The sequence below is a fragment of the Mastigoproctus giganteus genome, chromosome 13, assembly GCF_048544385.1.
Source record: "Mastigoproctus giganteus isolate SK-2022 chromosome 13, ASM4854438v1, whole genome shotgun sequence".
NCBI classification, from domain to species: domain Eukaryota; kingdom Metazoa; phylum Arthropoda; class Arachnida; order Uropygi; family Thelyphonidae; genus Mastigoproctus; species Mastigoproctus giganteus.
Window position 1 is genome coordinate 7,885,987 of NC_143587.1, and position 570,416 is coordinate 8,456,402.

The 570,416-nt window shown below is 37.7% G+C and overlaps 3 protein-coding genes across 3 annotated transcripts; 2 read left to right on the forward strand and 1 right to left on the reverse strand.

Moving 5' to 3' along the window:
* Positions 1-8,702: 8,702 nt before the first annotated feature.
* On the forward strand, positions 8,703-443,401 carry Set2 (SET domain containing 2). Its single transcript, XM_090387799.1, has 20 exons — positions 8,703-8,819; positions 86,238-89,477; positions 123,906-124,034; positions 150,707-150,758; positions 164,988-165,064; positions 178,455-178,656; positions 204,980-205,077; positions 208,287-208,440; positions 239,851-239,982; positions 248,496-248,606; positions 276,500-277,138; positions 297,784-298,030; positions 322,537-322,669; positions 340,156-340,388; positions 356,035-356,318; positions 356,503-356,862; positions 377,784-377,950; positions 384,162-384,243; positions 422,159-422,344; positions 442,857-443,401. The coding sequence occupies exons 1-20, from the start codon at positions 8,788-8,790 to the stop codon at positions 443,025-443,027; spliced, it is 6,729 nt and encodes a 2,242-aa protein (XP_090243925.1). The 5' UTR covers positions 8,703-8,787; the 3' UTR covers positions 443,028-443,401.
* Positions 443,402-461,137: 17,736 nt separating this feature from the next.
* On the reverse strand, positions 461,138-531,518 carry Cdc6 (Cell division cycle 6). The gene is made up of 13 exons (XM_090387868.1): positions 531,468-531,518; positions 529,535-529,592; positions 520,913-521,200; positions 514,727-514,876; positions 510,622-510,821; positions 505,630-505,793; positions 503,498-503,604; positions 499,978-500,114; positions 497,085-497,185; positions 489,995-490,062; positions 484,751-484,971; positions 472,850-472,990; positions 461,138-461,236 (listed from the first exon to the last, which is right to left on the reverse strand). The coding sequence occupies exons 1-13, from the start codon at positions 531,516-531,518 to the stop codon at positions 461,138-461,140; spliced, it is 1,785 nt and encodes a 594-aa protein (XP_090243994.1).
* Positions 531,519-531,961: 443 nt separating this feature from the next.
* On the forward strand, positions 531,962-542,531 carry LOC150075751 (uncharacterized). The gene is made up of 2 exons (XM_090387869.1): positions 531,962-532,119; positions 541,345-542,531. The coding sequence occupies exons 1-2, from the start codon at positions 532,065-532,067 to the stop codon at positions 542,529-542,531; spliced, it is 1,242 nt and encodes a 413-aa protein (XP_090243995.1). The 5' UTR covers positions 531,962-532,064.
* Positions 542,532-570,416: the final 27,885 nt, after the last annotated feature.

Here is a 570,416-nt window from a genome sequence, read left to right on the forward strand (position 1 = left end):
CAGAAAAAATCACCTGAGAGGGCATAAATTCAAATTGAGGAAAGACAGATGTAGGATAGACGTGAGGAAATTTGCCTTTAGCCAGCGGGTGGTTGGTTGGTGGAACAGACTTCCATCCCTTGTGGTGGAGGTTGATAGTCTAAATAAGTTTAAGGCTCAGCTGGACAGGTATTTGGGACGAACAGAGAGGTGAAGTGGAAGTGGGTTTTTTTTTTTTTTTTTTTGGCTGATGCTGCATAAGCTTGCTTTCTTGCATCAAATGCCTCTACTAATGCTAATGCTAATGCTAACCTACTGGTTAGCATTAGCATGGTATCATCGTGCACTCATTGTTCGTAACCAAAGGAAGCTCACCTCCATCCAGCGTAATATCCTTCTCACTATCACCCGTGCCTGCTGCACAGTAAGCCACCCATCGCTCCAAGTGTTGGCAGGAGTTTTCCCTCTAGACCTGCAGATAATTCACAAAGGTGTACACTACCGGCTCGCAAAGGGACTCCCTACCACCATCCTGGATTTCACTACAAACCCAGCAAACACCATCAAAGAATCAAAAAACGCCTTGCAGTATACCTTCTCAACGCCTGGCAAAACAGTTGGAATACCACCCCCAAAGGTTCCATCACTAAAAAATTCTTACCTGAAATAGCCCAGATCTACCCTAAAGCTCCAGCATGGTACAGCCCAGGGTTATATACCACTTTCGTGATTACAGGCCATGGATCCATAAATCACAAACCTGCCGCTATGAACATCGTGGATGACCGTCGCTGTCTTTGTGGTGAAAACGAAGACTGGGATCACCTGTTCTATGTTTGCCCGCTCTACGAGGACCTGTGAACGTTGCTCATTTCAAAAATACATGCCTTGCCTCGGGGAAATGAATATTTTCTGATCAGTGAGGAAGACCAGTACCACGCTTTCTCTGCCTTCGCTCATGATCTCTTCACCAGAAGAAGATCACTGGTACAACGTCCTGGAACTGATGCACATTGATCAACACCCTTTTCTCATATACTGAACATCTTCACCTAGATTGTGACCACTTCTCGCTAATGGACTTGACACTCAGGTCGCTTGAATTGTTTCATCCGTGTCTCTCTTGATTCGTGATTGTCTTTCCACCCTCTCGACGGGCCACTTCTTCCACTTCCGCTTAGGTGAGAGAATTCCCACCCAACCTGTGAAGGATGTCTTCCCTTACATCCTCCGTCGCTCTGTCTATACCTCCTTTCCTTTATCCTCTCCAGTACATCTTGTACTCCCCGAACCCTATTATTTTATTTTATTTATTTATTTTTTTTTTTACTTGGTCTCTTTCCAGGAAGCTCAGGTGACCTGGCGGAGACTAGCCAGAGAATTATTGGCAGCCTGGCTACCTCCTAATGGTGTGTGCGGGCAACGTGGGGTCCCATCAGGGGCCCTGCTGCCAAAAACCAGGTCAAAAACACGCCAGCGAGGAGAAACAACCGGATCTGCCTCTGGATCCCACCCTGCCAGAGGGCACCGTACATGAAAAATCAATGTTCCTCAAGGCTGCTCTGGAAACACTGTTCAAGGAGCAAACCAATAGGGTGACCACAGGGCTTAGAGCCCAAATCATCAACTTGTGGAATAAGCTGGATACACTCCTGATAGAAACTTTCCTAGAGAGTGAAAGAGCAACAGCAAAGCTCCAGGCTTATATTGATTGTGGGGCGAACAAAATGCCACAGCGCGTCCCCACATACGCCCAAGCGCTGAGGACCACAACAATAGAGCAACAGCCGATTCCTGCTGCCCCCAGCAGGAAGAAGGGGCCCCTACTACAACGCCCACATCTGATCATCTTAAGGCCAGCCACACCAGAGACTCACCATACAAGCGAAGAGGTGAAAAACTCGGTAATTACTAACCTTGGTGAAGATTTTAAAACCACCAGAATAAAATCGATGAGGAAGACTCGCAACGTCGGCGTTATTATTGAAACTGAGACACAGGAAGAGGCGAATAAAATCATTGAAAACCAGAAAGTGCCCTCCCTGGGTCTCCATGCAGAGATCCCCAAGAGAAAAGGACCGAGTATTGTAATTTACGACACTGGAAGTGACCTCTCTCCAACCCAACTACAGGACGAAATCTACAGAAGAAACCTGCAGCACGACATTCCAGATATTGACCCATCGGTGCTAATCACACCTAAATACCAGACAAAGCCCAGAAACGGTAACGCCACAAACTGGGTGATTGAGTTAGCCCCAAGAGCCTGGAAGATAATCAGCCAACAGACACGTATTTATATCAATTGGGGCAGCCACCGCTTTAGAGAGCACGTGGCTGTGCCCAAATGCTTCCGGTGTTGCCGATTCGGCCATACCACACATACGTGTGTTCAACCACAAACCTCCCCAACTTGTGGGCACTGTGCAGACATAGGCCACAACTACAACTCCTGCCCTAATAAAACCGCCCGACCAGTGTGCGCAAACTGCAAAGCCTTAAAACTACCAGCAGATCACTCCATTAGAGACAGAAACTGCCCCGTATACATAAAAGCCAAAAGTGCTCAACAATCAAGAACCGATTATGGGAACTCTTCATAAAAGCAATAATGTAAACACAATGAAATTTGCTCAACATAATGCACAACGGGCTAAAGCTGTTGCCGCGCAACTAAAGAAGAAGGCCGATGAAGACAATCTTGATGTCCTCTTTCTCCAGGAGCCTTACACGCACAAGAAAGAGGTGAAAGGCTATCCCCTCACGTATAAAATAGTTCAGCATGACGGAGATACCCCCTGGGCAGCCTTGATAGTTCGCAATCCTGACTTCACGGTAACAAAGATAACTCATCTCTGCAATAAATGGGCTGCCTGTGCTCAAATCATCTCCCCATTAGGAGAATTCTATGCAATATCATTATACTGTCGACCTGGCGAAGACATCCTCCCTGCAATACATTACCTGCAAAACGTTCTCCATGAGCTCCCCAACGCCAAAGTAATAGTCTGTGCAGATGTTAACTGCAGGTCGCCGGCGTGGCCCAGTGCAACCCCTGACCGACGTGGTACTACTAACGGCCAGCGCCTCGAAGAATTCCTCACCAACAATAGCCTGGCAATACTAAACCAGCCGAACAATCCGCCCACGTTCTCAAGCACATTATGGGAAGCAACAATAGATGTAAGCTTTGCTACCCGCTCCATTGCTGGACATATATCTTCATGGAAGGTCAGAGAGGATTGGACAACCTCTGACCACAGAGTTATTACATTCCAGATGCACCGTGCCCTTAACAGACAACCCACACCTAGAATAACCATCAACAGATTCGCCGTGTACAAGGCCAACTGGGAACAATTTCAAGAAGCACTGACTGGCTCTGTCCAAACTTTTGACTATGCAACTCTTACCCCGGACCAACACCAACGCGCCATTGTAAACATAATTATAGAGGCTGCAAACGCAACCATCAGAAGGAAGAAACCATCCCCAGGCGCGGTCCCCTGGTGGTGCCCGGAGCTTCAGAGACTCCGACATGAGGTAAATACACGCAGAAAAAATTTTCAACGATCAAGAAGATCCTGGCCGGCAGCAGAGGTGCAGGTCCTCAGGCAGCAATACCGTGAGGTCAGGAATGAATACACCGCCTTGATCAGAACACGGAAGAAACGATCCTGGGAAATGCTAGTTTCAACTACCGGGAACGAGTACCCTTGGGGGATTGTATATAAAGTCGCAATGAACAAGCTGCCCAAAGGAGAGGTAGTTCCCTCAACTAAAACACCTGCTGGCTTCTATACAAAATCATGGCACCAATCAATAGACAATATCCTCAATACCACCTTTCGGCAACTCCCGACAGCTCACTCCCTGGAGCAGCTCCGTCTCTGCGAAGAAAATGCAAACTACAACCCAGTAGAACGTGAAGACCCATTCACACTAGCAGACCTCTACTTGGCGACCGCCAAAATACGAAACAAGAAAATGCCTGGTGAAGACTATCTGGAACCAGAGATCGTAAAAAAGGCCGTAGAATACATACCAACAACTATCCTAAATCTGTTCAATCACTGTCTCTCTGCAGGCTACTTTCCTCACGACTGGAGATCTGCACGGATCCGACTGATCTTGAAGAACCCGACAAAATCACGGGAACTTCCGGAGTTGTACAGACCTATAGCACTATTACCGGTACTGAGCAAACTATTTGAACACTTACTCCACAACAGAATAGAAACCCACTACCTAGAAGCAGGGCTACGATCCCCCAAACAATTTGGCTTTCGTAGAGGCTGCTCCACTGTAGACGCCTTGGAACGCATAATAACTGCAGCTAACAACTGTAACCGCAAATACTTCCTAATGATCTCTGTCGATTTTGCCGGGGCATTTGACTCACTCTGGTGGCCAAGTGTCCTCGGCAGACTCCGGGAAGCAAATATCTCCAACAACCTGTACCACTGTATCAAAACCTACCTATCTGATAGAAGGATCTCAGTATGTGCTCCCTACTCTCAACTTACTCGGCCTATCTTCCGGGGGTGCCCACAAGGTTCAATCCTGGGGCCACTCCTTTGGAATCTGGTGATGGACGGCTTCATCAATCAGAATCTCAATGGGGCAGATGCACAAGCATTTGCAGACGACCTCGTCCTGATGCTGGAGGGGGACAGCCGGGCACAACTGGAAGCCACTGCAAACCGGGCAATTGACTCCCTGCAAACGTGGGCGAAGCAGAACCACCTAACAATATCACCAACCAAGACATCCTCAATACTCCTCAAGGGTTCTCTCGACACGAGAAGGCCACCACAAATCAAAATAGAAGGAACCACGATTAAACTAACTACAGAACTAAAATACCTCGGAATCGTATTGGATAAAAACTTATCCTTTACCCCACATCTCATCTATCTCCAGAGAAAGATCAGGAACTACTCAGCCCTCATAGCAAGAGTCACACGAAAAGATTGGGGACTACGGAAACGGACCCTGTCTCTCTTTTACAAGGCTTTTTTCATCCCTGCCGTCTCATACGCTGCAGGGATTTGGTACAACAAAGCAACCACGGCTGTGAACAAAAGGAAATTAGAATCAATACAGCGTAGCATCTTGCTCACCATCACAAGAGCATGCTGCACTGTCAGCTCTCATGCGCTGCAGGCCCTGGCAGGATCACTCCCCCTGGACCTGGAAATTGTCCGCTGCGGCATGCTCTTTCAACTGTCCAGAGGTAAAAGTGTATCCTGCATCGGCTTCACTACCGATCCAGCCAACAACAGCAACATAGAGAAAAAACGTCTTATCAACCATCTCCGGCAAACCTGGCAGTCCCGATGGGCAGAATCAACTAAAGGCGCCATAACCCGGAAATTTATCCCGGACGTTACCCAAGTCTACCCCCACCAGCCGGCCTGGTTCTCACCGGGGCTCTACACCACCTTCCTTCTAACGGGACATGGTTCCTTTAATGCCAAACTTTCGACCTTCGGAATAAAAGAATCACCACTATGCCACTGCGGTGAAAATCAGACATGGACACATCTGATGCATGAATGCCTCCTCTTTGATGATATAAGATGTCACTTTATAACCAAAATATGTTTCAACCCGAAGGATCGGGAACACCTTGTACTGTCGTAGGAGGAGTACTATAGAGCCCTCTCGAAATTTGCGCACGAACTGTTCAGCAGACTACGAGCATTACCACAACTTCCCTAAACTCGACACTGGAACTCTGACAACTGAAACGGACAACAATGACTAGGACTTAACTGGAGGAGACCTATATCCCCTTAGTGACACCATCCCACACTGACACCCTGATTATTGGAACAGCAGTGGATGGGATCCTATTCCAACACTGACCAACTAATGGACTGTACACTGTCATGGACCTGACGAAGCCACAGCTTTGCTACATACACGGCATGTTAGTGATCTGAGCCGGCTCCCTTGTTCGGCCCTTTCTTCTCCCTTACCCGGGCGGGGGGAGGTGACGGCTTTCCTGTCTCCTCCCCTCCTTGCCGACCCCACTCTTCCCTCTGGTGGGGTATGGGCATTCCCCACTGATTCTACCTGGGGTCGTCTCCCCTATTGACCCCATTCTTCTGTCTTTATCCCTCCAGTCTTCATTCTCCCTACCCAACTCTATCTGTATGCAAGCGAATGTCCCACACGCCAAAAAAAACCGTGTCTAAATTACGCTGTTCGCCCACCATTTTGGCTTTTCTAATTCTAGCGCAATATTCCCATGCAAATTTTTTTTTTTTTTTTTTTTTTAAGGTCCTAGCCACTGAAATCCCAGGAAACTAGGTGGCAGGACCTGCCAGAGTGCAAATTTAAACTAGTGGTTACCTGGTCTGCCTCCACGGGGCGAAGTGCGGGCAACGTTGGGCCTCAGCTGGGGTCCAGCGGCTAAATGGCCAGAAGAACAACGGTACATAACACAACACACTCACATGATCCATACACTTTTAAATCTCTGGCCTTCCCAGTGAACTGGTACACTCACAATGAAAGCAACGCGGAGATGTGGGGAACCCTGGTGCCGTTAGACACTTAACACACTTTGCACTTTGCACTTTGCACTTTGCCAAAAGCCAGGACACCCAACAGAATCCAACATAATACTTCATTTACAACACAAAAAAAATTTCTGGCTTTCACAGTGATACTGTTTTATATATGGTGCAGATGTGGGAAACCACCGGAGGCGCCTTTCCCCCAACACTATGCACACTATGTTCAGGTTGGACAGCAATCCCTCCTCCTCAGTAAACTATTAGCCATAATTATGAGAGCTTCCTTGGACTCAGGGGAGGTACCCACAGACTGGAGATGTGCAAATGTCACCCCAATTCACAAAGGAGGATCAAAGGCTGACACAAGTAATTATAGACCTGTGAGTTCAACTTCTGTTCCAGGAAAATTAATGGAGGCACTATTTAAAGAAGCACTGCAGGATCATTTAAACAAGACTTCAGTTATAGCTCGGACACAGCATGGTTTTGTTAAGAGGAAGTCTTGCCTGACCAATTTGATTGGATACTATGATGCAGTCACAAAGGAACTGGATGCAGGGAAAAACTTTGATATTATATACTTGGATCCTAGAAAGGCTTTTGATACCGTTGCACATGGAAGACTGCTGCACAAATTGGAGCAGTGTGGCATTGGAGGCAAATTGCTGCTGTGGATAAAGGGGTGGCTGAGGGGGAGAAGACAGAGAGTGGTAATCAATGGACACTGCTCGACGTGGACTAATGTTATTAGTGGAGTCCCTCAGGGCTCAGTGTTGGGTCCATTATTGTTTTCTGTATATATAAATGATATTGATGAGGGTATATCAAGCTTAATGTCGAAGTTTGCAGACGATACAAAGGTAGGCAGGGTTGTGAAGGACACTACTGACACTATGCTGCTGTAACAGGATCTGGAAAGGTTGAGCAGATGGGCTGAGAGGTGGTAAATGAAGTTGCCTCCTCTCAGCCCAAAAGTTGCCTCACCTTTACATTGAGAAATATAAAGTACTACACATGGGAAACAGCAACCCCAGAGCAACGTATCAACTCTGTCGTACTACACTGACAGTGGTAGAGAATGAAAGGGACCTGGGGGTGGTTGTGCAGGCAAATATGAAGTTGTCTGAGCAGTGCAGACGGGCTGCAAGAGTAGCTCATGGTGTATTGTCAGTGATATATAGGAATTTTTCTAGCAGGGATAAGGAGGTGATTATTCCCTTGTATAAGGCAATGGTCAGGCCACACCTAGAGTACTGTATACAGGTCTGCAGACCTCATTTCAAGAAGGATGTAGAGCTGCTGGAACGAGGTGATCTGATAGAGGTGTATAAAGCCTTGAATGGTTTGAGCATGCTTAATGCTGATGGGATTCTTCCTCTCGCTCAGAATAATCACCTGAGAGGGCATAAATTCAAATTGAGGAAAGACAGATGTAGGACAGACGTGCGGAAATTTGCCTTTAGCCAGCGGGTGGTTGGTTGGTGGAACAGACTTCCATCCCTTGTCGTGGAAGTTGATAGCCTAAATAAGTTTAAGGCTCAGCTGGACAGATATTTTGAACGAACAGAGGGGTGAAGTGGAAGTGGTTTTTTTTTTTTTTGGCTGATGCTGCATAAGCTTGCTTTCTTGAATCAAATGCCTCTACTAATGCTAATGATAATGCTAAAAACTCCTGTTTTTCGTCCACCAACATAGACATATTATCAGAGAACCCAGAAATTTAAGGGCATATTATATAAGCAGATGAGTTCGTTCTCGAATGGTTTTAGTATACAACTTTTAATAATGCCGCAGATGTTGTTCTAGTAGGACAGTGGCACGCAAATTGTGCTCATGTAGTGTGTCCTCGAGAGGAGAAACAAGCTGACCATCGCACTAATTGAGAAGGAAATTTTTGAGACTTTTATTGCGGAATTCCGTCTTTAAAGCTAAGATTGTTATCAAAACATTTTTGTAGTACTGCTGTACGGGCTAGTGTATGTTATGTATATGGATAAAAGTAATAGGTAATGATTTGGAGCATGTGTAAAACAAAATCTGTTCGACTTGTTCCTATAAAAAAAACTCATATTTGTGCTCAATAGATGGCACGATATGCATATGTTTGGTTAGTAACACGCTAGGTGCGTGAAACACCGATCGCTTAGCAAGTTGCAAATCGTGCTTCTAGTTGTTGTACTGCGATGTGTGTAAAACCAAAAATGATCCATATCCGATGGATTTAAATCTATTTTGTTTTCTTTTTTTTTTTACCTAAGCTAATGTCTCTCTCAGTTTCGTAATGGATATATATGACCCTGCTTTTCCAACAGGGTAAGTAATCCTGTTGTTCAACTACTTTGTATACATCAAACAGTACTACAAATATGGCACTTTGCACACTCGTCTTGCCTTTTCCCTCCCGAACATGGCGGCGGACGTCAGCCGAAGACGACAAAGCGAGAGATTTGATTATTTCATCTGTACTTCTTTCACATTAACACTGTTTATATGTTAGATTTGTATAATTTTATTTCATAATACAATTTCTAATTTTATTTGTCTGACTTACACATATGAGAACCGTATGAGTTGCTTCAATTTTTAAAACATTTCAGGTACATTATATTGAAATGTTTCTTTTATGAAATAACTCACAAATACAAATAATGCGTGAAATGGGTAAAATTGCATCTGTGTTTGGATGTTGTGCTGTTGTGTGCCCTTCGTATCACTTGTACCTTTTCGTATCACTTAATAAGCTTGAAGAGGAGAAAGAGCGTTAGTTTGGCAAGTAAAGAACAACTTTAAAAGTTACGTGGTATTAGATAAGATTTTCGTTACTGTGATCTGTTGCTTGGAACAATATCAGCTATAGTTATTTTTTGTTCTTAAGTTTGCTTTTTACAAGTGATTATAATGACAAATTTAGTGTCATTGGTGTGAACGACTAAAAGTATAGGTTTCTGCTGGTATCCATTGTGTGAACGATTGCCCTAACAATTCTTTTTCTGTTACTTCTGAAACACCATAATTTATGATAGTTACTTTAGTTATGCAGCAACATTAATTAATTTATACCCTGAACTTTTTTTTTTTAAAGGTGGCCAAAAGTGTATTCTTATGTGATTGTTTATATAATAATAATAAAAAACCCTCCAAAGCAAAACTTTATAAGAAATGAATATATGTTAAATTTTATTATGCTTAAGGGATTGACAGGGGCTTAGTGTAAATTTTAGATACTTCATCTACCTCCACACATACCATTTAAGCACTAAAACTTAACTGAATAAGAATAACTATTAATAAACTTTAATAACATTCATTGGTAAGAGAATTTCATATTACACCTGCAGTTTAAGAAAATACAAGTAAACTGTGCATCTAATTATGAAATATAAGCAAAAATATATTTTTTAAAAATTTTAATATTAAACCTGCAGTTTAAGAAAAATATATTTAACCCTTCCCTGTTATGTTATGGAAATGGTTATATGATGCCATCTAACCATTACAGTAATGTGCACACTAATGAAGTATGGTAGGACTTTAGCAAAGCATTTGACTCACTCCTACACCATCATTCTTCTCTTGCTTGGTGATTTCCTTCTACTTTTGACTCTCTCTTTCTCTCAGTGTAACTCGGCAATTTTTTCCCCCCCTGGTGCAGCATAAGCCTCAGGCTTCCTTGCACCATATGGCTAATAATAATAATACACAAAAGATTGCGGCGCCTCCGTAGCCAGGTGGGAAGGAGCAGCAGTGCGTAGCAGATGCTTCTTGATTAGACCGGGGTTCGAGCCTGTCACCACCAAATACGGAGGATGCGGAAAGGTCAGGGAATGACCACCGCATATTCCCAGAGCAATATGGCCTTAGTTGCTAATGCTCCTAAAAAAAAAAAAAAGATTGCCGAAACATTGGGATCACATATAAGGTCCATACGGGGTTTACAGGATAGCTTCCCAGCAGGAGGAAAAGGGTTGTACACAGTGATTACCAGCTTGTGGTTTTTTAGAAGTGGGACCCTCTCACCCTTTAGGGATTGGTACCTGGTCTATCACCTTTGTTTATGATTTTTTTTCAAATGATATTGACAAGGGGGATACAAGGTATAAACCCAATTTTCAGATGATGGATCAGGGGAGTGGGTGATGAAGTGGTTAATTTATACACTTGTAAGGGCTGAAATGAAAGCAGTAGAGGATGAAAGGATTTGGGGTTATGATATAGGCAGACATTAACTTCCTTCTGCATATATATATATAGCAAGGATGGTATCCTGTCAATGATTTATCTTACTAATAGAGATAGGGTGGTGATAATTCCACTTATGGATACACTTGGAATAGTGTTCAGAGGTGTGAAGACTATGCTTTTAAAAGATATTTAGCTTCTCCAAAAGGTTCTCAAGATGACTTATGCACAGATTGACTGAAGGACAACTGTATGGTTAGAGGCTGAATATGTGGGCATAGGTAATTTGAGGGTGAATAGAGGTGAAGATTTTAATTTTTTTTATGAAGTGATGCTAACCTGTTTCTTTGAACCAATGGTACAAATTCAAACTAAGCAGAATGATTATAGACTCGATTGTAGTGAGTTTTCTTTGATCAGCAACTTGTTAATCATAGTAATATGTTACTCCATGAGTGATTGAGGTCAGTGGTTGGAGAATACAGGCAACCCCCCCCCCCCCCCCCACCTGTATAACAGTACTTCTACAACATGGTTTCACTCTAACGCGATTGATAAATTGTAGCAATCCTTGCACAACACGGTACTTAAATAACACTGTTAGAGAATTTCAGTAAACCTCACATAACGGTATTTTTGAGCTTTTGTGGAAAACCCTGTTATTATGTTGGATGTAATTTTTCAAAATATCCACTCTTTTTTAATCCCCACTGTTGACTTGCTAGTCAAAAAAAAATTGAAAAATCCCTGTATTTTATTTTGTTGGGAAATCCCCATGTTACATTCTGTGCAGTTGAACTTGTGCTTGTTGAACTTGTGGAAAAATCTAGATATCAAAGTTTAATTACTATTAGATAGCAAACTGGCCATCCAAAAGATTTGTCATCCAAACGTTGAAGTTATGTTCGTATGACCACAGTTGTACTAGGTTAATACAACTTCGTTCATTCAGTCATTGGATCAAGGCATTATATCCACCTCATTACATCAGAAAATCATTACAGTGGATTTTGGAAAAAATTTATTCCGAATCTATTGAAATTATTATTATTATTAAAATCAGTTTATTTCCCAAGAAACCTTGGGTCACCCCGGGATGGCTCTGTGCCAGAAGGGTGAAAGGGTGAAATAATGGAGGCATGGAAACATTTCTCGAATGTATCAGAATCATATCTTTATCGTTGAAAAAAGTAAAACCGTCAATGTTAAATGTATGTGGAAAAATGTATGGCCAGAGTCAGTTCATTCAGGAAATATAGTTGAACTGCCAGAAAAGGGAATTGGTGCGATAGTAGATAGAAGATTATTTAATGAAAAAACTTTCGAGCCTACAGGCAGTAAGGCCCCTGGAGTTGATCGAATATACCCTATAATCTTAAGGGAGGTGCCAAGTGAGTGCATTGAACCATTGAGGCTAATTATGCAAGCCTCACTAGACTGGGGAAATTCCGTTGGATTGGAAAAGTGCCACTGTATCTCCCATACATAAGGGTGGTTCTAAGAGTGACGTGGAAAATTATCGACCTGTCAGTCTGACTTCAGTGGTAGGGAAAATCATGGAGGCAATGATCAAAGGTGGAATTCAGGATCATTTGGATAGAATTGAAATTCTCAAGGATACTCAGCATGGTCTTGTAAAGGGAAAATCATTTTTAACAAATCTGGTTCGCTATTTTGAAAGGGTCACTCATGAGCTGGATTTAGGAAATAATTTTGACATTGTTTATTTAGATTTCAGCAAAGCTTTTGACTCAGCCCCACATGAGCTGTTGCTTTATAAGCTGGAACAGGTTGGAATCACAGGGAAAATCCTTAGATGGATAGCAGGATTGCTTCAGGGCAGGAGGCAGAGGGTTGTGATAAATGGCTATTCCTCAAATTGGGTTGATGTAAAAAGTGGGGTTCCCCAAGGATCAGTATTAGGACCACTGTTGTTTTTAATTTTCATAAACAACATTGATGAAGGGATAGAGGGCGTGATGTCTAAATTTGCAGATGATGTTAAAATTGGTAGAGTAGTTAATGATCACTGTCAAGCTGAACTTCTTCAGAGAGACCTAGATAGACTTCAGGAATGGTCAGAAAAATAGCAGCTATGCTTTAATCCAACAAAGTGTAAGGTATTATACCTGGGAAACAGTAATCCCAAAAATTACTTATTCACTTGGTGGAGTTCAACTAAACCCTGTACTGGAGGAAAGGGACTTGGGTGTTACGATATGGTCAGACCTGAAATTCTCTGAGCATCATATACAGGTTGCAAGGAAGGCCCATGGTGTCCTATCGATGATCTATCAAACTTTTGCAAGTAGAGATAGGGACATGATAATCCCATTATATAAGGCTTTTCTTAGACCACACTTGGAATACGGAGACCACACTTAAAGAAAGATATCGAGCTTCTTGAAAGGGTGCAAAGATGGGTAACTCGCCTAGTAAGATCGGCAAAAGGGCGTCCTTATTAAGAAAGACTTCGAATATGTGGGTTGCAGAATTTGGAAACTAGACACCTTAGAGGAGATTTGATTGAGGTGTTTAAGGCTCTGAGAAGCATCAGTAAAATGAATGAGGACGAAATTTTCAAGATTATAAAAGATGTTAGAACTAGGGGACATAAATTCAAGTTACGGGGGAAAATGTTTAGATTGGACTGCAGGAAGTTTTATTTTATCCAGCGAGTTATAACTTACTGGAATAAGTTGCCTACATGGGTGGTAGAGGCTGACAGTTTGGGGAAATTCAAAGGTCATCTGGATAGTACCTTTGGGTGAGGGAAACGCATAGGATGATAGGTTTAATTTCCTTTTCTTTTATTAATTATTAGTTTTTTGTTTTTTTATCATTGTTTTATTTGTGTTTTTTTTTTTTTTTTTTTTTTTCCGCTGGTGCAGGCTTTCTTGCACCATGTGGCCTGGCGATTACTAATAGATCTTGCTACGTCGGTAGGAGGGGAAGGTTTTGATGATATGACAACTGAAGCCCTCTTGGTGTAATACACTTGTTTTTGTGGTAGGAATTTTTATGGCTCTTTTTCACAACATGGCAGTGTTAGTCGGGCTGAGACAAGGGTAGCATGGTTTATTCTCCTGGAAACTCTGGTTTTTCATCCTGCAAAACAGAAAATTGATCTCGGAACACACACATTTATAGACAATATACAGAGTAACACGGCCTTAGTTGCCTATGCTCCTAAAAAAATAAAAGATATGATTACTGAAGATCTTCAAGAATTATGGTAGAAAAAAAGGCTGCTGAAGCAGATTTGGTGGAAATGGCAATTGGAGGATAAAACCAAATCAGTTCAGAGCATGATAGTGCAGATGAAAATTCTAAACTTCCAAATTTTACACTAAAAAGCATACGGGAAGGCATAAAGTTAGTCGGGCAATTAGAATCTTATTTTGAATGCAGATGCTTGAATGAAAGGAGCCCAAAGTTCAAAAGGGAGATTCAAAAATGCTTAGTTTCATACGATGAAATTCCCAAAGATTTATCAAGCAAAAGCAAACAAACTTAGATTTCTGATTTTTTTTTAAAGAGAGTAGAAGATACATGAAATCTAGAATGATGTGTTTTTGCTAGTTTTGCTAACATTTTATTAACGAAATAGTGTATTTTTGTTAGCTTTTGGAACATAACCCCCTTTTTGTACATTTTTTTTGTCCCGTATAACACGGTTTCGCACAACACGACATTTTATAGGAACCTAACTACTGTGTTATACGAGGGTTCATCATCAGCCATTATCAATCCACTGCAGGCCTCAACAGCAAATTTCCAGTTCCTTCTGTTTTGTGCAATGGCCATCCATTTACTATTCACAAACTCGTGAATTTCATCTTTCCATCACCATTGCTGTTTTCCAGGTTTTCTTCTAGCTCCTCTTGGGTACCATTCTGTTATTTTCTTAGTCCATCTGTCATCATGTCTTCGAGCTATGTGTCCTGCCCAAGACCATTTAGTTCTTTAGTTTTGATAAGAATGTCCTTTACTTGAGTTTGCTGCCTAATCCATGTCTGATTCAGTCTGATTCCCAATGTAATTCGTTCCATTTTTCTCTATATAGTTCTCAGCTTCTCTTCCATTCTTTTGGTGAGTGCCCAAGTTTCACTTCCATAAGTCATGGTGGGGAGTATACATTGTTTCATTATTTTACGTTTCTGACAAATTGGGATATTGCTCCTCAATATGTGACTATATTTCCTGAATGCTATCCATTCAAAATTTATTCTTCTCTTGACTTCCAGCCATTTATCATTATTAAGGCTAATGACTTGTCCCAGATAAGTCATTAGCCTTAATAGATAACCCACCTTTTCAATTACTGCTCCTTTAATCATTATATCCCTTTCTGTGGCTTACTTGTTCATCATTACTTTTGTTTTAGCCATATTCATCTTTAGTCCAAAATCCTTACTAACTGTTCATAACTGATTAAGATTTTCCTCTAATTCTTTGGGATTGTGGCTTATGACCATAATATCATCTGCAAATCGTAAATGGTTTAGGTACTCTCTGTTCACATTGATTCCTTTCTGCGACCAGTCTAATCTTCTGAAAGCGTCCTCAAGGGCAGCAGTAAAAAACTTCGGAGATAGTGTCTCCTTGTCGAACTCCTTTCTCAATTTTAAATTTACTACTGTCTTTGTCCAGCCTAATAAAGGAAGTAGCATTCTCATATATTTTCTTCAAAATCTTAATATATGGGGTTATCTATGCCTTGTCTTTCCAGTGTCCGAAACATTGCCGTATGCTGTATGGAGTCAAATGCCTTTTCATAATCCACAAATGCCAGGCATAATGGTGTTTTATATTCATTTGCTTTCTCCATTAGTTGTGACATTACGTGAAGGTGATCCATAGTTGAGAATCCTGTCCTAAAGCCAGCTTGCTCTTTTGGTTGATTCTCATCAAGTATTCTTTCTAATCTGTTAGCAATGACCCTTGTGAACAACTCGTAGATGTGGGATAACAAGCTAATTGGTCTATAATTTCCAATTTCTGATTTATCTCCTTTCTTATGCAGCAAAACTATGATTGCATTATTCCACTGCTTAGATGTCACACCTTTTCTAATGCATTTTGTGAAGAGTCTTGTCAGTTTTTGTGTCATGTCTTCCTCCCAATTTTAACAACTCTATAGTAACTTCATCTTCCCCTGGGGCTTTCTGATTCTTCATTTTCTTCAGTGCATGTTCTACCTCATCAGGAAGGATATCAGATACGTTGTATGTGTTACTAATTTGTGATCCATCTTCCCCACTGCTGGCATCATTCCCTCGCTCCTTGTATAACTCTTTATGGTAGTCTTCTGCTATTTGAATTATGCCTTCTCTGCTATTTATAGGTAAACCATCACTGTTCTTCAGTTTGGGTATCATTTGTCTTCCTGTATTACCTCTCATGGCTGCTGATTTAAATTCTTTGTTTTCCCTTAATGCTTTTTCTACTTTTTTCGTGTTAAATTTTCTTATATCCTCTCTGAGTCTCTTTCTAATAGCTTTGCATAACTCAGTATACTCAATTTTCTCCTTGTCATTGTTTTTTTCTTGTTCTTCATTTGTCATCTTCGGTTCATTATGACAAGTGTTTCTTGACTAATTTTTTATTCTTTGGATTTCTTTTTACCTATAGGTTTCTTGGGCTTTATGACTCAGAAAGTTGTAATATTCCTTGTCGGTATCTTGGTCCTAAGCAGTCTGCAGAAGCTCAAACGTGTTCTTAAGTTCCACTGCTTTTTCTCCTCTTCTGTTATCTCAAAGACTTTCGTATTATTTACTCATCAGTTTTTCCTTTCCTACATCTATATCAAGTGTGCATCTTATCATTCTGTGATCACCTCCAACATTTACCTTGTTCAGGACAGTAACAGAAGATATATCATTCACGATATATCTTCTGTTAGTGAGGTTGAAGTCGATTTCATTAGTTGTTAATCCATTTGGACTTCATTCACCCTTCCTTGAAAAAAGTGTTCATTACTGACATTCCTCGAGATTCTGCAAATTCCACAAGTCTTTCACCTCTTTCATTTCTTTCACCAATTCCAAAATTTCCTATAGTTCCCCTTTCTGCGCTGTTTTGTCTCTTTCCAACCTTAGCATTGAATATGAGGGTTACGTGTATTCAAAGATCTGCTGAATTCGGAGAATTGCAGACAGGCTGCTAGGACAGCTTGTGGGGTTCTCAATAATATTCAAGAATTTTGCCAACAGAGACAAGTAGTTGATTATCATGTTGTAAAAGGCAAATAGTTAGACAGCATCTGGAGTCCTGCATACAGGTTTGGAAGCCACATTTTAGGAAGAATATAGATCTGTTGTAATGAGTTGCAGAGAAGAGAAACAAGATTAGTAAGAGAACAAAGGATACACGTGCCAATAAAGGCAATATCTGCAAATTGCATCATCTGGAAACTAGGTGCCTCTAAGTAGATCTGATGGAAGCATTTAAGGCTTTGATTGGATTGAGTAACTAACTGTTACACTTGCTAAGGAGGCATTCTTGCTCAGACATGGAACATAAACTTAAAAATTGAAAAAGGATGACTGCAGGACCTGTATAATTTTGCCGCTTCTAATTCTGTTAGAAGATGGAAATGCACAGGTGGTGGTTTTATTATTAATTTATTCATTTTTTGACTGGTGCAGCAAAAGTGCCAGCATCCTTGCAAATTTTTTAAATGTAGACAATTTCCTGCAATTTTTTTTAAATGTAGACAACTGCAATTTTTCTTAAATGTAGGGAAAGTGAATATTGTTTTCATCAGATTCAATTAACGAAGGGTGTCGCTATGATTTGTGGAAGTTGGAATTTGTAATTATTATTATTTGTCTATTAATTATTATTATTAGGTGGTTACATTTTGTAATGGTCTTTCCTTTGAATCTCTTAGTAAACTCTCCTGATTCCAGAAATTATTTCAGTGTTCAGTTTTAAGCGAGTAGATTTCAATTCCTGTGTATTGTTCCATTTACTTTGATTTCTGCCTATTTGCTCACACTAGTCATTATTTCAGTGATCCTTCAGTTTTACTATTGTATGGTTAATTTTAACCTTTTTTTTTTTTTTTTTTGGTGTACTCTTGTTAAGATAAACAAAGGTTGCTCTTTACATCAAACCAAAACTTCAGCTCATCAGTAAGTATGGGAAGGTGCTAAAGCAGGCCAATAGGCATGCAGCATACTGTGGGAAGGGACAGGTGGGCACAATGATGAAAAATACTAAAATATGAACTAATTTACTCCAAAAATTTACTTTATTTAATTGAATAAAAGATAAACAGACTATATACATGTCCAGTATTGCTAAAATTAAAAGTGCATATCTCACCTCAAGCCATAAAATGCCTTTGCACATACTTCAGCAGGAAATAATGGGTTCCTGAAAATGTATTGGTAGGCAACCAAGCTGCCCACAAAGAGCACTTTTAGAACCCTGTGCTAAAGTGTAACATTAACCAGACAAATTTGAGTATGCTGTATTAGGCTACCCCTGTCAAATGTTTAGAAAATGCAATAATAATTCAGTAATTATTGCTCGTTTGCTCAGCCCTTTATTATTGACCCTCATTATTGCTCAGCCCTTTGCTCATTTGTTTTTGGTTTTGTTCATTGACAACACTGTAATTGGCAATCAGAAATGATACATTTTTTCAAGTCTAGTAATTGAAATAATTTACATTCCCTATGGTATATTATATGAACCCTGTGATTATTTAGTAACACATCTCTAAATGTGTAGTGGTATACACTTTAAATAAAAGGCAATATACTTCATTTGAACAGTGCCTTTTATTTAGAGTAGTGCAATAACAAGTTATGAAGTGCCTCCATAATATGCGATTGCACTCGGTAGCAAACAGTTTGCTCATAGCTATGTATTGGTCCTTAAGGCTGAGTACAAGGATACTTTCATAAGTATGGCTATTGGTTTGTTCACTTTCCTTGCCACCTCCTTAGTATAACTGGATAGTTCCCATCCACCCTGGATGCATTTCTTATGTTTAACTTCAACAAATTCTCCTTCGCTTTGCTCTCAGTTATTACAAAATCATTTAGCTCCCATTTAAGAGTTTAATAAACTTCTGTCCTCCTCCGTACAGAATTCCTCATTGTGTGAATGTAGATGCAAAATACTCAGTTTGTCAGCTTTCTGAGTAGGATCATCAGCAGTCTAACAACTGGCTGTTGATGTCAACCTTATTCATACCCTTGCTTCTAGAGTTTATATAAGTAAAGAAGTCTTTGCTGTTTTTCTTTGTATCCTTTGCCAAAGATTTTTCTTTATCTGCCTTCCCTTTCCTAACCTCCTTTGTGACTTTATTACAGACCAGCTTATAGACATTAGATCAGCTACCTGAGTATCATCATCAATATAGTCAAATCATCTATGTTAAGTGAGCCAATCTGATTCATCCCTTTCCTTCTAGAGTTAACTTAAGTAAAGAACTCATTGATGTTTTTCTTTGCATCCTTTGCCAAAGATTATTCGTAATCTGCCTTCGCCTACCTAACCTCCTTTGTGACTTGATTGCAGACTAGCTTATATCTGCCATAGGCTTCTGTGTCGCCTGATAATTTATATGCATCCCATGCATTTCTCTTCTCTGCCACGAGCTTCACTAATTCATCTGACATCCATTTATGCCTAAACCTTGAACAGTATTTCTTAATTGGTATGAAAACCTACTAGCTTCCAAGATTAATTCCTTGAATGCTTCCCATTTAGAATTTGCATTTGGTAACATTATTAGTTGGTCCCGCTGTATAGAATTTAAAAACTGTCTGAGACCACTGCAGTCACCTTTACGAAAGCAAAAACGGTTTCTTTTACCCGTGATGGTAGTTTCATCTTTAAGTAAATCCCACATCAGTACACTGTGATCACTGTCACTTTGTGGTTCTTTTATATGCAAATTCACAATGCATGAATAATCACTGTTGATAATCAGATCAAGAATATTACTCCCTTTAGTTCCCTCTCGAACATGCTGCTGTAGAAAACAATCATCCAGTAAACCCGCAAATGTCTTGCTAGTTTGCGAGTGACCAACCCACAACTTCCCGTTAATATCTGGGAAGTTAAAATCCCCCATTATAAGCATTCTGTTTTACTGGCCCACTATTTCTCTGTACAGTTGTTGTACTCATCAGTCATTAGTCCTATAATACACTTCTCTCATTTTTGCTTTTCTAGTGCTTATGTCATGCCAAACTGACTCAACATTGCACTGCCCATCTCTGTGAACTGTATGCAGTTCCTTAAATTTTGTGTTTTTTAACTAACAGCATAACCCCTCCTCCCATCCTATCCTGTCTATCTTTTCTGTACACATTGGACTCCAAATTATAACTCTGCCCTGCTTTAGTGTCCTGTGCTGGACATTATCATTCTTCTCTTTCTTGGTGATTCCCTTCTACTTTTGACTCTCTCTCTCTCTCTCTCTCTCTCTCTCTCTCTCTCTCTCTCTCTCTCTCTCTCTCTCTCAGGGTAACTTGAATTTTTTTTTTTTTGGCTGGTGCAGCATAAGCCTCAGGCTTCCTTGCACCATAAGGCTAATAATAATAATAATATCTGTGACTCCACTCCTTGGATATCTGAACAGTATCTGCCTTTGATGTCTTGACCAGCACTTCAAATTCATCAAATTTATTTACTATACTCCTAGCATTGGTGTACATGCAATTATACATGCACCTGCTCTTACTCTCAGTTACTCAAACCAGCCCATTTATTTACTTGTTCCATGATGACTCACACCAATCTTTGAAATCCTCAGCACTTTGCTTTCCATGCTGCTGCTCATTCTAGTGCCGTGCAAGAATCACTTTCATCTCTGCCTGTGGCTACTGGTAATTTGTTAGTCCCACCTAACACTGCCTTGATAGCATCAGCACATATTCTTGCACTCTTTCTATTTAGTATTAGTAACAGCCGCATGGTGCAAGAAAGCCTATGGCTTATGCTGCACCAGCCAAAAAAAAAAAAAAATCCGAACAAAACAATGATAAAAACAAAAAATAAATAAAGAAATAGATAAATAAAATAAATAACTAATTAATAATAATTAATAAATAAAAAGGAAATTAAACCTATCATCCTATGCGCTTCCCTTACCCAAAAGTACTATCCAGATGACCTTTGAATTTCCCCAAACTGTCGGCCTCTACCACCCACGAAGGCAACTTATTCCAGTAATTTATAACTTGCTAGCTAAAATAAAACTTCCTGCAGTCCAATCTAAACATTTCCCCCCGTAACTTGAATTTATGTCCCCTAGTTCTAGCATCATTTATAATCTTGAAAATTTTGTCCTCATTCATTTTACTGATGCCTCTCAGAGCCTTAAACACCTCAATCAAATCTCCTCTAAGGTGTCTAGTTTCCAAACTCTGCAACCCACATATTCGAAGTCTTTCATCATAAGGATGCCCTTTTGCTGATCTCACCAGGCAAGTTACCCTTCTTTGCACCCTTTCAAGAAGCTCGATGTTTTTCTTTAGGTGCGGTCTCCATACTTGAACACAGTATTCCAAGTGTGGTCTAACATAAGCCTTATATAATGGGATTATCATGTCCCTATCTCTACTTGCAAAACTCAGGTCACACTGAAAAAATTCTACCCAATGAGCTGTGCACAATCTTTCCAGGGCCGAATTGATTGGCAAGACTCTCCTCATATACTCCCTCCATTCATGTCTGGGCAGAATTGCAGACACTCAAATTTAACCTTAACTAGCGACTTTTTTCGACGTTGAATTGTATTTGTTAAGTAAGTGCAGTTCTATGCTTAATGTTATTAGTGTCAATGTGTACAACAATATCACCTTTTTCTGCCCTTAAAAGGTGATATTTGCTCTTCAGTGTCATCAGCTTTTGCCCCTGGCAGACATAACCTGGTCCTATTCCACTTATCCTTTTTGCACAATATCTTACCCATCTCCTTGATAACAGTCACCGACAATAACTAGCTCCTGTGGGACTTGTGCATTCTGCCTTGAAAATTGCCAGTGTTACCTGATGCACTAGATTGAGCTCAAGCATTGAGTTGGGCAGTTGAGAGCTTATCCTCACCCCTCTTTAAATCCTTTGGGGGCATCTAACCGACTCTTCAAACTCTCATAGATGCATATCAGAACACTGAGTTGCCATTTTATTTCTCGACACTCACTACACCTAGTACACACAAAGACATCCTCCTTGGCTAGATCATGCCCTGTTGCAGAAAGATTTGCAAAAATTTCACGTTGCACATTTTTGTGGCTGTTATGCGTTGGAAAATCGCCCCATCAGTTCTCACTCGTGCCCCTAGCACTCCTGCTACTTTGTTGCTCTAGTGTGTGGCATGATTTCCATTTGAATACAATTGATTAACAATGAAAATTAATAAATTTAATTAATTAATTGTTAGTACAACACCAACCTAATAAATTTCTAAATGCAGTGATACGTATTATGCTATGTTCTACTATAGTGTGCATTCTACCGCATCTATTGGACACTATAATGTGAGAATACAGAATAGTGTGCAGACTATCGGTACAATACAGCATGTGGTCTACTGGATGCTAAAAATATGATATATGAATAAATATGAAAAATATGAATTGGTTAAAAACACAAAATTATGTGCTAAATGATTTTTAATAAAGACTAAATATTAACTTAAATGATATCCTTTATGAATTATACACAAACAGGTTAAATAGTACATTTAAATTAATGACTTACACTTTTTATACTTTTTAAAGATATACACTTCGAATATCATTTAAAAAGTCACAAATAAATCATCTACATCTTTTCTTAACACTTTCCAGCAAAAGTGATCAGGGTGAGATTGAAAAAGCTTACTGTTAATGCCTCCCATTTGCTCTAGAATACATGTTTTGGAATCCAGCTATGACCATTCAATCGCTTGCGTGTTTGCTCCTCTCACTGGATCCACGTCGAGTACAGAGAAGGGCAACAAGAGTAGTGAATGGAACAAAAAAGGGGTGCTCTTACGAAGAAAGGCTTAAGTTTTGCAAATTACAGTGTCTGGAGACTAGGCACCAGCGAGGTGATCTGATAGAGGTGTATAAAGCATTGAATGGTTTGAGCATGCTCAATGCTGATGGGATTCTCCCTCTTGCTCAGAATAATCACCTGAGAGGGCATAAATTCAAATTGAGGAAAGACAGATGTAGGATAGACGTGCGGAAATTTGCCTTTAGCTAGCGGGTGGTTGGTTGGTGGAACAGACTTCCATCCCTTGTCGTGGAAGTTGATAGCCTAAATAAGTTTAAGGCTCAGCTGGACAGGTATTTCGAATCAACAGAGGGGTGAAGTGGAAGTGGTTATTTTATTTATTTATTTTATTTTATTTTATTTTTTTTTTGGCTGATGCTGCATAAGCTTGCTTTCTTGCATCAAATGCCTCTACTAATGCTAATAGGCGCCTCCGTAGCCAGGTGGGAAGGAGCAGCAGTGCGTAGCACACGCTTCTTGATTAGACCGGGGTTCGAGCCCGTCACCACCAAATATGGATGATGCGGAAAGGTCAGGGAATGACCACCGCATATCCGGAGCAATATGGCCTTAGTTGCTAATGCTCCTAAAAACCAAATAACTAACTAACTAACTAACTAATGCTAATATAATTTTCTTGAAGGTTCACCATAAAATTGCGGTAACCCATGACATTTAGACTGCTATACGCAGGCCATTCATTGGAATGAATCACTGAACCAGATTCACATTCCTGTTCAATGATGGGGAACAAGGTGCCTCTGTTTTGTTTTGTTTGTTTGTTTTAGTTAGTTGTTGGCGCATCGGCTTCTGTGGCCATAATGCACCTCCCAAGGTTTTTGCAGTACTCTGATCCAAGCCCGAGGCGGGATTCGAACCCGTGACCTTTGGGTTGCCAGGCAGGCACTTTACCCACCCGGCTAGCCCGGTCGGCAAGGTGCCTCTGTCATGCCCATTGTACATAAAGATACCAATAATCAGGGCTCTGCTTGAGATCAAAAACCCAAGCCCCATCAATTCCTAGTCCATAATGCCTATTGTTTTGTACAACTGCATTACTGTCTTCGGAGAGAGAAGTTTGGTCGCTATTTAGCATTCTCCCACAATTTATATTTCCATCAACCAGCAAATCTCGCTTTGTTAATTTGAATGGTGTTAAGCTCCATACCAACCATCTTATCTTGTGCATTGTGAGAAACAGTGGTTCCACACACTTCTCTGCACTCATTATACCAGTCAATTATAGTATTGTAAGTCTTGTTAGAGTAACGACCATGTCCATTGGTATTTCCAGTACCAAAAATAACACCCATTCTAAAATTTTGCACAAACTTAGGTTGCAGTGTAATTTATTGTTCATGTCTGTATAATGGAAGAATGCATTGCCTTTCTGGACAGAACATGAAATTTGGCACACTTTTATGCGGACAACGAAGTATAGACCTATATTCTGCACTCCTGTCACGTTTTATTTTTTCTTGCATGATGCTATCTGTAGAAATCTTTCAACAGCATTGCATAGGATAAAATTTTTAGACTTCAGGTTTCTTATTTTTAGGTGAAACTAGACTGCACACTATAGTGTAAATGTTCCATCAAAAATCATTCAGCACATAAGTGTGTTTTTATCATAATACTGCAAAACATAAAATTAGAGTAGTTAATATTTAGTCTTTATTAAAAATCATTTAGCACATAATTTTGTGTTTTTATCACATTCACATTTTTCATATTTATTCATATATTTTTAGCATCTATTATAGTGCCGGTAGACTGCACGCTATAGTGCCGGTAGTGTATTCTTACACTCTAGTGTCCGTAGACGTATCAGACTGCACACTATTCTAGCACCTTATGCTATCTAGTTTTGTGTTATACCTTGCGCTGGGTTTGGAATATACGTTTATGCTATACCATAATGATCACAACGTTGAAATAGTTATATCCCTAGATAAACACAAGATATTTGCCCAACAAGTGATTTGGAGTTATAAGTTAATTATAATATATAACAACATTATCCAACTATCGCCAACCTAAATTTGTTTGAACTTTATAGCTACCTGTTTACCATAATTAAAAATTTGAATTTCCCTACCACTCACTCTACTATAACAGTGGTGGCAAGATTCAAATGAAACAGTGGTTCTACATATATTAAGTAGTAACCTACAAAATCTCTAGCTAAATTAAAAATAAAATAACGAGCATGACTAGGACTATAAAGCTACTTATAGAGTAGCTTATATATATATATACTTATATTTGTACTGCCATTACTGTCATTAACAACCCTGCCAACCTTTGTATCATCTGCAAACTTCGACATTAAGCCTGATATACCTTCATCAATATCATTTATAAATAGACAAAACAACAGTGGACCCAACACCGAACCCTGTGGGACTCCACTAATAACATTAGTCCAAGAAGAGCAGCACCCATTGATTACCACCCTCTGTCTTCTCGCACTTAACCATCCTTTTATCCATTGTAGCAACTTACCCTTAATACCATTCTGCTCTAATTTGTACAATAGTCTTCCATGCGCAACAGTGTCAAAAGCTTTCCTGAAATCCAAATATATGATATCAAAATTATTTTTTGCATCCAGTTCCTTTGTAACCACATCATAATATCCTATCAAATTTGTCAGACAAGACTTTCCCTTAACAAACCCATGCTGTGTCTGAATTATTGCTGCAGTCTTGTCTAGATGATCCTGCAATGCATCTTTAACCAGCAACTCCATTATTTTACCCGGAACAGAAGTTAAACTAACTGGTCTGTAATTACTCGTGTCACCCTTCGATCCCCCTTTGTGAATTGGGGATACATTTGCACATCTCTAGTCCGTGGGAACCTCCCCTGAGTCCAAGGATGCTCTCATAATTATGGCTAAGGGTTTGCTTAGTTGCTTTGCCGCCTCCTTTAATATAACTGGATAGATCCCATCCACCCCAGGTGCTTTTCTTACGTTTAACTTCAACAGTTTCTCTTCCACTTTGCTCTCAGTTATTACAAAATCATTAAGTATCCTGCTACAATTTGATAACCTTCTGCCATTTTCAAACCTTAATAATTCCTCACGTGTGAATGTAGATGCAAAATACTCATTCAGTTTGTTTGCTATCTGAGCAGGATCATCAACAGTCGAACCATCGATGTCAAGTGGACCAATCAGATTCATCCCCTTCCTTTTAGAGTTTATATAAGTAAAGAAATCCTTGCTGTTTTTCTTAGCATCTTTTGCCAAGGATTTCTCGTAATCTGCCTTCGCCTGCCGAACCTCCTTTGTGACCTGATTACAGATTAACTTATATCTGCCATAGGCTTCTGAGTCGCTTGATAATTTATATGCATCCCATGCATTTTTCTTCTCTGTTACGAGTCTCATTAGTTCATTTGACAACCATTTAGGCCTAAACCTTGAACAATATTTCTTAATAGGTATGAAACTTTTAGTAGCATCCACGATTAATTCCTTGAATGCTTCCCACTTAGAATTTACTGTTGGTAACATCGTCAGTTGATCCCACTGTACAGAATTTAAAAACTGTCGGAGACCACTGTACTCGCCTTTACGGAAGCAAAAACCCTTTCCTTTACCCCTGATGGTAATTAAATCTTTAAGTAAATCCCATGTCAGTACACTGTGATCACTGCCACCTAGTGGTTCTTTTATCTGCAAATTCCTAATGCACAAATGATCACTGCTGATAACCAGATCAAGAGTATTACCAGTATTGATTATCCCTTTATCCATAGCATTAACTTTTCCCCTAATGTCATACTGCACCAATTGGCCAATTTGTATGCCATTTTTTTTATATGGACTACTAGTATCAAAAGCTTTTCTGAAATCTAAATATATGATATCAAAATTATATTTTCAACTCATTCTTGTGTTATTTCATCATAGTTGCCAATGTGATTTGTTGAATAAGATTGCCCCTTAACATATCCTTACTGTGTTTGCTGAAAAACTGCATTCCTGTCTGGATGGCCCTGTATTACATCTTTTAACCAGTGACTCCATTTTCTCTCGAACAGAAGTCAGGCTTAGAGGTCTCTAAATGCTCACTTTACCTGTTGACTCTCCTCCCGCTTTCTGAATTGGGGAAATATTCATAGGCACTTACTATGAATCCAAGGATGTTTTTATAATTATGGCTAAGGATTTACTTACCTCTCTTGCTGTTTCTTTTAATATAATTGGAGAGATCCTATCAGCCCCAGCTGCTTTATTTACTTTTGCTTTAACAATTTCTCTTCTATTTTCTTCTCAGTTATCGCAGAATTGTTTGACTCCCAGTTATAATTTGGTGTTAAACTTTCGGTACCACTTCTCACTCCATCCACCTCATTTTTCTGGATCTTATTGCAGTAGCATACCCAGATTAGTACTTTCTAGATCTTACTGCAGTAGCATACTCAGATTAGTGCTTTCTAGATCTTACTGCAGTAGCATACTCAGATTAGCTTCTAGATCTTATTGCAGTATGGATCCAGAAGATTGGTAGGGTGCATCAACACCCTACCGACCTTCTTGGAGATAGGTGTTTAGGGATGGAAATATAGAAGAATTTGCATCTCTAAACAATTCCTTATGCATGAATGTAGTTTTTCAGCAACCAAAACAGGCTCACCAAGAGTTACGTTGTTCATGTGTAATGGACCAATGGGGTTCAACTTTCCTTTCCTTCTAGTGTTAGCATAAACAGATCTTTGCTACCTTTCTTTGTATTTCTAGCCAGACACTTCATGATTTGCCTATCCTATAAAAGTTTGCTTTCTTGTATCATTTGCCACTGCTAATACTATACTGTTGAAGGCTTAGACCTAAATGGATATCAGATGACCTATTTGAGAAAAGTGGCAGAGAAGAAAATTGCATGGGATACATTAAAAGTTGATTCTGAAGCCTATGGTAGATATAAGTTAGTCGGAAGTCAAGCTAAGGCAGATTATGAGAAGTCTCTGGCAAAAAATGTAAAGAAAAGCAGCAAAAGACTTCAATGCTTATATTAAAAGTAGGAGGGAGTGAATCACATTGAGTCACTTGATGGGTTAACTTTTGTGACCCTGCTCAGGTTGCTGACAAATTGAATAGGTATTTTTGATCTACTCCCTCACGAGGAATTCTTTAGGAGAGGGTATGCCAGAAGTTTATCAAACTACAGTGGGCAGCTAAGTGATTTTTTGATAACTGAAAGGAAAGTGGTAGAGGTATTGTTGAAGCTAAACATAAAAAAAAAAAAAGGGCACCTGGGTTGAGTGGGATCTATCCAATCATATTAAGAGAAGCAGCAAATTAGATAAGAAAGCTTTTAGCCATAATTATGTGAGCATCCTTGGATTCAGGGGAGGTATGAATTGGGGATATAATGTATCCCCAATTCACAAAGGAGGATCAAAAGGTGACATTAGCATTAGTAGAGGCATTTGATGCAAGAAAGCAAGCTTATGCAGCATCAGCCAAAAAAAAAAAAAAAATAAAAAATAACCACTTCCACTTCACCCCTCTGTTCGTTCGAAATACCTGTCCAGCTCAGCTTTAAACTTATTTAGGCTATCAACTTCCACGACAAGGGATGGAAGTTTATTCCACCAACCAACCACCCGTTGGCTAAAGGCAAATTTCCTCACGTCTATCCTACATCTGTCTTTTCTCAATTTGAATTTATGCCCTCTCAGGTGATTATTCTGAGCAAGAGGAAGAATTCCATCGGCATTGAGCATGCTCAAACCATTCAAGGCTTTATACACCTCTATCAGATCACCTCGCTGGTGCCTAGTCTCCAGACACTGTAATTTGCAAAACGTAAGCCTTTCTTCGTAAGAGCACCCCTTTGTTCCATTCACTAATCTTGTTGCCCTTCTCTGTACTCGTTCCAGCATCTCTACATCCTTCTTGAAATGAGGCCTCCAGACCTGTATACAGTATTCTAGGTGCGGTCTGACCATTGCCTTATACAAGGGAATAATCACTTCTTTATCCTTGCTAGAAAAATTCCTATATATCATTGACAATACACCATGAGCTACTCTTGCAGCCCGTCTGCACTGCTCAGAAAACTTCATATCTGCCTGCACAACCACCCCCAGGTCCCTTTCATTCTCTACCACTGTCAGTGTAGTACCACAGAGTTGATACGTTGCTCTGGGGTTGCTGTTTCCCATATGTAGTACTTTACATTTGTCAATGTTAAACTTCATTTGCCACCTCTCAGCCCATCTGCTCAACCTTTCCAGATCCTGTTGCAGTAACATAGTGTCAGTAGTGTCCTTGACAACCCTGCCAACCTTCGTATCGTCGGCAAACTTGGACATTAAGCTTGATATACCATCATCAATATCATTTAAAAATACAGAAAACAATAATGGACCCAATACTGAACCCTGAGGGACTCCACTAATAACATTAGTCCACGATGCACAGTGTCCATTGATTACCACTCTGTCTTCTCCCTCTCAACCACCCCTTTATCCATAGCAGCAATTTGCCTCCAATGCCACACTGCTCCAATTTGTGCAGCAGTCTTCAATGTGCAACAGTATCAAAAGCCTTTCTAAGATCCGAGTATATAATATGAAAGTTATTCCCTGCATCCAGTTCTTTTGTGACTGCATCATAGTATCTAATCAAATTGGTTAGGTAAGACTTCCCCTTAACAAAACCATGCTGTGTCTGAGCTATGACTGAAGACTTGTCTAGATGATCCTGCAGTGCTTTTTTAACCAGTACCTCCATTCATTTTCCAGGAACAGAAGTTAAACTAACAGGTCTATAATTATTTGTGTCGCCCTTTGATCCTCCTTTGTGAATTGGGGTTACATTTGCACATCTCCAGTCCATGGGTACTTCCCCTGAGTCCAAGGAAGCTCTCATAATTATGGCTAAGGGTTTGCTTACTTCCTTTGCTGCTTCCTTTAATACAACTGGATAGATCCCATCCACCCCAGGTGCCTTTCTTGTATTTATCTTTAACAATTTCTTCTCCACTTTACTCTCAGTTATTACAAGATTCTCTAGCTTACTGCCAGAGTTGAATACACCTCTGGCATTCCCCTTGCCGAATAACTCCTCATGTGTGAATGTCGATGCAAAATATTCATTCAGTTTGTTAGCTACCTGAGCAGGATCATCAACAGTTGATCCATCAATATCAAGTGGACCAATCTGATTCATCCCCTTCCTTCTAGAGTTTACATAAGTAAAGAACTCTTTGCTGTTTTTCTTTGCATCCCTTGCCAAAGATTTCTCGTAATCTGTCTTCGCCTGCCTTTGTAACTTGGTTACAGATCAACTTGTATCTATCATAAGCTTCTGTGTCACGTGTTAATTTGTATGTATCCCATGCATTTTTCTTCTCTGCCATATGTCTCATTAGTTCATCTGACATCCACTTAGGCCTAAACCTTGAACAATATTTCTTAGTTGGTATGTGAAGCCTAGTTGCTTCCAAGATTAATTCTTTGAATGCTTCCCATTTTGAATTTGCTGTTGGTAACATCATCAGTTGGTCCCACTGTATAGAATTTAAATACTGTCTCAGTCCATCGTAGTCGCCTTTACGAAAGCAATAACCCTTCCCTTTACCCCTAAGTAGTTACCTCTTTGAGTAAATCCCACTTCAGCACACTATGATCACTGCCACCTAGTGGGCCGACCGGGCTAGCCGAGTGGGTAAAGTACCTGCCCGGCAACCCAAAGGTCGCGGGTTCGATTCCCGCCTCGGGCTTGGATCAAAGTACTGCAAAAACCTTGGGAGGTGCAATATGGCCACAGAAGCCGATGCGCCAACAACTACCAAATCAAATCAAGCCACCTAGTGGTTCATTTACCTGCAGATTCTTAATGTATGAAGAATCACTACTGATAATCAAATCAAGAGTATTACTCCTTCTAGTTGCCTCCTGAACATGCTGATGTAGAAAACAATCATCCAATAAATCCACAAAAGCCTTGCTAGTGTGTGAGTGACCAGCCCCCAAATTCCAGTCAATATCTGGGAAATTAAAATCCCCCATTATAAGACTGATTTACTGGCCCACTCTATTTCCCTGTACAGTTTCTCATTATACTCATCAGAGTCATTAGGCCAATAGCACACTCCTACTCTCAATTTTGATCTCCCAACGCTTATGTCACACCAAACTGACTCGACACTGCACTGTCCAGCAACGACTGGCTTCACTTCCTTGGATTTTATGTATTTCTTAACTAATAGCATAACCCCTCCTCCCTTCCTACCCTGTCTTTCCTTTCTGTAGACATTATACTCCCCAAATTCTAGTTCTGCATTCCTTATATCTGTGTGACACCACGTCTCTGAAATCACCACAATATCTGCCTTTGATGTTTTGAGCAATACCTCAAATTCATCAAATTTATTTACTAAACTCCTAGCATTGGTGTACACGCAAGTATACATGCACCTGTTCTTTTTCTTAGCTACCCTAACAACTAACATGACTAATTACAGACCTGTTAGCATAATATCTGTTCCTGGGAAAATTGAGTCACTGGTTAAAGAAGTAATTGCAGGACCATCTGGACAGGAATGCGATTATACTGCAATCACAGCATCAGCATAGATTTGTCAAGGGGGGGGTGGTGTTGTCTAACCAGTCTGATAGGTTACTATAATGCAGTGACCAAGGAACCAAATGCAAAAAATAATTTTGATAACATATGTTTAGATTTCAGGAAGGCTTTTGATACTGTTGCACATAAAAGACTGCTGTACAAATGGGAGCAATGTGGCATTAAGGGCAAGTTACTGCTATGGGTAAAGGGATGGTTAAATGGAAGAAGACAGATAGTGTTTATTAGTGGGCACTGCTCTTTGTGGACTAATATTATCAGTGGAGTCCCTCAGCATTCAGTGCTGGCCCATTGTTGTTTTCAATATTTATTAATGATATTGATGAAGGCTTAATGTCAAAGTTTGCAGATGATACAAAGGTTGGCATTGTGGTTAATTACAGTAATCAGGGTGAGCTACTGCAAAAAGGTCTTGGAAAATTGGTTCGATGGACTGAGAAATGGCAATTGAAGTTTAACATTAACTTCAACTGCCATTGACAAATGTTAAACTTCAACACTATCCTGTGTGGTACTACACCCAGGGTAGCATAAAATGAAAAAGACCTGGAGGTAATTGTGTAGTCAAATATGATATTCTCTGAGCAGTGCAGAAATACTGCCAGAACAGCTCATAGGGTTTTGTTAGTGATATACAGAAACTTTGCTAGCAGAGATAAGGTAATTATCCCTTTGTACAAGGGCAATGTACTATATACAGTACTCAAGATGTTAGGTCACATCTTGAGTATTGTATATAGGAACCCTCACTTTTGGAAGGATGTAGATCTGCTGGAATGGGTGATGAGAAGGGCAACCAGATTGGTGAAGGGAACAAAATGGTGCCATTACCTAGAAAGGCTTCAGTTCTGCAAATTGCAGCTTCTGGAGACTAGGCACCTGTGGGGTGATTTGATTGAGGTTTTTAAGGCCTTGAATGGATTGAGTAAGCTGAACGTGAATAGCAGTCTTCCTCTAGCTGAGACTGACCACACGTGAGGGGGCAAATATTTAAGTTGAGGAAGGATGGTTGCAGGATAGATGTGCAGTAGTTTGCCTTCAGCCAGTGGGTGGTTGATTGCTGTAGCAAGATTCTGTCTCTTGTTGAAGTGATGGTTGAATAAATTCAAGGAAAAACTGACAAATTCTTGGGGGGAAAAAAAAAAAAGCATGGATTGTACTTTTTTCTTTTTTTTTCTTTTCTTTGCTGATAAGGTTGCTTTCATAATCATATGCCACTATTTCTATTACTGCTATACCCCTTTGTCACTTGATTGCAGACCAGTTTGTACTTAATGTATATTTCTGTCTTTAATTATTTATATTCGTTATCTGATGACAACGATTTAGGTCTAAGCCCCGAACAGTATCTATCTCGTAGTAGGCATGAAAAGGCTGGTAACTTCTACAGTTACTTCTCTGAATGCATTCCATTTAGAATTTGTAGTTAGAACATTTTTAGTTGGTCCTACAAAAAATAATTTAAAAACTGTCTGAGACCACTGTAGTCACCTTTACGAAAGCAAAATCCCCTTTTGCTCTCGACAGCAGTCTCGTCTTTAAGTACAACTCACATCAGTACTTTATAATCACCACTTAGTAATTTTTTTTTTAGCTGTATGTTCTTATTGCTTGAAGGAATGCTGCTGGTAAGCAGATCAAGGGTATTGCTGCTTCTCTAACATCCTGGTGTAGAAAACAGTCATCCATTAAATCCAGAAAAGAGTTGCTGTCATGTGAGTGACCAACTCAAGTTATATTGTCTTAATGTATTTACACCCAACAGTTTAGTCTTAGTGTTAGTAGTGACAAATGATGCAAGGAAGCAAGCTTTATACAGTATCAAACATAAAAACTAAATAAATAAACTTTCCCTATCACCTGTCTGTGCAGTCTAAGAATTTGTCCACTTCATTAAATTTAAAATTCATTAAATTAAATTGTGGCAGTGGGCCACAACACCAGATGGAAGTTTGTTCCACTAATTAATAACCTCCCCCCCAACTGAAAGCAAATTTCTGTACATTTATCCTGCAACCATCTTTCCTCAATTTCTATTTATGTCTCCCTTATGTGTGTTGTCTGAACAAGAGTGAGGATGCTATCAACATTTCTTATGTCAGTGATGTTATATCCATCTGCAGTTTTCTAAGTCATACTTTTTTCCTCAACAACTACTCATCTCATTTGTCCTAATTATTCACTCTGATTCCTCATGCTATAAAGATGGTACTTGTGCTTATATGTACTCTGATATTTCTTATCAGAGACTTCCTAATTTGAAATCTCTTTTTGATCCTCATTGGCTCAAAACATCTTTACCTCATTCTATCAACTCTTCCAACGTGACAAATTATTCGGTGACTTTTCTTATTTGAAACATGGTTATCTCCATTATAATTTTACCGTTAGGCTTCCTAATAGTGAAGTATTTTTCCTTGGTAATTTTAATGATCCAGCTGGCTTCAGCTTTCTAATTGTACATCTAAACTGGACCAGTGCCTTAGACAAATTATTCATTTACTTACCAGGATAGCAGGCAGTTCAGTTCTTTCTCTCACTCTTCCTCTTGTCTATTAATGGCCATCTTTCATTGTCTTTAAATCCTGTTCAATGTTGTTATTCTGATGATAGCATGCTACACTCCACTTTCTATTTGAGAATCTTTGCCTTGCACAAGCAGCCTCAACCTTTTGAACATCCACCACCAATTACTTATATGCTGATCTCCAGAGAATTATCTGGAGATTAGAATTTATAAGAAATTGATCAGTGGTGTGCATCCCCCATGGTTTGTATTCTAGGCATTCAAAGTGAGTTCAGCTTGTGCATTTCATGCACTATTGCACAATGCAAAACCCATTTTTTGTGATTAAAATATGCCTTAGAGTACATATTGTGAAAGTGAAATACTTGTTAATTTTCCACCGTATAACTTGTATCCATTTTTTATAGCACAGACAAATCAAATGAAAAGAAATCTTTTCAAAGACAATCTCTTAAGTTGTAAGGATACTATGCTGTGAATAACAACAGTAATATGTATGCAACTGATAGTTGGCTGCTTTAGGATTTCAGAGATTGGTGTTTTTGAAAATACTCAATTTAATTAGGCTGTGATATAAAAAAAATAAATAAGTCCTTTTATACAGTTATTATCTAAAGACAGGTTTAGAGCAATTAATTGTTCAGATTTGGAAACTGTAAATGCTATAAATATGTGAAGAGGATAAAATAGTTCACCTGACCGACATTAGAAGTATAACAATATTGTAATATTAAAGATTGCATTAATTCTTTTTATCAGCAACTAAATTTTTTTTAAGTCGTGTGCTACAAAATAAGTTTGATCTTGGTATGAGTAATGGGTTGCACGACAAAACAGTTTAAGAATTACTGCTTTAGGTTGATTTTGCCAAAAGAAATACCTAAGCTGAAATTCTTAGATTGTTTATCCTAAGCCCAGTTATTTTGCTACTTAAAATGTAAGCTTTAAAAACATATTGAACAGAAATAAATGGAAGCAGTATAGATTTACAGTTTTCAGCAAGCATATTTCATAAGCTATATATGTATATATTATAATTGCTTAAGTTTCTGTAGTTTTCATGCTTTTATTCTTCTTCAACTCACAGTTATTGATTTGTGAGACAGTATTGATCTTATAGTGCTACCTCTGATGCCTGCTGGTAATTTAAACCAGTGAGGTGTTCCTCTGACTACCTTAATTACAACAGAATAAAATTATACTAAAAATTAAGTTTATTGACCCTGGTGGAGGGAAGAGTTAGATTTCAGGACAAAATGCTTTTGATAATTGCTGCTTTCAGTTTATTTTGCTAGGTTATTGAATAATTAGATTTCTTAGTCTACACCTAAAAACTTGGGAATTAGTCTAAATGTAAAATCAGAAAAGAATGAAATTGCTTGTAGCCTTATGCATTTGTAGCTGAGGTATAGTAAATCATAATAGTTAAGGTTTATCATATAATATTACTAAATGTGGTTTTGTTTTCAGTAGCATGAATGTGGCTAAACATAACATAAATAACAGTGCATATAATTACTCCTGTTACAGCTGTCAAGCTGGTATTGCCAATGCTTTTTGTGAATTTTTTGTGCAGCCACCTTAGCTGAATGGTCAAATGTGAAGTTAGTTGTATTCACATTTTGAGTTAACCGTGGTTCAAGCCTGCTTGACTTATATTCTTTCTCTATCTTGTAAACTTTGCTGTTGCTATCTTGGGGTATAAACAGAAAATTTATTTTTTATCTATATATATCTATATATATATATATTTAAATAATGGCTTAAAGTTTAACATAAAATAAGAAAATAAATAAATATTAAGCTGTCATTAGAGTAGCAAAATGCACATCCTCCACATGAAGCCAAGATATATCCGATAATTCAAAATAAAACAAAATAAAAACATAAGCCAGTAGTATGGCAAAAAATGTAGAGCGAAAAAATAACAAACAGGAAAGGGAAAGTAAAGGTAATAAGACATAAATAGTAGCCGATTGTCCCCTATATAATTTAGCACTATTAAATCCAATTAATAAAACCGATGTCAAATTTAAAATAATGCCAATTATAATATTGTTTAGTGGTACCCCCCTCAAAGGTACCAGTTCCGAAAAACGTGAAATATCACCAAAAAAGTGGTCAAAAGAACTACTAAACAAAATATCAAAATAATAGACTGACCATTATGCTCCATATCGACCGAGGACCACAAGGCCAATAATGGTCATGGGAATCGCTGCATTTCAATCACCATACAAATCGTCGCAAAGGCGAAAAGATCGAAGAACCAAACCACCCATTCCTCCTCCAATCGATCCACCAATGCAGAGGATTTGCATGGCGGTGGTCCTTATGCAGCGAGAAATAATTTATAGAACAGACTGCACTCTAGATCAGAGCTGACATAATGTAAGCTTAACCAGCTTATATAAAGGAAAGAAATTTAATAGTGCTAAATTATATAGGGGACAATCGGCTACTGTTTGTCTTATTACCTTTACTTTCCCTTTCCTGTTTGGTTTATTTTACGTTATTTTTATGTTATTTTTTCGCTCTACATTTTTTGCCATACTATTCGCTTATGTTTTTATTTTGTTTTATTTTGAATTATCGGATATATATATATATATATATTGCCTATTGTTCTGTAAATATTTGCAATAAAGATTCTCTCTCTGAATTTGAAGTTATTGATGGAGCATCTGATAAGACACTTATTTTGCTCTATGGTTGATAATTTGATATTCATTATGGCTTCTTTCTATTAGAGGGCAACTCATTTAGAGAATTTTTAGTTTTTACTGAATTCTCATTTCTTCTTCTCTTCTTTGGTCCTTAGCTGGCGGCTGGAGGAGGCAGTTGGCCACGCAACCAGTACACTGCTGTAGGTGCCGCAGGGTTTCGGACTTGCTCTGTGATGTTCTTCCATGCGTTACGATCCATGGCATCAGTCCTGGCCTGATTAAGGTCGAGACGTCGGCTCTTCAGGTCATTTTCCACTTGCTTGGCCCACGTTTTCCTAGGCGCGGTCCGTTGAATGCTCCATTGGGTGGGTCGTCTCCAAAGGAGTGTGGATGGTATTCTATTCGCGCCCATTCTACATACGTGGCCAAACCATCTAAGCCTTTGCTTCTGGATTTGGTCGGCAATGGTTGGTTGCTGTTGGCATCTGGTGTGGATGGTATCATTAGTGATGTGGTCGCGAAGTGAGATGCCCAAAATCTGCCGCAGGCATCGCATTTGGAATACCTCAAGTTTGTTTAAATCTAGCTTGAGACAAATCCATGTTTCCGATCCGTAAAGGAGAATGGGCAGGATCAAAGTCCGGAAGAGTCGGATTTTAGTCTTTGAGGAAATGTTGGTCCTCTTCCACAGACACCATTTGAGCAAGGCGAACGCAGTGGCCGCCTGTCCAATTCTGCTGTGGATCTCCACGGTGGATGCAATTTTCTTCTCCTGGACCAGCGACCCAAGGTATTTAAAGTCCTGCACTTGCTCGATCTGGACACCTTTGAGATAGATGATGGCTTGTGACCCATCTGTTGTCAGGGCCTTTGTCTTATCAGCATTGATCTTGAGCCCGTATGGCCGGGTAATGCGGGCAATGTCGTAGAGGATGTCGGTGGCTTCAGCTTCGTTTCCAGCAAAGATAGCGCTATCGTCGGCAAACATCAAGTCAGTCACATAGTGATCCTTGCCATATTGTATACCCCGTCTGTTCCTGAATGCTTGCCTCATAATAGCGTCGACCACGATGTTAAAAAGCAACGGGGAGGCCACGTCTCCTTGGCGGACTCCAGTTTGGATGATGCGCACCTGGCTGGTTAAACCATTGTATGCAGTTTGGAGGAGTGTGATGACTTTTCGAGGTACATGTTCGACCTCTAGCAATTTCCATAAGGCGGGCCGGTGGACACAGTCAAAAGCAGACTTAAAGTCAGTAAAAACAATGACGGTTCGCTGTCCACACTGGATCCTCTCCTCCATCAGTTGACGGATGGCGAAAATTTGATCACAGCATCCTCGCCCAGGTCTAAATCCTGCCTGTTCTTCTCGACTGGTTTGCTCGCAATGTTTTTGCAGCCTTGACTGAATGAATCTTCATAAGGACCTTTCCGATGATGGAAAGGAGACTAATGCCACGGTAGTTCGTACAATCTCGATTATCACCTTTCTTGTGGATTGGCACGATAATGGCTTTCCTCCATGTTAGCGGAATTTGTTCAGTGCACCAGATGGTTTTGAGGAGTGAGTGTAGTCGGCGAAGCAGTACATCTCCCCCGGCTTTGATCGCTTCTGTGGTGACTTGGTCCACTCCTGGTGCCGTGCCATTCTTTAGGGATTGTATGGCTGCTTTCACTTCTTCTACTGTAGGCTCGACATCGACCATGGAGACCTCAGGGGGATCGATCGGTGGTGTGGTTGCTGGTGGTCCCTGAGGTGGGTCGTGATTATACAATGCTTTAAAGAATTCTGCTTGTTTCGAATTCCATGCAGTTTCTTGCCTAGTTTCCTCGGTTTCCCGGTTCTGGTCATTTCGGCAGGAAGACCACCCTCCTCCTTTCGCAGCCGGGCTTGGGACCGTCCCTGGCGGAATTCTCATTTAAAAATTTCCAGAAAACTTATTAGAAGCACTTGTGTGTGTATGTATGTGCATACGCATATGCACATACTCCACATCAAGTTGACATTTTTTGACTGAAATGATAAAAATACAGCATACATTGTTTTGAAATATTGTGACATTACTAAAATTGCAATGAAAAACTAATTGTTATTTTTTAAAAAACTTTTTTGCCATTAAATTATGTTGATTTCTCTGGGCATGAATCTAATAGAATTAAATGGAATTTAACATTTCAAATATAATATAATCAAAGAATATAATCAAATATAATCAAAGAAATCATTTTATATGTAATCAAATATAATATCAAAGAATAAATTTGATGTTTTAGACATATAGAGGGTGTCACAAAAGTCTGTACTCATTGGGTATATTACGTTATTATTGATATCATTAATAAATATTATTATGATTATTATATTTTAATTTTGTTTTATAGATATCAAAAAAATGAGTGACTATACACTACAAGAGGAGGTAGAACTGGTGCTCTTACGTGTAAGAGCACCAGAAAGAGCTAGAGGGGAGCATTCAAGATATTTCACCAAAGGCATCCTGATAAAAACAACCCCTGTCAGCAGTTTGTTGGGAAACTATTACTTGACTGTTTTAAGATGACTGGTAGTGTTTTTTGACAAGCCACGTGGTGGCCTTCCAGCTCCTGGGATTTCTTCCATCTCTGCAGGTGTACATTGTATTGGGCCAGAGATTTGAAAGTGTGTGGGGTCATGTGCAGTATATCCTGCCCTTGTGTTGTGCCCTTTGTTCTTCCGATCTATTAGCTGCCAAGCCCCTAGTGGGACCCGACGTTACCACACCATGCCACGGAGAGGCTGACCAGGTGTACCACTGATGCTAGAGTACTCTGGTGGCAGGACCTACTTTCCTGGGATTTCGGTGGCTAGGACCAGATTTGAGAATGAGATGATCGCTGTTTCTTGAGCAACGGTTTTAATTTTAACAGAGCTTACGGTTGTTCGCTGATAACTTGTTCTAGGGCCTAATAGGTCGGGCAATAATTTTGATGTATTTAGATTTAGACCTGTGGGGCATGGGGAAAAAAAAAAGTTGTGTAAGAGAAAAGTGAGGGGGGCAGAAGACTGGAGGGTAGGAAACAGAAGGAAGGGACTGACAGGGAAGATGGCCTCTGCAGACAGTGTGGCATGCCCAATGCCTCACCAGAGGGAAGAGTGGGGTGGCAGGAGGGACAAAAAACAACCACCCCCACGCAAAAAAAAAAAAGAAAAGAAAAAGAAAAGAGGGATACCCCGCAAGTGCAGGATAGGTATGTCCAGCGTGACCAGTCAGTAGGAGCTGACAGCTTGGTGGAAATCAGAGTGGAGGCTCCAGCGGCATGAGTGCTGCTATGGTGGATGGGTCATGTTTGGGTAGGTCTAGTCCAGGTGTCATCATTGGGACTCCATTCGGTAAGTCTGTGTTGCATCCAGACTGAAGGCTGGCCCAGTAGTCCATGATAACGAAAAGTGGGGAGGTCAAAACCGGGAGTCCAAGATAGGATGGTCAAATCCAGGAACTGATGTTAGGTCTCTTCTTGATGAGATGTGTCACATCCAGTGGGGAGAAGTTGGTCCAGGAGTCAATGATGAGGAATTTGTCAAGGTATGTGAGGACCCTGTCTTTGATTGCACCGCTTGCATTGTCCCATCCAAGTGGAGAGACCAGTCAACTGCTCAAAATGTAAGTCGTCAAGTTGGTTGGTTTGTTGATGGTTTGTTGGTCAAGTCTTGTGTAAGTTTGGTCCAAGGCGTTAGCATCCAAGGCACAGCAACAACTGGCAGCCATGGTTGTTTTGACCCATTGATTCAGATACTATGGTGGTGGTAGCACTTTCTGCCTGGTGAATAGGTCCATTGCAAATTAAGTGAGGGGCTCGGTAAGTTTCTTTGTTCTGTAGGGTGAGGTGTTCATGGTGTTGGTAGTTGGAATTGCAGTTTTGTTATTAGGATCCTCCTTAACTCCTCGTAGATTTCGCAGCTGTGGGCAAAGTGCTCCCGCGTCTGATTCTCTCCACAGTGGCAGCAGGGTGAGTCTGTAATTCTGAAGTCATGTAGTTTTTTCTGGAAGGAGCCATGTCCAGTGAGGGGGTAGGTAGTATAGAGTCCTGGTGAAAACCAGCCAGGTATGGGGGGTAAGAGGCCCTGACATCCGGGAGGAATCTTTTGGTGACAGCGCCTTTAGTTGAAGTCTGCCATCTTTCTTGCTAGGTGTCTGTTAGGTGTTCATTAAGTCTCTTCTTTTCAGTGTTTCTATTATTTGCTGTGTCAGTGGCAAAAGTGGTGCAGGTAACTGCTCTTGCTTTGGCCAGTTGGTAGAGCAACCCATGGCGAACAATCTCCAGGTCCAGGGATCCAGTCAGGGACCTGAAAGGCACGCGAGGACAGGAGGAGAAGAGTGCTGGATAGTTCCTAGGTGCATTCTGTTTACAACTGTATTGACCTCCTTGTACCAGACTCCTGAGGCATAGGTGATAACCGGGATGAAAACTGACTTATAGGAGAGGGAAAGCATTCTCTTCTTCAGGCCCCAGTCCTTCCAGGCAATTCTTGAGACTTTCGCAGTATACTTCCTGATCTTAATCCTGAGTTGGTCTAGATGAGGGGTGAAGGAAAGGTTTTTATCTAAGATCAAATCTAGATATTTAAGCTCTGTTTTTAGTTTGACTGTAACACTGTTGACTTCATTTTGTGGTGGTCTTCTCAGATCAGGTGATGAAACCTCTGCTATTACTCTTGAAACCTTTAACAGGATTCCCCAAAAATCTTTAAAGAAACTTGACCAAGAAGTGGTATTAGCTAAATGTCTGTTGCAAGAATTTTGAAACGAAATAAATTCAATCCTTACAAAGTTCACTTGCTCCAGGAGATGACACCAAAAAACAAGTGTAATTCTGTGAGTGGGTATTACACCTCATGTGTGTGCCCCACTTTGCTATCAGATCTTATGTTCAGTGATGAGGCCTGCTTTTACTTGAATGATTCCATTAATCGGCATAATTCTTGATATTGGAATGATACCAACCCCTATTGAATGGTTGAAGTCCACTCACAAACTAATCCTAAGTTTGTAGTTTGCTGCATTATTCATGATTGCAAATTGGTGGGACCTGACTTTTTTTTTTGAGGGAAACGTTACAGGTGAAAATTATGTGCATATGCTCAAGGTTTAGAACCCTATGTTGTGCCCTGAATTGCACTGTGCAATACGTTGCACAACATAATACGCTGAACGGTTGCCAATCTTTGTGTGAATGTACAAGGAGCTCATTTTGAGCATCTCAATAATTAACAAGATTAAAATGTATTTAATTTTTACCTATGAGTACAGATGTTTGTCTCACCCTATAATGTGGAACTTTTTTTTTTTTTAACAGAAAATGTTTTGTAGTGAAGATGTAGAGACTTTTTCTCTATAAGCAGCCACCTTGCAAAACATAAAATGGGTACTTCTGATTAAACAATTTGCTTATCTGTTTTACAGTTCAATAATAACACATGTTAGTAGTAAGCAAACCCTTAGCCATATTATGAGAGAGCATCCTTGACTAAGGGGAGGTCCCCATGGACTGGAGATGTGCAAATGTATCACCAATTCACAGAGGGGGATCAAAGCGTGACACGAGTAATTACAGAGACCTGTTAGTTTAACTACTTTTGTGGGAAAATAATGGTCACTGGTTAAAGAAGCATTGCAAGATCATCTAGACATTACTGCAGTAATAATTCAGACAGCATGGGTTTGTTAAGGGGAAGTCTTGTCTGACCAATTTGATTGGATACTATGATGTGTTCACAAAGGAACTAGATGCAAAAAAATAATTTTGATATTATATACAGTAGATTTACGATTTTCCGGGATAGATGGTAAAAATAAAATCCCAGATAATCGATTTCCTGGTTAATCCAAAAATTCAAAAATGTTCAGCAACTTACCTAATAAATATGGCAATAGATAAAAAACGGAAAAATATTACCACACACTACTTCTGAGTTCCAATACAATGCATGCATAGGTATAAAAACATACCTATAGGTAATAATGTATGCTTGTGTCAGCTGCCAAAGGCTGTTGACGGGGGTGCACAATAATTTTCACAATACAGTAAAAACCGTATTATTGCGGTATCTGTATTCGCGGTTTCGCGATCGCCGATTTAATATAAAATGAAACCTAAAAAAAATGTGAATTTTAAAGCGCCGTGAATATTTTCCACCATAAAAAAACATGGGCGTGGCTAGAATTATCTTTCCTGGTCAAAACAGCGCCCAGTGGGTGGGGGACAGAGGTGTGACAAAATCGCGAGCGTGGATGTTTCTTGCTAATCTTTGTTCAGTATGTGTTATGCGCTTGCCATGGAAGGTTTCGTTGTTTGCTTTTAATTTAAATGATAAGTCTACCGTTTTGCAGTGTAAAACAGACTTTTTCGAGCGTGTTAACGGAAGAAAGTGACTTCATTGTGGACAAGTTCTTTCTAACCTGTACAAAAATATGGCTACGAATAACAAGGGAAATGTGAAAAGATCAAAGAAGGTGATGGAATATTAGCGAATAAAATTGAGTTATTAGACAAAATTTCTAATGGTGAAAGTGGCTCCTCAGTGGCAAAACATTATAAAATCAGTGAGTCAACGGTACGATCAATCAAAAAATCTGAAGAAAAAATCCGCCGTAGTGTCCGTGAAAACGTGCTAATTGCTTCAAAAATTTGCTCTGTAACTCGTGATGTTAAATTAGAAAAAATGGAAAGGCTTTAAATCTGTGGAGAGAAGACCGAACTCAAAATAAAATTCCGTTAAGTTCACTCATCATTCGTGAAAAGGCAAAACTCCTTTATCAACACTTTAGCGAAACTGGTGATAGCACTGGTGGGATAAGTTTTTTTGCTAGTTTGAAAGATTTGTTTGAAATTTCTAATAAATATTACATTTAATATTAAATTGTTTCTTATTTTCATTTCGATGCCATATGCTTGCATTTCACTATGTAGATAGTCATAATATGAAGGTACATATAATACATACATAGACAAAATTTTAGGCTAGTTTTTCTTATATATTTCATACTTTGGAACGGAACCCTTTTATTACTATGGGAGCCATAACTCAGTATTCGCATTTTCGTTATTCGCGACATTTCTCAGGAACATAACCCCCGCGAATAGCGGGGGTTTACTGTATTAGCATTAGTAGAGGCATATGATGCAAGAAAGCAAGCTTATGCAGCATCAGCCAAAAAAAAAAAAAAAAAAACAAATAAATAAATAAAAAATAACCACTTCCACTTCACCCCTCTGTTGGTTCAAAATACCTGTCCAGCTGAGCCTTAAACTTATTTAGGCTATCAACTTCCACGACAAGGGATGGAAGTCTATTCCAGCAACCAACCACCCGCTGGCTAAAGGCAAATTTCCGCACGTCTATCCTACATCTGTCTTTCCTCAATTTGAATTTATGCCCTCTCAGGTGATTTTTCTGAGCTAGAGGAAGAATCCCATCAGCATTGAGCATGCTTAAACCATTCAAGGCTTTATACACCTCTATCAGATCACCTCGCCGGTGCCTAGTCTGCAGACACTGTAATTTGCAAAACTTAAGCCTTTCTTCGTAAGAGGACCCCTTTGTTCCATTCACTAATCTTGTTGCCCTTCTCTGTACTCGTTCCAGCATCTCTACATCCTTCTTGAAATGAGGCCTCCAGACCTGTATACAGTACTGTAGGTGCGGTCTGACCATTGCCTTATACAAGGGAATAATCACCTTCTTATCCCTGCTAGAAAAATTCCTATATATCATCGACAGTACACCATGAGCTACTCTTGCAGCCCGTCTGCACTCCTCAGAGAACTTCATATCTGCCTGCACAACCACCCCTAGGTCGCTTTCATTCTCTACCACTTTCAGTGTAGTACCACAGAGTTGATACGTTGCTCTGGGGTTGCTGTTTCCCATATGTAGTACTTTATATTTGTCAATGTTAAACTTCATTTGCCACCTCTCAGCCCATCTGCTCAACCTTTCCAGATCCTGTTGCAGTAGCATAGTGTCAGTAGTGTCCTTGACAACCCTGCCAACCTTCGTATCGTCTGCAAACTTGAACATTAAGCTTGATATACCATCATCAGTATCATTTATAAATACAGAAAACAATAATGGACCCAATACTGAACCCTGAGGGACTCCACTAATAATATTAGTCCACGACGAGCAGTGTCCATTGATTACCACTCTCTGTCTTCTCCCCCTCAACCACCCCTTTATCCATAGTAGCAATTTGCCTCGAATGCCACATTGCTCCAATTTGGGCAGCAGTCTTCCATGTGCAACAGTATCAAAAGCCTTTCTAAGATCCAAGTATATAATATCAAAGTTATTCCCTGCATCCAGTTATTTTGTGACTGCATCATAGTATCCAATCAAATTGTTCAGGCAAGACTTCCCCTTAACAAAACCATGCTGTCTCTGAGCTATAACTGAAGTCTTGTCTAAATGATCCTGCAGTGCTTCTTTAACCAGTGCCTCCATTAATTTTCCAGGAACAGAGGTTAAACTAACAGGTCTATAATTACTTGTGTCGCCCTTTGATCCTCCTTTGTGAATTGGGGTCACATTTGCACATCTCCAGTCCATGGGTACTTCCCCTGAGTCCAAGGAAGCTCTCATAATTATGGCTAAGGGTTTGCATTCTTACTTTGCTGTTTCCTTTAATATAACTGGATAGATCCCATCCACCCCAGGGGCCTTTCTGTGTTTATCTTCAACAATTTCTCCTCCACTTTACTCTCAGTTATTACAAGATTGTCTAGCTTACTGCTAGAGTTGAATACACCTCTGGCTTTCCCCTCGCTAAATAACTCCTCATGTGTGAATGTCGATGCAAAATATTCATTTAGTTTGTTAGCTACCTGAGCAGGATCATCAACAGTTGACCCATCGATATCAAGTGGACCAATCTGATTCATCCACTTCCTTCTAGAGTTTACATAAGTAAAGAACTCTTTGCTGTTTTTCTTTGCATCCCTTGCCAAGGATTTCTCGTAATCTGCCTTTGTCTGCCTAACCTCCTTTGTAACTTGTTTACAGATCAACTTGTATCTATCATAGGCTTCTGTGTCATGTGTTAATTTGTATGTATCCCATGCATGTTTCTTCTCTGCCATATGCCTCATCAGTTCATCTGACATCCATTTAGGCCGAAACCTTGAACAATATTTCTTAGTTGGTATGTAAAGCCTAGTAGCTTCCAAGATAAGTTCTTTGAATGCTTCCCATTTTTCATTTGCTGTTGGTAACATCATCAGTTGGAATAGAATTTAAATACTGTCTCAGTCCATCATAGTCGCCTTTACGAAAGCAATAAAACTTCCCTTTACCCCTAATGGTAGTTTTACCTCTTTGAGTAAATCCCACTTGAGCACACTGTGATCACTGCCACCTAGTGGTTCATTTATCTGCAGATTCTTAATGCATGAAGAATCACTGCTGATAATCAAATCAAGAGTATTCCTCCCTCTAATTGCCTCCCGAACATGCTGATGTAGAAAACAATCATCCAATAAATCCACAAAAGCCTTGCTAGTGTGTGAGTGACCAGCCCCCAAATTCCAGTCAATATCTGGAAAATTAAAATCCCCCATTATAAGACTCTCTGAATTACTGGCCCACTCTATTTCCCTGTACAGTTTTTTATTATACTCATCAGAGTCATTAGGCCTATAGCACACTCCTACTCTCAGTTTTGATCTCCCAATGCTTATGTCACACCAAACTGACTCGACATTGCACTGTCCAGCGATGTCCATGGCTTCACTTCCTTGGATTTTATGTATTTCTTAACTAATAGCATAACGCCTCCTCCCTTCCTATCCAGTCTATCCTTTCTGTAGACGTTCCCCAAATTCCAGTTCTGCATTCCTTATATCTGTGTGACACCACGTCTCTGATATCCCAACAATATCTGCCTTTAATGTTTTGAGCAATACCTCAAATTCATCAAATTTATTTACTAAACTCCTAGCATTGGTGTACACGCAAGTATACATGCACCTATTTCTATTCTTAGCTACCCTAACACAACCCATGTGTTTACTTGTACCGCAATGACTCCCGGCAGTCTTTGAAATATTCTGCATCTTGTTTTTCAGGCTTCTGCTCATTCCAACAGAAGCAGAAGCCTGAAAAACAAGCTTCTGCTCATTCCAATAGAAGCAGTACAAGAATCTTTTTCACCTCTGCCAGTGGCTACTGTTAATCTATTCGTCTTTGTCTCCCCCCAAGCTAGCAGTTTTCCGACCCACCTAACACTGCCTCGATAGCTTCAGCAAATATTCTTGCACCCTTTCTATTTAAGTGTATCCCATCCCTGTAGAAGCAATCTCTCCTGTTAACAAGTACAGTCCAGGCTGAAAAACATTCTACCCCTTGAGCCTTGCACAATCTTTCCAGGGCCGAATTGATTGACAAGGCTCTCATCATATACTCCCTCCTATCGTGTCTGGGCAGAATTGCAGACACTTTCAAATTCAACCCTATTTCACGGCTTTTTTTCAACAGTGACCTGTACTTGTTAAGCAATTCTGCCGGTCTCCTACTCTAGATATCATATATAATAAACATGTAAGAATAAAGGAATAAAAAATGCACAAAGAAAATTTTTGACTAGCCCATATTATATATTTAGAAAAATAATAAAAATTCAAGACAGTGTTTAGTTTTGCTGCTGAAACTACTAATAAAAATGTAGCTTCAGGATCAAACTGTAATCAGTGTATTCAGCTAAATATGAAAAGTAATATGATTAACTACTATAATCAACTCTACTGAATATTTATTATTTATATATGTATAAATAATGCAGATGCAATAATGGTGTATTTCTTGATTAATCAGCAAACAGCTGGAAGGATGGGGATAAACACCCTAAGACTGAGGCAATCTGGAGGTACCCATAAGTAAATTTCAGCCCACTCATGAACTCCAATAATCTGCTTTTGATGATGAGATAATAATAACCAACGTTGTTATCTATCTCTACTCGCACTAACGATAAACACACCATTTGTTTTCCGAGAATGCAAGAAGGGGAAAAAAACTGCGGTAGTGGGATATGAGTTTGCCATGGTTCTTTCGTTGGCTTTCTTTACCTTAGCCATCTTTTCTTGTAATCCTTAGCTTGTAAAATCTATAAATTTACCAGGCCATTATTAGTTCATTCATATCTTATTGAGTTTGTGCAAGTTTTGATTTCAGTAGGCCAACTAGAAATCATATACAGTTTGTGCAAGTTTTGATTTCAGTAGGCCAACTAGAAATCATATACAGTATACAAATGACACAGGTGGTAGATGACTTTCATCAACCGGTGAAATACCACCACTTTGCTTATTGGAGGCTTGAAGTGGGGAAACCTATGTTTAGTCTCTAGAGCAAAGTTTCCGGCATCTTTCCCCCCCCCCCCCTCCTACTTCACCTTCAACCCATGCATGGTACTAAGTACAATAGGTTTTGATACCTTTCGTGTTTGGGGTTTTCATAAAAAAAAAAAAAAAAAATACTTGCAGTATTAGTTTGTAGACTAATTGGACGACAAGCATGTGAATTAATTGCATTACAGATGTTTCATTTTCTTTTAAAAAAATTAAGCTAAAGAATTTTTTAAATATTTATACAGCATTAGTTATTTTTATAAATTCTAAACCTCTTTATTATGCCAGTTACATAAGGAAATATAAGAAGTGTTAGATTATTAGTTATAAAAATTGTTTATCTGCATGTGTAGTTAATTACTGTATAAACCTTTTCTTGTAATCCTTAGCTTGTAAAATCTATAAATTTACTAGGCCAATTTCATTCATATCTTATACATTTGATTTTTGTTAGTTTTACTTATAAGCAGAATTGGTGACTACAGATTGATTACTTAATGTATGTAATATAATAAAACAGAGATAAAAGCATGTGCAAAATCAGCCATGGCCAAACTCATATTAATCTGAAAGGTGTGAGTTGAGTGGTGTTTTTATGGGTATGATCTGTTTGTGGGTATGTCGTAGTACAGAGTGTGTGCTACGCACTGCTGCTCCTGCCCACCTGGCTACGGAGGGGCCTTAAAAATTACTTAAATATATATTAAAATAAATAAGAAAAATAATAGAAAAAGCTAACATCAGTGGCAGCAGAAAAGCACAATCCACTACATGTTGTGTATAATAAGCTAAATTAAAATGGGATATTGCCAGTAGCATGGCAAACCAGTAGAGTGAAAATGAACTGAACCAAATAAAATAACAATAACAGAAAAATAGGGGGGGGAGAAAGAAGAAAAGGGTAGTGTTAAAGCAACGTTCCTAAAATAATTTAGAAATTAAGCTAATTAAAAGAAATTTAGCGGTGCCCCTTCGATGGCACCTGTTTCCAAATTATGTGAAATCTCACTAAGGTGGAAACGTAAACTAACAACATTACATGACCAAATAAACTAAAAATTAATAAAATAAAATAAAATAAAATAGACTGACCATTATGCCCCATCTCGACAGAGGACCACGAGACCAATAATAGTCGGGGAATCGCTGCATTTCAAATGCTAAACAAATCCATGCAACGACGGAATGATACTAAGATCAAACCGCCGATGCAACAGATTTGCATAGCGGTGGTCCTTATACGGTTAGTGTATTTTATTTTATTTTATTTTATTAATTTTCAGTTTATTTGGTCATGTAATGTTGTTAGTTTACATTTCCACCTTAGTGGAAATTTAACCTTAGTGAGATTTCACATAATTCGGAAACGGGTGCCATTGAGGAGGCACCGCTAAATTTCTTTTAATTGGCTTAATTTCTTAATTATTTTACGAACATTGCTTCAACACTACCCTTTTCTTCTTTACCCCCCCCCCCACACACACACACATTTTTCTGTTAATGTTATTTTATTTGGTTCAGTTCATTTTCACTCTATTGGTTTGCATGCTACGGGTAATATCCTATTTTAATTTAGTGTGTGTGTGTGTGAGAGATAGAATTGATAAGGCTGTTAAAAAGTGCTAAGATGGATGTGTAAATTACACAAAATGGCATAACTAACAGGAGAAGGATAGCAGATATTATAGGCTTGAGAGAGAGAATGACAAAATTATAGACTTCAATTGCAAAGCCAATTAGATAGCAGGGAACTGTAAAGCAAAAATGATTAAATTAATATAAGGAGAAGTAGCCAGCATCAGATATGGGTAGATAATTTTGTTAATGGGTCCAAAAAAGGGGTAGAGAAATTATGAAATGAAAATCTGATGTTAGCTAAAAGTAAATACGTAATCAGGTATTTAACAGGAGACTACACCTGAACATATATCAAAGACTGTGTTCCTATACTTTTCTATAACTGTGGAAGAAAAGCAAATTTAAGAATAAAACTTAGTGAAATCAAATAGGAAGTAAAATGGTCTTTCACAAAAATATGAACAAGGTAATTTCATAATTTCTCTTCCCCCTCTTTTGGAGATATTACCAAAATTACCCACCCATATCTGATGCATTAGCATTAGCATTAGTAGAGGCATTTGATGCAAGAAAGCAAGCTTATGCAGCATCAGCCAAAAAAAAAAAAAAAAAAAAACCCACTTCCACTTCACCCCTCTGTTCGTTCAAAATACCTGTCCAGCTGAGCCTTAAACTTATTTAGGCTATCAACCTCCACCACAAGGGATGGAAGTCTGTTCCACCAACCAACCACCCGCTGGCTAAAGGCAAATTTCCGCACGTCTATCCTACATCTGTCTTTCCTCAATTTGAATTTATGCCCTCTCAGGTGATTTTTCTGAGCTAGAGGAAGAATCCCATCAGCATTGAGCATGCTTAAACCATTCAAGGCTTTATACACCTCTATCAGGTCACCTCGCTGGTGCCTAGTCTCCAGACACTGTAATTTGCAAAACTTAAGCCTTTCTTCGTAAGAGCACCCCTTTGTCCCATTCACTAATCTTGTTGCCCTTCTCTGTACTCGTTCCAGCAGCTCTACATCCTTCTTGAAATGAGGCCTCCAGACCTGTATACAGTACTCTAGGTGTGGCCTGACCATCGCCTTATACAATGGAATAATCACCTCCTTATCCCTGCTGGAAAAATTCCTGTATATCATTGACAATACTCCATGAGCTACTCTTGCAGCCCGTCTGCACTGCTCAGAGAACTTCATATCTGCCTGCACAACCACCCCCAAGTCCCTTTCATTCTCTACCACTGTCAGTGTAGTACCACAGAGTTGATACGTTGCTCTGGGGTTGCTGTTTCCCATGTGTAGTACTTTACATTTGTCAATGTTAAACTTCATTTGCCACCTCTCAGCCCATCTTCTCAACCTTTCCAGATCCTGTTGCAGCAGCATAGTGTCAGTAGTGTCCTTGACAACCCTGCCAACCTTTGTATCGTCTGCAAACTTGGATATTAAGCCCGATATACCATCATCAATATCATTTATAAATACAGAAAACAATAATGGACCCAACACTGAGCCCTGAGGGACTCCACTAATAACATCAGTCCACGATGAGCAGTGTCCATTGATTACTCTCTGTCTTCTCCCCCTCAACCACCCCTTTATCCATAGCAGCAATTTGCCTCCAATGTCACACTGCTCCAATTTGTGTGGCAGTCTTCTATGTGCAACAGTATCAAAAGCCTTTCTAAGATCCAAGTATATAATATCAAAGTTATTCCCTGCATCCAGTTCTTTTGTGACTGCATCATAGTATCCAATCAAGTTGGTCAGGCAAGACCTCCCCTTAACAAAACCATGCTGTGTCTGAGCTATAACTGAAGTCTTGTCTAAATGATCCTGCAGTGCTTCTTTAACCAGTGCCTCCATTAATTTTCCTGGAACAGAAGTTAAGCTCACAGGTCTATAATTACTTGTGTCAGCCTTTGATCCTCCTTTGTGAATTGGGGTCACATTTGTACATTTCCAGTCTATGGGTACCTCCCCTGAGTCCAAGGAAGCTCTCATAATTATGGCTAAGGGTTTGCTTACTTCCTTTGCTGCCTCCTTTAATATAACTGGATAGATCCCATCCACCCCGGGTGCCTTTCTTGTGTTTATCTTCAACAGTTTCTCCTCCACTTTACTCCCAGTTATTTCAAGATTCTGTAGCTTACTGCTAGAGTTGAATACACCTCTGGCATTCCCCTCGCTGAATAACTCCTCATGTGTGAATGTCGATGCAAAATATTCATTTAGTTTGTTAGCTACCTGAGCAGGATCATCAACATTTGACCCATCAATATCAAGTGGACCAATCTGATTCATCCCCTTCCTTCTAGAGTTTACATAAGTAAAGAACTCTTTGCTGTTTTTCTTTGCATCCCTTGCCAAGGATTTCTCGTAATCTGCCTTCGCCTGCCTAACCTCCTTTGTAACTTGGTTGCATATCAACTTGTATCTATCATAGGTTTCTGTGTCATGTGTTAATTTGTAAGTATCCCATGCATTTTTCTTCTCTGCCATATGTCTCATTAGTTCATCTGACATCCATTTAGGCCTAAACCTTGAACAATATTTCTTAGTTGGTATGTAAAGCCTAGTAGCTTCCAAGATAAGTTCTTTGAATGCTTCCCATTTTGAATTTGCTGTTGGTAACATCATCAGTTGGTCCCACTGTATAGAATTTAAATACTGTCTCAGTCCATCGTAGTCGCCTTTACGGAAGCAATAACCCTTCCCTTTACCCCTAATGGTAGTTACCTCTTTGAGTAAATCCCACTTCAGCACACTGTGATCACTGCCACCTAGTGGTTCATTTATCTGCAGATTCTTAATGCATGAAGAATCACTGCTGATAATCAAATCAAGAGTATTACTCCCTCTAGTTGCCTCCCGAACATGCTGATGTAGAAAACAGTCATCCAATAAATCCACAAAAGCCCTGCTAGTGTGTGAGTAACCAGCCCCCAAATTCCAGTCAATATCTGGGAAATTAAAATCTCCCATTATAAGACACTCTGATTTACTGGCCCACTCTATTTCCCTGTACAGTTCCTTATTATACTCATCAGAGTCATTAGGCCTATAGCACACTCCTACTCTCAATTTTGATCTCCCAATGTTTATGTCACACCAAACTGACTCAACACTGCACTGTCCAGCGATGTCGACTGGCTTCACTTCCTTGGTTTTTATGTGTTTCTTAACTAATAGCATAACCCCTCCTCCCTTCCTATCCTGTCTATCCTTTCTGTAGACGTTGTACTCCCCAAATTGCAGTTCTGCATCCCTTATATCTGTGTGACACCAAGTCTCTGATATCCCAATAATATCTGCCTTCGATGTTTTGAGCAATACCTCAAATTCATCAAATTTATTTACTAAACTCCTAGCATTGGTGTACACGCAAGTATACATGCACCTGTTTCTATTCTTAGCTACCCTAACACAACCCATGTGTTTACTTGTACCGCAATGGCTCCCAGCAGTCTCTGAAATACCATGCATCTTGTTTTTCAGGCTTCTGCTCATTCTAATAGAAGCAGTGCAAGAATCTCTTTCACCTCTGCCAGTGGCTACTGTCAATCTATTGGTCTTTGTCTCCCCCCAAGCTAGCAGTTTTCCGACCCACCTAACACTGCCTCGATAGCATCAGCAAAAATTCTTGCACCCTTTCTATTTAAGTGTATCCCATCCCTGTAGAAGCAATCTCTCCTGTTAACAAGTACAGTCCAGGCTGAAAAAAATTCTACCCCTTGAGCCTTGCACAATCTTTCCAGGGCCGAATTGATCGACAAGGCTCTCATCATATACTCCCTCCTATCGTGTCTGGGCAGAATTGCAGACACTTTCAAATTCAACCCTAATTCTCGGCTTTTGTTCAACAGTGACCTGTACTTGTTAAGTAATTCTGCCGGTCTCCTACTCTTAATATTATTAGTGCCAACGTGTACAACTATATCACCTTTTGTGCCCTTAAAAGATGATATTCGCTCTACAACGTCATCAACCTTTGCTTCTGGCAGACATACCCTGGTCCTGTTCCACCTATCTTTTTTACAAAGCATGTTCCCCGTTTCCCTGACAATAGAGTCACCAACAACTACTAGTTCCTTCGGGACCAGCGCATTCTGCCTTAGGGGTTGTCTCTGTGTCACGCGATGCCCAAATGCAAGCTCTGGCGTTGATGTGGGCAGCTGAGAGCTTGATGGGCCCCTCAATTTAGTTTCTTCGAGGGCATCCACCCTGTCCTTCAAGCTCTCATATAGGCCCACAAGAACGCCGAGTTGTTGCTTGATATCGATACACTCCTTGCATCGCGCACACACAAAGACATCCCCCTTGGCAGTATCATGTCCCGTACCCGATTGCTCTGCAAACATCAAGCAAACAGTGCATTTTATAAGGCTGTGAGTCAGAGGACAACTGCCCCCCTCAGTTCTGCTCTGAGCCACAGCACTTCCATTAGCTTGAGCCTTTTGCTTTGCTGCTCTGGTCTGAGTCATGATTCTATTAATTTATTAATTATATGTTATGTTATTAATTGTATTACGTTTGTAATCTAAGTCGTATATGTATTTATTTAAACGTACAATTTAACTGCTAACGAAGTTCAACTAACGCTATCTAGTACGGTATATAACCTACGGTATCACAATGGCGGGAAAGTTACTAACGGTAACGGTAGGTACGAACACGTGGAAACCCTTACCGATACTTTTACAAGGCCGAGTAAAGAATAAATACACCAAATTAATCAAAAAATCACAAAATAATGTTATACTACTAAATTTAAATCAAAAGTTTTAGAAAAACAATAATTTCAAATCAATAAATAAGAAAAATCCACTTAGCGGCTTGGAACACGACCGTCACCTACTTCTCCGTTTATTAATGCTGGCTACTTCTCCGTTTATTAATTTAATCATTTTTGCTTTACACTTCTATGCTATTTAATTGGCTTTGCAATTCAAGCCTATAATTTTGTTTAATTCATTAAATCACATAGGATATTCACATTCTTTCTCACGCCTATAATATCTCCTATTTCCCCCCCCCCATCTATTAATTATGGCATTTTGTGTAATTTATGCATCATCTTAGCACTTTTTAACAGACTTATAAATTCTATCTCACTCATATATCCTTTGTTCCTACATTGTGCACACAGGTGCATTTGTCATTAGCATTAGTAAAGGCATATGATGCAAGAAAGCCATAGCATCAGCCAGAAAAAAAAAAACCCTTCCCATTTCACCCATCCATTCACTCTAAATGTTTGTCTAGTTCTGCCTTGAACTTATTTAAGTTGCTGACCTCCACTACAACTGATGGAAGTTTGTTCCAACCATCAACTATCTGCTGGCTAAAGACGAATTTCGGCACATCTATTCTACAATTGTCTTTCTTCAGTTTGAATTTATGCCCCTCACATGAGTAATCTGAGCAAGAGGAAGAATCCCATTAGCATTGAGCTTGCTCAATTCATTCAAGGCCTTATACACCTCAATTATATCACCTTGTAGGTGCCTAGTCTCCAGAAGCTGCAATTTGCAGAACTTAAGCCTTTCTTGGTAACACCAACCCTTTGTTCCACTCACCAATCTTGTTGCCCTTCTCTGTACTCGTTCTAGTAGCTCAACGTCTTTCCTAAAATGAGGCCTCCAGACCTGTATCAAGGTGTGGCCTAACCATTGCCTTATACAAGGGGATAATCACCTCCTTGTCCCTGTTAGCAAAATTCCTATATATCATTGATAAGACCTCATGAGCTGTCTGCATTGCTCAGAAAAACTTCATATCTGACCACACAATTACCCCATGTCTTTTTCATTCTCCGCTACCACCCATATGCGGTACTTTACATTTGTCAATGTTAAACTTCAGTTGCCTCCTCTCAGCCCATCTGCTCAACTTTTCCAGATTCTGTTGCAGTAGTATAATATCATACTACTGCAACTAATAATATCATATAATGTCATTAACAAACCTTGCAAACCTCATATCATTTGCACATCTACAGAAATAGGGACCCTTAGCCATAATTATGGCTAAGGGTTTGCTTACTTTCTTTGCTTAATCCTTTAATATACAGTTGGTTGTCGACTTACGACCGACTTCTGTTCTACTGACAGGTCGTAAGTCGATCTGGTCGTATGTCGGCTATATATTTATTAACAGTATTTTTTAACCTTTCTAATCTTTTCATCATCTTTATAATTTATTTTTATAATATTTTAAATTTTTATCATCTTTTATTTTTCATTTTAAAGACAGTAATGTTTTCATCTTTTACTTAGCGATACTGTACATACCTTCGTTTCTACGCCTAGGCTATCTCTCTCTCTGAGATTAAATTCAAACGTTCTCTACATTTTAATTGGTTTATTATTCATACTGTTTATAAAAAAACAAAACTACAATCTATAATTATATTGTACATAATGTGAAAAATAATACTGTACATAATGTACTGTAAACACAAAAATACAATCTAAAATTAATGTAAAAATTAATACAAATGAAATTTACAAAATCAATTTTTAATCTTTGCTTGTGCTGGGTTGTGCATCGTCAGGGTCATGTTCTTGGGTTGAGGTAGGAGTTGTTTATTTTTAAGATACATTATGCAAAGCAAATCTTTTTTTAAAATGCTTAAACCACCCAGCACTAGCCCGAAAATCTTCTGCGTAATCGTCTCTGGTGCATGATTTTAAACTCTGAAACAAACTTCTAGCCTTTGCTTGCACTGTGTGAAGACTCGTGGGTGTATTTTTTTGTATTAAATCTTCCATCCACACAAACAACAAATTCTCCATTTCATGGATGGGTTCCTGTCGTTGTTTGGCTAACATTGTAGACTTAATAGGTGCAGAACCTTTCACAGCTTCCCGAATTCTTTCTTTTTCCTTAAGTATCGTCGCTACCGTGGAATGTGATAACCCCAGCCCGTTCTATCGTATTCACTTTCTTTTCGCCTTCATACTGCTGGATAATTTTCATTTTACACTCTAAATCAATAGTTTTCCTTGACTTCTTAGTGGCGTATATGTAGATGAAGACATTTTCCTTTTACTAAACATTTTATGCATATTTCAGTAGAATTTTAATTAATACACCACACGCAACAGATGCTTGAAAACGACTGGGTGTATGTGAGAGAGCGACTGAGTGTATGTGCCTGGTGCTGTCTTCAGGCCTCCCGTCATCGATGTGCTTCCTCACCTGGGTTATGGGTGTTCTCAGTAGTGACTTCCTGATTTATTATTACTATTTTTTTTTGTGGTCGTAAGTGCGGACGGTCGTAAGTCGCATAGGTCGTAAGTCGATGACCAAGTGTAACTGGATAGAACCTATCTACCTCAGGTGCCTTCCTTATGTTTAACTTCAACAATTTCTCCTCCACTTTGCTCTCAGTTATTACAAAATCACTTAGCTCCTTGTTAGAGTTTGATAAATTTGCCCTTTTTTTTTTTTTTTTTTTTTTTTATGTGAAAACATCTTTGGTGGCACCTACTACATTTTCGGACTGAAGCAAAACCAATTGGTAACGAAATTTTCTTACAGAAATGACGTTGCTTTCTAAATGGCGCCAACTCAGTCACTAACATTGATTTGGTAGAGTAAGTAGCAAGTAGTAACATTATGTAAGAATAAAAGCTTTCCCTACTTAACCCAGCCCGAAGTCTAGACTGCATTTAGTAGTTATACTCCTAAAACTAGTAATGTATATAATTTTTACTACTAACATTAAGTTTATAGTTATCTAGGAGTATAATGTTAACAGTAATAATTAACTGGTTTATTGCTAACTAATACTAGTTAATTTTAGTAATAATAACTACTAACATTAACTAACAACGAATAGGAGGAGTATTCTCGGGATCATTAACAGTAGTTACCAGTATTAACTATTAATAATTTATGTTAACTATTATTAATAGTTAATATTTTAACTATTGTCGCTGAAAGAATTAGGAGTCATTAATTGTTATTACTATTAACAACTCTTTTAGCATTGGAATTCTTACTTCAAAGTTGGAATAAGAAGTCGAAGGACTTCGTTTCTGCTGTGCATTGTTAGCCATCAATAGGCCATCACCTTCAGAATAAAGCGTAGAGTTATTGACATTTGACCTTCCACCAATAAGTAGTGGGCTCACGCCTGCTAGTTAGTGACTGCATTAGTGTCATTTAGTGACGTAATTTGCATAATTTCCGTTTCACATTTTCACCAAAGATTTTTTCACATAAAACATCTTTCATGCATACAAGGTATAACCACTTTTTTTTTAAATAGAGCCCTCCCTGACAAGCTCAGGTGATGCTAGGGGTTTTCCCAGCCTGGCAACTCTACTTCCTGGCCCACCTCCTCATAGCTGTGGATGCCAACTAGGGGACTGTGGTGTTCCATGGACCCCTAGGCTAAGTGGCTAAATGAACAAAGGAGCAACATAACCTAACACCATGACACAAACCACAGAACGATGTATACAATGTGGAATTCAGGGAGATCTGCTGCTTGACTTGCAACACTCTAAACTACAGTTACTTTACAGAAAAATGTAATTGTTATAAGTTATAACCTTTTTTTCAGCAAACAGATTATATGGAATAAACATGTCTATATGTGGGTTAATAAGCAGAGTTTGAATGGTGACCATGGTGATGCTTTCTGAAATTCCTTTGAATACAGAGCTGTGTAATTACAATGTAGCTTCAGAAGGAGGAAGTACTTTCCCATGCCATTATAGAAAAAAAAAAAAATAAATAAAAGACACTTTTTTTTTCTTTTTTTTTTTTCTTCTGGTAGAGTTGGTTTTTGCATAGGTAGAACAAACCTCTTAGAAATCAATTTTCAGGTTATATTCTGTTTCTAACTGTGGAACTTCTGGTTTTTCTCCCTCAAGGATGTAATTGGGCCCATATGCTAAGTGGCTATAAACACAAGTATATTTTATAGTACTGCAGTATAATTATGAAGGGTATCCAATCAGTAGTAGTAGTAGCAAACTACAAAAATATGCAAATATATTTGCCACCTCCGTAGTCAGGTGGGCAGGAGCAGTAATGCATAACACACGCTTCTTGATTAGACCGGGGTTCGAGCCCGTGACCACCAAATACCGGAGGTCACGGGCTCGTGAAAGGTCAAGGAATGACCACCACATATCCCCGGAGCAATATGGCTTTAGTTGCTAATGCTCCTAAAAAACCAAATAACAAACAAGCAAATATATTTGTAAATTTGTGCACAGTTTACACTTTCATTTAGCTATTTTTGCCATTCTAAATGTGATTTCATCCTTGAAAAGAATGTTACATGCTCTTTGTAAAAATTTATAACTGAATATATTGCAACTGACAAATATGATAGCTGGTTTTGTGGCAGTTTTGTGAGTGTTATGCAACTACTGTGTCATTAATATTTTTTTTATTGTATCTTTAATTGAGGCAAGATAAGGGAGAAACTGCTCCTAATATAGTGTTAGTATTAGCTATACAGTGCACGAGAACCACAGGCATTTAATGCATTTGCCAAAAAATAAATAAAATTAATAATAAAGATAAAAAAATAAAATAAACACCCTGTTTTCCTTCTTGTGCAGGTAACTATTCAGTTAACCTTTGAATATCCTCAAGCTCTCAACTTCGGGTACAATCTTCTCAGAAGGCACTCGATATGATTAGTGTTACTCTGGCAACGAACCAGTTCACTACATTAGTAGTTAAGTTTTGAAGATGTGTTGGTTTCCCATGGACATCTAGTTAAACTTTTTTTTTTTTTTTTTTTGCTTTTGTAAGTTTTTTTAACTGGTCCATTGTAACTATTAAGCACATCAAGTAACTTCTCCTGAGAAGAGAACTATACCCACAGAGGTAACTGATTCCAGTAATAACTGTTCCCTGGCCAAGAGAAAACTTCCCAAAATCCAGTCAATCTTTTTCCCCAGTGATTACCATCAGAAAACAGTAGTTATATGATGGTAATTATTCGGGGAAAAATTTAATTGTGTAATTGAGGGAATTTGCCATAGAAGAGAAAAGAAACGGCTTAGTGATCCATATTTTGGGAACCATTGCAGTAGCTGGTTCTTCTCTTTAAGATAGCATTTAGTTTTTTTTCATATCCCTCTTGAGGGACATGATCACACTCTTGTTATGTCTGAAATCATGGTATAAATAAGTGTGATTTATTGAGTTGCACTGTATTTAAATACTCCGTATATATGTTGCAGTTTAACTTGTCACACCTGCAATGGTAGTCAAGAAAAAAGTTTAGAGGCATTAGTTTTCAAGCTACCCCTCATAGTTTCAGAAAATAACACTAGTCTACATTATTTTCTCAAACTGCTATAAGTATTATATCATGCATCCAACAAAATCTTATTTTCAGTGAGAAGTTTTCTTCCACACCCTGCTTACTGCTAGTTTAGATTCAGTACATTTATTTGTTCCTTGATACAAGGTTACTAGTTTAGGTTATCTGTTATCTGATAGAGCCAAATAACTGTAGAATTTAACTTTTGAGTAAACATAGACTGGGTTGACTTGGCTAGGAAAACGCAGTCTTTTAGGCTTACATTCTAAAGAATGTAAGTCCAAACTGTGCTACTGTCACTGAATGGATAATAATGTCCCCATGGATAGAAAATCATAATGCAGAGCAGCATTATTTTCTCAAACTAAAGAATGGATTTTTTTACATTTCTGGAGAACAATAAAAAAGTTATAATAGATCTGTTTTATCAGTTTTATTTAATCCTTTTGCAGGCACTTTGGTATGAACCTTGGGGAGGGGGGTGGAATCTAACCTAACCTGTAGCCCATTACTTCACATGATGTGATCATGCAGAACAGCACTATGTTATTCATCTCCTGAGTTTAAAACTAGCATGTTACAAATTGTAGTTTTGCATTTACTCTTGAAAATATCTGTTTTTAGTAATATGAGGTTTTTATATATTGCTTTATTATGGTGTTTTAAGTCAGTGTTTCCTAACCTGTTGTCTGTGTAACTGATAAAAATGGCCCACAGGACTTATTATTATAATTAGCGTACAGTGCAAGGAAGCCTGAGGCTTTTGCTGCACCAGCCAAAAAAAAAAAAAAAAAAAAAATTCTGAGTTACCCTTCAGAGAGAGAGAGAGAGAGACATAGACAGACAGAAATAGAAGGGACCCACTAAGAAAGAGAAGAATGATGATATCCAGCTCAGGACCGTGGGTGTGCCAAGCCCATACTCACCAGATGTGAGACCCTGGGACTTGACAATGACAGAGAGCTTTTTTTTTGGTAGGCAACAACCCCATTAATGGTGATGGGAGTTACAATTATGCCAATAACAACCTAACATATACTACTTCTGTTGAGTATGACTGTCATTGCATATTAAAAAAATAGTTATTAATATATTTGAATGTACAGTTTAATATTTTTGTTGTCTCAGGCCTCTGAAATAAGGTTTGGAAACGCTGTTTTGAGTGCCTCCGCAGTATTATTTTATCCATACAAAAAGAATGTTATTGGTTTTGATAAAACTCCAGATCTTGGGTACTAGTCTATATATCGAAAAATGGACAGGAGCAAAATAGTGATTGGCTGGTGCTACTTAATGCTTTCTCTCCTCACTGGCCGTCTAGGCTGATATGCCTAGGGTGTTTATCCTCCCACTCACCGCTGTTTATAAATCGGAAACTCATTTTCTGATTTTAAAACAGCGGAATGGAGGGGTTAAACACCCTACCTAAGCTAAGGACTGTCCTCCTCGATGACACAAAGCAATCAGAAAGAAAATGCCTTCATAATAATCACTCAATCACAGAACTCAACCATAAAACCACTCTGTTCTATGACCACGCCCACTGCATGGAAACAAGTGGTACCCAAATAAAGGGGGGGCGCCTCCATAGCCAGGTGGGAAGGAGCAGCAGTGCATAGCACACGCTTCTTGATTAGACTGGGGTTCGAGCCCATCACCACCAAATACGGAGGATGCAGAAAGGTCAGGGAATGACCACTGCATATTCCTGGAGCAATATGGCCTTAGTTGCTAATGCTCCTAAAAACCAATTAACCAACCAACCCAAATAATGGAGTTTAGCCTTGGTTTCATATGCTAATTGTTGGATTTTTGTGTTTAATTATTAAATATAAAAAATTAATGTAAAAATAAACAATGATAACAGAATTCTTTTATTTCTCCAGTATGGTATTCAATCATTATTTATTTTTAATCAGAAAAGTATAGCCATAAAAATTCTTTGGGACTTCATGTTCATGAAAAAAAGTGCATAATGCACCTGTGGTAATTTCCTGTAGAGCTTTGATTTCAGGTTTGCTGGCTTCATTTTGTCATATTATAAGTCGGGAAGCTTCTATTTAATAAAAAAAAAAAAAAAAAAAAATGCAGCCATTGTAAATCTACTGCAGGATGGGGGACTCCTCAGCAAGTCATGTTGAAGGAATGAACCATAATCTGCCACACTGGTCTGGCACAGGTTAGCAAATTGACCATAATTAGCAGTCAGGGGCTTTGAGTGGACCCTGGTCTACTAAAAGATCATGTGCTATTGCACTCGCAGTCCTGACCACTTCTCAGGGAATTAGGTGGCATGACCTGCCAGAGTACTTATTTAAAATACTCGTGTGTACCTGGTTTGCCTCTGTTACCCAGACGTGGTGTGGGTAACGGTGGGCTCCAATAGAGGTCCATTGACCCCTATTGGAACCCACTGCAATGACCAGATGAACAATGATACATGACACTACACTTAACAATATCCACACACTTTTAAATCTCTGGCCTCAACAGTGTTCTGTTTCACACGACAATGTACAGGGTGATTCTAAATTATTGTTGAGGTTTCCGTGGCCTATAATTTTCAAACCGGAAACAACAAAATAAAACTGCTTACGGAATGTGAAAGTGCAACTCAAAAAGTTTTATTTGGCAATGCTGTACTCGCCGCATTGCTGTCTGGGAGATATTGATGGCATTACTTCAAAATGGCGACTGTTCAAGAGAAGGCAATGTGTGTACTTTGGTTTTTCGAAACAAAGTCCGTTATCACAATGCAATATTGTTACAGAACTCAGTATGGAAAATATCCACCTTCAGATAATGCTATCCGACATTGGTTAAAGCAATTTCAAGAGACTGGTAGTGTTCTGCGCCAAAAAGGAGCAGGAAGGCTGAGCACTTTGCAGGAAGATGCTGATCAAATCTGAAGCTGTATCTGTTACCCAGTTGGAAAATCATCATCCAAATGTGGTGTTACAGCAAGATGGTGCACCACCACGTTGGGCTCTTATTGTCAAGAATTTCTTGACACGCATTTTCCTGGGCGCTGGGTTGGGCGTGGTACACCAATTCCGTGGCCTACACGCTCAACCGATCTTAAGCCACTTGATTTCTTCCTGTGGTGATACATGAAGGACATTGTGTACAAGACCCCTATGACCTCCCTCGATGAACTGAAGTTCAGAATTGTTGCTGCGATCGAAACAGTTACACTGCAAATGCTGGAGAACACTTGGAGGGAAATTGAATATTGCTTAGACATCTTACGTACCACGAAAGGATTGAAGTGAAGTGATATTAATATGAAGTGAAGTGAAAATTATAGGCCACGGAAACCCAGACAATAATTTAGAATCACCCTGTATATTACGCGAAGATGGGAGAAACCGCTGGTGCCATTTGACACAAAAACACTACACTTTCCTGACCACTTGGCTATGGAGAAGTTTCTATTTTATATATTAGCATTAGCATTGATAGAGGCACATGACGTAAGAAAGCAAGCTTATATAGCATCAGCCAAAAAAAAAAAAAAAAATCCCTTCCCACTTCACCAATCCATTCGTTCCAAATGTTTGTCTAGTTCTGCCTTGAATTTACTTAAGCTATCAACTTCCACAATAACAACAAATGGAAGTTTGTTCCCTCAATCAACTACCCGCTGGCTAAAGGCAAATTTCTGTACATCTATTCTACAACTGTCTTTCCTCAGTTTGAATCTATGCCCCCTCCGGTTTGTAATCTGAGCAAGAGGAAGAATCCCATCAGCATTGAGCCTGCTCAATCCATTCAAGACATTATACATAGGCTGACCATATGTCCTGTTTTTTTGCTATGTGCCGGCTGTCTCACTGTTTTAGTAAAAATATCATTTTTGTCCCGTTTTTTAAAAGTTTTTTTTGAATGCTTAAATATTCGCATAACCTATAATCGTAATTTTATCGTAGGATGGCTGCCATTGTGGGTATTAATCATTCGTGTAATCACATGTAGATGCGCAGCGATCAAATGCTAGAATTCATTATACTGGTGGTTACCACTACGACTGAAAAACACTGACAATTCAGTTTATCAGTTGCCTGAGCAGGATCATCAATAATCGAAACATCTATGTTAAGTGGACCAATCTGATTCATCCCCTTCCTTCTAGAGTTTACATAAGTAAAGAGCTCTTTGCATCCTTCACCAAAGATTTCTCATAATCTGCCTTTGCCTGCCTAACCTCCTTTGTAACTTGATTACAGACTAGCTTATATCTACCATAGGTTTCTGTGTCATCTAATAATTTATATGCATCCCATGCATTTTTCTTATCTGCCACAAGTCTCATTAGTTCATCTGACCTCCATTTGGGCCTAAACCTAGAACAGTATTTCCCAGTTGGAACAAAAAGCCTAATAGCTTCCAAGATTACTTCCTTGAATGCTTCCCATTTAGAATTTGCTGTTGGTAACATCATCAGTTGGTCCCACTGTATAGAACTTAAAAATTTTCTGAGACCACTATAGTCACATTTACAAAAGCAAAAACCCTTCCCTTCCTTTTATCCTTGATGGTAGTTACATCTTTAAGTAAATCCCACATCAGTTCACTGTGATCACTGCCACCTTGTGGTTCCTTTATCTGTAAAAATCACCCTCAGGGGCTCACATCTGGTAAGTATGGGCTGGGCACACCCAGGGTCCTGAGCGGGATATCATCATTCTTCTGTTTCTTGGTGATTCCCTTCTACTTTTGACTCTCTCAAAGTAACTCGGGAAATTTTATTTTATTTTATTTTTTTTGGCTGGTGCAGCATAAGCCTCAGGCTTCCTTGCACCATGTAGCTAATAATAATAATAATTCTTAATGCATGAATAATCACTGCTGATAATCAGATCAGGAGTCTTACTCCCTCTTGTTACCTCTCTAACATGCTGTAGAAAGCAATCATCCAATAAATCCATAAAAGCCTCGCTAGCGTGCGAGTGACCAACTCACAAGTTCCAGTCTTTATCTGGGAAGTTTAAATCCCCCATTATAAGAAATTCTGATTTACTGGGTCACTCTATTTCTCTGTACAGTTGTTTATTGTACTCATTAGAGTCATTAGGCCTATAACATACTTCTACTCTCAATTTTGATTTCCCAGTGCTTATGTCACACCAAACTGACCCAACATTGCACTGTCCTTCCATGTCAATTGGATGCAGCCTTAGATTTTGTTTCTTAACTAACAGCATATCCCCTCCTCCCTTCCTGTCCTGTTTTTTTTTTTTTTTTTTTTATGAAAACCCCAACCACAATAGGTATTAGAACCTATAGTACTTAGTACCGTGCATGGGTTGGAGGTTGAGAAGATATTGTTGACATTAGAGTTGACCTTCTATAGACTAATTTTCCAGAAAATGGCAGTTGAATGAATAAACGAGCAAGGTAAAAAGTTGGTTCTGTGAGTTTGAAGTTCGACAGTAAATGGATATTGGCTGGTGGCAGCATGCATTTGGACTGTTTTGAAAGAGAGAGTGGAAATTATAGAAGCCAATTCAGAAGAACAGTGCCCATGGAAGTATCTGTAGAAAAGGCATGCAGCAGAAACTGTCTATGAGACAGCAAGTAGAGAGACTCTGTTAGAGATGAGTCATTAATTAACCTAACTACCCTCTTCTGAATGGAATCTAGAGGCCTGAGAGAGAGAGGTTTTGGGGGCACTGTCCCAGATGTGGAAACAATATTCCATGGTAAGGCAAATTTGCAATTTGTACAAATTGAACAGCTGTTTGGAACAAAACTAATGCCGAGAGTGAAAGAGAAAACCAAGTTCTTTCGATGCAGAGGAAGCAATATTTGTGCTTGTACCAAGAGAGATTAGCAGATAGGTGCAGAATAATCCTTTTTGCAAGATATAAGACAGGACTGAGTTTTAGAAGGGTTGAAATCAACAAAGTTGTCTTTGCTCCACTGGAGAATTACCTGGAGATCGGCATTTATGGAATTGGTAGCAGATATACGAGAAGTTCAAGTTGATTGAGCAGGGCGAGGTTTCTCAAACTGGAAATTGGAATGCAATGTGCTATCATCAGCAAAACTTTGGATAGGATTTCTGGTCAATGGAAGAAGGTCATTAATATACAAGAGGAAAAGAGTGGGGAAAGAACTGAACCTTGGGGAACACCAGCATTAGTGGAGAAGTTAAAAGACAGAGAGCCATCTACCATCACCCTCAGTGAGCAATCAGAGAGAAAACTGGATAACCAGTTACAAAACACAGTTGGCAAACCATAAGATGCAAGCTTGTTTCGAAGACCTTTATGCCAAACACGATCGAAAGCCTTTGAGATGTCAAGAGCAACTGCTTGAGTTTCACCAAACTTTTCCATTGAATTTGTTCATAAATGGGTAACATAAGCCAAAATATCACCAGTGGATCGACACTGATGGAATCCATACTGGCAATCATTGATCAGATGGAAGGTTTTTAGATAGTTTAAGAGTTGGTGGTTAATAATTACTTTAGAAAGTGTAGAGGTAATTGCAATGGGGACGATGATTGGATGGTATTGATTTATCATCCTTTTTGGGAACTGGCTGGATATGAGCAAATTTCTAAGCAGAAGTCAAAACATGTTTGGAATAAGAAAGTGAAAAAAGGCGTCAGTGGATAGGAGTAAGTTCAGGAGCACAGGTTTGAGAACAAGTGGAGAAATACCATCAGGACCTGGAGCTTTCTTAGCATCAAAATCCTTCTGACATCCTTTTGATGGAAGACCACAGGAGGCATTGATTGGAGCATGTTGGGAATTGTGGGAGGTGTTTTACCAAGATCATTAATACATGAGTTGGAAATAAAATGGGAGCTAGCAGGTCAGCTCTATCCTTGGCTGAGGTAACAATAGCACCATCTGGTTTTGACAGTGGTGGGAGCAGAGATGGACAAACGTTGTGGCCAATAGCTTTGGCAAGAGACCAGAATGCTCGCCTACCATTAGGGGAAGGTGCAAGTTTTATACTCTTAGCCTGTTCAAAATCTAGTTTGGACTGATTAATAACTGGTTTACAATTGTTGTGAGCTTTGGTGTAGCAGAAAATGAAACGGAGAATTGGAAACAAGCCAATTAAGATTTATACTTTCTATACACATTGTACTCCCCAAATTCCAATTCTGCACGGCTTATATCTGTGTGACACCACATCTGATATCCTCACAATATCTGCCTTTGATGTCTTGACCACTTCAACCTCATCAAATTTATTAACTTTACTTCTAGCGTTAGTGTACATGCAAATATACATGCACCTGTTCCTGCTCTTAGTTACCCTAACAGCAGCCTATGTATTTACTTGTTCCACAATGACTCCCAGCAGTCCTGGAAATCTCCAGCACCTTGCTTTCCAGGCTGCTGCTCATACTAATAGAAGCAGTGCAAGAATTACTTTCGCCTCTGCCTGTAGCCACTGTTAATCTTTTAGTCCGTGAATACCACCAAGCCAGCAGTTTTCTGTTCCCAACAATGCCTTGATAGCATCAGCAAATATTCTTGCACCCTTTCTATTTAAGTTCTATTATGAACGAACAGAGGGGTGAAGTGGAAGTGGTTTCTTTTTTTTTTTTTTTTTTTTTGTTTGATGCTGCATAAGCTTGCTTTCTTGCATCAAATGCCTCTGCTAATTCTAAGTTTACTCCCCCATTCCTGTAGAAGCAGTCTCTCCTGTTAACAAGCAAGACCATGCTAAAAAAAATTCTACATCTACACCATTAGCTTCACAATCTTTCCAGAGCCAAATTGATTCACAAGGCTCTCACCATATACTTCCTCCTATCATGTCTTGACAGAATTGCAAACACTTTGTAATTCAACTCTAACTCGTGACGTTTTTCCAACATTGACCTGTACATGTTAAGTAAATCTGCAGATCTCTCACTTAATGTCATTAGTGCCAACGTGTACACCAATATCACCTTTTGTGCTCTTAAAAGATGATATCTATGTCTACCAGGGGTCAACCTTTGCCCCCTGGTAAACATACCTCAGTCCTGTTCAACCTATTTTTTTTGCCTAATATATTCCCTGTCTCCCTGACAAATAGTCACCAACAGTAATTAGTTCCTGTGGGACCAGCACATTCTGCTTTCGAGATTGCTGCTGTGTTGCCTGATGCACAGGAGTGAGATCTTGCGTTGATTTGGTCAACTGAGAGCTTGACGAGCCCCTTGTATTAACTTTTTCGAGGGTATCTGCTCTACATCTCATAGATGCCAATCAGAACGCTGAGTTGACCCCTAATTTCTTGACGCTCCAGGCACTGCTCATACTGTAGAAAGGCTTAGTACACACAGAGACATCCTCTTTGGCTAGATCATGTCCTGTTCCAGAAATGTTCGCAAACATTTTGCTCATTTTTTGAGACTGTGATGCATTGGAAAATCGCCACCTTCATTTCTCCCACGAGCCACAGCACTCCCACTGATCTGTGCCCGTTGCTTCGTAGCTCTAGTCTGGGTTATGATTTCCGTTTAAATACAATTTAATTAACAATAAAATTTAGTTAGATTAATAAATTTTTTTTGATTAATTGAGTTAAGTTCTGAGGCTTCTATCGATGGATAAATGTATTGATAGAGCCTCTACTACAGTGATATGTTTTTTATTTATTTTCATCAGCACAACCTATATCATTAAATTTTCAATTTATTTTTATTCTGAGTTTGTTTTATCTTTTAGAGAATCTTTTGCTTCACTACTCCAGATTATCGCTTAATCCTCATGACCCCCCCCCCCCCAATTAATCCGAATTGTCTACTGTGTAAATAAAGTAATTTCTTTATACTCCTTTATTCCTTTTCTATTTCTCTCTTCACTCCATTACTTTTGTAAACTATAGTTTATTTCTAAACTATACTCACGTGCAGACACACACCCACACACACACACAGTCTCATTTTGTTGTTGTTTTGTGTTTTTAGGAGCATTAGCAACTATGGCCATATTGCTCCAGGATATGCAGTGGTCATTCCATGACCTTTCCGCATCCTTCGTATTTGGTGGTGACGGGCTCGAACCCCGGTCTAATCAAGAAGCGTGTGCTACGCACTGCTGCTCCTTCCCTCCTGGCTACGGAGGCGCCTATCTCATTTTGTGTACATGTTTTTTGTTATGGTAATGGGCAATGGTATAGTAGTTTAGCTAACAGGAGATGAAATTAGTTAAGGAATTAGGATAGATATAGACTCCTTCTCTTGTGTAAACTGATAGTCCAGAGTGTGGAAAGAATTAGCTGGAGGAAATTGAACAGTACAGGAAGAATATAAAGTTGTATGCAGGTTATCTGGGAGTACGTCTGCCCATGCTAGTAACAGTCCTGTACATTGTAGATATGTGGATCAGTAAATAGTTACATGTATACAAATATATAATAATCTTATTCTTCAATTTATAATCTTCAGTATAATAATCTTGCACTTATATGTAACTGCCTGTTACATATAAGTGCAAGATTACTAACTCACTTATATGTGAGGTGGTATCTCATCAGGATGCCACTCCATTTCACTATTTCGATATAATATACAGTCGGACCTCTATATAACGACCCCTTCTAGGGGAATGAGAAAACGGTCATTACATTAGAAGGGCATTATATTGATTGCTCATAAAATAGCATTAGGTTAATGAAAAATTGGCCGGTACCAACCACATGGGACGTTAAAAAGGGGGTCGCTATAAAGAGCTTCGACTGTGTACTGAAATAGTGAAATGGGATGGTAGTCCATATATTCAGCCTATAATGTTTCAATAGTTTCCTATACATATATCCTTGTTGTTTAGCTAATAAAATCTAAATACCAATTTGAAATTAATAATGTAGATGCCACTGGCAACTGTGGCATCTGTGTTATATTACCTTTTACATTATCTTTGAATTTATATAATAAATGTTTATTCCTGTGACATTGGTGAAGCCTTGGTAAAGAAAAATGACTCCCAAACTCTCATCTCTTTGAACACCTTTGTTACTCTTTTCAGAAACTTTTAGAATGGTGTACATGGGCACTGGCAGCAAGGTGGTGCAAGTGCACCACCTTTGGATTTCAAAGTAATATACGATTTTTAATATATTTTCATTAATTTATTGAAATATAAGATATTGCATATATTTGAAAATTTGGTGAACAAAAAATTTATTCACACATGCACCACCTTGTAAAATATTCTGCAGGTGTCCATGATGGTGTAATAAGTAAACTCAGGTGATGATTATTACTTTGGATAAAAATAAACCATTTTTCAGCTTCACTTTGATTTATTGCACCAATGTGGGAACTTTATTGTCATACGTTGTATACAGGGTGTCTTTAAATTATTCACCTGATTATGAAGCTTGATTAAAATTTTATTGTAATTGATATTGTAAAAAGTTTGCACTTAATAAAGCAACTGAAAGAATATTACAACCGCACTTCAGTAAACTTTCACATCGGCACCTTTGGTAATATCTAGAATGTTAACACAGTAGCCGATTTAATTACCAAGTGTTTTGAAGCATCTCTTGAGGAATGGAAGTAACTGCCTGTTCAATCCTGTTTTCTAACTCTGTGACATTAACTTTTTTTTGCAATCACCTTGTTCTTTACATAGCCCCTTACAAAGAAATTCATAGGTGTGATGTCTGGGAAACACGGTGGCCATGGAATAGGACCATTACGGCTGATCCATTGGATAGAAAATTTTTTATTGAGGAAATTGCATACATGCAAGCTCCAGTGTGGTGGTGTCCCATCTTGCTGATAGATATGTATAAGTGTAGTGCAAAAGCATCAATAATACATAGCCAAATCTGAATGAACAGAATATTAGCAAAGCGGCATCATTTTAAGTTATTTCATATTGTGAATACCTTCAAAACAAGTTGCCATGATATTGCACTACTTCGAATAAGCAATGCTTCACCTGAGGAGAAGACTAATGTTACTTGTTCTCAGATGGATACCACCACCCAGACGGCACCGTTTCAGGGCTATTTGGCTCTGAGAATAAGTAACAGTAGTCTTCTCCTCGGGTGAAGCATTACTTATTCGCAGTAGTGCAATATCATGGCAACTCATTGTGAAGGTATTATACATAGTCTAGACTTTTCCATAGCTTGAGGCATATGCCCTAAATGCTTTATAGTCTAAATACATCATACACCATCAGGCATCTCTCATATTGTGGAATTATACTTCATAACTGTTTTGCCATCATTGCATCACTCGGGTACCTATGGTCCGGCAATAGTCAGGCCACACATGAGTACTGTATGCAGGTCTGGAGGCCTCATTTTAAGAAGGATGTAGAGCTGTTGGAACAAGTACAGAGAAGGGCAACAAGATTAGTGAATGGAACAAAGGGTTGCTCTTACGAAGAAAGGCTTAAGTTTTGCAAATTACAGTGTCTGGAGACTAGCCACCTGTGAGGTGATATGATTGAGATGTATAAAGCCTTGAATGGTTTGAGCATGCTCAATGCTGATGGGATTCTTCGTCTTGCTCCAGAATAATCACCTGAGAGGGCATAAATTCAAATTGAGGAAAGACATGTAGGGTAGATGTGCGGAAGTTTGGCTTTAGCCAGCGGGTAGTTGGTTGATGGAACAGACTTCCATCCTTTGTTGTGGAAGTTGATAGCCTAAATAAATTTAAGGCTGAGCTGGACAAGTATTTGGAACGAACGGAGGGATGAAATGGGAGTTTTTTTTTTTTTTTTGACTGATGCTGCATAAGCTTGCTTTTTGCATCATATGCCTATACTAATGCTAATCTTATCTTTGTTGTGAGAAGTGGATGAATTGGTGGCATTCAGATGTAATGCCTACTTGTGACAATTCCCTAAAATCTTCATTGATTTCATGATAGTAGCAGAGCAGACCATTAACTGTAAAGATTGTCTCCAAAACCAAGCATTTCTGCTTTATTTTCATGGCAAGAAATTTGGTTTTATCTTTGGAGAGAATTAGATCTGTAATGAGGTCATTCAAATCATCTTGGGTAAACGGGGCTCTCTCTCTCTCTCTCTCTCTCTCTCTCTCTCTCTCTCTCTCTCTCTCTCTCTCTCTCTCTCTCTCTCTCTCAAGTGTGTGTACTGAGGATCAGTTGAAATTTTCAGGTCTCTGCCAGTTGCGCCTTCTTGACATTCTATTTTGTATTCTATAGAATCTAGTCCATGCTACAGAGGTGCCAGAATGACAACACTCCTGACATTACAGCAGACATAGTTGATACTAAGTATTCTTTTTACCCTGACACAGCCTTTGAAGTTATTTAGATTTGTTTCTTTATCTTCCCACTCATTTAAAACATTGCCATGTTCCAAACATTTTACCAAAGTTGGCTGTCGAGGCAACAAATAAGAATTCTTGAGGTATGTGCAAGCATTGTGTTGGCCCATATGATCAGATAAACTTGTATGTATATATTACCCTTCTCTCCTAATTAGCAGTTTCCCTGAATTGATATCCTCAATAATACTGGGGAAAAAATCATCATACATCAATGTATACTATTTCTACAAAATAGATTTTCTCTACCTACGGGTTCTTCACCTGTTTTTGCCCCAAAAACCTGGTTTCTTCTGTTTTTAAATGATGTGGTGCTCATGACTTATTGTGGTTTCCTGGAGCAGTTGTTTCTGATCTTTTGCCACTCAAGTTAAAAGGCATGTATTCATACCACATCTAATTGATGATTGCTGTTGAATTGAGTAAGTTTTTCCTAATCTTACAGCACACTTGAAAAGGGTCGCAGTACACTGGTTGGGAACCACTAACCTGGAGGACAGTTAAAGTAAAACTTGTAAATTTTGCCACTCAAGTCACGTTTGAAGTTAAGGGGCATGTATTCATAGCACACACACCTAATACTAAATAAATTGGTGAGACGTTACTTATTTGAGGTAGTGCAATTGGTAACTCATTGTGAAGGAAGTCACAGTACGAGAGACAGTTAAATTGATGCCTTTTACACTACAATTGTAGTTCGCTATTATGGACAAAATGGTGTATTTTTCACCAAAGTTCTATAGCACACCTAAATAGTGATTGTTATTGAACTCTTAGTTTTTTTATAATCTTACAGCACACTTGAAAATGGTCACAATACACTGGTTGGGAGCCTGTAAGACATCCAAAGTATAACTTGTAAATTTTCATTATATCCATCATGATTGTACATTGTTTAATACTGTGGATGTATAAAGAAAAGTCGGCAGTTTTTTATTCCTTACTTAAGTTATCTGTGACAGTTATTTTTCCTGATTACCTTGTGTGAAGCGTTGGTATCCTTATCACTTATTATCGGTAAACAAGCAGAGCAGCACTGGCAACTCGATTTCAGTTCGATTTCAGACAATTATTGTAATTTAGAGTTCAAATTTGTTTTTCTCCAAAAGGGAAGGCAATTTCAGTTAAATGTGATGATCATGCCCGTATCTTTTGACTCACAGCAGTAATGAATAATGCCCCCTGAGTCAAATGTTAAGAAAGTTCTATGATGATTGCTTATACACGTGTGTGTGTGTGTGTGTGTGTGTGTGTGTGTATATATATATATATATATATATATATATATATATATATAAATAATCATTTATTGCCATCTTAAAGTAAGGGTGATACCCTGTTACATCAAAGAGGGGGTTTATATAATTTCTAATAATAAAATAGAAAACATGAAAATGTCTTTAACAAAGAACTGAAATAAAATTAAAGATAAAATTAAATAAAGTAACAAGCTCAATGAAACTGGAGGTAAGTCTGCAAAAGTTAAAAGTTTGATATGAATGATTCTAAAATATTTTTTCTGTATGCCTTGCCGTGAATTCAGATGTCATGTTCAGAGGAGGTGGCTAGCTCTTCAGAGTTGTTGATTCATGAAGAATCAAATTTGTTTATTTTGGAGATTTTATAATGAAGAGATGTAGTGGATTTGCCACTGAAGAAAGTCCCATATGTTAAGGAAGGCACTTTGGTCATTGGTCAGAGTTACAAAATACTATATTTTCTTCAAATAGCGTAAGGTGTAAGGTACATCGATGTCATGCGACACCAGGAGTTTCCCCCATCTCCGCGTTGCTTTCATTGTGGGTGTACCAGTTTGTTGAGAATGCCAGAGATTTAAAAGTGTGTGGGTATTGTACATGTGTAATGTCGTGTACCGTTGTTCATCTGGTCATTTAGCCGCTGGAGCTCAACATTGCCCCACCTTCGCCGCGTGGAGGCAGACCAGGAACCCAGTGGACTTAGTTACTCTGGCAGGTCCTGCCGCTTAGTTTCCTGAGATTTCAGTGGCAGGACCTAAAAAAAAAAAAAAAAATTCATAATATACATCTGTATATACACATGTATATGCTCATTTTGCTTGTTTTCAAATAGACAAATAGCATAATGCTGTTTTGGAGAAAATGGCTGGAAAAGTTGGCTTTAGTGAATTGATGTATTGCTTCATGATGATGCCCCCCTATAGTCACTCACCGCTTTCCATCCAAGAATTTCTTGCGAATCACTGTGTCATTGTGGTTCCTTCATCCACCATACTCCATCATTGTCATCCTCTCTTGTTTAAAGAGATCTTACGTAAATGCAATTGTCCAACAAAAACAGTTCTCGGCAACCCTTGTAAATACTGTTGATAATTTGAAACCCTTGGGACATATTATATATCTTCTTCTTCTTTATCTTCGCCTTCTTCCCACGTTTATATGGGGTTGGCATTTCTGTCCTTAATTCTTTTCCTCCCTATCCTCTCTCTCTCTTTTAAATCCTCTGCCACCTTGTCCTTCCATCTCAACTTAGGTCTCTTCCTCTTCCCTATCACCTCCAACTTTTCACACCTCTTTCCCACATACTCCTCACTTCTTCATTCCACATGTCCAAGCCACCTCAACCTAGATTCCTGCATTTTTTTTACTTGGAGGCCCCACCTTAACCATACCTCTGATGTACTCATTTCTTATCCTGTCTTTCGTCACACCACACATCCATCTTAGCATCCTCATCTCCGCCACTTCCATCTTCTGCTCCTGGGCCCTGTAATCGTCCATGTCTCAGCACCGTACATCAATGTGGGTCTAACCGCAGTTTTATACACTCTTCCTTTCATTCTACAATTTATTTTCTTATCACACATCACCCCACTCATCTTTCTCCAGTTCAGCCATCCACATTGCACTCTATGCTGTATTTCTGCGCTCAATCCTCCATCCCTCTCAACTTTCGATCCCAGATACTTAAATTCGAAACTGATGGTAGCTTTCCCTCCTGCAGTTTTATAGAACTCTCATCTTCTCCATTCAATACCATATATTCTGTCTTTGTTCTACTTATCCTCAACACTTCCTCCAACGCTTTCCTCCAATTTCTTCTCTACCTTTCCTTGGGATGGTTCGCACAGTACGATATCATCTGCGAACAGCATACTCCATGGTTCTCTACTCTTCACTTCTCTCACCAACACATCCATTACCAGATCAAACAGATATAGGCTAAGAGCTGATCCCTGGTGCAGTCCAACTTCTACAGAGAATCCCTCAGTCATACCTACACTACTCAACCTGAGTCACCGCTCCTTCGTAAATTTTCTTCACAAGCCTTACGTACTTTTCTGATGTACCCTTCTCCCTCATGCATCTCCATACCTCTTGTCTGGGCACTCTATTTTCCATGTGCAACTCTTTTTCCATGTGCAACTCTACTTGCATCTCCCTGTATCTTTCCATCACATGCCTTAAAGCAAAGACCGCATCTGTTGTTCCTCTTCCCGGCATGAAACCAAACTGTTCCTCTCCTATTTCCATCTCCTTCCTTCCACAATTCTTTCCCAGATCTTCATTGAATGAGACATTAACTTTATTCCCCTGTAGTTCCCACATTTCTGCACATCACCCTTTCCTTTATAAATTGGCACAAGTATACTTTCCCTCCACTCATTGGGTATCCTCTTCTGCTGCCACAGTTTTTCCATAAAGTCCCATAGGATGTCGATCCCTTCTTCTCCCAGACTTCTCTATACCTCTACTGGTATCTGATCAACACTTACTGCTTTCCCCCTCTTCATTTTTCTGAGTGCACTTTCTACTTCTTTCCTGCTTATGCCTTCCACTACTCTTTCATTTGTCTCTCCATCCTCGCATAGTGCTCTTGGGTTTTCCTCATTTAATAACTTCTTAAAATAGTCTTTCCACCTTTCCTTAACCTTCTTCTGGTCCTGTATAACCACTCCCCTCTCATCTTTTATCTGTTTTATTTATGAGAAGTCCTTTGATGCCGTGTCTCTCGCTTTGGCTATTCTCATCAATTGCCTATCTCCATCTTTCCTTTCCAGTTCCCCATAGGCCTCGTCCACTGCCCTCGCCTTTGCTATTTGCTATTGTCACAGCCCTTTTTGCCTCCTTATTTGCTAATTTATATGCTTCTTTATCTTCCTGGCTACCTGTTAAATCCCATCTTTTCTTCATCTCCTTCTTTTGTTTTATTACTGATCGCACTTCCTCATTCCACCACGAAGCCTCCTTTCCTGATGTTTTCTCCAACAACTCTTCTCCAACTTTCTTTATGATACAACTATTTAACTTCCACCACTCTTGCATTCTTCCGGTAACTTTATTCCTTTTAGCCCTTTTTCCCTAAACTCCTTCCTCAAACCCTCCTCTTTCAATCTTCACCATTTTATCTTTTTCTCCCTCTGTCTTGAATGTTTCTTAATTTTTGTCCACTGCAACCTCCCAATCGACCACAAGCAATCTATGTTGTGCAGACACACTTTCTCCGTTTTTTAACACCTTGCTGTTCCTCATTTCCTACGGCACATGATATAGTCAATCTGGCTTGTTCTTTCCCCACTAGCCGACCGGGCTAGCCGAGTGGGTAAAGTACCTGCCCGGCAACCCAAAGGTCGCGAGTTCGATTCCTGCCTCGGGCTTGGATCAAAGTACTGCAAAAACTTTGGGAGGTGCAATATGGCCACAGAAGCCGATGCGCCAACAACTACCAAATCAAAAAAAAAAAAAAAATCTTTCCCCACTCTTGTATGTTATCAGCTGGCTTTCTTTCTTTTCGAAGTAGTTGTTAACTATCGCCAGGTCAAATGCCTCTGCGTGTTCTACTATCCTCTCCCCTTCTCTATTTCTTTCCCCAATACTCCACCTTCCATACATTCTTCCTTCCTCTCTCTCTCTCTCTCTCTCTCTTGCTTCTTCCTACATGTCCATTTAAATTGCCCCAACAATCAACCTCTCTTTCTCGGGTATTGCCATGACCACTCGATCCATTTCCATCCAAAAACTGTCCTTTTCTTCTTCCCTGCATCCTACTTTCTGGGCATACGCACATACAATTGTGGAGTGTCCATCCACTTCCAGTTTGATGCTCATAATTCTATCACTCGTTGTGTTAACCTCACACACTCCATCTTTTCCTTATCAACTGCAATACCTACTCCATTTCTTGCTCTCTCATCCGCTCCCTTAAAGAACAACTTGTATCCTTCACCGAGCTCTTTTTCTTTATTTCCCTTCCACCTTGTCTCTTGTAGGCATAGGATCTTCACTCTTCTTCTTTGCATCAAATCCACAATCTCTCTACTGTTTCCATTCATCGTCCCAATGTTCCTATTCTAACACTTTTCATCCTCTTCTTCTCTAGCTGGACTAACTTCTTTAACCGAACCCGTCCTTTGTTCAGTAGCCCTGACCCTTTTCTCACAGTTTCTGGGCGATGTGACTGTGCGTTGCTTCTGGGGTACACCCTAGCCATTCCACATCTATTTTCTGTCATTCTATCATTTTCTTTTGTTTTGGCATAGTTTTTTTTACGGCTGGATGCCCTTCCTGGTGTCAACCCTCACCATTTATCCGGGCTTGGGACCGGCACCTACTGAGGCTGGCTTTTGGGACATATTATATGTGATCAGCCAAAATAAAATTCATTTGCCAGACATACAACATGGTTATTTTCAACAATGTCGAATACTGTCATTTTAGATGGAATTTACTGAATGATGAAGTATGAGCGATGGGAAACTACAACGATGGAGAGATTCACAAGAAAAATATTTATATAGTGCATAAATATTTAAAATAAATTTTTAATTGTGTAATCATGAGCTATGGTTATTCATTGTTGTTTCTATTCCTTTTTCATAACTACAGTGTATATATATCTGTGTGCATGTGTGTGATAAATGTAGTGAGTAATAGCAAAAGTAACATATAGCTACAATGATGGTTAAGTGTTAGCCAGTAAAATAATTTAATTAAAAATAGATACTGTAGCTTTCGAGACAAATCGTGCCTCTTTTTCAACAGAAAAATTGAAACTTAATTATTCTAATGGACACAGTTATGCGTGCAGTGAGGCATGCGAGGGCACGAGGTAAAAAATAGAATATTTGTAATCAAAGATATTTAGTATCTATTTGTAATTAAATTATTTTACTGGCTAACACTTAATCATCATTTACCATGGATCCTAGTACAACAGGCCCATTTGTCCTCATATAGCTACAATAATGGATATAGCAATTAATGGTAAATAATGAGCAATATTCGTCAGTTCTTAGATCTTGTTATAACCGAGTTTGGCTGTATATTCATGTAGTTGACTGAGCTCTGGACATATTCTTTCTCCTTGAAAATGAATAACTGATGTTGATTCATATTGCAGTGGTTAGGACTACACATCATTTTTTTACTTGTCAATATGTTTTTGCCTTGAAAAAACAAATGTGTACCATTGGGTTGGATTGTTGAATTATCAAAAAATTTTTGGTGGCATGTCAAATTGTTTTTGAGGCATATATAGTGTCTAAGCATGGAAAAAGTTTGGAAAGCACTGCCCCATACATAAGAGGGTAGTGAAATTAATTAATGACTCTTATCTCACAAACTCTGTGTACTATCTATTTCATAAGTATTCAGTTTCCGCTGCATGCCCTTTTTACAAATACTTTCATAGGTACCGTTCTTTTGAATTGGCATCTGTTATTCCATGGCTGTCTTCCTAAACGTCTGAGCACACGCCTCAAACTAATCAACATCCGTTCACTATCCAACTGTAGACTCGCAGAACTAACTTTTTCTCTTTTTTGTTTATTTGTAAGGGACAACCTTCCTTCACATGTATTTCCCATCTACAGAAATACACATCTAATGTCAATAAGTATTTCCTCTCAGTTTTCAATCCATACACAGTACTAAAATGCTATAGGTATCTATGCCATTCATGTTTGAAGTTAACATAAAAGAAGAAACAGGAAACTTTACCACTGTTTTCTGAATTAGTATAGTCATTTAATGCTGTAAAACAATGACATAATTGGATGAATTACTGATAACACCGGTGCTTTTTTATTTTTTTTATTTCTGCTTGCTTGCTTTTCAATGTGTCTATAAATAGAAGCTTATTGCAAACAATTTTTAGATGCTGATTCCAAATACGTAAAATTGTTTTTGCTTTATTATGTCAACTTCCTGCACAAAATGAAAAATAAGGAATTAACTGCCTATACCAAAATATGGGGGAGGGGGGGGTCATATGATAGTTTACTGAAAAATAATTTATAGAATTTAAATCTTGAAGTCTATTTTATTCCCACATTACTTCATTAATATTATATATAAATGAATTGGTTTTGGTAATTCACTTTTCAGTAATTGTATCCCTTCTCAGTAGACGATATATGGTCTATCCTTTGTATACATATGAGGTTCTATAAAATTGTGCAAAAAAAAAAAAAAATTCTACAACATATTTTTGGGAGCTGTGGCTGTTTGAATTAAAAAAAAAAAAAAAAAGGCAATGAAGTTTTGAATGAATGGTAAAAAATAATAAGAAAATAAAAACAAGTAGTGATACAAATAATTCTATTAGATATCGTGTTCGCTTGCACTTTTTGTTTAGTAATTTTTATTATTTTTTATCATTCAGTACTCTCCATTACCTTGTTTCTCAATTCAAGCAATTAGCTCAATAATTGTTCCAAATCCAGGGGATTACCCTGACTTCTAATCTCTCTTGGCACAAGCACATTACAAATATTGCTTCCTCTGCATCTAAAAAACTTGGTTTTCTCTTTCGCTCTTGGCGTTACTTTTCTTCCAAACAGCTACTCACTCTGTATAAATCGCAAATCCGCCCTGCCATGGAATATTGTTCCCACATCTGGGTGGTGCCCCCAAAACCTCTCTCAGGCTTCTAGATTCCATTCAGAAGAGGGCAGTTAGGTTAATTAATGATTCATCTCTGAAAGAGACTCTCCACTCGCTGTCTCATAGACGTACTGTTTCTGCTGCATGCCTCTTCTACAGATACTTCCATGGGCACTGTTCTTCTGAATTGGCTTCTATAATTCCCGCTCTTTCTTTAAAAACAGTCCAAACACGTGCAGCCAACATCCATTTACTGTTCAACTTCAAACCCATAGAACCAACTTTTCATCTTCCTCATTTATTCATTGAAATGCCGTTTTCTGGAACAACCTTCCTTCATACGTATTTCCTGAATATTACAATCTACTGAAGTTCAAGTCCAATGTCAACAAATATCTTCTTTCGTCTTCTCATCCTCAAACCCAAGCACGGTACTAAGTACTATAGGTTCTAATACCTCTCGTGTTTGGGGTTCACATAAAAAAAAAAAAAAAAATCAGAAATGTTTGTGACTTTTCCTTATTTTGGACACTGTTGTCTCTACCGTTCTCCCAACTCCACTAATCACTTCGAGCTCTTTGACTTCCTCACTTTGCAACTTGACTTTCTCCAGCCCATCTTTCCTAACAGTGAGGTAATTTTCCTTGGTGATTTTAATGTTCACAACTCCAGCTGGCTTCCATTTTCTAGTCACACCGACCCAGCAGGTCGAGATGCTGAGGCTTTTGCAATTACTAATGACCTAGCACATATTGTTCATTTACCTACAAGAATACCGGACAATCCTAATCATACAGCCAATACGCTTGATCTTTTTCTCACAAACAACCCTTCTAAGTACACGGTTGAAGTGAGAGGTCCTTTAGGCACTTCAGATCACAACTTGGTGATTGTCTCTTCTCCAATGGAACCTTTATCTCATAGCTATTCCGAACTTCGTGTTATTTGGCATTACAAGAATGCAAAATGGGATGACCTGCGAGACTTCTTTTCCGTGGTCGGATTACTGTTTCAAAAGTTCTGATGTCAACGTTTGCTCAGATCGCGTCAGTGAAATTATTCTTGCAGGAATGGAATCCTTTATCCCACCCTCCACTTTAAAATATCATCCTTTAACTAAACCTTGGTTTTCCAATAAATGTGCTAAGGCTGTCCAAGTGCAGAATGTTGCATATCGTAATTGGCTTGTTTCTAATTCTTCAGTTTCATTTTCTGCCTACACCAAAGCTCGCAACAATTGTAAAGCAGTTATTAATCAGTCCAAACTAGAGTTTGAACAGGATAAGGATAGAAAACTTGCTTCTTGCCCTAATGGTAGCCAAGCATTCTGGTCTCTTGCCAAAGCTATTGGCCGCAACTTTTGCCCATCTCTGCTCCCACCTCTGTCCAAACCAGATGGTTCTGTTGTCACTTCAGCCAAGGATAAAGCTGACCTGCTAGCATCCCATTTTTCTTCCAGCTCATGTATTAATAATCTTGGTAAAACACCTTCCACCATTCCCAACACGCTCCATTCAATGCCTCCTGTGGTCTTCCGTCAAATGGATATCAGAAGGATTTTGATGAATCTTGATGCTAAGAAAGCTCCAGGTCCCGATGGTATTTCTCCACTTGTTCTCAAAACCTGTGTTCCTGAACTTACTCTTATTCTTTGCCGCCTTTTTTTTTTTCACTTCCTTATTCCAAAAGTGTTTTTCCTTCTGCTTGGAAATTTGCTCATATCCAGCCAGTTCCTAAAAAGGGTGACAAATCCGTCCCATCCAATTATCGTACCATCCAATTATCGTCCCATTGCAATTACTTCTACTCTTTCTCAAGTAATGGAGAAATCAATTAACCGCCAACTCTTAAACTACCTAGAAACCTTCCGTCTGATCAACGATCACCAGTATGGATTCCGTCAGTGTCGATCCACTGGAGATATTCTGGCTTATGTTACCCATTTATGGACCAATTCAATGGAAAGGTTCGGTGAAACACAAGTAGTTGCTCTTGACATCTCAAAGGCTTTTGATCGTGTTTGGCATAAAGGTCTTCTAAACAAGCTTCCATCTTATGGTTTGCCAACTGTTTTTAGTAATTGGTTATCCAGTTTTCTCTCTGATCACTCTGAGGGTGATGGTAGATGGCTCTCTGTCTTCTAACTTCTCCACTAATGCCGGTGTCCCCCAAGGTTCAGTTCTTTCCCCCACTCTTTTCCTCTTATATATCAATGACCTTCTTACATTGACTGGAAATCCTATCCATAGTTTTGCCAATGATAGCACATTGCATTCAACTTTCCATTTTGAGAAACCTTGTCCTGCTCAATCAGCTTCAACTTCTCAAAAGTCTGCTACCAATTCCTTAAATGCCGATCTTCAGGTAATTCTCCAGTGGGGCAAAGACAACTTAGTTGATTTCAACCCTTCTAAAACTCAGTCTTGTCTTTTATCTTGCAAAAAGGATTCTTCTGCTCCTATGCTTATCTTTAGTGACACTCCGATTTCTAGGCAAAATGGTATATATCTTTTGTGGATTACCCTGACTTCTAATCTCTCTTGGCACAAGCACATTACAAATACTGCTTCCTCTGCATCTAAAAAACTTGGTTTTCTCTTCCGCTCTCGGCATTACTTTTCTTCCAAACAGCTGCTCACTCTGTATAAATTGCAAATCCGCCCTGCCATGGAATATTGTTCCCACATCTGGGGTGGTGCCCCCAAAACCTCTCTCAGGCTTCTTGATTCCATTCAGAAGAGGGCAGTTAGGTTAATTAATGATTCATCTCTGACAGAGACTCTCCACTCGCTGTCTCATAGACGTACTGTTTCTGCTGCATGCCTTTTCTACAGATACTTCCACGGGCACTGTTCTTCTGAATTGGCTTCTATAATTCCCACTCTCTCTCTCTTTCAAAACAGTTTGAACACATGCCGCCACCAGCCAACATCCATTTACTGTCCAACTTCAAACCCACAGAACCAACTTTTCATCTTCCTCATTTATTCATTTAACTGCCATTTTCTGGAACAACCTTCCTTCATACGCATTTCCTGAAAATTACAGTCTACAGAAGTTCAAGTCCAATGTCAACAAATATCTTCTTTCGTCTTCTCAACCTCCAACCGAAGCACGGTACTAAGTACTATAGGGTCTGATACCTCTAATACCTCTCGTGTTTGGGATTCACATTAAAAAAAAAAAAAAAAAAAAAAAAAATGTATCCCAGAATTTTTGGAATATTTCTGAAACATCCTTTTGAACGTTCAGCAGACAGTTTTCAGTACAGAATATTAAAAACAAATGGTAAGTGTATGCAGGTAGTAATTGATTTCACTGAAGCAGTACTTTGGTTAGTGGTTCTAAATATAGTTTTTATTTTGCACGTGGATGAATTTGCATTTTTTCGAAATTTGTGCTTTTCACACAAGCACAAAAATTTCAAAAAAACCCTCAGTACTGTGCCATCACTGCATAATTCCATTTATCCTGGTATTCCAGTCTGATATTGTGAAACCTTTCAAGGTGTCTGTGCAGAAAATTAACCTTCACTCTTATTTAACCTAGTTTTTGAAATTACTAAGCATGTTACAGTTCTCAATTCATGTGGTGTGTATGGGCTTGGCAAACCCAACGTCTTGAGCTGGATATCATCATTCTTCTCTTTCTTGGTTTTTCCCTTCTACTTCTGATTCTCCCTCTCTCTCTGATGGTAATTCAGAAATTTTTGCTGGTGCAGCATAAGCCTCAGGCTTCCTTGCACCATATGGCTAATAATAATAATATGTAATATCAATGATTGTATATCATCATATATAAATTGCCAAAAGATATATCAATAATATATCATTTGGCACTCACACGTGATGCAATATTTATTATTATTAGCCATATGGTGCAAGGAAGCCTGGTGCCTCCGTAGCCAGGTAGGCAGGAGCAGCAGTGTGTAGCACACGCTTCTTGATTAGACTGGAGTTCGAGCCCGTGACCACCAAATACGGAGGATGCAGAGAGGTCAGGGAATGACCACCGCATATCCCCGGAGCAATATGGCCTTAGTTGCTAATGCTCCTATAAAAAAAAAAAAAAAAAAAAAGCAAGGAAGCCTGAGGCTTATACTGCACCAGCCCAAAAAAAAAAAAAAAAAAATTCTCAATTACCCAGAGAGAGAAGTAGAAGGGAATCACCAAGAAAAAGAAGAGTGATAATATCCAAATGTGAGCCCCTGTGGCAATAGTTGGCATATCTGGTGTTGGAGGAATTAGAATGAAATTTTGTCTTCAGAAAAGGAGCTGATTTAAATAAGTTTTTATATAAAACCTGCCATTAATCCTGCAAAGGTTTTCTGAAAATATCCCAAGGTATAGAAGAACCATATATGGTCCGTAGCCTTAATTTAGCTGTTTAAAAAAAAAAAAAAAAAAATCTGGGTATTTAAGAAATGTGGATAGTGCATTGATGATAGCCATTGTTCTTGATGTGACACAACTTTCTTCTGTCCTTGAGGCTGTCACAGACATTCTCTCAGGTATGTCAAGCTGTGCTTGCTACTTGGGAGTCTAAATCACCGATGGAACTGAATTCGGGTGACACACAAGTCAGGTGGACTTAATTTTGGCAAAGTCCAGTCAGTCGGTTTGCAACATCCAAATCCTCTGCTTGTACCTTCATGATGGTGGAACTGTTAGTAACCCCGGGGATAACTCCCATGTGTAAGTCCTGAAATACATTATTATTATTGGAATGTAATTTGTGAAGTTTTATTTTCCATCTAGCTTCAACAACCTCAGTCATTTTTTATTGTAAATATTTTTAAGATTTTTATTTATTAATTTTCTTACTTTTTTTTTTGTTCTTCTCACTTGTAATAACTTTGCCTTTTCTTTGATAACTTTTTAATGAGTAAATAAAAATTGTCTTGTGTTTGATTCTTAATTTTTGTTTCAAGACTTGCTACAACTAAAAATTGTTTATCATTTACGTTTTGTGCAAACTCCTTACCTCGTTGTTTGATTTGGTCTCATTAAACAATGGCAATTAGTTCCTTGATTGATTATCTTAGGTTGATTTTTTTTTTTTTTTTTGTGTTGACAATTATCTTAGGTTGATTTTTGTATGTGTTAAATTATTGTATGTGTCATTCTCTCTTTTAACTTCCACCTTCATTATAATTTTTATGTTGCTTATTAATCCTAAGGATGTGAGAACGATTTTTTTATACTTTTAATAATGCCCTTTTTTATGTTAATTACTCTATTTTCTTGAAGACTCCCACTCACTTTTTTTTTTCTAAAAAAAAAAAGAAAAGTCTAAAATTTGGATGTATTCAGTATTTAATCCAAAACTTGATTTCACCAATGCTACAGCTAGATGAGCAAATACATTTTTATAACTTCAGTGCTTTTACTAATAGTTTTTTTTAGTTAACTTCACCACTGTTATTTGTCATTCTGGCTATAGCCGAAAAGAAGTAATTGTTCATTGCTGATATTTATCAAAATGTGATTTGGATACAGAAAACAAATTAACATTAAAAAATTATTATTATTATTATTTTTTTTTCATGTCTTTAAAAATTGATCATGTGGCTTATTCAAGGGCATGGGTATTTTGGGAAGATATGGTATTCTTCTTTAAGTTAAATTTCAATTTGAATTGCTTGACTTTAACAATTTCAGTATTATTATTACTAGTAGTAGTGGCAGCAGCATTATTATTGAGAATGTAGTTTGCCTGATATCATTTGTTCTCTCCTTAGCCACCAGTTGGTTTTCTCTAGTAACTGCTGTTGATTAATCCTCTATGTGAAATGCTGTATGTTTCTTAGCATCATTATTCACTTTGAATTTCACATCACAGGTCCATCCAAAGTTTTGTTTTGCAAAGCTTTGGATGTACTTTTTGCCCCATATTCTAAAAAGAGTGATTTTTGTATATCTCTGTCGATATTGTGTGTTTCTCATTTGGAGCCTGATATCACTCTGATGACTTTAACAATATAAAGAGAGGCATGAAATATATTTTTAATATCCTCCATTCATTCTGAGGATGGAAAAACATAATTATTTCTGAAATTGCCAGTGATAATTATATTTTTTATAACAGTGTAGTGTAATTTGTTTTTCTAACTATTAACATTTAAGTTATTGCCTACATACATAATATAATGTCTTGAAGCAGTTATGTCAAATCTGCTATACTGGTAATTTAACAGTCATTAATTTTTTTGAAATTAACATAAATGAGACTTCATTATTATTTATTATTGTGCATATCAGCACTTGTTAATTGCTAATGTCTGTCTGTATTATGTTTAATATTTATGTAACATGTTTGCTAATTGATTTTTTTCTTTTAGGGATGATGAAGAAGAATATCAAGAAGATGGTGATGGTGAATTTAGATCCAGCACAGATTTGGATTCCAATAAATCACATCCTATAAAAATAATTGAAAACTGTGAAACGACATTACTAGGAGTGGATGAATGTAAACAACCGGTATCTCTTTTGGAAGTTTCCGAAGACTGTGACCAACAAAATGTATCTTATGTTGATGTGACAGAAAGTAAACATAATTCAACAGAAGGTTATCAAGAATCGTGCACACATGACACTCAAGAATTTTCACATAAACTTGACTCTGTAAAATGTACTCTACTAGCAGAGTGTAAAGAAATTTTAGCTGTACCAAAATGTGAAAAAATTTCAAATATTGTAAACGTTTGTGAAGAAATTTCTACAAATACCTGTAAAGATATTTTATCACCTGTGGAAGACTATGAAGAAATTTCTACAAAAATCCACAAAGATATTTCATCATCTGTAGGAGATTGTGAAGAAATTTCTACAAATACCAAAAAAGATATTTCATCACCTGCAGGCGATTGTGAAGAGTTTCCTACAAATACCCACAAAGATATTTCATCGCCTGTAGAAGACTGTGAAGATATTTCATCACCTGTGAAAGACTGTGAAGAAATTTCTACAAATATCCACAAAGATATTTCATCACCTGTAGAAGACTGTGAAGAAATTTCTACAAATATCCACAAAGATATTTCATCACCTGTAGAAGACTGTGAAGAAATTTCTACAAATATCCACAAAGATATTTCATCACCTGTAGAAGACTGTGAAGAAATTTCTACAAATACCTGCAAAGATATTTCATCACCTGTAGAAGACTGTGAAGAAATTTCTACAAATAGCCACAAGGATATTTCATCAACTGTAGAAGACTGTGAAGAAATTCCTACAAATACCTGCAACGATATTTCATCACTTTTAGAAGTCTGTGAAGAAATTTCTACAAATACCCGCAAAGATATTTCATCACCTGTAGAAGACTGTGAAGAAATTTCTACAAATACCCGCAAAGATATTTCATCACCTGTAGAAGTCTGTGAAGAAATTTCTACAAATACCCGCAAAGATATTTCATCACCTGTAGAAGTCTGTGAAGAAATTTCTACAAATACCCACAAAGATATTTCATCACCTGTAGAAGTCTGTGAAGAAATTTCTACAAATACCCGCAAAGATATTTCATCACCTGTAGAAGTCTGTGAAGAAATTTCTACGAATACCTGCAAAGATATTTCATCACCTGAAGAAGACTGTGAAGAAATTTCTACAAATACCCACAAAGATACATCACCTGTAGAAGACTATGAAGAAATTTCTATGCATAACTGCAAATATATATCAACTACCACAAACTCCGAAAAAATAACTACACGTGATTGTATAGATATTTTAACAGTTGTTGAAGGCTGTGCAGAAGTTTCTATTCCTGTAGGAAACTTGGAAACTATGTCAAATGTAGGAAACTATGAAGCAATTTCAAAATATGTGAAAGAAGAAAGTGAAAAAGTTTCCACACCTATAAAAGACAGAAAAACTGCAAAGTGTTTATATGAAATAAATACTAATTCAGCTGTTGAAGACACTTGTACATTTACATCAGATGCTACTCTTGATAATGTGAAAGGGGAAGCTATTCTTAATTCATCAGTACTATACACTGCAAAGTGTGAAAGTGAAGTGAGAAAACAAGGAGAAATCATAGCATTTCAAGAAATAGCAAGACCATCAGATGTTGAGATAGGAACAGAAAATGTTATTGTAACAGTTGAAGAAATTGTTAGAACTGATATATTTAATGAAGATAGTAATGAAAACAGTGGTGCCTCTCTTAATATAATGCCATCTAATGCAGTTAAAATCAATATTTCAGATAACTTAATAGATCAACCTTTGGATGGAGAATGTAATTCCAGTAAACAGGAAATAAAGGAAAAGGAAATACCAACAACTGTATCATTTGTCGAGCCTGCTCCTAAAGTTGAATGTAAAGATGTGATAAAACAAACAAAAGACACCAATATTAAATTAAATACTGTAAAATCAGACACAGAAAAAAACAGCATTTCAAAAAAACCTAAAGGTACAGCAGTTAAATCTGAGAATACAACAGAAAAATCTTCCGGTTATAATGCACAAAAATCAAGGCTTGAATTTTACCTTTTGTTACGGAATTTTGGTTCTGAAAATGAACAGGCTAATACAGCAAAGACCAGTGTAGAAAAACTAGATCCTTGTAAGGAAGTAACATCTCAGCCAAAGAAAGAGGCCAAAAATTATCATAGAAAAGAACAGGACATTCTCAAAGAGCCATCAGATGTTGACAATAAATATAAACGGGAATCACTTAGTACCTCTCCCGAAAATGGAAGAAAAAATTCTGTAGAAGGCACACCAATTCGACGCAGCAGCCGCATTAGATCTATTGTAGAGAAAAGGGAAAAAGAAAAGGAGGAAAAGGCAAGAGCAGGGAGAGATAAACTTGAAGATAAAGATACAAAGGATAATTTGGGAGGTGAGAAAAACAGCCATGAAAAATTAAAGAAAGATGACAAAGATGTATCAGATAAAGACCAAGGTATAAAATGTGATAAAAATGAAAAAGTTAAGGATGCAGATAATACTGAAAGGCAGAAAAATGATAAATGTAAAAGTGAGAAACCTAGACGTGAAAAAGATGAGAAAGGAAAATCTACCAAAGATAAAAGTGCTCCTCCAGAAGTAGGTTCTGAGACTGTTAAGAATGAGCGTGATGTACGCAGTAAAAAAACTAGGCCAGTTAGAAAAGCTAGTGTAAGCAATGCCAAAATGAATTTAGAATCTATTGATGAGGAAAATTCTAAACCAAAAGATCATATAAGCGTAGAAAAGACTGTGCCAACAGATATAACTCCTGCGCCTCTACAGCCACCATTATCTGTCTCCCCCACGTGTGGAGGAAAGAAAGATAACGAAGAGCCATGTAATCCCAAACCAGAAAAGGTTAAATCCAGATGGAGAAGGAATAGTGAACTTGAAAGAGGTGAGCTTAGTGGTAGTTCTACACCAACTCATACCCCAGAGCCAGGAGAAAGGAAGTCTCCAGTACCACTTTTACGAGAACCATTGTGTCCAGTATCAGAAAATCAGGTGTTGCAGCCAACCAGTACTGAGATAGCTACTAGTGTTGCTAATTCTACAGAAAAACCACCCCACTACGATGAAATATTTGAAAATATATATCTCTTTGAAAGGTAAGTATTTGAGTACCATGGTATTTTTTTTTTTTTTTTTGCGTTGAATTAGTTTTTGTTAACCAATTAATTCATACTGAGTATTGGATGGCTATTATGTAGTTAGTAGGCTTTTTCTAAAATTGTGTTTGGTAACACACTACACTTGAATCCAGGTAAATTTCAAATGACTTATCTATGTGTTCATTATTTTGGTTGAGAAAAAATAGCAATGGTACTAATATAAAGTATCTCAAAAGTTGTGTTGCATTGCCAAGTTTAGTACCCTCTGGAAAAAGTGCAGGGTAAAATTGCTTTTGCTATTATTGCAAATCAAAGAATTAAAGCCACTGTAATTATTTGCCCCCACTCAAAGCAGCCATTAAGTTGTACATAATTTTTTGCTGCTTCCATATATCCAAGCAACACCTTTATAGTGTATCTTCAGCCATGAAAATCCCCCAAGGTATACCTCTTTTGATAAACACAGCAAAATGATTCATTAGTATACATTAGATCATAATTAGCATATTCCTGAGGTAATGCTATCAGGCATAAGATGGGGAAGAACAGTGCTTCAGTAAAAGGATGTGTGTTCTCAGACATACAAAAGCATTCAGACTTTAATTTCCCCTTCTTGTTTGCAGACCGCTTAGTGACCATAAAGACCAGAGTTATTTCTCTCTCCAAAGTTATCTATTAGGAGATATGAGTGTGTTGTCAAAGGTCTCGTTTGGAAAAGTACCCATTTTTCACTGCCAGATGTTTTCTAAATCTTTTGGCAATGGTATTTTCATATATATTTTATAGAAATACAAAATTTTGAATAAGTGCTACATTATTAAATGTAGCACTTGATTTTGAAGAAGTGCTACATTATTAAATGTAGCACTTCTTCAAAATTTTGTATTTCTGTAAAATATATATGAAAAAACAACCCAGGGGCTTATATCTGGTGAGTATGGTGATTCCACCCCCCGTCTCTCTCTCAGAATTTTTTTTTTCTTTTTCTGCTGGTGCAGCAAAAGCCTCAGGCTTCCTTGTACCATATAGCTAATGATAATATTAATAATAATAATACCGCATTGGCAAAGATTTAGAAGACATCTGGCAGTGAAAAAGGGATACTTTTTCACTTCCAGATGCCAGATAACTTAGGAGAGAGAAATGACTTGAAAAATTAAAATTAATAACACTAGTTTACAAATTTAAGTTTGTTCACTGGGGTTTCAATTTCAGTAGGTCCTACTGCCGAAATATGTTGCTGTGATTTCAAATATGACTTAGATTTTTTTCTATTACATCCAGATATATCAAAATTTAAGAAATAAAAAAGTATTGTTTTTTACGAAAGTATATTGTATTTAGTAATGACAAATTGATAGGATTGCATTTTCATATATCAAAACTTCCGTAAATACTAACAAGTATTAATCAAAATTCTGAAACTTTCATTAATCAGACCTTCGTCTCTTTGTTTGAAAAGAACATTTAATCGTTTTCCTTTTATGTACAATGCCAGATTTCTCTCTTTTTAAACACCAGCAGTAGTCGGCCATCATGCTTGTATTCCACCTTTCCTGGTATCTCTGCTCCATTTCCTTTATGTCCTGATGGTATCTGTGCAAGATTTTCGGGTAAAAAATCAAGATGGGCAAAAAGTGAATTTTGATGCTCATCATCATCATCAGCCATTTTCAATCCACTGCAGGATGAAGGCCTCTCCAGCAACTTTCCAGTTCCTTCTGTTTTGAGCACTGGCCATCCATTTACCACTCAAAAACTCATGAATTTCATCTATCCATCTCCGCCTTTGTCTTCCAGGTTTTCTTCTAGCTCCTCTTGGGTACCATTCTGTTATTTTCTTAGTCCATCTGTCATCATGTCTTCGAGCTATGTGTCCTGCCCAAGACCATTTTAGTTCTTTCGTTTTGATAAGAATGTCCTTTACTTGAGTTTGCTGCCTAATCCATGTGTTTCTCTTCTTATCTAACAGTCTGATTCCCAATATAATTCGTTCCATTCTTCGCTGTGTAGTTCTTAGCTTCTCTTCCATTCTTTTGGTGAGTGCCCAAGTTTCACTTCCATAAGTCATGGTGGGGAGTATACATTGATTCATTATTTTACGTTTCAGACAAACTGGGATATTGCTCTTCAGTATGTGACTATATTTCTTGAATGCTATCCATCCAAAATTTATTCTTCTCTTGACTTCCAGCCATTTATCATTATTACACCTAATAACTTGTCCCAGATAAGTATATGACTCCACCTTTTCAATTACTGCTCCTTCAATCATTGTTTCCCTTTCCGTGGCATACTTGTTCATCATTACTTTTGTTTTAGCCATATTCATCTTTAGTCCAAAATCCTTACTAACTGTGCATAACTGATTAAGATTTTCCTCTAATTCTTTGGGATCGTGGCTTATGACCACAATGTCATCTGCAAATCGTAAATGGTTTAGGTACTCTCCGTTCACATTGACTCCTTTCTGCGACCAGTCTAAACTTCTGAAAGCTTCCTCAAGGGCAGCAGTAAACAGCTTCGGAGATATTGTGTCTCCTTGTCGAACTCCTTTCTCGATTTTAAATTTCCTACTGTCTTTGTCTAGTCTAATAAAGGATGTAGCACTCTCATATATTTTCTTCAAAATCATAATATATGGAGTATCTATGCCTTGTCTTTCCAGTGCCCAAAACATTGCCTTATGCTGTATGGAGTCAAATGCCTTTTCATAATCCACAAATGCCAGGCATAATGGTGTTTTATATTCATTTGCTTTCTCCATTAGCTGTGATATTACGTGAAGGTGATCCATAGTTGAGAATCCTGTCCTAAAGCCAGCTTGCTCTTTCGGTTGATTCTCATCAAGTATTCTTTCTAATCTGTTAGTAATAACCCTTGTGAACAACTTGTAGATATGGGATAACAAGCTAATTGGTCTATAATTTCCAATTTCTGATTTATCTCCTTTCTTATGCAGCAAAACTATGATTGCATTATTCCACTGCTTAGGCATCACACCTTTTCTAATGCACTTTGTGAAGAGCCTTGCCAGTTTTTGTGTTATGTCTCTTTCTCCCAATTTTAACAACTCTACAGTAACTTCATCTTCCCCCGGGGCTTTCCGATTCTTCATTTTCTTCAATGCATGTTCTACCTCATCGGGAAGAATATCGGGTATGTCGTATGTGTTGCTACTTTGCAATCCATCTTCCCCACTGCTGGTATCATTCCCTCGCTCCTTGTATAATTCTCTATAGTAGTCTTCTGCTATTTGAATTATGCCTTCTCTGCTGTTTATAAGTACACCATCGCTATTCTTCAGTTTCGGTATCATTTGTCTTCCTGTATTACTACTCATGGCTGCTGATTTAAATCCTTTGTTTTCCCTTAATGCTTGTTCTACTTTTCTTGTGTTAAATCTTCTTATGTCCTCTCTGAGTCTCTTTCTAATGGCTTTGCATAACTCAGTATACTCAATTTTCTCCCTGTCAGTGTTTTTCTTGCTCTTCATTTGTCGTCTTTGGTTCATCATGACAAGTGTTTCTTGACTAATTTTTTCTTCTTTGGATTTCTGTTTCCCTATAGGTTTCTTGGGCTTTATCACTTTCAGAAAGTTGTAATATTCCTCGTCGATATCTTGATCCTGAGCAGTCTGCAAAAGCTCAAACTTGTTCTTAAGTTCCAGTACATACTGCTTTTTCTCCTCCTCTGTTATTTCAAAGACCTTTGTATTATTTACTCGAGTCAGTTTTTTCCTTTCCTTTCCGACATCTATATCAAGTGTACATCTTACCATTCTGTGATCACTTCCAACATTTACCTTATTCAGGACGGTAACATCATTCACAATATATCTTCTGTTAGTGAGGATGAAGTCGATTTCATTAGTTGTTAATCCATTTGGACTCTTCCATGTCCACTTTCTGTTCACCCTTTTCTTGAAAAAAAGTGTTCATTACTGACATTCCTTGAGATTCTGCAAATTCCACAAGTCTTTCACCTCTTTTATTTCTTTCACCAATTCCAAAATTTCCTATAGTTCCTCTTTCTGCGCTGTTTTGCCTTTTTCCAACCTTAGCATTGAAGTCCCCCATAATAATAGTGTAGTGGGTTTTCTGCTCATCTAGAAGACTCTCAATTCAGTGTACATTTCTTCAACCTCTTCATCATCATGGCTCGATGTTGGTGCATAAATCATTATAATCTTTAGCTGATGCTCATATTGCAACCTAAATTGCGAAGCTTTTTGAGCATATTTTAAACAATTTTCTCATAATCCTGATTTATGATTTCCTAGAAAGTTTTCCATTACACTTTTAAAAGCAATCCAGGCTTCCCTTTCAACGTCAGTCATAGTAGTTTCAAAATGACCGTCTAAAACCAATTTTCTAATTTGGGGACCAATGAAGATATCCTCCTTAAGTTTTGCATCAGATAAACCAGGAAATTTACTGCAAAGGTTTAAAGCAGTTGCCATCCTTATTCAATGCTTTAACAAATTGCTTCATTATGCCTAACTTGATATGCAGTGGAGGTAAAAGTATTTTATCTGGCCTTACCAAACTTTTGTGCACAATATTTTTTGACCCCTGTGCAAGATTGTGCCTCCGAGAACATTGCTTCTTTGTCCAATGCAGCACTTTAGCTCTGCTATCCCATTCACAAATAAAGCATGGCATTTTAGTGTACCCACCCTGTTGCTCCAACAACATAAATAACACTTTTAAGTCTCCACATAGTTGCTATTCGTGATCTTGATATTTAATTTTCTCCAGAAGCAACTTTAGTTTGTCATAAGTTTCTTTTAAGTAAACTGAATGAGCAACTGGCACAGATGTGTACTTATCTCCATTATTAGCATTAGCTTAGTAGAGGCATTTGATGCAAGAAAGCAAGCTTATGCAGCATCAGCCAAAAAAAAAAAAAAAAAAGCCCACTTCCACTTCACCCCTCTGTTCGTTCAAAATACCTGTCCAGCTGAGCCTTAAACTTATTTAGGCTATCAACCTCCACCACAAGGGATGGAAGTCAGTTCAACCAACCAACCACCCGCTGGCTAAAGGCAAATTTCCGCACGTCTATCCTACATCTGTCTTTCCTCAATTTGAATTTATGCCCTCTCAGGTGATTTTTCTGAGCTAGAGGAAGAATCCCATCAGCATTGAGCATGCTTAAACCATTCAAGGCTTTATACACCTCTATCAGATCACCTCGCTGGTGCCTAGTCTCCAGACACTGTAATTTGCAAAACTTAAGCCTTTCTTCGTAAGAGCACCCCTTTGTTCCATTCACTAATCTTGTTGCCCTTCTCTGTACTCGTTCCAGCAGCTCTACATCCTTCTTGAAATGAGGCCTCCAGACCTGTATACAGTACTCTAGGTGTGGCCTGACCATCGCCTTATACAATGGAATAATCACCTCCTTATCCCTGCTGGAAAAATTCCTGTATATCATTGACAATACTCCATGAGCTACTCTTGCAGCCCATCTGCACTGCTCAGAGAACTTCATATCTGCCTGCACAACCACCCCTAAGTCCCTTTCATTCTCTACCACTGTCAGAGTTGATACGTTGCTCTGGGGTTGCTGTTTCCCATGTGTAGTACTTTACATTTGTCAATGTTAAACTTCATTTGCCACCTCTCAGCCCATCTGCTCAACCTTTCCAGATCCTGTTGCAGCAGCATAGTGTCAGTAGTGTCCTTGACAACCCTGCCTACCTTTGTATCGTCTGCAAACTTCGACATTAAGCTTGATATACCATCATCAATATCATTTATGAATACAGAAAACAATAATGGACCCAACACTGAGCCCTGAGGGACTCCACTAATAACATTAGTCCACGACGAGCAGTGTCCATTGATTACCACTCTCTGTCTTCTCCCCCTCAGCCACCCCTTTACCCACAGCAGCAATTTGCCTCCAATGTTACACTGCTCCAATTTGTGCAGCAGTCTTCCATGTGCAACAGTATCAAAAGCCTTTCTAAGATCCAAGTATGTAATATCAAAGGTATTCCCTGCATCCAGTTCCTTTGTGACTGCATCATAGTATCCAATCAAATTGGTCAGGCAAGACTTCCCCTTAACAAAACCATGCTCTGTCCGAGCTATAACTCAAGTCTTGTCTAAATGATCCTGCAGTGCTTCTTTAACTAGTGCCTCCATTAATTTTCCTGGAACAGAAGTTAAGCTCACAGGTCTATAATTGCTTGTGTCAGCTTTTGATCCTCCTTTGTGAATTGGGGTCACATTTGCACATCTCAAGTCTATGGGTACCTCCCCTGAGTCCAAGGAAGCTCTCATAATTATGGCTAAGGGTTTGCTTACTTCCTTTGCTGCCTCCTTTAATATAACTGGATAGATCCCATCCACCCCAGGTGCATTTCTTGTGTTTATCTTCAACAATTTCTCCTCCACTTTACTCTCAGTTATTACAAGATTCTCTAGCTTACTGCTAGAGTTGAATGCACCTCTGGCTTTCCCCTAGCTAAATAACTCCTCATGTGTGAATGTCGATGCAAAATATTCATTTAGTTTGTTAGCTACCTGAGCAGGATCATCAACAGTTGACCCATCGATATCAAGTGGACCAATCTGATTCATCCCCTTCCTTCTAGAGTTTACATAAGTAAAGAATTCTTTGCTGTTTTTCTTTGCATCCCTTGCCAAAGATTTCTCGTAATCTGCCTTCGCCTGCCTAACCTCCTTTGTAACTTGGTTACAGATCAACTTGTATCTATCATAGGCTTCTGTGTCATGTGTTAATTTGTATGTATCCCATGCATGTTTCTTCTCTGCCATATGCCTCATCAGTTCATCTGACATCCATTTAGGCCTAAACCTTGAACAATATTTCTTAGTTGGTATGTAAAGTCTAGTAGCTTCCAAGATAAGTTCTTTGAATGCTTCCCATTTTGCATTTACCGTTGGTAACATCATCAGTTGGTCCCACTGTATAGAATTTAAATACTGTCTCAGTCTATCGTAGTCGCCTTTAAGAAAGCAATAACCCTTCCCTTTACCCCTAATGGTAGTTACCTCTTTGAGTAAATCCCACTTCTGCACACTGTGATCACTGCCACCTAGTGGTTCATTTATCTGCAGATTCTTAATGCATGGAGAATCACTGCTGATAATCAAATCAAGAGTATTCCTCCCTCTAGTTGCCTCCCGAACATGCTGATGTAGAAAACAATCATCCAATAAATCCACAAAAGCCTTGCTAGTGTGTGTGACCAGCCCACAAATTCCAGTCAATATCTGGGAAATTAAAATCTCCCATTATAAGACTCTCTGATTTACTGGCCCACTCTATTTCCCTGTACAGTTTCTTATTATACTCATCAGAGTTATTAGGCCTATAGCACACTCGTACTCTCAATTTTGATTTACCTATGCTTATGTCACACCAAACTGACTCGACACTGCACTGTCCCGCGATGTCCACTGGCTTCACTTCCTTGGATTTTATGTATTTCTTAACTAATAGCATAACCCCTCCTCCCTTCCTATCCAGTCTATCTTTTCTGTAGACGTTGTACTCCCCAAATTCCAGTTCTGCATTCCTTATATCTGTGTGACACCAAGTCTCTGATATCCCAACAATGTCTGCCTTTGATGTTTTGAGCAATACCTCAAATTCATCAAATTTATTTACTAAACTCCTAGCATTGGTGTACATGCAAGTATACATGCACCTATTTCTGTTCTTAGCTACCCTAACACAACCCATGTGTTTACTTGTACCGCAATGACTCCCAGCAATCTCTGAAATATCCTGAATCTTGTTTTTCAGACTTCTGCTCATTCCAATAGAAGCAGTGCAAGAATCTCTTTCACCTCTGCCAGTGGCTACTGTTAATCTATTTGTCTTTGTATCCCCCCAAGCTAACAGTTTTCCGACCTACCTAACACTGCCTCGATAGCATCAGCAAATATTCTTGCACCCTTTCTATTTAAGTGTATCCCATCCCTGTAGAAGCAATCCCTCCTGTTAACAAGTACAGTCCAGGCTGAAAAACATTCTACCCCTTGAGCCTTGCACAATCTTTCCAGGGCCGAATTGATCGACAAGGCTCTCATTATATACTCCCTCCTATCGTGTCTGGGCAGAATTGCAGACACTTTCAAATTCAACCCTATTTCATGGCTTTTTTTCAACAGTGACCTGTACTTGTTAAGCAATTCTGCCGGTCTCCTACTCTTGATATCGTTAGTGCCCACGTGTACAACTATATCACCTTTTGTGCCCTTAAAAGATGATATCTGCTCTACAACGTCATCAACCTTTGCCCCTGGCAGACATACCCTGGTCCTGTTCCACCTATCCTTTTTACAAAGCATGTTCCCCGTTTCCCTGACAATAGAGTCACCAACAACTACTAGTTCCTTTGGGACCAGCGCATTCTGCCTTGGGGGTTGCCGCTGTGTTTCAAGATGACCAAGTGCAAGCTCTGGCGTTGATGTGGGCAGCTGAGAGCTTGATGGGCCCCTCAATTTAGTTCCTTCGAGGGCATCCACCCTGTCCTTCAAGCTCTCATATAGGCCCATAAGAACGCTGAGTTGTTGCCTGATTTCGATACACTCCTTGCATCGTGCACACACAAAGACATCCCCCATGGCAATATCATGTCCCGTACCTGAATGTCCACAAACATCATGCAAGCTGTGCATTTTAGAAGGCTGTGACTCAGAAGGCAACTGCCCCCCTCAGTTCTCCTCTGAGCCACAGCACTTCCATTAGCTTGAGCCTTTTGTTTTGCTGCTCTGGTCTGAGTCATGATTACTTTTAATTTAAATAAAATTTCAATTTCAGTTTATAACCCTAACTTATCTCCCAACACAGCTATAACGGGATATATATTTTTAGCGTCAAGTATTAATCAATCAGTCAAGTATTAATTATCTCCGAGTTCCCTTTATATAACTTCCGTATCAGTTATGTATTAATTAATTATGTTACATTTGTAATCTAAGTTGGTATATGTATTTAGTTAAAAGTGCAATTTAAATGCCAACGAAGTTGAACAAGTTTAATAGATTTTACCGATCGCTGAAAATATTATAACGTATACTATACTAACGCTATCTAGGTTCGATATATAACGATCGTATGACAAAGACAAAGGCGGAAGTTACGAACGGTAATCTATGGACACTTAAGTATTAATTAACTTTCAAATCTCGCTGTCCCAATTCAGAATAAACCAACGATCCTTATAAGCTACTTACAAAAAATAATTTGATGTAAAAGATATTCAATAAGCGGCTAAATTTGGCTAAAAAAACTTCTCGTTCAGCGGAGTTGTAACTTGTAACATGTGGATTTGATACCCTTACCGATACTTTTATGCAATTACAAGGCCGAGTAAAGAATAAATACACCAGATTAATCAGAAATAATGCTATACTACTAAATTTAAATCAAAAGTTTTAGAAAAACAATAATTTCAAATCAATAAATAAGAAAAATCCATTTAGCCGCTTTGACACGTCTGGCCCCTACTAGCCTCGTCAGCAGACCAGGCTGACGAGGCTAGTAGGGGCCAGAGTAATTGCAAAAGCCTCAGCATCTCATCCAGCTGGGTCGATGTGACTAGAAAACGGAAGCCAGCTGGAGTTGTGAACATTAAAATTACCTCACTGTTAGGAAAGTTGGATTGGAGAAAGTCAAGTTGCAAGGAGAGGAAGTCAAAGAGCTTCAAGTGATTAATGGGGTTGGGAGAACGGTAGCGCTAACAGATGAATTTGATACAATGAAATAGAGAGATTTTAAGCCAGAGAAGATCAAAATGAGGAGATTCCAAATTACCATGTCTCTGACAGGGAATATCGGAACGAATATATGCACAAGTACCACCTTTGAGGCGAAAGGAATCATACAGCGAATAATTTGGGCAACTGAGATGAGCAGTGGTTGAATCAGCCGATAACTGAGCTTCTGTCAGAAAAAGTACATGGGGTTTGGCAGACTGCAAGTGTAAATGGACATTGTTGAGATTAGAATTGAGACCACGTATATTTGTGAAATGAACTAGGAAGTGTTTGGAAGGTTTAAATCTTTTCGCAGATAAACTTACTCTATTAGTTTGACAATTCATGGTGCATTTAAGAAAAAGTGGGGAGGACAAGCTGTATGAAGTAATGAAATTTTTGGATATGGTGTACACATGGTAAGAATATACCTAGATCCTTGACCTAACGTGCCCTCTGCATATACACTATGCAGACTCCCTCCAGTCACTATCTGGCAGAGTAGAGGTAGCAAGATTATACACTAGCTGATCTGGAAGCCTTCCAAAGAGTTACCAATAGGTTTGGTCCAGTGTACTGACTAGCGGCCGGCGTCCGAATACCGTTTTAGAGCTGTACCCTTTGAGGTTAGGATGAACATCGTGGATCTCACCACGATGTTCATCCTAACCTAAGAAGTCATTAGTCATACTGCATGAATGAAGAGATGGGGAAGGGTTGACCGGAACTTAGTTCTGGAGACTAAACATGGGTTCCACCACTTCAAGTCTCTAAATAAGCAAATTGGTGGTATTGCACTGGTTGATGAGAGTCATCTACCACCTAGTACTGCCTAGTAATATAGAGGGGCGGCATTCCTGCATGTGGTGTGGGCACCACACCTCGACCCCTGCTTACGTTGGTCCACACTTGTATGGTCACCCACAGTGTGAATGGGCATAGAGGTTCTACCCAGGGTTACTAACAGTTCCACCATCGTGAATGTGCAAGCAGAGGATTTGGCTGTCACAGACCATCCCGACCTCGCTGAAGTTGGGTCCACTTGACTTGAATATCACCCGAATATCAGTTCCATTAGCGTTTTAGACTCACAGGTAGCAAGTACAGCTTGTCTGGCATATCTGAGAGAATGTCTGTGACAACCTCATGGACCTCAATCACCTTAAGGTGACTTTTATTATTCTTGTGAATCTCTTTCTGAGATTCACAAGAATCTCAGAAAGTTTATTGAAAAATGGAGCTTTGTTTATGAACAAATCATGACACTTAAAATTAAAATATATGGAAAAGAAATTACTATTATTGGGGTATATACTCCTAATAATGTCTCCTACAGATATTAAAGAAAATTTCTGGGAAAATCTGACAGAAGTAAGAGAAGCAATTTCACATTGCAGAGAGATAGTCATAATGGGGGATTTGAACTCCAGAGTGGAACAAGTTGCGGACAGTGAAGTGGTGGCAAGACATGGAGAAAATGTAAAGAATGATAATGGAGAGAGACTGATAGAACTTTGCTCTCAATATAAGCTGAGGATTAGTAACATCTTCTTCCAATATAGAGATATTCATAAGTTTACATGGTTCCAAGAAACAAAGGGACTAAAATCAATAATTGATTATGTGATCACTAAACAACAAAGCACAATTTTTGTCTGTGTGTGTGCTAGGGCCCAGAGAGGAGCAAATTGTGGTTGTGATCATTTTTTGGTGAAGATTACATTGTGTTCCCAGGGTGTGCCAAAAAAAGGAAGGAGGAAAAGAAGAAAGAAAGACTTTGAGAGGAATGAAGAACTTGACACTGAAAGAATCAGTGTGGACTTACTAAAAGATGAGATCACTAGGGGTTTGTATCAGTGAAGATTAGACCAAGAATTAGATGAACCCTACAGGGAGAGTGCAAAAGACATATAAAAACAGTGAAGAAAATTGCTGGAGAAAATTTTTTCCAGCAATCGGGGTCACATTTGCACATCTCAAGTCCATGGGTACCTCCCCTGAGTCCAAGGAAGCTCTCATGATTATGAATTTGGTATGCTTACTTCCTTTGCTGCCTCCTTTAATATACCTGGATAGATCCCATCCAGGTGCCTTTCTTATGTTTATCTTCAACAATTTCTCCTCCACTTTCCTCTCAGTTATTACAAAATCATCTAGCTCACTGCCAGAGTTTAGTTCACCTCTGGCATTCCTTTCCTTGAATAACTCCTCATGTGTGAATGTAGTTGCAAAATACTCATTTAGTTTGTTAGCCACCTGAGCAGGATCATCAACAGTTGAACCATCGATATCCAGTGGACCAATCTGATTCATCCCCTTCCTTCTAGAGTTTGCATATGTAAAGAACTCTTTGCTGTTTTTCTTTGCATCCGTTGCCAAAGATTTATCATAATCTGCCTTTGCCTGCCTAACCTACTTTGTGATTTCGTTACAGACCAGCTTATATCTATCATAGGCTTCTATGTCGCCCATTAATTTATATGTATCCCATGCATTTTTCTTCTCTGCCACATGTCTCATTAGTTCATCTGACATCCATTTAGGCCTGAACCTTGAACAACATTTCTTAGTTGGTATGTAAAGCCTAGTAGCTTCCAAGATTAATTCTTTGAATGCCTCCCATTTTGAATTTCCTGTTGGTAACATCATCAGTTGGTCCCACCGTATAGAATTTAAATATTGTCTCAGACCATAGTAGTTGCCTTTATGAAAGCAAAAACCCTTCCCTTTACCTTTGATGGTAGTTACCTCTTTGAGTAAATCCCATTTCAGCACATTGTGATCACTGCCACCTAGTGGTTCCTTTATCTGCAGATTCTTAATGCATGAAGAATCACTACTGATAATCAGATCAAGAGTATTACTCCCTCTGGTTACCTCCTGAACATGTTGATGTAGAAAACAATCATCCAATAAATCCACAAAAGCCTTGCTAGTGTTTGAGTGACCAACCCACAAATTCCAGTCAATATCTGGGAAATTAAAATCCCCCATTATAAGACTGATTTACTGGCCCACGCTATTTCCCTGTACAGTTTTTACTATTATACTCATCAGAGTCATTAGGCCTATAACACACTCCTACTCTCAATTTTGATCTCCCAATACTTATGTCACACCAAACTGACTCAACACTGCACTGTCCAGTGAAGTTGACTGGCTGCACTTCCTTGGATTTTGTGTGTTTCTCAACTAATAGTATAACCCCTCCTTCCTTTCCCCCCGTCTGTCCTTCCTGTACACATTGTACTCCCCAAATTCCAGTTCTACATTCCTTATATCTGTGTAACGCCACGTCTCTGATATCCCAACAATATGTGCCGTTGATGTTTTGACCAACACCTCAAATTCATCAAATTTATTCACCAAACTTCTAGCATTGGTGTACACGTAAGTATACATGCACCTGTTCCTATTCTTACCTACCCTAACACAACCCATGTGTTTCCTTGTACCGCAACGACTCCCAGCAATCTCTGAAATCTCCTGCATCTTGTTTTCCAGACTGCTGCTGCTCATTCCAATAGAAGCAGCGCAAGAATCTCTTTCACCTCTGCCAGCAGCTACTGTTAATTGATTAGTCCATGTATCTCCGCCAAGCTAGCAATTTTCTGACCCACCTAACACTGCCTCAATAGCATCTGCAAATATTGTTGCACACTCTCCAGAAGCAGTCTCTCCTGTTAACAAGCACAGACCAGGCTGAGAAAAATTCTACCTCTTGAGCCTTGTACAATCTCTACAGGTCGACAAAGCTCTCATTGAATTTCAAACCCTAATTTGTGGCTTTTTTTCAACAGTGACCTGTACTTAAGTAATTCTGTCGGTCTCCTACTCTTAATATCATTAGTGCCAATGTGTATAACAGTATCACCTTTTTTGCCCTTAAAAGATATCTGCTCTTCAACATCATCAACCTTTGACCCTGGCAGACATACCATGGTCCTGTTCCACCTATCCTTTTTACACAATATGTTCCCCGTTTCCCTGAAATTAGAGTCACTGACAACTACTAGTTCCTGCGGGACCAGCGCGTTCTGTCTTGGGGGTTGCTGCTATGTTGCATGATGTTCAAGTGCAAGCTGTAGTGTTGATGTGGGCAGCTGAGAGCTTGATGGGCCTCTAAATTTAGATCCTTCGAGGGCATCCACCCTGTCCTTCAAGCTCTCATATAAGCCCATAACAACGCTGAGTTGTCGCCTGATTTCCTCACAAGTGTGATGATGGGTAACACAAGCCAGACTATCACTAGTGGATCGACACTGATGGAATCCATTCTATTGTTGATCAGATCGAAGGTTTCTAGATAGTTTGAGTTGGCCGTTAATTTATTTCTTCTTCATTTCTTTAGAAAGATCAGAAGTAAATACAATGGGATGATAATTGGATGGGGAGGGGTCATCCTTTTTAGGAACTGGCTGGATATGAGCAAATTTCTAAGCAAAAGGGAAAACACCTTTGGAATAAGAAAGTGAAAAAAGGCAATGCAGAACAGGAGTAAGCTCAGGAGCACAACAGTTTTGAGAACCAGTGAAAAAATAGATCAGGACCTGGTGCTTTTTTAGCATCAAGATTGTTCGAAATCCTTCTATCATCATTTTTACGGAAGACCGCAGTATTATTGAATGGAATACACTGGAAATGGTAGGAGATTATTTACCAAGATCTTCAATACATGTGGTAGAAGAAAAGTAGGATGTTAGCAGGTCAGCTTTATCTTTGGCTGAAGCAGCAGTAGAATTATCTGGTATTGACTGAGGTGACAACAGAGATGGGCAAAAAAGTTGCTTCCAATAGCTTTGGATTTCAAAAATACTAAATGGTAGTTGAGCGTTCAGGACATCTGAATGTTCAACTACCATTTGGACAAGAAGCAAGTTTTCTACTCTTAGCCTGTTTTAAATCTAGTTTGGACTGATTAATAACCTTTACAATTGTTGCAAGCTTTGGTGTAGGCAGAAAATGAAGACTGAAACAAGCCAATTGAGATATGCAACATTCTTATCTTGAACAGCCATAACACATTTATTGCAAAATGAAGGTTTAGATAAAGGATGAGATTTTAAGGTGGAGTGTGAAATAGAGGATTCCTCCCTACAAGAATAATTTTGCTGACACAACCTGAGCAAATGTTGACATCAAAATATCTGAAACAGTAATCTGACCAAGGAAACGAAGAAAAATCTTGCAGATCATCCCATTTTGCATTCTTGTAATGCCAAACATCATGAGGTTGAGATTGGCCATGAGAGAAGGGCTCCGTTGGAGAAGAAACCATCACCAAGTTGTGATCTGAGGTGCCTAGAGGACCACTGACGTTGACCATGTACTTAGAAGAGTTTTGTGAGAAAATGATCAAGCATGTTGGCGGCATGGTTAGGATTGTCTGATATTCTGGTAGGTAAATGAACAATCTGTGCGAGGTCATTAGTAATTGCAAAAGCATCAGCATCTTGCGACTAGAAAACAAAATCCATCTGGAGTTGTGAATATGAAAATCACCAAGAAAAATTACCTCACTGTGAGGATAGTTGGATTGGAGAAAGCTAAGTTTCAAGTCAGAGTTCCAAGTGATTAGTGGAGTTGGGAGAATGATAGTGGCAACAGGTGAATTTGATGGAATATGGTAAAGAAATTTTAAGCCAGAGGTGTTCGAAAAGAGAAGATTCCAAATTACAAAGTCTCTGACAGGAAATATCAGAACAAACATATGCACAAGTACCACCTTTAAAGCAAAAGGAGTCAGAGTAAATAATTCAGTTAACTGAGATGAGCAGTGGTTGAATCAACTAACAGTTGGGATTCTGTCAGAAAATATACATGGGGTTTGGCAGACTATAAGTGGAAATGGACATCATTGAGATTGGAACTGAGACCATATATATTTGTGTAATGAATGAGGAAGTGTTTGGGAGGTTTAGATGTTTTTCCAGATAAGTTTGTTCTATTAGTTTGAGAATTCTTGATAAATTCAGTAGTAAGAAAAGATGGGGAAGACATGCTGTATGAAATTCTTGGATATAGCATACACATGGCAAGAATATACCCAGCCTTCTGACATAATGTGACCTCGACTATGCCCGCACACGCACGCGCACACACAGTTTAGGGGGGAGCTCTCACCTGTGCAAGTTCAGATATGTAAAATTCACACATGTATGCTTGCTCAACATTCTTTTCTCATAATCGCACACATTTACTCACACGAAACGTGTGCACACACATTCAGACAGCTACAAGCACGAACACAAACATTAGAGGGCAAACAGAGAAAACAGTATTTTTAGATGTTGCAAGATCAGTTTATTTATACTCTTTTATGTATAGCACTCTGTCACAACCTCATGCATGCACACACACTTTTAGTCATGTACACATATAAGAACATATGGCCCCGAGTGCCAAGCGATAGTGTCCAAGCGATTTTCCTAAGTGATATATAGTGCTCTTACTAAGTGATTTCGTTATATTTTCTTTCCAGTGCTTTTCTCATCCTTATTTCTTTATAAGTGGTTCTGTACTTAACAGGTCCTAAGTAAGAACCCAGAAAGGAAAATTACCTTTCTTTTCCTAGTATATTTATTAATTTTCGCACTAACAAACTAACCTCTCCAACCGCTTGGCCACTAGGTGGCACTGCTCCTGCCTCCACGTGGCGGGGCTGGAAGTCTGGGAGAAGAAATCCACTCTCCCAGGACAAAAAGGAGCAACGATGGACAAAAATAAACAGTCCTCGTGTGGATCTTATGATTCAGAACTGGACAAACATAATCCAGATCATGACGACACAAATGTATCCCATGCTAAGAGACAAAAAAAAGAAGGAATGGATAAGATCACACCACTCTTTCTAATACTACACTCCTCCACAGACCAACCACTGAGTAAGCTGTCCCCATTTTTGATACAGAAATGTCTCGAAAATGTGGCTGGCCCTCCAAAAATGGTTCGGCGATTAAGATCCGGAGATTTATTGATCGAAATGACAGAACATCGACATGCTGAGAGGCTATTGAAAATATCTACTTTCGGTGGAATTCCCACGAAGGTTACCCCACATGCCACCTTAAACTCCTCTAAAGGGGTAATATCAGAGTGGGATTTATTAAACGTATCAGAGGATGAACTTGTGCATGAACTAAGAGATCAAAACGTAGTACAAGCCAAAAGAATTGTGATTAAAAGAGATGGAGAACCTGTTCCCACACGCACGGTGATCCTAACATTCAAAACACCAAATCTGCCTTCTTCTATTAAAGCTGGTTATCTTCGATGCCAAGTAAGACCATACATTCCAAATCCAGTCCGGTGCTTTAAGTGCCAAAAATTTGGTCATTCCCAAGCTGTCTGCAGAAGTGTAGCCACTTGTGCTATGGCGCCTCCGTAGCCAGGTGGGAAGGAGCAGCAGTGCGTAGCACACGCTTCTTGATTAGACCGGGGTTCGAGCCCGTCACCACCAAATACGGAGGATGCGGAAAGGTCATTCAGGGAATGACCACCGCATATCCCGGAGCAATATGGCCTTAGTTGCTAATGCTCCTAAAAACCAAATAACAACAACAACCACTTGTGCTAACTGCGGCTCAAAAGAGCATACACACACAAACTGTAACACCGAAGTGCAAATTTGTCCTAACTGCCATGGTAACCACTCTGCCTTCTCTAAGGAATGCCCTCAATGGAAAAGAGAAAAGAATATTCAAAAATATAAGATTGAGCAGAAAGTATCCTATCAAGAAGCTAAAAAACATTTTGCAGTACCTGCTAAGTCACCTACATATGCTTCAGTTACCCAACGGCTACGCTCAGTAGAAACTCAGACAGACTGCTCAGTCCCTCCAAATATCTCAATATCTGGTTGGGCTAAATCGCTCCTCTCCTCATCAAAGGAAAAACCTACTCCTAAATATGCTACTCGAGAAGCAAATACTCCTGTAACAATACCTCCAGATAAGAAGCCTAATGAACAACCAAATGAACGAGCCAAGACTCCTGAAAGAAGCAACACTACTAAATTTATATCCGATACCATGGATATTGATGAAAAGATAGAAGAAGATGACTCAATTCTTGAGATTCATCCAGAGGATGACATTGACACCGGTAGGCCAATCTTCCCAAAAAAAGAAAAAGCAAAAGTAGACAAGCGCAAACAAAAAAATCCGCCGTAAGAAACCAAACCCTCCTTTTAAAACCAAACAATGCAGACAGTGATTCAATGGAATTGTCGCGGATTTCGTGCTAATTTAGATGACCTCTACGATCTGCTAAGTGAATATAAGCCCATCGCAGCATGCATACAAGAAACAAACCTGACGAATGCAGTATCTATAACAGTTAAACGCTTCACCATGTATAGAAAAGATAGAAACTGCTCTAATGCAGCACATGGAGGAGTAGCGCTGTTAGTAAACTCTTCAATTCCCTCCAGACCTGTTCCCTTGCAAACACCGTTGGAGGCAGTTGCAGCCCGTATCACCATTGGCATAACGATAACATTAGTCTCATTGTATCTGTCACCAAACCACGCTTTCACCCTTGCTGATTTAGATGACCTAGTAGGACAAATACCCGCTCCTTTCTGTATTCTGGGCGACTGGAATGGCCATAACCCTCTATGGGGTTCTCAACAACTTGACTGCAGAGGGAAAATAATTGAGAAATTCTTGGATAAACACAATCTAACTATTTTAAACACAGGTGATCACACATATGTTCATGTACCATCTGGCTCAAGCTCTGCCATTGACCTAACAGTATGTTCTCCAACAATATTTCCTCTCATAGACTGGACAGTTACTGACAACCCTCTTGGTAGTGACCACTTTCCGATCATCTGTAATTTCTGTACAAGTTCTCCTCCGATCAACAGAATTAGAACAATTTGGAAATTTGACAAGGCCAACTGGGCTAAATATCAAGAAATAGCTCATTTAGATTCCACTATCATTGCTACTGAGAAGATCGATTCTGCAGTAAGCTATATCACAGAATGAATAATGACAGCAGCTGAATCCGCTATCCCGAAATCATCATTTAAAATCTGACTCCATCCAAAAATGTGGTGGAACGAAGCATGTAGCATTGCTAAAACTGAAAGAAATAAATCCTGGAATCAGTTTAGAAAACATCCAACCACAGCCAACCTCCTACAGTTTAAAAGAGCAAGGGCTAAGGCTCGTTTTATAAGACGGATAAGTAAAAAAGAAGCATGGGCACGCTATGCTGCCACAATAAACAGATTCACAGATACTGCTACAGTCTGGAAAAAAATCAAACGTATCAATGGCAAATACCCACTTGTTACTTCCCCAATTCTATTTCTGAAAGGAAAGGAAATTTCTGAACCCGAAGAACTTGCTAATGCATTTGGCTCGTCTTTTGAATCACTCTCAGCTGTTTCCGCCTATGAACCAGCCTTTCAGATGCTAAAACGCGATACAGAAAAGTATAAACTGAATTTTAATACCGCTCTCCAACATTCATACAATCTGCCGTTGACCATGACTGAATTGCTTAATGCGCTCACAAAAGTGAAAAACAGTGCTCCAGGTCCTGATGGAATTTATTACTCAATGATTTCCCATTTAAGTGAAAGATCATTAAGTGCTCTCTTACTACTCTATAATAGAATTTTCTTAGAGGAATACTACCCCACCAGCTGGTGCCATTCTTATGTGCTAGCCTTCCCGAAACCAGGAAAAGACCACACAGATCCAACAAACTATCGACCTATCTCCTTAACAAGTTGCTTGGGAAAAACAATGGAAAAAATACTTAACACCCGACTAACGTGGTATTTGGAGACTCAAAACATTCTGAGTCCAAGCCAGTATGGTTTTCGGAGAAGTAGATCGACGCTCGATCTCATTATTAAAGCAGAAGCAAATATACGGAATGCCTTTCTAAGAAATGAGCACTTTGTTATGATATGCATTGACATCGAGAAAGCATTTGATACAACTTGGCGTTATGGGATTCTTCGGGACTTACATAAATCTGGTCTTCGGGGTCATCTCCCGAAATTCATCCAGAACTTCCTATCTAACAGATCCTTCCAAGTCCTCTACCACTCGTCACTTTCTGGCACATATGTTCAAGAAGAGGGAGTTCCCCAGGGCTCAGTGCTGAGTGCAACACTTTTTGCCATCAGGATCGATTCTATAACTAATAGTATACCTAACACAGTTGATGCATACCTGTATGCTGATGACCTTGCCATCTCATGTCATTCTCAGAATATGCGACTTATTGAGAGACAACTACAAGTCACCATTAATAGAATAGTCTCTTGGGCCAAAAACAATGGCTACAGAATTTCTAAACCGAAAACAACTGCAGTACACTTCTGTCGTAAACGTACATTGCATCCTGATCCAAACCTCCAGTTAGACTCCCATTCTATTACATTTCAACCAAGCACTCTTTTTCTTGGTATAACACTTGATAAAAAATTAAACTTCCTTGAACATATAAAATATATTCGTACCAGCTGTCTTAAGAAACTAAATATTCTCAGAGTAATTTCCTCTATGTCATGGGGTGCAGATCGGTACATGTTGCTACATTTATACCGCTCATTAATTAGATCCCGCTTAGACTATGCATCTCCTGCATACGCCTCAGCCAGGCCAAGTGTACTGAAATGGCTTGATCCCATTCATCATAGTGCACTTCGAATAGCACTGGGTGCCTTTCGTACATCTCCCATATTAAGTCTATATACGGAAGCCAATGAACCGCCACTAGACCTTCGGCGACAAATTCTTCTCCTAAATTATGCTGCGAAAATCAGCAGCTTTCCACAACACCCGATATGGCAATATCTCTTCAGACCAAAATGGGAAAACCTCTATCGTACTAAATCACGTATCAACAAACCATCTGGCATTAGGCTTCAAGCTCTAAACACTAGCTGGGGACTCAGCATGAATGACATAATGCAGGATACTAGCATGCAAATCCAGCCATGGCAAATACCCACGATAGATATTGAAAAATACTATCAGAAATGGGGAAAGAATAATCTTCCAGATATTAACATCAGACAATTACATCTGGCCCACTCAATTCAGTTTAGCAGTTACGTGCAGCTATATACAGATGGATTCAAGACTGCCAGTAAAGTTGGTACAGCTGTAGTCCTGCCGGATGCTATCATCGCTAAACAGCTCCCTTCAGAATGTAGTAATTTTACTGCTGAGTTGTATGGTATTTTACTAGCCCTGGAGAAAATAAAAGAAGCCTCATATACTCAATCCATAATCTATACCGATTCATTAAGTGCTGTGAACTGTATACAAGGTAAACACCCCAACAGTCATCCTCTGGTACAATAAATCTGGACTCAGTTAATGGCAATTCATGCACGTGGTCACCGCATAATTTTTTGTTGGATTCCTGGACACTCTGGAATCCCAGGAAATGAACAGGCAGATTTAGCTGCCAAAAATGCTTCCAATCCTATTTCTTCCAATTTCAGGACACCTTATGTTGACTTTAAATCCATTATACAGCAGACCTCTAAAGAACAGTGGAAACATATATGGGAAAAAGAAACAAATAATAAACTTTTTGAAATAAAGAAAGAACGCAAACAGTGGCGATCCAGTCTAAGGGAAAATAGAAAAGAAGAAACTGTACTGGCGCGACTGCGCATTGGTCACACATACCTCACTCACAGTTATTTATTAAGAAAGGAAGATGCCCCACAATGCAGTAACTGTTCATGTCCACTCACTGTAAAGCATATCGTTATTGAATGCCCACTATATTTAAGACAACGAAAAACTGCTTTCTCCTTACTTTTCAAAAATTGCAATCAATTAACACTACGTAATGTTCTAGAAGATCGTCAAGATATGGATGACATTTTTGTTTTCCTAAAATTGATTAATAAATACCACCTTATTTAAATATTTAAATTTTTATCAGAATCAGCATCAACAACAAAGACATACTAGTCAGAAATCAGTGCATTATAGCCATAGTTGCTGATGTACCAACAAACCTAACAACAACAACAACAACATAAGAACATATAATACTCACATAATACACATGTATCGGGGCAAGCACACCACATTCACACATGCACAAACCCCTCCTCCCAGAGGTCAAGCTGGGAGTTGACCTCTGGGGGGGGGGAATGAAGTTCAAGGAGGATCAACTTGATGGGGTTTGGGATAACTGTTAGTTAGTACAGGTGAAACCCATTGTAATGCAATGCTCAGGGTCCAAAGAATTACATCGGATATAAGCAGGATCGCATTAAAAAATTCTGAAGTTCAAGGAGGATCAACTTGATGGGGTTTGGGATAACTGTTAGTTAGTACAGGTGAAACCCATTGTAATGCAATGCTCAGGGTCCAAAGAATCACATCGGATATAAGCAGGATCGCATTAAAAAATTCTAGCCATTATTTGGCATTCAAACTTCTTATGTACTATCAGTTTTGCTCTTGTTTTTTTTTTTTGGGGTGATAATTGCAATACTATGTCTAAGAAAAATCACACACAGAATAATAATGGAAATAATATGCAATTGCGTTGTTTCAATCTTTTATTGATGCATTCTACAATATTTAAAAAAAAACAGTATTCATGTTAAATATACATAAGCATGATAAATATGCACCTTTTGAGGGTTACATTTGTGTTTTAAAATTAACAAATGGTCGAAAATTTGGGCTCTAATTCATAATGCGCTCTGTATTCTTTCAACTACTATGTAGACATTAGCAAACAAACTTTTGCACATATTAGTCGTTACTTTCAAGTCTCATTTTTTGGAAAAACTGTATCAAGGGTTGACTGTTTCATTGCGTCTCTTTGTTTCTTTTTAACAATTTCAATAAGGCACTTTAACTGTAAAATTGAAAGGGACTTTACCTTTTTTTGTTTCGAGACAAACAAGTCAAGTTACAAGTTATTTATTATTGTTATGAAAATCAAAGGATGTTGTGCATATTCACGTTAAACTTAGGATATCTCCACATTAATTCAAAATTACCTTCAGTGACTTAAAAACATGTCTATTGATGAAAAAGGAGCCATGCTTAAACAAAATCTCATTTAAGGGTTTCAGCTATATTATTTCTAAGGACAGCAGCGAAGATCGGTTCAATATTTTGTTTCATTCTGTCTGTGTGTGTGTCTGAAATATTTCTAGGCATATTTGGTAAAGACTACATACTAGCTTTGTTCTGTAATAAAAAGGTCTTCATGATGTCTAGGTAATGGGCAGATTCTTAAAATTAAGACTCCAGAGGTTGTCATAGTTTGGTCACTTATACAGCAAACACTGCCAATTTTCACAAACACCACAGGTACAAACTGGGTCATTAACCAGGCCAAACTGGTGGAGTTTGAGCTTAAAGGACCCATGTGCATTTATGATGAAAATCATGTGCAGTCCTGGAGAGAATCATTTAGGTTGGTTTGGAGAAACAAAAGCTACATTTGGTAGGATTCTCCTAGTCATCTCTGCCTTGGTGGACCAGTCCCAGTCTGCTTGCCATTGCTTAGTTAATTCAGTTAACTAATTCTTTTTCTTTTTATTTCCCTAGTCAAATTGGCTAGGTCTGGTGTTGATACACAGGCATTGGGTGGGTATGGCTTTTCTGAGCCTGTAGTACAGTCCTCTGTGTGCTATTTCCAAATCCAGGAGATGGGAGTTTTTTTTTTTTTTTTTGTAGACTATAATTTACAGGAAAGACCATATGAAGGAAGGTTGTTCCAGAAAACGGCAGTTGAATGAATGAACAAGGAAGATGAAAAGTTGGTTCTGTGATTTTGAAGTTGGACGGTAAATGAATGTTGGCTGGTGGTGGCACGTGTTCGGACTGTTTTGAAAGAGAGAGCGGGAATTATAGAAACCAATTCAGAAGAACAGTGCCCGTGGAAGTATCTGTAGAAAAGGCATGCAGCAGAAACAGTACGTCTATGAGACAGCGAGTGGAGAGACTCTGTTAGAGAGGAGTCATTAATTAACCTAACTACCCTCTTCCGAATAGAATCTAGAAGCCTGAGAGAGGTTTTGGGAACACCACCCCAGATGTGGGAACAATATTCAATGGTAGGGTGGATTTGTGATTTGTACAGAGTGAACAGCTGTTTGGAAGAAAAGTAATGCCGAGAGCAAAAGAGAAAACCAACTTTTCTAGATGCAGAGGAAGCAATATTTGTAGTATGCTTGTGCCAAGAAAGATTACAATTCAGGGTAATTCCCAAAAGAGATATATCATTTTGCCTAGAAATCGGAGTGTCACCAAAGATAAGCATAGGAGCAGAAGAATCCTTTTTGCAAGATATAAGGCAAGACTGAGTTTTAGAAGGATTGAAATCAACTAAGTTGTCTTTGTCCCACTGAGAATTACCTGGAGATCGGCATTTAAGGAATTGGTAGCAGACTTTCGAGAAGTTGAAGCTGATTGTGCAGGGCAAGGTTTCTCAAAATGGAAAGTGGAATGCAATGTGCTATCATCGGCAAAACTGTGGATAGGATTTCCAGTCAATGGAAGGTCATTAATGTGCAAGAGAAAAAGTGGGGGGAAAGAACTGAATCTTGGGGGACACCATCATTAGTGGAGAAGTTAAAAGACAGAGAGCCATTTACCATCACCCTCAGTAAGCGATCAGAGAGAAAACTTGATAACCAATTACAAAAAAAACAGTTGGAAAACCATAAGATGGAAGATTGTTTTGAAGACCTTTATGCCAAACACGATCGAAAGCCTTTGAGATGTCAAGAGCAACTGCTTGTGTTTCACCAAACTTTTCCATTGAATTTGTCCATAAATGGATAACATAAGCCAGAATATCACCAGTGGATCGACACTGACGGAATCCATACTGGCGATCGTTGAGCAGGCGGAAGGTTTCTAGGTAGTTTAAGAGTTGTCAGTTAATTGATTTCTCTATTAGTTTAGAAAGAGCAGAAGTAATTACAACGGGATGATAATTGGAGAGGAGGATTTGTTGACCTTTTTAGGAACTGGTTGGATATGAGCAAATTTCCAAGCAGAAGGAAAAACACCTTTGGAATAAGAAAGTGAAAAAAGGCGGCAAAGAACAGGAGTAAGTTCAGGAGCACAGGTTTTGAGAACAAGAGGAGAAATGCCATCAAGACTTGGAGCTTTCTTAGCATCAAAATTCATCAAAATTCTTCTTACATCCTTTTGACGGAAGACCACAGGGAGTGAATGGAGTGTGTTGGGAATGGTGGGAGGTGTTTTACCAAGATCATTAATACATGAGTTGGAAGAAAAATGGGATGCTAGCATGTCAGCTTTATCCTTGGCTGAAGTGACAATAGAACCATCTAGTTTTGACAGAGGTGGGAGCAGATATGGGAAAAGTTGCGGCCAATAACTTTGGCAAGAGACCAGAATGCTCGGCTACCATTAGGGCAAGAAGCAAGTTTTATACTCTTAGCCTGTTCAGACTCTAGTTTGGACATATTAATAACTGCTTTACGATTGTTGCGAACTTTGTTGTAGGCAGAAAATGAAACTGAAGATTTGGAAACCAGCCAGTTATGATATGCAACATTCTTCTCTTGAACCGCCTTAGCACATTTATTGGAAAACGAAGGTTTAGATAGAGTTTTTAAAATGGAGTATGGGATAAAGGATTCCATACCTACAGAATAATTTCACTGACACGATCTGAGCAAATGTTGACATCAGAAGTTTTGAAACAGTAATCAGACCAAGGAAAAGAAGAAAAGAAGTCTTGCAGGTCATCCCATTTTGCATTCTTGTAATGCCAAAGAATACAAGGTTGGGAATAGCCACAAGATAAAGGCTCTATTGGAGAAGAGACAATCACCAAGTTGTGATCTGAGGTGCCTAAAGGACCACTCACTTTGGCCGTGTACTTAGAAGGATTGTTTGTGAGAAAAAGATCAAACGTGTTGGCTGTATGGTTAGGATTGTCTGGTATTCTTGTAGGTAAATGAGAAGAAGTGGAGAAATGCCATCAAGACTTGGAGCTTTCTTAGCATCAAAATTTGTCAGGGTAATCCCCAAAAGAGATATATCATTTTGCCTAGAAATCGGAGTGTCACCAAAGATAAGCATAGGAGCAGAAGAATCCTTTTTGCAAGATATAAGGCAAGGCTGAGTTTTAGAAGGATTGAAATCAACTATCTGTGCAAGGGTACCTACAAATACAAGGTAGGGGGTACTCACAGTGCAGCGAACTCTGTCAATAGAATGGTTCAAATGTTATAGTCAATAAAATGGTTCATTGAATTTATTTTCCGTTTCTTTCCTCCTGTTCTTTCTATTAATGTCTTATGGAACCGTAAATTTTTATCTATTACCTGATCTTGGCGCATTATAGCCTTAGTTGCTAATGGGCCAATAAAAATCGAAACCCAAACAACCTTATGGAACCAGATATTAGCTGCATAGGAAATGAGAGGGATGAAGACTGCTTTATGTGATGTTTAGTATTTTCTTATTATGACACCAGTTAGCATGGGTGATCATGGAGATTAATCCAACATAACTTTATAACTAAAATTTTTAGCTATATGTTCAACGGGGGGGGGGGGGGGAGGAATAAGAGCTTGTTATCAAAAATGATACCAAGATATTTTAGGTCTTCCATTCTGACAGAAGTGCCATTATTTTTTGTAAGTTGTGCTCTTCTAATGGTGTCTTTTAGGAGGATAGTTTTGTTTTATGTGGTGAAGTTTTTAATTTATGGACTTATGTCCAGTCCTGCAATTTTAGTAAGGCAGTATTAGCCAGATTTTCCAATTCTCTTAAGTTTATTAGCCCTCACTATGATGATCAGATTATCAGCAAAGGCAATAGATTTAAGTCCATATTCAGGAACTCATCAATTACTATGTACAAAAGAATGGACTCAGTCAGAGCCCTGGGGACAGCCTTTTATAATGGTTATCCTTTTTTTCCTGAAATTTGGTCACGACTATTTGCTTTTTTGTTCTCGAGGTAGCTACAGAAAAGAGGTTCATGGACACCTTGGCACGGCTTAACCTTCTGAGAATGTGGGCCACCACAAAGTGTTGAAGGCACCAGCAAAATCTACAGAGATGACCAGCAGATATTTCTCCTCTGTGCTGTTGGCTTCATTAAGTAGTCGTTGCATTGCATCCTCAGTTCAGCAGCCTAACTTAAAGCCACACTGTTCTTCTGCTTATATTATTAGATCACTACCAGAGCTGATCTCGGACAGTAGTCTAGTAGCTGGCATAAAATAATTCTCTCTAAGATTTTACCAAGCACTGGTAGCAAAGCTATATGCCTGTAAGATCTGGGCTCTGTGGTTGGCTTACAGAGATAACCCTAAGTGGGGTTGTTTCCCTAAGGTGGGGAACAGCTGCCTAAGCCAATCGGTTATTGAATAGCTGAAGAAGTTGATAAGAGAAGGCAGCAGAAAATTTATTGACAGCCTCCATTTCCAATGGATCATTCATGAACACTTAGCTATAATTATGAGAGCATCCTTGGAGGTGATCCCTGTGCATTGGAGAAGTGCAAATATATCACTAATTCATAAAGGGGAATGAAAAAGCAACATGTAATTACAGACCTGTTAGCTTAACTTCTGTTTCAGGAAAATAATGGAATCACTGATTAAAGAAGTAACTCAAGACTGTTTGGATAGGCATGCAATTATACTGCAATCACAGCATGGATTTGTGAAGGGGTGGTTTTGTCTAACCAATCTGATAGGTTACTATGATGCAATGACCAAGGAACTGGATGCAAGAAATAATTTTGGCATTGTATACTTGGATTACAGGAAGGCTTTTGATACTGTTCCACATTACTTCAGTTTGTTGTACAAACTGAAGCAATGTGGCATTGCAGGCAAGTCACTGCAATGGATAAAGGGATGGTTAAGTCGAAGAAGAGAGAGAGATTATCAGTGGGCACTGCTGTTTGTGGACTAATGTTATTATTTGAGTTCTCCAAGGTTTAGTGCTGGATCCATTGTTGTTTTCAATATTTATAAATGATACTGAGGAATGGATATCAGTCTTAATGTTTGCAGATGATCCAAAGGTTTGCAGAGTGGCCAATGATGGTCATCGGTGCATCAAGAATTAGGGAAACTGGGTCGATGGGCTGAGAAATGGCAGTCGAACTTTAATATTGACAAATACAAGGTACTGGTTGTGGGTAGCAGTAACTGCACATGGGTAGAGTAACTTATCAACTGTGTGGTACTACACTCAGGGTAGTGGAGAATAAAGAAGACCTGAGGGTAATTGTGCAGGCATGCTGCCAGGACAGCTAATGGGGTTTTGTCAATGATATACAGAAACTTTGCTAGTAGGGATAAGGAGGTGATTATCCCTTTGTATAAAGCCATGGTTAGGTGGCATCTTGAGTACTGTATACAGGACTGGAGGCCTTATTATTATTGTTGTTGTTCTTATATTATTTCTCCCTGATTGGGGGATTCCACTCTGTGACGGGTACTGCTACTAAGTACATAGGGTGGTTGTAATGTCTGGTGTTACTGTCGGTCGAGGAAATCTCTGACTATCCTACAGGTGTTCAGGATTGCGACTTTCTGGAGTTCCTTGTAGGTGTTCTCTGGGAGACCCATTGCTGCTAGGCTGCTATGTAGAGTCTTTGGTACCATACCGGTTGTTGACACGATGATTGGGATGATTGATACTTCTTGCATATGCCACATCTCCTTGATCTCATGTCTCAGGTTCGTGTATTTCCTCATTTTTTCCTCATGGGTTTTCTGGACATTACTAGTGTTCAGCACTGCTATGTCAATCAGGTAGGTAGCCTTTTCCATCTTGTCCACAAGGGTTATATCAGGTCTGTTGTGTGGGTTGGTCTTATCTGTTATTATGGCGCGGTCCCAGTACAGCTTGTGAGTTTGGGTCTCTAGTACTGCCTGGGGTTTGTACTTGTAGTATGGTACACTTTCTTTGGTCAACTGGAATTTCCCCGCTAGCTTCTGATGTATTATCCTGGCTACCTGGTTGTGTCTATGAGTGTACTCAGTCTGGGTGATCACCTTGCACCCCGCAGTGATGTGTTGGATCGTTTCTGAGGTCAGGTGGCATCGTCGACATGTGTCATCTGACAATCCGGGCTCCTCTGCGATGTATTTTCTATAGTTTCTGGTGTTGATTACCTGGTCTTGGATGGCCAGCATGAATCCTTCAGTCTCGTGGAAGAGCGTCCCACTTGTGAGCCATTCATTAGAAGTAATGTTATCAATGTGATCTTGATGGAGGTCATTGTAGTGTCTTCTTTGCTCATATTTCTATCTTCGTTTCTTGTACCGTTTGGGCAGGAGGGGTGTCCTCGCTTAGGTTGAGTGGGTATACCACTTATCTATCTTCCTTATGGCCTGGTGGAGTGGTGCTGTGTTGTTCTCGAAGTAATCCTTCAGGTTAACTATCGCTGTTTTCTGTTGTTCTGTCAGGTCTATCGGGCCCCTTCCTCCCCCTTCCGAGGTATTGTTATTCTGTCCACTTCTGACTTCGGGTGGTGTTGGTGACTCTTGGTCATCATTGTCCTTGTCTTTCGCATAATATCTTCTAGCTCGGTGTTAGTGCAATCTATGGCCCTGAATGTGTATGTTATTACTGGAGTTGCATAGGTGTTTATGGCTTTAACTGTGTTCCCTCCATTCAATTTTGCTTTCAGCAGGCTTCTGAGTCTCTGAGCAAAGCAAAAGGCTCAAGCTAATGGGAGTGCTGTGGCTCAGGGGAGAACTGAGGGGTGGCAGTTGCCCTCTGAATTTGACCTTTTAAAATGCACTGATTGCATGAAGTTTGTGGAGCAATCGGGTAAGGGGCATGATATTGCCATGGGGGATGCCTTTGTTTGTGCGCGCAAGGAGTGTAACAAAATTAGATGACAACTCAGCGTTGTTATGGGCCTGTATGAGAGCTTGAAGGACAGGGTGGATTCCCTCTAAGGATCTAAATTCAGGGGCCCATCAAGCTCGGGCTGCCAACATCAACGCCAGAGCTTGCACTTGGTCATCACGCAACACAGCGGCAACTGCCAAGGCAGAATATGCTGGTCCCACAGGAACTAGTAGTTGTTGGTAACTCTATTGGCAGGGAAACGGGGAACATGCTTTGTAAAAATGGTTATGGAACAGGACCAGGGTATGTCTGCCAGGGGCAAAGGTTGATGATGTTGTAGAACGGATATCATCTTTTAAGGGCACAAAAGGTGATATAGTTGTATCATGTTGGCACTAATGATATTAAGAGTACGAGACCGGCGGAATTACTTAGCAAGTACAGGTCACTGTTGAAAAAAAGCCGTGAATTAGGGTTGAATTTGAAAGTGTCTGCAATTCTGCCCAGACACGATAGGAGGGAGTATATGATGAGAGCCTTGTCGATCAATTCGGCCCTGGAAAGATTGTGCAAGGCTCAAGGGATAGAATTTTTTTTCAGCCTGGTCTGTACTTGTTAACAGGAGAGACTGCTTCTACAGGGATGGGATACACTTAAATAGAAAAGGTGCAAGAATATTTGCTGATGCTATCGAGGCAGTGTTAGGTGGGTCGGAAAACTGCTAGCTTGGAGGGGATACATGGACTGATAGATTAACAGTAGCCACTGGCAGAGGTGAAAGTGATTCTTGCACTGCTTCTATTGGAATGAGCAGAAGCCTGGAAAATAAGATGCAGGATATTTCAGAGACTGCTGGGAGTCATTGCAGTACAAGTAAACACATGGGTTGTGTTAGGGTAGCTAAGAATAGGAACAGGTGCATGTATACTTGTGTGTACACCAATGCTAGGAGTTTGGTAAATAAATTTGATGAATTTGAGGTATTTCTCAAAACATCAAAGGCAGATATTGTTGGAAAATCAGAGACGTAGTGTCACACAGATATAAGGAATGCAGAACTGGAATGGGGAGTGCAATGTGTACAGAAAGGATAGACAGGATAGGAAGGGAGGAGGGGTTATGCTATTAGTTAAGAAACACATAAAATCCAAGGAAGTGAAGCCAGTCGACATCGCTGGACAGTGCAGTGTCGAGTCAGTTTGTTGTGACCTAAGCATTGGGAGATCAAAATTCAGAGTAGGAGTGTGCTATAGGCCTAATGACTCTGATGAGTATAATAAGAAACCGTACAGGGAAATAGAGTGGGCCAATAAATCAGAGAGTCTTATAATGGAGGATTTTAATTTCCCAGATATTACTGGAATTTTTGGGTTGGTCACTCAAACACTAGCAAGGCTTTTGTGGATTTATTGGATGATTGTTTTTTACATCAGCATGTTCGGGAGGCAACTAGAGGGAGTAATACTCTTGATCTGATTATCAGTAGTGATTCTTCATGCATTAAGAATCTGCAGATAAAGGAACCACTAGGTGGCAGTGATCAGTGTGCTGAAGTGGGATTTACTCAAAGAGGTAACTACCATCAGGGGTAAAGGGAAGGGTTTTTGCTTTCATAAAGGCGACTACGATGGTCTGATACAGTATTTAAATTCTGTACAGTGGGACCAACTGATGATGTTACCAACAGCAAATTCAAAATGGGAAGCATTCAAAGAAATTATCTTGCTTTACATACCAACTAAGAAATATTGTTCAAGGTTTAGGCTTAAATGGATGTCAGATGAACTAATGAGACATGTGGCAGAGAAGAAAAATGCATGGGATACATATAAATTAACATGTGACACAGAAGCCTATGATAGATATAAGCTGATCTGTAACCAAGTTACAAAGGAGGTTAGGCAGGCGAAGGCAGGTTACGTGAAATCTTTGGCAAAGGATGCAAAGAAAAACAGCAAAGAGTTCTTTACTTATGTAAACTAGAAGGAAGTGGATGAATCAGATTGGTCCACTTGATATCGATGGTACAAAGGTTGGCAAGGTTGTTAAGGACACTACTGACGCTATGCTGCTGCAGCAGGATCTGGAAAGGTTGAGCAGATGTGCTGAGAGGTGGCAAATGAAGTTTAACATTGACAAATGTAAAGTACTACAAATGGCAACCCCAGAGCAATTTATCAAATCTGTGGTACTACACTGACAGGGGTAGAGAATGAAAAGGACCTGGGGGTAATTGTGCAGGCAGATATGAAGTTCTCTGAGCAGTGCAGGTGAGCTGCAAGAGTAGCTCATAGTGTCTTGTCAATGATATACAGGAATTTTTTAGCAGAGATAAGGTAGTGATTATTCCCTTGTATAAGGCAATGGTCAGTCCACACCTTGAGTACTGTATACAGGTCTGGAGGCCTCATTTCAAGAAGGATGTCAAGCTGCTGGAACGAGTACAGAGAAGGGCAACAAGATTAGTGAATGGAACAAAGTTTTGCTCTTACGAAGAAAGGCTTAAGTTTTGCAAATTACAGTGTTTGCAGACTAGGCACCGGCGAGGTGATCTGATAGAGGTATATTTAACCCCAGGGGCTCACATCTGGTGAGTATGGGCTTGGCACACCCAGGGTCCTGAGCTGGATATCATCATTCTTCTCTTCTTGGTGATTCCTTTTCTATTTCTCTCTCTCTCTCTCTCTCTCTCTCTCTCTCTCAGGGTAATAGAGAAATTTTTTTTTGGCCGGTGCAGCATAAGCCTCAGACTTCCTTGCACCATATGGCTATTAATAATAATAATAATAATAATAATAAAGCCTTGAATATAGAGGTATATAAAGCCTAGGCATTTGTAGGTCTCTCCTTGTGTCATAGCTTCGATCTATTTACCAGTCAGCAGCTGGTAGTTTTGGCCAACTAATTTTCCATGGTGCAGTGTGTGGGTCTTGCATTTTTCTAGACCAAATTCCATCCTGATGTCCTTGCTGAATTCTTCGGTGATCCGGAGTAGTTGCTTCTCGTTGCCGCATAGAGCTTGATGTCATCCATGTACATCAGGTGGGTGAGGGTGTACAGGTTCTTTCTTCCTTCTTTGAGGTTATATCTGTACTTGCTGCTGTTGAGCATGATGGATAGTAGGTTGAGTGGTAGACAGAACCATAGTGGGCTCAAAGCATCTTCCTGAAAGATTCCTCTTCTAATGAGGATTGGCCTGGTTGTGATGTTCTCAACCTTAATGGTGGTACTCCATTTTGCCATTGTTGCTCCTAGGAAGTTTGTCACTATCGGATTGACCTTGTAGATCTTCAGGGTCTCTGTTAGCCAGTTATGAGGTATGGAGTTGAAGGCCTTGTGGTAATCTATGTAGGCCGTGTATAGGTTACTGTGCTTCTTGAAGGCTTGCTCCATAACTGCTGCATCTATGGTTAATTGCTCCTTGCATCCTTTCTGCTGTTTGGCCATTATGTTCTGACTCTCTAAGTGGTCTGATATCTTCTTAATTATGCAGCTAGTGAGGATCTTGTACATAGTTGGGAGGCATGTGATTGGCCTGCATTTCGCCTGGTTTCTTGTATCTTCATCTTTAAGCTTCAGATATGTGACTCCTTCAGTGAGAAACTTCGGGATTGTCTCCAGGTGCCTTATCATTCGAGTGAACGCGCTCTGCTAGGTGCTTGTGTGTGCGTGTGCGTGTGTGTGCAGGTGAGCTTCTTGTACCAGTAGTTGTGTATGTTATAAATTCCCAGGGTTCGCCATTTGTGGATGTTCCTGCTCGACTGTTTTACTTCTCAAATTTCCCACTCTCTCTCTTCTCTTGTATGTCCTTCATTTTCTTCCATTCTACTTCTATCCAGGGTGCTTTGCTGTTATGTCTTACTTCACTGCTCCAGATATTTCCCCAGAACTCTTTGAGCATCTTTTTACCGTTTCCTGCTTTCTCATCTTCGCCATTTTATTATTATTATTAGCTATATGGTACAAGGAAGCCTGAGGCTTATGCTGCAGCAGCAAAAAAAAATTTCAGAATTACCCTGAGAGAGAGAGAGAGAGAGAGAGAGAGAGAGAGAGAGAGAGAGAGAGAGAGAGAGAGAGAGAGTCGGGAAGTAGAAGGGAAACACCAAGAAGGATGTAGATCTGCTGGAATGGATGCAGAGAAAGGCAACCAGCATGCTGAAGGGAGAAAAACAACAGTGCTCTTACCTAAAAAAAGGCTTCAGTTCTGCAAATTTTTAGGGTCTTGAGGTGCTTCCCACAGGTGCTTGGGAAGCACCTGTGGGAAGATCAATTGAGGTGTTTAAAGCCTTCAATGGTTCGAGTAATCTGAATGATAATGGTATGCTTCCACTTGATGAGACTGCACACATGAGGGGCCATAAATTTAATTTGACGAAGGATGGTCGCTGGATAGGTGTGCAAAAGTTTGTCTTCAGCCAGCAGGTGGTTGATTGTTGGAACAGGCTCTTATCTGTTGTGAAAGGATATGGGTTGAGCAAATTCTTGGATGGGTACGACGGATGATCAATGTTTTTTTTTTCCCCCTTTTTACTAGTACTCTATAACGTTTCTTTCTTGCATCATTTGCCAATACTACTACTGCTACTACTATATATTCTTGAAGTTTCTAACTTTTTGTTTTCTGAAAGAATTTTTTTTTTTTTTAAATAAAACTGCTAACAGAACCAGATTTTCAGAGCCAACATTAAACTGGTGAATTAATAGGTACATACTTTTGTAATATCTATATTTAAATGTGTATATTTTCCTGATTTTTTGTAAAAGCTTAGCCTGGTTTTCTTTTTTCTTTTTCTCTCTCCCTCCCTCTCTTTTTTTTTTTTTCCTTTTTTTTTTTTTTTTCTGATTCTTCCCCAGAAGGAGGTCTAAGAGTAAAAAAGAAGTACGTCGAATGGTCTGTGACTGTTCCCTAACTAAAGAAGAACAAGAAAGAGGTATCCTTGGTTGTGAAGAGGATTGCTTAAATCGCCTCTTAATGATTGAATGGTAAGTATATAATCGATTAGTTCTCAATTGTAATAGAAACTTAGCCATTTTTCTCTACAACATATGGCAGAAATGCTTAATAATAATGTATGGAGTGCTTGCTACCTGGGAGTCAAAAGTACCGATGGATCTGATATTTGGGTGACACTGAAGTCAAGTGGACCTAATTTTGGCAAAGTCTCATCAGTCTGCGACACTAAAATCCTCTACTTGCACCTTCACAATGGTGGGACTGTTAGTAACCCTAGGTATAACTCTATGTGCAGGTCCTGAAATACAACCCTAGTACACTGTAGGTGATCCATGTGCGATCCAACGTAAGCAGCAGTCGAGGTGTTGCGCCTACACCACATGAAGGAATGCCTCCCCTCTGTGTTACCAGGCAATACTAGTTGATGACTCTCATCAACCGGTGTAATACCACCACTTTCCTTATTGGAAGCTTAAAGTGGTGGAACCCATGTTTTGTCTCCAGAGCAGAGCTCCACCAAATCCCAATCTCTTCTGTCATGTAGTATGATTGATGTCTTTGAATTTATGATGGACAACATGGTAAGATCCAATCTTCCTTATATTTTGAAGGTACAGCTCTAAAATGTTGTTCGCATGCTGGCTGCTAAATAATCCACCTGAACGATCCTATTAGTAACTCTCTAGGAGGCTTCCAGATCAGCTAGTGTATAATTTTTCATCCTCTTCTCTGCCAGATGTTGACTGGAGGTCGACCAAGTAGTGTGTATGGAAAGGGCATTGTACTACCGAAAAGATCTAAACTTCCCAAACACTTCCTCTTTCATATCACAAAGATACGTGGTCTTAGTTCTAATCTTAGTGATGTCCATTTCCACTTACCATCTGCCAAACCACATGTGCTTTTTATGACAGAATCCCAGTTATCGGTTGATTCAACCACTGCTCATCTGAGTTGTCTGAATTATTCTCTGTATGGTTCCTTTTGCTTCAAAGGCAGTACTTGTGCATATGTCCATTGTGATATTCTCCATCAAAGACTTTGTAATATCCAATCTTCTCTACTACATTCTGTCAAATTCACCTGTTGCCTCTATCATACTCCCAACTTCACTGATCACTTGAAACTTGGCTTTATCCACTCCACCTTTCCTAAAGTGAGGTAATTTTCATTGGTGATTTTAATGTTCACAAATACAGTTGGCTTCCATTTTCTAGTTGCATTTACCCAGCTGGTTGATATTAGCATTAGTAGCGGCACACGATACAAGAAAGCAAGCTTATGCAGCATCAGCCAAAAAAAAAAAAGCTCTGATTTTATCCCTCCTGTGCAGTTCAAATACCTGTCCAGCTCAGCCTTAAATTTATTTAGGCTATCAACTTCCACAACAAAAGATGGAAGTCTGTTCCATCTACCCACCAATCAACTACCCACTGGCTAAAGGCAAACTTCCGCACAGATACTGAGGCTTTTGCAATTACTAATGACCCTGCACAGATTGTTTATTACCTACCAGAATACCAGACAATCCTAACCATGCAGCCAATACGGTTGATCCTTTTCTCACAAACAACCCTTCTATGTACACGGTTCAGGTGATTGGTCCTCTTGGCACCTCAGATTACAAATTGGTGATGGTCTCTTCTCCATTGGAGCCTTTTTCTCGTGGCCATTTCCAACCTCATGTTGTTTGGCATTACAAGAATACAAATTGGCATGAACTGCAGGATTTCTTTTCTTTTCCTTTCCTTGGTCAGATTACTGTTTCAAATCTTTTGATGTCAACATTTGCTCAGGTCGTGTCAGTGAAATTATTTCTGTAGGGCTGGAATCCTCTATTACACACTCCACCTTAAAATGTCATCCTTTATCTAAACCTTGGTTTTCTAATAAATGTTCTATGGCTGCTCAAGAAAAAAAAAAGTTTCATATCATAATTGGCTTGCTTCCAAACTCCAGGTTAATTTTCTGCCTCCACCAAAGCTCGCATCAATTGTAGAGCAGTAATTAATCAGTATAAACTAGATTTCAAACAGGCTAAGAGTAGAATTGTTGCTTCTTGTCCATATGGTAGCCAAGCATTCTGGTCTCTTGCCAAAGCTATTGGCCGCAACTTTTTCTCATCTCTGTTTCCACTTCTGTCAAAACCAGATTGTTCTATTGTCACTTTAGCCAAAGATAAAGCTAATCTACTGGTATTTTGCTTCCAACTTGTGTATTGATGATCTTGGTAAACCATCTCACACCAGTCCAGTACACTCCATTCAATGCCTCCTGTGGTCTTTCATCAAAAGGTTGGCAGAAGGATTTTGAACAATTTTGACTTGAACACTTGCTCCTGTTCTCTGTCACCTTCTTCAATTTCTTATTCTATAGTTGGGTATTTGCTCATATCCAGCTAGCTCTTAAAAAGGGCAACAAATTGCTCCCATGCAATTATTGTCCCATTGCACTTCTACTCTTTCTAAAGTAATGGAGAAATCAATTAACTGCCAACTGTGAAACTATCTAAAAACCTTCCATCTGATCAGTGATCACCAGTATGGATTTCGTCAGTGTTCAGTCACTCACTAGTAATAATCTGGCTTATGGAACCCAGCTATGGACAAATTCAGTGGAAAATTTTGTGAAACTCAAGCAGTTGCTCTTGACACTTTGAAGGCTTTTGATTGTGTTTGGCATAAAAGTCTTCTAAATAAACTTTCATCTTATGGTTTGCCAACTGTTTTTGAAATTGGGTTTCCAGTTTTCTCTCTGCTCACTGCAGGTGATGGCAGATGGCTCTCTGTCTTCTAACTTCTTCGCTAATGCTAGTGTTCCCCAATCTTCGGTTCTTTCTTCCACTCATTTCCTCTTGTATATTAATGACCTTTTTCCATTGACTGGATGTGGGTATGGTGTCTGATTAGTTGTGGCGTCCCTTTGGGCTCCGTGGTGGGTTGGGAATCCGAGCACTGGACCAATATAAAAACACTTATGAATCCTGATAAAACTCTTTCTTCTAGGGCCCAGTCTGGTCCATAATGAAAACAGTACCTTAGAGACAGACAATGCCACAGCAGCAGAGACTACAAACTGAAGTTCTGTCCCATTTCCAGGTTTTTTATCATGCATTCCAACAATGTTGGAATGCATAATCAGAAACACTGAAAAATGTTGTCCTTTTTCATTCAGAAGGGTTAACAGGTTACCCTAAATCTGCAAAAGGCTTTGTTCTGGGGACCTCTTAATTGAAACCAAAAGTGACAGGCATTCCGGGCACAAATATGGAGGATGCGGAAAGGTCAGGGAATGACTACCACATATCCTCGGAGCAATATGGCCTTAGTTGCTAATGCTCCTAAAAACCAAATAAACAAAACAAACAAACAAACACTCCGGGCAACATCAATCAGAGAAATACCAATTACCACAACGCCATATAGAACTCTAAATTTATCAAGAGATGTCATGTCAGAATGGGACCTCCTTAAGATTAATGAGGAGGAAACCTATCCAAACTAAAGCCACAAGGAGTGATAGCTGTTAAAAGAATTTCTGTGCATAAGGATGAGAAGTCAGTACCAACTAGAAACTTCACCCTTGCATTTAATATTCCAACGTCTAAAAATTCAATAAAAGCAGCACACATAAATTGCAACATAAGGCTATATATTTCAAACCATTGCAATGTTTTAAATGTCAAAAATATGGGCATTCGCAAGTGGCCTTTCAAGGAGCACTTCCCTGTGCTCTGTGCAGTGCTAAAGATCATGAAAGCAATGCATGTAAAGCCACCAAATCCTCTTGTGTTAACTGTGAAGGTGAGCACCTTGCATACTCAAGGGCATGCCAACAGTGGAAACAAGAAAAGCAGATACAACGATTCAAGGTAGAGCTTAATATTCCTTATCAGGAAGGAAGGACACTGGTAATGGCAGTAAGTAGTAATAAACCCACATATGCGCAGAAAGCTGCAAGGAAGCAATCTTGGAATTCAAACATATAACAATCTCACCTAAAGAATCTTTTGCTCCCATTGCACGCTACTTACTGAACACTCAAAAGCTTGTTCAAAACATCCAGTTAGCTGCACCTACTGCTCCACCTCTACGTAAACAAAATATTACGGAGGAAACAAAAAAACCTGATTCACTGCCTGTGTCAAATGAAAAAAATGGAGATAGAGGTAAAGGAAACAAACAAAGACGTGGTCTTGGAACTTTTTGCAGATGAAGATATAGAAACTGGACAACGTCCAATCTTCCCCAAAAAGGATAAATTCAAGACTGAGAAACTAAAGCCCTCAGCCCTTTGAAACCCCACACACGGATCCACCAAATCTGAGTAATGTCCACTTTTAAATTTCTGCAGTGGAACTGCCGTGGTTTCTGTTGAAACAGAAGACATCAAGGCCCTACTACATAAGTACGAGCCAACATGCTTCTGCTTACAGAAGACATATTTAAAGGAAAACGAGAACCCTCGTATGCGTAGCTGTTCTGCCATTCGGAAAGGCAGAATTGGGAATGGACCTATCCATGGAGGAGTCACCATGCTTGTGGGTAACCATACCCCCTTTCAAACTATGCCATTGACTGCCATGGCCATATGTCTTTCAGTAAGGTTTCCTCTCACTCTGTTTCAGTAAGGTCTCACTCAATCTGTTTGCCACCTGGGAATGGCATACCTCAGGCAGACCTTGATGATCTCATTAAGCAATTTTTTACTGCTAAAGAATTTCAATGGGCATAGTACTCTGTGGGGTAGTGCTAACATTAACGGAAAGGGTAGGATTATAGTGATTGCTCGAAAACAACTACCTTGCCCTTCTAAATGTGGGGCCTAATACCTTTTTCCACATGGCTACCTGTATGTTTACTGCCATTGATCTTTCCATCTGCTCTACTTCCCTCCTGCCTATGTGTACATGGGAGATTGGAAAAAACCTTTACAGTCGTGATCACTTCCCCGTGATATCCACACTTTATACAGTGGGAGACCATGCCATCCGTCTACAATATCACGATGGTAGATCAATCAACCTGACTGGAATGCCTTCAAACATCTGGCAACATTTAATACAACCACAGTCAGCCAGGAGCCAATTACTGATGCAGTGAAGTACATCACAAAAAGTATTGTTCAGGCAGTATCAACTGCAATTCCGAAGACATCAACTCAGTTCCCATCATTTCCGAAACACTGATGGAACGAAGAATGCACAGCAGCAAGAAAGGTACAAAGGGCATGGGAGATATTTCGTTGATATCCCACCACAGATAATCTAATAGCCTTTAAACGTGTGTGAGCAAAATCACATTACTTTAGACGTCAGAGTCAAAAGGAATCTTGGGTCTGTTTCACATCTTCCATCAACCAGACAGCTTCACCTAAGCTCGTTTGGGACAAAGTCTGGAAAATGAAGGGCAGATACACATTACATGCTATGTCAATCCTAGATTATAATGGATGTACAATTGCAGATCTAACTGCAACTGCTAACACTCTAGGGGAACATTTGCCAAAGTGTCTTCCGAAGTCTAATTCCCACGAGTTTCTGGCCCTGAAACAAAAAGCTGAAAAGCAGCATTTGAAGCTAGCTTCTAATAACTAGGAGACATACAATCAGCCTTTTACAGAATGCGAATTGAAAGTGACACCATCTCTGTCTCATGTGATTGCCATTGGGCCATATGACATACATTGCGAGATGATCAAACATCTTTCATCTGAATCTATGGACTGGTTGCTCTGTCTGTTCAACAGAATCTACCTTGAAGACCAGTTTCCTGACACCTGGCATAAGGCAATCATGCTTGCCTTTCCCAAGCCAGGAAAGGATCCAAAATTTCCAAACAATTACTGTCCAATTGCTCTGACAAGCAGCTTGTACAAGGTAATGGAAAGAATGGCCAATGCACCCCTTATGTGGTATTTAGAAGCAAATGACCTCCTTTCCAAAGTAGTGTGGCTTCCTAGGGAACAGGTCAATGTGCTACCATTTAATAAGGTTAGAAACATCTATTCAAAATGTTTTCCTCAAACATTGAGTACCTGGTGTCAATTTTCTTTGATATGGAAAAAGTGTACAACATGGCTTGGAGATTTGAAATTTTAAGAGATATCTATAATCAAACATCTGGTGTTAGGGATCATCTAGCCCTTTAAAAAATTTTTATTGAGCTGCTCATTCCAAGTTCCTGAGGTGCCTCCGTAGCCAGGTCGGCAGGAGCAGCAGTGCTTAGCACATGCTTCTTGATTAGACTGGGGTTCGAGCCCATGAGCCACCAAATACGGAGGATGCGGAAAGGTCAGGGAATGACCACTGCATATCCCCGGAGCAATATGGCCTTAGTTGCTAATGCTCCTAAAAACTAAATGACAATAACAACCAAGTTCGTGTGGGGTCTGCTCTCTCTCAACCTTTTCGCCAAGAGAAAGGGTCAGTTCTGAGTGTTACGCTTTTTGCTATCAAAATGAATTCTATTACTGAACAACTTCCTCGAACTGTAAACAGTGCCCTCTTCTTTGGTGACTTTCTCATCTTTTGACAGTCATGCAACATGAGGGTTATCGAAAGACAATTCCAAAAACGGCATTAACCACGTCAACTCATGGGCAATGGCTAATGGTTTCAGGTTCTCATTGCAGAAAACTGTTTTCGTCCACTTTTGTCCAAGTTGACATTCCTTCCACATATCCGTCAGCTAAGGACCAAGTGCACAAGTGGACTGAACCTCCTTCGTGCCATCTCATCTAATAATTGGGGAGCACGTGGATGATCTTTACACCACCTCTCGTACACTGTTCCGATCTAAACTATGGGTCCCAAGTATACTCATCTGCTAGAGACAGCATACTACGATGGCTAGACTTAGTTCATCACCGAGCCACCCGTATTGCTACTGGAGCATTTCGAATATCACTTGTCCATAGTTTATACATTGAAGCAACTGAACCACCCCTCTTGCTTCGAGAAATGGAACTGTCACTAAAATATACCATTAAAATGAAATCCCTGCCAGACCAGACCACCCCACGTGGACATCCGCTTTTGAGTAACGATGAGAAAATCTATATAACATTTATCAGACTGCTAATCGTCCTTTGGTATTTGTGTCCCAGAGCTGCTCAGACAGCTGAATATTACAACAGACAATATTGCTGAGTCACTAAGGTAACCCTGTTCCACCCTGGCATGCTCACCTTTTGCCATGTGACTTCTCCATTCGTAATGCAGGAAAAGCCAGAACATCACCATCTGGCTGCTTTCCACCAGTCTGCTCACTCTGATTTCTTGCCTGTCTTCACCAATGGCTCAAAATCAGAATCATTCATGGGATCTGCTATAGTCTTCCCAGACAGTACAGGAATCCCTCGGTTAGCGCAATTAATTGGTTCCGCAAAAATGACGCGCTATACGAAATCGTGCTAATCGAAGTTAATGATCAATACAAAAATAGCCTAATTCGTTCCAAGACTTACAATATACCAATCAATATTTTGAAAAATACTTTTTTTATGGCAATTTAATGTACAGCAGTATAAAGCAAAGGATAATTATAAATATTTGCAGTACAGTAATCAAAAGTTTATTGAAATTAAAAAATTACAATATATAACTCACTTTATTTCTTTGTAAAATATTTCAAAAGGTTGTTTTGCACAGACTTCTCTTTCTTCCTTTCATCATAAATTCGCTTGTATGGATACACATCTTTTTCAATGTTCCTGCGAATTTGCATACTGCGCTCGATATTTGGGTCGAAAATTTGAAACAACTAATCATCCATGATTAGTTGTTTCAAATTTTCAGCTGCACAAAATGTTCCTTCAAGTTCTTTTAATGTCAACTTCTTTCCTTGAACATTTTCTTCCTTGCAAATTTGCACCTTGTCATATGCTCGTTCATCAATATCAAGGAGGTCAGAATCACTTAATTGTTCTGAATGTGATTCCAGTAATTCGCGAACATCACTGTTGTCGATTTCATCAAAGCCTAGATCTCTTCCAATATTTGTTATTCATCAATAACAGTCTTGACATGAGTGAAACTAGAGAAATTATTTGCACAATGTGGCAAAATATGTTTCCAAACTGCTCTCATTTTGCTGGATGTTACTTCAGACCATGAACCATGAATATTGTCTATTGCTTTCCTGATGTAATTTCTTCAAAATTCAACTAAAGAAACCGCACCATCTCCAGTTGTTGCTTCAGTTGCTTGCGCAAATAATAGGCCTTAAAAGTAGCGATTATGCCTTGATCCATAGGCTGTAAAAGATTTGTCGTATTTGGAGGTAAAAAAATAACTTTCACATTTTCACACCAATCAGAAAGTGCTGGTGGGTGGCCCAGGGCATTGTCTAAAATTAATAAAATTTTGAATGCAAAAGATTATTTTCTTCACAGTAGGCCTTACCTTTCGGACAAAAATAGCTAGTGAACCACTCTTCAAATAAAGCTTTCGTGACCCAAGCTTTTCTATTAGGGCTCCAAACAACAGGTAGGCTTTCGGCAAAAGTTTATTAAAACCTTTACCTAAAGATCTGGGAGTTTCATTTCTGTAGATAACCATGGGTTATCTACAGAAATGTAGATAACCCATAAAGATAGTCTAGTCACTCTAGTGCCATGTTTCTTAGGAAATTCTCTCGTGTATCCTATCTTGTAAATTAACTTAGGCGATTTTTATGCTTCTAACAGTTTTTTATAGTTTTACTAATTTTATTAATGACCCTCGCATCAGTCTTAGCATATCTTTGTCATTTGTTTATTGCCGAACTCAACCCAACGGTAATAATTTACGATATCAACAAAGACGTTAGCGAGGAGGAGTTTCTTCAAGATCTTTTCAAGAAAAACTTTAGCGACTCAGACATTCCTTGGGAAGTCTTCAAGAACAGCATCAAACTGAGATTCAAGATGAATGCACGCCTGTTGGGCTCCCAGCATTGGGTCGTGGAGGTCTCAGGTATTATTAGACGTCATCTCCTTAGAGGTGTATAAAGCCTTGAATGGTTTAAGCATGCTCAATGCTGATGGGATTCTTCCTCTAGCTCAGAAAAATCACCTGAGAGGGCATAAATTCAAATTGAGGAAAGACAGATGTAGGATAGACGTGCGGAAATTTGCCTTTAGCCAGCGGGTGGTTGGTTGGTGGAACAGACTGCCATCCCTTGTGGTGGAGGTTGATAGCCTAAATAAGTTTAAGGCTCAGCTGGACAGGTATTTTGAACGAACAGAGGGGTGAAGTGGAAGTGGGTTTTTTTTTTTTTTGGCTGATGCTGCATAAGCTTGCTTTCTTGCATCAAATGCCTCTACTAATGCCAATGCCAATGCCATGTAGATAGAATTTTAATCTAATTTCAAATCTGCATTGTTTAATTAATTTGCATTAATTAAATCTGCATTAATTTCTGCATTGCGTCCCAATAAAAGTGTTATTCTATCTTTGGAAATTTATAGCCTGATCGAGCCTTTTCTTTTTTTGCCAGAAAGGTTTTTTTTGGCATTCATTTTCAAAAAAAGGCTTGTTTCATCAACATTAAATATTTGTTGATCTGTGTAGCCGCCGTCATCAACAATTTTCTTTAAAATTTCGGGATATTTTGTGGCTGCATCTTTATTTGCACTTGCCGCTTCTCCAGTCAATGCAACATTATGCAGTCCTGTTCTTTTCTTAAAACGTTCAAACCAGCCTTTACTGGCAGTGAAATTTTCTTCCGTTTCCGCTTCAATCACCTTTTGTTTTGAATAACCTTCTTGAACATTTCTTCAGTTACCGCTCTACCCAAGTTTTCTATTGTTGACTTTTCCTTTAACATTGCAAAAATACTCAAGGCTTTTGTTTTTATGGTCATTGTGCAGATTGGAATTATTTTTTGATTGCAGTCTTCTATCCAAATGGCTAAAAGACATTCCATCTCAATCATCGTAACACTTCTATTTCTTGTGGTTTGTGTGTTGCTGACGATGAAGCAAGCTTACCTTTTTCCTTATATGCACTGGCTTTACTTAAAATCGTCCGAACCATTGATTCAGCCATTCCAAGATGTCGAGAAATTTGTATTTTACTATCACCATCTTCAATTTTATGACTTCAATTTTTTCATCTAACATTATCACTTTTCTTTTCTTTTCTTTTTACCAGAGGCACTATCAGATACACTTTTCCTTTTATCCATAGTAAATAATTACGTACTATATAAAAAATTTAATAGAAATAATTAATTAGTATGCACAGTAATTAATGGCGGGAGATACACAGGAGTCTGCACGTTAACACGCAACACAAGAACAACTGCAACTGATATGCATGTACATAATAAATGCGGTGAGGCCAGTCTTGTCCTTCAGAGTGCATAATGTTAGAAAATATTTCAACTGTTGTAATAATACATGTTTGAAATAATCTATTTCTTTTTATTTTCTTATGGTAGAAAAACAAACTAGCTTCCCACATCTTGCATTCGTTTTTGTTTATTTCTCGATGGCGAAGGTATGACACGACGCGAAATAAACAGTAACTCCCTTTTGTGAACAGAGTGGCTCACTCACTAAGAAAACAATATAACGTTCTCTAATGTTATGCATACTTTAGCAGTGTATTTCGTACCTTAGTACTAACTTTTGTAGCATCACCAACTTCAGTTTCTTTAGGCCAAGCCAAAATACCGCTCTAATCGAAAATTGGTAGCTAAATATAAACCGTGGTAATTCAAGGCACGCTAATTGAACTCACACTAATTGAGGGATTTCTGTACATTATCTGAAAAGATTCCCCATGAGTGTGGTATATACACTGCAGAGTTGTATGCTATAGAGGTAGCCTTGGACTGTATTAAAACTAATAATTATCAAAGGTGTATGGTATATACACATTCCTTAAGTACATTACAGGCTCTATCAATGATGAGATATAATCCTATTCCAGTCCTGTCCAGGATTCAGCAGAAGCTATACTCTCTTTATAAATTGAGTTTCGACACCCGGTTCGCTGGATCCCAAGCCACATTGAAATCAGAGGTAATGATCTGACAGATGCTGCAGCCAGATCATCACAATTTCAGAACAGCCATGACCTGTTAGTCTCCTATACAGACTACAGGCATATAATACACTCCAAATTATTTTTCCAGTGGCAACAATCTTGGCATGGGCAGACCACAAACAAATTCTCTCAGCTAAAGCCTGTAATTGAACCGTGGCAATCTAGTTTGTGCAGGAACTGCAGAGAGGAAGTTGTTGTTCGCCTCCACATAGGACATAGTCATCTTATGCATACTTTTCTGCTGGGGGCAGATGACTGCCCTATATTTGAGAATTGTGGCACTGTTTTAACCATTATTCATATTTTATTTTAATAATTTTTTATATTGTATTTTAAAATATCTCTAAATGGTTTGATAATAATAGAATAAACGAATGTAGCTAAAGATGCAAAGGCTCAATTTTTGTAAGAAACAATTGGGCGGATCGGATTACCTGGTTTATGTAACTTTACTTGGCCACAAAGGTTGGGAACATTGTAAGTACGGGCTTTAATCTGCTTGAGCTGTGACATTGTAATATGGTCATCCTTCCTATATAATGTCAAGATTTTATTGTATTTATTTACTAAATTATAAAAAACAGCAGAAACAACCTCTTGGTATGTTGTGTCCAATATGATGGTATGTAATTTTTTGCTATAATCATTTTTATCAAGTACAACCGCTGTATTTCCCTTATCAGCCTTTTGTATAATAATTTCCTGATTGTTCCTCAATTTGCATAGTGCTTCAGGTTCATTTTTATTCAGTCTCGGTATACTCACAATATTGGTATGATTTATAATCCAATTAGCCTGTTGGATGAAGATATCCAGCATAATTATAGTAAGTTACTTAATGCTGACGTTCTTGAAATGAAACTCTGTAGAAACTCCATTAACATCCACAGACCTTTTTTGATATCAGATGATGGGTCCTATAAACACATGCATCCTTTGAAATACATACACATCGGCACATTTTTTTAGTTTCATTCCATCCTGTGAACACAAGACATCAAAAAGTATTTGTCTAACTCAAGGAGGAAGAAATCTGTCTTCACGTATTTCATATTCGTTTTTTAATCTATTTGAAATTTTGACAATGTTTTCCTATGCTGATAGTTGTGTTGCAGTTGATATTTTTTGGAGTAGTGTTGGGGTCTCAATGGTGATTCCGGATTATTAAATTGCTGTCGTACTGTTGGTATAGAACACATTAAAATGAATTTTATAAATTTTATTTTTGTATTTTAACTGTTTTACGCGATGGACTAGGAGAGTTGGAAAAGAAGCCTTCCCATAAAGGGAGCAGGTAATCCCTGTATTATTTATTTAAGGTTGCAAAATATAGGAGATATTGAGCATATAATAGCTCTTATTACACTAAACATTTGGAATGTATGACAATCATTGTCACCACAAAATGCAATGTCTATTTTGTCATTTCTTTCTATGCACTTGCACAGCCTCCTTATGCTTGAAGAAAAGTCTAGTAAAGAGACTATTATCATGGAAATATCTTTGTTTTTTCCCTTGATGCTTGGAATTGAAAAATGGTGTTTACCTTTTACAGATTTTAACAATATGTCTGCACTGCTCAGAGAATTTCATGTCTGGCTGGCTGCACGATTACTCCCAGGTCTTTTTCATTGTACACTACCCATGTGCAGTACCTTGCATTTGTCAATGTTAAACTTCAGCTGCCATTTCTCAGTCCATCGATCCAATTTTCCTAGATCTTGTTGCAGTTGCTCACCCTGATGACTGTCATTAACGACCCTGCCAACCTTTGTATCATCTTCTAACTTAGACATTGTCTGATATATCTTCATCAATATCATTTGATAAATATTGAAAACAATAATGGACCTAGCACTGAATCCTAGGGAACTCCACTAATAACATTAGTCCACGAAGAGCAGTGCCCATTGATAACCACAAGAGGTCCCATCTCGGTGGAATGGTGGCCACCCATTCTCTAAAAATGCTTCTGCATTTTATCATTGACTGTTCACAGTTTAGCTGAGAGCAGAAAATTACTTTTCACTCCTTATCCTCAGCACAAGATCTCCCTCAACTTAAAACAACTTTTTGAAGACAAATCTAATGTACAGTATTAAAGATAAAACTGCAGGCAGGATGGAAACCTCCTCAACAATTCATTGAGGGAAAATGGACCATAATCTGCCATGCTGGTGCAGTGTGGGTTGGCAGATCGATTGTATTTAGCAGTCAGGAGTTTGAACTCTGGTCTACTCAAAGGGTGTGTGCTTCTGCACTTCCACTCCTGACCACTCTACTATGGAGGCCGTTATGTACAGTATTACACTTTACAGATATCTAAAGTTTGTAAATATTTATAAACAGCTATAATTCAGAACAAAAAAGGGGAATAAATAAAGATAGGCCGAGTCACCCTGTAAAAAAAAAAAAAAAAAAAAAAAAAATGTCTAGATCCTAATAACAGTGTCAAAGGGCTGTGAAAAAATAGTAAATAAATAAATAAAATAAAATATGTAAATTTTCTGTCATGACAAGTTAATAGGTGCAATATAGCCTCAAGAAGCTTTTGCACCTGCAAACCAAAAACAACCAACAAACTATCTTTTAAACTAGGTGTGATCTATGGCACATATGCCACTTATGGCATGCATGGCTCTTTTGCTGTTTTTTTAAAGAACTCCACAAATGTGAAAGTTATTTGAACCTATAGAATTATTTCTCTGCATGAGTTAAAGGCCGAGAAGACAAGATACTTGTGGGCATTAGACTTGAATTTCTGCAGATCGTAAGTTTTGGGAAATACATCTTTTGCACCTCGAAGAATTCATGGAAGGAAGATTATTCCAGAAGACAGAAGATAAATGAAGAAGAAGAAGAAGAAGAAAAGTCTGTTCTCTGATTCTACAGTCGGACAGTAAGTTCATGTTGACTTGTTGACGAAAGCGTCTTGTATCTTTTGAGTTAAAGAGAGAGAGAGAGAGAGAGAGAGATGTAATTACAGATGCAATTCAAAAGAACAGCACCCATGGAAGCCCCTGTAGAAAATGCATGCAACAGAAACTGATCATCTCTAAGAACAGTGTCTAGAGACTGGTCATTAATTAACCTGACTACCCTCTTGAACAGGTAGATTATAACATCCTTCTGTTTGTTGGACGACCATGGGGGGGCATTGACTGGCTAGTGTTTGGTTTTTTTGAGGGTGCTTTGTCAAGATGTATTGGATGAATGTTTTCTATACCAGCATTTTAGAGTGGCAACAAGAAAAAGCCGTACTCGTGATCTGATTATCTGTGGTGCTTATTACTGCATTAAAAATCACAGGTAAAAGAACCACTGGCAGCAGAGATCAGTGTATTGGTGTGAGGTTTACTTAAAGATGTAACTACTATGAATGGCAAAGGGAAGGGATTTTGCTTTCATTAAGGTGACGGTGGTCTCAGACATTTTTAAATTCTGTTTAGTGGATTAAGCGATAACGTTGCCAACGATAAATTCTAAATGGGAGGAATTCAGGGAAGGAATCATAGAAAATACTACTCTTTATACCAACTAAGAGATTGTTCAAAGCTTAGACCCAAATGGATATCAGATGAACTGTTGATACCTGTGGCAGAGAAAAAAAATTCATGGGATGCATATAAATTAACATTATCATTAGTAAAGGCATATCATGCAAGAAAGCAAGCTTCTACAGAATCAGCCAAAAAAACTCTTTTCATTTTGTCCATCCACTCACTCCAAATGTTTGTCTAGTTCTGCCTTGAATCTATTTAAGCTATCAACTTCTACAACAACAGATGGAAGTTTGTTCCAATAATCAACCAACCGTTGGTTAAAGGCAAACTTCTGCACATCTATCTCACAACTGTCTTTCCTCAATTTGAATTTATACCTTCTCAGGCAATTATTCTGAGCAAGAGGAAAAATCCCATCAGCATTGAGCATGCTCAAACCATTCAAGGCCTTATACACCTCAATCAGATCATCTCACAGGTGCTTAGTATCCAGACACTGTAATTTTCAAAACTTAAGCCTTTCTTCGTAAGAGCAATCCTTTGTTCCATTCACTAATCTTGTTGCTCTTCTCTGTACTCATTCCAGCAGCTCTACATTCTTAAAATGAGGCCTCCAGACCTGTATACAGTACTGAAGGTGTGGCCTGATCATTGCCTTATACAAGGGAATAATCATCTTGTCCTTGCCAGAAAAATTCCTGTATATCATTGACAAGAGCTATTCTTGCAGACCATCTGCACTGCTCAGAAAATTTTATATCCGACTGCACAATTACCCCAAGGTCCTTTTCATTCTCTACCACTGTCAGTGTAGTACCACATAGTTCATACGTTACTCAGGGGTTACTGCTTCCCATATGCAGTACTTTACATTTGTCAATGTTAAACTTCAGTTGCTACCTCTCAGCCCATCTACTCAACTTTTCTAGATCCTGTTGCAGCAGCAAACTGTCATTAGTATCATTAAAATCCCTGACAACCTTCATATCATCTGCAAAATTAGACATTAAGCCTTATATACCATCATTAATAAATACAGAAAACAACAATGGACCCAACACTGAACTCTGGGAGACTCGCCTAATAACATTAGCACGAGCAGTATCCATTGATTATCACTCTGTCTTCTCCCACTCAACCATCCCTTTATCCATAGCAGCAATTTGCCTCCAGTGCCACACTGCTCCAATTTGTGCAGCAGGCTTCCATGTGCAACAGTATCAAAAGCCTTCCTAAGATCCAAATAAATGGTATCAAAATTATTCTTTGCATCCAGTTCCTTTGTGAAAACATAATAGTATCGTATCAAATCGACCAGACAAGACTTCCCCTTAATAAACCCATGCTGTGTCCTAAATCCTGTCTAGATGATCCTGCAGTGCCTCCATTAATTTCCTGAAACAGAAGTTAAGTTCTGTAATTACTTGTCGCCCTTTGATCCTCCATTGTGAATTGGGGTCACATTTGCACATCTCCAGTCCATGGCTACCTCCCCTGAGTCCAAGGAAACTCTCATCATAATTAGGGCTAAGGGTTTACTTACTTCCTTTGCTGCATCCTTTAATAAAACTGGATAGATCCCATCCACCTCTGGTGCTTTTCTTATGTTTATCTTCAACAATGTCTCCTCCCACTTTGCTCTCAGTTATTATGAAATCATCTAGCATGACCTTTAGCATTCTCCTCTCCGAATAATTCCTCAGGTGTGAATGTAGATGCAAAATAGTTTGTTAGGTGTGAATGTAGATGCATTTAGTTTGTTAGCTACCTGAGTAGGATCATCAACAGTTGAACCATCGATATCAAGTAGACCAATCTGAGTCATCCTCTTAGTTCTAGAGTTTACATGAGTAAAGAACTATGCTGTTTTTTTTTTTTTGCATCCTTTGCCAAAGATTTCTCGTAGTCTGCCTTTGTGACTTAATTACAGACCAGCTTATATCTCTCATAGGCTTCTGTGTCACCTGTTAATTTATATGTATTCCATGCATTTTTCTTCTCTGTCACATCTCTCATTAGTTCATCTGATATCCATTTAGGCCTAAACCTTCAACAATATTTCTTAATTGGCATGAAAAGCCTAGTAGCTTCCAAGGTTAATTCTTTGAATGCTTCCCATTTTGAATTTGCTGTTGGTAACATCATCAGTTGGTCCCACCATATAGAATTTTAATACTGTCTCAGACCACCGTAGCAAAAACCCTTCCCTTTACTCCTAATGGTAGTTACCCCTTTGAGTAAATCCTGCTTCAGCACACTGTGATCACTGCCGCCTAGTGGTTCCTTTATCTGCAGATGCTTAATGCATGAAGAATCACTACTGATAATCAGATCAAGAGTATTACTCCATCTAGTTGCCTCCTGAACATGCTGGTGTAGAAAATAATCATCCAATAAATACACAAAAGCCTTGCTAATGTATGGTTGACTAACCCACAAATTCCACTCAGTATCTGGGAAATTAAAATCCCCCCATTATAAGACACATTTACTGGCCCAGCCTATTTCTCTACAGTTGTTTATTATACTTATTGAGTCATTAGGCCTATAACACACTTCTACTCTCAATTTTGCTATGTCACACAAAACTGACTCGACACTGCTCTGTCCATCCATGTCAACTGGCTGCACTTCCTTGGATTTTGTGTTTCTTAACTAATAGCATATCCCCCATCTATCCTTCCTGTACACCAGGGGTGGCAAACTTAATTTGTGATGCGATCTACTTTTTTTTCTTCAAAATGCGCCGCGATCTACCATCTCAAGAATTTCATTGCACGTGGTTAAAAAGGTTAATCAACACATATTGAAAAATGTTTATAAATTTTAAAATTAAATACAATTGAAAATTCTTATTTTAAATTCACACCCATATAAATTTTTCATTTATACGTAGTTTGTGTCTTCATATCATCTGCCAAGCTTTCAAAATCGGGAATATACCGTGATAATGCCAACCGTAAAAATCTTCTGTATGCAAGTCCGTAAGAGTAGAGCGATTCTTCGCCTTTGTTCGTTTCAAATATGAAAATGCCAATTGCCATAGGTATGTGGAACCGAAACAGGAATTTAAAAGTTCACTGCATTTTTTACCTTTGGGTACTTTTCTCGGCAAACATATTTTAGGAAGATATCGTTTCACAATGTAATATAATTTCATTTTCAAATAAAAATTTATCCATTTGAAAAATCTTAGCGACTTTTTTGCAATTTGTTTTGTATCTAAGTCGACATTAAATGGTAAGAAATATATTGAACAATGTCTTCAGTTGTTTTAAAATCACTGAATCTGGTTTCAAAGTCATCCACAACTTTCTCAATTTCAGAAACATATTTTTAACTATTAAATTCAAAAACAGGATATTTTTGCAAATGATCTGCATATTTGCAAAATGATCGGATTTTTTTCCCTGCGAGATCATTAGCCATTGCAAAAAAGTGATATTTATATGCAAAAATACTACTAATCAAGTGCATTGAAGTGCCTTTCTACATTTCCTTTTTGTGGGTTTAGCCACGGAAGCATTGCAAATCAAACAACAGCATTTTTCTTTTATCATTACAAAAAAAAGTATTCTAGTTCCCACTCTGGATGAAAATGATATGTTTCGCTCTATTTCATAGTATTCATTTTAAATGAAAGGTCATTAAATTAACCTATAAGTACTGTCCAGTTTTTAATATTAAGTAAGCTAAATAAGAATTCAAAACATAAATTATGCTCTTCACCACGTAACTGCGTGAATTTTCATTAGACAAGCCTAGCGGCTGCAATGGTATTAAAAGCTTTCCTGAAATCCAAGTATATGATATCAAAATTATTTTTTGCATCCAGTTCCTTTGTGACCAAATGATATCCAATCACATTGGTCAGACAAGACCTTCCCTTAACAGACCAATGCTGTGTCTGAACTATTACTGCATTTTTGTCTAGCTGATCCTGCAACACTTCTTTAATCAGTGACTCCATTATTTTCCCCAGAACAAAGTTAAACTAACAGGTCATTAATTGTGTCACCCTTTGAACCCTTTGTGAATTGGGGATATATTTGCACATCTCCAGTCCGTGGGGACTTCGCTCCAATCTAAGGATTGTCTCATAATTATGGTTAGGGGATTTTCTTACATCCCGCACTGCCTTCTACAATATAATGGATAGATTCCATCTACCCGGGTGCCTTTTATATGTTTAATATATGCATAATGCTATTGCTAATTTCAGTAATTTCTCTTCCAATTTGCTCTCGGTTATTTCAAAATCATTTAGCTTGCTGTTAGAGTTTAGTAAACTTCTGTCCTCCCTTTCCTTACAGAATTCCTGATGTGTGAATGTAGATGCAAAATATTCATTGTTTGTCAGCTATCTGAGCAGGATCATCAACAGTCGAACCATCATTATCAAGTGGACCAATCTGATTTCTCCCCTTCCTTCTAGAGTTTACATAAGTAAAGAAGTGTTTATTGGTTTTCTTTAAATCCTTTGCCAAAGATTTCTCGTTATCTGCCTTCGCTTGCCTAACCTCCTTTGTGACTTGATTACAGACTAGCTTCCTGATAACTTATATGCATCCCATGCATTTTTCTTCTCTGCCTTCATCCTCATTAGTTCATCTGACCTCTATTTAGGTCTAAATCTTGAACAGTATTTCTTATTTGGTATGATAAGCCCATACTATAATAATTAATGATAGACACCAGCCAGGAATTAAACTAAAAATTTACTATACAATGAAATAATATACAATGAAATATGATGCAAATAAAATAAAACACTGATTAAATTATAGTTAAAATATAGTTAAAAACAATAAAATTAATTAAAATAAACTAGGTTAAAAGCGATAAAACAATACAATCTGGAGCTTTCGGAGAACTGCCGTCTCCTTCTTCAACAGCATACTACCAGTGCTAAAACACATCCTTAAGTAGCCGGTCCATGGCACTCATGCACGTGATCATCAGACACATGATCTACATTCTCCATGCGCGTATCGGAAATGGAAGTGGCTCGGGAGCGTGTCAAACAGAAACGGTCATCCCTTCTGAGGACAACTGCCTCAAACAGGGGGTGTAAACGGATCCCCCTGTCCCTATTAATAGTATTGTGACTGGATGAACCGATTCGCAAGCTCTCGAGCCACTTGCGTTCCCAAAATCCATGGGCGCGGTCGGTAATGACCACGTCTTCAGGGGAGATCCGATGCTGCTTTTCCCAGAAATGCTCTGCCACAGCAGACCTCGCATAGTTAGCAGTCTTGATAGCGGTCGTTATCAAGACTGCTAACTATGCGAGGTCTGCTGTGGCAGAGCATTTCTGGGAAAAGCAGCATCGGATCTCCCCTGAAGACGTGGTCATTACCGACCGCGCCCATGGATTTTGGGAACGCAAGTGGCTCGAGAGCTTGCGAATCGGTTCATCCAGTCACAATACTATTAATAGGGACAGGGGGATCCGTTTACACCCCCTGTTTGAGGCAGTTGTCCTCAGAAGGGATGACCGTTTCTGTTTGACACGCTCCCGAGCCACTTCCATTTCCGATACGCGCATGGAGAATGTAGATCATGTGTCTGATGATCACGTGCATGAGTGCCATGGACCGGCTACTTAAGGATGTGTTTTAGCACTGGTAGTATGCTGTTGAAGAAGGAGACGGCAGTTCTCCGAAAGCTCCAGATTGTATTGTTTTATCGCTTTTAACCTAGTTTATTTTAATTAATTTTATTGTTTTTAACTATATTTTAACTATAATTTAATCAGTGTTTTATTTTATTTGCATCATATTTCATTGTATATTATTTCATTGTATAGTAAATTTTTAGTTTAATTCCTGGCTGGTGTCTATCATTAATTATTATAGTATGGAAATTCCCAGCCCCATAGGCCTGTTTCAAGATATGATAAGCCCAGTAGCTTCCAAAACTAATTCCTTGAAGGCTTCCCATTTAGAATTCACTGTTTTTAACATCATCAGTTAATGGCACTGTATAGAACTTAAAAACTGTCTGAGACCGCTGTAATCACTTTTACGAAAGTAAAAACCCTTCCCGTTACCCTTGATGTTAGTTACTTCTTTGTAGGTGGTAGATGACTTTCATCAACCGGTGAAATACCACCACTTTGCTTATTGGAGCTTGAAGTGGTGAAACACATGTTTAGACTCTAGAGCAAAGTTTCCGGCATCCCCCCCCCATACTTCTCCTTCAACCCATGCACGGTACTATAGGTTTTGATACCTTTCGTGTTTGGGGTTTTCATAAAAAAAAAAAAAGTAATTTCCACATCAGTACACTGTGATGACTCTCTCGCCTTGCCGTTACTTTTTCTGCAGATTCTTAATGCATGAATAATCACTGCTGATAATCAGATCAAGAGTATTACTCCATCTAGTTGTCTCCCGAACATGCTGCTGTTGAAAACAATCCTCCAATAAATCCACAAAAGTCTTGCTAGCATGTTATTGACCAACCTACAATTTCCAGTCAGTATCTGGAAAGTTAAAATCCCCCATTATAAGACATTCCGATTTACTGGCTCACTATTTCTCTGCATAATTGTTCGTTATACTCATCAGAGCCATTGGGCCTATAACACACTCCTACTCATTTTCCCTTGCCAAGTTCTTATGTCACACCAAACTGACTCAGCATTGCACTGTCCATCTATGTCAACTGGATGCACTTCCTTAGATTTTGTGTTTCTTAACAGCATAACCCCTTCTCCCTTCCTATCGTGCCGATCCTTTCTGTACACATTGTAACTCCCCAAATTTCAATTCTGCATTGCTTATATTTGTGTGACACCAGATGTCTGATATCCCAACAATATCAGCCTTTGATGTCTTACTCTTAGTTACCGTAACACAGCCCATGTATTTGTTCCATGACTCCCAGCAGTTCTTGATATCCCCAATAACTTGCTATCTGGGCTGCTGCTCATTCCAATAGAAGCAGTGCAAGAATCACTTTCTCTCTTCCTGCGGCTACTGTTAATTCTTTTAGTGCATTCAAACAAGGTTCTTCTTCCACCACTTGCACATCAAACTTGGATTGACGAAAACTTTTCTTGAAGGGACTAGATAAAGAAAGTAATGGATTTTGCATACTTGATAAGCGCATTTTCTAATTTAACATATGCCAAACTTAAGGAAGGCATTTTCGTAGGACCTTAAATTAGGAAAGGCTGTGTTTGAAAAACCCAGTTAAAGGAATTTGAATTGGCAGCTTGGCAGCTTCTATTGGGCAATAAAAGTATTTTGGGGAATAAAATTAATAAGGATAGCTGAGATTAGTAGTGGTTGAGGCAACTGAAAATTTGGATTCTGTTAGAAAAGGTGAGGCTTGGCAGATTATTGGTGAAAATGGAAATCATTGAGATTTAACTGAGGTCAAGTATATTTATGAATTAAGCGTGGAAGTTTTTGAGAGGTTTAGATCTCTTTGCTGAGTTTGTTCTTATTGTTTACCTATTCATGATGCTTTCAATATTTATAGTAAATGTAGGGAAGGTGAGAATATATATGAATTAATTTTTGGATGTGGTGTGCCGAATATACTCTGCTTCTTGACCATTCCTCATGCATACACAAAACCTGAACTCAGTGCAGTTACTAGCAGGAAGATTAGAGGCAGAGATTATACACAAGCTGATCCTTCACCTCCTATTGACTTACCAATAGGTTGAGCCTGTGATTGTTAATAGGTCAGGTCAGTAAATTGATTCTGTTAGAAAAAGTAATTGGGGCCTGGCAGATTGTTGGTGGAAATGGACATCGTAGAGATTTTAATGGAAATCATGTATATTTGTCAGTTGGATGAGGAAGTTTTTTTAGAGGTTGTGTCTGTTTTTTTTTTGTATCTTTTTGTATATGAATTTATTCTTTTAATTTGCCTATTCATGATTTATCTAGTAACTGGCCTGCAAAAATAATTTTAAAGATGTAATGGTTTTACCACTTCAAACCAATAAAGAAAGTGGTGGTATTGCAGCAGGTGATGAGTCATCTACCACCTATTACTGCTTGCTGATCTGGAGAATTCGCCATTCCCATGTTGATGGGTATCACACCTTGACCCCTGGTTATGTTGGTTCATCTGCCGATCTTCAGATGGAGATATACTTAGGATTATTGACAGTGTGACCATCATGATGAAAGTGCAGTGAGGGAGATTGTTGTAAAACAATCCAGCTTTGCCAAAATTTGGTACATTTGATTCATAGATGAAATCTGAATGTTACTTGTTTCAGTGTTTTAGACTCCCTAGCTGTCATGTTTGGGGCACGCCACTGGGACTTATTTCCCAGTGGGAAAAAAAAAAACTAAAACTTGATTTGAAAAAAATCAGAAATGAAGCTAAAGACTTGATTTAAATTACACTTGTATGGCAGAAATTCTGACCCAAGTTTTAATATGGTGGATGATTCATATTTGCTGCCTTCTAGTTTTCATTTAGTGCAAGTAAGTATTAGCATTAGTAGAGGCATATGATGCAAGTAAGCAAGCTTATATAGCATCAGCCAAAAACAGAAAAAAAAAAAACACCCTTCCCATTTCACCCATCCATTTCCTCCAAATGTTTGTCTAGTTCTGCTTTGAACTTATTTAAGCTGCTGACCTCCACTACGGTGCCTCTGTAGCCAGGTGGGCAGGAGCGGCAGTGCGTAGCACATGCTTCTTGATTAGACCGGGGTTTGAGCCCGTGACCACCACATATCCCCGGAGCAATATGGCCTTAGTTGCTAATGCTCCTAAAAACCAAATAACGACATAACGACCTCCACTACAGCAGATGGAAGTTTGTTCCAACTATCAACCACCCACTAGCTAAAGACGAATTTTTGCACATCTATTCTACAATTGTCTTTCCTCGATTTGAATTTATATCCTCTCAGGTGAGTAATCTGAGCAAGAGGAAGAATCTCATTAGTATTGAGCTTGCTCAATCCATTTAAGGCCTTATACACCTCAATTAGATCACCTCGCAGGTGCTTAGTCTCCAGGAGCTGCAATTTGCAGAGCTTAAGCCTTTCTTGATAACACTAACCCTTTGTTCCACTCACCAATCTCGTTGCCCTTCTCTGTAATCATTCCAGCACTCTACATCTTTCCTAAAATGAGCCCTCTAGATCTATATACAGTACTCAAGGTGTGGCCTGACCATTGCCTTATACAAAGGGACAATCACCACCTTATCTCTGCTAGCAAAATTCCTGTATATATATCATTGACAAGGCACCATTGGCTACTCTTGCAGCCTTTTTGCACTGCACAGAAAACTTCATATCTGACTGCACAATTACCCCCAGATCCTCTTCATTCTCCACTACACTGAGTGTATTATCACCCAGTTGATGCGTTATTCTGGGGTTACTGCTACCCATACGCAGTACTTTAGATCACCTTTATGAAAGCAAAAACCCTTCCCCTTACCTCGATGGCAGTTAAATCTTTAAGTAAATTTCACCTTAGTACATTGTGATCACTGCCACTTAGTGGTTCCTTTATCTGCAGATTTTTAATGCATGAAGAATCACTGCTGATAATAGCTGATGAATCACAAAGGAACTGAATGCAAAGAATAATTTTGATATCATATACTTGGATTTTAGGAAAGCTTTTGATACTGTGGTACATGGAAGACTACTGTGCAAAGTGGAGTAGTATGGCATTAAGGGCAAGTTGCTACAATGGATAAAAGAATGGTTGAGTGGGAGAAGACAGAGAGTGGTTATCAGTGGACACTGCTCTCCATGGAGTTGGAGCATTAGTAAGATGACATGTAATTTCTGTAAGATGTCCATTTACATTTCTGAAATGTACATTTCTGTAAGATGACATGTATTTGTTAACCTATATTAAATTTATTTTATAAACAGAAAATTGTTTTATTTATTTTTATATATATATTTTTTAATTACAAGTACTTAGAATAAAATTTCTTTAAGTAGTTAGCAAACACAGTTGGTGGTGCTGGGTTCATTGGGAGGATGGCTGTTGAATGCAGCAGTTTCCAGATCTGCCCTTAGGTGGTATGCAATACATTTTTAACTTAATATGTGATGTGGCATGATGTGCTCTAGGAACAGGTTGGCTGCACCTGTTTTAAATAACATCACCAAAAGGCTAATCTGCCAGTTATTTAAATTCTGGGGCACAATAATCACGTTATAAGATGTTACAAGACTGCTTATAATCTTTTGAAATAAAATTTCTAATTAAACTTGAAACAATGTTTATATATCTTGAACCCCTCAGAATATACAAATCATTTTTATTGATTTATTATTAATAAATATTAATTGTAAGAAAGATATTTGAACACGGCGATAAGAGAACTTTTCTTCCGCTGATAAATAAAATTTATTATTTTTTTAAAAAGGTAAAGTGCAGCCATTATCAACCCACTGCAGGATGGAAGCCTCCTCAACAATTCATGCTGAGGACCATAATCTGCCACGCTGGTCCAGTGAGGGTTGGCAGATCGACCGTATTCAGCAGTCAGGGGCTTGAACCCCAGTCTGCTCAAGGAGCGTGTGTGCTACTGCACTCCCGCTCCTGACCACTCAGCTATGGAGGCCGTTATTTATTTAATAGTAATGATAAATAAGTCAACCTATTAAATAACAGGACTGTTGCAATAAAATAAATATAATGAAGTATTTCGTACCTTTAAAATAATTTCCCTGAGCTTGCACACACACTGTTCCATATGTTACCTTCCAAATACAAAAACATTTCCGGAAGTCGTCTTCTGTAAGTCCTTTCAATACTTTGGTAATTTTTTTTTTATGAATCTTCATTATGAGTCTCAATTGTCTTCAGTGGACTTAAATTGGGTTCCCTTAAGTACTCTTTTCAGTTTGGGGAAGAGAAAAAAGTCACAAGGGACTAGGTCTGAAAAGTAGGGTGCAAGTTAACACAGGGATCTGTTTTTTGGCCAAAAACTGGCAAACAGAGAGTGCTTTGTGTGCTGGTGCATTGTCTGGATGAAGTGTCCAACCATCCTTCCAAAATTCAGGGCTTTTTCTTTGAAGTTTTTCATTCAGCCTTGTTAGAACTTCAGTGTATTATGTTTGATTGACAGTCTAATTTGCTGGGATATATTTAGCCATAATAATTCCCTTAATGTCAAAGTAAACAAGAAGCATGGTTTTCATTTTTGATATTCTTGGTGTATTTTTGGGCTGGGGGGATTGTTTTGTCTTCCATTGCATTGACCGTCTTTTGGTTTCTGGGTTGTATTAGAACAGTCAGGTTTCATTGCAATTACAATATTCAGAAAGTTTGACTCTTCAATTTTTTTTTTCAAAACATCTTCACAAATTTGGAGTCTTTTCATTCTTTGATCTTCATTCAAAATTATTGGTACCATCTTGGCATACACATTTCTCATGCCTAAATTTTTCAATTAAAATTTATCTGTTTTTCTTCATCCATATTGAGTTCTGATGCAACCATTCTAATGCTAAATAATGATCACTTCTAATCAATGTCCTCATTTGGTCCACATTTTCATCAGTTTTCATCTGTACTGGACAGCCTGGTCATTCATCGTCTTCCACATATTCCCTCTTCCATCTAAAATTCTTTTGTGCCATTCAAACATAGTGACATAGTGTCTTCCTTATAAACTTGACGTAAAAAAAAAAAAAATAAATAAATTAAAAAACCTTCACATAACTTTCAGCTGGTGTTTTCTTTAGTTTTGTTAAAAAATTGAGAATGATTCTTTGTTCGATTCTTTTGTCATTTTTCTGGAAAACTGCAAAAACAGTGGTAATGAAAACTTGTCTCACTGCAAAGTGAATTAGTGTGTTGGAACATGACTTGGCAGATAACTAGGGAAAGGTTCATGGTCATATGTTGTGCCTTTGTTTTACAGGTGCCACTTGATGGTGGCTGTGTGCACACAATCTCATTATTTAATAGCTATGCCTTGTATATACAGATTATTGCATTTTTTTTCTTTATTGCTGCATATCCTTATTGTAATCAGATCATGGGTAGTAAAATTATCAAAGACAGAAATTGAACGTAGACTCATTAAGATTCTCAGATTTAAGGTGTTGTTTGTGTTGGATCTTAAAATGATACATTACAACTTGCAAGTTGTTTTTTTATATTAATAAAAAAATTTTTATTAAAGAAATTTTTTCTCCTTCTAGTGGTTCACGATGTGCAAATGGAGACTCTTGTACTAACAGAAGGTTTCAAAAGGTAAAATAAAAATAAAATAACAGTTATATTTGTATTGTCAAAATTATTTGCCTGAAATATATATACTGGTTATTTGCAATGAAATAGCTAGTAAAATAACAGATCATCAGAGAAATTTTAAACAGCGGAAGTTTTTTGTATATCCAATTGGTATAAAACCATTTTATTCAGAGTTACTATGTCTTAAGTAATAGAAAGATGAAGTATCTATTTCAGTATAGATAGGGAGCCTCCGTAGCCAGGTGGGAAGGAGCAGCAGTACGTATCACACGCTTCTTGATTAGACCGGGGTTCGAGCCCATCACCACCTAATACGGAGAATGCGGAAAGGTCAGGGAATGACCATCACATATTCCCGGAGCAATATGGCCTTAGTTGCTAATGCTCCTAAAAACCAAATAATAAACAAATAACAAACAAACAAACAGTGTAGATAACTGACTCTTATAGAAAAGGATATTTTATTTAGCTTTAAAAGAATAAAAAGGTGTGGGGTTACTTTTCTGTTTATCTTTCAAGTGTTATAATTATCTGAACTGGTAGCATCTACCAGTATACATTCATATAAGTAACATATTATGTATAAAATTCTTTTAATAAAAGAATTTTATATCCTGGACTTGAGGTGTCCAGGATATAAAAGCTGCGTCTCAAGGAGCACACAAAGGCGATAAGGAATGTGGATTATGGAAAATCCACCATGGCCGAACACTTTTGGGAGAAGCAGCACCATATCTCCCCGGACGAAGCAGTTATCATTGATCGGGCACATAGGTTTTGGGACCGCAAGTGGCTCGAGAGCTTGCGGATTAGTTCCATTGAGAACAATATTTATAGAGACAGGGGTATGCATATTCATCCCCTCTTTGAGGCAGTGATCCTTAGAGGGAATGAACGATTCCACCTGACGCGCTCCCGAGCCACTTCCGGTTCCAACACGCACGAGAACAGTGCACGTGACATGTTCCGTAAACCTGCGGGTATTTAAAGTTACACTGTAAAGTAAAAAAACGTACTGTTGAGAATGAAGGCGGAGCCTTCGAAAGCTTCAGATATTTTATCGCTTTTAATCTGGTATATTTTATGATATTTTGTTTGTTTTATATCCACTGTAAATAGTAATTTATTGTAAGCTTAATTATAAAGTTATCAAAATTTTGGCTTTCGTTTTATTTTATCATTTCAACATACGGTTGTTGAAAAATACTTAAAATTATATCATTCTTTTATTAAATTGCAATTTTTTGAAGATTACATAACATACGTTTTGCAGGCATTCTTCGTTGCCCCCTTCTCTTACTTATACTTTCAATTACTTTGAGAAATACAAATGGGTAAGGCCAAAACTAACAATCTAAATTTATCTAAGATTCTTTATTCTTAGGGAAAAATAGGTTTGCTGTTTTTCCCTTCATCATCATCAGACATTTTAAATCCACTGCAGGATGAAGGCCTCTCCAGCAACTTTCCGGTTCCTTCTGTTTTGAGCACTGGTCATCCATTTACTACCCACAAACTCAAGAATTTCATCTATCCATCTCCGCCTTTGTCTTCCAGGATTTCTTCTAGCTCCTCTTGGGTACCATTCTGTTATTTTTTTAGTCCATCTGTCATCATGTCTTCGAGCTATATGTCCTGCCCAAGACCATTTTAGTTCTTTAGTTTTGATAAGAATGTCCTTTACTTGAGTTTGCTGCCTAATCCATGTGTTTCTCTTCTTATATAACAGTCTGATTCCCAATATAATTCGTTCCATTCTTCGCTGTGTAGTTCTCAGCTTCTCTTCCATTCTTTTGGCGAGTGCCCAAGTTTCACTTCCATAAGTCATGGTGGGGAGTATACATTGCGTCATTATTTTACGTTTCAGACAAACTGGGATATTGCTCTTCAGTATGTGACTATATTTCCTGAATGCTATCCATCCAAAATTTATTCTTCTCTTGACTTCCAGCCATTTATCATTATTACAGCTAATAACTTGTCCCAGATAATTATATGACTCCACCTTTTCAATTACTGCTCCTTCAATCATTATATCCCTTTCTGTGTCATACTTGTTCATCATTACTTTTGTTTTAGCCATATTCATCTTTAGTCCTAAATCCTTACTAACTGTGCATAACTGATTAAGATTTTCCTCTAATTCTTTGGGATCGTGGCTTATGACCACAATGTCATATGCAAATCGTAAATTGTTTAGGTACTCTCCGTTCACATTGACTCCTTTCTGCGACCAGTCTAATCTTCTGAAAGCTTCCTCAAGGGCAGCAGTAAACAGCTTCGGAGATATTGTGTCTCCTTGTCGAACTCCTTTCTCGATTTTAAATTTGCTACTGTCTTTGTCTAGTCTAATAAAGGAGGTAGCACTCTCATATATTTTCTTCAAAATCATAATATGTGGGGTGTCTATGCCTTGTCTTTCTAGTGCCCGAAACATTGCCTTATGCTGTATGGAGTCAAATGCCTTTTCATAATCCACAAATGCCAGGCATAATGGTGTTTTATATTCATTTGCTTTCTCCATTAGCTGTGATATTACGTGAAGGTGATCCATAGTTGAGAATCCTGTCCCAAAGCCAACTTGCTCTTTCGGTTGATTCTCATCAAGTATTCTTTCTAATCTGTTAGTAATGACCCTTGTGAACAACTTGTAGATGTGGGATAACAAGCTAATTGGTCTATAATTTCCAATTTCTGATTTATCTCCTTTCTTATGCAGCAAAACTATGATTGCATTATTCCACTGCTTAGGCGTCACATCTTTTCGAATGCACTTTGTGAAAAGCCTTGACAGTTTTTGTGTTATGTCTCTTCCTCCCAATTTTAACAACTCTACAGTAACTTCATCTTCCCCCGTCGCTTTCTGATTCTTCATTTTCTTCAATGCATGTTCTAGCTCATCAGAATATCGGGTATGTCATATGTTTTGCTACTTTGCAATCTATCTTCCTCACTGCTGACATCATTCCCTCACTCCTTGTATAATTCTCTATATTAGTCTTCTGCTATTTGAATTATGCCCTCTCTGCTGTTTATAAGTACACCATCGCTGTTCTTCAGTTTCAGTATCATTTGTCTTTCTGTATTACTGCTCATGGCTGCTGATTTAAATTCTTTGTTTTCCCTTAATGCTTTTTCTACTTTTCTTGTGTTAAATCTTCTTATGTCCTCTCTGAGTCTCTTTCTAATGGCTTTGCATAACTCAGTATACTCAATTTTCTCCCTGTCAGTGTTTTTCTTGCTCTTCATTTGTCATCTTCGGTTCATCATGACAAGTGTTTCTTGACTAATTTTTTGTTCTTTGGATTTATTTTTTCCTATAGGTTTCTTGGGCTTTATCACTTTCAGAAAGTTGTAATATTCCTCGTCGATATCTTGGTCCTGAGCAGTCTGCAGAAGCTCAAACTTGTTCTTAAGTTCCAGTACATACTGTTTTTTCTCCTCTTCTGTTATCTCAAAGACCTTTGTATTATTTACTCGAGTCAGTTTTTTCCTTTCCTTTCCTACATCTATATCAAGTGTACATCTTACCATTCTGTGATCACTTCCAACATTTACCTTATTCAGGACGGTAACATCATTCACAATATATCTTCTGTTAGTGAGGATGAAGTTGATTTCCTTAGTTGTTAATCCATTTGGACTCTTCCATGTCCACTTTCTGTTCACCCTTTTCTTACCCTTACTTATTTTTCACTTACCTTGCTTCAACTACAGATGCAATAAAAAATAAACATTTGTCATTATCCAGTGTTCATGACAAAAAAAAAAAAAAAAAAATTGACACGAGCATCATTTCCACAAAACTCTTACCTATTACATTAGTCCTACCTACCAACCAAACTTCTACCTGTTTATATTAGTAATATTTACAAACAGGAATTTTTGCACACAAATTTCCCGCAGTTCCATATTTCATCCCATTGCTTAATGTCTGTTAAACTATGTTAATCCTGTGTCTCATTGAGTTCTTTATATTGACATTTCTTCTGATAGCTGCTATCATTAAACTGCATAGCATTTGAATTTTTCAGAAAAATTATTCTTGTGATAATTAGTATTAAGATAAAGTTTATATTTTAATTTTTCCTTGGAAATAGATATTTTTAGTATGCAGTGAGTTTGCCAAAATCGGAAAAGAGCATTGAGTTCTTTAAGAAAAATGCCATCAAAGAAAATATTTTTTAATTGTGGTTAGTATTTAAAGACTTTTGCATCATAATGTGTATATTTCCTTTAGGCACTGGTTAAATTTTTCTACATGTTATATGCACATCTTATTGTGTAACTAGAGGGGCATTGCAGATTTTTTTTTTTTTTTGAAAAAATTTACATGGGCAAATGAATGCTGTTCAATTGGTAGCAAGAAATAGCAGCAGCTTAGTAATATCTACCACTGGAAACTCCTTACATTACCATGCAATTTCTCTGTTATTTATTTCATGTTATAGTTTATTCCAAATGCACCTATTCAGTGGTATGCTAGTCTAAATTCTGAGTGCAGTATATGCATTCATCAGTTGTGCTACATGTGTTTTGTTTTGCACTGGACGTCTGATGTTTTTCCGTGGTAGGTTTTAAACAGCCAATTATTTGACTGAAGGGAAAAAAAAAAGTGTTAATCAAACAGAAAGATTGAAGAAGCCAGTGTGGTTCATCATTCATCGCATTTGGCTCACGTTAAACATTCCATTAGTATACAAGTTTTCAGTAAAAAAAAATTTTTTTTTGTTGGCAGATACAACCAAGCTGACAAACATTTTCTTTAGCATAAAGCAGTGCTTCTCAAAGTGGGCGATATCGTCCCCTGGGGGGGTTAAATTATCCATGGGGGCATTAGGCATGAAAGAGGGGTGACAGGGGGCAGATGGAGCACCATCAATGATTGGCCTTTACAAGAGTTTTATGGCTTATTCAGAAAATGCTGTGCCAAATATTACTGTTCATTGTGTCATTCACCGTCAGCATTTAGTTGCAAAAAAACTTGGTGATCAACTGCACAATTCTCTACAAACTGTTATTACTGCTATAAACAAATTAAAGCACATTCTTTGAATGATCGTATATTTCGAAAGCTTTGTGATCAAAATGGTGAAGATTTTGAACGATTGCTACTTCACTCCGAGGTTCAGTGGCTGTCAAAAGGCAACTGTCTCGACAGATTTTATGAACTCTTTGATACTGTTGTCGAGTTTTTTGAAGATAGGAACAACGACCTTAGTAATGACCTCAAGAAAATGAAAACTGATATTGCTTATCGTGCAGATTTATTTACTAGATTCAACTCAATGAACTTACTTTTACAAGGACAAGATGTAATTCTTATTAAGGCAAAAACTCAAATTTCAGCATTTATTTCAAAATTAAAGCTTTTTATGCGCAACGTAGGACAATGTGAATTGTATCAATTTCCAAATCTGTTGGAAATAGAGAAAAAAGAAAAAATAGCTGATGAAACTCTACTAACTTTTTGTAATCATCTAGAAATATTGCACAGAGATATGCAGGAAAGATTCGAAGATCTCCTTAATTTGAAAATTCCAGATTGGGTTATAAATAATTTTTTTTAAATAATGACGATGGTGAACGTTTTGTAGAAGAAGAATTGATTGAGTTACAAAATGAAGTTGAACTGAAGCCAAAATTTCAAAATTCATATCAGAAATTTTGGTTACAAAAGAAAATCCCTGACCATTATCCTGCATTGTGGGGAATTGTAAAAAAATTACTTATTTCTTTTCCAACATCATATCTAGTCGAAACCGGTTTGGTTTCAGTGCTGTATTTCAATTGCTGACAAAACAAAACAAAGAAATTGTCTGGATGTTGTTAAATGTGGCGATTTACGACTTCTACTTACAGATATTAAACCTAATATTGATAAGCTAATAAATCTCCACCAAGCTCATCCATCGCATTAAATATCAAAATATAATTAAATTTCCATTAATACCATGACTCATTTATGTAATTAACTTTAATTTTTATGACTTAAGGCGCCTCCTTAGCCAGGTGGGAAGGAGCAGCAGTGCGTAGCACACACCTCTTAATTAGACCGGGGTTCGAGCCCATCACCACCAAATACGGAGGATGCGGAAAGGTCAGGGAATGACCACTGCATATCCCGGAGCAATATGGCCTTAGTTGCTAATGCTCCTAAAAACCAAAACAGCAAACAACGTTTATGACTTAATTTAAGTGTGACTATAACTGACTTTATTTATGTAGTTGTAATTTTTTACGAAGAAGGAATAAAGTGCATAAATAGTTTTCTTTATAATTCACACACATTCATGCAGGGCTGCATTTATGTTTTTAGAGGCAAACAGACAAATATTCATTTCAGTTATTTAGCTTCACTTTATATTGGTGGACTAAAAAAAAAGCCCCAGTGAGGGCTTTTTTTAGGGGGGTGGTTATCCAAAAAAGTTTGAGAAGCACTGGCCTAAAGAAAGAAAATGTTGCCTAAGTGAATGAATGGGTGGTGCACTTTTGTACAATTTGAGTATTTTTGAGTATTTAGTGTGTAAGGTTTTACACACTATGCACATATTTTACACATTTAGCAGTTACATAGTGTGCACCAACAAGCGAGCGAATCACAGTTATCTAATTTTTATATGTTCATACCTCTCTAATTGTGTCACCATCACTGATACAGAGTTGAAGTCAAAATTACAGGAACTCCCTGACTTATGGAAATTCGACTTTACATAAGTTTTTACCAGCTGGTGAAAACCTAAAAAATTCGTGGAAACGTATTTTGCATCCCGTAGGAATAAATGGAGGTATCGTGAAAATATCGCAATGTGAACCCAATAACACTTTTTTTTTTTTTTTTTTTTTTTTTTTTGTAATTCGTTCCAAAAGGTCATTTTTATAATGGAAATTGCACCAACCTTTCATCGTTATCATATGTTCCTGTTATAAGAATCAATTTTGAAAACCTTTGTGATATTTTTTTCTAAAGCACATTTCTGGAGGTCACAACCATAAAACAATAAAAACAATTTGTACTTTCCAGTTTATTGGGCTTTTCTGTTAGTGCATCTAATTATAAATGAATAGTAAACTCAATCTTATTGCATTTGTGATAATACCAATAACTGGAATTGTGTGGGTTTTATGTTACGGTGTTATGGTGAAATGAGTTCCCCTTCACAGAAATCTCAATCATATAAAAAACAAATTTTCACAGACTTCTCTTCATTCCTATTTACGTATTACAATAAGGAAGGGAAAGCAACCGACTGAAAGTGCAATTGCTGTCAGTGCTAAGAAAAGAAACAAAATTGATGTAGAAATGAAGATGAAAATGATTAAGAAGTACAAAGCAGGACAAAGTTTATCGTCTATTGCACTGAATTAGGTCTCTCTGCTTCACCACTGAATACTATTTTAAAGGACAGTGCACGTATAAAAGAACATGTCAAAGGATCAACACACTTAAGATGAATAGTGATCACAAAACAGCGTTCAGGTGCTATATGGAAGATGGAACAGCTGTTAATAATATGGATGGAAAATCAGATTCAGAAGCAAGTGCTCCTGAGTCCAATGACCATTCAAGCAAAAGCCACAAGTATTTATGAAGATATTATAAGGATAACTACGGCGAACTGCAAGCCAAGTTCATGACAAGCAATGGGCGGTTTAATAGGTTCAAGCATCGCACTGGTTTCAACAACATTAAAGTATGCTGTGGAGTCTCCAGTATCAATTCTGCAGCTGCAGAGAAATTTTGTGACGTGTTAGTAAGAATTATTGATGAAGGCGGCTATTCAACGCAGCAAAATATTAACGTTGACGAGACTGCTCTGTATTGGAAAAAAATGCCAGATCGAACATACATTGCCAAAGAGGAAAAGACAATGCCAGGTTTCAAGGCATTAAAAGCAGGACGAAGTTTATCATCTGTTGTATGGAATTAGGTCTCTCTGCTTCACCACTGAATACACTGGGCCATGTTCTTGCTTGGGGCTAATGCAGTTGGGAGATTACAGATTAAAACCACTGCTTGTGTACCATTCTGGAAATCCTCATGCATTTAATGGCATCAATAAAGCCACCCCACCGGGCATTTCCGACTGAACCAGAGAGCATGGATAACAATATCTCTCTTTGAGGATTGGTTTAAATGCTGCTTCATTCCTGAGGTTGAAAAATATTGTGAAGACAACGACATTCCTTTCATGATTTTGCTTCTATCAGATACTGTTCCTGGACATCCTTCGCATCTAGATGATTTCAATTCGAACGTGAGAGTCATATTCCTACCGCCAAACACGACTTCACTTGTTATCATTAACACCCTGATCCATCCTGTGGATCAGGGTGTTATTTTGAATTTAAAAGCATTTACACACAACATTTGCTCAGGCATTGTGTTCAGTAGACAATGAGAAAAAATTTATGTTAAGAGACTTATGGAAATCTTACAATTTCCATGCCATCTTAAACATTAATAAGGCCTGGGCGGAAATTACTAAAAGTTGTTTAAATGGCGCATGGAATAAAATATGCCCACGGCATGTAAGATGCTTTGAAGGGGATGAATTGTATGAAGCGGTTACAGATAAGGTTGTAAAGGTTGCAGAGCTACTTTAGTTGGAGATTGATGCCAAAGACGTGGAGGAGTTAATAAAGGAAGAAGAGAAGGAATTATCTAACGAAGTACTTATTAAAGGAATTATCTAACGAAGTACTTATTGAAGGAATTATCTAACGAAGTACTTCTTATTGACTTGCAGGCAGCGATAGTGAAAGAAGAAAATGCTGACGAAGTTCAAGATGAACCAAATGAGCAGCCAACACGCTTCATCACTAGAGAGATGGCATTGGCATTTCGTGAAATTGCATCAGCAATGGCGAGGTTTGAGAAGATGGATCCTGACAGCGAACGATTCTTAAAAGTTAACAGAGGAGTGAATGATATGCTTGCTACAAAGAAATCTACGATGAAAAGAAAAAAGCCACCGTCCAGTCATCCATTAATGTTTCTTTGTAAGGTTAAGCAGCCGACCCCCTCTAAATCTCCACCGCCCTCAACCTCTGAAGCAGTGTACTTATCAGCTGAAGACGTTGATTCTGACAACGATGCTCGAGAGGTAAAACTTACTGATGTCATGTCTGTCTCCTTTCTTTTTTTGTAATTTTATATATTTTTGAAATTTTTTAAACTGCACGCTTTTGTAACTTTTCTTGTGCATGAGATAAAAAACTGAATAAATACAATAAATAATTCTATTTACATGTTCATTGAACATTTCTTTTTTGATTCAATCAATTCAGCGAGCACAGTTGTGAGTGCTGCACAAGTGTGGGGGAAATTCTCCGACTTACGCAGCATTCTGCGGAACACAACCCCTACGTAAGTCGGGGAGTTCCTGTATGCTGAAAGAATATTGAAATTCTAACACTGCATTAAAATTCTATTTTTGTCTTCTTTTCAGGTTGAAGTTGTAGCAGTTTAATTATGCTTTTTCTAAATTTCAAAAAGAGAGAAAAAAAAAAAAAGTATTTTCAAATATAACCTATGTAAGGGTGGGGGGAGAAAAAAAAACAAGATACATTTATATGTTTGTAAAAGCTAATGTTTGTATATCACAATTTTAGTGGTATTAGAATTGGTACTGGCCAGTGGAGCAGGGAAGCCAAGCTTTTGTTGCGTGACCCAAAGGGAGAAAGGGAAGGAGAAACTACTTTGTGTTTTATTTTCCTGTAGGCATCACTCCAGAAGAACAGTACACTTGGAAATACTTATAGGAAAAGCATGCAGGAGAAAAGGAAGATCTGTAAAACAGAGGGTGGAGAGAGAGTTTATAAGAGATGGGTCATAAATTAACCTGACTTCCCTCTTTTGAGTAGTCTGGAAGCTTGAGAGAGATTTTGGTAGGCACCAGCTCTCAAATCTGCTCTACCACGAATTCCTACATGTGTGAATTCATGGTAGAGCAAATTTGAGATTTGTATTCATCAGTTTTTTCAGAAAAAAAAAAAGTAATGCTGAGAATGATAACCTATTTTTTGATGTAGAGTCAGCAGTATTTGTGATGTCCAATGGAAAGAGAGATTACAAATCTGAGTATCATGGAAGAGCATAGGTGGTCACCTTTTTTTATGAGATAAGGGTAGTACTTTTTTTATTTTATTTATTTTATTTTTTTTTTTTTGCAAGAAATAAGACAGGACTGGGTTTTAGAAGGATTAAAGTTAATTTACGGACAACTATTGTGTTACAAAGTTTTCTCACCCCTCCATTGGATAAGGAATTGGTGACAGATATTTGAGAACTTTATGTTGTTTGTGCAAGATCTGGAAGATGGAATGTGTTTCACTATTATCAGCAAAGCTATCTGGATAGAATTTCTAATCAGTGGAAGAAGATCATTAATACACAAGAGAAAAAATGTGGGAGAAAGAACTGAACCTATCATCTGCAGTGAGCATTCAGAGTGGAAACTGGATATCCAGTTCCAAAAAACACACGCAACAGGCTAGTAACTCATCCAGTAAATCTAGAAAAGTTCTACTGTGTGAGTGATCAATCCAAAAGTTTGTCAGGAAGGTTAAAATATCCCATTATAAGACATTCTGATTTTCTGGCCCATTCTGTTTGTATAGTTCTTCATTTTACTTATCACAGTCACTTGCCCTATAATATACTCATACTTTCATTTTTGTTTTCCCATTGCCTATGTTACAGCTAAATGACAGTATTACACTGGCTACTCATGTTAACTGGGGGGGCACCCCTTAGATTCCATGTGCTTCTTAACCAGGAGCATATTCCTCTCCCCATCCATCTGTCTTGTTCTTTCTGTACACATTTTACTCACCAATTCAAATTCTACATCCCTGTGTCTGATGGCACCATTTTTCCAGTATTCCTACAGTGGTTGTCTGCATTTGACATCTTAATTAGTACTTCAAATTTATTAGCTATACTCCTAGCAGTTGTGTGTGTGCGTGTGCGTGCGCGTGTGTGTGTGTGTGTGTGCACACGCACCCTCTCCTGTTTTTGCTCTTAGTAACCCCAGTAAACACCACATATATGCTTGTCCCATGAGGAGACCCTAGCACACATTGTAATTCCCCTCCACATACCCTTTTCCCCCCCTCCCTCCAGGCTTCTGCATGTCCCAATAGCAACAAAACTGGAATCAGTTTCACCTCTGCTTGCAGCTGCTCAGACCACTAAGAGAAATTCTACCCCATGAGTCTTGCACAGTCTCTCCATAACCATACCGATTAACAAGTCTCTCATCATGAACTCCCTCTGTTCATGTCTGAGCTGAATTACAGATTCCTTCAAATTTATTTATTTACGGTGCCTCTGAAGCCAGGTGGGCAGGAGCAGCAGTGCGTAACACATGCTTCTTGATTAGACCGGGGTTCGAGCCCGTGACCACCAAATACGGAGGATGCGGAAAGATCAGGGAATGACCACTGCATATCCCCGGAGCAATATGGCCTTAGTTGCTAATACCCCTAAAAACCAAATAACAACTACCTTCAAATTTAATTCTAATTTATAGCTTTATTATTTATTTATTATTTATTTATTTTTTTCAGTATTTCTGTTTACCCATATACTTTATCAGTATACTAACCATATACAGGGTGTCTGTAAATGATGTTTCTGATTTTGATATTTTTTTTATTCAGAATTACTTCGAGCTACACTCATGAAATACATACCAGCTGAAAGATCAATTCAGTAAGTTTTATTAATGTACATAAAGTCATTGGTAAAGTCCAGTGTGGGCACCACGAGTAACTCGAATGATATCAGCAATATTCAATCTCCTGCCACACGCTCTGCTTCATTTCGCAATCAATTTTACCAAAGGCCTGTGTTATCATCAGAGGCTCCTGCAGCGTCATTGGTAGTGGGAGGGGGATGTACACATTGTCCTTCACATAATCCCACAAAAAGAAATCCATTGGCATCATCAGGCGACCTTGGAGGCCATTCCATATAGCCTTCACACCCAATCCAATGCTGAGGAAGATGTTTGTTCAGGTACAACTTCACTTCATTATAAAAAAAAAGGAGGGGCACCATATTGTTGATAAATCGCATCTGTAATGTCCTCCTGCAGCTGTGGCATTAACCATTCACTGACCATGTCCAAGTAGATGAACCCTGTCACCATCGGTTCGATGAAGAAGAATGGCCCATACAGCTTTTCTCTAGACATTGCAGCAAAAACATTAACTTTGAGACTCTCTTTCATGTTCAAAAAACTCATGGGGATTTTCACTGCCCCAGATTTGTAAATTGTGTTGATTCATTTGTCCCAACAGGTGGAAGGTCCCCCCTCATCACTGAAGACCATCTTGTCAGAAACATGTCATCGTCAGTCAGTTTTTCGAGGAAGTTGCAACAGAAGTCAAACCGCATCACTTTGTCCATGGATTTCAATGTTTGCAACATCTGTAATCGATATTGGCATGTTTCCGAAGAATTTGCCAGAGTTTTCGCTACGTTAAGTTCTCTACTGCACAGTGCTCACTGATGGTCTGCCGGAAGTTTTGTGTTTTGTGTAACAAAACACTCGTACCAAGCATGAATTGATGGTTTATTCAGAGGAGCCTCCTTGTACTTTCATCGAAATTGTCGCTGCTCTGTAACATCAGATTTTATTGCATGAAATGCTAACACAGAACACTTTTTTTCTGGCTAATGCAGCGCTTCTTAGCAGGTAGAATGCAAAACTGGCAGATGAGTGCCAATTTATAAAAAAAACTTATTGAATTGATCTTTCATCTGGTATGTGTTTCATGAGTATAGCTTGAAGTAATTCTGAATAAAAAAAAAATATCAAAATCGGAAACATTTATGGACACTATATATATATATATATATATATATATATTGGTCAAAAACTTAGTTGATTGTTTGTGTTCAAAAAAAAAAAAAAAAAAAGTGTGTACATCTGGATGGGAAAGTCACATGTGGACCAAATCTTCTTTCAAAATGTTCACAGGCAAGTGGTTAAAATATTAGTCGTGTGGAATTCTTGACAAGAGATGCCAGCATTCAATATATCAAGAAATTTGACTTGTCAGCACTGAAGTTAGCAAAATTTCACTTTTTTTTTTTTCCTTTTTTTTTTTTTTTTTTTTTAGTGGAAAACTGTTTTTTATTACCCCTTTCAAGGGTACGTTCCCTGAACATGTCTGGGAAATCTCCTCCTACATCTGGCTCTGTAGAGCAAATTTCTTCATGAAATTTTGAAAATTCATAAAAATGGCACCTTCGTATTGAAATTCTCTGAAATATTAAATTGTTCTTATTTTGATGTGTTTTAAAAAAATGAAATTATTTCAAAAATCAAACCAGAATTTAAAAAAATCATTGTTACTTCTTTTTTGATATTATAATATCTTCTGCATCTATTTATGTATCGCTTGATTCAGCCTTTTGGATATAAATTACAGAAAATCAGATAGTAATAATGCCTGTTGGGTGCAATCTCCTCCAATTTTAAAATGTATTGTCATGCTGCTATCCGCTTCTTGATTAGACGAGGGTTCGAGCCCGTGACCACCAAATACCGAGGATGCAGAAAGGTCAGGGAATGACCACCGCATATTTCCGGAGCAATATGGTCGTAGTTGCTAATGCTCCTAAAAACCAAATGACAAACAAACATGCTGCTATCTATTATAACTGTATCTGCAATTACTTGTTATTACAGATTTCAAGATAAAAATTATCTTATTCTTACATAAACAGTTACATTATGCAAAACAACTCTGGAAAAAAAAAATGTGTGTGTACGTATTGTTGTTATTTGGTTTTTAGGAGCATTAGCAACTATGGCCATATTGCTCCGGGGATATGCGGTGGTCATTCCCTGACCTTTCTGCATCCTCGGTATTTGGTGGTCACGGGCTCGAACCCTGGTATAATCAAGAAACATGTGCTACGCACTGCTTCTCCTGCCCACCTATATATGTACTCCGAGAAGAGTTAAATTTTAGAATAAAGCTCTCCAATTGGAGGGTCACAACCAGCCATCCTGCTTATGATTTGATGAGAAACCTTGTTAAGAATTTTGCTAAAAATGTTTACAATAAGTGTGTGTGTGTGTGTGTGTGTGTGTGTGTGTGTGTGTGTGTGTGTGTGTGTGTGTGTGTGTGTGTGTGTGTGTGTGTGTGTGTGTGTGTGTGTGTTCTCATTCTTGTTACTAAGTTGTTATTCTCTTAATTCTGTTTCAGAAACAATATGCAGCTACAGAACCATTCAAGACAGAAAAGAAAGGTTGGGGTTTAAAAACTCTAGAAGCTCTGCAGCCGTAAGTCTTTTTTCTTCCTTCACTGTGAATGAAGAATAAATAAAAAACACATATATTTTAATATTGAATATTTATCATTCTTAATGCGTGGTTAATACTCGTAGTTCAACTCCATTTACGAACAAGTCACAACTCAGAAGGATTGAAGATAGCGTCATAGGACATTGCATGAGTAGTTACCGGCCACATGAACCTCCCACTCTGCTCTGTACTGTTTCATTCACTTATTTATTTGTCGTAGCATTGATTTATGATTTTTATCGTTGAAGACATCTTGAGATGTCAAAAGCTAGTATTTTATTTCTTATTTTATCTTTATCTCTGTATGCGGTTGGGCGGAGTATTAAAGACGATTTTGCTGATGATGATGATGATGATGATGAGTGCTTTTACTTCTCTTTCTTTGTCATCTTCTAGCTATAACAGCATCTGGAGTATATTCATTGCTTCACCTTGAAAGTTTTAATTGGAAATTGTGATTTTTTTTTTTTTTTTTTTTTTTTTTTTAAGTAAAACAGACATGTTTACGAGTAATGCATCACCTTAAAAAAAGATTTACTGCTGTTGAGTGGGTACTACTGACAAAGTTATCAGTGGAGTCCTCAGGGTTCAGAACTGGGCCCCTTTGTTTTCAGTATTTATTAATAATACTGATGAAGGCATATGAAGCTTACCATGTAAGTTTGCACATGGTTGGTAGGAATGTTAATTGCAGCAAGACATTGAAAAATTAGGCAGATGGACTTATAGGTGGCAGTTGAAATTTAGCATTGACAAATTGTAAGGTACTTCAAATGGGTAGCAGAAATCCTAGAATAACATGCCAATCAGGTGGTACCACACTCAAGGTATGAGGAGAATGAAAGAGACCCAGGGGTAATTGTACAGCTTCAAATAGTTATCTGCATACTGCACACAGGTTGCTAGAACAGCTTATGGGATTCTGCCAATGATATACAGGAACTTTGCTAGCAAGGATAAGGAGGTTATTATACCATTATACGAGGCAATGGTCAGGCCACATCTTGAGTACTACATACAGATATGTAACCTCATTTTAAGAAAGATCTCTTGGAACATTGCAGAGCAACCAGATTAGTCAAGGACACAAAAGGGTACTCTTATCACAAAAAAAAAACACCTTCTGTTACAAATTGCAGCACTTGGAAACTAGGTACCTAGTTTCCTGTGAGGAAACCTCATTGCAGTACAGTAAACCCCCGCTATTCGCGGTATCTGTATTTGCGGTTTCGCGTATTCGCGATCGCCGATTTAATATAAAATGAAACCTAAAAAAATGTGAATTTTAAAACGCCGTGAATATTTTCCGCCATAAAAAACATGGGCGTGGCTAAAATTATCTTTCCCGGTCAAAACAGCGCTCAGTGGGTGGGGAAGAGGGGTGAAAAAATCGGGAGCGTGGATGTTTCTCGCTAATCCTTGTTCAGTATGTGTTAGTCATGGAAGGTTTCGTCGTTTGATTTTAATTTATATGTTTATAAATTGATATGCTTACAAAAATGATAACTCTACCGTTTTGCAGTGTAAAACAGACTTTTTCGAGTGCGTTAACGGAAGAAAGTGACTTTATTGTGGTCAAGTTCTTTCTAACCCCTACAAAAATATGGCTACGAATAAAAAGAGAAATGTGAAAATATCAAAGAAGGTGATGACACTAGCGAATAAAATTGAGTTATTAGACGAAATTTCTAATTGTGAAAGTGTCTCCTCAGTGGCAAAACATTATAAAATCAATGAGTCAACGGTACGATCAATCAAAAAATCGGAAGAAAAAATCTGCCGTAGTGTCCGTGAAACCGCGCTAATTGCTTCAAAAATTTGCTCTGTAACTCGTAATGTTAAATTTAAAAAAATGGAAAAGCTTTAAATCTGTGGATAGAAGACCGAATTCAAAATAAAATTCCGTTAAGTTCACTCATCATTCGTGAAAAGGCAAAACTTCTTTATCAACACTTTAGCGAAACTGGTGATAGCACACTGGCGGGATGTTTTTTTTTGCAAGCAAAGGCGCTGGTTTGAAATTTCTAATAAATATTACATTTAATATTAAATTGTTTCTTATTTTCATTTCGATGCCATATGCTTGCATTTCACTATGTACTGTCGTGTACAGTCATATTATGAAGGTACATATAATACATACATAGACAAAATTTTAGACTAGTTTTTCTTATATATTTCATACTTTGGAACGGAACCCCTTTATTACTATGGGAGCCATAACTCAGTATTCGCGTTTTCGGTATTCGCGACATTTCTCAGGAACGTAACCCCCGCGAATAGCGAGGGTTTACTGTATTTAAAGCATTAAGTGGATTGAGTAAACTAAATGCTGCTGATGATGCTAGGTTGAAAAAGGATGGATTTGCAAAAATTTGCTTTCAGCCAGAGTAATTGATTATTGGAACAAAATCACATATAGTGTTGTGAAAGTGAGTAGTTTTATAAATTTAAAAGAAAATAGACAAATTGTTAGAGGGGATGGAGGAAGTTTTTTTTTTTTTTTTTTTTTTTTTTTTTGCTGATTCTGTATGAGCTTGCTTCCTTGCACCATTTGCCAACACTATTAATACTTACGTTAATATTTTTTCTTGAGGAAAAAAAATATATATATATATATATATATTTCTCGAAAGTTCAATTTATACAGATTTCAATCATCCAGGTGTTATTAAAACTAATCAGGTTTATTAAATGTAATAGATCCATAAATGAAATGAGTGAAAATTGCAAAGATATTATTGAATGTAATGATATTTAATAAATTCTTCCAAATATAAAAAAGGAATAGAACATGACACCAAACTTTCACAGTTAATTCATTAAAAATCACTTGTTAAATTTTGGCATCATATTAGATTGTTTTAGAATGTGGCTTACATTTTGCTAACTGCTGACTAATTTTCTTCCATAGACTTTCAGTGGTAAAACACAAAGCAAAGCATAAATTCACTTTATTGCACAAAAAATAAAGTTAGACTACAGACTGTCCTGGTACATCTGAACAGAAAAGTTTACAAATAAAATTGCACAACATACCCAGCTCTGATTGGGTTGTTTTATTTTTTAGCCAATGCTTATAAGTTCGCTTTCTTGCATCATTTGCCACTACTAATACCAATATACAGTAAACCCCTGCTATTTGTGGAGGGTTGCGTTCGCGAGAAATGCCGCAAATACTGAGTTATGGCTCCCATAGTAATAAAGGGGTTCCATTCCAAAGTATGAAATATATAAGAAAAACTAGTCTAAAATTTTGTCTATATATGTATTATATGTACCTTCATAATATGACTATGTATATAGACAGTACATAGTGAAATGCAAGCATATGGCATCGAAATTAAAATAAGAAACAATTTAATATTAAATGTAATATTTATTAGAAATTTCAAACAAATCTTTCAAACCAGCGCCTTTGCTAGCTAAAAAACTTATCCTGCCAGTGCTATCACCAGTTTCGCTAAAGTGTTGATAAAGGAGTTTTGCCTTTTTCATGAATGATGAGAGAACTTAACGGAATTTTATTTTGAGTTCGATCTTCTATCCACAGATTTAAAGCCTTTTCCATTTTTTCTAATTTAACATCACGAGTTACAGAGCAAATTTTTGAAGCAATTAGCACGTTTTCACGGACACTACGATGGATATTTCTTCCGATGTCTTGATTGATCGTACCGTTGACTCATTGATTTTATGTTTTGCCACTGAGGAGACACTTTCACCATTAGAAATTTTATCTAATAACTCGGTTTTATTCGCTAATGTCATCACCTTTGATCTTTTCACATTTCCCTTGTTATTCGTAGCCATATTTTTGTACGGGTTAGAAAGAACTTGTCCACAATAAAGTTACTTTCTTCCATTAACACACTCGAAAAAGTCTGTTTTACACTGCAAAACGGTAGATTTATCACTTTTGTAAGCATATCAATTTATAAATTGATAAATTTATTCAATTTATAAGCATATAAATTAAAAGCAAACGACGAAACCTTCCATGAAAAGCGCATAACACATACTGAACAAGGATTAGCGAGAAACATCCACGCTCTCGATTTTGTTACTCCTCTCCCCCCACCCACTGAGCGCTGTTTTGATCGGGAAAGATAATTTTAGCCATGCCCATGTTTTTTTCTGGCGGAAAACGTTCACGGCGCTTTAAAATTCACATTTTTTTTAGGCTTCATTTTATATTAAATCAGCGGCCGCGAATAGCGGGGGTTTACTGTGTTTGCAGTTCAGTTTGACTAATCCACTTTATAAAATGTGATCACTTATTGGTTTTTGTGAACTTAGTGTAATTTCTTAGTTCACAAAGATTTTTCCTGTAGACTTTCTGGAATAACAAAAGGCATAAATATATATTTGAAAAGTTGTGTTTATTTCAGTTTAATTTAAAGTGGCGAACTCAGTGACGTGCCAAATGCTGTTCTGTCTGTAGACAGACTACAAAGTTTCAAACTCTCAGTGTGAGATTTTGTAGTATTTTATATATAGTTGGAGTCTATACATAAACTCTGCTTTATGATGTCGAAATCAAGAGATTAAAATGTAAAATTTTATAAAATATATTGCTCTTTAATTAAACTGCAAGGTGGTCAAGGCGCCTCCGTAGCCAGGTGGGAAGGAGCAGCAGTGCGTAGCACATGCTTCTTGATTAGACCGGGGTTCGAGCCCGTCACCACCAAATACGGAGTATGCGGAAAGGTCAAGGAATGACCACCGCATATCCCGGAGCAATATGGCCTTAGTTGCTAATGCTCCTAAAAACCAAATAACAAACAAACAAGGTGGTCAAAAAGTTCTGAGAATGGGTATACAAAAATTTGAATATAAAATAGGAATATGCCAATTCTATGGCATGCCAAGTATCCAGGTAATAAGCGGGAATAAAAAGTAAACCAGTATGACGAGAGATTGAAAAGTTTCTGCCCTCTCATAGAAGGAATGCTGGAAAGTTATGAAAACCTGTTTATTTTTTAACGCAGTCCATTTCCCCGTCCCCAATAGAATAATACCTGGAATTGATTGTAGCACCTCATTCCAGGAAATCAACCATGATCATTCTTGCATCTCGGAAGATGGATGCCATGACTTTCCCATATTTCTGCATCCCAAATATTTTAGTGTGGGGGGGGGGGGAGATGCTTCCACTGTTTTGATTGTTCTTTTGTTAAAATAGTCTAAAATATTTTCCAGAAATTAAAAAAATAATTGGCACCTATCAGGTGCCAAGCCACCATCATTGCAATCTGACAGGTGCCTATATTTTCCTACAATTTTCAGCTTAAATTTTTGAAATTTAATTTCAAATTTGGCACACTTATATGCTCTGAATTAGAAACATACATTTCTCCCTTCCCATAGATGTCCATCTTGACTGAATATCGTGTACTATTTTCATGTCTATTTATGCAAAAGCAATAAGAAATATTTTAACAACAAAGCATGGGAAACTGTAGATGTTCATTTAACTCATGAGAGGGAGGGTGTGGAATGGAGCTACTAATCAGGAACTCATGCAGTAAAAGTTTGATTGCATTTAGGAAGCTAGAAAAATCAGATTTTTAATCATTAATTGAGGAGGTAACATTGGAATGTTATTTTGGAGAGGATCAGGTCCTGAGCCACTACTGCAGATTAGCATTAGTTGAGGCATATGATGCAAGAAAGCAAGCTTATATAGCATCGGCCAACAAAACCTTCCCGTTTGACCCGTCCAGTCACTCCAAATGTTGTCTAGTTCAGCCTTAAATTTATTTATGCTATCAACTTCCACGACAACAGATGGAAGTCTGTTCCAGCGATCAACTACCTGCTGGCTAAATTCAAACTTCCGCACATCCATTCTACAACTGTCTTTCCTCAATTTGAATCTATGTCCCTTCAGGTTCTTAATCTGAGCAAGCTGAAGTATCCCATCACAATTGAGCCTGCTCAAACCACCTCGCAGGTGCCTAGTCTCCAGATGCTGCAACTTGCAGAACTTAAGCCCCTTGGTAAATGCACCCCTTTGTTCCTTTCATCAATCTTGTTGCCCTTCTCTGTACTCATTCTAGCAACTCTACATTCTTCCTAAAATGAGGCCTCCAGACCTGTATGCTGTGCTCAAGGTGTGGCCTGACCATTGCCTTATACAAGGGGATAATCACCTCCTTGTCTCTGCTAGCAAAATTGCAATATGTCAATATATCATTGCTAGCAATATATCAGTGACAAAACTCCATGACCTGCTCTGGCAGCCTGTCTGCACTGCTCAGAGAACTTCATGTCTGACTGCACAATTACTCCCAGGTATTTTTCATTCTCCACCTTCTTTAAAAACACCTCCTGAATTTAATCAAATAATTCAAAAGAATTTAATCAAATAATTCTCTAGTTACATTAGACTAGAGAATTATTTGATATATATAGACTTATTGGCTTTCTTGATGGTTTTAGTAAAACCCTGGATATATAATGTTTTTTGTCTGGTGGTACCGGGGATCTCCCCCAACTCCACCTTTTTACTCTGTGTAGAATACAATTCTCTACATAAGGCCAGGGTATGTGTGTGTTTTGTGAAGTATTAGTGTGGGTTGTGTTGTTGCTCTGGCCACTTAACCTGGGAGCCTGTGGAGAGCCACTAACACCCCCCAGTTTCCATCACTGACTTGGGAAGGTTTGCCAGGACACATTAGGAGAGAAAGCTCCAACACGGTGAACCCTGGGGTAGCCTAGGCATTCAAGGAGCTTTTTTTTTTTTTTTTTTTTTGTATTATTGGCAAGGAGATAATGAGGAGATAGGAAGAGGGTGGGATAAAAGAGGCAGAGAACAGAGGGGGGCTTAGTTGAGATACCCGCCTGATTTGAAAGGAAAGACAGTAAGGGGTTTCCTGGTCTAGAGGGCAGGAGTTGAAGGTGGCTGGTGGGGTGAGTCACCAGGCAAAAGGGGGGAAGGGGCTTGGGGGATGGAGACTCAACCACCGCAGGTGGTAAGAATAAAAGAACATAGGGAAGGAGATCCCTATGGTGGAGCGTCCTTTTTTTGCAGCTCAGTCTCACACTGGCCTGGAGGTTACCCTAATGGCCAGTGTTAGCATCTCACACCATGCCAGCTAGGAAAAGCTACAGAGCATGATATCAGCTTGGATAACCATGAGGGCCTGCATAGCCATCAGTCTGTCCGGTGAAGAGGCTAAGATAGAACATGCAATTAATGATAACTTTCATTCACTCAACATTCACACAATTTTACTTTTTATAGATTTTTCTTACATTTTCTATTTTATACTTTTTTCTTACATTTAAAATTTTTTAAAATTTTTTTCTTACACTTTAGGTTTTGTAATTTTTTCTTACATTTTATAGACAACACATTTTATATAATTTTACCCTTTTAAAATTTACTCAGCCCCATCTACTCACTTCCTAGCATTTAGACTTGCTCATTCACACAGGGATACCACAGTGACTCTTATCCTACTGTTATTCTTCCACTGAGAGGTAATTTATCAATCAATAAATTTGTAAATTTAATTATTTGAGTTATTTAATTAAGAATTTTTACAATTCAGTTTAATCATTTATCAATTTAACAATCAATCAATCACTCACATTCACCACAATACTCAGTCTTCCGAATCATTTACTCACAGCCATGCATCTACTCACTTCTAGCATTTAGACTTGCTCATTCACACAAGGATACCACAGTGAATCTCGGCTTACTGAGAATAAGCTGAAAGCTCAGTAAAACACCCTAGAGTGTGAATTCCCCCAGCTGTGCCAAGAAATGAATGCAAATCTTTAGGTTGGACTAGGTGAGATTAAAAGAATAGCCAACAGCAATTTATATAACCTGAGAGCTAGATTAAGCCCAGAGGTCAGTTGCATAAAGTTTTTGCATTTCAGTCAGTTTTGCAGAGGTGGTCATTAAATTACTAATGAATTTCTGATAAATATGAAAATTAAAATCTTTAAATTTGATTAAGATAAGGAGCATAACTGACTTCGTTAATCATAATTAAATACTAGACAAAGTGTCATCTTGTCATATAATGTCTTATGACAAGATGACACTTTGTCATCTTGTCATAAGACATTATTTCTAAATCTTAAAATAATAAGAATAAGCCTCTAGAACAGTATGACTACTTATTTAAATAGATAAGTAGTAGTCGTCGAGAATTGTTTGAAATGTAGGGACTTATTCGGCTTACCTGATATTCTTAGTAAAAATATTCTAACGGCCAACTATCAGACCCAATTAACACCAATAAGGGAGTCGAACAAAGAAGTGGACTGTCACTAAGTTTATTTAATATCTACATTAATAAAATTATTAAAGAATTGAAACAAACAATTCACAATGGAATACAGTTGAACAACAGGAATAAAATCCAAACTATATTATATGCTGATGATCAAGTTATAATTGGTAAATCGGAAGATGAACTACAGATAGCAGCTAATGAACTGAATAAAATAGACAAAAAGTAAGAGATGAAAATCTCCACCTCAAAAACAGAATCAGTGCGAGTCAAATTTGTTATTGATGACAAAATAATAGAACAAATATCTGATTTCATTTGTTTGGGAAATTTAATATCAAATGAAGGAAAGACATTCACACTAAACTATTATAAAAATATAATAAAATGAGCAGAATGATTTAACACCACTTCGGAAAAAAAATGACAACTGAAACAAAATTACGACTGTACAACATCACTTCAGAATCAACCATCATCTACAGCTGTGTGACTTGGATCATAAATAAGAAAGGTGCACAAAAACTAGAAGCAGCACAAATGAGATTTTAAGACCATTATTAGGCTTTACAAGCGAAAAGCTGGAGGTGATAGGGAAGAGGAAGAGGGGAAAACCTAAACTGAGATGGAAGGACAAGGTGCAGAGGATTTGAAAGAGAGAGGATGGAGGAGAGAGGAAGCCCTGGTTAGAAAGGAATGGAGGAAGAGAATTAAGGAAGGGAATGCTGACCCCGTACGAACATGGGAAGAAGGCGAGGACAAAGAAGATTAGGCTTTACAAGACTAGATCATCAAAGAAATTCAGATATTTGCGAGAAATTAAAAGTAGGTAACATAGTAAATTACATAGTAAATGGTCCTTAAGGTTGTCACAGACATTCTCTCAGATATGCCAGACAAGCTGTACTTGCTACCTGGGAGTCTAAAACGCTGATGGAACTGATATTCGGGTGACATTCAAGTCAAGTGGACCCAATTTCAGGGAAGTCCGGACAGTCTGTACCAGCCAAATCCTCTGCTTGCACCTTCACGATGGTGGGACTGTTAGTAATCCTGGGTATAACCTCCATGCACAAGTACATGGTGGGTGACCACCCAGGTGTGAACCAACGTAAGCAGAGGTCGAGGTGTGGTGCCCACACCACATGGAGGAATGCTGCCCCTCTATGTTACCAGGCTGTACTAGGTGATAGATGACTCTCATCAACCGGTGCAATACCACCACTTTGCTTATTTGGAGGCTTGGTGGAACCCATGTTTAGTCTCGAGACTTTTGAGGTTATGATGAACATCGTGGCGAAATCCAATATTCCTTACATTTCGAGGGTACAGCTCTGAAACGGTGTTCACAGGCCGGCCTCTAGTTAGTACACTGGACGGAATCTATTGGTAACTCTCTAGGAGGCTTTAGGATCAGCTAGTGTATAATCTTGCTACCTCTACTCTGCCTGATAGTGCCTGGAGGGAGTCTGAGTAGTGTGTATTGGGGGGGGGGCATTGTCGAGGCCATGTTATGTCAAGGATCTGGGTATATTCTTACCATGTGAACTCCATATCCAAAAATTTAATTACTTCATACAGCATGTCCTACCCACTTTTTCTTACTATTAAATACACCATGAATTGTAAAACTAATAGAGCAAGCTTATCTGCAAAAAGATCTAAACCTCCCAAACACTTCCTAACTCATTTCACAAATATACGTGGTCTCAATTCTAATCTCAACGATGTCCATTTCCACTTGCAGTCTGCCAAACCCAATGTTATTTTTTCTGACAGAATCTCAGTTATCAGTTGATTCAACTACTGCTCATCTCAGATGCCCAAATTATTTGTTGTATGATTCCTTGTGCATATGTCCGTTCTGATATTCCCTGTCAGAGACTAGGAAATTTGGAATCTTCTCTGGCTTAAAATCTCTCTACCTCATTGTATGAAATTCATCTGTTCTCTACTGTTCTCCCAACTCCACTAATCACTTGGAGCTGTTTGACTTCTCTTTGCAACTTGACTTTTTCCAGTCCAACTTTCCTAACAGTGAGTTAATTTTCCTTGGTGATTTTAATGGTCACAACTCCAGCTGGCTTCTGTTTTCTAGTCACACCGACCCAGCTGGTTGAGATGCTGAGACTTTTGCAATTACTAATGACCTTGCTCAGGTCGTTCATTTACCTACAAGAATACCGGACAATCCTAATCATACAGCCAACACGCTTGATCTTTTTCTCACAAACAGCCCTTCTAAGTACACGATCAAAGTGAGAGGTCCTTTAGGCACTTCAGATCACAACTTGGTGATTGTCTCTTTTCAAATGGAGTCTTTATCTCATGGCTATTCACAACCACGTGTTGTTTGACATTACAAGAATGCAAAATGGGATGACCTGGGAGATTTCTTTTCCTTGGTCGGATTGCTGTTTCAAAACTTCTGATGTTAATAATTACTCAGATCGTGTCAGTGAAATTATTCTTGCAGAATGGAATCCTTTATCCCATACTCCATTTTAAAATCTCGTCCTTTATCTAAACCTTGGTTTTTCCATAAATGTGCTAAGGCTGTTCAAGAGAAGAATGTTGCATATTGTAATTGGCTTGTTTCTAATTCTTCAGTTTCATTTTCTGCCTACCCAAAGCTTTACAATTGTTGCAAGCTTTGGTGTTTTTCTACAGGCTAAGAGTAGAGTTTTTCTACTCTTAGCCTGTTTGACTAAACCTTGGTTTTTCCATAAATGTGCTAAGGCTGTTCAAGAGAAGAATGTTGCATATTGTAATTGGCTTGTTTCTAATTCTTCAGTTTCATTTTCTGCCTACCCAAAGCTTTACAATTGTTGCAAGCTTTGGTGTTTTTCTACAGGCTAAGAGTAGAGTAGAAAACTTGCTTCTTTCCCTAATGGTAGCTAAGCATTCTGGTCTCTTGCCAAAGCTATTGGCCGCAACTTTTGCCCATCTCTGCTCCCACCTCTGTTTAAACCTGAAGGTTCTGTTGTCACTTCAGCCAAGGATAAAGCTGACCTGCTAGCATCCCATTTTTCTTCTAACTCATGTATTAATGATCTTGGTAAAACACCTCCCACCATTCCCAACATGTTCCATTCAATGCCTCCTGTGGTCTTCAGTCAAAAGGATGTCAGAAGGATTTTGACAAATCTTGATGCTAAGAAAGCTCCAGGTCCCGATGGTATTTCTCCACTTGTTCTCAAAACCTGTGCTCCTAAACTTACTCCTATTCTTTGCCACCTTTTTTCACTTTCTTATTCCAAAGATGTTTTTCCTTCTGCTTGGAAATTTGCTCATATCCAGCCAGTTGTTAAAAAGGATGACAAATCCCTCCCATCCAATTATCATTCCATTGCAATTACTTCTACTCTTTCTAAAGTAATGGAGAAATCAATTAACCGCCAACTCTTAAACTACCTAGAAACCTTCTGTCTGATCAATGATCGCCAGTATGGATTCCGTCAGTGTCGATCCACTGATGATATTCTGGCTTATGTTACCCATTTATGGACTAATTCAATGGAAAGGTTCGGTGAAACACAAGTAGTTGCTCTTGACATCTCAAAGGCTTTTGATCGTGTTTGGCATAAAGATCTTCTAAACAAGCTTCCATCTTATGGTTTGCCAACTGTTTTTTGTAATTGGTTATCCAGTTTTCTCTCTGATCACTCACTGAAAGTGATGGTAGATGGCTCTCTTTCTTCTAACTTCTCCACTAATGCCGGTGTCCCCCAAGGTTCAGTTCTTTCCCCCACTCTTTTTCCTCTTGTATATTAATGACCTTCTTCCATTGACTGGAAATCCTATCCATAGTTTTGCCGATGATAGTACATTGCATTCCACTTTCCATTTTGAGAAACCTTGCCCTGCTCGATCAGCTTCAACTTCTTGAAAGTCTGCTGCCGATCTTCAGGTAATTCTCCAGTGGGGCAAAGACAACCTAGTTGATTTTCAATCCTTCTGAAACTCAGTCTTGTCTTATGTCTCGCAAAAAGGATTCTTCTGCTCCTATGCTTATCTTTGGTGACACTCCGATTTCTAAGCAAAATGATATATCTCTTTTGGGGATTACCCTGACTTCTAATCTCTCTTGGCACAAGCACATTACAAATATTGCCTCCTCTGCATCTAAAAAACTTGGTTTTCTCTTTCGCTCTCAGCATTACTTTTCTTCCAAACAGCTGCTCACTCTGTATAAATTGCAAATCCGCCCTACCTTGGAATATTGTTCCCACATCTGGGGGTGGTGCCCCCAAAACCTCTCTCAGGAATGGAACTGCCCTCTTATGAATGATTCCATTCAGAAGAGGACAGTTAGGTTAATTAATGATTCATCTCTAACAGAGTATCTCCACTTTCTGTCTCATAGACATACTGTTTCTGCTACATGCCTCTTCTACAGATACTTCCATGGGCACTGTTCTTCTGAATTGGTTTCTATAATTCTCGCTCTCTCTGTCAAAACAGTCCGAACATGTGCAGGCACCGGCCAACATCCACTTACTGCCCAACTTCAAACTCGCAGAACCAACTTTTCAACTTCCTCGTTTATTCATTCAACAGCCGTTTCCTGGAACAACCTTCCTTCATGCGTATTTCCTGAAAATTACAGTCTACAGAAGTTCAAGTCTAATGCCAACAAATTTCTTCTTTCGTCTTCTCAACCTCCAACCCAAGCACGGTACTAAGTACTATAGGTTCTAATACCTCTCGTGTTTTGGTTTTACATTAAAAAAATAATAATAAAACGGTATAAGAAAAAATGAATTAGCCACAGAAAGAATGAACCCAGACCGGGTCCCAAAATTAGCCTTTAGCTACAAACCTACAGGCAAGAGAGATCTGGGTCAACCAAGACAACAATGGCAAGATCACAACCACCTCCAAGAGCTACAACGGAGCAGGTCATAAAAGATCTAAGCCAGACCAAGTTCATGGTGATGATGACAAATATATTGGCCGGTCAGCATAACTGAAAAAATGAAACTAGCTACATTTGCTTATGTGAATTTAGACTTAATTATTATTTCAGATTCAGAAATTATATGACAAATAATTTCTGATTTTTTTTTTTTTTTTTTTTTGTTAATTTTTATTTGTATTTATTTTTATTATAGAGGAACTTTTGTAATGGAATATGTTGGTGAAGTTCTGAGTCCCCAAGAGTTCAAGCAGCGTGTAAAACATTATGCTAGAGAAAAGAATAATCATTATTATTTCATGGCTTTAAAAAGTGATGAAATCATTGATGCCACATGTAGAGGAAATTTATCCAGGTTTATCAATCACAGCTGTAGTCCAAATTGTGAAACTCAAAAGGTATGTTATTTAAAAAAATATATAATAATACTAATAATAATAATTTTTTTCCTCCCCTTTCTTCTATTCTGTTATTTAAACAATGATATCCTTTGAGTACAATAGTGACAATCACATGTTACTAACTACAGTTTATGTTTTTTATAGCAGAATAACAACTACTGTAAAATTTATCTGGTGTCAGATTATTTATTAAAATTTGAATTATTTTTATTTTATCTGCTTTTTTTGTGTAAATATGAAAATTAAAATCTGTTTGTTTTTTGAAGCATAAAATAACTTCAGGACAAGCCTAGAAACTAGTATTTCAAATTTTAGAAAGTCTTAGTCATAGAATTTTTGAGCTGCCCTAGATTTATAGCATATTTGTTCATCATGCAATCTTTTACTTGTTTAACAACCATATTTACTGAAAGCACATCAGATCAAGAAAGAATATGTAATAGTAATTACATTTTTTACAATTATGTTATTGCAGCTGCATAAATAAATTGGAATAAACTGCATTTATGTGAATTTAAGGCTCATTTTGTTTTGTTCCTTTTCTTTTCTTTCCTTTCCTCTCCTCCAGATTTCAGATTTTAAATGATCAATTTTTGATTGTTTAAAAATGATTATGAACAGCTGAAAAGTGCCTGTAATTTAGTATACCTACAAGTATTTATTAGGAATGCTGGAACCATTAAACTTTGTTTAGCTTAAATAAGTAAATTTCTTTTGTTTTGGCTTCAGTGGTGGCCAACAGTTCAACGATTTGTATGTGTCTAGTTAAGTAGTGATGAAAAACATTAGAAATAGTTGATTTTCCTATCTGTAAGCATAACGTATCTGTAAACATTTCCTATCTGTAAGCATTGCATAGCATAGCACTTAGCATTGGTCCTTGAGGCTGTTACAGACATACTCTGGGGGCATGGCAAGCCTAGCTTGGCAAGAGTCTAAAACGCTGATGGAACTGATATTCAAGAGACACTCAAGTCAAGTGGACCTAATTTCGGAAAAGTCTAGCGAGTCTGTGACAGCTAAATCCTCTGCTTACACCTTGACAATTCTGAGACTGTTGGTAACTCTGGGTATAACCCCATGTGTAAGTCCTGAAATACTGGAGGTGATCATCCAGGTGCAAACCAATGTAAGCAGGGGTCGAGATGTGGCATCCACGCCCCACAGAGGAATGCCATTCCCTCTGTGTTACCAGGCAATACTAGGTGGTAGGTGACTCATCAAGATGCAGTACCACCACTCTGCTCATTGGAGCTTAAAGTTGTAGGATCCATGTTTAGTCACCAGAATAAAAACTTCGGAAACCCCACAATCTCTTCCATCATGCAGTATGGTTGATGTCTTTTGAGGTTGTGATGGACATCAGAGCAAGATCCAATCTTCCCTAATTTTGAGAGTACACCTCTAAAACGGTGTTCATAGGTTGGCCGCTAGATAGTCCACCAGTCCGAACCTGTTAGTAAACCTCTAGGAGTTTCCAAAGTGTATAAACCTGCTGCCTCCACTCTACCAGATAGTGACTGGAGGGAGTCCCAAGTAGCGTGTGTGTGTGTGTGTGTGCGCGTGCGGGGAGCATTGTTGAGGCCAAATTATATCAAGGAGGTGGGTATATTCTTACCATGTGTATGCAATATCCAAAAATTTCATTACTTCATGAATTATCAAACTAATAGAACAGACTTATCAGCGAAAACATCTAAACTTCCCAAACACTTCCTCGTTCATTTTACAAATATACATGGTCTCAATGATGTCCATTTCCACTTATAGTCTACCAAACCCCGTATACTTTTTCTGACAGAATCACAGCTATCGGTTGATTCAGTCACTACTCATCTCAGTTGTCCGATTATTTGCTGCATGATTCCTTTTGCTTCAAAGGTGGTACTTGTGCATATGTCCATTCTGATATTCTCTGACAGAGACGTAGTAATTTGGAATCTCCAATTTTCGGTCATCTTTTGTTTAAAATATCTCTACCACATTCTGTCAAATTTATCTGTTGCCTCTATTCTTTTCCCAACTCCACTAATCACTTAGAACTCTTTGACTTCCTCTCTCTCTACAACTTGACCTTCTCCAGTCCAACTTTCCTAACAGTAGGGTAATTTTCCTTGGTGATTTTAATGTTCACAACTCCGGCTGGCTTTCATTTTCTATTCACATTTGTCCAGCTGGTTGTGATGCTGAGGCTTTTGCAAATTCTAATGACCTCACACAGATTGTTTATTTAGCTGCCATAATACCAGACACTGGTATTATTGTGATACCTGCCATAATACCAGACACTGTCAAGATGAGCGGTCATCTAGGCACCTCAGATCACAACTTGGCCAAGGTCTGTTCTCCATTGGAGCATTTCTGTAATGGAGCTTTTCCCCAAGGTTAGTTCTTTTTCCCACTCATTTCCTTTTATATATTAACACGTTCACTGTGCAGGGAATCACATGTGATGCACAATAGTTTTTTGTAATAAGTTCAGGTGTCATATGTGATTCCCAAGGACCTTGCCAACTTAAACATTTTAAAAAAATTGCACTTCTGACCTATGTTTTTAATCTTTTGTGGACTTATTAACAAGAAAATATTTTTTTAGAAAAGTTAATGAACCTGCGTAAAAGTTTCCTAGTTTTTACACATAGCTACATCAAATATTTCAAATTCCATGCAATGTTAGAAGCAAATAAAACAGATTTCAAAATGTGAAGAAAAGTGTATTTTATTTTATTTCAGAAGTACAAAAAACTGGAAAAAAAAAAAAAAAAAAACGAGACTAATTTTTATGTTTATTTTCAAAACATTTCATACAATATGGCTTCTCACATGATTTACATTCAGTATGAACTTGCTTAGCAGCCAACTTGGAATTTTTTCCAGCAATTTTTGCTTCTTTGTAACATCCGTGACACCTTTTCCTGTGAATTTTACCATGGGAAAGCCTCGGAATTTCCGACAGAAAATGCTGAGATGAGGATTGACAAGTGGGTGTACTAGAGGTTGGTTCCTTTTTGATTTCCATCAATTCTTTAGTGATTGCCTCTCTCACTTCTAAAAGAGACATTTTGTCTTTCTTCTCTTGCTGCAATTCATTTAAAATTATGAACGTGTTCACAATTGTGTGTCATTTTAGTAGCTCTAAACTTGCCATTGGGCTGGGTAGTATAGTGTGCAATAAGGCTATAGTTCTACATTCTGCAAACCAATCTCAAGAAGTACTTACCCATATAAAAATTCTTTCTTTTATTCAATCAGCTGAGAATACAGAGAAATAAATCTGCACATAGTATTTAGAAACTTTTAAAACTTAAAAATGTGCAATAAATGAACAAAAATAAAAACACCATATTTACAATTAAATCATATTTGCAATCAAAAAATAACTCCAGTGAAAATAGTAGTGGTAACTTTTGAAATCTTATCTTATCTTTATCAACCATAAATTATTTTGGTAACTAGCTGTACATAGGTAAGACTAATGAATGTTAAAAATTGCATTTTTACCATTCATTAGTCTCACTCACTCACTCACTCACTCTGTTCTTTCGTTCATTTGTCTTGCCAGTATAGCATGTATTTTATTCCAGATATTGTCACCTCTCTTTGTGATATCAGAAGTGGGATTCTTAACTGATTTCTATAATTTGAAAGTTGTATGCCTTGTATGTTATTATCTCAAGATTCCAGAAATTGCACCCAGATAACTCTTTAAATAATGTATATTACTTCTCGTAACTTAACTTCCTACACTTCCCTCCTAGAGAATCTTCGATCTTTGTTTGCTTCTTACAAGTTATCTTAGGTTTTAGTATTTGAAAAACATGCTCATTTTTTTAAACACACCTGAGAGAGACCCTCTATGCTAGAAAAAACAGGAGACTTTTCTCTCCTTAGTTTAGAGATACTGACATGTCTTCAGACCCTTCTCTTGGGTTATGTTTTCATCTGTGCCTGTTGAGCTAAAAACAGACCTGTTATCCTTATGTTTTATTGTTAAAAATACTCAAAGTCTCCTTCATCTCACCTATCTCATAACCATGGTAAACTGCTGTGAGTTCACCCATAGTTCACCAAAAACTTCAAATTCCCTTCACTCATAAGTTGGGTGTGGGTGTTCGACATAGTCCCGCAGAAGAGTTTACTGTTTCAACTGGAAAATGTTGAATGTGTGCTAATTGGTGTGTTATTCCAAGATTGCTGGCACCAATATGCAGAACCTTGCATGTACCAATGTAAAATCTCAGTTGCCACTTCTTCAGCCTGCCTGCCTGCCTAATTTATCTAGTCATTTATACTTATACACTTGCTGCAGTAGCATGCCTTGATTTCTGGCATTAACCACCCTACCAACCTTTGTATCAACTGGAAACTTAGGAAATCAGCTTGATATCAGTATTGTTAACAAATGTGCCCCTCGATCAACTCTATATCCATAGCAGCAGGATTCCATAGGATTCCATGTCTTCTGTGCTAATTCATAATTGTTCCCCACCTTTTTCTTCCCTGCCACTACTCTCACTAGTTCACCTGATATCCATTTAGATCTAAACCGTGAACTCAATCTCGTAGTTGGTATAAAAAGCATAGTAGCATATGTGATTACTTCACTGAATGCCTCTCAATTAGAATTTGTAGCTAGTAACACCATCAATTGGTTGCACTGAAAGAAATTTAAAAACTGTTTGAGACCATTGTAGTTGCTTTTATGAAAACAAAATCTTTCCCTTTACTCTTGACTTCTAGATATAAAGTATATCCCACATTATTACGTAAGGCGCACTATAGCCTCAGCAGCTTATGCGCCATTAAACCTCCATAACACACACACACACACACACACACATTATTACGTTATTAACATGGCCACCTAATGTTCCCTTTATCTACAGGTTCTCATTGCATGAAGAGTCTCTGTTGATAATCAGATCAAGAGCATTGCTTTCTCTTGTTGCCTGCATGCTGCTGTAAAAAAACAGCCATTTAATAAATCCAAAAAATTTCTGTTACTGTGTGAGTGACTTTTTCAAGTTCCAGTCAATTTTTGGAAAGTTAAAGTCCTCCATTATAAGTCATTCTGATTTACAGCCCCACTCTATCCACATGTGTAGTTGTTAATTATACACATCAAAATCATTTGTCCTACAGCAGACTCCTATTCTCATTTTAGTTTTCCTAGTGCTTATGTCAACCCAAACATTCCACTGGCCACCCACATCATATGGATGCACTGCCTTAGATTCTGTCTGTTTCTTAACAAAGAGTATTACTCCTTTCCTCTTGTCCTGCTTGCCCGTCCTGTACATGTTTCCAGTATCACTACTATGTCTTTATTTGTTGAATTAACCAATACTTCAAATTCATCAAAGTTTTGTTTTCTATATTCCTAGCATTAGGGGACAAGCAAGTATACCCACATCTGGTTTTGCTTTTAGCAACCCTAACAGAACTCGTGTATTTGCTGGTCAAATGATGATTTCCAGTGGGCCTTATAATTCCTGACGTCATTGGAAAAAACTGCCTCACCAAACCAGAGGTTTTTAAATCTCTAGAGGCTTATGTTTGTGAACAAAAGAAAGCCGACTCATGCTGTTTTTTATTCTGCCAAACTGAACCATGAAAAAGGAGCAAAAAAAAAGAAAAAGAAAAAAGACTTGTTTATTCTCTGAAAAATGTTAGTGTTCTGTTTGTGTTGTTAGCTTTATAGAAAGCCAAGATATCATAAAGATGCTTTGCTAGTAGGGTAATGATTCAAGTAATGCTGCTCAGCATTTGTGAAGCAATGAATGAAATTCTGACCTTATTACTGCAGGAACTGTATTTTTCAGTCAAGGGAAGTTGCTATATATTGGATAAACATTTAAAGAAACAAGCTGTTGATGAATTTATTGGCAAGAATTTCTTCAAAAGATAATTGGTCATTAAATTCCTTGCTGAAGATAACTTGCCATTTTGTGGAAGTGCAGAAAGCATTGAAGATAAAGACTATGGCTTGTTTTTGACTACAATGCATCTCCTTGGAAGTTTCTGTCCATTCATGGAGCAGCATATGAAAATGATGGAAAATCATAGGAAAGGTGAAGTTTCTTGTTTATCACAAAAGTATTTGTGAGGAATTGATAAATATATTGGCACCATCAACAATCCGTATAATATAGAAAAATAAATATTCCTTGATTATTGTTCACCAAATTGTTCAAATGAAGATCAACTCTACTTGGCAGTTCACTACTTAACTGAAGCCAAGGTGCCAGCATTATCATTTTTAGAATTTATTGCATTTATTACTTTAAAAAGAAAGACACACTGGAAAGTATTTGTCTGAACCTATTTCAAAGAAATGAAAAAGAGAGATATAGAATTATTTGACTGTGTGGAGGCAAACTTGTGTTATAGAAAACCTAGCTGGTTTGTACAATGGAGCCACTATACTGTTTCCCCTCAATTTCCCGGATTTCACATTTTCTGGATAATCGTAATTCCATTATACCACCATTTTCCGGATGCCAACCGTAATTCACGGGTTGTCAGCCAGTTAGCACGCACAGCGACAATATTGTATTTTTTGTGCCTGATGCGAGCATGAGGACAGCACACTTTGTATCAAAATTTTTCTATTGTTAGTATTTTTGTGACCAGCAATGGCTTCAAAACAAACAAATGTTAAAAGAAAGGATGTACATTTGAGTGTCAGTCAAAAGCTTGAGCTGATTAAAAAGCTTGAGAGTGATGCCCCGGTGGCCAGCGTTTATGAGCAGTATAGAGTTAAAAAGCAAACTGGTTCTGATATTCGCAAGGGCAAAGGAAAGCTCCAAAGCTTTGCATTAAAGTATAATATTGAAGGTGTGGGTTCCGTGAGTGACAGAAAGCACATGAAAGTAAGGAAAGATAAAGATCTAGAAGAAGAAGCTGTTTACAAATGGTATGTGCAGGAGTGATCATGTGGAGTGAACGTTACTGGTGTTACCTTGTGAACTGCAGCTGAGAAACTGGCTAAACATATGGGTGTTAATAATTTCAAAGCTAGTGATGGGTGGCTCTGGCGTTTTAGAAATTGCCATGACATGTGTAAGAGGAGAGCATGGGGAAGCTGGGTCTGCTGCAACACATTCAGTTGAGCCTTTCAGACTCCACCTCAATGAACTGATAAAGGAGCGCCTGCTCTTATCCCTGGTGTATAATGGAGACGAGGCTGGTTTATTCTGGCAGTTCCCTACCAAAAAAAATACTTAAGCCTTCAGAAACGAAAACAAAACTCCTGGAAAGAAAATGAGCATGGAACGTTTTTCATCTTTATACTGTTCAAGTGCTGATGGCCTCCATTGCCTGAAGCTGGCTATTGTGGGCAAATCAGCACACCCATGTGATTTGAAAGATTACATGACACATTTCCCTGTTATCTACTACCATTCAAAGAAGGCATGGTTCAACACCAGCATATTTTCTGACTGGTTTTTCAAGCATTTTGTCCTTGAATTGCATTGATATCAGCAAGAGGTCTTAAAGGTGGCTCACACTGAGCCACCTTTAAGACCTCTTGATTTAAAGTCTCTTCTTATTAGATAATGCTCCTGCTCATCCAGTTGCCGAGAAATTAGTCAGCAGTGATGGCAAGATCCATACCATGTTTTTCCCTCCTAATGCAACCTATCTGATACAACCCATGGATCAAGGAGTAAGTCGGGACGAAGAAAACAACTGAAGACAAGTGGCCAGCGTCTGCAAAACATAAAAAATTATAACATCAAGTTAGCAATTTACAACTTTGCTGACTCTTGAAATGACCTATAATCCACCACACTGGCTCATAGCTGGAAGAAGTTGCTTTTAGACAGTGACCCTGACATTGATTTTGAAGGGGTTGAGTCTGCCGACTTCCACCAAATGCTGCACTGCGTGGGAGAGAGAGAGAGAGAGAGAGAGAGAGAGAGAGAGATAGATATTACAGTGGAGGACGTAACTAACTGGCTAGAGGAAAATGACGTAGATTCAGGCTACCAGATCTTGACACCAGAGGAGGTTGCTGATGAAGTGAGAGCAGGTGACATTGAGGGGGGGCGGCATCCAGTTATGAAAAAGAGGAAGAAATTATTAACCGACCAAAAAGGACAGCAATACAAGAGGCACTTGATCTTGTCATTCAGTGTGTCAGCCTCTCAGACAACAGTGAAATCCAGCTCCACTGCCACCATTTACATACGTTAAGAGAGGCTGTTGTAAGGTAGCAATATAAGGGAGATAAACAGATGAAGCTGGACACATTCTTCAAACCTGTTGCTCATCATCACAGCAGGCCACTTCATTGGAGTTCCCTAGCTCCACTGACACAGAATAAATTATTCTGAGTCTCACTATACGATCACGGCACAACAAACTCAGTTCTATCTCCATCAAGGTAAGAGAAAATAGTTTTTGTTACATTATTTATTTATTCCAGTATATTATGTTTACATATTTTACTACTTACATTGCTATTAGCATTAGAAGAGGCATACGATGCAAGAAAGCAAGCTTATGTAGCATAAGCTTGCTTGCAAAAAAAAAAAAAAAAAAAAAAAAAACCCTTCCCAATCACCCCTCTATTCGTTTCAAATGCCTGTCCAGCTCAGACTTAAATTTATTTAGACTATCAACTTCCACAAAAGATGGAAATCTGTTCCACCAATCAACTATCCGGTGGCTAAAGGCAAATTTCCACACATCTGTTCTACAACTGTCTTTCCTCAATTTGAATCTGTCCCCCCCTCAGGTTCTTAATCTGAGCAAGAGGAAGAATCCCATCAGCATTCAGCTTGCTCAAGCCATTCAAGACCTTATAAGTAATGGATGTGCATTGTGTGCACTACTTATTATATTAATCATATTTACTGTGGGTACTCAACAGTTAAATGTTTCATTCGGAAAATTCGGACTCTTGGGTTTTTTGGACACCCCCCCCATTAGTCCGCAAAATCGAGGGTCATCAGTGCATTGGAAACGAGTATGCAATCCATGAGGAGCTTTGATTATGTAATCAGTGCCTCAATATAAAGCAAATTTACTATTATAAATTGACCATCTCGAAAGTTTACTTTTTTAAAATTGATAATCAATCTAAAAACATCCAATGAATTCCATGAAATGTTTTTGTCTGATGAAGATGAACAGATTCTTTGATTTTTAAAAGGTGAGCAAAGAGTGAATATTTTTGAGACATATATATATATATATATATATATATAAACTGTTAATATATTTAGTACTAATTCATGTCTTTCTAACCTTAAGCAAGTCCTTTTAATGCAAACTTAAAATGAAAGGTATGAAATTTCCCGAGGAGTGATCATGCATCTTTAACACTTGTCAAATTTGTACATATTGTCAGTATACAGATGCTAATATTTTTCACGAATGAAAAGTATTAAAATCTGTGTGTACTACTTAGTTTTCAGCTTGTTTTGAAGCAAGCTGTAGATGGACCACATTCTTATACATTAGTTATAAGAATGTGGTCCGTTGCTTGGAGGATAGCCTTATAGAAGACAAATCCCTCAATCAGGACACCAAAAGAGAAACTAAAAACTTTATGAAAGAACTAATTTTTTTAGACACATGCACAGTTTGTACTATTTTAAAAGGACTTGATGACAAGAATTAATGCAGTCAGCACTTCTATAAAAAAATAAAAACTGACCTCGGTTATGCTTCACTATTGAGTCTTAATGAATATGTAATGAGTAAATGTACTGAAGAGATTTTCTTGAAATATTCATTTCATGAAAATGAATTTGAATAAAAATTTTCATTTTTATTCAAATGAAAATAAAAATTTTGAATAAAAATCAAAATCTTGGTTCAAAATCTATTCCATTGGATCCCACTTCGAATAAAAATGAACTTTTTTATTCAAAGTGGGATCCACTGGAATAGATTTTGAACCAACATTCAGAATTGAAGGAAAAAGAAAACAGTGAAGCAAAGTTCTTTGGACCTAAATGTGTAGGAAAGTTTAATGGTAGATAATCTGAATGTGCTGCTTGAAGAACAATGGAAAATTATAAAACATTAATATGTTTGCATTCCTGTGGGATAAATAAGCTCAGTGGTTGAGTTTATTCAAATTTATGCCATAAATGTTGAAAATTTTTTGAAGAAATTAGCATATTTTAATTAATAACTACAGGCAGTCTATTCTCACAGCAAAATACACTTTGCCTTCATAACTAGTTGCAGTGCTATTGCACTATTTTCAGATAAATAACATTTTCCATTATTGAATAATTACGACAGTCTAAAAGCAAGTAATGCTTTGCATTATGAACAAACACTATTTCCAAACTTTATAGCATTTTTGAGCAGAAAATAATTGTCTTCATAGTGGGGGGGGGGGGTTGGAACCTTTCTCATCACTGGTCCAATGTGCCAATGCCAACACTACAGGATTTGATGGAAGTGTTTCAACAGCTTTGCAATAGAAAGCACATGGAAGTAGCAATCCCTATTAACCTAAGACAGGCAATTTGAGTGTTTTGTACAACCGCACTTAGTTTGCCTGCTGCCACCTATTTAGAGAACCCATTCCGTGGCCCCGGGTGCCAAGCGTTATAGTGATCAAGCGATTCCCTGAGTGATTTCTAGAGCGTTTTTGTCAAAGCTACAGTTATATTCATTTGTAAAAGTTTTCTTACGTTCCCATTAATTATTTGTTAACTTAGTATTACGAATTGTAACTAAGTTACAGGAAGGAAATTCACCTTTCTTTTTTTCTCTTTAAACTAACGCATTAACCCTTATACCGCTTGGTCACTCTAGCGGCACTGCTCCTGCCTCCCCGTGGCGGGGCCGGTAACCTGGGAGAAGAAATCCACTCTCCCGGGGCTGAAAGGAGCAAAGATGGAAAACAGTTCTTTTCCACCTTTAGAGCCATCGAGCTCAAGACTAGAAAATGATACCGAAAATGACTACACTCAACCAAAGAGGTTGAAAACAACCCCACAAGAGGAAATACCAGCATTCCTCATACTACACTCTCTATCAGAGTTGCCTCTGAGTAAACTGTCCCCATTCCTTGTCCAAAAATGCATCGAGTCTGCTGCAGGTTCACCAAAAACAGTAAAGCGGCTCCAGTCAGGGGATCTTCTTGTAGAGACAATGAAATCCCAGCATTCCAAAAAATTATTAAACATGACTACTTTTGGCGGACAACCAATAAAAGTTACTCCCCATGCCACCTTAAACTCCTCGAAGGGAGTAATCGCAGAATGGGACTTGTTAAGCTGTATCAGAGGAGGAGATAGTTCAAGAGCTAAGTAAACAAAAAGTCATACAAGCAAGGAGAATTACGACTCGGAAAGATGGTGTTCTTGTTCCCACTAGGAGCATAATTCTTACTTTCAGCTCTCCCATCCTACCATCATCTGTTAAAGCAGGCTATCTCCATTGCCGTGTCCGTCCTTACATCCCAAACCCACTCAGGTGTTACAAGTGCCAAAGATATGGACACTCCCAAACTGCATGTCGAGGTGAGTCAGTATGTCCAATTTGTGGATCGAAGGAGCACAATCAAACTGAATGCACTGCTACGACTTCTGTTTGCCCAAACTGTAAGGGTGATCACCCAGCTTTTTCCAAAAGTTGCAAACTTTGGAAGCAAGGAAAAAAAATCCAGAGATATAAAATTGAGAATAAAGTGACATATCCAGAGGCGAGAAGGCAAATACTAAAAACAGATACAAAACGTACATATGCAACGGCTGCTAAACAATTTCAGTCAACAGGTACACAAACAGATGTTGCCGTTCCCCCAAATATGTCTATCGCTAATTGGGCACGCTCCATGCTCTCTGCCCCCAAACAATGTCCTTCGCAACAAAAAATTGAACAAGCCAGTAATACCCCAATTACCATTCCAGCTAATGTAAACCCAACAGCAAAACAAAAAGTGACAGAAACCATGGTACTGAAACCACCAAATTCAACCAGAATGGATATTGACCAGCACAATGACCCAGAAGATGCCATATTAGAACTTCATGCGACTGATGAGATGGACGTAACACGTCCCTACTTTCCAAAGAAAGACAAAGGAAAATCGGATCGATGCAAACAAGTCACAACTAAAAAGCAGTCAGAAACAAAAACAACCAACAAAACCGCCTAATGGAAACAATTCTTCAGTGGAATTGTAGAGGGTTTCGCAGTACAAAAGATGATATATGCGATCTCATCCACCGTTATGATCCAGCAGGCATATCCCTACAGGAAACTTATTTAAATTCACAAGTGTGTCCTAGTATAAAAAATTACTCTATCTTTAGAAGAGATAGAAATATCGACTCTCCAGCCCGTGGAGGAGTGGCGGTTCTTATAAGAAACAACGTACCCTCCAAACATATTGCTCTTCAGACTCCTTTTGAAGTAGTGGCAGTGCGCATTGAAATTGGCATCACTCTTACAATAGCATCTATATATATTCCTCCTAATTTCTCATTTTCTTCAGATGACCTAGAAAAACTAATAGAACAGCTACCGTCTCCTTTCTGCTTACTTGGAGACTTTAATGCTCATAATTCGATGTGGGGATCTCCAACAATTGACAAGAGAGGCAAGTTAATAGAATCCCTTCTGGACTCTTATCAACTTACCCTTCTGAACACTGGTGAACCTACCTATATTCATTTTTCGACAGGATCCATGAGTGCAATAGACCTGTCAATCTGTTCTCCTTCCTTATATACTATTATGGAGTGGTCGGTTCTTGAAAATCCACTAAACAGTGATCACCTTCCGATTCTCTGCAAGCACGGGCAAACTCTCCTTCACTACGTCGCTCCACTTGGAAATTTCGTAGGGCAGGCTGGTATGAATATGCAACCCACGTGCAGTTAGACAATAAAATAATTCAATCTCAACCCATAGACAATGTCACAGAACATGTAACTAAACAAATATTACAAGCTGCTACCTCCGCAATACCAAAATCTTTCCCGGGGAAACGGAAACATAGTAATTACTGGTGGAATCAAGATTGCACACAAGCCAAACAGTACAAAAATAGAGCTTGGAACTTATTTCGTAAATTTCCCACAACTACCAATCTAATTAACTTCAAAAGACTCAAAGCTCAGTTCCGCCAAATAAGACGAAAAGCAAAGAAAGATGCCTGGATTAGCTTTTCCTCGAGCATAAACAAGGATACAGACAGTAGAATTATCTGGAGAAAAATACAAACACTAAATGGCAAATACATTCAGTCCCCAGCCACAATACTAAACTGGGAAGGGAAAGAGTTGTCATCCCCGGGAGAAATAGCAAATGCCTTAGCGGAATCATTCGCTAGCATATCAGCAATAGCCTCCTACAAACCAACCTTTCAGCAAATTAAAAAAACTGCAGAGCAGCATAAGATTAATTTTTCCACGAGAATTTCACATCCATATAACCAGCCATTCACATTAACAGAACTTTTTGGAGCGCTCAATAAAACATCAAATAGCGCTGCTGGTCCAGATGGGATCTACTATATAATGTTAAAACAACTGAACGACAGAGCAAAAAGATCATTGTTAAACTATTACAACCGAATATTCTTAGAAAATGCTTACCCAGTTTCCTGGTGTCACTCAATAGTTCTAGCCTTCCCAAAGCCCGGAAAGGATCGTTCCTTTCCACATAACTATAGGCCAATTTCACTGACCAATTGTTTAGGCAAAGTCCTGGAAAAAATGGTTCACAGGCGGTTAATCTGGTTCCTGGAAACTAACAACTTGCTAAATAGTAATCAGTACGGTTTTCGGAAAAACCGTTCCACCTTAGACATAATGATAAAAGCAGAGTCAAATATACGTAATGCCTTCATAAGGGGACAGCATCTGGTGATGATTAATCTAGATATTCAGAAAGCCTTTGATACCACCTGGCGGTATGGTGTTCTTAAAGATCTAACTCTTTTGGCTTGAGAGGTCATCTACCCCATAGAACTTTTCAGGTCAGATACATGAATAATTTATCCAAAACATTTGAACAAGAGGAAGGTGTACCACAGGGTTCCATTCTGAGTCCAACATTATTTGCAATAAGAATCACCAACATGACAAGGGATGTACCAAATACAGTACAATCGTACATGTTTGCTGATGACCTCATTATCTCTACTCAATCCCAGACTATGAACACCATCGAAAGGCAACTTCAAATTGCTATAGCTAGAATAGAATCATGGGCATTGCGGAATGGTTATTCTCTAGCAGAAAAGAAGTCCACTGCTATTCATTTCTGTAAAAAACGGAAACTACATCCGGATCCAGAAATATTTTTAAACAACAGCCTGATTCCAGTCACTAACAATTTCCGTCTGTTGGGGTTAAATCTAGATAATAAACTTAATTTTGCTTCCCATATGGTGTACCTCTGGAATACTTGTCTTAAAAAACTGAATATCCTAAGAGCTGTCTCCGCTATGTCCTGGGGTGCTGACAGAAGCTCTCTCCTACATCTTTATAGAGCTTTAATAAGATCGCGCTTGGATTATGGAGCACCTGTCTACGACTCTGCCAGGAAAAGTTCTCTATTACGTCTGAACACCATCCAGCATAGTGCCCTTAGAATAGCTGTTGGAGCCTTCAGAACATCTCCGGTTCACAGCCTGTATATTGAGGCAAACGAATCCCCTCTGCATCTCAGGAGAAAAATGTTATTGTTAAATTATGCATCAAAGATTGGAAGTACTCCAGCCCACCCCAGCTGGCAGTATCTGTTTAATCCTCAACACACCCTGCTATATCACAATAAACCTAATGAAAACCGCCCTGCAGGGATTCGACTGCAAGAACTCATGATCAGTTGGAAAATTAACTTTAAGAATATATTCCAAGACCTTGCTACTCCTGAACCTCCCTGGACTGAATTCATACCTCTCTGTGACAATTTCTTTTCAAGATGGGGAAAATCCTCCCTGGCAAATACCAACTTTCAACAGCTACATAAATTGCATTCCTTGGAAAACTCAGAGAAAGTTCATATCTATACCGACGGCTCCAAAACAGATACGGCTGTTGGTGCAGCAGCAGTTTCCACCACTTTCTTAACAGCTGCCTCTCTTCCCACTGAATGCAGTATCTATACTGCAGAATTATTTGCAATAAAACTGGCTCTAGATAACATAAACAAATATCATATTAAACAATCTCTGATATATACAGACTCTTTAAGTCCAATCAGTGCCTTTCAATCTACCTTTCCTCCCTCTCATCCCGTTCTTAAAGAGATCCGGTCTAAATTATTTTACCATCAAACAGCCAACTACAAGGTTATCTTCTGCTGGATTCCTGGCCACGTCGGCATCCAAGGTAATGATCGTGCGGATGAGGCTGCTAAACATCCCGACTCTGGATCTTACAGTCAACTGAAAGTTCCATACACAGACTACAAATCCATTATTAAAAAAACATGTTGGAAACAATGGTCTCACCTCTGGCAATCTCAAACCAATAATAAACTGTTCCAGATAAAAAAAAGAGCCTCAACTGTGGACATCTAGTTTTAGAAGAAACAGGCGACAAGAAGTAATCCTGGCAAGGCTTCGCATCGGTCATTCACATCCAACTCATCTGCATTTGCTTTTGGGAGAGACGACTCCTCAGTGCTTTTTTTGCCATTCGCACCTAACAATAAAACATATTCTCATTGAATGTCCCCACCTTTCATCTGTCCGAAATTCCAGCTTCAGCTCCCTCTCCAACTTGCAGGAACCCTTAACCTTATCACATATTCTTGTTAAGGAAGCAAATTTCGAGGATCTGTTTAAGTATTTAAAATGCATAAACTTATATAACAGCATCTAATCATAACGTGAAATCAGTGATACCCAAACCATGAACAGGCGCAATATGGCCGCCGACCGGGCTAGCTGGGTGGGTAAAGCGCCTGCCTGGCAACCCAAAGGTCGCGGGTTCGAATCCCGCCTCGGGCTTGGATCAAAGTACTGCAAAAAACCTTGGGAGGTGCACTATGGCCACAGAAGCCGATGCGCCAATAACTACAAAAAAAAAAAAAAAAAAAAAAAAGCAATATGGCCCAAGAGGCCCTTGTGCCAAAAAACCTCAAATACAACAACAACAACAACAACAACCCATTCCGTGTGCCATAATTTTCAGAATGTTAAAAAAAAATCAGCATTCCGACATTCCCAGCATTTCAAAATTTGTAAATAATGGTTGAAAATTTAAAGTTTTTCAGAAGCTAGCTTTTCTGCTGGTTCTCAGATCAGAACTTAAAATTTTATAAAAAGTTTATTCATGTACATTAACTAATGCCAACACATACAAAGAACAAATAAAACTGTGGGCCCTGTCTGTGAACAATAGCAATGCATTTCTGGCACCCATTGGTTGGCTGTTCATGTGTTGCAATGCATTACTGCTAGAGCCATTTTAAAAATTTTAAATGTTTGCTGCCATAAAGGCAGCAAATGTTGTAACTAGCACAGGTATTCGTAGGGCTGAATTCAGCTGCTAAATTCCGAAGCTAGCTTAATCATTGAAGGTTCATCAGTATCTCCACTTTTTGCTCTGACTCTTTTTCAGGCACTACCTTTTCCAGGTGGTGCCTGAAACCCATGACTGAAAAGATACTCAAGCTTTACAATGCCTAGTGTTGAGGCCAACATAGAGTAGATGTTGAATCAACACTTAGACCAACTTAGATAAGATGAAATAATGATCAGTTTGGAGCAGCCAATCATATAAAGTTACATATTAAAATGTTAGTTTAAGTTTATTTAAATGGCAGTTATATTCAATTGTTATACAAATTATCCATAGTCATTATTATCAAATTTTACAACTGTTTCTTTTAGCATTGACAGAGAGGTGTTATAAGCGTGGATTCATCATAGTGCCAATTGATTAAAAACTTTGAAGAACTGAATTTATAATTTATTAGTATTTAGTATTAATAATGGCAAATGATGCAAGAAAACAAGCTTAAACAGCATCCGCCAAAAAAAAATTCACCTATCCATTCCCTCCAATAGTTTGTCTAGTTCTGCCTTGAATTTATTCAACCTATCCACTTTCACAATAACTGATGGCAGTTTGTTTCAGCAATCAATCACCCCATTTGGCTGAAGGCAAACTTCCACACATCTGTTCTGCAATTATCCTTCCTCAATCTGAATTTATGCCCCCTTATGTGAATAGTCTGAGCAAGAAAAAGGATCCGACTAGCATTGAGTTTGCTCAAGCTAATCAAAGCCTTAAACACCCCAATCAGATCACCTCACAGGTGCCAGTCTCCAGATACTGCAGTTTGCATAACTGAAGCCTTTCTTGGCAAGAATACCCTTTTGTTCCCTTCACCAATCTGGTTGCCCTTCTCTACACCATACCAGAACACCATTCCTTCTGTACATCCTTCCTAAAATGAGGCCTCCAGACCTGTATGCAGTACTCAAAATGTGGCCTGACCATAAGGCAATGGTCAGGGATAATCACCTTATCCCTGCTAGCAAAAGTCCTATATTTAATTGATTTATATATTATTATCTAAATTATTCATAAAACTCTTTGTTTTCTAAAAATTCATCCTGTGGATAATAATTTCATTACTGTTTTAATTAATTCAAAAGCATATATAACTTAATTTTAATTATTTTATGAAAGCTGAAGCTTTTCTTGGCTTATATATGGCCATAGTTGTCAAAATTCCTGGTTATTACACTTCTGGTGACAATGTTTTGAGTAGTGTATTCAAGCCTATAGATTTAAAAATAAATTAAACTAGATTTTTTTTTTAATAAAAGAAGAAAATTCTTTCATTTGAATTCATTAATATATTGTTTTATGAGTTGTAATTTAGTGCTAAAAGTATTATGCAGTAATAAGTTAAATTCTTGATTTCCTAACATATCCTTTGAGTTACAACTTGGGCAAAAGGTATGGTCCCATGATCCTCTTAATCTGGCCCTGAGAATATTTTATATATTATTCTGACTATTTTCCTATTCAGAATATTATTTGTTGGGTTTAGGTTACCTCATCTTTCCATATTCTTCTTGGTCTTCCTTTACTTCGTATTTCTTATGGGTCTCCAGTTCTTTAATATTTTTGCCTACCTGTTATTTTCCATCCTGCCTATATGTTTTTCCCATTTCCCCCCCCTTATTATATATTCATTAGCCAAAACCTTATGACCACCTACCTGTTAGTGTATAGGGCTGCCTTTCACCGTGATAACTGCCTGCACCGCTGTAATCAACTCCACGAGATTGCAGGAGTCTTCAGGTATCTTGGACCAGTTGGACAGAAGGCTGTCCTGGAGTTTGGCACTGGCATGGACTGGTGAATATCACATTCCACCACAACCCCGCCATTGTTCATTTGGATTGATGTTGTGGAAATTTGGCAACCAGGGGAGTAGAGGAAATGCTTGGACATGATCCTCAAACCATTCCTGCATAATGTGGGCCTTATGACATGGTGCATTGTTTTCTTGAACGAGTCCAGTGCCATCTGGATACATGGTCACAATGTTGGCAAAAACTTGCGCCAAAACAATGTCGAGTTAGGACCTGGTAGTGAGGGTGTGTTCAGTGGGAATGGGGACTCAGTGATGTCCATGAAAACACCCCCAAACCACGATATGTATCACTGCTTCCAGCTTCTTTTTGTCCAGCTGTGCAGTCTGGTTGCTACTGTTGACTTGTTTGCTGTTGAATATGCACAGCTATCAGCATAATGGAGCTGGAAGCTTGATTCCTCAGACCAGTTGTTCAGTTTTAATGAATGGTGCTCCCATGCCCACTCCAAGTGGAGGTGATTTTTGGTCATTATGTGCACATGAGCAGGTTACGTGCTGTATAGGCCTATCCACAAGTGTTTGCTGGATGGAATGCTTGGAAACATTACTCTGTGTTTTGTTTTTTTGTTTGTTATTTGGTTTTTAGGAGCATTAGCAACTAAGGCCATATTGCGCCGGGATATGCGGTGGTCATTCCCTGACCTTTCTGCATCCTCCGTATTTGGTGGTGACGGGCTCGAACCCCGGTCTAATCAAGAAACGTGTGCTACGTACTGCTGCTCCTTCCCACCTGGCTACGGAGGTGCCATTACTCTGTGTGCCCTGGCTGTAGACTGCCATTAATTGAGGAATTGTGAGCCATCTGTTGTCATGTGCTGTCTGGGACAACAGATTGTCCCAGAGACGGCACATGCGAACCACCACCGACTGTCAGCCAGGATGGTCATCTCGTCCTGGCATGTTGGGTGGCTGTGTGTCCTTCATTCTGCCACATCTTCACTTGAACAGCTGACTGTGCTTGCAATTGCTGAGTGCTGGCCCCACCTCCTAGCATCACAAATCATCCCCCTTTTAAACTGTCAAGTTCTTGCCTTTTCCCTTTCAGTGTGTACTGATGAACTGACACACACTATCCATGCTGCACTAGTCAGTGATGTCACCTCTAGGTGCATAAAAAAAAACAAAAAAACCTGTATATTCACTCTAATAATTTGTATAATTCTTCCTTAAATTTATTCAATCTACTGACTTCACAACACCAGGTGGAAGTTTGTTTAATAAATCATTTACTCTGGCTGAAAGCTAAGCTAATTTTCACACATCTATCCCATAACCATCCTTTTTTTTTTTTTTTTTTTTTTTTCAATTTAAATTTATCTCCTTATTTGCAGGTGCCTTCCAGTGGCTGCAGTTTGCAGAATTGAGGTCTTACTTGGTAAGAATATCCTTTTGTGCCCCTGAATAATTTTGTTGCTCATCTCTGCACCTGTTCCAACAGATTTGCAGTCTCTGCCTTGTGGCTTCCAAACCTTTATGCAGTCTACCATTGCCTTATACAACAAGATAATCACCTTCCTGTTCTCTGTTAGAAAAATTCCTGTGTATCATTGATAAAACCCCACAAGTTGCCCAATCAGCCTTCCACTCAGAGAAGTTTATATTGGACTGTGCAATTACCCTATGCCTTTTTCCTTCCCTAAGTGTGGTAACCCCTAATTGGTATGTTCTGGGATTATTGCATTTATCATTCAGCATTATCATTCAGTGATAAACTTCAATTGCCACTCCTCAGCCCAACTGCCTTTCTGTCTTGTTGTTTTAGCATACCTTGATTCCTGTCACAAATCCAGCAGTGCTTGTGCTCCAAAAAGGCACACGTTACCCGACAATGTGGCCATATTAATTTTTTTTTCTTGAGGGGGAAAAAAAAAGTTTTTAGTTTTTTTAAATTCTGATTGTAGTATACATATATTAGCATTAGCAAGGGCCCATGATGCAAGAAAGCAAGCTTGTATAGCATCAGCCAAAAAAAAAAAAAAAAAAAAAACCACACATATCCCTTCTCATTTCACCCATCTGCTCCAAATGTTTGTCTAGTTCTGCCTTGAATCTGTTTAAGCTATCAACTTCTACAACAGATGGAAGTTTGTTCCAGCAATCAACCACCCACTGGCTAAAGGCAAATTTCCGCACATCTATCCTACAAGTGTCTTTCCTCAATTTGAATTTATGCCCTCTCGGCGATTATTCTGAGCAAGAGGAAGAATCCCATCAGCATTGAGCATGCTCAAACCATTCAAAGCTTTATACACCTCAATCAGATCATCTCGCAGGTGCCTAATCTGGAGACTTAGGCACCTGCGAGGTGATATTCTTCTGACAATAACAGTTTTGAGATTAAAGTAAACACCGAGTGACTGAGTAATGTAAGTGGTAAACAGATGATTCCTGAATCATCTGTTTACCACTTACAAACAACAGATGCAAGCACTACAAACAACAGATGCTGGCATTACTTTGAGTGATGATTCTTCACAGATGAAATCCATTTACTAAAAAGCAGTGCCTACTTGTTTCGGCACTTTTCAAAGATAAAAGGGAGCAAATGTATTAAATAGTTCATATTGTTAGATATGCTTGAAAATTGGAGATAGATTTCCAAGGCTGCTTATAAAATTCCAGTTACCCTTCCTGAAGTTGTATGTAGATTTACAAATAGATGATGAGTTGGAATGTTTGATAGAAGAGTGAACCCAAAAAAATAAGAGGGTTGTGATCAGACTGAAAGGGTGGAGTATCTTGTCTTACAACAATATCAGAAGTAAACAAGAGCTCCATGTAGGATTGTGATTTTGAGTAGAATATGACAGTGATACTCAAGATCAAAACTAGTCATGCCGTTAAAAGGCAATACAGTTGTGTTGAATCTTTGCAGATCTGAGTTCAACTTGTTATTTATTAGTTGTCTGCAACAATAGTAAGATCAGGGAATTGAATGTCTGGAAATACGGTATTGAGTAATCAATGAAGTTGATGTACATTGATTGAAGTAAGTGAAGGTAGTAAATATGCAACATGAGCATCTTCTATCTCCCAATTTGAAGAATGCAGTAAAATGCCTCAAGATTATTTAAGTATTAATTCAGATTGAATTCATATGATTCTCTTAGAATCAATTAGGGCAATGCTGCCAACCACCACTACAGGGACCTTTTTTAGCTAGACATTCCAAGCAAATAAACACAACAGGACAGGACCTATATAGGAAAATATGAGGGGGGCCGGGCAGTACTATACATAAAAAGCCATGAGACAATGCTAAGATTAATGTCAAACAAGAACATTGTTAAATATGATTTTGTGCTGCTGTGTTGCCATGTTTTTAATATGTCATGACATTACTGATGAACTGGGACAGCATTCTAGTACTCTCTGTTCCATTGCAAGAACTGACCACTTATGTTTTTCTCTATATCTCCTCATCACTTTGATGGTTACATCAACATAGATAAATGTGTTTTGTTTTGTTTTTTTAATTTTTTTATTTTATGTTGCTATGATCACTGTTAGCAGACTTGGTTTCTTACATTATAATGACTACTTTTAGCCAAATCTTATCTGAAGGAGTACAGGTGGCTGTACCGAATCATCTATACTCCTGACTCTCCACGCTCGTGTAGGAGTGTGGAGAGTCACAAATATAAATGGTTATGGTACTGCTCGTTGTTTGATTTCTTTTGCCACAAGCAATCAGCATCCATTTATCGAATTCCAAACTCACTGAACCAAACAATGAGCCCTTATTTATCCTTTCTGCTTCTGTTTTCTGGAACAGCTTTCCTTCATGTATTTCCCTAAAATTACAGTCTACAAAAATTCAAGTTTAATGTCAAGAAATATACTCTGTCTTTTCAGCCTTCAGTCCATACATGGTACCAAGTACATACTATAGGCTTTAATACTGTTTGTGTTTGGGGTTTTCATGGGTGGGAGGATCTGTTTCCGTTGTTTTCCTGAGAAAATTAAGTAAGTTCTCATTATGTGTTTAAAATAGAAGACTTGATATGCTCTTGTTCCACTATCACACAAATTACATTAGCCAACATGATCTTTACCTCCAAGAACTTAAATGCTGTTTTTAACCGATTTTTATGAGTAGATTTCAGAAATCACCATGATAGTTTCTCATCTCATCACAGTTATTAAATATAGAGGGAGGTACATTTCACCAAAGTGTCAATTTTGCATAATCTAGCCAGTAATGTTAAAAAAAAAAAAAAAAAAGTAAACTGCAGCCATTATCAACTCGCTGCAAGATGGAAGCCTTCTCAACAATTCATGTTGAGGGAAGAGGACCATAATCTGCCATGCTGGCCCAGTGTGGTTTGGCAGATCAACCATATTTAGCAGTCAGGGGCTTGAACCTTGGTCTACTCAAGGAGCATGTGCTACTGCACTCCCACTCCTGACCACTCGACTACGGAGGCACCAGTAATGTATGACATACTGATTTATTTTAACAGATATAAGCTAATTCTCTTAATTCCAGTAATCAATTCTGGCCTCTGTTTTCTTGTGATAAACATAATCAGACTTCTGACTATGGTTCTTAGGTTCAAATCCCAATGCAACAATTTAAAATTTGAAGAAAGCACACAGCTTTATTGGTGAGGATTTTTGTGGGCTGTGCCAAGGTTTTCCAAGTATTAACTGATAGTGACGTGTTCTCAGGGTTGTAAATCTATCCTCCAAACATAAACAGCCCCTCAAGAGTAGGAGGGCCACACCCTCCTACTCTAGAGGGCCCTCCTACCACTTCACAAGATGTCGACTATTAGCCAGTACGTTCATGTAGTGAGGTACATTTAATCAAAAAGATGAGTTGAATGATTTGGTTTGAGACTTAATTTGCTGAAAGAACAAGCTGAATTGTTAGGTTTTAGGTTACAGCAGTGGAATATGCAGCAGGAACAAAGTTTTCAGTGTTTTGAAAAAGACATGAAAAGTTTTCAAAATATTTTGCTACAGAGGACAGCACGTGTTTTTGCATTATTGGACTTCTGAAAGACTAGGTGTCGTGCATAAGTCAGATGAATGGTGTTTATTCATAGATGCCTCAAAATTAAGTTTAAAAGCAGTTTTGCTTCATAATGGCAACAAATTTCCATCAGTTCCTGTGTTTCATTCAGTTCGATTTAAAGAAAGCCATGAAAGCATGTCTAAGGTTCTACATGCTATAAAATACAAAGATTATGGTTGGAACATATGCAGTGACCTTAAGGTAATTGGTTAGCAGGGGGGGGGGGTTTCACAAAATATTGTCATCTTTTGTGTTTGTAGGACAGCCGTGCGACAGAAGAACATTATGTTGTGCAACACTGACAAGCAGGACGAGTTCATATCAGGACAATGTAATGTAATGTAAAATGTATTCCTTTAGTGCAGTCAAAGAAGGTTCTTGAAAAATTTTGTGAAGGGATTAGATAAAGGATGTAACAGATTCGCGTACTTGAGAAGGTTTCCTAATTTATCAATGCCAAACTTAAGGAAGAAATTTTCATAGGACCCCAAATTAGGAAATTCCTGAAAGACCTTTTGGCAGCTTGGCGATCATTTAAGATGGTAGTAGTAGTAGTACATGGTTTTTTGGGTAATAGGAAAGAAGGAAACTATGAAATGATGTCTAATTTACTCGAGCGCTAAAAAAAACATGGGCTGTCAAATGTCGTTGAAAATTCATTTTCTTCATTCCCATCTCAAATTTTTCCTCAAAAAATCTGGGAGATGTGAATGAAGAACAAGGGGAGCAGTTTCATCAAGATATTTCCATGATGGAAAAATGGTACCAAGGTTGCTGGGATCCTGTAATGATGATGGGTTACTGCTGGTTCCTTGTGAGAGAGAGAAAGTAAGCAGGAATACAAGAGAAAATCCATTAGTAACAAACATTTTTAAAGAAAATTACAGGTATGTTCATTATATATTACTGAAATATTTCGCAATGATTTATGTTATTTTTTCCTAAGTTAAATGAGTTATAGAGAACATATAATATTTTTTTACACTTGTATTACAAACTTGAATTATTTGCATATATGCCTTTATTTTAACATTAAACATTGGTACATCTTTTGATGTAGACATGATAAAGACTTTTTATGGTGATTTTTGGAATCAGGGCATTTATTTCCTCCAGAGTTGCATATTTTCATTGAGGAGGTATGACAAAAAATATTTTTTATTGGCTAGTGTTATTAGTCTCATAAAGTTTTGCATCAAAAATCCTGTTGCAACAAAATTGCATTACCGTGAAGGTTCATATACTCCTATAGATCTGTCACCTGCTGCCTACAACTATGCAGCCAGTATTGGGGCTACATTGTTGATTCTAAAGCTACAAGATACTTCAGTCTAGCTATTTAAATCCATCTGATGATAATCTTTTTTTTTATTTTAAATATTTATTTATTTTTTTATTTGGTAGTTGTTGGCGCATCGGTTTCTGTGGCCATAATGAACCTCCCAAGGTTTTTGCAGTACTTTGATCCAAGCCCGAGGCGGGATTCGAACCCGCGACCTTTGGGTTGCCAGGCAGGCACTTTACCCACCCGGCTAGCCCAGTCGACTGATGGTAATCTAAATCTCTTCAAAATCATAAAGTGGTTTTTAACACACCAGCGAAGCTAACTACAAGAAGGATCACAGATCTGGAATGTCTTATCTGGGGTGTCTTTGTTATTCTAATTTGCTGTTCACCATCAGACCTACATCTCATTCTAAGAGCTAGTGGACTCCTACACTTAGTGTATCCCTATTGGGGAAATGGGACCTTCATAAGAAGTGAAAACTGTGAGAAGACCTTGAGGACAGGATTGCATTTTCAGTTTTAAGAGCAACCTTCAATTATTGAAACCTGATGGTTCCAGTCTCCTTTATGATTCTAACATAGCTGACCTTATTAATCACTTTTTCATTGACATCACATAGATTCTCCTTTCATGGCCATGGAAGTCTATTTCCATTCCTTTGCTTCTCTTCATTCTGTTAATACTTTTTACATTTCAGAACATCATTCCTTAATGCCCTTTCAAGTTCTCTGACCATGTGTGAGGATGGAATCTCTGAATATCATGAATACTATTAATTCCTCCTTTGAAAGCTTAAGTGCATTCATTCATTCATTCATTCATTAATTCTTGAACTTCTTAATATTTACAACCAGATTCTTGAAGAGCATTACTTTTCTACCAAGTTAATGACAGTAGTCTCAGTTTTCAGACAACTCAAGAAAGCCATCTTTCCTCTGATGGTTTTCATATCCTTCAGAATCAGCTAATACACTAAGCCCAAATACACTATGCTATTCCCAGACAATGTTATAAAGCTGAAGACCCTTTAAACTCTCTTCTTTGACTATGGCATTTAACGTGTGCTTGGTTTTATTCCATTTGTTTCAAACTTTTCTTTCTTTGCATCACTTTCTAGAAAAGTGAACTGCATTGCATTCCATTTTTCCACAAGAAAACATGACTGTTGCTAGTTAATCCGGTGCTTGCTACATAAGATCACTGCATGTACTATTAGTCTTTCTCTCAACAATGCAGCAAGCACAGCCATGATTCACATAAGATTTAAAGAAGTACAAAAATCACCTCTGAATATTTTTTAAATGGTTGCTTTCTAAACACCAACTAGGTAAAATTTTGAATCTATTAAACCAAATAATGACAAATGTACTTTTGTATTAACATTTCAGTTAAGGGATGTCACCGCAATTGGCAACCATTACTTCATGCTTAGTCATTTTGATGGCATTGAAATTATACTTTTTATTTAAATGCAACTGTTCTTAAGGTATCTGATTAATTCATTTTGAGAAGAAATATGAGACTTGTTACAACTATTGTAATATAAAGTTAGTGTATTCTGTTAATTCTTAGAAGGAAATAATATCTTTTTGGTAAAAAATAGGAACTTTTTTTGGCTTGTATAGTTTATACAATGTTTATTATTATTATTTTTTTTTATTTTTTTCTGCCTCTCCCCACAGTGGACAGTAAATGGAGAGTTGAGAATTGGGTTCTTTACAAGGTGTTATGTAAAAGGTGGAGAAGAGTTAACGTTTGATTATCAATTTCAGCGTTATGGGTAAGATTTCTTACAAACTATAAAGTGAAATTTTATAGTTATTGCAGTAACTCTGAATATCTAGTATTTAATTTTATTTGATATTTTTTAAATTGCTTGCAGTCTTTTTCCTAATAGTTTAGGCTCTATCTAATTATTTATTTATTTACATCTGGACTTTTTTATTCTAAGATTTTCTGAAATTATGCATTTTGTTATTCGGATAAATACCTTACTGTGAAAAATTACTTTCTTCTACATCAGTTTTATGTTCTGAAAATAGCAGGTGACATTTTTATTCACTCATTCTAAGTTTTTTATATGTATTTTAAAACATTGTTTTTTCAATGGTTTGTGTACTCTAAGAGAAGAAACAATGAATATTTAGTAATAAAATTCAGTTTTAAATTTGTTAAAGCATTTTAAAATTGTATATTCTTATAGAAAGGAAACCTCAGACTTTTTTTGCACCAGCCAGATAACAATAAAAATAAATAAATAAAAATTCAGAACTACCTTCTTGTGTGGGTAACTGTTCAGCTATACACAGAGGTAACTTATTCCAGTAATTAACAGTGCAATGTCTTAGCAATTTCCTACAAATCATACAAAATTTTGCTTTCATTCATTTTTCTATTTCTTCTCAGGGCCTAACATCAGCCATGCCTCCTCTGAATCACCAGTTTACCAAGCTATGTGGCCTACATATTTACAGTCTCCTTAAAGTCTCCTTTAGTTTATATCATCAAATAGTTGAGTCTTTTTTTAGTTTCCCATATTTCGACCATTTCAAGAAGCTTGATGTCTTTTTAAACTTATAATTGCTTTATACGGTGAGATTTTGACCTCCTTATTTCTACAAGCAAACGTTCATTAAATCACTGAGAAGACATCATGATCCTTCTGGCCACCCATATTATCACCACTCCCAAATCCCTTTCTTCCTCTACTGTTTTTAATTGAACACCACAAAGTGTATAGCTTATTTTGGGATTGCTGTTTCCTGAGTATATCACCTTGCATTTTTCTGCATTAAATCATAGCTGCCACTTTTCTGACCATCCTTAAAGCCCATCCAAGTTGCCCAGAAGTAGCATTGGACACTGGGCACTGCAGATATTGACATCATGCCCCTCCATCTCTTCAATGATATCATTTAAGAAAATCGAAACAACAGTGGTTCCCAGAAATGATAATTCTAAGCCAATCTGATTGGCAACTATTAATCACAGCCCTCTGCCTCCTACCCTGCAGCCACCCTGAGACTCCTAAAAATCTTGCTTGTGACCCCTAACAAATTCCAGCATATACAATAACCTTATGCAGGACTGAGTTGAATGTTTTATTAAAATCAAAATTATGTCAAAATTACTTCCTACGTCCAGCTCATGAGCAACTGTGTGAAAATAGCTAACAAAATTAAACATTTTCCCTTAACAAAACAATGTTGTGTGTATCCTTCAGAATTCAGTTTCTGTTAAAATGTTTTTCTATTGCACTCTTGATCTTTGCTCCTTGATTTTCCCCTGCTTTGCTCACAGAACTGGTTTTATGTATTGTCAGTATATTGGCACTTCTCCATTCCAAAGGAATTGCTTCCAAGTCCAAAAATTTCCTCATAATCAACCTTAATAGTTAATTGCACTCTCCCATCACCTTTGATAATTACTGAATATATGCCAACAACTACAAGAGCCTTATTTTTTGCCTTTGATTTTAAAAATTTTTTCTAATAATTCTGGAATATCACTAATTTCAATGACAGGAGGACATTTATTCCAAGTTGAAATTACTCTTTGGCAATGCAAACTTCTGCACATCTGTTCTGCAGCCATCCTTTTTCCAATATAAATATATGTTCCTTCATTATCTCAGAAAGCATAAAAATGCTTATCAGCATTTAGTTTACCTAAACTTTTTAAGGCCTTATGCACTGGTCTTCTTGGATTAATGTTATTAGTAAAGTCCTCCCCCTGGACTCATTATTGTTTTCTGTATTTATTAACGGTATTGGTGAAGATGTATCAAATTTAAAGTTTACAGATTTTACAAAAGTTGGTGGTTAATAAGGGAAATCAGAGTATAAAACAAGACCTAAAATATAAAATTAGCCAGATAGTCTGAGAAGTGGCAATTAGGAGGTTTAACCTGAGATATTGGAAACAATCCTGTATGCAGTACCTTGCACATTTTTCAATGTTAAAACTCAATTACTACTTTTCAGCCCATCTGTATGGTATCACACAGGTGGTATGCTATTCTGGGGTTACTCTAGGTAGTGGAGAATGAAAAAGATCCAGGGAGTAATTGCAGACAGGCTGCTAGGATGCCTCATCTTGTTCTGTCAATACAGGATATACAGGAATTTTGCCAGCAAGGACAAGGAGATTGTCCTGTGGAGTGTGCCTTATCAATGGGACAAAAGGGGACTGTCCCATTGTAAAGGCAGTGGTTATGTTTTCATTGTCTGAAAACTAGGTACCTGTGAGGAGACTTAATTGAAAGTGTGTAAGGCCTTAATGGATATAATAACTTAAATGTGGTGGCATCTTAACTCTGGCTTTGGTGACACATAAGAGGACATAAATTTACTTTGAAAAGGGATGGCTACAGAATGAATATGTAAAATTGCAGAAATTTGTTTTGAGAGAGATTGTTGGGAAAAACTGACATGGATATGAGTGTTATCATTTATTATAACAATTTCTGAGTGTAACACATATCCATATATGTGTGGCTGTAGAAGTGGCCAATATGCATGTAGTATAGGCCGAAAAACCCAAAATAATTCATGTGGCAAAACTCTCTCTGCCTAAGATCAGCTAAAACTTGATTGAAGAGGACTTTACAGATTCATTCAGTTATCAACTGGACTTAAACTCAGTCTATTCTAAACAAATGAAATGTGTTGAAACCACTATGCTGTCATGGAGGACTGTGCAGGTGGATACTTTAAATAAATTTAAGAAACAATAATTAGACAAATTATTAGAGGAAATGAACAGATGAGGTTAAGTGTTTTTTTTTTTTTAGATGATGTTGTTTAAGCTTGCTTCCTTGCATCATTGTGCATTACTAATATCACTTCAATTAAGTGGTATTAGTAATGCAACAATCTTGTTTGCCTCTGCACCCATTTAGAGAGGATTGTGTGCAGAGACAGTATTGTCTTTAGCAGCCTTGCACAAATAAAAGATTATCAATCCACTTAAATATTTTTTTCCCTTTAGTAAAGAAGCACAGAAATGCCATTGTGAATCAGAAAATTGCCGAGGATATATTGGCGAGGATAAACAGATTTCTCTCAAGTCATATCGGAGCTTATCTTCTAAAAAACGCAAATTATCTGAGGAAAAGAAAAGAGAAATATTGGAAGATTTGACAGTGAGTATCAGTGACCTTTAAGGTTTATTAAGAATTTATATAATTAGTTTTATTATTATTTTAGTGATATTTGAAGGGTGTTTTTTTAAGTTATGCTTTTTTTGCATTTTACGTTTTCTTTTGTAGATTTTTATTGAGTTGTAACAATCTTTGGCATAGGCTACTAATTCCAAAAAAAAAAAAAAAAAAAAAGTCTCTTTATCTATGTCTGTAGAGAAGAAGTGACAAAATGTTATTCATGTTTAATTTAGAAGGTTGCAATTGAAGTGAACTTGGATCTTATTGAACTTCTCTGACATGAGAGGCACTTTATATAATTTTCTCAGTAGTAATATTTCACTAAATCAAGTTTTATACAAATTTTTGTGAATTATATGCAGTACCTTTCAATGGGTCTTGTAATTTAGTTATTTATTTATTATTTTTTTTATTTAAGAGGCAAGTTCCCAAAATTATGCTTGGTAATACATCTAGTTTTTAATCTAAATCCATTGCTCCTTTAATGCTGTCTTGCTGTGATAAACACTCAAGTTGTGCTTTGGTGACACATAAGAGGACATAAATTTACTTTGAAAAGGGATGGCTACAGAATGAATATGTAAAATTGCAGAAATTTGCTTTGAGAGAGATTGTTGGGATTGCTATCTCTGTTTTTATTTGTTTCCTCATTTTTATCTCCTTCAGATTGTGGGATGTGTCGGCAAAAAAAAAAACATTTTTATGTTATTTGAAAATAAAACTTTTTTCTTCTTCTTTTTTTTTTTTTTTTTTTTTTTTTTATATATAATCAAAAAATCACGCAGCAACAAATTGAAGGATTACTGTAATCAGTTTCTTCCATAACAAAAATCAAAGCTGTGGTCCTGTATGGCTGAATATAAGCTGAAAAATGGATTATATATCTAATGAATGATAAATAAGGATTTCTTCTGGAATAGGAGGTCATTAAGACATTTTAACATAGATGTGGTTTGACACATCTCTGTTAAATCTACTTTTGTTCTGTTCAAAGTAGTGGACTGTTCTTACTGCAGTAGACTGTCGAAATGATGGCACATTGAGATCAGATGTATACATACAGTGCAGATGTCTTGCAGTGCCGAAAAAAGAAAACGGCAAGTCACATGATTACTGCATTTGTTTACCCTCGCCATTTTCAAAATGAATTCTGTCCTGATATCATGGATTATACTGCTGTTACATTTATTTTAAATTAAAAACCTCTCACTATGGCTCCTAAAGTTAATAAACCTCATACAGAGAAGAAATGAAGAACAACATTGAAGCTTAGTGACAAACTTGATATAATCCAAACTATTACATTAGGGTCACCCAGAATGTTAATCATACACCCATGTGTATTATGTCTGTAAACTGCTGTGTTCTCTGCTCGATTTGCCTGTTTTGCTGGACGAAAAAACCCCAGTTTCTGGGGGGAAAGCCTTGCTATCTACACTCAAGACCCACTAACTCAGCCATGGAGTGAAAAAAGCCTATAAAAGTTCCTCGCGTCATCAACAGGATTTGAACCTGGGACTTTTCCACCTAATGTGGGGAGACCGGTGACGTTACTGTGCAGACTAAACTTGATATAATAAAGAAAATAGAACAAGCAGAAGTATATTAATGGCAGAATATAACATTGGATTGTCAACATGTATATGTTTTTTTTATGTGCAGTTAATAAAATTGCATTCTTAATATCTCTATTTCTTATTTGGCCTCATTATTTCTGCATTAAATACATTAAAAATAAAACTTTCTAGATAACAGAAAAATCGAAATAATTTCACCTTGAATCCCCGAAGGTGCCATTATTCTGACAGTCTACTGTATTGTTCAGAAAACAAGCTTCCTTTCTCGGGTGAAAAAGTTTTGTTGTTTGAGCCATTGAATTTTGTAGGAAAACACCCAAAAAATAAGCTTCTAACAATTTCTGTTCAGAAATCAGTCAAATGCATTTGTTGTTACTGGAGTTTTCAGAATAAACATATTCTAGATGAAGAATAAAAAAGTGAATAATAATAAAAGTGAAGTTTAGCAACACTAAACTTTTCAAATCTCAAACTAGGTATTTTTCCCTTCATCCCCTAACCACTCCTGATTGTAGAGATTGTTCAATTTTATCTCCAATAGTTGTCAACAATTTAAAGAGCTACTTCGAAAACTAAATCACATAACTCTTAACCTGAAGTATTATTCTAAGAGACCTATTTTATTTTGAATAAAAATCTTTTAAGAGTATAATTGGAATTATTCAGGTAGTAAGAGTACATTCACTACTCCATGTGATAACATCAGAATGTGTATTGTGGGAAAAATTTTTTTTTACAAGTTTTAAGTAAAATTAATATTATATAAGATAAGATAAAGTTTAGGTGGGGGGAATTAAGCTGATTTTGAAGACCACTTTGACTTCTTCTGGGCCATAGTTGTATAAAGGGGGGAGGGAAGAAATATAGATTGTTAAATCTAAGGGTAGCCAAAATAGGGGACGGGCTGAAAGGTGTCATCATTGCTTTCCTTCTCAGTCTATCTTTGTATGTGTGTGTGTGTTATTTATAACGAATTTAATTCCTTATTAAGGTCAGTATTTTGTTTTGGAACTCTGTTACTTTGAGTTATCAGTGATGGACTCCCAGAAATAAAGCTATACAGAATTATTAATATGTTTAATTAGTCACTCTTATACCATGCGGTGTTATTAATATATATTTTATTTAAGCATAGCCTAAACTAATATATACAATTGGGTAACGTTTCAGGTATCTTGCCGATACCCATCATCAGACTGTTCCCTCAGATCCAAAGAGAATGGGGACAATCAGCAGCACGGTCTGATGATCGGTATAGGCAAGATACCTGAAACGTTACCAAATTGTATATATTAGTTTAGGCTATGCTTAAATAAAATATATATTAATAACTCCACATGGTATAAGAGTGGTTAATTATACATATTAATAATTCTTAATGGATAACAACCATCTAACGTCCTTCCCTAACTATGTTAAAGCTATACAGCATCTCACTTTACATCTCATTCTGAAATAAAAATGATATAACCCATCTAGTAATGTAAGGTGAGGCAATATGTCTGCATTGAACAGTTCAGATTGCCAAGGTTCAAATCATTCAACTGCTCTAATCAAAATTTGGATAAGAAAGTTTGGATAAGAAATTTTTAATGTTTTAATTTAGTAAACCAAACTTTGGCTGAAATGGATTTCCCTAGAATCAACAATTAGAAACACAGATTCTTGGCTCTAATACTTTTTTTTGTCTGGTCTAACAGAAACAGTTAGCAAATAAGAACAAGATGTATTTGGCAAAAGGATTACATTAAATTTTCCACCTTACACACACACACACAACACAACACAACACACACACACACACACAACAAAACAAAACAAAACAAAACAAATTTTAGCCAATTTAAACAACCTAAAATAAAGGAATTCAATCAGTATGATTAAATGAGAATTGGTAATCATTTAATTAACCAATACATATTTCTTTTTACAGGTGGTTTAAACACCTTGCATAATAAAATACATTGTTATCTCGACACATTAAACAAACATCAAAATGTGAAATATTTCTTGAAACAGTTTGACATGGTTATGTAAGGTAGCCACATTCCAGAACTTTTTTTCACAAATTGGAATCTCCTTTAGTAGCTTGAATCCTAATGAAAAACTCAGAAAATAATGCAAAAAAAAAAAAAAAAAATCTTAGCTCCTTTTGAATAACTTTCCTGAAATTGTTCCATTAAGCAAAACAATATCCAATGCAGAATTTCTGTTTTTCTTTTTTTTTTATTTCTGGAATAAACCAGTAGCAAACAACAGTCATGACCAAATGATCAGTTCTTATTCCATATTAATAGTCACTTCCTTTTTTATATTCGTTTTCTATGTCAAAGAAACTCCTAGTAAACATAAGCACATAAGAAATAATAAACAGAGAAGCACATAAGGTTGTGCTGTTAAATACATATAAAAACATATACCTTATTGCCTGTAACAGGTTTACAAAACAGCACACCCAACCACCAGCGTACATGAAATGCAAAACTGAAGTGACTCCTGTAGTCCTCCAAAACAGTGCCCTTTATTTCTTTTCTTTTATTAATATTTTTATATATATATTATGGGCATTATGGTTCAGATGACACCTTGTGTCATCTGAATGTTGTTGTTGTGAGATGCAGTTGTGTGCTATTTTCCCTGGACTCCAAAAAGGTTGCATTCAGCAGTCCAATTGGTAACAAATCTCAGAATATGGAGGGGGGGGGACCTATTCTTCTTTCAAAGAAAGTAAAGTAAACTCTTTGATTCTGAGCAATCTTACTGATCTGGTTGCTGAACCCAGAATTGGTAAGGGGGCCTGTCCAAAGCTAAAAGAATTTGGAAATTTTTTTCTCATATTAAACATTCTGACATTATCATATGTAGTAGTAGTGTGTTCGTGTGCCTATTAGTTTATTAAATTTTTATTTATTTATTCATTTGTTTTTATTATTTTATTATTATTATTTATTTATTTTATTTTATTTATTTTTTTTTTTCAATATCGAACACAATGCTGCAAACAATTACTGATTTCATATCATGACAAATATATTTCAGGTTAAGGGTTCAAGGAAGTTGCCATGAACCTAAGAAGAATTTTTAAATTATTAGGTTTTAGGTGGATGGACTAATTATATTAGGTTCTGTTATCACAAGGTTTTAAGATAAAAGAGCAGCATACTTTAACAGTTGTCATACAATTGTTAAACTCTTAACTAATGACAGTACAGACAAAAGTCCATTGCAAATAGCAGAAAACAAAGGTTCACAGTTGTATGAGCCCCAAGACGGCTCATACCCATGGCTCATAAATGTGCCGCTTTGGATAAGAATGGGATTTATCAAATATGTACGGTGTAAGGTAAACCAAAAATCAGAGGATTATCAATGAGATTAACTGGATAGATTCTAAAACTTGTATAAAAATTGCTTATTATTTTCAAAGAATTTATTTTGCTGACATTAGTTTTGTCATTTGTTATTCACTTCAGCTTTAGCATTAATCAATCATTAACTGGCAAGAGAGAGAGAGAGAGAGAGAGAGAGAGAGAGAGAGAGAGAGAGAGAGAGAGAGAGAGTAAATCTTAGTCATTGGAATGTTAGTGGCATTACATCTTATCTTACAAATTTTGATATTAATCAAATATTAGCTATAGAAGAAACAGAATAATCTCAGCAAGTATGCTCTTTTGCTCAGTTCTTTCTAAAACATTATTTCAAAATTAACTCTGCACAGTGATTATTATAATTTAGGATAATCACCTCCAAGATTCAATGTTGAATGATTCCAAGAATTTGAGTAATTAACCTCTAATAGATATACAAATATTGCCTGACAAGTTTGTACTTGCAGAAAGAAACTGAAAGATATTATCCTGGAAAAAATAGGTGCATGTGTCTTCCATCCAGTTGTGACAAGATAAAATTTTATTTTTCAGTTAATTTCTTTTAATGTTTTCTGCTATCATTAAGTTAAACTTATCATATAGGATTCATACATCTATTAGAGCTGTTATTACCTAAATTCTTAGTTGTACAGTAGACTTTCAGAGTAACGGCACTTTCGGGGATTCAAGATATTTTGATTTTTCCATTTTCTAGAAAGTTTTATTTTTAATATATTTAATGCAAAAATAATGAGATAAATAAGAAATAGTGAGATTAAGAATGTAATTTTATTAACTGCACATAAAAAACATAAATATAACATTGAAGTTCCACTGTCATATTCAGCCATTAATACACTCCTCACTCTCGTTCTATTTTCTGTTATCATATCAAGTTTGTTGCTAAGCTGTAATGTTGTTCTTTTGTTCTCTGTATGAGGTTTATTAACAGGAGCCATATGAGAGGTTTTTAATTTAAAATAAATGTAAAACAGCATATAATCCATGATATCAGTACAGAATTTGCTTTCAAAACGGCAAACTTAAACAAATACAGTAATCACGTGGCTTGCCGTTTTCTTTTTTTGCCACCAGTCGCAATGTACCGTTAGCTCAAATGCTCCATTATTTGGATTGCTGTTATTTCGGCAGTCTACTGTATTATAATGTTAAAAAATATATATAATTAGCTTATTTCCAAATATGCCAGTTAATGGTGTTTTCTAAGAATTGATAATGCATCCGTTCATATGATTTTAAAAGGGAAATGTTTAATACATTTACTTCAAGAAAATAGGACAGCAAATGCTGACAGCATAGTTATTAGTTTAACCATTATATTAAAAATTTACTTAGATGATTTGTTAATAGTTCATGGATTTAGTGTGTTATGTTTGCCTCCTTACCATTCAGACGTAAATGCCGTTGAATTAATATTAGCATTAGCATATGGTGCAAGGAAGCCCATGACATTTGCTGCACCAGACAAAATAATAAAATAAAATAAAATACCTGTTTGACTCCCTCTTCACGTAGCGTCCTATCCAGCTGACCTTTCAATTTTCCCAGGCTGTCATCCTGGGAAAATTGAAAGGTCAGCTGGATAGATTCTTTTCTCTCTATTTCTTCTTTAGAGAAAAGAATTCTCTGGCTAAAAGAGTTAATAACAAAACGATATGTTTCTGATGAGGATAATAATAATAATAATGAAGGCTAAAGACCAAGATACAAGAAACCTGGTGAAATACAGGCCGATCACACCTGTCTCCCAACGATGTACAAGATCCTGACCAGCTACATAACTAAGAAGATATCAGACATGTAAAGAGCAATTAACCATTGATGCCACAGTTATAGAGCAAGCCTACAAGAAGCACTGCAATCTGTACATGACCTACATCGATTACGCAATACCTTTGACTCTGTGCCTCATAGCTGGCCAATAGAGACGAAGATATACAAAGTCAATCCGACAGTGACAAACTTCCTAGAAGCTGAATTGGGGTACCACTATCAAGGTCAAGAATATCATGACCAGACCCTGGAGAGATTGAGAATAGCGTGAATAGGAGGAAAGGTCCTAACAGACCTCATTGATCAACAGAAGACAACAATAGCCATCTTGAAGGATTATATCCAGAAAAACATAGCAGCACCCTACCAGGCCATAAAGAAGATAGACAAGCAGCTCGCTGTAAGCAAGGAGTCCCAGTTCCCTCCCACACAGATATAACAAATGAAGCTAGAAAGACAGGCAAAGAAGACACTCCATAGTAGACTCTACAACGACCTCCATCAAGACCACATAGATAAAATAGCTTCCAATGCATGGCTCACGAGCCTGACTCTCTTCCCCAAGACTTCAGGATTCATGGATTGCATTATTTATTGGCATAAATAATGCAATCCATAATGCTAATAATGGAATATTAGCTGAAAAGTGGATACTTTTCAACCATTGCAATTCATTCTGAGAATACTAAAAGAACAATGGACAAATAGATTTTAAAGAATTACCATAGAGCATCAGTTATCCGGAATAATTAATGTCAGACCTCTTCTGGATAGCAAAATTTTCCAGATAATTGAACGTAAATTAAATATCAATTTGGTAAAATTAAATAAATTCTGTTATAATGTATTAAAGTAAAAGAAATGACTCTAAATAGCGTGGAAAAAAAAACCGAATTTATTTAAATAAAAATAATAACTTATACATAAAAATTTGCACATTTACATATGTATGTATATTTGAATAGGTATTTTGCTGCAAATTTTGTGTAAAAAAAATTTAAAGTAATTTTTTTAAAATAATGTTCAATCATTTTTTGTTTCCTTTGTTGAGAATTTTTTTTTTTTTTTTTTCTCTCTTCTTGCTGTGAAATCTCTCAGTTAATAATTGCTTAATATCAATTTGATTATATCGCATTCTTCCTGGTTTTCTGCCCATTTCAGTGCTGTTTCTTTTTGTTGACATTTTACTGTAAAAAAACAGAAAAATAATAAATCGCACAGTTTTGGGCTGATATTATTCTTACTGAATCTGGAGCTAAAATAAACATAATATGAAATGAAGAGAACAAAATATGTAATGGAATATTGGGTTCACGGAAGTGAATGACTAAATTCTATCACTCATTGTTTCCGAGAAAACTGATTAGTCCTAATTCAACATTTCACCAGACATAAGACGTAAAAAACAGACAGAAATACTCTCCTAGCATATGTCTCAAATACTACCATTAATAAAAATAAAATTTTAAAAAAAGGAGAAGAAAAATCAGCATTTCAGATTGTTTCGGATAACCAACATTCTACTGTACTTTTAATTTTAGGAAATATTGTAGTTTTCAGTAAATTTAAACCTTGATATTTTCAAATGAAGCCTAAAATGAACTACATGCTAGCTTGCATAACGTACATGTGGGCAGTCCAACAGGACTTGTATATGCTAGCTGACATGTGCTTCATATTAAACTTCATTTGTTTTAATTTTATATACTAAGGAAGTAGATTAGAGAAGCTTTGAAATATAAGGCAGTTTCATTTTAAACCCCACAAATTCTTATAAATTATTAAATACTTCGAAACACAAGAAGTGTTTCTGTGTTAGAATCCGTGTTTTATTATTTTCATTACGTTATTCATTGGTATTAAAAGTATTGAATTCATCATGCAACTTGAATTGCTGCTTATTTAATACCATGGACATAATGAATGAATGAATGATTGTAGTTTTAACATTTTATCAGCTGTAGAATAACAAAATGGTCAGATTTACAAATAAAATTTGTAGATATTGAAAAAAGATAGGTTTAAATAATTGAATGTTTTGAATTCTACATAGAAAACTCCTCAGCAACATCTCATCTTTTGAATTTCTTTTGTTTCTTGCACTTTTTCTGATAAAGAAGAAAGTAGGTTCATTAAAAATGTCTGATGGGGTTAGATTAGATCAGTGAGGATTTTTTTGATTGTTTCTGTTAACACTTTCAGCTTTCAGTGGTTATTTCTCATGCCACCTGCCATTAGCTCTTTCTACAGTAGGTTCATTCCATTATTTCAATTTCAGTTATACTTGCATTATTGATATATCTGTGAATTTCACTTATTTGTGCCAGTTTTGTCATGTGACCAATTAGGTAATATTAGAGATTTTCTTTTCTTGTAAACTTAAAAAAATAAATCAAGGAATCATTGAAAATATACATTTACAATGGTTGGATTCAGCATTTGTTGTATTCTAACAAATCTCAAATGATCACAAGTTATAAAAGTGATGGGTGCGTAGCTTTACTGCAGACAATTATACAGTATAATTTTTTTCATGTTTATTTATTATGACCTTTCCCTTACTAAAATGTTTTATATTTCCTTTTTTATTTGTATTTTGTGATTAAGTTTAATGATTGCCAGTTTAATGTTTAATGTTTAATGATTAAGTTTAATGATTGCCAGTTTAATGTTTAATGTTTAATGATTAAGTTTAATGATTGCCAGTTATTTTAAAAAAAAACACCGTATACATGTTTTTATAGCAATTTCATGAAAAAAAAGTAGAATGCACATGATGAGGAGCTTTAAAGATGCTTCAAGAAGTGCAGTGATAAATCGTTTTTTTATTAATGTGGGTTTTTTTTTTTTTTTTATAATGTGTAGATTTTTGACCAGGAAAAAAATTTTTAAAGCAAAATAATCATAGATAGCTCTCTACAATTGCTCTGTTTTCCTCTATGTTTTTGTTGAATTTTTATATGAGAAAAAAAGTAACTGTTATTTACTTATTGCTAAGAATATCATTTCATCCATCCACATATTTTGTTTTTTGTATGATGCTGATATTGATATAAAATTAGGTCATATAATTTTGATAAATATGAAAGCAAATGTGCAAAACAACGATGTGTACATGTATTTCTGAGTATTTTTAAGTTGAATGTGGGAAGGAGCCATACAGAGAATGGGATAAAGGGAGGGGACTGATTCTAAAATTATGCAACTCTCTGGGAAGTAGTGGGAAGCAAACCTTCATTTATAACTAATAAATTCATAAAGATTTTGAAAAGTTTGGGAACGAAGGGATGAATTTTTGAAGTGCCATATAATGTAGAGGTGTATTTCACAAATGTCAATTCAGTGATCTTAATTTGGATGAAACATATCTTCATTCTTCAAGTTTATTAATAAAACTATTTGCTGGATATTCATTTATATATCAATATATACAAATCTCATGAAATCTTACACAGTTCTTTACTTTATACAGTGAAAGGCTGTTTCATGTGGAATTAGAGCTTCCCCTATTCTGGCGTTTTTTGGGGGGGAGGGGGGGGGTTGATAAAATTCAAATGGTTAAAGAAAGGTTTTTTGTTTTTTTTAACATGTACAATATAGTTTTTCCAAAAACAAAGAATGATGGATCACTTGTGTTCTACAGTTATACATATCTGTTTTTCTTCATTTTTTACTTACTCTCACAGCTCTGAATGGACTGAAGCACATTGGTACACTCTTCTGTTTTTTTTACACACATCAGCAATTCCTTGTACACTATCATATGCAGTTTTAATTACTGCATTGTTATATACAATGCAACATAATACAACGTTTAGTGCTGCAGTTTATTTTTTTAAATTACACTCCTTTAATGGCCATCATATTGTTTAGGGCTGAAAGTAACACTTCTCAAAATGCCACTGTTGCATCTGTCTAGTAAGGAACAGGAACAGTTTGTGCAAATTTCACACTCTTTGAAATAACTTAAAAATCTTTGCAGGTGAGCCACACATTTTCTGTTTTGATAAGCAGCTGCCTTTTTGACTGCCATCCTGCTGATTGAAATATTGGAATGTAAACTAATTGGAGTTTCCAGCCAATTGAGTGTCACTAAAAACCAACATTTTAAAGTAGGGTGGGGGAGTGGATTTCTTTACAAAATGTAAATGTATTTTACCTGTTTTGTTTAACCCAGAGAATTGTAATTCTCCATACAATTTATTTCTAAAATATAATTGTTATTATTTATTGCTTAAGTTTTATTTACATTATAAAAAACTGAAATCTGCATTGTGTAGTTGGTACAGTTCCCCCCCCCCCTCATTTTATCACCATTTCGTTTTAAAGAAAATACCACAGCATTCTCATTATACTTTGAATTATATTCTGAGTTCTGTTGTCATTATTAAATTAATCTGAGCACTGTCATTATAATATGAGATACAGATTTATTCAGATTAAAAGAATGCAATTATTTCATTTTATAGCCATATGGAACAGTACACAGATTCTAATTTCTGATCTCTTTTATTTTAGTTGTTTTTTTAAATTCCATTTTATATGCAATTAATCATCCTTATGATAATCCTTGTTTTTTTTTGGAGGAGGAGGAGGAGGGTTTTCTGATCTCTTTTATTTTAGTTGTTTTTTTAAATTCCATTTTATATGCAATTAATCATCCTTATGATAATCCTTGTTTTTTTTTGGAGGAGGAGGAGGAGGGTTTTAAATTTGAGTCATTAGAGTTACATCTTTAGTTTTCTTGCTTGGAAGATTGTTCTCCAATCTAATACTGAATCTTTCCAAAGTGTTGCCTATTTTTCTTTATTCTTAAACAGAATATTACAATTACATAAAACAGTTTCATATTAACCAGAAATTGAGGCACTATTCTCTAATTTTTTTTTAGAGATAATCCTTTTTTTTTCTTTGTTTCTTTCTTTCTTTTTTTTTTTTTTTTTCTGAGGGTTTGAAATTTGAGTCATTAAAGTTGTATCTTTAGTTTTCTTGCTCTGAAAATTGTTCTCCAATCTAATATTGAATCTTTCCAAAGTATTGCCCATTTTTATTTATTCTCAGACAGAATATTATAATTACATAAAACAGTTTCATATTAACCAGAAATTGAAACATTATTCATATTTGTTCATATTTTCATTTAGAGATTGAATTAGTCATAGTCTTACTTTTTAAAGACACTTTCAGGTTTATATGTAGCTTACATGAAAATTTTCTTCTTAGATCTGTGTATTTAAAATTGTACTATCGATGTAAAGCAAGTTCTCACATCATGATTAAAATATATACTTTAATTTTTCAATAAGCTTTTTTCCCTCCCAAGGAAATATTTCATGAACACACAGCGAGAAGTATAACTAGTTTACCTATTTCTACATTTATACCCATCTATACTCCATCACAATTTAAAATTTTTATGGATTCTTTCATATGTACTACCCTACATGTCAGCTAATTCATAATCATCTATAAAATTCATTAATAAATCAATACAAATCTTAATTGCTAACAGTATTAAACATAAGCACACCAAGCTTATAAAAAAAGAGAGAGACACCATGGTTTCCTTGGTATATATTGTGAGATAATATTTGACACATTCTTTTCTTTTCAAACTGTCCATTTTCACAAGGTACACCATTTCATTATTGCAGTGCTTATTTTTTACTTTATTTATTTATTTTTTTTTTTCGTGTGTCTTCGAGATGATTCATTCAGATTATCACTTGTAAAAATATATGTAAATATAACAACTTATTAAGAAGTATTTTATATCTTCCTTCCTACAAAGATAAGTGTTATGTTGAGGTTGAGTTACTGTCATTGGGTGTGTGTGTCAGAGAATACCTCCTAACACCACCCTTTTTTTCCAGCTGCCTTGCCTTTTGATGATTCGAACTTGAAGACATCTTTTCATGAACTTCGGAAAACATGTCAGCGGCAATAGTTAGTCATGTTTACATGTTATTTCCAGGTAAAGATAATCTACCTTTTCTTATCTGTACATTGCATGAAACACAAAAACATTTAGTGAATAGGCTTACACATGCTACAAAAATATATATTTATGTGCCAGTGATATATAGAACAATGTCTTCCAATACAAACAATATTATTCAAGATTCATACTTCACTGCACTGTTACAGGACACACCGCATACATATATACATATACACATAACTGATTATTATGTGCAAAGGTATACACGTATTGTAGAATTAGATATTTAAGGAATGTATTTAAAAAATTCATATAGAACAACCACATCTTGATCTGTGTACTATAATACAGCTCACATGCAGTGCAACATTTTATTTTATTTTTTTTTTTAATCTAATAATGACTATTGTTGTACTAACTACACTGTGAAATACCTGATGCAGTCCTTTCAGCTCTACCAATTTACACAGACACTCCCAGTATTTTGCTGTTTCTCACTCTCTCCACTTTCACATTTTTTTAAGAATCCTGAAATTGTAGTAATGCAGTTAAATCCCCAGTCTTCACATTTAACACAAAAATTTCATTGATTGATGAAACATGGTGCCCATATTGAGTAGCTTTTGAACACTGTACCTTTATAACCATATTTTCACCTGAAAGCAAAACAAAAATAATTTGACAGTAAAGAGAAATGCATTAGTTAGTGTTTATTGGTTTGCATTTGTGCTCATGTCCACTTAAGGCATTTGTAAAAAAAGAGAAGTCAACACTTCATAAGTATGTGTTTTTTTTTTTTTTTTTGAGGAAATCAGCGATACAAGTTCAGTGAAAGGTTTGTGTATGTTACAAGGAACCCTCCTAGCACACCATTTGTATACAAATGGCACAGAAATCTTATGCAAACTGGGTATTATGTGATGCCTTGTAAGAAAACTGGTAAGCATACTTTGAACAATGAAACAGTGATAAGTGAAGCAGATATATTCAGGTGCTACGCTAACTGTGAACTGTCTTCTGCACATAACTGTTTGGAAAATGTTATATTGGTGGCTTCAACTAAAATCCTATAAGTTACGGGTTTTACATGCACTCGTGGATGGTGGCAAAGAAAAGTTGCAGCAATGTGTCATGACTTTAAAATGACAAACATACTTGTGTTGTTTCCAGTGTTGTGTGCATTCCACTGACATGGAAGTACACACTTGCAGTGTTGGAGTGTGGAACACCTAATGAATGTTTGTGTAGAGTTCAACAAAAGTTTACAGGGCTCATTATATTAGTGAAAAATTATCAGTTACCAGTGTCATATTTGGATATATGCTCAAATACATTGTTAATACAAATCAAAAATGGCAACATGAAAGGAAGAATACTTTTTTTTTTTTTTTTTTTTTTTTAACAAGATGATGCACTGTCATTACCTGCCAGGTAATTCAAATTCTAATTCCCTGCTAATTTCCAGGGTTCTGGATCAAGCATATTAATATCCTAATTCATGAGTGAATTAGAAAAAATAGGATTTCTGTTGCATTTTCTAAATAATTCTTGAAAGGTTTCATAAAATGTGGAAGGAAACTGAATTTCATTGATGTATGCTTCATTGCCTTTTGTTGTGCCCACATTGAGCATCTATAAACTCATCTCTTTATTGTCACATCATTATTTTCCTTTGTAAAAAAAAAAAATTAGTCATTGTAAATGTTTGAATTTACAAAGGTATTTTGTAGTTACACTACATTCATTTGAATGTAATATAAATAAAGTAAATTTTGTGTTTGTTGATGACTTGGGTCAAAGGACTTTATGTAACAAACTACGAGAATATTACAAGAATGCACACGCTATCCAAAAAAATATGAACCTTTGTATTAAAACAGTCACAGACAGAAGAAATGCAAAGAAAACTGTAATGCAGGATAATGACACATTGCCTTGTGGAGTATAAAGACTGCACAGGCTGCTTGACTGCATTAATCTGAACCCAGAATGGGGAAAACTTGTTCTACCAGACTTTGAGAAAGGTGTTATCATGGGTGCATGTTAACACCTTTCTCAAAGACATAACTGGTTTCTCAAAAGTTTTTAATGACTGAAAAATAAGCAGTTCTTCCACATCTCAAAGGCATAAATGTGGCAGAAAAACAATACTTCAAGAACAAAGCCACTGTGCTCTAAGGAGGACTGTGCAGAAAAATAGAACATCCAGTGTGCAGCAAATAACATCTGAATTCAAGCCCAGAACAGTCTTATTTCAACCGAACTCAGAGAATTGAGTTGGGTTTAAATTCGTTATTGGCAGTTGCCTGCCTATTTGGAAGAACAATGGAAGAAAGTCATGTGGTCAGATGAATCACAATACACTTTGTTTTGTAATAATGGTAGGCAGAGAGTGTGACAAGAACCTTGCGAAGCAATAGACTCTGCTTTCCTTGTTTAAAAAAACCCAAGTATCTGTAGTTTGTATCATGGTATGGGGAATGTTTGGCACAGATGGGTCTGTTATTAGCATTAGTAGAGGCATATGATGCAAGAAAGGAAACTTATATAACAGCCAAAAAAAAAAAAACACCCCGTTTCACTCATCAATTCACTCCAAAAGTTTGTCTAGTTCAGCCATGAATTTATTTAAGCTATTAACTTCCACAATGACAGATGGAAGTTGTTCAGTAATCAACTACCCACTGGCTAAAGGCCAGCAGGTAGTTGATTCTGCAACTGCCTTTCCTCAATTTGAATATATGCCCCCTCAGATGCAAAATCTGAGCAATCCCATCAACATTGAGCTTGCTCAAACCGTTCAATCATTTATACTGGTGGAAGGTTGAATGTCATCCAGGGAGTACCTGAATTCTGTATCAGATCTACTGAACCCTGCAATGTTACACTTTTTATTTTGAAGGTGATGACCACTTTATGGGTGACACTGCAACAGTGCATTGTGCCAGAATCATGCAAGAATTGTTTGGAGAACATGACATTCACCTGATTTCAATCCTATTGTGGGATATGCTGGAGAGAGCATTTCGGTAACAAAGTCCTCTTCCTTCAACTTTGTTGCAACTACGTGATATTTTGCTGGAAGAATAGTTACAATTGTACCAGAACGCACTAAAACACTATTATTCAAAACAAAGGTGGCCTGATTCAGTACCGAATAAGTTCATATTTTTTTAGTCAGTGTGTGTGTGCTACAAGAATATTACTTGGTCTTAACTGTGTCTAGAGTAACAGCAGGAGCGTTGTCAGCCAGACTCCTGGTTGAGGCAGCCAATGCTAACATAATCAACCTAACAGAAACTTGGCATCATCAAAAAATAGAAAATCATGAGTTTTGCCATGGCATTCATAATGTGCGCTAAATTGACTCAGATCAGTACAGAACACGTGTGTGAGCATCCACTCAAGTTATTCGTGTTATGGCATATAGAACTGAGCTGACTTGTTTCAAGAGGTGTTATTTTTGAATGTCACATTGCTGGCGAGTTGATTCATGGAATTTACAACAGTGTACAGTATCCTAAGTTGATCACTGATGTTATCATGAAATGGAATTGTGATATTTCCATGATTAAGCAGTGCTTAGGAATATCATGGAAGCTCATTCTAAATGACAAGAGAATCCTTGGAAAGATAGCCTTAGTCATCCTTGAAAAACATCAACCCGAAGTTAAGCTGTTAACAAGGGCTGACAGCTTAACTCCAGCTGTAAGAGCACACTATGCAGTTTCAGTTTTCATGGGAGAGTGATGCACATTAGCCAAACAACACCAACTGTAGCCAGTGGTCTTGCAGTTGCATGGTGTTCCAAATGTTATAATTGGTCATAGAGCAGTGGAAATTATTTCTGTGGAGTGCCAAATCTTACTGTACCCCAATCAGATGAGCAGATGTGGAGGATGCCTAGAGAATGTCTGCTACTAGAGTGGAGTGCATTATGCCAAAAATGAAGTAGAGGATATTGGATGTGATGTGATGTGACACTCTCTAGTGGATGACCTAGGGCCTTGTTGTTCGGAAAATCATGAATGCCTGCCTTAAATCATGAATGCCTTGCTGTTCGGAAAATCATGAATGCCGACTTGTTTGTTTCAACAGGATAGTGCCCTATGGCATACTGTTGGTTCTATTCCAGAATGGAATAGAACCAACAGTATGCCAAGGGTTGGTTCTATTCCAGAATGGAATAGAACCAACCCTTTAGAACACCTGGAATAAGGTGGAACATTAGATGAGAGCCAGACCAACACATCCAACACTAGTAGTGCTCATCTGGTCACAGTTCAACAGGAGGAATGAAAAAACTTCTCAGAAACAAATGAAGAAATATTTTCATTTGTTTCTGGGAAGCTTATCCAGAGTTGGAATGTAGCATATCAGCCAAAGGAAGTCTGACTTGCTATTGTAATGATTGATAATGACCCACATGTCTGGATACTGTATGTATTCTAAGGAGGGAAAGGGATGGGGGTTATGCTTCCAGTCACTAGTTGCCTCAGCATGATGATATCTTTTTTCTGATTTAGAACTTAGGCATGTCAGCATGCATAAATTCTATGCCATGAGGTAGTTGCGCCGACCGGGCTAGCCGGGTGGGTAAAGTGCCAGCCTGGCAACCCAAAGGTCACGGGTTCGAATCCCATCTCGGGCTTGGATCAGAGTAGAAAATGCAAAAACCTTGGGAAGTGCAATATGGCCACAGAAACCGATGCGCTAACAAAAGAAAGAAAGAAAAGAAAAAAAGATGAGGTAGTTGCAAGCAAAAAGAAAATGAGAGTTGGGGGGGATGCTACAGATCAGATGTTTGTTAAAATTATGACAAGAGCTTCTACATTCAGATGTAATGGATGAGCAAGAATAAAGTTTTTATTTTCAGTTTGTTATTGAGCAGAATAAGTGAGGAGGAAACTTCTTATAGTGGGCGGGAGGGGGGGCTACATTTATAAATCAACTATCTAGCGTGAAATATATCAAATTAGGAAAAGTATTGACGACAAGAATATTCTAGGCCTACAACAATACAAAAATAATAATAAAACTACATTAAAATTGGATTTTTTAAATTTTTTGTGGATATCTGCATTGTTCTCTTTTTATGTGCACTCGTTTTATGGTACTGTGTATGCAAAGCTGATTAACATTGTCTTTTAGAAGATGCCAAAGACATGTGATGTTAAGTTTCAGCAAGCACATATTTTTTTTTTTTATCTGAACCCCAAACACGAGAGGTATTAGAACCTATAGTACTTAGTACCGTGCTTGGGTTTGAGGTTAAGAAGACAAAAGAAGATATTTGTTGACATTGGACTTGAACTTCTGTAGATTGTAATTTTCAGGAAATAGTATGAAGGAAGGTTGTTCCAGAAAACGGCAGTTGAATGAATAAATGAGGAAGATGAAAAGTTGGTTCTGTGGGTTTGAAGTTGGACAGTAAATGGATGTTGGCTAGTGGCGGCACGTTCGAACTGTTTTGAAAGAGAGAGAGCAGGAATTATAGAAGCCAATTCAGAAGAACAGTGCCCATGGAAGTATCTGTAGAAGAGACATGCAGCAGAAACAGTGCGTCAATGAGAAAGCGAGTGGAGAGACTCTGTCAGAGATGAATCATTAATAACCTAACTGCCCTCTTCTGAATGGAATCAAGAAGCCTGAGAGAGGTTTTGGGGGCACCACCCCAGATGTGGGAACAATATTCCATGGCAGGGCGGATTTGCGATTTATACAGAGTGAGCAGCTGTTTGGAAGAAAAATAACGCCGAGAGCGAAAGAGAAAACCAAATTTTTTAGATGCAGAGGAAGCAATATTTGTAATGTGCTTGTGCCAAGAGAGATTAGAAGTCAGGGTAATCCCCAAAAGAGATATATCATTTTGCCTAAAAATTGGAGTGTCACTAAAGATAAGCATAGGAGCAGAAGAATCCTTTTTGCAAGATATAAGACAAGACTGAGTTTTAGAAGGGTTGAAATCAACTAAGTTGTCTTTGCCCCACTGGAGAATTACCTGAAGATCGGCATTTAAGGAATTGGTAGCAGATTTTCGAGAAGTTGAAGCTGATTGAGCAGAGGTTTCTCAAAATGGAAAGTTGAATGCAATCTGCTATCATCGGCAAAACTATGGATAGGATTTCCAGTCAATGGAAGAAGGTCATTGATGTACAAGAGGAAAAGAGTGGGGGAAAGAACTGAACCTTGGGGGACACTGGCATTAGTGGAGAAGTTAGAAGACAGAGAGCCATCTACCATCACCCTCAGTGAGCGATCAGAAAGAAAACTGGATAACCAATTACTAAAAACAGTTGGCAAACCATAAGATGGAAGCTTGTTTAGAAGACCTTTATGCCAAACACGATCAAAAGCCTTTGAGATGTCAAGAGCAACTACTTGTGTTTCACCGAACCTTTCCATTGAATTGGTCCATAAATGGGTAACATAAGCCAGAATATCTCCAGTGAATCGACACTGACGGAATCCATACTGGTGATCGTTGATCAGACGGAAGGTTTCTAGGTAGTTTAAGAGTTGGCGGTTAATTGATTTCTCCATTACTTTAGAAAGAGTAGAAGTAATTACAATGGGACGATAATTGTATGGGAGGGATTTGTCACCCTTTTTAGGAACTGGCTGGATATGAGCAAATTTCCAAGCAGAAGGAAAAACACCTTTTGAATAAGAAAGTGAAAAAAAAAAAGGCGGCAAAGAATAAGAGTAAGTTCAGAAGCACAGGTTTTGAGAACAAGTGGAGAAATACCATCGGGACCTGGAGCTTTCTTAGCATCAAGATTCGTCAAAATCCTTCCGAAATCCTTTTGACAGAAGACCACAGGAGGCATTGGATGGAGTGTGTTGGGAATGGTGGGAGGTGTGTTACCAAGATCATTAATACATGAGTTGGAAGAAAAATGGGATGCTAGCAAGGTCATTTTTATCCTTGGCTGAAGTGGCAACAGAACCATCTGGTTTGGACAGAGGTAGGAGCAGAGATGGGCAAAAGTTGCGGCCAATAGCTTTGGCAAGAGACCAGAATGCTCGGCTACTATTAGAATAGGAAAGCAAGTTTTCTACTCTTAGCTTGTTCAAACTCTAGTTTAGACTGATTAATAACTGCTTTACAATTGTTGCGAGCTTTGGTGTAGGCAGAAAATGAAACTGAAGAATTAGAAACAAGCCAATTACGATATGCAACATTCTTCTCTTGGACAGCCTTAGCACATTTATTGGAAAACCAAGGTTTAGTTAAAGGACGAGATTTTAAAGTGGAGTGTGGGATAGGGGATTCCATTCCTGTAGAATAATTTCACTGACATGATCTGAGCAAACGCTGACATCAGAAGTTTTGAAACAGTAATCTGACCAAGGAAAAGAAGTCTCGTAGGTTATCCCATTTTGCATTCTTGTAATGCCAAACAACACGAGGTTGGGGATAGCCATGAGATAAAGGTTCCATTGGAGAAGAGACAATCACCAAGTTGTGATCTGAATTTCCTAAAGGACCTCTCACTTCGACCGTGTACTTAGAAGGGTTGTTTGTGAGAAAAAAATCAAGCGTATTGGCTGTATGATTAGTATTATCCGGTATTCTTGTAGGTAAATGGACAATCTGTGCTAGGTCATTAGTAATTGCAAAAGCCTCAGCTTCTCGACCAGCTGGGTCGGTGTGACTAGAAAACGGAAGCCAGCTGGAGTTGTGAACATTAAAATCACCAAGGAAAATTACCTCACTGTTAGGAAAGTTGGACTGGAGAAAGTCAAATTGCAAAGAGAAGAAGTCAAACAGCTCCAAGTGATTAGTGGAGTTGGGAGAATGGTAGAGACAACAGATGAATTTGACACAATGAGGTAGAGATTTTAAGCCAGAGAAGAACAAAGAGAGGAGATTTCATATTGCCAAGTCTCTGACAGGAAATATCAAAATGGACATATGCACAAGTACCACCTTTGAGGTGAAAGGAATCATACAGCGAATAATTTGGGCATCTGAGATGAGCAGTAGTTGAATCAACCGATAACTGAGATTCTGTCAGAAAAAGTACATGGGGTTTCGCAGACTGCAAGTGGAAATGGACAATTGAGATTAGAATTGAGACCACGTATATTTGTGAAATGAATTAGGAAGTGCTTAGGAGGTTTAGATCTTTTCGCAGATAAGCTTGCTCTATTAGTTTGACAATTCATGGTGTATTCAATAGTAGGAAAAAATGGGTGGGACATGCTATATGAAGTAATGAAATTTTTGGATATGGCATACATAGGGTAAGAACATACCCAGATCCTTGACATAATGTGGCCTCAACAATGCTCCCCGCATATACACTACTCGGACTCCCTCCAGTCACTATCTGGCAGAGTAGAGGTAACAAGATTATACACTAACTGATCCGGAAGCCTCCTAGAGAGTTACCGATAGGTTCGGTCCGGTGTACTAACTAGCGGCCAGCCTGGGAAACCATTTTAGAGCTGTACCCTCGAAATGTAAGGAATATTGGATCTCGCCACGATGTTTATCATAACCTCAAAAGTCATCAATCATACTGCATGATGGAAGAGATAGGGAATGGTTGACCGGAACTTAGCTCTAGAGACTAAACATGGGTTCCATATGGTTAAAAAAGTTAATCAACACATATTGAAAAATGTTGTTTATAAATTTTAAAATTAAATACAATTCAGAAAGCTTATTTTAAATTCATATGTACATAAATTTTTAATTTATGTGAAGTTCGTGTCTTCATGTCATCTGCCAAGCTTTCAAAATTGGGGATATACTGTGATAAGGCCGACCGTAAAGAATTTCTGTATGCAGGTCCATAAGAGTAAAGCGATCCTTCGTCTTTGTTTGTTTCAAATATGAAAAGGCCAATTCACATAGATATGTGAAACGGAAACAGGAATTTAAAAGTTCACTGCACTTTTTTATATTTGGGTACTTTTCTTGGCAAACCTATTTCCAAAAGTCTTTTTCTGTGATCTGGCTTTTAGGAAGATATCGTTTTGCAATGTAATAATTCCATTTTCAAGTAATTTTCTCCATGTGAAAAATCTCAGCGTTTTTTTTTTTTTTTTTTTTTTTTCCCTTCTGCAATTTTTTTTGTATCTAAGTCGACATTAAATGGATAAGAAATAGATTTAAAAATGTCTTGAATTGTTTTAAAATCACTGAATCTGGTTTCAAAATCATCCACAACTTTCTCAATTTCAGAAACCTATTTCTCACTATTAAATTCAAAAAGAAGATATTTTTGCAAATGATCTTGCATATTTTCAAAATGATCGAATTTTTTTTTCTTTCTGATCCTTAGCCATTGCCAAAAATTGATATTTATATGCAGAAATACTACTAATCATGTCACCCATATTTTTATTTTTTCCTTGTAATTCCAAATTCAGATCACTTAATTTACTGGTAAAATCTGCCAAAAAAGCCAGATCACACAACCACTCCATATCTTGTAGCTACTGATAATCATCTCTCCTTTGATCAGTAGATTTCTGTAGAAACATACTTCAACTCAGCCACCTCGCATGTGTGTGTGTGTGTGTGCAATATATCTTATTCATTTTCATCGAGCTACATTTTGAAAAGTCTCCTTTGAAGAGTTGTCCTCTGATGAAATTCACGATTTAGAAAGCTATGTCCATAACACTTTTAGTATTTTTTTTTTTTTTTTTTGGCTAACACTTGTTGGCGGATGGTACTGTGGTAACTCAGAAAATCTGGGAATTCATCATCCTTTTGGCACAATGCAATGAATCCATTAAAATCCCCATTAAATAGTGGTAATTTAATTTTTTCAATAAAATTTTTGAATGTGTTAAATATATCAAGACCTCTAGTTCTTTCTTTTAACGAAACCATACCCAGCAGTTCTCTAATGGCAAAATCATCAAAAACAATTTGAACAAAAATGAGCAATTGAGCTTTTTCACTGAAGTTTGTAGATTCATCCAGTTGTGAAGAAAGGGACACACAATTAGCAATATGAGCACGCAATTGTTTGCTCACATTTTTACTTTTTTTTTTTTTTTTTGATGCGTCGCATTGCAGTATTTTGAGATAATTGCAGATATCTTGAAGAGCACTTTTAATTTCATTTTTGTTCTTAAAATTTTCAAAAAGAGAATCTGTTATTTCTAAAAATGCGTCTTTGATGAATTGACCATCAGAAAATGATTTGCATCTTTTTGCAAGAAGGTGAATCCCTTTATGCTACAGTTACTGCTGTAGATTGTAAGTTAGGTGTCATAAGAAATTTTGTGCAGATAATCTGGATTTAAGTTCTTTTAATTTATTTTTTCTAAGGTCATCATTAGGGGAAAATCGGATTGGTATTTACCATGGAGTACGTTGAAGTGCCTTTCTAAATTTCATTTTCTGGGTATAGCCACGGAAGTGCAAATCAAACAACATGTTACAAAAAAGAATTCTAGTTCCCATTCTTGATGAAATTATACATTTTACTCCTTTTCATAGTATTTATTTTAAATCAAATGGTATTAAATGAGCAGTATAAGTACTGTCCAGTTATTAATATTCAGCAAGGCAAATAAGGATTCGACACATACGCTATGCTCTCTGCAACGTAAATGCGTGAATTTTCACTAGACAAGACATTAGTTTTGGAGAAGTCTTTATGTGAATTATATTTCAGTAAACGTAAGAATTAGAACAAAACATAAGTGAAATTCATTACCCAGATGTTGTGCTGTGTATAGTTTTTGCAGCCTTAGGAAATTAACTTTTTTTTTTTTTTTATGAAAACCCCAAACACGAAAGATATCAAAACCTATAGTACTTAGTACCGTGCATGGGTTGAAGGAGAAGTATGGGTGGAGGGGGGGGATGCCGGAAACTTTGCTCTAGAGACTAAACATGGGTTTCACCACTTCAAGCCTCCAATAAGCAAAGTGGTGGTATTTCACCGGTTGATGAAAGTCATCTACCACCTACAGCTATTTGTAGTATTAGCATGTGAACATTTGGTCTCTTACGAGGGGCATTCAAAACGGTTTGTCAAACACATACTCAAGATTTAAGTATAATGGTACAAATAGGCATAGTAATAGGAGATAGTCTTGGCAGTATCTGTATAAAATTTCAGCCATATCACTTATTGTGTTTCTTTTTTGGCAGATGTGATTCTGAAATCTGCTGGCGAAGCCAAAAATAGAAAAATTTGAGCAGCGAGCAGTTATAAAAATCCCAATAAAAGAGAATGTGGAATTACCTGAAATCATTGAATGTTTCGACATTGTATTTGGTGAATCTACTCCACCAGAATCTATAATTCAGAAGTGGTTTATTGAATTTAGAAATTTGCCTAGAGAGCATTAGGTGGTGGGGGGGACCGAGGGTTCCCTCCTACAAACCACGTATTATGCATTGTGACACTACAAACTCTGTAAATGCCAGAGATAGTGTTAGTTTACATGGTGTAGTGTTGGATTGTATTGGCCAGTTGTTCCTCCATTTTTGTGCCATTTTAGCAAAACAGCATTGCCTTAGATCAGGGGTGGCCAACTTAATTTGTGATGAGATATACTTTTTTCCTTCAAAATGTGCTGCGATCTACCATCTCAAAAATTTCATTGCACAAGGTTAAAAAAATTAATCAACACATATTGAAAAATGTTGTTTATAAATTTTAAAATTCAGTACAATTCACAATTCTTATTTTAAATTCATACATATTTAAAATTTTAATTTATGTGAAGTTCGTGTCTTCATGTCATCTGCCAAACTTTCAAAATTGGGGATATACTGTGATAAGGCCGACCGTAAAGAATTTCTGTATACAAGTCTGTAAGAGCACAGCGATTCGTCTTTGTTTGTTTCAAATACAAAAAGGGCGATTCACATAGATATGTGGAATCAAAACAGGAATTTAAAAGTTCACTACATTTTTTTACATTTGGGTACTTTTCTCGGCAAACATATTTCCAAAGGTCTTTTTCTGATGATCTGGCTTTTAGGAAGATATCGTTTTGCAATGTAATAATTTCATTTTCAAGTAATATTTTCTCCATGTGAAAAATCGCAGCAAGTTTTTCTGCAATTTGTTTTGTATCTAAGTCGACATTAAATGGATAAGAAATATATTGAAGTCTTCAGTTGTTTTAAAATCACTGAATCTGGTTTCGAAATGGTCCACAACATTCTCAATTTCAGAAACATATTTCTCACTATTAAATTCAAAAACAGGATATTTTTGCAAATGATCTTGCATATTTGCAAAATGGTCAAATTTTTTTCCTTTGAGATTCTTAGCCATTGCCAAAAATTGATATTTATATGCAGAAATACTACTAATCATGTCACCCACATTTTTATTTTTTCCTTGTAATTCCAAATTCAGATCACTTAATTTACTGGTAAAATCTGCCAAAAAAGCCAGATCACACAACCACTCCGTATCTTGTAGCTACTGTTAATCATCTCCCCTTTGATCAACAAATTTTTTAATTTCATTCAACAAATTTCGAAATCTCTGTAGAAACTTACTCTGATTCAGCCACCTCACATCTGTGTGTAATATCAGATCTGGTTCTTTTTCATATAGTTGCATTTTGAAAAGTCTCCTTTGAAGAGATTGCCTTCTTATCGAATTCACAATTTTGAAAGCGATATCCATAACACTTTTAGTATTTAAACTTTTGCTGGCTAGCACGTTTTGGTGAATGATACAGTGGTAACTCAAAAAATCTGGGAATTCATCCTTTTGGCCCACTGCGATGAATCCGTTAAGATGCCCCGTCATTGCTTTTGTTGTTACTGATACGAGCTTAAATAGTGGTAATTTAATTTTTTCAATAAAATGTTTGAATGAGTTAAAGATATCAAGACCTCTAGTTCTTTCTTTTAATGAAACCATACCCAGCAGTTCTTCTCTGGTTGCAGAATCATCGAAAACCATACGAATAAAAACGAGCAATTGACCTGTATCACTGACATTTGTAGATTCATCCATTTGTAAAGAAAGGACACAATTTGCAATATCAGCATGCAATTGTTCGCTCACATTTTTACTCATTTTTTCGATGCATCGCATCACAGTATTTCAAGATAATTGCAATCTTCAACGGCACTTTTAATTTCATTTTTGTTCTTAAAATTTTCAAAAAGAATCTGTTATTTGTAAAACCACATCTTTGATGAATTGGCCATCAGAAAATGGTTTGCATTTTTTTGCAAGAAGATGACTCACTTTAAATGATGCTACAGTTACTGCTTTAGATTGTAAATTAGGTGTCATGAAGAAATTTTGTTGCGTGAATAATCTGTATTTAAGTTTTTCTAATTTATTTTTTCTAAGGTCACTATTCGGCAGAAAATCTGATTGGTATTTACCATGGAGTGCGTTGAAGTGCCTATCTAAATTTCCTTTTTTGGGTATAGCCACAGAAGCATTGCAAATCAAAGAACAACATTTTTCTTTCACCATTACAAAAAAGTATTCTAGTTCCCACTCTTGATGAAAATGATACATTTTACTCTTTTTTGTAGTATTCATTTTAAATCAAAAGGTATTAAATTAACATATAAGTACTGTCCAGTTATTAAATCAGCAAAAGCAATGCTTACCGATTAAAACACTTTTAAGTTGCGTTAACCGGAAAAATATTCTGTCTGAACAGCTAACGTAGGATAGTTGATGAAGAGGATTCTTGAATGAGGAAGTTGTTTCCAAAATAACCGGACAAAGAGACCACTGTTTATTGCTCTGTTTGGTTATATCGTTATAAGAATCACCTTTGTGATATTTTTCTAAAGCTATTTCTGGAGGTCACTACCATAATAAAACAATAAAAACAATTTGCACTTTCCGGTTTATTGGGCCTTTCTGTTAGTGCAATCTAATTATAAACGTGTAGTAACTCAATCTTATTGCATTTGCAATAATACCGACAGCTGGAATTCTGTGGGATTTTATGTTATTATGGTGAAATGTGTTTCTTCTCCTTTAATGAAATCTTCAATCATGCAAAAAAATAAAATAAAATAAATAAATTAATAAATTTTCAAAATCTGCTCTTTATTTCTATTTTTGAAGCTTCGTAAAAAAAAAAAAAAAAAAAAAATTAACATGCAGGTAGCGAAACCCACTGCGCAATATAAAATTTTGGTAGTACACCTGACCGTGCAAATCGAGGGATGACTGTATATTTAAAATTCGTTGTGATCGACTCATTGGCCACCTTTGCCTTATATCAATGGTAGCTGACATAATCACTAAATAGTTATGTTATCACAGCTACATCAACAAGGAGTTCATGGAGGCCCTAGGAACTAATATTAGTACAAGGATGGTATAAGAAGATGCAAAGGCCAAAATATAAATTTTGCTCCCCCTTCGCCCACTGATTGGTTGCTGAATGGCCACTCATTATCTTTAACAACCACACCAAACTGCCTTTGGGCATCTATGAGCCCCTCCCCATGTCATTGTGGATTTGGCAGTGGTAGTTTTCCTACTGGGGAGATGCACCACAGAACATAGGAAAGCTGAAAGCTGTGCTATTGTCTCAAATCATGGTACATAGTTTTCCAGTCATAAATAAATTTCCTTTTATTCTTCGGACAGCCAAGGCCAGAACAGTTCACAAATTCATTACAATTGCATTCCTGTTGAATTTTTAAGGGCATAGTGTATAGTGTCGATTGTAATGCAGCTCTGGGGGGGGCTCTGGCCTCTTAGCTTTGGGGCCTGTTTGCACTCAAAAACCTTTAGTTTGCCATCCAACGCCACAAGGAGGCAAACTGGGCAGTAGGGAGTGTAAAGCATTGGTAGAGCAAATCTTGTGGTAGCCAAAGCTACAGGCAGGGAGAGCTTAGTAAAAAAAAAAAAAAATGAAAGGTTGAAGGTTGATGGTCAGAAGATAGGAAGTGGGAGGGGATTAAAGTGGCAGAGAGAAAGAGAGGAGGAAATAGTAAATGTGCCTGCCTGGTTGAAAGGGGGACAGAAGAGGGTCCCAGGAGTAGGATTTGACAGATGGAATTTTTAAGAGCAGTTGGATTTTAAGCATTACAGGTCACAGTGGTCCATGCAAACTCCTTACTTGTGTCTGGACCATTGGTTGTCATTCTTGGAACAAAGAATGCCACATAGAACATAGATGTTCTGCACAGTTCTGCTGTTCCTACATTAACAGCAATATTGAGAGGATTATTTCCTGTTTTAGCACATATGATATTATACAAGGTGTGATAAAAAAAAGTTCAGAGACAGAACTAATATTTGGGAGATGATGAAACATTGTCTATTAAGATTAATCTCCTGAGTAGTCTTGACAATATTTCCTGATAGTTCCTATGTTGCATTCTAAAAAGTTTCCTCAATTATTACAAATCTGTAACCCTTCAAGAGATATTAAGCTTAGGGAGGAAGCAATTTTGAAAATTAATTAATAAATTAACTTTTCAAAATATGTACACAAATCATTTAAGTAGTTAATTTTATTTTAGGGGAGAGATATACAGTACAGTACAGTTATGTTCCTGAGAAATGCCGCGAATACCAAAAACGCGAATACTGAGTTATAGCTCCCATAGTAATAAAGGGGTTCCGTTCCAAAGTATGAAATATATAAGAAAAACTAGTCTAAAATTTTGTCTATGTATGTATTATAGGTACCTTCATAATATGACTATGTACATAGACAGTACATGGTGAAATGCACGCATATGGCATCGAAATGAAAATAAGAAACAGTTTAATATTAAATATAATATTTATTAGAAATTTCAAACAAATCTTTCAAACTAGCGCCTTTGCTAGCTAAAAAACTTATCCCGCCAGTGCTATCACCAGTTTCGCTAAAGTGTTGATAAAGGAGTTTTGCCTTTTCACGAATAATGAGTGAACTTAACGGAATTTTATTTTGAGTTCGGTCTTCTATCCACTGATTTAAAGCTTTTCTGTTTTTTTCTAATTTAACATCACGAGTTACAGAGCAAATTTTTGAAGCAATTAGCGGGTTTTCACGGACACTATGGCGGATTTTTTCTTCTGATTTCTTGATTGATCGTACCGTTGACTCAATGATTTTATAATGTTTTGTCACTGAGAAGACACTTTCACCATTAGAAATTTTGTCTAATAACTCAATTTTATTCGCCAATGTCATCACCTTCTTTGATAATTTCGCATTCACATTTCCCTTGTTATTCGTAGCTATATTTTTGTACGGGTTACAAAGAACTTGTCCAAATAAAGTCACTTTCTTCCGTTAACACATTCGAAAAAGTCTGTTTTACACTGCAAAATGGTAGATTTATCAATTTTGTAAGCATATCAATTTATAAATTGATAAATTTATTCAAAGCATATAAATTAAAAACAAACGATGAAACCTTCCATAGCAAGCGCATGACACATACCGAACAAGGATTAGCGAGAAACATCCACGCTCGCGATTTTGTCACGCCCTCTCCCCCCACCCACTGAGCGCTGTTTTGATCGGGAAAGATAATTTTAGCCACGCCCATGTTTTTTTATGGCGGCGCTTTAAAATTCGCATTTTTTTTAGGTTTCATTTTATGTTAAACCAGCGACCACGAATACGCGAAACTGCGAATACAGATACCGCGAATAGCGGGGGTTTACTGTATGCAAATTCTTGTACATATAGTTAAAGGTTGCTTTGCTGATATATAAAAACTAAAATCAAAAAGAACTAAAACATTCACTGAAAGTATATGCATTTAATAAAAACTACCCAGCTCATCTGTCCATATCATCTAATAATTTATATAATCGTTCCTTACATTTATTCAAACTATTGATTTCCAGAAGTAGTTTCATTTAACAATCAGTTACTCCGGTTGGAAGCAAATTTTTGCACATCTCTCTTGCAGCCATCTGTTTTCAATTTATGTTCCCTTACATGTATTGTCTAAGGAAGAGTAAGGATTATATTAGCATTTAGTTTACTCAGTTTGTTTAAAGCCTTAATTTTACATCAGTTGGATAACCTTACAGGCCTAGTTTCCAAGCACTGCAATTTGCAGAACAAAGTCTTTCTTGATTAGAGTACCCCTCCAGGTCCTTGACTAACCCGCTTGCTGTTCTCTGCACCCATTCCAAGAGAATACTGCATTCTTAAAATGACACTTTCAAGCCTTTATGTAAGTACTCAAGGTGTAGCCTAACCATTATCCCATTGTCTTACACAATGGAATATTCAGCTTCTTTTTCCTGCCTACAAAATTCCCATATATTATTGACAAAACCTCCCATGAGCTGTCCTATTTGCAATGTTTGGGAAAGTTCATGTCACACTGTACGATTACCTTTAGATCGCCTTTGTTTTCTACAGCATTCAAAGTGGTGGGAGAACCAGACTCGTGGCTCTTGAGGTGAAATCTCTAACCTGCACAGTCATCTCTAACAGTTAGTCAATTCAAGAACTAAATTTCCCAAATCTGGGATAGTATCAGATAATGGATTGAAATACAGGAGGGGGGGACGGATATTCTACAGACCATTAGATTTTGAAGAGTATAAAGAGCCTTTATCTGTAGATGTGATGAAGGAGCAAGAGCAATTGACTTGTTTTGGGGATTTCAGTCTGCTTCACATTGATTAGTACAATTGGGAGGAAAGTTTTTTTTCCATGGGGACTGAAGTTTTATTAAATCAGTTAGATGATTATCTATATTAACATGTTAAATAAAGTATTCAGAGCAACAATATTCTGGACCTGTTTGTCACTTATTACCCAGATAGTATCATAAGGCTGACTGCAAAGGAACCTTGGTGTAAAATGATTATGCAGTGCTAAGATACACTGTAATGAATTAGATCATGGTAGGCGCCTCCGTAACCAGGTGGGCAGGAGCAACAGTGCGTAGCACATGCTTCTTGATTAGACCGGGGTTCGAGCCCGTGACCACCAAATACAGAGGATGTGGAAAGGTCAGGGAATGACCACCAGGAATGACCATCCCTGGAGCAATATGGCCTTAGTTGCTAATGCTCCTAAAAAAAAAAAAAAAAAACAAATAATAACAGATCACAGTAGTTAAAGTGGAAAAAATAAAGTGCAGCCATTATCAACCCACTGTAGATGGAAGCCTCCTCAACAATTCATGCTTGAGGAAAATGGACCATAATCTGCCATGCTGGGCCAGTGTTGGTTGGCAGATCGACCGTATTCAGCAGTCATGGGCTTGAACCCCAGTTTACTCAAAGAGCATGTACTACTGCACTCCCACTCCTGACCACTCGGCTACGGAGGCCTCAATTTTATAGTTAAGGTAAAATGACTGTGTAACTGTAAGCCCCAGCTGGGAGGGCAAATACAAGGAAATTATGGAATAACTAAATCTAGTTCAAACCAACTGTACACAAGTACGCATTTATGGTTTTCATTATGGAGAGCATATGTGTTGTTAAGAGAACATACAAGGGTGGTTTTGCAATTGAAGGTTTTTTTTTTTTTTTTTAAGATGGTATTTGCACTAAAATGATAAAATGTTGATAGCTAGGAGATTAGTGAACTGCATTTCCTAAAAATAATTGCCACCTTATTTTTATAAGAGCTGAAATATGCATATTGTGGTCATAGCTACTGATGTCCCAATAAACTCCCAGATAGCGACAGAACTCTTTGGTAGTGATAGAAATAAGTTATCAAAAGAGGATTATATTTAAAAATGTGCAGAATGATTTTCTTTTTAAAATATTAATTTAAATCCCTTTTGTGTACAATTTTATAGTTAGAAGAGGAAATCGAAAAGCTGGGAAGTAATAGTGGTCTTCGCAATAGAGAACACACACTGACACTTGCTCGATTAATGGTACGTGCTGAAGATATCCATATAAGGCGTCGCCTGTTGGACATAATTCAGGTAAGTTTTTTTCCTCCAGAATACTAATTATGATATATGGTAAAAACTGTAAGCAAATATGTTGCAGTAGTTCATAAATCAATTTGGGGGGAAGGGGACACCTTTTTTAGTTTGGTCTGACATATCCTCATGAATATGAGGAATTAACCAATGAATGCATATAGAGTAGAGTCCTGATTAACCAAGGTTCCATGTTATCCAAGGTGAATTGTCAAAAAGTTGTATATACTTTGTCATTGAAGACAAGAGTATGTAGTTCAGTACAGAGCAGGAACTCACACCAGTTGACTGTTGAGCCATGCGGATCTTTTACATTTGCTGATTTTTACTCTCTAATTTTAAAGATTTAATAAAAAAAGATTTAAATATTTTACTGTCTGATTTTCTAATTTATCTGCAAAAAATATCTAAATCTCCTAAACACTTCCACGTTCATTTCACAAATATACGTGGTCTCAGATCTAATCTAAATGATGTCCATTTCCACGTGCAGTTTGCCAAACACATTAGAATCCGAGTTATTGGTTGATTCAACCACTAGTCATATCAGTAGTCCGAATTATTCACTGTATCATTCCTATCACTTCAAATTGTGCATAATAATTGTGTGTAATTGTGCATATGTCCATTCTGATATTCCATGTCAGAGACTTAGTAATTAGATATCTCCTCTTTTCGATCTTTTCTGGCTTAAAATCTCTATACCACACACTGCCTAAATCATCTGTTACTGTACTAACTCCACTATCACTTGGAACAGTTTGATTTCCTCTCTTTGAAACGTAACTTTCTCCAGTCCAACTTTTCTAACAGTGGCGATTTTCGTGCTCACAACTCCACTTGGCCTCCATTTTCTAGTCACATATACCCAGCTGGTCGAATGCAAAGGCTTTTCCAATTGCTATTGACCTTGCAGAGATTGTTCATTTACCTACCAGAATACCAGACAATCCTAACTATGCAGCCAACACTCTTGATCTTTTTCTTGCAAATAACCTTTCACCTCAACTGTGTACTTCTGAGTACACAGTGAAGGTGAGTGGTCGTCTAGGCACCACAGATCAGAACTTGGTGATGGTCTCTTCTCCAGCAGAGCCTTTCTCTGATTGCCATTGTCAGCTCCATGTTGTTTAACATTACAAGAAAGGTAAATCGAGATGATCTGCGAAACTTCTTTTCTTTGGTCAGGTTACTGTTTCAAATCATTTCATGTCAGCGTTTGCCCAGATTGTTTCAGTGAAATTATTCTTGTAGGGATGAAATCCTTTATTCCACACTCTACCTACCTTAAAATCTCGTCTATTATCTAAACCTAGGCTTTCCAATATATGTGCTAAGGCTCTTCTAGAGAAAAATGTTGCATATCATAATTGGCTGGTATCCAAATCTACAGGTTCATTTCCTGCCTACACCAAAACCCGCAACAATTGTAAAACAGCTATTAATCAGTCCAGGTGGTAGGCAACATTCTGGTCTTGTCAAAGCTATTTGGCTCCAAATTTCGCCCATTTCTGTCAAAATCAGATGGTTCTATTGCCACTTCAGCCAGAGATAAAGTTGACTTCCTAGTATCCTGTTTTTCTTCCAACGCATGTACTTGATGATCTTGGTAAACCACCTCCAATCGTTCACAGAACACTCCATTCAATTTCTCCTGTGATCTTCTGTCAGAAGGAATTTGAACAATCTTGATTCCAAGAAAGCTCTGAGTCCTTATGGTATTTTTCCACTTTTCGAAACCTGTTTCTAAACTTACTCCTGTTCTGTGTTGCCTTTTTTCTCTTTCTTAAAGTAATGGAGAAATCACTTAACTGCTAACTCTTAAACTATCTAGAAACCTTCCATTTGAACAATGATTTCCAGTATGGATTCCGTAAGTGTGAATTCACTAGTGATATTCTAGCTTTTGTTACCCATCTATGCACAAATTCACTGGAAAAGTTTGGTGAAACTCAAACAGTTTCTCTCAATATTTCAAAGGCTTTTGATCATGTTTGGCATAGAGGTCATCTAAATAAGCTTCCATCTTATGGTTTACCAACTGTTTTTTGTAATTGAATATACTGCTTTCTCTCTCTTGCCCCTCACTGCAGGTAATGGTAGATGGCTCTCTGTCTTCTAACATCTCCACTAATGCTGGTGTCCTCCAAGGTTCGGTCCTTTTTCCCACTCTTTTCATCTTGTATATTAATGATTTTCTTCCATTGAATGAAAATCATATCCATAGTTTTTCTGATGACAGCACATTGAATTCCACTTTCAAGTTGAAGGTGCACAAATATCTTCAACTTCTCAAATATACACTTCCAGTTCCTTAAATGCTGATCACCAGGTAATTCTCCATTGCAGCAAAGATAACATAGTTCATTTCAATCCTTCTAAAACTCAGTCCTCCTGTCTTATATATCACAAAACAAATTCCACTGCTGCTGTGCTCATCTTTGATGACACTGATTTTTGGGCAAGATCATATATCTCTATTGGTGTTTACCCTAATTTTTAATGTATCTTGGCATAAGAACACTCCACATATTGCTTCCTGTGCATCTAGAAAACTCTCTTTTCTCTTTCACTCTCGGGTTTACTTTTCTTCCAAACAGCTGTTCACTCTGTACAAATCGCAAAACTGCCTACCATGGAATACTATTCCCAGATCTGTGGCATTGTCAAGGCCACATTATGTCAAGGATCTGGGTATATTCTTACCATGTGTATGCCACATCCAAAAATTTCATTACTTCATACAGCATGTCCCACCCACTCTTTCTTACTATTAAATAAACCATGAATAGTCAAAATAATAGAGCAAGCTTATCTTCGAAAAGATCTAAACCTCCCAAACACTTCCTAATTCATTTCACAAATATACGTGGTCGCAATTCTAATCTCAACGTTGTCCATTACCACTTGGAGTCTGCCAAACCCCATGTACATTTTCTAACAGAATCTCAGTTATCGGTTGATTCAACTACTGCTCATCTCAGTTGCCCAAATTGTTCGCTGTGTGATTCCTTTTGCATGAAAGGGCTTACTTGTGCATATGTCCGTTCCGATATTCCCTGTCAGAGATTTGGTAATTTGGAATCTCCTCTTTACGATCTTCTCTTTCTTAATATCTCTCTACCTCGTGTCAAATTCATCTATTGTCTCGACGTTCTCCGAACTCCACTAATCACTTGGAGCTCTTTGACTTCCGCTCTTTGCAACTTGACTTTCTCCAGTCCAACTTTCCCAACAGTGAGGTAATTTTCCTTGGTGATTTTAATTTTCACAACTCCATCTGGCTTCTGTTTTCTAGTCACACCAACCCAGCTGGTCGAGATGCTGAGGCTTTAGCAGTTACTAATGACCTTGCACAGCTTGTTCATTTACCTACATGAATACCGGACAATCCTAACCATTCAGCCAACATGCTTGATCTTTTTCTCACAAACAACCCTTCTAAGCACACAGTCGAAGTGAGAGGTCCTTTATTCACCTCAGATCACAACTTGGCGATTGTCTCTTCTCCAATGGAGCCTTTATCTCATGGCTATTCACAACCTCGTGTTGTTGTTTGGCATTACAAGACCTGCAAGATTTCTTTTCCTTGGTCGGATTACTGTTTCAAAGGTTCTGATGTCAACGTTTGTCAGATCGTGTCAGTGAAATTATTCTTGCAGGAATGGAATCCTTTATCCCACACTCCACTTTAAAATCTCGTCCTTTATCTAAACCTTGGTTTTTCAATAAATGTGCTAAGGCTGTTCAGGAGAAGAATGTTGCATATCGTAATTGGCTTGTTTCTAATTCTTCAGTTTCATTTTCTGCCTACACCAAAGTTCACAACAATTGTAAAGCAGTTATTAATCAGTCCAAACTAGATTTTGAACAGGCTAAGAGTAGAAAACTTGCTTCTTGCCCTAATAGTAGTTGAACATTCTGGTCTCTTTTTTGCAAAGCTACTGGCCGCAACTTTTGCCCATCTTTGCTTCCACCTCTGTCCAGACCAGACGGATCTGTTGTCACTTCAGCCAAGGATAAAGCTGATCTACTAGCATCCCATTTTTCTTCCAACTCATGTATTAATGATCTTGGTAAAACACCTCCCACCATTCCCAACACGCTCCATCCAATGCCTCCTGTGGTCTTCTGTCAAAAGGATGTCAGAAGGATTTTGACGAATCTTGTTGCTAAGAAAGCTCCAGGTCCCAATGGTATTTCTCCACTTGTTCTCAAAACCTGTGCTCCTGAACTTACTCTTATCCTTTGCCGCCTTTTTTTTTTTCACTTTCTTATTCCAAAGGTGTTTTTCCTTCTGCTTGGAAATTTGCTCATATCCAGCCAGTTCCTAAAAAGGGTGACAAATCCCTCCCATCCAATTATTGTTCCATTGTAATTACTTCTACTCTTTCTAAAGTAATGGAGAAATGCAATTAACCGCCAACTCACCTTCCGTCTGATCAACGATCGCCAGTATGGATTCCGTCAGCGTTGATCCACTGGTGATATTCTGGCTTATGTTATCCATTTGTGGACTAATTCAATGGATAAGTTCAGTGAAACACAAGCAGTTGCTCTTGACATCTCTAAGGCTGTCGATCGAATTGGGCTAAAGAACTTGTAACCAAACAAGCTTCCATCTTATGGTTTGCCAACTATTTTTTGTAATTGGTTATCCTGTTTTCTCTATGATCGCTCACTGAGGGTGATGGTAGATGGCTCTCTGTCTTCTAACTTCTCCAATAATGCTGGTTCCCACAAGGTTCAGTTCTTCTCCTGCCCCACACTCTTTTCCTCCTGTATATTAATGACCTTCCAGTGACTGGAAATCCTATTCATAGTTTTGCTGATGATAGCACATTGCATTCCACTTTCCATTTTGAGAAACCTTGCCCTGCTCAATGAGCTTCAATTTCTCGAAAATCTGCTACCAGTTCCTTAAATGCCGATCTCCAGTGGGGCAAAGACAACTTAGTTGATTTCAGTCCTTCTAAAACTCAATCTTGTCTTATATCTCACAAAAAAGGATTCTTCAACTCCTGTGCTTATCTTGGTGACACTTCGATTTCTAGGCAAAATGATATATCTCTTTTGGGAATTACCCTGACTTCTAATCTCTCTTGGCACAAGCACATTACAAATATTGCTTCCTCTGCATCTAAAAACTTGGTTTTCTCTTTCGCTCTCGCCATTACTTTTCTTCCAAACAGCTGTTCACTCTGTATAAATCGCAAATCTGCCCTACCATGGAATATTGTTTCCACATCTGGGGTGGTGCCCCAAAACCTCTCTCAGGCTTCTTGATTCCTTTCAGAAGGAGGGCAGTTAGGTTAATTAATGATGCATCTCTAACAGAGTCTCTTCACTCGCTGTCTCATAGACGTACTGTTTTTTCTGCTGCATGCCTCTACTACAGATATTTCCATGGGCACTGTTCTTCTGAATTGTCTTCTATAATTCCCACTCTCTCTTTCAAAACAGTCTGAACACGTTCCGCCACCAGCCAACATCCCTTTACTGTCCAACTTCAAACTCACAGAACCAACTTTTCATCTTCCTCATTTATTCATTTAACTGCCATTTTCTGGAACAACCTTCCTTCATACGCATTTCCTGAAAATTACAATCTACAGAAGTTCAAGTCCAATGTCAACAAATATCTTCTTTCGTCTTCTCATCCTCCAACCCAAGCACGGTACTAAGTACTATAGGTTCTAATATCTCTCGTGTTTGGGGTTTACATTAAAAAAAAAAAAAAAAAAAATCTAAATGGGATGCATTCAAAGAATTAACCTTGGAAGCTATTACACTTTTCATAGCAACTCAGAAATATTGTCCAACGTTTAGGCCTAAATGGATGTCAGATGAACTAATGAGACGTGTCAGAGAAGAAAAATGCATGGATACATAAATTAACAGGTGACACGGAAGCCTGTGGTAGATATAAGCTGGTCTGTAATCAAGTCAAAGGATGTCAGGCAAAGGCAGATTACGAGAAATCTTTAGCAAAGGATGCAAAAAAAACAGCAAAGAGTTCTTTACTTATGTAAACCCTAGAAGGAAGGTGATTAATCAGATTAGTCTACTTGAAATCAATGGTTTAAATGTTGATGATCCTGCTCAGGGAGCTAGCAAACTGAATGAGTATTTTGCATCTACATTTACACATGAGTTATTCAGGGAGGGGAATGCGCCAGAAGTTTATTAAACTCTGGCATTGATCTAAACAATTTTGTTTAGATCAATGCCAGAAATAGTTGAACATAAGCATAAGAAAGGCACATGGGGTGAATGGTATCTATCTAGTGATATTAAAAAAGGCAGCAAAAGAAGTAAGCAAATCCTTAGCCATAATTATGAGAGCTTTCTTGGACTCATTGGAGATACCCATGGACTGGAGATTATTATTAGCAGTGTGGTGCAAGGAAACCTGAGGCGTATGTTGCACCAACCAAAAAAAAAATTTCTGAATTAACTAGAGAGAGAGAGAGAGAGAGAGAGAGAGAGAGAGAGAGAGAGAGAGAGAGAGAGAGAGAGAGAGAGAGAGAAAGAAAGAAGTAGAAGCAGAATCACCAAGAAAGAGAAGAGTGATGGTATCCAGCTCAATACCAGGGTGTGCCAAGCCCATAAACAATTTTAATCCCACTGTTTCACCAGATGTGAGCCCCTGGGTTGAAAAAGGCAAAATGCAAAATTTGACCATTAGGAGTCACTCGGTTACATACAAATAAACCTACAATTTATTTAATTCTAATTGCAGTCATAGACTACCCTCTCTAGAACCCGATTTAGCACCACTAGACTTTTTTTTTTTTTTTTGAAGTGCAAATGTGACTCAATTTACAAAGGAGGACCAAAGGGTGATAAAAGTAATTGCAGACTTGTTTAACTTCTGTTCCGAGGAAATTAATCAAAGCACTGGTTAGAGAAGCACTACAGGATCATCTAGACAAGACTTCAGTTATAGTTCGGACATAGCATGGGTTTATTAAGGGGAAGTTGTGTGTGACTAATTTGTTTGGATACTATGATGTGGTCACAAAGTAACTGGATGAAAAAAAATAATTTTGATATCATATTCAGTACTTGGATCTTATGAATGTTTTTGATACTGTTGCACATGGAAGACTGCTGTACAAGTTGTTGTTGTTGTTTTGGTTTTTAGGAGCATTAGCAACTAAGGCCATATTGCTCTGGGAATATGCAGTGATCATTCCCTGACCTTTCCGCATCCTCCGAATTTGGTGGTGATGGGCTCGAACCCCCGTCTAATCAAGAAGCGTGTGCTACGCACTGTTGCTCCTTCCCACCTGGCTACGGAGGCGCCCTGCTGTACAAGTTCAGGCAGTGTGGCATCAAGGGCAAGTTACTGCTATGGATAAAAGGATGGTTGAGTGGGAGAAGACAGAGAGCGGTAATCAATGAACACTGCTCTTTGTAAACTGGGGTACTCCATTAATGTTAATAGTGGAGTACTCCAGGGTTCAGTGTTGTGTCCCTTGTTTTCTGTATTTATTAATGATATTCGTGAAGGTATATCAGGCTTAATGTCTCAGTTTGCAGCCGATACAAAGGTTGGCAGTGTTGTTAATGACACTAATGACAGTACGCTACTGCAACAGGATCTAGAAAAGTTGAACAGATGGGCTGAGTGGTGGCAACTGAAGTTTAACATTAACAAATGAAAAGTACTGCATATGGGTAGTGGTAGCCCCGGAGTAACATATCAACTGTGTGGTACTCAGAGTGGTAGAGAATGAAAAGGACCTGGGTCAGATATGAAGTTTTCTGAGCAGTGCAGATGATCTGCAAGATTAGCTCATGGTGTCTGTCTATGATATACAGGAATTTTTCTAGCAGGGATAAGGAGGAGATCATCCCCTTGTATAAGCCAATGGTCAGACCACATCTTGAGTACTGTATACAGGTCTGGAGACCTCATTTTAGAAAGGATGTGGAGTTGCTACGAGTACAGAGAATGGTAACAAGACTTGGGGTGAAAAACTGGTACACTTGCAACAAAAGGCTTGAGTTATGAAAATTACAGTGTCTAGAGACTAGGCACTTGTATAACGCCCAGAATGGTTTGAGCAAGCTCAATGCTAATGGGATTCTTCTCCTTGCCCAAATTAATCACCTGAAGGGGCAGAAATTCAAATTGAGGAAAGACAGTTGGAGAATAGATGTGTGGAAATTTGCCTTTAACCAGCAGGTGGTTGACTACTGGAACAAACTTCCATCTGTCATAGAAATTGATAGCTTAAATAAATTCAAGGCAGAACTAGACAAACATTTAGAGCAAATGAATAGGTGAAATGGAAAGTTCCCCCCCCCCCCCCCTTGGCTGATGCTGAATAAACTTGCTTACTTGCATTATATGCCACTACTAATGCTAATGCTAGAACAGGAATAATACTTTAAATGCTTCAGGCTGTTTCCTGTATTTAATGCAAGCATTTTGTTGTTTAGGTATTATTAAATCATTGATATTGTTCAACTTCAATAATATATATGTTTTTTATTTTGTACAGAATACAACTGAACAGGCATGTCTCAGGCTTTTCTTGGATTACCATGGGCTCTCCTTATTATGGAGTTGGATGGCAGATATTGGTGACAAGGCTGTACAGTTGAAAGCACAGGTACTGCCTGAAATCAGTTTGATTTGTTCTCTTTTTTTTTTATTGATTTTTTTCCCTTTTACTCATTAATAAAAGTGAAATTAAATAACTAGTTGCCTTGTTACCAGTTACTAATTGATTAACTAATCATATATATTAAAGTAATTGTTTTCACTTCACCATATCAGAAAATCACTGTAATATTCACTTAATATTTTTTAATACATTACTTATTTCCTCCTGGTTTCTAATAACAATTGAAAGATAACACTTATTTTGTGTTTCTATGATTAATATAATAGGCAAATAGTATAAATATATTATTAATAATAATATAAAAATAAAATATATTATTATTATTATTATATATTAAGTAAACTTATAACAAAAAGTGAAGCTCGTCGAGAAGCCACTTTTTATGCACAAACGAAGAGCATTTCCTTTCTGCTGTCTTATCATATTGTCCGTTCATTCCTCCAATCAGCACATGTAACAGACAATATCCAGTATATAGTGTAAAAATTAACACTTTTTCAATTCTTAATGTACAGGGAGTCATTAAGCATTCAATTCTGGGAGGTCCCCAGAATTGAATGCTTAATGGATCAGCAATTTATGATAAGGTATGCCAAAGTTATATTTAGGTTCCTAAATTTTTCATTTTTAAAGTCTAGTACAGTGCCAAAATCAAAAGCTTATAATGATTATAGCATTTATGAATACTATATCAAAATATATTCATAGCTGCATTAGATATTTTATAAAAGGAATATCATACTGCAATGTAGTGTGTTTTCACAAGCATTGTGTACTACCATTGTTTTGTAAGAAGAAGAAAAAGAACTCTTTATTGTATACACAAGGCACATCGCCGTACTCAACACCCTTCACAGCTACAAGCCAGGGTTTTCGCGAAAGGATAACACAACATAATGAATAAGGTTGAGAAAAAATTAGTATTATTACTCATTAGACAATTGTATAATTGAAGATTTGAACACAAACATTAATGAATTTATATAGGAAAATATGTTCACGTTTGGAAGTAGAATTATTGACCAGGGAGAAGAATTTTTATAGTGCAAGATAGTCATCTGGGTAGGTGTAGAAAGGTTGGAACACTGGATTGATGGATCCATGGTGGTGATGAAGTCCTTGTGATCAGGTTCTAATACCCTATGACGTGGGTCTGAGAAGGCGGTTGATGGAGTAAGGGTTTCCTATATTTTTTATTGACTGTGAACTTGCAGAGATCATCCAGGGAGTTTATATACCGCAGCATATGTGTGGGTAAGAAACAGTAATCTGATGTGCATATTTTTGAGAACAGAATACCAGACTGAATTCAAATGTTGACATCAATTTCAATTTTATATAGATATTTGAAAATGGCTTTGGTGGAAATTCTCTTTTTCACCTCTGGTATCAGTCATTTAATTTACAAATATATCTGGAGTGTATCTTTACCTTTTGAAATTAAGGAATTTGAAATTTCCTTCAGCCTTTTCTGTTAGCAAAATCATCAGTGTCATTGAAATTTGTATTGCACGTTAGTATTGGAATAAGCAGTGTGTAAATAACTTTGATACAGTGACTTCCTAATTTAATTTATGTGAGTGTTATGTTGCAGAACATCTTGTGCAATTTAAATTTACGCGTAATGTAAACAATTGCCAAAAAATGTGGTGCCTCTGTAGCCAGGTGGGAAGGAGCAGCAGTGCATAGCCTATGTTTCTGATTAGACCGGGGTCCAAGCCCATCACCACCAAATACGGAGGATGCGGAAAGGTCAGGGAATGACCACTGCATATTCCCAGAGCAATATGGCCTTTGTTCCTAATACTCCTAAAAACCAAATAACAACATCCAAAAAATGTGATAACAGGCCTATGAGAGTAACTTTTGCATCTAGCTAAGTTATCCCTACCAGTCATCATCATCAGCCATTTTAAATCCACTGCAGGATGAAGGCCTCTCCAGCAACTTTCCAGTTCCTTCTGTTTTGAGCACTGGCCATCCATTTACTACCACACACTCATGAATTTCATCTATCCATCTCCGCCTTTGTCTTCCAGTTTTTCTTCTAGCTCCTTGGGTACCATTCTGTTATATTCTTAGTCCATCTGTCATCATGTCTTCGAGCTATGTGTCCTGCCCAAGACCATTTTAGTTCTTTAGTTTTAATAACAATGTCCTTTACTTGAGTTTGCTGCCTAATCCATATGTTTCACTTCTTATCTAACAGTCTGATTCCCAATATAATTCGTTCCATTCTTCGCTGTGTAGTTTTCGGTTTCTCTTCCATTCTTTTGGTGAGTGCCCAAGTTTCACTTCCATAAGTCATGGTGGGGAGTATACATTAGTTCATTATTTTACGTTTCAGATAAACTGGGATATTGCTCTTCAGTATGACTATATTTCCTAAATGCTATCCATCCAAAATTTATTCTTCTCTTGACTTCCAGCCATTTATCATTATTACAGCTAATAACTTGTCCTAGATAAGTATATGACTCCACCTTTTCAATTACTGCTCCTTCAATCATTATTTCTCTTTCTGTGGCATACTTGTTCATTACTTTTGTTTTAGCCATATTCATCTTTAGTCCAAAATCCTTACTAACTGTGCATAACTGATTAAGATTTTCCTCTAATTCTTTGGGATCATGGCTTATGACCACAATGTCATCTGTAAATGGTTTAGGTACTCTCCATTCACATTGACTCCTTTCTCCGACCAGTCTAATCTTCTGAAAGCTTCCTCAAGGGCAGCAGTAAACAGCTTCGGAAATATTGTGTCTCCTTGTCGAACTCCTTTCTCAATTTTAAATTTCCTGCTGGCTTTGTCTAGCCTAATAAAGGAGGTAGCGTTCTCATATATTTTCTTCAAAATCATAATATATGGGGTATCTTTGCCTTGTCTTTCCAGCACCCGAAACATTGCCTTATGCTGTATGGAGTCAAATGCCTTTTCATAATCCACAAATGCCAGGCATAATGGTGTTTTATATTCATTTGCTTTTTCCATTAGCTGTGATATTACGTGAAGGTGATCCCTAGTTGAGAATCCTGTCCTAAAGCCAGCTTGCTCTTTCGGTTGATTCTCATCAAGTATTCTTTCTAATCTGTTAGTAATGACCCTTGTGAACAACTTGTAGATGTGGGATAACAAGCTAATTGGTCTATAATTTCCAATTTCTGATTTATCTCCTTTCTTATGCAGCAAAACTATGATTGCATTATTCCACTGCTTAGGCGTCACATCTTTTCGAATGCACTTTGTGAAAAGCCTTGCCAGTTTTTGTGTTATGTCTCTTCCTCCCAATTTTAACAACTCTATAGTAACTTCATCTCCCCCCGTCGCTTTCTGATTCTTCATTTTCTTCAATGCATGTTCTACCTCATCAGAATATCGGGTATGTCATATGTTTTGCTACTTTGCAATCTATCTTCCCCACTGCTGGCATCATTCCCTCGCTCCTTGTATAATTCTCTATAGTCTTCTGCTATTTGAATTATGCCTTCTCTGTTGTTTATAAGTACACCATCGCTATTCTTCAGTTTCAGTATCATTTGTCTTTCTGTATTACTGCTCATGGCTGCTGATTTAAATCCATTGTTTTCCTTAATGCTTGTTCTACTTTTCTTGTGTTAAGTCTTCTTATGTCCTCTCTGAGTCTCTTTCTAATGCTTTGCATAACTCAGTATACTCAATTTTCTCCCTGTCAGTGTTTTTCTTGCTGTTCATTTGTCGTCTTCGATTCATCATGACAAGTGTTTCCTGACTAATTTTTTCTTCTTTGGATTTCTTTTTGCCTATAGGTTTCTTGGGCTTTATCACTTCCAGAAAGTTGTAATATTGCTCGTCGATATCTTGGTCCTGAGCAGTCTGCAGAAGCTCAAACGTTTTCTTAAATTCAGTACATACTGCTTTTTCTCCTCTTCTGTTATCTCAAAGACCTTTGTATTATTTACTCAAGTCAGTTTTTTTCCTTTCCTACATCTACATCAAGTGTACACTGTGATCACTTCCAACATTTACCTTATTCAGGACGGTAACATCATTCACAGTATATCTTCTGTTAGTGAGGATGAAGTCTATTTCCTTAGTTGTTAATCCATTTGGACTCTTCCATGTCCAATTTCTGTTCACCCTTTTCTTGAAAAAAGTGTTCATTACTGACAGTCCTTGAGATTCTGCAAATTCCAAAAGTCTTTCACCTCTTTCATTTCTTTCACCAATTCCAAAATTTCCTATAGTTCCTCTTTCTGCACTGTTTTGTCTTTTTCCAACCTTAGCATTGAAGTCCCCCATAATATAGTGTAGTGGGTTTTCTGCTCATCTAGAAGACTCTCAATTTCGGTGTACATTTCTTCAACCTCTTCATCATCATGGCTCGATGTTGGTGCATAAATCAATATAAGCTTTTTAGGTTGTACCTCTTAGAAATTTTGAGTATTAGTCTTGACACCCTTGGTGATGTACTTTTGAATTCCAAAATGTTGTTTTTAAAGATTTAAAGAATCTGCAGATAAATGAACCACTAGGTGGCAGTGATCACAGTGTGTTGAAGTGGGATTTACTCAAGGAGGTAACTACCATCAGAGGTAAAGGGAAGGGTTTTCGTAAAGGCGACTATGATGGTCTGAGACAGTATTTAAATTCTATACAGTGGGACCAACTGATGATGTTACCAACAGCAAACTCAAAATGGGAAGCATTCAAGGAACTAATCTTGGAGGCTACCAGGCTTTACATACCAACTAAGAAATATTGTTCAAGGTTTAGGCTTAAATGGTTGTCAGATGAACTAATGAGACATGTGGCAGAGAAGAAAAATGCATGGGATACATACAAATTAATGGGTGACATGGAAGCCTATGATAGATATAAGTTGGTCTGTAACCAAGTCACAAAGGAGATTAGGCAGGCAAAGGATGCAAAGGAAAACAGAAAAGAGTTCTTTACCTATTTAAACTCAAGAAGGAAAGGGATGAATCAGATTGGTCCACTGGATATCGATGGTTCAACAGTTGAGGATCCTGCTCAGATGGCTAACAATCTAAACGAGTATTTTGCATCTACATTCACGCATGAGGAGTTATTCAGGAAGGAGAATGATGTAGGTAAAGTAAACATTGGCAGTGAGCTGGATGATTTTGTAATAACTGAGAGGAAAGTGGAGGAGAGATTGTTGAGGATAAACATAAAAAAGGCACCTGGGGTGGATGGGATCTATCCAGTTATATTAAAGGAGGCAGCAAAGGAGGTAAGCAAACCCCTAGCCATAATTATGAGAGCTTCTTTGGACTCAGGGGAGGCCATGGACTGGAGATGTGCAAATGTAACCCCAATTCACAAAGGAGGATCAAAGGCTGACACAAGTAATTATAGACCTGTTAGTTTAACTTCTGTTCCAGGTAAATTAATGGAGGCACTGGTTAAAGAAGCACTGCAGGATCATCTAGACAAGAATTCAGTTATAGCTCAGACGCAGCATGGTTTTGTTAAGGGCAGATCTTGCCTGACCAATTTGATTGGATACTATTATGTAGTCACAAAAGAACTGGATGCAGGGAATAACTTTGATATTATATATTTGGATCTTAGAAAGGCTTTTGATACTGTTGCACATGGAAGACTGCTGCACAAATTGGAGCAGTGTGGCATTGGAGGCAAATTGCTGCTATGGATAAGGGGATGGTTGAGTGGCAGACGACAGAGAGTGGTAATCAATGGACACTGCTCAACGTGGACTAATGTTAATAGTGGAGTTCCTCAGGGTTCAGTGTTGGGTCCGTTGTTGTTTACGGTGTTTATGAATGATATGGGTGATGGGATATCAAGTTTTAATGTCCAAGTTTGCAGATGATACAAAGGTTGGCAGGGTTGTTAAGGACACCACTGACGCTATGCTGCTGCAACAGGATCTGGAAAGGTTGAACAGATGGGCTGAGAGGTGGCAAATGAAGTTTAACATTGACAAATGTATAAGTACTACATATGGGAAACAGTAACCCCAGAGCAACGTATCAACTCTGCGGTACTACACTCACAGTGGTGGAGAATGAAAAGGACCTGGGGGTAATTGTGCAGGTAGATATGAAGTTCTCTGAGCAGTGCAGACGAGCTGCAAGAGTAGCTCATGGTGTCTTGTCAATGATATACAGGAATTTTTCTAGCAGGGATAAGGTGGTGATTACTCCCTTGTATAAGGCAATGGTTAGGCCACATCTTGAGTACTGTATACAGGTCTGGAGGCCTCATTTCAAGAAGGATGTAGAGCTGCTGGAACGGGTACAGAGAAGGGCAACAAGATTAGTGAATGGAACAAAGGGTTGCTCTTACGAAGAAAGGCTTAAGTTTTGCAAATTACAAAGTCTGGAGACTAGGCACCGGCGAGGTGATCTGATAGAGGTGTATAAGGCTTTGAATGGTTTGAGCATGCTCAATGCCAATGGGATTCTTCATCTTGCTCAGAATAATCAGCTCAGAGGGCATAAATTCAAATTGAGGAAGGATGGATGTCGGATAGATGTGCGAAAATTTGCCTTTGGCCAGCGGGTGGTTGGTTGGTGGAACCGACTTCCATCCCTTGTTGTTGAAGTTGATAGCCTAAACAAATTTAAGGCTCAACTGGACAGGTATTTCGAGCGAACGGAGGGGTGAAATGGGAGTGGTGTGTTTTTTTTTTTTTTTTTTTTGGCTGATACTGAATAAGCTTGCTTTCTTGCATCATATGCCTCTACTAATGCTAATATCTTTATGGACCAGAAACTCAACTCCACCTTCACTCCTTTCACTGTTTCCATTGGTGTACAACAGATTTCCACTCGATAAACTTATAAGTGATTCATTTCTTCTTGTTGTTTCAGCCAAACCGATGATATTCCAATTTACATTTTCTAACTCCTTTTCCAGCTCTAATATCCTGTCTTCACCGATGAGTGATCTTACATTATAACAGGCCAAGTTCAGTTTCCGTGCATGGCAGCCTGGTCATACCCAGAGATTCTTAGCACCCTCTGCTTCCACCCTGATCCTCTCGCTGCCGTAAGAGGGGGAGTGAAAGCTGCTGGGAACTGAGGGCAATTTTTTTTGTCGTGCTGTCATATGCTGGAGGGTTTGGTCTTTTCTTCCTCACGCTGACCAGGCGTCTTGAAGAGAACCACTCTACCCGTTCTTTGCCACCTAAGTGACGTAACCGGGGGTTACCACCGAGAAGGTGTGCATGAGTGGATTTTAGGGAGGCAGGCCAACCGGACTTCTCCTAAATGTTCTGTATTAGAGAGAGATATTGGATCCATCAGTGTTTTAGGCTGAGTGTCTGATACCAGTACGTGTCATTATTTTTTTTTTTTTTTTTTTTTTGGTTGGAAGATTGGGCACTCTAAAGAAAATGATGAGCAACTAAAGAGATTCTTTCATATTTATGGATTTACTTTTTCTTTCTTTTTTTTTTTTTTTTTTTTTTTTTTCACATTAAGTAAAAGTATGTTCCCTCTGACCAACATAATACAGTACAACACAAACAGCAGTCTAGAAAAAAAAAGTATGTTCACTCTAACCAATGTATACAATACAACACAAACAACAATTGACAGAGAAGGAGGGAGAGATTGTGTTGTTGGGGTTGAGGGTGGCCTTAGGCAGATTAATGAGAGGGATTGTCATGATCAGATTCTGTTCCCTCATATTTGGACCCAATGGGTTGGGGGGGGGGAGTGTTACACTAACCTGGGAGGTAGAGGGTTCACTTGACTGCTCCCTTGAGTGCTTGAAAAAGGAATCCAGAGTTAGTTGCTTTGCACGTTGTCTTTTCTCATCCAAAAACTGATAGTAGCAACCAATTTCTAGCGTATCTTTGTTACACTTTAGATCTTCGTTGAAGATTTAGGTCTTCATCAGCTAACAGATTTAGGTCTTCATCTATAGGATTTAATGCTTTCGATATTCCTTTCACTGTGTGGCTCCATTCTTCTTTAACCTCTGGGCTTTCGCTCACTGCTGCCTCTTCCTCTTGAATGCTATGCTGCTCTAACAGATCTTCATTTGACAATTTTCGATGATGCAAGTCAATTAAATTATCAATATCAGTTGCCCCCACTTCAGTGAACGCTGTCTTTTGGCGAGTTTCATGCATTTGTCTTTAGTTTGTGCATAATCAGCATCGGTATCAGAGCCTTTGAAGGAGTTACCAAGATCTGGACATAACTCATGCCATGAACTTTGAATACAGATATGTGGAACTTCATACCCTACAGCATCAGTGAATTTTTTAAAGCATATTTTAGAGCATCTTTTGAAGCTTTTTAAAGCATCTTTTAGTTGCCAAGATCTAGACATAATTAATGCCATGAACTTTGAATACAAATATGGGGAACTTCACACCCTGCAGCATCAATGTATTTTAAAGCATATTTTAATTAAAGGCTTGCCAATATTGCTACTCACTCATCTGTGTGTGGCCAGTCTTGTCAATTAGATCAGCTGGAATAAATAAGTAAATTAGATCAGCTTGCCATTACTTTCACTAGAATCGCAAGGATGCTTACTAGACATAAGGGTAATAATAAAAACAAAGTAAGTAAAAATAAGCCCAAAAGAAAAAAAAACAATTATGGACTTCCAATAGACGACCAATTGACAATCTTCGGCAAAACAAAATGAGAAAATGGTGGGTTTTCCCACTGGCCTCTCGTGGCGCTTTCCATAAATATGGTTGCCATACATTATTTTAAATTCGCATAACTTAAGAAGTCACTGTATATGAATGTGGGAAACCATCAGTGGCGCCTGACCCTAAATGCTTTCAAATTTCTTTAAAAGCAGAAAAAAATTGATTTAACAGGCATTTTAATATGTTTGATAAAATGTAGTCCCGCTAGGGCCCACGAAAGCCAAAAGATGGCCCTGCTTAGTAAAGAGCACTTCACTGGCAAAGTTCCTATATATCATCAGTAGGACTCCCTTGAGCTCTCCTAGCAGTCTGTCCACACTCTTCAGAAAACTATATCAGACTGTATAGTTACTCGCAAGTCCTTTTAATATTTTCAGGATAGGAATTAGCACCAAACTCAACTATCTTGAGTTTGATGCTATCCCCCATACTTGTTTGAAAGAGGAGAAGAATCTTAGAAAGCATAGCAGAAGTGGGAGATAATTGAACAAGTTTTTTGTAGTGATATTGATAGTTGGAAGACCATTCAAACTGTTGAGAAACAGTGACAAGCAATCATATTGCTATAATATAAAATGTGATGTAATGATCTCAGAGAAGAGGCTATTAGAAAAATTACTGAAGCTGAGAGAAGGTAAGGCACCAGAGATGAATTCTAGTTATACCAAAAAAGGCTTGTGTGAATGCATTGATCCACTAGGAATGTTATTGAGATCATTAGGTTCCTGGGCAATCTCTTTGCAGAGCAGAACTGTTGATGTCTCCCTATTCTGTAAAGGAGGTGATGAACAACTAGACTGATAGGTTTAACTTTTGGTGGTGGATGAGCTCATGGAGTCTGTGATTAAGGATTCAGTACAGGACTGTCTTGGTAGGAATGGTGTCCTTAATGGATCATAACATGGGTTCATGAAGCAAATGTCTTGCCACTAATCAGTCTAGTTAATTACTATAACGAAGCCATAAACTGTTTGATTCAAGAAACAACTTTTACATTATTTACTTTGACTTCATTAAAGCTCTTGTACAGTTCAGCATAAAAATTATTATTATATATAAGGTAAAGAAAAATGGTTTTACTGGTAAGTTCCTTCATTAGATTAGGACTGGACTCCAATATAGGAGACAGATGGGTCATCAATGGATATTCATCAGGGTGGACTACTCTACCAAGTAGTCCCTCAGTATAAGTTCTAGAACTCCTGTTAAAAAAAAAAAAATACTTTCTAATATATAAATATAGAAATTGTCACTTCTGGCTAAGTCAGTCCATTGATTTTTTTGTCAATGGACTGACAAATAATGAGGAACATTATTATCCTCTGTAAAAAGGTATACAGGTAACCCTCGTATAACATGGTAGTTAGGTTACTATAAAATGTGTTGTGCGAAACCGTGTTATACAGGACTAAGAAAAAGTACAAAAAAAGGGGGGGTTATGTTCCATAAGCTAACAAAAATACACCATTCTAGATTTTGCGTATCTTCTATTCTTTAAAAAATCAATAATCTGGGTTTGTTTGCTTTTGCTTGATAAATCTTTGTGAATTTCATCGTATGGAACTAAGCATTTTTTTTTTTTTTTGAAGATTTTGAACTTTGGGCTAACTTTATTCCTTTGCGTATGCTCTTTAGTGTAAAATTTGGAAAACCTTGGGAGGTGCACTATGGCCACAGAAGCCGATGCGCCAACAACTACCAAAGGAAAGGAAAAGTAAAATTTGGAAGTTTAGAATTTTCATCTGCGCTATTATCCTCTGAATTGATTTGATTTTACCTCTGATGCCATTTCCGCCAAATCTGCTTCGCCAGCCTCTTTTTCTACAAGTAATTCTTGAACATTAGTATTAGTATTAGTAACGGCCGCATGGTGCAAGAAAGCCTATGGCTTATGCTGCACCAGCCAAAAAAAAACATCCGAACAAAACAATGATAAAAACGAAAAATAAATAAAATAAATAACTAAATAATAATAATTTAAAAAAAATAATAAAATAAAATATAAATAAAAAGGAAATTAAACCTATCATCCTATGCGCTTCCCTTACCCGAAAGTACTATCCAGATGACCTTTGAATTTCCCCAAACTGTCGGCCTCTACCACCCATGAAGGCAACTTATTCCAGTAATTTATAACTCGCTGGCTAAAATAAAACTTCCTGCAGTCCAATCTAAACATTTCCCCCCGTAACTTGAATTTATGTCCCCTAGTTCTAGCATCATTTATAATCTTGAAAATTTTGTCCTCATTCATTTTACTGATGCCTCTCAGAGCCTTAAACACCTCAATCAAATCTCCTCTAAGGTGTCTAGTTTCCAAACTCTGCAACCCACATATTCGAAGTCTTTCTTCATAAGGACGCCCTTTTGCCAATCTCACAGGCGAGTTACCCTTCTTTGCACCCTTTCAAGAAGCTCGATGTCTTTCTTTAGGTGCAGTCTCCATACTTGAACACAGTATTCCAAGTGTGGTCTAACATAAGCCTTATATAATGGGATTATCACGTCCCTATCTCTACTTGCAAAAGTTCGATAGATCATCAATAGGACACCATGGGCCTTCCTTGCAACCTGTTTACAATGTTCAGAGAATTTCATGTCTGACCGTATCATATACTTGGATCTTCCTAAGATCCAAGTATATGATATCAAAGTTATTCTTTGCATCCAGTTCCTTTCTGACCACATCATAGTATCCAATTAAATTAGTCAGACAAGACGTCCACTTAACAAACTCATGCATGCTGTGTCTGAACTATAACTGAAGTCTTGTCTAGGTGATCCTGCAGTGCTTCTTTAACCAGTGCCTATTAATTTTCCCAGAAAAGAACTTAAACTAACAGGTCTGTAATTACTTAGCATTAGCATTAGTAGAGGCATTTGATGCAAGAAAGGAAGCTTATGCAGCATCAGCCAAAAAAAAAAATAAATAAATAAAAAATACCACTTCCACTTCACCCCTCTGTTCGTTCCTCTTTCCTCCAGTACTGGGTTTAGTTGAACTCCACCAAGTGAATAAGTTTTTTTGGGATTACTGTTTCCAAGGTGTAATACCTTACACTTTGTTGGATTAAAGCACAGCTGCCATTTTTCTGACCATTCTTGAAGTCTAACTAGGTCTCTCTGAAGAAGCTCAGCTTGACAGTGATCATTAACTACTCTACCAATTTTAACATCATCTGCAAATTTAGACATCTTCAGTAATCATATCTTTTTTTTTAAATTTTTTTAGGAGCATAGGCAACAGGCCATGTTAACAACAGCTCTGCGTATATTGTCTATAAATTGCGTGTGTCCTGAGGTCGATTTTCTGTTTAGCTGGATGAAAAACTCGAGTTTCCGGAAGAGAAAAACTGTGCTACCCTTGTCTGAGCCCGACTAACTCCGCTACATTGTCAAAAAGAACAATAAAAATTCCACCCATCATCGATGGGAGGAGGGCGATTCTATCGACTGTGCAACTAACAGGGCATCAGTAATCATATCATAAAAGCCTTCCCCTCGTACCAACGTAGCAGTTCTCCTTTTGCACCGATTCCATTTTCTGCCAGTTCGACCATATTTCCTGAATGAACTGACTCTGGCCATACATTTTTCCACATGCATTTAACTTGAAGGTTTTACTTATTTGAGCAATAAAGCTATGATTCTGATAGTGATAGTCCACAATTGAGAAATGTTTCCATGCCTCCATTACTTCAATAGATTCTGAATCAATTTTTTTCTGATGGAATGAGTTTTAAAGGTGGATATAATGCCTTAATCTAATGGCTGAATGAAAAAAGTTGTATTAACCTAGTACAACTGTGGTGGTACGAACAAAACTTCAACATTTGGATTACTTAAATCTTTTGGATAGCCTGGTGTGCTATCCAATAGTAATAAAACGTTTAAATCTAGATTTCTCCACAAATTCAATAGCACAGAATGTAATACAGGGATTTCCTTAAAAAAAAAATAAAATACAGGAATTTTTTTTTTTTTTTTTTTTTTAATACTTGCAAGTCAACAGCAGGGGTTCAAAAAGAGCGGAAATGTTGAAAAATTCCATCCAACAAAATAACATTTTCCCTGTACAAAAGCTCAAAAATACCGTTATGCTAGATTTACCGAAATTCTCTAACCATGTTAGAGTGAAACCGTGTTTTATATAAGTGCCTTGTTGTGCGAGGATTGGCGAAATTTATCAAAAAGTATTTTAATTTTCATAAAAAACATTTTGCTTTATATGTAAATTTAAAGTATGCAAAAGGGCTTAATGTTCTTTGGGAAGGGCATTTACTGTCATTAACAACCCTGCCAACCTTTGTATCATCTGCAAACTAGGACATTAAGCCTGATATGCCTTCATCAATTAATAGATACAGAAAACAACAGTGGACCCAACACTGAACCCTGGGGGACTCCACTAATAATATTAGTCCACAAAGAGCATTATGAGGGTATATCAAGTGGTAATCAATGGACACATTGATTACCACACTGTCTTCTCCCATTCAACCATCCCTTTATCCATAGCAGCAATTTGTCCCCAATGCCACACTGCTCCGGTTTGTACAGCAGTCTTCCATGTGCAACAGTATCAAAAGCCTTCCTAAGATCAAGTATATGATATCAAAGTTATTCTTTGCATCCAGTTCCTTTCTGATCACATCATAGTATCCAATTAAATTAGTCAGACAAGACGTCCACTTAACAAACTCATGCATGCTGTGTCTGAACTATAACTGAAGTCTTGTCTAGGTGATCCTGCAGTGCTTCTTTAACCAGTGCCTATTAATTTTCCCAGAAAAGAACTTAAACTAACAGGTCTGTAATTACTTAGCATTAGCATTAGTAGAGGCATTTGATGCAAGAAAGGAAGCTTATGCAGCATCAGCCAAAAAAAAAAATAAATAAATAAAAAATACCACTTCCACTTCACCCCTCTGTTCGTTCGAAATACCTGTCCAGCTGAGCCTTAAACTTATTTAGGCTATCAACTTCCACGACAAGGGATGGAAGTCTATTCCACCAACCAACCACCCGCTGGCTAAAGGCAAATTTCTTCACGTCTATCCTACATCTGTCTTTTCTCAATTTGAATTTATGCCCTCTCAGGTGATTACTCTGAGCAAGAGGAAGAATCCCATCAGCATTGAGCATGCTCAAACCATTCAATTCTTTATACACCTCTATCAGATCACCTCGCCGGTGCCTCGTCTCCAGACACTGTAATTTGCAAAACTTAAGCCTTTCTTTGTAAGAGCACCCCTTTGTTCCATTCACTAATCTTGTTGCCCTTCTCTGTACTCGTTCCAGCATCTCTACATCCTTCTTGAAAAGAGGCCTCCAGACCTTCAGTACTCTAGGTGTGGTCTGACCATTGCCTTATACAAGGGAATAATCACCTCCTTATCCCTGCTAGAAAAATTCCTATATATCATCGACAATACACCATGAGCTACTCTTGCAGCCCGTCTGCACTGCTCAGAAAACTTCATATCTGCCTGCACAACCACCCCCAGGTCCCTTTCATTCTCTGTCACTGTCAGTGTAGTACCACAGAGTTGATATGTTGCTCTGGGGTTGCTTTTTCCCATATGTAGTACTTTAAATTTGTCAATGTTAAACTTCATTTGCCACCTCTCAGCCCATCTGCTCAACCTTTCCAGATCCTGTTGCAGTAGCATAGTGTCAGTAGTGTCCTTGACAACCATGCCAACCTTCGTATCGTCTGCAAACGTGGACATTAAGCTTGATATACCATCATGAATATCATTTATAAATACAGAAAACAATAATGGACCCAACACTGAGCCCTGAGGGACTTCACTAATAACATTAGTCCACGACGAGCAGTGTCCATTGATTACCACTCTCTGTCTTCTCCCCCTCAACCACCCCTTTATCCATAGCAGCAATTTGCCTTCAATGCCACACTGCTCCAATTTGTGCAGCAGTCTTCCATGTGCAACAGTATCAAAAGCCTTTCTAAGATCCAAGTATATAATATCAAAGTTATTCCCTGCATACAGTTCTTTTGTGACTGCATCATAGTATCCAATCAAATTGGTCAGGCAAGACTTCCCCTTAACAAAACCATGCTGTGTCTGAGCTATGACTGAAGTCTTGTCTAGATGATCCTGCAGTGCTTCTTTAACCAGTGCCTCCATTAATTTTCCTGGAACAGAAGTTAAACTAACAGGTCTATAATTATTTGTGTCACCCTTTGATCCTCCTTTGTGAATTGGGGTCACATTTGCACATCTCCAGTCCATTGGTACCTCCCCTGAGTTCAAGGAAGCTTTTGACATTGCCTTCAATATCTAAAGTTGTTGTTTTACTTAAGCAGACATATTGTCTTCTCCATTTTTCTCGTCCAATAGGATCTTTTGGAGGGAAATTTTGGCGGACTCTACATTTTGGGCACTGCCATTTTGGATATCATGTCATTGCACATGGGTTGCCATTGCAACCATATACATATGTATGATGGCTGCCATCTTTTGGTTGCCTAGGTGATCATTAGACTTCTTCAAGAGTACATCATTGTGGATAATATTAAGTATACTACCTAGCATAATAATGGGTGCCCTTACAATATGGATGCCCCTACTGAAGCTGCCATTTTGAAGTCTTAGTTAAACACTTCAGATATTTGATTTATATAACTGTTTTATGTATCTTTGGTAAAAAATATTAGTTTACTATGATAAGTATTTTATGATGTACATTTTCTGGACCTTGTGGCTACTTTTCACAAGAAACTTTTAAGTGCAGTAACTCTGTTTCTAGGGGCCCGATCAGATTGATCTTGGGTTCCCTTCCTTAGGAGTCCCTCTGTCTTCCTACCTGGGTAACAGCTCCCCCTGGCGGTTGAAACATGAGATCGTTATTTTCTCGGCCCTTGTTTACCGAAACGTTTTGTAAATCAGTGTACTTACTCCTTACAGTGATACCTACCCCTATTCAAAACTACAGCAAGTTTGGACAATAACTTTTCGAGTTACAGTGAAACTTCCCTTTAACGGACAGCCATGGGGAACGAAAATGTGTCTGTTAGAGAGAAGTGTCCGCTAAAAAGAAGTCTGAGGGAGAAAAAAAAAAAAGAAAGAAAGAAAAATCGTTAAACGTTTAATGTAAAATTAAATTAAAATATATACAGATTTTGAACAATATTTTTGTAAATAATATACAATTACATAGACAAGAGATAAAGAAAAATCGTTAAACGTTTAATGTAAAATTAAATTACATTATATACAGATTTTGCACAATATTTTTGTAAATAATATACATACAATTGTGCTAAGCATATTATGATTTTATCTTAAAAAAAATACATACAGTAATCACTTATTTTCTTCTGCACCTTCTTCCGGCTGATAATTTTGTTTTCAACATTTGTTTGGAGGGAAGAAACCATCGAAAGTCCTTCAGTGTCTTCTTCAGTGGCAAAAAACATTTTTAAACGATTGATTTGTATGAGCACTTCTATTTTCATCGGTGGTTCGTCGTTAATATGTTCTTCGACAGAATGACCTTCCATTTCTTCATCCTCATGAGGAACTTCTTGAAAAATATCGATGATGTTGTTGATATCTATAGGACCATCTTTTGTAGTGAGATTCGAGTCTATATCTTTGTAGCCAGGGTCACTTGTAGCGGAAGTATCGTACATTATCCATAGACGTTGAAGTTCTTGTTCTTCTTGGTGCTCCACATTGCTGTTCACAACTTCAATTTTTGCGTTTGAGAAGCCAGACTTTACAAAACAGTTCACGAAAGTTTGTTTTCTAATTGCGTTTACTGAAGAGGAAATCCATTGAATCGCAATTAGGATGCTGATTTTCTTTGCAAGGTCACTCGCACATGTTACATCGTTCATGTTTGCAATGAGATGTCTTAAAACACGTTTTCTGTAGTGAAGTTTAAAATTTTTTATTATCCCTTGATCCAAGGGCTGACACTCTGCAGATGTGTTTGGTGGCAGAAAAACGATTTGAATGATTCAATTCAATGTGCGGGTGAGATGCAGCATTATCCATGAAAAGAATAATTTTTCTGTTTTGACGAATCATGTTTTGGTTAAAGTGACTTATCCATTCGCTCATGATATCTTGTATCATCCATGCTTTTTTATTAGACTTCCAGTCAACATTCAAAAGATTCAACTTTTTGCCCTTGAAACAATGAGGATTTTGTGGTTTTCCTATAACAAGAGATTGTTCAAAGTCTCCCAGCATATTTGAACAAAATAGTACGGTCAAGCGTTCCTTGGAAATTTTTCCGCCCTGGCAGTTTTCGTTTTTTAGACTCTGTTTTTTCTGGAAGAGCTTTAAAAAACAACCCTGTTTTGTCACAGTTGTAAACATCCTTAGCTTCAAAATCACGACATAAATCTTCCAATTTGACGGTCCACTCTGTTACAACCCCAGTATCAACAGATCCACCTTCACCACTTACGGTTTTCCAAGAAATTTTATGCCGAGTTTTGAACTTGTCTAACCATCCCACAGAAGCTTTGAACTCATTTACTCCCATAGATTTCGGAACTTCCAAAGCCTTTTCCCTAATAATAGGCCCATTAATGGGAATTTTTTTAGCACGTTCGCGACAAAACCACTCGTGCATAACATTGTCGATTTGAAGTCCAACAGTTTTCGGAAATGATTTTTGAACCTGATTATTTCCGTGTTGCCAAAATTTTTTGAGCATTTCATTTTTTTCCCTTTAGGATGTCGCTTACCTGCGTCTCCGTAGCCGAGTGGGCAGGAGCGGGAGTGCACTAGCACACGCTCTTTGAGTAGACCGGGGTTCAAGCCCCTGACTGCTGAATATGGTCAATCTGCCAACCTGCACTGGACCAGCGTGGCAGATTGTGGTCCATTTCCCTCAGCATGAATTGTTGGGGAGGCTTCCACTCTGCAGTGGGTTGATAATGGCTGCACTTTACTTTTTTACTTTACTTACCTGCGTCTTCCCAATTTTGAATTTTGCAGCGAGATTGCGAATACTATTTTTTTGCCGATCATACGCGTTAATGAGTTCAACTTTATCTTTTAACGTTAAATGTTTACGAGAAGACATTGTGCACTTCACACGACACTGAACAAAACTGGAAACTGAAAAGACGAAAGGCCGACCAAATCCCCCCCCGTCTGCACACACCGAATTCATCAGAAGTTTTACACATGCCTTAAAATTCTCGAAAAAGGGTTTAGAACCGCGACGTAAACCTTAATAAAATTCAGAAAATCGGAAATAGAAAATAAACACACGATTGAGACAATACGTGGAAGAAAGGTTCCTAGAAAAAGGGCCATCAGCTCTCCCGCAGTCCATTATGGGGAGATCAAATTAAGTGCTAATCTAAACGAAACAGTGCAGATTGCCTGTCCGTGTCTGTTACAGAGAATATCCGCTAGACAGAAACTGAAAACACGTTAAAACCAATGGAGGTGAGTTGGGAAATTTTAAAATGTCCGTTGTAGAGAGAGGTCCATTAATGAGAGGTGTCTGTTAGAAGTTTCACTGTATTTGATTGGATCTCAAAACAACTTTTCATCCAGCAAAAATATTTAGACAAATACTAATTCCTTCATAACTCAGTCCCTAATTGTGGGATTCTCACCAAATTTGGTGTGCCAATAAATTTTCTCAAGCGCTTTCACCTGACAATCCCTCTAGTGTCAACTTCCCAAATTATAACTTTTAGGTCTGAAACTTCATTTTAGTGCATCATGGCTGATTCTCTACCTAAGAACAGCTCACCTGATGATTCTCCTCAAATGCCTGAAAATCTTACACCTGCCCCCACTGCTAGAGATAAAACAAGTACCCCTGTTCCCTCCAAGGTTAGTTCAGTTAAATCAAACCTGACTAAGGAAAAGTTCAATTTGAGTTCTCCAACTGTTGAACTGGTGGATATATTAGGAAAGATTACTTACCTTCTCCATTAAGGACTTATCAGTGCGTAAGACACATCGTTTTAATGGATCTGAACTGACCTCCATCATATGTCAGGTCAGCTCTCTAAAGAAAATGGAAGATAACTTTTGAAACCTTTTTGAAAAGGATAATATAGTTACCCCTAAATTGATTAATGAATCTATTCATCTTTGATCACTTGCTTTTGATATTAGTTATAGCTTGGCAATTAATTCTGCCCAAGCTATACGAAAAACTGATTAGATACCAGAAATCTAATGACAAATATGAAGAAAATGTTAAGCTCTCTGAAGAGGCCAAGCAACATGCCAAAGACTTGGAAATACAAGAACTTAGGGCCACAAACGATACACTCCTTGCCGAAGCAAAATCTTCTGCTTTGGAACTCGAAAATGCCAAACTTAAATTTACTAGGGATAACCTTATTGAAGAATGTGAGTTAAATTCCAAAATTGTGGAAATTAACAAACTTACGGAATCTAATAATCAATTTTCGGACCAGGCTAAGTTACTTGCTCTAGAACTTGAAAACTTGAAACTAAAGGAAGAAAATGAAAAACTCTCTTTTGAGGCCCTCTTGAGCTCTAAGGACTTGGAGATTGCCATCCTAAAAGAAAAGACTGACAAGTTAACTAATGAGACTAATTTAAGCATCAAAGAGCTGGAAATTGAAAAACTCAAACAAAATATAAATGTTAATGCTACCTCGACTAATCCTCCTGAAATAACCTTTGTACAAGCAGTTTCAAATCCTGTAGGATTAACTCTACTATGAATTTGATCCCCTTGGGAATATCCTAAGCACATAGTATTAATAAAACCTAACGAAAGTTAAAATATGATTACTAGTGAAGAGGTATGCTCTGCATTAACGTCTAACCTAAAAAGATGATTGGAAACATGTTAAAATAAAATCAATTAAGAAAACTCGTGCTTGTGGGGTTGCCATAGAAACCGCAACTTTCGCTGATTTGACTAACTTGAAGCTAAGTTCCAAACTTGTGGAACTAAACCTTCGTCTGGACTCGCTTAAGAGACTTAACCCTATTTTGGTTGTATACGACCTTATTAGTGAAGTCACTGAACAAGAATTCTTTGAAGAACTATACAATAAAACCTTGATAACTCTTCGATTACCTTTGATGATTTCAAGAATGAAACTAAACTTCGCTTTAAGATGTTGGCCAGAAATAAGAAAAACAGGCACTGGGTCCTTGAAGTCTCACCCAGGATTATATCGTACTTCCTTGACCTGGGTGGAGGGATATATTTTGATTGGACTGTACATACAGTTAAGGACTTTTTTATAGCCACTTGCTGTTATAAGTGTCTGCAGTATGGCCATACTTTTAAATTCTATAAACAACCTACGTATATGGCCATATAAACAACCTACTATATGGCCATACAACACAGTGACCACAAGGTTGTGGTCACTGTGGCTTAACTGGACATCAGATATCAACTTGCCCATCCCTTGACAGTCCTACGTCCTGTTCAAACTGCAAGACTAAAAAGAAAGATGCTACTCATTCCTACAAAGACACCAAGTGTCCTGAATTTGTAAAAGCTCAGTTGACAAATAAACAAAAAAACAATTTTGTACCATAAAATTAGTAATGTAAATATCTGAATTTAAATCGTTCTGTTGAGTTCTAATCTTGTTGCCTTGTTCAACATGATTTTTGCCTAGGCTACTAAATTGTTTGGCTTAATCAATAACTTTTATCTTTTAACATATAATTATGTTTGGTGGCCCAGAATGGCAATATTTATAAATATCTTTATCTGTAACACTCTAATTTAGTTAACTAAACCTTGTCATAACCTGATCAAATTGTTCAGAATTTAAATCCATAACATGACCAACTTATTTGGATGTTGTATTAATGCTTGATTTTAGCTATGTGGATTTTTACATATTTTCTGTAAATAGTGTGCTCTAAATGGCAAATCTTGATTGATTTTATTAGTTTAGTCTCTAAAATAACACACTTTAATGTCATAGTTGTTGAGTCCGTTACTGCTTTGTAAACTCTGAGGGCTTGCTATACTATATACAGTGGATTCCGGTTATTTGGGCCACCGATTAATCGGGGCAGCCGCTTATTTGGGATAAATCTTAAAAAAACCCAGAAACAATCGAGAAAATAGCCAGGGTTTACTTCGCTTAATTGGAACAAAATGCCATTTAATCGGGGCAGGAGACTGCAGCACTGCAGATTACCCTACGATTGTCTCCGACGGTGTACACGTGGGTAGGTCGAAATTCTGGAAGTCACAACCATAAAACAATAAAAACAATCAGCAGTCACCTGTTTATTGGGCTTTTCTGTTATGAAATCTATCATAAACAGACAGTAAACTCGATCTTTTACTGAATTTGCAATAATACCGACAGCTGGAATTCTGTGGGTTATTATGGTGAAATGTGTTTACACTTCCATGAAATCTTCAATCATATAAAAAATTAATTTTCAGATCTTATCTTCATTCCTATTTTTAAAGCTTTGTAACTCGTTACTCCGTTCTCACTTGCGCGTATCGTGTTACTTGCAATTTGTGTGTGCCGTGTTTTTACTGTTATAATTTTTACCCCCCCCCCCCCAAATGTCAGTGAACAGAAATTTCAACCAGTTAGTATGTACATATTACAGTACGTATTAATTATTCCAATTATCACGTATATTCTTTTGATTTTCACGTATCATTTAATTTTTTAATTGGTAAGGTAATAAAGGGTAAATTTGTGTTTAATATATCTTTACTTTTATAGCCTGTGGATAACATTCCTCCTGTTTTCGCTAATTAGAATCGCTGTTTAATAGAATTAAAATTCAATTCACAAACGTGATCAAATGACCTGCGCTTACTGCACATCTTATAGTGAACGGTGCTTTACTATGGTGACTCCATCATAATGTGATTTGATTGTACAGTGAACCAATTGTAAAGTGGGGAGGGGTACATTGTATTTTTAACTATTTACGTGAAAGTTCGGATAATTGGGGCAGCCGCTTAATCAGCCCAAAATGCACTAGTCCCGATGTATCCCAAATAGCGGGAATGGACTGTATTATGTTGTTCTTTGGAGCTAATTTTGCCTTTAGTTTTAACTGAATTGTTAGTTTTAAATCCATTTTGACTATTAATTACTCACCTCATTCTCTACTTATGTATATAAAACTTATTAACTTCTCCAACTAGTAACTAAAACTTCTCTTCTTCGCGTCATCAGTCTTTCTGATTTCCCCTTACATCTTTTGCTAATAGTAGTTCCTGTCTGCATTGTTTCCCTCAGCTCCTTGCTGCTAAATGCCAGGTGCTGGCACACACACACCTAGTTAACACATTCTCTTCCTTTTTTTTTTTTTTTGCCGGCTTTTGGCATAGACAACATACAGCGGTTATAGGGGCAACCCCGGGGGCCGCCAATAACTCTACAAGAATACTTTGAATATCAACTTCCACAACAAAAGATGGAAGTCTATTCCACTGATCAAGCACCCGCTGGATAAAGGTAAATTTCCGCACAACTATTCTACAACTGTCTTTCCTCAATTTGAATCTATGCTCCCTTCAGGTTCTTAATCTGAGTGTAGTACCACACGGTTGGTACTTTTCTCTTGGGTTATTGTTACCTATATGCAGTACTTTCCATTTGTCAATGTTAAACTTCAGTTGCCACTTTTCAGTTCATTTGTCCAACTTATCTAGATCCAGTTGGAGTAGCATACTGTCTTTACTGTCATTATCATCTGCAGACTTGGACATTAAACCTGATATACCTTCATCAATATCATTGATAAATAAACAAAACAACAATGGGCCCAACACTGAACCCTAGGGAACTTCACTAATGACATTTGTCCACGAAGAGCAGTGTCCGTTGATTACCACGCTGTCGTCTCTCACTCAGCCATCCCTTTCTCCATTGTAGAAACTTACCCTTAATGCCATACTTCTCCAATTTGTACAGCAGTCTTCCATGTGCGACAGTATCAAAAGCTTTCCTGAAATCCAAGTATATGATATCAAAATTATTTTTCGCATTCAGTTCCTTTGTGACCACAATCATAATATTCAATCAAATTGGTCAGAGACCTTGAACAAACCCATGCTGTGTCTTAACTATTACTGCAGTCGTGTCTAGATGATTCTGCAATGCTTCTTTAACCAGTGATTCCATTATTTTCCCCAGAACACAAGTTAAATTAACAGTGGTCTATAGTTACTGTGTCACCTTTTGATGAACCCCCTTTGTGATTGTGTGATACTTTTGCACACCTCCAGTCCATGGGAACCTCCCCGGAATCCAAAGAAGCTCTCATAATTATGGCTAAGTGTTTGCTTACTTCCTTTGCTGCCCCTTTAATACAACTGGATAGATTCTGTTCACCCCAGGTGCCTTTTTTTATGTTTAACTTCAACAATTTCTCCTCCACTTTGCTCTCAGTTATTAAAAAATCACTTTACTCCCTGTTAGAGTTTGATTAACTTCTGGCACTCCCCCTCATTGAATAACTTCTCGTGTGAATGTAGATGCAAAATACTCATTCAGTTTATCAGCTACCTGAGCATGAACATCAATAGTCAACCCATCTATGTTAAGTGGTCCAATCTGATTCATCCCTTTCCTTTTAGAGTTTACATAAATAAAGAACTCTTTGCTGTTTTTCTTTGCATCCTTTGCCAAGGATATCTCTCGTAATCTGCCTTCGCCTGCCTGACCTCCTTCGTGACTTGATTACAGATTAGTTTATAACTGCCATAGGCTTCTATGTCAACTGATACTTTATATGCATTCCATACATTTTACTTTTCTGTCACAAGCCTCATTAGTTCATCTGACATCCATTTAGGCCTAAACCTTGAACAGTATTTCTTAGTTGGAATGAAAAGCCTAGTAGCCTCCAGAATTAACCCCCTGAAGGCTTCACATTTAGAATTCAATGTTGGTTACATCATCAGTTGAACCCATCGTCTAGAATTTAAATAGTCTCGGACCACCGTAGTCACCTTTACGAAAGCAAAAGCCCTTCCCTTTAGCCTTGATGGTAGTTACATCCTTAAGTAATTCCCACATCAGTACATTGGGATCACTGTCACCCAGTGGTTCCTTTATCTGCAAATTCTTAATTCATGAATAATCACTGCTGATAATGAGATCAAGAGTATTACTCCCTCTGGTTGCCTCTCGAACTTGTTGCTGTAGGAAACAGTCATCAAATAAATCTACAAACGTCTTGCTAGTGTGCAAGTGACCAAGCCACAAGTTAGAGTCAATCTCTGGGAAATTAAAATTCTCATTATAAGACATTCTGATTTACTGGTCCACTCTCTTTCTCTGCACAAATACTCATTATTATACTCATCAGATTCATTAGGCCTATAACATACACCTACTCTCATTTTTCCTTTCACTGTGCTTATGTCACACCAAACAGACTCAACATTGCATTGTCTACCAACATCAGTTGGATGTACTTACTTAGATTTTGTGTTTCTTAACTAACAGCATAACCCCTCCTCCTTTTCTTCCTCTGTATCCTTTCTGTACACATTCTACTCCCCAAATTCCAATTCTGCACTGCTTATGTCTGTGTGACACCGTCTCTCTGATATCCAAACAATATCTGCCTTTGGTGTTTTGACTAGCACTTCAAGCTCATCAGATTTATTAACTATATTCTTAGCATTGGTGTACATGCACCTGTTTCTACTCTTAGTTACCCTAATGCAGCCCATATATTTATTTGTTCCACTATGACTCCCAGCAGTCCTGGAAATCTCCATTGCCTTGCTTTCCAGTCTTCTTCTCATTGTAATAGAAGCAGTGCAAGAATCACTTTTGCCTATGCATTCTCCCCCAACTAGCAGTTTTCCCACCCACCTAACACTGCCTCAATAGCATCAGCAAATATTCTTGCACCCTTTCTATTTAAGTGTACCCCATCCCTGTAGAAGTAGTCTCTCCTGTCAACAACCACAGACCAGGCTGAAAAAAAATTCTACCCCTTGAGCCTTGCACAATCTCTCCAGCGCTGAATTGATTGACAAGGCTCTCACCATATACTCCCTTCTATCGCGTCCTAGCAGAATTGCAGACACTTTCACATTCAAACATAACTCGCGACTTTTTTTCAACATTGACCTGTACTTGTTGAGTAAATCTGCAGACCTCTTACTCTTATTGTCATTAGTTCCGCTGTTCTCCTGCTCTTGATATCATTGGTGCCAACATGTACAACAATATCACCTTTTGTGCCCTTAAAAGATGATATCTGCTGCTCTACAACGTCATTAACTTTTGCCCCTGGCAGACATACCCCGGTCCTGTTCCACATATCCTTCTTGCGTAGTATATACCCCGTATCCCTAACAATAACTAGTTCCTTTGGGACCAGCACATTCTGCCTTGGTGATTGCCTCTGTGTTGCCTGATGCACAGGAGTGAGCTCTGCTGTTGAAATGGGCAGCTGAGATCTTGAAGGGCCCCCCTTATATTAATTTCTTCTAGGGCATTTATCCTACACCTCACGCTCTCATAGACATCCATCAGAATTAGTTGGCACCTAATTTCTTGACACTCTAGGCATCTAGCACACACAAAGATGTCCTCCTAGGCTAGATCATGTCCCATTTTTTGAAAGTTCAGCAAACATTTCACACTTTTTTTTTTTTTTTGAGACTATGATGCATTGGAGAATCGTCCCCTTCCTTTCTGCCCCAAGTCACAGCACTCTCACTAGTCTGTGATCTTTTTAGTCTGTGTTCGCAGCTCTAGTCTGGGTCATGATTTCCATTTAAATACAATTTAATTAACAATGAAATTTAAGAAGATTAATAATATTTTTAATTAATTGACAATGCTATAATAAGCTAACTGATTCCTAATTGAGTGCTTCGTATTATGCTATCTAGTTTTACTTTATACTTTATGCTATCAGTTCGAGGTATATATATACATTACTCTATTTCTTATTGACTACAATATGGCGGCTAGTTCAACAATATTCGTGCCAACACTGGGAGTTGTAACTTCCAAAAATCACTAGTTAAATTCAAAATAGGAAGCTAACGAATGCTACTAAACCTGTTAAATATCTCTGTAAAACTCAATGTAGTATGTTAATAACAAAGAATATGGTAAAAATGTACCAACTATGTGGTGTTACACTCGTGATAGTGGAGAATGAAAGAGACCTAGGGTAATTGTGCAGTTAGATATGAAGTTTTCTGAGCAGTGCAGACAGGCTGCCAGAGTAGGTCATATGGGGTCTTGTCAATGATATACAGGAATTTTGCAAGCAGGGATAAGGAGATGATTATCCCCTTGTATAAGGCAATGGTCAGGCCACAGCTTGAGTACTGCATACAGGTTGGGAAGCCTCATTTTAGAAAGGATGTAGAGTTGCTAGAATGAGTACAAAGAAGGGCAACAAGATTGGTAAGAAGGAAGTCTTGAGTACTGCAAATTGCAGCTTCTGGACACTAGGCACCTTCGAGGCGATCTGATTGAGGTGTATAAGGCATTGAATGGATTGAGCAGGCTGAACGCTACTGAAATTGTTCTTCTTGCTCAGATTACAAAACTGAGAAAAGACAGTTGTGGAATAAATGTGCTGTAGTTTCCCTTTAGCCAGCGGTAGTTGATTGCCAGAACAAACTTTCATCTGTTGTTGTGGAAGTTGATAGCTGAAATAAATTCAAGGCAGAACTAGACAAACATTTGGAATGAATGGATCAGTGAAATGTGAATGTGTTTTTTTTTTTTTTTTTTGGCTGAAGCTTTCTTTCTTGCATCATATGCCTCTACTAATGCTAAAGAAATGTAGTCCCTGCTTGATCATGAGCAGGTAAGCCAGTACGCATTGAGTCCTTTCTTATTGCTGTAAAATAAAAGTCATTTTTTTAAGGTAGGCAGTGCTAGAGAAAATTATAGTAGAAAAAAGTAGAGAAAATTCAACCATCCTGTAAAATAAAACTATTCGAATTTTTTACTATTCAGATTTTTTATATTTTCCCATGTTTCTGCACACGTAAAAAGAAATCTTTAACTTTAGACCAATTAGGTTAGGTCTTACGCAATGGCTACAGCTAGCTGTACCCATTGCGAAAGACCTAACCTAATTGGTAGCAGAGTATTATTTAATATTTATTTATTTATTTTATTCTATTATTATTATTTTTTATTTATTTATTTTTTTTTTTTTTTTATTTATTTATTTATTTATTTTTTTTTTTCAGAACAAAGGACACAATCGTGTGAATTTGCAAATTGTTAATCAGGAAAAAATTCCTTACAACTTGGACAACTCTTTGTTTAACTGTTAACATCTGCCTTTGGCTCCTTCGATGAAATGAATGTTGAACTATTCTCATTTGTAGTACAAAATTGGCCCATTCTGTAAAATAAAATTCAGAATTTTTAAATTTTAAGAACTCTGTGCACACTTAGGAAGAATTATCTTCAAATGAGACCACTTCCAGCCCAATTGGTTAAGCTTATCTTTCACATTAGTGAAAGATAGGCTTAACCGATCTGATAGTTCATGGTGTAAAGAAAACTTTCTGAAAGTCAGATTGCAGCTTGCTATGTGTTCTATTTTGTCTTTCTTGTATATTTTTTTTCCGTATTAAATATATAGATCATTCATTTTAATGAAACTTTAAACTATAATTTTTGCCATTATTTTAATTGTTTTTCATTCTGACATGCTAACCTATTTTTAGTTTAGCCAGAATGGGCAATTTTTACCTAAACTGTTGTCTGTAATTAACGCTCCTACTTTTTTGATATTTTTCTTTCTGAAAGTCAAAGATTGCAGCTATGCTATGTGTTCTATTTTGTCTTCCTTGTATATATTTTTTTTATGTGATACACTAAATACTTTTCAACCCCCATATGAAATAAAATTTCGTTTATTCTTGATACAGCTGATGCCAGAAGTTTACATATTAATTATTATTAAGGTAGACAGGTTTTCAGCATCACAGGTCACAAGCCATGCATGCTGTTCACTGGATCATTTCCAGACCAACTACACTTGAATAAGCTTCTAACCCTTTTTCGTTTTTTTTTTTTTTTTTTTTTTGGCAAAAAAAAAAAAAAAAAGTAATGCTAAAATAGCTCATTCTTAATAAATATCTTAAATATATATATAAATATAAAGATGATTTTTTTTCATAGGTGTCTTCATACAGTATTTACCATGCATTTCTTTTTCTTTTTTTTTTTTTTTTTTATGCTGTGGTATGGTTTAGAATTGTTTCTTAAATAGATTTTCTTTCTTTCAGATACTGGAGGTATTATCTTTATTACCTGTACCTAACAAAACAATGCTATTGGATAGCAAAGTGATGAATGTTGTCCAAAGATGGTCCTTTCAAGTAGCTGGCCACAAAGTTGAAAAAGATAGTGAAACAGCTGAGACAGAACAGTCAAGTGAACCACCCTCAGGAGCTACCACTCCCCGGCATGGTGAATGTACCGACAGTTTAGAAAATCCTGCAAAAAAAATAAAACTAGGTGATGATGGAACATCAGATAGTGATCTTTCTGATGCTGGACAACTCCCAGAATCTTCAGACAATAAGTCAGCATTGGTGCCATATAATTTTGTTAGTCCATCAGAAGTAACAGCAAAATTCCTTAATGCTAGCAACTGTGAGACTTCTAATGAAAATGGATTTCTAAAACCAGATAATGCAGTTAATGTAGAAGAACTGAACATAAGTTCTGACAAGAAAGAAGGAAGTCCAACATCTTTCAGTTTGGAGATTACTAAGACTGAGGATACTGCTATTAATAAAATTGAGGGTGGAGCACGATCAGATGATGAAAGCAGAGATACAATGGATGAAGATGATGAAAAGAAAGAAGCAGAAATTGCTAACTTAGTATCAAAATTGTTAGATTCTTGGAGTGGACTAAAGGTTATTATTTTAAACTTACTATTTATTTAGGGTTTTTTTTTTTTTTTTTTTAATATAAATTTTTCATTTCAACTATTAAAATTTGAGAATATTAATATATGTTCCATAAATGTTGGTGGGGAACCTTTTTCATGTCCACTGAAAACTCTTGATTCTTTGTTTTTTAATTACATATAAATTTATATGTTTAATAATATGAAGTTGAAATTACACACCAAGAAATAAGTGAACATGCACTACTTCTCCACAATGGATCAGTTTATTGATACCAGTACTGAAGAAGTCCATGCCCACATGCATTAACCAACATCGCACTGAATTTTTCAGAGGGCCGAACAAATGGAAATCTGAAGGCAATAAGTCTGGGCTGTAGAGGGGAGTTTCCCAATGATTACGGCGCAACCACTCACAAGTAGTGTGGGCAGTGTGTGGAGTTGTATTGTCATGCAAAAAAATCATGTCAGGAGTCTTGGTCGTTTGTGTCTAATGTTGGCTTTCAGTTTTTCCAATGTTGCACAGTAAAGCTGTGCATTGATTGTTCCTCCCTTCAACAAGAAATCCACCAACAAGAATGCCTTGGTGATCCCAGAACACTCTGGCCATGATGTCGATCTTCAACATCACCTTTTCGTCGAACATCACCTTTTCGCCATACACAGCAACCAGTTCATGGTGAATATCACTTGATGAAGGTCCTTTTGCTTGCAAAAAGCGAATAATTTCACGAACGCCTGTTTTGGAACACACTTGATGGTAGCCGCCATTTTGCAACTGGAATCTGCTGTGAGACAACACTGCACTGGCAGTCTTTTTGAACGTTATTAATGGGTCTACCTGTCCACCACGTTTCATCTCATTCCTTTTCATCATTATTAAGACAAAAAAGTGTTACTTTACTTTTCAGAAACCCCTTGTAGTTGGTGAGAAAAAAAAAGTTGTCTGGTCTTTCTACAAAAACTCTTTCTCGCCACCCCCCTCCATTTTTCTGTTCATTTTTCTGTTCACGAACATACCTAGTACTAGTGCAGTACAAAGCTAATTAACATCTTTCAGTAAGATTCCAAAGAAATATAACGTTAAATATCAGAAAACATGTATGCAGATTCCACGTGTTGTAAAAAAAATAATAATAAATTTTTTTCCCTCACAGTATTTTTTTTTTTTTTTTCTGAAATACAATGTAATCAGAAATTTGCAAACAAATAAGCATAAGGACAGCATGCATTGCATAGAAAGAAATGCAAAAATAGATGTAGCATTTCATAGTGACAGTTATGTCATATATGCCAACATTTAATCAGAAATCATTCGTGATAGCAAAACAGCAAAAAATATGGTTGCGGAAGAACAAAAACAACAAGCATTGTTAGCGAAATTTCATGGATCTGGAAAGAAGAGGTGATGGGCTCTGAAAAATGGGCCATTTTCAATTGCCACAGATGGTAGTAATCAAAGTGATTCCAGGCTATATTCCACTGTGGTGACCTTTTGTATAACAATAATAATAATAAAAAAACTTGAAATTGAAAGAAGCTTGCTCTCCTGGCCAGCATTGGAATGTGATTGCAAGGTACAACCTATATTATCTTCTCCACTACCTCAAAGCACATGGAATTCTTTCAAAAAAAAAACTGTCTGGCCCTTAGTGTTGATAGCCTGAAAACTGGAATAGCAATGGTATTGAAATAGGAGATTGACCCCAATAGACTGCCCTTGTTGTTTTAATAATTTGTATGCTGAAAAGGGAATTGCATAAGCAAAAAAGATTTTGAAGGATATATGTAATTGTTGCCTGTCTTTGGTTAAATATGTAATTAGATTGGTAGAACAGTGGCAATTTGAAAAATCAATTTAAAGAAGAGGTTAGAAGTGGTGAGAAAAACCATAAGAGCTCTTTTCAGAATTACCAAATTGAATAAAGTACAAGCGATCATTAGTGCGTGCCACTGACTCATATCCAAATAAATGATCCAAAAAAAGTTGTTGAAAGAAGTCGAATTAATGAACTCCCGAAGAGAAAGACTTCTAAATTGCAAACTACTAGTGAAAGTAATCCACAACAGTCCAAGCAAGTGAGGACAACATGCCTAGGATTATCCTAGGCATGTTGTCCTCACTTGTGCAGAAAGTCTGTTCATGTTTCTCTCAGCCTGAATGTTTCTTTTAAATATTATACCAATGATTGAAAATTCCAAAACATAGCTCTTGAATCCAGTGTACCTCACATCGATGTACTCAGGAGGGTTATTACTCTGGGATATGTTGAATGTTGCATGCAAATTTATTTTACCAGTCATCTTAAAATCTTAACTTCCATTTTGGTTGTGTAAAGTCAAAACCAAGAGCAGAGGATTCTTTTCTTTTTTCAGTGAGGAAGTGTCCTATTGCTGCATATTGTACAAGTTCCCATTGAGAAATAATGTTCTCATAATTGCTGAGGTAGCACAAATTTCATCAGTTGGCAGTTAATCATTTTTAAATTTGAAGGTTTTTTTGGACAAGTTTCCAGTACTTCTTGGTATTATTAAATATAAACAATAGATGTTTTGCAGCATCGGTTTTGTCAGTTTTGGTATGAGAACCTATCAGATGCTATTATGAAAGAACAAAGAATTGATACACAGTTGTACTGACAGGTGTGCAAGAAATCAAAAACTGAGTTCAGATCTCTTTTTGTTGAAGCTTTGCATATATACTACTGATTGCCAAGTCTAACCAGCAGAGTTCGTTTTTATAAAGAAAACTCTGACTCAAGATTTCTAACGGCAAAGTTGGCAACATTATCTTTTTTGAAGCAATCAAAATCAGTCAGTGTCTAACAGAAAAATCCTAGTTAAGCCAACATTTGAAAGTATACTGCACCAGTAAACAGTTATATTTGTATATTTTAATATAATATGCAGGTTGGTAAAATTTCCTATAGTTTCCCTTTCTGTGCTGTTTTGTCTCTTTCCAACTGTGCTGTTTTGTCTCTTTCCTCATAATAATGATGATGTAGTGAGCTTTTTTGTTCATCTACAGTCTCGTTTTCAGTGTACATTTCTTCAGTTTCTTCTCTGTTGTGGCTCGATGTTGATGCATGCATCATATAACCTTTAGTTTGTACCACTTAGAAATCCTGAATAGTAGTCTTTGACTCCTTTGGTGATGTACTTTTGAATTCTAAAATGTTGTTTTTAATATCTTTGTGCACCAGAAAGCCAACTCCACCTTTACTGTTTCTATTTCTATTTACTGTTTCTGTGACAAAACAGCACAGAAAGGGAAACTATAGGAAATTTTACCAACCTGCATATTATATTATTCGTGTATGTATAACAGATTTTGTCTTGATGTTTTTATTTCAGTAAAGGTCAAACGCCCATTTCACACAAATATGTAGTTGAAAATGGTAATAACACATTAATTGCCATCTTGTTGCTAGTCAGGTATTCTTTCCTTATTGAAAACCAAAATGTGTCCAACTGCACTTCACAATGTTTGAATCGCAACATTCTGTCTGCCTTCAGATCTGTTACTTCCTCTTGTACATTCATCGGATGAGATTTTGCATCCGCAACAAATGGATCACAGACTCAGTCGGAATCTTTGACACTCTCTCCAAAATAATCCTTGAACTTCTACTGCAAGATATTTAAATGTTCTTGAACGAAGTCCATTACTACTTTATTATCAGCAGCAAGCGGCTATATAGGGACAAATATCAAAACGAGCCAATAAAATAATGGAATTGTTTTGCTAATCCTTACACTTTTAAGGAACAGCACTTAAGTATATAACTTTAACACTTAAGTATCTAACTTTGCAGACGGGCTGCAAGAGTAGCTCATGGTGTATTGTCGATATGATGATATATAGGAATTTTTCTAGCAGGGATAAGGAGGTGATTATTCCCTTGTATAAGGCAATGGTCAGGCCACACCTACAGTACTGTATACAGGTCTGGAGGCCTCATTTCAAGAAGGATGTAGAGCTTCTGGAACGAGTACAGAGAAGGGCAACAAGATTAGTGAATGGAACAAAGGGGTGCTCTTACGAAGAAAGGCTTAAGTTTTGCGAATTACATGTCTGGAGACTAGGCACCAGCGAGGTGATCTGATAGAGGTGTATAAAGCCTTGAATGGTTTGAGCATGCTGAATGCTGATGGGATTCTTCCTCTTGCTCAGAATAATCACCTGAGAGGGCATAAATTCAAATTGAGGAAAGATAGATGTAGGATAGACGTGAGGAAATTTGCCTTTAGCCAGCGGGTGGTTGGTTGGTGGAACAGACTTCCATCCCTTGTTGTGGAGGTTGATAGCCTGAATAAGTTTAAGGCTCAGCTGGACAGGTATTTCGAACAAACAGAGGGATGAAGTGGAAGTGGTTATTTTTTATTTATTTATTTTTTTTTTTGGCTGATGCTGCATAAGCTTGCTTTCTTGCATCAAATGCCTCTACTAATGCTAAAGTGGCATCCTCTTTCACTCAGCGCAGCAACAGAACAAGAAATATTGGAAGGGAAACACACAAATAACTTTAGAAAGCAAGTGTTGGATACTTACCAAAAATATAATATATTCTCCCACACGTACAACATTGTTTCAGTAAAAATGACGTGTTATGAAATGAGTAGCATTACAATGAGTAGCATTACAAACATATATGAAACCAGTGCTTTTTTTGTAAAAAAATAGGTGCCAGTACTCATTCTTTGCTATCAGGAAAAGTTGAAAATTAAAAGGATATGAAAACTACTCTGAAAATTTTTTTTTCCTGATATTGTTACTTTAGTAGTAATGTTTTTAGAATAAGAACAACAAATTAAGCGTATTGATACACAGTTTATTAAGCAGAAATTTATTATTCACGTATATAAAAAAATAAGTAAAATGTGAGTAAAATAAGTAAAAAATAATAAGTAAAAATAATTTCATAATAAAGTTTTTGTAGAATATTCCAAATTTTTATTAAGTTCTCATCTGACACCCATGCCAAGGGTAGGCAACCTTTTTTGAATGAAGAGCTATTTTGGATTAATAATAGAGAGAGAGAGAGAGAGAGAGAGAGAGAGAGAGAGAGAGAGAGAGAGAGAGAGAGAGAGAGAGAGAGAGAGAGAGAGTCCGAAGAGCTGCACCTCAGCTCAAGCTGTGAGGGGGCGATGGAATAGAGTGGGAAGGTGTTTATTAAAAAAAAAAAATATATATATATATATATATCTGATAATTAAAATAAATATGATATTTAAAATAAAAACATCAGCCAGTAGTACGGCAATAATGCAGAGCGAAACGAAACATAAAATAATATAAAATAAACAAACAGGGAAGGGAAAGTAGCAGTAGTAGAACGAAAGGTAGTCGATAATTCCCTATATAATTTAGTCAATTAAGTCATTAAACCCAATTAATAAAACATGATGTAAATTTAAAATAATGCCAATTATACACAATTTAGCGGAACCCCCTCGAAGGTACCATTTCCAAAAGACGTGAAATATCACCAAAAAAGGGTTACAGAAACTACCAAAAAAACTAAAATATCAAAATAATAGAGTTTATTTTATATTATTTTACGTTTCGTTTCGCTCTGCATTATTGCCGTACTACTGGCTGATGTTTTTATTTTAAATATCATATTTATTTTAATTATCAGATATAATTAGGCATCATGTGGAGGATGTGCATTTGCTGCCTCTAATGATAGCTACATAGCCATATTTATTTATTTTTATCACTTTTGCCTAACTTTTACCTCACATAATATATATATATATATATACACACACACACACACACACACACAGTGGAACTTCTCTATTATGAATTTTTTCGCAAACCATTGCACCCTGAAACGAAATTACATGTAAAATTAACCCCATATAGCGAAGTGTTAGTCTCTCTATAACGAATTTTTGAAAAAATTAGTAAAAGCATTTTTGAAGATTTTCAAGCATTTACTGCTAAACAGCCGCTCAAATATACGACATCCTTCCCTCCGAAATTACACATTAGCATCTGGAATTAATCATCCTTTTAGTGAATACTTGTGGCCATTGACGCTTGTAGGAGGGTCTTTGTTTTATTTTTGTTACAGTTATAAAACCAAATGGGTTTTCTTAAAAGTGGTCAAACTTTACAATAAACAGGATAGATTTGTAAATTGATGTTGGTTCAGGGGAAAACGAAATTCGCTGCGGTAAGCCTTTAGCGTCCTGCGGCGGCAATACATAGAATGCTACCATAGTATTCGCTTCTCACCTCAACCGTACCATGTGACCTTCCTGTCAATCATTATATATGTCCGTTCTCATCTAACTGGACTCCTAGTAGATGGTTTTCGTGATTTTTTTTTTTTTTTTATTTCGTTCTTTTAGAACAATTTGTCATCAATCACATAGGCTGTATGCTCTTGTATTTTTTTTTTTTTTTTTTTCCCCTGAAAAGTAACATACAGCATACATTAACCGTAAATTTTCTTTCGTATATATATGAATGAAAGTCATATATTCCTTAAAAGTGATTGATAGGAAAAGACACATGATACTGTTGAATTGGCAAGCGAACGTCATTGAGTAGGCGGTACTAACAATTCACTATATGGGCAGCGCAGCAGAGTTTGCAGTGTATGTATCAGCAAGAGCTGCAGTCCAGTAATTTTTACATTTGTGAAAACAATGTCGAAGAGAAAGTGTTTAATTATTAATGATAAAGTAAAGGTTCTTCATGATATTGACCAGGGTTTTAAGAAAAAAGATATTGCGAAGAAATATGACATACCTGCAAGCAGCTTATCTATGATTTTAAAAAAATCGAGAATCAATTTTAAATGCGATTGAAGGAGGAGCAGACAAGAAGCAAATTAAGTTGTGTATATACAAAGATGTTAATAATACTGTTCTAAAATGGGTGCAAATGATACGGGAAAAGAATATACCAATATCGGGTCCAATAATTAAGCAACAAGCTCTGAAATTTTCACAGTCCCTGGGACACAGAATTTAATGCAAGCACTGGGTGGCTAAATAAATTTAAGAAGCACCACAGAATTTTGGAAAAGGTTATTTGTGGAGAAAGTGTTAATGTAAGTGAAGAAGATTGCAACAGTTGGAGGAACAATACCTTAAAGAAGATTTTGGAAGAATATGAGCCTAAGGATGTTTTTAATGCTGACGAAATGGGTTTATTCTTTAAATGTTTACCCAATAGAACACTTGCTATTAAGGATGATAAATGTTTTGGCAGAAAACAAAGCAAAGGAAGAATCACTGTGCTAGTTGGAGCAAATATGACAGGAAGTGAAAAATTAAGACTTAGTCATCGGAAAATCAAAAAATCCAAGATGTTTTAGAGGCACAAAATCTTTGGAAGTTGACTACACCTTTAATAAAAAAGCATGGATGACCAGTGATATCTTTGAAGACTGGAAATTAAAACTAGACAAGCATATAACAAAAGAAAAAAGGAAAATCGTGTTGGTAACTGACAACTGTCCAGCACATCCTGCTAGTATTTCTGCCAAACTTTAAGTGTGAAGTTATTGTTTTATCACCAAATGTGACGTCAAAACTCCAACCAATGGACCAGGGCATTAATAAAAATTTTAAATTTCATTATCGAAAGAGAATAATAATGAAGATTGTTAATGCATTATCAGAAAATAGAAACTTGGAAGTTACAATTAACCTTAGAGATTGCATCTCTGAACTGGCAAAAGTTTGGACAAACAATATCACTGAATACTCTATTCAAAATTGTTTTTGGAAGGCGGGATTTGCATTGAATACAGAAGTCGAACGTCAACTGGATGAACAAGATGAACTGCCACTTTCACAACTGAAAACCTTCTGGACATTATTAGAATCGTCCGGAAACATCGAAAATGAAATAACACTGGATAGTTATGTTTATGTAGATCAAGATCTGACTACAACAGAACATCCAAATGAAGGTGAAATACTGCTGAACAGTGTTAAACGCGACCATGATCACGAAGAAATTAACGATGACGCTGAAGACACATCAGAACAACCCATAGAAAAGCCAACTCGTGAAGAAATGATTAACGCTTTTAAAACTGTTCGTATGGATCTACAGTTTTGTGATAATGTTTTTAATGCTCTGAACAAATGTGAGGTTTTCTTTGAGAATCAGACATTTTTTAATTTTACTGTGCAAACGAAAATTAGATTTTTTTAAATTTGTGATACTTAACGGCGAAAATTGTTTAAATGTAATTTAAATAAGTGTTTTTGAAATAAAATACTTTAAAAATAAATGTAGATTCATTTTCATTTTCTAATTAAATAACAATTTCTAATAAAAAAGATATTCTCTGTATAACGAAATTTCTCTATAACGAATTTTTTCGCTGGATTTATCGAATTCGTTATAGGGAAGTTCGACTGTGTGTATATATATATATATATATATATATATATATATATATTATTTATTAATACTGAAAAAATGTAACAAACAACCAATACCAAAAACTGAAAGAAGTCCAGATGCAAATATTTTCCATTTTTTATATATGGGTCCGGTAAGCTACTCCACGCATCGAACACAATTTGGTCTGCATTTTAAAGTCATCTATCACCATCCATTTGTGTAGAATTGCAAGGGCAGCCTTTTGCCTCTCCAAATCCTCAATTTCAGTTTTAAGGCATTTTAGTCTTGCACTCCACATGTCCTTGATTTTTGAGTCCTCTAACTCCATTTCAAACTGTGCTTCATGTGAGCTGTAAAGTTAAAGAGCCTCAGTTACATGTTAAAAGAGTTGCATGCGGCTTGGAAGCAGCAGGTTGCAGACTTCTTTTTGTGTCGGTTGCTGAATGACGTTTCCGAAGCGGCCACGAATCAACATATTTTGCTGGATCGAAGCAGGTCAGTGGGGGGCATACAATTTTTAAGAAACAGTAGTGAAGAAACTGTTTTTGTCATCAACAAAGTGCTGGTTGGGCTGGCGATCAGATTCATTTGTGAAAATCCTCGTTCATGTTCACTTGATGAAATTGGCATCATACTCAGAGCGTTCATCAAATGCTTAAATTTTTCTGAAACCTTCTTATCTCAATTAGGTATTCACGAATTGCATCTCTTTCATTTAACTGTAACCTAATTGACAATTTTCTTCACTTTCACCAAATGCCAACAATTCATGTTTAGAAGGATTAATACTTTCGTTGTCCTCGTTTTCCTTCTCTCGTCATCGGTATTGTCACTAGTTCTCAATTTTTAATTTTTTTTTTTTTTTTTTTGAAAACCCCAAACACAAGAGGTACTGGAACCTATAGTACTTAGTACCTTGCTTGGGTTGGAGATTGAGAAGACGAAAGAAGATATTTGTTGACAATAGACTTGAACTTCTGTAGACTTCTTCAGGAAATACATACGAAGGAAGGTGGTTCCAGAAAATGGCAGTTGGATGAATAAATGAGGAAGATGAAAAGTTGGTTCTGTGAGTTTGAAGTTGGACGGTAAACGGATGTTGGCTGGTGGCGGCACGTATTCGGACTGTTTTGAAAGAGAGACCGGGAATTATAGAAGCCAATTCAGAAGAACAGTGCCCATGGAAGTATCTGTAGAAAAGGCATGCAGCAGAAGCAGTACATCTATGAGACAGATAGTGGAAAGACTCTGTTAGAGAGGAGTCATTAATTAACCTAACTACCTTCTTCTGAATGGAATCTAGAAGTCTGAGAGAGGTTTTGGGAGCACCGTCCCAGATGTGGGAACAATATTCCATGATATTGGAATTAGCTGGTTCTATTGGAATGAGCAGCAGTCTGCAAAGCGCAGTGTTCGGGATTTAAAGGACTGCTGGGAGTCATCACGGAACAAGTAAATATATGGGCTGTATGGTAACTAAGAGTAAGAACAGACTGCATGTACACCAGTGCTAAGAGTATAGTAAATAAATTTGATGAATTTGAGGTACTAGTCAAGATGTCAAAGGCAGATTGTTGGGATATCAGAGACATGGTGTCCCACAGGTATAAGGAATCTAAATTGGATTGTGGGAAGTACAGTCTGTATAGAAATGATAGAAAGCAAGACGGGGGTTATGCTGTTGGTTAAGAAACATAAAATCTAAGAAAATGCACCTAGTTGACATGAATGGACAGTGCAATGTTGAGTCAGTTTGGTGTGACATAAGCACTGGGAGGCCGAGTGGTCAGGAGCAGGAGTGCAGTAGCACATGCTCCTCGAGTAGACCGTGGTTCAAGCCCCTGACTGCTAAATACGGTTGATCTGCCAACCCACACTGGACCAGCGTGGCAGATTATGGTCCATTTCCCTCAACATGAATTGTTGAGGAGGCTTCCATCCTGCAATGGGTTGATAATGGCTGCAGTTTACCTTTACCTTTTAGCACTGGTAGAGCAAAATTGGGTGTAAGAGAGTGTGTTATAGGCCAAATGACTCTGATTAGTACAACAAACCACTCTACAGAGAAATAAAGAGGGCCAGTAAATCAAATTGTCTTATATCGGGGGATTTTAACATCCCAGATATAGACTGGAACTTGGGGTTGGTCACCGGCACGCTACAAAGATTTTTTGGATTTGTTGGATGATTGTTTTCTATAGCAGCATGTTCAAGAGACAACCAGAGGAAGTAATACTTGTGATCTGATTATCAGCAGTGATTATTCATGGATTAAGAACTGCAGATAAAGGAATCACTAAGTGGCATTGATCACAGTGTACTGATGCGGGTTTTACTCAAAGATGTAACTACCATCAAGGGTAAAGAGAAGGGTTCTTGCTCTTTTTTTTTTTTTTTTTTAGTATTAGTATTAGTAATGGCCACATGGTGCAAGAAAGCCTAAGTTGCACCACCCTAAAATAAAATTAAAAAGAAATAATAATAAAAATTAATAAGAGAAAAGGAAATGGACAACTTATGCATTTCTCTCCTCCCTTAGGTAATTATCCAGCTGACTTTTGAATTTCCCCAGACTGTCAGCTTCTACCACCCATGTAGGTAACTTATTCTAGTAATTTATAACTTGCTGGCTAAAATAAAACTTCCTGCAATCCAGTCTAAACAACTCCCTCCATAACTTGAAATTATGGCCCCAAGTTCTAGAATCATTTATAACCATGAAAATTTCGTCCTCATTCATTTTACTTATGCCTCTAAAGCCTTAAACACCTCAATCAAGTGTCCTGTAAGGTGCCTAGTTTCCAAGCTCTGCAACCAACATATTCAGTCTTTTCTCATATGGACACCCTTTTGCCGATCTCACAAGTCTAGTTACCCATCTTTGGACCCTTTCAAGAAGCTCAGTGTCTTTCTTTAGGTGCAGTCTCCCCACAGTTCAACAGAGTATTCCAAGTGTGGTCTAACAATAGTCTTATATCATGAGATTATGGTGTCCTTATCTCTACTAGCAATTTTTCGATAAATAATCGATTGGACACCATGGGCCTTCCTTGCAACCTGTCTACAATGCTCGCAGAACTTCATGTCTGACTGTATCGTAACACCCAAGTCCCTTTCCTCCAGTACTGGGTTTACTTCAACTCTGCCAAGTGTATAAGTTATTTTGGGGTTACTGTTCCCCAGATACAATATCTTACACTTTGCTGGATTAAAGCATAGCTGCCATTTTTCTGACCATCTCTGAAATCTATCTAGGTCATTCTGAAGAAGCTCTGCTTGGTGGCAATTAACTACTCTAACAATCTTTACAATATCTGCAAATTTAGACATCATGCCCTCTATCCCTTCATCAATATCATTTATGAAAATCAAAAACAACAGTCGTCCTAATACTGATCCTTGGGGAACCCACTTCTTACATCAACCCAATCTGAGGAATAACCATTTATCACAACCCTCTGCCTCATGCCCTGAAGCCACCCTGCTATCTCTCTCTCTCTCTCTAAGGATTTTCCCTGTGATTCTAACTTGTTCCAGCTTATAAAATAACTGCTCATTTGGGATTGAGTCAACTGCTTTGCTGAAATCCAAATAAACGATGTCAAAATTATTTCCTAAGTCCAGCTCTTGAGTGACCCTGTCAAAATAGCTAACCAGATTACTTAAACATGATTTTCCCATACAAAACCATGCTGAGTATCCTTCAGAATTTCATTTCTATCTAAATGATATTGAATTCCACCCTTGTCTCCATGATTTTCCCTACTGCTGAAGTTAGACTAACCGGCCGGTAATTTCCCACTTCACTCTTAGAATGCCCTCATGTATTGGAGAATCGTTGGCACTTCTCCAATCCAACGGAATAGGCAGCAAGTGAGATGCCTCCCTGTAATCTTAAGGGAGGCAGCTCACTTAGCATTTGGGGCTTATCAACCCCAGGAGCCCTACTGGCCAGTAGGCTTGAAGGTATTTTTCATTAAATAAACGAGTGAAATTTCAACATCATTAATTACATTTTTTTGAATTTCACTCCCAGAATTTCTCATTGTCATGAAGAATTTTTCTTCTGTAATTTCTTTTGCTTTTATAGAGCGGGACCAACTAGTGATGTTACCAACAGCAAATTCTAAATGGGGAAACATTCAAGGAAGTAATCTTAGACGCTACTAGGTTTTTTGTTTCAACCAAGAATAATACCATTCAAGGTTTAGGCCTAAATGGATGTCAGATGACCTAATGAGACTTGTGGCAAAGAAGAAAAATGCATGGGATTCATATAAATTATCGGTTGACACAGATGCCTATGGTAGATATAAGCTAGTCTGTGATCAAGTCACAAAGGATTTTAGGCAAGCCAAGGCAGATTATGAGAAATCTTTGGCAAAGGATGCATGGAAATCAGCAAAGACTTTTTTACTTATGTAAACTCTTTACTTATGTAAAAGAAAGAAAGCGATGAATAAGATTGGGCCACTTGACATCGATGGTTTGATTGTTGATGATCCTGCTGAGTTAGCTGTGAAACTGAGCATTTTGCATGTACATTCACACATGAGGTGGTCTGTAGGAAAGTGGAGTCCAGACGTATACTAAACTCTGGAAGGAAGCTAAATGATTTTGTAATAACTGAGAGCAAATTGGAAGAGAAATTGTTGAAGTTAAACATAAGAAAGGCACCTAGGGTGGATGGGACTTATCCAGTAATGTCAATGGAGCTGGCAAAAGCAGTAAGCAAACCCTAAGCAATGATTGTGAGATCATCCTTAAACTCAAGGCAGTTCACAAAGGAGGTAATGAAAGATGACGTGTAATTACAGACCTATTGATTTAACTTCTGTTCCGGGGAAAATGATGGAGGCACTGGTTAAAGAAGCACTGAAGATCATCTTAGTCCCCTATACAGACTACAGGCAAGTGATCCGTAGCAACCTACAATCTCAGTGGCAAGATTCGTGGCATCGACTGATTACTACAAACAAACTATGTTGAATTAAGCCTGTGATCCATCCTTGGCGGTCCAGCTCACGCAGGGATCGCAAAGAGGAAGTTGTTCTTGCTCGGCTCCGCATAGGACACTGTCATGTGACACACTCCTTTTTGCTGAGGGCTGATGACCCTCCTATGTGCGAGCAATGCGACACCATTTTATCCATCCAACACATTTTATGCGATTGTACCAGTTTTATAAATGTTCGTTTTACCGCTTTTACCCATCTGACTGAGCCATATACACTCAGTCAGATTTTAAATGACAACGACAATGTGTCAGCAGTTTTTAAATTTTTAAAATCGATCAATATGTATACACTCATATGAAATATACAATTTGCTTTTATGTATTGACATGTCTGTATATATATATATATATATATGTACACATGCAACTTTAGACGAAGTAACCTTTTTTAAAACTAACGAGTCTAATCTTTTTTGAATTTTATTCTTTCCATGGCGCACTATAACCTTGCTGTTTTTGCGCCACAAAAATCAAATCAAATCAAATCAACTGAAGATTATCAAGACAAGACTGCAGCTATAGTTCAGACACAGCATGGATTTGTTAAGAGGAATGGCTTGTCTGACCAATTTGATTGGATTCTATGATGTGGTCACAAAGGAACTGGAGGCAAAAAATAAATTTGATATCATATACTTGGATTTTAGGAATACTTTTGCACAAGGAATTCTACTGTACAAATTGGAGCTGTATGACATTAAGGGCAAGTTGCTGCTATGGATAGGGGGATGCTTGAGTTGGAGAAGACAGAGAGTGGTAATCAATGGACACTGTTCTCCTTGGACTAATGTTATTAGTGAAGTCCCCCAGGGTTTCATGTCTTGCCCATTGTTATTTTCTATATTTATCAATGATATTAATGAAGGTATGATGGCTTAATGTCCAAGTGTGCAGATGATACAAAGGTTGGCAGGGATTTTAATGAGAGTGTGCTACTGCAACAGGATCTAGAAAAGGACAGATGGGGTGATAAGTGGCAACTGAAGTTTAACATTGACAAATGAAAAGTACTGCGTATGAGTAGAAGTAACCCCCAGAGAAATGTACCATCCTGTGTGGTACTGCACTCAGGGTGGTAGACAATGAAAAAGACCTGGCAGTAATTGTGCAGTCAGATATGAAATTTTCCGAGCAGTGCAGACAGGCTGCCAGATCCCATTACCAGAGCAGGTAATGGGGGGGGGGGAGTGTCTTGTCAGTGATATACAGAAATTGTCAGTGGTATGCAGGAAAATGAGATGATTATCCTTTTGTATAAGGCAATGGTCAGGCCACGCCTTGAATACTGCATACAGATCTGGTGGCCTTATTTTGTTAAAGATGTAGAGTTTCTAGAATGAGTATGGAGAATAGCAACAATATTGGTGAGGGGAATGAAGGGGTCCTCTTACAAAGAAAGGATTAAGTTCTGTAGATTGCAGCGTCTGGAGACTAGTAATCTGCAAGATGATATGATTGAGGTGTATAAGGCCTTGAATGGGTTGAACAAGCTCAATGCTGATGGGATTCTTCCTCTTGCACTGATTACAAACTTGAGGGGGCATAAATTCAAATTGAGGAAAGACAGTTGTAGAGTAAATTTGCGGAAATTTGCCTTTAGTCAGCGGGCAGTTGATTGTTGGAACAAATTTTCCTGTTGTTGTGGAAATTGATAGCTTAAGTAAATTCAAGTAAGAACTAGACAAACTTTTAGAGTGAATGGATGTGTGAGGTGGAATTTTATTTTCTGGTTTTTTTTTTTTTTTTTTTTTCCTAATGCTGCATGAGCTTGCTTTCTTGCATCATATGCCTCTACTAATGCTAGACATTCATACAAAGATAACTAAGGTGAATTCTTAACACTAAAATTTTGATAAATAAGTATTTCGTTTGGTTTTACATGAAATAGATCCTTGTTGGATCTTACTGGCAGAGATAAAACTAACATTTGTTATGTTTCTGTATAAGCAAGTTAATGTATAGTGCATTACACCTTGAACATGTTAGTATTTTTTTTTTTTTTTTTTATGAAACCCAAAACATGAGAGATATTAGAATTTATAGTACTTAGTACCATGCTTAGGCTGAAATTTGAGAATATGAAAGAAGATATATATTGACATTAGACTTCTACTTTTGTAGATTTTAATTTTCAGGAAATACGTATGAAAGTACTTGGTTGAATAAATGAGAAAGAAGAAAGTTGGTTTGCTGAGGTTTGAAGTTGGACAGTAAAGGGATGGTGACTGGTTGAGGCACATGTTCAGACTGCATTGAAAGAGAGCAGGAATTATTGAAGTCGGTTCAGAAGAATAGTGCCCATGGAGATAACTATAGATGCATCAGAAACAGTATGTCTATGGGATAGAGTGTGGAGAGACTCCATTAGAGATGAGACATTACTTAACCTAACTACCCTCTTTGGAATGGAATCTACAAGCCTGAGAGAGGTTTTGGGGGCACTGTCCCAGATGTGAGAACAACATCCCATGGTAGTGCAAATTTGCAATTTGTACACAGTGAATAGTTTGGAAGAAAAGTAACACTGAGAGCAAAAGAGTAAACCCAGTTTTTTAGATGCATAGGAAGCAATGTTTGTAATGTGGTTATGCTACGAGAGATTATAACTCAAGGTAATCCCATTAGAGATATGTGATCTTGCCAAGAAGTTGGAGTGTCATCAAAGATAAACTCAGGAGCAGAAGAATCCTTTTTGCAAGATAGAAGACAGGACTGAATTTAAAAGGATTGAAATAAACTAAGTTAACTCTGTCCCACTAGAGAATTACCTGCAGATTAGCGTTTAAGGAATTAGTAGAAGATATTCAAGAAGTTGAGGCTGTTTGTGTAGGGCAAATATTCTTAAACTGAAAGATAGAATGCAATATGCTATCATCAGAAAAACTGTGGACAGGATTTCCGATCAATAGAAGAAGGTCCTTAAGAAACAAGAGGAAAAGAGTGAGAGAAAGAACTTAACCATGGGGAACATGGCATTAGTGTAGAAGTTAGAAAACAAGCACTATCCACCATCTCTCACAGTAGCTGATCAGAGAGAAAATTGGATACCCAATTACAAAAAACAGTTGGCAAGCCATAAGATGGAAGCTTATTTAGAAGACCTTTATGCCAAACATATTCAAAAGCCTTTGAAGTGTCAAGAGCAACTGCTTAAGTTTCACCAAACTTTTCCATTGAATTTGTCAGCATTTGAGTAACATAAGCCAGAATATCACCTGGGATCGACACTGACCGGAATCATACTGGCGATCATTGATCAGATGGAGAGTTTCCAGATAGTTTAAGAGTTGGCAGTCAGTTGCTTTACTTTAGAAAGACTTGAAGTCAGTACAATAGGACAATAATTGAATAGGAGGGATTTGTCACCCTTTTTTAGGAACTGGCTGGATATGAGCAAATTTCTAAGCAGAAGAAAAAACACCTTTGAAATAAAGTGAAAAAAGGCAACACAAGTTGAGGAGTAAGTTGAGGAGCACATGTTTTGAGAACAAGTGGAGGAATACCATCAGGACCTGGAGCTTTCATATCATCAAGGTTAATCAGAATCCTTCTGACATCGTTTGACTGTAGACAACAGGCATTAAATGCAGTATACTGAGAATGGTGATAGGTGGTTTACCAAGATCTTCAATACAGGTGTTGGAAAAAAAGTAGGATGCTAGCAGGTCAGCTGGCAGTTGAATCATCTCGTTTTGACAGGTGGGAACAAAGATATGCAAAAGTTGCTGCCAATGGCTTTGGCAAGATACCAGAATTCTCAACTACCATTTGGACAAGAAACAAGTTTTTTACTCTTAGTCTGTTGAAAATCTAGCTTGGACTGATTAATAACGGCTTTACAATTTATGCTAGCTTTGGTGGAGGCAGAATATGAACCTGGAGATTTGGAAATGAGCCAGTTTATGATATGCAACATTCTTGTCTTGAATAACTGCAGGACATTTATTAGAAAACCAAGGTTTAGATCAGAGGTTCCCAACCTTCCTCGGTTCACGGCGCTCTTACTGTCCCAGTACTTTTTTCATGGCACCCCTAGGCCAAAAGAAATACCTAACACAGTGGTTTCCGACCTTTTAATGTATACCTATGTATAATAATTTTATTTTTATATAGAGGTACTAAATAAAGATCAATTATAGAGTAGGCCTGACCATTGCCTTATACAAGGGATCACCTCCTTATCCCTGCTAGAAAAATTCTTATATATCATGGAAAAGACACCATGAGCTACTCTTGCAGACCGTCTGCACTGCTCAGAAAACTTCATATCTGCCTACAGAATTACACCCAGGTCCTTTTCGTTCTCTACCACTGTCAGTGTAGTACCATCGAGTTGATACTTTACTCTGGGGTTACTGCTTCCCATATGTAGTACTTTACATTTGTCAATGTTAAACTTCATTTGCCACCTCTCAGCCCATCTGCTCAACCTTTCCAGATCCTGTTGCAGCAGCATACTGTCAGTAGTGTCCTTGACAACCCTGCCAACCTTCGTATCGTCTGCAAACTTGGACATTAAGCTTGATATACCATCATCAATATCATTTATAAATACAGAAAACAATAATGGACCCAACACTGAACCCTGGGGTACTCCACTAATAACATTAGTCCACAATGAGCAGTGTCTATTGGTTACCACTCTGTCTTCTCCCACTCAACCATCCCTTTATCCATAGCAGCAATTTGCCTCCAATTCTCACTGTTCCAATTTGTTCAGCAGTTTTCCATGTGCAACAGTATCAAAAGCCTTTCTAAGATCCAAATAAATGATATCAAAGTTATTCCCTGCATCCAGTTCCTTTGTGACCACATCATAGTATCCAATCAAATTGGTCAGGCAAGAAAACCATGCTGTGTCCGAGCTATAACTGAAGTCTCGTCTAGATGATCCTGCAGTGCTTCTTTAACCAGTGCATCCATTAATTTTCCTGGAACAGAAGTTAAACTAACAGGTCTATAATTACTTGTTGCCCTTTGATCCTCCTTTGAATTTGGGTCACGTTTGCACATCTCCAATCCATGGATACCTCCTCTGAGTCCAAAGAAGCTCTCATAATTATGGTTAAGGGTTTGCTTACTTCCTTTGCTGCCTCCTTTAATATAACTGGACAGATCCCATCCGCCCCGGGTGCCTTTTTTATGTTTATCTTCAACAATTTCTCCTCCACTTTCCTCTCAGTTATTACAGAATCATCTAGCTCACTGCCAGGTGATTTTGTAATAACTGAATCACCTCTGGCATTTCCCTCCCTGAATGTAGATGCAAAATACCCATTTAGTTTATTAGCCACCTGAGCAGGATCATCAACAGTTGAACCGTCAATATCCAATGGACCAATCTGATTCTTCATCCCTTTCCTTCTAGAGTTTTACATAGGTAAAGAACTCTTTGCTGTTTTTCTTTGCTTCCTTTGCCAAAGATTTCTCATAATCTGCCTGTGCCTGCCTAATCTCCTTCATGCTTTGGTTACAGACCAGCTTATATCTATCATAGGCTTCCATGTCACCCATTAATTTATATGTATCCCATGCATTTTTATTCTCTGCCATATGTCTCATTAGTTCATCTGACATCTATTTAGGCCTAAACCTTGAACAATATTTCTTAGTTGGTATGTAAAGCCTAGTTGGTATGTAGCTTCCAAGATAAATTCTTTGAATGCCTCCCATTTTGAATTTGCTGTTGGTAACATCATTGTTTGGTCCCACCGTATAGAATTTAAACATTGTATTAAACTCAACAAAGTATTAAATACTTATATTTAATACTTATTTAAATTAAATTTAAATAAGTATTAACTCATTTAATACTTATATTGAGTATTACAAATTGTTAATGCATGAATGATTGCTGCTGATAATCAGATCAAGGATATTACTCCCTCTGGTTGTCCCTGGAGCATGTTACTGTAGAAAACAATCCTCCAATAAACCCACAAAAGTCTTCCTAGCGTGCGAGTGACCAAACCTCAAGTTCCAGTCAATATCTGGAAAGTTAAAATCCTCCATTATCACGCATTCTGATTTACTTGCTCAATCTATTTCTCTGCACAATTGCCCATCATACTTAACAGATTCATTAGGCCTGTAACACACAGCCACTCTCATTTTTCCTTTCCCAGTGCTTATGTCACACCAAACAGACTCAACATTGAATTGTTCACCATCATCAATTGGATGCACATCTTTAGATTTTGTGTTTCTTAAATAACAGCATAATCCCTCCTCTCTTCGTACCCTGTCTGTCCTTTCTGTACACATTGTACTCCCCAAATTCCAATTCTGCACTGCTTATATCTATACATCTAGCATTAGTGTACATGCAAGTATACATGAACTTTTCTTACTCTTATTTACCCTAACACAGCCCATGTATTTACTTGTTCTATGATGACTCCCAGCTGCTCTTGAAAACCCCGAAAACAAAAATACATATTAATTAATTTACATTTATATTAAAAATAATTATGGGGTATAGGAAGAATTTTTAAAGCATACTCTTGTGATCTTTACATTATGGTAAACCGTTTTGTGCGTGTATTATTAGCTACCATTTCAACCCAGTGGAAGTTGTGCAAAATTGTATAGAGTATATATTGATATCTGGCAGGTCATTACCCTGTTTAACAGATGTAATGGTTTGTTGATACACTTAGGGGAGAAAATTACAAGAATGGCTCACAATGCTATTAAAACATTGAACTACTCCTTAGTGAACACAGTGGTTTTTTTTTATAGTGGGTAAAGAATTAACGTATGTGGGACCAAATGGTATATTAACTCAAAAATTGTTTTAGGAAAAAGTTGTATTTTAATACTTATGTTGAGTATTACATTAGCGTTCTTTGTTCTTTTTGAATTGTATATTTTATATGATTATTTTAAGTATCTTGTGTTTGTTTGAATTTTTTTTTTTTTTTTTGTTTGTGTAATTTGTTTTTTTGCGATGTAAATGATAATAATTATTTCATTTTATTTCATCATAATAAGTATTTGTAAGTGAACATCACATTATACATAAATTTTTTTTGTAGTTTCCTTACCTCAGATTTTTCTCTGTAATGGAAACTAGATAATATGTGTGCATCCTAAAAGTTTGAATAAGTAAAGCTACTTAGTTGTTTGTTACTACCAGGCCATATTTATCCTAGGCATGTTGCCAAAATCTTTCTCATCCCCACTTTCACTACTGGCTTATAGCCAGCTTTTATTGTGTACAGCCTTTCTAACTAAAGCAATGATTCTTGTGCAGGAAGTGTTCAGAATCCCCCGTCTAGAGCAACAGAAGAGGAGAGAAGATGAAAGAGAAGCTGACAGGAGAGAAAGAGAACGTGGACGTAATTACTACAGGTACCGAGAAAGAGATGATTATAGGGACAGATCTCGATCGCGGGAAAGATCTAGGGAAAGAGATAGAAGAGATTATAGTCCATCAAGGGATCGAAGATATCGGGATAGAGATAGAGACAGGAATAGAGGTCGAGAACGTGATAAAAGAGGTAAGTTGTGTTTTAATAAATGATCTGTAAAAAGAATTGACAGTTACATTATATTAAGAGATTTTTATTATTATTTTAGTATTTATTTATTTTTTTATGATTGGCAAGAATTCTATGATATACCTTCATTAAATTTCCTTTTGTTTCACACACACACACACACACACACTACATGGCGGTAATGCTTCTTTCTAACTTGGGTACAGAATCTAATGTAGACCGGGGTTCAAGCCTGTGACCACCAAATACGGAGGATGCAGAAAGGTCAGATAATGACCATTGCGTATCCCTGGAGCAATATGGCCTTGGTTGCTAATGCTCCTAAAAACAAAAAAACAAACAACAAACAAACAGAATCTAATGTAAGTTACAGTGGCACCCACAACAAGTTTTGTTGAGGCTCTCAGTGGTCCAAAATATGTGAAATTTAATATGATTATCATGATGATTGTTTCCTTGGCATCTCCAGCCCCTTTTCAAACTAAAGTATGCTCCAAGGGTCAAAAGTTTTTTTAGAGACCATTCTGATAAGACATTGATTAGCAGTGCATATTTTTATGCAGAACTGAATGATTTATTATTATTATTATTATATGCCAGTAAATTACATATTAAGTTACATTGGATTGCAGAATTTTGATTCTATTTTACTCTCGCTTGTTCTCTAAATAGCGTTTTAAAATAAATAAAGCCACACATTACTTTATTGAAATAGTCTTAGAAATTTAGCCTTTCTTTGAGAGGAAATTTATTTTTATTTTTCTCTCTCCTCCATATATATGTATATATAATATAATGAGTAAATAAATAAAAGATATAGAGATAAGGGAAGCAAGTATATATATATATATATATATATATATATATATATATATAGAAATAAGCCAATATTATAATACAATGATATTTTTCCATATATTGCACAAACCTGTTCAATCGTACATTACAACATTACATGCCAGCTTTCTATATCCCATCCCCCATGACTTTAAGTTAGAAACAAGACACTATACTCTCTTCTTCTTACACAATTCTGGGGGTTGACACTTGATAACGACACCAGAATTGTGCGATATCTAGCAATCATGTTTTATATTCAAATGAGCGGCAGTCTGGAAAGCAAGGCAATGGGGATTTCCAGGACTGCTGGGAGTCATAGTGAAACAAGTAAATACATGGGCTGTGTTAGGGTAACTAAGAGTAGAAACAGGTGGCATGTATGCTTGCATGTACTCCAATGCTAGGAGTATAGTTAAGGCAGATATTGTTGAGATATCAGAGACGTGGTGTCACACAGGCATAAGCAGTGCAGAATTGGAATTTGAGGAGTATAATGTGTACAGCAAGAATAAAATCTAAGGAAGTGCATCCAATTAATGTTGCAGGACAATGCATTGTTGAGTCTGTTTGGTATGATATAAGCACTGGAAAGGAAGTGTGCATGTGTGTGTGTTATAGGCCTAATGAATCTGATGAGCAATTGGACAGAGAAATAAGAGTGGGCCAGTAAATTAGATTGTCTTATAATGGAGGATTTTAATTTCCCAGAGATTGACTGGAATTTATGTGTTGGTCACTAACACACTAGCGGGGCTTTTCTGGATTTATTGGATGATTGTTTTCTCCAGCAGCATGTTCGGGAGGCAACAAGACGGAGTAATACTCTTGATCTGATTACCAGTAGTGATTCTTCATGCATTAAGAATCTGCAGATAAAGGAACCACTAGGTGGCAGTGATCACAGTATGCAAAAGTGGGATTTACTCAGAGGTAACTACCATCATGGGTAAAGGGAAGGGTTTTTGCTTTCGTAAAGGTGACTACTGTGGTCCGAGACAGTATTTAAATTCTATACTGTGGAACCAACCAATGATGTTACCAACAGCCAATTCAAATGAGAAGCATTCAAAGAATTAATCTTGGAAGCTACTAGGCTTTTCATACCAATTAAGAAATATTGTTCCAGATTTAGGCTAAATAGATGTCAGGTGAACTAATTACACATGTGGCAGAGAAGAAAAATGCATGGGATACATATAAATTAACAGTGACACAGAAGTCTATGATAGATATAAGCTGGTCTGTAACCAAGTCACAAAGGAGGTTAGCTAGATTACGAAAAATCTTTGGCAAAGGAGGCAAAGCGATCTTTACTTATGTAAAATCTAGAAGGAAGAGGATGAATCAGATTGGTCCACTTGATATCGATGGTCCAAGTGTTGATGAACCTGCTCAGGTAACTAACAAACAAAATGAATATTTTGCATCTATATTCACACATGAGTATTTATTCAGGGAGGGGAATACCAGAGGCGTACTCTGGCAGTAAGCTAGATAATCTTGTGATAACTGAGACTAAAGTGGAGGAGAAATTGTTGAAGATAAACATAAGAGAGGCACCTGGGGTGGATGGAATCTATCCAGTTATATTAAAGGAGGCAGCAAAGGAAGTAAGCAAATCATTAGCCGAATTACGAGATCTTCCTTGGACACAGGGGAAGTACCCATGGACTGGAGATGTGTAAATGTGACCCCGATCCACAAAGGAGGATCAAAAGGAGACACAGGTAATTACAGATCTGAAACTTCTGTTCCAGGAAATTAATGGAGGCATTGGTTAAAGAAGCATTGCAGGATCATCTAGACAACTTCAGTTATAGCTCAGACACAGCATGGGTTTGTTAAGTGGAAGTCTTTACTGACTAATTTGATTGGATATTATGATGTAGTTACAAAGGAATTGGATGCAAAGAAAAATTTTGATATCATATATTTGGATCTTAGAAAAGCTTTTGCTACTGTTGCACGTGTAAGACTGCTACACAGATTAGAGCAGTGTGGCACTGGAGGCAAATTGCTGCTGTTGATAAAGGGATGGTTGGACGGGAGAAGACAGAGAGTATATCTGGCTTAATGTTTAAGTTTGCAGACGATACAAAGTTCAGCAAGGTTGTTAATGATACTAATGATAGTACCCTGCTACAACAGGATCTAGAAAAGTTGAGCAGATGGACTGACGGGTGGCAACTGAAGTTTAACACTGACAAATGTAATATACTGCATATGGGAAGCAGTAACCCAGAGTAACGTATCAACTGTGTGGTACTGCACTGAGAGTGGTAGAGAGTGAAAGGGCCTGTGGGTAATTGTGCAGGCAGATATGAAGTTTTCTGAGCAGTGCAGATGGTCTGCAAGAGTAGCTCATGGTGTCTTGTCAATGTTATATAGGAATTTTTCTAGCAGGGATAAGAAGTTGATTATCCTCTTGTATAAGGCAATGGTCAGGCCACACCTTGAGTATTGTATACAGTTCTGGAAGCCTCATTTTAAGAAGGATGTGGAGCTGTTGGAATGAGTACAGAGAAGGGAAACAAGATTATTGAATGGAACAAAAGGTTTCTCTTTCCAGGAAAGGCTTAAGTTTTGCAAATTAGTTTCTGGAGACTAGGCATGTGAGTTGATCTGATTGAGGTGTATAAAGCCTTGAACGGTTTGAGCATGCTCAATGCTAATGGGATCCTTCCTCTTGCTCAGAATAGTAGTAGTAGTAATGGTATGTGATGCAAGAAAGCAAGTGTATGAGCTTATGCAGCATCAGCCAAAAAAAAAAAAAAATTCACACCATTCCCTCCAAATGCCTTAAATTTATTCAACCTATCAACTTCCATGACGGATGGAAGTTTTACCAGCAATTAACCACCCCCTGGCTAAAGGCAAATTTCCATACATCTATTCTACTTCTGTCTTTTCTTAATTTGAATTTATGCCCCCTTAGGTTCGTAATCTGAACGAGTGGAAGGATCCCATCAGAATTCAGTGTGCTCAACCCATTCAAGGCCTATACATCTCAAACAGATCACCATGCAGGTGTCCAGCCACTGCAATTTGCAGAACTTAAGCCTCTCTTGGTAAGAGGATCCCTTCATTCCCCTCACCAATCTTGTTGCCCTTCTCTGTACACGCTCAAGCAAATCGACATCCTTCCTAAAATGAGGCCTCCAGACCTGTACACAGTACTCAAGGCATGGCCTGACCATTGCCTTATACAGAGGGACAATCACCTCCTTTTCCCTGCTAGCAAAATTCCTATATATCATTGACAAAACCTCATGACCTGCCCTGGCAGCCTGTCTAATTGCTCAGAAAACTTCATATCTGACTGCACAATTACTCTCAGGTCTTTTTCATTTTCTACCACCTCAAGTGTAGTACCACACATTTGGTACGTTTCTCTGGGGTTACTTCTACCCATATGCAGTACTTTGCATTTGTCAAGGTTAAACTTCAGTTGCCACTTCTTAGCCCATCTGCCCAAATTATCTAGGTCCTGTTGCAGTAGCACACTGCCATTGCTGTCATTAACAACCCTGCCAACCTTTGTATCATCTGCAAACTTCGACATTAAGCTTGATATACCTTCATCAATATCATTGATGAATTTACAAAACAACGATGGACCCATCACCGAACCCTGTGGGACTCCACTAATAACATTAGTCCACGAAGAGCAGCACCCATTGATTACCACCCTCTGTCTTCTCCCACTTAACCATCATTTTATCCATTGTAGCAACTTACCCTTAATACCATTCTGCTCCAATTTGTACAATAGTCTTCCATGCGCAACAGTGTCAAAAGCTTTACAGAAATCCAAATATATGATATCAAAATTATTTTTTGCATCCCGTTCCTTTGTAACCACATTATAATATCCTATTAAATTTGTCAGACAAGACTTTCCCTTGACAAACCCATGCTATGTCTGAATTATTGCTGCAGTCCTGTCTAGATGATCCTGCAATGCATCTTTAACCAGTGACTCCATTATTTTACCCGGAACATAAGTTAAACTAACTGGTCTGTAATTACTCGTGTCACCCTTCGATCCCCCTTTGTGAATTGGGGATACATTTGCACATCTCCAGTCCGTGGGAACCTCCTCTGAGTCCAAGTATGCTCTCATAATTATGGCTAAGGGTTTGCTTAGTTGATTTGTCGCCTCCTTTAATATAACTGGATAGATCCCATCCAACCCAGGTGCTTTTCTTATGTTTAACTTCAATTTCTCCTCCACTTTGCCCTCAGTTATTACAAAATTATTAAGTATTCTGCTACAATTTGTTAACCTTCTGCCATTTTCAAACCTTAATAATTCCTCATGTGTGAATGTAGATGCAAAATACTCATTCAGTTTGTTTGCTATCTGAGCAGGATCATCAACAGTCGAACCATTGACGTCAAATGGACCAATCAAATTCATTCCCTTCCTTTTAGAGTTTATATAAGTAAAGAAATCCTTGCTGCTTTTCTTAGCATCTTTTGCCAAGGATTTCTCGTAATCTGCCTTCACCTGCCTAACCTCCTTTGTGACCTGATTACAGACTAGCTTATATCTGCCATAGGCTTCTTTTAATAATTGCCTGGGAGGGCATAACTTCAAATTGAGGAAAGACAGTTGCAGGATAGATGTGCGGAAGTTTGCCTTTACTGAGCGGGTGATTGATTGCTGGAACAAACTTCCATCGTCGTGGTAGAAGTTGATATCTTAAACAGATCAAGGCAGATCTAGACAAACATTTGGAGTGAGTGGATGGGTGAAATGAGAAGGGTGTGTTTTTTTTTTTTTTTTTTTTTGGCTGATGCTATATAAGCTTGCTTTCTTGCATCATGTGCCCTTGTTAATGGTAATGCTAATATTGTAATATTGGCTTATTTCTATATACCAGTGGTGTCAACTTTTTCTAGTAGAAGTGCTATGTTGAAAGATAGAATTGTTTCTCGGGCCGCACTGAGTGATTTGAGAAAAAATATAGTGTGTTACATTTTCCATATCCTGTTACATATAAAAGAAAGTTTTTGTTTACATGTTACCGTTTTTTATTTTCAGCCTATATATTAAAAATGGAAATTCCCAACACTTTTCTGTGCAAAAATCTGTCAGTGATTTATTTGTTTGATTTTATTAAAAATTAAAAAATAAAAAATATGACTTACCTTTGATTTTTAAATACAAAGCCTTTTGCCTTTTGCCTTTTTTTAAAAAATACTCTACTTTTATTTCTTTTTTTTTTTTTTTTTTTTTTTTTTAATACCTGAATTTTGCTTTTAAATGTTCACTTGAAAAAATTTACAGCCTGAAAAGAATCACTACTTTTTAATATTAAAGTAAATAAATAAATATAATGATACCCCTAAAATGGAACATAATAAAAAAAAATTGTTACATAGGATACACAACATTTACTGAATAAAACTTAGCATTTAATGAGATGATTGAGGCTAAATGTTTATGGATAATTGTTCAAAATTTGTGGCGCCAATTCTCAATAAGGATTGATGATACTCATCTGCTATTCTCTTTCTTTTTAAATATTTATTTGATTTCATGCGTGAAACAATTTGCTCACAAACATATTTTGTGAGCAAATTGTTTAGTAGAAATATTTTCATGGCATTTTGTCTTATTAGAGGAAAATCTTCAGATGGGAGAGCCTTGTAGAATTCAAGTAGTTTATTTTCAAGGCCATATTCTTATTTTCGAACCATGTTTTGGCTTGAAGATCAATGAGTTCAAATTGCAAGGTGGGATTGTAGTTTTCAGCTGTAGAAGTAAATGGATTCTGAAACATGCTTATGCCATGCGATCTCATATCCGCAAATCGACTTTCAAACTCATAAAAACTAATTGTAATTACGAAAGGCAATGATTCTTTGGAAATATGTTTTTCTGTTAACTCGGTACAACATTTAAAGTGAACTAAATTGCCTTGCTCAATTTGGGATTTAAATAATAACGTATTCTGAAATGATTTGATATCACCATACAAATCGGAGACCAATATCCTTTCCCTTATAGTTTAAATTAAGAGCATTTAAAGGACTAGAAATGTCTAAGAATTGCAAGATCAAACAGCCACTCCATATTTAATAGTTGTTTTATTGGTTCCCCTTTTTCTATCATAAAAATATCAATTTCATGATGCAGTTTAAAGAAATAATATGGCACTTTGTCACTACTAAGCCATCTCACTGCACTGTGTAAAATTGCATCTTTGTATTTAGCTTCACTTTCTAACTGTTGAAACATTTGGTAATTAAGGCCATGTGATCTTATAAAATTTATAAGTTGAAATAACCACATTCATAACATGTTGGAGATCCAATACATTCCCACACAGAACTTGATGCACAATAAAGTGAATTCCAATCTGAAATTCAGCTCCGATATCTATCATTTTCTTGGTTATGCTACCCATAAGCCCAATGTTTTTACCAATCTTTTTTTTTTTTTTTTTTTTACAATCAGTCATGACTCCTACCAAGTTTTTAATATTTAATCCTAACGTTTCAATAGATTGGTAAAATTTTTTAAGGCGATTTTCACCTGTAGTTGTTCCGTACATACTCTTTAGATCAGCTAAATCTTCAATTTGTACAAAATAAGGAGTTGGTCTGTGTCTTTTACATGAGTATTGTCACCCAGTAATACACTAAAATATTTGTTTTATCCTTTCCAAAAGTTGTAGGAACAAATTCTTTCCAGTATCTTTTACTCTTCACATTATTGTTTATCGAAACAAACTAATGTCTGGTATCATTGCTCATTCCTCCGGACAAATTTCTTCCATAGCTTTTAAAAACGTTTAATAATAAATTCACCATCACCGAACGGTTTACTTTCAAAAGCGATCAAATGTGCAACCTGATAACTGGCACTTACAGCAGATAAATTTCTTCACTGATACGTTTTCAGTGTGTTTTGTCATTTTCTTAATACCAATATCTTCTACTCTTCGCATAATTGTCTGCCAAGACAAACTACAGTATATTCTTTAAAAAGTGATAGAGTATCCTTACACAACAAACATACTGCTTTTTCATCGTACTCAGTGAAGAAAAAGCCTTCGGTCCATCTTTGATTAAACACACGACAATCGAAATCGACATTCCTCTTTCGGAACAAATTCAGTACAAATTAATAATAATTCAATAAAATGAACAAGTTATATCAAAATAGTAGAATTTCAAAATATGAAAAGATTGATGCATACATAACGGTATTTAGCGTACATATGACTGTACTGGACGACATGTACATGTTTGATACAGTTGAGCTCAACGCTTGCATGCCTGTACACATAGTGGCACGACTCTAAAATGCTGTTTTAGTTCACTTTCTGGGTGGGCTGTGTAAAAATTATTCGAGGGGCCATAGTTTGGACACCACTGCTATATACAGTCAAATCTTGTTAATACAAATTTCAAAGGACCAAAATTTTCACGTTTTATAATAACGAGGTTTGTAATAACAAGGTCCCCCAAAAGTGTCAAAATTTTACTGTTTTTTTTTTTTTTTTTTTTATACTATATATCTAAGAATTAGAATAAATAATAATATCAAAAATAAATAAATAAATAGATTAATTTAGATTAATAAAATAAAATAAAAACAAAAGCTTTGTTTAAAAATACAGTAATACGAACAACACATTTTTTAAAGATATTTAATTTGTAAGATTAACTACGAGAAAAGCAATTAAAAAAAATGAAAATATTGTATAATATATATTATGATATATACAATGCTTTAGTATCAAGTAAAGAGAATTACAATCTTAATATAAAAGGAGACATAAGAACCATTAACCTTTTGATAAATTAATCTGATTTAAAGAAAGAATCCAATGTTCTTTGCACAGTTTTTTCCTATACTCATTTTTTACTACAGCACGGACTCTATCGGATGCAATAGTTTTTTTCTTTATCAAACGCCTTCTCTGTTATGCTCAATGCATTTTGGGCATCTTTTTTAGATGGCAGTGTTTGTGTGTGCTTCTTCACTTTCATTGTCACTGGCAACAAAAACACCATCGTTTTGCTTAGGGCTCAGCAGCTCTCCTCTGTTGCATTGCTGTGGAGAAACTTCATCATCCACTTTCATATACTCTTCATATTTGCCAATAACATCCATATGCTCCTTCAAATTTCCCCATTCCTCAATGTTGCTAACACATTCGTCTGCTGGACCATGTTTTTGGGTGATATACTCTCCAAAGCCACTTTTTCTGAAGCAGTTGATTATTACATTTGAGGCAATACTGTCCCAAGCAATAACAAGATTAGGTTAGCATCCATGACATTTGGCTGAAATTTTTTCACTCCTATGTTGTGGATCAAGCACCTTATCAGGCAGGCTCTATATGCTCTCATGAGCGCATATAGATCCTTTCCTTTGCAATGTACATTTTGGTCCGTTCCATCCTATCAGTCTCTTGTATAATTTTCAGTTTAATTTCCAGGCTTAATTCCATCCTTTTGGTTTTTTGCCATAACACTGCTAGATGAGATTTAATATGAACAAACTTTAAATTAATTTAAAGACAACTTCCACCAAAAAAGCCATCAGGTCAGATAAATCGGCATAAAAAATAGATTAAACTGTAGCAAAAGACTCTTTAAACTAGCGTAACAATTGAACTGACCTTTTCCTGTGGAGAACAAGGGAGTCTATACCCCCTCAGGTTCTTAATGTTAATCCATGAATAATCACTACTGAATATCATATCAAGAGTATTACTCTCTCTGGTTGCCTCTCAAACATGTTGCTGTAGAAAACAGTCATCCAATAAATCCACAGAAGCCTTGCTAGTGTGCGAGTGACCAATCCACAAGTTCCAGTCAATATCTGGAAAGTTAAAATCTTTCATTATCACACATTCTGATTTACTGGCTCACTCTATTTCTCTGCACAATTGCCTCATTATACTCATCAGATTCATTAGGCCTATAACACAGCCACTCTCATTTTTCCTTTCCCAGTGCTTATGTCACACCAAACAGACTTAACATTGCATTGTCCACCAACATCAATTGGATGCACTTCTTTAGATTTTGTGTTTCTTGACTAACAGCATAAGTGTGTCACCATGTGTCTAATATCCCAACAATATCTGCCTTTGATGTCTTGACTAGCACTTCAAGCTCATCAAAATTATTAACTACAGGCATACCTCGGTTAACGTTACCTCTGAAAACGAAGCTTCGATATAACGAAGTCCGCAATTTCAAGCCCCATTTAGCATTAAAAAAATATTCCAGTTTAATCACCTGAAATCTAAACAAACTGAAGAAATTACGGAAACCTTTGGGGCTTCTCGTGGTTGGTTCGAGAAATTTAAAAAACGGGCCAGGATTCATAGTGTAAAATTAACAGGAGAAGCTGCAAATAAGTTAACAGAAAAACTAAAGGAAATAATTGAACGTGAAAATTTTCACCAAATTTGGTGTTCAGTGTTGACGAAAGCGGTTTGTTCTGGAAACGGCTACCAACAAAAAGCTTCATTTCTATTGAAGAAAAATCAGCTGCTGGGTTCAAAGCAGCCAAAGACCGTTTAACGTTACTCTTTGGATCAAATGCCTCTGGCGATTATAAATTAAAATTGTTATTAGTTTACCATTCAGAAAATCCGAGGGTGTTAAAAGGTAACATAAAAATGAATTTACCTGTAATATGGAAAGCAAATAGAAAAGCGTGGGTTACCAAGGAGTTATTTACCGATTGGTTTGTTAACCACTTTTGTCCTGAAGTAAAACGGTATTGTCAAAAAAACAACTTTGAAGAAAAAGCTCTTTTGTTGTTAGACAATGCTCCGGGACATCCTACTGATCTTAACACGTTGGACACATGCATTCCTGTCAAAGTTGTGTTTCTTCCAGCAAACACAACTTCCCTGATTCAACCATTGGATCAGGGAATAATAGCATCATTTAAAGCTTATTATCTGCATCAAACATTAAGCAATTTAACTGAACTAGAGGATAAAGAGGAAATGACAGTTAAAACTTTTTGGAAAAACTACACCATTAAAAACGCAATTGAAAACATTGATAGTTCTTGGAAAGAAGTCACTAAGAAATGCTTAAATGGAGTTTGGCGCAAAATATGGCCAGAAGTTGTACTGCAAACATCCAAGAAATTAGAAATGAAGTTATCCAGATGGCTCAATCAATAGGTTTCGAAAATGTCGATGAAGAGGATGTTAGAAATTTATTGAATGCAGAAGATGATGGTTTTTCAGTGGAAGATTTAGAAAACCTTGTTAGCAACGAAGACAAAGATAATGAAGACGAAGTTAAAGAAGTTCCTGCCGAAAAAGTGTTAACAACCAAAGATTTAAAAAGGTTCTTAAATGACATTGAAAACATTTTAAATTTTTTTAGTGAAAATGATCCTGATTTAGGAAGAAGTTTTATTGTTAAGCGATCAGTGTTAAATGCAATAACTCCATATAGGCAATTGTTAAATGAAAGAGAAAAAAAGCATAAGCAATCAACTTTAGACTCATATTTTAAAATGTGATTTCACTTTGTATGTAAGTTGACTGTTTATTTAATAAAACTTTTCTTTGTTCGAAAAAAAAGCTTTTCATTTTCTTTACGTAGGAACGTATCCCTATTCTCGCCATAGTATTTTTACCTCTGAAAACGAAGTTTCGCTTAACGAAGTAATTTCGTGGAACGCATCCTATTCGTTATTCGAGGTATGCCTGTATACTCCTAGCATTGGTGTACATGCAAGAATATAAGTGCACCTGTTTCTACTCTTAGTTACCCTAATTTATTTATTCCACTGTGACTCCTGGACATTTCCATTGCCTTGCTTTCCATGCTGCTGCTGCTGCTCATTCTGTAGAAGCTGTGCAAGAATCACTTTTATCTCGATAGTATCAGCAAATATTCTGGCTTCCTTTCTATTTAAGTGTACCCCATCCCTGTAGAAGCAGTCTCTGCTGTCAACAAGCACAGACTAGGCTGAAAAAAATTCTACCCCTTGCACATCCCCCCCAGGGCCATATTTTGTAATAAACTAATATATTTACACAGAAAAGCCTATTCTTTTACTGGGGAATGGTATGTGCTTCATATAAACGAGGCATCCCCGTAGCCAGGTGGGCAGGAGCAGCAATGCGTAGCACATGCTTCTCGATTAGACTGGGGTTCTTTTTTTTTCTTCTTTTTTTTTATGAAAAACCCCAAACACGAAAGGTATCAAAACCTATAGTACTTATTACCGTGTGTGGGTTGAAGGAGAAGTGTGGGGGGAGGGGAATGCCGAAACTTTGCTCTAGAGACTAAACATGGGTTTCACCACTTCAAGCCTCCAATAAGCAAAGTGGTGGTATTTCACCGGTTGATGAAAGTCATCTATTCGAGCCCGTGACCACCGAATACGGAGGATGCAGAAAGGTCAGGGAATGACCGCCGCATATCCCCGGAGCATTATGGCCTTAGTTTCTAATGCTCCTAAAAACCAAATAACAATCATATAAACGAGTACTTTGTATAAGCCAAGTTTGTATTAACGAGATTTTACTGTATATGTGTTTTTTTGTTAGTTTTACATATATATATGTGTGTGTATACTTCTCTCTCTTATCGCTACATCTTTTATTTACTTACTTATTATATTATACTATTATGTGCATTAGGTTATTTCTATCCATCAGTTGCCTTTGTCCATAATCAGTTTTCTTTTCATTCTCCTTCTCCTATTACTATCTCTCTCTCTCTCTCTCTCTGTGGGGGGGGGGGCAGAACCTTACTCTGTGATACAGATTGAAAAATAAACTTATCTTAAGTTCATATATATATACTGCAATTAAAGTTAGTGCAGATATTAAGGGCTTTAAAATGTTTCCTCCCCGCCAACTCCAATTTAAGATAAAGGCTTTTTTCTTTCTTTTTTTTCCAGTTAAAGAAACGTAAATTTTACTAGTTGTTTTACGATCATGAATAAAACCTCTTTTTGCATTGTAATAGTTACAGTAGTAACTCTCATCTTCATCTTACCCCAATGATGATAAATTAAAGAGGCAGCGTAAGGGGTTTTGTTTGCAGTCCTGAAAAGCCTGCTGTTGAACTTTTGTTCTCTGTCTCTTTATCCTAACTTCACTAATGCTGATTTCAAAAATCACATGTATTTAAATTTTCTTCATGATTTAAATACATGTTGAAAACTCTATTAAAAAGGGCAGTGTGGTAGAAAGTCCACTAAACACTCAATTCTAATTTTAAAAACTGATCTACGATGGGTCAAATTTTCGTACCTTTGATTTTGTTGCGGTTCCTTTACAGCCCCTCCTCAACATCCAGCAATAGTCAGCGATCATGTTGACATTCCACCTTCTGTAGTACCCTGTCTCCATGTCTTTAATATTATGGTGAAATCTCTCACCCTGTTCTTCACTAACACTTCCTAAATTTTCTGGGACGTAGTTGATGTGCAAATGTAAAAAATGTACATTGACACTAATGTTGCAACCCAGCTTCTTGAAGTTTACCAACATATTTTTAGCTAAATCCTTGTAGTCTGCCTTGTTGTTCCTTTAAGAAGTTCTTAGCAACAGACCTGCAACTAATCCATGCCTGTTTTTCTCTTTTATTCATAGTTCCCTGAAAATCTCAGTCCCTCATCAGTTTGTGCAAATTTGAGCTCCAACAAAAATACCGTGCTTTGGCTCCTCGTGGGTGATCAATGGGAATTTAGTACAGAAGCAGGGACCTTCCTGAGGTAAAGCTTTCACAAAGAAACCATTTCATCAAACCCAGTTTGATATGCAAGAGTGGTAGGGCAGTTTTGGGGTTTATTAATGGTTTATGAACTATGTTTTGGTCCAGGCAACAAACTGCCTCTCTTTGGCCAGATTGACATCCCGGTGCTTACTCTTTTCACGACTGTCCCACTTACACAAAAAGCAAGGTATTTTTGTTTAGTCAGATTGCTATCCAGTAACGTGCCTGTCACTTTAAAGTCTGCACAAATCAACTAATCATGTTCTTCAACTTAATATTTGTCAACAACTTCTTCAAGGTCTTATATGTTTCTTTCAAATGCACAGAGTGAGTTACTGGAAGTGACCAATATTTATATCCATTGAGGAGTAACACACCTTTGAGGATCCTCCTTTTTGAGTCAGTAAAACTTCTCCACTGTGTAGAATTAAAACTAATTCCTAAATATTTAAGTCATTTATATTACTGCAAAAAACTGTAGACCCATCCTCATAAAAGTAGGGGACTAGTTCTTTTTCTCTGAGTCTCTACCATGAGAAAAATGTCCCATGTGCTAGATTTTTTGACTTAAGTCTAGAACCAGGGAGTTCAGCAGATACCTTTGGTAAATTTAAATCTCTTGCCAGATCATTGAGTTCATGCTGTGAAACAGTTCAAGGCTGGACTTAGTGTGTCCATATGGACTTCAGTTTCATCTTCAGAGGCTTCACTTTCATTACTCTCTGCTGCTACATTCCACAATATAAGTGGGAAGGGCATGGAATCACCAGGTTATCTCTATGTGGGATGGGTGTAATGACTGTGTGTTAGGATACAGTGCCCTTACTCATTGCATTGTATTCTTCTACATTAACTAAGCAAAAGTACCAGTTATCAAGTGGTTTATAGGCTGCAAATGTCATGGCTCTTTTGCCACTTTCCACAATCTCGTTGCTTCAACAGTGGCGCCATTGTTTTTCTTGGTCACTGAGTTTCATTCCAAAATAAGAACAATACACATTTTTTTACAAATTCTGTGACATTCTTGTCTTTGCTTGAGACAAAAATAACAAAATAAGTTCAGATTGTTAAAGGCATTTTATTCACTTTTCAGCACACATTTTACACGATAACCTCAAAAATTAACTCCGCTCGCATTGATGAACACTGTTACATGGAACTCTCAAGGTCAAGAAACAAATGAATGAAGACAATGTTGCCCACGTATGAAGATTTAGTTTACTAATTCCCAGCATTTACTCTTAACTTAATACAATCAATATAATTCATATCAATTTAAGTTATTTGTAAAAAAACTGCATATAATAGGCAAAAAACCAAATTTTCTAAAATTGCCATAAAAAACTTAGTTAAGAACAGCTATTAGTTTACAAACATCAAAAATATTGCAGATAATGATCAACACCCATCTTCATGTTTTGATGGGGGAGTACCATAACTGTGTAGAGCAGGGGTGTCCAACCTACGGCCTGCAGGCCAGATATAGCCAGTGAATTATTTTTAAATGGCCTACACTGAAAGTGAATTAAAACATCATTTTAAATTTTGATAATTGTCAAAAAAAAAATTTTTCTCATTAAACGTTTCGAATATTTTCAATTTTAAGTGTGTCATTACATCTATTTGTTCACCTTAAGCAGTGATAAATGTTCTAAATTGAACATTTAAAAGCAAAAGTAAGGTATGATTTTTTAAAAACAAATGTAAGTCATAATTTTAATAAAATTAACAAATAAATCACCAATATAGATTTGTTGCACATGAAAGTGTTGGCAATTTGCAGTTTTTATTTATAGCCTGAAAATAAAAAACAGTAATATGAAAAATGTAACACGCTAAATTTCCTCAAATCACTCAGTGTGGCCCTTGAAACAAATCTAACATGGAATATGGCCCCTGCAGGGGAAAAGATTGGACACCACTGGCGTACAGGTACCAAGGACAGATTAGCGTTAGCATTAGTAGAGGCATATGATGCAAGAGAGCAAGCTTATATAGCATCAGCCAAAAAAAAAAAAAAATTAAAATTCGTCCCATTTCATCCATCCATTCACTCCAAATGCTTATCTAGTTCTACCTTGAACTTGTTTAATTTTTCGAGTTCCACTAAATCAGATGGAACTTTGTTCCAACTAACAACCACCCACTGGCTTAAAGGCAAATTTCCACACATCTATTCTACGATTGTCTTTCTTTAATTTGAATTTATATCCCCTCAGGTGAGTAATCTGAGCAAGAGGAAGAATCCCATCAGCATTGATCTTGCTCAAACCATTCAAGGCCTTATACACCTCAGTTGTATAAGGCCTTGAATGGTGCCTACTCTCCAGACATTGCAATTTGCAGAACTTAAGTCTTTCTTGGTAACAGCGATCCTTTGTTCCACTTACCAATCTCGTTTCCTTTCTCTGTACTCATTCAAGCAGCTCTACATCCTTCCTAAAATGAGGCCTCCAGACCTGTACACAGTACTGAAGGTGTGGCCCGAACCACTGCCTTATACAAGGGGACAATCACCTCCTTATCCCTGCTAGCAAAATTCCTGTATATCATGACAAGACACCATGAGCTACCCTTCCAGCCTGTCTCAACTTCTCAAAAAAACTTCATATCTGACTGCACAATTACCATCAGGTCCTTTTCATTCTCTAATCCCCTAAGTGCAGCACCACACAGTTGGTATGTTATTCTGGGGTTATTGTTACCTATATGCAGTACTTTACATTTGTCAATGTTATTCTTCAGTTGCCACTTCTCAGTCCATCTGCTCAACTTTTCTAGATCATGTTGCAATAGTATACCATCATTACTGTCATTAACGACCCTGCCAATCTTCATATCGTCTGCAAACTTAGATATCAACCCTGATATACCGTCATCGATATCAGTGATAAATACAGTAAACAAAACTGGGGATTAAACTAAATTAGTCCATGTAGTACAGTGTCCATTTATTACCATTCTCTGCCGTCTCCTACCTAACCATCCCTTTATCCATTGCAGCAACTTTCCCTTAATGCCATACTGCTCCAATTTGTACCACAGTCTTCCATGTTTAGCAGTATCAAAAGCTTTCCTGAAATCCAAGTATATGATATCAAAATTATTTTTAGCATCCAGTCCTTTGTGACCATATCGTAGTATCCAATCAAAGTGGTCAGACATGCCCTTCCCTTAACAAACCCATTCTCCATTTATTACCACTCTCTGCCGTCTCCCACCCAACCATCCCTTTATCCATTGCAGTAACTTTCCCTTAATGCCATACTGCTCCAATTTGTACCACAATCTTCCATGTGCAGCAGTATCAAAAGCTTTTCTGAAATCCCCAGTCCTTTGTGAGTACATCATAGTATCCAATCAAAGTGGTCAGACAAGCCTTCCTCTTAACAAACCCATGCTGTGTCCAAACTATAACCAAAGTGTTGTCTAGATGATCCTGCAGTGCTTTTTTAACCAGTGCCTCCATTCTTTTCCCTGGAACAGAAGTTAAACTAACAAGTCTATAATTATTTGCATCACCCTTTGTGAAATGGAGTCATATTTGCACATCTCCAGTCCATGGGCACCTACCCTAAATCTAAGGATGCTTTCATAATTATGGCTAAGGGTTTGCTTACTTCCCCCGCTGCCTCCTTCAATATAACTAGATAGATTTCATATGCCCCGGGTAGCCTTTTTATGTTCAATTTCAACAATTCCTCCTCCACTTTGCTCTCCGTTATTACAAAATCATTTAGCTCCATGTTAGAGTTTAGTAAACCTCTGTCCTCCCCTTCCTTACAAAATTCCTTGTGCAAACTACTCATTCAGTTTGTCAGCTCTCTGAGCACAATCATCAACTGGACCAATCTGATTCATCGTCTTCCTTCTGGAGTTTATATAAGTAAAGAAGTCTTTGTTGTTTTTCTTTCCATGCTTTGCTAAGAATTTCTTATAATCAGCCTAACCTCCTTTGTGACTTGATTACAGACTAGCTTATACCTGCCATAGGCTTCTGTGTCACTTGGTAATTTATATGCATCTTACACAGTTTTCTTCTTTGCCACGAGCCTCATTAGTTCATCTCACCTCCATTTAGGCCTAAATCTTGAACAGTATTTCTTATTTGGTAGTATGAAAAGCCTAGTAGCTTTCAAGATTAATTCCTTGAAGGATTCCCATTTAGAATTCAATGTTTTTAACAACATCAGTTGATCCCACTGTATAGAATTTAAAAACTGCCTGAGACCATTGTAGTCATGTTTACGTAAAAAAAAACCTTTGCTTTACTCTTGATGGTAGTTACATCTTTAAGTAAATCCCACATCAATAGACTGTGATCACTGACACCTAGTGGTTCCTTTATGTGCAAATTCCTAATGCATGTGTAGCTATTCCGTAGCCAGGTGGGAAGGAGCAGCAGTGCATAGCACACGCTTCTTGATTAGACCGGAGTTCGAGCCCATCACCACCAAATATGGAGAATGCGGAAAGGTCAGGGAATGACCACCGCATATTCCTGGAGCAATATGGCCTTAGTTGCTAATGCTCCTAAAAACCAAATAACAAACAATCACTGCTGATAATCAGATCAAGAATATTACCCCCTCTGGTTGCCCCTCGGTGTTGTTGTTGAAAACAGTTCTCCAATAAATTCACAAAAAGTCTTGCTAGTGTGCGAGTGATCAAACCTCAAGTTCCAGTCAATATCTAGAAAGTTAAAATCCCCATTACAAGACATTCTGATTTACTTGCCTACTCTATTTCTCTGACAATTGCTTGTTGTACTCATCAGAGTCTTTAGGCCTATAACACACTTCTACCCTCATTTTCTCTTTCCTAGTGTTTATGTCACACCAAACTGACTCAATATTGTGTTGTCCACCCATGTCAACTGGATGAACCTCCTTAGATTTTGTTTCCTAACTAACAGCATGATGTGGTTACAAAGGAACTGGATGCAAAAAATAATTTTGATATCATATACTTGGATTTCAGGAAAGCTTTTGACACTGTTGCACATGGAAGACTATTGTACAAATTGGAACAGAATGGTATTATGGGTAAGTTGCTACAATGGATAAAAGGATAGTTAAGTGGGAGAAGACAGGGTAGTAATCAATGGGTGCTGCTCTTCGTGGACTAATGTTATTAGTGGAGTCCCAGAGGGTTCGGTGTTGGGTCCACTGTTGTTTTGTATATTTATCAAAGGCTTAGTGTCAAAGTTTGCAGATGATACAAAGGTTGGCAGGGTTGTTAATGACAGTAATGGCAGTGTGCTACTGCAACAGGATCTAGATAATTTGGGCAGATGGGCTAAGAAGTGGCAACTGAAGTTTAACCTTGACAAATGCAAAGTAGTGCATATGGGTAGAAGTAACCCGAGAGAAAAGTATCAACTGTGTGGTACTACACTTAAGGTGATAGAAAATGAAAAAGACCTGGGAGTAATTGTGCAGTCAGATATGAAGTTTTCTGAGCAATGAAGACAGGCTGCCAGGGCAGGTCATGGGTTTTTGTCAATGATATATAGGAATTTTTCTAGCATGGAAAAGGAGGTGATTGTCCCTCTGTATAAGGCAATGGTCAGGCCACGCCTTGAGTACTGCGTACAGGTCTGGAGGCCTCATTTTAGGAAGGATGTAGATTTACTTGAGCGTGTACAGAGAAGGGAACAAGATTTATGAGGGGAATGAAGGGATCCTCTTACCAAGAGAGGCTTAACTTCTGCAAATTGCAGTGGCTGGAGACTAGGCACCTGCGCGGTGATCTGATTGAGGTGTATAAGGCCTTGAGTGGGTTGAGCATGCTGAATTCTGATGGGATCCTTGCACTTGTTCAGATTATGAACCTATGGGGGCATAAATTCAAATTAAGAAAAGACAGAAGTAGAATAGATGTGTGGAAATTTGCCTTTAGCCAGCAGGTGGTTAATTGCTGGAACAAACTTCCATCTGTCGTTGTGAAAGTTGATAGGTTGAATAAATGTAAGGAGGAACTGGACAGGCATTTGGAGGAAATGGTGTGTGTGTTTTTTTTTTTTTTTTTGGCTGATGCTGCATAAGCTCATACACTTGCTTTCTTGCATCACATGCCACTACTACTACTACTACTCCTCCTCATCCCTTCCTACCCTGTCTATCCTTTTTGTGCACATTGTACTCCCCAAATTCCAATTTGGGGAGTACCATGTTTCTGATATCCAAACAATATCTGCCTTTGATGCTTTGATCAGAACTTAAAATTGATCAAATTTATTTACTATACTTCTAGCATTGGTGTACATGCAAGTATACCTGCACCTGTTCTTACTCTTAATTGCCCTAACACAGCCCATGTATTTACTTGTTCCATGATGACATCCAGCAGCTCTTGAAATCCCCAGCAACTTCTCTCTAGGCTGCTGCTCACTACAATAGAAGCAGTGCAAGAATCGCTTTTGCCTCTGCCTGCGGCTACTGTTAACCTTTTATTCTGTGAATCCCTCTAAGCTAACAGTTTTTCTCTATTTCTCTGTACAGTTGTTCATTGTACTCATCATTCATTAGGCCTATAGCACACTCCTACCCTTAGTTTTGCTTACCTAGTTCTTATGTCACACCAAACTGACTCAACCAAGCACTGTCTGCCCATGTCAGCTGGATGCACTTCTTTAGATTTTGTTTCTTAACAGCATGAACTCTCCCCCCTTTCTATCCTGTGTATCCTTTCTGTACACATTGTACTGCTGAAATTCCAATTCTGCATTCGTTTTCTCTGTGTGACACCACGACTGTGATTCCCCACCATATCCGTCTTCGATGTTTTCCCCAGCACCTCAAATTCATCAATTTTATTTACTATGCTTCTAGTATTGGTGTACATGCAAGTATACATGCATGTTTTCTTACTCTTAGTTATCCTAACACAGCCCATGTATTTACTTGTTCCATGGTAACTCCCAACACCTTGCTTCCCAAGGTGCCCTTAATCTATTAGTCTGTGAATCCCCCTCCCCAAGCTAGCAATTTTCCGAGTTACATAACACTATCTCAATAGTATCAACATGTGTTCCATTTAAGTATGTACCATCCCTGTAGAAACAAGCACAGACCGGCTGACAAAAATTCTACCCCATGAGCCTTGCACAATCGCTCTAGTGCCTAATTGATTGACAGATCTCTCATCATATATTCCCTCATATCATTAATGGGCAGAATTGTAGATGCTTTCAAATTTAACCCTAACTCAACTTTTTTTCAACATTGATTTTTACTGGCTAAGTCTGCAGCTCTCCTACTCTTAATGTCATTAGTGCTAAACATGTACAACAATATCACCCTTTGTGCCGACCGGGCTAGCCGGGTGGGTAAAGTGCCTGCCTGGCAACCCAAAGGTCGTGGTTTCGAATCCCGCCTCGGGCTTGGATCAAAGTACTGCAAAAACCTTGGGAGGTGCATTATGGCCACAGAAGCCGATGCGCCAACAACTACCAAAAAAAAAAAAAATCACCCTTGGTGCCCTTAAAAGATGCTATCTGCTATACAATGTCATCAGGTTTTGCCCATGACAGACATACCCTGGTCCTATTCCACATATCCTATTTGCAAATATATTTCCCTGGCTCCCTGACAGTAGTCACTGACAATAACTAGCTCCTGTGAGTCTAGTACATTCTGCCCTGAAGGTTGCCACTGTGTTGCCTGATGATCAAGTGCAAACTCTGTCATTGATGTGGGCAGCTGAGAGCTTGATGGGTCACCCAATTTAAGTCCTTCGAGGGCTACTCTGTTCTTCAAGCTCTAATAATGGCCCATTATGCTGAGTTGGCACCTAACATCTTTGCACACCTTGCATCTAGCTTACACGCAAAGATTTCTTGGCTAGATCATGTCCTGCAAACATTTTGCGCAAAGTCCCGCAAACATTTCACAAGTTGCACATTTTTTAGGCTGTGATGCGGTGGAGAACCACCACCTTCGGTTCTCCCCCGAGCCACAACACTCCTGCTGCTTTGTGCTTGTTGCTTTGCTGCTCTAGTCTGGGGCAAGGTTTCCATTTAAATATGATTTAATTAATTAACAATGAAAATTAATATGGTTAATAAATTTCATTGATTAATATACTAGAGACTAAGCTAATGCAGTGATATGTATTATGCTCTACCGAAACAACTACAATGTTAAATTACTTATATCCTTAGCTAAATACAAAAGATATATGCCCAAAAAGTGATCAAAATCCTGAAAGTACTTATTTATTGCAATTAAAACTCTACTATTCTTCTGCACTACTGGTTACATGTTATGATATTCACACCCAAAACTCTAATACAATAATGGTATGAGTAGCGAGTTATAACTTACAAAATCACTAGCTAAATTTAAAAAATAAGCTAATGAACACCAGTAAGCTTATTTAATCTATTTGTAAAACACAAATTAATATGTTAATAAATCAAAAATATGATAAAATCTGTAAGAAAAACATTGTTTGCAGTAGCTGAAGAAGTCTACGTCTTCCAAGATCCTCGAACCCTATGTGCCACTTTTTATGGGTGTCATTGGCCCAGATTTTCTTTTAATTCATGACAATGCCACTGCACATACAACCCAAGTGGTGGTGGAATATCTGGAAACTGAAGAGATCCAATGGCTGCTGTGGCCAGCATGATCATTGGACTTAAATCCGATCAAACGTGTGGTTTGCCAGTGGGTGTCACATTGCTTACCAACAGCCAACTCCTTGATCACTTGGTGGGCTAAGGTCAGTGCTTGTGAAAAATGGGATTTATTGCAACAGAATCTTATATGTACCCTTATATCGAGCATGGTTCACTACTGTCAGGCCTGTTTAGCATTTGGAGGGGATCATGCGCTGTACTGATGTCATGTGACCATATTTTCGAGTATCTTGTATCAACTTCTGTAATGTGACCCCCTTTGGTAATTCTTATACAACTCCTATAAATTTCCCTTATACCTGTGTGAAGTTTCTTGCTGTTTCATTTCATCATTACACCAAATTTTGCCCTGCTTTTTTGCAAGCTGCACAAGTTGTTTTCTATGTGTTCTCTTAATGTAAAGTACTACATATGGGAAACAGTAACCCCAGAGCAACGTATCAACTCTGTGGTACTACACTGACAGTGGGAGAGAATGAAAAGGACCTGGGGGTAATTGTGCAGGCAGATATGAAGTTCTCTGAGCAGTGCAGACAAGCTGCAAGAGTAGCTCATGGTGTCTTGTCAATGATATACAGGAATTTTTCTAGCAGGGATAAGAAGGTGATTATTCCCTTGTATAAGGCAATGGTTAGGCCACATCTTGAGTACTGTATACAGGTGTGGAGGCCTCATTTCAAGAAGGATGTAGAGCTGCTGGAACGGGTACAGAGAAGGGCAACAAGATTAGTGAATGGAACAAAGGGTTGCTCTTACGAAGAAAGGCTTAAGTTTTGCAAATTACAGAGTCTGGAGACTAGGCACCAGCGAGGTGATCTGATAGAGGTATATAAAGCCTTGAATGGTTTGAGCATGCTCAATGCCAATGGGATTCTTCATCTTGCTCAGAATAATCACCTCAGAGGGCATAAATTCAAATTGAGGAAGGACGTATGTCAGATAGATGTGCGGAAATTTGCCTTTGGCCAGCGGCTGTGGAACCGACTTCCATCACTTGTTGTTGAAGTTGATAGCCTAAACAAATTTAAAGCTCAACTGGACAGGTATTTCGAACAAACGGAGGGGTGAAATGGGAGTGGTGTGTGTTTTTTTTTTTTTTTTTTTTGGCTGATGCTGAATAAGCTTGCTTTCTTGCATCATATGCCTCTACTAATGCTAATGCTAATTTTGTCGTGCACTGTAGCTTCATTTCAGGTTATGGTTGTCTCTGAATGCATGTTGAATATTTTGATTTGTTATATATTTTTCTTGTGAAAATTTATGTGCTTCATATTATACATATTCTTACTACCCATACTGTAAATAGTGAGTGGGGGGGTCTTAATATAAAAATTGAAGTTCCAGTTTGACCAAAATGATTTCTGGCATGGATCTGGACATTGAAAGAAGCTGTATGTTCAAGAGAAAATTGGATGATATGGTGAGCATTTTCAGGTTTATTTTACAAGAGGTGGGGGGAGCCCAACCAACAAAAGAAGATTCCCACCTGACCCACACACACATATACACTTCTGATTACATTTAAATAGGGGTGAAAATTTTAATTCATAAATTTTTATTTAATAACCTTTGAGTTCTAATTTTATTTAGCAATCACAGCATAATATGTATTGATAAAAATAAGTTGAATTTTGCTGGTTTTATGTGCTCTTTTATCAGAATACATGTTGCCTGGTATAGCAGATTGAACTGTATGTTCTGTAATTCAGACTTTTTATAATTTGGACTACTTCACTCCTTTAGTCTGAAGTAAGGGGGGTTTCTTTTGTCTTCACAGTGTAAACATAGTTCATACATTATATAGGCATACAAATTGTCCTTGGACAGTTGGTGAGTTCATACTATAATTGCAGTGAGAGAACCAAAATTTCTACTGTCGTTATAAGAAACATGTTCATGCCTAGCTTAATATTAATAATCAGTTGGAATTATGCATCAATAAAATTACAATAACATTGCATTTTATTAAAGTTCTAATTACAACTAATTTTATGAGTTCTAATTACAGTTCATTTTATGCTTTTGATCATTACAGCTATGCATCATACATGTACTAAAAATGGAGTGCACATATTTTTGAAAAAGGCCTAAGTAAGGCCCTTTTCCAAAAGGTCAAACAAAATTATGGACAATTAAATGGATTCCTAACAATTTTAGAGATATTTTGTGTATGTATTTCCACATAGTCATATTTCTATCCTTAAAGAGAAGGTTGAAAGAGCAGTGTTTAATAATTCTAATATGTTGGCTGTACTTAATGTGATTTAGAATCTCCTCCCTCTTCCCCAAGGTGATTATGACTATTATCACGACAAGAGAAGTTCCTTAGATTCTCCTGAATGGAAAGAAGACAGGAAACATTCCAAGACAAACAGAAGAGATTCACCAGTTGAAGGTGAAGAGCCAGAGATAAAACCACGAAAGTATGTATGTTTATTAAATGGATAAATTTTACTTCACTGTATAAAAGTTATATTATTAAAAGACACCAAATATATGATAAATAGCTTAGAGCCATGATTTTAATTTGGAAAATGTTCTCATTAGCTGCACAAAAGGTGCTCACTGGGCTTTTCTGGCCATGCCAACAACACACCACTGGAATTACTGAGAGAAATATATTAAATATTGACACATTTCTCTTTGCACAAAAAATATACTATTTCATGACTATCAACACCTGTCCATATAAGTTATAAATTTTATTTAAATCATATTAGAGTCTCTTGTTTAACTATCGACATTTCTTAACCCTGTTAACTTGTAAAAGTTGGCAATACTTAAGTGCCACATATACAGTGAATGTCAGTGCTGTCAATTTGACATACCTGCTATAAGTGATTAGTCTTTTTTTTTTTTTTTTTTTTTTTTTCAGTTACCATTAATTCAATTCAACTTCATGCCAGTTTGATATACTCTAAGAGAAGCATAATGCAGTTAAGAATATTGTAACTAACATTTCATGCAAACACTATATTCTTATTTTAAAATATTAGGAAAAAAGAAAAAACTTTTTTACTTCAGTACTTCTTAACTGGTGCTTTTTGAACCTCTGAATGTCATTTTTTCTTTCCTTTTTCTACAGGGTTACCATTATTTTAATAATCCTTATAATTTATTGAAATATTTAAGTGAAAATTTGAATTGTTTATAGTTTATTAGAAAGAAAAAAACTAAATTTTTTAAATCCCACCACTTATCAAGATTTGAATTGCATGCTTACTATGAATGATCATACAGTTCAGCTTCCATCAGTAGACCATATTGCTATTACAGATATGTGCAGCTTTGCAGTTTACCAATTGCAAACTGCAACCTATTGATTCATTATTAATTTCAAACAAGTATATCAAGTGCAGTACAGTACATGTTAGACTTCTGTTTTCTGGGTTGTGTGATATTATAAGCCAAGTTTCAGACCTTCATAAACAGATAATCAAGAAAAAATATAATTATATGAATTCTTCCTTATTTTCTCTCTCTCCATCTTGGACATAAAATGCATCCTCAACTATATAGTGTGTTATCTGCTGAGAAATATGTACAAACAACTGCATGAAATCTCTTCTTTTTTATAATTGGTTAGATGAAAAGGAGTTTTGACAGGCATTACAGCTCGTTTTTATTCGAAACTTTAATTCATGACTACAATTCTATAATGAACTGTGATTGGATATGAGGCAAGAACATGATTATTTATTTATTATTATTATTTTTTTTTTTTTTTTTGAGAAAAATAAGTTAAATTTCTTATCCCCTTTTCAACTGCATACCTGTAGTTGAATAAAAATTATGAGAAAATATTTTCAACTTGGACTTCAGCCAAATCAAAATACCACCAGAAGTTTGCTAAAGAGACCTGTTTAAGGCTACTGTATAGCTGTCTCCTTTGAGCCAAACTTTAATGCATTATGTGCCTCCTCATTAGTTTTTACATAAACGGTTTTACTCTGAATATTATTTTTTTCCCCCAAGGATGATATTATAATATTACCGTATACCACACTACAAACTGGCAACAACAGAATTCAGATTTTATTCTAAACTTTATATATGTATTATAGCAATTCCAGAAATTTTGTTTTTTATTAATTTATTATGTTCTGAAAGTTGTTTTGTTTTAAAATTTTATTAACTATTAAAAGGCAGGATTGCTGCAAAAACTTATTATTGAGGGGATTGACAATGAAAAAAGGTTCAGCACCATTGTTCTAAATAATGTTATTCTTCGTTGATCATCTATCTTAACTAATATGCTTTCACCATCATCCATGCATCTCCATTAATTTCCTGCAGGCACACGTAGTACTGCATTCTTTCTGAGTTTCATTCTTTCTGCAGACTTTTTCTGAGTTGTTTACTACTCAGAGAGGAATTTCATTGATACAGCATAAAAGCCCAGGTAATCCAAGAAAAAATAATATAATATCAGCAGTAGTAGAGGCATATGATTCAAGAAAGCAAACTTATACAGCATCAGCCAAAAAAAAAAAAAAAAAAAAAAAAAACTTTCCAATTTCGCCCATCCATTCGTTCCAAATATTTGTCTAGTTCTGCCTTGAATTCATTTAAGCTATCAGCTTCCAAAATGACAGATGGAAGTTTTTTCCATCAATCAACTACCCATTGGCTAAAGGAAATTTTCCACACATCTATTCGACAACTGTCTTTCCTCAATTTCACTTTATGCCCCCTCAGGTTTGTAATGTAAGCAGGAGAAAGAATCCCATCAGCATCGAGCCTGCTCAATCCATTCAAGGTCTTATACACGTCAATCAGATCGCCTCGTAGGTGCTTAGTCTCCAGATGCTGCAATTTGCAGAACTTAAGCCTTTCTTCGTAAGAGCACCCCCTTTGTTCCCCTCACCAGTCTTGTTACCCTTCTCTGTACTCGTTCTAGCACCGACAAAATGAGACTTCAGACCTGTACGCAGTACTCAAGGTGTGGCCTGACCATTGCCTTATACAAGGAGATAATCACCTCCTTATCCATGCTCACAAAATTAATATATATCATCGACATGACCCCGTGACCTACTCTGGCAACCTGTCTGCACTGCTTAGAAAACTTCATATCTGACTGCACAATTATCCCCCAGGTCTCTCATTTTCATTCTTCATTACCCTGAGTGTAATACCACCCAGTTGGTACATTTCTCTGTGGTTACTGCTACCCATATGCAGTACTTTGCATTTGTTGATGTTAAATTTCAGTTGCTACTTCTCAGCCCATCTGCCCAACTTTTCCAGATCCTGTTGCAGCAGCATACTGTTATTAACAACCCTCCTAGCCTTTGTGTCATCTGCAAACTTTGACATTAAACTCAATATATCTTCATCAATATCATTGATAAATAAATATATAGCAATCGTCAGATAGTTAACTGCAACAAATAGAATATTAGGCTATTAACCATCAAACAGTCACATCCCTAAAAAGAACATGATTAACTGCATGCATGGCAGTCATCACTTTTTTTTTTTTTTTTTTTTTGTTAAATTGAAAATTACATTTGATTAATTTACACGCTGTTTGTCCTAGTTAGGGGTCAGCGACATGGATGGAATGCTTCCACTTAGTACGGTTGGCACAGTCTGCTGGGGTGAGCCCTAGTTCCTGCATATCTTGCCGCACTCTGCTGCTCTCGATTGTCATTAATCAAGCCCCCTGCTATTACAGATATGTGCAGCTTTGCAGTTTACCAATTGCAAACTGCAACCTATTGATTCATTATTAATTTCAAACAAGTATATCAAGTGCAGTACAGTACATGTTAGGGACCAACCCCCAGGGCCAAAAGGAGCAAAACATGGACTGTGACAATTTTCCACCGATTAGGACTGCAAATCCAAATACATTGGTCTGTTCTCCCTAATCTTCAAGTTGATGGGTGTAGTTTTCATCTCCTGTCTCACATCTTAATTCTGCCTTCTATCTCTTGGGCTTATTCCCAAACTCCACCTTAGCATTCTCATTTCTGCTGACATTAAAGCTTGTTCTTCTTTTCTTCTGACAACTCAGCACTCCTAGCCACATAACATTCATGGCCTTACCACCTATTTATAAATTTCTGATTTCAGTTTAGTTGGCATCGGCATCATCTTTCAGAACACCATATTTTTCCCACCACTTGGCCCATCCAGATTTTATTCAATTTCAGATGTCCTGTTCACGGCTGCCATTTGATTAATGATATGATGATTTACATAACTTGTGCCACTTTTTATTTGAAATTTCCAGCTTTTCATCCAACAATCCCCACCCCTTCCAAAAAAATAATAATTTTTAGTAAAATGCACATGGGCACAAAAAGTCAAAAGCAAAATTATAATATGCAATTTGATATGTTACTCTAAATTCATAACCACACCATCCTTGCATGATGGCAGAGAGAATTACAGCTGCTGGATGAGTAGCATTTCAAAAAAAAAAAAAAATAAATAATAATAAGAATTACAGATAACAGATTAATCTTGTAACTAGTAGATGAGAAACGTAACAGTAGTGCTGTGAAATTCAGCAACTTTCTACCTGGATCTCTAAAATGCTACCTGGATCTCTAAAATGCTGATGGAACAGATATTCAGGTGACACTCGAGCCAAGTGGACCGTTTTTCAGCAATGTCCAGTCATTCTGCAACAACCAAGTCCTCTCCTTGTACCTTCTTGTGGTGGAACTGTTAGTAACCCTGGGTATAATCCCTATATGCAAGTCCCGAAATATGGCTCCTAATATACTGGAGATTGCCACCAGGTGTAAACCAACATAAGAAGGGGTTGAGGGGGTGCCTCCGTAGCCAGGTGGGAAGGAGCAGCAGTGCATAGCACACGCTTCTTGATTAGACCAGGGTTCGAGCCTGTCACGACCAAATACGGAGGATGCAGAAAGGTCATGGAATGGCCACCGCATATTCGCGGAGCAAGGCCTTAGTTTCTAATGCTCCTGAAAACCAAATAACAAACAAACAAAGCAGGGATTGAGGTGTGGTGTCCACCTCAACCCCTGCTTGTTTGTTTGTTTGACACCACATGGAATATTCCCGTGTGGTGTCCACACCACATGGAGGCCCCGGGTGCCAAGCGTTCCGTGACCAAGCGATTTCTTTGCGTATCTCAAAGCGTTATCTCTAAAGAGCCTTCAAGTGATAGATTATATTTTGTTTCAACAACCGTTTTCTTTATTTATTAATTAGTGTAGCTCTTTTGCACTAGAAGAAGTAGGCAAAGGCCCAGAAAGGAAAGTTACCTTTCTGTTTTTTATTTCTAATAGTACTAACTAACTAACTTAGCCACTTGGTCACCTTGTGGCACTGCTCCTGCCTCCCCGTGGCGGGGCCGGAAATCTGGGTGGTAAAACCAACCCCCAGGGCCAAAAGGAGCAAAACATGGACTGTGACAATTTTCCACCGATTAGGACTGCAAATCCAAATACATTGGATTTGCACATACCCGATAATGACTTATCCAATCCAAAGAGACTGAGGACGGATGCTCCCCGAATGGAAAACCCAAGTTTTCTGATTCTGCATTCGTTAACTAACCAATCCTTGGGTAGTTTATCACCATTCCTCATTCAAAAATGTCTTGAGAGCGTAGCTGGCTCCCCTAAAATGGTACGACGACTGAAATCTGGCGACCTGCTTGTTGAGACCACCAACTCAAAACACTCTGAGTCTCTACTCAGACTCACCTCATTTGGTGGAGTTTCAGTTAAAGTGTCCCCACATGCCACACTTAATTCATCCAAAGGTGTTATTTCTGAATGGGACCTAATGAACGTATCAGAAGAAGAAATTGTTCAGGAACTGCAGGACCAGAAAGTCACACAGGCAAAACGAATTATGATGAAAAAAGATGGCGAACTCCTTCCAACTCGTAGCATAATTTTGACATTCAGCTCACCTAATTTACCTTCATCCGTAAAAGCAGGGTATTTGCATTGTCGCATTCGCCCATATATCCCGAACCCAATAAGATGTTACAAGTGTCAGAAATTCGGACACTCACAAACAGTCTGTCGAGGAGACCCCGTATGTCCTAACTGTGGTTCAAAAGATCATTCCCAGGCTGACTGTAAAGCCCAGGCTCCATTCTGCGCCAATTGTAAAGGTAACCACCCAGCCTTTTCTAAAAATTGTGAACAATGGAAATATGAGAAAAAAATTCAGAAATATAAAATAGAAAAGAAAGTTTCATTCCCAGAAGCCAGAAAGCAAATACAACTAATCACACCTAGACGCACGTATGCTGAAGCCGCTAAAAAGTTTCATTCAGTATCGGTGCAGACTGATACATCAATACCTCCAAATACCTCTATTTCAGAATGGGCTCGTTCCCTGCTCAGTTCTGCACCTCAACCTTCAAAGCAACAGATTTCTACTAGAGCTAATAATACACCAGTCACGATACCACCTTCTGCCGGTGCAGATCCCGTAAGATCCGTCCAAGCAGATAATGCAGATTCTAATCGAAAACAGACATTTGACTCCTCCCTTATGGATACTAATGAAATCTCCAATCAAGATGATACCGAAACCATTCTGGAGATCCATCCAGAGGATGAAATAGACCAAAGACCAGTTTTCTCAAAAAGAGATAGGATTAAAATTGACCTTGCCAAACAGACTTCCAAAAAGCAGTCAGATTCAGTCCCTTCATCTAAATTGAAACAATGAACAACGTTGTCCAATGGAATTGTAGAGGCTTTAGGAGCAACATTGATGACATATACGACATAATTAAGCAGCATAAACCAGTGGGCATCTGCCTACAGGAGACATATCTGACTCCTCAGGTATCTCCTTTGATAAAAAACTATACTCTTTTCAGACAAGATAGACCTATTGCAAATAATGCTCGTGGTGGAGTAGCCATACTCATAGATTCGCGGGTCCCATGCAGACGCATCTCTTTACAAACCTCTATAGAAGCCGTTGCTACCCGAATAGCAATTGGCATCACTCTGACTCTCGTTTCGATCTATCTACCACCCAATCATCCGTGTACTATTCACGAACTTGAAAATCTTATAATGCAGTTGCCAACCCCTTTCTGTTTATTGGGCGACTTCAATGGACACCATCCATTGTGGGGTTCTCCCAATGCAGATGGACGAGGGCAACTCATTGAAATGCTCATTGACAGACAAAACTTAACCATCCTAAATACTGGTTCACCCACTTACATCCATCTCCCAACAGGAACAGTGTCTGCAATAGATCTATCAATATGCTCTCCGATCCTCTTTCCTAATATTGAGTGGACAGCTCTAGATGATCCACTAAACAGTGACCACTACCCATTAATCTGTAAGATCCAAACATCACGCTCTTCAACTGCAAAAAACCAAATAAAATGGAAATTTACCAAGGCAGATTGGGCCAAGTATACCTCATGTTTCATTTGATAAACAGATCATTGAATCCTTCCCAATTGACACAGCCACTGATCATATCACCAAAGAAATTCTAGCAGCTGCATCTATTGCCATCCCACAATCACAATCAGACACCTACAGACCCATAAATTATTGGTGGAACGATGAATGTAAGAATGCCAAAAAAGAAAAAAACCGAGCGTGGAATATATTCCGCAAATACCCTACTACCAACAACCTTATAAATTATAAGAAACTAAGAGCCAAAGCCCGACACATCAGAAAGGAAGCTAAAAAAAACTCTTGGATCCGATTTGCGACTTCAGTAAATAAAAATACTGATGTAAGAACAATATGGAAAAAAATAAGACAGCTAAATGGCAAATTTCCTCCATTATCCTCGCCAATATTCAACTGGAATGGACAGGAGCTCTCTACTCCTGCAGAAATTGCGAATACTCTAGGGACAGTATTCTCCCAGTTGTCTGCCTCGAACTCGTATGATCCGTCATTTCAGAAGATCAAAGCCTCAGCCGAAAAATCAAAACTTAACTTCAAAACCGCTGCTTCTCTACCATACAATCAGACACTTACTATGATTGAACTTCAAAAAGCTATATATTCCTCAAAGAACAGTGCTGCTGGTCCAGACGGAGTATATTACATAATGCTTCAACACTTAGACAATAAATCACTATCCCTGCTGCTGACCTTTTACAACCGTATATTCATTGAACATTCATACCCCACTCGCTGGAATCACTCCTATGTACTGGCAATTCCCAAACCAGGGAAAGATCATTCTATCCCTCACAATTATAGACCCATCTCTCTTACCAGTTGCTTGAGTAAAACATTAGAAAAAATTATACACCGCCGATTAACATGGTATCTGGATTCAAAACATCTAATCTCTGACAACCAGTTTGGTTTCAGAAAAAATCGCTCATCCCTAGATCTTATGGTTAAAGCTGAATCAAATATCAGGAATGCATTTATTCGAAATGAACATCTTGTCATGGTCTGCCTTGACATAGAGAAGGCCTTTGACACCACCTGGCGTTTTGGTATCTTAAAAGATCTTCATTCCCTTGACCTGAGAGGTCACTTACCATGCTACATACAAAACTTCCTTCAGTATAAATCTTTTCAAGTTCGCTATAGAGAAGTCTTCTCACAAATCTATATACAAGAGGAAGGAGTACCACAGGGCTCAGTTCTCAGTGCTACTTTATTTGCATTGAGAATAAATCATATTACCAAATGTATTCCCAAGACTGTGAACTCATATCTCTATGCTGATGATCTGACTGTTTCCTGCAGTTCGCCGAATATGAACTTCATTGAAAGGCAACTAAAAATCTCACTAAACAATATTGAACTATGGATGACACAGAATGGTTACAGACTATCTCATCAAAAATCTAGTGCCATTCACTTTTGTAACAAACGAGGGATGCATCCTGACACCCAGAGCTACACCTAACAAATCATCCTATCTCAGTTATGAGTAGCATTCGCCTCCTCGGCCTAATTTTTGATAGGAAACTTAATTTTTTAGAACATATCAAATATCTCTGGACAACCTGCCAGAAAAAAATGAACATTCTCAGAGTTCTTTCTTCTACAACATGGGGTGCTGACCGTTACACCTTACTTCACCTATATAGAACTCTAATTAGATCTCGTCTTGATTATGGAGCCCCAGTGTATGACTCTGCTAGGGAGAGTGTGCTAGTACGGCTTGCTCCTGTTCAACATTCTGCCCTCAGGATTGCTACAGGTGCTTATAGAACATCGCCAGTACAAAGTCTCTACGCCGAAGCCCATGAAGTTCCACTCTGCCTCAGAAGAAAGGTGTTACTTTTGAATTATGCCGCTAAAATTCGAAGCATGCCTACCCATCCAATTTGGTCTATACTTATTGATCCACAGTTTAAAATGTTCTACAGAAATAAACCCAGATCAGCCCAACCTACTGGCATCAGATTGCAGGCTCTATCTGAAAGCTGGAATGTGCACCTTGAAAAAGTCCTCCAAGATCCAAACACTTCAGTTCCCCCATGGTCCTGGGTTAATCCATCCTGTGACAATTACTTCCTGAACTGGGGAAAAGATTCCCTTGCAAATATTAACATGCGACAACTTCATACTTCTCACACACAAAATTATCCGCATTTCATAAAAATATACACAGATGGATCAAAGTCTGATAGTGGAGTAGGTGCTGCAGCAGTTTTCCCTTTTAACACCATCTCTGTATCTCTGCCTACTGAATGCAGCAGTTATACAGCTGAGTTGTTCGCCATTAAACTTGCCCTAGAAAATATTATTCATTGCTCCATTAAAAAAAGTATAATATATACCGACTCGCAGAGTACACTAGTAACCCTACAAAACATCTCCTCACCAACCAATCCTTTAATAAAAACCATAAGAAGTAAGATGATTCTTATTCAGGAACGCCAGCAAGTAGTCATCTTCTGCTGGATCCCAGGACACACTGGGATCCCAGGAAACGAATGCGCAGACCATGCTGCAAAACATCCATCTAACCCATTATCTTCAGGCTTTTGCGTTCCATATGTTGATTACAGACCTATGATACGAAGGACATGTAAGGAACAATGGACACTTCTATGGCAAGCTCAAACGGGTAATAAGCTATTGGAAATAAAATCAGAACCACAGTTATGGACCTCTAGTTTTCGTACTAACAGAAAGGAAGAAGTCATCTTAACCAGAGCACGAATTGGCCACAGCCAGTTTACTCACCTATTTCTCCTCACAGGAAACGATCCTCCACAGTGTTTTCAATGCAACTGTCAGCTAACAATGAAGCACATTCTTGTTGAATGCACTCTGTACAAACATGCTCGGCAATGTTCATTCAGCTTCCTTCCAAATCTAAAGGAACCTCTAAAACTCTCTCATATCATAGGCAATGATGCTAATCCCTTGGAGTTATTCTGTTTTCTTAAACAAATAAAACTATATGATCGTCTCTGACTGTTTCCATAACAGTCACCATTGATAACTTTCATATCACTGATAGGCGCAATATGGTCTAAGCAGCCCTTGCGCCAAAAATAATAACAACAACAACAACAACACCACATGGAGGAATACCGCCCATCTTCGTTAGCAAGAAATACTGGGTGGTAGATGACTCTCATGAACCGATGCAATATCACCACTTTTCTTATTGTAGACTTGAAATGGTGAAACCCATGTTTAGTTTCCAGAGCAAAGCTCTGCCATCCTCCCCATCTCTTCCATCATTGAGGTTACTATGGGCATCATGGAAAGATCCAATCTTCCTTATATTTTGAGAGTACAGCTCTAAAGCGGTGTTTGCCAGCCAGCCATTAAATAGTACACTGGACCAAACCTCTAAGAGGCATTCAGATAAGCTAGTGTGTAATCTCTGCTTCTACTCTGTTAGATAGTGACTGGAGGGAGTCTAAGTAGTGTGCATATGGGAGGCATTGTTGGGGCCACATCATATCAGGGAGCTGGGTTTATTCTTGCTGTGTATGTGCTATATCCAAAAATTTCATCCCCCCCCCCATTACTTCATTTCATTACTACATATCCTTGCCACCTTTTCTTTTTTTTACTACTGAATATATCATGAATTGTCAAATTAACAGAACAAACTTATCTGTGAAAAGATCTAAACTTCCCAAATGCTCTTCCTCATTTTCATTTCACTAATATACACAATCTCAGTTCCAGCCTCAATGATGTTCATTTCCACTTACATTTGCTGTATTTTTTTCTGACAGAATCCCATTTATTGTTTAATTCAGCCATTGCGTATCTCAGTTCTCCTAATTATTTGCTTATGCAATTCCCTTCACTTCAACGGTAGTAGTTGTGTATATGTCTGCTCTGGCTTAAAACCTTTCTACCCTATTCTGTCAAATTCATCAGTTGCCTCTATTGGTCTCCCAATTCAATTAATCACTTGGAACTATTTGAAGCTCGACTTTCTCCAGTTCAACATTCCTAATAGTGAGGCAATTTTCCTTGGTGATTTTAATGTTCACAACTCCAGCTGACTTCAGTTTTCTAGTCGCACAGACCCAGATGTTTGAGTTGCTGATGCTTTTGCAATTACTAAGGACCTCGAACTTGCATGAATTGTTCAGTTACCTACCAGAATACAAGACAATCCTAACTACAGAGCCAACACTCTTGAGCTTTTTCTCACAGGCAACCCTTCCATGTACACGGTTCAGGTGAAAGATCCTGTAGGCACTTCAGTTCACAACTTGGTAATGGTCTCTTCTCCAATGGAAACTTTGTCAAATGGCCATTCGTAGCCTCATGTTGTTTAGCTTTACTGCCAATAAATACCTCCTGTGGGAACAGCTCATTTTACCTTGGGGACTGCAGCTGTGTTGTGCTTTGCACAACACAGCTGCAGTCCCCAAGGTAAAAAGTCTAAGCTCTGGCATGATGTGCCCCCATTTTGATTCCTTCGAGGGTATCAATCAGGGGTGTGTGCTGGTAAATGTTTAACAGCCAACTCTCTAAAAGAAAGTAGGGGTACTGGTTATTTGAGTTGATTTTAATTGGGTAACCACCTGTCTTCCACGATCCTTTTGCACGAATGATATAATCAATCATGTGACTCACCTCTCCTGGACTCCAGTGTGTTTTTGCCGCCAGGAGACTGGTGCTTTCCGTGATCCTTTGGGCAACCACGTGAATCCACTCCGTGCTCCGATAATTTTTTCCGATGGCTGCTTCTCATAATCCTTTGCACAGCCCAGACTGTTATTTTATTTATTATTTATTTTAAATTTTGCTGCTGGGTGGTGGCACATGATTTTTTTCATAAAAATAATTTCATTTGGTGGGATTTGAACTGAGGTATATGAGCTTTATGGTAGATACAATAAACCAGAATATTATGGGAAATTTTAAAGTTTTGAAATTAATTTCAATTAGATGAATTTTTAAATTCTAAGGAGAAATTAAAAGTTATATGAAATTTCCTGACTGTGGTTAAAGTTTGAAAATAAATACCCATGTCTGAAAATTATAAGGTAAACAGCTTAATTAACAAGCTGTAATTATAAGGTTCTTATTATTTTGGTTAAAATTCGAATATCTTCATTGAAGACAGTTTTAATGAATGAAAGTCTTATTTGAATAATAATGGGACAGTCTTCTCTGTGACAGTGGGACAATAGTTGTCTGTGACAACCTCAAGGACAAATACTGGTCCTTGAAGTTGTCACAGACATTCTCTCAGATATGCCAGACAATCTGCACTTGCTACCTGCGAGTCTAAAAGCTGTTGGAACTGATATTCGGGTGACACTCAAGTCAAGTGGACCAATTTCAGCAAAGTTGGGATGGTTTGTGACAGCCAAATCCTCTGCTTGCACCTTCACGATGGTGGGACTGTTAGTAATCCTGGGTATAACCCCCATGCACAAGCACACTGTGGGTGACCACCCATGCGTGAACCAACGTAAGCAGAGGTCGATGCGTGGTGCCCACACCAAATGAGGAATGCCACCCCTCTGTGTTACCATGCAATACTAGAAGGTAGATGACTATGATCAACCTATGCAATACAACCACTTTGCTTATTGGAGGCTTGAAGTGGTGGAACCCATGTTTAGTCTCCAGAGCTAAGTTCCATTCAACCTTTCCAATTCTCTTCCATCATGCAGTAGGACTGATGACTTTTGACATCATGGCAAGATCCAGTCTTCCTTAAATTTCAAGGGAACAACTCTAAAACGGTGTTTTGCAGGCCGGCCACTAGTTAGTACACCAGACCGAACCTATTGGTCACTCTTTAGGAGGCTTCCGGATCAGCTAATGTATAATATTGCCGGATAGTGACTGGGTGGAGTCCGAGTAGTGTCTAAGCTGGGGGTGGGGAGCATTATGGAGGCCACGTTATGTCAAAGATCTGGGTATATTCTTACCATCTGTACGCCATATTCAAAAATTTCAATCCTTTTACAGCATGCCCCCCCCCCTCCCCACTTTTTCTTACTAATGAATACTCCAAGAATTGCCAAACTAATAGAGTAAGCTTTCTGCGAAAAGATGTAAACCTTCCAAACACTTCCTAGTTCATTTCACAAATATACATGGTCTCAATTGTAATCCCGATGATTTCCATTTGGAGTCTTCCAAATCCCATGTCCTTTTTCTGACAGAATCTCAGTTATTGGTTGATTCAACTACTGCTCATCTCAGTTGCCCAGATTATTTGCTGTATGATTCCTTTCGCCTCAAAGGTGGTACTTGTGCATATATCTGTTCACATATTCCCTGTCAGAGACTTGTAATTTGGAATCTCCTCTTTTCGATATTCTCTGGCTTAAAGTCTGTCTACCTCATTCTGTCAAATTCATCTGTTGTCTCTACCATTCTCCCAACTCCACTAATCACTTGGTGCTCTTTGACTTCCTCTCCTTGCAACTCGACTTTCTCCAGTCCAATTTTTCCTAGCAGTAAGGTAATTTTCCTTGGTGATTTTAATGTTCAAAACTCCAGCTGGCTTCTATTTTCTAGTCACACCGACTGAGCTGGTCAAGATGCTGAAGCTTTTGCAGTTACTAATGACCATGCACAGATAGTTCATTTACCTACAAGAATATCAGTTAATACTAACCATACTGCCAACACGCTTGATCTTTTTCTCACAAACAACTCTTTTAAGTACACGGTCGAAGTGAGTGGTCCTTTAGGCATTTCAGATCACAACTTGGTGATTGTGTCTTCACCAATGGAGCTTTATCTCATGGTTATTCCCAACCTCGTGTTGTTTGGCATTACAAGAATGAAAATGGGATGAACTGTGAGTCTTTTCCTTTGTCGGATTATATTACAGTTTCAAAAGTTCTGATGTCAACATTTGCTCAGATCGTGCCGGTGAAATTATTCTTGTAGGAATGGAATCCCTTATTCCACACTCCACTTTAAAATCTTGTACTTTATTGGGAAAATCTCCTCATTAATTAGAAAACCTTGGTTTTTCCAATTAATGTGCTAAGGCTGTTCAAGAGAATAATGTTGCATATCGTAATTGGCTTGTTTCCAATTCTTCAGTTTCATTTTCTGCCTACACCAAAGCTCGCAACAATTGTAAAGCAGTTATTAATCAGTCCAAACTAGATTTTGGACTAAGAGTAGAAAACTTGGTTCTGTTGTCACCTTGCCCAAGGATAAAGCTGACCTGCTAGCATCCCATTTTTCTTCCAACTCGTGTATTAATGATCTTGGTAAAACATCTCCCACCATTCCCAAAACGTTCCATTCAATGCCTCCTGTGATCTTCCGTCAGAAAGATTTTGACGAATCATGATGCTAAGAAAGCTCCAGTTCCTGATGATATTTCTTCACTTGTTTTCAAAACCTATGCTCCTGAACTTTACCGCCTTCTTTCACTTTCTTATTCCAAAGGTGTTTTTCCTTCTGCTTGGAAATTTGCTCATATCCAGCCAGTTCCTAAAAAGGGTGACAAATCCCTTCCATTCAGTTATCCTCCGATTGCAATTACTTCTACTCTTTCTAAAGTAATGGAGAAATCAATTAAGCGCCAACCCTTAAAATACCTAGAAACTTTTCGTCTGATCCACGATTCCAGTATGGATTCCATCAGTGTCGATCCACTGTTGATATTCTGGCTTATGGTACCCATTTATGGACAAATTCAATGGAAAAGTTTGCTGAAACACAGGCTGTTGTCTAGACATCTCAAAGGCTTTCGATCATGTTTGGCATAAAGGTCTTCTAAACAAGCTTCCATCTTATGGTTTGCCAACTGTTTTTTGTAATTGGTTTCCAGTTTTCTCTCTCTCTCTCGCTCTGATCGCTTAAATATCTGCTACCAATTCCTTAAATGCCGATCTCCTGGTAATTCTCCATTGAGGCAAAGACAGCTTAGTTGATTTCAATCCTTCTAAAACTCCGTCTTGTCTTATATCTCGCAAAAAGGATTCTTCTGCTCCTATGCTTATCTTTGGTGCACTCCAATATCTAGGCAAGTTGATATATCTTTTTTGGGGATTACCCTGACTTCTAATCTCTGTTGGCACAAGCACATTACAAATTCTTCCTCTGCATCTAAAAAACTTGGTTTTCTTTTTCGCTCTCGGCATTACTTTTCTTTCAAACAGCTGTTCACTCTGTACAAATCGCAAATCTGCCCTACCGTGAAATATTGTTCCCACATCTGGGGCGGTGCCCCCAAAACCTCTCTCAGGCTTCTAGATTCCATTCAGAAAAGGGCAGTTAGGTTAATTTATGACTCCTCTCTAACGGAATCTCTCCACTCTACTTCATAGACTTTCTGTTTCTGCTGCATGCCTTTTCTACCGATACTTCCATGGGCACTGTTCTTCTGAATTGTCTTCTATAATTCTCACTCTCTCTCTCTCTCTTTGAAAACAGTCCGTACACATGCCGCCACCAGCCAACATCCATTTACCGTCCAACTTCAAATGCACAGAACCAACTGGCGCCTCTGTAGGCAGGAGCGGCAGTGCGTAGCACACACTTCTTGATTAGACCAGGGTTCGAGCCCCTGACCACCAAATACGGAGGATGCTGAAAGGTCAGGGAATGACCACCGCATATCCTCGGAGAATTATGGCTTTGTTGCTAATGCTCCTAAAAACCAAATAACAAACAAACAGAACCAACTTTTCATCATCCTCGTTTATTCATTCAACTGCCGTTTTCTGGAACAACCATCATTTATGTCTTTACTGAAAATTATATTCTACAGAAGTTCAAGTCTTAATGTCAACAAATATCTTCTCTCATCTTCTCAACCTTACCACGGTACTAAGTACTATAGGTTATAATACCTCTCATGTTTGAGGTTTTCATAAAAAATATATATATATTCTTATACCCTTTCTATTTAAGTGTATCCCATCCCTGTAGAAGCAGTCTCTCCTGTTAACTAGCACAGATCAGGCTGAAAAAAATTGTACTCCATGAGCCTTGCACAATCTCTCCAGGACTAAATTGATTTACAAGGTTCTCCTGATATACCCCCTCCTATCATATCTGGTCAGAATTGCAGACACCTTCAAATTCAACCCTAACCTGCAGCTTTTTTTCAACATTGACCTGTACTTGCTAAGTATTTCCGCTGTTCTCCTACTCTTAATATCATTGGTGCCAACATGTACAAAACATCACCCTTTGTGCCCCTAAAAGATGATATCTGCTCTACAATGTCATCAACTTTTGCCCCATTTCCTGTTCCACCTATCCTTTTTGCACAATATGTTCCCGTTTCCCTGACAATAGCATCACCGACAACAACAACTAGTTCCTGTGGGACCAGCTCATTGTGCCTTGGGGGTTGCCGTTGTGTTGCGTGATTTTCTGTGTAATCTCTGGCATTGATGTGGGTAGCTGAGAGCTTGATGTTAAAGTTTCATAGTAGTACGGGTTTAACAATTTTAATGTATAGTATTTTTAAAAGTTTATATGATTTGATACAAATTCATATGATTTATGGCATTTTAAATTTTAATCCATTTTACAGTCGATTTTACTTATTTTATTTATTTATGTTTATTAAGTTATAATTGGTCAGAGTTGGCGGCATCAATTATGGATCTATTTCCTGACCCAGAGGCCTTTTTAGTGAATTCTTGACCTTCAACCCATGCATGGGACTAAGTACTGTAGTTTCTGATACCTTTTGCGTTTGGGATTTTCATAAAAAATATTAAAAAATTCACTGCTTTAAGAAACTATCTGACAATGGTAATTAAACAAAATTTTCTCAAAAGCAAAACACAATGGAAAATTGACATGCTACAGTCATTGGTTGAGGTTGACAAAAAACTTAATTGCCAACTGCTTCCAACAAAATCAAAGTTGGATTTGTTACCTTGAATGATGCAATGAATAAAGCTTTACATGCTGCTTTCTCTCCATTAATCACAAAGAAAAGTCTGGTAATAGTGAAGGAGTTTCGTAGGGTGTTTATCATCACCTAAACTTAAGAGGGAAGTTTGTTTTGAAGACTTCACTGAAGTGGATGCATTGTGTGTTTCAAGATATGCACAAGAGGATCCTATGAGTAAGGATGCTTAACATAACCTTAACATAATTAAGGTTATTACTCTATAGACTCAATGAAAAATCTTCATTTCCGTGTTTCGTTTTGTAGTACATATTCTAAAGTAGATTATACTATATTTTATTAGTGGAATTGCATTAAATATTCAAACTTTTTCTTTGTTCTTCTGCCATTTTTATGAACAATCAATATAACATCCTTTTGATATATAATAACCCTTTCTCATTCTTGTTTTGGAGGGAGAGGGGGTCACTATAAAGAACTTCAGTTATAAAGGTGACCCGCTTAACGCTGATAATTTGTTCCGTAAAAACAGAGTGCTAAGTGAATCCGTGCAATTCACTAAGTGAAGAGCACCGCATTCTCATAAGGTAACATATGTATTTGTGAGTTGCAGTCGGTGCCATAGGATAATTCTACTGTGCATAATCCTAATCTTTTGTTTTAGGAGTCCATTACTTCCAACTCCTCCAAGACTTAGTAAAGAAGAGAGGCGGCAGTTATTTGCTTTGGAAGTTAAGCAGAGGGACCAAGAGGAAGCTCTGCGTCGCCAGCAAGAAGAACAAAGTGGTACATTAAGTTGGCAGACAGATTCCTCTTTTATTTTTGATAATGACACATCATTTCCCCAATATTATGATCACAATACAGGCTATGCAGAACAGGATACATTTAACAATGGTAAGTGATAATGGATACTAACATTTTTATTCTTAAGTTGCTTTTATTATTTGTTTTTTTAATGTAAGAAAATTATATGAAGTTTTCATGCATTATCATCTCTTTCAACGTAGATAGGGAGATCTCAGCTTTTTTGCGATTTATGTGACTCCCAACAAAGCTATTTTTGTCCCTCCCCACCCCATACTTTCCTGCAAATAATCTTGAAACTTTTTACTTTGAATCCTATTCTTTAAAATTCATATTGTACCATAGGGCCTTGTGATTTTAGCTTATGTTCTCATCTAGCAGCCTACAAATTACAAATGGCAAGGTTAAGAGTCCAATAGGGGAAAGTGGGGCGTAAGGTTTTCAGCTTGCAAGATATTTTCATACTAATTCTAAATTATTTTTACTAAATTTAATACTAAGTTATTTTCTCTAATTTTAGTATTAGCAAATGATACAAGCAAGCTTATACAGTATCAGCCAGGAAAAATCAAATGAAAAGATACACATACACACTACCTAACTCACCCGTCCATCCTATCTAATATTTGTCTAATTGTTTCTTAGTTTTTTTTTTTTTTTTTGTTCAAACTACCTACTTCTACAAACCAAGATGCAGCCCTATTCAAACAGTCAATCACTAGCTGAAAGCAATTTTTTGCATATTTCCTGCAACCATCTCTTTTCAATTTATGTCCTTTTTGTTTGTGTTCTGAGAAAAAATAAGAATCCCATCAGCATTTAGTTATTCAGTCTATTTAAAGCTTTGAGAACTTCAATGAGATCTGTTACAAGTACCTGATTTTCACAATACAGTTTACAGAACTGGTGTCCTTTTTGGTTTGAGTCCCCTTCTGTGCACCTGACTAATTTTGTTGCTCTCCTCTGCATCTGTTCCAACAGATCTACATCCTTCCTAAAATGAGGCTTCAAGAGTTGTGTGCAGTACTCAAGATGCAGCCTAACCATTGCCTTATACAATACTGTAATCACTTCTTTGTTGGCTGCTGAAAAATTCCTAGCATATAATTGATAGAACCAATGAGCTGGCCTAACATTATTCCTAAATCTTTTTAATTCTACACATTACTTTGAGTGGGGAGAAAACGAAATTGATAAAATCCAACTGGTAGGTCATTCCTTAATCCCTGTGCCTAATTTTTCTAGGTCTTGCTGTGGTAGTAGGCATTGATTCCTGTCAATAACCACCTTGCCAGTGTAGAAGTCTGGAATTTGGAGCTAAAAGCAAACTTACTTTGAGGCTGAGCTGTAAATCAGAAAAAAAAAAAGCTAAAAAAAAAATGTTCTATTTGTATTAAATGTTATTTAAAGTCAAAGTTACCGTTGATGGAAAAATAAAAAAAACTTTATCACACATATGCTTATATATATATATATATATATATATATATATAAATATAAGCATGTAAGTGTTGGGGCTACCTTATGTTTTTGGAGGTTCTCTCTCTCTCTTTAAGCTTTCCTCCATTAACATAAGTTTGTACAGGTACATGTTCAGGTGTAGTCCCAAATACTTGATCTATGTACCAACTTTCTTTAGTTTGCATCAACCTTTTTTTTTTTTTTTTTTTTCGCCTTTTTAACCCTCTTTGCACCCTCAGTTTGATGCTCACTATTTTTCTTTATTATATTCCTGCTTTCCCTTTCAGCTTCTCTACATTGAATTGGTTCATTGATTCAGCCTTTAATTTTATATAATTTTATTTTTTTAGGTTCTTAATATTCTTTTTTCTTTGTTTTTCTCATTCTTTTCTTTTTCTTACTTTCTTCTATTAGGCTTTGGCATCTTGTGTTTAATATTGCTCCATATTTTTATATTTTCTATTAATTCTTTCTGATTTCATCTATATAGCTAACATAACTGAAATTGTAATTATGGATAACAAAGAATAGAAAGACTATATTAATAAGTAATTAGATGTACTTATTGCTGTGTATCTTATGATTTTAGCACCTTCATCTGGGACAACCGCCGAAATCAAAGGAAAAAATGGCAAGAAGTACTGTCCATTTATCCATTATGGTCGCTGGGTTCTTTCTGCTTAAATTTAGCAGTGTCCCTGGTTCATAATCCATTAATTAATTAATTAATAATATTTTATACCGTTAAATTCTTATAATAAATTATATATATAGGAAAAAAAAAAATATATATATATATATATATATATACACATATATAAACTGTGATCAGAACACACAGAAAATAAATAATACCAAGCTCTAAACAAAAATGAATTGTTGATGCTAATAGTCCTGAATTCAATCACTTTACTGACAGAATCAAGCAGTTCATTTCACATGAATCTACTTTTTCTACTTTTACACCACTCATATATTGAAACAGTAAAAACTCAGCACTGAACCCTGAGGGATGCCACTAATAACGTTAGTCCAAGGAGAGCAGTGCCCATTAATAACCATCATCTGTTCTGGTCCTCAGTCATCCCTTTATCTACAACAGTAACTTGTTCCTACTGCTACACTGCTCCAGTTTATCCAGCAGTCTTTCAACTGGACAAGTATGAAATGCTTTAATGGAGGTCTAAATATGTGATGTCAGAATTATTTTTTTATTATGAATAAAAATATTTTTTATATGAATTTTCTATATTGTATATTTATTAATAAATAGCAGGACACTTTTTCTTTAAAATAAAAAAAAAGTATATTTAAATAAAGCAAGTTATGCAAATTTAAAAGATACACTGCAGATTCAAGCAAAAGATAATAATTTCCACTTCACTAGCTGTTTTTTTGATATTTTTAATTAGCATTAGTAGAGACACATGATGCAAGAAAGCAAGCTTATGCAGCATCAGCCAAAAAAAACCTTCCATTTCACCCCTCCATTCGTTCCAAATGCCTGTCCAGCTCAGCCTTAAATTTAAGCTTCCACAACAAAGGATGGAAGTCTGTTCCACCCATCAACTACCCACTGACTAAAGGTAAATTTTCACACATCGATTCTACAACTGTCTTTCCTCAATTTGAATCTATACCCCTCAAGTTCTTAGTCTGAGCAAGAGGAAGAATCCCATCAGCATTCAGCTTGCTCAACCCATTCAAAGACTTATACACCTGGTGTTTTTCTTTGCATCCTTTTGTAATCTGACTTCGCCTGCCTAACCTCCTTTGTGACTTGATTACAGACTAGCTTATATCTGCCATAGGCTTCTGTGTCGCCTGATACTTTATATGCATCCCATACATTTTTCATCTCTGCCATGAGCCTCATTAATTCATCTGACATCCATTTAGGCCTAAACCCTGAACAGTATTTCTTAGTTGGAATGAAAACGTTTAGAATTCAATGTTGGAATTTATCATCAGTTGATCCTACTGTGCAGAATTTAAAAACTGTCTGAGACCCCTGTAGTCACCTTTAAGAAAGCCCTTCCCTTTAGCCTTGATGGTAGTTATCTTTAAGTAATTCCCACATCAGTGACATTGGGTTCACTGTCACCCAGTGGTTCCTTTATCTGCAAATTCTTAATGCATGAATTCATGTTTCTACAGCAACATGTTGCATGCATGTTGCTGTAGATAAAGAATTTGCTTAAGAATTAAGCAAATTCTTTATCTACAGCAACACTTAAGAAAAGTGTTGCTAGTGTGAGAGTGACCATCCCACAAGGTCCAGTGAATATCAGGAAAGTTAAAATCTCATCTCCCATTATAAGACATTCTGATTTACTGGCCCATTCTATTTCTCTGCACAACTGCTCATTATACTCCTCAGGTTCATTAGGTCTATAATACACACCTACTCTAATTTTTTTCTTTCCCAGTGCTTATGTCACATTAGACAGACTAAAAAATTGCACTGTCCACCAATATCAATTGGATCCACTTCGTTAGATTTTGTGTCTTAACTAACAGCATAACCCCTCCTCCCTTCCTGTCCTGTTTATTCTTTCTGTACACATTGTACTCCCCAAGTTCCAATTGTGCACTGTTTGTCTGTATGACACCACTTGTCTGATATCCCTACAATATCTGCCTTTGATACCTTGACTAGCACTTCAAGCTCATCAAAATGAGTAACTATACTCCTAGCATTGGTGTACATGCACCTGTTTCTACTTTAGTTACCCTAACACAGCCCATGTATTTATTTGTTCCACTATGACCCCCAGTAGTATGGAAATCTCCATTGCCTTGCTTTCCATGCTGCTGCTCATTCTAATAGAAGCAGTGCAAGAATCACTTTCTCTGCCTGTAGCCACTGTTAACCTTTTAGTCTGCATATTCCCCCCAAGCTAGCAGTTTTCCAACCCCTAACACTTCCTTGTTAGGATCCACTGTTAACCTTTCAACAAATATTCTTGCTCTTGCTCTCTCTCTCTCTCTCTCTCTCTCTCTCTCTCTCTCTCTCTCTCTCTCTCTCTCTCTCTCTCTCTCAATGTATGCCATCCCTATAGAAACAATCTCTCCTGTTAACAGTATCACCCTTTGTGCCCGTAAAAGAAGATATCTGCTCTACGTCATCAACTTTTACCCCTGGCAGACACCCTGGCCCTGTTCCACCTATCCTTCTTGGTATATTCCCCGTCTCCCTGACAATAGAGTCACCAACAATAACTAGTTCCTGTGGGACCAGCGCATTCTGCCTCTACGTTGCCTGATGTACAGGAGTGAGCTGTGCTGTTGAGCTGGGCAGCTGAGGGCTTGATGGGCTTCTCATATTAATTTTATCGAGGGCATTTACCCTGCACCTCAAGCTCACATAGATGCCCATCAGAACGCTGAGTTGGCACCTAATTTCTTGACACCCTAGGTCCCTAGCAATATAATCCCTGATAATATTTTTCTGCATTGCTAGGAGTTCGATAAACAACTAAATTCTTCTTTTTCTAGTAATTAAACTATAATGTTCTTTTGGATTCTGTTCTTTAAGAAGACAAAACTATGAATGTAGATGTAAAATGAGTGTTTTGTGTGTGTGTGTTCACACATGAGGAATTCTGTAGAGAAGTGGAGGCCAGAGGTTTATTTAGCTCTCTCTTAACATAAAATTAAATGATTTTGTAATAATTGAGAGAAAAGTGGAGAAGAAATTGCTGAAGTTAAATATAAGAAAGGCAGCTTGGGTGGATGGGATCTATCCAGTTATATTAAAGGAGACAGCAAACGAAGTAAACCCTTAGCCATAATTATGAGGGCATCTTTGGATTCAGGAGAGAGAATTCCCCCTGACTGGAGATACGTAAATGTATGCCCAATTCAAAATGGGGGATCAAAGGGTGACACGAGTAATTACAGACCTGTTAGTTTAACTTCTTTTCTGGGGAAAATAATGGAGTCGCTGGTTAAAGAAGCATTGCAAGATCATCTAGACAACACTATAGTTATAGTTCAGACATAGCATGGATTTTGTTTGATTAGATACTACAATGTGGTCACAAAGGAAAAATAATTGGATGCAAAAAAATAATTTCTTTTTAAAATAAAATAAAAAAAATAATAATAAATTATTCAGCAAGGGGAATGCTAGAGGTGTATTCAACTCTAGCAGTAAGCTACAGAATCTTGAAATAACTGGGAGTAAAGTGGAGGAGAAACTGTTGAAGATAAACACAAGAAAGGCACCCGGGGTGGATGGGATCTATCCAGTTATATTAAAGGAGGCAGCAAAGGAAGTAAGCAAACCCTTAGCCATAATTATGAGAGCTTCCTTGGACTCAGGGGAGGTACCCATAGACTGGAAATGTGCAAATGTGACCCCAATTCACAAAGGAGGATCAAAGGCTGACACAAGTAATTATAGACCTGTGAGCTTAACTTCTGTTCCAGGAAAATTAATGGAGGCACTGGTTAAAGAAGCACTGCAGGATCATTTAGACAAGACTTCAGTTATAGCTCAGACACAGCATGGTTTTGTTAAGGGGAAGTCTTGCCTGACCAACTTGATTGAATACTATGATGCAGTCACAAAAGAACTGGATGCAGGGAATAACTTTGATATTATATACTTGGATCTTAGAAAGGCTTTTGATACTGTTGCACATGGAAGACTGCTACACAAATTGGAGCAGTGTGACATTGGAGGCAAATTGCTGCTATGGATAAAGGTGGTTGAGGGGGAGAAGACAGAGAGTGGTAATCAATGGACACTGCTCATCGTGGACTAATGTTATTAGTGGAGTCCCTCAGGGCTCAGTGTTGGGTCCATTATTGTTTTCTGTATTTATAAATGATATTGATGATGGTATATCAAGCTTAATGTCCAAGTTTGCAGATAATACAAAGGTTGGCAGGGTTGTCAAGGACACTACTGACACTATGCTGCTGCAACAGGATCTGGAAAGGTTGAGCAGATGGGCTGAGAGGTAGCAAATGAAGTTTAACATTGACAAATGTAAAGTACTACACATGGGAAACAGCAACCCCAGAGCAACGTATCAACTCTGTGGTACTACACTGACAGTGGTAGAGAATGAAAGGGACTTGGGGGTGATTGTGCAGGCAGATATGAAGTTCTCTGAGCAGTGCAGACGGGCTGCAAGAGTAGCTCATGGAGTATTGTCAATGATATACAGGAATTTTTCCAGCAGGGATAAGGAGGTGATTATTCCATTGTATAAGGCAATGGTCAGGCCACACCTAGAGTACTGTATACAGGTCTGGAGGCCTCATTTCAAGAAGGATGTAGAGCTGCTGGAACGAGTACAGAGAAGGGCAACAAGATTAGTGAATGGAACAAAGGGGTGCTCTTACGAAGAAAGGCTTAAGTTTTGCAAATTACAGTGTCTGGAGACTAGGCACCAGCGAGGTGATATGATAGAGGTGTATAAAGCCTTGAATGGTTTAAGCATGCTCAATGCTGATGGGATTCTTCCTCTAGCTCAGAAAAATCACCTGAGAGGGCATAAATTCAAATTGAGGAAAGTCAGATGTAGGATAGACGTGCGGAAATTTGCCTTTAGCCAGCGGGTGGTTGGTTGATGGAACAGACTGCCATCCCTTGTGGTGGAGGTTGATAGCCTAAATAAGTTTAAGGCTCAGCTGGACAGGTATTTTGAACGATCAGAGGGGTGAAGTGGAAGTGGGTTTTTTTTTTTTTTTTTTTTTTTTTTTGGCTGATGCTGCATAAGCTTGCTTTCTTGCATCAAATGCCTCTGCTAATGCTAATGCTAATTTTATATCATTGTTGTTTTCTATATTTATCAATGATATTGATGTTTTATCAGCTTAATATCCAAGTTTGTAGATGATGCAAAGGTTGGCAGGGTCGTTAATTACACTATGCTACTGCAAAGGAATCTAGAAAAGTTGGGGATATGGCTGAGAGGTTGCAACTGAACATTGATAAATGCAAAAAACTGCATATGGATAGCAGTAACCCCCGGAGTAATGTACCAACCGGGCAATTCTGCACTGGGTAGTGTAGAATAAAAAATACCTGGGTTAATTTTGCAGTCAGATATGAAATTTTCTGAGCAGTTCATGGAGTCTTGTCAATAGTATGCAAGAATTTTGCTAGCAGGGATAAGGAGATGATTATCCCTTATACAAATGGATAGATGAAGTGGTCAGGCCACATCTTGAATATGGCATACAGGTCTGGAGGACTCATTTTAGGATGGATGTAGAGTTCAAATGAGTGCAGAAAAGGATGAGATTGGTGAGGGAGAACAAAGAGTTTCTCTTACCAAGAAAGGCTTAATTTCTGCAAATTGCAGCATCTGGGAACCAGGCACCTGCAAGGTGATCTGATTGAGGTGTATAAGACCTTGAATGGTTTGAGTAGGCTCAATACTGATCATATTCTTCCTCTTGCTTAGAGTACTTGCTTAAATTAAAATTTGAGGTAAGACAGTTGCAGAATAAATGTGCAGAAATTTGCTTTTAGCCAGCAGGTGATTGATTAATTGTTGGAACAAACTTTCGTTAGTCGTGGAAGCTTAAATAAATGGATGGGTGAAATGGGCAGGGGTTTTTTTTTTTTTTCCTCCCCCTGTATAAGCTTACTTTCTAGCATCATATGCCTCTACTAATGCTAATTTCAGGAACACTTTTGATACTGTTGCACATGGAAGACTACTGTACCAAATGAAGCAGTATGCTTTTAAGGGCAAGTTGCTGCTTTGGATAAAGAGATTAAGTGATTTGGATCAAGTGAGAAAAGACAGAGAGTGGTAATCAGTGGACACTGCTTTCCAAGCACTAATGTTATTAGTGGAGACCCCCAGGATTCAGTGTTGGACCCATTGTTGTTTTCTATATTTATCAGTGATATTGTTGAAGGAAGATCAAGCTTGTCGTCCAAGTTTGCAGATGATATGAAAATTAGCATGGTTGTTAATGACAGTACACTGCTGCAACAGTTGTTCTTTATAATCCTTACAATCATTTGGCCTATATAGCATACATCTACTCTCATTTTTGTTTCACCAGACCGACTCAATATTACAACTCACATCTCTTTGGTGTAATGTTATACAATCTGTGTGCTTCTTAACCAAAAGCAGAACTTCACTCCCCATTGTGTCAGTTCTTTTCATACACTGTACTCATTGTATTCAAATTCTGCATTCTCTACGTCAAAATGAAAGCACCATGTTCTGATTAAGGCCGCACCAACCTGGTGGTGCAAGTGGTGTATTGCACCAGGGCAGCAGAGACCAAGTGGTGGTAACGACCAATGTTCTGTAAACACTAAAAGAGACAGCAAAGATAAGGTGGTAGATGACTCTCATCAACCAGTGCAATACCACCACTTTGCTCATTGGAGGCTTGAAGTGGTGAAACCCATTTTTAGTCTCTAGAGCAAAGTTTCCGGCATCCCCCCACCCCATACTTCTCTTTCAACCCATGTACGCTACTAAGTACTATAGGTTTTGATACCTTTTGTGTTTGGGGTTTTCATAAAAAAAAAAAGGATCTAGAAAAGTTTTGCAGGTGGGCTGAGGAGGTGGCAACTGAAGTTTAACGTTGACAAATGCAAAGTACTGCTCAGGTAGTGGAGAATGAAAAAGACCTGTGGTTAATTGTGCAGTCAGATATGAAGTTTTCCGAACAGTGCAGACATGCTGCCAGAGCAGCATGTGTATCTTATCAGTGATACAGGAACTTTGCTAGCAGGGATATGGAGATAATTATCCCCTTGTATAAGGCAATGGTCAGGCCTCATTTTAGGATGTAGAGCTGCTGGAGCGAGTACGGAGAAGGGCAACGAGATTGATGAGGGAGAACAAAGAGTTTCTCTTACCAAGAAAGGCTTAATTTCTGCAAATTCCAGTTTAAAAGCTGGATTGTTACATAATACAGTCAATTCCAGTTGCTTGGCACACATCAGCACTAGTGCATTTTGGCCCGATTAAGCGGCTGCCCCAATTATCCGAAGTTTCACGTAAATAGTTAAAAATACAATGGACCTCTGGTTTACAATTGGTTCACTGTACAATCAAATCAAGTTACGATGGGCTCACCATAGTAAAGTACTGTTCACTATACGATGTGTAATAAGCGCCGGTCATTGTGATCACATTAGCATTAGCATTAGTAGAGGAATTTGATGCAAGAAAGCAAGCTTATGCAGCATCAGCCAAAATAAAATAAATAAAAAATAACCACTTCCACTTCACCCCTCTGTTCGTTCGAAATACCTGTCCAGCTGAGCCTTCAACTTATTTAGGCTATCAACTTCCACGACAAGGGATGGAAGTCTATTCCAGCAACCAACCACCCGCTGGCTAAAGGCAAATTTCCTCACGTCTATCCTACATCTGTCTTTCCTCAATTTGAATTTATGCCCTCTCGGGTGATTATTCTGAGCAAGAGGAAGAATCCCATCAGCATTGAGCATGCTCAAACCATTCAGGGTTTTATACACCTCTATCAGATCACCTCGCTGGTGCCTAGTCTCCAGACACTGTAATTTGCAAAACGTAAGCCTTTCTTCGTAAGAGCACCCCTTTGTTCCATTCACTAATCTTGTTGCCCTTCTCTGTACTCATTCCAGCATCTCTGCATCCTTCTTGAAATGAGGCCTCCAGACCTGTATACAGTACTCTAGGTGCGATCTGACCATTGCCTTATACAAGGGAATAATCACCTCCTTATCCCTGCTAGAAAACTCCTATATATCATTGACAATACACCATGAGCTACTCTTGCAGCCCGTCTGCACTGCTCAGAAAACTTCATATCTGCCTGCACAACCACCCCCAGGTCCCTTTCATTCTCTACCACTGTCAGTGTAGTACCACAGAGTTGATACGTTGCTCTGGGGTTGCTGTTTCCCATATGTAGTACTTTACATTTGTCAATGTTAAACTTCATTTGCCACCTCTCAGCCCATCTGCTCAACCTTTTCAGATCCTGTTGCAGTAGCATAGTGTCAGTAGTGTCCTTGACAACCCTGCAAACCTTTGTATCGTCTGCAAACTTGGACATTAAGCTTGATATACCATTATCAATATCATTTATAAATACAGAAAACAATAATGGACCCAATACTGAACCCTGAGGGACTCCACTAATAACATTAGTCCCTGATGAGCAGTGTCCATTGATTACCACTCTCTGTTTTCTCCCCCTCAACCACCCCTTTATCCATAGCAGCAATTTGCCTCCAATGCCACACTGCTCCAATTTGTGCAGCAGTCTTCCATGTGCAACAGTATCAAAAGCCTTTCTAAGATCCAAGTATATAATATCAAAGTTATTCCCTGCATCCAGTTCTTTTGTGACTGCATCATAGTATCCAATCAAATTGGTCAGGCAAGACTTCCCCTTAACAAAACCATGCTGTGTCTGAGCTATAACTGAAGTCTTGTGTAGATGATCCTGCAGTGCTTCTTTAACCAGTGCCTCCATTAATTTTCCAGGAACAGAAATTAAACTAACAGGGCTATAATTACCTGTGTCGCCCTTTGATCCTCCTTTGTAAATTGAATTTTTATTCAGTTAAACAGTGATTCTAATTAGCAAAAATAGGAGGAATATTATCCACAGGCTATAAAAGTAAAGATATATTAAACACAAATATACCCTTTATTACCTTACCAATTAAAAAATTAAATGATACGTGAAAATCTGAATAATTAATACATACCGTAATATGTACATACTAACTAGTTGACATTTCTGTTCACTGACATTTGTGGGTGGGGGTTAAAATATAAAACAGTAAAAAGATAGCAGTCAATAACAAACAACACGGCCCACTCACAAATTGCAAGTAACACGATATGTGCAAGTTATGAAGCTTTAAAAATATGACTGAAGAGAAGATTCTGAAAATTAATTTTTTTATATGATTGAATGTTCCATGGAAGTGTAAACACATTTCACCATAATAATCCACAGAATTCCAGCTGTCGGTATTATCACAAATTCACTAAGATCGAGTTTACTATCCATTTATGATAGATTGCACTAACAGAAAAGCCCAATAATCAGGTGAGTGCTGATTGTTTTTTGTTGTTTTATGGTTGTGACCTCCAGAAATCCGATTGAACCACGTGGTATGGTCGGAGATAATCATAGGGTAATCTCCAGTGCTGCGGTCTCCTGCCCTTATTAAATGGCATGTTGTCCCAATTAAGCAAAGTGTGGCTATTTTCTCGATTGTGTTCTGTTTTTTTAAAATTTGCCCCAAATAAATGGCTGCCCCGATTAACCGGTGGCCCAAATAACCAGAATCCACTGTAATTGTTTTGCATGTTAACACATTCGCTGCTTCCTTATGCAAATATATAGCTTCTGATTTTTAATCCAACTTGAGGAAGAACCACCCTACTTTTTAGAATCTTTTCTTCCAATTTGACTGAAGGAAAACCAGATATTTTGTCAAGAAAACCTCACCGGGTTGGCTGATTAATTCAGTCATACTGTGAAAAGAAAGCCCAAAAAGGCTTGTCGGAAAAGTCTGCAGCAGAAGTGCTAAGCTTTTTTCTTATCTTTCAAGCACTTCAGCAATTTGTCTACAAACTTGAACAGTGCAGTTTCTTTGGAATTTCTTTATATGCTTGTTGGTGTGAATTCTGATATGAGAAAATAACATTTCCACTGATCCTCAGACAGATTAGCATTATATTTTGCCCACTTCAGATGCTGGGATTTCATTTTTTGCATCAAAAGTGGCTTATTTCTTGGGCAACTTGTTACTAATCCCAATGAGAAAAGTAAAAAAAATAAAGCAAGTAGCTACGTACTTACCTTTACTCCTGTATCCTCCCCCATGCTGTTTTGAGATCTGTCAATGAGGAACTTGTTTTGGACACACAAATGGACCAGGAATCTGCCCTGTGCTGCAGAAGATATTCATTGAAGTCCACTTCCTTTTTTCTGTTTAGACCAGTGGTTTTAAACCGGGGTGCCCCAACAACATTTGATGGGTGCCATGTAATTTGGGTTTAAGTTACTTAAACTTATTGTTTTTTTTTTTTTTTTTTTTTGTTTTTTTAAATTATATGTGTATTTCATTATAAAAAGGTGTACAGTATCTTTTTAATTTGTGGTAATCTATAATTGATGTTTACTTAGTACCTCTATATATATTTTTTAATATTTTACACCCACACACACACACACACACACATACAGAGAGAGAGAGAGAGCGAGCGCACGCACGAATCGGATCTAACAGGCAGAAAATTGACTAGGGGTGCCCCAAAAAAAAAAATAAATGACTTAGGGGTGCCGCTATTAAAAAAAGTTTGAAAAACCACTGGTTTAAACTGCCAGTTTATGATAATTTTTCATAATAAATGTGCCACTGTTGACTGATTACACTGAATCCTTTTAGCTTTTTCATGTGTAGAATTTCCTACATTCAATATAGCAGCAACACTTTTTTCCTACATGGTGTTAATTGCGAAAACTTAAGCATTGCAATAGTGCAGAATACTGGACTCGCGTATCCAGTGAAACTACTTCACTTACAAAACATGATCAGTTATTAATCAGTCCAAACTAGAGTTTGAACAGGCTAAGAGTAGAAAACTTGCTTCTTGCCCTAATGGTAGCCGAGCATTCTGGTCTCTTGCCAAAGCTATTTGCCCATCTTTGCTGCAACTTTTGCCCATCTCTGCTCCCACCTCTGTCCAAACCAGATGGTTCTGTTGTCACTTCAGCCAAGGATAAAGCTGACCTGCTAGCATCCCATTTTTCTTCCAGCTCATGTATTAATGATCTTGGTAAAATGCCTCCCACCATTCCTAACATGCTCCATTCAATGCCTCCTGTGGTCTTCCGTCAAAAGGATATCAGAAGGATTTTGATGAATCTTGATGCTAAGAAAGCTCCAGGTCCTGATGGTATTTTTCCACTTGTTCTCAAAACCTGTGCTCCTGAACTTACTCCTATTCTTTGCCGCCTTTTTTCACTTTCTTATTCCAAAGGTGTTTTTCCTTCTGCTTGGAAATTTGCTCATATCCAGCCAGTTCCTAAAAAGGGTGACAAATCCCTCCCATCCAATTATCGTCCCATTGCAATTACTTCTACTCTTTCTAAAGTAATGGAGAAATCAATTAACCGCCAACTCTTAAACTACCTAGAAACCTTCCGTCTGATCAACGATCGCCAGTATGGATTCCGTCAGTGTCGATCCACTGGTGATATTCTGGCTTATGTTACCCATTTATGGACTAATTCAATGGAAAGGTTCGGTGAAACACAAGTAGTTGCTCTTGACATCTCAAAGGCTTTTGATCGTGTTTGGCATAAAGGTCTTCTAAACAAGCTTCCATCTTATGGTTTGCCAACTGTTTTTAGTAATCGGTTATCCAGTTTTCTCTCTGATCGCTCGCTGAGGGTGATGGCAGGTGGCTCTCTGTCTTTAACTTCTCCACTAATGCCGGTGTCCCCCAAGGTTCAGTTCTTTCCCCCACTCTTTTCCTCTTGAATATCAATGACCTTCTTCCATTGACTGGAAATCCTATCCATAGTTTTGCTGATGATAGCACATTGCATTCAACGTTCCATTTTGAGAAACCTTGTCCAGCTCAATCAGCTTCAAGTTCTCGAAAATCTGCTACCAATTCCTTAAATGCCGATCTTCAGGTAATTCTCCAGTGGGGCAAAGACAACTTAGTTGATTTCAACCCTTCTAAAACTCAGTCTTGTCTTATATCTCGCAAAAAGGATTCTTATGCTCCTATGTTTTTCTTTAGTGACACTCCGATTTCTAGGCAAAATGATATATCTCTTTTGGGGATTACCCTGACTTCTAATCTCTCTTGGCACAAGCACATTACAAATATTGCTTCCTCTGCATCTAAAAAACTTGGTTTTCTCTTTCGCTCTCGGCGTTACTTTTCTTCCAAACAGCTGCTCACTCTGTATAAATCGCAAATCCGCCCCGCCATGGAATATTGTTCCCACATCTGGGGTGGTGCCCCCAAAACCTCTCTCAGGCTTCTTGATTCCATTCAGAAGAGGGCAGTTAGGTTAATTAATGATTCATCTCTAACAGAGTCTCTCCACTCGCTTTCTCATAGACGCACTGTTTCTGCTGCATGCCTCTTCTACAGATACTTCCATGGGCACTGTTCTTCTGAATTGGCTTCTATAATTCCCGCTCTCTCTTTCAAAACAGTCCGAACACGTGCCACCACCAGCCAACATCCATTTACTGTCCAACTTCAAACCCACAGAACCAACTTTTCATCTTCCTCATTTATTCATTCAGCTGCCGTTTTCTGGAACAACCTTCCTTCATACGTATTTCCTGAAAATTACAATCTACAGAAGTTCAAGTCCAGTATCAACAAATATCTTCTTTCGTCTTCTCAACCTCCACCCAAGCACGGTACTAATTACTATAGGTTCTAATACCTCTTGTGTTTGGGGTTCTCATAAAAAAAAAAAAAAAAAATGATATATTACCAGATTTCACAGAAATTTGATGAATTTTGTAAGTGATGCAGTGTTTTTTGAGCCACTGTATACAAGTTATTTTTTGGACCAGATTTATTGTGATGTTATAAGACTAACAATCCAGGATTTTTATATTTGGGGTAAAAATGTAACCGAATCCCAGTGTTAAAATAGAAGTTAAAGTTTAATTCTTGTTGACATGGGGGGATTTTTTTGGAAGACATCTCAAAACAGAAGAAAAGTCTTAACATTATACATAAGAGTATAAAGTATTTACAGGAAGTTAAATGAATAAAAAATTTTAATTCCCAAAAGTTTCATTTCTTATCTTTAAATAAATTCAAGTATGGTCATGCCAGAAAAAAAAAAAAAAAAAAAGTGTTTCACTTCTTCCAAAGGTACTAATCCATCTCTGCTTGGAATTTCCTGAATTGTCAGCTTTAACTTATTGCAGTAATTTTTACAGCTCAATGGCTAAAGGAATTAACACAATGAACCTAGTGTTGAACTTACTTCTCCATTTCAGATAATTATCTGAAATGGAGAAGAAATGACCAAATCAGCTGTTCCTGTTATAATAGGAACAGCTGATTTGGTCATGCACAGAGAGGTTGGGACTGTCTCATTTGGCAAGCAGTACTTTCTCAAACACCATAGCATTGTAAATAGAGGTTATCTTTATATCAGTAAAATATGTTAGAAAACCAGATACTGAGGAACATTGGGATCAAAGTTGCATAACAGACTTGACATTGTAGTTAAATAATTGATATTTTTATTTAATTATATTCATTACTTTATATTTCAGAACAACAGATGACAAGAGAAAATGTGGCTCCATCTCCTCATACAATTCCTTTACCAAATGACACAAGTTCCTCTGTTGCTCCACCTGTAAGGGCGCCACTTTTACCAACTCCAACATTTATAGAACCACAACGCATGCCACCTCCTCTTGCTTCTGCAATGTCAGGCCCACCACCACCGTTACCTGTGCCAAATTCTGGGTTGCAGTTTCCTGAGCAAGGACCATTAATTTATCCACAGCCGGGAATCATTTTTCCTCCTCCTCCTCCTCCAGCTGCTGGGCAGGCAAGCATTTATTTAATTTTATGATAAATGTATTTCATAGAATTACAATGCAAGCTTGTGTTCATAAAGATTTACAATATTGTATACCAGTTAACTATAAGGTTTGGTAAATGTGTGTTTATACTGTAATGTGATATCTTCTTATTATTTTATTTATTTATTATTATTATTTTTTAATATATAGATGCCACCACCACCTTTCATAACACCACCACCACCACCTGGGCCATTGCCACCTCCAGGAGTTCCTCTTCCCACTGTTATTGGGCCACCTCAGATATCTCTTCCACCTCCTATTCCACCACCACAACCTCATATTACAATTCCTCCTCCTGTTCCTGCACCTCCACCTCAAACTTCTGTTCCACCTCCAATCCCTCCTCAGACCAATCTCCCACCTCCTGCTCCTATTCCATTACCTCAGACTAACATGCCACCCCCATTTATTCCTGGACAGCCTCAATACCTCAATCCTCAGGGCCAGCCTATGTATTATATTCAGCCTACAAGTACTCCTGCTTCAGTCACCGTAGCAGATCAACCAGTAAGTATTTTAAGAAGTAAAAATTAATTTGGATGTTGCTGTAGGGAAGGTAATTTTGGCCAAATGTAAAAGTATTATATTTTTGATTATACAAGTTTACAATATGTTATAAAATAAATAAATATATTATTGTTTACCTTTGGTTAACACTGACAAATATTTTCATATTTGAATAAAAAGAAATTCCCATAGAAATAAATCTGATGGGGAAAAATCAGGGCTTTAAGTAGCTAGCCAGGTGGGCAGGAGCAGCAGTGCGTAGCACATGCTTCTTGATTAGACTGGGGTTCGAACCCGTGACCACCAAATATGGAGGAAACGGAAAGGTCAGGGAATGACCACCGCATATCCCCAGAGCAATATGGCCTTTGTTGCTAATGCTCCTAAAAACCAAACAACAACAAGTAGCTAGCCATCCATCTGCCTCATCAGATCACTCTCTGACTATGCAGTTGAAATGAAGCAGCTCCTTGTCTTCTTGGACCAAAAATGTTAATAGCATTTCATCAGTGTAATTTTCTGACGTGCCTTTAATGTGTCTGTGAATAAATGCCCACACTAGTATGTGGGTTAGTTAGAGAGTGGGCATCTACCCAGTGAGGATTCTCATTGCTTCATTTCCATCACTAGATGTCTGTAGTTGGTTTTTTGTATTTGCACTGATGATACCCACTCATTTAGTTCCAACTCCTCTGTCATTTTGCCCCATGTAGTTCTTGATGCAACTAAGTCCTGCTTCGTTCATAGTTCTTTTGTATATATTGATATGGACTGCTTGCACAATTATTAAAATAGCTGATGTTTTGCAAAATATGCATTACCTTTCCTATATGTTTGAGTAAATTTCTAATGAGTATGTGTTTGGCTTTGGCTTTTGGTATAGAGCTAATGTAATTTGTCACAAGCCTCCTGTTGACTTCCAGTATTAGTATTCATATAGACAAATCTAGTACCATTGTATAGACTGATATTCTTAATATCAAGTATAATCCCAATTGGATGAATGGTCTCTGATAGTAAATGATAAAGTTGTAATGGTTAACTTGTGAAATCCAGTAACCTAAGATCTGACCCTACCAGATGTTGGAATTTTCCTGATTTCATTGGCCATATTATAGTCACACCAATAAATAAATAAAGTTGTGCTGTACAATGTATTCTACAATGAGAGAAAAGTAACCTACAGTACAAGGAAAGCATTATATAGTATTAGTACTAGTAATGGCCATATGGTGCAAGGAAACCTAAAACTTATGCTGCACCAGCCAAAAAAAAAAAAGAGTAAAATAATAATAAATAAAATAAAATAAATAAATAATAAAAGAAAAGTAAATACGTAACCTATGCGTTTCCCTCCTCCCATAAGTAACTAACTATCCAGCTGACCTTTGAATTTCCCCAAACTGTCAGCCTCTACCACTCATGTAGGTACAACAGGTTTTGCATATTTAACTCCTCACTGTCAGTTTTTGTAAGTGTAACATTTTCCAGAATAGTTTTGTTTGTGTGTGTTTTTTTTTTTTTTTTTTTTTTAAGTGCCATAATTTTCTGGAACATGTTTTTCTTTTAGAAGAAATATTTAAGGGCAGCTGTGGGTTAATTATATTGGCACTTCAATAAAATTACAAACAAAGCTGTTTTAAGATATTATTTTATTATAAGGTAACTTTGAAATAATGTACAGAAATGATTTTTTTATAATATGATAAGTCACTATGCATTTTGTTTTTCAGTATTTCTATGTAACAAAAAACACAGCATCTCAAGCATTTCTATATGGAGATGCTGTATTTACTCCATTGACAATGACAAGACTTGGGCTTGTGCTGACCTTTGAATTTTTTTTTTTTTTTTTTTTTTATGAAAACCGTAAGCACAAAAGGTATTAGAATCTGTAGTACCCAGCACCATGCATGGATTGAAGGTTGAGATGTTTCTCGACATCATACTTGAATTTCTGTAGATTGTAATTTTCATGAAATACGCATGAAGGGTGGTTGTTCCAGAAAAAAGAAGTTGAAAGAATAAAAGAGGAAGAAGAAAAGTTGGTTTTGTGAGTTTGAAGTTAGGCAGTAAAAGGTAGCTGACTGATTGCAGCATGTGTTCATGGGTTTGGGAGGGAGAGAGAAGGGGGGAAGAGAATTACAAAAGCCAGTTTGGAAGAACAGTGTAATTCACGAGTCAATATAAAACTGCTAATTTTACGAACTCCGAGACAGCACCATTACAGACTGTTTCTAGACTTACTGGTTTCTTTTCAGAATTTCAGCAGTGGGTTCATGAGCCTGTTTAAATGTGCACAAATTTTGTTTTTTGTTCATTTGGTAATTTTCCTTCCACATGTCACTTGACGGCTTAGTTTATTAATTGAGACCACCTGACAAGAAATCAGTAATTTTCCATGGCAGTATATCAATTTTTAATTTGGTGGTAGCTCTGCGCCTGTGCGGTACCTCTCCAAAATAATGATCCCACATTAAAAATTTCAATTTTTTATCAGTAATTAAAAATCTGAAATTTTTTTCTTCCTTTCTTGAATGTATGTCTCTTGAGAATAAGAGTGTACCTATCTTTATAGGCACACTCTTATTAGGCGCCTCCGTAGCCAGGTGGGAAGGAGCAGCAGTGCGTAGCACACGCTTCTTGATTAGACCGGGGTTCGAGCCCGTCACCACCAAATACGGAGGATGCGGAAAGGTCATTCAGGGAATGACCACAGCATGTCCCGGAGCAATATGGCCTTAGTTGCTAATGCTCGTAAAAAAAAAAAAAAAAAAACAAATAACAACAACACTCTTATTGCAATCTATCCTGTCTTTTTTTATTATTATCAATTTATTTTTTATTATTATTATTTTTATTTCTGCAGAGTAACTGAACATGAGAACCTCTCAGGTTCCACTGTTGCAACTATAAGGGAAAATGAACAAGTGGTGAGGCATCTTACACTTGCAGTGCTACCAAGTTTCAAATTACACATTAGTATTTATTTACAGATCAAAGCCACTTGCTTTTCCTCTCACATGAGTTGTTCTGAATGACGTATTGTTTACATATAAATAAAGAGGAGAACTCTGAGTGTTCACTAAAGATATGTACCATTCCATAACAAACAAGATACATATTTCAAATTTAGTGCACTGTGAATAAATTAGCTCCATTTTTTTTTTTTTTTTTTTTTTTTTTTTTTAATATTTAATTTTTGATTAAAAAATAGAAAGTCACATACAGAAAGTATTGCAATCCATTAAGAAAAGATGAAATATTAGTATTGTTGAAGAATTTGAAAAACTCAGTTGTCCAGAAAATAATAAAAAAAAAAAATGGTACCTGTCAGTTGTCACAACTGGGGGTACTTCCACCACAGTTAATATATAGCAGATTCACATCTTTTGATGGTGGTATTCAGTTAAAAAAATAAATTAATAATTTCAATGTATTTTGATATGTGTGCATAAGCCCAAGCTTTGTTGCTATCAGTGGAGTGAACACAGCATTCCCAGACAAAAAAGAAAGAAAAAGAATAGCTTAATATTATTATATTATTTAGATGCGTAGTGGCTGTATTGAAATAAAATGTCACACTTTTATTGATTTCTGGTCTTCAGTCTGTTTTATTTTCCCATCTTTCATTTTGTTTCTAAGATGGCAAACAAGAATGCAATTCATGGTGAAAACAATTTTCACATAGACTGTTAAACCTTGTCTATAAATTTGATAATTAGGTATCTCATCCTTTGCTGATAAGTGAATTTATGTTACGTATGCGATTCTTGCACGGAAATTGAACTTGGCCTGTTATAACGTACGATCACTCATCGGTGAAGACAGGATATTAGAGCTGGAAAAGGAATTAGAAAATGTGAATTGGAATATCATCGGTTTGGCTGAAACAAGAAGAAGAAATGAATCACTTATAAGTTTATCAAGTGGAAATCTGCTGTACACCAATGGAAACAGCGAAAGGAGTGAAGGTGGAGTTGGGTTTCTGGTCCATAAAGATTTTAAAAACAACATTTTGGAATTCAAAAGTACATCACCAAGGGTGTCAAGACTAATACTCAAGATTTCTAAGAGGTACAAGCTAAAGATTATAATGATTTATGCACCAACATCGAGCCATGATGATGAAGAGGTTGAAGAAATGTACACTGAAATTGAGAGTCTTCTAGATGAGCAGAAAACCCACTACACTATTATTATGGGCGACTTCAATGCTAAGGTTGGAAAAAGGCAAAACAGCGCGGAAAGAGGAACTATAGGAAATTTTGGAATTGGTGAAAGAAATAAAAGAGGTGAAAGACTTGTGGAATTTGCAGAATCTCAAGGAATGTCAGTAATGAACACTTTTTTCAAGAAAAGGGTGAACAGAAAGTGGACATGGAAGAGTCCAAATGGATTAACAACTAATGAAATCGACTTCATTCTCACTAACAGAAGATATATTGTGAATGATGTTACCGTCCTGAATAAGGTAAATGTTGGAAGTGATCACAGAATGGTAAGATGTACACTTGATATAGATGTAGGAAAGGAAAGGAAAAAACTGACTCGAGTAAATAATACAAAGGTCTTTGAAATAACAGAGGAGGAGAAAAAGCAGTATGTACTGGAACTGAAGAACAAGTTTGAGCTTCTGCAGACTGCTCAGGACCAAGATATCGGCGAGGAATATTACAACTTTCTGAAAGTGATAAAGCCCAAGAAACCTATAGGGAAACAGAAATCCAAAGAAGAAAAAATTAGTCAAGAAACACTTATCATGATGAACCAAAGACGACAAATGAAGAGCAAGAAAAACACTGACAGGGAGAAAATTGAGTATACTGAGTTATGCAAAGCCATTAGAAAGAGACTCAGAGAGGACATAAGAAGATTTAACACAAGAAAAGTAGAACAAGCATTAAGGGAAAACAAAGGATTTAAATCAGCAGCCATGAGCAGTAATACAGAAAAACAAATGATACTGAAACTGAAGAATAGCGATGGTGTACTTATAAACAGCAGAGAAGGCATAATTCAAATAGCGGAAGACTACTATAGAGAATTATACAAGGAGCGAGGGAATGATACCAGCAGTGGGGAGGGAATGATACCAGCAGTGGGGAAGATGGATTGCAAAGTAGCAACACATACGACATACCCGATATTCTTCCTGATGAGGTAGAACATGCATTGAAGAAAATGAAGAATCGGAAAGCCCCGGGGGAAGATGAAGTTACTGTAGAGTTGTTAAAATTGGGAGGAAGAGACATAACACAAAAACTGGCAAGGCTCTTCACAAAGTGCATTAGAAAAGGTGTGATGCCTAAGCAGTGGAATAATGCAATCATAGTTTTGCTGCATAAGAAAGGAGATAAATCAGAAATTGGAAATTATAGACCAATTAGCTTGTTATCCCATATCTACAAGTTGTTCACAAGGGTCATTACTAACAGATTAGAAAGAATACTTGATGAGAATCAACCGAAAGAGCAAGCTGGCTTTAGGACAGGATTCTCATCTATGGATCACCTTCATGTAATATCACAGCTAATGGAGAAAGCAAATGAATATAAAACACCACTATGCCTGGCATTTGTGGATTATGAAAAGGCATTTGACTCCATACAGCATAAGGCAATGTTTGGGGCACTGGAAAGACAAGGCATAGATACTCCATATATTATGATTTTGAAGAAAATATATGAGAGTGCTACATCCTTTATTAGACTAGACAAAGACAGTAGCAAATTTAAAATCGAGAAAGGAGTTCGACAAGGAGACACAATATCTCCGAAGCTGTTTACTGCTGCCCTTGAGGAAGCTTTCAGAAGATTAGACTGGTCGCAGAAAGGAGTCAATGTGAACGGAGAGTACCTAAACCATTTACGATTTGCAGATGACATTGTGGTCATAAGCCACGATCCCAAAGAATTAGAGGAAAATCTTAATCAGTTATGCACAGTTAGTAAGGATTTTGGACTAAAGATGAATATGGCTAAAACAAAAGTAATGATGAACAAGTATGCCACGGAAAGGGAAATAATGATTGAAGGAGCAGTAATCAAAAAGGTGGAGTCATATACTTATCTGGGACAAGTTATTAGCTGTAATAATGATAAATGGCTGGAAGTCAAGAGAAGAATAAATTTTGGATGGATAGCATTCAGGAAATATAGTCACATACTGAAGAGCAATATCCCAGTTTGTCTGAAACGTAAAATAATGAATCAATGTATACTCCCCACCATGACTTATGGAAGTGAAACTTGGGCACTCACCAAAAGAATGGAAGAGAAGCTAAGAACTACACAGCGAAGAATGGAACGAATTATATTGGGAATCAGACTGTTAGATAAGAAGAGAAACACATGGATTAGGCAGCAAACTCAAGTAAAGGACATTCTTATCAAAACTAAAGAACTAAAATGGTCTTGGGCAGGACACATAGCTAGAAGACATGATGACAGATGGACTAAGAAAATAACAGAATGGTACCCAAGAGGAGCTAGAAGAAAACCTGGAAGACAAAGGCGGAGATGGATAGATGAAATTCATGAGTTTTTGAGCAGTAAATGGATGGCCAGTGCTCAAAACAGAAGGAACTGGAAAGTTGCTGGAGAGGCCTTCATCCTGCAGTGGATTGAAAATGGCTGATGATGATGATGATGTGATTCTTGTTCGAGATCTTTCTCAACCATTTTTCAGTTGATTGAACAATTCACCTCCACTGGTGCATTATAGCCTTATCAGCTGTAGTGCCTTTAAATCCATAATGATCAGTGCAATTAATTTCTTATTTCTAAAACTTGGCAGATATACAAAGGGGTTCAAAAAAAAAAAAAAAGAGTTGTATTCATCCAGATGTAGTTATGATGGAAAGCTGTTTTTTTTTTTTTTTTTTTTTGTTGTTGTTGTTTGATACCTTGAAATCTCTTGCAACTACACAAATTTTGGTTTTGATCTGACACTGTATTATTATTTTTTTTTCTTTGATGCGTTGAATGAAGTGAAGGGTGGTGTCAAAATGGATAAAGTGAAATACAGATCAGTGATTCAGTTCCTCTTTCTGCAAAGGAAAATACTCAAATCAGTCCACAAAGAAATAATTGCAGTTTATGGAGAAGACTGCCCAAGTTATTACAGTATTGTTGCACATTTGCATAAACAATTCAAATGTGGAAAAACCCCAAGGTGCTTAGCAGATCGTTGAGACATCCAAGCCTCACCACCACCAAGATATATTGTCGGAGGGGGGAAAGGTTTTTCCACCATTGTATATAATTTTGCATGTTGGATTAATGAATTTTATTAAGGTTCTGGATAAAAAATCATTTCAGCTACCTAAAGGAAATATTTCTCAATTTAACAGATGCAAAACTGAAGAAAAAAAAATTTTTCGTTGGGCTTCCTGAAAGATGATATATAAAGATGAAATAAACTCCTCAATGATGATATATTTGGAACAGAGTGACAGTATACTGAACTAGCAGTTTGGGGATCTTTTCAAGCAGTTGTATATGGATTCCTGGGAAGAAATAAAGAAGATAATTATAATCTCTATTAACTTTACTGCAGTGTTATAAACAATGCCTTCAGTCCCTGAAGTTTGGAACGCCTCTCCCAAGGACTCCAACCAATCCTCATACGCTGCTTAATTTTTCATTCCTTCCTATTTGCTAAACCAACTCACCCCAGCTGTCTCCCTAGCACACAAACCAACCCTTCTCTAGAAATTCCTTATCTATTTTTTTTTTCCCACACGGCAGCATGGCCCTTTCATGTTTGCCAGTAACCTCCAAAACACTCATTTTTGTTTTCACATTTTCTCTGCTAAATATGGCCAATTTGTCAATATATCAGCCACCCTGGCGCTGTTTCTTTTTGATGCGAAAACTGGGCGTCCACTACTTTCCTGTTTACTTCCTAACGGTGGCTTTGTAATCCCATTTTACGGTCCTATTGTTCTTGCCCTCAGCAACCCTTTCTCGCCCGTTCTCAAATGGCACCCCCTTCTCTAGTCATTGTGCTGTCTCTGTTTGTTCTCTTGTATTATTTAAATTACTTGTTTACCTTAGCTCCTATTTAACATATACGGCTATAGCTGTCTATTACTGAATCCAGTGTTTCTTCACACTTTAACCTTATTTACATTAAAATTAAATATCCAATCGTAATATTTACTATCTTTAAATTAATACTCAGGCATTAATGCTAATTCTCACTTTCCATTGCCCTTCCTGGATTTATTTTAGCAAAACAAATATTTCTATTTTAATTTGTAAGATCTACATCTTACACCTGATAATACATTCTCTGTCAACATAGCCTGTGGGCAAGCTCTCCTCTTTCGTCATTCAGAGATGCCGCGAACATGCCGCATGTTCACCAGAAATGGTGAAATGCCTCCAATCTGGAGATTTATTAATAGAGACCATCAACCCTTGACACTCTGAACTATTATTACATCTCGCATCCTTGAGTGGAATCCCAGTTCAAATCTCACCACATACCACCTTCAATTCTTCAAAGGGAGTAATCACTGGATGTAATTTATTGAACGTTCCTGAAGATGAAATAGTCCAGGAACTTAAAGATCAAAAAGTCACTCAGGCAAAATGGATCATGATCCGAAAAGATGGAAGTTACGGAGTATAATTTTAACTTTCAGTTCTCCAAACCTACCAGCTTCAGTCAAGGCAGGATATTTAAACTGGTTTTGAATTTAACTTTACTGCCATATATCCTGAACCCCCTAAATGTTTTAAATGCCAGAAATTTAGCCATTCCCAGACAGCATGCCATGGAGATGCAACATGTGCAAACTGTGGGTAAAACTCATACACAAACAGAATGAGGCACCAACTCCACATTGTCCTAATTGTAAGAGCAACCATCCAGCATACTCCAAAGACTGTGACCTCTGGAAGTTGGGGGGAGAAAATACAAAAAAAAAAATAAAATTGAAAATAGTTTCCTACCAAGAGGCAAGAAAATGCACTTACAGTCACCAGTCAGTAGCATGTCAGACAGAAGTGTCCATCCATCCAGACACATCGATCTCAGACTGGGCTCTTGGTGGAGATGGATGCTGGACCGAGTCCATCATCCAGCATCCATCTCCACCAAAGGTAGTAGACCAATACAGCAAAACACCACTGACAGTTCCATCCCAGAGACTTTCCCATTGTCAAGCAGTGGAGAATTTGCAAAAAATCAGATCCAGTTGAGGTGAAACAATCTCACCTATCAAGCATGGACACAGATGATACCACAAACTCAGAAGATCTGCTTGAAATACATGCAGGTGATGATATGGAAGAAGGTCCCCAAATTTTTCAAGAAAAGAAAAATCAAAATCCGACAGATATAAACAAGCCACTCACAAAAAGCAGGCAGACTCCTCTTCCACTCATAAAACCAAATAATGAAACAAATCATACAATGGAATTGCAGAGGTTTTCACAGCAATATTGATGATATCTATGAACTAATTCACCGTTACAATCCTGCTGCCATATGTTTACAAGAAACGAATTTAACAACAAAAATATCCGTTTCGTCAAAAATACTAGCTTCAGACAAGATAGATCTGAGACTAACAGCCCTCATGGAGGAGTGGTTGTACTCGTGGACTCACGAGTCTCCTCCAGATGCATTTCATTGCAAACACAATTGGACATGTGTAGTAATTGGTATCACAGTTGTCACGCTGGTAGTAATTGATATCACTCTGACACTGGGCTTAATTTATCTTCCGCTGAACCAATCATGTACAATTCAGTGACTGGTAAATCTTATTTCTCAATTACCATCTCAATGACATCATCCATTATGGGGTTCTCTGGTCTCAGACAAACGTGTTAGTTGTCTGACGGACATGTCCGTCTGAGACCAGAGAACCCCATAATGGATGATGTCCATTAAAATGTCCTAATAAACATATAGGAGATCATCCAATATGGGGTTCTCTGGTCTCGGACAGACGGATGTGGTGAGCATATCGAAATGTTACTTGACAGAGAGAGAGAGAATTTGACACTTTGAATACTGGCTTTTACAATCCATTTTCCTACTGGGTCAACCAGTACAATAGATCTCTCAATTTGCTCTCTGATCCTCTTCCCAACTATAGAGTGGGCAGTACGTGACAATCCTCTAAATAGTGACCACTATCTGCTGATCTGTAGTATTCAAACCAAATAAACCACCCATTCCAAACAAACTGAAACAAAAACAAAATGGAAATTTTCCAAAGAAAACTGGGCAAAATTTACCAGTCATGCATCTTTTGATGGCGACAACATAGTCTTCTGCTATTGACACTGTCACCAATCATATCACAATGCAGATACTAACAGCTGTGGCCCCGAGTGCCAAGCGATTGTGTCCAAGCTATTTTTCCTAAGGGATACATAGTGATCTTTCTCGGTGATTTCGTTCTGCTTTCTTTCCAGTGCTTTTCTCATCCTCATTTATTTGTAGGTGGTTCTGTACTTAACAGATCTTGAGTAAGAACCCAGAAAGGAAAATCACCTTTCTTTTCCTAGTATATTTATTAATTTTTACACTAAAAAACTAACTTCTCCAGCCACTTGGTCACTAGGTGGCACTGCTCCTGCCTCCACGTGGCGGAAACCTGGAAGGAAAAGCTCTCACTCCCAGGGCTAAAAGGAGCAACAATGGACTGTGATGCATGTCCACCACTAGAGCCAACAGGCTCTCAACATACTGAGAACCGCAGAATAGAAGATGATCTCAGTCTTCCAAAAAAGAATGAAAAAGGACTCTAAGAAATCAGAACCACCAGCTTTTCTGATAATACATTCATTATTGACTTGGCCAGTGAGCAAACTCTCTCCCTTTCTCATCCAGAGATGTCTAGAGAATGCAGCAGGTACACCGAAAATGGTGAAAAGGCTCCAGTCAGGAGATCTTTTAATTGAGACCACTCAAGCAAGGCATTCGGATTATAATTAAAAATGTCATGTATAAGCATAATCCCAATCAAAGTCATAACACATTGAACTCCTCAAAAGGAGAAATAAGCGAGTGGGACTTATTGAATGTGACTGAAGAGGAGATAGTCATGGAATTACTAAAACAGAAAGTAACTCAAGCAAGAAGAATTATGATACAGAAGGATGGCAAGCTTGTTCCAACACGTAATATTATATTGACCTTTAGTACACCAAATTTGCCGACCTCAGTTAAAGCAGGCTACCTAAACTGCCATATCCGACCATACATTCCAAACCCATTTAAGATGTTTCAAGTGCCAAAAGTTGGTCACTCCCAGACAACATGCAGAGGCGAAACTACTTGTTCTAACTGCAGGTCAAAAAATCATTCACAAACAGAGTGTATGGCAAAGGCTCCAGAATGTCCAAATTGCAAGAGTGACCATCTATCATACTCAAAATCATGCGATCTCTGGAAAATTGACAAAAGAATACAAAAATATAAGATCGAGAATAAAGGTCATATATCTCGTGTCCAGAGCCTGTATGTGGCCCCAATAAATCCCCTGTCCAGAACCTGTATGTAGAGGCACACATATCAAGAAGAAAGAAAGCAAATAAAGTCAACGATCCCAAAACACTTCCATTACACAAAAGAATACAAAGCTGTTTCAACCCAAACTGAGGTATCAATTCTGCCCAGTACATCCAATGCAGAATGGGCACAATCTGTGCTATCAACACATCAGCCTACCACCGAACCTATTCTAGTTGATGAAATAAGTAATACCCCTATCACAGTTCCGCCTAAAATCTCATGTGATTAAAATGTCAAATAAATCACGAAGGCAACAAGCCACTGAATTATAAAAGACAAACTCAAATAGAATGGACTCTGAAAATATAACTGCACAAGATGAAACAGGCCCTGATCTTCATGCAGAAGATATGAAGACCGGATATTCACTTGGTCAAACAGATGATGCAGAAGAGAGTACAGATTCTGGACATCCCAATTTTCCTAGAAAATAAAAAACGAAATATGACCATCAAAAGCAAACCACTCACAAAAAACAGACTCGCCTTCCCTCTTCAAACCCAAATAATGCAGTACATTGTACAATGGAATTTTAGGGGTTTATGCAGCAATACTGATGACATCTGATTTAATCTCCCAATATAGTCCTCTAGCCGTTTGCTTACAAGAGACCAATCTAACTCCACCAATCAAAAATTATACAATTTACAGAAAAGATAGAAACTCTTCATTATCCGTACGTGGAGGCATTGTAATCTTAGTTGACTATAAAATACCTTCTAGAAACATTCCACTTCAGAAGCTGTTGCAGTACATGTATAAGTTGGACAAATTCTAACTCTAGTATTACTGTACCTTTCACCCAACAATATGTACACATTCAAAGAACTAGAAGACCTCATAAAACAAACACTATCACCTTTTTGTATCCTTGGTGACTTCAATGTGCATCATCCATTGTGGGAATCAGCCCACATGGACAATAGAGGACATTGATAGAGATGATACTAGACCAACTTAATCTGACATTACTAAACACTGGTCAAAATACTTATACTCACTTTCCCACTGGATCTATGTCAGCAATTGATTTAACAATCTGTTCCCCCATATTGTATATTCGAGTATAGAATGGGCAGTTTTAAATGACCCACACAATGGCAATCACTTTCCAGTTGTATGCAGAATCCGAACACTACAAACTCCATGGCACCTCCGTAGCCAGGAGGTGGGCAGGAGCAGCACACCCTTCTTGATTAGACCGGGGTTCGAGCTCATGAGCCACCAAATATGGAGGATGCTGAAAGGTCAGGGAATGACCACCGCATATCCCCGGAGCAATATGGCCTTAGTTGCTAATGCTCCTAAAAAAAAAAAAAAACTCCATGCCCTGACTGTTGGGTAAAATGGAAATTTTCAAAAGCAGATTGGGAAAAATATTCAGCCCATCTTTCTTTTAACAGCCAATTGATTAAACTATAACCCATTGATGAAGTCACTGAACATATTACTGAGGAAATACTAACTGCAGCCTCTGAAGCAATACCTCAGTCCTCGGCATGTAAACACAGAAATCTTAAACACTGGTGGAACGAAGCTTGTAACAATGCGAAAAAGGAAAAAAATAAAGCCTGCAACCTATTTCGGAAGTTTCCAATTACCAACAACCTAATTCAATACAAAAGACTTAAGGCAAAAGCTCGACAAATCAGAAGAAAAGCCAAAAGGGATACAGTTTGCCTCCACTATCACAAAGGATACAAGTAGTCAACTTATCTGGAAAAAAATTCAACAACTCAAATATCTACCTCCTCCTGCGCCCATCGTAATCCAGAATGGACAGGAAATATCTTCTTCTCAAGAAATAACTAATGCCCTTGCAGAGACTTTCCCCAAAACATCTGCCAATTCAGCATACAACAACTCCTTTCTTCAAATCAAAGTTCTAGTGGAAAGGTACAAGATCAACTTCTATGCAACCCAAAATCATGCCTATGATCAACCATTTAACCTATCTGAACTGCAAACAGCATTAAACAGATCACCCAATAGTGCAGCTGGACCTGATGGAATATATTATGTAATGCTGAAACATATAAACAGTACTGCCTTGAATTTTTATTAATGTTCTATAATCGGATTTTTCTCGAAGGTACATATCCTTCTGCCTGGCATCACTCTGTTATTTTAGCCATTCCTAAACCAGGAAAAGATCAATCACTGCCTCTAAATTAACGATCTATCTCCCTCACTAGCTGCCTAAGTAAAACTCTTGAAAAAATGATACACAGACGACTTACCTGGTTTCTGGAAACTAAAAAACTTATGAACAGCAATCAGTTTGGATTCCGACAAAACAGATCCACTTTAGATCTAATGGTGAAAGCCGAGACCAACATCTGTAATGCTTACGTCAAAAACGAACATCTTGTTATGGTAAGTCTTGATATCGAAAAGGCTTTCAAGACTACCTGGAGGTATGGCATATTGAGAGAACTTTTTTCCGTAGGATTGCGAGGGCACTTACCAGAATTCATCAGAAATTTTCATGAACAGAAGACCTTTCAGGTCTGCTATCAATCTGTACTTTCTCGGTCCTACACTCAAGAAGGTGTCCCACAAGGATCAGTACTTAGTTCTATCCTATTCTCACTTAGACTGGACAATATAACACAGAACATCCCCAATACTGTAGAACTATATATGTATGCTGATGATCTTACTATATCTTGCTGTTCACAAAATACTTATACCGTTGAAAGACAGCTGTAAATTTCCATAAATAAATTGGAGGCATGGGCACAGCAGAATGGATATTGTTTATCTGAACAAAAAACAATTGCAGTCCATTTCTGCAAAAAACGCAAGCTATACACAGAACCGGAACTCCGATTAAAAAACCATCTGATCCCTCTCACCAGTAACCTTCGTTTCCTAGGTTTTAATGTAGTAGTAGTAGTGGCATGTGATGCAAGAAAGCAAATGTTGGACACCAAACTTAACTTCGTTTCATATATCACATACCTCCAAACTGTTTGTTTAAAAAACTTATGTACTCAGGTCCATTTCTGCAATGACATGGGGTGCCGATATATATGCCCTTTTACAGTTGTATCGGGCTCTTATCAGGTTTTGTTTAGATTATGGTGCTGTTGGCTATGACTCGGCCAGGAAAAGTGCACTGACCAGACTTATTACCATCCAACACAGTGCCCTTCGTACTGCTCTCGGCGTGTTTAGAACATCCCCTGTCCAGAGCCTGTATGTAGAGGCACACAAACCTCCACTTCACCTTAGAAGGAAAATGCTGCTCCTCAGCTACGCAGCCAAAATTCAAAGCCTTCCAACCCATCCCATTCGACCGATACTTACCAATCCTCAATGGACAGCATTCTATAACATTAAACCGACTGAAAAGTAGACCCACTGGTATTAGATTAAAAGATTTGCTTCACACCTGGAATATTAATTTTGACAATATACTTCAAGAGACTGATGTACCTGATCCACCCTGTGTGTAAACCTCCCTTACTGTGACACCTACTTTCAGCAATGGAGGAAGAAATCCCTGATGGACAAAAATATAAAACAAATACATAAAGAACATGCCTTCAAGAATATGCAAAGCTGCCTAATATATACAGACGGCTCAAAAACAAGTTCTGCCGTTCAGGCCGCAGCTGTCTTTCATTCTTTTACAGTCTCCTTGTCACTTCCCGTTGAATGTAGTAGTTACATTGCAGAATTGTATGCAATTAAATTAGCCATAGAGAAAATAAACAGTTTCGCCAATACCAGCAGTGCAATATACACAGATTCCATGAATGCTCTGTCATCACTGGAGAATAAATATTTAGTATTTCATCCCATCATAAAACAAATCCTTTCCTGTTTAAACCATCTAAGGCATAAAAATCATTCAGTGAAATTTTGCTGGATCCCAGGACATACTGGTATCACATGTAATGAAAGAGCAGATCAGACAACCAAATAGTACAGCACCAGCAATTTACCAAGTACCATACGTGGATTATTTGAAACATATAAACGACGTCTATACATTTCAGTGGTCAGAAATATGGAAGTTGCAAAGGAATAACAGACTGCTCCAAATCAAAGAGGAACCAGCATTATGGAATTCCAGCTTCAGACAAAACATACAGGAAGAAGTTGTACTATCAAGACTCAGGATAGCGCATATGCACCTAACCCATATGTTTCTTATCATTGGGGACGACCCACCTTGATGTATACATTGTACGTCGCCACTTACAGTCAAACATATACTTTTTGAATGCATGCACTTTTCCCTTTTTAGAAAAAATACTTTCCACTCTCAGTCACGATTGCAAGAACCTCTATCGCTTACCCACATTATTGGAAATAATGCTAACCTAGTTGAACTGTATACCTTCCTTAAACAAATACACTTATGAATTGATCTGATGCAAACTGAACCAAATTATTATATAATTATACAATGACAGTATAGGAACTGGCACATTTTGGCCTATGCTGCCGTTGTGCCCTTAAACACCCATACCAATACTATCAGCTGCAACAGTCGGCATACCAATCACTGATGGAATCGTGATTGTGACAAAGCGAAAAGAGAAAAAAACGCAGCATGGCAGACCTTCCGCAAATATCTCACCACTGCCAGCCTTATTAACTTCATGAGACTGAGAGCCAAAGCTTGTTATATCCGGCAGAAGGCGAAAAAAGACTCGTGGATAAAATTTGCCTCCTCAATCAAAAAAGATACTGATACCCGAATAATCTGGGAAAAAATAAAGAAGCTAAATGGTGAATACATGTTACCTTCTCCTATTATTAATTGGAATGGGAAGGTGATCTCATCTGCTGAGGAAATTGCCAATGCCTTAAGAATTTTCTGTGAATTGTCCGCCTTAACTGCATATCAAAAAATTAAAGCTGAAGCTGAGAAAAGGAAACTGACCTTCAAAGCTACATGTCCTTTACCCTATAACCAACCACTCACAATATCTGAACTGGAAGAATCAATATATACCTCAAGAAATAGCTCTCCAGGCCCTGATGGAATCTACAATATAATGCTTCAACACCTCAATCAGAAATCACTATCTTCATTGCTAACCTTTCACAATAGGATATTCTCAGAACATATATTCCCCACTTCCTGGCGACATTCTTATGTAATAGCCATACCTAAACCTGGAAAAGATCATTCGATTCCTAACAACTATAGACCAATTTCTCTAACCAACTGCCTGAGTAAGACTTTGGAAAAAATGGTTCACCATCGACTTACCTGGTACCTTGAATCCCAGTACATAATCAGTGATAATGAATTGGCTTTCAGAAGAATAGATTTTCCCTAGACCTCATGACAAAATCCGATTCAAACATAAATGCATTCATCAGAAATCAACATCTCTTCATGATATGCCTCGATATAGAGAAAGCCTTTGATACCACATGGCACTACGGCATTCTAAGAGATCTCCATTCTATTCGTATGAGAGACCATTTACCATATTTTATTCAGAGCTTCCTTCGGCGCAGATATTTCCAAGTTAGGTACCAGCAGGCTTCATCTCAAACAAACATACATTCAAGAAGGAGCCCCACAAGGTTTGCTTAGTGTTCTTAGTGCCACTCTATTTGCAATACGAATAAACAACACAAACAGCATTCCAAACACCATTGACTCATATCTCTATGCAGATGATATCCTGCCATTCCCAGAATATGAACTATATTGAGAGGCATCTACAAATATCCATTATTAAATTGATATTTCTACAGCCATACATTTCTGCACCAAGCACAGAATGCATCCTGAACCTGGGTTGCATTTGGCCAATCATCCTCTACCAATTGTGAACAGTATTTGCCTCCTAGGGCTAATTTTTGATAAGAATTTAAATTTCCAGGAGCACATCAAATATCTAAGAACCACTTGCACAAAGAAAATGAATTCTCCGGGTTATCTCCAGTACATCTTAGGGTGCAGATCATTATACTCTGCTCCACTTATTAGATTTCTGCTAGATTACGGAGCACCTGTTTATGACTCAGCTAGAGAGAGAGAGCACCTTGGCCCATCTTGCACCCATCCAACTTTCTTCTCTTAGGATAGCTCTAGGTGCATACAGAACATTACCAGTTCAAAGTCTTTATGTTGAGGCTCATGAACCTCCACTTAGCATCAGAAGAAAGATGTTGATGAACTACTCAGCTAAAATTAAAAGCCTACCTTCTCATCCTATTAGGCCACTACTGCATGATCCTCTGTGGAAAACTCACTATGCAAATAAACCTAGACAATTTGGCCCACTGGTATCAGACTTCAGAATCTAACAGAAAGCTGGAACATTAAACTTGATAATATCCTCAGAGAATCAAAAGATCCAGATCCTCCATGGACTACCTTCACACTTTATTGTGATGAATACTTTGAGCAATGGGATAAAGGTCCTATAGCAAATATTTAATAATAGTAATAGCGGCATGTGATGCAAGAAAGCAAGTGTATGAGCTTATGTTGCATCAGCCAAAAAAAAAAAAAAAAAAAATTCACACAACCATTCCCTCTCAATGTTTGTCCAGTTCCTCCTTCAATTTAGTTAAGCTGTCAACTTCCACAATGACAGATGGAAGTTTGTTCCATCAATTAATCACCCACTGACTAAAGGCAAATTTCTGCACATCTTTCTACAACTGTCTTCCCTCAATTTGAATTCATGACCCCTTAGGTTCGTAATCTGAGCAAGTGGAAGAATCCCATCAGAATTCAGGGTGCTCAACCCATTCAAGGCCTTATATACCTCAATTATATTACCTCGCATGTGCCTAATCTCCAACCACTGCAATTTGTAGAACTTAAGCCTCTCTTGGTAAGAGGATCTGTTCATTCCCCTCACCAACTTGTTGCCCTTCTCTGTACACGCTCAAGTAAATCTACATCCTTCCTTAAATGAGGCCTCCAGACCTGTGTGCAGTACTCAAGGCCTGACCATTGCCTTATACAGAGGGACAATCACCTCCTTCTCCCTGCTAGCAAAATTCCTATATATCATTGACAAAACCCCATGACCTGCCCTGGCAGCCTGTCTGCATTGCTCAGAAAACTTCATATCTGACTGCACAATTACTCCCAGGTCTTTTTCATTTTCTACCACCTCAAGTGTAGTACCACACATTTGGTATGTTTCTCTGGGGTTACTTCTACCCATATGCAGCACTTTGCATTTGTCAGTGTTAAACTTCAGTGCCACTTCTTAGCCCATCTGCCCAAATTATCTAGATCCTGTTGAAGTAGCACACTGCCATTACTGTCATTAACAACCCTGCCAACCTTTGTATCATCTGCAAACTTTGACATTAAGCCTGATATACCTTCATCAATATCATTGATAAATAGACAAAACAACAGTGGACCCAACACCGAACCCTGTGGGACTCCACTAATAACATTAGTCCACGAAGAGCAGCACATTGATTACCACCCTCTGTCTTCTCCCACTCAATCACCCTTTTATCCATTGTAGAAACTTACCCTTAATACCATTCTGCTCCAATTTGTACAGTAGTCTTCCATGTGCAACAGTGTCAAAAGCTTTCCTGAAATCCAAGTATATGATATCAAAATTATTTTTTGCATCCAGTTCCTTTGTAATCACATCATGGTATCCAATCAAATTTGTCAGACAAAACTTTCCTTTAACAAACCCATGCTGTGTCTGAATTATTGCTGCAGTCTTGTTCAGATGATCCTGCAATGCATCTTTAACGAGTGACTCCATTATTTTACCCGGAACATCCAACAACTACATTTTTCTCACACACAAAAAAGTATCCCCACTTTACTGAGATCTACACTGATGGTTCAAAGTCTGACAGCCAAGTAGGTGCAGCTGTTCTCTTCCCGGAATACAACTGTCTTAGTGTCACTTCCGGCCGAATGCATCAGTTATACTGCGGAGCTCCATGCCATCAAGCTTGCCCTGAAAAAGATCTCATTCCTGTCAATAAATAAAAGCATAATATATACTGATTCACAGAATGCTCTTTTAGCTTTGAAAAGCAGTTCCACACCTTGCAGTTCCACACCTTATTAAACCTCATAAAACATGAGCTGATACTTCATGAGTATCAGCAAACTGTTGTCTTTTCTTGGATCTCGGGTCACAGTGGTATTCCTGGAAATGAATGTGCAGATGATGCTGCAAAGCATCCCTCTAGCATAGCCTCAACAAAGGATCTAGTCCAATATTCTGATTACATACAATGTACGGAGAAGGTGTATTACAATTTTGGACTGTTGGAAGGAACTTTTGATGACAATTCTCCCTCATTGTCAAAGAAAATTATCGGCATGCTCTTGATATTTGATCTGACCTACTTTACTTTTTTTGGACATGGATATTTCCATGGAGGAGCTTTGTTTCTGAGTAATAACCATAAACCCAGCTTTCATCCATTGTTATTACCTTGGAAAGGAAGTTCTTGTTCTTTTCTGGCCTGTGCTTGCAGCTCCCTGCACACAGTGTTCTGTTTGTTTGCCACTCAGCAAACAGGGCACAAATTTTGCAACAGTCTGCATTTAAATCCTTGTATTTAAATTTTCAGTTAAAATGCATCAGCACATACCATTCAATAGGCCTAGATTGTATACCATCTGTCCTCATGGCACCTCTGTAACCAGGTGGGAAGGAGCAGCAGTGCGTAGCACATGCTTCTTGATTAGACCGGGGTTCAAGCCCATGACCACCAAATACGGAGGATGCGGAAAGGTCAGGGAATGATCACCGCATATTCCCGGAGCAATATGGCCTTAGTTGCTAATGCTTCTAAAAATCAAATAACAAACAAACAATCTGTCCTCATGAATGCACTTTTCTTTTCATCAGACCACTTGGATACATGATTCCTATTGAAAAGTATGTGTTCTATTAATATCATCACCAAATGCTTAAGTAATTCATAAGTTTCCAGGGTTTTTCTCAAGTTTATGACAAAATATGATTCAAATTTACTGTTCCTTAATGTCCACCATCTTACTCAGTTACAAAATTTACAAGACACTCGACACTACCTAATTAAACTCCAATTGCACAAAAGCACAATATCCTAGTGACACAAAACTGGCAACACTAACAGTGAATTAGTTTGGTGGTATCTAATAGTGCGCTGCCACTGTTACTGCTGCATGCAGCCAGTCCAGAAACTTTGGCTTACACCTCGTACATTTCCATGTTTCCATTGCTTTTCCTAAATCATCATATTATAGGTGTGGAGATGTCTGATGCTTGCATGTATTTGCTTCTAACTTTATATTGTAAAAAAGCATGTTAATGGCATAGCATGAAAAAAAATGTGTATAGCTTAAAAAATTCTTTGTATTTACAGCTTTCCTTGTAATGAAAGATTCTGTTTCTTCCTAAATATTCTAGGCTTCTTTACCACCAGCACCTGTAGTACAAACCCCAAGTACTCCTACCACTGTAGAAGAAGCACCACCTCCCTCTCCTCCTAAACCCAAGCCTGTTAGGTTACCAGCTAGCTGGAAAACAGCCAAGGATGGAGAGGGTAATATTTATTATTATCATGCTGTTACCAGGTAAATATTTATTTCTAGCATTATAGTTAAGCATTATTGCAAAATACAGTTGTGCCCCCCGTATCTGCTGATTCAGTTGCCCACGGTTAACCACAGAAAAAAAAAACGAAAAAACTTAACAGGTACTACTCGCGTGTCCAATACAATGCTTCCCTCTATTTTTTACAATGTCGCGTATGGTTTGGTCACCAACATTATAATGGTTCTTTAGAGATTTAACGGATGCACCGTTTTCAAAACTTTTGAATAATTTCAAGTTTTTGTTTAATTTTAAAGCATAACTCTTGTGTATACCCATCATTTTCACAATTTCTAAACAAAAAATATATATATAATAATAAAATAAAATAGATTACTAAAAATTATAGAAATCTTATAATACCATGAGTATAAGACTAAATATGAAATGTTTTAGAGATTTTTTAACGGTAATGTTTTACCGTTTTTTTAGCACTTGCTATTTCGTATTTTAGTAAAATAAAATAGTTACTATAAAAAAAAAAAATCTGACATAAATAATGAAAAAAAATTTGTCCTTTTGTGGTGCGACGGAACACAACAATCGATGCAATGCACTAAATCAAATTAAACATTTGGTCTCTTTTTCTTTTTTTTTTAGCGGTAGGTGTGAAGACAGCGGAGGTTGCAAGATAATAGGTACACTAATCTCCCAATGATGACTTATAATGCCGGTTTTTGTCACTTATTTACAACTTGCAAAATATCTAGTTATTACTTGAATTTTATGATTTCTCGTTGATTTTTTTAAAAATTTGTAGTCTTAAAATGTTCCGGTTAATCCAATCCTGAATTGAGATTCTGCTGTACTTTATTATTACCGTATTTAATGTTGGTAATATCTTACTGTGTGTTTAATTTATCAATTAAACTTTATTATACATATGTACAAGAAAATCGTGTTATATACGGGGTCAGCAGGTGTTCACTTATATCAGCTGTCTCAGCCATCCACGATAGGTCTTAGAACGTATCCCCCACGGATATGGGGGTCTTACTGTATAGAAAAAATTGTCACTTCCTGGTTGTATGTTTTTGTCTAAACTTTTGAGTTTTGTTTTCATGTTCATTGGAAACTGCTTGTGAATAATTCAATGCAAAGTTACTGAGTATTCAGTACTACCATAAACAAAATAGAAAATAGTTATTCACAGAATTAGCATTAGAAAGGGCCCATGATGCAAGAAAGCAAGCTTATATGGCATCAGCCAAAAAAAAAAAAAAACACCCCTATTTCACCCATCCCCTCACTCCAAATGTTTGTCAAGTTCTGCCTTGAATTCATTCATAATCTATAAGTAAACAAAATTCAGCAAGCCAGTGCGATGCTACAAAGCCTGGAGAGCTACCTTGATTGTATTGAGCTGCATCTTAACCCAAGATTATTCACATGAGAAAGAATTAATAATACCACAGTAATATATTGTGTGATAGATTAAGTAAATTTTTATTGAATGGCCGAAATTACCTCAATAACAACAGTTAAACAAATTTGGTGATGTTTTGGAAATGTACCGTTTCCCATCATTAGACTTGTTGCAATGGCTCCTGGACTGAATTTGTTAGAGTTCATAGAGGTAAGTGTTAGTATTGAGGTGTTTTTAATTTAATTGTAACATTTAAATAAAATCAGTTTAATTTATTATTAGCATTAGTAGAGGCATATGATGGAAGAAGGCAATTATGTGTTATATTACTGTGGTGTTATTAATTGTTTCTAATATATTTGGAATTGATGACATCAAAAGCAGCAGTGACATCAGGAGAGACTGAGTAACAAGAAAAATAGTAGAAAGTACTTTGGAGACTCCTTTCTTGCTGTAGTGAACTTTAACTAGGGAAAAAGGAGAAATTCTCTGTAAGTTTAAGTGTGAGGACAAGATGGAGTATTCATTCCAGTAGTCAGGAAAGTGTCTCTCTGCACCAAACATTTTTTTTAAAAATAGCAAGAGGTTTATATGTGAAAGGGCCAGTGAATTTTAACATAAGGATAAAAATCATGTCGGTCCCAAAGGTGTTACTCAGTGTAGGGTTGTCGTTTGCTGCCTTATCCATTCAGCATTGATGAATATTGAGAGGTTAGTTAGGAAGGGGAAAGATTTTTTGCCAAGCTGTCAAAGACTTACATTCTGTTCAAAGTGACAGATAAAATTAGAGAGTGCATCAAGATTCTCAGGTAGCAGTCATTGGGGCTCATTTGAAGGCAAAGTGGGTTGGTTTGTTTGTTTGTTTATTTATTTTTTTTTTTTTTTTTAGGAAAGTTTTAAATTCAGAAGATTGGTAATTTTAACTTTTTTTTTTTTTTTTAAACCTCTTGTGTAACAATATTGATTGGGAAGTTTGAATTTTTTTAAAGCAATTTGTTTTATTTTAAATACATTATCAATTTCTGATTCCCAACAGTTTTGAGAGTGAAGAGATGTTTTTTTGCAATAAAAGAGGGCTGCACACGTAAGAGTTCAGTTGCTAGCTCATTTGCTGCTGCGGGGGTGGTCTAAATGGGTTTGCAGCTTTGTTAATATTTGAAAATTAAGGGGAGAAAATCTGCCTTTCTTGCGTGAAGAGCTTCTCAGATACATGAGATAAGAAGTGTGAATTGGTTGATTTCATCACCTAAACCTAAGATAATCGGAAGGTGATCAGAGTCAACAGGGTTAGCTATAAAAAAAAAAAGAAATCCAGAGTTTGATTATTTGTGGTGGAAAAATTAATAATTTGAGCTTAAATCGATTATCAATTAAAATTTACGTTTCATTCATAAGAATAAGGAGGTGAGGAAAATTAGTCTCCATAGATGATTGTCGAAGCTTTTAGATTACAGGAAGAAATAATCCACATTATAAGCTCTATAGACTTCAAGACTTGTATTGTGGGGAAGTATACATTAATAAAATTGCAGCAAAACACATCACACTTCACCTCAAAGCAATTAGAAGAGTGGACATTTTTACTAATAATTCACTAGGTCTAATAAGAGTAACAACTCCACAACCTCCATTTCAAGACCCTGCAATTAAAGAAATACTTGTAGCCAAAAAGAGAAGGAAATACTAAAAATCAGACAGCAAGGTTTCATTTAAGCATGTTATGTTGAAATAATCACTGAGAGATAAATCTTTGAGAGTGTAGGATTTATTTTTTAGCCCTAGTATGTGTTGTTTTTTTTTTTTTTTTTTTTTGTCAAGAAAGTTTAAATCATTAAAGTCATTGCATTTAATGTAATTAAAGCTCATTGCTCATCTCCTCACATTGAGTACAGTGTTATGAGATCAACTGAGACATGCAGTCAAAGAGGGATAATGTTTACTTCAGAGTCTTGTATTAGCAAGCACAGAGATATTAAATTTCTCAGAAATTCAACTTACATTTAAGGTGGGAAAGATCTGAGTATAGGAGTTCACTGGCAATGATGTTTACTTTTTCTTTAGACTGGTACATATATTGCGATAGTTAGATAACACAGAACGCATACCTTTGACAGTGATAAGTTTAACCACAATTGTACCCAGTGGTGGGCATCCTTTGTTTTCTTGCTCAAAGGGAAAGAGAAGCGGGTCACTACATTAGGAAATGTTGTGACATCGGTGTGTGCAGAAAAAGTAGAACACAACAAAGAATGCATATAATAACACACAAAAATGTAACTATATAAACTTATTAACATTAAACTTATTAAATATTGTAAATGCTGAACTATAAAGCACAGAACCTTGTGCAGGGCAGCAACAATAAGAACAGCATCATTGGCTCAGTGATATCACTGAATTATAACAGCCTACCTAATATCATGTTGGACCACCTTTTGCACAGATAATAGCTACTGTTCACCTATGCATTGACTCCACTACATGTCTGAAGACATCCTACCCAGTTGAAGGTGTCACCAAAGGCATCATCAATGAAATATTAGCTGCTCTTACTATAGTGATACTAAAACCAAAAGCAGATAGATGACAACTCTACAAGTACTGGTGGAACCTACTCCTAAGGCTGCTCTCTTTTCAAATTAAGGAAGACCAAAGCTTGGAATCATTTTCAGAAATATCAATTACAACTGAACTGATTACTTGAAAGTTGCTGAAAGCTGAAGCCCGAAGAGTTACAAAGAAAGCCTAACAAGAATCTTGGATAAAATTTCCTCCTATCATTACCAAAAATACAGACATCAGCATTTTGTCTTTAATATGTGAAAATAAACTTAACTTACAGGAACACGTAACATCCCCGAACAATATGCTGACAGAAACTGAATAAAATCCGATTGGTATTTGCTACACCTTGGGGCACATACAGAAAATAAATACTTCATTTATATAAAGTACTAATCAGATTGTGGCTGGATTATAGATGCCCATTATATGCCTCAGCCAGGAAAAGCACTTTGCAACATCTTAACACCATTCACTGCAGTGCTCTTTGGACAATCCTTGGGGGCCTTTAGAACTTCCCCAGTACAAAGCTTATGTGTAGAAGCAAATAAACCCACACTATTCCTGCAGAACTCGTTGGAATATCATAGGCATGGTGTCATACAGATATAAAGGAATGCAGAATTAGAATTTGGGGAGTACAATGTGTATAGGAAGGGAGGAGGGGTTATGCTATTAGTTAAGAAACACAAAATCTAAAAGGTGCCTCCGTAGCCAGATGGGAAAGAGCAGCAGTGCATAGCACACGCTTCTTGATTAGACCGGGGTTCGAGCCCGTCACCACCAAATACGGACGATGCAGAAAGGTCAGGAATGACCACCGCATATTCCCGGAACAATATGGCCTTAGTTGCTAATGCTCCTAAAAACCAAACAACAACAACAAAATCTAAGGAAGTGCAGCCAGGTGATATGGGTGGACAGTGCAGTGTCGAGTCAGTTTGGTGTGACATAAGCACTGGGAAAGGACTTCTGTACACTGGAATCTCAATCTGAACAATATTCATTGGGATGCTGATACACCTGATCCGCCATGGATGATCATTACTCCCCACTGCGATGACTTCTTTACAAAATAGGGTAAGAGTTCTTTGACACCTCATGGCTTATAAAAACTGCATTCAGAGAATTTAGATAAATATATAAGAATATGCACAGATGGAGCCAAATCGGATAATCACATGAGTGCAGCAGCCATTTCTCCTTCCTTCCTGGAAAGTATTTCTTTGCCTCTTGAATACAGGATACCTGTAGCTGGACAAAATGCAAATTCAACATGCTTTGGTTAAAATATGCACTCTCTTCTTATGGTCAGCCATAATTTATACAGTGCCCATCAGCGCAGTATCTGTTATTAAAAGTAATCACTGTCAAGAGCCCAATAAGCAAATAACTTTCTGCTGGATACCAGGACACTGGTATTTTGGAAATGAAAGGGCAAAGCTAAAAGAACGATAGATTTGCTTCTGTACTTCCTTACGTGCATTTTAATAATTTTATTTAGAAAACATGCAAAACTCCACCAAATCAAAAATGAACCAAAAATATGGATATATAGCTCCTGACGAAACTGACAAGAGGGAGTAATATTAGCTTGGTTATATATTGGCCTAACCCATGTCACTCATCTCCATTTACTAATGGACAGTAACCCTCTGTAATGTATTTCATGCCAAGCACAGCTTACAAGATCAGACAATTAAGTTTCTAGACTTTTTTTTTTTTTTTCCCTTGCCATTTGGGTTGGTAACACTGTCATGCCAGCTGTGTATTCATGATGTAGTAGGTAGGTGAATAACAGCTTTGTGAAGTTGCACATGTATAAATATTTTAATCATAAAAATGGAAAGAACAATCAGTGTAAAATTTTGTGTTAAATTGGCTAAGACACCCACAAACTGGAATATGGTAAAAAAAAGTAATTGAGCAGTGAAACCTGCATGGATTGTAATCTGCCTTTAATTTTTTAAAGAATTACAGATTATTCTCAGATGTTTCATGGTACTTCCCGTACCACTTTTTCAATGACTCTTTAAAATCGTATCTCAAAGTAATACATCATTTATTAAACTACAGTTAGCACTTTCCAAATACTGACACAACAAGGAAAATTTTCCAGAATTCATGTATATCTCTTGCAGATGCATCTGTAGAGTAACATATATGCTATTGGGTTTACTTCTATGTTTTAATCAAAAAAAAAACTATTCTGATGGGTTGTTTTTTTTTTTTTTTTTTTTTTTTTCTCTCTCTCTCCCTATTAGAGAAACCCAGTGGGATCCCCCTGCAGTTGATGAGACAGATGAGGATATGGACCTTGGCACTCCAACTTACGATGAACCAAAGGTATGTTATTATGAAGTGTGATAAAATTTGTGTATTCCGAAATATAATAATTTTGGAACAGAATAATTTTGAATATATCACATCCATTGCTTATTATATTAAACTGATCCATCTGAAATGTCCTTTGGGCATATGGACGAATCGTCCAAATCTGTTAACCCAGCAGATGTACAGATATCTGTGATAGTATAAATCAGTTCTTCTGGACTCTTATTCTTCAATTGATATTTTTTTCATGCTGTCCTATTTTGTGTCAGACTTTCAGTCCCACACGGAATTAGTATTAGAATGGCAAATGATACAAGAAAGCAAGCTTATAGAGCATCAGCCAAATTAAAATAAAATTTAAAAAAAAAAAAAGCCACCTATCCTCCTCAACCATTCATCCCCCCCACCCCCCGAAGAATTTGTGTTCTTCCATGAATTTATTCAACTACCCATTTCCGCAACGGATGGAGGTTTGTTCCAACAATCAACCAACCCACCTGTTGGCTGAAGACAAACTTCTACACATCTGTCCTGCATCCATCCTTCCTCAATTTGAATTTACACCCCCCTCATGCATGTAATCTAGGCAAGAAAAGAATGTCATAAACATTTAGCTTACTCAATCCATTTAAGGCCTTAAACACTTCAGTCAGATATCCTTGCAGAACTGGTGCCTTTCTTGGTAAGAGCACCCTTTTGTTCTTGTTTCCTTCACCAATCTCATTGCCCTTCTCTGCATGCATTCCAGCAGTTCTACATCCTTCCTAAAATGAGGCCTCCACACCTGTGTACAGTAGTCAAGATGCAGCCTAATTGACAGCCTTGTACAAAACGATAATCACCTCCTTATCCCTGCTATTAAAGTTCCTGTATATTATTAGCAAAACCCCATGAGCTGTCCTGGCTGCACAATTACCTCCCAGTTCTTTTTCATTTTCCATTGGAATTACTGCTACCCATATGCAGTACGTTTGATTTGTCAATAAACTTTAACTGTCATTTCTCAGCCCATTGGCCTAATTTTTATGGACCTTGTTGCAGTAGCTTACCTTGGTTACTGTCATTACCCACCCTGGCAACCTTGTACTTTTTATCATCTGCAAACTTAAGACGTTAAGCCTGATATACCTTCATCGATGTCATTGATAACGATTGAAAACAACAGTGGTCCTGGAACTGAACCCTGGGGGATTCCACCTACTCAACCATCCCTTTGTGCATAGCAGTAACTTACCCTTAATATCCAGTTTTTATAGCAGTCTTTTATGTGCAACAGTATTGAAAGCCTTTCATAAATCCTAGTATAGAATATCAAATTTATTTTTTTCATCCAGTTCCTTGGTCATTGCATCATAGTAACCTATCAGATTGGTTAGACAAGACCACCCCTTAACACATTTATGCTGTGACTACAGTATAGTACCCCTTGACATGGGCACCTGTACGTGGTGAGGACCTCCCAGTGATGCTGCTGGCCTTCCAGACTATCATCACTGGGATCTAATGCCCATATCTTGGTTCCAGGGTTACATTATTGGAATCCGGCGTGTGCCGCGACCCGTGGAAACTCGGAAAGGGTGATCCTGGTGGTTGAGGAGCCCAGCTTTAATACACTATTTCGGCCCCTGCTTCGACAAGACGGGTGGTCCCGGACCGGCCCAACCGGGATCAATCAGTGGATGGTTCTTACTGCTAGGGTCAACTGCATTCCAACAAGTCTCCCTCCCTTTGGTCCTGGGACGGAATCAAGGCTTATTGGAAATGTGGGTATGATGCTCCTGAGCGAACTTGGCTTGTCATTCGTGTACGCAGTGCCTGCTAGTTCACAAATAGGTGTCCCCTCATAGGGCTCTGTGGTGGGTGAGGTATTTAGGGCGTCTGAAATTTTTATTTTACTCCTATGAGTAATTTAAATCTTATTTCTTCTGGGGTCCCAACAAGGCCTCTACCTAATCGATCAGATGAGAATGACACCAATTCAATCAGGAAGATGTCACCCTTCTTCATCCAGAAAGGATTAGAAGGGTTGGCAGGATCACCAAAATCCGTAAAACGGCTGCGTTCTGGCAGTCTTTTAGTCGAAGCATAAAGCAAGTGGAAAGAATCTTGAAAGTGACATCCATGGGGGGAATACTGATGAGTGTAACACCTCACAAACCTCTGAACTTTTTGAGAACGAGAGTAGCCTGTGTGGACGTAGCTTATTGCCGCTCCTGGAACAGAGAAGTTTTTTCTGATTTATTTTCTGTTTTATTAGCTGAAATTGGCGTATTAACTTGTTTTCTAGAGTAACTTTATATTCATAGTTACGATACTTAGTTTAAAGTTTAACTTACATAGAGATTTTGTAGGTATTACTTAGTATCAGTAAGGGTATCAAATCCACGTGTTACAAGTTCCAGCTCCGTTGAACGAGAGTTTTTTTTTTAACCATATTTAGCCAATTTATTAACCAATTGTTATATCAAATTCTTTTCTGTAAGTAGCTAGTCAGGATCCTTAGTTTATTCTGAATTGAGACAGCGAGATTTGGAAGTTAAACGATACTTAAGTGTCCGTAAATTTACTGTTCGTAAATTGCCGCCATTGTTACGCGATACAAAATATCTCGAACTAGATAGCATAAGCTTAGTATAGTACATAATATAATATTGTCAATTAATCAGTAAATCTATTAATCTTGTTGAACTTCATTGTCAATTAAATTGTATTTTAACTATATACATATAACAACTTTGATTACGTAACATAAATAATTAGCAAAAATAAATAATTAATACTTAACTTGATACAGAAATTATATAAAGGGATTTCGTAGATAACACTCGACACTGAAACATAAATATAGCGTTATAACTGTGTTGGGATACAAGTTTGGGGTTTTAATTTTGTACTGAAATTGAAATTTTATTGAAATTAAATCGAAATCATGGCTCAGGGGAGAACTGAGGGCGGCAGTTGCCCTCTGAATCACAGGCTTTTAAAATGCACTATTTGCTTAATGTTTGTGGAGCAGTCAGGTACGGGACACGATACTGCCATGGGGGATGTCTTTGTATGTGCGCGATGCAAGGAGTGTAAGGAAATCAGGCGACAACTCAGCATTGTTATGGGCCTATATGAGAGCTAGGACAGGGTGGATGCCCTCAAAGGATTAAAAGTGAGGGCCCATCAAGCTCTCAGCTGCCCACTTGGGCATCACGCAACACAGTGGCAACCCCCAAGGCAGAATGTGCTGGTCCCAAAGGAACAAAGTTGGTGACTATTGTCAGGGAAACATGCTTTGTAAAAAGGATACATGGAACAGGACCAGGGTATGTCTGCCTGGGGCAAAGGTTGATCACATTGTAGAGCAGATATCATCTTTTAAGGGTATAAAAGGTGATATAGTGTTACACGTTGGCACTAATGATATTAAGAGTAGGAGACCGGCGGAATTACTTAACAAGTATAGGTCACTGTTGAAAAAAAGCCGTGAATTAGGGTTGAATTTGCAAGTATCTGCAATTCTGCCCAGACACGATAGGAGGGAGTATATGACGAGAGCTCTATCGATCAATTCAGCCCTGGAAAGATTGTGCAAGGATCAAGGAGTAGAATTTTTTTCAGCTGGCCTGTACTTGTTAACAAGAGAGACTGCTTCTACAGGGATGGGATACACTTAAATAGAAAGGGTGCAAGAATGTTTATTGATGCTATCGAGGTAGTGTTAGGTGGGTTGGAAAACTGCTAGATTGGGGGAAGACAAAGACGAATAGATTAACAGTAGCCACTGGCAGAGGTGAAAGTGATTCTTGCACTGCTTCTATTGGAATGAGCAGCAGCTTGGAAAATAAGATGCAGGATATTTCAGAGACTGCTGGGAGTCATTGGGGTACAAGTAAACATGTGGGTTGTGTTAGGATAGCTAAGAAAAAGAACAGATGCATGTATACTTGTGTGTACACAAATGCTAGGAGAGTTTGGTAAATAAATTTGATGAATTTGAGGTATTGCTCAAAGCATCAAAGGCAGATATTGTTGGGCTATCAGAGACGTGGTGTCACACAGATATAAGTAATGCAGAACTGGAATTTGGGGAGTACAACGTCTACAGAAAGGATAGATAGGATAGGAAGGGAGGAGGGGCTATGCTATTAGTTAAGAAACACATAAAATCCAAGGAAGTGAAGCCAGTTCACATCGCTAGACAGTGCAGTGTCGAGTCAGTTTGGTGTGACATAAGCATTGGGAGATCAAAATTGAGAGTAGGAGTGTGCTATAGGCCTAATTACTCTGATGAGTATAATAAGAAACTGAATAGGGAAACAGAGTGAGCCAGTAAATCAGAGAGTCTTATAATGGAGGATTTTAATTTCCCAGATATTGACTGGAATTTGTGGGTTTGTCACTCACACACTAGCAAAGCTTTTGTGGATTTATTGGATGATTGTTTTCTAAATCGGCATGTTCGGGAGGCAATTAGAGGAAGCAATACTCTTGATTTGATTATCAGTAGTGATTCTTTATACATTAAGATTCTGCAGATACAAGAACCGCTAGGTGGCAGTGATCACAGTGTGCTGAAGTGGGGATTTACTCAAGGAGGTAACTATCATCAGGGATAAAGGGAAGAGTTATTGCTTTCGTAAAGGTGGATATGATGGTCTGAGACATTTAAATTCTATACAGTGGGACCGACTGATGATGTTACCAACAGCAAACTCAAAATGGGAAGCATTCAAAGAACTTATCTTGGAAGCTACTAGGCTTCACATACCAACTAAGAAATATTGTTCAAGGTTCAGGCCTAAATGAAATTCAGATGAACTAATGAGACATATGGCAAAGAAGAAAATGCATGGGATACATATAAATTTACATGTGACACAGAAGCCTATGATAGATATAAGTTCATCTATAACTAAGTTACAAAGGAGGTTAGACAGGCGAAGGCAGATTACAAGAAATCTTTGGCAAGGGATGCAAAGAAAAATAGCAAGGAGTTCTTTACTTATGTAAACACTAGAAGGAAGGGGATGAATCAGATTGGTCCACTTGATATCAATGGTTCAACTGTTCATGATCCTGCTCAGGTAGCTAACAAACAAAATCAATATTTTGCATTGACATTCACACATGAGGAGTTATTCAGGAAAGGTAATGCCATAGATCAAGTAACAACTGGCAGTGAGATAGATGATCTTGTAATAATTGAGAGTAAAGTGGAGGAGAAATTGTTGAAGATAAGTACAAGAAAGGCACCTGGGGAGGATGGGATCTATCCAGTTATATTAAAGGAGGCAGCAAAGGAAGTAAGCAATCCGTTAGCCATAATTATGAGAGCTTCCTTGGACTCAGGGGAGGTACCCACAGACTGGAGATGTGCAAATGTAACCCCAATTCACAAAGGAGGATGAAAGGCTGACACAAGTGATTACAGACCTGTGAGTTTAACTTCTGTTCCAAGAAAATTAATGGAAGCGCAGGTTAAAGAAGCACTGCAGGATCATCTTCACAAGAATTCAGTTATAGCTCAGACACAGCATGGTTTTGTTAAGGGAAGGTTTTGCCTGACCAATTTGATTGGATACTATGATGTAGTCACAAAAGAACTGGATGCAGGGAATAACTTCGATATTATATATTTAGATCTTAGAAAGACTTGATACTGTTGCTCATGGAAGACTGCTGCACAAATTGGAGCAGTGTGGCATTGGAGGCAAATTGCAGCTATGGATAAAGGGATGGTTGAGTGGCAGAAGACAGAGAGTGGTTATTAGTGGAATCCCTCAGGGTTCAGTGTTGGGTCCATTTTGTTTTCTGTATTTATAAATGATATTGATGATAGTATATCAAGCTTAATGTCCAAGTTTGCAGACGATACAGAGATTGGCAGGGTTGTTAAGAACGCCACTGACGCTATGCTGCTGCAACAGGATCTGGAAAGGTTGAGCAGATGGGCTGAGAGGTGGCAAATGAAGTTTAACATTGACAAATGTAAAGTACTACATATGGGAAACAGCAACCCCAGAGCAACGTATCAACTCTGTGGTACTACACTGACAGTGGTAGAGAAAGAAAAGGACTTGGGGATAATTATGCAGGCAGATATGAACTTCTCTGAGCAGTGCAGATGGGCTGCAAGGGTAGCTCATGGTGTCTTATCAATGATATACAGGAATTTTTCTAGCAGGGATAGGGAGGTGATTATTCCCTTGTATAAGGCAATGGTCAGGCTGCACCTTGAGTACTGTATACAGGTCTGGAGGCCTCATTTCAAGAAGGATGTAGAGCTGCTGGAACGAGTACAGAGAAGGGCAACAAGGTTAGTGAATGTAATGAAGGGTTGCTCTTACGAAGAAAGGCTTAACTTTTGCAAATTATAGTGTCTGGAGACTAGGCACCGGCGAGGTGTCTGATAGAGGTGTACAAAGCCTTAAATGGTTTGAGCATGCTCAATGCTGATGGGATACTGCCTCTTGCTCAGAATAATCAATCACCTGAGAGGGCATAAATCACCTGGACAGGTATTTCAAGCGAACGGAGGGGTGAAGTGGAAGGGGGATTTTTTTGTTTTTTTTTTGGGGGCATGCTGCATAAGCTTGCTTTCTTGCATCATATGCCTCTGCTAATGCTAACTTTTCACGAGGTGGGATCTTCTTCATGTCTCTGAAAAGAGATCTACTCTGAACTAAAAGATGAAGGAGTGACAGCTGTCATGAGAATATCAATGTAGAAGGATGGGAATGACAAACAGCTTGTCATTGTAATCCTACCTGTATGGTGTGAAGGACCACGAGAGCAAGGAACGTTCAGATTCCAAACCAGTCTGGATAGTAAATTGCCAAGGAGACCATTCCGCCTACTGAAGTGCATACCAACGGTGGAAGGACGAAAAAGAAATTCGAAAAATAAAAACAGCTGAAAATATCATATCAGGAGGCCAGAAAACACATTTGCATTAGTAAAGGCATATGATGCAAGAAAGCAAGCTTATGCAGCATCAGCCAAAAAAAAAAAAAAAAAAAAAACACTTCCATTTCTCCCCTCCGTTCGTTCTAAATACCTGTCCAGCTGAGCCTTAATTTATTTAGGCTATCAACTTCCACAACAAGGGATGGAAGTCTGTTCCACCAACCAACTACCCACTGGCTTAAGGCAAACTTCTGCACATCATTTCTACATCTGTCTTTCCTCAATTTGAATTTATGCCCTCTCCGGTGGTTATTCTGAGCAAGAGGAAGAATCCCATCAGCATTGAGCATGCTCAAACCATTCAAGGCTTTATACACCTTTACCAGACCACCTTGCCAGTGCCTAGTATCCAGACACTCTAATTTGCAAAACTTAAGCCTATCTTCGTAAGAGCAACCCTTTGTTCCATTCATAATCTTGTTGCCCTTCTCTGTACTCGTTCCAGCAGCTCTACATCCTTCTTGAAATGAGGCCTCCAGACCTGTATTCAGTACTCAAGGTGTGGCCTGACCATTGACTTATACAAGGGAATAATCACCTCCTTATCCCTGCTAGAAAATTCCTGTATATCATTGACAAGACACCATGAGCTACTCTTGCAGCCCCTGCACTGCTCAGAGAACTTCATATCTGCCTGCACAATTACCCCCCAGGTCCTTTTCATTCTCTACCACTGTCAGTGTAGTACCACAGAGTTGATATGTTGTCTGGGGTTGCTGTTTATATGTAGTACTTTACATTTGTCAATGTTAAACTTCATTTGCCACCTCTCAGCCCATCTGCTCAACCTTTCCAGATCCTGTTGCAGCAAGATAGCGTCAGTAGCGTCCTTAACAACCCTGCCAACCTTTGTATAATCAGCAAACTTGGACATTAAGCTTGATATACCATCATGAATATCATTTATAAATACAGAAAACAATAATGGACCCAACACTGAACCCTGAGGGACTCCAGTAATAACATTAATCCACGATGAGCAGTGTCCTTTGATTACCACTCTCTGTCTTATATCCCCCTCGACCACCCCTTTATCCATAGCAGCAATTTGCCTCCAATGCCACACTGCTCCAATTTGTGCAGCAGTCTTCCATGTGCAACAGTATCAAAAGCCTTTCTAAGATCCAAAAATATAATATCAAAGTTATTCCCTGCATCCAGTTCTTTTGTGACTGCATCATGGTATCCAATCAAATTAGTCAGACAAGACTTTCCCTTAACAAACCCATGCTGTGTTTGAGCTATAATTTGAAGTCTGTCTAGATGATCCTGCTGTGCTTCTTTAACCAGTGCCTCCATTAATTTTCCTGGAATAGAAGTTAAACTCACAGGTCTATAATTACTTGTGTCAGACTTTGTGAATTGGGGTTACATTTGAACATCTGCAGTCTATGGGTAGCTCCCGAGTCCAAGGAAGCTCTCGTAATTATGGCTAAGGGTTTGCTTACTTCCTTTGCTGCCTCGTTTAATATAACTGGATAGATCCCATCCACCCCAGGTGCCTTTCTTGTGTTTATCTTCAACAATTTCTCCTCCACTTTATTCTCAGTTATTACAAGATTATCTAGCTTACTGCCAGAGTTGAAAACACCTCTGGCATTCCCCTCGCTGAATATTGCCTCATGTGTGAATGTCGATGCAAAATATTAATTTAGTTTGTTAGCTACCTGAGCAGGATCATCAACAGTTGAACCATCAATATCAAGTCGACCAATCTGATTCATCCCCTTCCTTCTAGTGTTTACATAAGTAAAGAACTCCTTGCTGTTTTTCTTTGCATCCCTTGCCAAAGATTTCTCGTAATGTGCCTTCGCTTGCCTAACTTCCTTTGTAACTTGGTTACAGATCAACTTATATCTATCATAGGCTTCTGTTTCACATGTTAATTTATATGTATCCCCTATATTTTTCTTCTCTGCCATATGTCTCATTAGTTCATCTGACATCCATTTAGGCCTAAACCTTGAATAATATTTCTTAGTTGGTATGTAAAGCCTAGTAGCTTCCAAGATAAGTTCTTTGAACGCTTCCCATTTTGAATTTGCTGTTGATAACATCATCAGTTGGTCCCACTTTATAGAATTTAAATACTTTAAAACTGTCTCAGATCATTGTAGTCTCCTTTACGAAAGCAAAAGCCCTTCCCTTTACCCCTGATGGTAGTTACCTCTTTGAGTAAATCCCACTTCAGCACACTGTGATCACTGTCACCTAGTGGTTCATTTATCTGCAGATTCTTAATGCATGAAGAATTACTGCTGATAATCAAATCAAGAGTATTCCTCCCTCTAGTTGCCTCCCGAACATGCTGATGTAGAAAACAATCATCCAATAAATCCACAAAAGCCTTGCTAGTGTGTGAGTGACTAGCCCCCAAACTCCAGTCAATATCTGGGAAATTAAAATCTCCCATTTTATAAGACTCTCTGATTTACTGGCCCACTCTATTTCCCTGTACAGTTTCTTACTATACTCATCAGAGTCATTAGACCTATAGCACACTCCTACTCTCAATTTTAATCTCCCAGTGCTTATGTCACACCAAACTGACTCGACACTGCACTGTCCAGTGTTGTCGATTGGCTTCACTTCCATGGATTTTATGTTTCTTAACTAATAGCATAACCCCTCCTCCCTTCCTATCCTTTCTGTACACATTGTACTCGTCTAATTCCAGCTCTGCATTCCTTATATCTGTGTGAGACCACGTCTCTGATATCCCAACAATATCTGCCTTTGATGTTTTGTGCAATACCTGAAATTCATCAAATTTATTTACCAAACTCCTAGCATGCAGTATACATGCACCTGTTCCTATTCTTTGCTACCCTAACACAACCCATGTGTTTACTTGTACCGTAATGACTCCCAGAAGTCTCTGAAATATCCTGCATCTTGTTTTCCAGGCTGCTGCTCATTCCAATAGAAGCAGTGCAAGAATCACTTTTACCTCTGCCAGTGGCTACTGTTAATCTATTAGTCCTTGTATCCCCCAAGCCAGCAGTTTTCTGACCCACCTAACACTGCCTCGATAGCATCAGCAAATATTCTTGCACCCTTTTTATTTAAGGGATATATCCTATCCCTGTAGAAGCAGTCTCTCCTGTTAACAAACAATAAATAGTGGGAAACCTTCATACGCCCAGAAGATTTCTGAAGAGTGCACCATCAGTACACAAACTGAGATGACTGTACCACCAAAAGAGTCATTTACTCCGATTGCACGCTGTTTATTGTGTTCACAAAAGCCCACCCAAAAAACACAGTCAGCTGCCACTTCTATTTCTGTACCTCCTAATTCTCCACCACTACCGGAAGCCACGGGATGGACTGAACAAACCTTAGTAATGGGTGCCTTCAAATTTCTACAATGGAACTATCGTGGGTTTCGTTGAAATGGTGATGACGTTAAGGCTGTTCTACTTAAGCATGAGCCAGTTTGCTTTTGCTTGCAGTAGACGTATTTAAAGGCAAATGAGGACCTGTACTTGCATAATTTTTCAATTACTCGCAAAGACAGAGCTGGGATTGGACTTGCCCATGGAGGATCCGCGATCCTTGTGGGCAACCATATCCCCTTCCAAGCTATGCCACTTACTACCGCCTTAGAGGCCGTAGCAATTTGTATTAGAGTAGGGTTCCTCCTAACTGTTTGTTCCATATGTTTGCCATCTGGGAATGATATCTCTCAGGCTGCCCTTCATGATCTCATTAAGCAATTGCCACCCCTTTTTTTTTTTTATTATTAAGGGATTTTCATGACACAATACTCTGTGGGTAGTGCTGACATCAGGAGGGGTCAGATTATCGAGCATATGCTTGAAGACAACGATCTGGCGCTCCTAAATGTGGGTTCTAACACCTTCTTCCACATGTCTACCCATACATTTACTGCATTAGATCTGTCTGTATGCTCCCCGTCACTCCTTCCTCTTTGTATGTGGGAGGTGGATGATAATTTTTACGGTATTAATCACTTCCCTGTGTTATCCACCCTTTTCAATAGGAGATAATGCCATCTGTCTAGGATACCACGGTGGAAGCTCAACCATGCTGACTGGATTGCCTTCAGACATCTGGCAACATTTAATACCATCACAGAAAGAGTCGTCCAAGTAGCAGCAATTCCGAAGACTTCAACACAGTTTCCACGACTTCCAAAACCACTGTGGAATGGAAATTGTACTGCAGCACGAAAAGCTCAAAACAAAAAGCATGGGGTATATTTCGCCGTTACCCCACCACAAATAACCTTCAAACGTGCATGAGCCAATGCACGTAATGTTAGACGTCAGACTCAGAAGGAATCTTGGATTCCCCTCACTTCTTCTATTTCCCAGACAACATCACCAAAAGTCCTCTGGCATCAAGTCCGGAAAATGAAGGGCAGATACACGTCCTATAATATATCGATCCTAGAACATAACGGATACGTAATTGCAGATCCAATTGCAATTGCAAACACTCTAAGGGAGGCATTTGCCAAAGTATCTGCCAAAACATTATACACCCCTGAATTCCTTGGCATACGGCAATCGTTCTTGACTTTCCTAAGCCAGGAAAAGATCCCAAAATTCCAAACAACTATCATCCTATCGCTCTGACAAGCTGCTGATGCAAGATCCTGGAAAGGATGATCAATGCACAGCTCGTGGTATTTAGATGCAAATGACCTCCTTTCCAAAGTACAGTGTGGCTTCTGAAGGAACAGGTCAACACTCAGCCATCTAATAAGATTGAAAACATCCATCCGAGATGCTTTCCTGAAACGAGAGCACCAGGTGTCAATTTTCTTTGTTATGGAAAAAGCATATGACATGGCTTGGAGATTTGGAATTTTAAAAGATATATTCTTGGCCTTAGGAGTCATTTAGCCCTTTTCATAAAACCACTCCTTCCAAGTTCATGTTGGATCCATTCTTTCTCGCTGTTTTTGCAAAGAAGAGGGAGTCCCACAAGGATCAATTTTGAGTGTTACGCTTTTTGCTACCACAGTTAATTCTGTTACTGAACAACTTCCTCTAACCGTAAACAGTCTTCATCGATGACTTCATTTTTTCACAGTCATGTAATATGAAGGTCATAGAAAAAGGCAATTGCAACATGCCGTCGACCATGTCAACTCTTGGGCAATGGCTAATGGTTTCAGGTTCTCTCCTCAGAAGAGCATCTGCATACACTTTTGTCGCAAATAGAACCTTCACCCTCAACCAGAAATCAAGCTCGAACAAAACATTATTCCATTAGCACCCAAGACAAAATTCTTGGGGCTCATATTCGATAATAAGTTGACATTTCTACCACATATCCGTCAACTGCAGACAGAGTGCACAAGTAGTAGTAGTAGTAGTAATAATAGTGGCATGTGATGCAAGAAAGCAAGTGTATGAGCTTATGCAGCACAGCCAAAAAAAAAAAAAAAATCACACCAGTCCCTCCAAATGCCTGTCCAGTTCCTCCTTAAATTTATTAAACCCATCAACTTCCACAACAACAGATGGAAGTTTGTTCCGGCAATTAACCACCCGCTGGCTAAAGGCAAATTTCCGCACATCTATTCTACATCTGTCTTTTCTTAATTTGAATTTATGCCCCCTTAGGTTCGTAATCTGAACAAGTGGAAGGATCCCATCAGAATTCAGGGTGCTCAACCCATTCAAGGCCTTATATACCTCAATCAGATCACCGCGCAGGTGCCTAGTCTCTAGCCACTGCAGTTTGCAGAACTTAAGCCTCTCTTGGTAAGAGGATCTGTTCATTCACCTCACCAACTTGTTGCCCTTCTCTGTACACGCTCAAGTAAATCTACATCCTTCCTTAAATGAGGCCTCCAGACCTGTACGCAATACTCAAGGTGTGGCCTGACCATTGCCTTATACAGAGGGACAATCACCTCCTTCTCCCTTCTAGCAAAATTCCTATATATCATTGACAAAACCCCATGACCTGCCCTGGCAGCCTGTCTGCATTGCTCAGAAAACTTCATATCTGACTGCACAATTACTCCCAGGTCTTTTTCATTTTCTACCACCTTAAGTGTAGTACCACACAGTTGGTAGATTTCTCTGGGGTTACTTCTACCCATATGCAGCACCTTACATTTGTCGAGGTTAAATTTCAGTTGCAACTTGTCAGCCCATCTGCCCAAATTATCTAGATCCTGTTGCAGTAGAACACTGCCATTACTGTCATTAACAACCCTGCGAACCTTTGTATCATCTACAAAGTATCATCTTTTGGAGGCTAGTAGGGGCCAGACGTGTTCAAAGCCGCTAAGTGGATTTTTCTTATTTATTGATTTGAAATTATTGTTTTTCTAAAACTTTTGATTTAAATTTAGTAGTATAGCATTATCTTGTGATTTTCTGATTAATTTGGTGTATTTATTCTTTACTCGCCTTGCAATTGTATAAAAGTATCGGTAAGGGTATCCATGTGTTACAAGTCGCAACTCCGTTGAACGAGAAGTTTTTTAGCCATATTTAGCCGCTTATTGAATATTTTTTACATCAAATTATTTTTTGTAAGTAGCTTATAGATCTAATAAGGATCGTTAGTTTATTCTGAATTGAGACAGCGAGATTTGAAAGGTAATTAATACTTAAGTGTCCATAGATTTACCGTTCGTAATTTCCCACCCTTGTCTTTGTCATACGATCGCTATATATCGAACCTAGATAGCGTTAGTACAGTATAGGTTATAATGTTTTCAGTGATCGGTAAAATCTATTAAACTTGTTGAACTTCGTTGGCATTTAAATTGTACTTTTAACTAAATACATATACCGACTTAGATTACAAACATAACATAATTACTTAATACATAACTGATACGAAAGGTATAGAAAGGTAACTCAGAGATAATTAATACCTGACACTAAAAAATATATGTTCCGTTATAACTGTGTTGGGAGATAAGTTAGTGTTATAAACTGAAATTGAAATTTTATTTAAATTAAAAGAAATCATGACTCAGACCACAGCAGCAAAACAAAAGGCTCAAGCTAATGGAAGTGCTGTGAGGGGGCCAGTTGCCTTCTGAATCACAGCCTGATAAAATGCACAGCTTGCATGATGTTTGTGGAGCATTCAGCATGGTCGGGAGGCAACTAGAGGGAGGAATACTCTTGATTTGATTATCAGCAGTGATTCTTCATGCATTAAGAATCTGCAGATAAATGAACCACTAGGTGGCAGTGATCACAGTGTGCTGAAGTGGGATTTACTCAAAGAGGTAACTACCATTAGGGGTAAAGGGAAGGGTTATTGCTTTCGTAAAGGAGACTACGATGGACTGAGACATTATTTAAATTCTATACAGTGGGACCAACTGATGATGTTACCAACAGCAAATGCAAAATGGGAAGCATTCAAAGAACTTATCTTGGAAGCTACTAGGCTTTACATACCAACCAAGAAATATTGTTCAAGGTTTAGGCCGCCTAAATGGATGTCAGATGAACTGATGAGGCATATGGCAGAGAAGAAACATGCATGGGATACATACAAATTAACACATGACACAGAAGCCTATGATAGATACAAGTTGATCTGTAACCAAGTTACAAAGGAGGTTAGGCAGGCGAAGGCAGATTACGAGAAATCTTTGGCAAAGGATGCAAAGAAAAACAGCAAAGAGTTCTTTACTTATGTAAACTCTAGAAGGAAGGGGATGAATCAGATTGGACCACTTGATATCGATGGGTCAACAGTTGATGATCCTGCTCAGGTAGCTAACAAACTAAATGAATATTTTGCATTGACATTCAAACATGAGGAGTTATTTAGCGAGGGGAAAGCCAGAGGTGTATTCAACTCTAGCAGTAAGCTAGAGAATCTTGTAATAACTGAGAGTAAAGTGGAGGAGAAATTGTTGAAGATAAACACAAGAAAGGCACCTGGGGTGGATGGGATCTATCCAGTTATATTAAAGGAGGCAGCAGAGGAAGTAAGCAAACCCTTAGCCATAATTATGAGAGCTTCTTTGGACTCAGGGGAGGTACCTACAGACTGGAGATGTGCAAATGTGACCCCAATTCACAAAGGAGCATCAAAGGCTGACACAAGTAATTATAGACCTGTGAGCTTAACTTCTGTTCCAGGAAAATTAATGGAGGCACTAGTTAAAGAAGCACTGCAGGATCATTTAGACAAGACTTCAGTTATAGCTCGGACACAGCATGGTTTTGTTATGGGGAAGTCTTGCCTGACCAATTTGATTGGATACTATGATGCAGTCACAAAGGAACTGGATGCAGGGAATAACTTTGATATTATATACTTGGATCTTAGAAAGGCTTTTGATACTGTTGCACATGGAAGACTGCTGCACAAATTGGAGCAGTGTGACATTGGAGGCAAATTGCTGCTGTGGATAAAGGGTGGCTGAGAGGGAGAAGACAGAGAGTGGTAATCAATGGACACTGCTCGTCGTGGACTAATGTTATTAGTGGAGTCCCTCAGGGCTCAGTGTTGGGTCCATTATTGTTTTCTGTATTCATAAATGATATTGATGGTGGTATATCAAGCTTAATGTCAAAGTTTGCAGACGATACAAAGGTAGGCAGGGTTGTCAAGGACACTACTGACACTATGCTGCTGCAACAGGATCTGGAAAGGTTGAGCAGATGGGCTGAGAGGTGGCAAATGAAGTTTAACATTGACAAATGTAAAGTACTACACATGGGAAACAGCAACCCCAGAGCAACGTATCAACTCTGTGGTACTACACTGACAGTTGTAGAGAATGAAAGGGACCTGGGGGTGGGTGTGCAGGCAGATATGAAGTTTTCTGAGCAGTGCAGACGGCCTGCAAGAGTAGCTCATGGTGTATTGTCAATGATATATAGGAATTTTTCTAGCAGGGATAAGGAGGTGATTATTCCCTTGTATAAGGCAATGGTCAGGCCACACCTAGAGTACTGTATGGAGGTCTGGAGGCCTCATTTCAAGAAGGATGTAGAGCTGCTGGAACGAGTACAGAGAAGGGCAACAAGATTGGTGAATGGAACAAAGGTGTGCTCTTACGAAGAAAGGCTTAAGTTTTTCAAATTACAATGTCTGGAGACTAGGCACCAGCGAGGTGATCTGATAGAGGTGTATAAAGCCTTGAATGGTTTGAGCATGCTCAATGCTGATGGGATTCTTCCTCTCATTCAGAATAATCACCTGAGAGGGCATAAATTCAAATTGAGGAAAGACTATTAGTATTAGTATTAGTAACGGCCGCATGGTGCAAGAAAGCCTATGGCTTATGCTGCACCAGCCAAAAAAAATCCGAATGAAACAATGATAAAAACAAAAAATAAATAAAAAAATAGAATAAAAAGGAAATTAAACCTGTCATCCTATGCGCTTCCCTTACCCAAAAGTACTATCTAGATGACCTTTGAATTTCCCCAAACTGTCAGCCTCTACCACCGATGAAGGCAACTTATTCCAGTAATTTATAACTCGCTGGCTAAAATAAAGCTTCTTGCAGTCCAATCTAAACATTTATCCCCCCCCCTCAACTTGAATTTATGTCCCCTAGTTCTAGCATCATTTATAATCTTGAAAATTTTGTCCTCATTCATTTTACTGATGCCTCTCAGAGCCTTAAACACCTCAATCAAATCTCCTCTAAGGTGTCTAGTTTCCAAACTCTGCAACCCACATATTCAAAGTCTTTCTTCATAAGGACGCCCTTTTGCCAATCTCACCAGGCGAGTTACCCTTCTTTGCACCCTTTCAAGAAGCTCGATGTCTTTCTTTAGGTGCGGTCTCCATACTTGAACACAGTATTCCAAGTGTGGTCTAACATAAGCTTTATATAATGGGATTATCACGTCCCTATCTCTACTTGCAAAAGTTCGATAGATCATTATTGGACACCATGGGCCTTCCTTGCAACCTGTTTACAATGCTCAGAGAATTTCATGTCTGACTGTATCCTAACACCCAAGTCCCTTTCCTCCAGTACTGGGTTTAGTTGAACTCCACCAAGTGAATACGTTTTTTTGGGATTACTGTTTCCCAGGTGTAATACCTTACACTTTGTTGGATTAAAGCGCAGCTGCCATTTTTCTGACCATTCCTGAAGTGTATCTAGGTCTCTCTGAAGAAGCTCAGCTTGACAGTGATCATTAACTACTCTACCAATTTTAACATCATCTGCAAATTTAGACATCACGCCCTCTATCCCTTCATCAATGTCGTTTATGAAAATTAAAAAAACAGTGGTCCTAATACTGATCCTTGGGGAACCCCACTTCTTACATCAACCCAATCTGAGGAATAGCCATTTATCACAACCCTCTGCCTCCTGCCTTGAAGCCATCCTTCTATCCATCTAAGGATTTTCCCACTGATTCCAACCTGTTCCAGCTTATATAGCAACCGCTCATGTGGGACTGAGTCAAAAGGTTTGCTGAAATCTAAATAAACAATGTCAAAATTATTCCCTAAATCCAGCTGGTGAGTGACCCTTTCGAAATGGCGAACCAGATTTGTTAAACATGATTTTCCCTTTACAAAACCATGCTGAGTATCCTTGAGAATTTCAATTCGATCCAAATGATCCTGAATTCCACCCTTGATCATTGCCTCCATGATTTTCCCTACTACTGAAGTCAGACTGACAGGTCGATAATTTCCAACTTCACTTTTAGAGCCACCCTTATGTACGGGAGATACATTTGCACTTTTCGAATCCAAGGGAATCTCCCCAGAGTCTAGTGATGCTCGCATAATTAGCCTCAATGGTTCAATGCACTCGCTTGCTGCCTCTCTTAAGATTATAGGGTATATTCCATCAACTCCAGGAGCCTTACTGGTCTGTAGGCTCGAAAGTTTTTTTCATTAAATAATCTTGCGATATTTCAATATCATTAATTACATATTTTTTAACTTCACTACCACAATTTCCCATTGCCACAAAAGGCTTTTCATTTGTAAATATCGATGCAAAATAACTGTTGAGTTCAACTGCAACGGCAGCTGGTGTATTTATTAATATCCCCTTTCCCTTACGTAAAGGTCCGATCTGGTTTGTCCTGCTCTTCTTGGCATTTATATATGTGAAGAATTCTTTATCCCCCCCCCCCTTTGCTCTGTTTGCTAGTGATTTCTCATAAACTGCCTTTGCCTGTCGAACCTTTTCTGTGGCTCTATTACGCATCACCTTGTAGCTGTTATAGGCTTCAGTACTTTTTATTACTCTGTAACCTTTGCATTCCACCTTTTTCTGCTCAAGATATGCGGCAACTTCACTATTCATCCAACTTGGAACCCTTCTCGTGGAGTATTTTTTTAATGGTATATACGCATTCAAGGCATCTGTGATTAATTTTTAAAAGCGTACCACAGTTCAATTGTATTCATTCTCTGCGCGATACCTACCCAGTTAATAGAGGCCGTGTAGTACCGTAAGGCATCGTAATTTCCTCTTCTGAAATTAAAACCCATTCCTTTGCCTTTTACTTCTGCTACCTCTCTCGTCATCATCCACCGTAGAACTCCGTGATCACTTCCTGCTACTGGTTCCTCTACTGTCAGCCCTGTTATGTCATCTGATTTATGTGTGATGATGAGGTCTAGGATATTCTTTTCTCTAGTACTTTCCCTGACATGTTGATACAAATAACAGTCATCTAGTTGATTTAAAAATTTTGTTCCCCATGTCGAGTTTCCTTCCCATTTACTCCAATCAATTAGAGGCAAATTGAAATCACCCATAATAAGGCGTTGACGCTTACTTGCCCATTCCATTTGCATGTAGAGGCTTTTGTCATAATCTTCACAATCACCTGGTCTGTAGATTACTCCTACTCGCATTATACCTTTGTTTCCAACTATTTCACACCATGCAGACTCTATACTAGCATGTGAAATGTCTGAATCTGGGAAAGCTATCGTCGCACTCAGGCTGCTTCTGATAAGAAGCATTACCCCACCATCCCTTCTATCTAACCTATCCTTCCTAAATACATTATACAAGCCGTACTGAAACTCATCATCCCCAATTTCCGGGTGGCACCACGTCTCTGTAAGCCCTATTATGTCCGCGTTACTTGTTTTAACCAGCAGTTCGAATTCGCTCATTTTATTGACGACACTTCTAACGTTACTGTATAAACAATTAAAATTTACTGTTCTTGTATATTTAACATCCCTAACACAACCCTTGAAGTTTTTTAGGCTCTCTTCCCTGATATTAGCTACCCGCTCACGTGAAACGTCTTTGCCCCCAGAACATCTAGATAATACGTCCAGTTGAGGTATCAGTTAAGAACTCTTAAGGTATGTGCAAGAGTTACATTGACCAATATTATCAGATAAACGCGTGTCAGTATTACCCAGATCCCCCCTAACTAGCAGTTTCCCTGAACCTTTAAGGTATCCTCAGTAATACTGGCAAAAACGTTTGCACCACCTTTGTTTAAGTGTGTCCTGTCTCTACAAAACAAATTCCTGCTACCTACAAGTGTGGGCCATGCTGATAGAAATTTACCCCCTAAAGCCTTGCAGATTCCTTCAAGTCTTGAGTTAATCCACAAGGCTCTTAACATATAATCCCTCCTATCGTGTCTGGGCAGAATTGCAGACACATAGACATTATGGCCTAGCTCGCGACATTTCCTCAGCATGGTCCTGTATTTTTCCAACAAATCGTCAGATCGTGTACGTTTAATATCATTTGTCCCCACATGAATAATAATATTTTCTTTACCCCCTTTAAAATCTGACAATCTGTTGGTGACATTATCAATAGTTGCTCCCGGCAGACACCCTGGTTCTGCTCCACCTATCTTTATTACAAAAAATGTTCCCCGTTTCCCTGACAATGGAGTCTCCTAATAAAACAATGTCCTTTTTAACCAGAGTAGTTTGCACTTGGTTTTTCTGTTTTGAGGCTCGAATCGGGTGTGCATCACTTGGTAGATTGCTGGAGTTTTGAGTCCCTGGCGAGCTCCCAGATGCATTATTTTCGAGGGCAAGCACTCGTTTTTTCAGGGACTCAAAGTGTTCCATCAGTGCACCAAATTGTAATTTAAGATCGGTGCACTCGTTACATCGATCACAAAGAAAAGAATCCCCAGGTGAGGTAGGATTAGTCACCAGGTCGACCTTGGAAAACATTCCACAGGTTCCACAACGGATTAAATCATGACTCACCCGTAAATCGCCATATGCTATTTCCGTGTGAGTCACGATACCCTGTGATGTGTTTAAGGCAGATCTTGTAACTACCATTATAAAATTAAATAAATATCAATGAAAGTAACTTTAAAAAATTATATCTATAATATTATTAAAATCAAACAGTTACACCCCTCGACGTGGGCACCTGTACGTGGTGAGGGGACCTCCCAGTGACGCTGCTGGACTTCCAGACTAGCATCACTGGGATCCAACGCCCACAGCCCAGGTTCCAGGCTTACATCAATGGAATCCGGTGTGTTTGTCGTGCGCTGCGACCCGTGGAAATTCGGAAAGAGGGATCCTGGCGGTTGAGGGGCCCAGCTTCAATACACCACTTTGGCCCCTGCTTCGACAAGATGGGTGGTCCTGGAAGGCCCGGCTAGGATCAATCGGCTAGTAGGCTCGCCTGCGAGGGTCAACCGTGTCAATGCCATGCCCCTACCCTCATGGTCCGAGGGACAGAATTCAGGCTGGCGGCAGTGTGGGTATGGTGTCTGGGTAGCCCTGGCATTCCATTCCCGAGCGCATTTATTGCATGCCAGGTAGTGGGCGTCCCTTTGGGCTCCATGGTGGGTGGGGAGCCCGGACACTGAACCATATAAAAAACTTCATGAATCCTGATAACCTTACTTCTTCAGGGGCCCCAACCCGGTGCCTATCTGAAAATACAGACGGAGAGGCAGATAGCATTATTGCTACAAAGAGGCAGCGAACTGAAATCTAGGGACAGGGCCTGTCCCTAGATTTTTAATTATACACTCTACCACCGAAAAACCGATTGGCAAAATGTCACCCTTTTTTATACAAAAAGGGTTAGATGGGTTAGCAGGTTCGCCCAAATCAGTTAAGAGGCTCCGTTCTGGAGACCTGTTAATTGAAACCAAAACTGACAGGCAGTCTGAGCAGCTACTCCGTGCAACATCAATCGGAGGAGTACCCATAACAGTGACACCACACAGAACACTAAATTCATCGAGAGGTGTCATTTCGGAGTGGGACCTTCTCGACGTCCCCGAGGAGGAAATCTGCTCCGAATTAAAACCACAGGGAGTTATTGTCGTCAAGAGTATCACTGCGCGAAGGGATGGAAAAATTGTTAAAACCAGGAGTGTTATCCTGACTTTTAACTCTCCCAAACCTCCTGATGAGATTAAAGCTGGCTACATCAACTGTCCAGTGCATCCATATGTTCCAAACCCTTTACGGTGTTTTAAATGCCAGAAATATGGACATTCTCAAATGGCCTGCCGTGGAGTCCTTGCATGCGCTTGATGTGGTGCAAAGGACCACGAAACCCACCTGCATTAACTGTGAAGGCGAACACCCGGCCTACTCACGAGCATGCCAGAGGTGGAAAGAAGAAAAGAAATTCAACGGCTGAAGGCAGAGCTAAACATATCGTACCAGGAGGCAAGGAAAGCAGTGAAACCTCTCAACATCAAAAAACCTACCTACGTCCACAAGGTAGCAGGGAGGTGTTCGATTGGGACTCAGACGGACATGTCCGTCCCTCCAAAAGAATCATTTACTGCCATCGCACGTTACCTTTTAAGCTCTCAAAAACCTGCAGAAGGACCAATCAGCTGCCACTCCTATATCGGTACCTCCTAATGCTCCACAAATAACAAGAGCAAATGCAAAAGAAAAGAATAAGAAAGGTGAAATACCACCTAGTACCCAAGAAAACATGGATGTCGAGCAGAAGGAGGTACAAGAAGACTCAGTTTTGGAGCTCTTTGCTGAGGAGGAAATGGACACTGGACAGCGTCCATACTTCCCCAGGAAGGAGAAAGCCAGAACCGAAAAAGGTAAGCCCTCAGCACCTCGGAAGCCGCCTGATGGACCCACCAAGCCAAAATAATGGCTAAATTCCTACAATGGAATTGTCGTGGATTCCGGCGAAATACTGATGACATCAAGGCCCTCCTGCAAAAGCACAAGCCAGTTTGCTTTTGCTTGCAGGAGACATATCTAAAGGCAAATGACGATCCCACCATGCACAACATCACAATTTTTCGAAAGGATAGAATTCCGGATGGCTCTGCTCATGGAGGAGTGGCTATCCTCGTCGGCAATCAGACCCCAGTTCAGCCCTTGCTAATTACAACTAGCATGGAAGCTGTTGCAATTCGCCTTTCGGTGGGATTTATATTAACAGTTTTGCTCTCTTTATTTGCCACCTGGGACTGACATCCCCCAGGAAGACCTTGATGATCTTGTAATGCAGTTGCCTCCCCCTTACTTACTTCTCGGGGATATGAATGGACATAACACCCTGTGGGGTAGTGCTAACATCAACGGAAGGGGACGAGTCATAGAGCTTATGCTCAATGACAATGACCTTTCCCTTCTAAATACTGGAACAAACACCTTCTTCCACATGCCTACCCGTACTTTTTCTGCCATTGATCTCTCTATCTGCTCCCCTTCTCTACTCCCTTCACTCACTTGGGAAGTGGAGGAGAATCCATACGGAAGTGATCACTTCCCCGTGATAACCTTGTTACACAGTGGGAGACCATGTCTTCCTTTTAGGTTACCACAGTGGAAGTTTGATCAGGCTGACTGGAATGCCTTCCAACATCAGGCAAATTTTGACCTCAGTACAGTCAGTCGGGAGCCTATCAATGATGCAGTAAAGTACATCACAGAAATCATTGTCCAAGCAGCTGCTAATGCTGTCCCAAAAACATCTGCCCGGTTTCCACCATTTCCCAAACCTTGGTGGAATTTACAATGCACAACAGCAAAAAAGGCTCAAAACAAAGCGTGGGGGATATTTCGCCGATATCCTACCACGAACAACCTTATAGCCTTCAAACGTGCACGAGCCAAAGCACGCTACATCCGTCGTCAGAGTCAAAAGGAATCGTGGATCCGTTTTACATCATCTATTAACCAGTCTACTAACTCTAAGGTAGTCTGGGATAAAATCCGGAAAATGAAGGGAAAATATACATCCCACCCTTCTTCAATCCTAGATTATAATGGATGCACTGTTGCAGACCCAACTGCAATAGCCAATGCTCTTGGGGAAACATTCTCTAACATCTCCGCAGCATCCTCGTATTCCCCAGAGTTCCTGGTCCTGAAACATAAACTGGAAAAACAAGCACTTAATTTTAAGTCCAAGGGCCTCTATCCCTATAACGGGGCATTCACTATGGAGGAACTGAAAAGAGCCCTCACTCTTTCCAAAGCAAGTGCTGTTGGACCAGATGGCATCCATTATAAAATGATTAAACATCTTTCACCAAAATCTATGGATTGTCTGCTCCTTCTGTATAACAAAATCTTTATTGAAGGGCAGTTTCCGGACTCCTGGCGAAAGGCAATCGTTCTTGCCTTTCCTAAGCCAGGAAAGGATCCAAAAGTCATCACCAATTATCGTCCTATTGCTCTGACTAGCTGTCTGTGCAAAATCCTGGAAAGAATGGTTAATTCTCGTTTAATATGGTATCTCGAATCAAATGACCTTCTCTCCAACATCCAGTGCGGCTTCCGAAGGAACCGGACCACTCTGGACCATCTTATTAGATTGGAAGCATCCATCCGGGATGCTTTCCTAAAACGCGAACACTTGGTGTCGGTGTTCTTTGACATGGAGAAAGCGTATGACACAACTTGGAGATTTGGCATCTTAAAAGATCTGCATAGCCTTGGCCTTAGGGGGCAACTCCCCATTTTTATTAAAAACCTTTTAGCCAATCGATCTTTCCAAGTTCGTGTGGAATCCTCACTCTCTCGTTCCTTCAGCCAAGAGGAGGGAGTACCACAAGGATCAGTATTAAGTGTCACGCTTTTTGCCATCAAAGTCAATTCCATCACAGAACAACTTCCTCCAACTGTAAACTGTGCCCTCTATGTTGATGACTTTAGCATATTTTGTCAGTCATGCAACATGAGGGTTATTGAAAGACAACTGCAGAAAGCCATTGATAGTTTGAATTCCTGGGCACTCGCTAATGGCTTCAGGTTCTCTCCGGAGAAGACCGTGTGCGTACACTTTTGTCGCAAGCGTAATCTTCATCCTGAACCTGAATTAAGGCTCGGACAAAATGTTATTCCAGTAGTGTCACACACAAAATTCTTGGGACTTGTGTTTGATAAAAAGTTGACCTTTCTCGAACATATTCGTCAACTTCGTACAAAATGCACGAGGGGACTAAATATTCTCCGCTCTCTCTCTCCTCCACGCGTTGGGGAGCAGATCGGTGCACCCTACTGCGACTTTACCGTGCACATGTACGAACCAAATTAGACTACGGGGCCCAGGTATACTCCTCAGCCAGAGACAGTACCCTTCAATGGCTTGACCCGGTCCATCATCAGGCCATCCGTATCGCTACTGGAGCATATCGCACATCTCCTGTCCAGAGCGTATACGTCGAAGCAAACGAACCATCATTATCCCTTCGACGTAAGCAGTTGTCTTTAAACTATGCTTTAAAGTTGAAATCCCTGCCAGACCATCCTACATGGACATCCGTTTTTGAGCCACGTTGGGAAAACTTGTACAATACCCGTAAGACTGCCAACCGACCTTTTGGCATTCATGTCCAAGAGCTACTCAGAGAGTTTAACATCATGGTAGACAAGGTTGCACAAACACGAAAAGAAATTCCTCCACCCTGGCATGCTCATCCCCGCACCGTGTGACTTTTCCCTTAAGAAATGGGTAAAGTCTGAGACCTCATCTGTCTACTAGCAGCTCTACTCTGCACACCAGGCTGAGCACTCAGACTTCCTGCCCGTTTACACAGACGGCTCGAAGTCTGAATCGTGCGTAGGATCTGCTGCTGTCTTTCCCGACACTATAATATCTCAGCAGATTCCTCCTGAATCGAGCATATACACTGCAGAGCTGTATGCTATAGAGCTAGCCTTGGATCACATTCGAACTTCTCAACTCCAAAGGTCAATAATATATTCTGACTCTTTGAGTGTATTACAGGCTTTATTATCTCTGAGACACAGTTCTCGTCCAGTTCTTTGTCGGGTTCAGCAGAAGATACATTCTCTTCATGAACACGAGTTTGATATCCACTTCTGCTGGATTCCTAGCCACATTGGGATAAAGGGAAATGATTTGGCTGACGCTGCAGCCAAATCAGCAACACCCACTCATAATCGTTGCCTGTCAGTCCCCTATACAGACTACAGGCAAATAATACGCAGTAAGATATATTTCCAATGGCAAGAACTATGGCACAGACAGAGAACAAATAAATTATACCAAATAAAGCCTGTAATAGAAACATGGCAGTCTAGTCTGTGCAGGAATCGGAGTGAGGAAGTTGTTCTTGCTCGACTCCGCATAGGACACAGTCATTTGACACATTCTTTTCTGCTGAGGGCGGATGACCCTCCTATGTGCGAGTCTTGCGACACCATTTTATCAAGAAAGCATATTTTAATAGATTGCGTTAATTTTACCCATGTTCGCAATATATATTTTACCGCTTTTACTCATCCGACTGAGCCTTATACACTCAGTCAGATTTTATCAGACAACGACCACGTGTCAGCAGTTTTTAAGTTTTTACAAGCTGTTAATATATACACACATATATAAATTGGATCATTTATTTTTAAACTTATACTGCCTTATATATATATATATAAATTCTGGTAACCTTTTTTAAGGTTACCAGAATTTATCTTTATTGTTATTTTAATCGTTTCCTGGCGCAGTATAGCCTTAGTTGTTTTTGCGCCAATAAACCCAAAATCAAATCAAATTAAAAATCAAACAGTTACAGGAAAACCTATAACAAAATAATCCAACAATATCTAAATAAATCAAATATTTAAAAGCACTATCCAAAAGTAAACCACTTAACTGAGGAGCCCTGTCTAAGCGCGTCCGCTCACCTCGAATGCCAACCAACTTGTAGGATAGATGTGCAGAAGTTTGCCTTTAACCAGCGTGTGGTTGATTGCTGGAACAAACTTCCATCTTGCATTGTATAAGTTGATAGCTTAAGTAGATTCAAGGCAGATCTTGTCAGACATTTGGACAAATGGGTGGGTGAAATGAGAAGGGGGGTTTTTTTTTTTTTTTTTTGGCTGGTGTTGTGTAAGCTTGCTTTCTTGCAACATATGCCTCTGGTAATGCTAATAAATTTGCAGCTGTTATAAGTTTCAGTACTTTTTATTTCTTCCATTTGAATAACAATAACCAATTGGTTATTGCATTTGGTTATTCTATTCTGGATCCCGAATCAGGAGTGCATCACTTGGTGGGTTACCAGAGTCTGCAGTCCCTATCGAGCTCCCAGTTACATTATTCTCGAGGGCAAGTACCCATTTTTCAGTGGCTCAACTTCTAGCAATGCACCAAATTTTAACTTTTGATTGGTGCACTTTGTACAATGGTGACAAAGAGAAGAATCGCCAGGTGAGCTATAATTATTAGGTCAACCTTGGAATATATGCCAGAGATTCTGCAAATGATAAAATCACGATTCACTCTGAAATTGTCGTTGGCTATTTCTGTATGAGTTATGATACCCTCTGACAAAGTGTTCAAGCTGGATCTTGTCACCACCATTGTTAAAATTTCTAAATATCACAGTAAGTAAAAATTATATTTATAATATAAAAATTAAATTTACAAACTATTACAGGAAAAAAACATATCAAAATAAACTTAATATATTAAATAAATTTTTTAAATTCACTTATGTAACCTCTTAATCCTAACCTAATCACTATGCTCTCCCTGCACTTTGGAAAATGCATAGTTAACAAACTGCGCTTAATAAAGTAGATAATTGCATACCTATGCAGATCAACCTGCATTACTTCTTTAAGAACATCTGTTCCTTTCTGGAACAGATGTTATGCTAACAGGTCTGTAATTACTCGTGTCACCTTTGCATTCCCCTTTATGAATTGGGGATACATTCGCACATCTCCAGTCCATAGGGACCTGTCCTTAATCCAAGGATGATTTCATAATTGTGGCTAAGGGTTTGCTTACCTCCTTTATTGTCTCCCTTAATATAATCGGACAGATCCCCCCCCCCCCCCGGTGACTTATGTTTAGCTTCAACTATTTCTCTTCCACTATCCTTTCTGTTATCACAAAATGATTTAGCTTCCTGTTAGATTAGTGGGAATTCTAATCTTCCCTCTGCCACTCTTTCTTACATGCCCATACAGTTCTTACATGGTGTTATTAACTGTACAGGATAGATTACCTACCACAAATGACACAAGTTCACAAAATTACATTGTTATGTACACCACATTACTGTGTTGTACTTGTTGTGTAAGAGTAAGTAATATTGTTTGATTGCACATTTTATAATAGGTTACTTGGTAATTTTTAAAAAATTTATAATTACAGTTGAACATGATTATAATGAGCATGGAAATAACAAGATCATGGCTGTAACCAGCAAAAGCCATAATGATTTTAATTTACACGTATTGCCATATAATCGCTCACTGTTATAACAAGTATACTACACGGATATACCGAACAAATTTTGGTAACAATGCAAACATTCTTAATTGTTCAAGTAGTCGAAAAAATCCAGTTCTTGGAATAGACAAAAATGAAAAGGGAGACTTAGCTTTATGACCACCTGCATCAGATTAGCAGCTGGTTTATGACCTTGTCCTTCCTGGGACAGGACTATACAATATTGCATTGGCGTTCCAATGCAATATTGTATAGTCCTGTTGCATTACCTTATTTACAGATTGTCTTGTAGTCACTGAACCATAAATTTATTTCGGGACTTCTAAGAATTTTGTATGTGTTTCAAGACATCTGAGAATGTTGTATGCATTTTGGGACTTCTAAGAACTTTGTATGCAGATCAGTTAGAAATGAACCCTACCTTCGGAAACATATCTACTAACAAAAGAAAGTGTTTCTCGATTCGCAGAAAATCAAAATTATTCATGAGTTAAAACGTGGTGTTAAAAATGTTGAAGTGTGTAAAAAGTTTTCTTTGTCCTCTTCAAGTGTATTGACATTGTAGAAGAATAAAGATGTTTCCATATCGGCATTGGAAAAGAACATAGTCGGAAAAAATAAAAAAAATTTAGAAAGTGCGAGGTTACAGATGTTGATGAAGCATTGCTTCAACAGTTCGCCACACAAAGAAGTGCTGGATTTTTAATAGACAGTCCGATCTTGAAGACTCAAGTGGAAAATTTTGTTAAAACAATTTGGATGTGACAATTTTGTGTGTAACATCGGTTGATGGATCGATTTAAAAACTGACATAACGTTGTTAATGCAAAAATTAGGGGAGAATCTCGATCTGCAAGTCCAATAATGGCAAATGAATGGATTGACCGTGTTTGAACAGAATCAGAAAAGATTTCAATGACAAAGGCATCTATAACAGTTGTGCTACTGCAACAGGATCTAGAAAATTTGGGCAGATGATGGGCTGAGAAGTGGCAACTGAAGTTTACCATTGACAAATCCAAAGTACTGCATATGGGTAGAAGTAACCCCAGAGGAACGTACCAACTGTGTGGTACTACACTTCAGGTGGTAGAAGATGAAAAAGACCTGGGAGTGCAATCAGATATGAAGTTTTTTGAGCAATGCAGACAGGCTGCCAGAGCAGGTCATGGGGTATTGTCAATGATATACAGGAATTTTGCTAGTAGGGAAAAGGAGGTGATTATCTCTTTGTATAAGGCAATGTCAGGCGATCAGCTTTGAGTCAGGCGGCACTTTGAGTACTGCGTACAGGTCTGGAGGTCTCATTTTAAGAAGGATGTAGAGTTGCTTGAGCATGTACAGAGAAGGGCAACAAGTTGGTGAGGGGAACAAAGGGGTTCTCTTACCAAGAAAGGTGTAAGTTCTGCAAATTGCAGTGGCTGGAGACTAGGTAACTGCGAGGTGATCTGATTGAGGTGTATAAGGCCTTGGATGGGTTGAGCAACAGTTTTCTGATGGAATTCTTCCGCTTGCTCAGATTACAAATCTGAGGGGCCATGAATTCAAATTGAGGAAAGACAGTTGTAGAATAGATGTGCGGAAATTTGCCTTTAGCCAGCGGGTGGTTAATTGCTGGAACAAACTTCCATCTTTTGTTGTGGAACTTGATAGCTTAAATAAATTCAAGGAGCAACTCGGACAGACTTTTAGAGGGAATGGTTGTGTGATTTTTTTTTTTTTTTTTTTTTGGCTGATGGATTGACCGTAAACATAAGCTCATATGCTTCTATTACTACTACGAGGGTGGTTCAATAAAGAATCGCCCTCACCTACTTCCACATATCACAGAGTCGTGGTATTTTGTGTGTAGCATCATACATACCTCTGTACTAAAGTGTAAAATTTCAGCCCTGTCTTAATTTGTTTTTCTCTTTCAGAGCTGAACATGTGACAAAGTAGCATAATAGACAAAGTTGAAGCCAGAGCTATAATTCAGTATCTGTTATTGAAGGGGAAATCTCCTAAAGGAATCCACAAGATGATTGCTGTATATAAGGATGAAGGCCCATCCTATAGCATTGTGTGAAGCATTGGCATAGACAGTTTAGGTTTGGTCGGACACCGGTAGAATCTGAGCCCATTCCTATCCCCATTCAGCCATTGATACAGCACGATCAGAAAAGTGGAGTCATTAATCGTGGAAGATCACCCGATATCTGTGCATGAATTGTCCCAGGAAGTGAAGATTAGTGTGGGCTCTGTTGAAACACTCCTTCGTGACCAACTTCGTTTACGGAAATTGAGTGCAAGGTGGATTCTCCGATTATTGAACGGTTCCCAGAAGGCTGATCAACAACAGAAATCACAAGAGTTGTTAGTCCTGTGCCAAAAAAATGAGGAAGACTTTTTCTCTCGTCTAATCACCCAGGATGAAAGTTGGATACACCATTTCGAACCTGAAAGTAAAAAGCAGTCCATGGAATGGTGAAATCATGGTTCCCCACCCTCCCAAGAAGGCAATGGTCCAAGCGTCAGCAGGAAAGGTCTTGCTGGCAGACCTTTCCTGCTGACGTGTTTTGGGATGAGAAAGGCGTAATAATGACTCATTACCTACAGAAAGGTAGAACAATTACAGGGGCCTATTATGCCAACTTACTCGCGAAATTACGATAGAAAATCAAAACATGTAGGCGTGGTATGCTGTCCAAAGGTGTGAGAATGGTTCACGACAATACCCCAGTTCACACTTCTGAAATTCCAACAACACAAGCGACCACTTGTGGATATGAAATACTGCCCCATCCAGCCTACTCACTCGATCTTGTACCATCGGACCTCTTCTTCTTGTTTCCTTCTCTCAAATCATTTCTTTGGGGGACCCACTTCCCTGATGACGAGACACTCATTTCTGCAACAGCGTCATGGTTCCAAGACCAACCTCACCACTTCTACAAAAATGGTATCCATAGCCTCATCCATTGATGGGAAAAATGTGTAAATCTGCACTGTGGCTATGCAGAGAAGGACTAAAACCTGTGCCAAGAATCAACAGGCTAGCACCTCTGCAGCTAGGTCAGGGCAATTCTTTATTAGCATTAGCATTAGTAGAGGCATTTGATGCAAGAAAGCAAGCTTATGCAGCATCAGCCAAAAAAAAAAAAAAAAAAAAACCACTTCCACTTCACCCCTCTGTTCATTCAAAATACCTGTCCAGCTGAGCCTTAAACTTATTTAGGCTATCAACCTCCACCACAAGGGATGGAAGTCTGTTCCACCAACCAACCACCCGCTGGCTAAAGGCAAATTTCCGCACGTCTATCCTATATCTGTCTTTCCTCAATTTGAATTTATGCCCTCTCAGGTGATTTTTCTGAGCTAGAGGAAGAATCCCATCAGCATTGAGCATGCTTAAACCATTCAAGGCTTTATACACCTCTATCAGATCACCTCGCTGGTGCCTAGTCTCCAGACACTGTAATTTGCAAAACTTAAGCCTTTCTTCGTAAGAGCACCCCTTTGTTCCATTCACAATTCTTGTTGCCCTTCTCTGTACTCGTTCTAGCAGCTCTACATCCTTCTTGAAATGAGGCCTCCAGACCTGTATACAGTACTCTAGGTGTGGCCTGACCATTGCCTTATACAAGGGAATAATCACCTCCTTATCCCTGCTAGAAAAATTCCTATATATAATTGACAATACACCATGAGCTACTCTTGCAGCCCGTCTGCACTGTCAGAGAACTTCATATCTGCCTGCACAACCACCCCCAAGTCCCTTTCATTCTCTACCACTGTCAGTGTAGTACCACAGAGTTGATACGTTGCTCTGGGGTTGCTGTTTCCCATGTGTAGTACTTGACATTTGTCAAGGTTAAACTTCATTTGCCACCTCTCAGTCCATCTGCTCAACCTTTCCAGATCCTGTTGCAGCAGCATAGTGTCAGTAGTGTCCTTGACAACCCTGCCTACCTTTGTATCGTCTGCAAACTTCTACATTAAGCTTGATATACCATCATCAATATCATTTATAAATACAGAAAACAATAATGGACCCAATACTGAACCCTGAGGGACTCCACTAATAACATTAGACCACGACGAGCAGTGTCCATTGATTACCACTCTCTGTCTTCTCCCTCTCAGCCACCTCTTTATCCACAGCAGCAATTTGCCTCCAATGTCACACTGCTCCAATTTGTGCAGCAGCCTTCCATGTGCAACAGTATCAAAAGCCTTTCTAAGATCCAAGTATATAATATCAAAGTTATTCCCTGCATCCAGTTCCTTTGTGACTGCATCATAGTATCCAATCAAATTGGTCAGGCAAGACTTTCCCTTAACAAAACCATGCTGTGTCCGAGCTATAACTGAAGTCTTGTCTAAATGATCCTGCAGTGCTTCTTTAACTAGTGCCTCCATTAATTTTCCTGGAACAAAAGTTAAACTCACAGGTCTATAATTACTTGTGTCAGCCTTTGATCCTCCTTTGTGAATTGGGGTCACATTTGCACATCTCCAGTCTGTGGGTACCACCCCTGAGTCCAAGGAAGCTCTCATAATTATTGCTAAGGGTTTGCTTACTTCCTCTGCTGCCTTCTTTAATATAACTGGATAGATCCCATCCACCCCGGGTGCCTTTCTTGTGTTTATCTTCAACAATTTCTCCTCCACTTTACCCTCAGTTATTACAAGATTCTCTATTTTACTGCTAGAGTTGAATACACCTCTGGCTTTCCCCTCGCTAAATAACTCCTCATGTTTGAATGTCAATGCAAAATATTCATTTAGTTTGTTAGCTACCTGAGCAGGATCATCAACAGTTGACCCATCGATATCAAGTGGGCCAATCTGATTCATCCCCTTCCTTCTAGAGTTTACATAAGTAAAGAACTCTTTCTGTTTTTCTTTGCATCCCTTGCCAAATATTTCTCGTAATCTGCCTTCGCCTGCCTAACCTCCTTTGTAACTTGGTTACAGACCAGCTTATATCTATCATAGGCTTCTGTGTCACATGTTAATTTGTATGTATCCCATGCATGTTACTTCTCTGCCATATGCCTCATCAGTTCATCTGACATCCATTTATGCCTAAACCTTGAACAATATTTCTTAGTTGGTATGTAAAGCCTAGTAGCTTCCAAGATAAGTTCTTTGAATGCTTCCCATTTCGCATTTGCTGTTGGTAACATCATCAGCTGGTCCCACTGTACAGAATTTAAATACTGTCTCAGTCCATCGTAGTCGCCTTTACGAAAGCAATAACCCTTCCATTTACCCCTAATGGTAGTTACCTCTTTGAGTAAATCCCACTTCAGCACACTGTGATCACTGCCACCTAGTGGTTCATTTATCTGCAGATTCTTAATGCATGAAGAATCTCTGCTGATAATCAAATCAAGAGTATTCCTCCCTCTAGTTGCCTCCCGAACATGCTGATGTAGAAAACAATCATCCAATAAATCCACAAAAGCCTTGCTAATGTGTGAGTGACCAGCCCCCAAATTCCAGTCAATATCTGGGAAATTAAAATCTCCCATTATAAAACTCTCTGATTTACTGGCCCACTCTATTTCCCTGTACAGTATCTTATTATACTCATCAGTCATTAGGCCTATAGCACACTCCTACTCTCAATTTTGATCTCCCAATGCTTATGTCACACCAAACTGACTCGACACTGCACTGTCCAGCGATGTCCACTGGCTTCACTTCCTGGGATTTTATGTATTTCTTAACTAATAGCATAACCCCTCCTCCCTTCCTATCCAGTCTATCCTTTCTGTAGACGTTGTACTCCCCAAATTCCAGTTCTGCATTCCTTATATCTGTGTGACACCACGTCTCTGATATCCCAACAATATCTGCCTTTGATGTTTTGAGCAATACCTGAAATTCATCAAATTTATTTACTAAACTGCTAGCATTGGTGTACACGCAAGTATACATGCACCTGTTTCTATTCTTAGCTACCCTAACACGACCCATGTGTTTACTTGTACCTTAATTACTCCCAGCACTCTCTGAAATACCCTGCATCTTGTTTTTCAGGCTTCTGCTCATTCCAATAGAAGCAGTGCAAGAATCTCTTTCACCTCTGCCAGTGGCTACTGTTAATCTATTCGTCTTTGTCTCCCCCCAAGCTAGCAGTTTTCCGACCCACCTAACACTGCCTCGATAGCATCAGCAAATATTCTTGTACCCTTTCTATTTAAGTGTATCCCATCCCTGTAGAAGCAATCTCTCCTGTTAACTACAGTCCAGGCTGAAAAAAATTCTACTCCTTGAGCCTTGCACAATCTTTCGAGGGCCGAATTGATCAACAAGGCTCTCATCATATACTCCCTCCTATTGTGTCTGGGCAGAATTGCAGACACTTTCAAATTCAACCCTATTTCATGGCTTTTTTTCAACAGTGACCTGGACTTGTTAAGCAATTCTGCCGGTCTCCTACTCTTGATATCATTAGTTCCAATGCGTACGTCATCAACCTTTGACCCTGGCAGACATACCCTGGTCCTGGTCCATTTTAACTGTCGAAGTGGTAGAACAACCATAGCAGAATAAATCATATGGATGATTCTGACTGAGTCATAAGCATTTCTGTTACCAAGGTTGTGGAGAATCTAAAACAAGAGAAGATTCTGTTCGAAGAGAGCACTATACAAGTTCATACGCACTTTCAATTTAGAGTCCAAACATCTCTTTCATTTAATAAATGATATTTGTAAATTCAATCTAAAAAACAAAAGCTCTACAAGATGTGATAAAGAATCAATCATTAACTTGAACTTCAACAACCATATCATGGACAACATAAATATCAATAATAAACTTATAAATCAGCATAATCATCTACTTCCTAATACTAGTCCTAGTTATATTAAAGTAAGATATAAGTATAATAAACCCTTTGGATTATTAGCTTGTAACTACAAATCTATAGCTACCAGTTTAATATCACATATTACAGACAACAACAACTGCATTTGTCAACAAAGCAACATTTGCATTCATTTGCAAATATTTTTATACACATACTTTAACTAATGAACTTAACTCAAGCAATACTTACAAACCGATATCCAGTACATGTAATATCATTACAAAAAAACTAATAGCCTTCAGTAAAAAACTAAAGCTCAACTTAAGCAATTACAGCTTACCTTATATCTACTTCATTCCTAAATTTCATAAAAAACCAATAGGCTTCAGATTCATAACCTCATGTAAAAATAGTTATGTACACAAATCTGGAAAGACACTTGAACAACTACTGCAACCACTGATGCATAACATACATAACAGCAAAATCATAGGCAACAACCAACCTGTATTAAAATTTTTGCAAAGTAATAAAGTCAATAATATTCAAACCTTTGATTTCCATAGCCTGTTTACCAGTATCAATCAAATCAATCTCAAATCGGTACTAAAATATATTTATGATAAACATATGGACTTTATTTCCTGCAACACATATTACTGGAACAACATACTGAACTTATGTATTTCCAATAACTTCATATATGATGGTAACACGGTATATCAACAAACCAATGGAACACCTATGGGCAGCCCAGCCTCATGCATAATAGCCAACCTATATTTATACTGGTCAGAAACCTCATTTCCACAGGACCTAATCCTATTCAGATATATAGACGACCTCATAGTAATCAACTGCCCGAATTTCATCCAGGATTATGGACATTTATACCCTAACGAACTTGTACTAGAAAGAACAAACAATTCTGATACAGCAGCCCATTTTTTGGATCTAGACATTAATTTAAAAAATGGTATAGCCTCCATCAATTTGTACAACAAACGTGAAGCATTCAACTTTAGCATAGTAAACTTTACACAATGGAATTCCAATATTTCCAAACAGGTACATGCTAATGTTATCCTAGCACAATGCATCAGAATAGCAACAATATGCAGCGACAAAACTACAGCTATTGATAACATCAGAATATTATACAGTAAACTAACCAAAAATCTTTTTCCTATTGCATATCTGCGTCATCATATCAATAAAGCCCTTAACATATTAAGGCACAAGAACTTAATAGATATTAATATAAACAGCATTATTAACTTATAATTATTCCCATACGCATCAAGTATGTATATAGCGTAAATACGATACACTAGGCCTCTTTGGTGTCTTACGGTCTGGAAAACTTGTACCCACCGATTGGCCTGACATAGTGTATTTACCTTGTAACTATTTTGTAATTATTTTTTAAACCTATCTTGATTTATTTATTTAATTGTTATTTGATTGTAACTTAAATGTACACAGTTACACTCTTAACACAACTGGCGTAAATACTTTATATTTCTTATCTATCCCGGATGTTTGAGCAACTCCACCGCATATGTAAATTACATAATATACAGACAACAAATTCGTCTAACACTAGGCGCCGCTAGCGTTTCTACGCATATATACACGGATTAGCCTCCGGCTCAGTCTTTTCTGTCAACCCGTCCAGTAGCGGTAAGTTCTTGTCATTCGGACACCCCCTTCCTTTGTCTTCACTTTCATAGAGGTCCACTTACTTCTGTAAGGTCATCCATGTTCTGTGTGCAATACATTAGTAACACATAATAGTTTTACATAACTTGTATTTTATTTATTCTAAATTATTTTTACCACGTGGCTTCTTACACGTGCTCTTTGACATACAGAACATGTCAGAAACAGAAGAGTATTGCTGTTCTTTTTCATAATTTTGGTGGATGACCTCTGACGAAGACACAAAAATTATGAAAAATACTGCAATGCTATTTCCACATTGGTCATTGTTTTTTCAAAATTTGCATTTTGTTTCTCTCTCTTTTTTTTTTTTTTTTTTTATATCGTTACATTCTTTTTATATCGTTACATTTTTTCTTTTCCTTTTTTCCACCCTTTGTTCAACACATATATTGCTACCAGGATACACGGTATTTTCATTATTAGCACTAGTTAAATTCTATATTTAAATTCTATACTTATATATATACCTACTACATTCTACACATAACAATAAAAATAATTTTATGTATATATTAAGGTTGTAGGGTACCTTTGCTCTTGCAGTGTCCCTGATCCATAATCCATATTAATCGCACTTCAAATCCGACTTCTCTATTTATTTTTAATTTTTGTTATTCGTAATATTTATATATATATATATATATATTAAAAATAATAAAACTATAAGTATTATACCTAAGAATCAAATTCTAATAAATTTATTTTTTAATTTTCAGTAAATATCTTAATATTTGTTTTTTCAAGTCTTTCAAAATCCAGAGGGTATATGGCATATATCTCTGCATATGGGGTACGGTGTATACAGCCCTGCATATGGGGTATGGTGTAGTTTCTTGGAATTTCTCAGTGCCAATGTCTCTTAACAGTAGTATGCAGTATCAAGACCACAGAATAGTACTATAGTAAGCATTAATTTGCAAAAAGACCTTGAGTGTCAAAAATCATAGTATAATAAATAATAAAACAAAATAAAATCTGTTTTATTTGTTAACAGTAAAAATAAGAATATCTCCATAAAATATATAAAATAAAAGTGATGGAAATTGATAGAACATGCAGTAGCACAAAAGCCAGTTAAGAAAAACAAACGAGTTTGTCTAAAATCTTTATTTTTGAATGTGTGGAGATTCAAAGTATTTTGCATTCTGGATGTTTGAATATAATATTTTGAAAATAAATGAGGAATTTTTTGAACAGTCACACTAATTTTTCTTATTTTTTCAGTTATCATTCAATAAAAATTTCAAAATAATAATAATAAATAATAACATAAAATAAAATTAAGTCTCTTTATACTCCAACATTGCTGCTATGGTCAGGAGAGGGTACTTTTTTTTTTTAGCAGTCACATGGCTCAAATCATGGTTAAGTACTTGCAAAAGGCTTTATCAAAGGTATTTGGGTGAATTTTCCAAATTGCAATCGGGCTGTACAAAATGCTCTTCATGAACCACAGTGGAAAATCATGGTTCAAGAAGTTTTCATATTTCTGCTCAAACGTTTTTAGAGATGATTTTCCTTATATATCAACTAACTTTTTATGTTGCACTATACTAGCAAGATGCTTCTCGTCTTGCTAGTACAGTACAACATAAAAATATAGGACAGGATGAGTGTTCCACCACTGGGATGCCTTTTTTATATTGTCATTGCCTCAGTTCCTTTTGAATTTATTGAATTCTAAAATTGTTACTTTTATTTTACTCCTACAAATGTTACTTAAGTATGTTATTAGTTTATTTTTAAATAGTGTTTAGTTAGCTAATGCATAGCATCTAAAATCTTGTGCAGTAAAATTTTAAATTCCAAATATTTTTTTGTTGCAGGCAAAAAAGAAAAGCACTACAACTGCAGCTGCTGATACTTCTAGTGAAGTTGCAAAGAAAATAAAGGAGTTATTTAGGACAAAGATTTCAGGTTTCATTGTACAATGTCTAAATCCATATAGGAAACCAGATTGTAAAATTGGTCGAATCATTAGTACAGAAGATTTTAAACATTTGGCTAGAAAAGTAAGTATAAATTAGTGACTATTAGAAAAAAAAAAAGCCTCGAGCATTACGATTAAACATACTAAAATAATATTGCCTCAAAAATAAAACTAAAACAAATTATTTTTGCAATATTAAAATACAAAATTAGATTAAAAACATAAAATCAAGCAACTGGGGCAAGTAGCTTTCGAGGCAGAAAGTCTCTTTGTCACTTACTGAAGTCTAATTGGATATAATCAAATATAATCGACAGCAGATCAACGATAATACAGAAAGGTAGCCTTACATATGCATATAGACGGCCGCTGTAGCTGAGTGGTCAGGCTTGTGGGTGCATAAGTACACGTGCCTTGAGTGACCAGGGTTCAAGCCTGTGACTGCTGTTTCTTGTATCCTGTCTACCTTGTGAACTCTTCTGACCATTTAGTTGTCCCGGAATATAAACAGAAAATTTATTATTAGATGCCACTGTGGACCATGCTTGACGAAGAAAAGAAAAGAATGGGGGTGGGGAATATTAGAAGAGGACATTAACTGCCAAATCGTTGTTGCTTGTGACGTACATTAATTGAGTTGTTAAGTCACCACCTCTTATCACTTTTCTCATCAAAATGACTAGAAAGGGAGGCTGTTTATCATAATCAGGACTGACACATCTAAATGTGGTTATCCCCCATGTTCTGGACAGATTCCAGATAAATGATAGTGAGTCTGTCGTGTTAATCAGGGTAACTATATGGTTATCACTATCCAGGTGTGTCTGAACACATTACCAGGGTTTTGTGTCTGAACACATTACCAGGGTTTTGTGCCGATACCATATTGGTTGGATGCAGCTCCCTGGCAAGAAATTGCAATAATCAGTTTTGTCCAAGATTAAACCTAAACTGCCTATTTCACTTTTGCATACTGCAAATGTTGTATATCAGATTACTTACTCAGATTGGGTGATTATATTAATGAGCATGAGGGTCTGTTCATCGTGCTGATTTTGACAGCTCTGCCATCCCTGAGCATTTGTGGTGTGAGCGACATTTCAACTATAATTCCTGTTCCAACGTTGAAATAATAAATTGCCATCTCTCCCTCTCGTGGTTAGAGGCCCTCCTATAGCTGTGGCAGGTTCCACCATCAATCATAATGCTGGAACTCACATATATCCTGTTACGGAGGCTGTCATTTTCAAAGTGATGAGAAGTGGTGACCTAACAACATGCCTAATGTACGTCACAAACAGCACTGAGTCTTGCATTTAATGTCCTCTTCCATTATTACTTCCCTCCCTCCCTCCCTTCTTTACTTATCTTTTCATTGCCAAGTGCAGTCCACTGCTGGGTATCTATATTCATGCACCAGGCTACCTTTCTGTGTTATAGTCGACATGATGTTGTAGGTTTCAGTAAAGAGGCTCTTTGCCTTGGAAGCTACTTATTCTGCTTGATTTTGCATTTTAATGTCTTTAATTAATTGTTTTGGTTTTATTTTTATTTCTATCAGTTGTTGGTTGGGACAATATTATTTTAGTTTAAATGATTGAATTTCATTGGTTAAAAAATTGATTTTTTTATTTTTTATTTTTTGCATGTTTTCTAGAAAATCACTTTTTTTATTGCAAAAGCTAATGTAAAAATGCGGAGAAGTTATGTAATTACTAATCTTTTTTTTTTTTTTTTTGCTGTAAGCAAAATGCTGTGATGCTGATGCTTTTAAAAATTAACCCAGTAGGAGTTGGAGTAATGTATTTTTCGGAGTACTTTGTATAATGTTAAGGTGAAAGTTTCCATTTGGTACTGAATTGCAACATTCAGATAACAAACTCATAGTGATCAAAGTAGCAAATACAGTCGGTCCTCGTATAACACGTGTTTACATTACACGAATTCGATCATACACGATTTATAAATAGGGGAACGTTATCTTATATAACACGAACCGAATTCGCTTATGCACGATTCGCCTTTGTGTTTACAAGAAATGGCAGTCGAACGCGGAATCACAACCAACCGAACGCAACACGATAGGAATGAAGAGAAGATTCTGAAAATGTATTTGTTTTTTATATCAGTGAAGGGGAAACACATTTCACCATAATAACGTAAAAACCAACACAATTCCAGCTACCGATATAATCGCAAATGCAATTAGATGGAGTTTACTACCAGTTTATAACAGATTCCACTAGCAGAAACGAAACTGGAAATTGTTTTTTATTGTTTTATGGTAGTAACCCCCCAAAATGTGCTTTTGTAAAATGTAGGGTGTTAATAGTGTATCTCGGCCTTTACGGTGTTGTTTATTCAGTTGCTATACCGCGCGCAGCTTTGTTTATGTGTATTAAGCTTGCCTCCTTGTAATTGCGCTTTATTCCCTAAAAATTAGTAAAATACTTAAAAGGTGTGAAAAGGAAGCATCGTGGTGAAGACACTGCAGATTCAGAGAGAAAAAGAAAAGCAATCGATAAACAGAGGCGCACTGGGTCAAAAATTCTTATCCGGGAAAATTTGTAGTGGCCTCATACTAGCCTCCGGCCCACCGTGGTTTCCCCGGTAGAGATAATGGCCAGTCCACCTCTGTTGAAAGAGAAAAAATATGAAATTGTGAAGTGCTTTGAGTGAAATGAAAGACCATGTGATATTGCACGTGATACAGACCTAAATGAGGCAACACAGAGAATTACAAAGAATGCAGAGAAAATAAAAACAACTCAAAGTGTAATTAAAATCCATTAGATTAAGACACAAGAATTGGAAGAGATGGAACGGCTGTCATCTGTTTGGATAGAAAATCAAACAAAAAACAAGTTTGCTTACAATAGAAGCAAAAGCAGCAATATTTTATTACGTAATAGTCGTAATAAAATACGTAAGCATTTTATTACAACTTACGTATTGTAATTTATACTTACGTAAGTATTTTATTACAACTATTTTATTTAATATAATTGTTTTACGAATAAAATACATATTTTATTCGTAAAAAATACTTTTTTTAGTATTAAAAAATATTAAAAATACTTTATTATAATATATTATATTTTTTATTACGTATTTTAATCGTTATATACGTAAGTATTTTATAACAATTAAAATTACCCGATTGTTTATTGTGTTTGGTAATGTTTTGGTTCCAAATGTGTGTTCAATCTTGGGTGGTCGGCACCTAACCCCACTTTTCCCATAGGGCCTGTTGTTTATATTGCAACGATTTTGCATTGCACTAGGGTTTCTAGGAACACAACTATCGTGCTATACGAGGACAGACTGTATTATTAAAATATTCTCTTATATAAAAACTAGTCTTTTTATAATAATTGGGAATAATAATAATAGGATCCCCCCCCCCCCTTATGTGATGTTGCATACAAAACAAAATGAAAAATGTAAAGTGAAAATTTAAATGTTAGCAACAGTATCCAGCAACTTTCAGCACTGCATGGAAGATAGTATTGTTGTGCATATGGAGCCCCTCGACGTGGGCACCTGTACGTGGTGAGGGGACCTCCCAGTGACGCTGCTGGACTTCCAGACTAGCATCACTGGGATCCAACGCCCACAGCCTAGGTTCCGGGCTTACATCAATGGAATCCGGCGTGTTTGCCGTGCGCTGCGACCCGTGGAAATTCGGAAAGGGGGATCCTGGTGGTTGAGGGGCCCAGCTTCAATACACCACTTTGGCCCCTGCTTCGACAAGACGGGTGGTCCTGGAAGGCCCGGCTAGGATCAATCGGCTAGTAGGTTCGCCTGCGAGGGTCAACCGTGTCAAAGCCATGCCCCTACCCTCATGGTCCGAGGGACAGGATTCAGGCTGGCGGCGGTGCGGGTATGTGTCTGGGTAGCCCTGGCGTCCCACTCCCGAGCGCATTTATTGCATGCCGGGTTAGTGGGCGTCCCTTTGGGCTCCGTGGTGGGTGGGGAGCCCGGGCACTGAACCACTTAAAAAACTCATGAATCCTGATAAACTAACTTCTTCAGGGGCCCCAACCCGGTCCCTATCTGCAAACATAGATGAAGATCCAGATAGTACTATTAGTACAAAGAGGCAGCGAACAGAAGTAACATCAGGGCCTGTACCCAGGTTCCTAATTATGCACTCAACCGGTGAAAAACCGATTGGTAAAATGTCGCCCTTTTTCATTCAAAAAGGGTTAGATGGGATAGCAGGTTCCCCCAAATCAGTTAAGAGGCTCCGTTCTGGAGACCTCTTAATTGAATCCAAAACTGACAGGCAATCAGAACATCTACTCCGAACAACATCAATCGGAGGAATCCCTATAACAGTGACACCACACAGAACACTCAATTCATCTAGAGGTGTCATTTCGGAGTGGGACCTTCTCGACGTATACGAGGAGGAAATCTGCTCCGAATTAAAACCACAGGGAGTCATTGCCGTCAAGAGAATCACTGCGCGAAGGGATGGAAAAATTGTTAAAACCAGGAGCGTTATCCTGACTTTTAACACTCCTAAACCTCCTGAGGAGATTAAAGCTGGATATATCAACTGTTCAGTGCGTCCATACATACCAAATCCTTTACGGTGTTTTAAATGCCAAAAGTATGGACATTCCCAAATGGCCTGCCGTGGAGTCCTTGCATGCGCTCGATGCGGTGCAAAGGACCACGAAACAACAGCATGTTCAGCCGCAAAACCCACCTGTATTAACTGTGAGGGCGAGCACCCGGCCTACTCACGAGCATGCCAGAGGTGGAAAGAAGAAAAAGAGATTCAACGGCTGAAGGCAGAGCTTAACATATCATACCAGGAGGCAAGGAAATCGGTCAAACCCCTGAATATCAACAGACCTACCTACGCCCAGAAGGTAGCAGGGAGATGTTCCGTTGGAACTCAGACGGACATGACCATTCCTCCAAAGGAGTCTTTCACTCCCATCGCGCGGTATCTATTAAGTTCTCAAAAACCTGCACAAAAGGACCAATCAGCTGCCACTCCTATATCGGTACCTCCTAATGCTCCACAAGTTCCAAAGTTAACTATTAAAGAAAAGAACAAAAAAGGGGAAGTACCCCCTAGTACCCAAGAAAAGATGGATGTTGAGCAGAAGGATGTACCCAAGAGTCAGTCTTGGAACTCTTTGCGGAGGAGGAAATGGACACGGGACAGCGTCCATTCTTCCCCAAAAAAGACAAATCCAAGACAGATAAAAGTAAGCCCTCAGCACCTCGGAAGCCGCCTGATGGACCCACCAAGCCAAAATAATGGCTAAATTCCTACAATGGAATTGTCGTGGATTCCGGCGAAATATAGATGACATCAAGGCCCTCCTGCAAAAGCACGAGCCAGTTTGCTTTTGCTTGCAGGAGACATATCTCAAGGCAAATGATGATCCCACCATGCACAACATCACAGTTTTCCGAAAGGATAGAATTGCGGATGGCTCTGTACATGGGGGGGTGGCTATCCTTGTGGGTAACCATACCCCAGTGCAGCCCTTGCTAATTACAACCAGCATAGAGGCTGTTGCAATTCGCCTTTCAGTGGGATTCTTATTAACTGTATGCTCTATATATTTGCCACCTGGGACTGACATCTCCCAGGCAGACCTTGATGATCTTCTAACGCAGCTGCCTCCCCCTTTCTTACTTCTTGGGGATTTTAATGGACATAACACCCTGTGGGGTAGTGCTAACATCAATCGAAGGGGACGAGTCATAGAGCACATGCTCAATGACAATGACCTTTCCCTTCTAAATACTGGAACAAACACCTTTTTCCACATGCCTACCCGTACCTTTTCTGCCATTGATCTCTCTATCTGCTCCCCTTCTCTACTCCCTTCACTCACTTGGGAAGTGGAGGAGAATCCATACGGAAGCGATCACTTCCCCGTGATAACCTTGTTACACAGTGGGAGACCATGTCTTCCTTTTAGGTTACCACAGTGGAAGTTTGATCAGGCTGACTGGACTGCCTTCCAACATCAGGCAAATTTTGATCTTTGCACAGTCAGTCAAGAGCCGATCAATGACGCAGTAAAGTACATCACAGAAATCATCGTCCAAGCAGCTGCTAATGCTGTCCCAAAAACATCAGCCCGGTTTCCACCATTTCCCAAACCTTGGTGGAATTCAAAATGCACAGCAGCAAAAAAGGCTCAAAACAAAGCGTGGGGGATATTTCGCCGATATCCTACCACGAACAACCTTATAGCCTACAAACGTGCACGAGCCAAAGCACGCTACATCCGTCGTCAGAGTAAAAAGGAATCGTGGATCCGTTTTACATCATCTATTAACCAGGCTACCAGTTCTAAGGTAGTCTGGGATAAAATCCGGAAAATGAAGGGGAAATATACATCCCGCCCTTCTTCAATCCTAGATTATAATGGATGCGCTATTGCAGATCCAACTGCAGTAGCCAATGCTCTTGGGGAAACATTCTCTAACATCTCCGCAACATCTTCGTATTCCCCAGAGTTCCTGGTCCTGAAACATAAAATCGAAAAGCAGGCACTCAATTTCAAGTCCAAGGGCCTCTATCCCTACAACGGGGCGTTCACTATGCAGGAATTGAAGAGAGCCCTCACTCTTTCTAATGCAAGTGCTGTTGGACCAGATGGCATCCATTATGAAATGATTAAAAATCTTTCACCAAAATCTATGGATTGTCTGCTCTTTCTGTATAACAGAATCTTTACTGAAGGGCAGTTTCCGGACTCCTGGCGAAAGGCAATCGTTCTTGCCTTCCCTAAGCCAGGAAAGGATCCAAAAGTCACCACCAACTATCGTCCTATTGCTCTGACTAGCTGTTTGTGCAAAATCCTGGAGAGAATGGTTAATTCTCGTTTAGTATGGTATTTAGAATCCAATGACCTTCTCTCCAGCATCCAGTGCGGCTTCCGAAGGAACCGGTCCACTTTGGACCATCTTATTAGATTGGAAGCATCCATCCGGGATGCTTTCCTCAAACGGGAACACTTGGTGTCGGTGTTCTTTGACATGGAGAAAGCGTATGACACAACTTGGAGATTTGGCATTTTAAAAGATTTACATAGCCTAGGCCTAAGAGGGCATCTGCCCTTTTTTATTCAAAACTTTTTAGCCAATCGATCGTTCCAAGTTCGTGTGGGATCCTCACTCTCTCGCTCCTTTAGCCAAGAAGAGGGAGTACCACAAGGATCTGTATTAAGTGTCACGCTTTTTGCCATAAAAATTAATTCCATCACAGAACAACTTCCTCCAACTGTAAACAGTGCCCTCTATGTTGATGACTTTAGCATTTTTTGCCAGTCGTGCAACATGAGGGTTATTGAAAGACAACTGCAGAAAGCCATTGATAGCTTGAATTCCTGGGCACTTGCTAATGGCTTCAGGTTCTCGCCGGAGAAGACCGTTTGTGTACACTTTTGTCGCAAGCGTAATCTTCATCCTGAACCTGAATTAAGGCTCGGACAAAATGCTATTCCAGTAGCAGTGAACACAAAATTCTTGGGACTCATCTTCGATAAAAAACTGACCTTCTTGGATCATATTCGTCAACTCCGCACAAAGTGCACACGTGGGCTTAATATCCTCCGCTCGCTCTCCTCTACAACTTGGGGAGCAGACAGAAGCACCCTTCTTCGGCTTTACCGTGCACTTGTGCGATCCAAAGTAGATTATGGGTCCCAGGTATATTCCTCAGCCAGAGACAGTGTCCTGCGATGGCTGGACCCCGTCCATCATCAGGCCCTACGTATTGCTACTGGAGCATATCGCACATCTCCTGTCCAGAGCTTATACGTTGAAGCAAACGAACCACCGTTATCGCTTCGACGTAAGCAGTTGTCTTTAAAGTATGCTTTAAAACTGAAATCCCTGCCAGACCATCCTACGTGGCCATTCGTTTTTGAGCCACGATGGGAAAATTTATACAATACTCGTAAGACTGCCAATCGCCCATTTGGTATTCGTTTCCAAGAGCTACTCAAAGAACTTAATATCAAGGTAGACAAGGTTGCCCAAACATCAAAGCAACCCTTTCCACCCTGGCATGCTCGTGTCCCGACATGCGACTTGTCGCTTAGAAACTGGGGAAAGTAGGACACGCCATCGTCTGTCTACCTGCAGCTTCATTCAGCACACCGAACTGAATATTCCGACTTCGCGCCAGTCTACACAGACGGTTCGAAGTCGGAATCATATGTGGGATCTGCTGCTGTCTTCACAGACACCACTATATCAGAGCAGATTCCATCTGATTGCAGCATATTTACTGCAGAGCTGCACGCTGTAGAGTTAGCCTTGGATCATATTAGTAAATGCCAATACCAACGGTTCATTTTATACTCCGACTCTCTTAGCATGTTACAGGCTTTACTATCTGTCAGGTATAATCCTCATCCAGTTCTGTCTAGCATTCAGCAGAAGATTCACGTTCTCCATGAATGTGAATACGACATCCACTTCTGCTGGATTCCCAGCCACATTGGGATTAAGGGAAATGGTTTGGCTGACGCCGCAGCCAAATCAGCAATTCCCAATAATAACCGCTGCCTGTTAGTCCCCTATACAGACTACAGGCAAATAGTACATCAAAAGGTACATTCCCAATGGCAGGATTCGTGGAATAGACAGACTGCGAATAAATTATATCGTATAAAGCCTGTAATTGAACCGTGGCAGTCTAGTCTGCGCAGGAATCGTAAGGAGGAAGTTGTTCTAGCTCGCCTCCGAATAGGACATAGTCATCTTACACATTCTTTTCTGCTGAGGGCAGATGACTGTCCTATGTGCGAGAACTGTGGCACCATTTTATCTATTCATCACATTTTAATTGAATGTCGAGATTTTAGCAATATCCGTTGCACCGCTTTTAACCATCTGACTGAGCCATATACACTCAGTCAGATTTTATCCGACAATGACCATGTGTCTGCTACTTTTAATTTTCTAAAATTAGTTAACCTTTTTACTCATATTTAAAAAATCTTATTATTTTTTAAGATTTACTACTGTTACAGTTTATACTTGTTTTTATAATGTGACATAGTGACCTAATTCACTAGGTCACTGAAAGTATTTACTTTTTATAACTAGGGTTTAGCGCATTATAGCCATAGCTGCTGATGCGCCAATAAAAACTCAATCAATCAATCAATCAATCAAGCATATGGAGCAGCATTGTTGTATATCATTTGTGTTATTGAGATCTTGAATGCAAAGAGAATTGCTCCCATTTGAGATTCGCCAATGTTTGAAATTATATCAATGAAGATATAACAATGTAAGCTAAGTTAGGTAATGCATCAGGCCATCTTTGCATTGCAGCAACAGTAAAAAATGAAGAAAGAATGGATAGTGGGTAAAGTGATTTGTGAAAGTTTCATTAAGACTTGGGAAGTGTGTGCAGGAGTGAAAATTTGCTTTAATTCATTGTAAACAATTGGACAATCTGGAAATTGTATGATAGATGGGTTCTCCAAATGCCAATGTCAGATCACAAGGAACAGAGTATAGCTTTATGATGATATTCTGGAGCAATATAAAACCATGAGCAGGTGCAGGTTTTCCCTTAGCATTTCTTTGTAATATTGTCTTTCCAGCTGATGTTTCTTCTATTTTCTGATTTTAATTTTTGATCAATCCATTATTTTTTACCTAGCTCTCAACTACATGGGTTAAATTAGGCATATATGGGATTGAGATGGTGATATTAAAAATAACACAAGTTAAACTAACAGGTCTATAGTTACTTGTCACCTTTTGAACCCCCTTTGTGAATTGGTGATACATTTGCACACCTCCAGTCCATGGGGACCACCACTGACTCTAAGGATGCTCTCATAATTATGGCTAAGGGTTTTCTTATTTCCCATCCTGCCTCCTTCATTATAACTGGATAGATTCCATCGGCCCCAGGTGCCTTTTTTATGTTTAACTTCAAGAATTTCTCCTCCACTTTGCTGAGTTACTACAAAATCACTTAGCTCCCTGTTAGAGTTTGATAAACTTCTGGCATGCCCCTCATTGAATAACTCCTCATGTGTGAATGTACATGCAAAATACTCATTCATTTTATCAGCTACCTTAGCATGATCATCAATAGAATAATCATAACATTGGAATTAGCATTCTACAGAATCTATTCCATTATTTTCTCCCTTTAATTACATGCCTTTAGTAGCAACTGTACATATCGGCTACTGTTACACACTTTAAACTTGAATAAGCATGAATTTGGCATTGCTACCATAAGCGTATGGTAACAATACCAAATTATAACAAGTAAAAATTAGCATTAATAGAGGCATATGACGCGAGAAACCAAGCTTATACAGCATCAGCCAAAAAAAAAAAAAAAAAAACCTTTCCATTTCACCCATCCATTCGTTCCAAACATGTCTCTAGTTCTGCCTTGAATTTATTTAAGCTATCAAGTTTGTTCCAGCAATCAACTACCCGCTGGCTAAAGGAAAATTTCTGCACATCTGTTCAACAACCGTCTTTCCTCGATTTCAGTTTCTGCCCCTTCGGGTTTGTAATCTGAGTAAAGAGGAAGAATCTCATCAGCATTCAGCCTGCTCAATCCATTCAAGGCCTTATACACCTCATTCAGATCGCCTTGCAGGTGTCCAGGCTCCGGATGCTGCAATTTGCAGAACTTAGAACTTTTTCTTCATTAGAGCACTCCCTTTGTTTCCCTTACCATTCTTGTTTCCCTTCTCTACTCGTTCTAGCAACTCTATATCCTTCCTAAACTGAGGCTTCCAGACCTGTACGCACTAGTCAAGATGTGGCCTATCCATTGCTTATACAAGGAGAAAATCACCTCCTTATCTCTGCTTGCAAAATTAATTTATATCATTGACATGACCTCTGAGCAGTGCAGACAGGCTACTCTGGCAGCCTGTCTGCACTGCTCAGAAAACTTCATATCTGACTGCACAATTACCCCCAGATTTATTTCATCCACTAACCTGAGTGTAACACCACGTGGTTGGTACATTTCTCTGGGGTTACTGCAACCCATACAGAGTACTTTGCATTTATCAATGTTAAACTTCTCAGCCCATCTGCCCAACTTTTCCAGATCCTGTTGCAGCAGCATACTGTCATTACTGTTATTAACAATCCTGCCAACCTTTGTATCATCTGCAAACTTTGACATTAAGCTTGATATACCTTCATCAATATCATTGATAAATATACGAAACAACAATGGGCCCAACAAATAGGTCCTTGAGGTTGTCAAATAGGTCCATGAATTGCCAAACTAATAGAGCAAGCTCATCTGTGAAAAGATCTAAACCTCCCAAGGACTTCCTAATTCATTTCACAAATATACATGGTCTCAATTCTAATCTCAACGATGTCCATTTCCACTTGCAGTCTGCCAAACCTCATGTACTTTTTCTGGCAGAATCTCAGTTATCGGTTGATTCAACTACTGCTCATCTCAGATGCCCAAATTATTCGCTGTATGATTCCTTTCGCCTCAAAGGTGGTACTTGTGCATATGTCCATTCTGATATTCCCTGTCAGAGACTTGGCAATTTGGAATCTCCTCTCTTTGATCTTCTCTGGCTTAAAATCTCTCTACCTCATTGTGTCAAATTCATCTGTTGTCTCTACCATTCTCCCAACTCGACTAATCACTTGGAGCTCTTTGACTTCCTCTCGTTGCAACTTGACTTTCTCCAGTCCAACTCTCCTAACAGTGAGGTAATTTTCCTTGGTGATTTTAATGTTCACAACCTCGGCTGGCTTCCATTTTCTAGTCACACTGACCCAGCAGGTCGAGATGCTGAGGCTTTTGCAATTACTAATGACCTAGCACAGATTGTTCATTTACCTACAAGAATACCGGACAATCCTAATCATACAGCCAATACGCTTGATCTTTTTCTCACAAACAACCCTTCTAAGTACACGGTCGAAGTGAGAGCTCCTTTAGGCACTTCAGATCACAACTTGGTGATTGTCTCTTCTCCAATGGAACCTTTATCTCATGGCTATTCCCAACCTTGTGTTGTTTGGCATTACAAGAATGCAAAATGGGATGACCTGCGAGACTTCTTTTCTTCTTTTCCTTGGTCGGATTACTGTTTCAAAAGTTCTGATGTCAACGTTTGCTCAGATCGTGTCAGTGAAATTATTCTTGCAGGAATGGAATCCTTTATCCCACACTCCACTTTAAAATCTCGTCCTTTATCTAAACCTTGGTTTTCCAATAAATGTGCTAAGGCTGTCCAAGAGAAGAATGTTGCATATCGTAATTGGCTTGTTTCTAATTCTTCAGTTTCATTTTCTGCCTACACCAAAGCTCGCAACAATTGTAAAGCAGTTATTAATCAGTCCAAACTAGAGTTTGAACAGGCTAAGAGTAGAAAAGTTGCTTCTTGCCCTAATGGTAGCCGAGCATTCTGATCTCTTGCCAAAGCTATTGGCCGCAACTTTTGCCCATCTCTGCTCCCACCTCTGTCCAAACCAGATGGTTCTGTTGTCATTTCAGCCAAGGATAAAGCTGACCTACTAGCATCCCATTTTTCTTCCAGCTCATGTATTAATGATCTTGGTAAAACACCTCCCACCATTCCCAACACACTCCATTCAATGCCTCCTGTGGTCTTCCGTCAAAAAGATATCAGAAGGATTTTGATGAATCTCGATGCTAAGAAAGCTCCAGGTCCTGATGGTATTTCTCCACTTGTTCTCAAAACCTGTGCTCCTGAACTTACTCCTATTTTTTGCCGCCTTTTTTCACTTTCTTATTCTAAAGGTGTTTTTCCTTCTGCTTGGAAATTTGCTCATATCCAGCCAGTTCCTAAAAAGGGTGACAAATCCATCCCATCCAATTATCGTCCCATTGCAATTACTTCTACTCTTTCTAAAGTAATGGAGAAATCAATTAACCGCCAACTCTTAAACTACCTAGAAACCTTCCGTCTGATCAACGATCACCAGTATGGATTCCGTCAGTGTCGATCCACTGGTGATATTCTGGCTTATGTTACCCATTTATGGACTAATTCAATGGAAAGGTTCGGTGAAACACAAGTAGTTGCTCTTGTCATCTCAAAGGCTTATGATCGTGTTTGGCATAAAGGTCTTCTAAACAAGCTTCCATCTTATGGTTTGCCAACTGTTTTTAGTAATTGGTTATCCAGTTTTCTCTCTGATCGCTCACTGAGGGTGATGGTTGATGGCTCTCTGTCTTCTAACTTCTCCACTAATGCCGGTGTCCCCCAAGGTTCAGTTCTTCCCCCCCCCTATTTTCCTCTTGTATATCAATGACCTTCTTCCATTGACTGGAAATCCTATCCATAGTTTTGCTGATGATAGCACATTGCATTCAACTTTCCATTTTGAGAAATCTTGTCCTGCTCAATCAGCTTCAACTTCTCGAAAATCTGCTACCAATTCCTTAAATGCCGATCTTCAGGTAATTCTCCAGTGGGGCAAAGACAACTTAGTTGATTTCAACCCTTCTAAAACTCAGTCTTGTCTTATATCTCGCAAAAAGGATTCTTCTGCTCCTATGCTTATCTTTAGTGACACTCCAATTTCTAGGCAAAAGGATATATCTCTTTTGGGGATTACCCTGACTTCTAATCTCTCTTGGCACAAGCACATTACAAATATTGCTTCCTCTGCATCTAAAAAACTTGGTTTTCTCTTTCGCTCTTGGCGTTACTTTTCTTCCAAACAGCTGCTCACTCTGTATAAATCGCAAATCTGCCCTGCCATGGAATATTGTTCCCACATCTGGGGTGGTGCCCCCAAAACCTCTCTCAGGCTTCTTGATTCCATTCAGAAGAGGGCAGTTAGGTTAATTAATGATTCATCTCTAACAGTCTCTCCACTCGCTGTCTCATAGACGCACTGTTTCTGCTGCATGCCTCTTCTACAGATACTTCCATGGGCACTGTTCTTCTGGATTAGCTTCTATAATTCCCGCTCTCTCTTTCAAAACAGTCCGAACACGTGCCGCCACCAGCCAGCATCCATTTACTGTCCAACTTCAAACCCACAGAACCAACTTTTCATCTTCCTCATTTATTCATTAAACTGCCGTTTTCTGGAACAACCTTCCTTCATATGTATTTCCTGAAAATTACAATCTACAGAAGTTCAAGTCCAATGTCAACAAATATCTTCTTTTGTCTTCTCAATCTCCAACCCAAGCACGGTACTAAGTACTATAGGTTCTAATACCTCTCGTGTTTGGGGTTCACATAAAAAAAAAAAAAAAAAAAAACACTGAACCCTGAGTGACGCCACTAATAACATTAGTCCACGAAGAGCAGTATCCATTGATTACCGCTGTCTGTCTTCTCCCACTCAACCATCCTTTTATCAATTGTAGCAACTTGCCCATACTGCTCCAATTTGTACAGTAGTGTTCCATATGCAACATTATCAAAAGCTTTCCTGAAATCCAAGAATATGATATCAAAATTATTTTTTGCATCCAGTTCCTTTGTAACCATGTTATAGTATCCAATCAAATTGGTTGGACAAGACTTGCCCATTAACAAACCCTTGCTGTCTGAATTATTAGAGTGATCTTTTCTAGATGATCCTGCAATGCTTCTTTAACCAGTGACTCCATTATTTTCCCTTGAACAGAGGTAAAACTATCAGGTCTGTAATTACTTGTGTTACCTTTTGAACTCCCTTTGTGAACTGGGGATACATTTGCGCACCTCCAGTCCATGGGGACCTCAAATGAGTCCAAGGAAGCTCTCATAATTATAGCTAAGGGCCTGCTTACTTCCTTTACTGCCTCCTTTAATATGAGGGGCATCCTAAAAATAAGTTACACCTGCCCCCATCTCTTGGTATAATTGCGCAACAAATGTGGCACCTGCACAGAATGGAGTTCATATCGTGTGTCCCCTGTTAGGTGAATTTCGTTTACGTAGCTGTAACAGTTGTGTGAGAGCAAGCGTTCATAATGGCACGTCACTAGAATGTTACTCCAAGTTCAAGGTACGTGGAACAGTACGATGTTTGTTGGCGAAACAGCAGTCAATGGGGAAAATGCAATATCGCATCCAGCCATAGTGAATAGTGCCAGTAGTTTGAAAGTGGTCGCACAGAATTCATGGATACTTATCAAAAAGGAAGGCCATCAACATCGGCCACTGCAGACGTGATGCAGGTTGATGAAGTGATTCGCAATAATCAAAGGCTGACAGTTGCAGAAATGGCAAAGGAGTTGGATATTTTGATAGGCAGTGTTCATTTCATTGTCCGTGAACATCTTGACTATCGCAAATTGTGTGCATGATGGGTTCCTCATTCATTGACAGATGCTTCTTCTATTTCATCCTACTGAAGACATTTTTTGTCTTCGGTAGCCTTCCTTCAACGCTATTCTGTGGAAGGCCATGACTTCTTACGCCACATCACCACTGCCGATGAAACGTGGGTGCACCATTTCACTCCAGAAACAAAGAGTGTCTATGGAATGGAGTCACACAGCATCACCTGTGCAGAAGAAATTAAAAGTTGCACCATCATCAGTAGAGGTCATGGCCACTGTTTACACGGTATTTATGGCAAAAGGCGCAACAATTAATGCTCATACTGCCAAACAATTACAGTCTTTGCAAACAGTCATGAAAAACAAGAGGCCTGGAAAGTTAAGCATAGGTGTTGTTCTCGTTCAGGACAATGCATGCACAACGCATCACTTGCTCCAAGGTTTTGGATGGGAGCTATGGCAACAACCACCCAGGGGGGCTCACATCTGGTGAGTATGGACTTGGCAAACCCAGGGTCCTGAGCTGGATATCATCATTCTTCTCTTTCTTGGTGATGCCTTTCTACTTTTCTCTCTCTCTCTCTCTCTCTCTCACACACACACGGGTAATTCAGGAATTTATATTTTTTGGCTGGTGCAGCATAAGCCTCAGGCTTCCTTGTACCATGTGGCTAATAATAATAATAATAATAATCTGCATTATTATGCACCCCACTGCATACGTTATTACAAGTCCATTGAACCACGTGACTACTCTTGTCACCACACAGCCTCTAGACTTGTATAGTGAAAATGCACGCAGTTACATCGTGGAGAACATAGTGTATGTGTCGAATTCTTATTTAGCTTACTTAATATTAATAACTGGAGAGTACTTATACGTTAATTGAAAAACCCTTGATTTAAAATTAATACTACAAAAAAGAGCCAAAGGTATCATTTTCATCAAGAGTGGGAACTAGAATACTTTTTTTGCAATGATAAAAGAAAAATATTTGATTTTGCAATGATTCCCTGGCTATGCCCAAAAAAGGAAATTTTGAAAGGCACTTCAGTGCGCTGATTAGTAGTATTTCTGCATATAAATATAAATTTTTGACAATGGCTAAGGATCTCAAAGAAGAAGGGGAAAAAAATCGGATAATTTTGCAAATATGCAAGATCATTTGCAAAAATGGCCTGTTTTTGTGAGAAATATGTTTCTGAAATTGAGAAGGTTGTGGATGATTTTGAAATCAGGTTCAGTGATTTAAAAACAATTGAAGACATCATTCAATATATTTCTTATCCATTTAATGTTTACTTAGATACCAAACAAATTGCAGAAAAAAATTGCTGAGATTTTTCACATGGAAAAAATATTATTTGAAAATGAAATTATTACATTGTGAAACGATATCTTCCTAAAGGCCAGATCGTCAGAAGAAGACTTTTGGAAATGTTTGCTGAGAAAAGTACCCAAATGTATAAAAATGCAGTGAACTTTTAAATTCCTGTTTTGGTTCCACATATCTGTAAATCAGCCTTTTTATATATGAAACAAACAAACACGAAGAATCACTCTACCCTTACGGACTTGCATACAGAAGATTCTTTACGGTTGGCGAGTCACAGTATAACCCCGATTTTGAAAGCTTGGCAGATGACATGAACACAAACTTCACATAAATTAAAATTTACGAGCAATGTTTTTCAATATGTGTTGATTAACTTTTTTTAACCATGTGCAATGAAATCCTTGAGATGGTAGATTGCAACACATTTTGAAGAAAAAAAGTAGATCACATCACAAATTAAGTTGGCCACCCCTGATCTAGAGGGACAGTGATTTGCAAACGACGAGCAGGTGCAAACAGCAGTTCAACGGTGGCTTAATGACCAAGGAGTGGATTTCTATCATTAGGGAATCAAACGTGACTAATCACATCTTCCGAGAAGTGTTTACACCAACTTGGTGACTATGTGGAAAAGTAGTGCAAAGTATGTGCTTTCTATTGCATAATGTTACATACCTCAATAAATGTCTAGTGGACAAGGTGTAACGTATTTTTTGAATTACCCTCATGCATAGATCCCGTCCACTCCAGGTGCTTCTCTTAAATTTAACTTCAACAATTTCTCCACTTTGCTCTGTTATTACAAAATCATTTAGCTCCCTGCTAGAGTTTGATAAGCTTCTGGCCTCCACTTCCCTACAGACTTCATGTGAATGTAGATGAAAAATACTTATTTAGTTTGACAGCTATCTAAGAATGATCATTTCCAGTCAAACCATTGATATCAAGTGGGCCAATCTGATTCATCCCTTTTCTTCTAGAGTTTATATAAGTAAAGAAGTCTTTGCTGTTTTTCTTTGCATCCATTGCCAAAGATTTCTCATAATCAGCCCTTGCTTGCCTCACCTCCTTTGTGACTTTATTACAGACTAGCTTATATATACCATAGGCTTCTGTGTTGCCTGATAATTTATATACATCCCATACATTTTTCTTCTCTGCCATGAGTCTCATTAGGCCATTTGGGCCTAAACCTAGAACAGTATTTCTTAGTTGGAACAGAAAGCCTAGTAGCTTCCAAGATTACTTACTTGAATGCTTCCCATTTAGAATCTGCTGTTGGTCCCACTGTATAGAACAAAAAATCTCTGAGACCACTGTTGTCACCTATACAAAAGCAAAAACCCTTCCCTTTGCCCCAGATGGTAGTTACATCTTTAAGTAAATCCCACATCAGTACACTGTGATCACTGCCACTTAGTGGTTCCTTTATCTGTAAATTTTTAATGCATGAATAATCACTACTAATAATCAGATCAAGGGTATTACTCCCTCCGGTTGCCCCTCAAACATTTTGCTGTAGAAAACAATCCTCCAGTAAATCCACAAAAGTCTTGCTGGTGTGAGGATGACCAATTCACAAGTTCCAGTCAGTATCTGGAAAGTTCAAATCCCGCATTATTAGACATTCTGATTTACTGACACGCTATTTCTCTGCACAATTGTTCATTGTACTCATCAGAGTCATTAGGAATATAACACACTCCTACTCTGATTTTCCCTTTCCCACTGCTTATATCACAATATAAGCACTGTGGCTTATATCACAATATATATCACGATATATATTGTGATATAAGCCACAAAGTCAGTCAGCCGGAATGCGCTTCCTTAGATTTTTCTGTGTTCCTTAACTAACAGCATAACCCCTTCTCCCTTCCTATCCTTGCTGTACACATTGCACTCCCCAAATTCCAATTCTGCATTCCTAATATCTGTGTGACACCACGTCTCTGATATCCCAACAATATCTGCCTTTGATTTTTTCATCAGCACTTCAAATTCATCAAATTTATTTACTATACTTCTAGCATTAGTGTACATGCAAGTATACATCCCCAGGGGCTCACATCTGGTGAGTATGGGCCAGGCACACCCAGGATCCTGAGCTGGATATCATTATTCTCTCTCTCTCTCTCTCTCTCTCTCTCTCTCTCTCTCTCTCTCTCTCTCTCTCTCTCTCTTCCTTGCAACATATAGCTAATAATAATACTAATACCTGCTCTTACCCTTAGTTATCCTAACACAGCCCATGTATTTACTTGTTCCATGCTGACTCCCAGTAGTTCTTGTGAAATCCCCAGAAACTTGCACTCTAGACTGTTGCTCATTCCATTAGAAGCAGTGCAAGAAGCACTTTCGCCAACAACAACAGTAAAATATCAACAGTATTGTTGCCTGCAGCTACTGTTGATATTTTAGTCTATATATCCCCCCAAGCTAACTTTTCCGACCCATCTAACACTGCCTCGATAGCATCACCAAATATTCTTGCACCCTTTCTATTTAAGTGTATCCCATCCCTCTAGAAGCAATCTCTCCTGTTAACAAGCACAGACCATGCTGAAAAAAATTCTGCCCCATGAGCCTTGCACAATCTCTCCCAAGCCGAATTGATTGACAAGGCTCTCATCATGTACTCCTTCCTATCGTGTCTGGGCAGGATTGCAGACACTTTCAAATTTAATCCTAACTCATGACTTGTTTTCAACATTGACCTGTACTTGGTAAGTAAGTCAGCAGATCTCCTACACTTCATGTCATTAGTGCTAACGTATACAACAATATCACTTTTTGTGCCCTTAAAAGATATCTGTTCTACAATGTAATCAACCTTTTCCCCGGCAGACATACCAGATAAAAGGATAGATGGTCCTATTCCACCTATCCTTTTTGCACAATATATTTCCTATTTCCCTGACATTTGAGTCATCGACAATAAATAGCTCCTGTGAGACTAGCACATTCTGCCCTGAAGATTGCCGCTGTGTTGGGTTGGGCAGCTGAGAGCTTGATTGGTCCCCAATTTTAATTCCTTCAAACTGTCATAGATGCCCATCAGAACGCTGAGTTGCCACCTAATTTTTTCACATCCTCTGCATCTAACCACACACAAAGGCATCCTCCATGGCTAGATCATGTCCTCTTCGAGAGAGAGGTCCGCAAACATGTCACATTTTTCTCATTTCTTTAGACCGTGATGTGTTGGAGAATCGCCCCTGAACCACAGCACTTTCGCTACTTTGTGCATGTTGCTTAACTGCTCTAGTCTAGGGCATGATTTCCGTTTAAATACAATTGAATTAACAATACAAATTAATAAGACTTATAAATTTAATTAATTGCTAATGATATACTAAGCTAACAGATTCCTGATAGAGTGCTATGTATTACGCTGTCTAGTTTTACGTTATCAAGTTCGAGTTATATGTTACGCTATTCCGTTTCAATCTAAAACAATGGCAGAGATTTTAGGGGTTACTAAGTAACCCCTAAAATCTCTATCTAAATTCAAAATAAACTAAGTATGGTAACTAGGAATATAAAGCTACTTCTAGAAATAAATTAATATGCCAATTAAAATCAATAAAATGGTAAAAATTTAAGAAAACTCTTTCTGTTAGCTGGAGCCATAAAATCTTCACCCACACTGGGCTACCCTCATTCCCACTCTCTGATTGTATTTGTTTGATTTTCAAAGTCATATTAGTTTGGCAGTTGACATACAAGACCATTTAAATTAATTGATTCTGGATTAATAATTATTATTAATTATTAATGTAAAGTCTAGCATTATGTACTAGTACTGTACATTAGTATCTCATAAGAAAAAATAAATTTTGGTAACTTTTAGGAAAATGGAATTACAAGACACAAATCATTCACATTTTTCACAATAGAATGTTTCTTCAAAAGTTATGTAACTGTTTAAATTATAGATATATCTCTAAATATATTATAGTGATATATGTATATTTCTTTTCCAGCTGACTCATTTTGTAATGGCGAAAGAATTGAAGCATTGCAAGAATGTTGAAGACTTAGAGTGCAACGACAATGTTAAGCACAAGGCCAAAGACTTCATTCATAAATACATGAGTAAATTTGGGTCGCTGTATAAAAAAGACAAAACATCTACTTCTCCGAAGGATGAATAAGACATTAGATATTCCACAACTCTAATTTAGCAATGCTAACCAGATCGCTGCCACCCTGTAGATTTCAACATATATTCCACAGTGGTGTCCATTCAACTGAAAGAGACTTGCCTTCAAATAGGATGTGAAGAACAAGAAAAGGTGGGGGGGGGGGTGTATAAATTTTTTTAACTTTTGAGGTTTAAAACAAGCTTCACTCATCAAATCTTGCAAGTCCTTTATAAAAGCTTTCTTTCAGGGTGGGAGGACTGTAAGTATTAGGAAACTGATATGTTTAATGTTGAGTAAGTCAGGCCAGTGATGGTTAGTTCTGATGTATTGTTTTATTATATGTGGAAAGAACATGTAAATATAATAACATTCACACTTTTTTATGTTGTGTCTTGTCAATTTTATCTACATATGAAACACTACACCATATGTATATTCTGCATAACAAGCACTTAGCACTGCTATGATTGATAATAATGAATTAAAGTTTTTGCACATATTGCACTGATTACATACATTAACTAGTCTTTATGATTACATCTTACTGAAAAGAAATTATGAACATTGGCTAATGTCATTGTAATTCCCCTTTTGAAAACAAAACTGTTCTCTTGATAGTAATTACATATTAAAGAAATCCCGCTGCAATACATTTTGATAACGTCTCACTAGTGGTTTTTGATTTTCATAAATGATATCAATGAAGAGATAGAGGGCGTGATGTCTCAATTTGCAGATAATGTAAAGATTGTTAGAATGGTTAATGATCGCCGCCAAGCAGAGCTTCTTCAGAATGACCTAGATAGACTTCGGGGATGGTGACAAAAATGGCAGCTGTGCTTTAATCCAGCAAAGTGTAAGGTGAACACTTTGGTAAGGTTGAACTAAAGCCAACAGTGGAGGAAAGGGACTTAGGTGTTACGATACAGTCAGGCTTTAAGTTCTATGAGCATAGAACCTCCGTAGCCAGGTGGGAAGGAGCAGCAGTGCGTAACACACGCTTCTTGATTAGACCGCGGTTCAATCCCGTCACCACCAAATACGGAGGATACGGAAAGGTGAGGGAATGACCACTGCATATTCCCGGAGCAATATGACCTTAGTTGCTAATGCTCCTAAAAACCAAATAACAAACAAACAACATCTGAGCATTGTAGACAGGTTGCAAGGCGAGCCTATGGTGTCCTATCGATGATGTATCAAACAATTGCTAGTAGAGATAAGGATGCCATAATCCCATTGTATAAGGCTATTGTTAGACCACACTTGGAATACTGTGTTCAAGTATGGAGACCACACCTAAAGACATTGTGTTTCTTGAAAGGGTCCAGAAACGAGTAGTAGTAGCGTTATGTGATGCAAGAAAGCAAGTGTATGAGCTTATGCAGCATCGGCCAAAAAAAAAAAAAAAAAAAATTACAAAACAATCCCCGCTAAATGTTTGTCAAGTTCCTCTTTAAATTTCCAGGGTAACTCGCCTGGTGAGATCGGCACAAGGACATCCATATGAAGAAAGACTTTGAGTATGTGAGTTGCAGAGCTAGGAAACTAGGCATCTTAGAGGAGACTTGATTGAGGTGTTTAAGGCTCTGAGAGGCATAAGCAAAATGAATGGTGAGGATGAAATTTTCATGGTTATAAATGATTCTAGAACTAGGGGCCATAATTTCAAGTTACGGGGGGTTAAAACATCTAAACAGTTAAAGCAGTCTAAAGACACATCTTGTTTAGACTGGATTGCAGGTAGTTTTATTTTAGCCAGTGAGTTATGAATTACTGGAATAACATGGGTGGTAGAGGCTGACAGTTTGGGAAAATTCAAAGGTCAGCTGGATAATTACCTACTGGAGGAGGGAAACGCTTAGATTGTCCATTTCCTTTTCTCTTATTTATTATTATTTTTTTCTTATTGTTATTATTATTTTTTTTTATTTATTTATTTTTTTTTTTTTGCTGGTGCAGCATAAGCCATAGGCTCACTTGTACCATGTGGCCATTGCTAATACTAATACAGGCAGTTCCCGGGTTTACGAGTTTTTTTTTCCACAGTATCAACAAAGTCGAAAATATGATCCTTAATTGCAAAAAAAATGAATGTTAAACATTCATAAATACCGCATGTGTAGCTAAACAATACAGTATACCCAGCTTTATGATATTAATCCTAGACACCATTGTATCATGAAAATATCGTAATATGAACCCAATAACAGTTTTTTTGGTAATTCGGACCTTGGAAGTTGAAATTTTTGCTATATAACTCTAAAAGGCCGTTTTTATAGTGCAAATTGTATTAGTTATCAATTCAAATTATTAAAATGCACTACACTTTCATCATTATATGTTCTGTTATAAGAACCAATTTTGAAGGGCTTTGTGATATTTTTCTAAAGCACATTTCTGGAGGTCACGACCATAAATCTAAAAACAATTTGCACTTTCTGGTTTATTGGGCTTTTCTGTTACTACAAATAATTATAAACGGGTAGTAAACTCGATCTTTTTGCATTTGTGAAAATCCCGATAGCTGGAATTGTGTGGTTTTTTTTGAGTTATTACAGTGAAATGTGTTTCCCCTTTACTGAAATCTTCAATCGTATAAAAAAAACATTTAAAACATTTTTTTCAGAATCTTCTCTTCATTTTTTTAAACTTCGTAAACTTGTTACTCCGCGCAAATCGTGTTAGTTGCAATTTGTGCATTCCGTTAAAAAATGCTTATGCATCTATTGAAATTTATAAAGAAAATAGAAGATTATCTTGGAAGCAAACGCCTCTTGAAGCATTTTTGAAGAAGTACGACTCCTTGCGCAACAAACCAATGAGTGCCGAGCCAATAATAAGTGATCAACGAGTGTGCATTTAGTCGATGATGAAGAATAAACATTCTTTAAAATTTGTAAATCATAAAAAATTTCTTTATTATTATAATTTGCTTGATTTTACAGGCTATGTTTTAATTTCATTGTTGAGAACATAACCCCTATTTTTAACATTGTCTATGGGATTTAATGCCCGCTTTATGAGCGCGCGCTGGGAACGAATTAACTCGTTAAGTCGAGAACTACCTGTACTTCTCATGAGAGTTGTCAATAAAATCACTGTTAACTCCTGGTTAGGGCTAATGGAAATATCAAAAGCAGTCAGCCTCTTGCAGATTCAAAATTTTCTCATGGTAATATACAGGGTGTTTCAAAAATTATGGTCAATAATTTAAAGGTAAAAAGTACAAACTAAAATAAACAAAAAAGTCCCAGTGAACATTCGGGCCCCAACTGAACCATTTTTGAGATAATGCACATTTTCTGTTAAGATCCGCCACTGACTGTGAGAGCTTTTCTGTTGTCATTCCCTGACCTTTCCGCATCCTCCGTATTTGGTGGGCACGGGCTCGAACCTCGGTCTAATCAAGAAGCACGTTCTGCACACTGCTGCTCCTGCCCACCTGGCTTTCAAATTTGGCAACTGACTTTTTGTTTAATACCTCCAGTATCACTTTAAGGGTGATAATGGAGGTATCACCCTTCAACCATAAAGATAGATACAAAGTACCTCTTCAAGCAATATCAGCTAGGTTATCTAATCAAGAAGCGTGTGCTATGCACTGCTGCTCCTTCTCACCTGGCTACGGCGGTGCCACTGTGGGAGCACTAGTTTAGCAAAAAGCTGTGAATCCTTTGCTAAGGGTGGTTTTATTAAACATAAGATAATACATTTTTAATTTTTGGTTTCAACACCACAGGATTTTACAGATGTTACAAAAGGTGTTCAAAATGCTGTCCTTGCATCCATACGCAGCTTTGTAGTCTTCTCTGCATTGAGTTGCGAATCCTCTCAGGCATTCCTGGGTAATTTCTGATTTGTTGAAAGGCTCCAACCCAATGCTGCAATTCCTCAACTGTGTTAATGTCAGAAGTGTACACCAAGCTTTTTACATGACCCCAGATACAAAAATCCGTAGGATTTAAGTACTCTTTCCATGTTGACTATCCTTTGACAAGTAATAGTATGCCTGCTAAGTCTCAGAGCATTGAGAGAGGGGAAAGGGAGAGAATGAGCATAGCTTAACCTAACATAAACAAATAAGTCAGTGGTGGATCTCAACTCTGTACTGTTCACCTTGTCAGTGATGGATCCCAACTAGAAATGTGCAAAATATCGAAAACGATTCACTTAAGGCTAGACTATTAGGCTTTTTTTTTTTTTTTTTTCTTTTTTTTTTTTGCATATTGTAGTCTGTACAGTTCACCTTTAAATTATTGACCATCACTTTTGAAACATCCTGTAGTGTGGTGAGTTGGAAGCAAAGTTAGAATGAGTAGAAATAATCTATAGTCTGTAAGATTGTGAGGATTATAATGAATTGCATCCTCGACGTGCAGATAGAATGGGTAAGCAGGGGTGATTGCCATCATCGGTTATTTCAGTTTGTCCCTGATCAACTATATGATTGTTTTGTATCAGTATATTAGGAAAGGTCTGGGGGCAAAATTATTCTTAACCAGATGACATTGTGACATCAGTACAGAAACCATTAGTGGGGGATGCTCATTGAGTTCTAAATCAGGTGATGAGGACAGAAGTTGCAGAAAAAGGGAAAGAAATGAGTTTTAATTTCAGGAAAGCAGATCATGATAAATAAAGTTCAACATCAGTTGGGTTTTCTGTTTATACCCCAGAATAACCTCATAAGGTCACAGAGTTCTCAAGATAGGTCACTCAACCATGTATACTTATATACCCTCACACTTGAAAACTCAGCTATGGCAGCAACCTGTTCTCTATCAGCTGGAAAAATGGATAGCACATGGACAAATACACTGAATTATAGAATTAGCATTAGTTGAGGCATATGATGTAAGAAAGCAATCTTATACAACATCAGCCAAAAAAAAAAAAAAAAAACCTTAGCTTTTCATCCATCCGTTCACTCCAAATGTTTATCTAGTTCAGCCTTAAATTTATTTAATCTATCAACTTCCACAAGGAGGTTGATAGTCTAAATAAATTTAAGGCTCAGCTGGACAGGTATTTCAAATGAACAGGGGTGAAGTGGAAGAGTTTTTTTTTTTTTTTTTTTTTTTGGCTGATGCTGCATAAGCTTGCTTTCTTGCATCATATGCCTCTACTAATGCTAATGCTAACAACAGATGGAAGTCTGTTTCAGCAATCAACTACGCGCTGGCTAAAGGCAAACTTCCGCACATCTATTCTACAATTATCTTTCCTCAATTTGAATCTGTGCCCCATCTCAGGTTCTTAATCTGAGCAAGAGGAAGAATCCCATCAGCATGGAGCCTGCCCAAACCATTCAAAGCCCTTGTACACCTCAATCAGATCACCTTGCAGGTGTCTAGTCTCCAAACGCTGCAATTTGCAGAACTTAAGCCTTTCTTCGTAAGACCACTCCTCAGTTCCCCTCTTCTCTGAATTCGTTCTAGCAACTCTACATCCTTCCTAAAATGAGACCTCCAGACATGTATGCAGTACTCGAGGTGTGGCCTTATACAAGAGGATAATCACCTTATCCGTGCTAGCAAAATTCGACTCCATGACCAGCTCTGGCAGCCTGTCTGCACTGCTCAGAGAACTTCCTATTTGACTGCATGATTACCCAGTTCTTTTTCATTCTCCACTTCCCTGAGTGTAGTACAACACAGTTGGTACATTTCTCTTGGGTTACTGCTACCCATATATAGTACTTTGCATTTGCCAATGTTAAACTTCAGTTACCACCTCTCATCCCATCTGCCTAACTTTTCCAGATCCTGTGCAGTAGCATAGTCTTTTCTGTCATTACGAACCCTGCCAATCTTTGTATCATCTGCAAACTTGGACATTAAGCCTGATATACCTTCATCAGTATCATTGATAAATACACAAAACAACACAATGGGCCCAGCACCAAATCCTGTGGGACTCCACTAATAACATTAATCCGCGTATCCACGTAGAACGGTGTCCATTTATTGCCACTCTGCCATCGCCCACTCAACCATCCCTTTATCCATTGTAGCAACTTGCCCTTAATGCCATACTACAATTTGTAGAGCAGTCTTCCATGTGCAACAGTATCAAAAGCTTTCCTGAAATCCAAGTATATGATTTCAAAATTATTGCATCCAGTTCCTTTATGCAGCATCAGCCAAAAAAAAAAAAAAAAAAAAAAACTCCCATTTCACCCCTCCATTCGTTCCAAATGCCTGTCCAGCTCAGCCTTAAATTTATTTAGGCTATCGGCTTCCACAACAGCAGATGGAAGTCTTCCAGCAATCAGCTACCTGCAGCTAAAGGCAAATTTCTGCACACTTATTCTACAACTGTCTTTCCACAATTTGAATTTATGCCCCATCAGGTTCTTAATCTGAGCAAGAGGAAGAATTCCATCAGCTTGCTCAACCCATTCAAGGCCTTATACACCTCGATCAGATCACCTCGCATGTGCCTACTCTCCGGGCGCTGTAATTTGTAGAACTTAAGCCTTTCTTGGTAAAAGCACTCCTTTGTTTCCCTTCTTTGTACTTGTTCTAGCAACTCTACATCCTTCCTAAAATGAGGCCTCCAGGCCTGTACGCAGTACTTAAGGTGCAGCCTAACCATTGCCTTGCACAACGGGATAATCACCTTGTCCCTACTAGCAAAAAATTCCTATATATTATTCACAATACTCCATGACCTGCCTTGGCAGCCCATCTGCACTGCACAATTACCTCAGGTCTTTTTCACTTTCCACTTCCCTGAGTGTAGTAACACACGGTACATTTCTCTTGGGTTATTGCTACCCCTATGCAGTACTTTGCATTTGTCAATGTTAAACTTCAGTTGCCACTTTACAGACCATTTTCTCAACTTATCTAGATCCAGTTGGAGTAGCATACTGTCTTTACCAACCTTTGTATCATCTGCAAACTTGGACATTAAGCCTGATATACCTTCATCATTATCATTGATGAATACACAAAACAATGTGCCCAGCACCGAATTCTGGGGAACTCCACTCATGAAGAGCATTGTCCATTGATTACCACTCTCTCTTCTTCCACTCAACCATCCCTTTATCCATAGAAGCAACTTGCCCTTGATGCCCTACTGCTCCAATTTATACATTAGTCTTCCATATGCCACAGTATCAAAAGCTTAAAGTGGAGATTACTTTTGGTAAGGCGCGCAAAACAGGAATAGGAGTAAGGTGGTGGTCTGACACAGCCAACACCGCCCAGTTTCAAGGCCTCCTTACCAGTTTCGGGGTTGTACATAACCTAGATTGCGGCCAGGGGAGTGAATGTGATAAAAGCCCACCTTTGTGTGGCCCAGATGACCTCTGTGACACTAATATTTGGACTCGTTTAACTTTTGTATTGGTGATGTTTTCTCCTTTTTATAACGTGCCATTGTAACTATTTTAACAGTGTAATGAAATCCATCAACACTTTCTTGGCTCTTAAACTAGAAGCTATTTAACGCCTGTTATGCGTCACCTATTTATTTCACGAACAAAACAGTGCTTTTGGATCCCTTCAAGTTATTCTTCAAAGTCCGACTGCCCCGCTTTGTCGAAGCCAGGGACGAGACAAGAATTGAGAATCCCTGGGTGGTCGTTCATGTATGCCGAGAAAAAACTATAAATTCTGGGCCCCCTTGTGATCTTTAGCAAGGATACATGTTATGACCACATCATAGTATCCAATCAAATTGATCAGACAAGAATTCTCTTTAACGAACCCATGCCATGTCTGAATTATAACTGCAGTCTTGTCTAGATGATCCTGCATTGCTTCTTTAACAAGTGACTCGATTATTTTCCCTGGAACAGAAGTGAAACAAACAAGTCTGTAATTACTCATCACCCTTAGATCCCATTTTGTGAATTTGGGACATGTTTGCACATCGCCAGCCCATAGGAACCTCCCCTGAGTCCAAGGCTGCTCATAATTATGGCTAAGGATTTGCTGCCTCCTTTAATATAACTGAATAGATCTCATTTTCTCCAAAGTGTGCCTTTCTGATTTTCAACTTCAACAATTTCTTCTCCACTTTGCTGTTATTACAAAATCATTTACCTCCCTATTAAAGTTTAATAAGCTTCCGACCTCCACTTCCCTACAGAATATTTGTGAATGTAGATGCAAAATACTCATTGTTTGTTAGCTATCTGAGCATGATTATCAGTCGTTAGACTGATAATCATTGATATCAAATGGAGCAATCTGATTCATTTTCTTCCTTCTACAGTTTACATACGTAAAGAAGGCTGCTGTTATCCTTTGCCAAAGATTTCTCATAATCTACCTCTCATTGCCAGACCTTTGTGACTGGCTTATATCTACCATAGGCTGCTGTGTCTCCAGATAATTTATATGCATCCCATGCTTTTTTTCTTCTCTGCAGTGAGTCGCATTAGTTCATCTGACATCCATTTAGGCCTAAACCTTGTACAGTAGTCTTCCATATGCCACAGTATCAAAAGCTTTTTTAAAATTCAAGTATATGTTATGACCACATCATAGTATCCAATCAATTTGATTGGATACTATGACCAATTTCATACCAACCAAGAAATACAGTATTTCTTGGTTGGTATGAAATGCCTAGTAGCTTCCAAGATTAATTTGTTGAATGCTTCATATTTAGAATTTGCAGTTGGTAACATCAGTTAATACGAATGTATAGAATTTAAAAAAGTGTGCAAGGCCGCTGTAGTCACCTTTATGAAAGCAAAAACCCTTCCCTTTATATGTGTGAATAAAAAGGAGAAGGGGCAGACTGGTGCATAATGGGTATGGAAAAGTCTTAGATAACCTAGCTGATATTGCTTGAAGAGGTACTTTGTATCTATCTTTACGGTTGAAGGGTGATACCTCCACTGCAGTGCGCAGCACACGCTTCTCGATTAGACCGGTGTTCAAGCCCGTACCCACCAAATACGGAGGATGTGGAAAGGTCAGGGAATGACCACTGCATATCCCCAGAGCAATATGGCCTTAGTTGCTAATGCTCCTATAAAAAAAAAAAAAAAAAAAAACCAAACCAAAAGCCAAATTTGAATTGCATTATATGCTGTGGAACCACATCATATAATGCAATTCTGTTACAATGAATCTCTCCTAAAGACTTGTTGAAGCCAACTGTGTATTGTATCCACATAAGATGACCATATTCTTTAAAATACCCATAAAATATTAATTTGAGACCAAAATTCTGTTTTATCAGTGATCCACCATATCTTTCCATCTAAGGAAAAGTAAGTTATAGTTCCTTTACACAAATCAATGGCAAAGCTGCATTTGAAGTATACCCTAACCTTTGTATTCACAAATCATGAATTGTTTTCAAGAATGGACTGTTTGATACTGAAATCTTCATTTTCTGTGCAGTTGTAGTTTTGAATATTTTATGCAATTGTAAATTGCATAAAATATTCAAAACTACATGTATGGTTACAACTTAAAATATTCAAAACTACATCTATGTATGGTTACAACTTAAAGATTATAAAAGAGCTAATGCTGTCTGGTCTTATCAAATTTTAAGTTTAGAAGATTATTTTGCCTTCATAATGGGTTGTTCTGATATTGCACTACATTCAAACAGCATCAAAAGTTTAATCAGACATTAGTTGGTGTGCTTTAAATAAATAGGATTACCCTTTTGGTATCAAAAAGGTATCACCCATTTGTTTGAAAATAATGCATTACATGCACTCCGGTTTTGATGTGCACTGTGCATCACCATAGTTACAGCAATGTGAACTTTTCCAGTGTTATCTCGACAAGCTGTCCTAGCAGCCCATCGATGACTACTCAATTACTCCCAGGTCTTTTTCCGTATCCACTAACCTGAATGATACCACATATTTGGAATGCTAGGATTACTGCTACCCATGTGCACTGTCAATGCCTAACTTCTCACTCCATCATAAATTTATACATCATGTTGCAGTAGCATAACCTAATTACTGTCATTAGCCAGCCTTTTCTTGAACTGCAAACTTTGACAGGCTTGATATGCCTTCATCAATATCATTAATATTGAAAACATGGGGATTCCACTAATAACCATTGTCTTCTATTCAACCATCCCTTTATCCATAATAGTAACTTTTCCTATAATGCCACACTGCTCCAATTTGTATACAACAGCAGTCATATACAAATTGGAGCAGTGTATATACGACAACAGTCGTATGTGGAACAGTTTTGAAAGCTTTTCTGAAATCTAAGTATGCAATGTCAAAATTACATTTTGCATCCAGTCCTTTGTTACTCCATCAATGTCCAGTCAGACAAGATTGTCTCTTAACAAATTCATTCATGCTTTGACTGTAGTATAACTCCATTCCTGGCCAGATGATCCAGTATGACTTCTCTAACTAGCAACTCCATTATTTTCCCTGGACAAGAAATCAAGTTAACAGGTTGCACTACTCATGTCACCCTTTTATCCTCCTCCTAAGTTGGCGATACATTTGCACATCTTCAGTCCAAATATCCTATATCTAAAGATGCTCTCATAATTATAACCAAGGGTTTGCTTACTTCTTTTGCAGAACCTGGATAGATCCCATCCACCCCAGATGCCTTTTTTTGTTTAACTTAAAAAATTTCTCTTCCACTTTCCCCTGTCAGTTATCATAAAATCTTTTAGTTCCCAGTTAGAATTTGATATACTTCTGGTATCTCCATCCTTAAAAATTTCCCTTTTGTGAATGTAGATGTAAAATACTTAGCCAAAAACCTGTGCATGGTCATCAACTGCAAAATCATTCATATCTATTTGAATAATGTGATTCATCCTTTACATAAGCAATGAAGTTTTCACTGCTTTTCTTTTTGTTTGTGGCAAAGCAAAGAGAATTTTTATTTATGGCATAGCAAAGAGAATGAAGGAAGGACAGTGAATACTGTTCTGTGGATACTAATCACTGTTCTCCCCACACTGCATGGAAAATGCTAGGGTTCAATCTTTTCAATGACACAAGGGACTTTAAATGCACCATGGCTGGTTAGTCTGTTGCATGGTGTTTTCTTGCAGAAGCTTCAAACCACCCGGCCAACAGACAAGCAAATCGACCACAAAATACATGCAGTTTACAAATTCAGTATATCGTTGGCCCATTCTTTTGTACTTAAAAATCAATCACTACAGGGGGAGGTTTCATTAGTTTTAATTTTTAGAAACTTGTGACTTACTGGTAAGCTCAGTTAAATAAATAATGCAATCCATGTATTATTACAGTTGCAAGGAAGCAAACTTATACGGTGACTTCCTTCAGGAGCTGAGACAATTCAAGTGCTCTCTAGACCTGGTTCTGTTTTTCCCTCTTCCTCTTTGTACCTGTTTATTGAATGTTAATTTATATTTATTTAATTTTTTGTTCTGTTACCTTGAACTATATAACTTGTGTGCATAAATCTTCACAAAATAAATCTGTTGCAGGATGTGCAGATGGAATAATGAGCTAGCCAGTTTGAGCAGAAAAAGATGGCATGCTAAAGTTACAGTAATGAAAAGTAGTGAAGGGAGCAAGGTGATTAGTAATAGAACCACCGAACAGGGTCTCAAAGACATCATGCAAAATCACCAGATAAAAGAGAGCAAATAATGGAGTTTTTCACATGCAAATAGAAAGAAGAAAATTTACCAGATTGGACACGTGTAATGGGTGTGGGAATTAGATAATCTTGCTGATGTTGCAGATGAATTGAACAGGTATTTTGAATCTATTTACAGACATGAGGCAAAACTGCAAATGAAGCCGGGAGTATCATATCTGGAAATTTGGCTCTTAAATTTTGAAAATCTCCTGATCCTTATCATTGGTAAAATTTGTAAGGCGTACACCAATCAGCTTTGCAGAAGTAATTCCAAGAACTCCACTTCTGGATGTAAACAATGCAGATTGAGGAGTTTATCATGCGTTTGGGGTTAGACATTTTGTTCTTCAGTTTGACTTTTTCACTCCTTTATTCTTGGTGAGTAGACAATTCAAAATAAATTTTCTCATTATTTATTTTACCTGGAATTTATTCTAAATTAAAATTACGATTTTGCTTTTTCTATTCTTCAGCAGTTCATATATGGCACCTCCGTAGCCGGGTGGGCAGGAGCAGCAGTCCATAGCACACACTTCTTGATTAGACCGCGGTTCGAGCCCGTGACCACCAAATACGGAGGATGTGGAAAGGTCAGGGAATGACCACTACCGCATATCCAGAGCAATATGGCCTTAGTTGCTAATGCTCCTAAAAACCAAATAACAAACAAACAGCAGTTCATATAAACAATAATTTGATTCGTCCAGCTTTAATTTGTCGTATTTATTTACGAGTAAGCATAGTTTTTATATGCGATATTTCTTAATTATCAGTTAAAGTAATCAGTTATTTCTACTATTTAAATAAAAATAATTCCTTAATTTACATAAATTCAGGAATACCAATTATGTCGAAAAGGAAGTGCAAGTTTACGGACAACTTTAGGATGAAATATCCAGGTTTTTGAAAGGGAGATGAGGAGTAAATGCATCGTTTGCAGTCCAGAAAGCTACATCTCTATTGCTAACAAGGGTTCAGGTGATTTGACCATCCACATGAATTCAGAGAAACATAAGAACATTAGATTCGAAAAATGTTGCAGCAAGGTAACGGACTTTTTAGTGGACGCCCCTAAAAGGCTTGAGGCGGAAGGAACCCTTGCCGTGGCGCAGCACCAGAGCTATAAATCAATGTTTTGTACAGCAGAATTACTAAAGTCGATATGCTCTGAGGTCATCTTGTACAAAAACAGACTGCAGACTTCCATCCTTTGTTGTGGAAGATGATAGCCTAAATAAATTTAAGGCTCAGCTGGACAGGTATTTCGAATGAACGGAGGGGTGAAATGGAAGTGTTTTTTTTTTTTTTTTTTTGGCTGATGCTGCATAAGCTTGCTTTCTTGCATCATATGCCTCTACTAATGCTAATGCACTCCTACTCTCAACTTTGATCTCCCAATTATTTTGTCACACCAAACTGACTCGACACTGCACTTTCGACTGGCTTCACTTCCTTGGATTTTATGTGTTTCTTAACAATAGTATAATCCCTCCTCCCTTCCTGTACACCCCAAATTCCAGTTCTGCATTCCTTATATCTGTGTGACACATCTGATATCCCAATATGTCTTTGATGTTCTGAGCAATACCTAAAATTCATCAAATGTATTTACCAAACTCCTAGCATTGGTGTACATGCACTTGTTCCTATTTTTAGCTACCCTAACACAATCCATGTCTTTACTTGTACCGCAATGACTCCCAGCAATCTCTGAAATACCCTGCATCTTGTTTTCCAGGATGCTGCTCATTCGAATAGAAGCAGTGCAAGAATTACTTTCTTTTGCAAGTGGCTACTGTTAATCTCTATTAGTCCTTTGATTCCCTCCCCCCCCAACTCTGCCTCGATAGCATCAGCAAATATTCTTGCACCCTTTCTATTTAGCATTAGCATTAGTAGAGGCATTTGATGCAAGAAAGCAAGCTTATGCAGCATCAGCCAAAAAAAAAAAAAAAAGTAACATAAATAAATAAAAATAACCACTTCCACTTCACCCCTCTGTTCGTTCGAAATACCTGTCCAGCTGAGCCTTAAACTTATTTAGGCTATCAACTTCCACGACAAGGGATGGAAGTCTGTTCCACCCACCAACCACCCGCTGGCTAAAGGCAAATTTCCGCACATCTATCCTACATCTGTCTTTCCTCAATTTGAATTTATGCCCTCTCAGGTGATTTTTCTGAGCTAGAGGAAGAATCCCATCAGCATTGAGGGGATTCTATTTAAGTGTATCCCATCCCTGTAGAAGCAGTCTCTCCTGTTAACAAGTACAGACCAGGCATTAAAAAAAAAAAAAATTCTACCCCTTGAGCCTTGCACAATCTTTCCAGGGCCGAATTCATCGACAAGGCTCTCATCATATACTCCCTCCTATCATGTCTGGGCAGAACTGCAGACACTTTCAAATTCAACCCTAATTGACGGCTTTTTTTCAACAGTGACCTGTACTTGTTAAGTAATTCTGCCAGTTTCCTACTCTTAATATCATTACTGCCAACCTGTACAACAATATCTGCTCTATAATGTCATCAACCTTTGCCCCAGGGAGACAGATGTGATAGAGAAGAGGGATATACAGAGAAATGTTGTTTTCAGAAGATATATAGCACTTATATTCATCATGCACTGAATACTTGGACATGTTGTTGAAACCACTGGAAGAAGTTTCTTCATTCTGGTAGTGTCTTTAGGAGAGCCACTTGAATGAGATAGTGTGGTTTCAACAATTGGGTACCTTCATACAAAAGGAGTGTGTGTGTGAATGATGTGAAGTGTTTTGATCAATTTTGTAATTAAAAAAAAATTTGTAGTGGAAATTAGGATACTGATGTTTCTGTTCCTTGTAATGTAAGATGGACTAATTCTTTTAGCCACTGTAACAATGAAGAGTTTTTTTCACAGAGCTGTTAATAATTGCTCAATTTTTCTTTTCCATACCACCACATAATGCATTAATGGAAAGACTGTTTTCAATGATGGAAATGCAGTGGTCTAAGGGCAGAAATTTGTTTACTGTGGATTCAATTAAGGGACTAATGCTTACAAAATTCAATTTCAGTGACATGCTGTGTAAAGATTTTCATTCATATTTATCCAAAAGCACAGATTTACAGAGAAATATTGCATCAGTGGAAAAATAAAATGTAAAGAACAACAAATAAATTATGCTGAGAGAAAAGAAAGAAAAAAAAAAGTATTTTTTTCATTCATACCATAATTAAATTTCTTTGTGTATCATTTTTTACAAATTAAGCAATCCACATAGGAATGCAATTCAATTAAAATATTTAACATGTTATTACTTTGCTGGTGACTGTGTTATTATCATAATAAACTTATTAAAGGGATAGGCCTTTTTGAAAAGACTAAGAGAATGTAAGGTGTGTCCTCAAAAGTCCAGATTTTTCTGCCCAAATCTCATTTTTAAGGTTAGAGAGGTGGCAGTCCTAGTCAGCAGCAATGTTGAAAGATGAATAAGGTACCTGTAGTTGATGGCATACACCCAGTAATTTTCAGGGAGATAGCAATAGACAGTGCATTAAATCATTACAATGAGGGTAGCAGGAATGATTCTGTTGGAATTGGAAAAGTGCATATACTGGCAATACATAAAAGTGATAAGGTTTTAAGAATGAAGTGGTTAACTATTCAATCAATCAGTCTGATTTCAGGGATAGGCATGATGGAGGCCTATAAGGGTTCAATACAAGATAATAGAGAAAGAAAAAATTCTGAAAGATTTGCAGGGAACAGATGGTTGTAGGAAAATTTGCTTACAGCCAGAGATTGTGATTGTTACAAACCTCCACATGGTGTTGCAGAGGTGGGTAATTTGAATAAATTTAAGGAAGAATTAGAAAAATTATTAGGCTGAATGGATGAGGTGGGTAATGTGTTTTTTTTTTTTTTTTATCTAATGCTGTTAAGCTTGCATCATTTGCCCCTACTTCTATAGCATAGCTCTAAAAAGGGAAAATCATATTTATCAAGTCATCTATTTTTGACAGTCACTCATGAACTGAGTGTAGGAAAAATAATTTTGATATTGTTCCGTTGGATTTCAGTAAAGCATTTGACTCAGTCCTACATGAAAGATTATTACTGACATGCTGGACATCTATTTTTGACAGTCACTCATGAACTGAGTGTAGGAAAAATAATTTTGATATTGTTCTGTTGGATTTCAGTAAAGCATTTGACTCAGTCCTACATGAAAGATTATTACTGACATGCTGGAATTACAGGAAACTCCTGACAGATCACAGTGGCTGCAGGGTAGGGGCAAAGGGATTAATTGTGATTAATGGTTACCCTTCAGATTGGGCTACCTTAAGAAGTGGAGGGTCCTCAAGGATTATTTTGATGTAGGGTTTTTAGGTGCATCAGCAACTTAGGTCATGTTGCACCATATGTGACTGTTTGATTTGTTCCTTGCTGGACGAAAAATCAAAGTTTCCAAGAGAAAAATCCATTCTACTCTTACCTGCGCCTGACTAACTCAGCCACATTGTGAAAAAGACCCATAAAAATTCCTCCATTGACAGGTCTAGAACCACATCTTTTTCATCTGATGGGAGGATGGCAATTTTACTAACTGTGCTACCCATGAGGACTGAAGTTCATTGTTGGCCCGTTCAAAAATTAAATCAAAGGGATATAAGGCATGATGTCAAGATTGGTAGCGTACTTAATGATCAGTGCCAAGCAGCACTTCTTCAGGGTGACAAACTTTTCTGATCAAGGATGGTCAGAAAAGTAGCAGCTGTTTTTATGTTCCAATCATAACCATGGTATTTTATAGCATGTAGAACCTTAGACATGCTTTCATGACTAAGTCCAAGTGAATGAAACAGGATCTGATAGAAATTAATTGCCATTATGAAGCAAAACTGCTTTTAAACTTTTTGAGGCATCTATGAATAAACGACACCTAGTTCTTTCAGAAATCCAATAATGTCTTTGCAAAAACAAATGCGGTCCTCCATAGCAAAATATTTCGAAAAATTTGTCTTTTTCGAAACACTAAAATCTTTGTTCCTGCTGCGATTATATTCCACTGCTGTCACCTAGAACCTAACAGTTCAGCTTGTTTTTTCAGCAAATTTAAGTCTCGAACCAAATCATTGATTTGGTTCTACTCACTACCCAAACTTACTGGCTGATAGCTGACAACTTGTGAAGTGTTCATAATGACTGCAACAATACTACACCAAATGTTATAAACTTTTATTGAAATAAAATAAATTAAAATTGTTAATAACAAGATAAAATAAGTAAAATGAATAGTATAATTAAGCCATATAAAACTGATAAAATAAGATACACTGTGCAATAAAATAATGTAGATCACAGAATAAAAGTGATAAAACACCAAAGTTTTCAGGTGTCTGCCTCCTTTATCAACAGTAAAGCTTAATGTACAGTACATCCTTAAATATTAACAGGTTCACAGCATGTGTTTCCACAGGAGCATGGGCAGTACTCTCCATATGCACACTGGAACCAGAAATGGCTTGAGGAACATGCATTACTGGGTTTATGCCTGAAAATTGAGTGTGTTCTTGGACCATTTTTTTTTTACTGAGGGGGCCTTTCTTGGGAGTAGAACCTTGCAACACTAAATCAGCTGTGATGTAAAAAAAAGCCCATAAAACTCACCTGAATCCATCACTGATGGAATTCAAACCCATGCCTTTTCCACACAATTGTGGAAGGATGGTGATTATGATAGCACAGTAATCTGTGAGGGTTCTGGTGGAACTCACTAACATGTGAAGAACATTCCCTAATGTGATATCATGGAATGAAAGGCTAGAAAACATTAAAACATGTCAGTGACCAACAATACATCATTGGGAACAGGGATGTCTGATCATGCATCTGAATTGTGAAATGCAAAAGATGAGCAACAGAAGATTATTTTATAAAAATTATATTTTGATTTGTTTCCATTGGATTAAAGTGGCTTTATCAGACAGCAATAAGTTGTTCAGCAGATAAACTGCACATTTTACTAATATAAAGTAAAATAAGACAGACAATATTTACTTGAGATTTAATAAAGTTCATAGCAGCTCATAAGGCAGCAACATAATATGCACCCAGCCAGAGTTGCAGTAATTATAAACACTGAATGTTGCAATATGTATTAAAGGTTACATGCACAAATAATAAACAGGTCTTACTGATAATATTCCAGCCTAAATAAATACTAAGACAGTACAGCAAGCCATAAGTAATTTTCTTATTTAAAAAAAAAAAAAAAAAAAAAATTGATGAATATCTAAAGATTTAACATTTCTAAATTATGTACACCTCAATATGGAGTGGGGAGTAACATATAAAACCAGTATTATCTGGAATTATTAGGTCAATAAAATGCTTACACTCATAAACAACTGTACATCTCTTCTATTTTTTTACATTCATATTAATTTATATACAGTCCTAAGATTAGAAGACTCAGTCCTGGGGTAGCATTATAAATAATTCTCTAAACACCTGTACAGATGCATTATGTAAACACTACTTTTTAAGGAGAGTTGTATCTGATAATATAGCAGAAAGAAGAGTTTGATCTTGCAAAACATGTTCCATTTCCTTGTCATCTATTTTCAGTGTAAGCTGTATAAAAAAAATTAAACTTATGAAATCTTTAGAAGAATAAAATGAAAATAATAAAACATGAAATATTTTGGTTTTAGGTCATTACTCTCATTAAATCAAATATGTATACTAGTAATTTTCACTGTTCACTTCATTTACTTATTGCATTTGGTCTGTTCTTGCTAATATTTTTGTATTGCGGATCTTAGCTTTTCATTAAAGTACAGCATTGTGGTTAATATTTTTAATTACCCAAATCAGTAGGATCTTTTTGTATTTAGCAAAGAATTTAAAAAGTTGCAGCTTACTCTTAATTTTGATGGATATTAAGGTAATTTAATGAATCTTGGTTGAAGAACCCTCTGAGGTTGGGAACTGGATATATGTCAAGAATGAATTGATGATATGGTTATGAAATATAAAATCAAGTTGAAAAGGTATCATAAGATAGGACAAAAATCTGTTCTTGTGTCTGCAATTCTGTTCACAAGGGATTTCATGATGAAAGCCTTATAGATTAAATTTATGCTTGAGAGGCTCTGCACAACTCATACAGGGTATTTTTCTCAGCAGAAATTTACTTTGTAAAGAGTCAAGCCAACCAAAAGATTCAGTATGCCCTTAGAGATGCTAGATTTATGGAAGTTGGCCTACAATTGGCTCAGTTCAGTGGTATGGGATAAAATTACACTTGCAATCTCTCTGAGAGAACTTGCATGCTACCATTATGACTACTGTGCTATCTGTAAGGGTTCTGGTGGAACTTACTAACACGTGAAGAACATTCCCTAATGTGATGTCATGGAATGAAAGGCTAGAAAACATTAAAACATGTCAGTGGCGAACAATACATCATTGGGAACAGGGATATCTGATTAGTAGAGTCATATCTAACCCCAGGGGCTCACATCTGGTGAGTATGGGCTTGGTGCACCCAGGGTTCTCAGCTGGATATCATCATTCTTCTCTTTCTTGGTGATTCCCTTCTACTTCTGACTCTTGTTTTCTCTCTCTTAGGGTAACTCAGAAATTTTTTTTTTTGGCTGGTGCAGCATAAGCCTCATAAGGCTTCCTTGCACCATATGGCTAATAATAATAATAATAATGCAAGAAAGCAAGCTTATACAGCATCTAGCTCTGCCTTAAATTTATTTAAGCTATCAACTTCTACAACAACAGATGGAAGTTTGTTCTAGCAGTCAACCATGGTGGCTAAAGACAAACTTGAACACATCTATTCTATAACTATCTTTCCTCAATTTGAATTTATATCCCCTCAGGTGACTAATCTGGGCAAGAGGAAGAATCCCATCAGCATTGAGCTTGCTCAAACCTTTCAAGGCCTTATACACTTCAATCAGATCACTTCGCAAGTGCCTTGTCTTCAGACACTAATTTGCAGAACTTAAGCCTTTCTTCATAAGAGCAACCCTTAGTTCCATTCACCAATCTCATTTCCCTTCTCTATACTCATTCCAGCAGCTCTAGATCCTTCCAAAAATGAGGTCTCCAGACCTGTATACAGTCTCTTTGGTCAGGACACATACCCTGATCATTGCCTTATACGGGAGGATAATCACCTCCTTATCCCTGCTAAAAAAATTCCTGTATATCATTGATGTTGTTATTTGGTTTTTAGGAGCATTAGCAACTAAGGCCATATTGCTCCGGGGGATATGCGTTGGCCATTCCCTGACCTTTCTGCATCCTCCGTATTTGGTGGTCACGGGCTCAAACCCCGGTCTAATCAAGAAGCGTGTGCTATGCACTGCTGCTCCTGCCCACCTGACTACGTAGGCACCCCGTATATCATTAACAAGACACTTTAACACATTAACACTTTAATACATTAACTACTTCTGCAGACTGTCTGCACTGCACAGAAAACTTAATATCTGACCACAATTACCCTCTGGTCTGTTTCATTCTCTACTATCCGAGTGCCACACAGTTGATACATTACTCTGAGATGACTGTTACACATATGCAGTACATGCAACCCTTGTATAACATAGTACTTCTACAACACTGTTTCCTCTAACACGATTGATAAATTGTGGCACAACACGATATTTATATAACGTAGTTAGAGAATTGCAGAAAACCTTGCATAACACTATTTTGAACATTTGTGTGGAGAAATCCCTGCTATCATACTGGATGTAATTTTTCAACATTTCCATTTTTTATTGTGAATCCCTGCTGTTGACTTGATAGTCGTTATGCAAAAAAAAAAAAAAAAAAATTATTAGGAAATACTCTTATTTTATTTCATTCTGTGCTATTGAATTTGTGCTTTTTGAACTTGTGGAAAAATCTAGATTTCAAAATTTTATTTCTATTAGATAACGTGCCAAGCCATCCAAACGTTTAAGTAATGTTCCCACCAACTAATAAAACTTTTTAAATTCAGCCATTAGATCAAGGCATTATATCTACCCTTAAAATTCGTTACATCAGAAAATCATTACAATGGATTTTATAAAAAAATTGATTCCAAATTATTGAAATGATGGATGCATGGAATCATTTTTCAATTGTATACTGTATCAGCTTTATCACTCAAAGAAGTAAAACCGCCAACATTAAATGCGTGTTGGAAAAATGTCAATTCATTCAGAAAATATGGTTGAACCAACAGAAAACAGAATCGATGCAATAGTACAGGAGTGGCCAATGAGTCGATCGCGGCTTTAATTTTGATCGATCACGACGAATTTTAAATATATAGTCATCCCTCGATTTGCACAGTCGGTATACTACCAAAATTTTATATTGTGCAGAGTCACTACCTGCGCGTTATTTCTTTTTATTTATTTTTTACGAAGCTTCAAAAATAGGAACGAAGACCAGACTTTGAAAATTTAATTTTTTTTTTTTTATTTTGCATGATTCAAGATTTCATTGAAGGAGAAACACATTTCACAATACCACAGAATTCCAGCTGTTGGTATTATTGCAAATGCAATAAGATTGAGTTTACTACCTGTTTATAATTAGATTGCACTAACAGAAAAGCACAAATTGTTTTTATTGATTTATGGTCGTGACCTCCAGAAATAGCTTTAGAGAAATATCACAAAGGCATTCAAAACTGATTCTTATAAGGATATAACCAAACAGAGCAATAAACGGTGGTGTGTTTGTCCGGTTATTTTGGAAACAACTTCCTCATTCTGGAACCCTCTTCATCAATTATCCTATGTTAGCTGTTCAGACAGAATATTTTTTCTCACAACTTAGTGTTTTAATTGGTAAGCATTGCTTTTGCTGAATTAATAACTGGACACTACTTATATGTTAATTTAATACCTTTTGATTTAAAATGAATACTACGAAAAGAGTAAAACATCATTTTCATCAAGAGTGGGAACTAGAATACTTTTTTTGTAATGGTGAAAAAAAAGTTGCTGTTTGATTGGTAATGCTTCCTTGGCTATACCCAAAAAAGGAAATTTAGAAAGGCACTTCAACGTACTCCATGGTAAATACCAATCGGATTTTCCGCCGAATAGGGACCTTAGAAAAAATAAATTAGAAGAATTTAAATACAGATTATTTGCGCAACAAAATTTCTTCATGACACCTAATTTACAATCTAAAGCAGTAACTGTAGCATCATTTAAAGTGAATCATCTTCTTGCAAAAAAATGCAAACCATTTTCTGATGGTCAATTCACCAAATACGCATTTTTAGAAATAATAGATTCTTTTTGAAAATATTAAGAACAAAAATGGAATTAAAATTGCCCTTCAAGATCTGCAATTATCTCGAAATACTGTGATGTGACGCATCGAAAAAATTAGTAAAAATGTGAGCGAACAATCCCATACTGATATTGCTAATTGTGTGACCTTTTCTTTACAACTGGATGAATCTACAGACATCTGTGATACAGCTCAATTGCTCGTTTTTGTTGGTATGTTTTTCGATGATTCTGCCACTAGAGAAGAACTGCTGGGTATGGTGTCGTTAAAAGAAAGAACTAGAGGTCATGATATCTTTAACTCATTCAAACATTTTATTGAAAAAATTAAATAAAATTACCACTATTTAAGCTTGGATCAGTAACAACAGATGGAGCTAAAGCAATGATGGGGCATCTTAACGGATTCATCGCATTGTGCCAAAAGGATGATGAATTCCCAGATTTTTTTAGTTACCACTGTATCATCCACTAACAAGTGTTAGCCAGAAAAAGATTAAATACTACAAGTGTTATTGACATCGCTTTCGAAATCATAAATTCCATCAGAGGACAATCTCTTCAAAAGAGACTTTTCAAAATGCAACTCGATGAAAAAACCAGATCTGATATTACACACAGATGTGAGGGGGCTGAGTTGGAGTAAGTTTCTACAGACATTTTGAAATTTGCTGAATGAAATTAAAAAATCTGTTGATCAAAGGGGAGATGATTATCAGCAGCTACAAGATATGGAGTGGTTGTGTGATTTGGCCTTTGCGGCAAATTTTACAAGTAAATTAGGTGATCTGAATTTGGAATTACAAGGGAAAAATAAAAATGTGGGTGCCATGATTAGTAGTATTTCTGCACATATAAATATCAATTTTTGGCAATGGCTAAGGACCTCAAAGAAAAACAATTCGACCATTGTAATATCTCATTTTCCGCCATAAAAAAACATGGCGGAATCATCTTTCCCGGTCAAAACAGCGCTCAGTGGGTGGTGGGGGGGGATGACAAAATCGCGAGCGTGGATGTTTCTTGCTAATCCTTGTTCAGTATGTGTTATGCGCTTGCCATGGAAGGTTTCGTCGTTTGCTTTTAATTTATATGCTTATAAATTGAATAAATTTATCAATTTATAAATTGATATGCTTACAAAAGCGAAAAATCTACCGTTTTGCAGTGTGCTAGTGTAAACAGACTTTTTCGAGTGTATTAACGGTAGAAAGTGACTTTATTGTGGACAAATTCTTTTCTAACCCCTACAAAAATATGGCTACGAATAATAAGGGAATTGTGAAACTATCAAAGAAGGTGATGACATTAGCGAGTAAAATTCAGTTATTAGACAAAATTTCTAATGGTGAAAGTGTCTCGTCAGTGGCAAAACATTATAAAATCAATAAGTCAACGGTACGATCAATCAAGAAATCAGAAGAAAAAATCTGTCGGTGTCCGTGAAAAGACGCTAATTGCTTCAAAAATTTACTCTGTAACTCGTGATGTTAAATTAGAAAAAAATGGAAAAGGCTTTAAATCTGTGGACCGAACTCAAAATAAAATTCCCTTAAGTTCACTCATCATTCGTGAAAAGGCAAAACACCTTTATCAACACTTTAGCGAAACTGGTGATAGCACTGTCGGGATAAGTTTTTTAGCTATAGCAAAGGAGCTGAATTGAAAGATTTGTTTGAAATTTCTAATAAATATTACATTTAATATTAAATTGTTTCTTATTTTCATTTCGATGCTTTATGCTTGCATTGTTAACAGGAGAGATTGCTTCTACAGGGATGGGATACACTTAAATAGAAAGGGTGCAAGAATATTTGCTGATGCTATCGAGGCAGTGTTAGGTGGGTCGGAAAACTGCTAGCTTGGGGGGGGGGATACAAAGACGAATAGATTAACAGTAGCCACTGGCAGAGGTGAAAGAGATTCTTGCACTGCTTCTATTGGAATGAGCAGAAGCCTGAAAAACAAGATGCAGGGTATTTCAGAGAGTGCTGGGAGTCATTAAGGTACAAGTAAACACATGGGTCGTGTTAGGGTAGCTAAGAATAGAAACAGGTGCATGTATACTTGCGTGTACACCAATGCTAGCAGTTTAGTAAATAAATTTGATGAATTTGAGGTATTGCTCAAAACATCAAAGGCAGATATTGTTGGGATATCAGAGACTTGGTGTCACACAGATATAAGGAATGCAGAATTGGAATTTGGGGAGTACAACATCTACAGAAAGGATAGGAAGTGGGGAGGGGTTATGCTATTAGTTAGGAAATACATAAAATCCAAGGAAGTGAAGCCAGTGGACATCGCTGGACAGTGCAGTGCCGAGTCAGTTTGGTGTGACATAATCATTGGGAGATCAAAATTGAGAGTAGAAGTGTGCTATAGGCCTAATGACTCTGATGAGTATAATAAGAAACTGTACAGGGAAATAGAGTGGGCCAGTAAATCAGAGAGTCTTATAATGGGAGATTTTAATTTCCCAGATATTGACTGGAGTTTGGGGGCTAGTCACTCACACACTAGCAAGGCTTTTGTGGATTTATTGGATGATTGTTTTCTACATCAGCATGTTCGGGAGGCAACTAGAGGGAGGAATACTCTTGATTTGATTATCAGCAGTAATTCTTCATGCATTAAGAATCTGCAGATAAATGAACCACTAGGTGACAGTGATCACAGTGTGCTGAAGTGGGATTTACTCAAAGAGGTAACTACCATTAGGGGTGAAGGGAAGGGTTATTGCTTTCGTAAAGGCGACTACGATGGACTGAGACAGTATTTAAATTCTATACGGTGGGACCAACTGATGATGTTACCAACAGCAAATGCAAAATGGAAAGCATTCAAAGAACTTATCTTGGAAGCTACTAGGCTTTACATACCAACTAAGAAATATTGTTCAAGGTTTAGGCCTAAATGGATGTCAGATGAACTGATGAGGCATATGGCAGAGAAGAAACATGCATGGGATACATACAAATTAACACATGACACAGAAGCCTATGATAGATACAAGTTGATCTGTAACCAAGTTACAAAGGAGGTTAGGCAGGCAAAGGCAGAATACGAGAAATCTTTGGCAAGGAATGCAAAGAAAAACAGCAAAGAGTTCTTTACTTATGTAAACTCTAGAAGGAAAGGGATGAATCAGATTGGTCCACTTGATATCGATGGGTCAACTGTTGATGATCCTGCTCAGGTAGCTAACAAACTAAATGAATATTTTGCATCGACATTCACACATGAGGAGTTATTTAGCGAGGGGATAGCCAGGGGTGTATTCAACTCTAGCACTAAGCTAGAGAATCTTGTAATAACTGAGAGTAAAGTGGAGGAGAAACTTGAAGATAAACACAAGAAAGGCATCTGGGGTGGATGGGATCTATCCAGTTATATTAAAGGAGGCAGCGGAGGAAGTAAGCAAACCCTTAGCCATAATTATGAGAGCTCCCTTGGACTCAGGGGAGGTACCCGCAGACTGATGATGTGCAAATGTGACCCCAATTCACAAAGGAGGATCAAAGGCTGACACAATTAATTATAGACCTGTGAGTTTAACTTCTGTTCCAGGAAAATTAATGGAGGCACTAATTAAAGAAGCACTGCAGGATCATTTAGACAAGACTTCAGTTATAGCTCGGACACAGCATGGTTTTGTTAAGGGGAAGTCTTGCCTGACCAATTTGATTGAATACTATGATGCGGTCACAAAGGAACTGGATGCAGGGAATAACTTTGATATTATATACTTGGATCTTAGAAAGGCTTTGATACTGATGCACATGGAAGACTGCTGCACAAATTGGAGCAGTGTGACATTGGAGGCAAATTGCTGCTGTGGATAAAGGGGTGGCTGAGGGGGAGGAAACAGAGAGTGGTAATCAATGGACACTGCTCATAGTGGACTAATGTTATTAGTGGAGTCCTTCAGGGCTCAGTGTTGGGTCCATTATTGTTTTTTGTATTCATAAATGATATTGATGATGGTATATCAAGCTTAATGTCGAAGTTTGCAGACGATACAAAAGGTAGGCAGGGTTGTCAAGGACACTACTGACACTATGCTTCTGCAACATGATATGGAAAGGTTGAGCAGATGGGCTGAGAGGTGGCAAATGAAGTTTAACATTGACAAATGTAAAGTACTACACATGACAAACAGCAACCCCAGAGCAACGTATGAACTCTGTGGTACTACACTGACAGTGGTAGAGAATGAAAGGGACTTGGGGGTGGTTGTGCAGGCAGATATGAAGTTCTCTGATCAATGCAGACGGGCTGCAAGAGTAGCTCATGGTGTATTGTCAATGATATATAGGAATTTTTCTAGCAGGGATAAGGAGGTGATTATTCCCTTGTGTAAGGCAATGGTCAGGCCACACCTAGAATACTGTATACAGGTCTGGAGGCTTCATTTCAAGAAGGATGTAGAGCTGCTGGAACGAGTACAGAGAAGGGCAACAAGATTAGTGAATGGAACAAAGGGGTGCTCTTATGAAGAAAGGCTTAAGTTTTGCAAGTTACAGTGTCTGGAGACTAGGCACCAGCGAGGTGATCTGATAGAGGTGTATAAAGCATTGAATGGTTTGAGCATGCTCAATGCTGATGGGATTCTTCCTCTAGCTCAGAATAATCACCTGAGAGGGCATAAATTCAAATTGAGGAAAGACAGATGTAGGATAGACATGCGGAAATTTGCCTTTAGCCAGCGAGTGGTTGGTTGGTGGAACAGACTTCCATCCCTTGTCGTGGAAGTTGATAGCCTAAATAAGTTTAAGGCTCAGCTGGATAGGTATTTTGAACGAACAGAGGGGTGAAGTGGAAGTGGTTTTTTTTTTTTTTTGGCTGATGCTGCATAAGCTTGCTTTCTTGCATCAAATGCCTCTATTAATGCTAATGCTAATGCTAATTTCACTATGTACTGTCTATGTACATAGTCATATTATGAAGGTACATATAATATATACATAGACAAAATTTTAGACTAGTTTTTCTTATATATTTCATACTTTGGAATGGAACCCCTTTATTACTATGGGAGCCATAACTCAGTATTTGCATTTTTGGTATTCGCAGCATTTCTCAGGAACATAACCCCCGCAAATAGCGGGAGTTTACTGTATACGAGAGTGCAAGTAATCTAAAGGCCAGGTGATTGTGAAGATTATGACGAGAGTCTCTATATACAAATGGAATGGGAAAATAAGCATCAATGTCTTATTATGAGTGATTCTAATTTGCCTCTAATTGAATGGAGCAAATGGGAAGGAAACTTGACATAGGGGACTAAATTTTTAAATCAACTAGATGATTGTTATTTGTATCAATGTCAGGGAAAGTACTAGGGAAAAGAATATTCTAGACCTCACCATCACCCATAAACCAGATGGCATAATAGGGCTGACGGTACAGGAATCAGTAACAGGAAGTGAACACGGAATTCTAAGGTGGACGATGAAAAGAGAGATAACAGTAGTTAAAGGCAAAGGAATAGGTTATAATTTCAAGAAAGGAAATTATAATGCCTTAAGATGCTACATGGTCTCTATTAAATGGGCAGATATCTCACAGAAATCTGCCGAATACAATTGACTTATGGTATACCTTTAAAACATTAATCACAGAAGCCTGAATGCTTAGCTACCATTGAAAATTAGAGCAATTATATACTATTGTTACCGAGCAATAAAAAGTACTGGAGCCTATAACAGCTACAAAGTGATCTGTAATTGTGCCACAGAAAAAGTTAAGCTGGCAAAGGCAGGTTATGAAAAATCACTGGCAAAGAGTGAGGATAAGGAATTCTTCACATATATAAATGTAAAGAAAAGGACAAACTAGACTGGACCCTTATGTAAAAGTCTTGGCACAGTATTGGATACAACAGCTGAAGTTGCAGAGGAGCTCAACAGTTACTTTGCATTGATATTTATAGAAGAAAAACCCTTTACGTCAATGAGAAATTATGGGAGTTTTTTTTTGGTAGTTGTTGGCACATCTGCTTCTGCAGCCATAATGCACCTCCCAATGTTTTTGCAGTACTTTGATCCAAGCCCGAGGTGGGATTCGAACCCACGACCTTTGGGTTGCTAGGCAGGCCCTTTAACCACCCAGCTAGCCGGGTCGGCATTATGGGAGTGAAGTTGGAAAAAAATGTAATTTTTTTTTTTTTTTATGTTTAGAATCATAATTTGCAAACAAATTGTAAAATTGGTAATTGTAAAATTGATAACTGTAACATTCTAAAATATTCAAATTTGTAATTCTTTCTATTTTCTGTATATAGTAATACCCTAATATATAGTAATTTAGGCAAACAGCGTAATTAACTATATTATTAATTTCATATGGTATTAATATAATAATAACCTTAATGAAAAACAATTATCTCCTGACCAAGTCCCAGTTTATTTTTACATTATGTCACAAAAACCTGAAAGGTCATGTTTTTGGGTTCCACATCTTGTTGTCATTTTCTTGGTCACGGGATGGTAGAGAAAAAATAAAATTTCCATTCCATTTTGAGTCAGATGTGATATTATTGTATATTATTATATGCTTTTTTTAGAACACGTGCAACTTAAACTAATTGATACCTGTATCACATCCCAAAATGTTTTTAAATATGAAATTGGTAAGGTCAATGTCAGAATTTTTTTTTTTTTTTTTTTTTTATAGTTACTATTTTTTTTTTGGTGTTTAGAAATGCCGAAAATGATAGGCAAATGCAAGAGTTGTGTTTTCAAATTATTCAAAAGTTTGAAAATGGTGCATCCGTTAAATCTCTAAAGAACCATTATAATGTTGGTGATCAAACCATACGCGACATTGTAAAAAATAAAGGGAAACATCATATTGGACAAGAGAGTAGCACGTGTTAAGTTTTTTCATTTTTTTCCCATGGTTAACCACAGGTAACTGTATCAGTGAATACAGGGGCACAACTGTATCTTATTTTTCTTTCTTTTTTTTTTCCATTACATAAAAATAAATTCCAGAATTGTCTAACTACCTTCAATCCCAAATCATGTTCAGGTCAGAGATTTTGAAAAGGTAGCAATTCTATCTGGAACTGAAGTAAGCTGCACCTGATATAGTGAAGAGACTCATGGTAACTGTCAAATTTCTTACTTTCCAAGGCATCTCTTTACCTTCTCAAAGGCTTGAACATGTATGATAGTACAGCAAGTTTAAAAATCTAGTTCATTATACTTCCCATATCTTTAAAACTAGTTTTTTTTTAAAGGAATTAAACGTCACTTTCAATGACCTTGAAAGTGACCTTTCGTTATATATTTTATAAATAGGCATGCTACCCATCTAATTAAGATTTACTAGCCTGCTGAAGCCGCACATGAATCATATACAAGATATTGTACACTTTGTAATATATTTCCATGTTATATAATCATTGAGACTGAATTTTTAGACTATAGCAAAAACTAGACTGGAAAGCACTGTTACTCTAAAGAGTGGCAAATGATCTTCAAGCAAAGTCGCACACAAAAAAATAAATAAATAAAAATAGAAAGAAAGAAAAAGTGGAAGTCAAAATGGCTCCATGCAAATAATATCAGATTAAAAACTAATTTAAAACTTCTACCTCAATTAGAATGAAAATATTGTCGTTCAGAGTGCAAGATATACTAAAAATATTATTTCCAAAATTTAACTTTCTCAAATGCTCATGTTTTATGAGGGTCAAAATGTTTCTGAATTTATTTATATATATGTATTGTTGTACCAAATTTCAATAGTCTATTAGCATAGATCCTATTCACCGTAATGTGAATCAAGAGGAGAAACTCTGAAGTAATCCAAACCTATTGCACAGACTCTTCAGTAAATCAAGGGAAGAAAAGTGAAGATAAATAATTCAGTTATATTAAAACTTTACAGTGATTTATATAAAATATTTTTTTACCTTAAACAGCCTTGTTTCCTTTTGGCGTTTCACTTCTACTAAACCTTGTGACTCCAACATCAGGCAAATACTAAGAAATTCACTTTGACTTATACTTTCAATTTGACGTTTCCTACATACATTACAGTAGGCATCCATCAACTAGAAGAGAATACTCTGATAAGTAAAATATGTGCTGATGCATGAATTTTACCATCATATATCTCAAACAAAATATGAAATGAAATAAACAGTAACTTAAATGCTTATCTAGATTACTCTACTCCTTTAAGAATTTTGATGATCAAAATATAATAGTTTCTTATGTCCATGGACTATTTGTATTAATTACTAATTCTTGTCTTACAAAGTTTATTGGTGTTTTAAAATATATAAAAAAACAAAATTCTCAAAAAAAAAAAAAAAAAAAAAATTCAAGAAATGGTAATCTTGAAAGTATACATTCAACTGACAAGTTGAATTTATTGACAAAGAGATTCCCCATATTATATAATGCATGGAGACTGTTCATTTAGTTTAAAGTAATTGAAGTTTCAATTACTTTAAGCCACTCTGCTCCATTCAATACATGCCTCAGCTATCGGCTTGCATCACTGAAAATCACGTCTGCCTTGTAGAGAGCTAACAATGACAGAATAAACAACTTTATGGATGTTGGTGCTTCTTTGCAAAGTGTTGCCAATCTGCTCAGTGCAATATCAAACTTCATGGAAGCAGTAATAAAATAGGTCTGCATGGACTTGGCCCAAAAGTCTCTTCAGCTCATGGAGTGGGCTGGAAAAGCTAAAAACATTTGGAACTGAACTGGGTTTAGGTCTAGCTAAGATTCAAATATTATTTTAAAAATATCAAGTCTCTGTTAGGTTGAATATTGTAACTTAAAAACAATATTTATTTATATTTATTGTTAAAGGTTTACTAATTTAACAACTGCAGAAAAATTTCATATACATGTTATATTTCTCAGTTGTTGCCACTTGGATGGTGACCTTGTTACCATTCAAAATCAATCTGTTACCAATGATGCCATTCTGGGTAGAGATGGAGTGTTATGATTTGTACTGTTTATAATAGCAATACAAATCATAACACTCCAACTAATCAGCAATTCCTTGAATCTATTCCGAAAAACTTCTTTCAAGGAAAGAAATTCTTTCTGCAGAAAGTTATGAGTTCCCTCACTGGATTGAAACTCACAGATCTGAAAAACGTTTCTGGAAAGTTTGGTTTTTTTGTACAGTGAAAAAGACAAAAACAGACCACAGAATGCACAAGATTAATATTTGAAATATACTGATGTTCTGAGGACAGGACTGTTCTGGGGTCCAGGTGCTTTTGGGGACTTGTTTTGGGTCCAGGCACTTCACATCCAAACCCCCCCCCCCAAATCTTTGCATGGCCTTAGTTGCCTTACTTAAATTCAAGCTCCAATGCTGTGAAAAATGAAAAAAGTCTGTTCATCCTTGGGCTAGGTCAGGCCAAACAGGATAAATTCCAAACTTTTTAGCCATACCAACATCTATGGCAAAAGTCAACAATGAAATGGTATTGTTTTAGTTATATAAATTTCAGTTCACCTTCAACACAAAAATAAGGAAAAAGATTTTTATCCAAGTGTTCACATTGAACACTTGGATAAAACAATGCAGACTGGTGGTGGTGAGGGGATTAACATGTACTATAAATAGATTACAAAACACAATAGTATGTAATTAGAAATAAAAGTAAAAAAAAAAAAAAGAAAAAAAAAATAGGAAATATGCTGAATGGAGAATGAGAATAGATAGTTATAGAATTAAGTAATTAAATCCTCAATTTATTTGTTTTTAATTACTAAGACTTTTAAGCAGTTCATTCTACCTCCATTATAAATGAAATGCTGAAAATTGATTCTTATATATAAATTATTATGATGCAATTAAATACAGCACATCATGGAGATGGGCACCAGAGATTAATATGTACCATAAATAGATTACAAAACACAGAATAGTATGTAATTAGAAATAAAAGTAAAAAATTTTTTTTTTTAACTTGTATTTCTAATTATCTGTTTGTTACATCTATAATGCCAAAAAAAAATTTTTTTTTTACTTGTATTCCTCATTGTGTTTGTTATTATATATATAATTATATATGTATGTTTTATATATATAATATAAATATAATAACTATGGCATTATAAATATAACAAACACAGATTAGGAACACAAGAACAAACAAAATTAAATTGTTTTATACACACACTGAGTAGCCACTTCATTAGACACACCTACCTAATAGTGAGTAAGTCCCCCTTGTGGCCTTCAGAACAGTCTGGAACTAACCATGGCAGCTCAACAAGGTATAAGAGCATGCCACAGAGATGCTGGTCCATGTTCCAAATTTGCAGTGACTGCTTCCCACAGCCAGTGCAAATTTGTATGTTAATTTGATTATGGGACTGCTGTCAATCTGTACTCCAAAGAACAGTACTCGAGTGGTGAATGGAGAGGACATTGCAGTAGGTTTAATTCACTTCCATTTTAGTTCCAGAATTGTATAGAACCAGTTCTATACAATTCTAGCATTATCACATGGCAAATCATCATATTGGAAAAATCCACTTGCAGACAGATAAACTGCAGTCATAAAGGGATGTGTCTGCTCAGAAAACTTTCAGATAACCTCTGTAATCCCCATGTTACTCCACTAGTATCAAAAGGACAGTGTGTACCACAAAAACTCTCTTCACCACCACCAGTCTGCATTGTTTTACACTTGGTAGGATGGGTCCATGGACCAATGTTGTTCACCATATCCTTTGTCAGACCAAGTAACATTTTTCCAAACTTCAAATGGTGTTCCTGAGCCCACTATAACTGTACACTTTTCTGAAAAGTATACAGTTACAGTGTACTACCCCATACTTTTTTCTGAAAAAGAGTAAAACCCAGTTCTTTCATCAGTTGCAATATCCCATCCACAACAAGGTACAAGAAGTGCATTCTGAAATGCCTCTTTGGTTACCACTGTTGTACTGGGCTATTATGTGTTAGGTTAACTAAGAGTAGAAACAGGTTTATTTGGGGTTTTTTTTTTTTTTTTTTTTTTTTTTTAAGGAGCATTAGCAACTAAGGCCATATTGCTCCGGGAATATGCGGTGGTCATCCCTGACCTTTCCGCATCCTCCGTATTTGGTGGTCACAGGCTCGAACCCCGGTCTAATCAAGAAGCGTGTGCTACGCACTGCTGCTCCTGCCCACCTGGCTACGGAGGCGCCGTAGAAACAGGTGCATATATACTTATATGTATAACAATGCTAGGAGTATACTTAATAAATTTGATGAGCTTGAAGTGCTAGTCGAGACATCAAAGGCAGATATTGTTGGGATATCAGAGATGTGGTGTTACACAGACATAAGCAGTGCAGGGAAGTACAATATGTACAGAAAGGATAAACAGGAAGGGAAGATGGCTTATGTTGTTAATTAAGAAACACAGAATCTAAGGAAGTGCATCCAATTGATGTGGTTGGACAATGCAATGTTGAGTCTGTTTGGTGTGACATAAGCACTGGGAAAATAAAAATAGAGTAGGTGTGTGTTATAGGCCTAATGAATCTGATGAGTATAATGAGTAATTGTGCAGAGAAATAGAGTGGGCCAGTAAATCAGTGTCTTATAATGGACGATTTAATTTCCTAGAGATTGACTGGAAATTGTGGGTTGGTCACTCACACACTGGCAAGGCTTTTGTGAATTTATTGGATAATTCTTTTCTACAGTAGCATGTTCGGGAGGCAACTAGAGGGAGTAATACTCTTGCTCTGATTATCAGTGGTGATTCTTCATGCATTAAGAATCTGCAGATAAAGGAACCACTAGGTGGCAGTGATCACAGTATGTTGAACTGGGATTTACTCAAAGAGGTAACTACCATCAGGAGTAAAGGGAAGAGTTTTTGCTTTCGTAAAGGTGACTACGGTTGTCTGAAACAGTATTTAAATAATGATTATGTTACCAACAGCAAATTCAAAATGGGAAGCATTCAAAGAATTAATCTTGGAAGCTACTAGGATTTTCATACCAACTAAGAAATATTGTTCAAGATTTAGGCCTAAATGGATGTCAGATGAACTAATTAGACATGTGGCAGAGAAGAAAAATGCTCAGGATAAATATAAATTAACAGGTGACAGAAGCCTATGAAGATATAAGCTGGTCTGTAACAAATTCACAAAGACAATTAGGCAGACAAAGGCAGATTATGAGAAATCTTTGGCAAAGGATGCAAAGAAAAACAGCAAATAGTTCTTTGCTTATGTAAACTCTAGAAGGAAAGGGATGAATCAGATTGGTCCACTTGATATCGATGGTTCAACTGTTGATGATCCTGCTCAGGTAGCTAACAAACTAAATGAATATTTTCTATCTACATTCACACATGAAGAGTTATTCAGGGAGGGTAAAATGGAGGAAAAATTGTTGAAGATAAACATAAGAAAGGCACCTGGGGTGGATGAAATCTATCCAGTTATATTAAAGGAGGCAGCAAAGGAAGTAAGCAAAGCCTTAGCCATAATTTTGAGAGCGTCCTTGGACTCAGGGGAGGTACCCATAGACTGGAGATGTGCAAATGTGACCCCAATCCACAAAGGAGGATCTAAGGGAGACACAGGTAATTACAGACCTGTTAGTATAACTTCTGTTCAGGGAAATTAATGGAGGCACTGGTTAAAGAAGCACTGCAGGATCATCTAGACAAGACTTCAGTTATAGCTTGGACACAGCATGGGTTTGTTAACGGGAAGTCTTGTGTGACCGATTTGATTGGATACTATGATATAGTCCCAAAGGAACTGGATGCAAAGAATAATTTTTATATCATATATTTCGATCTTAGAAAGGCTTTTGATACTGTTGCGCATGGAAGACTGCTGCACAAATTGGTGCAATGTAGCATTGAAGGCAAACTGCTGCTATGGATAAAGGGATGGTTGAGTGGGAGAATACAGAGAGTGGTAATCAATGGACACTGCTCTTCGTGGACTAATGTTATTAGTGGATTCCCCCATTGTTCAGTGTTGGGTTCATTGTTGTTTTCTGTATTCATTAATGATATTGATAATGGTATATCAGGTTAATGTCCAAGTTTGCAGACAATATGAAGATCAGCAGGATTGGTAATGACAGTATGGTGCTGCAACAAGATCTAGAAAAGTTGAGATGGGCTGAGAGGAGGCAACCTGAAGTTTAACATTGACAAATGTAAAGTACTGCATATGGGAAGCAGTAATACCAAAGTAACGTATCAACTCTGTGGGACTACACTGACAATGGTCGAGAATGAAAAGGACCTGGGGGTAATTTTGTAGGCAGATATGAAGTTTTCTGAGCAGTGCAGACGGTCTGCAAGAGTAGCTCATGATGTCTTGTCAATGATATACATCAGATACTTCCCATATCTGATAACAGGAATTTTTTTAGCAGGGATAAGGTGGTGATTATTCCCTTGTATAAGGCAATGGTCAGGCCACACGTTGAGTACTGTATACAGGTCTGGAGGCCTCGTTTTAAGAAGGATATAGAACTGTTGGAACGACTACAGAGAAGGGCAACAAGATTAGTGAATGGAACGAAGGATTGCTCTTACGAAAAAAGGCTTAAGTTTTGCAAATTACAGTGTCTGAAGACTAGGTACCTGCGAGGTGATCTGATTGAGGTGTATAAATCCTTGAATGTTGTGAGCATGCTCAATGCTGATGGGATTCTTTCTCTTGCTCAGAATAATCGCCTGAGAGCATAAATTCAAATTGAGGAAAAATAGTTGTAGGATAGATGTGCAGAAGTTTGCCTTTGGCCAGCGTGTGGTTGATTGCTGGAACAAACTTCCATCTGTTGTAGAAGTTGATAGCTTAAACAGATTCAAAGCAGAACTAGACAAACATCTGGAGGAGTGGATGGGTGAAATGAGAAGGGTGTGTGTGTTTTGGCTGATGCTATATAAGCTTGCTTTCTTGCATCATGTGCCCATGCTAATGCTAAACATGCCTATAGAGACTCCAGTCTATTTTCCTGCTATTTTGAATTTCTTCGCAACTTACTATTAAGTCCACTTCGCTGCTATAAATTGCTTTTTCATGTAGATGTATTGCTCATTTGGTTTAAGCCTGCATACATTCATCTACGCTACTGAATTTGTGCTTCTCAGCTTCCGCCTTTATTTTTCCTGGCAGCTAATTTCCTACTCGCATTTCTTGAAATACTCCAGGTATCGTACATTTTCACTGTCTTATCACACTTTCAGTTTCGTTTTAGATTTGTATCTCGGCATGTCTCAACATATATTTTTCCTTTCTATACAAGCATTTGGTATTAGCTCCCTAATTTTATACTAATGCTTACAAATGCCAAAGCCTTACTACAAGGTTGGGCTTCACATCCCCAGCAAGCTCAGTGTTATTTAATAACTTTCTCTATCCTTTTTTATATTTCTGCTCTCTAATTCTACATTTCTTCCCATTCGCTAAACTATTAGTGCAATACGAGGTTGAAACGAATGTTCCTACTATCCTACTGCTATTTTTCGTCTTTATTTATTTAAAATACTCCTTTTCCCTTCCCCATCCTCAATTTAATACCTTACCCTTATACCATTTGCTTGTTCAAATTTATTTTTAAAATACACTGATTTCTTATCTATACAAAATTAAATCCTACACTAAATTCCACATATTTATATTAATATGTGGAATTTAGTATTAAATTTATATTAAACATATTGATATTAACCATTTTTATACCAACTCGATGCTTATATTAAACATATTGATATTAACTATTTTTAACACAACTCAATATATTACACTACCTTGTCCTACCCTGTATTAAAAAAGTGCTAATTTCATTTCATTCCTTTTTTGGCCTTTCACTTTTTTCGACTACTATGGGCAAGTATAGTAAATGCAGTTCCTGATACATGGTCAGGTGTAGTCCCCTGATGAAATACCTGATCATGTATCAATATTTATTTCTGTGAAATCAGATCAAGCATTTTTGCATTACCTATATTAGACATTTTACTTAAATTGTTTCCTCCCATATCTGATGACAGCTATACCATTTTCATTTGCATTTTATTGTACTAATTTTACTTTACAGTGCCCCCACTTTATATTGGCTTGGCAATTCAGCCCATAATTTACTTAATTCATCATAACCTCTAGGATATTAACATTCTTTCATCTTTCACTAATCTACTACTCTTCTTTCCTCACACTTATAGTTACTGGCACCTTGTGTAACTTTCACATCCATTTATACTTACTCAATTTAATTTAATACAAATTACTTACACACACACACACACACACACACACACACACACACACACACACACACACACACACACACACATGTTCAAAGAAAGTGCATCACCTAGGAATTTCACATTTCTAACCCTTTTTCACGATGGTATGTTACATTAATGACTAGCATCACAAATAGAAATTTAAACGAAAGATATTTATTAATAGTTAAGGCAAAGCTAAGTAATTTTGATAGGTGCTCTCAAAATATTCCAAAATGAGCATTTGCAACTTTTATACAACAGTTTTGGTAAACACAGCAATTATGGCTGAAATGTTATCAGAAGCGCTCAATTTGCTTCAGTTTATCATTTTAAATGAAAAACAAAATGAAAAGTTCACCAGATGCAAACTAATATTTAGTTGAACCGCCTCTAGCCCTGATAACAGCAGCACACCGTTGAGGCATTGACAAGATCAATTTCTGAAGATAATCAACTGACAGTTCTTGGTTCCAAACATGAATTATGACTTCCTGAAGATCACGAAGGGTCTTTGGTTTCTTTCTAGCAACTGCAGATTCTACACGATGCCAACAGTTTTCTATAGGATTAAGGTACGGGCTGTTTCCTGTCCAGCTAAAAGTTGTAATGGATCGTTCTTCTAACCACTTTTTCACCTGTAACAAATGTAAACACATTATTGTCAAACCTCTAATGCAAAAATGAAGCTAAAATAACTACAGAAGTGCCTACTGACACCTTTCACCCAAATGACAAGGAGCAGAGTCATCCTGAAAGATGCAGTTACTTAGCAGGTTGAAATGATCTCTGATGGTTGGCAGCAATTTGCCTTCCAATATAGCTAGGTGTCCATTGGAATTTATGGAACCTTTTATAAACTGCAGGTGACCTACTCTGCAATACGAAATGCACCCCCATATCATTTGGCTGGTAGGGAATTTCACTGTTGACACCATACAGTCTGGATGGTATTCTTCACCACATCTACAGCGAATCGTTTGTCTCTCATCAGAGCCATGCAGGTTGAATTTCTTCTCATCCGAGAAAATAACTGACTTCCACTGCTCGAGGATCCATTTGACAAGCTCCTTACACCAAATTAATCAGATCTTTCTCATTTTTTGTGTGAGGAGGGGCTCCTTCTTAGGATGACAGGCCACAAGTCCATTTATGAAGAGGCATCTTCTGAGTGTTACTGCACTTGCTTCCACTCCTGTATGTTCTTCCCATTCTCTTTTCAGCTCAGACGAAGAAGCTTTACAGTTTTTAAGGCATAAGCACTTCAAAATGCGATCCTGTTTTGGCGTAGTACTCATTTGTGTCCGGTTCCTTTTTCTCTATTAGCAGAACCAGTATCCTTGAGTTTGGAAAGAAATCTACTCACTGTCAACTGATAACAAGACACTCTATAAGCAATATGATGGGAAGAACATCCTTCCTCAAGTAAAGCAACAATAGCACTCTTTCTTCATGGCGTCAACTGAACATAACTCCTGACACAAGCAAGGAATGACTGCAACTCTTGCAGAGCGTGCTTATATAGCTGAAGCAATATTACGTCATCACCTATGCATGTCAATCTTATCTGATTCAATCTGTAAGAAATATGGCATATACTTACATTATTAGGACGACAATTACAATTTTAAAGGCTGATGCACTTTCTTTGAACACCAATTTATATAAAGAAAAACCTTTTCTATTATTTCTAGTCCAAGGCAAACACACATTTCCATACCTGGCAAGGTATGTTTACTTTGGAAAAGAAACTCAAATAGATGGAAATATCATGATGGAAATTGAACAGTTCATAAAATTGGGATGGCAAGCATTTGGAAAGCTTAATATAGTCTTCAAGAAACTTGCCACTCTGTCTCAAATGAAACGTTTTTGATCAATGTATCATCCCTGTCATAACATATGGTTGTGACACTGAATACCAAAGCTATACAAAGACTGAGGGTCACACAGGGAAGTATGGAGCATCGAATTTTGAACATAACCAAAGAGACTGAAAAAGATCTGCATAGATTTGCCAACAAACCAAGGTCTGTGATGTCAGTGAAAGAACAAAGTGCTTAAAACGGAAATGTGCAGATCACATATCAAAAAGAACTGATGATAGATGGACCAAATGAATTTTGGAATGGATACTACTTGATTCTAAATGCCCAAGGAAAAAGACCAAAGATGAGGTGGATTGACGAAATTTACTGGTGTACAATGGCAACAGAAAGTACAAGACTGCAGTTGCTGGAAACTTGTTAAGGACCCACTTCATGCTGCAGTGCATAGTCAATGGATGAAGATGATGATATATATTATATTTATAGGCCTTGTACGCAAACTATGGTAGATCCATTCTAATAGAGTGGTAGATCCATTCAAATTACACCTGAACTTCCTTTTTTCATGATTTCTCTCAATGTATCATCCTCAACTGTTAAGGTTGCCTGTTAATATGCACTTGTGATGCAGATCTATGCTTTATATATGGCTTCTTTGCAGAAACACAAGAATTCAAACTTATTAAAATCTGCTACTGTGTTTTTGTAATTGCATATAGCAAATCCTTTTTTTTGAAGGGGGGGTCTGGTGGAGGGAGCATATACAGGCCCTGTTATACTAGGAATTTTAGGTGTTTCTATTCAAAGAGACTCCCAGTTGGCCAGGAAGCAGGCTGCAAGATCATTGTTGGGGAATGTTATGTTTCCCTAGTTCAACAAGACTGTTGTGATTGTTCACTTCTCTGGGCACAGCAACTTTAGTTACCCACTGAAGATGGATGGGTTGAAATCCTTACAGATCCTGCCCATTGAGTGCATTAATGTTCCTTTTTTTTTATTATTCTTTATTAAAGCGTTGAAATCACCATTCACTTTCCTCAGACTATAGCATCCGCTTTTGCAGGATTTTCTCTGTTAGTGCAAACCTCTTTTGTAAGTTACTAATGCAAGCATTGATCTTAGACATGACTTGGGAATCCTGCAGGAACAAATATCCTAGATGTTGAGAGATGATATCCAACTAACATGTTGGTTGGCTGTAAAACCTAGCCTTTTCTCTAGCTGTTTAAACGATTTTATTATCCTGATACCAAGTGCTTGTGCCTTATCTGTTGTCATAGTGAAAGAAGGAAGAGTAACTAACTAGAAATTAGCTAAATAAAATCCAAATTGAAAAAAAGCCTTTATTTGGACAGGATCTGAACCCAGACCTCTTCAAATGGTTGAAAAATAGTGAAATCATTATATCAGAGGTTCACAAAGGTGGGAAACTCCCCCATTTTTGGGGGGGGGGGACACTTGTTCTTTTGGTGAAGCACTTTAACGAAATATAAACAAACCATCCCACTAATCCAAATACGAAGGTAAGAAAAAGAAGATAAATATTTATTTTATTTATCTCTATTTGTATTTTATTTCTTTGAGATTAAATTTACTGAAGTATTTATTCATTTATATAAATGTGTATAATCATCGATAAATTTTAGTTCAAATCTGTTTATTTGCACTTGTTCTGGAAATTGAGAGCACATGAAATTTATGAAATATTTTAAAGGGCTCAAGGTAAGTAAGTTTGGGAACCTCTGCACTATACTTTCATTGCACACTTCTGAGAAATTTAGCCAATATTTTTTCTTGTTTTAAGATCAGCACATTTTTATAAATAAAAATAACAGTGGTTCATAAAGACATCACAGAATTTGAAAGTTATAGTAACTTGATAACAATGATTTAAATACTCCCAGATTTTTCTTACATTTTTTGTGAAGAACATTCTTGTGAAATATCCTAAGTCCTTCCTTGCCACTTGTCTGCACTTCCCAGAGGGTTTTGTGTCTGCCCATATTCTAACCCCAGAATCCCCCCCTTCCCTATCTCTACCATTTATAATTCAACTTCTCCAAAATGTATTATTTTAGGGTTATCATTTCCCAAATATGAAACCTTTCATTAAAACAGCTGCCATTTACCTGAAGCTTATCTAAGCTGTCACTGGCGCTTTACGATATCATTATTACTTTTCTAATCTTGACATCATCTGCAAATGTTAATATCATACCCTGAACCCCTTCATCAATATCATTTAAGAAAATCAGAAAGAACAGTAGTCCAAACACTTATTATGCAGTATCCCACTTCTAATCCTATCTGATCCATTCTGAAGAGTAATCATTAATTACAACTCACTGCTTTCTGTTATTCGCCAATCCATTAATACACCTAAGGATTTTACTTGTGATCCCAATATGTTTGACCTTATATGATAATCTCTCATACAAGGCTTTCGCTGTAAGCAACAAACATTTTCCTGCACTTTGAAAGTCTCTCTCTCTCTGTGTGGTTAATCACATAATACATAAAAGTAGCACCATAATTCTTTCATACTTCAGAATACAGAATGTTTTATGTGAAAGTACCCAAACTTTGATCACCATCTGGAAAGAATGGAGATCTTCCTCTTGCCAATTATTTATCCATGGTGTCAGAATAGAAAATTAAAAAAAAAAAAAAAAAACACACACACAAAGTTGAATTTATACAATTAAGCAATGTTAAATTTTTTTTATATGCTTGGTAATCTTACCTTGCCCAGTGTCAGCTCACGAGCTTTGTTTGTTCTTAACAGCAGCAAAAGAGTGCATAATAAGATTTTTTGTTGCAGAGGCAGTGTGACTTGTGGTCGTGATTCAGAACTTGATGGCATCACCCTTGAGCCATAGATTTCATGAAGTACAGCACTTATCTGTGGCAGATCGACTGCCTTTGCTGGTGTCAGTTTATCAGAAGATTTTCTTGGACTGCTGCCTGTAAAGCCATAAGATGCTATTACAACCAAATAGAAACAAAGAAATACAGCCCGTCCTCGTATAACACATGTTTACACTACACAAATTCAATCATACACGATTTATAAATAGGGGAACGATATCTTATATAACACGAACCGAATTCGCTTATGCACGATTGCCTTTGTGTTTACAAGAAATGGCAATCGAACGCAACATGATAGGAATGAAGAGAATATTCTGAAAATGTATTTGTTTTTTATATCAGTGAAGGGGAAACACATTTCACCATAATAACGTAAAAACTAACACAATTCCAGCTATCGGTATAATCGCAAAAGCAATTAGATCGAGTTTACTACCAGTTTATAACAGATTCCACTAGCAGAAACACAACTGGAAACTGTTTTCATTGTTTTATGGTAGTAACCCCTAGAAATGTGCTTTAGTAAAATGTGAGGTGTTAATAGTGTATCTCTGCCTTTACGGTGTTGTTTATTCAGTTGCTACACGCACACAGTTTTGTTTATGTGTATCAAGCATACCTCCTCGTTTTGTAATTGTGTTCTATTCCCTAAAAATGAGTAAAATACTTAAAAGGTGTGAAAAGGAAGCATCCTGGTGAAGACACTGCAGATTCAGAGAGAAAAAGAAAAACAATATCGATAAACAGAGGCGGACTGGGTCAAAAATTCTTACCCGGGAAATTTTAGTGGCTTCATACTATGGTTTATGGTCAAAATCACAGTGGCCTCTGGCCCACCAGGGTTTCCCCTGTAAGGCTTATGGCCAGTCCGCCTCTGTCGATAGAGAAAAAATATGAAATTGTGAACACTTTGAGCGAAATGAAAGACCATGTGATATTGCATGTGCTACAGGCCTAAATGAGGCAACACCGAGAATTACAAAGAATGCAGAGAAAATAAAAACAACTTTCATAGCAGGAACAACTCAGTGTAATTAAAATCCATTAGATTAAGACACAAAGAATTGGAAGAGATCGAATGGCTGTCATCTGTTTGGATAGAAAATCAAACAAAAAACAAGGTTGTTTACGATAGAAACAAAAGCATTAGCAATATTTTATTACGTAATAGTCGAAATAAAATACGCAAGTATTTTATTACGATTATTTATTGTGTTTGGTAATGTTTTGGTTACAAATGTGTGTCGATCTTGGGTGGTCGGCATCTAACCCTATTTTTCCCATAGGGCCTGTTGTTTATATTGCACGAGGGTTTCTAGGAACACAACTATCGTGCTATACGAGGACTGACTGTACTATTAAAAAGCAAAATGCCAATTTCAAATTGTTCTGCTAATAAAAAAAATTGGCACTGTTTCCACTGCCTGAAGATGTAAATATTCTTAACTTAAATATTCAAGAAAAAAAAAAAAAAAAATTGTATAATACAAATAAACAAGTTAAGCATATAAACATAATGGAAAAACATTGAATTTTTTTAACATTTAAAATAGCTGAAGATATAGGTTACTTCAACTTGGAGTTAAAAGAATTAAAAACACACAAGAAATCTTAAAATAAGTACAACCAAAGTGTATGCTGAAGCAAACGTTTATTGCATAATAATTAAATAATTACAGTGATTTGTGCCATTATTTACAGAGGAGGCTGTATATAACAACGCAAATAAGCGTAACTGTACAAGAAATCACTCTCTAAAATGTCAAAAACCTTCTGAAGCTAATAAATTTTTTAACTTCAAAACTCAAACAATAAAAAAGGTGTCTCTTCTTAGTAATTCACGAGTATTAATTTTCAATACACTAGACTGGAATTAAAGTAATATTTTTTAAAACATGTTCATTTTTGTTTAAAACAGAAGCTGACTGGATCAGCTTCTGTTTCTTCATTGATCTAGGATTCAGAACTCAATCCTAGATCAATGCCTTACCTTAACTAAAAAGTAGGTATTTTAAGATATTTTATACATATCTTGCAATTTTTTTTTATTGATTTTTCATTTAATTTTTATACTTCTATTATTTTTTAAAGACATTAGCTTTGTATAAAATGTGTTTTGAAAAGCAATTTTAAGCCAAAAAAGACTGAAAGGAATTGCCTAGACCACAGCATTATTGAGGAATTCTGAGATCAAACATGAATAGGTGTATGAATTTCATGAGAAAAGTGTATCGGGTGTATGAATTTCTCATGAAATTCATACACTTGATATACTTATATTGGTATTAGCATTAGTAGTGAAGGAAGCAAGCAAGTTTATATAGCATCAGAGAAAAGAAAAAAAAACACCGCTTGCCACATCACTTGTCCATCTCTAATAATTTATCTAAGTCTTTCTTAAATTTATTCAAACTACCTACTTCCACAAGAAGTTTGTGCCAATAATCAACTACCCATTTTCTGAAAGCAACTAAAGCAGGCCCTTGTTATAATGTGGCTTGCTCTATGCTGATTCACTATAACGCTGTTCTTATATTACAACCCATATCTCACTCTAACGCTGTCACAACTCACCATAACGCTCTTTTACCAGGAGTACAGATTAAATTTTTGGCATTTTTAACGAAAACGTTTCGTCTGATAAAGTTGACAGTTTGAAAATGAATAGCAAAACAGCATTAAACAGTTTCCCACGCCAACTTGTATTGGTATTGGAGTTTAAGGGCACAAGGGCAGCTAAGGCCAAAATGTGCCAGATCCTATATTATTATCCTAAAGTAATATAATGTGTTCCATTTTGGCATTAGAGGAATTCATATATATGTATTTGCTTCAGAAAGGTATAGTGTAGCTAGGTTAGCACTATTGCCAATCATGTGGTTAAGAGATAACGGTTCTTGCAGTTGTGATTGAGAATGGAAAGTACTTCTGAAATGGGAATAGTGAGGACAATCTAAAAGCATATGCTTGACTGTAAGCGGTAGTGTACAATACGTGCATCGAGGTGGGTCATTCCCCATGAGTAGAAACATATGGGTTAGGTGCGTATGTCCAATTCTTAGTCTTGCTAGTATAACTTCTTCCTGTCTATTTTGTCTGAAGCTGGAAATCCATAAGGCTGGTTCTTCTTTGATTTGGAGCAACTTGTTATTACTTTGTGCCTTCCATATTTCTGTCCACTGAAACATACAGACTTTTTTAATATGCTTCAAATAATCTCTGTATGGTATTTGGTAATTTGCTGGTGTTGTACTGTTTGGTTTTTTGGCTGCCTGATCTGCTCTCTCATTGCCTAAGATACCAGAATGCCCTGGGATCCAGCAGAATTTCACTGAATGATTCCTACTTCGTAGATGGTTTAAACAGCAAATGATTTGTTTTTTGATTGGTTGTGATGTTGAAAATTGATTGCCCAAGGCAGACACTGCACTCAATGAATCAGTGTATATTATACTGCTAGCATTGTGGAGAGGGCTAATATTCTGTAAGGCTAGTTTGATTGCATATAATTCAGCAGTATAACTGCTGCATTCAACTGGTAGTGATATGGAGACTGTAAAGGACGGAAAGACAGCTGCGGCACCAACGGCAGAACCTGTTTTTGAGCCATCTGTATATATTTGGCAGCTTTGTATATTGTTTAGGGCATATTCTTTATGTAGTTGTTTGATATTTTCACGCCAACTTGTGAAATTTTCTTCCACGCTAATTTAATTGCAGTATGGTGGCTTGTTACACAGTTCCAAGATCAACATTTTAAAATTATCAAGCACATTGCTTGTAACATTCGCGTTATGTGCATTTATCCGAAGTCTAGTCATCTCAGTACAGTGTTAGGTAAGGGACAGTTTACTCGAACATTGTATAAAAATTAATGCAATGCAATTACATTTTCGAAGATGAATAATGGCGGATAAGAATTAAAAAGCGACAACATCTGGATGCGGTACAAAGCCTACTAAGGTAAGAAAAAGAATGAATGTTTTGAAGCGAAGCAATTCCGTTCAACGATAAGTAGATGTGTGCAATTATTTAGGACTGGCGGCAGATTCAACTGTAAGAACAATTATAAAAAATAAAGAATTAATTTTAGCAACGAGAAAGATAGCTGTTCCACTGCAAACAACTAAATTAGTTATGGCTAGGCCAACTATTATAATTGAAATGGAGAGACTTCTAAATAATTTTATTGAAGTAATATCCAACACACAATTCTGTTAAGTTAAATATTATTAAATAACAAGCGATTAGCCTATATGATGATCTGAAGAAAGCTCGCCTTAAAAAAAAAAAAAGTGGAACCATTTAAAGCTAGTAAGGGCTGGTTCAATAGATTTAAAATTCAAGGAGAAGCTGTAAGTGCAGATCAAGGAGCTGAAACTTTCAAAAAAGAACTTCTTAAAATTATTGAAGAGAGGTATTATACTTCTCAACAAGTTTTTTAACATAGATGAAACAGGACTTTTTTTTGGAAACGAATGCCTAAAAGAAGTTTCATATCGAAAGAAGAAAAAAACATGCCAAGCTTCAAAGCGGTAAAGGATTGGTTGACTTTATTGCTGAATGGTAACGCTGCGGGGGAATTTAAAGTAAAATCCCTTTTAGTTTACCAGGAACAGGGAAAAGTACAACTCAAAATCAACCAAAAATACAAAAACTCGACAGCCTGGGGCTATTGGATTAATAAATTCGTGATTTTAATTGGCATTTTAAGTTTAATTTTGATGCATAACGTAGCTACTTACCACATAATTATATACCTATGTAATGGAGAATATTTTATATGTACAGATTTTTAATATTAAATACTTTGACTGACATTTGGCATCTTTTCACTACCATTTATTATTTGTGTCAATTTATTTTTGGTAAGTATATCAGCATCAAAACAATTTCAAGCAAGGTAATACACCTACACATGTTCTGTGTTGTTAGAATGAAGTGCTACACTACATACATGTATTACACTTGATTTTTGATTAGTCTGCTTGGCTCAAATGACTTTGTGAATTAAAGTGATCAGCTTTTCAAGATACAATAATATTATCAACCATATATGTTTAATATATTTTTAAAAAATATCTACTAGTAAAAGAATGTTGTAACCAACACTTACCATCATCAGACACACGCTTCAAGACTGAACGTTGTTTCACCTCTGTTTCCACCAGTTCCACTGCTCTCCTAAATATACAGTAATAATTAATATTAAAAAATATATAAATAAATTATATATACATAATAAAATGTGATGAATTAAGTATGGTGTTTTAAGCTAGAAGCTTCAGAACAATATTTTACTATATAAGAAGTCCCTTTCCTTTGTTAATCTTCCTAACTATTTAGCACAATCAATCTTCTTACTGCTACCACTTCTTAAGTTAAGCAGATCAACTATTTGCATTACATCAACATAAATCTGGCCCATTTACTGCAAAACCTAGTTAATTTGAAGTTGAAAGGACCAAAATACATCCAGTTCAAGTTAAATGGGTTTGAAATATACATACAAGTTCAGAAAGTGTTGGCACTAATTAACCAAGAGAAATGTATGGTCACCCTTATTAATACTGTGCAGAATTTTTGTAATCCTCATTTAAAATAGACATGCATGAATATACAGTTAACTGTTAATTTACTCAATATGAGAAAGATAACAATTGTGCTATAAAGAAATCCGGTAAATTTCTTGCATATGTTAACAAAATTGCCATTTCATTTTTGCTGCCATTATACAGTTCAATGCAAAACACCAATTTACAGGATATTAGACTGGTTCAAACCTGGAGGTTTTTATATTTTTCATCTTTTAACTTTGCTCAGAAAAGTAATATTGAAAACAAGATAAAACCTTCTGAAGCAGATTTGTGGTTAATCTTTTCCATAAATAGGGACTTAATTTACGAGCACAAAAAAACAAATTTAATTCCACATAATCAAGGTAAAATTTTACAAATGTAATTCACCAAATGTACATTTTTAAAGTTCTATCTACCAGCACTGGACTCCCACTCAGCTGCTCTAAAATAATGTCAAAAAAGCCAATGGTTTATGCAAGTACTCTATGGCTAATGTACATAGTTGTAATTATAATAGTTGAGTGCCATGTTATGAAATTTACAAAATTTCATAACATGGAACTGCTGCTAATTACAGAATTCGTACTAGAAGAAAAAAGTGTCACCATATTTTTTGCAGATTAGTATTAAATAGCACGTAAATCCCAAAATATGGATACTCTTTCTCTCTTTAGATGGTATGTACACATCACAATAATAGTAATTACACATAACAAACAACACAGCACTTGTTTTAATGTACAGCTCGTATACATAGCTTGCAACTATTATGGCAGCAAAGATGAAACTCAGATCTTTGTTAATATGTGCAAGAAATTGAAAAAGATTTCACATTTCTCATTGTGAATTTCTTAAAAAACCTGTTAAGTTTATTTTTTAAATCCTCCAATGGATTTTTACCTCTCTGAAGTAAATTTGTTATCATTCTCTTTAAATTGAGTCATACATTCACACTTGTTGAGAAATTGTACATTTTATATCATTAGTGATCGGTGTATAAATAAATAAATAAATTCTTTATTGCTAATAAGTACAGGACATGTACTAGAGACAATAATACTCAACACGGCAACATGGCCAGGAGTTTTACATTATAAATGAAATTATAAATGAAATTAATTGGCAAAAAGGAAAAAAATTACCGTTACATGGAAATTAAGAGTTACAAACATGTAAATTATGAGTTACAAACATGTAAATTGTAATAATGAAAAATGAGGACTAAACGTCATATGGAGGAAATTATCCCAGTTCCACAGATGGAATCCACTCGAGGAGCATGTGACGGTATTTGTAGTCGGTAGCTAATTTCTGAAGGTCGACTCCAAGACGGAGTAGTGCCTGAATTTTGGGGAGTGCCTGGGCAGGCAGGAACCGACTACACAGTTTCAACCGGTTGTATTTGAGGATTAGTGTGGGCCCTGACCTCAAGGATGGCGTAGGATTGTGCCACTGACAAAAATCCCAGATGTTTGGGGCGTTTATTACTCCTGTGTACATTTTTACTGAAGTCATTAAACGCCTGCTGTCAATTAACCTCGGGATCCTAGGTACATTTAGCTGCTCAGCCATGTCAGTTGTTCTCAATTGAGGGGGTCGGCGATGCTTATTTGTGGCCCATTTCAGGGTCCAGTATTCACACGAGAACACCGGTTTTTGAAGTGAAGGCGACGCAGATGCCCAAATTTCAGTAGCATATAAAATAGCCGGATAAACAGTGGCTTGAAGATATCTGGTAGTGGTTGCGGCATCGTTGGAATGAAGTAAGTGTTGTTTCGCGCTCCAGCGTAGGGTGCTAAAACGCTTCCGGAGGTATTCTGTGTGATCATTAAATTTCAGCTTCGGATCAAAATATACCCCGAGATCTTTATGGCAGGTAACCACTGGAATTAGAGTACCTAAAACTGAAGGTTGAATTATTGTTGGTTGCTGTTTCAATGAGTAAGTCATTATTGCAGATTTTGACGGGTTAAGGTTTAATCCAAACATCTTCAAGTAAGTTGAAAGAGTGGTCAAGTTCTCTGTGATGGAAGACGTAATTTCCATTGGGTTTGCAGACGGTGGGATTAAGGTAAGAAACTTTATTTTTTTTTTTCTCTCCCCATGTTATAAACAAATTAGAATACATTGTACACCTGTAACACAACTTATAGTTAAGTGAACAGAAATATAAAATTTAAAAAATGCCATATGCAGAATAATAATACCACGCTTTGCAAGACACTAGCAAATTTTCATTATAACATTTTCTTGAAGGGTTCCAGCAGTCTTTTTGAATTTTAAAAGCTATTCACAAGTTGCTGAAACCAATTCAGACTTAAAATTTCACTGTAGATGTATTTCAAATAATCCATATTACAATGCATATTTTATCCTATATCACTGGGGGACAGTAACAACTGTAAACTACAGGGTTGTTAAATTTAAAGTATCCCTATGTAGAGGGCTCTGGAGCGAGTCTAAGGCTCGTACTAAAGAGAAATTTGGACAACAACAGGTACAATAAAGAATGCACTCGCCATTTATTGGAATAAAAAAAATTAGTTACAAAATTTGTCACTATATGGTGCTGTGGCAATACAAATCACTTGAGCAGCACTACACTTGTTCAATGTGGCCTCCATCTTGGTCAACAAAAGTTTCCATTCAAAGAACAGCATTTTCTACGGCAGAACGTAACATGTCAACTGGAATAAACAGCACACGATGTCTAATGCTGTCCTTCAAATCTGCCAGTTTGACATCCTTCCCGATACACCTGGTTCTTCAAAAAACCCCACAACCAGAAGTCGCATGGGGTGAGGTCCGGTGATCGGGGGTGGCCAAGATGTCTGGAAACAACAGTCGGTGTTACCTGTTCAAAAAAATATGGCCATACTGTATGAATGTGGCCATAAATCCACACCACACTGTCACTTTTGGAGAATGCAACGGGACCTCTTGGATAACTCAGGGATTTTCTGTTGCCCAAATGCAACAGTTGTGCATATTCACTTGTCCATTTAAGCAGAAGTGGACTTCATCACTGCAAAGGATGTTCCATGGCCAAGTGATATCCACTGTCATTTGCACCAGAAACTGAAGTGCGTATGTAAAACGGATATCTGTATCACCATGCTTTAGCTGCTGTAGCATGTGCATCTTGTTAGGATATTAAGAAGGTTATCAAATAGTAGCAGTGTGCTTAATGATTTTGTAATAACTGAGAGCAAAGTGGAGGAGAAATTGTTGAAGTTAAACATAAGAAAGGCACCTGGGGTGGATGGGATCTATCCAGTTATTTTAAAGGAGGCGGCAAAGCAACTAAGCAAACCCTTAGCCATAATTATGAGAGCATCCTTGGACTCAGGGGAGGTTCCCACGGACTGGAGATGTGCAAATGTGTCCCCAATTCACAAAGGTGGATCGAAGGGTGACACGAGTAATTACAGACCAGTTAGTTTAACTTCTGTTCCGGGTAAAATAATGGAGTCGCTGGTTAAAGATGCATTGCAGGATCATCTAGACAAGACTGCAGCAATAATTCAAACACAGCATGGGTTTGTTAAGGGAAAGTCCTTTCTGACAAATTTGATTGGTTATTATGATGTGGTCACAAAGGAACTGGATGCAAAAAATAATTTTGATATCATATACTTGGATTTCAGGAAAGCTTTTGACACTGTTGCGCATGGAAGACTACTGTACAAATTGGAGCAGAATGGTATTAAGGGTAAGTTGCTACAATGGATAAAAGGATGGTTAAGTGGGAGAAGACAGAGGGTGGTAATCAATGGGTGCTGCTCTTCGTGGACTAATGTTATTAGTGGAGTCCCACAGGGTTCGATGTTGGGTCCACTGTTGTTTTGTGTATTTATCAATGATATTGATGAAGGTATATCAGGCTTAATGTCGAAGTTTGCAGATGACACAAAGGTTGGCAGGGTTGTTAATGACAGTAATGGCAGTGTGCTACTGCAACAGGATCTAGATAATTTGGGCAGATGGGCTAAGAAGTGGCAACTGAAGTTCAACCTTGACAAATGCAAAGTACTGCATATGGGTAGAAGTAACCCCAGAGAAACGTACCAACTGTGTGGTACTACACTTAAGGTGGTAGAAAATGAAAAAGACCTGGGAGTAATTGTGCAGTCAGATATGAAGTTTTCTGAGCAGTGCAGACAGGCTGCTAGGGTGGGTCATGGGGTTTTGTCAATGATATATAGGAATTTTGCTAGCAGGGAAAAGGAGGTGATTGTCCCTCTGTATAAGGCAATGGTCAGGCCACGCCTTGAGTACTGCGTACAGGTCTGGAGGCCTCATTTTAGGAAGGATGTAGATTTGCTTGAGCGTGTACAGAGAAGAGCAACACGATTAGTGAGGGGAATGAAGGGATTCTCTTACCAAGAGAGGCTTAAGTTCTGCAAATTGCAGTGGCTGGAGACTAGGCACCTGCGCGGTGATCTGATTGAGGTCTATAAGGCCTTGAATGGGTTGAGCACGCTGAATTCTGATGGGATCCTTCCACTTGTTCAGATTACCAACCTACGGGGACATAAGTTCAAATTAAGAAAGGACAGATGTAGAATAGATGTGCGGAAATTTGCCTTTAGCCAGCGGGTGGTTAATTGCTGGAACAAACTTCCATCTGTCGTTGTGGAAGTTGATAGGTTAAATAAATTTAAGGAGGAACTGGACAGGCATTTGGAGGGAATGGTGTGATTTTTTTTTTTTTTTGGCTGATGCTGCATAAGCTCCTACACTTGCTTTCTTGCATCATGTGCCACTACTACTACTACTACTACTATTACCACAAAACCTGACTAGCCTTACAGCGGAATACATGTCCACTTCATGAGAAACAGCTGGCACAGTTGTGCTACCACATGGAGATTGACTTGATAAATCCACAACAGCCATAGCCACATCTTCAACACGAGAGGAGTCCACGCGTTTTCGACCGCTACCTGGTTGAACACCATGATGTCCTGTTGCTTCAAATTTCGCAATCATTTTGCAGACAGCACAAACAGTCATAGGTCCATGCCTTATGCATTTCTGATGCCTGAATTTTCTGACAGCCGCAGCTGCATTGTTGCTGTTCTGATAGTACAGCTTCACTAATAGCACCTTTTCCTGCGACATTGTCGGCATTGCTGCTGTAATGCAGGCAAACATCTACTGTATGATTTTGAAGAGACTGCTTTGCTTTTGTACAGCTGAGTAGTGGTGCTGTGGCAATATCTTACGATTATGCAAATAATCGTAAGTTATTTGCATAATCGTAACTAAAATAGTTACATGCCATACAGTGACAATTTTGTAACTAATTTTTTTTTTCCAATAAATATAAAAAGGTAAAGGTAAAGTGCAGCCATTATCAACCCACTGCAGGATGGAAGCCTCCTCAACGATTCATGCTGAGGGAAATGGACCATAATCTGCCACGCTAGTCCAGTGCGGGTTGGCAGATCAGCCATATTCAGCAGTCAGGGGCTTGAACCCCAGTCTACTCAAAAAGCGTGCTACTACACTCCCGCTCCTGACCACTCGGGTGAGCGCATTCTTTATTGTCCAAATTTCTCTTCAGTACAAGCCTTAGAACTCACTCCAGAGCCCTCTATATAGGGATTAATTGTACATTGCATTTCAAATAATCTGATCTCAAATTAACTAAGATCACTGTATGTAAAGTCTATGATCTATAATAAGAGAAGTCTATTATAATAATATTATTTCATTATAATAATATTAATTATTTCACTTTTTCTGCTTACATACAATTTTAAATGCATCTCTAGGGTTACTTGTTTCATATTTTGTACCTTAACTACTCAACCTGCTAGTTTTATATACAACTGAGGCATCGTGATTTACTTTATAAAAGTTTAATTACATACAGAGTTCCATTAATTTTGCATGCAATAGAATGGTTAACTTCTTCCTCCATCTCTTCATCAGAACTGACATGAGCCAAACAACAGTGGAGAAATGACTTCTCCATTCTTGTACGTTACCTACTCGCTAGTTTTCATGTGAAGTAAAATCCATTATTACAAACAATCTATAATGAATATCTGCTATAACAATCAGTTTGAACATATTAATCCAACAGCACTTGTGTCCCCTTTACCACTGCTATCCACCCACTGGTCTGAAACAGTCTATGGATCAATCAGTCATTTTCCTAGATGATTATACTGGCTGCTAAATACACATGCCAATCAATCAGTTCGATGTATATAGTCTTATTTACTTTTATTATAAGTTTGAAAGGTCAGTATGTGCAATATTTGTAATGCAGTTTATGTAGGGAACACAAATTTCACATGTGTGGAAGTTCTATGAAGTTTAGTTTACTGCAAGACTAATCTTGTTATGCAATACTGCCATGCCCATTTTCTCGAGCTGTTTCTGGATTTTTATTGAACCCTATCCTGGGATGCAGTATAACATTGCAACAAATAACACTACAAAATCCACATAAAGACTGAATCTTACAGTATTAGGGTTATCACATTATTTCAATAATGTGATAACCTCCAACAGATATACAATTAACCCACACTTTCATTATATAAAGAACAAATATATTTCAAATCTAATTTTCTTTGACATCTAAAGAAGGAAAAATACATAAATGCAAACCTGCAGACGTCCAAAGCTTTACGGATATCTCCCGTACAAGCAGCAATTTTACGAGCACATAGTTGCAGTGCCAATGGCTTGATAACTGGAATTCCATTACTCTTAACCTGCACAGAAAGTGAATAAAATCTCCCTCACTTACAGTGTATAACAAACTGACACATGATAATAGCAAATTTGAAAAATAAGTACATTTATTAAATCCCTGTTACACATAAATAATGAGATTGGTGAATATATAAATATATATTTGTATATGTATGTATATCTTTTTTCTTTATGTGAACCCCAAACACGAGAGGTATTAGAACCTATAAGTACTTAGTACCGTGCTTGGGTTGGAGGTTGAGAAGATGAAAGATGATGTTTGTTGCCATTGGACTTGAACTTCTGTAGATTGTAATTTTCAGGAAATATGTATGAAGGAAGGTTGTTCCAGAAAACGGCATTTCAATGAATAAATGAGGAAGATGAAAAGTTGGTTCTATGGGTTTGAAGTTGAACAGTAAATGGATGTTGGCTGCACGTGTTTGGACTGTTTTTAAAGAAAGAGCGGGAATTATAGAAGCCAATTCAGAAGAACAGTGCCCATGGAAGTATCTGTAGAAGATGCATGCAGCAGAAACAGTACATCTATGAGAAAGCGAGTGGAGAGACTCTGTTAGAGATGAATCATTAATTAACCTAACTACCCTCTTCTGAATGGAATCAAGAAGTCTGAGAGAGGTTTTGGGGGCACCACTGCCATGGAATATTGTGGGAACAATATTCCATGGCAGGGCGGATTTGCGATTTATACAGAGTGAGCAGCTGTTTGGAATAAAAGTAACGCCAAGAGCGAAAGAGAAAACCAAGTTTTTTAGATGCAGAGGAAGCAATATTTGTAATGTGCTTGTGCCAAGAGAGATTAGAAGTCAGGGTAATCCCCAAAAGAGATATATCATTTTGCCTAGAAATCGGAGTGTCACTAAAGATAAGCATAGCAGCAGAAGAATCCTTTTTGCGAGATATAAAACAAGACTGAGTTTTAGAAGGGTTGAAATCAACTAAGTTGTCTTTGACCCACTGGAGAATTACCTGGAGATTCGGCATTTAAGGAATTGGTAGCAGATTTTCGAGAAGTTGAAGCTGATTGAGCAGGACAAGGTTTCTCAAAATGGAAAGTGGAATGCAATGTGCTGTCATCGGCAAAACTATAGATAGGATTTCCAGTCAATGGAAGAAGGTCATTAATATACAAGAGGAAAAGAGTGGGGGAAAGAACTGAACCTTGGGGGACACCGGCATTAGCGGAGAAGTTAGAAGTTATATATTTTGCATAATAATTTAATTTTTGTTTCTTCAGAGTTATGTTTTATGGAAGTAATCTTGTAAAGGCACAATAAATGAGAAAGCACAAAAAATACTTCTTGCTTTCAATTTATGAGGTTTAATCAGTTTGATATCTATTTAAGGATAAAAATAAAACTGATTCGCAATAATCACAATATCAACTGTTTTTAATCGCCATTGCCATAAATCTCAACATAGGACTTATCATCACATGAATCATAAATATTGTTTTTGTGGTACACGTACACAAATGTGGACCCTGTAATTAGAACATGTTAAGACTGCTATTCTGCATTCACTCACTGTGTGCAGCAGATCTCAGAGCAAAAAGCATGGGCTGACCTTACAGTCCACAGATCATAAGGTATCACACTATATTGTGTTGGTAAATTGCATGCATTCCAATGGTTGGTTTGCCTGCTTTGTGGAATGAAAAAATTTACTTAAGGAAAGGGGGGGGGTGGACATGTAACTTTTGCCACAAAATCCAACTAACTCAGTCAAGTTGTGAAACACACACACACACACACACACACACACACCAGTACGCAAATAGCAACACTATTCACCATGCTACAAAGTGTGAAGAATCTTTTTAGACAAACAATGTGTTTTGAGCTAATCAAAACAGCTGTAGAATTTTCTTAATTATCATGATCATAACATGCATGGATAATACAGAACTAAATAAATAAATAAATAAATTTTCTGTTTATACTCCGTGAGGACCAAACGGTCAGAGGAGTTCACAAGATAGACAGAATACAAGAAACAGCATCATATTCAGCAGTCATGGGCTTGAACCCCGGTCATTCAAGGCATGTGTACTTATGCACCCACGCACCTGACCACTAGGCTATGGCAGCCTTTTTTTTATTAAATTCTACTATCATTCTATTTTATTTCTTAGGGAATTTATGGAGTAGTGTAGATTTTAATTCAATCTGTGCATGTGCATCAATTCAAAGGACTCTCACCATATTTCAATTACAGGGTAGTTAACAAGTTTTCTTGAAAAAAAAAAAAACTTTGTTCCTGTGACATGGATCTCTTGTATTGTGAAACCATCACTGTCACATACTACAAATAAACAGCACTTCACAAGATAGAAGTATAATGCTATCTATGAATAACATTAAGGGACCCTGTAATAAGGAACCAGATTTTACCTTTTTGAAACACAACAAAATTTAGAAACTTAATGAATTAAAATAAATTATAGCCCTATGTTTTAAAGCATAATTTGTTTTTTCATCCAGTATCTTGTAACTTGTTTAGTTAAAAAAAAAAAAAAAAAAAAAAATGTTCAGGTACAAATCACTAGAAATTAAAACCTGATAAATTCTCATGACCACAGATTCTCCCATCACTAACTAGATGCTTGGACAGCAAACTTGATTGTTAGCCAGAGCCTGTGGCATTTGTAAAAGAAAAAAGATTCCTTTCAAGTTAGCAGATTTTGCATGTTATGACACTATTGATATAAATTGCCTTGGCATTACACCAATCATTATGCAAATCAATGTGAATAAGAATTATTAATTTTATATATTGAACCAACCTCCATAAGTCTATCTTCTAAGATGGAAACAATTTGGTCCTTTGTGTAAGGCTGAAAATGAAGCAACTGTGGTTTACAACCACAGGCTTGTAATCTAGGAAGTACTCTATCAGTGAGATCACACGCATTAGCAATACCTGTAATTAAAAAAAAAAGGGGGGGGAATTTCAATTATAATGCAGCAACTTACATAAACAAAAGATATGTATTCAATTCACATGTATTAAATAAATTTTACAATTATAACTGCTTACAAATTAGTCAGAGTCACTTATATCAACTTAGAGATATATGCTATGAAAGAAATGACAATGAATTTTCCCAAAATGGTCATATGAGATAGATTTCTTTCATAAAATTTAATCATTTACAATATAGCTGTTTCTGATTAATCTCATTAATTTCCCATTCTGATTTCAATGAATGAAAATCATAGATTAATTTTTCATGAATTTCTTTTTTTTTTTTTTTTTTTTCCAGCACCCAATTCCATAGATAAAGTCAGTCCTCGTATAACACTTGTTTACATTACATGAATTCGATCATACACGATTTATAAATATGGGAACGATATCTTATATAACACGAACTGAATTCGCTTATGCACGATTCGCCTTTGTGTTTACAAGAAATGGCAGTCGAACGCAGAATCACCCCAACTGAAAGCAACACGATAGGAATAAAGAGAAGATTCTGAAAATGTATTTATGTGTTTTGTATCAGTGAAGGGGAAACACATTTCACCATAATAATGTAAAAACCAACACAATTCCAGCTATCGGTATAATCGCAAATGCAATTAGATTGAGTTTACTACCAGTTTATAACAGATTCCACTAGCAGAAACGCAACTGGAAATTGTTTTTATTATTTTATGGTAGTAACCGCTAGAAATGTGCTTTAGTAAAATGTGAGGTGTTAATAGTGTCTCTCTGCCTTTACGGTGTTGTTTATTCAGTTGCTACACACGCGCAGCTTTGATTATGTGTATCAAGCATGCCTCCTCGTTTTGTAATTGTGCTTTATTCCCTAAAAATGAATAAAATACTTAAAAGGTGTGAAAAGAAAGCGTCCTGGTGAAGACACTGCAGATTCAGAGAGAAAAAGAAAAGCAATATCGATAAACAGAGGCGGACTGAGTCAAAAATTCTTGCCCGGGAAAATTTGTAGTGGCCTCATACTACGGTTTATGGCCAAAATCACACCGGCTTCCGGGGTTTTCCCAGTATGGCTTATGGCCATCCGCCACTGTTGATAGCGAAAAAATATGAAACTGTGAAACGCTTTGAGCAAAATGAAAGACCATGTGATATTGCACTTGCTACAGACCCAAATTAGGCAACGCCGAGAATTACAAAGAATGCAGAGAAAATAAAAACAACTTTCATAGCAGGAACAACTCAAAGTGTAATTAAAATCCATTAGATTAAGACACAAAGAATTGGAAGAGATGGAACGGCTGTCAACTGTTTGGATAGAAAATCAAACAAAAAACAAGTTTGCTTACCATGTGATATTGGTACAATGCTACAAATGTACAAATGCTACAATGGATAAAAGGATGGTTAAGTGGGAGAAGACAGAGGGTGGTAATCAATGGGTGCTGCTCTTCTTGGACTAATGTTATTAGTGGGGTCCCACAGGATCCGGTGTTAGGTCCACTGTTGTTTTGTATATTTATCAATGATATTGATGAAGGTATATCGGGCTTAATGTCGAAGTTTGCACATGATACAAAGGTCGACAGGGTTGTTAATGACAGTGTGCTACTGCAACAGGATCTAGATAATTTGGGCAGATGGGCTAAGAAGTGGCAACTGAAGTTTAACCTTGACAAATGCAAAGTACTGCATATGGGTAGAAGTAACCCCAGAGAAACGTACCAACTGTGTGGTACTACACTTAAGGTGGTAGAAAATGAAAAAGACCTGGAAGTAATTGTGCAGGCAGTTATGAAGTTTTCTGAGCAATGCAGACAGGCTGCCAGGGCAGGTCATGGGGTTTTGTCAATGATATATAGGAATTTTGCTAGCAGGGAAAAGGAGGTGATTATCCCTCTGTATAAGGCAATGGTCAGGCCACGCCTTGAGTACTGCGTACAGGTGTGGAGGCCTCATTTTAGGAAGGATGTAGATTTACTTGAGCGTGTACAGAGAAGGGCAACAAGATTGGTGAGGGGAATGAAGGGATCCTCTTATCAAGAGAGGCTAAAGTTCTGCAAATTGCAGTGGCTGGAGACTAGTCACCTGCACGGTGATCCGATTGAGGTGTATAAGGCCTTGAATGGGTTCAGCATGCTGAATTCTGATGGGATCCTTCCACTTGTTCAGATTATGAACCTAAGGGGGCATAAATTCAAATTAAGAAAGGACAGATGTAGAATAGATGTGCGGAAATTTGCCTTTAGCCAGCGGGTGGTTAATTGCTGGAACAAACTTCCATCTGTCGTTGTGGAAGTTGATAGGTGGAATAAATTTAAGGAGGAACTGGATAGGCATTTGGAGGGAATGGTGTGATTTTTTTTTTTTGGCTGATGCTGCATAAGCTCATACACTTGCTTTCTTGCATCACATGCCACTACTACTACTACTACTACTACCACCACCATAGAAGCAAAAGCATTAGCAATATTTTATTAAGTAAAAAATACTTACGCATTTTATTACGATTATTTATTGTGTTTGGTAATGTTATGGTTACAAATGTGTGTTCAATCTTGGGTGATCGGCACGTAACCCTATTTTTCCCATAGGGCCTGTTGTTTATATTGCACGATTTTGCATTGCACGAGGGTTTCTAGGAACACAACTATCGTGCTATAAGAGGACTGACTGTACTTGATAAATTTGTGGTCTATAGAGCTTGGTAACAAGGTACCTTAGAGAAAATGAATATGGCATTCCTAAGACAGTGCTGAGCAGGTATAGAATATTTTTAGTCAATTTAATTGAATCCCTCTCAAAAATCGGTTTTACATTCCAAGCATACCTAAGATGTACATTTTATTGTAAAATTTTAACTCAAAGTTTGTGAATAAGAATTATTAATTTTATATATTGAACCAACCTCCATAAGTCTATCTTTAAGATGGAAATAATTTGTTTTTAACTCATACAAGTTTTACATTCTGAATTTTACCTTTTTCTTTCTAATGGCGGTAATATAACAGAATCCTGCAGGTCCAAATATTGACATTAATATTTACTAATTTCTGCTCTTTGTATCAATATAAGTCATTTAACTTTCCAAAAAAATACTTGGAATTCAGTGTTTTGCTGCATTTAAATTTAAGGAGATAAATGACTTATTTAGTACGTGTATGAGGTGTAGTTTTAAGAGCAGTAGATGCAGTGGGGAAGAGGGAGTTATAGGCTTAATACAGCTGCCATCAAATATAGTACAATGCACAGAGCTAAATTAGCAGTCAGAGAATGATCTTAAATTCGATGTGATCTGAATTAGAAAACAAGAAAGTGCACTTAACTACTTCATTTATACAAATTAAGAACTAGTAAATTACCTATAAGAATTACAGATGAGTTTCTCAACCTTGGCCATTCAAATAAAGTATAAAGAACTTCTTGATTTTTGCTGTTTAGCTGATCTATTTCATCTAATATCAGTACACTGAAAATTTAAAATAAAGCTCAATATTATTTTCAAAAGCTGTATCATTAATAATAACAAAGTCACATTTCAAGCCCAGTATACTCCACATCTTTTAAAAGGCATGTTATTTAATTAGCCTAATTCAGCAAAAGACTTGTTTTATAATTTTTTAAGCTTATTAATTATTTTTTTTAAAAAACATTAATTATTCATGTCTGGTCAGATGGTCTTCAAAAATCTGAGCAGACATTAAAATGGTGGATGTTATTCTTGCATACCATTTTATTTTGGGATGGTCATGCTTTAGTTATAAGTTAACATACAAACCTTCTATAATTTATACATCTGGTGCTTGAAATTTAAGGAACTAACACAAAAATGGAAATACATTTAATTTTATATTTTCATTCCATTTACGCAAATAAAAATAACCAAATACAGTCGATTCCGGTTATTTGGGACACATCGGGACTAGTGCATTTTGGCCCAATTAAGCGGCTGCCCCAATTATCCGAAGTTTCACATAAATAGTTAAAAATACAATGTACCCTCCCCCCTTTACAATTAGTTCAACTGTACAATCAAATCACATTACGACGAACTCACCATAGTAAAGTACCATCCACTATACGATGTGTAGTAAGCGCTGGTCATTAAAATTCAATTCACATTTGTGAATTGAATTTTAATTCTATTAAACAGCAATTCTAATTAGCGAAAATAGGAGAAATATTATCCACAGGCTATAAAAGTAAAGATATATTAAGCACAAATTTACCCTTTATTACCTTACCAATTAAAAAATTAATACATACTGTAATATGTACATACTAACTAAACTAGTTGACATTTCTGTTCACTGACATTTGTGGGTAGGGGTTAAAATTTAAAACAGTAAAAAGATAAGCAATGAATAACAAAAAACACGCAAATTGCAAGTAACACGATATGCGCAAGTGAGAACGGAGTAACAAATTACGAAGCTTTAAAAATAGGAATGAAGAGAAGATTCTGAAAATTATTTTTTTTATATGATTGAAGATTCCATAGAAGTGTAAACACATTTTACCATAATAACCCACAGAACTCCAGCTGTTGGTATTATCGCAAATTCAATAAGATCGAGTTTACTATCTGTTTATGATAGATTGCACTAACAGAAAAGCCCAATAAACAGGTGACTGCTAATTGTTTTTATTGTTTTATGGTTGTGACCTCCAGAAATCCGACCGAACTATGTGTACAGTCGGAGACAATCGTAGGGTAATCTCCAGTGCTGCGGTCTCCTGCCCCAATTAAACGGCATTTTGTCCCAATTAAGCAAAGTAAACCCTGGCTATTTTCTCGATTGGGTTCTGTTTTTTAAGATTTGTCCCAAAAAGCTGCCCCGATTAACCAGTGGCCCAAATAACCGAAATCCACTGTATTTATAATTTAACAAAACAATCTCTTAACTTTAAATTAAAAAAAAAAAAAACCCCACTAAACTCCAGGTAATAAAAGTGACAAAATTGCATCTCATTGGTTCCTTAAATATAGTACAATTAATATAAAAGTTAAATAGCTAAATAATTTCCTCTTTTTTATTCTTTCTATGCTTTTTTTTTTTTTCACAGTTGGTCTAGTATGCATTATTACACCAGTGGCTTTGTTATTTGTTATTGTTATTTGGTTTTCAGGAGCATTAGCAACTAAGGCCATATTGCTCCGGGGATATGAGGTGGTCATTCCCTGACCTTTCCGCATCCTCCGTATTTGGTGGTGACGGGCTCGAACCCCGGTCTAATCAAGAAGCGTGTGCTATGCACTGCTGCTCCTTCCCACCTGGCTACGGAGGCGCCACACCAGTGGCAAAACACAGCTAGGCAAATATCAGCAGTATCCAAAATAAACCTTCAAAATTTAGTGTTATAACTTTACATTTTCAAATTGTTATAATTATTGAATGATTAAATAATAGTATTATTTAAATATATTAAAATATATTATATGATATTTAAATTTTTATAAAATTGTCTATCATAGAAATATTCACCCACTTACATCATTGATTTTGACTGCACAACCATCTTCTCTACTGCTTTTAGAGATGATCTGGAAGTTGAACAGTTGTCTCCTGAGAGGGCACTTGCTATTCTAATATAAACTGCCGATGACTGTTTTATGCTCATGCAATTTAGAAACACACTTTTAAAATTTTTATGAATCTATAAAATAAAAATTTCAAATTAGAGTTGCTTTATCTCTAAACTCTGACCTCTAGTTCACCAAAAAAGTTTTAACTTGTTTTAATTTCAACATAAACATAAAATAGAGCAAGCTTGTAATAATCTGGAGTGGTTGGAAAATTAACAAAAATTTGAATTTATTCAAATACATATTCATAAAGGTACACTACATTATATTATCAGAAACCCTGGGATAAATCTAAAGAGAAATTAATGTGATTAATTTATCCTGTTTTTTAACATGTTGCACATATTTTGTTCATCAACATTGTACTTTCTTGTTAAAGTTGAAACCTTAATATCTTTTCAAGTTTATTTAAGAACTCAAGTTTTTGTTCAATAGAAAGAACAATCCTTTAACACTTTCACTACAAAACTTTTTTGATGACCTTTTTGACCCAGGATTGAAAACCACAGGATTAAGTCAATCTGGATTGAAAAGTGCAGAGACTGTTTTGAGCTTTCTTTTCACTATGACAGAATTAATCAGTCTCAGGTGAAGGCTGCTTGACAAAAATATCTGGGTTTTCTTCTGTCAAATTAGAAGAAAAAGTTCTAAAATTAGAACTTTGAAGTAAAGTGAGGAAGCAGTGAACATGTCAATGTTTAAACACATTGGAAAAACACTGATGCAATTTCTTCTGTATTTATAAAAATAAAAATACAAAAAACTCCAAGACCATTAAAATTCACCATATAGTTGTAAAACAAAACTGAAGGATTTAATGAAGTAAGAGGTTTCTGAAAAATTCAAAGTTAACATCTACAGGAACATTATAAAATGTAAACAAACAATACTCTCAATGGAGTTCAAGTATTTCTTCTTCTTGTTATCCAACTTAAACTGACTTAATTGGGATCTCTACAGCTTTTGCAAGCTGTAGAGATCCCAGTTAATCCAATGCCTGGATAATCATGAATATACTGAAATTAGCATACTCCACATTAAACCAGAAATAAAGCTACAAAATAAAGAACCATTAATGAAATGACCAAAAAGTCAGTAATGCATTTGGCAATTCTATTAAATGTCATATAGTCACATTAATGCATTTAACAATTCTAACATCTCTACAGTCCCCAACCACCTTGCACCCTACCAAATGAAAACCAACGTTTTTAATCACTGGCCTAATTCATTCCTTTCTCACTGCCAGAAGGCCCAGAACTGCAACAAGTATTGATGTCTCAATGGAAAACACTTCTTACAATACTATTTTATACAAAAAAAAAAAAAAAAAAAAAAAAAAAAAAAGAAAAAAACAAAGACAAAACTGAATTTATTTGCTAGCTGTGGTTCTGGGATAACATAAAGTGTCACAAAATATGCACAGCCCACTGATTGCTGCACTTGTATATCTGTTACAATAAAACAGTTGTAATGAACTTGTAAATCTTTTGCCACAATGAATGTACAGAGTATAAACATAAATTTAGATTATATCTCGAAAGTGAGGAATAGTGCACATGAAATATATTCTACACAAAGCTGACAAAGAGATAGGCTGGTAAAAATTATTTACAGTCAAATAAATATAAAAATATAAAAAAAACTGTAAGTAATAAAAAAATATACAAAACAACACACCTAACAAAGTTAAATTCAGGGCTATATAACATAGCCCTCTATTTTTAAAGTTAAAATACAGGGCTATATAATATAAATTAAAAGTACATAAAATAAGAAGCACATACACAGGTAACTTTTGAAGGGTACATACCATCTTTGTCAAATAAAATATCTGGTAAAATCAGAATATGTGATGTCGCTACATACTCATTAGACCAAAAACATCAGCAGTGAAGCAGAGCAAGTGTGTAGGAGTGAGAAACAGAAAGAACCATTTTGCTGAAATTATTTTACCACAGTAAGATTAACAGTTATAGAGTAACAATATATTTGTGAAAGTGTATGCCACATTCCTCAAGTGGTTAAATCATTATTAGGAGTCATACATCCACAAATCAGCTTGTCACTTGCTATTGTTCTTATACTAACAATAAATTCTTCAAAGGAATTTACACCAAGCTTCCTCAATTTCTTCAATTACTGTCATACCCAGTTATCTACCACAAAATTATAGCGAAAAGGTTTTTTTATTTTTGAATTTCTCAAAAATTCAAGAACTTTGAGATATTTTATTCGAGCTTGAATTACATTTGATCTAGAACAAATTACAAATCGGTTCTGTCTCAAAAGCTTGTTCTTTAAATCAAGCTTTCTGAACACATTTTTCCATAGAAATATGATAAACAGTGGTTAGTTCCTCTGAGTAAAACCTACAAAAGCTGTAATCCATGACATAGCTAAAATATTATGCATTTGCAATGAAAACTAGAAGTCAATTGTATTGCAATTAACAAAACAAAAAAAAAAAAAACAAACTATAAAAATGAAAAAGAAATATATATGCTGTTATATTTTACTGATATCACTATTATTTTCTTTAAAGAGAAACGCTAAATGCAAAAAGAAATATTATACACAAAATATATCTACCCAGTTTTGCACTGTGATGCAATTGTCATTCCTTTGCTGATAATCATGCTGATCATCATCTGCAAACTTGAACATTAAGCCTGATATACCTTCATCAATATCATTGATAAATATACAAAACAACAATGGGCCCAACACCGAACCCTGGGGAACTTCACTAATAACATTAGTCCAGGAAGAGCAGTGTCCATTGATTACCACTCTATGTCGTCTCCCACTCAACCATCCCTTTATCCATTGTAGCAACTTGCCCTTAATGCCATACCACTCCAATTTGTACAGTAGTCTTCCATGTGCAACAGTATCAAAAGCTTTACTGAAATCCAAGTACAGTCGATTCCAGCTATTTGGGACACATCAGGGCTAGTGCATTTTGGGCCGATTAAGCGACTGTCCCAATTATCCAAAGTTTCATGTAAATAGTTAAAAATACAATGAAACCCCACTTTACAATTGGTTCACCATACAATAAAATTAAGTTACGATGGATTCACCATAGTAAAGTACCATTCACTATATGATGTGTAGTAAGCGTCGGTCATTGTGATCATGTTTGTGAATTTTTTTTTTTTTTTTTTGGTAGTTGTTGGCGCATCGGCTTCTGTGGCCATAATACACCTTCCAAGGTTTTTGCAGTACTTTGATCCAAGCCCGAGGCAGGCACTTTACCCACGTTTGTGAATTGAATTTTAATTGTAAACAGCGATTCTAATTAGCGAAAATAGGAGGAATATTATCCACAGGCTATAAAAGTAAAGATATATTAAACACAAATTTACCCTTTATTACCCTTACTAATTAAAAAAGTAAATGATATGTGAAAATCGAAAGAATATAAGTGATAATTGGAATAATTAATACGTACATACTAACTAGTTACATTTCTGTTCACTGACATTTGTGGGTAGGGGTTAAAATTTAAAACAGTAAAAAGATAAGTAATCAATAACAAAGAACACGGCACACACAAATTGCAAGTAACACAATATGCGCAAGTGAGAATGGAGTAACAAGTTACGAAGCTTTAAAAATAAGAATGAAGAGAAGATGCCGAATATCAATTTTTTATATGATTGAAGATTTCATGGACTGTAAACAACATTTCACCATAATAACCCACAGAATTCCAGCTGTCTGTATTATCGCAAATTCAAGAAGATCGAGTTTACTATCCGTTTATGATAGACTGCACTAACAGAAAAGCCCAATAAACAGGTGACTGCTAATTGTTTTATGGTTGTGACCTCCAGAAATCTGACCGAACCACGTGGTACAGTCAGAGAAAATCATAGAGTAAACTCCAGTGATGCGGTCTCCTGCCCCAAGTAAACGGCATGTTGTCCCAATTAAGCGAAGTAAACCCTGGCTAATTTCTCGATTGGGTTCCGTTTTTTAAGATTTGCCCCAAATAAACGGCTGCCCCGATTAACTGGTGGCCTAAATAACCGGAATCCACTGTATACAATATCAAAATTATTTTTTGCATCCAGTTCCTTTGTGACCACGCCTAGTATCCAATCAAATTGGTCAGACAAGACTTCCCCTTGACAAAGCCATACCGTGTCCTGAATTATTACTGCAGTCTTGTCTAAATGATCCTGTCAAGGGTAAAGTTGCCCTACAATAGAGTTTATTTTAGTTTATTGTTATTAGTGCTATTATTTATTGTAGGGCACTAATAATCCAAAGCATCTGTACGCAGGCTATGACTTTCACAGCACGAGATCCTCCTTCATTATACAGTGTGGTGTAACATGTGATATGTAAAAGGCTTCTTGAATACATATCTAAAGCTTGTTAGCTGAGACTATATGATGCTGGGCAACTTTACCTTTAAGCAAATAAAGTTATCAAATCCAGGCTCCGTGGTGGACATTACAATTTGAGTAAAGACTGCCTGATCCACTGTTTGGGAGAAATGGCATTCAGGCAGTCTTTACTGAAATTGGAGTGTCCACCACAGAGCCTGGATTTGATAACTTTATTTGATTAAAGAATCCTCTTTTCTGCAACAGTGCTTCACAAACAATAAACCAGTGTACTACATAAGAAACAACAACATCTCCTACATTATTATTATCCATCTTTAATGTCTCCTCTGCAGCCAGCTTATGAAAAGGAGACTAAGCTAGTCTCCTTTTCATGTAATATTAAAAATTTTAAGGGAAAAAAAAAACATGTACAAAATCAGTTTAGCAAAAAACAGTTCAAAAACAAGTCTTCTCATTTAATCTTAAATTTTCCTGAAATCCAGCCCCAAAACTTTCAAATATATATGTGTTAATCTTTTCACTAAATATAGCTTACCTTTTTAGCTTCCAGTATATGAGTAAGACATACAGTTTTACCAGTTCCAGGGGCTCCTGAAATATATAAACTGCCAGCTTTCTCAGCATCTAAGTGATGGTCCAGAAAAGATGAAATTTCAGCTTTTTCTCTATCACGACACAAAAGATGAGAAGGAAGTGATGTGTGAAGAGCTTCTTTAGCTTGTTCATAACAAGACACTAGAAAAGCAATAATTATCAAATTAAATATTTTTCTTATTCTTGATAAAATTTGCATAAGTTTTTCCAAATTCAGCTCTCACATTTTAAATTTTAAACTACGCAAAGATGGAAGTTACATGCAGATTGCTCTTTGATCAGTCTGCATGAAACTTCTTCCTGTAAGGGGGCAAAGTGGGGGTGAAAGTGAAGCGAGTACTTGTATACATCATTAACATGGATCCCCCTAATGACCTCCATCTCTGCTGTATATTACAATAAAGATATTATTTTAAAATATTACTGTTTAAAAAAATTAAAGTTTGTTGTTAAGACACGTTAATCTTATGGTTATCCCAGTTGTCATGCATTTTTGTGAATACATGCTTTGTTGTTTAGAATATCTATAGGAAAATCGATCACGATTTACAAACTTTTGGTTTATAAACTACTTTTCGGGACTGCATGAAGTTTGTAAATCAGGAGATTATTGCATTGTGCTTTTCTTTCTCGTTTAAAACAAAGGAGCTTAAAATTTGGATAATCACAGTTTCTCATAAAAGCAGTACAGAAAACAATATATTTTTAAGACACTCAACTAGAAGTGAATGAAATAGGTATTTATACTACCAGATTTATCAAAATACCATAGGTCCCTGAATGAGAAGCAAATGGGCTATCTGAATTTTCAGATTAATGCAGAAACAATTCTTCTGATTATCAGTGATTATAGAATATTATTTTGTACCAATTGCTTCTAGTTGGTACCAGTTCTCATGATGGCATTTTGTTAATCTCTTTTGTTGGTGGTACTGCCCAACAGCATTTTGAAAGGCACATTTTATCCTTATTTTCAACTCTGTGAGAATGTATGAATGCCGATTCTATAAATAAATGATACTTGTGAAACCAGAACCACTTCTACTCAGATATCAGCTGATGGTTGAGAAGTTAATCCCACCATTACTACACTGGCGTGCAAAACTTAAGGACCAGTCAGGGTTTTCACTAGCTTTTCATAGGAGTGGCCTGGATATGGGAAAAGCATACCAAAGGAACCTCGTAAGGTACAGAAATGAAGGAAACAACACTGACACAACAGAAACGAAACGGTACAGAGGGACTATATTCAAAAATGGCAACATAGCACTGGCTGCCATGATACAGATGCAGTGCTGCCAAAGATGGAACAAAGGGAAGAGCTGATCCTCAGTAGGAGATATAGCCACCCCTAATGTTGATGCAGACTTTGCACCGAATGTCCATACTTAGAACAATGTTGTTGGTAAGTTCTTGCAGTAACATTGTCCATTCCTTTGTCAGCGCCATCTTCAGCTAGTGAACATTTTCTGGTGGGTGTGGAGGTGCCACTAGGCATCTCCACAGAGCATCCCATATGTGTTCAATGAGATTTAGATCGGAGGAAATGGGCAGGCCAATCCATACAAACAATGTCCTCACTTTCCAAAAGCATATCAACAGCGTGCAGTGCGATGGGATGTGGCGTTATCATCTATAAACACGAACTCGGGGCCAATGGCACCTCAGAACAGATGCACATGGGGAAGGATTACCTCAGTATAGTACCATCTTCCAGTCTGTAGTTGTGTACGTCCATCCAAGATCGGGCAGTTGAGGTGTTCTCGCCTCCCCAGACGAGAACACCTCGACTGCCATATCGATTCCTTTCAGTAATGTTTGTGGGGTGATACCATGTGCCAACCTTTCACCAGATTAGCTGATGTTCAGAATCGCTGCTGAGACTGAATCTACTCTCATCAGTAAAGAGTACCTTTCCCCATTGCACTGCTGTTCAGTCCTTATGTTCAATGCATCATTGTAAATGGTGTCTCCGATGGGCACGTGTTAAAGGGACACAGCGTATTGGCCGTCGGACAAACAGTCCACCTTTGTGGAGTCGCTTGGCCACAGTAAACCGCGATATCCTGCATCTCGTGCAGCTGGTTTGCAAAAGGATCCCGTTGTCTGGTGTCGGTCCCTCTTGGCTTGGCCTGTAAGAGTATATAGCAGTCATCATTGGCCGTTGTTTTTCTTGGATGACCACCACTGGTCCTTCAAACAGCTGTACCTGTCATTCCGAAAGTCGATGCTATGGGCGATACCGAACTTTGCAGCCACACTTCTCACTTATTCGACCCACCCCGGGTAAAGTCATCCAGATGTTGTCTACTGGCCATTTCATTGTCTGTAGCACTGTATGAAACCAATCGAACATTTGTAACAATCGTGCTCACCATTTGGTAATTTGCACATAATTTCTGCTTTTACCTGTTTATGCGAGCCCTCTCATCACGATTCAAATTTTTGCATGTGCACCAGCTTTCTACTAAACAGCCACAGTTATGCAAATTGCCACAGGCTGTTTTGTTTGATTTTGCGGTTGTAATCTTTAGAAAAAGTGTTGGTCCTTAGGTTTTGCACACCAGTGTAGTTTGCAATATTAATTTTTTTCTTCTTCTTCATCCAATGTCATACCTCTACTAGTGGCATAACACACATTTTTTCAGAAGCAAACCAAATTAATTTAATTATTCATTTCCAGATGTGCTTCATTGGTAGTTCCACTCTGGACTATACAGATGCTAATTCTTATATATATCAGAATAATTATAATTCAGCTCTAATGCTAGATACAACTATGTAAAGGCTGAAGATTGGAAATATGTTGTTGAACCCACATGTTTCTAGACGAATGTTGATATTCCAAAGGACCAATACTCATGATATATATCGAGTATTGGTCCTTTGGAACCATGGTTTTTAAAGTAAATTTTTTCATTTTGCATAGTTCATTTAGAAAACTGCATTTCAAGAAAAATTAAAGTTCATTTGTGAACTAAGTTAACAAAATACATTATCTGCAGTCAGGGCCATGCAAAGGTACTTGGAGGCTCGGATGCAAAAAGGGTTAATTTCATTTATTTATGTTGGGATTTTGATGGCTCCCTCGACTGGGGGGGGCTGGTGTGGCCCATCTAATGCACCCCCCCATTTGCACAGCCCTGTTTACAGTGTTCAGCATGATTTCACTAATGCAAACGATCTACAAGCTGATGAGAAGCCAGAAGGCTTTGAAACAGTTGTCTGGAAGACATCAGTTTTTTAAATGTATAACAGATTCACCTATTCAGTTGATGACATGCAATTTAAAAAGATATTAGCAACTTAGTCAGAACCATGGATAATATTTGTCTCTAAAATGAACATAAACCCAAACCTTAGTGCCAAGGACTCTGCACTTGGTCTTTAATAAGAGCAAAAAGTCTCTCCCTGATTGAAATCAAATACAGATAATGCATACGAATTTTGATTTTATATTAACAACTGTGTTGAAATACCCCTGTAATCCAACAGTATTAAAAAATTAATTTCCAAAAACAATTGAAAAAATTTCAAAATTTTTTTAGTTATTATTTTTTTGTAGCTTCTTAGTGCTTTATATTGGCACAAATAAAAAAAATGCAAACCTACTTCCTTTACAACTTGAAAATACAGGGAAAGCAGCTGCATATACTTATATATCCCTAAACACTTGAACAGTACTGCTTCTTGAATGTTACCCAGCATTATTTGTATATGAAGTAAATGCAAAAAACAGCAGCAGTAAAATTTACACTAGTTATGACATGTACTCTGCACAACAAATGAACAGAACCAGCTAATGATGATTTTGAAGCCCACATAGAAAATCAAACAGATATTGATTTTGACTTCAGCATTCAGATCTTTATTGAAAAATAACATTAACATATATTTCAAAAACAACACAAAGGTGACCAAAATTCATAAAAAAATTCATAAACATTTAATAAAATATAAAAACATGTTGTCTGTAAATTTTTACAGTTAGTAGGTAAACATTAACATTATATATAATAAACAAAAACACTTGTGAAAGTACCTACCATCCTTTCTAAAAAGTTCCAAACTTGCTTTCCTGCTCTGTAATACTTGGCTACAGCTGTTTTCTTCAGTATCATAAAAAAGTTTCCTGCATTTCTTGATAAGCAACTCCTTTGGCCTTTTGGGTGGTGAACAGAAGTCATCACCTACTCCTACAAAGTAAAAAAAAAATAAAAAAATAAAAATTTCATTTGTATTTTTCAGTCAATAATCTAGTGTTACTACCAAATTGGGTGAGATAAGTTCCAAATAATAATGAAATCTTTCATGTAATGCAGGATTAAATTTCCCAGATTTGTGCAACAAAAAGAAAAAGTGAAGGAGCTCAAAAATGGTTTTAATTTTATTCAAAGTAATCACCACCTGACTGAATTCACTTATTACACTGTTGTAAAAGTTTCTGAAATGAGTCAGCAAAGGCATCCAAACAGATGACGTTCATTTCAGCAGTTACATTTTTCTTTATGTTCTCAACATCTTGAAATCTCTATCTTTTGAGGGCAGTCCACCTCAGGGAAGAGGAAGTCAGCTGCTGCTAGATTGGGTGAGTAGGGTGGATGGTTGATCAATGCCATGTTTCATCAGAAATGTCTTCACAACAAGTGCAGAATACACAGGAGCACTGTTGTGCAACAAGAACCAGCTGCCTTTCTCTCCAAATTGCAGCCTCACCTGAGAAATATGCTTCAATAGTTTTTGAAGCACTTGTATATAGAATGCAGCATTGATTCCTTCCCTTTGGTTACAAATTCCTTCTGAATCACACCGTTTTGTTGAAAAACATGATCAGCATCATCTTGATCCTGAACTTCTCTAAATAAAACTTTTTAGGCATTGGTGATAATTTTGAAGTCCACTGAATGCTCTGACACTTCATCTCTGGATTATACTGATACACCCAACACTCATCTCCAGCAACAATACAGTTGAGGAAATTAGGATTGTCTTGACAAGTCTGGGAGCAGTCTTCACATGATGGTGCTCTTTATTGCTTCTGCTCATCTGCAAGGCTGTGTGGCACAAACTTTGCAGACCTTCCTTTTTCCTAAATCTTCATACAGAATTTGACGAATCATCTCCTTATTCACATACAACTCATAAGCCATCATTCTGAGGATCAAACGATGATCTCTTGCCCCAAGTTCCAGAACTTTTGCAACTCCTCATTTCAAAAGTGTGAGAGATGACCACTTCTGGGAACATCCTCATGTCCATCTTCGAACTGCTTATACCATTCAAACACACTGGTATTTCTTAAAGTTTCATCACCATAAACACTTTTTAACATTTCATAAGTCTGTTCGAGATTTTCCAAATTTAAAGCAAACTTTGATTTTCATTTGTTGCTCCATTGCAAAATCATGACATAGAACATTAACATTACTAACAAAAGTAGTTGTTACTTGCGTCTATTGAAATGCAATTGAGCAGCAGCCTGGAAAGCAAGGCAATGGGAATTTCCAGGACTGCTGGGAGTCATGGTGGAACAAATAAATACATGGGTTGTGTTAGGGTAACTAAGAGTAGAAACAGGTGCGTGTATACTTGCATATACACCAATGCTAGGAGTATACTTAATAAATTTGATTAGCTTGAAGAGCTATTCAAGACATCAAAGGCAAATATTGTTGGGATATAAGAGACGTGGTGTCACACAGACATAAGCAGTGCAGAATTGAAATTTGGGGAGTGCAATGCATACAGAAAGGGTAAGGACAGGAAGGAAGGATGCGTTATGCTGTTAGTTAAGAAACACATAAAATCTAACGAAGTGTATCTAATTGATGTTGGTGGACAATGCAATGTTGAGTCTGTTTGGTGTGACATAAGCACTGGGAAAGGAAAAATGAGAGTAGGTGTGTGTTATAGGCCTAATGAATCTGATGAGTATAATGAGCAATTGTGCAGAAAAATAGAATGAGCAAGGAAATCAGATTGTCTTATAATGGGGAATATTAATTTCCCAGAGATTGACTGGAATTTGTGGGTTGATCACTCACACACTAGCAAGGCTTTTGTGTATTTATTGGATGATTGTTTTCTACAGTAGCATGTTCGGGAGACAACTAGAGGGAGTAATACTCTTGATCTGATTATCAGTAGTGATTCTTCATGCATGAAGAATCTGCAGATAAAGTAACCACCAGGTGGCAGTGATCACAGTATGCTGAAGTGGGATTTACTCTAAGAGGTAACTACCATTAGGAGTAAAGGGAAGGGTTTTGCTTTCATAAAGGTGACTACAGTGGTCTGAGACAGTATTTAAATTCTATGTGGTGGGACCAACTGATGATGTTACCAACAGCAAATTCAAAATGGGAAGCATTCAAAGAATTAATCTTGGAAGCTACTAGGCTTTTCATACCAACTAAGAAATATTGTTCAAGATTTAGGCATAAATGGATGTCAGATGAACTAATTAGACATGTGGCAGAGAAGAAAATGCTTAAGATACATATAAATTAAGATGACACAGAAGTTTATGATAGACATAAGCTGGTCTGTAACAAAGTCACAAAGGAAGTTAGGCAGGCAAAGGTAGATTACAAGAAATCTTTGGCAAAGGCTGCAAAGAAAAACAGCAAAGAGTTCTTTACTTATGTAACCTCTGGAAGAAAGGAGATGAATCAGATTGGTCTACTTGATATCAATGGTTCAACTGTTCATGATCCTGCTCAGGTAGGTAACAAACTAAATGAATATTTTGCATCTACATTCACACATGGAGTTATTCAGGGAGGGGAATGCCAGAAGTGTATTAAACTCTGGCAGTAAGATAGATAATCTTGTAATCACTGAGAGTAAAGTGGAGGAGAAATTGTTGAAGATAAACATAAGAAAGGCACCTGGGGCGGATGGAATCTATCCAGTTATATTAAAGGAGGCAGCAAAGGAAGTAAGCAAAACCTTAGCCATAATTATGAGAGATTCCTTGGACTCAGGGGACGTACCCATGGACTGGAGATGAGCAAATGTGACCCCAATCCACAAAGGATGATCAAAGGGAGACACAGGTAATTAGAGACCTGTTAGTTTAGCTTCTGTTCCAGTGAAATTAATGGAGGCACTGGTTAAAGATGCACTGCAGGATCATCTAGACAAAACTTCAGTTATAGCTTGGACACAGCTTAGATTTAGGTTTTATTGGCGCATTGCTTGGACACAGCATGGGTTTGTTAAGGGGAAGTCTTGTCTGACCAATTTTATTGGATACTATGACGTATTCACAAAGGAACTAGATGCAAAGAATAATTTTGATATCGTATATTTGGATCTTAGAAAGGCTTTTGATACTGTTACTCATGAAAGACTGCTGCACAAATTGGAGCAGTGTGGCATAGGAGGCAAATTGCTGCTAAAGCAGTTTATAGGGATGGTTGAGTGGGAGAAGACAGAGTGGTAATCAATGGCCACTGCTCTTCGTCCACTAATGTTATTAGTGGAGTCCCCCAGGGTTCAGTGTTGTTTTCTGTATTCATTAATGATATTGATGATGGTACATAAAGCTTAATGTCCAAGTTTGCAGATGATACGAAGGTTGGCAGGGTTGTTAATGACAGTACACTGCTGCAACAGGATCTAGAAAAGTTGAGCAGATGGGCTGAGAGGTGGTAACTGAAGTTGAACATTGACAAATGTAAAGTACTGCATATGGGAAGCAGTAACCCCAGAGTAACATATCAACTGTGTGGTACTACGCTGACAGTGGTAGACAGCGAAATGGACCTGGGGTAATTGTGCAAGCAGATATGAAGTTTTCTGAGCAGTGCAACAGTCTGCAAGAGTACCCCTGGTGTCTTGTCAATGATACAGAGGAATTTTTCTACATGGCATGGTTAAGGAGATGATAACCCCCTTGTATAAGGCAATGGTGAGGCCACACCTTGAGTACTGTATACAGGTCTGGAAGCCTCATTTTAAGAAGGATGTAGAGCTGTTGGAACGAGTACAGAGAAGGGCAACAAGATTAGTGAATGGAACAAAGGGCTGCTCTTACGAAGAAAGATTTAAGTTTTTCAAATTAGTGTCTGGAGACTAGGCACCTGCAAGGTGATCTGATTGAGGTGTAAAAAGCCTTGAACGGTTTGAACTTGCTCAATGCTGATGGGATTCTTCCTCTTGCTCAGAATAATCGCCTGAGAGAGCATAAATTCAAATTGAGGAAAGACAGCTGTAGGATAGATGTTCGGAAGTTTGCCTTTAGCCAGCAATCAAGCGGGTGGTTGATTGCTGGAACAAACTTCCATCTTTTGTTGTAGAAGTTGATGGCTTAAACAGATTCAAGGCCGAACTAGACAAACATTTGGAGCGAGTGGATGGGTGAAATGAGAAGGGTGTGTGTGTGTGTGTGTTTTTTGAGGCTGATGCTATATAAGCTTGCTTTCTTGCATCATGTGCCCTTGATGGGCACTGCTCTTCTTGGACTTAAATTATTGGTGGTGTCCCTTCAGTCCTGGGCCCAGTGCTGTTTTCAATATTCATTAATGATATTGATGAAGGCATATCACACTTAAGTCTAAATTTGCAGGTGACACAAAGGTTGGCAGGGTGGTTAATGACAGTAATCAGGGTACGCAACTGCAACAAGATCTAGAAAAATTAGACAGATGGGTGAGAAGTGACAAATGAATTTAATATCGACAAATGCAAGGTAATGCATAATAAGGGAAGCAATAAATCCCAGCTTAATATACCAGATGCGTGGTACTACACTGAAGGTACTATAATAGAGAATGAAAAATACCTGAGGTTAATTTTGCAGTCAGATATGAAGTTCTCTGAGCAGTGCAGATAGGCTGTTAGGATAGCTCACAGAGTTTTGTCAGTGATATATGTGAATTTTGCCACCAGGGAAAAGGAGGTAATTATTCCACAGTATAAGGCCACATCTTGAGTACTGCATACTGGTCTGGAAGCCTCATTTGAGGAAGGATGTGAATCTGTTGGAATTGGTGCAGAGAAGAGCAATAAAATTAGTGAGGAGAACAAAAGGTTACTCTTACAAAGAAAGACCAGTCCTACAAATTGCAGCATCTGGAAACTAGACACCTGCAAGAAGATCCTATTGGTGTTTGAAGTTCTGAATGGATTGAGTATGCTAATTGTTGATGATATTCTTACTCTTGCTCAGACAACACAAATAATGGAGCTTAAATTTAATTGGAGGGATGGTTGTAGTATAGATATACAGAAATTGTTTGTTGAAACAAGCTTCCATCTAGTGTTGTGGAAATGGCTAGTTTGAATAAATTTATGAAAAATTAGACAAATTATTAGAAGGGATGGACACCTGTGTGGGAAGTTTTTTGTCAAGTACCAAGTTTATTAATCACCTACCAGTAGTTATGACATCACCACTCTAGCACTGCTTCCTTCATTGACATTAAACTCATGTATAAACTACCAAAGGTAATTATACAATATATAGTTATCTTTCCTAACTACTGCATCCTGCTGGGAGGATAATAGCCAAGTATAGTTTTTTTTTTTAACTATGACAATACTGCCATTTTAATCTTTCATGTAACAGCAACAGTTTTGAATTTGAAAATTCAAATGTCATTTCCAATCTCAAATCCTCTAAATAACCTTGTATCTTGAATTAGTTTTTTAAGATTTCTTTCTATAATGATACAGTTAATTATGCTTTTGAAATAATGGAATAAAATCCATGACCACCCAGACCAACTTGAAAAGGCAGGCTTAACAGGTTCCTCCCATCATATATGCAATTAAAATCTTGCTAAACGAGGCAAACCACTATGGAATAAAAGTTATATATCCATCATACAATTTAATCAGTTCCACTGGCACATTTTGCAAAAGGAATAGCAGTTATTAGATTCACTATATTTGTCCATCCATAAGCACACAAATAACAGCATCACTGTTATTTAATACGATTAAATCTAATAAGGTATACAAATAAGATGTATACACAATATGCACCTTATTTGTGATACAAATTTTACCTTTTCATTCTTGTTTTGTTTTTTTTTTTTCAAGAAATACTAACTAGAAAAACTTGCAGAAATATTTAATTCAATAAAAAAAATCAGGGACTCCCCCACCTCTCTCTTTTAAACATCCATAACATGTAGGGGGAAAAAATCCATAATCTAATAAAACTTCAAATTCATCTGCAATGAATTTGAAACCCAACAATAATAATAAAAATGCTAAATTACCTGTTTGTAAAGCATGCTTAGGCAATTTCTGTGGTATGTGGTCATCTTTTTTGGGTGTAATACTTTGAAAATTCAGTGTTGCAGTCTCATTAATTTCTAGTTCCTTTTTCTTATGTCTGCAAGATCTTAATACTGTAGGGATAACAGCCTCATTTTCTTTGTTTGCTATATCTTTCTTGGAATGAGATCTTGTTTTTCTCATTGGAAAATCAATAACAGATTGTACAGAAAGCATCTTTGAAGCCAACAATACTCTGTTAAAATTTTGATTTATAGAAATAAAGTTCCCTAAATAAAACAAAAAAATATTTAAAAAGAAATATATACAGTTAAAAATTTTGTAAAGTGTTAAGAATATTAATCATTTAATGTGAAGTAAAATAAATGCTAACTGAATCACGAGTCAATACTGAATTTTAAAATGGGAAAGAGTTAAAGTTTACCATTAACTAAAACTTTCAAAGAAAAAACAGAATCACTTGAAAGCTGGCAATATTTCTGGATTCTGTTCAATCCTATGATTAGCCCTAAGTAATGGGGGGGTTCTGGTGTTTTGTTAACAACTGATGTGCAAACTGATCAACTTGAAGAATGGGACAGCAGTTAATAAATTGAGTTTTCATCTCATCTACAAATACTGTGGTAACCTCTGCATATCCAATATATCAGGAGTGGCCAACTTAATTTGTGATGCGATCTACTTTTTTCCTTCAAAATGTGCCGTGATCTACCATCTCAAAAATTTCATTGTACAAATCGAGGGATAACTGTATATTTAAAATTCGTCCTGATCGACCGAAATTAAATCCGCGATTGACTCGTTGGCCACCCCTGCAATATATCATCAACTTTGTGTAACATGGTTTCATTAATATCCCCATACTAAGGCTCTGATTTCAGGATCCAACACAGAATCCAGAACTATGTGAGAGTTTTCTTCTTCTTCTTCTTGGTCCTTAGCTGGCAGCTGGGGGAGGCGGCTGGCCATGCAACCAGTATGCTGCTGTAGGTGCCGCAGGGTTTTGGACTTGCTCTGTGATGTTCTTCCATACTTTACGATCCATGGCGTCAGTCCTGGCCTGGTTAAGGTCGAGACGTCGGCTCTTCAAGTCATTTTCCACTTGCTTGGCCCACGTTTTCCTAGGCGCGGTCCGTTGGATGCTCCATTGGGTGGGTCGTTGTCTCCAAAGGAGTGTGGATGGTATTCTGTTCATGCCCATTCTACATACGTGGCCAATCCATCTAAGCCTTCGCTTCTGGATTTGGTCGGCAATGGTTGGTTGCTGTTGGCATCTGGCGCGGATGGTATCATTAGTGATGCGGTCACGAAGTCAGATGCCCAAAATCTGCCGCAGGCATCGCATTTGGAATACCTCAAGTTTGTTTAAATCTAGCTTGAGACAAATCCATGTTTCTGATCCGTAAAGGAGAATGGGCAGGATCAAAGTCCAGAAGAGTCGGATTTTAGTCTTTGAGGAAATGTTGGTCCTCTTCCACAGACACCATTTGAGCGAGGCGAACGCAGTGGCCGCCTGTCCAATTCTGCTGTGGATTTCCATGGTGGATGCAACTTTCTTCTCCTGGACCAGCGACCCAAGGTATTTAAAGTCCTGCACTTGCTCGATCTGGACGCCTTCGAGATAGATGGTGGCTTGCGACCCATCTGTTGTCGGGGGCTTTGTCTTATCAGCATTGATCTTCAAACCGTATGGCCGGGCAATGCCATAGAGGATGTCCGTGGCTTCAGAGTCGTTACCAGCAAAGATAGCACTATCATCGGCAAACATCAGGTCGATCACATAGTGATCCTTGTCATATTGTATGCCCCGTCTGTTTCTGAATGCTTGCCTCATAATGGCATCGACCACGATGTTGAAAAGCAACGGGGAGGCTACATCCCCTTGGCGAACTCCAGTTTGGATGGTAAATTCCTCAGATAAATCGTTCTGGATGCGCACCTGGCTGGTTAAACCGTTGTACGCAATTTGGAGGAGTGTGATGACTTTTCGAGGTACATGTTCGACCTCTAGTAGTTTCCATAAGGCAGACCGATGGACACAGTCGAAAGCAGACTTAAAGTCAATGAAAACAATGACGGTTCGCTGTCCACACCGGATCCTCTCCTCCATCAGCTGATGGATGGCAAAGATTTGATCACAGCATCCTCGCCCGGGTCTAAATCCCGCCTGTTCTCGACTGGTTTGCTCGCGATGTTTTTGCAGCCTTGACTGGATGATCTTCATAAAGACCTTTCCGATGATGGAAAGGAGGCTGATGCCACGATAGTTCTTGCAATCCCGGTTATCACCTTTCTTTTGGATCGGTACGATAATGGCTTTCCTCCATGTTAGCGGAATTTGTTCAGTGCATCAGATGGTTTTGAGGAGTGAGTGTAGTGGGCGAAGCAGTACATCTCCCCTGGCTTTGATCGCTTCTGTGGTGACTTCGTCCACTCCTGGTGCCCTGCCATTCTTTAGGGATTGTATGGCTGCTTTCACTTCTACTGTAGGCTCAACATCGACCATGGAGACTTCAGGGGGATCAATCGATAGTGCGGCTTCTGGCGGTCCCTGAGGTGGGTCGTGACTATACAATGCTTTGAAAAATTCACTCCACCGTTGCAGGCGTTCGGACGGTGATCGCACGAAGGTCCCATCAGCATTCTTGATGTTGTCACTAGTCAATTTGGTCTTTCCACTCAGACATCTGAGGGTGCGGTACTCGTTCTTGGATGCCACCACTTCAAGATCATCTGCCACTTGGTTCCAGTATGCTTCTCTTTCCGCTGTCATCCTCTGTCGGACTTCTCGGTTTAGCTGCCGGTACCGTTCAAAGTCGACCAACTTTGCCTGCTTCCGTTTGTCCACGAGGTCGAAGCACTCGTCTGATATCCATGGTTGCGTTCGACGTCGGGCAGGTGGACATAGGAGCTTGGCACATTCCAGGATGGCATCAGAGATCTGCTTTTCTTCTTCATTTATATCCTCGGGCACGGCTAGCGTCTCGAAGTGGTTGGATAGGGCGATCTGATATGCCCCTTTGTTGGCAGTATTCATTAGCTGCCTCCAGTCCAGCTTGGCTGACCGAGATGACCTTTTTGCATGCCGTAATTTGAGCTGCACCTTAGCCCGGATGAGGTAGTGATCAGATCCGCAATCAGGTCCCCTCATGGCACGAACGTCCATGAGTGATGAGCGAAATCGGGCGTTGATCAGAATGTAGTCCAGGATTGCTGAGTCCTTGCCAGATGGATTTCGCCATGTAAGTTGATGTTTTTGAGGGTGCTGGAACTGACTGTTTCCGATGATCAGGTTGTTAGATGCGGCAAAGGACAACAAACTTAGTCCATTGTCATTGATCTTCCCATGGCTAAACTTGCCCATTGTTGTTTCCCAACCAGATCTGTCCACGCCAACGTGGGCATTAAAATCCCCTGCGAGGATGATCACTTCTGTCTGTGGAATTGAATCCAGCGTATGTTGGAGCTGGTTGTAGAAGTCATTCTTGGTCGGGTCCAGGCTAGTCTCAGTTGGTGCATAGGCGGAGATAATATGGGTCTTGATGGTGCCCTTGACAGTAAGGCCTGCCAGGCGGTTCGATATTGGTTGGAAAGCGATCACACTACTGGTGGCCTGAACATCGACCATAAAGCCCACTCCTGCTTCTCGTTTCTCACCACCAGAGTAGAATAGCATAACCGCTTCGTTAGGTGCTGGTGGTTGGATGATCATCGTTCCAGACCCGGTGAGCCTTAATTCGGATAATGCCGCGATTGATACCTTGCACCTAAGTAGTTCTTGGGCAATGATTTCCTTTTGTCCAACGTGGTGCCCCGTTCGAACATTACATTTGCCAATGTTAATTGCCCTTTTCGGCGTAGTAAGCTTATTGCTATGGCCAGTGGTCCACTTAACACCAGTACCCTGGGTCCCCAGTGCTGGCGCATCGGCTACACCGGATGCGGTAACATTGTTGTAAGAACTTGTTCTGTGGCCAGTGGTCCACTTCACACCAGCACCCTGGGTCCCCAGTGCTGGCGCATCGGCTACCCCGGATGCGGTAACATTGTTGTGAAAGCTTGTTCCGAATTTCATGCTGTTTCTTGCCTAGTTTCCCGGTTCTGGTCATTTCAGCAGGATGACCACCCTCCTCCTTTCGCAGCCGGGCTTGGGACTGTCCATGGCGGAGTTAATGAAAGTTTTAGTTCACTAATAGTACACTGAAATCATTTCTCTGCAATGAAATTCTCCTTATACAAACTCGTAAAGTTTAATTAGTGTCAACTTTATTGCACATTAATTCTTGAAGAACCATCAAGTAAAATCCATTTCTCAGACATTAACCATTTAGATAACTTTTTTTAACCTTCTTTTTATATATAAAATCAGCATTAATAATATTAATACATACAAGTAGTTTAACATTAAAAAATAATCTTTCCTGATAGAAATAAGTGTTAACAAACAAATGCACAAATAAATCTTATATACATTACATTACCTTACAACTGCTTTCTACGTGAACAATAAGTAGCTAGAAACTTCATGAATTAGCTTGTTTTTATTGAATTGTTTTATTTGCTCTTATTTTCTACCCAACAATAAGATAATATATATGGAAATGTAAAAAAGTATCCATAAATTCAAAATAAGAATATAATATGGGTTACATCAGATTTTCTCTTAGCTTCCCTAGTTCATCATGAAAACAACAGAAAGCAAGAAAACAGAAAATGTTTCTGTATACCAATCATTAAAAAAGATCAAGTCATCAGCATGCTAATACCATTCCAAAATTTCCAATATTTGGCAGAGGAATAAAGACCTCAATCAAAACACTAGATCCAATAAATAAGAAAGTCATCATCAAATGAAAATAAAATCATTTGATTTTACCAAACCCATTAATTCATTATTTATATAATACAATGGGCTTGAAAAGATAAAATTACTGATTTGTTTCTACAACAATGTTCCTGTCCCATTGCAATGAAGGAAAAGATAACTATTAGGGTGGCAACTTCACCAAATTACAGGGAACCAATTCAGTGAAACCTTAAATTATTATTATTGTGGGATTTATCAAAAAAAAATAAACAGTTTCTTGTTTCTAATGGGTGGTTAAAGTTTAAGGGTAGGATGAATGGATCAATTTCCGGAAGAAATAACACACCATGGATCTAAAACATACAATCATAAAATTAATATTTTGAATCATATCACAAGTAAAGGCTAAACCAACATTTTAATCCTCCAAACCTGACATAACAATTAAACAAAACCAATGTGTTAGGTGTGGTTAGATTGAACATTAGATTCGTTAGCAATAATAATAACTGTTTACTAAAAATTATAATTCATAAGTAAGTTAGCATGCAAGCTTACATTATTTGATAACACTATTATTATAAGTAGTGGCCAAAACCATTTTTCTTAAGTAGCATTGAGTACACTAAGTATTCTACTAAGTGCACTCATCGCATATTGCACAGTGGCAAAGGTGCTTCAGCAATACAATACAGGATCAGCACACTTAGTTTACTCAACTCTACATAACAAAAATACCTTTTGCCATTACTTACAATAGCATTCATAGCACCAACTTTTGCCAATCACTTAACTTACTTGATAACACTTTGTAACAAATTTTCAAAAAGCTCTGTTTATCTGCATTTCTTAATGTTTTTTTATGGATATAGGTATACTGATTCCAAATATTACCTTACTTTTTGCATAGCATCAATGGTTTGCCCAGAAATAAGAGACAAGTGAATGTGCAATAATACCATATTAAATTTATTGATAATGTTTAACTTCTGTAGAGATCAGAGTATTAATAATAGATAAATATTCTGTTTAGATTCTGGGATGGCCATGTTCGCAAGATAGAGAATATACAATAACATTACCATACTTATCAGTCACATGACTTGAACCACAGTCAACTCAAACACATGTACTACTGTACCCTTGCATTTGTACCACTTGGCCATGGTATCCTTAAAAATTGAAAAATACCCAGTGCAGAGGAAGCTTTCATCTTAACCCATGGCCAAAGGGCCCGATCTTTGCTACAAATAAACAAATCATAAACTCTCCATGGGGTAATCAAAAATATTCCTTAAAAATGCACATTTCAACATCTTTTTCTTTTGAGGTCAAAGTGATCATTCCAATCCAAGAATCAGATAGTTACCCACATAGCTTCATCCCACCTCACCTTCTTTGGTACCTCTTCTCTGCTCTTCACTAACTTTGCCTGATTTGGTCTGAAAAGAACAAGATGACAGTGCATGTAATGGAGTTTGAGTGACATTCTGTATCCCATTTCCCCATAATTTTCAATCCATTTGTCAACTAGTTATTTTTCACTGTTAATGTTGTCAAAAGAGCCATTTACTACAAGGTGAAACAACCACCAGGCATTTCACTCAACATCAATTATTTTGTCTTTCAGTTCTTGTGAACACAGCATCTACTAACTTGTCAACAAATAAATATACCACCCTTCACTTTTGCATCAGAAAATTTTGGATGTTTACACAGACTGTAAATGCTTGAAGGTGTCACCTTGAAGATTCAATACTTTAATAAATTGTTCAACCAGTTCCAGCTTGATATGGAATAATGGAAACTGGCCTATTTCTTGGAAAAAAGAGAGGTTGTTTACTACATCACATGCACTAGGTTTGAGCATGCTCAATGCTGATGGGATTCTTCCTCTTGCTCAGAATAATCGCCTGAGAGGGCATAAATTCAAATTGAGGGAAGATTGTGCAGAAGTTTGCCTTTAGTCACGAGCGAGTGGATGGGTGAAATATGGGGGGGGGGGGGGTTGGCTGATGCTATATAAGCTTGCTTTCTTGCATCATGTGTCTCTGCTAATGCTAACTCAATTCTGACAAATCATTATTTTCTGTAATACTAATCTACTCTTTTAGGTTGATGGGCTGAGAAATGGCAATTCAAGTTTGACAAATGTTGTGGTTATTATTATTTGGTTTTTAGGAGCATTAGCAACTAAGGCCATACTGCTCCAGGGATATGCAGTGGTCATTCCCTGACCTTTCCGCATCATCCGTATTTGGTGGTCACGAGCTCGAACCCTAATCAAGAAGCATGTGCTTCGCACTGCTGCTTCTGCCCACATGGCTATGGAGGTGCCATTTGACAAATGCAAGGTACTGCATATGGATAGCAGTAATCCCAGATTAACATATCAACTGTATGGTACTACTCCTAGGGTAGTGGTAAATGAAAAAGACTTGGGGTTAATTGTACAGTCAGATATGAAGTTATCTGACCAATGCAGAGAGGCCGCCAGCACAATTTGTGAAGTTTTCTCAATGATATACAGGAACTTTGCTAGCAAGGATAAAGAGCTGATTATCCCTTTGTACAAGGCCATGGTTAGACCACACCTTGAATACCAAGTGTGGATAGCCTCACTTTAGGAAGGGTGCAGATTTGCTGGAATGGCAACCAGACTGGTGAATGGAACAAAAGGGTACTCTTGCTAAGGCTTCACTTCTGCAAATTGCAACATCTGGAGACTAGGCAGCTGCGAGAACTGCTTGAGGTGTTTAAGGCCTTGAATGGATTGAGTAAGCTAAATTTGATGGCATTCTTCCTCTTGCTAAGACTACACACACACACATGAGGGGGCATAAATTCAAGTTGAGAAAGGATGGTTGCAGGATAGACGTGCAGAAGTTTGCCTTCAGCCAGCAGGTGGCTAATTATTGGAACAAACTTCCATCTGTTGTTGTGAAAGTGGGTGATTTGAATAAATTCAAGGAGGGTATGGAAGGGTGAGGTGGGTAGTTGGGTTATTTTTTTTTTTTTTTTTTTGGCTGATGCTTTATAAGTTTGCTTTTGTTCCATCATTTGCCACTACTAATACTGCCCTGCTGTCCCAGAGGTATCAAAAAGCAAGGAGAGTTAGCAAAACCACCTTGTAAACTCAGATGGAACGCCAGCAACCCAGTATAAATGGGATATCTCCACAGATATCCATTCAAAGTGTCTATGAATATATACCATTGCTTTTGGATTGTGATTAATATCAGTTTATTTATAAAGACAATCAAATCAACAACAACAGCACAGGGATTCTGCAACAATTTGAAAATGCATAAGTGACATATCTTTTTCTGTATGTGGAAGTCTTGCAACTAGAATCCAATGAAACCGCTCTTTTAAATGTAATGTCAGGAACTCTGCACTGGATTTAGTTAGACCCAAATTCCTGGTTAAGTCATCCTTGATGTTAAAAAAATGTGGCACTTTATTTGAACAGACCTCTGAGGTGTAATTCCAATTATCCTCTTCACCATTTTCATCATCCAATTCTGAATACTTCTCTGAAAGGTAGATCGAGAATTGGCAGTTCTTAAAATGTGTGGCACTGGAGCAAATGGAAGATAGTAAGTTTGGGGTGCACTACAGCTTTTTTCAATCAGCAGACTTTAAACTTTGACCTCCATAGAAAAGGAGCAGTTGCCATCATAGTTTGCAGACTCTTTCCATTTTTGAGGTATAGCAAAAGGCATACACTATGTCTACCACAAAACCACCCCTCTAATGTTGCAAATACCATACTAGACATGTGCCTACAACTTGCCTATATAATATTCACAAATGTAGTATAAAGAGTCTGGAGATTTGGTAGCCGAAGAAAACTGCAAAAAAAAACTTATTACACAAAATGTATAATAAGTTTCTGTATAAATAAATGTCACAAAAACATAAAATCCTTCAATTGCCACCAAAATACTGACACTAGAGAAAAGCCAATGATGGCATAGGATTAAGCACCAAACTACATATAAGTTAAATATGAACAAACTTTTCTGTTACATAGTGCAGTTAAAGTAATAACATTAATTATGCCATGTTATTGCATATCCAGTGATGCCAGTACCAACTACAGTGAGCACATATGGTTAGTACAACTGTGGCACCTCTGTAGCCAGGTGGGCAGTGTGTAGCACACTGCTTCTTGATTAGACCGGGGTTCGAGCCCGTGACCACAAAATATGGAAAGGTCAGGGAATGACCACCGCATATCCCCGGAGCAATATGGCCTTAGTTGCTAATGCTACTAACAACCAAATAATAACAACTGTCAATATCCCACATAATGCTCTATAAGCTTGCATCATTTGCCCCTACTAATACATCAATAAGAATTTAGCACTTTCACTTTGATTGACAGCATATGCAACCAATGAATAATCAAAGGCATTACAAAAAAACTATCTATGGTATGGTAGTGATTGTTATATTACCAATTGTACACATGTCCTTGGGGGACCATAATGAAACTTGCATTTGCCCTTGGGGGAAAGTACTAACTGCATAGGAAAATAGTTTTGTTTAAAGATAATACAGAAGCAGAAAAAGCTTTTGGAATATTCTTGGGTAGCAGCAATTTCTCCATAATCCTCTCCTACAGATTCCACACTTACGATAAGATACTGAATATGAAATGTTTTTAATCAAGTTTTCAATTTCAGCTTTAGTTAGAGCAATGAAAGACAGGAGCGACTTTTTTTTTTAATGATTCTGAATAGCAATAGTCAAAGTAAGCAGTTCCATTTTTTTTTTTTATTGTTCTTTCTTAATTACGACTTCCCGCCTTAAAATTTATATTTATCCAATAACAATCTGAATATGCTTTTGCCTAATCACCTAATTAAAAGCTGGTCAGGTCTAAGCATTTTGCCTGACATTTATTTATTCTTCCTCTGTTTAAAAAAACAAAACAAAAAAAAACACCCAAATTCATAGCTTTAGCATTTTTTTTTTATCACTAACCAGATGATCTTATTACAAGATTAACTGGTTAGGAATGTATTATTACAAAATCTACCGTATTTTTATCCCCTTATGATCAAAAAAACCCCAGGGGCTCACATCTGGTGAGTATGGGCTTGGCACACCCAGGGTTCTGAGCTGGATATCATCATTCTTCTCTTTCTTGGTGATTCCTTTCTACTTCTGTCAATCTCTCACTCTCTCAGGGTAACTCGGGAATTTTTTTTTGGCTGGTGCAGCATAAGCCTCAGGCTTCCTTGCACCATATGGCTGCTAATAATAATAATAAGGTAGATTTTTCACTGCTATGGTTAAAGCTTAATGATTCCCAGAACGCTGCTTTGCCCCAACTCCCTTTAGAAAATCCAGGAAACGTCCCTGCCCTGAAATGTATTATCAAAATTATTTCATCAGTTTACTAATAGATTATAAATTGGTGACCACCTAAATGTAATAAATTAAAATATTATTTGTCAATCATAAAACATTAATTGATCACTACATATCTCAACTTTCTTTTAAAACGTTGTTTTATCAAAAATATAGTAAATTATAAAAACAGCTTTCGGATAAAGAAGAAAGATTAACAAATTTCGGAGAATATATACATTATTATTTACATTAAACAGTGCGATTACAATTTGAATACGTACCTTTTTGTCACACTAAATAGCGCCTAATAACTTAAATCGAAAGCATCGCCATACACATGCTGGATTTCCCACAAAATAACTTACTAAATGCGCGCCAGATTTTGGTTGATCATTATTGGTCGACAGAGGCGGCATGTAACTACATGTGGCTGTAACTCTGACCAATGAAAGCATTGTATTTTTTTTTTTTGCTTTCCTAGCATTTCTGCTGTGCACAGAGTAGTACGATTGTGTCTAGGTGTAATCAATTGAGAATTTTTTTTTTTTGCTTGTAGTTGTATTAGAAAATAAAAAAACTCGTAAAACTGTACTTGTTATGTATTATTTTTTTTTTAGAATTTTGACTATATTGTAAAGCTCGTATAGGTTATATCTTAATCTACTTTTGAACCATAATAAATTTAAATTATACATATTCTTCATATCATAGCCTACTAGACACAGAGTAATTACTTCTCTGTGCTACTAGAGTACTAGACTGCTCTAATGACGTTGCTTGTTAAGGCTTCTATTGGTTACTGACTGGGTCTTGCGGTGAATAGATGCAATAATTGTGGTGATGTTGTTGCACCGAATTGTAGTAATCGCATTATTTCATCAGATAAAATACTGTTATGAAATGTAAAATTATAATGATAACAGAAACTATTGAAAGTGGTCAGTTAACTAGCCGTGTTTCGAATGGCCGCAAATCAACTTTTGGCAGCTCCTTCTAGCCAGACAAATACTGGCGTAGGTAATGTGTCATTTTTATTTTATTTTTGGTACTAGAATCACACTATAACCCTTTTGGTCCATTATGGCTGTTACGATTCAATTACCTTTTGCATTATATCTTATATGGAGATATATTCCAGGGTCACCTGAAATGGTGGAATGGGAGAAAGTTCATGTGAATTATAATAATTGCAGTTTTTGGGAAACTCGCACACATTATCCGGCGTTATTGAGGTTTACTCCATCTGGACTAAACCTTTTATGCCAATAGGTTAATTCTAGTCAATAACTAGAAATATCGAAACCTGCATTATGAGTTTAGGTTGAATTTTGAAACGCTGATTCGCATACGGATGCTTCAATTCTTGTAAATAATAACTAATGGTATTTGTATAGCACGCTCTAACAACATTTTTCCCATTGCTTTCTGAATCTGCCTCCTAGGACAATCCATATTTTGATTTATTTCTCTTTGACAGAAGATAAGCCATTGCCATAGCCCAAAATTAAATAGTCTTTGGTAGCTTTGAACAGCTAATCAGTGTTCACTCCTGGCCAATTCTTTTATCAAGCAAATGATTTATCATTTGCTTGATAAAAGAATTTAAGATAAATGATAGAACCATAGAAATTTTGGTAAATGAATGATATATACGTTTACTTTTATGTCAACAGGAGTGGTCACAGGATTTTTTAAAGAGAGAGCTAAAGCAGTGTTTTGGAGAATCATTACACTTTAATCCCAAAGTAGCAAAAAAATAAATAAAACATTATTTTGATCATATGGCAGTGGGCAATAGCTACCCCCCCCCCAAGGGCCTACATATGGCCATCCCTGCATGCCATTGCTCCTAGATTAATAAACTGAAACAAAACCTCAATATTAATTAATAAAATATAGTTTACTGACTATATAAGTGTTTTATCGAGCTCAGATTTATGAACTTTTGGTCCCAGACAGAATATCCGTACATGGTCCTGTGTGTTTAACCCAGCAGTAACAACATACACCCTGACAGGGCCTTAGGAAATTTACTTAATCTGGGTGAGTTACTGGTCGGAAATTTTCCATTGCTACTTTTAGTACCTTTCAAATAGCATCTCTACTTGCACGTGATGTACACTACAGATTAATTTTTATTGCTGTTCACTTTCTAGAAATTGAAATACCCCATGTGGTACATGTAACTAGCATACATTCATGTAGCTGGGCAGGTAGAGATAGAAATAAGTATGTAGAACACTTTTTTAACTCAAAATGATGTTACATATTTTTACTTTTATGTTTGAATTATTACATTAAATGTGTTTTGTCTTATTATTATACTACAGATATCGAAATTGTTAGAAAACTAATATTTATTACTATGTTTTTCTTTATCTCAGTCAAAAGTTACGTATTCTGTCATTGAATAGTTTTTTTTTTTATTTATTATTATTTTAGTTGCAATTTACATATGGAGAAGGATAGAAAGATTATTGCATTTCTTGAAAGATACTGAAAATGATGATGAACCTTCTGAGGATGAGTCAGAAGTTGAAGGCGAAATCATCAATCAAGCTACAAAATCATTAGATGCAGAAGAAGGATGTGATAGAGAATGAAATACAGTAGAAGACTGATGAATTGAGCATCCCATTCAGGCAAAAACACCACGGATTCCTTCCTTCATTGGGAAAGATGGTTCTACAGTGGTAAAAAGATCAACACAAAAATCTAATATTGTAATTCATCTGCCAGGGACTAAGGAATATGCAAAGGATGCCAAAACTTCTATGGACTGCTGAAGTTTGTTGTTTGATGATAAAATTTTGGACATTATTGTAGAGAATACAAATAAATATATAAATGGCATGTCAGTCAGTTTCGAAGACAGAACAATTAGACCCATGGATAAAGTAGAAGTTAATGCACTGTTGAGACTACTCTATTTAGCTAGCTGTCTGATTGAACACTGATGAGCTTTGGGCGAGAAATAGTGCTGGCATGGAGCTGTTTCAGCTCGTTTTGTTTTTATACTCACACCCTTCAGATTTGATGATCTTCAAAATTTGATGAATGAAGAACACTTGAATAGGCTAGCAGAAATAAGATCTCTCCTGAATATTTTTGTTGAAATTATACAAAAGTGCTACACGATGTCAGAGTATACAATAGATGAGAAATTGGAGGCCTTCAGAGAAAAATGTGTATTTCATCAATATATCCTGAACAAATAAGTATAGGATCAAGATATTTGCTCCTGCACCACAGTGTACAGTTGATGAGTCAAGAGAAATTCAAGGTAAACCTGAGATCATTACATATCAAAAAATAAAGGTAAGCCCTGTTGATTCATAATTTTATAATGCCACAAAAGCCGGAGTTGCTGTCATAGATGAACTGTGTGCAACATATGATGTTAGCCAGAATACTAACAGACTTTAGTAGTAATCAATTCCCAAGTGATATATCGCATTAACAGCAAACAAGCAAGTGTAATGAGAAGAAAATTCCTAAAAAAGTATAGCAATTTTCTCTGACAGATGAACACTTAGTAAGCTATTCAATCTAGAAAAATCAAAAAACTTTCAAGCCTACAGATGAGTAAGTCTCCAGGGGTTGATGGCATATACCCTATAATTTTAAGGGAGGCGGCAAGTGAGTGAGTGCATTGAATCATTGTGGCTAATTATGAAAACATCACTGGACTCAGGAGAGATTCTGTTGGATTGGAAAAGTGCCACTGTATCTCCAATACATAAGGGCAGTTCGAAGAGTGTAGTGGGAAATTACTGACCGGTTAGTGTAACTTCAGTAATAAGGAAAATCATGGAGGCAATGATCAAGGATGAAATTCAGGATCATTTAGATGAAATGGAATTCTGATGGATAGTCAGCATACCATTGTAAAGGGAAAATCATGGTTAGCAATTTTGACAGGGTCTCTCATGAGCTGGATTTAGGAAATAATTTCGACATTGTTTATTTAGATTTCAGCAAAGCATTTGACTCAGTCCCACATGGGTGGCTACTTTATAAGCTGAAACAGGTTGGAATCACAGGGAAAATCCTTAGAATGGGGGAGGCAGAGGGTTGTGATAAATGGTTATTCCTCAGATTGTGTTCATGTAAGAAGTGGGGTTCCCCCCCAGGGATCCGTATTGGGACCACTGTTCTTTTTGATTTTCTTAAATGATATCAATGGAGGGATAGAGGACATGATGTCTAAGTTTGCAGATGATATAAAAATTTGTAGAGTAGTTTAATGATCACCGGCAAACAGCTTATTCAGAGTGTTGTAGGTAGACTTCAGGGATGGTCAGAAAAGTGGCAGCTTTGCTTTAATCCATCAAAGTGCAGAGTACACTTGGTGAAGTTGAACTAAAGTCAATAGTGGAAGACAGGGACTTGGGAGTTACAATATGGTCAGACAGGCAGTTCACTGAGCATTGTAGACAGGTTGCATGGAAGGCCCATGGTGTCCTATCGAACAATTGCTAGTACAAATAAGAACGTCATAAACCCATTATACAAGGCTATTCTTAGACCAGACTTGGAATACTTTGTTCAAGTGTGAAGTATAAATTACTGGAATAAGTTACTTACTTGGGTGGTAAAGGCTGACAGTTTGGGGAAATTCAAAGGTCAGCTGGATAATTACCTACAGGAGGAGGGAAATGCATAGGTTCTATTTCCTTTTCTTTTATTTAATTTTTTTATTAATATTATATTATTCTTTTTTTTATTTTCTTCTTTTTTTTTTTTGGCTGGTGCAGCATAAGCATTACGCTTTCTTGTACCATATGACCATTACTAATAGTAATACTCAGGGCCATGCCAAGCCATTTTAGTACCTGGGCAAGAATTAAAAATTGCACCCTGCTGTTAATGATGACAATGTTGGCAGTTATTTGATCTTTCTTTTGGTGCCCCTTTCAGCTTTTAACCCAAGGCAAGAGCCTCGTTTGCCTCACCCTCGACATGGCTAATATCTCTCGTGATGTTGAAGAAAGGAGTTGGGAAGTTTCTCGAATATAAAAAATGAAAAATATGGAAAAAATATTAACGAAAGCATTATTGTCGAACCAAATGCCATTCTAGTAGCTTTCATTAAGAATATTGCCTAAATTTTCTATTTTACAACTATCTTTCCTCAATTTGAATTTGTGTCCCCACAGGAGATTAAGTTGGGCAAAAGGAAGAATCTCATCAGCATTGAGCTTGCTAAGCCCATTCAAGATCTCCTTGCAGGTGCCTAGTCTCCAGACACTGCAAGTTGCAGAACTTAAGCCTTTCTTCATAAGAACAACCCTTTGTTCCCCTCATCAATCTTATTGCTCTTTTCTGTACACGTTCTAGTAGTTTTACATCCTTCCTAAAATGAGGTGTTCAGACCTGTACATAGTACTCATCATGTAGCCTAACCACTGCCTTATACAAAGGGATAATCACCTCATTTTCTCTACTACCAAAATTCCTGTATATCATTGACAACAGCCTATGACCTGCTCTGGTAGCCTGTCTGCACTGTCAGAAAACTTCATATCTGACTGCACGATTACTCCCAGGCCTTTTTCATTTTCTGCCACACAGTTGGTACAGTTCTCTGGGGTTATTTCTACCTATATGCAGTACTTTTCATTTGTCAGTGTTAAACTTCAGTTGCCAGTTCTCAGCTTATCTGTCCAACTTTTCTAGATCCTGTTAGCATTAGTAGAGGCATATGATGCAAGAAAGCAAGCTTATGTAGCATCATCCAAAAAAAAAAAAACCATTTCACACATTCATTCAAGGAGGACCTGGACAAACGTTAGAGGGAATGGATGTGTGAAATGTTTTTTTTTTGTTTTTTTTTTTTTTGGCTGATGCTACATAAGCTTGTTTTCTTGCATCACATGCCACTACTACTATACAGAAAACAAATTCTTCTGATGTAATTATTTTGTTTCTGGTCATGAAGACAAAAGTTTTTTTTTTAATACTGAAAGTGAATTGACTAAAAGAGTACATAAATTTGTTCTGTCAATGTGGAACACATACATGGTGATGTTCTGCCAACCTCTCACCATTAAAAATTTCTGGCTTTTTTTTTTTTTTTTTATGAAAACCCCAAACACGAGAGGTATTAGAACCTATAGTAGAACCAGTTACTCAAAGGTTGAAAAATGCTGATCTGCACTGAAGACCAGTTGTCAATATGTACATATTTTAATTTTCAACAATAATTACAGTAATGTTTTGTTATTTAATTATTGTTACATTTTTATTATCTTGTAATTACTTAACATGGTAATTACCATGTAATTAATTAAATGGCAATTACTTCGCCGGATTTCAGCGATGTCCGGACGGTCTGTGAGAGCCAAATCCTCTGCTTGCACCTTCACGATGCTATGAATTTTAATAATCCTGGGTATAACCTCCATGCACAAGTACATGGTGGGTGACCACCCAGATGTGAACCAACGTAAGCAGGGGTCGAGGTGTGGCGCCCACACCACATAGAGGAACGCTGCCCCTCTATGTTACCAGGCAGTACTATGTGGTAGATGACTCTCATGAACCGGTGCAATACCACCACTTTGCTTATTGGAGGCTTGAAGTGGTGGAACCCATGTTTAGTCTCTAGAGCTAAGTTCCGGTCAACCCCTCAATCATGCAGTATGATTGATGACTTTTGAGGTTATGATGAACATTGTGGCGAGATCCAATATTCCTTACATTTCGAGGTACAGCTCTAAAACGGTGTTCGCAGGCCGGCCACTAGTTAGTACACCGGACCGAACCTATTGGTAACTCTCTAGGAGGCTTCCGGATCAGCTAGTTTATAATCTTGCTACCTCTACTCTGCCAGATAGTGACTGGAGGGAGTCCGAGTAGTGTGTATGCGGGAGCATTGTCGAGGCCACATCATGTCAAGGATCTGGGTATATTCTTACCATGTGTACACCATATCCAAAAATTTCATTACTTCATACAGCATGTCCCACCCACTTTTTCTTACTATTGAATACACCATGAATTGTCAAACTAATAGAGCAAGCTTATCTGTGAAAATATCTAAACCTCCCAAGCACTTCCTAATTCATTTCACAAATATACGTAGTCTCAGTTCTAATCTCAACGATGTCCATTTCCAACTACTGCTCCAACGATGTCCAACTATTGCTCATCTCAGATGCCCAAATTATTCTCTGTATGATTCCTTTCGCCACAAAGGTGGTACTTGTGCATATGTCCGTTCTGATATTCCCTGTCAGAGACTTGGCAATTTGGAATCTCCTCTCTTTGATCTTCTCTGGCTTAAAATCTCTCTACCTCATTGTGTCAAATGCATCTGTTGTCTTTACCGTTCTCCCAACTCCACTAATCACTTGTAACTGTTTGACTTCTTCTCTTTGCAACTTGACTTTCTCCAGTCCAACTTTCCTAACAGTGAGGTAATTTTCCTTGGTGATTTTAATGTTCACAACTCCAGCTGGCTTCCTTTTTCTAGTCACACCGACCCAGCTGGTCAAGATGCTGAGGCCTTTGCAATTACTAATGACCTTGCACAAATTGTTCATTTACCTACAAGAATACCGGACAATCCTAATCATACAGCCAATACGCTTGATCTTTTTTCTCACAAACAACCCTTCTAAGTACACGGTCGAAGTGAGAGGTCCTTTAGGCACTTCAGATCACAACTTGGTGATTGTCTCTTCTCCAATGGAACCTTTATCTCATGGCTATTCCCAACCTCATGTTGTTTGGCATTACAAGAATGCAAAATAGGATGGCCTGCAAGACTTCTTTTCCTTGTTCGGATTACTGTTTCAAAAGTTCTGATATCAACGTTTGCTCAGATCGTGCCAGTGAAATTATTCTTGCAGGAATGGAATCCTTTATCTCACTCTCTATTTTAAAATTTCGTCCTTTATCTAAACGTTGGTTTTCCAATAAATGTGCTAAGGCTGTTCAAGAGAAGAACATTGCATATCGTAATTGGCTTGTTTCTAATTCTTCAGTTTCATTTTCTGCCTACACCAAAGCTTGCTACAATTGTAAAGCAGTTATTATCCAGTCCAAACTACAGTTTGAACAGGCTAAGAGTAGAAAACTTGCTTCTTGCCCTAATGGTAGCCGAGCATTCTGGTCTCTTGCCAAAGCTATTGGTTGCAACTTTTGCCCATCTCTGTCCAAACCAGATGGTTCTGTTGTCACTTCAGCCAAGGTAAAGCTGACCTGCTAGCATCCCATTTTTCTTCCAGCTCATGTATTAATGATCTTGGTAAAACACCTCCCACCATTCCCAACACTCTCCATTCACTGCCTCCTGTGGTCTTCCGTCAAAAGGATATCAGAAGGATTTTGATGAATCTTGATGCTAAGAAAGTTCCAGGTCCTGATGGTATTTCTTCACTTGTTCTCAAAACCTGTGCTGCTGAACTTACTCCTATTCTTTGCCGCCTTTTTTCACTATCTTATTCCAAAGGTGTTTTCCCTTCTGCTTGGAAATTTTCTCATATCCAGCCAGTTCCTAAAAAGGGTGACAAATCTCTCCCATCCAATTATCGTTCCATTGCAATTACTTCTACTCTTTCTAAAGTAATGGAGAAATCAATTAACCGCCAACTCTTAAACTACCTAGAAACCTTCCGTCTGATCAACGACCGCCAGTATGGATTCCGTCAGTGTCGATCCAGTGGTGATATTCTGGCTTATTTACCCATTTATGGACTAATTCAGTGGAAAGGTTCAGTGAAACACAAGTAGTTGCTCTTGACATCTCAAAGGCTTTCGATCGTGTTTGGCATAAAGGTCTTCTAAACAAGCTTCCATCTTATGGTTTGCCAACTGTTTTTAGTAATTGGTTATCCAGTTTTCTCTCTGATCACTCACTGAGGGTGATGGTAGATGGCTCTCTGTGTTCCAACTTCTCCACTAATGCTGGTGTCCCCCAAGGTTCAGTTCTTTCCCCCACCCTTTTCCTCTTGTATATTAATGACCTTCCATTGACTGGAAATCCTATCCATAGTTTTGCCAATGATAGCACATTGCATTCCACTTTCCATTTTGAGAAACCTTGTCCTGCTCGATCAGCTTCAACTTCTCGAAAATCTGCTACCAATTCCTTAAATGCCGACCTTCAGGTAATTCTCCAGTGGGGCAAAGACAACTTAGTTGATTTCAACCCTTCTAAAACTCAATCTTGTCTTATATCTCACAAAAAAGGATTCTTCTGCTCCTATGCTTATCTTTAGTGACACTCCTATTTATAGGCAAAATGATATATCTCTTTTGGGGATTACCCTGACTTCTAATCTCTCTTGGTCCAAGCACATTACAAATATTGCTTTTTCTGCATCTATAAAACTTGGTTTTTCTCTTTCGCTCTCGGCGTTACTTTTCTTCCAAACAGCTGCTCACTCTGTATAAATCGCAAATCCGCCCTGCCATGGAATATTGTTCCCACATCTGGGAACAATATTCCAATGTTCCCAAAACCTCTCTCAGGCTTCTTGATTCCATTCAGAAGAGGGCAGTTAGGTTAATTAATGACTCATCTCTAACAGAGTCTCTCCACTCGCTGTCTCATAGATGTACTGTTTCTGCTGCATGCCTCTTCTGCAGATACTTCCATGTGCATTGTTCTTCTGAATTGGCTTCTATAATTCCCGCTCTCTCTTTCAAAACAGTCCGAACACGTGCAGCCACCAGCCAACATCCATTTACTGTCCAACTTCAAACTCATAGAACCAACTTTTCATCTTCCTCATTTATTCATTCAGCTGCCATTTTCTGGAACAACCTTCCTTCATACGTATTTCCTGAAAATTACAGTCTACAGAAGTTCAAGTCCAATGTCAACAAATATCTTCTTTCGTCTTCTCAACCTCCAACCCAAGCACAGTACTAAGTACTATAGGTTCTAACACCTCTCGTTTTTGGGGTTTACATAAAAAAAAAAAAAAAAATACTTAACTGTATAGATCCAGAATAGTTGTCTTCATCGAAAAATTTAATGTGCACTGCATAATGGTATTGACTCATGAATACTTTAGTCACTTTCCTGCTTTCTTAAACTGAAGTTTGAGGCAAATTACTTGATGTAATAATGTTGTTGAAACTGTGCAAAATTACAGGATTTTTTTTTCTTCAGAAAGTATAAACCAAATATAAAATGTCTTAAAATTTAAATATTATTTAATTATATTTTTGAAATAGAATCTTAAGTTGCCAAGCACTTCTAAATCATATTGTATTTCTTTACTTCAGATAATCTAGAGGGACCCAAAGACAGCAGAACTTTATGTCAATTCTTTCTGGAAGGTAAATGTCGTTTTGGATCTCAGTGCTGGAACCAGCATAGTCCACTTGTTGAGAATGATTTAACTACTAGCATTGAGCAGAAACAGACAACAGAATTAAAATTTGACAAAAAAATGGTAAAGAAAGTGAAAAATGCAGCTGCCACTTCTTCAGGTAGAAAAACTTCCATGAGGACGTCAGCTGATGTTATTTCAAGAATTCTTTGGGACTCATCCCTTCCTGAACAGCATTTTGTTATTGGCTATACAGACCGATTTCTTGGTATTATAGAGAAACCTTTTACTTTGTTTGACTGGAGTGATATTGCATCAGTAGATAATTATACTTTAGCTATTCCTAAGCATCGTATACAATATTTTAAATATAAACACAAGAAAGTATGGGACAAAAATGAGCGACTAGACCTGATATTTGGGTCAACTGGTGCAGATATGAATATTGCAGATGTCATTGAAAAGATAAATGAAAAAGAACTTGAATTGCCTATGAAGGATGATGTATCTGACTCAAACCCAAGCTGTGAGAATGGAAACAACTGTTTTGACAACATATCAGAATCAAAGCCAAATTATTTTCTAGCTGCACGAATAAATAAAGATATTACAGAAAAAGTTCAAGAAGTAATTGAACATATAAAGATTAAACATCCTTTAGATGAACTACATTTTTTATCAACAGACAAATTTCATCTCACTCTTACTTTACTAAGAATAAATTCCATAGCTGATATTTCAGATGTTATAAACAGATTGCAGGCAGCCAAAGAGAAATTTACAGGGATCTCCAGTGATGACATAAAATTAGAAGGAATTGATAATTTTCAACAAAGAGTAATTTATGCTAGGGTAGTTATGACACAAGAACAAAAAAATTTCCTCTCAAAATTGGAAGATATTATTATCAACAGTGGAGGCGAAATCTGCACAAATTCACATTTTATTCCTCATGTAACTTTGGCAAAAATCAACAGAAAATCTACAGAGACAAAACACTTTGATGCAGAGTGGTATGCACCATTTGCTAAAAAGCACTTTGGCAGTCAAAAACTTGATAGAATTGCTTTATGTCCTATTGGAGAAGGATTCAGTGAGGACGGCTTCTACGTATGTGCTACTGAAATTAGCTATAATTGACGTAACTAACTTCATAACACTAAAGTATCATATATGTATATAGATTTATTTGTACATAATTTTAGACCTGTTGCATATTATAAACCAAATTATAACTTAAAAGTGTTTAAATCAAAATAATAACAAGAGAAGTAATATATTAGCATTTTGCTGGTTGTATTCTTTTCTATTTCTGCATTATTCCTGTGTACAATGGGACCTTGGATTATTTTAGATGAATGAACTAAGACTGCCTTTCCAGTTTTATATCTTTTGCAAGTCATTCACCTTTCAATGTGTGTAAAATGTACAGTATATTGTATGTAGATATAGTATGCACCAAAGTAATAAATTTGTAATTTTACTCATTTAATAAGACTGTTTAAAAACTTAAATCTTTAATTGTACTAGTTTGTGATAAGTTTACTTTTTGAAATTAAGCACATGATCTGGTTATGACATTCTCCCAAAATGTCACCCAGGGTGGGTGCAACCTATCCAGTTATATTAAGGGAGGCAGCAAAGAGGGTAAGCCATAATTTTGAGAGCACCTTTATATTCAGGGGAGAAGGTGTGGAAATTATCACCAATTCAAAAAAGGGGGATCACAAGGTGATATGAGTAATTGTTGGCACGATTGACATTTAGAATAGGAGGTCTGCAGGCTTACTTAATAAACTATTTATTAGGGTCACCCAGAATGTTAATTCAACTACCCATGTGTATTGTGTCTGTAAATTGCATGTGTTCTCTGGTTGATTTGCCTGTTTTGCTAAACAAAAAACCCTAGTTTCTGTGGGGGAAAAACCTTGCTATCTATGCCTGAGACTGACTAACTCAGCTGCGAAGTGAAAAAAGCCCATTAAAGTTCCTTGCATCATTGACAGGATTTGAACTCAGCCTTTTCCACTTGGTGTGGGGAGGACGGTGACAATACCACTGTGCTTCCCACACAGACGACTTTCTTAAAAAAAAAAAAGTTGTGAGTTAGGATTAAATTTGAAAGTGTCTGCAATTCTGCCCAGACGATCGGAGCCAGCCACAAGCACGTTCAACCGGTTCTTTCAGACAGTGGCCCACCCTCAAACGGTCTAAATAATAATATCATCTCCATACTTTCTGCATTTCTATCAACGAGCTTAATGTCTAGTTACCCACATTATCGTCACTCCAAGAGCATTGCGCAAGTTGACTTGAAAATTGCTAGAAGTAGAGCGCATATTTCATTCTCATTGTTTATGTTTCATTATATATTGAATGTAGGACTTTATTTAAAAATGTAATTTTTATGTTATACTCATTTTCAAGGATACTGTATAGTTTTTAACTTCTGGAGGTAAGGAAATAATAAACCCTGCAAGTAATTCCTGAACAGGATCCTACAAATAATTCTTGAACAGGACCCTGTAAATATTCTGGCAAGCCCTGGACACAATAGGAAGGAACATATGATAAGAGCCTTGTCAATCAATTCAGACCTGGGGAGATTGTCCAAGACTCATGTGGTAGAATTTTGCTCAGTGTGGTCTGTGCTTGTTAGCAGAGACTGCTTCTATGGCGTTGGGAGACAGAAATTGAAAGGGTGCAAGAATATTTGCTGATGCTATCAAGGCTGTTACGAGGGACAGAAAACTGCTGGCTTGGGGGGGGGGAGATATATGGATTAATAATAGCAGCAGCCAGAGGTGAAAGTGATTCTTGCACTGTTTCTGTTGGAACACGGTGCAGGCTGGAAAACAAAGTGCTGGAGATTTCAAGGCCTACTGTGGGTCATCATGAACCAGGGAAATACATGGGCTGTATTAGGCTAACTAAGAGTAAGAACACGTGTACTTCCACATACACCAGTACTAGAAATGCAGTAAATAAATTTGATGACTTTGAAGTACTGGTCAGGTCATCAAATGCAGACACTCTAGGGATATCGGGGACATGGTGTCACTCAGATATAAGGGAGGGAGAATTTGATTATGGGGAGTACAGAGAGACAGACAGGACAGATGAAGGGATTATGCCCTTAGTTAAGAAGAACATAAAATCCAAGGCAGTGCATTGTTGAATCAGTTTAATGTGACATGCACAGTGGGAAAGCAAAAATTAAAGTAGGAGTGTGTTATAGGCCTAATGACTCTGATGAGTACAACGAACAACTCTACAGACAAAGTGGACCAGTAAATCAGAGCCTTATAATGGGGGATTTTAACTTTCGAGATATTGACTACAACTTGTGAGTTGAACACTCGCATACTAGCAAGACGTGAATTTATTGGATGATTGTTTTCTACAATAGCATGTTAGAGAGGCAGCAAAACAGAATAATATTCTTAATCTGATTACCCACAGTGATTATCATGCAGATAAAAGCCACTAGGTGACAGTGATCACAGTATATTGATTTGTAATTTACTTAAAGATGTAACTGCCATTAAGGGTAAAGGGAAGGGTTCTTGCTCTTGTAAAGGTGACTACAGTGGTCTCAGACCAGTTTTTCAATTCGGTACACTGGGACCAACATAATATCAGCAAATTCTAAATGGGAAGCATTCAAGGAATTATTCTTTTAGCCGCCAAATTGTTGAGTGCTAAAACAGGTTATAGGCACACTATAGCCCCAGAAGCTTATGTGCCATTAAACTCCATAACACACACACACACACGCGCTAAAACAGGTTGCCTTCACAGGTAGTTGAGAATGACAGTTTGAATAAATTCAAAAGTCAAATGAATAGTTATCTATGTGAGGGGGAAAGTAAATAATTTGTTTTTTTTCTTATCTACTCAGTTTTTTTGGCCAGTGCAGCAAAAGCCTGTGGCTTCCTTGCACTATATGGCTATTACTGTTATTATATATTACAGGTAGTTCTCGACTTTATGAGTTAATTCGTTCCTAGTGTGCGCTTGTAAAGTGGGAATTTATTTCCCATAGACATAATGTTAAAAATAGGGATTACTTTACCAACAATGAAATTAGTTTATGTTTAAACAATGATTGATTTATCCAAAGAAATGAAAAAAGTAGCCTGTAAAGTCAAGCAAGTTATAATAATAGAGAAAAATTATTTATGACCTACAAATGTTAAAGAATGTTTATTCTTGTCATCGACTAAATGCACACTCGTTGATCACTCATTATTGGCTCGTTGGTTTGTTGCACAAGGAGTCGTCGTCTTCAGAAAAGCTTCAAGAGGCGTTTATTTCAAGATAATCCTCTCTTTTCTTTATAAATTTCAATAGCATGCATAAGCGTTTTTTAACTGAATGCACAGGTTGCAACTAACACGATTTACGCGGAGTAACAAGTTTACGAAGCTTAAAAAAAAAAAAAAAAGGAATGAAGAGAAGATTCTGAAAATTTATTTATAATTTTTATACGATTGAAGGTTTCAGTAAAGGGCAAACACATTTCACCATAATAACGTAAAAAACCACACAATTCCAGCTATCGGTAGTTTCAAACATGCAATAACATCGAGTTTACTACCCGTTTATAATTGCTTGCAGTAACAGAAAAGCTCAATAAACCGGAAAGCGAAAATTGTTTTATGGTCTTGACTTCCTGAAATGTGCTTTAGAAAAATATCACAAAACCGTTCAAAATTGGTTCTTATAACATATGATAACTATGAAAGTGTATTGTGTTTAATGATTTCAATTGGTAACTAATACAATTTACACTATAAAAACGACCTTTTGGGGAGTTATATAGCGAAAATTTGTGTTATTGGGTTCACATTACGACATTTTCGGGATACGATGGTAACGGATTAATATTGTAAAGCGGAGTACACTGTATTGTATAGCTACGCGCGCGGTTTGAAATGCGATATTTATGAATGTTTAACATTCATTTTTTGCAATTAATGTACATATTTTCGATTTTGTTGATACTTAAGGAGGGGGGGCGAACTCGTAAACCAAGAACTGCCTGTATATTCATGGTAGCTACTAGGCTTTATACCAACTAAGAGTATTTCTTATATATCTATAAATTTCTTTAATATAGGCCTAAATGGATGTCTAATGAACTAAAGAGATGAGTGGCACTGAAGGAAAATACAATCGATGTATATAAATTATCAGGCAACTCACAAGCCTGTGGTAGATATAAACTATTCTATAATCAAGTCACGAAGGAGTTTAGGCAAGAGAAGGCAGATTACAAGAAATATTCGGCAAAGGATGCAAAAAAAACAGCAAAGACTTCTTTACTTATGTAAACACTAGAATGAGGGAGGATGAATCAAATTGTTCCACTTGATAATGTTTCCAATGTTGGTGATACTGCTCAAGTTGCTGACAAATAATCTTTTTCCATCTACATTCACATGTGAGAAATTTAGTGGAAGAGAAATTGTTGAAGTAAAGCATGAGAAAAACACTTGGGGTGGATGGGATCTATCCAATTATATTAAGCGAAGCAAGTAAACAAACCCTTAGTCATAATTATTAGAGAATCATTGGATACAAGGGAGGTAGAGAAGTCCTTCTCTAGTCCCCACGGACTAGAGAAGGAGGATCAAAGGGTGACATGAATAATTAATATACTTAAAATGATTATCATGCATTAAGAATCACTAAGGACCGTCCACCGTAAATCGATGTTTGCTGGACAGTTCACTATCGGTCAGCACATGCTCGTGGTCACCTTCTTAGTACAGCACGAGCCTTATTAACCCATGCCTGGAGCCACACCAACCCTGCGAAAGAAAGACGTAATGAGATTGCTAGAGTGAAGACAGATGTGGCCAAGTGCGGTAACCCCACTAGTGCCTTGGATAGATGCGACCTAAAATCCCGTGAACAAGCCTAAAGTTGAACCAACCTCGTCCACTTTTATTCCATACTACCCGAACTTGTTACAGCAACGGTCAAGGGAGTTACGGGATAAAGAGCCTACAGCTTCCAAGCAGGAAGTTGCAGTTCCTTCTGTCAAAGGTAAAAACACCTGTTCCCCCACTCTTACAGAGCGGTTGGTGTACCGATTTCTTGCCGTGACTGCACAGACTGCTACATTGGTGAATATTACGGAAGGCTCAAAGATCGAGTTGCTCAGCACGAGAGACAATCCAATCCGCTGATGCGCAGCACTCAGCCATCACCGAACACTTCTGGTCAACCCAGTACGACATTAAGATTATTGACCATTCTCGTCAGTACTGCCGTTGCGTCTGGTTACAATCACTCCCCATTACATCTTGTTGCGATTCTTTTAACTGGAACAAACGATGTCATGTCCATCCCATCATTAAAGCAACGATCATCCTGAATGATGAACATTAGCACACGCATCACATCCAAGCTTTGCAATTGCAGCTACAAACCTACTTCCAACTGGTAATTATTGTCAGCACATGGTTCACCTCGCATGACCACCAAACCGGACATTCTTTATTATTTATTTTTTACTAACATTTTTTGACTGAAGAAGGGCAACCTATAGCTGAAAGCTATCAATGTATGTTTATTATAACGTATTTTTATGTCTTCCTATAAAAAGAATTTAACAAACCTCTATTCTGTATTTCTCAGAAAAAGCTATACTTATTGACATTGAGTTTGTTAATGAGAAATCTTTTCTGACTAATCTGATACTACGATGTGGTCACAAAAGAACTAGATGTAAAAAATAATTTTAATATATACTTGGATTTCAGGAAAGCCTTTAATACTGTTGCAGATTAAAGACTGCAGTTCAAATTGGAGCAGTGTGGCATTAAGAGCAAGTTGCCGTTATGAATAAATGAAGTCGAGTGGGAGAAGACAGAGAGTGGTAACAATGGACAGTGCTCCTCATAGACTAAAGTTATAAGTGAAGTCCCGTAGGGTTCAGTGTTTGACGCATTGTTGTTTTCTATATTTATCAGTAGTATTCATAGAAGCATATCAGGCTTAATATCCAAGTTTGCAGATGATATAAAGTTTGTAAGATTGGAAGCAATGATGGTATATTACTGAAACTGGAGCTAGAGAAGTTAGGCAGATGTGCTGAGAAATGGCTGGGGTTACTGTTACCCATATATGATACTTTGCATTTGTCAATGTTTGATTGACAAATGCAAAGTACTGATAACTATTGTCAATAGTTACCAGTACTGATAACTGTTATCAAACTATTGATAACTAACCCCAGAGTAACGTACAAACTGTGTGTATGACACTTAGGGTAGTAGAAAATGAAAATGGCCTTGAGGCCATTTTCATTTGATATACAGGAATTTGGCTAGCAGTGATAATGAAGTGATTGTCTCATTGTAAAAAGCAATGGAAAGGCCACATCTTGAGTACTGCATACAAGTCTGGAAGCTTCATTTTAAGGAAGGATATAGAGTGCTGGAATGAATTTACACAAGGGCAGGAGATTGGTGAGGGGAATAAGAGGGTGCTGTTACCAAGAAAGGTTTCAGTTCTGCAAATTACAGCATCTGGAGACCAGCGGCTTGTGAGGTGATTTGATTGTGGTGTTTAAGGCTTGGAGTTGATTGGGCAAGATCAATGCTGATAGGATTCTTCCTCTTGCTGAGACTAAATATGAGGAGGCTTAAATTCAAATTGAGGAAGGACGGTTGCAGAATAGAACGGTGTAAGTTTCCCGTTAGCCAGCGAGTAGTTGATTACTGGAACAAACTTCCATCTGTTGTTGGGGATAAGCTTGCTTTCTTGCAGCATAATTAGAGACTAATGCTAATTAGAGACCTTTTAACAACATCTGTTTCCAGGAAAATAATAGTCACTATTTAAAGAAATAATGCAGGACCATCTAAACAGCAATGCAATTTTACAGCAGTACGGATTCGATAAGATGCAATCTTGTCTGACCCAAATATTGGATATCATGATGCAGTAACAAAGGAAATGAATGCAAAAAATAATTTTGATATCGTATACTTGGATTTCAGGGAAACTTGATACTGTTGCACAAAAAACACTGCTGTACATATAGGAGCATTATGGCATTAAGTCCAAGTTACTACTATTGATAAAGAGATGGTTGGGTGGGAGAAGACAAAGTGGTTACTAATGGGCACTGCTATTTATGTTGTTTTTGTTATTACTATATTGTATATAGTAATAATATTGATTGAGATATATCAGGCTTAATCTCTAATTCTGTTTGTTGTTGTTGTTGTTGTTGTTATTTGGTTTTTAGGAGCATTAGCAACTAAGGCCATATGATCCGGGGATATGCGGTGGTGGTCATTCCCTGACCTTTCCGCATCCTCAGTATTTAGTGGTGACGGGCTCGAACCCCGGTCTAATCAAGAAGCGTGTGCTACGCACTGCTGCTCCTTCCCACCTGACTACAGAGGCGCCTCTAATTCTGCATAAGTTACAAAGGTTGGTCGGGGTGGTTAATGGCAGTAATCAAGGTAAGCTACTGCAACAAGATCTAAAAAGCATCAACATTCCTGGTGCATAAACCAAATAGTCATTAATCTTTGTAATGTTGGAAAGCTATTGAGCAGTAGGAATTTTGGTGTACAGTTTAAAGATCTGATGCCAGTGCGTGAGTGTCATACATTCGCTGGTTCCTTACTAATTTGTGCAGTAGCACAGTAGCATGATCACTTGTCCCCACACTGGTTGGAAAAGTCCTGGGTTCAAATTCCATCGTAATCCGCAACTATGAGTCACCAGGATTAAATATATTCTCACAGGCCTATGAGGTAACAGGATACCAGCATAAGTGATGCAAGAAACCTTTATGGGTTTTTCTCATTACGTGGCTGAGTTAGTTGGTCTCAGGCATAGAGAGCAAAGTTTTTCATCCTGCAAACAGAAAATTGACCATAGACTACACGCAATTTACAAACAGTACATGCAGAGCACTGTGGCCTTATTTGCTGATACTGCTAAAACCCTACTACAACAACTTACCACTTTTATACAATTTCGATTTATATATAGTGAACACATAAGAAAACACCTAAAAACATTGAAAATCGTTCAGAGAGGACAAAAAAATTACTTAGTGGCACAAACGGTTATTGCCAAGAAAGAGTAGAGGTCAATAAATTGCAAGCCTATAAACTAGATTTATCAATAGAGTGACACAATAGAAATGTATAATGCTTTAGAAAGGCTCAGTAAGCCAAATTGTGATGACATCTTTACTTTTTCTGAGTTGAAACACAAGGAGGCATAAATTTATATATCCAAAGGATGGTTGCAGAACAGATGTGTGTAAATTTGCATTCAGCCAAAGAATAAGCAATTGTTCTAATAAAGTTCCACGTAGTGGGATTGTGGACAGCTTGAATAAATTTAAGGAAGTTTTTGATAAATTATCAGAAGGAACAACAAAATGAAGGTTGTTTTATTTTTTAGCTGATGTATAAGACTTCCTTACTTGCATCATATTGCCAATGCTATTATCAACGTACCAAATGACATTAGTCATTAGAGAAAGAAAAGGCAAAGGTCCATTGAAAGCACGCGAAACAACTGCCAATGGGAATTGCGATTATAGGATCATGCAGAATTTCTTCCATGTACCCATATATGTAATGTGTCTGTAAATTGCATGTGTTCTCTGGTCGATATGCCTGTTTTTCTGAATGAAAAAACTCAGTTTCTGGGGGGTTACACATTACTATCTACGCTTGACACCGACTAACTCAGCCACGGAGAGAAAAAAACCCATTAAAGTTCCTCACGTCATTGACGGGATTCGAACCCAGGAGTTTCCACTCGTGCGGAGGATGGTGACGATACCACTGTGCTACCGCGCAGACAAACGACGGCAACAGTAACCCTTGGTGGTTGTTTCTGGAATCAGAAGATAATTAGTTCCTTGAAACCTAATGAAAATTATTAGAGAGAGAGACTGATTAACTTGTCCACGTTAGGAAAAAAAGTTTAAAGCTCCAAAACTTCTTCTTTCTTATGCAAACTCTAGAAGGAAAGGGATGAATCAGATTGGACCACTTAACATACATGGGTTGACTCCTGATGATCATGCTCAGGTAGCCGATAAAGCGAATGAGTATTTTGCATCTACATTAACAAACGATGAGGGGAGTGCCAGAAATTTGTCCAACTTTAACTGGGAGCTAAGTGATTTTGTAATAACTGAGAGAAAAGTGGAGAAGAAATTGTTGAAGTTAAACATAAAGAAGGCACCTGGGATTAGCATTAGCATTAGTAGAGGCATATGATGCAAGAAGGCAAGCTTATGCAGCATCAGCCAGAAAAAAAAAAAAAAATTCCACTTCACCCCCCCCTCCCCGTTTCTCCGAAATACCTGTCCAGTTGAGACTTAAATTTATTTAGGCTATCAACTTCCACAACAAGAGATGGAAGTATGTTCCACCAATCAACTAGCCACTGGCTAAAGCCAAATTTCCGCAAATCTATCCCACATCTGTCTTTCCTCAATTTGAATTTATGCCCTCTCAGGTGATTATTCTGAGCAAGAGGCAGAATCCCATTAGCATTGAGCATCCACAAACCATTCAAGGCTTTATACACCTCAATCAGATCACCTCGCCGGTGCCTAGTTTCCAGACATTGTAATTTGCAAAACTTAAGCCTTTCTTCGTAAGAGCAACCCTTTGTTCCATTCATTGCCTTGTTGCCCTTCTCTGTACTCGTTCCAGCAACTCTATATCCTTCTTGAAATGAGGCCTCCAGACCTGTAAACAGTACTCAAGGTATAGCCTGACCATTGCCTTATACAATTGAATAATCACCTACGTTTCCCTGCTAGAAAAATTCCTGTATATCATTGATAAGACACCATGAGCTACTCTTGAAGCCCGTCCGCACTGCTCAGAGAACTTCATATCTGCCTGCACAATTACCCCCGGGTCCTTTTCATTCTCTACCACTGTCAGTGTAGTACCACAGAGTTGATACGTTGCTCTGGAGTTGCTGTTTCCCTTATGTAGTAATTTACATTTGTCAATGTTAAACTTCATTTGCCACCTCTCAGCCCATCTGCTCAACCTTTCCAGATCCTGTTGCAGCAGCATATCGTCGGTAGTGTCCTTCACAACCCTGCAAACGTGGACATTAAGCTTGATAATCCATCATCAATATCATTTATAAATACAGAAAAGAACAATGGACCAAACATTGAACCCTGAAGGACTCCACTAATAACATTAGTGCACGATGAGCAGAGTCCATTGATTACCACTCTGTCTTCTCCCCCTCAACCACCCCTTTATCCATAGCAGCAATTTGCCTCCAATGCCACACTGCTCCAATTTGTGCAGCAGTCTTCCATGTGCAACAGTATCAAAAGCCTTTCTAAGATCCAAGTATATAATATCAAAATTATTCCCTACATCCAGTTCTTTTGTGACTGCATCACAGTATCCGATCAAATTGGTCAGGCAAGACTTGCCCTTAACAAAACCATGCTGTGTCCGAGCTATAACTGAAGTCTTCTCTAGATGAATCCAAGGAAGTGAAGCCAGTCGACATCCCTGGACAGTGCAGTGTCGAGTCAGTTTGGTGTGACATAAGCATTGGGAGATCAAAATTGAGAGTAGGAGTGTGCTATAGGCCTAATGACTCTGATGAGTATAATAAGAAACTGTTCGGAGAAATAGAGTGGGCCAGTAAATCAGAGAGTCTTATAATGGGGGATTTTAATTTCCCAGATATTGACTGGAATTTGGGGGCTGGTCACTCACACAGTAGCAAGGCTTTTGTGGATTTATTGGATGATTGTTTTCTACATCAGCATGTTCGGGAGGCAACTAGAGGGAGTAATACTCTTGATTTGATTATCAGTAGTGATTCTTCATGCATTAAGAATCTGCAGATAAATGAACCACTTGGTGGCAGTGATCACAGTGTGCTGAAGTGGGATTTACTCAAAGAGGTAACTACCATTAGGGGTAAAGGGAAAGGGTATTGCTTTCGTAAAGGCGACTACAATGGACTGAGACAGTATTTAAATTCTATACAGTGGGATCAACTGATGATATTGCCAACAGCAAATTCAAAATGGGAAGCATTCAAAGAACTTATCGTGGAAGCTACTAGGCTTTACATACCAACTAAGAAATATTGTTCAAGGTTTAGGCCTAAATGGTTGTCAGATGAACTAATGAGGCATATGGCAGAGAAGAAAAATGCATGGGATACATACAAATTAACACGTGACACGGACGCCTATGATAGATACAAGTTGATCTGTAACCAAGTTACAAAGGAGGTTAGGCAGGCGAAGGCAGATTACGAGAGATCCTTGGCAAGGGATGCGAAGAAAAACAGCAAAGAGTTCTTTACTTATGTAAACTCTAGAAGGAAGGGGATGAATCAGATTGGTCCACTTGAGATCGATGGGTCAACTGTTGATGACCCTGCTCGGGTAGCTAACAAACTAAATGAATATTTTGCATCGACATTCACACATGAGGAGTTATTCAGCGAGGGGAATGCCAGAGGTGTATTCAATTCTAGCAGTAAGCTAGAGAATCTTGTAATAACTGAGAGCAAAGTGGAGGAGAAATTGTTGAAGATAAACACAAGAAAGGCACCTGGGGTGGATGGGATCTATCCAGTTATATTAAAGGAGGCAGCAAAGGAGGTAAGCAAACCCTTAGCCATAATTATGAGAGCTTCCTTGGACTCAGGGGAGGTACCCATTGACTGGAGATGTGCAAATGTGACCCCAATTCACAAAGGGGGATCAAAGGCTGACACAAGTAATTATAGACCTGTGAGTTTAACTTCTGTTCCCGGAAAATTAATGGAGGCACTGGTGAAAGAAGCACTGCAGGATCATCTAGACAAGACTTCAGTTATAGCTAGGACACAGCATGGTTTTGTTAAGGGGAAGTCTTGCCTGACCAATTTGATTGGATACTATGATGCAGTCACAAAAGAACTGGATGCAGGGAATAACTTTGATATTATATACTTGGATCTTAGAAAGGCTTTTGATACTGTTGCACATGGAAGACTGCTGCACAAATTGGAGCAGTGTGGCATTGGAGGCAAGTTGCTGCTATGGATAAAGGGGTGGTTGAGGGGGAGAAGACAGAGAGTGGTAATCAATGGACACTGCTCATCGTGGACTAATGTTATTAGTGGAGTCCCTCAGGGTTCAGTATTGGGGCCTTTATTGTTTTCTGTATTTATAAATGATATTGATGATGGTATATCAGGCTTAATGTCCAAGTTTGCAGACGATACGAAGGTTGGCAGGGTTGTCAAGGACACTACTGACACTATGCTGCTGCAACAGGATTTGGAAAGGTTGAGCAGATGGGCTTCGAGGTGGCAAATGAAGTTTAACATTGACAAATGTAAAGTACTACATATGGGAAACAGCAACCCCAGAGCAGCGTATCAACTCTGTGGTACTACACTGACAGTGGTAGAGAATGAAAGGGACCTGGGGGTGGTGGTGCAGGCAGATATGAAGTTCTCTGAGCAGTGTAGACGAGCTGCAAGAGTAGCTCATGGTGTATTGTCAATGATATATAGGAATTTTTCTAGCAGGGATAAGGAGGTGATTATTCCCTTGTATAAGGCAATGGTCAGGCCACACCTAGAGTACTGTATACAGGCCTGGAGGCCTCATTTCAGGAAGGATGTAGAGCTGCTGGAACGAGTACAGAGAAGGGCAACTAGATTGGTGAATGGGACAAAGGGGTTCTCTTACGAAGAAAGGCTTAAGTTTTGCAAATTACAGTGTCTGGAAACTAGGCACCAGCGGGGTGATCTGATAGAGGTGTACAAAGCCTTGAATGGTTTGAGCATGCTCAATGCTGATGGGATTCTTCCTCTAGCTCAGAAAAATCACCTGAGAGGGCATAAATTCAAATTGAGGAAAGACAGATGTAGGATAGATGTGCGGAAATTTGCCTTTAGCCAGCGGGTGGTTGGTGGGTGGAACAGACTTCCATCCCTTGTCGTGGAAGTTGATAGCCTAAATAAGTTTAAGGCTCAGCTGGACAGGTATTTCGAACGAACAGAGGGGTGAAGTGGAAGTGGTTATTTTTATTTATTTATGTTACTTTTTTTTTTTTTTTTTTTTTGGCTGATGCTGCATAAGCTTGCTTTCTTGCATCAAATGCCTCTACTAATGCTAATGCTAATGCTAATGATCCTGCAGTACTTCTTTAACCAGTGGCTCCATTAATTTTCCTGGAACAGAAATTAAACTCACATGTCTATAATTACTTGTGTCAGCCTTTGATCCTCTTTGTGAATTGGGGTCACATTTGCACATCTCCAGTCTATAAGTAAGTCCCCTGAGTCCAAGGAAGCTCTCATAATGATGGCTAAGGGTTTGCTTATTCCTTTGCTGCCTCCTTTAATATAAATGGATAGATCCCATCCACCCCAGGTGCCTTTCTTGTGTTTATCTTCAACAATTTCTCCTCCACTTTACTCTCAATTATTACAATATTATCTAGCTTACTGCCAGAGTTGAATACACCTCTGGCATTCTCCTCGTTGAATAACTCCTCTTGTGTGAATATCGATGCAAAATATTCATTTAGTTTGTTAGCTACCTGAGCAAGATCATCAACAGTTGAACCATCGATATCAAGTGGACCAATCTGATTCAACCCCTTCCTTCCACAGATTATATAAGTAAAGAACTCTTTGCTGTTTTTCTTTGCATCCCTTGTCAAAGATGTCTCGTAATCTGCCTTCGCCTGCCTAACCTCCTTTGTAAGTTGGTTACAGATCAACTTCCCTTCCTTCTAGAGTTTACATAAGTAAAGAACTCTTTGCTATTTTTCTTTGCATCCCTTGCCAAAGATTTCTCGTAATCTGCCTTCGCCTGCCTAACCTCCTTTGTAACTTGGTTACAGATCAACTTATATCTATCATAGGCTTCTGTGTCACGTGTTAATTTATATGTATCCCAAGCATTTTTCTTCTCTGCTATATGTCTCATTAGTTCATATGACGTCCATTTAGGCCTAAACCTTGAACAATATTTCTTAGTTAGTATGTAAAGCCTAGTAACTTCCAAGATAAGTCCTTTCAATGCCTCCAATTTTGAAATTGCTGTTGGTAACATCATCAGTTGGTCCCACTGTATAGACTTTAAATACTGTCTCGGGATCTATCCAGTTATATTAAATGGACGGGATCTATCCATTTCTATTAAATGCACTCGATGGACGGATCTATCCATTTCTAATAAATGGACGGGATCTATCCAGTTATATTAAATAGACGGGATATATCCAGTTATATTAAAGGAGGCAGCAAAGGAAGTAAGCAAAACATTAGACATAATTATGAGGGATTCCTTGGACTCAGGGGAGGTCCCCATTGAATGCAGGTGTACAAATGTATCACCAATTCACATAAAGGGTTCAAAAGGTGACACAAGTAACTATAGACCTCTTAGTTTAACTGGTGTTCCGGGGAAAATAATGGAATCACTCCTTAAAGAAGCATTGCATGATAATCTAGACAAGACTGGAGTAACAGTTAAGGCACAGTATGGGTTTGTTAAAGTGAGGTCTTGTCTGACCAATTTGATTGGATACGATGATATGGTCACAAAGGAACTGAATGCCAAAAATAATTTTGATATCATATACAGTACTTGGAATTCAGGAAAGTTTTTGATACTTTTGCACATGGAAGCATGCTGTAAAATATGGAGAGGTATGGTATTAAGGGTAGTTGCTACAAGGGATAAAGGGATGGTTGAGTGGGAGACGACAGAGAATGGTAATCAGTGGACACTGCTGCGTGAACAAATGTTATTTGTGGAGTTCCCCAGGATTCGGTGTTGGGCCCATTGTTGTTTTGTATATTTATCAATGATATTGATGAAGGTATATCAGGTTTAATGTCCAAGTTTGCAGGTGATACAAAAGTTGGCAGGGTTGTTAACAACAATAAAGACAGTATGTTTCTCCAACTGGATCTAGATAAGTTGGGAAAATGGGCTGAAAAGTAGCAACCGAAGTTCAACATTGACAAATGTAAAGTACTGCATATGGGTAGCAGTAACCGAAGAGAAACGTACCAGCTATTTTGTACTACACTCAGGGAAGTGGAAAGTGAAAAAGACCTGGGGGCAATTGTGTAGCCAAATATGAAGTTCGCTGAGCTGTGCAGACGAGCGGCCAGGGGAGGCAACGGAGTCTTGTCAATGATATATACGAATTTTGATAGTAGAGACAGGGAGGTGATTATCCCATTATACAAGGCAATGGTCAGACCACACCTAAGAGTGCTGTGTACAGGTCTGGAGGTCTCATTTTAGGAAGGATGTAGAGTTGCTAGAACGAGTAGAAAGAAGGGCAACAAAATTGGTACAGGGAACAAAGGGGTAGCCTTACCAAGAAAGGCTTAAATTCTGCAAATTGCAGCGCCCAGAGAGTAGGCACCTGCGAGGCGATCTGATTAAGTTGTATAAAGGACTGAATGAATTGAGCAAGCTGAAAGCTGCTGGGATTTTTCTTCTTGTTCAGATTAAAGGGGCACAGTTTCAAATTGAGGAAAGACAGTTGTAGGATAGATGTGTGGAAATTTGCCTTTAGCTAGCGGGTAGTTGATTGGTGGAAGAGACTTCGATCTTTTGTTGTGGAAGTTGATAGCGTAAATAAATTTAAGGCTGAGCTGGACAGTCATTTGAAACGAATGGAGGGGTGAAATGGGGTTTTTTTTTGTTTTTTTTTTTTTTTGGTTTTTTTGGCTAATGCTGCATAAGCTTGCTTTCTTGCAGCGTAGGCCTATATTATTATTCGCCCTCAGGGGCTCACATCTGGTAAGTATGGGCTTGGCACACCAAGGGTCCTGAGCTGGATTTCATCATTCTTCTCTTTCTTGGTGATTCCCGTCTACTTCTCTCTCTCTCTCTCTCTCTCTCTCTCTCTCTCTCTCTCTCTCTCTCTCTCTCTCTCTCGGTAATTCAGATTTTTTTTTTTTTTTTTTTTTGCCTAGTGCACCATAATAATAAAAATAATAATGCTAAAATACACGAACTCAAGAATATTTTATAGTCAGTAGAATTGATGCTGTGCCACTATCTGTTGGTTTTTTTTGTTTATTTAATAATTCATTATTTAATGAAAATTTTCCATTAATTTTTATTAAATTATAAAATAAAATACAATAATTATAAATGGTTATTTATATAAAAATGTTGCAGATTTTTATCATTTATTTATCGTTAGTAGACGCACAGGATGCAATAAAGCAAGCTTATTCCGCAATATAAAAAAAAAAAAAAAAACCATTTCACCCCTGCATTCCCTCTAAAAATTTGTAAACTTTTCCAATGAATTTATTTAAACTATCAACTTCCACCATGACAAATGGAAATTTGTTCCAGCAATCAACTACCCGCTGGATAAAGGCAATTTTCATCAGATCTATTCAACAACTCCCTTTCCTCAATTTCAGTGTATTTCCACTCAGGTTTGTAATTTGAACAAGAGGAAGAATTACATCATCATTGAGCCTGCTCCAATCCATTCAAAAACCTTACACAACACAAACACGTTACCCGCCTAGATTCCAGATGCTGCAATTTTCAGGACTTAAGCCTTTCTTTATAAGACCACCCTTTTTTCCAATCCCCAGTCTTGTTGCCCTTCTCTGTACTCGTTCTAGCAGCTCAACATCCATCCTAAAATGAGGAGTCTTAGTCTGCACACCTGTACGCAGTACTCAAAGTGTGGCCTGACCATTGCCTTATACAAGGGAATAATCACCTCCTTATCCCTACTAGTAAAATTCCTATATATCATTGACAAGCCCCCATGACCTGCTCTGGGAGCTTATCTGCACTCTTCAGAAAACTTCATAAATGACTGCACAATTACCCCCCAGGTCTTGTTCATTCTCCACTACCCTGAGTGTAGTACCACTAAGTTTGTACATTTCTCAGGAATTACTGCTACCAATATGAAGTACTTTGTATTTGTGAATGTTAAACTTCAGTCGCCACTTCCCAGCCCATCTGCCAACTTTTCTAAATCCTGTTAGAGTAGCATACTGTCATTAATAAACCCTGCCAATCTTTGTATCATCTCCAAACTTCGACATTATGCTTGATATACATTCAACAGCATTAATAAATATATAAAAGAACAATGGGCCCAAATAACATTAGTCCACGAAGAGCAGTGTCCATTGATTACCACTCTCTGTCTTCTCCCACTCCACCATCCTTTTATCTATTGTAGCAACTTGCCGTTAATGCCACACTGCTCAAATTTGTACAGTAGTTCTCCGTGTGCAACAGATTTGATAAATTATGGTCATATTTTCAAAGTGAATTATAAATTCAGTTATTCTGAATCTTTTCTTTAACTTCATTCATCGTCTATTCCATATTTTTGCGCATCAATTTAATAATAATAGTAACTTTATCCACCGAAAAGTGGCAGGACACTTTTACTGTACAGACGGTCTCTAATATCAACTTCCTCTCCATAATCTTCCCCTCACCTACTCATCATCATTATCATCAGCCATTTTCAATCCACAGCAGGATGAAAGCTGCTCCAGCAACTTTCCAGTTCCTTATGCTTTGTGCAATGGCCATCCATTTACTACCAACAGACTAATGAATTTCATCTATCCCTCTGCGTCGTTGTCTTCCAGGTTTTCTTCTAGCTCTTCTTGGGTACCATTCTGTTATTTTCTTAGTCCATCTGTCATTCTATCTTTGGGCTATGTGCTGCCCAAGACCATTTTGGTTCTTTAGCTTTGATAAGAATGTCCTTTACATGAGTTTGCTGGCTAATCCATGTATTTCTCTTCTCGTCTAACAGTCTGATACCCAATATAATTCTTCCCTTCTTTTGGTGAGTGCCCAAGTTTCACTTCCATGAGGCATGGTGGGAAATATACATTGGTTCATTATTTTATGTTTCAGACAAACTGGGATATTGCCCCTCAGTATGTGACTATATTTCCTGAATTCTATCCACCCAAAATTTATTCATCTCTCGACAACAGCCGTTTATCATTCTTACAGCTAATGACTTGTCCCAGATAAGTATATGAATCCACGTTTTCAATTACTGCTCCTTCAATGATTACACTAGTTTACAAATTTAAGTTTGTTCACTGGGGTTTGAATTTCAATAGGTCCTACTGCCGAAATATGTTGCTGTGATTTCAAATATGACTTAGATTTTTTTCTATCACATCCAGATACGTACATCACAATTTAAGATGAATTCACAAATTGATAGGATTACATTTTCATATATCAAAAAATACGTAAATAATAACAAGTATTAATCAAAATTCTGAAACTTTCATTAATCAGACCTCGGTCTCTTTGTTTGTAAAGAACGTTTAATCGTTTTTCTTTTATGTACAGTGCCAAGTTTCTCTCTTTTTAAAGACCAGCAGTAGTTGGCCATCATGGCCGCCTCCGTAGCCGGGTGGGCAAGAGCAGTAGTGCATAGCACATGCTTCTTGATCAGACCGGGGTTCGAGCCCATACCCACCAAATACGGAGGATGTGGTAGGTCAGGGAATGACCACCGCATATTCCCAGCCTAGATAAAGGGTGAGGGTTGGCGTCAGGAAGGGCATCCGGCCGTAAAAATTGCATGCCAAAACATTAAAAACGCTGACCCCATATAATAATGGGAAAAGGCGAGGACAAAAAAAAAAAAAAAAAAAAAACAGTTGCCCATCATGCTTGTATTCCACCTTCCCTGGTACCTCTGCTCCATTTCCTTTATGTTCTGATGGAATCTCTCTCTCCTTGTTCTTCGCTCATCCGTGCAAGATTTTCGGGGAAAAAATCAAGATGGGCATGCAAAAAGTGAATTTTGATGCTCATATTGCAACCTAAATTGCGAAGCTTTTCGAGCATATTTTGAACAATTTTCTCATAATCCTTATTTATGATTTTCTAGAAAGTTTTCCATTACACTCAAAAGCAATCCAGGCTTCTCTTTCAACGTCAGTCATAATAGTTTCAAACTGACCGTCTAAAACCAATTTTCTAATTTAGGGACCAATGAAGATACCCTGAAGTTTTGCATCAGATAAACCGGGAAATTTACTGAATAGGTACTTAAAGCAGTTGCCATCCTTATTCAATGCTTTAACAATCTGTTTCATTATGCCTAACTTGATATTCAGTGGAGGTAAAAGTATTTTATCTGGCTTCACCAAACTTTCGTGCACAATATTTTTTGACCCCGGTGTAAGATTGTGCCTCAGAGGCCATAGCTGCTTTGTCCAATGCAGCGCTTTAGGGCTGCATTGGACAAAGCTTTTGCGTATACCTAGGTAATATTTTGTTAATGAATTGTGAAGAATATCCCTCACTTTACGTGTTAGAACAAATAGAACAAACGGATTTCGGTTTAGTAATCAGTAAACTTGCATAAATAATTGCCACATACTTTTACTCAAACCGCAGATACGCTGTAAACCAGTGTTATATCCCTTTTCTTTTTGTTTTAGCCATATTCATCTATAGTCAAAAATCCTTACTGATTAAGATTTTCCTCTAATTCTTTAGGATCGTGGCTTATGACCACAATGTCATCTGCAAGTCTTAAATGGTTTAGGTACTTTCCATTCACACCGACTCCTTTCTGCGACGTCTAATCCTCTGGAAGCTTCCTCAACGGCAGCAGTAAACAACTTCGGAGATATTGTGTCTCCTTGTCGAACTCCCTTCTCAATTTTAAATTTGCTACTGTCTTTGTCTAGTCTAATAAATGAGGTAGCGTTCTCATATATTTTCTTCAAAATCATAATATATAGGGTATCTATGCCTTGTCTTTCCAGGTCCGAAACATTGCCTTATGCTGTATGGAGTCAAATGCCTTTTCACAATCCACATATGCCAGGCATAATGGCGTTTTATATTCATTTGCTTTCTCCATTAGCTGATATTACGTGAAGGTGATCCATAGTTGAGAATATTGTCCTAAAGCCAGCTTGCTCTTTCGGTTGATTCTCATCAAGTATTCTTTCTAATCTGTTAGTAATGATCCTTGTGAACAACTTGTAGATGTGGGATAACAAGCTAATTGGTCTATAATTTCCAATTTCTGATTTATCTCCTTTCTTATGCAGCAAAACTATGATTGCATTATTCCACTCCTCAGACGTCACACCTTTTCTAATGCATTTTGTGAAGAGTCTTGCCAGTTTTTGTGGTATGTCTCTTCCTCCCGCTTCTACAACTCTACAGTAACTTGATCTTCCCCCGGGGCTTTCTGATTCATCATTTTCTTCAACGAATGTTCTACCTCATCAGGAAAAATATCAGGTATGTCGTTATGTGTTACTAATTAGCGATCCATTTTCTCCACTGCTAGCATCACTCCCTCGCACCTTGTATAATTCTCTATAGTAGTCTGCTATTTGAATTATGACTTCTCTGCTATTTATAAGTACACCATCACTATTCTTCTGTTTCAATATCATTTGTCTTTCTGTATTACTGCTCTTGGCTGCTGACTTAAGTCCTTTGTTTTCCGTTAATATTTGTTCTACTTTTCTTGTGTTAAATCTTATGTCCTCTCAGAGTCTCTTTCTAATGGCTTTGCATAACTCAGTATACTCAATTTTGTCCTTCTCAGTGTTTATCTTACTCTTCATTTGTCTCTTCGGTTCATCGTGATAAGTGTTTCTTGACTAATTTTTTCTTCTTTGGTTTCCTCACCTAATAATACTGACGAAAAATCAATTCACAAAACAAGTCACACAGGCGAAGGCAGATTACGACAAATCCTTAGCAAAACATGCAAAGAAAAACTGCAAATAATTCTTTACTTAGGTAAACTCTTGGACATGTGCGAATGTATTCCCGATTTACAAAGGGTGACACAAGCAATTACAGACCTGTCAGTTTAACTTCTGCGCCGGTAACACAGTGGTATCATCACTGTCTTCCTCCCCTGCCGACCGGGATATCCGGGTGGGTGAAGTGCCTGCCTGGCAATCCAAAGGTCGCGGGTTTGAATCCCCCCTCAGGCTTGAATCAGAGTGAAATGCAAAAACTTTGGGAGGTGCATTATGGCCACAGAAGCCGATGCGCCAACAACAACAAAAAAAAAAAAAACCGTCTTCCCCACACCAGATGGAAAAGGCCCTCGTTTGAATCCTGTCGATGACGCCAGGAAACTTTAATGGGCTTTTTTCTCTTTGTGGCTGAGTTAGTCGGTCTCAGGCGTAGAGAGCAAGGTTTTCATCCAGCAAAACAGACAAATCGACCAGAAAACACGCAATTTACAGACAAAATAAATATATGGACAGATGTAATCTTTTACGGGTGACCGTAATTTCATCCCCCCCCCAAAGTTTAACTTCTATTCTGGAGAAATTAATAGAGTCGGTGTTTAAAGAAGCACCGAAGTATCACCTATACACGACTGCAGTTATAGTTCAGACACAGCACGAGTTTGTTAAGGTGAAGTCTTGTCTGAGCAATTTGATTTTATACTATGATGTGGTCAAAAAGGAACTCAATGCAAAAAATAATTTTGATATCATATACTTGGATTTTATGAAAACTTTTGATACGATTGCACATGGAAGACTACTGTACAAATCGCAGCAGTATGGCATATTCTGCTTTGGATAAAAGGTCGGTTGAGTGGAAGAAGACGAAGAGTGGTAATCAATGTCACTGCTCTTCGTGGACTAATGTAATTAATGGAGTTCCACGAGGGTTCGGTGTTGGGCCCGTTGTTTTCTGTAATTATCAATAATATCGAAGAAAATATATCAGGGTTAATGTCTAAGTTTGCAGACGATACGAACATTGGCATGTTTGTTAACGAAAGTACACTACTGCAACAGGATCTAGAGAAATTGATCAGATGAGCTGAGAGGTGATGGCAACTGAAGTTTAACATTTACAAGTTTAAAGTACTTAATAAGGGTAGCAGTAACCAGAGAGTTGCATATCAAATGTGTGGAACTACACTCAACGTAGTGGAGAATTAAAAAGACGTGGGGGAAATTGTGCAGTCATATATGAAGTTTTCTAAGCAGTACAGACAGTCTGCATGGTGTCTTGTCAATGATATACAGGAATTTTTCTAGCAAGGAAGAGATCATTATCCCCTTGTATAAAGCAATGTTCAGGCCACATCTTGAGTACTGTAAACCAAACTGGAGGCCTCATTTTAGGAAGGATGTAGCGCTGCTGGAACGAGTACAGAGAAGGGCAACAGGACTGGTGAGGGGAACAAAGGGTTGCACTTAGGAAGAAAGGCTTAAATTCTGCAAATTGCAGCGTCTGGAATCCAGGCACCCACAAGGAGATCTGATTGAGGTGTATAAGGCCTTGAATGGTTTGAACAAACTCAATGCTGATGGGATTCTTCCTTTTGTCCAGATTAATCGTCTGAGGGGACATATATAGTCTAGTCCCATTATTTTGACCACCTAACTAATATTCAGAATATGTGCCTTTGTAGCATGGTCTGCAGCCAGCCGCCGTGGGAGAAACTCAATAAGTGCATGGAAGATTGCTACGGGTATCTGACCATGCAGACTAGTGTACCACGGAGATCCCGTAGGTTCCTCGGTGGAGGATCCATCCGTCTGATTGTGTCGATCAAGGTGTTCCCATAAATTTTAAATCGTGTTAAGATCCGGGGAATTCGGCGGCCAAGTAGTTTGAAGTCTTCGTGCTGCTCAAACCACTCATGGACTTTTATGATGACATAGCGTGGCACATTGTGTTGCTCATAGTTACCATCACCCCCAGGGAACACTGTCAACATCTATGGTTGTACCTGATCGGCGGCAATTGATAGGTAACCATTGGCATTCAGGGTGCCGTCCAGAGTTATCAGTGGACCCAAATCATGCCATGAAAACATTCAAGGTTGGTCCTCACATTTCTCACCCTCCTGCAGAAGCAACTGAGTATGGTGTTGTGAGAATGAAACGTGTTCATCACTGGGATCCTGAGACCAAGCAAGAATCAATGTAAGGGAAGCACAAGGGTTCTCCCCCACCCAAAAAATTTTGGACACAACCTTCAGCTGGCAAGATTATGGCCACTATTTTTTGGGATGCTAAAGGAATTTTGTACATTCACTACTTGGAACACTTTTTTTTGTTTTTGGTTTTTAGGAGCATTAGCAACTAAGGCCATATTGCTCTGGAGATATGTGGTGGTCATTCCCTGACCTTTCCGCATCCTCTGTATTTGGTGGTCACGGGCTCGAACCCCGGTCTAATCAAGAAGCGTGCGCTACGCACTGCTGCTCCTACCCACCTGGCTATGGAGGCACCTACTTGGAACACAAGCAGATATTCACTGGGGAGTCATATGCATCCCTATTGTACAACCTCACTACAGGTTGTACAGTAGGGATGCATAAAGGAAAAAATGCCGTGGAAAACTTTCCTGAGGTGTGCTGCTTCTTCAGGACAATGCACCAGTGCACAGGTCACTTGCTGTTGCTGCTACTTTGAGAGAATGTGACTTTACGGAACTTACGCATCCACCTTACATTTCGGATCTGGCCCCCAATGAAGTTCCTGTTTCGACACCAAGGAAAACGTAAGCGTACGTCACTTTGCTGATGACAATGAACTGTCTGAAGGCTGCTGTTTCTGCATTCTTCGATGGACAGGACTAATAATTTCATTTGTCTGGTATTTCCTCATTGCCAACAAAATGGAACAAGTGTATTGAAGTTCAAGGGAGTTACAGTGGCGGACAAAAAAACTGCATCAAATTAAAAAAAGTAATATTTGTAGTGAAACGTATAAGATATTGTTTGATTACAGTCATTTTATTTGCAGTTTCAGAAAGCAAAGGTATTGCGTCAGATAACACTTCTATTGCATCAGACAGTAACTGCAAAGTATTGCATCAGCCATTTCTATAAATATGCCATTGAAAGGGTATACACGCTCAGCATCCTGTTTTGTGGAGATGAAAGCATGGCTCCATATGTTCAGTTGACACCAAGACAAAAAATTTAGTTGTTACTCTGTCACAGGAAGGGCTTACTACACGTGCTATCGTTGATAAAACAGGCTGCCACCAGTCAACAGTATCCGGGGTGCTGAAATTAAAGTGTGAAACCAGTGATGAGAACAGAAGACCTGGATCTGGGCATAAGAGAGCAGCTACTCCTTCCCAAGATCAATATTTGAAACGGCTCCTGATTTAAAACTAGACTTTGAGATGGCCAAAGACGGCTTTCAGAATGTGGTCTGCATTCCTATCGGCCCAAGAAGAAGTCTTTTGACCCAAAAAATGAGGAAGAAGCGACTTGCTTGGGCTAAAACCCATGTTTCATGGGCAAAAGAGCACTGAGACACTGTCATCTTTTCAGACGAATCGAAATTCAACCTGCATGGCTTGGATAGGAAGCGATATCAGAAGACAAAAATTGGAGGCATACCATCCTGACTGCATAACACCGACTGTAAAGTTCCCTGCCAGTCAGATGGTCTGGGGATGCATAACATGCAAAGGGATGGGGCAAATTGTTTAACGGAACGGTGAATGCAGAAGCCTACAGCTATCACGGAGGAGTGCCTGAAACCCGTTATTAGGGATCACCACACAGACATTCAAAACTACATTTTTCAACAGGACTCGGCACCTTGCCACAAAGCAAAATTGGTAAGTTTTATGCTATTTAGATTTAATGATGAGTTTGTCTTCTTGTCTCACAAGGCTTAAAACATACACCAATGTATTCTCTCGCTTTTCTCCCTTAAGGTGCAGTAATACCTCAGAAATGCTTGCATTACAGCGTTGGACTGGCCTGGCAACAGTCATTTAAATTGCTCAGAAGAACACAGTGTCGTCTAAAATTGCTCAGAAGCCAACAAGTAAGATTCAGCTGCAGGAGAGCATTGTAAGGGTGTGATACCACAAAATTGGGCAACTATATATCCAGAAGTTGATTAACTCTATGCCAGATTGTTGCAAGTCTGTAATTGCAGCTCGAGGAGGAACAACAAAATATTGAGGACTTATTTTGCTGATTTACAGTACATAACACTATTACGTTAATTTGTCATTTCAGTTTGTACACGTAAATGCAATAAAATGTATGTTTGGTTGTCATGATTGCCATTTGCATGATTTCTCATATTTCAATTAATTACACATTTTATCCATTGGGAAGATATTTATGGCAATTAGGTATATCAGGTGGAGTCTTTTTATTGGATTTCATTCTCTGAGATATATATCCCATCTAACAAATGCATTTCGAACATTTCTGCCCACAATGCAACAATGCAAAACACTTTTGCAAAATTCACAAGTGATGCAGTTTTTCTGCTTGCCACTGTACATGGAAAAATAAAATGATTTTTGCCTCTATCTCATTTCCTTCATAAGTAGGTAGATAATTTATTGAATGCCCCTTGTGTAAAATACTCAGCTCTGCCTTTATAGTTGTATTTCCTTTTCTTCCTTCCACTTCTGACATGCTCAAGTATGTAGGGTGCTCGCCTTAGCAATTAATGCAGGTGGGTTTTGCAGCATTACATGAAATTTCATGGTCCTTTGCACCACATCAAGCACATGTAAGGGCACTATAACAGGCTATTTTTGAATGTTCGTTTTTCTGGCACCTGAAGCACCTTAATGGGTTTGAGTCATATGTGCAGTTCAGATAATCAGCTTTGATCTCATTTGGAGATTGATATTAAAAGTAAGGATGAGGTTTCTAATCAGGACTAGTTACCCATCCCTGCATACCTACTTTGCAGCTGGCTTTTTTAGTTCTAAATAGATTTCCTCCTTGGACACTTCGAGCAGATCTCATTCTGAGATCATGCCTTGGGATGAGTTTAGTGTCTTGTGAGGTTGATTGATTGATTGATTTTGATTTTACTGGCACTAAAACGACTGTGTTTATACTGTGCCAACTTGTGGGGTATTACTACAAATAGTATTCACCCAATAATGTTGCTTGGAGCTGTTTTGAGTGCCTATCAGTTTTAATCTGGTGCCTACCAGAACAAAGCTGTTTAACTCATGTGGGTCAGCCTGCTATCCCTTTCAAACCACTGTGGATGCAGAAGGGTGACATTTTTCCTATGGGCTTTTCTCTGGTGGAATGTACAATCAGGTATCGAGGTGTTGAACCTGATGTATCTTCAATTCTGGTTCTTTTTGCTGAGATAGCATTTTCTGGGTCACTGTTATAAATTTCTCGTAGGGACTTAATTTTTATTTTTGTTCAGTGCCTGGGCTTCCCGCTCACTATGGAGTCCAAATGGGAGCCCACTACCCAACAAGCAATAAATGTGCCTGGGAGTAGTACACCAGAGTTACCCAGACACTATACCCACACTGTTACCAGCCTGAATTCTGTTCTTCAGATCATGCAGGTAGGGGCACAGTGTTTGACTCTTGTAGGTGGACTGACCAGCTGACTAATCCTGGCTGAGTCACCCAAGACTATCCATCTTGTCGAAGCAGGGGCCAAAGTGGTGTGTTCAAGCTAGGCCCCCTCAACCACCAGGATTTCCATGGGTTTCGGTGTATGGAAAACACGCCAGATTCCTATGATGTTTAGCATGGAGCCTCGAGTGTGGGTGCTCAATTCCAGTGATGCTAACTGGAAAGCCAGCAGCGTCATTGGGAGGTCCCACATCATGTACAGGTGCCTGCAGCAGAAGGACACTTCAGAGTAGCAACAGCTCTTGTTACTGGACCAGCTGACAATAAAAATCCAGGGTAACACTTCTCCAAGTATTACAGAGCCCAAACAAATTCTTGAAACACTTGTGTTTGTATTTTGAGTAAAACTGAAAAACTTGAACTCAAAACTAGTTCACTGTTTTTAAGAACTTTCCAAGCATTGATCTCTACAATGAACTATTTAATATACCATAAGTGGTCTTTACATGACATTAACAAGCTGAATAATTGCTCTTTATTGTATAACCAAGAATATACAATATGGTTGTACAATTCCATCACAGCCAGAAGGAAGCCAAAGTTCATATAAATTTATGGGGCCACAAAAAAATCTGCATGAAATCCTGGAGACAATTATGGACAATATGGTGTGCTGTTTAGTTTTTCTTAGATCAATCCTTTTTAATAATGCAGTGATCATTTATTATCTGCATTACATCCTAATTGCAGTAATGATATGCAATTAGAAGGAATTTCAAAATCAAGAGTAGTTTATGCTTGTATAATTTACACCAAAAAAAATTCCAAAGAATTAATATCATACTTTTAAATCAATGTGATAATTGGATTTATCAAGGAATACTTTTGTGTATACTGTACCACAATAAATTGAAGTTTATAGGCTTTTGTATTCAACTTGGAATCCTGTGAATAGGCCAGTCTAGATTTCCAGAGTGAACACAAATTTTTAGTTGAGATATTGATTGTACTATGCACAGGAAGTTCAATTACATGCATAAAAGTTAAAAAATCTACATTCAGCTTATTTTATACCCCATGGCAAAAACTTGACAGGATTGCTTTATCCAAAATAGATACAGAAAATTAAATTGATGTTTGTGCCACAGAAATTAGTCATAATTTAAGAATGCAACATATAAATATTGGTTTATTTGCACAACTTAATATAATGGATGTTATGATAGTAAGGGGCTGGGAGTTGAATAATTAATTAAAAAGTAAAAAAGTAAAGTGCAGCCATTATCAATTCACTGCAGGATGGAAGCCTCCTCAACAATTCATGCTGAGGGGAATGGACCATAATCTGCCACGCTGGTCCAGTGCGGGTTGGCAGATCGACCGTATTCAGCAGTCAGGGGCTTGAACCCCGGTCTACTCAAAGGGCGTGTGCTACTGCACTCCCGCTCCTGCCCAATGAGTATTTTAACTAATGTTGAATTCGTAATGACAATATAATACTTAGCTAGCATATGCTAATTTATAAAAAGTGAATCTTCCAAATTTTTAATGGAAAGAGCTTTGCTGGAGACCCAGCCACAAATAAGTGCTATTTACCACAGTTCTAGAACAACATCTCTTATCAAAACATTTTTCTG

Coding starts and splice junctions, on each gene's coding strand:
- LOC150075751 (XM_090387869.1), top strand. CDS start 532,065: ATGGCCGCAAATCAACTTTTGGCAGCTCCTTCTAGCCAGACAAATACT. Junction 532,120..541,344: donor CCAGACAAATACTGGCGTAG/GTAATGTGTCAT, acceptor TCTTTACTTCAG/ATAATCTAGAGGGACCCAAA.
- Cdc6 (XM_090387868.1), bottom strand. CDS start 531,518: ATGCCGCCTCTGTCGACCAATAATGATCAACCAAAATCTGGCGCGCAT. Junction 529,593..531,467: donor CAAAATCTGGCGCGCATTTA/GTAAGTTATTTT, acceptor TTTTTTTTGCAG/TTTTCTTCGGCTACCAAATC. Junction 521,201..529,534: donor CATTTGTGAATATTATATAG/GCAAGTTGTAGG, acceptor TGTTTTATTTAG/GGAACTTTATTTCTATAAAT.
- Set2 (XM_090387799.1), top strand. CDS start 8,788: ATGGATATATATGACCCTGCTTTTCCAACAGG. Junction 8,820..86,237: donor GACCCTGCTTTTCCAACAGG/GTAAGTAATCCT, acceptor TTTTTCTTTTAG/GGATGATGAAGAAGAATATC. Junction 356,319..356,502: donor CTCCTCCAGCTGCTGGGCAG/GCAAGCATTTAT, acceptor TTTAATATATAG/ATGCCACCACCACCTTTCAT.